At 35.7% G+C, this 576,716-nt stretch overlaps 1 protein-coding gene and 5 long non-coding RNA genes across 9 annotated transcripts, besides 10 other annotated features; 2 read left to right on the top strand and 4 right to left on the bottom strand.

Annotated features, from left to right (window-relative positions):
- Positions 1 to 27,748: 27,748 nt before the first annotated feature.
- On the bottom strand, positions 27,749 to 142,057 carry LOC105377350 (uncharacterized). The gene is made up of 3 exons (XR_939033.3): positions 141,904 to 142,057; positions 88,826 to 88,906; positions 27,749 to 31,137 (listed from the first exon to the last, which is right to left on the bottom strand). It is a non-coding gene; the product is annotated as an uncharacterized LOC105377350 (long non-coding RNA).
- Positions 142,058 to 161,776: 19,719 nt separating this feature from the next.
- LOC124900744 (uncharacterized) lies at positions 161,777 to 164,267 on the bottom strand. Its single transcript, XR_007058209.1, has 2 exons — positions 164,188 to 164,267; positions 161,777 to 161,924 (listed from the first exon to the last, which is right to left on the bottom strand). It is a non-coding gene; the product is annotated as an uncharacterized LOC124900744 (long non-coding RNA).
- Positions 172,064 to 173,384: an enhancer, noted in NCBI's record as "VISTA enhancer hs260". NCBI's record gives its function as "enhancer in: midbrain (mesencephalon)[6/8]" and the evidence as "EXISTENCE:transgenic organism evidence [ECO:0001131][PMID:17130149]".
- On the bottom strand, positions 215,954 to 242,540 carry CXXC4 (CXXC finger protein 4). Of its 3 annotated transcripts, NM_001440652.1 has the most exons (4): positions 242,347 to 242,540; positions 242,152 to 242,227; positions 238,390 to 239,705; positions 215,954 to 220,012 (listed from the first exon to the last, which is right to left on the bottom strand). In NM_001440652.1, the coding sequence occupies exons 3-4, from the start codon at positions 239,446 to 239,448 to the stop codon at positions 219,968 to 219,970; spliced, it is 1,104 nt and encodes a 367-aa protein (NP_001427581.1). In that variant the 5' UTR covers positions 239,449 to 239,705; positions 242,152 to 242,227; positions 242,347 to 242,540; the 3' UTR covers positions 215,954 to 219,967. The 3 variants fall into 3 exon arrangements, 2 of the variants coding, with proteins under 2 accessions (NP_001427581.1, NP_079488.2); NR_132741.2 differs by lacking the exon at positions 238,390 to 239,705; NM_025212.4 differs by lacking the exon at positions 242,152 to 242,227.
- Positions 235,786 to 235,975: an enhancer, noted in NCBI's record as "active region_21764". NCBI's record gives its function as "activates an Ori minimal core promoter by ATAC-STARR-seq in GM12878 lymphoblastoid cells {active_cell/tissue: GM12878}" and the evidence as "EXISTENCE:reporter gene assay evidence [ECO:0000049][PMID:35858748]".
- Positions 238,611 to 445,238, top strand: CXXC4-AS1 (CXXC4 antisense RNA 1). The gene is made up of 10 exons (NR_125926.1): positions 238,611 to 238,706; positions 390,657 to 390,785; positions 390,967 to 391,048; positions 394,545 to 394,581; positions 406,731 to 406,852; positions 409,067 to 409,223; positions 420,285 to 420,394; positions 423,699 to 423,832; positions 432,147 to 432,245; positions 443,237 to 445,238. It is a non-coding gene; the product is annotated as a CXXC4 antisense RNA 1 (long non-coding RNA).
- Positions 239,978 to 240,027: an enhancer, noted in NCBI's record as "active region_21765". NCBI's record gives its function as "activates an Ori minimal core promoter by ATAC-STARR-seq in GM12878 lymphoblastoid cells {active_cell/tissue: GM12878}" and the evidence as "EXISTENCE:reporter gene assay evidence [ECO:0000049][PMID:35858748]".
- Positions 261,661 to 403,585, bottom strand: LOC124900745 (uncharacterized). 2 transcript variants are annotated; one of them, XR_007058210.1, is made up of 8 exons: positions 301,278 to 301,342; positions 300,727 to 300,869; positions 300,407 to 300,630; positions 297,612 to 297,682; positions 270,843 to 270,965; positions 267,944 to 268,002; positions 266,223 to 267,100; positions 262,513 to 263,723 (listed from the first exon to the last, which is right to left on the bottom strand). It is a non-coding gene; the product is annotated as an uncharacterized LOC124900745 (long non-coding RNA). The 2 variants fall into 2 exon arrangements; XR_007058211.1 differs by lacking the exons at positions 297,612 to 297,682; positions 300,407 to 300,630; positions 300,727 to 300,869; positions 301,278 to 301,342 and adding an exon at positions 401,473 to 403,585 and having other exon boundaries at positions 261,661 to 263,723.
- Positions 339,084 to 339,665: an enhancer, noted in NCBI's record as "OCT4-NANOG hESC enhancer chr4:105512595-105513176 (GRCh37/hg19 assembly coordinates)". NCBI's record gives its function as "activates a minimal SCP1, AML or CMV promoter by ChIP-STARR-seq in primed H9 embryonic stem cells {active_cell/tissue: H9 hESC(primed)}" and the evidence as "EXISTENCE:reporter gene assay evidence [ECO:0000049][PMID:30033119]".
- Positions 339,423 to 339,482: an enhancer, noted in NCBI's record as "active region_21766". NCBI's record gives its function as "activates an Ori minimal core promoter by ATAC-STARR-seq in GM12878 lymphoblastoid cells {active_cell/tissue: GM12878}" and the evidence as "EXISTENCE:reporter gene assay evidence [ECO:0000049][PMID:35858748]".
- Positions 439,751 to 440,311: an enhancer, noted in NCBI's record as "NANOG-H3K27ac-H3K4me1 hESC enhancer chr4:105613262-105613822 (GRCh37/hg19 assembly coordinates)". NCBI's record gives its function as "activates a minimal SCP1, AML or CMV promoter by ChIP-STARR-seq in primed H9 embryonic stem cells {active_cell/tissue: H9 hESC(primed)}" and the evidence as "EXISTENCE:reporter gene assay evidence [ECO:0000049][PMID:30033119]".
- A 29,683-nt stretch (positions 445,239 to 474,921) lies between the features above and the next one.
- On the top strand, positions 474,922 to 480,536 carry LOC124900746 (uncharacterized). The gene is made up of 2 exons (XR_007058212.1): positions 474,922 to 475,356; positions 479,652 to 480,536. It is a non-coding gene; the product is annotated as an uncharacterized LOC124900746 (long non-coding RNA).
- Positions 476,158 to 476,452: an enhancer, noted in NCBI's record as "tiled region #3032; HepG2 Activating DNase matched - State 8:EnhW". NCBI's record gives its function as "activates a minimal TATA promoter and a strong SV40 promoter by Sharpr-MPRA in HepG2 cells {active_cell/tissue: HepG2}" and the evidence as "EXISTENCE:reporter gene assay evidence [ECO:0000049][PMID:27701403]".
- Positions 490,712 to 490,941: an enhancer, noted in NCBI's record as "active region_21767". NCBI's record gives its function as "activates an Ori minimal core promoter by ATAC-STARR-seq in GM12878 lymphoblastoid cells {active_cell/tissue: GM12878}" and the evidence as "EXISTENCE:reporter gene assay evidence [ECO:0000049][PMID:35858748]".
- Positions 490,972 to 491,121: an enhancer, noted in NCBI's record as "active region_21768". NCBI's record gives its function as "activates an Ori minimal core promoter by ATAC-STARR-seq in GM12878 lymphoblastoid cells {active_cell/tissue: GM12878}" and the evidence as "EXISTENCE:reporter gene assay evidence [ECO:0000049][PMID:35858748]".
- Positions 563,431 to 563,520: an enhancer, noted in NCBI's record as "active region_21769". NCBI's record gives its function as "activates an Ori minimal core promoter by ATAC-STARR-seq in GM12878 lymphoblastoid cells {active_cell/tissue: GM12878}" and the evidence as "EXISTENCE:reporter gene assay evidence [ECO:0000049][PMID:35858748]".

A 576,716-nucleotide genomic window follows, 5' to 3' on the forward strand; every position in this document is an offset into this window, starting at 1 on the left:
CTGCACAGCAAAGAATACAATCAACAAATCAAAAAGAAAACCCACAAAATGGGAAAAAATATTTGCAAACTACCCATCTGACAAGGGATCAATAAGGATAATATATAAGGAGCTCAAACAGCTCTATAGGAAAATTTAATAATCCAATCAAAAGATGGGCAAAAGATTTGAATACACATTTCTCTTAAGAAGACATACAAGTGGCAAAAAGACATATGAAAAGGTGGTCAATCCTGCTAAGGGACAGACTGCCTCCTCAGGTGGGTCCCTGACACCCATGCCTCCTAACTGGGAGACATCTCCCAGCAGGGGTCCACAGACACCTCATACAGGAGAGCTCCAGCTGGCATCTGGGGGGTGCCCTCTGGGACCAAGCTTCCAGAGGAAGGAGCAGGCAGCAATCTTTGCTCTTCTGTAGCCTCCGCTGGTGATACACAGGCAAACAGGGTCTGGGGTGGAACTCCAGCAAACTCCAGCAGACCTGCAGAAAAGGTCCCCAACTGTTAGAAGGAAAACTAACAAATGGAAAGCAATAACATCAACATCAACAAAAAGGACGCTGATGCAAAAACCCCATCCAAAGGTCATCAGCATCAAAGACCAAAGGTAGATAAATCCATGAAGATGAGGAAAAACCAGCACAAAAATGCTGAAAATTCCAAAAACCAGAATGCCTCTTCTCCTCCAAAGGATCACAACTCCTAGCCACCAAGGAACAAAACTGGACAGAGAATGGGTTTGATGAACTGACAGAAGTAGGTTTCAGAAGGTGGGTAATAACAAACTCCTCTGAGCTAAAGGAACATGTTCTAAACCAGTGCAAGGAAGCTAACAACCTTGATAAAAGGTTACAGGAACTGCTAACTAGAACAACCAGTTTAGAGAAGAACATAAATGACCTTATGGAGCTGAAAAACACAGCATTAGAACTTTCATGAAACATACACAAGTATCAATAGCTGAATCAATCAAATGGAAGAAATGATATCAGAGATTGAAGATCAACTTAATGAAATAAAGCATGAAGACAAATTTATATAAAAAGGAGTGAAAATGAATGAACAAAGCCTCCAAGAAATATGGGACTATGTGAAAAGACCAAACCTACATTTGCTTGGTGTACCTGAAAGTGACGGAGAGAATGGAAATAAGTTGGAAAATACACTTCAGGATATTATCCAGGAGAACTTCCTCAACCTAGAAAGACAGGTCTACATTCAAATTCAGGAAATACAGAGAAAACTACTATGATACTCCTCGAGAAGAACAATCCCAAGGCTCATAATCATCAGATTCACCAAGGTTGAAATGAGGAAAAATATTAAGGGCAGCCAGAAAGAAAGGTCAGGTTACCCTCAAAGGGAAGCCCATCAGACTAACAGCAGATCTCTTGGCAGAAACCCTACAAGGCAGAAGAGAGTGGGAGTCAATATTCAACATTCTTAAAGAATTTTCAACCCAGAATTTCATGTTCAGCCAAACTAAGTTTCATAAGTGAAGGAGAAATAAAATCCTTTATAGACAAGCAAATGCTGAGAGATTTTGTCACCACCAGGCCTGCCTTACAAGAGCTCCTGAAGGAAGCACTAAATATGGATAGGAAAAACCAGTACCAGCCACTGCAAAAACACACCAAAATGTAAACAACATTGACACTGCATTAACTATGTGAAAAATAACCAGCTAGCATCATAATGACAGAATCAAATTTATACGTAACAATGTTAACCTTAAATGTAAATGGGCTAAATGCCCCAGTTAAAGACACAGAATGGCAAATTGGATAGAGTCAAGACCCATTGGTATGCTGTATTCAGGAGACCCATCTCATGTGCAAAGACACACATAGACTCAAAATAAAGGGAAGGAGGAATATTGACTAAGCAAATGGAAAGGAAATAAAAAAGCAGGGGTTACAATTCTAGTCTCTGATAAAACAGACTTTAAACCAACAAAGATCAAAAAAGACAAAGAAGGGCATTATGTAATGGTAAAGGGATCAATGCAACAGGAAGAGCTACTAGCCTAAATATATATTCACCCAATACAGAAGCACCCAGATTCATAAAGCAAGTTCTTAGAGACCTATAAAGAGACTTAGACTCTCACACAATAATAGTGGGAGACTTTAACACCCCACTGTCAATATTAGACAGATCAATGAGACAGATAATTAACAAGGGTATTCAGGATTTGAACTCAGCTCTGGATCAAGTGGACCTAATAGACATCTACAGAACCCTCCACCCCAAATCAACAGAATATACATTCTAGTAAGAACACATAGCACTTATTCTAATATTGACCAGATAATTAGAAGTAAAACAATCCTCAGCAAATGCAAAAGAACTGAAATCACAACAAACAATCTCTCAGACCATAGTGCAATCAAATTAGAACTGAGGATTAAGGAACTCACTCAAAACCAAACAACTACATGGAAACTGAACAAGCTGCTCCTGAATGACTACTGGGTAAATAACCAAATTAAGGCAGAAATAAATAAATTTTTTGAAACCAATGAGAACAAGACACAATGTACCAGAATCTCTGGGACACAGCTAAAGCAGTGGTCAGAGGGAAATTTGTAGCACTAAATACCCACATGAGAAAACAGGAAAGATCTAAAATAGACACACTAATGTCACAATTAAAAGAAATAGAGAAGCAAGGACAAACAAATTCAAAAGCTAGCAGGAGACAAGAAATAACTAAGATCAGAGCAGAACTGAAGGAGATAGAGACACAAAAAATCCTTCAAAAAATGAATGAATCCAGGAGCTGGTTTTTTGAAAAGATCAACAAAATAGGTAGACTGCTAGCGAGACTAATAAGAAAAGAGAGAAGAATCAAAGAGACACAATTAAAAATGATAAAGGGGATATCACCACTGATCCCACAGAAATACAAACTACCATCAGAGAATACTATAAACACCTCTATGCAAATAAACCAGAAAATCCAGAGGAAATGGATAACTTCCTGGACACATACACCCTCCTAAGGCTAAACTAGGAAGAAGTCGAATCCCTGAATGGAATAATAAGTTCTGAAATTCAGGCAGTAATTAATAGCCTCCCAACCAAATAAAGTCCAGGACCAGACAGATTCACAGCGAATTCTACCAGAGTTACAAAGAAGAGCTGGTACCATTCCTTGTGAAATGATTCCAAACAACAGAAAAAGAGAAACATCTCCCTAACTAATTTTATGAGGCCAGCATCACCATGATACCAAAACCTGGCAGAGACACAACAAAAAAAGAAATTTCAGGCCAATATCCCTGATGAACATCGATGAGAAAATTCTCAATAAAATACTGGCAAGCCAAGTCCAGCAGCACATCAAAAAGCTTATTTACCACCATCAGTCAGCTTCATCCTTGGAATGCAAGGCTGGTTCAATATATGCAATCAATAAATGTAATCCATCACATAAACAGTACCAATGACAAAAACCACATGATTATCTCAATAGATGCAGATAAATCCTTCAATAAAATTCAACACCCCTTCATGCTAAAAACACTCGATAAACTAGGTATTGATGGAACATATCTCAAAATAATAACAGCTGCTTATGACAAACCCAAAGCCAATATCATACTGAATGGGTAAAAGCTGGATTCCCTTTGAAAACCAGCACAAGAAAAGGATACCGTCTCTCACCACTCCTATTCAACATAGTATTGGAAGTTCTGGCCAGGACAATCAGGCAAGAGAAAGAAACAATGGATATTCAAATAGGAAGAGAGGAAGTTAAATTATCTCTGTGTGCAGATGACATGATTCCATATTTAGAAAACCCCATTGTCTCAGGCCAAAAACTCCTTAAGCTGATAAACAACTTCAGCAGTCTCAGGATACAAAATCAATGTGCAAAAATCACAAGCATTCCTATACACAAATAATAGACAAACAGAGAGCCATATCATTAGTGAATTCCCATTCACAATTGCTACTAAGAGAATAAAATACCTAGGAATACAATTTACATGGGATGTGAAGGACCTCTTCAAGAAGAACTACAAACCACTGCTCAAGGAAATAAGAGAGGACATAAACAATGGAAAAACATTCCATGTTCATGGATAGGAAGAATCAATATCATGAAAATGGCCATATTGCCCAAAGTAATTTATAGATTCAATGCTATTCCCATCAAGCTACCATTGACTTTCTTCACAGAATTAGAAAAAAACTACTTTAAATTTCTTATGGGACCAAAAAGAGTCCATATAGGCAAGATAATCCTAAGCAAAAAGAACAAAGCTGGAGGCATCATGCTACCTGACTTCAAACTATACTACAAGGCTACAGTAATTAAAACAGCATGGTACTAGTACCAAAACAGATATATAGACCAGTGAAACAGAACAGAGGCCTCAGAAATAACATCACACATCTACAACCAACTGATCTTTGACAAACCTGACAAAAACAAGCAATTGGGAAATGATTCCCTATTTAATAAATGGTGATGGGAAAACTGGCTAGCCATATGCAGAAAACTGAAACTGGAACCATTCCTTACACCCTATTCACAAATTAACTCAAGATGGATTAAATACTTAAACATAAGACCAAAAACCATAAAAACACTAGAAAAAACCTAAGCAATACCATTCAGGACATAGGCATGGGAAAAGACTTCATGATTAAACACCAAAAGCAATTGCAACAAAAGCCAAAATTGACAAATGGGATCTAATTAAACTAAAGAGCTTCTGCACAGCAAAAGAAACTAGCACCAGAGTGAAAAGGCAACCCACAGAATGGGAGAAAATTTTTGCAATCTCTCCATCTGACAAAGGGCTAATATCCAGAATATATAAGGAACTTAAACAAATTTACAAGAAAAAAACAAACAACCCCATCAAAAAGTGGGTGAAGGATATGAACAAACACTTCTCAAAATAACTGCAAATTTTTAAATTATAAGTGTATTTGGGTTGTTTGCAACTCAATGGATAAATGTTTAAGGGGATGAATACCTCATTCTTCATGATGTGCTTATTTCATATTACATGACTGTATTAAAATATCTCATATATGCCATAAATATGTATACCTAGTTAGGACCCAGGAAAATTAAAAAATAGGTTTTTTTTTTTAAAAAGAAGAGACAATGTATACAGATTGGGAAGGAAAAGTAAAACTGTCTTTGTTCACAGTTGACATAATTGTCTATGTAGGCTATTCAGAATAATAGACAGATACTCCTGGAAATAATAAATTATTACATAAAGGTTGCAGGATATGAGGTTAATATACAAAATTCAATCTCTTTGTTACATACCAGCAATGAGTACTTGGAATCTTAAGTTTAAAACACAATACAATTTATATTAACATCCCCCAAAATTAAATACTTGGGGGTAAAATGAAAAGAAATATGAAGAGAATCTATATGAGAAAAACTACAAACCTGTGATGGAAGAAATCAGACAAGAAGACACAATATTGTCACAATGTCACTTCTTCTCTTGGCCTATAGCTTCAACATAATCCCCATCAAAATGTCAGCAAGTTATTTTTTGAATATCAACAAATGGATTCTAATGTTTATAGGGAGAGGCAAAAGAATCAGAATAATCAACACAATAATGAAGCCAAAACGCACAGCTGAAGGATCGACACTACTCAACATCAAGACTTACTATATATCCACAGTATTAAAGGCAGTGCAATATTGCTGAAAAAAATAGACAAATAGATTAATGGAACAGAGTAGATAGCCCCGAAATAGACCCACAAAGACAGAGTCAACTGACTGTGCCAAAACTGCTCTTTTGGCAAAAGAACAATGGTAATATAATGGTAAAAAGAGTCTTTTAAAAAATAGTATTGGAAACTAGAACTTTTCATTGCAAAAAAGTGAATCTAGACAGAGACCTTACACCTTTCACAAAAATTAACTCAAAATGAATTATAGACATAGGTGTAAAATGCAGAACTATAAAACTTGTTGAAGATAACATAGAATATCAAGATGACATTGAATATGGGAATGACTTTTTAGATACAACCCTAAAGGCACAATCCACGAAAGTACTAATGGACAAGCTGAACTTCATTGAAATTAAAACCTTCCACTCTGATAAGCCATTGTTAGGAGAAAAAGAAGACAAGCCACAGACTGGAAAGAAATATTTGCAGAAATAATATCTGATAAAGGATTCTCATTTAAAATATACAAAGAACTCTTAAAACTCAACAGTATGAAACAAACAACCTGCTTTAAAAATGGAAAAAGAATCCAAACAGACACCTTACCAAAGAAAATATATAGATAGCAAATAAGCATATGAAAAGATGCTCAATATCATCTGTCATTAGGGTAGTGCAGATTAAAGTAACCAAGAGATACTACTACATATCATTAGAGTGGTGAAAATTCAAACACTGACAAAACCAAATGCTAATGAGGATGTACAGCAACAGGAAGTCTCATTCATTGCTGGTGAGAATCCAAAATGGTACAGCCACTTTGGAGGACAGTTTTCAGGTGTTGACAAAACTAAACTTTTACCAATAATCCAGCCATTGTGTTCCTTGGTATTTACTCAAATGAGCTGAAAACTTTCACCCGAAAACTTGCATGCTTATAGCACTTTTATTTGTAATTACCAAAACTTGAAAGCAGCCAAGATTTCCTTTAATAGATGAATAGACACATAAACTGTGGAACATCCTCACAATGGAATTTTATTCAATGGTGAAAAGAAATGAGCTTTTAAGGCATGAGAAGATGTGGAGGAAATTTTCACTCATTACTAGGTGAAAGAAGTCAAATTGAATAGGCTAAATAATATATGATTCCAACTACATCTGAGAAAGACAAATCTGTGAGGACAGAAAAGATACCAGTGGCTGCCAGGGGTTGTGGGGGAGTGAAGTATGAATAGGCAGAACACAGAGGATTTTTAGGGCAGAACGAAACTACTCTGTATAATATTATAATGGTGGAACTTGTCATTATACATTTGTCAAAACCCATAGACTGTAAAACACCAAGAGTGAACCCCTTAATGTAAACTGTGGACTTTGAGTGATAATGATGTATCACTTTAGGTTCATCAATTGTAACAAGTGTATACCACTCTAGTACAGGATGTTGATAGCAGGGTCAGAGAGTATAGAGGAACCCTGTGGTTTCTGCTCTATCAACTTTGGTGTGAAGGTAAAACTGCTCTAAAAAAAATGTGTGTGTGTGTGTATATATACATACTTTCATCTAAATATATTATGTTCAAATACATATGCTTATAGCATCATTATATATATCATAAATATGAATATATATATTCAGATGATAGTATATCCTGCCTATAATATTGATAAAACACATTTTAAAATTTAGATTTCAATCACTCATGAAAAGAAGTTATTTTAAAATAAGCTAAAATAATTTGTCTATATACCACCAATATCCAATTAGAAAATACAGGAGAAATGCATTTTATTCAGGAATTTTGACAATACAAAAATACAAGACATCCAGTAATAAACATCAAAAATGTGCAGAAATAACATGATATACCTATAAAATTTATTAAAATATACAAAATAAAACAGCTACCTTAATATGTTCACTCATAAATTAACAAGATGAGGTATGAGAATAATTTAAAATAATTTGTTTCTTAATTCATTCTTAAAATAAATAAAATAACCAAATTTCATTAAAAAACAAATTGATTGAATTAAACATTTTGAGAAAATAATTGAAAGATATTTTTCTCAAACATTTAAATATAAAATTGAATATTTTATAAAGAACGCAGGAATAAATATGAAATCAACAAAAATTTTAGAGGTCAGTTAAATTATTGGTATTAATAGGATACACAATAAAATATTATTTAAACCAGCAAGGGAAGGAAAAGATACTTTATTAATCTGGAAATATGTATTGAAGGAAAAAAGCAGAATCACCTTACTCTATTATACCTAGTATCAGAAGAAAGTAGAGATAAATATTAATAGTATAGATATATATTCATATGCAGAAATAGCAAATTAATAGTTATGGCTGTAGAAGAATATAAAATTATTGTATAATGTGTCATAAATAAAATCAAAAGTAAACCAAAAATTGGAAATCTAAGCTGATAATTATTATTGTCCTTAAAAACAGGATGTCTATATAGAAGGAAAAAGTTAAACATCCAAATTTTAAAAGTAGCAAAATAAGATGAACTGGCAATTCACAAAAAAAATGAAATATAATGATTAATAAACTTATGAAAAAGAGTTAAAACTGCAAGTGATCAAAAGTGTGAAAATTTAATTACTAATGAGAGTCTTCTTTTTATATAGTGACAATATTAAAGGTTAAATAAATATATATATGTGTATATATGTATTTTACATTGTTTATGTGGAGGAAATTATACTGTCATAAATTGATAATCAGTGTGTAAAATAATGAAATTTATTCTGGAAAATAATTTGGCAGTATCAATCAAAATACTTAAACATAAAGTGCATTTACTTCGAACCAGCAAATAATAAATAATCATACATCTTTAGAGTTATGGTAGTAAAAACTATAGACCACCAAAATGTTCAAAAACAAATTTGGCAAAATAAATTCTAGTACATTAGTATGGTATACAGGCTTCAAAAATATTTAATTACATAGAAAATTATTCATGAAGAATTGTTATCAAAAGGATGTTATAGAATAGTACACATAGCAGAATCCAAACTTTATACATCCAAACTAGCAAAAAACACATAAATGATTGTATATAGGCAGATATATATACATACAGCAATAGTTGTCCTGTATTTTAAGATCACAAGTCGTTTTGTGTTTTTTGTAAAGTTTTCTATTTTGGTAACATACTGATTCAAACAATAAAATTTGAATTTTGACCTTGATTAAAAATAAAAAGACTTGGCCGGGTACGGTGGCTCACACCTGTAATTTCAGCACTTTGGGAGGCTGAGGCAGGCAGATCACCTTAGGTCAGGAGTTCAAGATCAGCCTGACCAACATGGTGAAAACCCGTCTCTATTAAAAATACAAAAATTAGCCAGGCATGGTGGCAGATGCCTGTAATCCCAACTACTCGGGAGGCTGAGACAGGGAGAATCACTTGAACCCAGGAGGCGGAAGTTGCAGTGAGCTGAGATCATGCCACCGCACTCCAGCCTGAGCAACAGGGCCAGACTCTGTTTCAAAAAAACAAAAAATAATAAATAAATAAATAAATACATAAATAAATAAATATAAAAAGACTTAATCTGCCACACTGATTGGACATAAGGGGTATCGCAATTCAATTAATAGTAAAATGTGAAACACAGTTTAACACTCAATGACATGTTATTTTAAAATTTTTGACGCATTTAGAATGAAGTGTTAAAAAATAGTAACTTTACTAATACCACTTTATATAATGGTATACAAAATTGGCACTATTAAGCCCTCTTCCCCCCAAAATGTAATTATTGCTAACTTTCAAATTATTTTGGTTTGATAAATTCAGAAATTCTGAGAATGATATTCTAGGGCACCCACTAAAAGCATAAATGATTGATTATCTTGATTATCATTATGGAGGACATTATTTCCCAAATCAGAGTTATCCTAGCTCCTATGTTTCAGAGGCTGATACTTCAGATGAAGGTGAAAGAACAGCCAGCCATCTATAAATGTCAGTATAAAAGTGCTGAATAACATTTGTGTCCATCATTGTACTTCCCTGAAGGTGGGTGTTTATGAGAAGTGGCCAGAGGATAAAAGTAAGGTGTGGAATTGAACAACCCCCCATTGGTAACTTACATCCTGAAACAAGAGATTTGATTACCCTTATCATTATTCGCTTGCTGAAAAGAGCTCCCAAAGCTATTAGTGGTCATAAGATTACTCAGCTGTTTTTTAAATTCAACCATCGTATTTGACTCAGTGACCTCTTCAGTCAATGAATTTCACAGGTTGACTATACACATTCATAAGGCATTATTTACCTCAATTTGTTCTGAATTTACTGCTCCTTATTTTTATCAAGTATCTCCTTGTCTTCATCTTATTATGGGACAAGGTTAAAAAAAAGTGTCCTTTGTAATTTTCAATGCTTTAGTCAAGGATTTTTCTAAAATACATCAGATTTATAACTGTTTCTTAGGAAAATGAAAAATCTAGCTACAATCCATCTATTCTCTATTGGTATTTTATTCTCAGTACGATTTCTTATTACTTGGCTTTGAATTCAATACTCGTTATACTTCATCATTCTATTTCTTTCATATTATTAACAACACAAGAATGACAACATGAACATACAATTTTTTTCCAATAAGAAAATCCAAGTTCATAATGACATCAAGATCAGGAATACTGTGATTTTCTCTTAAATGAAGCATCAGTCTTGGTAAAACTGATACATTCAAAATACTTAAATTCCAAGCCAAGTGGAGCACAGTTGACTAGTATACTGTTCAATAACAGTATTTTTGGCATTATCCTTTAGAGGAGATTCTTTCTGCTAGATTGTTCTGGAATGACTTAGATTCACAAAAATCAGATGAATGGATAAGCTGATCATTTAGTCATGCAATCCTATTGTAATTCATCTAAACAAATGATCTTGTGTTTTGCCACAGAGTTGCTTTTCATAAACTGGACGGATCTTTCTTACCACAACATTCAGAGATACACTAAATGCTCATAGAGGTAATTTCTATATAGGGAACGCATATTTTCCCAATTTTTTTGTAGTTACAAATAATTATGCTGAATTTAAATTAGCAATTTTCAATTGAATAGGTAGGTATAGTTTTCTTTTACACTGTGCATTCTTTCATAGTTGAAAATGTTTACAAACCCTGTTGTGTGTCATCATGTTCATTCAAGACTTCCTCGTTCATGTAATAAAGTTGTATGAAATTACTTTAGAAATAAAATGTGATACCATGCAAGTATACAATTAATACACAGTCAGCAAAAGAGTAGTCCTCCCTTGTTATTTAGCCTCTCCTTAGATGTAGTCCAGAGGACATCTGCTTGACAAAAACGAGTTTCTGGATTTCGCCCTAGACCTACTAAATAAAATTCTCTGTGAGGCAGAAATCAGGAGCCAGCCTTTTAAATTAAATCTTTATCTGTGCTCTTTACAATTCTCTTTAGGCCTCTTTTCATTTTTAACTCTCTCCCTGGGAAGTCTCCTCTACACCTATGCTTCAGCTATATATCAATGCCTCTTAATGTATCTCCAGCGTGGGGGTCATGTTTGAGCACCAGGTATCACCTTCTGGTTTGTCTCAGAGATATTTTATACTCAAACCGAAGTTATGACATCCCCATGAAAACTTTCTTTCATCTAGTTTCATCTATTTTCCTCACAGTGAACGGTAACACCACTGAAGTGCCCAAATCAGAAACTGGTATCTTCTCTTCTTCCCTCCTCTCTTTAATTCTTTTAGTAGTAAAATCTGCTGTATTATCCATTAATGGATTTCTCTTGGGATTTATGTTTAGAAAATGTGCTCATGGATGAGAACAGATAAACCACGCTTCTGATTAAATGATGGAGCATAATTGCTAAATTGTGAGTCAGGGTTAGAGATCGAGGATGACATCATGAAGCTGAAGAGTATCTGAGTTATGTTTCATTATGGAGAAAAATGTCCAAGACTTTTTCCAGCTGCATGCTTACATAATTGAAATCATAATATCAACAGAGATTTAACTGAGCATTTATTGAACATAAGACTAAGATACTAAAAATAAATCTATGCTAGAGAACTATAAGAGTCTATGAAGGAAAAATAAGAAAAAAATACATAGAAGTCATTGTAAAAGGAAGTTGTTCAATCTTTTTACAATGGTTAAATCTTAGTATTGTTCAAAGTTTTCCATTTATAAAAATTTGGCTTAATTTCTTTGGAATAAAACAATGTCTACATTTATCTTTTTCTTACAGTTGAATTAGAATTCAGTGATGTTCAAACATATTTTCAGAGAAAATAATTATAATATCCTAGAGGCCAAAGCATTCCATTTGAAAGCCCTCATTCACTGTGCTCTTCTGAAATGGAGCTATTGCAAAAGCATGTTCCATTTTAACACTATCACGAAGATTCCTCTCTTCCACTTTCCCAAGTTGTTTCCTTATAGATTTGATAAGTATTAATTACCAGGACATTTGTCTCAGAAGGAAACATATGAGGCAGGAATATATCGATATGAACTTAAAATTATATTATTGTTACTTACAGATAAAATTTTCTTTTCAAAACAATATAGAAAGGCAGTTAATATTTTTATCACAAATTTAGAATTAAAGAAGTAATGTGTGCTGTTCGTATAATAGTTAATAATTTACGCTCTATTAGATCACTTTATGTTTGTCCTTATGTGTAGATTTAGTGAGTACTCTAAAATGGCTTTAATTATGTAACATTTGATACAGATTTAAGTGGGTTATATTACAGAGTTCCTCAACCCCCGGGCCACAGATTGGTAATGGTCCATGGCCTGTTAGGAACTGGGCTGCATTGCAGTAGGAGAGCAGTGGGCAAGCCAACATTACCACCTGAGCTCTGCCTCCTGTCAGATCAGCCACAGCATTAGATTCTTCTATGAGCATGAACCCTACTGTGAACTGAGTGTATGAGGGATCTAGGTGGTGTGCTCCTTATGAGAATCTAGTGCCTCATGATCTGAGGTGAAAGAGTTTCCTCCTGAAAACATCTCCTGACCAATTTTTGGAAAAATTGTCTTCCATGAAACCAGTCCCTGGTGCCAAACAGGTTGGGAACCCCTGGGTTATAAGTCATAAAGAAAGAAAACACACTTACAGTCCCACCATCTACTTATGAAATAGAGCATAACCAATGGTGTGGCTTCAACGGGTATGTGTCTCCTCAGTCCCACTCTTCTGTCTTTCCAACATAAGTAACACCCCCCTGAAGTTTCTATTAACGATTTTTTTTTACTTTAAAAAATAGTTTGAAGACATATCACTCAGCAGCATTTTTAAATTCATTCATGTGGTTGCATATGGCTGTAATTTAATTTCACTGTGATCTAACATTTCATTCTGAGATTATTCTACATTTTATCAATTCTCCTGTTGATACATGTTGCAGTTGTTTAAAGTTATTGCCTTTAAGAGCTAGGTACAATGAATATTTTTGTGTAGATTTTGTGGTACACATTTGTAATAATTCTCTATGATATGTACCTAGAAGTGGAACTGCTGTGTCGTAGAGAATGAGAATGTTCAAACCTAAAATATAATGCCAAACTATTTTCTGAAAGGATTGTACTAATTCACACTCCTGATAGCAGTAATCAAAGGTTCTCATGAACTCATATGCTCAACAAAATTTTGTGTTTATTTATTGTCCGTCCAAATTTCACCATTCTGGCCAATATAAATAACATGGTATATCATTGCAGCATTAATTACTGATTATCTGATTACTAAAAAGAGTGAGCCTGTTTTTACGTATTTGTTTACCATTTGGTTTTTATAAACATTGCCTATTTATATTATTTGCCCATTCTTATATTGGGTTATCTATTTCTTATTGACGTATAAGTGTTCTTTATATATTCTGTATAATTATTTTTCTCAGTTTCATATGTTTCAAATACTTTCTGCAGTGTATAGTTTGTTATCTTGCCACATAGTGCCTATTGATGAGTAGGATATCTTAATATCAATATGTTCAATTAATTTTTAAACTTCGAATTTTTAAGCACTTGTTTCCAGTTTAAACATTCTTTAATGTGGTATCTATATGTTCCATATTTTTAAACCTAAAATTATAATTTTTAAAATTGTAAATATTCAAGGCAATTTGAATTTATTTTTATATATAGAATTTGATAATGAGTTTGTTACACAGAAGTAACCAACAATCCCAGAATAATTCATGGAACAGTTACATCTTTCTCCCACTTATTAGCAGTGCCACATATGGCAGACAGTATGCAAAATCCATTAAGGAAATATTTAATGAGCACTTACTATATGTCAGTTACGCTTTAGGTGCTAGAAATAGCGCAGTGAGAAAAATTTCTGTGTTCGTAATTGAGCTGGTTTTGGATCTCTCTAGTCTGCTGCATTTGTAAATATTTTTAACCCTGAATCAATTTTACAATACCTTATTTATTATATATGTATAGCAAGATTTAATGTCTCATAGGAAAAGTTCTGCTTTGAACTATTTTGGCTAGTATGATCACTTGCTCTTGCACTCCTCCATAAAAATATTAGAATTAGCTTGCCAAGTCAGACACACAGACACACACACACACACACACACACACACACACACACACCCCTGTAGGAAGGATGAAAAAATTGCATTCAATGTATGGGTCAATTAAGGGAGAAAGAACATCTTGATAATATTACTTCTTCTCAATGGACATGATATCTCTCTCCTTTTATTTAAGTCTTTAAAAAATCTCCTTCAAGAAGATCTTATAAAAGTTTCCATATTTTCTTTGAAAATTTAATTAAGTATGTTCACAGATGTTTCCTATTATTATTATTTCTTATTGGTAGTTGTCAGTATATAAAAATATAAGACTAAATCATTTTTTATGTATTTATTCTATCTCCTACCACTTAGCTAAACTCATTTTTTCTAACAACCTATCTGTAGATACTCTGGTTTTCTGCATATACAGTAATGAATTCAATTTTTCATATCTTTGTTTTAGTCTTTCGGAGTACAGAAAGGTCCTCTATACACTTTGAATGTAAGAGTGATGACATGATAACAGAAACCCTCATATAGCTCTTTATAGAAAAGGTAATGCTTTTGATATTTCACCAGTAAAACGATAGTTTCTGTAGGTTTATGGCAAATATAATTTATCCTGAGAGAAACTTCCCCAATATTTGTATTTTCTAAATAGCTTTTTATTAGTGGACTTTGTATTATATAAAATGCATTTTATGATATCTAATAAGAATCATATTTTCTTCCTTCTGTAACATAGTAAAATAAAGTTATCAATTTACTAATGTTATATCTGTTGAATTTCTAGACTAAGTCCATCTTCGTCATGATATATCAATTTATAGAAATTACCGGACTCTGTTTGCTAATATTTTTATTATATATAGTATCATGAGTTAATGAGGCCTCAGATTTTCCATTCTTGTACTGTCTTTGTCTTGTTTTGTTATCAGACTTAAATATGTAAGATGACTGAAGAATTACTTCTCTTTCATATACTTTGGAAGGGTTCTTGTAATAGTGAAATGATCTGGTTTTGTGGGACTATCCTGTAAAATAGCAAAGAATTAGTGTTTTCTTTGAGGGAAGACAATTTACTCAGATATATTGTCTTTTGAGATTATTGAACTTGTGAAGCAGGTTCATGATGTGCTGGTCCCCATCTCAGCACACTGCATCTTGGTCTGCACCTTTACTTCTTGCCTGAGTCCAGTGAGACAGAACACTTACACACACAACAGGTTACATGCAGTGGACTTGTTACTTACAGATAGGCAGCAAGGGACAACAGAAGCTAAAGATTCATGGCAACCCCATCCCCCAAGGGTCTGGAAAACCACCCAAGGTGGCTGGAATATTATCTATGCATACACAACTTACCCCACAGCTGACGGACTGCAAAAACCAACCCACCCTAGATTTTATACCCAAAGTGCCATAGGGTAAAAATCACTAAGGACGTCCTGTTTCTAGGGGGACGAGAACAGGGCCTGGGCTATTCCAGTCAACTCCCCCTTATCTCAGGATGTTGCCTGCCTAGCACACTTTACAGTTATTCTTTGAAACTCCTGTATATGACTGGAAGACCAGATAACAAGTGAGAAAAAGAGAACTGGATTGGTCAAAGACTATCTGGAAAACTGTCCTGTAGTTTTCTTCCAGATGATGTTCGTTACATTTTTCTAAGAGTTTATCTAATTTGTCCAGGTTTTTACATTTATTCTTAATACAAAAATTTCCATATTATACTTTTACAATTATTATTATTAAAATTCACTATGTCTTTAATTTTATTTTTCATTTTTGTTTTATTTCTCTTTTTCTTGATTTATATTTTATTTGTATCATTTAGTAATTAATAGATTATTTTTCTTTTTTCTATTTAAATAATTTTAGCTTTTTGTTATCTCATTCTGATTTCTTTGGGTTATTCTCTTTTTTCTAACATTTTTAGATGGTTGCTGTGCTCATTAATTTTTAGTCTTTCTTATAAGAACATGTAATGATTTAAATTTCCTTCAATTTGTCATTTTTGTTGCTTCACAAATTTGAATATGTGGCATTTTTGGGTTTTTTTAGTTCTAATTATTTCTAATCTTGGATATGCTTTTTTAGGTCAAAAATCATTTAACAGTAATCTTTTTAAATCTACCAATTTAGGGAATTTTAGTATAGCTTTCTGTCAATAACTTTTAATTTTATTTTATTGTGCTAAACAACATAATTTCCAAGATACCAATTCTCTGAAATTCATTGAGGCTTTCTTTTGGCCTATTATATGACCCATATTGGCAAATCATCCATATGTGCTATACTATCAACTTTATATTTTCAAATTGTAGGGCTCAGAGTTCTAATATATTTATTAAATTTCTTGTTCTAATTTTTACATCCATTTTTTCTTAAACTAACATAAATGGAAAAAGTTACATTAAATTTTCCCATCATAATGATAGACTTGTGCATTTATCTTTATAGTTTTATTAAGACTTACTTGATATATGATCAGCCAATTTCATTGGTACACACGATTAGAAAAATATATATATTCATGATAATTTGAGCCTTGTTATCAATGTATGAAAATGGTATTACTTTTAATTCTATTTATCCTGACATTAATATAGCTATCTCTCTTTTCCTTTTATTAAAACTTGTACAATATAAGGTTTTCCAGATTTTTACTTTTAATAATCTATACCCTGAAGTTTTAGGTATTTTGGTATTTTAATATTAGAAAAAGTAGAGTTAGTAGTGTTTTAGTCAAGTATGACTTATTATACAACTATGTCAATTGAACTTATTATTATTTTGATTTATGTTATATTTGTCCTTGTTCCAGTATTTAACTGTCAAATTGTCCACTTTTGTTATGCATTTTTTTCTTGCTTTGCTTTTGATTGACGTTTGGGTTTTGTTTTGTACTTTGTATTATTCTATTTTTCTCTATTGAAAAGATAGAAATATTTGTATTTTTATTATATAGTTTTAAACTTTTGGGGGTTTAGTTGCAAAACTATTTTTTTAGCCTTAAAATTATTTTAATCTATATCTGAACTCTCTTTCTAAACAGTTCAGGGACCTTTACCACTGACAATAATCCTTGCAATTTGAATTGCTATGTTATTAGTATATAGTGCTTTAATTGTGTCCCTTTCCTTTCCTTTCCTTTCCTTTCCTTTCCTTTCCTTTCCTTTCCTTTCCTTTTTCCTTTCCTTTTTCCTTTCCTTTTTCCTTTCCTTTTTCCTTTCCTTTCCTTTCCTTTCCTTTCCTTTCCTGAGACGGAGTTCCACCCTTGTTGCCCAGGCTGGAGTGCAATGGCAAGATCGCGGCTCACTGCAACCTCTGCCTCCCAGGTTCAAGTGATTCTCCTATCTCAGCCTCCTGAGTAGCTGGGATTACAGGCATGCGCCACCACGCCTGGCTGATTTTGTATTTTTAGTAGAGACGGGGTTTCTCCATGTTTGTCAGGCTGGTCTCGAATTCCCGACCTTAGGTGATCCGCCCACCTCAGCGTCCCAAAGTGCTGGGATTACAGGCGTGAGCCACCGCGCCCGGCCTCAATTGTGTCTCTTTTTAAGACACTCATTATTATACGTATTCATTTAAATAGACGTTTGTTTGCCATCCTATTTATAAATGTGTTTGTTAATCCTCTCTTTTTACATATCAGACATTCCTGTGGAACCTTCTTTCTTCTTCTTGATTTATTCTGTATACATTCTTGTAGAAATGCTGTATTGGTAAACTCTCTCAGTTTTTTAAATGTTTTAATTTCTTCCCATTTATTGAAACATCATTGTTAGTTATATAGTTCTAAGTTGGTTATTTCCTCTCTATAGCACAATGATTTTAGACTATGCTCTCTGGTTTCTATTATTGCTATGAGTAGCAGGTTCTCAGCCCAGTTTCCTTTCCTTTGTAAGAGATATAATTTTTCATTTTGAATGTGATTTTAATCTTCATATTGTACTTGTTGTTCCAAAGTTTCACTGAGATATGCCTAAGCATGGAGTTAATTAGTTTATGACATTCTAATATATGTTGTGCTGCCTCTATTCATGGATTAATAGCTTCTTTAACTTTTGGCACATTCTCAACTATAAATATCACTTCTCTTCTATTTCCTCTATTGTCTCCTTTTGAACGTCAGTTCAAAAAGTTAGGTATAACTTTTATAGTCATATTTTTCTTTTTCATTTTGTGATTTTATCGATTTATTTCACCATTTTGTACTTGTTTTATATTGTGTATTATATAATAATTCCAATGTCTGAAATTCTTGGATTTTAGTGTCTTGTTTGTTTTTATATGTGTTTATGATCCTTGATTGAAAGTTTAATTTGATTGGTCATAACTGATAAAAATCTTGAGGGTAAAATTACACATTCATTTTTCAGATAAAAGGGTCTAGATTTGTATATTCAAAGAGCCAAAAGATACAATCAATCTGCAGTCAATTTAGCTTCTTCCTAAATATTGGAGTTTATTTGGCACATTGAGGAAAATGACCAAGGCTTATTAGCAGGTATAAGCTTTTGCTACCATTCAAGTGTGCCCTAGATGCAGGACTTCTACACAGATAATAGCTCAAATATCATTGTTTTATTAAATTATTATTTGTTCATAAATTTGAAAGATTATTCTTACTTATCACCCCCACAATCCATTAGAAAGCAAGTTTTATACAGAATCTTTTTTTTTTTTCTCCAATGGGTAGGATTTTTAGAGGTTATAGTTCCCCGGATTTCTGGAAATAAGAGGTTATATTCTCACTGTAAAGCTCTCTATACAGTCTATTAAATCATACAAATTTGACACAGGCATGTGAAAAAACTCAGAGTCTCAAAAAAACCATTTTAATTATAGTAGCTTTGTAATCTATTTTATTAAAAATGAGAAGAAAAATAAAAACACTAACTGTGGTTTTAGTTAATATTTTAAAAAATCTTCTTTAAGTAAACCTTTCAAGTAGTAAAGAGATGATAACCCTTATTAATTTCCCCTAATCATGAGATACTAATAAGCAAAATAAAACAAATACAATTAAATAGAATTTAAAAAATCATGACAAAGAATTGGAATTGAATAGAAGAGTGATTAGTAAGTCAAATGTTTTGTTAATTTAAAACTGTGTAATGGCCTTTTGATTCATCAAATTTGATATATCTGATATCTTAACAGTAGAGAATTCCTCTCCCAGTCTATAATTAAAACCATAGAACTTTCAGGGTATGTAGCCTAGAGATAACTGGATATACTGTATGATTGGGGCATGAGGAATGGCATGAGCCCAGGATATTGTGTATATTTGTGTTTTTGTGTGCATGTTTCACAGTAGTATCCAGGGCTTCTTCTGATCAAGATAGTAGTGAGAAGCTATTTTGACTAAATAATAAGGTATATTATACCTGGCCCATTGAACAGATTATAACAATTAGCAGTATAATCATGTATGCATCATGTAGATAGTGAATAATTAGAGAGATTATGATAGTCTTATCTTTCTAGTAGGTGATATTCAATTTATAGTAACTTTAATTTTACATTAATAATGTTATCTACAAAAATACTAAAATTATTAAATAAAAAGGATTCACAGTTATAATTTATAGTGTTATTTTAGTTCTAATAAAATACTCTGGGAGATATAATTCATAATAAAATGTTTAGGAATTTAAAAATTATAAACAGCATAGAGTGGTAGCTTAATTAATTACACTGTAATTATATGAATATATTTGATGGGGTGTATTAGCCCATTTTTGCATAGCTATAAAGAAATATCCAAGACTGGGTATTTTGTAAAGAAAACACGTTTAATTGGCTGGTGGTTCACCAGACTGTACAGAAAGCATGGGAGCATCTTCTACTGGGAGGCCTCATGGAGCTTCTAATCATGGCAGAAGGCCAAGAAGGGTTAGGCGCCTTACATGGCAAAAGCAGGAGGAAGAGAGAGAGAAGGGGGAGGTGCTGCACACTTTTAAACAACCAGATCTCACGATAACGCACTCACCATCAAAAAAAGCAGTACTAATGGATGGAGCTAAACCATTCATGAGAAACCATCCTCATGATCCAATCACCTCCAACCAAGCCCCACCTCCAGCATTGGGGATTAAAATTGGACATGAGATTTGGACAGGAACACAAATCCAAACCATACCACGGGGTGAAAAACTCCATAATGAAATAACATAAATTTTGCATATGAAGTACATTACTTGATTGTAATTATTTTACTCTATATATTACAAAAAACTCATTATTCAATAATCTTGATATAATTTTAAATTTAAAAACATGTTCATTCAAAATCATTGCACAATGAGTAGGTAGCAAAAAGTAGTGAAGGCATGTAGTAACTTAAGGTATTAATCACAGACTTTCAGGGTATGTTTACATAATACTTAAACAACAAGTAAAATCTGTAAGATTATTAAATCTAATTGTCAACCTCAAGAAAAAAGTAAGCACTACAAATTATTCAGTCTTAGCAACTGCCTTATTGAACGCTACTGATGACAGCAACGTTTGTAGCTCTCTTTTCTCCAAGTTAGAGCATTACAGAAATTACTGTTGCCAAATACTGGCTGTTTTGCAAGTCAAAAAAAGTGGGTATGCCATCATTTTCAAGCCATATTATTTTGGAAATACTGCTTGGATTTCAAGAGTTGGAAATTATTTATTTGTGCCCAATTATATATACAGCTTCACTCTAACATTTTGTGTTGGTCCTTCACTGCAATATTCTTGTTTTATTTTAAATGATTATTCTATGCAGGCACTTACTCTCCAACAAACAGCTCTTCTGCAGGAATAGTCTTTATGCTCTGAGCCCATCAAGACAATTACACATTTGAAAAAAGGCAAGCTTTAGGGAGAAAAATAATTTGATTTTCTGGCAACGTCTTTCAAGCCTTTTTCTTTCTTGTATCTGCTATTTCTTTCAGGTTTTTGCAAGTCCTTTCCTTGGTTCCCTTTTTTAATCTTTTAATTCAAGACTGGTTTTACAAGTTCCTAGGAAAGAGAGTTAATGTGGAGTTGTTTCAGGGGCAGCATTATGCAAACAAAGAACTAAGCAAAATCATAGACACTTTGATCAGCTTGCCCCAGGTCATATATGCATCAAGTATCGGGGCTGTGATTCATTGAGGAATATCTAAGTCCCCTGTGTGCCACACTGACTTCATCACAGCACTGATGAGCATCCCACTAGCCAGGGGACAGTCAGGACTGCCTAGCTTTATGAGGAGACCTTAGTATCCATCAGAGAAATCTATGTTCACTCTGCTAGGTTTCTGCCATGAGGTTGTGGAAATGTCTTCCATTTATAGCTCAAAACTTTCTCGAATCCACTGGGATCTCAGTACACTCAGGATATTTAAATCTCAGAAGTGTTTGTGAAGGAGTACAAAAAGTTGAGAATCGGAAATAAAATATTGGCTTTTAATGGATACAGAAAAAGGAATCTAAGTCATTTGGTCTTAAATTGTTAAACTCCTTTCAGAAAAATTTAGTGAACAGTACAAATCCTTCCTTTTATGGTAGGGACTAGAACAGAGCATTCTGCCTTTGTCCCTGGGAAGTGTTTAAATGACAATATTTAGAAAGGCTTCAGAAAATATATTGAATTACTTAAATTTTTTCAAGAAGAAATGCCCAAAGAAGGGGAAAAAAATCAGAAGTGGGAAAGAGGGGATAGTGAGAGAATACCATAATTCATATAGAATGCTTAAAACATTAAAACAAACTAGTATTATAAAAATAATAGAAAAAAATATTGATCTTTAAAGTTTCCTTTCATTAAGGGATCTCATAAACTCTATTTTGAGAAGGAGGAGAAAAAGAAGGAATATTAACTCAGGAGTCCAAAATAAATTGGAATTTTAATTTGTAAATATTTTTAAATAACATATAATTTGTTTAAACTCTGAACTATATAATGTAAACATGTATCAACTTGGTTAGGAAGATGATTCTGAGCATTAATATTTATATATGTGATTATATTAATGCTCTTGTTTAAGAAACAAGAGAAAATTTTTCTCATTAGTTGGGTTCATTTAAAAAAAAGTGATGCTTGATTGGTTGCCACATACACATAAAAAGCAACCAGATTTTTTTTCCGTTAGTTCTAGAGATGTCTTTTTCTATGGCAAGCAGGCAATCTACAGCATTATTTTTTAAAGTCTGACAGACATAGATGAATTATTTATTATTTGCTTATTATGTCTCAGACATAATTTTGAGTGCCTTAGAATTTTTAAGTCATTTTATGCTCATAAAACTCTATGTCATAATCACCCTGGCAAATTGTATGATACACAGATTGATTAGCTAACCTGCCAAAGTACCCATTGAGGAGAAAACCCAGAATCTAACCTCTGGGCTCTGAATGTGGGCTCTGAATGTAGGCTCTTCTAGACTCTAAACTACTACACTGTACCATTAAGAAAATTTTACTTCAAATTTTTCTAAACTGAAAATTGTCATAAAAAATAAAATAAAACAACAACAACAACAAAATTTGGTTGTCATACTTAGCAGCACCTAATAAACAATCTAGCATTAGACCTTATAATGATTATACAAGTTTGAATGGCCTAAACTTTATACCAACATTCCAAAACAAGTATGATGTAGATTAGTGTTGAATTCTTTAAAACAAGAGCTCCAACATTCATTGTAAATGGGTGTTGGGCCCTCATATTTATTTTATGAAAATTAATCTGAGGTAATTGAATCCATTTTCTGTTACTTACTTCATTATATTTTGAGGTCTCAAAGAGATGGACTTTCAGAAAAGAGAGATGAATTTATTTAAGATCAGTTAATTTCTAACTTGAACACAGAATTAGCTTACCTCAACCAAAAATAAATATAGATAAAGAAGAGCATTCTGTAAAATTTTCAAACTACTCATATGGGTGAAGATAAAGATCCTTTGAGGAAAAAGGATAGGAATTCTCTCATCTCTTTCCAGTCCTACAGTTATATAAGCTATTCCTCTCAGAATTTAACTCCAGGTGTGGTGGCTCACACCTGTAATCCCAGCACTTATAGGAGGCTGAGGCAGGAGGATCTCTTGATGCCAGAATTTCAAGACCAGCCTGGGCAACATAATAAGACCCTGTGTCTACAAAAAATTAAAAAATTAGCAAGGCATGATTCATACCACTGCACTCCAGCCTAGTCAACAGGGCGAGATCCTGTCTCTAAAGCTAAAACTAAAATAAAAATAAAAACGTATTGCCCTCTCTTTCAATTATGTTCAGTATTCTTCTACTTATATTCCCAAACTTCCCCCTTAATTTTTGCAGGTTGAAACCATGTTACTTCTTTGTCAGAGGCCTGTTTCAATTTCCTATTCAAACTATGTTCAAACATTTATTCTTTCAGTAAAATCTTTCTATGAATAACTTATGTCTTTTTATTATGAATGTTTGCTGCTGCCCACATTTTATGTCTATTTTCCTAATACACATTTAATGTTTCCTTGTAGTTTGTTTAGCCTTTTCGTAGACTGGTCATTTTTATAACATAGGCCTGAAAAGTCACTATTTATGTGTAAGCAAGACTTTTTAGTAAAAACTATTCATAAATTAATGATAAAAATTCATAAGATCAGTGAAGATAACCCAAAGATATTCTTTCTCACTGTCTCTTTTTCTCAGACACAGACACACAAATATACACAAAAATATTCTGACATTTTTAGGAAACATCAAATAATGTACCAAGTTTTGTTCATTTGTTTTATTCATTTTAGACATAATAGAGTAATATATAATGTAATAATCTGTTTTCTTTCACTGCTTAATTCAACAAATTCCTACTGACAGCCTATGGTTTAGTAGGCATTGATTAGGCTCTCTAAATAGAGTGGAAAACAAAATGAAGTTAGCTTAGGAAAAGTGGTAGTCAGGAGTAAAAAATGTAAAACTGGATTCTTACTACAATTCTCATGGCAAAATAGTTGAAACAAATTAAATTTATAAATTTAAAAATTAAAGCTCAAAAATGCTTAAATAAAGAATGAGTTAAAATATAATATCTGGAGGATACACCTTTTTATCCAGAACCAATGAAGAAAATTAATAAATCAGAACATATTTGTACATATCCTTTGCAATAAAAAAGCCTGTAAAATCTATACAATTTTATGATGAAATATAATTTGGCATATACATAGTAATCAAAATTATAATTATAAACAAAAGTCTGTAATATACAGATGTATCTTAATATTATATAAGAAAGAGTCAAATAATTCACAATTAGCATAGCATATAAGCAGAAGATTCAACAAAATACAAAAAGCTAAGATTGATTTATAAACATGAATTGAGAACAAAAGGAAATGAGACCTCAACAAAATCAAAATCAAATCCATAAACATATAAAAAGGATTATATACCATAACTAATTGGGATTTATCCCACGAATCCAAGGTTGATCTAACATCTAAAAATTAATTAATATGTTACACCATGTCAATTGAATAAAAGGATATTATTATACATAAGCATCTCAACAGATACATAAGAAGCTTTTTAAGAAATACAACACTGTGTTATGAAAAAAGTATTCAGCAAACTAGTACGAGAAGAGAACTTCCTTAATTTGATATTGGCATCTACAAAAACCAAAACGAAACAACCAGGAGTTAATATACTTAGTGGTGAAAAAGTGAATGCTGTCCCCTAAGGTCAGGAGAAGACAAAGATGTGTAAACTTGCCAATTCTATTCAACACTGGAGATTCTAGCCAGTGTGGAAGGAAGGAAGGAAGGAAAGAAGGAAGGAAGGAAGGAAAGGAGGGAGGGAAAGGGAGAGGAAGGAACTGGAGGGGAGGGGAGGGAAGGAAGAAAAGAAAAAATGAAATAAAAGATATTCAGATAAGAAAAGAAGAAGTAATACTATTTACATATAGAAAACCATAAGAAATCCATACCAAAAAACTATTAGAACTAATAAGCAAGTACAGCAACATTTCAGGGTATAAGATCAATACATAAAATAAATTGTATTTTCATACATCAAAGATTAACAGCTTCAAGACAAAATTAAGAAAACAATTCCATTTATAATAGCATTAAACGAATAAAATTTCAGAAAGAAAAAAAGACAACCTTTAGAAGAAAATATTTGCAAATCATATAAATTGTATCTAGAGTATGTAACTAACTCCGATAAGTCAATAATAAAAAAAAATACTAAATGGGCAAAGGTTTTAGACATTCTCCAAAAATATACAAATGACCAAGAAGCACATGTAAAGATGCTTAACATCATTAGTCATTAAGATCAAGTGGCTGCAAATCAAAACTACAATGATGTACTTCACAGCTACTAGAATGGCTATTATCAGAAAGATAGAAAATAACATGTTTTTCAATGAAACGGAGAAATTGGAAACTTCATATATTGCTGTTGAGAATGTAAAATGATACATCTGCCTTCGGTAACAGTTTGGCAGTTCCTCAAAATGTTAAACATAGAATTGTCATAGAACACAGCCATTCCACTCCTAGTTATCTATTAAGTTGATGCAAAAGTAACTGCGGTTCTTTGCCATCATTTTCAATGGCAAAAACCACGATTACTTTTGCACCAACCTAATAGTAAAGAGGAATGAAAACATTTGTCAACACACAAAAAACTTATATGTCCTTAGCAGCATTATATATAACAGCCAAAAAGTGAAAACCATTTAAACGTCCATCAATTGATGAATGGATAAATAAATGTGGTATATCCTTACAATGAAATATTATTCACCCATAAAAATAAACCAAATAATGACACATGCTACACCGTGGAAGAACCTTGAGAACATCATTGTAAGTGAAATAAGCCAGTCACAAAAGGCCACATATTGTCCTATTCAATTTATATGTACAGAATAAGAAAAGCTATACAGACAGAAAGTGCATTAGTAATATTTTAGGCAATGGAGTTTGAAGACAAATGGGTTGCAACTGCTAGTGGGAATAAGATTTTATTTTAAGATGATAAAAGGTTCTGAAATTGATTATGGCAATTGGTTGCACAAATCTGGGAATATATTAAATTGAATTGAATTGTGTACTTTAAATCGGTGAATTGTAGGTTACTTAATTACATCTCCATAAACCTGCTTTTTAAAAAGAAATGAGACTTTTTAAAATATATCTGATTGGCAAAGATGTATTTGTTATAGAAAATATTTAGATGCTATGAAAAGATGCTGTGAACTCAGCGATATTCAAAAAACTTTTGAGAGATCAGTTGGAAAAAAATTTCCAAAATTTAAAGAAGTATATTTTGAATTAGCAATTTCTATGATTCTTTTTAATCAGGTACTGGCTACACAGATTGTTATATGTTTATACAATGTTTTCTATGCAGCCATTGCAAAGGAAGGGGAGGCTTCTTGAGACTAATTTTTTCATCATATAATTACCACAAATTACCCCAATTTGTAAGAGCCAGTTACACACTTTGTGTGACTCCCGTATATTTCTTGAATATCTGAAGACAGAGCACTCTTTCTTTCGTTTCCCTTCCTTCCTATTCTCACCTTTCTCTGCCTCATTTTCTCTCTCCAATACTTCTTCTATCATAGTTCTTAATAATTTCAATATCCACAGTGATGTCTCTTCATGTAACCCTCTTTTTTATCTTATTTTTATCTCATAAACTTAAGACCTACATTTCTAATAATCGTATACCGCTTTGTAGTAACAATTTCAGGCTTCTCATTTGCAAATTTCTAGATCAATTCCTGAATTCCCTCATTTCAAAAATTTATCCACATCACTGGGATTGCCCTGCCATTGACCTGCTATATTTTTCTGCCCTTCACCCATTTCGTGTGCTTTTTTCCATCATTTTCCAGCTTAGATTTCATGATCCATCATTAGAATTGCCCCTTTGCTTTTCACCCTATTCCCTTGGCACTTTCTTCAGTGCATATAGCTGCTAAAACCTCAAATCTAGATAAATTCAATTATCTGTTCATTCAGCATCTACAACCTGCAATGTAACTGAAGCAGAATTCAAAACCATACTAACTTACACCATAGCTTGTATTGTTTATCACAAACCTCAGGTGGTCTGTTAGTGCTGTCAAGTAACCCCTGCACACTTTTTTCCCCAGACCTCAATAACTATATCTACTCTATCCTCACTTCCCAAACTTTCAGTAATATTTTCTCTCATTTTTTTTATTTTTAGATGATACCCTTGTTTTTTATTTTGCTTTAAAAAGTAATACTTTCAAGAGGAATTCTAAACATTATCGCACAAATATCTACAAAGCTACCAGTCCGTGTGCTCATTTCACTTTTTCCGTGGATTTTGTTCCGTTGTTTTGCCAAAACCTTCGTTTACACAATGGATTGCATTGTCTTTGGTCACTAAAAGACAATTGTCCTCTTTTCTGTTTTCTGCATCTCATTTTTTTCCATTCAAACCAAATAATTGCCATCATGCCCTATTATACTCAATCTTTTTTAAAAAACCCAGGCACTTCATTGCTCTACAGCAACCTTTTTTTTTTTTCACTTTTTTTTTTAAAGGGAAACACTGAAAATATTTGTCAATACTTTGTGCCTCCACTTATTTTCATCCTTTGCCCTCCTGAATTCATTCCAGTCAGACTTGTCTTCACCTTTTCACTGAAACTCCACATGACAAGATCACCCATGGGCTTCACTTTTACCAATACATGGTCAATTCTCTGTCTGGATTTTATTCAACTTAGCAATGGCATTTGATTTTTTTATCACTTCCTTCTTTTTGAACACTTGCTTACCTTATTTTGCCAGGTTTCTACCCCATCTAAATGGATTCTACTTCTTTGTCTACTTTTTAACTAACTTCTAATATTGATGTTTCTCTGAATTCAATCTTTGGACAACTTCCTTTTTTATCTCTGCTTATTGCCTAGAGAATCTTATCTTACAATTCTTAAATTGATTTCTCCAGTTCAAATCCCCTATACTCCAGGCTCATATACTCTCAACATCTCAAAATTAATATTTCCAAAATTAGCGTTTTGATTGCCACTCACTGCTTGCACAAATTTATCTCCTCTCCCCATCTTTTCCTATTCAATAAATGGCAGCTCCATTCTTCTCATCTTTGGGTTATTATCTTAGAAGTCAGACTCTTCTCTTTTTATCTTAACCTCCAGTCAATCCATCCAAATCTTCCCACAACTTCCTTTAAAACATTTCCAGAATTAAATCTCTTTTCAACACTGTCACCATCATCTCTTGCCTTTTCTATGGCAATTACTTCCCAATTGGTTTCTGTATTGCATGTGGTTCTCTGATCAATTTTCTTTACAGATGCCCAGGTATTGTTTTTAACACTTAAATTAGATCTTTTCTGTCCTCTACTAAAAGTGCTTCAGGAATTCCCATAACCCATAGGAACTTCCAAAACCTCTGTGACTTCAACTCATCACTTTCCATCATAGCATCAGCTTTACTCCAGTACACTAAGCATATTCAACCTAGAGCCTTTGCAAAGGCCATTCTAAATGCAATTCCCCTTGGTGAGGATCATTCTGGGCCACGCTGAAATAATATTTTCCTAGGTCTGATAATCTAAGTTTATTGAAAGGAGTGGGTTTTTTAATATTTTTTTTCCACTACAGTAAACCGAACTGGGCTGGAACCACATGAAATAAATTATAGGATATATAAACAAAGTGTAATAGACAATTTTCTATTAAGTAAAAATTAAGTTGCACAAAAATACTCAATACACTACATGTTATATCTAGATAGACAAGTATATACATGGATGGAAATTTTCTGGAAAAATACACAGGAAAATGTTGTGACCATTTACCATTTAGTAATACAGCTATAAGTAAATTAATTAGAAGTAATTTTGAATGACAGTGTCAAAATCCAAGTCAAACTAAGGTAAATTAAAAGAGGAATATTGCTTCCATTAATACACAAATTTATCACTAGAAAGAGCAAGTGTGTATTAGCCCCAGTAAATCATAGAAACTTAAATAAATGGAGAATTTCCTCCTTCTGCCTCTTAAAAAATCTGGTTCTTCTTCATGTATTAACATCATTATATCAAATCCAGTTTATCCACAAAGCAGGGTAATACTAGCACCTAAAGATCTGGATTTACTTTCTTACAGTCTCATGACCACTGGCTAGTGTCATGTAAAATGCAATTATTGGGACCCATGTGCTCAGTTCCTGAGATAGTCATTATGATGAAGAAAGCTAAAGTAATATATTTGACTTTGTGCCATATGCCCACAAATATGGCCATTGAGGAGAGGTCTGTTACCAGAAGATGGATAATGATTATATATAAACTAAAGGTAGCTGAAAGAGAAAAATGTAACCCTAGATGCACTATTTTAGAGTTTCCCATATGTCCACATACTACCGCCATTCAAAAACAAAACAAAACAATAAAAGCAGCATATAAGAAGTAGAAACTGATAAATATTTCCCATCTAAATGGGTAGAATATGGATCCAACCCTCTTGTTACCCTTTTTTAAAAATAAATTTCAGTATAAAATGGCCAAAAGTGGATGACTTCCTTGGGTATTACTTTCTGTGACAAATTTATTGTTGTCACACAAAGGGTTGACACAACTAGTTGCCTCCCAATGTCTGTTTTCCTCCATTTCCCTAGGAAAAAAATCAAGGAGAGCTTATCCACATGGTTCTCTCCATCAAGTCCAAATGTGTTTCCTACTGATGTGGTGCCTTATGAATTAACAACACAAGTTAGGTGTTCTTCTAAAGGCATTCAAAATAAAAAAATGATAGCACAAGTTTGCAACCATAATAAAACTATTTTCCAGGAAATACGACAACGGGAGATATATAGCAAACACTGTGAAGGCCCCTACCCAGGGAATTCGAGAAATTTGTGTTCATTGGTTCATAATTCTGCTTTCTGCTAGGAACTCTTAAATTCACATTTTTCTTTAGCTCCTGGATTCTCTTCCCAAAAGTTTCTTCCCTTTCTATTATCACTATTTTAAAAGTGAGAGTTAGTGAATATCCTCTTTTTGGTGGATGCACAGCTTTCTAAGTTGAATTTCAGCTTGAGAGTGATCGAAAGTCCAAGGGCATTATTTTAGGTCTTAAATCCTCGAAGATATTTTATTGATAGCACATCTCAGGTTCTAATCTATTTTTCTTCCAGTCAGTTCCATGTGTCAATAACCCTTTCCAAAGAAGTTCTTTTTGAGACAACTGGTTTCAGATCTGTCTTTCTTATTATTTATTAATTTTTGCTTTCTTACCCTCATACCCCCCACCTCTTTCATGATAGCTACATTAAGGCTATCAGGCTTGAAAGAAAAGACTGTGCCCTTAATTGGGTTCTTGTTCTGCATTAATTAAGTTTATTGGGACTTTATTGCTCAAATGTTTTATCCCATACCTGGAAACATTTTCCAATTGATCAAACCTCTAAATTGAGGGATTCTGTGTCTTTCCATTTTTGTTTATGACTTGGTTGTTTCCTAATTATGTTTCTATATTATTAATCTGCCAAACACAACCAACAGTAGTCAACACACAAACAGCCTGCCGCCCCATTATATCAGGCCACAATATTACTCTTTGGCCTGGATCTAATATGGGTTGCCAATTTTTGAGATTCTAATTGGTTTCTCCAGTGCTTTAGCCAACTGCTACACCAACACCATATGAAGGATAAAAGTAAGGCATCACTTAACTTTAAGTTAGCAAGGATAGAATAAGCTATTCTGCAATAAGAAATAAACTTTAAAATCTTACTGTCTTGGTAGAAAAATATATTTTTTCTCTCTCACCTCAGAGTCTAATGTGAGTGAGAAGTCTTCTTTCATCTTATGGCTGTGCAATCTGGAATATGAAGCCTCCAAGGTCACCACAGCAGAGATGAGTCAAGCAAGACCTAGAAAAATGAAGGTGGTACATCAGGTTTTCACTTCCTCTGTGTAGAAATTATATTCTTTACTCTTGCTCACATTTCCTTGACACAACTAGTTAAATGATTCTTATACAGAAACATAGGATATTTGATGATTACTAAAGTTTATTTCATAGCTCTAATAATAATAAACTTTCTAGAAAAGTTCAGCTCCATTTCTTCCCATGTATTTGCCTATTCTATTTTACATTTTACTGGATCAATTCTGTTCTCACTCTTCTTATGAAAAAACATCCCTTGTCTAATCATAACTCCATACTCAGAAGTTTCTTTCTACAAGGGTGCTGAGAACATGGAATGAAACAACAAATTGCAACTGACTTCTCATTCTGCACCATCCACATTTTTCTCTAGAAATAGCAGTTATGACCAAAGCAGTCCTCTCTGGAATTCTGACTCTTTCTATTTCATTCCTATTGATTTGTGCACTGCTCTAAGTAAAATCTTCAAGGAGTCATCTGTGATGTCAGGAAAGATCATGGGATTTGATGTGAGAAAACTCCTAAACATGTAGCTCACTAGATCGTTAACACTGGACAAATCATTCAATTTCTCCTGACCTTAAAATCTTCTTCCTTAAAATGATACTTCCTTAAAATGAGATTTCAGTAATAGGTCTATTGTGGGTTTAAGAAAGATAATGTATATAAAAGAGCTATGTGTTCTGTAAAACATTGTGTGAAAGACTATTTTAAAAATAATCAATAGTATTAAACCTGGATAGTCTAGTTGGCAAATTAAAGACCAAATTAAATAATGACTTGCATACCCCCAAATTTCCAAAGTTGTATCAAGATACAATTTGCCAACCACAAAATTTACCCTTTTACCTGTACATTTCAGTCATTTTGTTTTTAGTATATTCATAAAGTTGTGCAACCATCCCTAATGTCTAATTTTAGAGCATTTTAATCTCCCCAAAAAGAAATTTCTTGCTCATTAGCAGTCATTCCCCATTCCCCCGGGCAACTACTAGTTTAACTTCTGTCTCCACAAATTTGCCTATTCTCAACAGCTTGTATAAATGGAATTATACAATGTGTGCTCTTTTGTGACTATCATCTTTCAGTGGGCCTCATGTTTTCAAGGTCCATGTGTTGGACCTTCTTAAGACTCTTAATCACCAGCAGGAGGTACCAGAAACAAGAGTAGATCACTGTATGAATTAGGGATAAAAATTTATCTTTGGGCTACAATACTTGTTCTGTGTCCTGAAAATCATTCCACCTATTACAAATTTTGTAGGAAACCATAGCTTCTTAAGTTTTTCTTCTTGTGGAATTGGGAATGAGACAACTAATTATATGTAACGAACTGCCGTATAATCTCCAGCATTTATATTCTAACATTTTTAGTCTGGACTTCATAAAAACAGTTCAATTTGTATTACTTATTGCAAGATATACAGTTATTGATCATTTACATTTGAATTTATTTTTATAATTTTAGAAAATTTAAGAAGGAAATGAATATTTTGCATTTTATAAATCAAAAAAATAATAATGAATAGCTACATAAGTAGGAGGTTGAAATGTGTAAAGAAACTAAAAACTCAAGGTTGTGATTTTCTAGTGCTTACAAAATAAAGCTGATTTTTTTGACATCTAGCTAACACCGTTTATTAATCTATGCATAAAGCAGATGATTTTTCTTTTGCCAAATTCTATTTTACCTGCCACCAAGAAGGGCGGAGACAGTGCCTGCGGGGTTCAGGCTGAAAACATATTGCCTAGTTGCTATGAAATACTTCTTTGTAATGAATTGATTCTTCTTTCAAAGAGTATCTGGAAATTCTAAATGGAATTCAAATTAATTTCTCTTTTTTTCTAATGTGACTCTCATTATTTAACTTGTCTCTAGCCACTCTTTTTTGAATGCCCACTTTTCTTAATTTAGTATATGATATGCAACAATTTAATATGTAATATACATTTTGAAGATTTAAAAATGTGAAATAATTTATTAGGGTTCCACATACTGTCATAGTATACAAAAATTTTAATTTTAATAAGATGTCATAATGCTGATTCTGAAACTGTGATATGTGCTATAATGGAGAAATGTTTGTCATTTGTCTTAATGACACTTTTGTACATTTAGATGGATACCCTCCCCTCCAAAATGCTAAGAAACTGTGAAGTAAATTTCAAATGTAACAAAACATGCACACAGAGCAAGAGTAACTGAATCCTTCCCTTTTTGTAATTATTGAAAAACTAGTTTAGCACATGTAAAGGCCAGATCCAAACTTGAACTAAATGTAACCTTTCCAACAGTAGAACAGTTTTTTCCCATCACTACATACAGGTATAGTCATGCTTCTTTGTTTCAGTAGGAGACAACTGGGAATAATTTGAAACACCATGAGTAAGGCAATTTCTGAGGTATTTATAATTTAAACCCAAACCTGTAAGTACTATAACTCCTATGGGAAAAGTCTGATCATTTGCAATTTTCTCCAAAATGAAACTCAGAATTACTCCAATTTAAATCATCTTAAGAAGTTATGGGGATTTTTTCTAACTTTTAAGAGTAATTTTGACATTTCAATATCTAAAATAATCTATTGTTGATAAAGAAAAGTGCTGATGAAGTTTTTCTTTATTTAACATAAATTCTCAAATTTTAAGTTCAACTTACTGGACCTGTCATGACACTTGACTATAAAGAGGTGAAAAGAAGATCTGAATGGACCTATATGAATTCATGTTATTCTTCTATCAACTGAATACTAAATGAAATCAGATAGCATTCATTGAATAACACATTGGTTATAAGTGTCTTTGAGAATTTGTAGAATCTTATTTCGTTAAGTTAGATTTGGAGGGATTTGTTTGTATGTAGCCACTAGTAAATACAGCAGTTAGAATATGGTCCAAATCTATAATCTCAGTACGTTGAGAGCTCGGTTTTGTGTTGCCTTTCCCTAATTATTCCATGAGGCACTGCAGAATATATATTTAATGTAGAGTCATCAAAAGTTCCTAAGTTTAAACACTCTGGAAAGATACTTTCAAGAGCATAGTTCAAAAAAACAAAACAAACAAAAACAAACAAAAAAACAGGTATGATCTCCTTTCCCACAAAGCAAGGCAAACAATATGATAAACTCATGCATACAGTACATACAAGAACTGAGGCAAAAATTCAAAGCAAAAAGATATTTTTTTTCTGGCTAAATACGTGATTATGCAGAAGACTTCTGGAAGATATAAAATATTGAGTAAGGGCTTAAATTTCTATGGCTACTCTTTCTGTGGGTGGAGCTGATGCATACACAGCTCTTAAGGCAAAGGCAGAGCACTGATAGATAAAAATACGAAGTATGTGTTAAAGAGAGCCATAAAGTCAGTCCATTAAAAAGAAGTAGTTGTACAAAGTAGTTTTAAATACTTAGAGTATATTTTACCAAGGAGGTAAAATATTTATATACTGGAAACTATAAAATTTTGAACAGAGCTATTAATAGTTTATAACAATGGTTTTGGGCAATTAATATTTTTAATATATGAAGCATTATAATCCAAAGAAATTGCTGAGTTATCATTCTTAGAAACCAGATGTCATATATATCTTTTTAAAAAATGTATGTATTTGTTTTAATGGACAAATAATAATTGCATATATTTGTAGGATACAATGTAATTTTTTATCTCTACATACACTGTAGAAAGATTCAATCAATCTTATTAATATATCCATCATCTCACCAATGTATCACTTTTTTGTAGTTAGATTGTGAATAATCTATTATTTTAGCAATTTTGAAATATATGATATATTATTATTAACCATGGTCACCATGCAGTGCAAAAGATCATGAAAATTTCTTCCTCCTATCTAAGATTTTATATCCTTTTATCTACATCTTCCCTTTCCACAACCCTTCCCCCCAATCTCAGGAATCACTTTTCTACTCTCCATTTGTAGGAGATTGACTTTTTAGATTCCGCGTGTGAGATCTTACAATATTTATCCTTCTGTGCCTAACTTATTTCACTTAGCGTAATATCCTCCAGTTTTATCCATGCTGTCACAAATGATAGAACTTCCTTTTTAAGGCTGTGGAGTATTCCATTGTGTGTGTGTGTGTGTGTGTGTGTGTGTGTATAACATTTTTAAATCTATTCATCTGTTTATAGGCACTTATTTTGCTCTCAAATCTTGGCTATTCTGAATAATGCTGAAATAAACATGGGAATGCAGATATTTCTTTGACATATCAATTTCAATTCCTTTGGATGTATATCCAGAAGTGGGATTGCTGAATCATACAGTGATTCTATTTTTAGTTCTTTGAGGTAATTCCATACTATTTTCCAAAATTGCTGCACTAATTTATATTCTCAGCAATAGTGTAAAAGAGTTCCTTTTTCTTCATATTCTGAGCAACACTTATTATTATTCAATTTTTTTATAATAGCCACTTTAATAGGAGTGAGGTGATATTGTATTGGGGTATAAATTGGCATTTCTCTGATTATTAGAGATGTTGATTATTTTTAATGTATCTGTTGGCCAATTATGTCTCTTCTTTTGAGAATCTCTGTTTAGATCTTTTACTCATTTTAGTTTGGTAATTTGTTTTTCATTTTCTATATATTTTGGATATTAGCCCCTTATCAGATGTATGGTTTGCACATACTTTCTCCCAATCTGTTGTCTCTTCAATCTATTGTTTTATTTGTTCTACAGAATGTTTTTACTTTAATGCAATTGCATTTGTCTATTTTTCCTTTAGTTGCCTGTGCTTTGGGATTTCTAGTCAAGAAACTATTGCCCAGTCCAATGTTATGGAGCTTGTCCCCTATGTTTTCTTTCAAACTGATTTTTTCAAGGCCAGCATTACCCTGGTATTAAAGCCAGACAAGGATGCTACAGGAAAAGAAAACTAACAAACCAGTAGCCCTGATGAGCAAAGATGAAAAAATCCTCAACAAAATATGGGTGAATTGAATTCAACACCACATTAAAAAGATTATTTATCATGATCAAGTTAGATTTATCCCAGGGATGCAAGAATGGTTCAACTTAAATAAGTCAATAAATGTGAGACATCATATCAACAATATAAAGGATAAAACTCACATGATCATCTCAAAAGATGCCTAAGAAGCATTAGACAACATGCAACATTTATTATTAAAACTTTCAAAAATATAAGTATAGAAGAAATGTACTTCAACACACTAAAGGCCATATATAACCAGCTCACAGCTAACAGCATATTTAATGGTGAAAACTTGAAAACTTTTTCTCTAAGATCAGGAACAAAGCAAGCATACCCACCCTAGCTACTTCTATTCAACATAGTACTGGAAGTTCTATCCAGAGCAATTAGGCAAGAAGAACAAATAAAAGGCATCCACATAGGATAGGCAGAAGTTAAATTGCCTCTGTTTGCTGATGATATAATCTTAGGTACAGAAAACCCTAAAGACTCCATACACACAAAAAAATTTTGAACTGATAAAGTCACAGGTTACACAATCAACTTACAGAAATCATTAGTCTTTCTAAACACTAACAGTGAATTATCTGAAAAAGAAATTAAGAAAATTTAATTTGTAAGAGTATAAAAACATTAAATACTTAATGTAAATTTTACCAAGGAGGTAAAATATTTATACACTGGAAACTGTGAAATATTGAGGAAAGAAACTGAATAAAAACCAAATAAATGGAAAGATATTCCATGTTTATGGATTTTAAAAATTAATATTGTTAAAATGTCTATACTAGCCAAAGTGATCTGCATAGTCAATGCAATTCCTTTAAAAATTTCATTGTCAAAATAGGAAAACAGTCCTAATTTTTTACTAAACTAGAAAAGAACATGAATAGTCAAAGCCATCTCGAGCAAAAATAACAAAGCTGGAGACATCACATTCTCTGATTTCAAAATATATGATGAAGCTATTGTAACCAAAAGGGTATGGTACGGCATAAAAAAAAAGACACAAAGACCCATGGAACAGGATAGAAAGTCTAGAAATAAAACCAAGGTTTTAGTCAATTGATTTTCAACAACGGCACCAAGAAAATACAATGGGAAAAGGACACTCACTTTAATAAATGGTGCTGCAAAAACTGGATACCCACATGCATAAAAATGAAAGTGGACCCTTTTTTCACACCATACATAAAGATCAACTCAAAATAGACAAAAGACATCAATGTAAGACCTGAAACTGTAAAATTCTCTATATATTTTACATATGTCTTCTTTATGCTTATGACATCTAAATGTAAACTTAGATATCTGACCTCTCTCTAGATAATAACTCAGTACTATCTATATGTGCTCAATAAACATTTATTGGAAATTCATGAGTAAATAAATAAATGACTGAATAATTAATAAATGTACTTGAGGTGAACAACAAGTTAAGGGCTGTGTTTCTGTGTAGGATGGGAATAGAAAAATTAACGTATAAAATTCTTCATTTGTGTTTCAGGAGAATTATTTTGTTGACACCTTACTATAATTATTATGTCATATTGATGTTTCCCTTTATAGCCTGATTTATTGACATGATTGCCAATAAATCACTTTCTACTCTTTGTGGTCTCTCAGTCTATTCTCAGCTGACTTTAGTTGGGTTCTTGTTCCCACCGCTTCACTGAAATTTTTGTCAAGATCCCTAATGACCTCTATGCAATGGTTTTATCTCATCTCATCAACTTCTTAGCAGTATTTGAGACCATATTTTTCTAGAAACACTCGGTGTCATGTAACTCTTATTGTCTTCTTATGTCCCTGACCACTCTTTCTAGGTACCTCACTTTCTTGTCTTGCCTTTTACTGTTAATTTTTGAAGTGTCCCATGGCTATGAACTGCATCTCCTTCTTTTCTCTTGAAAAATATTCTCCCTTCTTGTCTTAATCCAGACCTATGGCTTTTAAAACATCTGTATACTTATGATTCTCAAATTTACTTCCTAAACTTGCCCTTGCACTTTCTTCTCCACTTCTATAAAATATACCAAAATGTGTAATGTTAAAATGTATGCATTTTCCTGGATATTTATTTTTATTTCACTCCCCAAATGCAATCAATGAAGAAGTTATCTCAATTCTAATTCCAAATTATATCCCAAACACATCCACTTCTCTTTATGTGTTTTCTGAATATTCTTGTTCGACTTGTCCATTTTATACTTGAACTACAGTAGACAACTCATAACTGGCCTCCTTGCTCTTGCTGTTTTTGTACCAAGATCCACTGCCCATATAGTTAAGCACAAGGAGTTTCAAAACCATATGCAGATATTGCAATCCCCTTGCTTGTTAACAGTATTACTTTATTACTGCTGTAACAAATTACCACAAAATTAGTAGATTGAAGAAACACAAATTTATCTTACAGTACTGGATGAGAAGTTTAACCTAGGTCTCCTGAACCTAAGTTAAGCTGCCAGCAAAGCTTTGTTGTATACCAGAGGCTCTAAGGGACATCCTCGTTTCCTTCTCTTTTCTAGCTTCTAGTGACCAGCCATAGTCCTGGCTCATGGCCCTTTCTCCACCTTGAAATCCAGCAACATTACATCTCTCTGTGCCCTTCTTTCATACTCATATTTTCCATTGACCCTCTCTTTTTGTTTCCTCTTCATTTTTAAAGATGCTTGTGATTACATTGGGCCTACACAAATAATCCAGGGTGATCTATTTTGAGATTAGCAGGTTATAAACTTTAACTCCCCTTTGCAATGTAATGTTTCATATTTACAGGTTACAGGGATTAAGGTGTATACCTCTTTGGGGGCTCATTATTCTGCCTCAAATAGATCCCAGTTAAAATAAGATACAAAACTACTTACTCTGGCTTCTAAAACCGTTTTTGAACTAGAATGTTCCTACTACCCAACTACATCTCTTTTTACTCCCTCTCCTACCCAATATCTTCCAGCTGTCTTGTCTTTATTCCTTTTCTTCTGACAAAGCAAAATAAATCCACCACAGGCCCTTTGCACTAGCTGTTCTCTCTGGCTTTTAATGTCATATTCTGTATCTTCAAATAACTGGCTTCTTCTTATCACTTAAATATCTCCTGAAATTCTTCTTTTACAAGGTTGGTTTACTAAACCAAAACATCTAAAGAATTCACCCATATATTATCACTTCACCAAATATATGTTCTATACCAATCTCTGCTATTTTCCTTACTTATAAATGTATTGGTACATTTATTATCTTCTCTCTCTTTCTCACATACACATGCACACTCAAACACACACACCTAATAGAGGTGGTTCCTTTGTTTATTCAAATTTCATCATTGAAACCTCATTGCCTGAAATACATTCACAAACTCCATGAACTGACATGTAATGAATAATTTTGCACCCTACTTGGCTTCCCAAAATGTATTTATCTTTTCTTCTGTCTAAATTCCAGAAGCACTAAACCTCTTGTAATTTCTGGCACTTAACCTGCCATTTTTAGCCTATGTGGCATTATCTTTCCTCTCTTCCTAAAATAGCCACCCCTTTTACCTCTACCCCTTCACCTGGTCAACATCACTTTATTGTGAAACTTAATTTAGAGGTCACCTCCGACTAAGATTCATTCTCTCCTTGACTAAACTTTGATCAGGCTCTTCTGAGCTGTCTAGGTCTCAACCTTGGCATCTGTCTTTACTAGGCCTGCACCACCCAGTTTAGGCAAGAATCTTGCTAAGTTGGTTTAGAAAGAATCCCCAATGCTTGATATCCGATCACCTTCAATTACTGACCTGATACTTCCTCTTAGTAATTTTCCATACTCTGACTCCCATTCTGCTCATTGTCTATACATTCCTACTTGTGCCTGATGTATTTATGAATGAGTTAAGTTCTCTACCATAAATTTTTCCCCTTATTGCAATAGTTTTTAATGATAAAATTTATCTGCACTCCTTTAATTTCTGGGTGGCCCTGGTTTTGTTTAACACCCTTTTCATGAAGTCTCCTCTGACTCTCCTAGATTTTAAGATATGTTTCCTCTATGCCAATTCACTATTAGTGTTTTAGTCATTCCTTTTATAATTCATCAGAAATTTCTGATTATAGGTTTAACTCATGTAATAGCCTGCAAAAACATTCAGAACATAAATTCTATCTTACTTATTTTTGTGTCTCTGAAACCTAGACTATTGCCGGTACCTAGTAGATATTCAATAAGTATCTGCTGAATGAGTGACCATGGGCTTGTTCTTTGAGCCATGTTTCCTTCATTCTTCTCCAATGGATAATTGGCATGTATTGATGTCATTAGGAAAAAGGGTTGTATCAACCATTTTTATAGTTATCAATTTGCTTTTCAAATTGTTCTATTTCAACCCACATGTATAAATATATACCATTTAACACTCCTCATTGAAGTTACCTTCTGACTAAAACAGAACTTTAAGATAAGAATGTGAGGGAAGAGAAACAACTTAGTCAAGGAAGAGAACAGAACCTGTAATGGGTTTGTGTTCAAGCTAGCTTATCACTGAAGACTGAAACTCATTTCTACCAGAGAAATCTTGCTAGCCAAGATAAGTTACACCCACTGAAGGGGTGAGGGAGCTGGTCTCTCACTGTTTAAGAGCTTTAGGGAGAAGAAGGGCACTAATTTCCCAGCATTTCCATCCTACCTTATAGGTAACAAAGCAAGCTCCAGAAGCTAGGAAAAACCCTCAAACAAATAATGTGCAAAAGATAGCAGTTAAAAGTTAAAAGCAAAAGGCTAGTAATTGGTAAGGGTAATGGGGCAGCACCGGACACTGCAGGGTCTGCTTCAGTAGATTGCAATTATAACACCCTAGCCTCACCTTTTTTTTTTTTTTTTTTTTTTGATGTCCTGAGTTTTGCTTACCTTTACCTGCACCCTACATCAGTCATCAATAATTATAGCTACAAGTTCATCTTCATCATTGACCATATGTTTCTGCTTTTGAGGTAAATATTTCAGTATTTCATTTCTGAAAGTAATTTATCCTTCTGATATTATTGTTCATTTCTATGAGATACATCCCTAGCTTCATAGTGATCTGCAGTCCTTGATGTCCACTTTAACCAGCTGTCTTGCAGCTTTGATTCTATCACTATGACACTGGCAACTACGCAGCATCATTTCAGCTACTATTTATTGGCAGAAACCTCCTTCCTTTACCTTGTTGCTCTTTGATTTTATATACCTTCCAAATGCCCAATCATGGGTAATTTTAAACATATTTCTCAGAAACTATATCTTGCTGCTGAACGATGTGAAATAAAATCTCCTAACATTGCAAGTTGTGTCATTAGAGATTTATGATTTACTCATAACTGTGCCCTCCATACTATTCTGCAATCTTATTACATATATTTAATGATTAACATTTCCCATTTACCTCAAAATGTATTTGAAACATACATTTCCTTGAGCTCTAAATAATTCCTCTTTTCTCTCTTTTCCTCAGCTATTAAGCTTACTTTATTATTTTCTTTTTCTACATGAAAAGTCAAGACTATTGTCTGACTTTTTGGCTTCTTATTAACCTTTAACATATATCTTTACTTCTATCTTTACCTTCTCCTGACAGTTTCAGATGAAGTTGTGTTTCTTCTGCTGTCTTAGGACAACGTTGTTATAGCTATTTTCCCCATTTTCTGTTTTGAAAACTTTATCTATCATTTCCCCTAATTTTGTGAAATATTTGATTTATTCTTATGTATTGACTTATTCTAACCCTTTACACATGCACAGTACTTTTCTATTTTATAGAAACTCATAAATAAGCCAAGAAAAGAATTAAGCAAATTCTTTGACAATATTGCAAGTTATAATAACTCAGTTCTCTTTTTCTTTGTTTTAAAATACTGCACCCTCACCACCTTTACTTTCTTATCTCTTATTCAGTATCACCATTTGGTTTTTCCTTTTATTGTACTAAATTAAGGTGTTTCATGACTTCTTAATTCTAAGTTCATGAGTACTTTCATCAGATTAACTTAATATTTTGGTGGCATTTACCTTTGTTGCTGACTTCTTTACTCTTTCAAATATTTTCACCCTTGACTCTTATTAAATTATTTTATTCAAAATTGTTTCTTTCATTTTTGCCTATCCCTCAGACCTCTCTACATAGAATTTAGTTTCATTGTAGCTCTTTGGAAGTAGGTATTCTCCTTATATTCCTGGTACTTTTTTTTTTGTTTTTTTTTTGACAGTGTCTTGCTCTGTTACCCAGGCTGGAGTGCAGTGGTGTGATCTCCCCTCCCTGCAGATCTCCACTCACTGCAACCTCTGCCTCCCGGCTTCAAGCGATTCTCCTGCCTCAGCTTCCTGAGTAGCTGGGATTACAGGTGCCTGCCACCATGCCCTTCTAATTTTTGTATTTTTAGGAGAGACGAGGTTTCACCATGCTAGCCAGGCTGGTCTCAAACTCCTAACCTCAAGTGATCCACCTGACTTGGCCTCACAATGTGCTGGGATTACAGGCATGAGTCACCATGCCCAGCCATTCCTGGTACTTTTTACTCATGCATTTGGATTTTACTCATTGACTCCCTCAGTGCATATGACTATTATGCTACTGACTCCAAAATTTACAACTCCAGCACAGAGCCTATCAAACACTCAAGCTACCTTACAGAGAATTTAAACTTATTATATACAATATGAAGATTATAATTTTTTTTCTTTTGGACGATTTCTTTCCTAGTGAATGAATAACTTAATATCTCAGTTTATACATAAAGGTTCTTGGGGATGACATTTGACTTTTGGTCATCCACTATCTATTCCTTTTTTGGAATTAGTAATTAATTTTTCAATAAATTTTTACTTTATTGTAATGCCTCTACTATGTAAAGCTCTAACTATTGTACAGCTCCTATTATATGCTTCTAGATGCTGATGGTATAGATGAAAACAAGGTCTCTATTATCTGAGAACAGGCATTGGCAACTATGGCCTATGGGCCAAATTTGACCCACAATCTTTTTCTAATAAAATGTAGTAGAAACATAGTCACACTCATTTATTTATATATTGTCTATGTATGGTTTATACTATAATGGCAGAGTTTAGTTCTTATGACAGAGCCCATATGGCCCAAAGCCTAAAATACATATTATCTGTTCCCTTACTGAAGAGGATACAATTAGGTTGGGGTACAGATGTACCATTCCATGGAGGATATATTGGAGACTTGCCTGAGACTGTTTAAAGAAGAAAAGTGAAGAGGTTGTCACTAGAGGCCAAGTGGAAGATAAGGAGAACCTGAATTACTGCAGTGAGAATAGCACTGGACAGTGCATATAGTCTAGAAATATTTGCTAATTAAAATTTATTGGATTTTATCACTAATTGGTTATAGTGGTGAGGCTGGAAAAATTAGGAACTAAGCACATATCTCAAGTTTCTTATTTTGGTGATTAGGTGGAAAGTGATTCCAACAACTAAAAAGGTGAAAACAGCAAACATAGTGAGGTATACTACTACTACTAATATTTATTTGGAGGAGCTACTACAGCATCATTTATACAAGTTTTAGTCTTAAGGACACTGAGCAAAGCTCATACTAAAGGCATTGATGGAATCTCTGAGTATATAAGCTTTTTCATTGATAAAAACTTCTAGTTACTAAGTATATCAGTCATACTTACTTGCTTGATCATTTTGTCTTTCTGTATATGATAGATTTCAACTAATCGTGTGTGGTTGATAGAAATTTACTGCATAATTATAATCATGACAAGTAATGAGGATTCACAGGGGCAGTATGTTTGAGGAAGGAAGATAGACTTGATATAATAATACCTGGAGTACTCTTCAGGCTTTGACACTCACTGGAAACTGGGTCTTGGTCCCCTCACATGAGAAGAAGAATTATAGCAATAATATCAGTGGAGGCAATGATCATATGAAATACTATATGGAAAGTGCTTTGCAAATTATAAACTGCTATGAGAATGTAAATTATCATTATTGTAACCAAGTTAATTTACATAGACTATGACTAAAAGATATCAAAACTGTTGACTTTGATAACTCATTTGCACATGTATTAAAATATATATGTGCAAAACTTAAAAAAATAATTTTTCAACTTGCACTTCTAATAATTTGTACACATTTGTTTTCATTTCCCTGTGGTTCATTTATTCAAAAAGCTATTTATTTATTTTATTTTTTAACTTTTATTTTCAGTTCAGGGGTACATGTACAGGTTATATAGGTAAACCTGTGACATGGGGGTTTGTTGTACAGAATTTTTTGTCAGCCAGGCATTAAGTCTAGTACTCATCATTATTATTATTATTCTTGATCCTCTCCCACCTCCCATCCTCCAGCATCTGGTAGGCCCTAGTGTCTGCTTTTCCCCTCTATGTGTCCATGTGTTCTTATCATTTAGCTCCCACTTATAAGTGAGAACATGCAGTATTTGGTTTTCTGTTCCTGTTAGTTTGCTAAGGATTATGGCCTCCAGTTCCATCCATGTTCCTGCAAAGGACATGATATCATTCTTTTTATGGCTGCATAGTATTCCATGGTGTATACATACCACATTTAAATAGGCATTCAGATTGATGGGCATTTAGATTGATTCCTTGTCTTTGCTACTGTGCATGGTGCTTCATTGAACATATATGTGTATATGTCTTCATGACAGAATGATTTATATTCCTTTGGGTTGCTAGGTTAAATTATAATTCTGTTTTTAGCTCTTTGAGAAATCATCTCACTGCTTTCCACAGTGGTTGATCTAAATTACACTCCAACCAATAGTGTATAAGCTTTCCTTTTTCTCTGCAAACTCACCAGCATCTGTTATTTTTTCCTTTTTAATAGTAACCATTCTGACTTGTGTGAGATGGTATCTCATTGTGGTTTTTATTTCCATTTCTCTAATGATCAGTGGTGCTGAGATTTTTTGCATATGCTTGGCCACATGTATGCCTTCTTTTTTAAAAAGTATCTGTTCATGTTCTTTGCCCACTTGTTAATGGGGTGGGTTGTTTTTCCTTGTAAATTTATTTAAGTTTCTTATAGAGAGTGGATATTAGTCCTTTTTCAGATGCACTGTTTGCAAAAATTTTATCCCACTTTCTAAGTTGTCTATTTATAGTATCTTTTGCTGTATAGAAGTTCTTTAGCTTAATTAGATCTCATTTGTCAATTTTTCCTTTTGTTACAATTGCAAAAAGATATTTATTGAGCATCTATGAGTGCATTGTATTTGGTGAAATAAATACAGAAGTAAAGAAGACATTTTTAAAAAATTCCTTCCTCTTAGGGAGCTTACAGCCTACTTTGGTGAGAAATATAATAAATAAAATAAAATATATGCTATTTATATGATAAGTTATTATGAAGAAAATTAACCCATTGCCATCATAATTAAACATTTTGGAGGCTGGGGAGCCTTGGCAACTTTAAATAATGTAAAGAGGGTAACTCTCAAAGAGAAATGATGGTGGCACTTGTACAACTACTGGAAGAAGAAATCCAGATGGATAACAGAAGTAAGCTCCAAATATTTGAGGAGGACAATGATTGGAATATTTGAGAAATGTCAACTGAGCCACTATGGCTGGGCTGTGATGAGTAAGGATAAAAATAATAGGATATGAGGTCTTAGATATCATGTAAGCTACCTTAAGAACCATGGGTTTAGACTGAATGAGAATAGATATCACTGAAATTTTTTTGAGATGAAGAGCAACATCATCTTGTTTACACTTAACAGGAAAACTAGCTTTTGTGCAGAGCAGAGGGTAGGAAAGGGAGACACAAAACCAGTATAAAGAGCTGTTGGAGAAAGAGAAATAGAAATGAATGATGTTTTGAAACTTGGATGGCAATTGCAGTATTAAAAAACACTGGGTTCTGGGTATATACTTAAGGAAATAAAATGATTTTATGATAGATTAGAATACAAAAAAGAATGAGTTAGTCATGACTTCAGGTTTTAGGGTTATCTGTGTTTTCAGAAGAAGAGCCATACATCATTTTGGAAATTTAAATTTTAAGGTAATAATTAAATGTCCAAGTAATATATTAGGTGAGGTTGAGATGGAAATACAAATTTGGAAATTTTCATTGAATGAATGGAAACAGGAAGAGAATAGATACATACTAAAACATGTGGAAGGACTAAACCTTCTAGAGTTAGGAGGTTGAGAGATGTTAAGAGAAAAGAAAAGAAAATAGACAAGCATGGATCAATGAGGCAAAAAGAAAATCAAGAAAATGAGGTGTTCTGAATGCCAGTTTATGAAAGTATTTCTCGGAAGAGAAAGAGATCAATTCCATCAAATAATGGTGATAAATCAAAACGATTCAAGGATTAACAATTTTGCAAGTTAAAAGTCTTTTGTCACTTTGACAAGAACACTTTCAGATTCATGGTGGAAACAATAATCTGGTGGCAGTAGATTATGAGGGAAGACTTCATGACAAGAGAGCAATAAAACTCTATATTTGAGTTTTGTGGTAAAACAAAACTCAAGAAGTAAATGATCACGGAGAGACACTTAGAGAACAAGGTAGAATCAAGAAAAGGTTTTTTTTTTTTAATTAACATAGGAGAAGCAACATATGACTGAATTTATGCTAATGATAATTTTTTTGGTAGAAAGAGGAAAAGAGATGACGCAGGGACAAGCAGATAAAATTGTTGGAGTAATTACATAGTTCTGCAGGAATGGTACCCTGTGCATAGAGAGGTTTTGCCCTTTTCTAGCACTAAAGTTTATCCATATCATCTAGAGAGAAGGCAGAGTATGTAAGTTCAGATGGGAGTAAGTGATTAGATGTTGTGGAGGGAACCTCATGAAAATCCTCTTTATATTGCTGGAACTAAAAATAAAAAGAAGACATGGCAGCTTTGAGGGATGAGGCTAGGGAAAGAAAGCACTAAGTTTTTACTCAGGAGTATCAGAGAGTGAATGGACTGGAGGAAATATAATGGGTAATATTAGATCCATTTGAAAGCATTAGTAATGCATTTAAAATGAGATAAGGTAACAGAATGTCATGTTAATGTCTAAACGTATTCAATTCGACATGAATTGAACATGAATTGCTGCATCAAGTAGGCAGAGTTGGATTCAAGAAGAAGAATTGAGGTTGCCCAAATGAGCAGAAAATAATGGGTCTAAGATATTCATGGTTTATGCTTAAGAGTGATTATAATAGCTGTCTGTCTATGGAATTGAAGCTGTATAAGACAAAATGGGCAAATATGAAGGGGTAAAAGTTAAAGTACAGGTCATAGGAGAAAATGATTATGGGTCTACAAAGGCATGAAGAATTTCCAGTTTCAACTATAATATATAAAACAATTGAAAGTCATCATTCCTACCATTATGAGAAAACACTGGAAAAACATGAAATAAATGACTTTTGTTGGATCAATCAAAGAACTGATGTTGCAGAAAGAAACTACCACATCAAAATATTTAGAGACAGGTTCATAGCTAAACCACAGAAGAGATTTGCCTACCTAGACAGAAACCTTGGAGTCATAAACTTTTGCAATAAAACAACAGAAACTTCGAGGTAAGCCAAAAGACAAAAACACAGTCACAATAGAAAAATCACAAAAACAAAACTCAGATACAGCACAGATATTACAGTTATCAGAAACAATAAAAAATAACTTAATAAATAATGTCAAGTGATGTAATAGGAAGGTAAGCAACGTGGAAAAACAAAAGGATGATGTAAACAGAGAGATGAAAAGTCTAACAGTTAAAAGGAAGAGCTAGAAAACAAAACAAAAAAAGATAACACTATAACAGAAATGAAGAACACCTTCAGTGAGTTATTCAGTAAATTTGGCATAGCTAAGGAAAGATTCAGTGAGTATGATGATTTGTTAATAGACACACTGAAATTGAATGGTAAAGAGGAAAAGGAAGAAAAGAGAACACACACACACAAACACACACACACACACACACACACACACACACCCCCAGGACAGAAGATTAACAAACTATGAGACAATTTCAAAAGATATAATGTATTCATTATCGAATACCAGAAGGAAAAGAGAGAATGGAGTAGAAATATTTAAGGCAATGACAGCCAAGAACTTTTCAAAAAATGACAAACCAAAAACCCAAATTAAGAAAGGGATCATCAGGCTGGATAAATATCAACAAACAAACAAAAAACAAACCACACAAACATATGCACACCCCAAGGCATAGAAAATTCAAACTGTAGGAATCCAAAGACAAAGATAAAATCTTAAAGGAAGCCAGAGGAAAAGATAAAACCATACCTATAGAGGAAAAGGGATAAAAATTACAGCAGATTTATCCAAAGAAAACATGTGAGAAAAAAAACAGTTAAGTAATTTGTACAACTTAATTAAAAATAAGCCAATGAAAAAACGGTCAAAGGATATGAATAGACATTTTTTCAAAAGAAGACATACAAATGGCCAAAAGGTATATGAAAAAAATGCTCAGCATCAATAATCATCAGGGAAATGCAAAGCAAAACCACAACAAGATATCACCTCACATGTATTTCAATGGCTATTTTCAAAATGTCAAATGATAACAAGTGTTGGTGAAGGTGTGGAAAAAGGGAGCCCTTACTTGGTAGGAATGTAAATTGGCATAGCCATTATAGAAAACAGTATGAAGTTTCCTCAGAAAATTAAAAAGATAACTAGTATGTGATCAAGTAATTTCACTTCTGTTATATATCACAAAATAAATATAATTACTAACTCAAAGAGTTATCTGCATTATCATATTCATTGCAGCATCATTTATAATAGCCAACATATGACATATGGACACAAACTAAGTGCTAAGGAATGAATGGATAAAGAAAATGTAGTGTGTGTGTGTGTGTGTGTGTGTGTGTGATGTAATATAATTTTTCCTTAAATAGAAGAAAATCCTGATAATTGCAACAAGATGAATCAACCTGATGGACATTATGTTAAGTGAAATAAACCAGGCACATAAAGGCAGATACTGCATGATCTCACTTATATGTGAAATATTCAAAAGTCAAACTCATAGAATGAGAGAGTAGAAAATCATTAACAGGAGTAAGGGGGTGAAGAAAATAGTGAGATGCTGGCCATGTGGTACAAACTTACAGTTATAAGATAAATACGTTCTGAAGACCTAATGTATAGTATGGTAACTATAATTAATGATAATGTATACTTGAAATTTGCTAATAGAGTAGATCTTAAGTATTCTCACAATTATAAAAAAGGAAACTCTATGAGATGATAAATATGTTAATCAGCTTGATTTTGGTAATTATTCCACAATGTATATGTATATTACAACATCACATTGTGCATCTTAAATATATAAAATTATATTTGTCATTTATACCTCAATAAATCTGGGGAAAAACAGAATATGTTACCTTCTGAATAATATTTATGAGCTTAAGAATTAAAAATGAAGTGAAATATGTATTGTTGAAAGAAAAACCTACCAAGCCAGAATTCCATATCGACTGAAATTGTTCCTCAAAAGTAAAAGAGAAATTAAAATTTTCTCAGAGAAACAAAAACTGAGGAAATTTATCAACAGCAGACTTGCTCCGCAAAAAAAGATAAAAAAGTTTTTTTAACAGAAAATAAGAATTTTTAATGTCATGATAAAAATATTAAAGGTAATAGAGAAAAATTTAAAATATTTTCTAAAGAAAGAAGATAATTAATATGCACCAAAAACAGGACTAAAGAATGGACTAGTATTCAGGATGGAATAAATGAAGGTAAAACAAAATATTTTATAGTGTTGTTTTAAAATAGATTAGCTAAAATATATGGAATATATAAATTATAACCATTAAAATATTTATAAAATAAGTATAATTGATAAACTAAAAGATAATATAAAGTGGGATTATATAAAAGGTTTCATTAAATTTGGAGAAAGCATGAAAATAAATAAATAAGTAAAACCTCTAGTAATGAATAGAAAACATAAACATTGTTAACATTGCTTCATACATATCAATAATCCCTTTAAATATGAATTGTCTAAAAATATCAATAAAATAACAAAGATTGTCAGAGTGGATTAAAAAACAAGACTCAACTATAGTATGCTGTTTACCACAACCCCACTTTTAACATACAGACTCAGGTAGACTAAAAGTAAAGGGCTGGAGAAAGATATAGCAAGTTGAAACTAATTTTTTAAATGCTTGAATAGCGTGAACCCTGAAAGAGACAGTCCCTCAATCCCTCAAGAGGTATTCTGAGTGGCTAACTGGGCCTAAAATCAAATGACAGGCAAATGACCATTTGTTGACAAGAGGTTACACACATGCTCTGAGTTCCTAGAGAACCCACATGCCTCCTTATCTTTGGGACTTTCTTAGCTAGCTGTTTCTATTTATGCCACCTGAACCAACCAATAAGCTACGACCTACATTGACTAATCAGAATTTGGCAAACATCAACAAATCAGAGCTCAAAACTATCAACCAATCAGAACTAAGCAAATTTGAATCTTTCATTTGCATATGGAAACCTACACTGGAGCTTTGTATAAAAGACAGACTCTCCCTTTGTTCACTGGAGCACACTATTGTTTTACACCAAAAGCTGTGTCTCTCTGATTTGCAAATTGTTTACTGAAATAAAGTCTCTTTCTCTAAATTCCTTTTCAGAGAAGTTTTGTTCATAGCCAAAATGCATGTACATCTAGACACAGATCCTCAAAATATGTGAAACAAAATCTTACAGAGCTAAAGAAAAAAAAGAAAAAAGAAAAACCCACAATTATAATTGAATACTTAACTCTTTCCTCTCCGTAACTGATAGATCAAGAGCAACAAAATAAATAGGGGTATAGTTGACCTGAAGAGCACTCAAATCAACTTTATCCAATTAATATTTACAGAATATTTTATGCAACAACACCACTACATGTATGCTTCTCAAGCTCAGACCATTTGCCCAAAATAGGCTGCATTCTGGGTCATAAAGCACACATTAACAGAAATAGAAATCATACAAACTATGTTCTATAATCTCATGGATATGAAAAGAATAATAGGGTACTATGAAAAACTCTATGCTCATTATTTGATTATTCCAATGAAATGGACCAATTACTCAAAAGACATAATTACCAAAAATCACACAAGGGGAAACAGATAACCTAGATAGTGTTATATCTATCTACTAAAGAAATTAAGTCAATAATTAACAACTTCCTAAAAAAATCACACAAGGGCTAAATAGTTTCACCTGAAAAATTATATCAATAAATAAAGAAGAAAGTATGTCAAATTATGCAAAAAATAAAGAACACTTTCTAACTCATTCATTGAGGTTATTATTAACTCTAATATCAAAACATTGCAAGAAGGAAAACCACATATCAATATCTCTCATGATGATATATGCAAAATTATCAACAAAATATTACTAAACTTGACCCTTTACATTATAAAAATAATTATACACCATGATACACAATAAAGTTGGATTGATTCCAGGTATGCAAGGCTGGGACCCTTTGAAAATCAAACAATGTAATCCACCAAATCAATAGACTACAGAAGAAAACTTATACGATCATATCAATTGTTTAAAAAAATTAAAATCCCACACTCCCTCATGATTAAAAGAAACCTCCCAGCAAACAAGTAGTAGAAGGAAACTTCCTCAACTTGATAGATAAAACTTACACAATATCCACTTCTAACATCATACTTAATGGTGGAAAAATAGAAACTTTCCCAAGGACATTGGGAACAAGGAAAAAATGTAAAAATATTCTCTCTCACAATTCTTATTTAACATCATACTGTCAGTCTTGGCTAATACAGTAAGATGAGACAAATACAGTAAGATGAGACACACACATATATATGGATTAAGATGGAAAAAGTAAAATTGTCTCTATTCACAGATGACATAATTTTCTATGTAGAAAATTCTAAATAACTGAAAAAAAATCTCCTGGAACTAATAATTGAGTAGAGTAAGGCTATAGGATATAATATTAATACACAAAAGTGATTTTATATTCTATATGCCAGCAATAAACACTTGGCACTTGATTTTAATACTATTTAAAATAATACCAAAAGTAAAGAAATACCTAGTGATAAGTATAACAGAATATATACAAAATGTGAGTGCAAAAAACCTCCAACCTCTAATGAAAGAAATCAAAGATTGTAAACAAATGAAGAGACATTGTTTGTTCATAGATTGAAAGACTTATGTTGTTAAGATGTCAATTCTTTCTAGTTTGTAATATATATTTAACACAATTCCATCCAAAATGCTGGCAAGCTATTTTGTAGGTATCAACATACCAATTCTAAATTTAAAATAAAATGGCAAAAGACCTAGAATAGCAAATACCATATAGAAGAAAAAGACAAAGTTGGAGGTCTTATGCAGCCGATTTTAAGACTTACTATAAGGTTACAATAATCAAGACATTCTGGAATTGATGAAAGAATAGACACATTGGTGAGGTGGCAAAGAGTAGAACAACTGTAAATATAACAACACAAGTATAATCAACTGCTCTGTGACAATTAAGTAGTGGCACTGATTTCAATGGAGGAAGAATAGTCTTTTTAACAAAGAGTGAAAACAAATGGTTGTATATTCAAAAAAAAAAGAAAAAAAAACTGGACATAAACCTTTACATTTTATACAAAAATTAATTCAGATTGTATTATAGTCCTATATGTGAAATGCAAAACTAACAAAATTTATAAAGAAAACATACTAGAAAAATCTATGTGACCTTGAGTTTGTTGATGAACTTTTAAAGTAAAATTCCAATAGCATGATTCATGAAGGAAACAAATATTTGTTAAGTTAAACTTTATTAAAATTAAAAAGTTTCGCTTTGCAAAAGACACTGTTAGTAAAAAGACAAGCACAGATTGGGATAAAATATTTGCAAAACACATATGTAACAAAGAATGTGTATACAAAATACAAATAAACTCATAAAACTCAACAGTAATAAAAAAAACTGCATGCAAATTTAGAGCACCTTTATTCATAGTTACCAAAAAACTAGAAGCAATCAAGTTGTACTTCAATAAGTGAATGAATAAGCAAAATGTGGCATATCTTACAGTGGAATATTGTTTTAAAATAAAAAGAAATAAAGTAACATACAGATATGGATAATAGGTTTTGGGGGGAACAGGTGGTGTTTGTTTACATGAATAAGTTCTTTAGTGGTAATTTCTGAAATTTTGTACCTGAAGTGCAGTGTACACTATACCCAATGTGTAGACTTTTATCCCTCATCACCTTCCCACCCTTTCCGCTGAGTTTCCAAAGTCCATTGTATTATTCTTATGCCTTTGCATCCTCATAGCTTATCTCCCACTTACAAATGAGAACATAAGATGTTTGGTTTTACATTCCTAAATTACTTCACTTAAAATAACGGTCTCCAATTCCATCCAGGTTGCTGTGAATGCCATTATTTCATTATTTTTCATGACTGAGTAGTATTCCATGGTGTATATATGTACCACATTTTCTTTATCTACTTATTGATTGATAGGCATTTGTGCTGGTTTCATAATTTTGCAATTGCAAATTGTATGCTATAAACATGCATGTACAAGTATCTTTTTTATATATGACTTCTTTCCCTCTAGGTAGATACCCAGGAGTAGGATTGCTGGATCAAATGGTAGATCTACTTTTAGTTCTTGAAGGAATCTCCATAATGTTTTCCATAGTGGTTGTACTAGTTTACATTCCACCAGCAGTATAAAAGTGTTCCCTTTTCACCACATCCATGCCAACAACTGTTTTATTTTTTTCTTTTATTATGGCCATTCTTGTAAGAGTGAGGTGGTATCACATTGTGGTTTTGATTCCCTGATAGTGATGTTGAGCATTTTTTCATGTTTCTTGGCCATTTGTACATCTTCTTTTGAGAATTGTCTATTCATGTCCTCAACTCACTTTTTTATGGGATTGTTTTTATTCTTGCTCATTTGTTTGAGTGCCTTACAGGTTTTGAATAGTAGTCCTTTGTTTGGATGTATAGATTAAAAAGACTTTCTCTCACTCTGTGGGTTGTGTGTTTACTCTGCTGATATTTCTTTTGCTGTGCAGAAGCTATGGATAATTTTTAAATGTATATATTAAGTGCAAGAAAAAAGTCCGAAGATGCTAAATATTTTATGATTCCAATCATATGACATCCTGGAAAAGATGACACTCTACAGAAGGTAAAAATTGTGGTTGCCAGTTTCAGGGAAAGGGGAGTGGTTGAATAGCTGAAGTACAGGGGAGTTTCTTAGAGTAGTGAAAGTATTCTCTATGGTATTGATATGGTAAGTTTAAAATTTTAATTATTTGCCAAATCTCATAGACATAACATAAAAGACATAGTTTAATTTATGCAAATTAAAAAATTATTTAGGAGATTTGGGAAACCCCAAATGGGATGCAGAACGTGACAAGAAAATCTAAGTGGATGACAGAGTTATTAAACACCTCACTGACGGAGGTAGAGAAATCAGGTTCCGACCTAAGTAACTTTGAAAATGAGTTTAATCTGCAAAACTAAATTCAAAAGGAACTGTATATAAGGACTGTACTCTAGTTGATTAACATTGTTTCCCATGTGGTGTGGGTAGACAACTCTGAAACCACAATGTAAGTTTACTGAAATCGAACAATTTAGAAAATGTACAAAAAATGGTGGGAGCCAGTTTTCTCACTATTGGATTTAGAAGTTACAGATAAACAAGGAGAGAAAGCTAGAATATCTAGGTGGTAATAAATTACGGTTGATTGCATCAAAATGAACTTATTTTTAGTTTAATACCAGTGCAGATGGTAGAATGCAGAAATATTTACACTATATATATATATTATACATGTGCTTGATACTACTAGGGTGTTGTTGCTTCTAGATCTCTCAACACATTGAGGGGATAACATGTATGAATACCAACCCATATATATATATATGTGTGTGGGTGTGTGTATATATATGTGTGTGTGTACATATATATATATATATATATATACACACAACAGATCCACTACAAATAGAACATATTTATTTAAAATACATAAATCAGATGTCAGCAAAAATGGCAGAGTAAAGAAGTCCAAGGGTCTGTCTTTCCAAAGAAAGATGAAAAATTGAAGCAAAAACTGTCAGAATCAACTTTGCCAGAACTATAGTAAATAATGTATAGCAATCAAGAGAATGATTAATCAAGAAAAATGCAACTTGAAAACATTAGGAAAGAATTGTGGAATTTTTACTTGCATATATATATTTTCACACATATTATATATATTCACACATATTATCCACTCAATGTATTGAGAGATCTAGAAGCAACAACACCCTTGTAGTATCAAGCACAACCAGTACTCAGATCTTAGTTTTAATAGCATGCTTCATTGAAAGGAACTAGTGTTCCTTGGAGAAATGAACTGTGAGAGGAAATGTACGAGATGAGTCTGGAGAATCTTATAATTCCAGAGAGTGAGAAAGTACTAAAAAAAAAAAAAAAAAAAAAACCAACACAATAACACCCACAATGATGGGTAGGCAAAGAAATACGTAATCTAATTTCCAGTTGAAATAATCCCAACGGCTAAAGCTGGAAAAATTTGAGCCACAGAATAACTTAGTACCACATCATAACTCAAAGCATAGATTCTATACCCTTGAGTTCATACTTATACAAAAATAATTACATTAATAAATAAGTGCAGAGAGAATTGACAATTGTCTTATGAAGAATTCCAAAGAATTCATGTAGATCTCCCATATTGGCAGCATAGCTTTTTTCTCATTATGTGTGAGTTGCTAGAGTGATTTCCTTCCACAGAATACAATATGGAAAAAGAGAGAAAGAGTAAATTTACTGTAGGGAAACTTGCCAAATGCTACCTCAAGCAAGATGATCAAAGTTAATATCAACAGTGATATGTCATGTTCATAGTATATACCCTTTATATGATATGAAGAGACTGGCACTTTATCTCTGTGGTCTTCCTTCTAAAACCACATAACCTCCATCTAATCATGAGAGAAACATCAGACAAATCCCAACTGAGAGACATTCTACAAAATACCTGCCTAGTACTCCTGAAAACTGTCAAGGTCTTCAAACATAAGTAGTCTTAGAAACTATCACAGACAAGAGGAGCCTGAGACATAATGCGTAAATGCAAAGTGGTATCTATGATGGGATCCTAGAACAGAAAAGACAATAGGAAGAAACTATAGAATTCTGAATAAAATATAAACTTTAGTTAATAATAGTATATCCATATTGGATTCATTAGTTTTGAAACATATACCATACTAATACTACACATTAATAGGTAAAACTGGTGGTAGGATATGTGGTAATTCTCTGTACTACCTTCACAATTTCTCCATAAGTTTAAAACCATTCTAAAATGAAAAGATTGTTTTCAAAGATGACATAAGCTTTGTGTAGTTGGTGTGTTTGCAGGAATTTGCTGGAAAAACCAGAGATCTCTCTGTTTTGGAGAGAGAGAAAGTGTTATAGAATTTGTAATGACAAAAATCTAGGCTATATAATATGATATGTGTATTAGCTCATTCTCACATTGCTGTAAAGAAATACCTGAGACCGAGTAATTTATAAAGCAAAGAGATTTAATTGGCTCAGAGTTCTGCAGGCTTATACAAGAAGCATGGCAGCTTGTCCTTCTAGGGAAGCCTCAGGAAGCTTCCACTCATAACAAAAGGCGAAAGGAGAGCAAGGTGTCTCACAGAGTGGGAGCAGGAGAAAACAGGGAGCTGCTACACACTTTTAAACAACCAGATCTCTCAAGAACTCACTATCATGAGAACAGCATGCATACATTATCAACGAAAAAATTTGAAATAAATTTATAAAGAATATATACAGGTAAATCTCTCTGATTTTCAATAAGGGAAAATATAAGTAATATAAACAATAAAACTTGACAACTAGCCTAGAAGATTTTTGTTAAAACATTAAATTTTGTAAGAAGTTAGAAAAATAATGGATAATGGCCAGATGTAAAGAGGAATGCAAAATGTGCAAATTAACATGAACGGAATTTATTTTCCTCAGGTTTTTAAATTTAACGTTTGAATGCAAGTATTGCTTTATCTCATATGTGCCAGGAAGTAGCAGCTGAGACTTCATTTTGGTCTAAAAGTTATTGGGAAGTGAACAATATCCATAAAAGGGTAAGAAAAGCTCAGCAATCTCATAATTTGAAGGCATGGTATATTCTCAGTTTTCCTGAATTTCTGGATTGTCAGATGTCTTGGCAAAAGGATCAAGTTTTTGTTCGTTTTTACTGACCAATCATTAAATATGAGCACCCCCGCAGTGAGGTATAAACTTAAGACAGATGTTGTACTTCAGCTGAGAGAAATTTTGAGGAAAGGATTTAGGTCTGACTCATCTGCAGTAAACACCTTGAGATCTGAGAAGTAAGTGTCATGGTTTTGGTGGGAGCATTTGTGTAACAAACCACAGATCCACTACAAATAGAACATAGCTATTTAAAATACATAAATCCATGTCAGCAAAGACGGCAGAGTAAAGAAGTCCAAGAGTCCGTCTTTCCACAGAAAGATGAAAAATTGAAGCAAAAACTGTCAGAATCAACTTTGCTGGAACTATGGTAAAACATAGCAACCAAGAATGCTTAATCAAGAAAAATACAACTTGAAAACATCAGGAAAGCCTTGTGGCATTTTTACTTGCCCTTGTGTCCCCCCGCCCCACCCCACCTTCTGGCACAATAACAGTCATGAAGATGGTAAGCTGTGTCCCTGCTATAGGACACTGGTATCTGGTTCCAGAAGGAACAGACCAGACTTTATTCTCAAAGAACTATGCTTATCTGATCTTAACTGTCAGGGCTACTTGAAGGACTGCTGCAAGCCCTTACCTTGTGTTGGCTAACTCAAAACTCATTAAGGGCAGAAAAGTGGGAGGCATTCCTCAAAACCAACATAAGACAAAGAAACATCCAGCAGCTGCCTATGGCAAAAGATTACAATGTGTCAAACAAGAGGGCAATGAAATCCTGAAGGATAAGCTATGGAGAGACTTTTCTTTGGAAAATTAGGTTATTCAAAAAGTGCCTGCATATACGGAGGAAGTTAGAAAGCAATGCACCTACCTAACACAAAATGAATGCTCAGAAAAGGCCTGAGAAGATCCTGAGATTTCCCTCTGACTTTCTGTAGACTCAAAACAAGTTGGAAATGAGGGCAAACACTAATTTTTAAACAACCTAGTTAAGCATTGAAGAAGTGATCCGGCAGAGAGTCAACCTGCAACATGCAAAGATTGGGATAATTTTCTTTTTTTTCTTTCTTTTATTCTTTATTCTCTCTTTCTCCCCATCTCTATTTTCTCTCTTTTTCTTCTCCAATTTCTTTGGGGAAGAGGGGCTTTTGAAGGTCAAGCCAATCTCTGAAATCAAAAGCATTGCACAACCTAAAGAAACAAAAACTTCAGAGGTCATACATAAAAAAAGAAAAAAAAAACTTGGCTTCACCAAAATACATTAAACAAAGAGCTATAGCACACATGAAGCAACGAAACACATCCTGGGTAAAGAGAAGGATCTAACTTTTAGATATACCCCCTATAATACTCAATATGTTCAGTCTTCAAACACACACACAAAATGAAGCATGCAAATTAAAAAGAAAGTATAGGCTATGCACAAATGACTGCCCCTGAGAAATTGTAGACATTGGACTTACTACACAAAAACTACAATCAACCATACTAAATATGCTCAAAGAGTAAGGGAAACCACAGATAAAGTAAAATAGAAGAATGATATAAAAACAGTGAATATTAGCAAAGAAAATAAAATTATAAAAAGGAATCAAATGAAAATTCTGATACTAAAAGGAGCAATAACTGAAATTTAAAACAGTAGAAATTTTAAGCAGGCAGAAAAACAAATCAGAAAACTTGGAAAATAGGTCAGTTTAAATTATTCCCTCTGAAAACCTGCAAAAAATGGGTAAAAAATATGCGGGAGGTAGATGGTGAAATAGAAGGTTCCACTTATTATTCCCCCGGCAAGGACACCAATTTAACAACTATCTACACAGAAAATGCATCTTCATAAGAATAAAAAATCAGGTGAGTACTCACAGTACCTGATTTTCACTTCATATCACTGAAAGAGGCACTGAAGAGGTAGGAAAAAAAAATTTAAATCACAGATTCCCACCTTGCCCCATCATCTGGCAGTGTTGGCATGGCACACAGAGCCTTTCTTTGACTTGGGAGAGGGAGAGTGCAGCAAATATGAAGCACTGAACTCAGTGCTGCCCTATTATAACAGAAAACAAAACCAGACCAAACTCAGCTGATGTTCATTCACAGAGGGAGCACTTAAACCAGCCCTAGCCACAGGAGAATCACCGATCTCAGTGACTGGAACCTGGGTTCTCACAAACCTCACCACTATGGGTTACAGTGTTCTGGGGCTCTAACTAAAGGTGAATGGTAGTCTACGCCACAAAGAATGCAACTGCTCAGTGAGTCTGAGTGCCGAACTTGGTCCAGGTCCAGTGCCAGTGCATTGGTGATGGGATGGGGAGTAAGGGGAATGGGAACATATGACGTACTTGAGACACCAGCCAGGGTAGCTAAGGAAGTGCTGGCATCACCCCTACCCTAACACCAGACTGCACAGTTCACAGCTTCAAAAGAGACCCCATTCTTCTTCCTGAGGAGTGGAGAGAGAAGAGTGGAAAGGACTTTGCATTGCACCTTGGAGACCAGCTCACCTACTGCAGGATAGGACACTAGTCAGAGCCATGAGAACCCTGTTCTAGGTCCTAGCTCCCAGACAGTATATAATGATAAATGGGTCAATTTGGCAAGAGGATGTAACAATTTTAAGTATATATGCACCCAACACTGGAACATCCAGATATATAAAGCAAATATTATTAGAGCTAAAGAGAGAGACTCCAATATAATAATAGCTAGAGACTTCAACACCTTACTTGCAGCATTAAACAGATCTTCTAGGCAGAAAATCAACAAAGAAACAGAGTACTAAATCTGCACTATAAACCAAATGGATCTAATAGGTATTTAGAACATTTCATCTGATGAGTAAAGAATACACATTCTTTTCCTCAACACATGGATCATTCTCAAGGATAGATCATATATTAGGTCATAAAACAAGTCTTAAAACATTCAAAATATTTAAATAACAGCAAGGATCTTCTCTAACCACAATGAAATAAAGCTAGAAATAAATAATGAAAGGAATTTTGGAGATGACCTAAACAAATGGAAATTAAACCATATGTTCCTGATTGACAAATGGGTCAATAAAGAAATTAGGAGGAAATTGTAAAATTTCTTGAAACAAATGATTTTGAAAACAATATACCTAAATCTATGGGATACAGAAAAAGCAGAACTAAGAGGGAGGTTTATAGCTATAAGTGTCTACATCAAAAATGAAGAAAAACTTCAAATGAACATGCAAAAGATTGAAACTAGACCTTTATCTCTCACCATTTACAAAAATCAAATCAAAATGAATTAAAGACATAAATCTAAGACCTCAAACTGTGAAACTTCTACAAGAAAACATTGAGGAATTTCTCCAGGACATTGGTCTGGAAAATATTTCTTGGGTAATAACCCACATGCACAGACAACCAAAGCAAAAATGGACAAATGGGATCACATCAAGTTAAAAAAAAGTTTTGCACAGTGCAGGATACAGTCAACAGTGAGAGAAAATATTTGCAAACTATCTATCTGACAAGGGTTAAATAACCAGAATATAAGGAGCTCAGACAACTCTATAAGAAAAGAACCTAATAATCTGGTTAAAAAATGGACAAAAGATTTGAATACATATTTCTCAAAAGAATACATACAAATGGCATACAGTATATGAAAAGGTGCTCAACATCATTAATCATTAGGGAAATGCAAATCAAAACTGCAATAAGATATCATCTCATCTTAAAATGGCTTATATCCAAAAGACAGGAAATAACAAATGCTGTCAGGGATGTGGAGAAAAGGGAACCCTTGTACACTGTTGTTGGAAGTGTAGATTAATACAACCACTATGGAGAACAGTTTGGGGATTCCAGAAAAAAACTGAAAATAGAGCTACCATGTAATCCATCAGTCTCACTTCTGGTTATATATCCAAAAGAAAGAAAATCAGTTTATTAAAGAGATATCTGCATCCTCATGGTTTTTGTAGCACATGGATGAAGCTAGAGATCATTATGTTAAGTGAAATAAGCCAAGCACAGAAAGCAGAAATCCAGATATCACATATTCTCGTTTGTTTATGGGATCTAAAAATCAAAACAATTGAATTTATGGAGATAAGAAGTGGAAGGATGGTTACCAGAGGCTGAGAAGCATAGTGTCAGGTTGGGGAAGAGGTGGGGATGGTTGTTGGCTACAAACAACAAAAAAAAGAATTAGAAAGAATTAAAAAAACCTACTACGTAATAGCACAACAGAGTGACACTTGTCAATAATAATTTAATTGTATTTTTTAAATAACTAGAAGAGCCTAACTGAATCGTTTGTAACACTAAGGATAAATGCTTGAGGGAATGGATACCCCATTCTCCAAAACCTGATTATTATGCATTACATGCCGGTATCAAAGCATCTTATGTACCCCATAAATATATACACCTACTATGCACCCACAAAAATTAAAAAATAAATTGGAGAGAATAAATGAACGAAATTAATATTTGAAGAAATAAAAGCAAAATTTTTACACATTTCATAAAAGAAGACCAGGCGCGGTGGCTCAAGCCTGTAATCCCAGCACTTTGGGAGGCCGAGGTGGGCAGATCATGAGGTCAGGAGATCGAGACCATTCTGGCTAACACGGTGAAACCCCATCTCTACTAAAAATACAAAAAATTAGCCGGGCATGGTGGCAGGTGCCTGTAGTCCCAGCTACTCTGGAGGCTGAGGTAGGAGAATGGCGTGAACCTGGGAGGCGGAGCTTGCAGTGAGCCAAGATCACGCCACTGCACTCCAGCCTGGGCAACAAGTGAGACTCCATCCCCCCCCAAAAAAAAAATTGATAATGGTTACAAATCTACACATCCATGGAGCTTTACAAGCTCCAAAATAAATAAATAAATAAAATAAAATAAAAACACTAATTTTCACATTGAGACACATTATTTCCAAAGTGTCAAAGGCAAAATTTAAAGAATTATGGAAGCAACAAGATACAGGCAACTTATCATATACAAAGTATATTCAACTACAAGATAAAAATATATTTCTCATTATAAACAACAGAGACCAGGAAGCAAGGGGTAATATTTTTAAAGAACTGAAAAGAAAAAAACTATCAGGATTTCTATATCCAGCAAAACTATCTTTCAAAAATGTGAGAGTAACTATTTTTGACATAATTTGTTGCTTATAAAATCTATCTGATGAAAAATGCTAAAGGGAGCTCTTCAGGTTGAAGTAAAAGGACACTAAGTAGTAATTTAAAGCCACATAAAGAAATAGAGAACTTTAGTAAGGCAAAAGTTAAAGTAAACATTAAGGCCAGAATTATTGTATTTTTGGTGTATAACTCCTTTTTAAATTTTTTATAATTTAAAAAAAAATCAAAAAATGTATTTCAATCTATGTTAATCATAAAATAACATATAAACACATCATGAGTAATAATAATAACAATATAAAGGGTAGCAAAGGAGCATAGTTTGTCTATGCTATTTCAACTAAGTTGTATCAATTTAAATTAGATTGCTATGAATTTAGAATGTTAATTATAATCAATATATTAGCAAGTAAAAAAATCTCAAAAATGTACAGAAGAAGAAATGACAAGGAAATTAAAACAGAACACTGCGTAAACTCAATTATCACCCCTGTATTTACGGCAGCACCATTCATGATAGCCTAGTGGTATAAGCAACCCAAATGTTCACAGATGGATAAACAGATAAACAAAATGTAGTACATACAAATGCTCCTCAACTTATTATGGGGTTATCGCCCAACAAGTCTATCATTTCGAGGGTATTGTAAGTCGAAAATACACGTGATATATCTAACATATTGAAAATCATACCTTAGCCTGGTCTATCTTAAATGTGCTCAGAAAACTTATAAAAATGTAGACAAGCCTACATTTCAGCAAAATAATCTAACACAAAGCCTGTCTTATGATAAGGTGTTGAGTATCTCATGTAATTTTATTGAATACTGTACTGAAATTGAGAAACAGAATGGTCATATGGATAGTCAAAGTATAGTGTCTATAAAATGTATATCACTTTTGCACCATTATATTATAATGTCAAAAAATGTAAGTTGGGGACTGTACATAAAAAATTCATTTTTTAAAATGAAGGATTTTTTTCACATACTATTACATGAATGAATCTTGAGAGTATTATGCTAAATGAAATAAGTCAAACAGTAAAATACATATAAAGTATGGCTGCACTTTATAGGATGTGTCTAAGTCAAGTCTGTGGAGACAAAAGCAGAATGGTAGTTATCGGGTTTGGGAGGAGGGAGAGAAAGGGAGTTGTTTAATGGATTTAGAGTTTTAAATTTGCAAGATAAAAAAGTTCAGATCTGTTTTACAGCAACGTAAACATACTTATTTGCAAGGAACTCAAACAATTCAACAATAAGAAAACAAACAACCCTAATAAGAAGTGGACAAACGAATTAGCAAGAAGAAAACAATCCCATCAAAAAGAGGGCTAAGGATATGAATAGACAATTCTCAAAAGAAGATATACCCAATGGCCAACAAACATATGAAAAAATGCTCAACATAACTAACAACTGGGGAAATGCAAATCAAAATCACAATGTGATGATACCAGCTTACTCCTGCAAGAATGGCTGTAATCAAAAAAAATCAAAAAATAATAGATGTTGGCATGGATGCACTGAAAAGAGAGCACTTCTACACTGCCAGTGGGAAAGTAAACTAGTACAACCACTATGGAAAACAGTATGGATATTCCTTAAAGAACTAAAAGTAGAACTACCATTTGATCCAGTCATCCCAGTACCGGGTATCTATCCAGAGGAAATTAAGTCATTATACAAAAAAGATACTTGTGCATGCATATTTATGGCAGCACGATTTGCAATTGCAAAAATACGGGACCAGCCCAAATGCCCATCAATCAATGAGTGGAAAAAGAAATTGTGCTGTGTATATACAGTAGAATACTACTCAGCCATAAAAAGGAATGAATTAATGGCATTCACAGCAAACCGGATAGGAGACTATTATTCTAAGTGAAGTAAGTCAGGAATTGAAAATCAAACATTGTATGTTCTCACTCATAAGTGGGAGCTAAACTATGAGGATACAAAGTTATAAGAATGATACAATGGACTTTGGGGACTTGGGGGAAAGGGTGGGTGGGGGGTGAGGGATAAAAGACTACAAATTGTGGTCAGTGCACACTGCTCGGGTGATGGGTGCAGCAAAACCTCACAAATTGCCACTTAGCTTACTTATGTAGCCAAATACCACCTGTTCCCCAAAACCCTAATCTCTCATCACCTCCCACTCTCCTCACTTCTCAGTCATTACTGTTCTTTATATTACAATGTATACTTTTGTTTACCCATCGCTTAGTTCCAACTTTTAAGTGAGAATATACGTACTTGGTTTCCAATTCCTGTGTTATTTCACTTGGAATAATGGCCTCCAGCTCCAGTCAAATTGCTGCAAAAAACATTATTTCATTTCTTTTCATGGCTGAGTAGTATTCAGTGACATATATGTACTACATTTTCTTTATCCACTCATCAGTTGATGGACACTTAGGTTGATTCCATATGTTTGCAACTGTGGATTGTGCTGCAATAAACATGCATGTGCAGGTAGAATTTTTTTTTAATATATATACAATGACTTATTTTCCTTTGGGTAGATAGGTCTACTTTTAGTTCTTCAAGAAATCTCCATACTGTTTTCTGTAGAGGTTATGCTAATTTACTTTCCCATCAGCAGTGTATAAGTGTTACTTTTTCACCACATCCGATATGCTTTGGCTCTGTGTCCCCATCCAAATCTCATCTTCTAGCTCTCATAATCCCATGTGATGTGGGAGGGACCTAGTGGGAGATGATTGAATCATAGGGGTGGGTCTTTTTCCTACTGTTCTTGTGACAGTGAATGGGCCTCACGAAATCTGATGGTTTTAAAAACGGGAATTTCAAGCTTTCTCTACATATTAGGAACAATGTACACTGCTAGGGTAATAGGTGCACTAAAATCTCACACTTCACCACTATACAATTCGTCCATGTAATCAAAACCACTTGTACCCCAAAAAGCCACTGAAGTAAAAAATTAAGAAATAAAAATAAAGAAAGAAACTATTGCTGCTTCTAAATGCCTTCTTGTCTCTTAAAGAATCTGTTACATCTGTGGAATACATTTTTATGTCCTTAGAGAAATATATCTAAGTGTTGTAATAAATACAAAAATATATATTTTGCATGGGTACTATGCTGAAAATACAGGACAATGTTAGTGTACAGTGAATTTTAACTCAAATGGAGCTTCTCTTTCTTAACATTGTCTGGGCATCCTGCCATTATATTTCCCATCTGGTAGTAACAGCTAATTAAATAATTGTTCATTAATTTAATTTGTATAAGCAATAAACTTTCACTGCTTTTTTCATACTTATATAGGACATATTGTTATATAATCACTCTGATTATTTTGTTATTCCATGCTGTTTTTATTCCATCAACAAAAGAGATTGGTTATAGCTATTGGCATTAAAACAGCTATAAAATAATTGTCCTCAAATGTACATCACCCATGTCTTTAAAAAAAAAGCTTCAAGTAACTATAATTAACTTTAAGTTGACTTTAATTTGTTTTACACTTTCATTCAATATAGAGTTTTTGAAAAAGCTATGTACCTAAAACTCAGTCTATGTATATGCGAACGTATTTCAAGACTCAAAAATATATCAAAGAGTTGGCAAATTATGCTTTGGCAATGATGAAATATTAACCAGTTGTAATTTCTTCTAATGGAACGTTCCTGATCTTTTGAAACTAACATAAAATCAATACATTTGTATAGTGAAAATATAGCATTATTATTTTTTTGTCAATTTTATCTCAATAAAGCTAGGGAAAATAGATATCTATCTTCTGTTTTAAATTATTCTGACAATGAGTTATACAGATGTGTATTGGTTAATACCCAGACAGCTTGTGTTTTCCAATTATTATTATGATAGTACTTTCTCATGTAATTATACTACATTTGGATTCTACATAACCTTGGTATTTTCCTAGGCAGTGAGGTTATTTGTGGACACTAGGTAATGCTGAAGAAGGCTCGCATCATATCTATAATTCAGCCTTAAAAAAGTATAAAGGTGAAAGATTCAAGATGCTTTCTTCAGCCTCTGCAAATCAGTATTTGACATTGAGAGTAGACATATAGCCTTTTGGAAATTCTCCTTTATGGAATGATTTTATTGCTAGGTTGATGATGATGGTGATGATGTGATGATGATGTTTCCTTAGTTGTATAACATGATGATTAAGCACAGACAGGCAGCCTTTTTCCTCATCATATAAAGGGGTAGCAGATAGCAAGCCCTCAATATAACCTTCAGTGAGTCATACTCCTCTTATTTCTAAGGAACAAACTGATTCAAATGTATTCATTTAGCATTTGTTTACAAATATTAATTTTACAATCTGAAAAGTTCTGACAAAAAATAAAATGGACTTTGAATCATTCTTTAAAATTATAAAATCAGATAGTTTTTCCTCCCAATCCAAGTGAAGCTAAAATGATTTGCTTTAACTTACCCACTAGTTTGCACTTGTCTGCTCACGAAACTATCTCCTAAAATCCAGCAGATGTTAGATAGATTTAGGAATACAGAATCAATTAATATAACTCTCATATTCTACAGAGTGAGTGAGAACTGCTAAAAGTTGAAGAGGGAAGTGATTTTGTTTTATTGACTTTTTTTTACTTTATACTTTGCTAAATTAATTTACATGTAGTTATAAAAAATAGTACTATTTTGAGTTGACATTTTTACCTGTTTAAACTAAAAGTATGGATAAGGGTAAACAATAGTATCCAGATATATCTTTTGTTCATAGTATAATAATACATTTAACACCATTTCTTACTCCAAGGAAACATATGGTTCCTGTGCAACATTCCTGACAAAGCAATTTTTTGACAAATATTATCAAGAGGTCTTTTCTGGAAAATGTTTAGATTGATTTTGAATCCAAAGTTTATGAATAGAGTTGGACAAGATTACAAAGCTAATTTCATTGTACTCCTGGGAATCATAAAACCATATCTTGTTTTTAAAAATCACTAGTAACATTCATGCTAAAATAGAAAAAATTCTACTAAAAGACTATGTCCCTTTAGTTATATGCACTTAAGTTAAAAAAAAAGAAAACAACCAAATGCACGTATATATTTTCTAAATAAAGCCTGATGGCCTTAAGCAGTTGTGTAAGACATCATGATACACATGCCTGATTAATGCTAGCAATATAATCTGCCACACTTTGAAACAAGTCATTGCCTAAGGAATCTTGTCCATGAGTTTCTTGCTGAAATAGCTAACCTTTAAATTTCCAGAAGTAATTCATGTAAGTCTCTGATGATTGTTTTATTTTTTTTTAGATATGACCAATGTTTTAAAAAAAATACTTATAAAATTACCTGACCTACAAAGTTACCGAGTGAAAATGCTAATTTTCGTATCTTAGAAAAAATGCACACAGACTTGCAAATAGATCTCAATATATCTTATTCCACAAAATTTCATTTAGCTTGTCAAATTGTTCTTGGTTCAGCCCACATTTCTCAATGTCTCAAATGCTATCTTTCAGTTATTACCCTTTATTCTCTTCGTTATATCAACAGACTAGTGTCAATTATCTAGTTTTCCAAGGTTCCATTTTTCTTTTAATATTACAGGGAGTTGAATTTAAACAACACAACAGATTGGTCTGAAATATGTTTAGATCATATTTTGTCTTGAATCCATCAAGTTTATATTATCAATGTATTTATTTATTCATTGATCCAATATAAGTTTTCAGAGGGCTTCAGAACATTGACATCAAGATCAGACTGATCTCATTCAAATGTCAGCTTTGCCATTCAATAATATAGATTTTAGATTACTTAAACTCTCCAAACTTCAATCTCCTCCTAACAATGTCCCATTTCATCTTATAAAATATGTTCACATTTTAATTTTTTGAAATCAAGGTGCATCTAACAGTAATGTCAATTGAATGCTGAAATACATCTGTCAGAGTAGGTGAAAATTGACATTTTGTCCAAATTTTGCTGTATTGGCTATTGCTCATACGTGTGCAAACAACCAAACACAGAAAAAACCTGTTCATCCAACTGCTATTTCATTTTACTTATTTACATTGATATCAGCACATGTCATCAAAACAAGTTTTACTTAAATTTAAATTCCTAATTATTATTTTAAATATCCTCAAAATGATAACACAGTAATTTAGCACTGAAATGGGGGTCCTTGTGTGTGTTTTGAGTAATAAATATTACATACCAAGTAGTATAATTAGAGCAAAAATGGGCAGAACACTTAAAATATATCCTATAATTTTCTAACATAAGAGAGGTTGTTGTGGTTGATTTAAGCATTACAAGAAACTATCATTGAGTTGTTGCATATCTATCTGTTCAAATTTCCTGCTAACTTTTTAGATGTGCTGTTTAAATTTTAGGAAAGCATAATTTTAATTAAGGAATACCTTGTATTAATTTCACAATATAGAAAATGCAGTAGAAATCCCCTGTGTTTTAGATGTGATTTTGAGTTTTGGTGGTAATTTGAATAATGCCAAATCAGTCAAAGTCATAAGGCTGAATTATGAATATAAGTGTATACTGATGATTTCTTTTCTTAAAATTTTATTATTATTACACTTTAAGTTTTAGGGTACATGTGCACAATGTGCAGGTTTGTTACATATGTATACATGTATCATGTTGGTGTGCTGCACCCATTAACTTGTCATTTAACATTAGGTATATCTCCTAATGCTATCCCTCCCCCCTCCCCCCACCCCACAACAGTCCCCGGAGTGTGATGTTCCCCTTCCTGTGTCCATGTGTTCTCATTGTTCAATTCCCACCTATGAGTGAGAACACGCGGTGTTTGGTTTTTTGTCCTTGCGATAGTTTGCTGAGAATGATGGTTTCCAGTTTCATCCATGTCCCAACAAAGGACATGAACTCATCATTTTTTATGGCTGCATAGTATTCCATGGTGTATATGTGCCACATTTTCTTAATCCAGTCTATCGTTGTTGGACATTTGGGTTGGTTCCAAGTCTTTGCTATTGTGAATAGTGCCACCATAAACATACGTGTGCATGTGTCTTTATAGCAGCATGATTTATAATCCTTTGGGTATATACCCAGTAATGGGATGGCTGGGTCAAATGGTATTTCTAGTTCTAGATCCCTGAGGAATCACCACACTGACTTCCACAATGGTTGAACTAGTTTACAGTCCCACCAACAGTGTCAAAGTGTTCCTATTTCTCCACATCCTCTCCAGCACCTGTTGTTTCCTGACTTTTTAATGATCGCCATTGTAACTGGTGTGACATGGTATCTCATTGTGCTTTTGATTTGCATTTCTCTGATGGCCAGTGATGGTTAGCATTTTTTCATGTGTTTTTTGGCTGCATAAATGTCTTCTTTTGAGAAGTGTCTGTTCATATTCTTCGCCCACTTTTTGATGGGGTTGTTTGTTTTTTTCTTGTAAATTTGTTGCAGTTCATTGTAGATTCTGGATATTAGCCCTTTGTCAGATGGGAAGGTTGCAAAAATTTTCTCCCATTCTGTAGGTTGCCTGTTCACTCTGATGGTAGTTTCTTTTGCTGTGCAGAAGCTCCTTAGTTTAAATAGATCCCATTTGTCAATTTTGTCTTTTGTTGCCATTGCTTTTGGTGTTTTAGACATGAAGTCCTTGCCCATGCCTATGTCCTGAATGGAATTGCCTAGGTTTTCTTCTAGGGTTTTTACGGTTTTAGGTCTAACATGTAAGTCTTTAATCCATCTTGAATTAATTTTTGTATAAGGTGTAAGGAAGGGATCCAGTTTCAGCTTTCTACATATGGCTAGCCAGTTTTCCCAGCACCATTGATTAAAAAGGGAATCCTTTCCCCATTCCTTGTTCTTCTCAGGTTTGTCAAAGATCAAATGGTTGTAGACATGCGGCATTATTTCTGAGGGCTCTGTTCTGTTCCATTGATCTATATCTCTGTTTTGGTACCAGTACCATGCTGTTTTGGTTACTGTAGCCTTGTAGTATAGTTTGAAGTCAGGTAGTGTGATGCCTCCAGCTTTGTTCTTTTGGCTAAGGATTGACTTGGCGATGCTGTCTCTTTTTTGGTTCCATATGAAATTTAAAGTAGTTTTTTCCAATTCTGTGAAGAAAGTCATTGGTAGCTTGATGAGGATGGCATTGAATCTATAAATTACCTTGGACAGTATGGCCATTTTCATGATATTGATTCTGCCTAACCATGAGCATGGAATGTTCTTCCATTTGTTTGTATCCTCTTTGATTTCCTTGAGCAGTGGTTTGTAGTTCTCCTTGAAGAGGTCCTTCACATCCCTTGTAAGTTGGATCCCTAGGTTTTTTATTCTCTTTGAAGCAATTGTGAATGGGAGTTCACTCATGATTTGGCTCTCTGTTTGTCTGTTGTTGGTGTATAAGAATGCTTGTGATTTTTGCACATTGACTTTGTATCCTGAGACTTTGCTGAAGTTGCTTATCAGCTTAAGGAGATTTTGGGCTGAGACGATGGGATTTTCTAGATATGCAATCATGTCACCTGCAAACAGGGACAATTTGACTTTCTCTTTTCCTAATTGAATACCCTTTATTTCCTTCTCCTGCCTAATTGCCCTGGCCAGAACTTCCAACACTATGTTGAATAGGAGTGGTGAGAGAGGGCATCCCTGTCTTGTGCCAGTTTTCAAAGGGAATGCTTCCAGTTTTTGCCCGTTCAGTATGATATTGGCTGTGGGTTTGTCATAGATAGCTCTTATTATTTTGAGATATGTCCCATCAGTACCTAATTTATTGAGAGTTTTTAGCATGAAGGGCTGTTGAATTTTTTCAAAGGCCTTTTCTGCATCTATTGAGATAATCATGTGGTTTTTGTCTTTGGTTAAGTTTATATGATGGATTACATTTATTGATTTGCGAATGTTGAACCAGCCTTGCATCCCAGGGATGAAGCCCACTTGATCATGGTGGACAAGCTTTTTGATGTGCTGCTGGATTCGGTTTGCTGGTATTTTATTGAGGATTTTTGCATTAATGTTCATCAAGGACATTGGTCTAAAATTATCTTTTTTGTTTGTGTCTCTGCCCAGCTTTGGTATCAGGATGATGCTGGCCTCATAAAATGAGTTAGGGAGGATTCCCTCTTTTTCTATTGATTGGAAATTTTCAGAAGGAATGGTATCAGCTCCTCCTGGTACCTCTGGTAGAATTTGGCTGTGAATCCATCTGGTCTTGGACTTTTTTTGTTGGTAAGCTATTGATTATTGCCAGAATTTCAGAGCCTGTTATTGGTCTATTCAAAGATTCAACTTCTTCTTGGTTTAGTCTTGGGAGGGTGTATGTGTCGAGGAATTTATCTATTTCTTCTAGATTTTCTAGTTTATTTGCATAGAGGTGTTTGTACTATTCTCTGATGGTAGTTTGTATTTCTGTGGGATCAGTGGTGATATCCCCTTTATCATTTTTTATTGCATCTATTTGATTCTTCTCTGTTTTCTTCTTTATTAGTCTTGCTAGTGGTCTATCAATTTTGTTGATCTTTTCAAAAAATCAGCTCCTGGATTCATTAATTTTTTGAAGAGTTTTTTATGTCTCTATTTCCTTCAGTTCTGCTCTGATTTTAGTTATTTCTTGCCTTCTGCTAGCTTTTGAATGTGTTTGCTCTTGCTTTTCTAGTTCTTTTAATTGTGATGTTAGGGTGTCAATTTTGGATCTTTCCTGCTTTCTCTTGTGGGCATTTAGTGCTATACATTTCTCTCTACACACTGCTTTGAATGTGTCCCAGAGATTCTGGTATGTTGTGTCTTTGTTCTCGTTGGTTTCAAAGAACATCTTTATTTCTGCCTTCATTTCGTTATGTACCCAGTAGTCATTCAGAAGCATGTTGTTCAGTTTCCATGTAGTTAAGCGGTTTTGAGTGAGTTTCTTAATCCTGAGTTCTAGTTTGATTGCACTGTGGTCTGAGAGACAGTGTTATAATTTCTGTTCTTTTACATTTACTGAGGAGTGATTTACTTCCAACTATGTGGTCAATTTTGGAATAGGTGTGGTGTGGTGGTATATTCTGTTGATTTGGGGTGGAGAGTTCTGTAGATGTCTATTAGGTCCGCTTGGTGCAGAGCTGAGTTCAATTCCTGGGTATCTTTGTTAACTTTCTGTCTCGTTGATCTGTCTAATGTTGACAGTGGGGTGTTAAAGTCTCCCATTATTATTGTGTGGGAGTCTAAGTCTCTTTGTAGGTCACTAAGGACTTGCTTTATGAATCTGGGTGCTCCTGTATTGTGCATATATATTTAGGATAGTTAGCTCTTCTTGTTGAATTGATCCCTTTACCATTATGTAATGGCCTTCTTTGTCTCTTTTGATCTTTGTTGGTTTAAAGTCTGTTTTATCAGAGACTAGGATTGCAACCCCTGCCTTTTTTTGTTTTCCATTGGCTTGGTAGATCTTCCTCCATCCCTTTATTTTGAGCCTATGTGTGTCTCTGCATGGGAGATGGGTTTCCTGAATACAGCACACTAATGGGTCTTGACTCTTTATCCAATTTGCCAGTCTGTGTCTTTTAATTGGAGAATTTAGCCCATTTACACTTAAAGTTAATATTGTTATGTGTGAATTTGATCCTGTCATTATGATGTTAGCTGGTTATTTTGCTCGTTAGTTGATGCAGTTTCTTCCTAGCCTTGATGGTCTTTACATTGTGGCATGTTTTTGCAGTGGCTGGTACCGGTTGTTCTTTTCCATGTTTAGTGCTTCCTTCAGGAGCTCTTTTAGGGCAGGCCTGGTGGTGACAAAATCTCTCAGCATTTGTTTGTCTGTAAAGTATTTTATTTCTCCTTCATTTATGAAGCTTTGTTTGACTGGATATTAAATTCTGGGTTGAAAATTCTTTTCTTTAAGAATGTTGAATATTGGCCCCCACTCTCTTCTGGCTTGTAGAGTTTCTGCTGAGAGATTCGCTGTTAGTCCGATGGGCTTCCCTTTGTGGGTAACCCTACCTTTCTCTCTGGCTGTCCTTAACATTTTTTCCTTCATTTCCACTTTGGTGAATCTGACAATTATGTGTCTTCGAGTTGCTCTTCTCGAGGAGTATCTTTGTGGCATTCTCTGTATTTCCTGAATCTGAATGTTGGCCTGCCTTGCTAGATTGGGGAAGTTCTCCTGGATAATATCCTGCAGAGTGTTTTCCAGCTTGGTTCCATTCTCCCTGTCATTTTCAGGTACACCAATCAGACATAGATTTGGTCTTTTCACATAGTCCCATATTTCTTGGAGGCTTTGTTCATTTCTTTTTATTCTTTTTTCTCTAAACTTCCCTTCTCGCTTCATTTCATTCATTTCATCTTCCATCACTGATACCCTTTCTTCCAGTTGATCGTATCGGCTCCTGAGGCTTCTGCACTTTTCACGTAGTTCTCAAGCCATGGCTTTCAGCTCCATCAGCTCCTTTAAGGACTTCTCTGCATTGGTTATTCTAGTTATCCATTTGTCTAATTTTTTTTCAAAGTTTCTAACTTCTTTGCCATTGGTTTGAATTTCCTCCTGTAGCTTGGAGTGGTTTGATCGTCTGAAGCCTTTTTCTCTCAACTCGTCAAAGTCATTCTCCATCCAGCTTTGTTCCGTTGCTGGTGAGGAGCTGCGTTCCTTTGGAGGAGGAGAGGCGCTCTGTTTTTAGAGTTTCCAGTTTTTCTGCTCTGTTTTTCCCCCATCTTTGTGGTTTTATCTACTTTTGGTCTTTGATGATGGTGACATACAGATGGGTTTTTGGTGTGTATGTCATTTCTGTTTGTTAGTTTTCCTTCTAACAGGCAGGACCCTCAGCTGCAGGTCTGTTGGAGTTTGCTAGAGGTCCACTCCTGACCGTTTGCCTGGGTGTCAGCAGCAGTGGCTGCAGAACAGTGGTGGCTGTAGAACAGCGGATTTTGGTGACCCTCAAATGCTTCTGCCTGATTGTTCCTCTGGAAGTTTTGTCTCAGAGGAGTACCCAGCCGTGTGAGGTGTCAGTCTGCCCCTACTGGGGGGTGCCTCCCAGTTAGGCTGCTCGGGGGTCAGGGACCCACTTGAGGAGGCAGTCTGTCCGTTCTCAGATCTCCAGCTGCCTGCTGGGAGAACCACTACTCTCTTCAAAGTTGTCAGACAGGGATATTTAAGTGTGCAGAGTTTACTGCTGTCTTTTTGTTTGTCTGTGCCCTGCCCCCAGAGGTGGAGCCTACAGAGGCAGGCAGGCCTCCTTGAGCTGTGGTGGGCTCCACCCAGTTCCAGCTTCCTGGCTGCTCTGTTTACCTAAGCAAGCCTGGGCAATGGCAGGTGCCCCTCCCCCAGCCTTGCTGCCGCCTTGCAGTTTGATCTCAGACTGCTGGGCTGGCAATCAGGGAGACTCCATGGGCATAGGACCCTCCGAGCCAGGTGCAGGATTTAATCTCCTGGTGTGCCATTTTTTAAGCCTGTTGGAAAAGCGCAGTATTAGGGTGGGAGTGACCCGATTTTCCAGGTGCCGTCTGTCACCCCTTTCTTTGACTAGGAAAGGGAACTCCCTGACCCCTTGCACTTCCTGAGAGGCAGTGCCTCACCCTGCTTCAGTTCGTGCATGGTGCGCTGCACCCACTGTCCTGCATCCACTATCTGGCACTCCCTAGTGAGATGAACCCGGTACCTCAGATGGAAATGCAGAAATCACCCGTCTTCTGTGTCCCTCACGCTGGGAGCTGTAGACGGGAGCTGTTCCTATTCTGCCATCTTGGCTCCACCTATACTGATGATTTCTAAGAGGTGAACATATTCAGACGATTCCTTCTACTGACCATAGAGAAGCACTAAATGTAAAAAAAGGTGAACTAAAGTACATATTCTTATGTGCTTATAAGGATTATGTGCTGTGATATGTTATGTAATTGTTTCACTCTCATCCCTAATTACAAATTGATAAATCATTATATAATCAGTGGGTTTTAGCATCATTGAAATATGGTATTACCTATCTCAAGAACTGGTATGAAGAATTATAGATCATGATGCCTAAGCCATAGCAAGGACCCAATAAATATTAGCTAGATATGAGTTATTCCATGGAAAAAAAATGGAAATTGTCTTTTCCTTCCAATAACAGGGTCTAATGGTAAAGACAGACACATGGCTAAGATAATTTCTTTAGGCCACCTTAGTTTTGTATGCATCAGATTTCTCAGATAATGCTCTTGTTAGAACCATGAAGCTGCATTGTGCAGAAGGTGACACTGAACTATAGTATAGTACAGTTGCAACAGCAAACTCAGTTAATCCCCCAGGGAGTTCTGAAGCTTGGATGCCCCTTCAGAGTCATACCCAATTGGAGCCAATGGGCCAGGCCTTTGTACTTCTGCATCAAACAGTTATTGGATGTAGGATTCCCTCGGGCAGAGGGCAAGGCAGTTTCTTTCAGCTGAAAGCAATTCTGAGAGAGGGACACAGTTGCAAGTTGTCAACAAGCAAACATTCCTGCAACTGTGAGAATGAATCTCTCAGTCCTAAAGGGATACTAGGGTAGTGCACCACAGCATCCACTGCACACATTTAAAAAATAATATCAATATAATGATACCGACTAACATAGAGGTGTTAGCAAAGTACTTACTGTGAAGACTCAGAGGAAACAGGAGTTATCAGAGTACAAAGTTTTGGCTTTTCAAGGTGAGTAAAATCCTAGTGATCTACTGTACAGTACACAAATTGTCTACAGTTAATAATACTACAATGTATACTTAAAATTTTGCTAAAAGAGTAGATCTTATGGTAAGTGTTTTTGTAACACAAGCAATAAAAATGGAAGGAGAAAACTTCTGGAGATTATGAATGTGTTTATGGCATAGCTAGGGATGATGTTTTAATGGGTGCATACTTATGCCCAAACACATAAAATTATATAAATTTTGTATGTCAGTTACACCTCAATTAAGTGGTTAAAAAAAGAGAATGGCTGAATCTATTGAATGGAAAAGGAAAGGCTTAGTGAAGGGGAAGCTGATTTGTGGTTGATTTTAAGTCCAAGGATGGGGAGCGGGTTCCAGTCAGCAGGATTAGGGCAAATGTTCAAAGACGCAAAGGCCTAAGTATTTAATGGATATTTAAATATTGTTTCTTCTTCCTAAAGAACATAATGCCTAAATATTCTCACTGATGAATCTTACATGTACTTAGACAATTATAATAGTTTCCAAATTTCCTATTTCTGTAAAAACACTTATGGCCAACCTATAATTTCATCATTAGAAACATATTTTAAGCTTGGAAATCCAAAAGTGTATTTAATTTCTTTTCAAAATGTTATAAAAATTCTCTATTTGTTTTCAAATTAGCCATTAACTCCTCAATACAAATAAAAATGAGTTCATTTTTTATTTTGATGGTTGATTTACCTGCTTGCCTCACAGTTTCCTCTTTTACAATATCCTTCACTGTTTAACAGTTTGTCATCATTTTTAAGTCCACAAATTCTGAAGCTGTACTTTCTGGGTTCAAATCCTTGCTTAGCCATTGATATAGTTTGGATATTTGTCTTCTCCAAATCTCATGCTGAAATGTGATCCCCAAAGTTGGAGGTGGACTCTGCTAGGAGATGTTTGGGTCTTAGATACAGATCCATCATGAATGGTTCAGTGCCCTCCCATGGTATTGAGTTCTTGGTCTATTAGTTATGGCAAGACCTGATTGTCAAAAAGAACTACTACTTGCTCTCTGTCTTGCTCCCTCTCTTGTCATGTGATATGCTGACTCCCCTTTGCCTTCCGCAAAAAAGTAAAAAAAGTAAAAGCTTCCTGAGGCCTCAACAGAGGCAGATGCTGGTGCCATGCTTCTTGTACAGCCTTCAGAACTGTGAGCTAAATAAATATCTTTTTTAAAAATAAACTACCCAGTCTCAGGTATTCCTTTACAGCAATGCAAAATGGACTAATACAGCCATTTATTAGTTGTGTGACTTTGGACAATTTCCTTAGTGTCTCTGTGCTAGAGTTTTTGTGGTGTTTAAAATGAGAATAAAAATACTTACTTTTATAGATTACTGTTAGACTTAAGGGAGTCAATATGCATAGTAGATTTGGAATAGTGACTGACATATAGCAGTATAATAAATGAGCTAATTATTATTACCTTCCCTTTTTCTTCTACTGTATTTTTGGTGCTGCTTCTGTCTTTTAAATCAGATAAAAGCCCTTTACATGTCCCATGTTAGAAGTCTTATATAACTACCACAAGGTCTCTACGTAAATAATACCCTTCCACAGGTAACTAGTCTTATACTATGTTATTTTCCTGTATACACATAATCATGGTTTCGTCACCTATTAAACACTACATTAAAGAATTTTGTGTCACTAAGAAAGTCACTTGTGTTATTTGTGCTGAATGATGTGTGTTCCATTTGCCTCTACTGCTTCTGACTAAAGCTGAGTGCTGCAGGTTTCGGTTAGAGTCAGCTAAGAGAGCAATTCAAATGGGACATGAAAGGCAGTAGAAGAGCATTTACAGTAGTTTTCACACTAGGGCCAGCTTAGTTTTCCTGCTAAGAATGTACATTTCAGAGGTATATACCGAATGCTTCAGGTGTTCATTGAAGACTTCTCATTCTGGCTGGTTGTAGCTCAAACATTCCAAGCTCTATGTACCACCCAATCTTTGGATAATGTTCAGTTTCCAGCTCTCTGATAATTCTTTGCTATGACTTGAGACATTCCACGCTACTTATGTATGGGTTTTTATTCAGTGACAGATTCAATCCTTTATAGATTTCTCTATGTCTTTCTCTGGGTAGCATCTTCGTCACTGGTATCTGTTCACAGTTCCAGCTGCCTCTGCTTTTCTGGATTCCAATCTATCTCAGCTCTGCTTGAGTTTCCCCTCCTCTCATTTTTATCTGAAAAGGGAGGGCCTTAAGGCAGAAAGCCAGTAGAATAGGATTCATTTAGTTTACTTCCTTTTTTTAAAGGAACTATAGTCCTCTGATTCCTGTTATTCAATGTTTGAAAACAATTATTTTATACATTTTACCGAGATTTTTAGTACTTTATGGACTTAAGTCCTGTAAGCCCCCTCAAATTATTCCATTATGGCCAAAATTAAAGGGCTTTGATCATTTCTTGAACCAACTCTGTGAACTAAGCGTTAAATCTCTGGCCTCATTGCATTCCACTCATCCACTATTTTTGGCAAAGTTGCTGTATCTCAACTTTTTGAAATACTTCACTTGCCCTCTTGTATATCATTTTCTCAGATTTCCTGCTGCTTTACTGGCCACACCTTCTAAACTTCTTTAGTTGAATATTGCTAATTTTTTGAGCCTTCAAACATTAGAGTGTCCAGGGCTTAGTTCTTGCATCACTTTTTGGGAGACATCACCCACTCTCATGAACTTAAATCTTTGGTGATCATGATAGTGCCCAGATATTTGGTTAAACATTATTCTAAATGTATCTGTGAGGATGTTTTTGGATGATATTACTATTTGAATTGGTAGACTATATATAAGTAAATTGCCCTTTCTAATATAGGCAACCCTCATCTAATCAACTGAAAACTTGAATAGAAGAAAAAGATTGAGTAAGTGGAAACTCCTTCTGCCTAATTCTTTGATCTGGAACACTGGTGTTTTCTAGCCTTCAAACTTGGACTGAAACATTGATTCTTCTTGTATCTTGAGCTAACTGGTTTTGGGGTTGGATTTTAGACCACTGGCTCTTCTGGTTCTCAGACCTTTGGACTCAGAATGAAATTACATATCATTGGCTCTCCTGAGTCTCCAGCTTGCCACTGCGTATCTGAGGGCTTTTTAGCCTCTATAATCATGTGAACTAATTCCTTTTAATACAAACATATTATAATATATAAATCTATAAATATAAATATGTGTTTGTATTTGTGTGGGTGTATACAAACATCCTATTGGTTTTGTGTCTCTTGAGAACCCTTACTAAAACAGTGATAATCCTGCAAAACTTACCTTAAGTCTGGACTGCTCACCAAACTCAAAACTTATATATATCCAGCTGCTAACTCTCTACATAGAATATGTAATAGATATTCCCAAATTAGCATGATTAAATCTCTTTACCCGAATTCAACCTGCTCTTCCTTCAATCTTCTTCAATAGACAACAACTTCATTTTTCCATTTACTAATGGCAAAAACTTTGAAATGATCTTTGATTTATTAGAAGCCTCAGTTTAATTTATTAGTAAATCCTATCTGCTCTATATTTTTCTAGAGAAAGCACGTAAAGCTTTAATAGTAAAATATTTGCATTACACTTTACTTGTACTCAAGTAATAACAAAACATTTGTTGTTTTATTATCTCATACATTCTCTCCTCAGGTGTGGCCCATTTCCTATATGCTTGGAGTGAACTTTGGCTACATAGCTGGCCTTATTTCACTACTCTGGATGGTGTACATTTTTAAAGGTATTTGTTTTTATTACAATACAACACATACAGTGTGTTGAATAAGTCTGACTTGTAACAATCAATATGTCTTTTACAAATGGATACACCTATGTAACCACAACCCAGAACAACATATGTCTGAGAACCCTTTATGATTCCCTTCCAATCAGTAACCCCCACCATGTTAACCATTATTTTGACCTCCACTACCATAGATTAGTTCTGCCTTCATATAAAGAGAATTATACTGTATGCAGTATTTTGTTTCCAACTCAATTTATTCAACATTTTGTCTGCATGATTAGGTTGCGTTCTTACTCATTTTAGTAGCATGTTCTTCATCGTTTTATCATAACCCACTGTATGAATAAACCAAAAAATAGTTATCCATTTTTAAATTTTTTCCCCAAGTTTTTGGCTATTATTAATAAAGTTAATTATTTCTATATGTGTATTTTTTCATGGTTATATACACTTATTTTGTTGAATTTTATATTAAAGAGTGGAACTGCTTAGTTATAAGGCATAGGCATGTTTACTTTTAATAGGAAATTTCAAAATATTTTCTAAGTTGTTTCATAAATTTATCCTCAAACTAGCAGCGGAATATATAGTTCCAGTTATAACCTTCTCAAGACTTAGTATTGTCAGTCTTTTTCATTTTGGTCTCTTTGGTCTGCATCTACTGTTTAACATCTTGTGATTTAAATTAGTGATTATTTGATTATTTTTGTGTCTGAAATATCTGTTCAAGTCTCACTTATTTTTAATGATTTTTTCTGAAATTTTGTTATTATTGTTGGATAAAGACCAAGATAGTATACTGTCTTCAAGAGACCTATTTCACAGGCAGTGACAAACATAGGTCCATAATAAAGCGATAGAGGAAAAATCTACCATGCAGATGGAAAACAGAGAAAAGCAGGGGTTGCAATCCTGCTTTCTGACAAAACAGACTTTAAACAAGCAAAGATCATAAAAGACAAAGTAGAGCATACATAATGGTAAAGGGTTCAATTCATAAAGAAAATCTAACTATCCTAAATATATATGCACCCAACACAGAAGCACCCAGATTTATAAAGCAAGTTCTCAGGAACCTTCAAAGAGACATAGACTCCCACACAATAATAGTGGGAGACTTTAAACCCCCACTGACAATATTAGACAGATCAACTAAAACAACTAAAAAAACTAGAGAACCAAAGCAACAAATTCAAAGCTAGCAGAAGACAAGAAATAACCAAAATCAGAGCTGAACTGAGTTAGAGACATGAAATACCATTCAAAATATCAATGAAACCAGGAGCTATTTTTTTGAAAAAAATTAACAAAATAGATTGCTAGCTAGACTAATAAAGAATAAAAGAGAGAGGATTTAAATAAATACAATGAAAAATAACAAAATGGATATTATTACTGACCCCACAGAAATAGAAACAACCATCAGGGTATATTATCAACACCTCCATGCACATAACCTAGAAAATCTAGAAGAAATGAATACATTTCTGGACACCTACACCCTCCAAAGGCTGAACAAGGAAGAAGCTGAATTCCTAAACAGACCGACAACAAGTTTTGAAATTGAGGCACCAATAAACAGCCTACGAACCAAAAAAAAAAAAAAAAATGCCTAAGACTAGACAAATTCACAGCTAAATTCTACCAGGTGTACAAAGAAGAGCTGGTACCATTCCTACTAAAACTTTTCCTCCAAAAATGAGGGGGAGGGCCTCCTCCTTAATTCATTCTATGAAGCCAGCATCATCCTGATACCAAAACCTGGCAGAGATACAACAAAACAAGAAAACTTCAGGCCAATATCCTTGAGGAACATTAACAAAAATCTTTAACAAAATCCTGGCAAACTGAACCTAGTAGCACAGCAAACAGGTTATTCACCATGACTAAGTAGGCTTCATGCCTTAGATGCAAGGTTGGTTCAACATATACAAATCAATAAATGTGATTCATCACATAAATAAAACTAAAGACAAAAATCAAGTGATTGTATCAATAGATGCAGAAAAGTCTTTTGATAAAATTCAACATCCATTCATGTTAAAAACTATCAATAGTTACTGAAGGAATATACCTCAAAATAATAAGAGCCATATAGGGCAAATCCACAGCCATCATACTGAATGGGCAAAAGCTAGAAGACTTCCCCTTGAAAACTGGCACAAGACAAGGAGGCCCTCTCTCACCACTCCTGTTCAACATAGTATTGGAAATTCTAGCCAGGGCAATCAGGCAAGAGAAAGAAATAAAGAGCTCAAAATAGGAAAAGAGGAAGTCAAACTATGCCTGTTTTCAGACAACATGATCCTGTGTCTAGAAAACCCCATTGTCTCAACCCCAAAGCTTCTTAATTTGATAAAGAGCTTTAGCAAAGTCTCAGGATACAAAATCAATGTGCAAAAATTACTAGCATTCCTATGCACCAACAACAGTCAAGCAGAGAGCCAAATCATGAATGAATTCCCATTCACAGTTGCCACAAAAATAATAAAATATCTAGGAATACAGCTAACTAGGGAGGTGAAAGATCTCTTCAAGGAGAACTACAAACCACTGTTCAAAGAAATCAGAGATGACACAAACAATTTTTTTAAAAAATCCATGCTCATGAATAGGAAGAATCAATATCACTAAAATGCCATACTGCACATAGCAATTTATAGATTCAATGCTAATTCTGTCAAACTACCATTGACATTCTTCATAAACTAGAGAAAATAATTTTAAAATTCATATGGAACCAACAAAGAGCCTGAATAGACAAGGCAATCTTAACCAAAATAAACAAAGCAAGAGGCATCATGTTACCTGACTGCAAACTATACTACAGTGCTATGATAACCAAAACAGCATGGTACTTGTACAAAAACAGGCATATAGACCAGAGGAGCAGAATAGAGAATCCCAAAATAAGACTGCACACCTACAACTATCTAATCTTTGACAAACCTGACAAAAACAAGCAATGGGGAAAGGATTCCTTATTCAATAAATGTTTTTGGAATAACTGGATAGCCATATGGAGAAGATTGAAATTGGACTGCTTCCTTCCACCATAGATGGAATAAAGACTTAAATGTAAAACCCAAAACTATAAAAACTCTGAAAGACAACCTAGGCAATACTATTCAAGACATAGGCACTGGCAATGATTTCATGATGAAGACACCAAAAGCAATTGCAGGAAAAGTAAATATTGACAAATAAGATCGAATCAAACTAAAGAAATTCTCAAATTCAATATCAGTCATTTTTCTTTTATGGTTTAATTTGTCTTCTCCTATCTCAAAGACTTCTAGAAGTTTGATTGTTTAGCTTTTAATTTTAGATCAATGATTCATCTGAAATTTATGTTACATATGCCTGAAATCAAGGTTTATTTCTTCTCTTACAGACATCTAATTGACCCAGTGCCATTTCGTAAAAGTTCTCCTTTCCCCATTCAACTGCAGTGGACTCTGTAATACACAAGATGAGTGACAATCTTTGGGTCTGTTTAACAACTGTCTCTCATGTTGCATTTTATAACTCCTATCTTTGCATCAATGCTATGCTGATATTAATTACTCTCATTAGTGTTTTAAATAAGTCTTGATATCTGGTAGCATTGGTTCTCCAACTTTATGTTCTTCTTGATTATTACCTTACCTATTCTACATTATCTGAGCTTAACTGCATGAGGCAATTTCCATTTAAACATTTCCTCTTATAAAGCTATATATATCTTATTGGTTCTGTTTCTCTGGAGAACACTAACTAATAAACCTATTTATGATAAATATTTTAAAGAAAATAGTGAAAAGAGAGAACCATTACAAAAACTTACAGCAAGTGTTAATCTTGCTGTAGGTATTAAGCATAGTATCCGACGGATAATTATTCAATCCTCACAGTCCTCCCACCCTTCACTCTTAAGTAGACCACAGTGTCTATTGTTTCCTTCCTTATATTCATATATACACAATGTTAGCTCCCACTTGTAAGTGAGAACATACAGTATTTGATTTTCTGTTCGTGTGTTAATTTGTTTAGGATAATGGCCTCCATCCGTGTTGCTGCAGAGGACTTGATCTCATTTTTTTAATGGCTGTGTAGTATTCCATGGTGTATATGTACCACATTTTCCAGTCCACCATTGGCAGGCATTTAGGTGGATTCCATGTCTTTGCTATTGTGAACAGTGTTGCAATGAACATATCTGTGCATGTATTTTTATGGTAGAATAATTTATATTCCTTTATATCCCTTTGGGTATATACCCAGTAATGAGATTGCTGTGTTAAATAATAGCTCTAAGTTCTTTGACAAATTCTTAAACTGCTTTCCACGGTTGATGAACTAATTTACATTCTACCAGCAGTGTATAAGCATTCCCTCTTCTCTGCAATCTCACAAGCATCTGTCATTTTTTGACTTTTTAATAGTAGACATTCTGATGGGTATGAGATAATATCTCATTGTGGTTTTGATTTGCATTTCTCTAGCGATTAGTGATGTAGAGCATTTTTTCATATGCTTCTTGGCTGCATGTATGTACTCTTTTGAGAAGTGTCTGTTCATGTCCTTTGCCCACTTTTTAATGGGGTTGTTTCTTGCTTGTTGATTTGTTTAAGTTCCTTGTAGATTCTGGAATTTAGACCTTTATTGGATGCATAGTTTGTGAATATTTTCTCCCATTCTGTAGGTTGTCTGTTTACTCTGTTGATAGTTTCTTTTGCTGTGCAGAAGCTTTTTAGTTTAATTAGGTGCCACTTGTAAATTTTTATTTTTGTCACAGTTGCTTTTGGTGACTTCATCATGAGACTTTGGCAACACCTATGTCCAGAATAATATGTTCTAGGTTGTCTTTTGGGGTTTTTACAGTTTGATGTCTTATATTTAAGTCTTTAATCCACCTGAGTTGATTTTTGTATATGGTGAAAGGGGTCCAGTTTCAATCTTCTGCGTATGGCTATCCAGTAACTCCAGCACCAATTATTGAATAGGGAGTCCATTCCCCATTGCTATTTTTGATCAAATTTGTTGAAAATCCAATGATTATAGGTGTGTGGCTTTACTTCTGGGTTCTCTAACCTGTTATATTGGCCCATATGTTTGTTTTTGTGCCAGTATCATGCTGTTTTGGTTACTGTAGCCTTGTAGTTTGAAATCAGGTAATGTGACTTTGTTCTTTATGCTTAGGATTGCTTTGGCCACTCAGGCTCTCTTTTGGTTTCACATGAATTTTAGAAGAATTTTTTTTCTTAATTCTGTTAAAAAAATGTTGTTGGTAGTTTGATAGGAATAGCATTGAATCTGTAAAATGCTCTGGGTGGTGTGGTCATTTTAACGATATTGACTCTTCCTATCTATGAGCATAGGATGTGTTTTCCATTTGTTTGTGTCCTCTTTTATTTATTTCAGCAGTGTTTTTATAATTTTCATTGTAGAAATCTTTTACTTTCATGGTTATCTGTATTTCTGGGATTTTATTTTCCTGGGTATTGTAAACGGGGTTGCATTCTTGATTTGGCTTTCAGCTTGGATGTTGGTGTATAGAAATGCTACTGGTTTTTGTACTTTGATTTTGTACCCTAAAACTTTACTGAAGTTGTTTACCAGATCTAGGAGCTCTGGGGTAGAGACTATGGGTTTTTTAGATACAATGTCATATCATCTGTGAATATAGGTAGTTTGACTTTTCTTTCTATTTGGAAGCCTTTTATTTCTCTTGTCTTATTGCTCTGGTTAGGACTTTCAGTACCATGGCGAATAAGAGTTGTGTGAGTGGGCATCCTTGTCTTGTTCTGGTTCTCAAGGAGAATGCTTCCAGCTTTTGCCATTCAGTACAATGTTGATTATGGGTTTGTTATAGATGACTCATTATTTTGAGGTATGTTCCATTAACGCATAGTTTGTTGGGGGATTTTTAAATGTGAAGAAATATTAAATTACATCAAAGCTTTTTCTGTGTCTATTGAGGTGACCATGGAGTTTTTGTTGTTAGTTCTGTTTATGTCATGAATCACGTTTATTGATATGCCTATGTTGAACCAACTTTGCATCCTAGGAATAAATCCTACTTGACTGTGATGGATTAGCATTATGATGTACTGCTGGATTTGGTTTGCTAGTATTTTGTTGAATATTTTGTATCAATGTTCATCAGGGATATTGGCCTGTCTCTGACAGGTTTTGGTATCAGAATGATGCTGACCTTACAGAATGAGATAGCGAGGAATACCTTCTTCTAAATTTTTTGGAATAACTTTGGTAGAATTTGTACCAGCTCTTTTTAATACACCTGGCAGAATTCAGCTTTGAATTCATCTGGTTCAGGGCTTTCTTCTATTTGGTAGGCTTTTCATTACTGATTCAATTTTGGAACTTGCTATTGATCTGTTTATGGCCTCAATTCCTTCCTGATTCACTCTTGGGAGGTTGTATATTTCCAGGAATTTATTCATTTCTTTAAGATTTTCTACTTTTTTGTACATAAAGGTATTCATATACTCTGATGGTTTTCTTGTTATGAGGTCAGTGGTAATGTCCTCTTTTCATTTTAGACAGTCTCCTATTTCTGAGATTATACTACAAGTGTGCAAATTGTAGTCATTAGGAGAACTTTTAAAGGGTACCAAGAAACTCTCTACACTATCTTTGCAAAGCCCAGTGAATGTATAATTATACTTTTAAAGTTTAAAAAAATTAAGCATTATCACTGATATGTTCATAATATTTTTATATTTTAATACAGTGTGTTATATCTCACTAGGTATGACTTAAATATTGAGAAGAAACACTTCTTTAGGCAGAGGAAAAATAATCCCAAATAAAATTATGGAAATAAATGTCGCATTGAAGAACAATGTCCTCATGGTACATACATGGATAACATACATGAATTGTAATTTTCTTGTGGAATTTAAAAATCAAATATAAAATTAAAATGCATGCTACTGTAATGCATACATTACAAAGAAGAATTTAATTGTAATTAAAGTATTATAAAATTTTAGCATTATCTAGATGTGATAAAGGTAATAATTTCTATTAGACCAGAAGAACTCAGAAATGCTATTGTAATCTCTAGTGTAATATCTAGTATTCTAGAGGAATATTACTACTACAAATCAGTAGGAGGAAATTGATGAAAATTAAAATATATCTGATTAATTCAAATGGCAAAAGAAAAAAAATGACTAAAATCAAATAACAACCCTCTTAGTAATTACACTAAATGTAAATGAACTAAACGTTCTTCAGGAACAGAAAAACTTAGCGAATACACGTTTTGTTTCATCTTCTTTTTATGTGTTAAAAAAAGATGATATTATAAGATACATCATTTACCATAAATAAGAAAGCTTTTTTGTTTCTTACACATCCTCTGCCTAACACTTTCATATTGTATTGAACAGTTGCCATAATCTGAAAAGTGAATTGTGAAAAATAAATCCAATAAATTGTGGGGAAAATAATATAGAACAATACACAACACTCTATATTATCATCAGCCTTCTAATTCTGATATTGTACTATAGTCATATAAATTGTATATTATATGGATTCACTTATCCAATTCACTTTGCAGATTATGGGGAGATGGGAAATATTAATACAATAAAGAAGGAGAAGCCTCTGGGGAGAACTAGCTAAATTAATCACACTCAAAATCACAATTGAAATATTGCGCTGTACACTTTGATTCAGTGTGTAAATGCAACTGTAAGGTTAATTATGAACTATGAAAATTAAAATAACAAATCCCACAGAGAAGGACGTTTTTCTTTAAAAACTCCAAAGGAGCAATTACATTGAATGACATGCTATTAATTTGGAGTTATGAAGGATAGAAAATCTAACTTATATAATTTATCTCTCTCATTTTCTTTAGTATTTTTAGCTCAGTATTTTCAACATAAAATAAAAAAAATCACATCATTCTTTTGGTTCAGTATATTTGAAACATTTATTATTTCAGGGATCAGTAACTGCTTTGCTCACCTGTGAACACACCATTATTTTTATTTACTAACATGAGGTGAAATGCTGAACCAAATTACTGGAGTAAGTTAGCATGTACCAAAAAGGCATCAATAGCCAAGAGATGTTAAAAATTTGAAAAATATCTGAATTCTACTGCCATAAAATAACATCTATATTAATTGAAATTTAAAAATTATTATTTACTGCTTTCATATATTTCAATCACTTGTAATTTTAAAAATTATAATTTTATGGATTAATATAGTTATTTATAAATATAGTTATTGTATCCATTATTTAATTATATATACAAATATATAGTTATTAATGCCCAAAATATATAAACATAGTCAACTAGATGAAACATGCTAATTACTATACTAAAGACTAATGAAAACTCTAACTTCACTTATGTTTTTCTATTGAATTACTTTGAAAGCAGCGTAAGGGAAAGTATGGTATGTGTACATGTGTGTTTTCTTTTTCTTTCTTTTTTTATTTTTCACAAATGGAGACTTGCTATGTTGACTAGGCTGGAGTGTAGTGGCTATTCACAGGGGTGATCATAACATAGTACATCCTCAAACTTCCGGCCTCAAGCAATTCTCCAGCCTCAACCTCCTAAGTAGCTGGGACTACAGACATGCGCCACCTCACTGGCTTTGTGTGAGTTGGAGGATGGGGTTAGCAAAGAGAAGTGCGAAGCTATATACAGGAATTAAGCCTGAAAAAAAAAAAACAAAAAAAAAACTTGAATGGGTATTTTTGTAAACTTTTCAAGTCCTTCAGACTTGGAAGAGTAAATGAAAGGTGTTGAGGAAGGAGAAAGAGATATAGTCTACACTTATTACACATTATTACTCCTTCTTCTAACCACCTCATTACATCTCCTTACCTTTGCCTCCTTGTTCCTCTACTTGCTTTCCTCCTTTCTTCTTTGTTGTGTTGACTGCTTCTTCACCTCGTATATTGGATTCTAGATAGGAATAAAACAAGCAGTTACAGGAGAGTTTTACTCATGATTAAGTTTTTTTTTGAAAAAAATTCTTTTTTATAGGATTCCCAAACACAGAAAAAAAAATACATAAGACTTCTGTTAATCAATTTAAATGCAGCCCTATGAACTTTTATAAGTCTTTTTATTTTTTCTCTAACACTTGTTGATACCAGTTGCTTGGCGATGGCCTATGATCATTTACTTCCTAATCTTGTATTCTCACACGCTAAACATATTCTCAGGCTTCATTCAAATTTGCCCAAAGCATTTTTCTTATGTTACCTCACTTATTTTTTTCTGAAACCCCATGTAGTAGGTGTTATTATCTTAATTACAAATTACTACAGATCATTAACTTACAGAGGTCATTATTGGATAGGAATAAGCAGGAATGCTAAATATTAAATACCAAAAGTGTTCTAACTATAGATCATTTTATCTATACAAGGTAAGTACCCTGAAGTTGTGCTGATTATTTTTCTTAATTGCTTTTAATACACTGCTTCTATGAAAGTTTAGACTGAAAATCCTATCAAGTATATGAAAGGTGAAAGTCTAAGTCACTGACAGTTAATCACTGCAAACGTTGATCTTGAAATCATGTTTCAAAGTGATGAAGTCAAATATTTCAAAATAAAAGTTAAAACTTGGGCAATAACAATAAATATAAAACTCTAGTACAGGAATTTATAATATCACTTATGAATCATATGTATTTACATTATCTCATTTGAATCTCACAGGAATCTTTACAGTAGGGATTATTATAACCCTTCTTTCACAGATGAAGAAAATGATAACAAATAACTTAAAACCACTCAGCTAGTAGCAAGTAGTCAAGTTGGGTCTCGAGTCACATTTTTCTGACTCCAAGTTTTATATGATTGCTTTATTGTCTGCATATAAAAAGATTAATTTTAGAACACCAGGGGCTATTGAACTGGTTCTAGTCTTTGAGCCCCTAACCATAACGGTATGCTCTGATAGCCTGGGTCACTAAAAAATAAATATATTTCATCCTGACAAGTTGAGACCATATAATTACTAGATGAATAACAATAAATAACATCATCTTTCACTTTATCATCTCTAAGCTTCAAGACTTCTGAAACTGGTTAAGGGCTCTATTGTGCTGTTAAAAAGTAATATTTATACCCATGCATTGTTCCCTGGAATCACGTGCTTCTCTTGTGTAAATATGATGTTATTCTCACAAGTCAAAGGAAAAATAAAAATAGCTAGATATGTTTAGATATTTATTGAGACAGCTCACACTAAATACTGATTTATAACTATTTGATCAATTGAAATATGATATTATAATCCTTAGTTCTAGTTTACTATGTTTTACTGGACAAACAGTATCTTGGTCACTAGTATTGATCACAAAAATAATTTGAATTTTTGCAGACAACAGACTCACTAAAAGTACGAAGATCTACAGCAGAGCTGAAATGCTGGACAACAGTGCATTCTGAATAATGCATTTCAGTCTGTGTTATTAAAAATGCAGTATGTGTCAGTCATACAAAACCCAGTTTTCATGGAGTGATCGTTTTCCCCTATTCATTGTGACTTAGAGAAAGCAAAGAGATCTTCCACAAATTAAAACAAATCTATGCTATTCCCCAAGTTATCTTTCCAAATTCCTAGCAAATGTTTAAATTAAGTATTTACTAGTAGTCAATTAATAAAGGATGTCTAAAATATTTTTACAAGTTGAAGTGTGAATGTGTGTGTATCTTTGTATGTGTGTGTTTATGTGTGTGGGTTGAATGTAAAAATAGGTTAGTATCAGTAGGAGAAAGCAGAAGGAAACAACTAGTTAATTTATATAAACATGCTTTGCTTTCTCATGGCCTTGATAATACTTAGTAACAGTCTTAGTAGTAAAGATTAGAAATAAAAGCATTATTGTATGCATTTCTTCAAAAGACTGACATTTAGAAGAAAGGAATCATGTAAATGGTGGAAATTCTCTCTTATACCATTTCTATCTTTTTCTCTTGAAAAGTCATGCAAGGAAATCAGAACTAAATTGTGGAAAGCAGTAGTAGATTCACACATATTCACTTTATGATTTGCTGCAAGAATATTCATTTCACTAGAGACTATTCCTATAGTCTGGTATTTTCCTATCATTTAACTGAGTCCATAAATTCTCCCCTGCCTCATTGTATTCCAAGGCTTGCTGAACCCTTGTTCTGCAACTGTCTGGCTTTCTGCACACCTTGCCTGACAATTCTTGCTCAGCAGTTAGTGACATCCTCTTTTCTGCTAGATATATTTCTCCACTATGCTTCCCTACTCTTGCTAGCAACCAGCTTCTTTCCACTTTATGATATTTAAGAAATTTATCATAAAAATTTTTCTTGATTGTTTCTTTGGGCCCAGAAAAGTGAAGTAAACAGAACAAAGAAAATAAAAGATTTTCTTAAAAAAGAGAGATCTGGTAGGTTAAATTCAAACATTTATCTCTCTCCTGCCTTTTAATAGTTAAGGAGTAATATTTTGGCAGTGCTTAGGATCTAATTATGTTTTGTTTTTGCCACCAACCTCCTCTTTTTAAAAGGAAAGCTTTTCTGTGTACCTATATGGAATTAGCTCTAAGAAATCTTTCACCTCACCACATTTTTCCAGTCTTCTTAGATAACACTTCGTTATTTTTGATTTCAGTGAAAGCATTGCCTAATTTATACAATATTTCATAACTTTCCCATGTAGAATTTTGAGACTTTCCTTTTTAAATCTCCTACTACACTTCATTCATGGATTTATCATATTTACAATAGTCATCTTGTTATATATATGATGGACCAAACTATATTGTAAGCTTCTTGTTGACAGAAAAAGTATTTGATTCCTCTCTTTATACCTAGAGGCAATAGCACTGCCTGACACCTAGATAATGCTCAATAAATGTTTGTAATATAAAGAATGATGACAAGAAAGAATACTTAAAAATTGAGGTGAGAAAATACACAGAAAACTTCTTAGAAAAGTGAAGAGATGTAGGAAATACTAATGGATTGGGAAAATTAAAGAAAGCAAGTAAAAGCACAGTTAACGCTTGTGATGGTGGTGGCGGCCCAAATGGAGCAGCCACTGCAAGGACATCAGCTGCGGTGGGAGAGGCACAGTCAGAGCTGCACGCTCCACAGGGCCAGCAGGGGCCAGGAATAGGTGATCCCAGCAGGAGCACCACACCCTACTGAGTTGGTTGGGCAGGAGCCCATGCTCCTGGGTGCAGCTGCAGCTGCCCAGCTATGGCTCCAGGCCCAGGCATCCGTATACCCTCAGGGGCCTGGGAAGCCTCCTGCCCCTGCAGGCTCGGGAGTGCTTGCTCCTGCTCCTGGCACATGCTCCAGTGCACAGCAAAGTTGTGGCCAAACCCAGGTGGTATCACAACCCAGCCAGGTGTGTACACACTCAGGGCAGTGCTGACATGCCAGCCCCCTGCCACCGTGGCTCTCTCTAGATTTTGGATGCTGATGCATGCAGGAGGGAGGCTGGGAGGCTGAGGGTGGCTCAGCCTGGGCCTGCAGGTGTCCCTCGGCACGGACAGCCTGGGCACCGTGGGCGGCATGTTGATGGCTGAGCCACAGGTTCCTGGGTGGGGAAGGGGAGGGTCCCCAGTGAAACCCCACCTTCAGGCCAGGGAAGACCTGAAGCCTGGGGACCAGGTTGTCAGTTCCAGGCGGAGTCCGAGACGTGGGGTGAGAACTTCCTTGATGCCTTTTGGCCAATCAGATGGTGCTCTTTCCAGGCCCACCCGTGACCACCCATGAACCAATCAGCATGCACTGCCTCCCTTCTGAGCCCATAAAAACCCCAGACTCAGCCAGACTCAGGAACTTGTTGGGACTAACTGCCTGCAGGTAGGAGCTACCCTCTTCAGGTCTCATCTACACTTGCTGAGACCACCTGCCTGTGAATAAGAGCTACCCACACTGGGTCTCCTCTAGAGTTGTCAGGATGACCTGCCTGTAGATAGGAGCTACCCATCTCAGGTCTCCTCACTGCTGAGAGCTGCCTGTCACTCAGTAAATCTCCTCTCCACTTTGCTCACCCTCCAGTTGTCCATGTAACCTCATTCTTCCCAGATGTGGGACAAGAACTCAGGACTCACAGACTGGTGGGAGTGAAAGGAGCTGTAATGTGTTCCTGGCTGGCTCACCAGCTGTAGGCAGTGACATGCTTTCAGACTGTGGAAGTGAAGATTGCAACCTTTCTGGGGGCCCAGGCCTCAGGATTCCCTGAGCCAGAGCTCTCTTCCTTCTGTAGGGGCCAAGTGGCTGCCTCACATGATAGGAAGCAGTGGCAGAGCTGGGCCAGCCTGGGAGCCACAGGCTGGAGTGAGGCAGTGGGACTGAAAGAGCTGTAACTCAAACAGGCTGAAAAACACCCCCAGAAACATGCCACCAATCCTGCTTGCCATGCGGCGGGTGACAAGAAGGAGAAAAGAGCTGCAGCCCTTCTGGGAACCCAGACCTCAGGGCTCCCCGAGCCAGGGCTGTGACACCCTCTTTGGGCATCTGCAGTTCCTGACATCTCCTAGCTCTTGGGCACCACCTCATTCCCCTTGTCCAGAGGCTGGTGCTTGCAGCGGAAGCCTCTTGTGGTATGTCTGGTCCAGCCACAGCCTTGCATGGAGCTGGTGCCTGTGCCTGTCCCTGGAGCTGCCCACCCTGCCATAGCACCTGTTTTCCCAGCTGTGCATAGTGGGTGAATCCTGAGCTCAGGTGCTCACATACACCTCTCCCTCTCTGCTCTGCTCCTGGCTCACCCTTGGCAGGTGTGGGATCCAGGCTGGTAGCACAAGCCAAGTGCAGCCTGCTAGGTCTAGTGGGTGAAACAATCCCAGCAGGCATGAGCAGAACACAAGCTGAGGCACCACCAGCCACAGAGGTTTCCAGCTGGTGAAGCAACACCCTAAGGATCCTGTGACACTTGCATACTTACACTTTCGCATTCACTATTAATGCTCAAAAATTAGGTATGCTGGATAGAAATGTTGATTACTACAGCATTCCTCTCAGCTTTAAGTGCATGAAATAGTAACAAAAATGATGATGACCACCTTAACTTACTGTTTTCCAGTAAGTAAATCCAACTGCTTATTGACTGATCATAGTACAGGTCCTTTGTTTTCAGCACAAGTGAGACATTTATGTTTATAACTTTCAAAGTTATTGGTTCCTTCATGTGACCTATGATGTGTGGAAGAGGTGTAGATATGTGATTTCAACTGGTCTCTATAAACAAAGTCTAGAATTTGGCCTGATCAGTGATAAACTTAAATAACTGAATATACCTCTAGCAATAACTATTTGAAAGGTGTAAAGCACACATTATTACTTAGACTGATCTTTCTCAAACTGTCTCTTTTCAAGGACCAGTACTTATCTCCCCAACACAATTTTGCATAGACTAATACAAGTTAATTCTATGCACACCTATCACACAGCTTGCGCCAATCAGCAAATCAGCATGACTTTGCCATCAGGACAAATAGTCTATTCCCTGCTCAACAAGACTGGATAGCCTATCACATTCTTGACTATCTCTGCCACTTCGAATTACTATACAAATTCCTAAATACTCCATATCTGTTTTTGTTGTTTTTGTTTTTGTTCTGAGATGGAGTATCACTCTGTCTTGCTATGTCTCCCAGGCTGGAGTGCAGTGTCACGATGTTGGCTCACTGCAACCTCCATCTCCCAGTTCAAGCAATTCTCCTGCCTCAGCCTACTGAGTAGCTGGGATTACAGGTGCCTACCACTACACCCGGCTAATTTTTGTATTTTTAGTAGAGGCAGGGTTTCACCATGTTGACCAGGCTGGTCTCAGACTCCTGATCTCAAGTGATCTGCCCACCTCAGCCTCCCAAAGTTCTGGGATTACAGGCATGAGGCACTGTGCCTGATCATGTCGGTATTATTTTGTTTTAACAGACACTAATAAATAGTTCATGGACCAACATTGTTCCACAGACCACGCTTTGAATAGCACTGGTTTAGACAGCTGAATATAAGCCAAACCAAGGTCTAGTGGACTCTAACCCCAGAGAAAATAAAAGCCCAACTATGATGTGGTCCATCAATACATACTTTTAAAAATTCCAAATGAAAGCCCTAACAATACAATTGCCACAATTTGCCATTGATAACGATTTATGGGTAAAATTTTAGAAAAATGATGCAGTTGTGTGAAGAAACAGTATTGTAATATAGATGTCACAAAAATCTGTTAGAGCTCAACAGAAATTGATGGTGAGATGAAAGGAGTACTTGCATTTCTGGAAATATAGTTGACCAGATATCCTGAAATCTCCCTGTGTATGAAAAATCTGATACAAAACAAAATTGGCTGAAAAAAAGATACACACACACAAATATTATATATTTAAAATAATATATAATTATGTATCATATGTAAAAGACAAATATGTGTGTATGTGTGTGTGTATATATATATACATATATGTAATTCTTCTAATCTGTCTAAGCTGTCAAGAAAATAAAGAATATTCACATGAAAGAAATATGAAATGAAAGCCTAAATCTACATCTAACAGAAGGTGCTAAAGCTGCTAACTACGGAAAGGGAGTTTGCCAGTCCCTACAATTCAGAGCTTTAGGTCATAAAGACACACATGGACATGAACACATGACATTGAACCCATGTAATGAGAGGAGTTGGAATAAAGATTTCCACAAAAGCCAACGATTTTTACATGAAAGGGTGGACCAGAAAATTGTCTGCCCCACAAAAGTAAATAGCAAAGAAAACTGACTAGCTCAGCCTGCATTTTAGTGGAAGGCTTTAATATACACATACATATCGCCTGAGTATTAGGAGTGTGGGTTTCAAATTCTCACAGGTCACATGACCTAGAAAAGCTCATCTAAGATTTAATTTTAAGTGGTCTTGGGATGAAGTCTCCTCAACACCAACCATAAGAATATCAGCTTGGGAAGAGCGCATTTAAAACCTAGTAATCATAGAATTCCATAATATCGTTAATAACATGAGTTCACAACAAACAAAACAGAAAAGAGTAGAGGAAGCAAGAATTGTGGAGAGGAGAGAATGAATGTGAACTAAATAACAACTTATGCATCTAGAGTCTGCAGAGAAAAGTTGCCAGTGAGAAATTATCTGTGATCCATGTACAAAAGATTTTTAACAGAGAAAAGTTGCCAGTGAGAAATTATCTGTGATCCATGTACAAAAGATTTTTAAGGAGAAAGATACTACTATTTAATATTAAGGAGTTTGAATTTTTATGATTAAAGTCCCTCTGCAAACTTTCAATGAGCTCTGCTACATACACAACTGCCCCGAGTGAATAATTTTTGGAGAAAAAATCTAGGGAAAGAGGCTTAGATCTAAATATGGTTCACTGATAAAAAGGATATGGCAACAGTAATGGGAGGTCATTTCCAGTGAGGGCACTGCACGGAAGCAGGCGTTCAGATCAGTCATTCTAAACTGCAGGTTCAATCTCTCCAAAGTTTTCCAAAGCTTATTATCTATTTTTAGTGTTCATTTGTTTACAATTAGTCTGTAACTTCTATTACTTATTTAGTAGAATATTTATTTTAAATTGTAGGCTCTATCAGGGAAAAAGTCAAAAAGGAGAAGCAAAGACCTTTGGTGAAGTTGATCTCTCTGGGTCCTCCCACTTTACAATGATTAAGAGACCGTATTTCCATGACATGATGTAGGGACTGCTTTGACAGTATATTTAGAGTTTATGCCAATATACCAAGCTTTGAGTGTTCTAAATAGGTGTAAAACACATATATTATATTTTATGTGTAAATTATAATCAAATATTCTCTAATTTACCTCAATAGATTCTAAAGCCTCGGTTTTACTCAGATGTTGGGATGGTGCAACTAAATTCTGCTTTTAAAGAACATACTTGTTTTTTCTGTTTTAAGATGATCTCAGAAAGACAAAAACAAGGGAAAAAAAAAACTATGACTCTTTTTATAACTGTCAATTCACAGTGTTTTCTAGTCCCATATCTCCCACCCTAAACATCAAGGGCTGATTTCCTGGATGGGTTTTGTATTTTCCAGGCATGAGGGAAGATTGATATTCACTAGTCTCTGCTTGAGATGTCTTTCTTGCTCTGGTTAATCTCAGCCTTTTGGTTGGCTGGAGTAATGAAAGTTCTCTTGTCTCCTTACATTAATGTCATGCATTGCCTCTGTTCCCAGAAGTTTCAGACAACTTTACATACTACACTAATAACTTCTTGACATCCAACTATCCACTTACCCAAATTTGATCCTTTGCATTCTCACCCCTCACCATTATAAATCTCTGCATTCTTGCAAAGAATACGTACTCTCATAGGAGTACTTCCACTTCCAAGCAAGTAGCTATTTGGATACCTAATACAAGAATTTTGTTGTCTAGGCCTTTTATTTCTTGACAATATTTCTATTGCCTTACTTATCCTAAGGCTCTCTACCCATTAGTTCAATCACATTTATTTTGTTAGGAAGAAGATAGAGATGGCATAGAAAAGAGGGTCGAAAATAGTCAAAAATACAGGAAGGAGATAAACACTTTAAGGGTTGTTAAGGAAGTAGCAAAATAACTATGTAGTGTGTAGGCTACAGTAAAAACACTGCTGAAGTCAATGAGAAAGGACCTAGTGCTTTAGTTCCTATAAACCTAAGTATCAGAGAAAGAGTAAGATGATAGAAATCTCAAATAAATTGAGGAAAAAATAAAAGCAGAGAGAGCTTGTGATGGTATTCTGGTTTAGAAGTCTGGAAAGAAATGCATTATAGGTTGTTGTTTGCCAAATGGAGAAGACAAAGTAGCATGATATATTTAGGCAAAGAAATGAGCCAGGCCAGAATTGTGGCTCGTGCCTGTAATTCCAACACTTGAGGCAGCCAAGGCAGCAGGATTACTTGAGCCCAAGAGTTCAAGACCAGCCTAGGCAATATAGTAAGACCACATCTCTACAAAAGAACTTTAAAAATTTGCTAGGCATGCTGGCATGGGCCTGTAGTCTCAGCTACTTGGGAGGCTGAGGTGAGAGGACTGCTTGAAGCTAGAAGGTAGAGGCTGCAGTGGGTCATGATTACACCACTGTACTCCAGCCTGGGTAACAAAGTGAGACACCATCTCTCTCTCTCTCTCTTTTTTTTTTTTTTAAAAAAAGGAAACATCTGAGCCATACTTTCCACATGTCACCCTCCAAACTTCCTCATAGTAATCAGGAGAAAATAGGAAAGATCTAGAATTTTCAGAAAGATTCTATGAAGGATTTGAAAGTGCTGAGAGTGCTGGTGGAAGACATGAGAGGGAGTGTGGTTTCAGCACAAGGATGGCACAGTGTGCTTCTTGCAGGTAGAGACCATGACAAAAACTGAGGACATTAACAGAGAATTCCAGCAAACACTGTTGGACTAGAAGGAGACCAGCTACTTGTTTTGGAGGTCAGAAAGTATTTAACTGAGAACATAGTGGAAATAAATGGGGAAGAGATACCTGCTCCAAAATCCTCTGTAAAACCCTGTCCATCATCCCACACTTAGATAGGGAACAGTGAAGAAAAAACAGTAATTAGGAGGTTCAAGATGGCTGACCAGATGCAGCTAAGAAATACTTCTTCCATGAAGAGAAACCAAAATATTAAGCAAATATTCACACTTCAAACAGATCTCCTGAGAGAAAACACTAAAATTCAATAGAGAGGCAACAGAAGACAACAAGGGGTGAAGGAAGAGGAAATGGGGCTGCCTCCTTGGGGTTGTCAAGTGCCAAGAGTAGCCCACAGACCAAGACATTGACCCAAGGAAGGGGTAAGTGAAAGGACCCTAGGGCTCTACAATCCCAATGAGGACATCTGCAATCCTAGCTACAGGAGATAGACCTGTAGACCTTTAGACTGGCAAAAGGAGCTGCCTGGTGACCAAGATGTACTGCTAGAACTCATGTGAAGCCTGTCAGGCTTCTGTGCCCTGGGAAGCTGTAACAAAGCACCATTCTGTGTATCCATCCCCAAGGCTCTGTGTCCTGCCCTAAGCTGCTGCTGCTGTCAGCTGAGCCAGGGAATAAGCAGGGGCCCAGGTACTCTCACATGCTTCAAAGATAGGTTTCACTCCCATAGCTGCAGGACCAAGATGCACTCAAACCATATACCCCATACCTGCCAGTCCCTCCCAAGACTGCCTTCCTGGCCATTCCTGCTGAAGGAGACTCACCTTTCCCAGTGTCAGGCTCGTAGCATATCCGCCATTGCCCTTACTGTTTTGTCTGCAACCTGGGAGGAGTTCATCCCTCCTTATCACAGCCAGTGCTTGAGCTCAAGGGGCCAGAGAACAAGTCCAGTGGCCTGTTCCTGTTTGCCCGGACTGGAGCACACCTTCCAGGGGTATGGTGATGATATTTGTAAACTGTTCTCAAGTGGGAGATAAGCATGCTTCTCCCCTATCTCTGCCTTTTCTCTCCCTCTCTGTATTCCAACAGAATACAGAAAAGAATGTGGTGCAGGTTTGTACTGTGGTGAGGGAGATAGGTGTCCCTCCCTTAACAAAACTAGACCACAAAGAATGTGGGCCGGTAGCTGAGGTTTTTGCTCTAGACAGGGAGTCTCCTGGCCTGGGATGGTTCGGTGATTAGACACAGATTGCTTGGGACTAGCCTAAACTTCCTGGCCTGCTGCTGGAAGCTGGATACTAGAAAGTGACCCATGAGTTGAGGGTGTGGGAGCTGAGTAGGTTCCACTGCCACTTGCTAGGCTGAAGACTCTGTGCCACCCCCTTCCCCCGTGTAGACTCTGTGACACAAGAGAGAAACATCCACCCTTCCCTGGAGGGTTACCCCAGTGGCCTGAGAGCTGCCCCTAGACCCCCAAAGAGGCTGGCACAAGAGCTGCACTGGAGAGCCTGTTCATAGGTTTGCCCAACACAGCCATGCTCAACTATGCTCCCTCCAGATGCCACTGTGGCAGGGCATGGAACAGGAATCCCTGAGAGCTCCACTGCCCCACCCATCACCTGGGACACCCCAGTAGTTCTGATGAACAAGGGCCAAGTAGAAATCCCACTGCCACCATCACAGCTGTCTCTCTCCTGCAAGTGCCACCTACTGGCTGAGAGGTCAACCTACATGTCCCATTACAACATCTGTGGATACCATTTTACAGCATTTGGCTGGCTCTTACTTGCAAGTGCAACCCACAGGCCTATAGGTTGAACTTCGGGAGGCTTCTAACAGAAGTGCACGGTGCTGGGGAAGTAGATAAGGCTCCAGGCACCACCACCTCTTTCCCTCTCTGTCTTTTCAGGAGACAATAAGGCTGTTCATATGCACATTACACTGCTACTACAACATACAATCAACATTTGAGAAAAACATTACACTAAGGCTATCTATAACCAAGGAATTCATACACAGATTTGGCCCCTAAAAATACAAGGAAGAAAAGATGAAGGACCCTACCTAACATATGCAACAGTTACACCCTCAAAAGAGGACAAAAAAAAAAAAACCTCCCATCTAAACTAACTAAAAAATAAAAAAGTGACAGATTCTCTGGATGAAAAGGAAACCAGCCAGCATAAGAACTCTAGCACCATGAAGAAAACAGCATTGTGACACTCCCTAAGAATCACACTAGTTCTCTAGCAATGTATTCTAACCAAAATGAAAATTTTGAAATGACAGATAAAGAATTCAAATATGGGTTGTAAGCAAGTTCAATGATATCCAAAAGAAAGTTGAAAACCAACACAAAGATATCAAAAGAGCAATTCGAGATATGAATAAAAATTTACTAAAGAGATATTTTAAGAAGAATTTCTAGAAATGAATAATTTACTGAAGAAATTACAAAATAGAGCTGAAAGCTTTAATAATAGACTAGACCAAGCAGAGGAAAGAATTTCAGAGCTTGAAGAATGCTCTTTTGAATTAACGCAGTCAGATCAAAATGAAGAAAAAAATTTTTTAAATAAACAAAACTTCAAGAAATATAGAATTACATTCTATATTTACAACATAACCTATGAATTGTAAGCATACCTGAAAAAGTAAAAACTTTGGAAAACATATTTGAGGGAATAATTTAGGAAAATTACACTGGTCTTGGTAGAAATGTAGACATACGTATACAAAAAGCTCAGAAGTACTTGTAAGATACATTTCAAAATGAATATCATCAAGGCATATACTCATCAGACCATCCAAAGTCAACTGAAAGACAACACTCTAAAATCAAGAGAGGTGCATCAAATCACCTCTGAAGAATATTCCATCAGACTAACAGTGGACTTCTCGGCAGAAATCTTACAAGCCAAAAGGGAATAGGGCCCTACTTGTATTCTTCTTAAAAAAATGAACACCCAAGAATACTGTATCCTTCTAAACTAAACTTCATAAATGAAGGAGAAATAAAGTATTTCCTAGACAAGCAAACATGAAGGGAATTTATCACTATTAAACCAGCCCTATAAGAAATGATCAAAGGAGTTCTAAACACGTAAACAAAACGGCAATACCCTCAGTCATAAAAACACATGAATGTATATAACTCACAGATCTTATAAAGTAAACATACAATTGAGACTACAAAAAAAATAACCATTAACATCATGACAGGAAAAAAGCCGTATCAATATTAACCTTGAAAATTAATGAACTAAATGCTGCATTTAAATGATATAGACTGAGGAGAGTATATTTTTAAAAAATAAGATTCATTCATATGCTGTCTCCAAGAAACCCACCTGATGGTTAAAGAAATTCGCAGACCCAAAGTAAAGGAGTGGATAAAGATATTCCATGCAAATAAAAAACAAAAGTGAGCGGAAGTAGCTATATCTATGTCTTATAAAACAAACTTTAAATCAACATCGATTTTAAAATGTGTTTTTGAGGTATAAAACCCATATTTATACTACAATAACATAAAATATATGACATATGAAAATATAAAAATCTGTATTTATATTACAACGACATAACAACACAGCATTGCCCACCAGCTGCACAGGTGGATGGGGGCCCCTTTTCCCCTCCAGTGTGCACCTCCCTCACCTGTACCAGGCCCTAGTGTCACCCCAGTCTCTCTCACAGACCCTGCCCTAGTGCCCTAGACATGGGCCCAGGGCCACCCTGCTGGCCAGAGGTCAGGGTCCTGTATGAAGGAAGTAGGGAGGGGGCCCCAGGTTCATTGACACAGAGGGAGGTAAGGTGTGAGGGAGCCTGCCACACCCCACAGATGGCATGGGCTGGGCAGACAGCAGGGCAGGGCCCCCAGGGCCACAGTAGCATACTTATATCAGAAAAAAATAGATTTCAAGAAACATTATGAGAAAAGACAAAAAAGGTCATTATATAATGACAAAGGGTCAATCTAATAAGCGAATATAACAATTGCCAATATATATGCACTCAATACTGGAATATCCGTATACTAAAGCAAGTATTATTAGAGCTAAAGAGAGATAGATCCCAGTACAATAATAGCTGGAGGCTTCAGATCCCAACTTTCATAATTGGATAGAACATCCAGACATAAAATAAACAAAGAAACACTGGACTTATTCTACAGTATAGACCAAATGAACTTAATAGGTATTGAAGGAACATTTCATCTAACAGCTTTAAAATACATTCTTCTGCTCAGCACACAGATCACTCTTAATAATATGTTACATCACAAATCAACTCTTAAAACATTCTAAAAAATTGAAACAATATCAAGCATCTTCTCTGACCAGAGTAGAATAAAACTGGAACTCAAAAAGAAGAGGAGCTGGGCACACTGGCTCACACCTGTAATCCCAGCACTTTGAGAGGCCAAGGCAGGTGGACCATGAGGTCAGGAGTTCAAGACCAGCCTGGCCAAGATGGTGAAATCCCCTCTCTACTAAAAATACAAAAATTAGCCAGGCATGGTGGCAGGGGCTTGTAATCCCAGCTACTCGGAGGTGGCAGTGTGCCAAGATCATGCCACTGCACTCCAGCCTGGGCAACAGAGTGACACTCCATCTTGAAAAAAAAGAAAAGAGGAGTTTTGGAAACTATACAGACACATGAAAATTACACAATATACTTCTGAATGACCTATGGGTCAATGAAGATATTAAGAAGGAAACTGAAAAATTATTCTTGAAATAAATGATAATGGAAACACAACATACCAAAACCTGTGGGATAAAGCAAAAGCAGTACAAAGAGGGAATTTTATACCTATAAGTGCTTACCTCAAAAAAGGTAGAAAAACATCAAATAAACAACTTAAAGATGCACCTTAAAAAACTAGGTTGGGTGTGGTTGTTCGTGCCTGTAATCCCAGCACAATGAGAAGCTGAAGTGAGATTACTTGAGCCAATGAGTCAAGACAAGCCTGGGCAACATAGTGAGAACTTGAAAAAACGAAAGAAAAGAAAAGAAAAGAAAAAAATGAAAAGAAAAACAAGACCAAAAAAAACTTCTTAGTAAGAGAAAGAAAATAATAAGTATCAGTGAAGAAATAAATGAAATAGATATGTAGAAAGCTATACCAAAGATGAACAAAATGAAAGTTGTTTTCTGAAAAGATAAATAAAATTGACATACTTTTAGCTAGATTAAAGAAAAACAGAGAGAGAATCCAAATAAATAAAATCAGAGATGAAAGGGAGATATTACAAATGATACCAAAGAAATTCAAAGAATCATTAGAGGCTACTATCATCAACTATATGCCAATCAGTTGAAAAATCTAGAAGAAACAAATAAATTCATAGACATATACAACCTACCAAGATTGAACCATTAAGAAATTCAAAATCTGAACAAATCAATAACAAGTAATGAAGTCAAAGCCATAATAAAAAGTCTCACAGCAAAGAAAAGCTCAGAACTTGTGATGGTTAATACTGAGTGTCAACTTGATTGGATTGAAGGGTATCAAGTGTTGATTCTAAGTGTGTCTGTGAAGGTGTTGCCAAAGGAGATTAACATTTAAGTCAGTGGGCTGGGAAAGGCATATCCACCCTTAATCTGAGTGGGTGCCATCTAATCAGCTGCAAGCACAGCTAGAATATAAGCAGGCATAAAAATGTGAAAAGAGAGACTGGCCTAGCCTCCTAGCCGACATCTTTCTCCCATGCTGCATGTTGCCTGCCCTCAAACACAAGGCTCCAAGTTCTTCAGTTTTGGAACTTGGACTGGCTCTCCTTGCTCCTCAACCTGCAGACCTCCTGTTGTGGGACCTTGTGATCATGTAAATTAATGCTTAATAAACATATATATATATATATATATCCCTTTCATTGTGCTGGGATTACAGGCATGAGAAATCATGCCCCGCCTAGATTTCAAGGTGCATCATTAAGTTGTTTATTTAATGTTTTTCTACCTTTTTTGATGTAAGCACTTATAGGTATAAAATTCCCTCTTAGTATTGTTTTTCTTTATCCCACAGGTTTTGGTATGTTGTATTTCCATTATCATTTATTTCAAGAAATATATATATATACACATACATATATATATATGTGTATATATATATATATATATATATATATATATTCCATTAGTTCTGTCCGTCTAGAGAACCCTAATACAGGACTCGATGGATTCACTGCTGAATTCTACCATTTAAAGAACTAATACCAATCCTACTCAAACTATTCTGAAAAATAGAAGAGAAGGGAAAACTTCCAAACTTCTTCTATGAGGTCAATATTACTCTGATACCAAACCAGACAGAAACACATAAAAAACAATAATACAGGCCAATATCCCTGATGAATATTGATGCAAAAATTCTTAACAAAATAGTAGCAAACTGAAATCAACAACACATTAAAAAGATCAATCATCATGACCAAGTGGTATTTATCCCAGTGATGCAAGGATGGTTCAACACATGCAAATCAGTCAATGTGATGCATTGTATCAACAGAATGAAGGATAAAAACCATATGATCATTTCAACTGATGCCAAAAATTCATTTGATAAAATTCAACATTTCTTCATGATAAAAACCATCAAAATACTAGAAGGAACATACCTCAACATAATCAAAGCCTTATACCACAGACCCACTGCAATCATACTGAACGGGAAAAACTGAAATCCTTTTCTCTAAGATCTGGATCACAAGGATGCCTGCTTTCACTACTCCTATTTAACATAATACTAGAAGTCCTAGCTAAAGCAATCTGACAAGAGAAAGAAATAAAAGACATCCAAATATTAAGAGAAGAAGTCAAATTATCATTTTGAAGATTATTTAATCTTACATTTGGAAAAACCTAAAGACCCCATCAAAAAACTATTACAACTGCTCAACCAATTTAGTAAAGTTCAGGATACAAAATTAACTACAAAAAACAGTAAGATTTCTATATACCAACAATGACCAATCCTAAAAGGAAATCAAGAAAGTTATCCCATTTATAATAATTACAAATAAAATTAAATACCTAGGAATGAAATTAACCAAAGAAATGAAAGACCTCTACAATTAAAAAAAAACTATAAAATTTTGATGTAAGAAATTGAAGAGGACACCAAAAAGTAAAAATGAAGACACGAATAGATGGAAAGATGTCCATATTCATGGATTGGAATAATCAATATTTTTGAAAAATCCTTATTACCCAAAGAAATCTACAGATTAAATTCAATCCTTATCAAAATACCAAAGACATTCTTCACAGAAATAGAAAAACCAATTTTGCAGTTTATATGGACCACAAAACACCCAGAAAAGCCAAAAGCAAAAAGAACAAAACTGGAGGAAACACATTACCTGACATCAAATTATACAACAAAAATATAGTAACTAAAACAGCATGAAACTGGCATAAAAATGGACACATAGACCAATGAGACAGAATAGAAAACCCAGAAACATATCCATAAATTTACCTTGAACTCATTTTTGACAAAGGTGCCAGGAACATACATTAAGGAAAGGACAGTCTCTTCAATAAATGGTGCTGGGAAAACTGGATATCCACATGCAGGAGAATGAAACTAGATCTCTATTTCTCACCATATAAAAAATCAAAATGGATTACACATTTAAATCTAAGTCCTCAAACTATGAAACTGCTAAAAGAAAGCCTTGGGGAAATTCTCCAGGACATTAGACTGGGCAAAGATTTCTTTAGTAATACCCCCACAAGCACAGGCAACCAAAGCAAAAATGGACAAATCGTATCATATCAAGTTAACAAGCTTTTACACAGAAAAGAAAACCATCACCAAAGTAAAGAGCCAACCCTCAGAATGGGAGAAAATGTTTGCATACTACCCATCAAACAAGGAATTTTTAACCAGAATATTTAAGGAGCTCAAACCACGCTATAAGAAAAAGTTTAATAATCTGATTTAAAAATGGGCACAAGATCTGAATAGCCATTTCTCAAAAGAAGACATAGAAATGGAAAACAGGTATTTGAAAAGGTGCACAACATTATTGGTCATCAGAAAAATGCCAATGAAAACTACAATGAGATATCATCTCACCCCTTTTAAAATGGCTTTTATCCAAAAGGCAGGCAATAACAAATGTTGGTGAGGATATGGGGAAAAGTGAACCCTAGTATACTGTTGGTAGAAATGCAAATTAGTACAATAACTTTGAGGAACTGTTTACAGGTTCCTCAAAAAGCAAAAATTGAGCTACCATATGATCTGGCAATCCCACGGCTAGATGAGAAGAAAGGAAATCAGTATATTGAAGAGATATCTGCATTCCCATCTTTATTGCAGACTTAATCATTATAGCCAAGATGAGGAAGCAAACTAAGTGTCCATTGATAGATAAATGGATAAGCAAAATTTGGTATATATGCACAATGGAGTATTATTTAGCCATAAAAAGAATGAGGTCGTGTCATTTGTTACAACATGGGTGGAACTGGAGATCATTATTTTAAGTGAAATAATCCAGGCACAGGAAGATAAATTTGAATGTTCTCACTTATTTGTGGGAGCTAAAAATTAAATCATTTGAACTCATGGAGACAGAGTGGAGGGATGGTTACCAGAGGCTGGGGAGAGTAATGGTGGGTGTTGGAGGGAAGTGGGGTTGGTTAATGGGTGAAAGAAAACAGAAAGAATGAATAAGATCTAGTGTTTAATAGCACAACAGATTGACTATAATCAATAATACGTTGTAGATTTTAAAGTAACTAAAAGAGTATAATTGGATTCTTCATAACACAAAGAAAAAATGCTCGAGGTGATGGCTACTCCATTTACCCTGATGTAATTACTATACATTGCATGTCTATATCAAAATATCTCCTGTACCTTAGAAATATACACACCTACTGTGTAACCACAAAAATTAAATATTTAAAAATGCACGAACAAAAAAGACAATAGGGCTGGGCACCGTGGCTCATGCCTGTATTCCCAGCATTTTGGCAGGCTGAGGTGGGCAGATCACTTGAGGACAGGAGTTCGAGGCCAGCCTGGCCAGCATAGTGAAACCCCATCTCTACTAAAAATAATTTTTAAAAATTAGCTCGGTGTGGTGGTGGGCACCTGTAATCCCAGCTACTCAAGGAGGCTGAGGCAGAAGACTCACTTGAACCTGTGAGGTGGAGGTTGCAGTGAGCCAAGATTGTGACAGAGTAAGACTCTGTCTTAAAAAAAAGAAACAAAAAAGTAAATGGAAATGTCTGGTATAAAATCTACAACAAATCTTGGAGTGAATAATGAAAGGATCATAATAAGAACTGAAAATAAAGTTTTCATGTTTGTCAATTATTTTCCAATTTAATGCATATATTTTATGTGATTCTAGTTACCATGCTAATTCACTCACTTGATGTGTTATAGCCACTAAGTGAATAAATATATCTATACTTAAAAAAACACAATGAGATCCATCTTACACCAGTCAGAATGGCTATTAGTAAAAAGTCAAAAAAACAACAGATACTGGTGAGGAAGTGGAGAAAGGGGAACACTTACACACCATTGGCGGGAATGTAAGTTAGTACAAAGTTTATGCAAAACTAAAAGTAGAAATACCATTTGATCCAGCAATCTCATTACCAAGTATATACCCAAAGGGAAAGAAATCATTACATCAAAAAGATACCTGCACTAGTATGTTTATTGCTGCAGTATTCACAATCACAAAGGTATGGAATCAACCTAAGTATCTGTCAATGGTTGACTGGCTAAAAAAGTGTGGTATATATATACCATGGAATACTACTCAGCTATAAAAAGTAATGAAAGCATGTCTTTTGCAGGAATACGGATGGAATTGGAGGCCATTATCCTATGCAAAAATGCTCAGAAACAGAAAGGGAAAACTGCATGTTTTCAATTATAAGTGTAACCTAAACATGTGTATACATGGACATACAGAGTGGAGTAACAGACATTGGAGACTACAAAAGTGAGAGGGTGGGAGCCGGGTGAGAGTTGAAAAATTGCCTATTGGGTACAATGTTCACTATCTGGGTGATGGCTAAAAAGCCCAGACTTCACCACTATGCAATATATGCATGTAAGAAATCTGCACTTGTGCCCCCAAATCTATTTTTACAAAGGGTAGATTCAAGAAACACTTAATTTTCTAAATTAATTTAAAATAGATTATTTTTTTGACCTGGGCAGTGACTAAGTTTAAGTTCTGAATTTCTAAATATTAAATCGTAATAGATTTCATCCGCAAGTTGTATTCAGATAAATAAATAATTCATAATTTTGCACTTCCATGTCACATTGTATATTCAAATCCATACTGATTTGTTTCCATAAACATAGAATTTTACCTGTATTTATGCACCTCAAATTAAAAAGAAATACTGGTGTGATTTTGATTAAAATCTCAATAGCTAAAGAAAAAGGAAAAAAACCTCTATGTCCTAAATTTTTTTTAATAATTGTGCAACATTTAACTTAATGCTTCCCATGCGGATATGACCCAAACAGACTACCTTGACAGCTTCCACATCAAAAAGTGTCAGCGTATTCTTTATACAATGACTATCTGACCAAATAAGACAGTGCCATAAGGGAACTAAACCGTGATGCATTGCCTTTTTTCTAGAGGTGAATAGCATTAGAGAATTCCAGCATGTTCTCTCACTATTAAATTAATGCCACAAGCACTCTAAAGTCTGACCTGAACAAGAGAGACACATAACCTGTGCAAAAAATCCTTGTTCAGAAAGAGCAATGCAGGACATGAGGAATAAGACAAATCGTCTTTTTTGCCATGAAATATTAGCCTTTGTGAGCCCTTTAACATCCTCCTGTGTTCTTTCCGAACAGGAAAATTCTCGAAAATTGCATCTGTCCATCATTGTCTTTGAGCCTCGTTAGCCTTGACCACTTTGCCTTTTTTGTAGTTGACAAGAATTTAAAGCTCTTTTTTACTGTATGAGGCAGACGTTGTAGTTTATTATCACTCAAATATACACAGTAGAGTAGTAGCTGATTTAATTAATGCATAATAATATGGAATAAGAAAAGGAAATGTGATGTTAGTCTCTGAATCTTTCTTTGTGTTTCTATGAGATATTAAAATAACCATATCTATATATCTAACCACCTATGAATTAGATAGTTTAACCTAGTATAACACATACTAAATCTATCATGTTTAGTACCTTGATCACCACTAAGTACATGTGGCAATTGACCAATTGAAATGTGAAACTGGAGAAAGAGCAACTGATTTATTAATTTTATTTTAATTAATTTTAATTTATGTTTTAAAATGAAAGCAGTGTAAAATATTTTAACATTAAACATAGCTTTTCTATTTTGGTTGGACTATGCTTCACATACTGTAAGATGATATTGTTGTATAGTTATAAATGCTACATGCATGTGTAGTTTCTAGTGTCAAATATAACCAGATATTTCTGGTATTACACATACACAGATAATCCATCTAGTTGGTATCAACTGACTGATTCAATTCAAATGATTATTTATGTACATCAATTTCACATTGTAATTTATTTGAAAATGTTATGTAGCTAGTATGCATTATAGTGATACTTATGTAAATGTAAACCATTGTATTAGGCCTCTATTGCTATGTAACAAGTTATTCCCAAAGTTAGCGGATTGTAAATAGTCATCCCTCTGCTTAGAATGCATACGATTTTTTTTAAGGACAGAGTCTTGCTATGTTGCCCAGATTGGCTTACAACTCCTAGGCTGAAGGGATCCTCCTTCCTCAGTTTCTCCAGTAGCTGGGACTATAGGCACATATTACTACACCAGGCATCAGGACCAAAACTATTCTTGACATAAAGATAGACAAATAGATCAATGGAAGAGAAAATTGAGTATGGAAATTGACCTACACATATATGGATAAGTGATTTTCAACAAAGATGCAAAGGCTATTCAGTGAGGAATCTGTAGGTGAATATCCATATGTAAGTAAATTAACTCAAGATAGAGCATAAACTTAAATGTATAACCTAAAACTATAAAAATTCTAGAAGAAAATATAGAAGACAATCTTTGTGACCTTGAATTAGACAAATATTTCTTAGATATGAAAGCAAAGGGGACATCCTTAAAATGACATGTGGATAAATTGATCTTTATCAAAATTTAAAACTTCGGCTCTTTGGAAGACACAATTAAAATAAATAAAAGACAAGCCACAAAAACAACCTCTGAGTGAAAAAACCCAGACTAAAAGATGAGAACATACTTCCTGATTCTATTTACATACATTTTTGTAAATTATAAAGTAATCTGTAGCAGTGCTTGGCAAACTGTGTCCCAGAGAGCCAAATCTGTGTGGCTACCTTATTTTATAAATAAAATTTTATTAGAACATAGTATGTCTATTAATTTATGTACTTTCTATGGGCTGTGCTTGTGTTACAACTTCAGAGTTGAGTAGCATATGCACTCCATAGCACAAAATATTTACTATAGAGAAAAAAATTGTTAGCTCTATAGAGAAAAAAATTGTTGCTGGTTTTCTGATTTTTTTGCCAGAAAGCAAATCAATGGTTATCTAGGAATGGAAGTGGGAAATGATATGGGAAGAAAAAATATCATAAATAGGCACTTCTTGGAGTGATGAATATGTTCATTATCTTGATTATAGTGATGGTTCCATGGGTGTAGGTGTATTTCAGTTTTTAAAATTTGTACACTTTAAATATATGTATTTTATTATATGTTAATTATATCTTAATAATCCTGCTTAAAAAAATATTTTTCTGCACATACATAGTGAATATAGGAAGTTTCTTCTCAGCTGTCAAAAATTAATTAATTAAATTTGTGGACTAAAATCTAAATTAAAAACCCTCCCAAAATATTAATAAATTCTATAGAATGTAAGCTTGTTATTTTGGCCAACTATGAAATGTCTTAAATACTCATTTAAAAAAAAATAGAAGGGAGAACAAGATCGCTGACTAGGCATAGCTAGGAAGCATTACTCCCACTGTGAGCTATCAAAGTTTCTAGCAAACCAACATAATTTGAATAGATCTTCAGAAAGAAAATGCTGAGAGTGGATATAGATATAATGCAGACACTGAGGATGAAGGAGAAAGCTGGAAACTCTGCCCAGGGTACCTGAATGGCAGGGCAAGTTCCCGGCCCTGAACAGCTCCTGGGTGAAGGAGTCAGTGAATGGATTGTAGGACTGCTCACCCTCACACAGACCTCTAGGATTCTAGCTACAGGAGAACCCACATGATATGATTTGGCTCTGTGTCCCCACCCAAATCTCATGTTGAATTGTGATCCCAGGTGTTGGAGGTGGGGCCTGGTGGAAGGTGATTGGATCATTGGGGTGGTTTCTAATGGTTTAGCACCACTCCCCTAGTGCTGCCTGTTAATAGAGTTCTCATAAGATCTCGTTGTTTACAGGTATGTAGCTCCGCCCTCCTCTCTCTCTCTCCCTGTCTGTCATGTGAAGAAGGTGCTTGCTTCCCCTTTGCCCTTCTGCCATGATTGTAAGTCTCCTGAGGGCTCCCCAGCCATGCTTTCCATACATCTTGTGAAACTTGAGTCAATTAAACCTATTTTCTTTATAAGTTGGCCAGTCTTTAGAGCAATGTGAGAATAGACTAATACACCACATCTCCCATGAATGTTTGAGATGGCAGGGTAATTTCCCTTGTGAATAGGCAGAGACAAGGTTTCAGCCAATGGGGAGCCAAGACTCATCTGTTCTACAGGCCCTCTTGCTTGCCAGCTCCTCCCAGAGCCCCTGATTTGCCATTCAGCAAGAACATGTGCACAGTGCAGTCTCTGCTGCTTAGTCTGGGTGATTTGCTCTACTTGAGCACATTCCTGGCAGCCTGAGAGTACATTGGATCTCCTAGCTCACCTGGAACCCAACCGTAAGGGTCTGGAGGATGGGGCCAGAACCAGTCCAGACAGCCCAGGGCTGTGGCATGGAGCTCAGGAGTGCTGAGCTCAGATATGGGGCTAGCACACAAGCAAGGGAGGAGCCCACACTCTCAGAGCACTGAGAGGGGTGAAGTGCATGGGTTTGTAGGCCAGCATGGGGAAGGGTGTGCCTCCTTCTGCAGGGCCAGTCTGGAAAGTGTGTAGCCTGTCTCCCCGTGGAGGCCTCTGCCCCAGGGAGCTCCATGGCCTTGAACACCTAACAAAAGAAATGCAGGTGCAGTGCCAGTGATTGGAGGGGACTTCTCAGAGGCCCGTGAGTGGACCTGGTGAGGGGATCACCTCTCTTTTCCCTGCATCACAGAATATTGTTGTAAATGTGAGGAAATACAAAGGAGCTGCATGGCTAAGAGCCTCTCTACCAGCCATTACTTTTAAGTGTCATCTACTGGATCACAGCCCGAACTAGAACACCAAAAATATTTTGCTAAATATACCCCTCTGTGAAACCAAGGGCAATAATGCAACAACAATAAAAACCCTGTACATAGCCTTGGCCCTCTGAAAACATCTAGAAACAAAGCCAACTGATTGGCTCCACTTACACCATTATACCACAATTAAAGGAGAAGCCCTCCTAGATGAGAAAGAATCAGTGCAGGAACTCTGGCAATTCAAAAGACCAGAATGTGTCCTTACCTCCAAACCAGTCCGCTAGCTCCCCAACAGTGATTCTTAACCAATTTGAAATGACTGAAATCACAAAGAATTCATCATCTGAATGGTAAGGAAGCTCACTGAGATTCAAGAGATATTTCAAAGCCAATCTAAGGAATCCAGTAAAATGATTCAAGAGCTGAAAGATGAAATAGTTATTTTAAGAAAGAACTAAATCTCTAGAGCTAAAAAATCAATACAAGAATTTCATAATACAACCAGAAGTATTAACAGGAAAACAGAATGAGCTGAGGAAATAACCTCAGACCTCAAAGACTAGTTCTTTGAATTAACTCAGGCAGACAAAAATAAACAAAAATGAATTTTTGAAGATGATCAAAACCTCTGAGAAATATAGGATGATGTAAAGATACCAAATATATCACTTATTGGCATTTCTGAGAGAAATAGAAAGAGTATAAGCAAGTTGAAAAATATATTTGGGGATAGAGCCCACAAAAATTTCCCCAATCTCACTAGAGGATGACATGCAAATTCAAGAAATCCGGAGAACCCCAGCTAGATAATATACAAGACAACTGTCCCCAAGGTGAATACTCATCAGATTCATGCAGGTCAGTGCATAAGAAAAAAAATTATAAAGGCAACAAGAGAGAAGGGTCCGGTCATGTATAAGGGGAAACCCATCAGGCTAGCAATGGATCTCTCAGCAGAAAACCTCACAGGCCAGAAGAGATTGGGGGCCTATTTTAAGCAACCTTAAATAAAAGACATTTTGATCAAGGATTTCATATACTGCAAAACTAAACTTTATAAGTGAAGGAGAAATAAAGATATATTAAAAATTAAAATGTAAGACATCAATCTAGAAAAATCCTAGAGGAAAACTTAGACAATATCCTTTTTTACAGCAACCATAGACAAGAATTTTTGGTTACATCCCAAAAAGCAATTGCAACAAAGAAATATTAACAAGTGGGATCTAATTAAACTAAATAGTTCAACAGAGTAAGAAGACAACCTACAGAATGGTAGAAAATATTCACAAGCTATGCATCCAGCAAAGGTGAAATATCCAGAATCTATAAAAAATGTAATGCAACAATAAAAAAAGGACTTCATTAAAAATGGCCAAGAACATAAACAGATACTTTTCAAAAAAAGACATACAAGTGGCCAAGAAACATATGAAAAAATGTTCAACATCACTAATCATTAGAGAAATGAAAATCCAAACCGCAATGAGATGCTATCTCACACCAGTCAGAATGGCTATTATTAAAAAGTCAAGAAACAATAGATGCTGGTAAAGTTGCAGAGAAAAGGGAATGGTTACACACTACTGGTAGAAATGTAAATTAGATCAGCCACTGTGGAAAGAGGTTTGGTGATTTTTCAAAGAACTTGAAATAGAAGTACCATTTCACTCAGCAATCCTATTTTTGGGTATATACCCAAAGGAATGTAAATCATTCTGCTGTAAAGACAAATGCATGCATATGTTTATCACAGCAATATTCACAATAGCAAAGACATGGAATCAACCGAAATGTCCATCAATGTCAGTCTGGATAAAGAAAATATGCTAGGTGAGAGGTTGATAGGTGCAGGAAACCACTATGGCACTATGTAATGAACCTGCACATCCTGCACATGTACCCCAGAACTTAAAATAAAAATAAAAATTAAAAAGAAAAAAAATGTAGTGCATATACACTATGGAATACTATGCAGCCGTAAAAAAGAATGAGGTCATGTTCTTTGCAGCAACCTGGATAGAGCTGGAGGCCATGAACCTAAGCCAGCTGATGGAGGAAGAGAAAACCAAATACTGCATATTCTCACTTCTAAGTGGGAGTGTAGCAGAATACACATGGACACAAGGAAGAGAAGAACAGACACCAGGGCCTACTTAAGGGTGGAGGGTGGGAGGAGGGTAAAGATTGAAAAGCTACCTATCAAGTACTATGCTTATTACCTGGATGTGAAATAATCTGTACACCAAACCCCTGTAACATGCAATTTACCTATATAACAAATATAGGTGACAAAACTGCACATGTACTGCTGAACCTAAAATAAAAGATAAAAAAAAGAAAGAACAATAAAAAGTACAGTTCTTAGCTTACATGATTATGTGATGCTGCTCAATTTATATTTTGATATATTTTATCCATATTTATAATTAAATGTTATCAGCTCATAACCTAAAATACTGAAAAGAAAATGAGTTTTTGGTATACATTTTAGTTATTGGAAAATTTTTCGATATGCTTGGTACAATTTAGTTAATGGTATCTAACTTTTTAAATATAAAGTTTATGAAATCTAGACACAGATCCAATTTTTCTGACAAAAATTGTTATCCAAATTGAGGTTTCCTATAAGTGTAGAATACACATTTGGTTTTAGATATTTATTATAAAAATATTTAAAGTATATTATTAATAAATTTAATCCTGATTACATGTTGAAATCATAAATTTTATGCATGCACTGAAACAAAATGTATTAAGTTTGTTCTACGTGTTTTCACTATTTTTAATGTGGCTGCTAGAAAACTTAAAATTACATGTGTGGCTTGTCATATATTTCTATTAGATAGTCCCTAGGTCATGGAAACAAATGAGTAATCTAATTTCCAAAACTTGCTTTGGGGTTTCCTACAGAAACTCATCTTACCTTAGACTACTTTTACCTGAAGTTTCAGGAAAAAATAACAATGAAACCATATGGATTCTTACAGAGTGAGGCAACATGAGAACACTGCAGAGGCAACCTAGAAGGGCAAACATAATCAATTTTCAAACATGGATTATGCCTCACAGGTCCCTATTTAATAACTTCTATGTCTTACATACCCATGCCGAAATGTTATGGAGTCAAGACAAATGGTGGGAAGTTGGGAAATGGTTATCTGACAGAGGTGAGGAATATTGGAGTTTTGGGTGGGGGTCAGAGAAGAGAGGGGCAGGCCAAGAAGATATAAACGTGGCACCCAGAAGACAGCATCCCAGGCTGAAGAAGTTGTGAAAAAGTTTCAACAAATTGTCAACTCATAGTTTGTTCATACTGCTCATGTAGTAAGCAAGTTCTGAAGGGTGGCAAGATGCAGAACCTGAAGATCTTAAGATATTCCCTGATGTGCCTGTGTGCAAAACCAGGGTTAATTTATTAGATCATCTACTCTAAATCTCTTGTAAACTGCTGAATGTGGCAGTCCTGACTGCTGGGAATAAGGACTGATGGGGTATATGAATAACTCCCTGCTTAAGAAATGTCAACAAGCCCCCAAAAGCTATGTTGAGAGGTTGTACCTTACAGTGAAATTGACCTCACCACCTGTATTATAGAATAGGAGCACATAAATTCCCTCAATATGCCATGTCTCAAAAAAGTGTGTGCATAAATGTGCTGTCCAAGAATAGAACTCTACTTTTTTTCAACATAAACAAGTTTTTCAGTTATCGAGTGTCTAATTGTCGTTGAACTGTCAAGTGACACATAGAGCAAAAGAGCAGAATGATCTTAAAAGTATAACAGTATTAGGTTTCATTTTTCCTATGCTGTCCTTAAGATTTAGGAATAAGATTAAGTCAAAGGTAAATGCCCATTAATGAAACAGGAATAACCAAAGGAAATGTTACATATTTGTTGATAGTACTTTCATCATTAGATCTGATTGGATCAGCTGAATGTTAAAAAAATAAATGTATCAGCAATGATGTAATGGACTTAATATAATAAGCAATAATAACATATTTGGTTCTGGAATAATATTAGCTTTCTATACAAGTCACACTAAAATGATTATGTTTCTATTTAATTCTGTATTCCATAGACTGATTCTCACATACTTAAATTTTTGATTTTTCTACATGTCAGAATTGAACATTTTATATAACATAAAAATGAGATACAATTGGAGAAATAAGGTGAAATTAATAGTGTAGATTTTATATAAAATTTTGGATTTGGTACCTCACTAACTGAAATCACTGGGTAATGAAATGTGAGCATTCCTCCCGGAGCAGGGCTGCAACCTCTATTGCTTATCCCTGACCTCCATTATTTGAAAAAATAAACTTAGCCCTGTGTTCTAAGGTTGGATTTTAAAAAAAAAAGATATCGATGCATGAATGTGTGGTGAAATTTTTAAAAATATGCAATGACTCTTGGAAATATACTCTCTCTTTTAGAAAGAAGAAGAAAGAGAGTGTAAGAGAGAGGATGCGCCAATTTATTTTTTATTTTTTATTTTTTTTTTTTTTGCTCCTGTGAGCTGTCCATGCCAGAGCAGAGTCTTAGCAATGTTTTCTATGACAATGCCTTAGCTGGTTTCCATTTTTAAAGTCCTACTATGCCTCTGAAACAAGGCTAGCTGCTTCAACTGTAGGAATATTCATATTACCTCTTTCCTACCTCCTGAATATCTGTGGTAAATAAGCTTTTGACAAAGTTTTTAAACACTATCATTTTCTTAGCTATAATTATATACAATTCAGTCACTACTACCAAACAAGGGGATGAGGGGAATATCATTAAAAGAAAAAAAATGTCAAAGGCAAATTCTCTTTCCAACCAGTGTGTTTCTTTAAACACAGACTGCATTGAGTAGTCCTTACTTTTAGCCATGGATATTTTCATACTGCTAGGGGACTTTCTCTCTAAAGTCATATTTTATTCCCCATTCTAAAATGCCTAGTCACAATCATATGAACCCCTTGTACTAGGAAAATAATAACCCACCCTGCTTGAACAAACACTGTGGGATTTTTAGACAATGATAGGCTTTCAGAATAAACTGTTACCTTGGGACTCTACAGACAGGTTTTGTTTTGTTCACACAGTATTTCTTTGATTGTTAAATTTGATGAATATTTTACACAACCAGGTAATTTAATATGAAAATCTACATTTCTAGTTTCTTCCCCAAAACAGAAAAATTGCATAACTGTAAATCAAAATTTCTACCTGGTAGTCATCAACTAGAGCTGAGAAGCCACCTCCTCTTTATATGACTCTTAAGTTTGTCTGTCTTCTTTCATGAGGTAGCTCTATTCATTACATTCTTGACCTGACCCCTATAAGCTTTGTTTTTTGGAATCTCTGGTCAGAATCTCCTGAATAATGGGGAATTAGAGAGCTGCAAACCATGTGCCTATCACCTTCCTTAAGTTATGACCCACTGAAAAATAAAATCCAGAAAGAAAATATCAAAAGATGAGCTTCAATTACAATAGAAAAATGATTAAAGACTGTGGCTTTAAATCTGTGCCCAAATGTGTTTTCAAATGTTCCCACCACCATTAATCCCATCTGTAAGCCTAGACCATAAGATAGCTCACTCAAGATTTGAAGAACAAACTCACACAAGATCCTTGCCTCATACTGATCAAAAGCACAGAGGAGAGAAATGAAAGTTAATCTCAAAGGTGTTTTTTTTTTTTATTTTTAGATTACCTCTATCCAGGAAAAGAAACCTGGATAATGAATATCATACTTTTTCAACCACCAATTAGCAATTTATTCCTTACCTGAACAGTGGGAATGGTGTAAAGAGAGGCCTTGTAAAGAAAGCTCACCACATGGAAGGCCAGGAGAATGAATTCTTTCCTAGAATTAGTATTTCCTAGTAAAGCAATAAATGGGGATCTGAATCTTCATAAAGCAACACTATAGTGGGGTAGTGAATAAAATAAACTTAAAACGGTAATGGTAGCTAATTGAAAAGGTAGTGGCAGAGACTTCTGGTTCCTTAGCAAATATCCTTTTTCCAATTATCTAACAAATTAATACAATTTTTATTTTAGCTGAGCACATTGCCACACAAGTAAAGAAACAACTTCTGTTTCAACTAGGTGTGGTCATGTGAGTAAGTCTGGTCACTGAGGTACAAGTGGATAAGTGATACGGAACTTCCAAGAAGTCTTCTTGCAAAGATGGAGGTATACCCTTTGTCTTGGTCCATTAGTGCTGCTACAAAGGAATACCTGGGCCTGGGAATATATAAAGAAAAGAGATTTACGTGGCTCATGGTTCTGTAGGCTGTACAAGAAGCAAGGCACCAGCATCTGCTTCAGGTGAAGGCCTCAGGCTGCTTCCACTCACGGCAGAAGGGGAAGGGAAGCCAGTGTGGGCAGACATACATGGTGAGAGAAAAGGCAAGACAGAATGGAGGAGGACACCCGTCTCTTTTTAACCACCTGTTCACGAAGGAACTAATAGAATGAGAACTCACTCATTACTGTGAGGACAGCACCAATGACCCAGACACCTCCCATTAAGACCCACCTCCAACACTGGAGATCAAATGAGATTTAGGGGAGTCAAATATCCAAGATATAGCACCCTTTTACAATCCTCGTTTCATTTTCTGTTACTTGAAACACAGATGCAATGACTGAAGCTTTAGCAGTCATTTTGGACTATGATGACAATGCTGTGTGTTAGAAAGAATCCCAGGCCCCCAATGCCCATAAAACCATCAGTCCAGTGCTATAATAATCTACAGAATTATTTCACATTAGGGAGAAATGTACATGTATATTATTTAAGTCATTCTTGCTTAAGATTCTATTTTGTAAAGCTGAACTTAAACCTAATTTATAAGACTTCAGTATGAAACAAATTATTCCAAAGAGATAAATCATAAATTGGCATGATAAAGAAGCTCTACATCATTTCTTTGTGTAGACTACAAATTATAGGAGCACTTAGAGTGTTTGTTTGAAAAATAAATATTCAGTTACATAGTTAATATCAGGTAACAACATTTACATCCCACAGAAAGCATATTATATACTGTTATTAACCTCCCTGCCTGCAAACTTGTTGCCCTGTTCTGCCTTCTTCCCCCATTCTGTGCTCAGCAAGGCTAAAGCAATTCTATAAAAAGAATTATAATCATATCACCCTCTTGCTTAAAACATGTTAATAACAATTCTATGTCTCAGGTAAGGGAAAAATTCTTTACCATGCCATACAATCCCCTTTATAATGTGATCCTTGATGACCTCTTTGCCCTCATCCTGTACCCCTCCTTATCTCTTCTTATGCAATATGTGCCATGCTGTCTCTTAACTATGTGTATTTGTACTTGCTTTTCCTTCCATCTGAAGCACTTTCCACTTTTACACTTCTGTTTCAGAGGCTTTCTATTCACTCCATAAATTCCATTTCCTCTTCCTTATAAATATTTCACAACCTCCCTTGCATGAGGATAGAATTGTGTAAGTAGTCTGGATAAAAAATTATGGTCAAAATGATATACAAAACCTTCAGAGTTAGGTGAAAACATTGTTCCATCTGCCAAGCTTACTCTTCCTCATTTGTACATTTGGAATAAAAGGAATCTGAGATGATGAAGCCAAGATGATGAACCTTGAAGGAACCAAGACTCTTGAAAGGGTAGTTATCCTGAAGAGCCATCATTCTGCATCATAATGTAGCATGATAAAGAAGTACACCTTTAGGGTACTGGTCCACTTTATTTATACCACAGCACAGCCTAACTTAACCTGATTAATGAAATATGCCTAATATTTCTAATGCTTCAGTATTTAAATTCAGCATCTCTTCCTCATGGAAGCTTTCCCTGACATACCTCCAACTTCTCAGTTCATGTTATATCTCACACCTGAATGTTTCTGAAGACTTCTGTGTATTTCTGTGTAGCATTTTATTATTACAATTTTTGATTTACTTATTAGTCTAATTCCACAGGATTGTAAACTTGTTCAGGATAGAGCCAGTTGTTGACTTCAGTATCCATAGCATCTAGTATCTTGCTAGTCTTTAGTAATTATTGAATGGAGATGAATGAGATAAAGAACTTTTTTTTTTTTTTGGTGGGGGGGGACGGAGTCTCACTCTGTCTGCCAGACTGGAGTGAAGTGGCATGATCTCGGCTCACTGCAACTTCCACCTCCCAGGTTTAAGCAATTCTCCTGCCTCAGCCTCCCTAGTAGCTGGGACTACAGACACATGCCACCACACCCAGCTAATTTTTGTGTTTTTAGTAGAGACAGGGTTTCACCATGTTGATCAGGGTGGTCTCGAATTCCTGACCTCGTGATCTGCCTGCATCAGCCTCTCAAAGTGCTAGGATTACAGACGTGAGCCACCGCACCTGGCCAGAATGTTTTTTAGAAACATTTTTGGAAACAATATATTACCTTATAAAAACAACATAAAACAATACTGCTGACCATGAATTTTATTATTAATACAAAGGATTGAAAAACAATTACTTTATGATGAAGTGATTTTTAAAATATCACATTTCAGGCATGTGGGACTTGAAGTTCAGTTTAAATATTTGCAGAAAGAAGGCACAAGATCTTTTGAAAACTGGTGTTGTTTGGTTGTTCAAAGAAGCAGACTCTGACAGGAAATTTAGCCTGCAGAATAATCGCTAAACAATGTCCTTGGGGTCGACAATGATGGAAGGAATGGGAAGGGAGTAGGACTGGGCAGAGGGAGAACTCAAGCTAAGAGGCAGGCTCAATGGCAGCTTTTGCTCACTCCATGGTGCTTCACAAATGTCCTGAGTTGGGTATAAAGGTGGACAAAACTTCAAAGTCATCCATTAATCAGTCATTGGATATAGGCTATCCAAGGAAGGGATTTGGCATTGGGCAAATAGTTTCCCACAGATGAAGCAATCCCTAAAGTGACTGACAGTTGTAGGCTCTCTGCTGGCAGCACTTTCAGAAACTGGGTAAGGGAGTTTAGGGTTGCATACCACAGTTCCTACTACAGTGGTCTTTTTCTCTCAATTCCACACATGTACCATTGCTCTGGCACCACAATACTTTTGCACGTTTCAGTTTTGTTCTATTTGACATCTGAGGTGTAAAGATAATAAGGGATTAATATTGTATGACAAAGAACATCACACTTTGCAGCACACATGTAAAATCAAATATTTAATTCAATTGTCTACAGTTTTAATAAAACTAGTAAACAAAATGAAGTATGCAAAGCAACAGTATAATGGAATTATCTTAGAGACTTACAGAAAAGTTAGATTATTTTTGTTTTTCTTTTTGTTTTTAAACTAGTCAAGTAAAGGGACATAGATAGGAAATGAACATTATATCTTTGGCTATTTCTGTATCTCCACGCTTCCCCTTCCCTCACAAATTCTGAATAAGAACTTGTAAAACACTAAGTATTTATCAATGCAGATGGAGTAAATAAGAAAAAACTGTAAGACAAAAAAGGAGAAAGTTTAATAATTAATGAGTAAAGGTATGTAATAGGAAGGAAAAAATAAAGAATAAAGAGAGCAATATTTTGCTAATCTCAATATTGACCATCAAAACAACAAAGACTAAATATTATTCTGGGTCAAAAGATGTGTATTTTTGAAGGTGATTGCAAAAAGTTGGTGTTGAAATGAAGGAATCAAAATAAATAAACATTGGACTCAGAAAATGTTACTGTTGGAAAGAATTCATGCTATACCTGTTGAAGGAGTCTCAAAGAATGACTATTTGTTATCCCTAAGATTTTGCAAGTTTTTCTGCAAAACAACTCTTATGTTTTAATTTAGAGGTTTTTTTTTCCTGTGCATTGGATGCAGATGTGATTTCAAGATCCCTTAAAATATTTGAGCATCAATATTTTCCATGAAAGCTCTGTAAACTGGGGATTTGTCTGTTGAAATTAAAAAGCCCACCCTAATAGAACATCTATTCTACTGGGGATAATCAGACAATAAATAAGATAAATAAGTAAAAAATAACAACTGTGATGAAGAAAAATACAACAGAAGGGAAACTGGGAAGGTGGGGCAGAATATTAAACAGGTTTTGTAGAGCATCTGTGGGAATGTGACATTAGGTCTTTATTTAAAGACCTAATGCAGATGAGGGAGAAAGTCATGTAGCTATTTGGGGGACAGAGGAAACGGCAAGTGTCTGCTGGGTCCAAAGTACATTAGGGAAAACAGTACAAATAAAATGCCAGAGCACAGAGAAATGCAGTAGAAGATGAGATCAGAGAGGTAAAGGATGGCTAGAGAGTATACTATATTACAAGGCTATCAGAAAAATGTAAGCAATTTGGCTTTTATACTAAGTGAAACGAACAGGTTTTGAAAAAATAAACCCAGAGTAATAAAAGAAATATTGAAATCATGAAATAAGAACAGGAGGTTATTTGAAAAGTAAAATTCAGAGACAATAAAATAATTATTGAAAATTTAAAATATGAACAAAATAATAAAAACTACATGAAAAAGGAAACCATCAACAGAGCGAAGAGACAACTTACAGAATGGAAGAAAATACTTACATCTGATAAGGGGTTAATATTCAAAATATATTTTAAAACATAACTCAATAGCAAAAACATAAGTAATTCAATTTAAAAATGGGTAAGGAACTAGCATAGACATTTCTCAAACAAAGAAATACAAAAGACTAACAGGTATATGAAAAAATGCTCAACATCACTGATCATCAGGCAATTGCAATTAAAACCATAATACCTGTTATAATGGCTCTTATCAAAAGATGAAGTGTTGGCAAGAATGTAGAGAAAAGAGAACCTTTGTATACTGTTGGTAGGAATGTGAATTAATTAATTAATGTTCACCATTATGGTGAACAGTACAGGGGTTGCTAAAAAACAATAATAGAATTACCATATGATCCAGCATTCCTACTTGTGGGTATGTATCCAAAAGATTTGAAATCAGTATGTTGAAGAGATATCTGCACCGTCATGTTAATTGCAGCACTATTTACGATAGCCAAGATATGGAATTAACCTAAGTGTACAAGAAATATACACAGTAAAATACCATTCAGCTATAAAAAAAAGAACAGGAATTGAACTCAGCCCTGCACCAAGCAGACCTAACAGATATCTACAGAACTCTCCACCCCAAATCAACAGAATATACATTCTCCCCAGTACCACACCACACTTATTCCAAAATTGACCCCATAGTTGGAAGTAAAACACTCCTCAGCAAATGTAAAAGAGCAGAAATTATAACAAACTGTCTCTCAGACCACAGTGCAATCAAACTAGAACTCAGGATTAAGAAACTCACTCAAAACCACTCAACTACATGGAAACTGAACAACCTGCTCCTGAATGACTACTGGGTACATAACGAAATGAAGGCAGAAATAAAGATGTTCTTTGAAACCAATGAGAACAAAGACACAACATACCAGAATCTCTGGGACACATTCAAAGCAGTGTCTAGAGGGAAATTTATAGCAAACAAGGCCCACAAGAGAAAGCAGGAAAGATCTAAAATTGACACCCTAACATCACAATTAAAAGAACTAGAGAAGCAAGAGCAAACACATTCAAAAGCTAGCTGAAGGCAAGAAATAACTAAGATCAGAGCAGAACTGAAGGAAATAGAGACACAAAAAACCCTTCAAAAAAATCAATGAATCCAGGAGCTAGTTTTTTGAAAAGATCAACAAAATTGATGGACCACTAGCAAGACTAATAAAGAAGAAAAGAGAGAAGAATCAAACAGATGCCATAAAAAATGATAAAGGGGATATCACCACCAATCCCATAGAAATACAAACTATCATCAGAGAATACTATAAACACCTCTACGCAAATAAACTAGAAAATCTAGAAGAAATGATAAATTCCTCAACACATACACTCTCCCAAGACTAAACCAGGAAGAAGTTGAATCTCTGAATAGACCAATAACAGGCTCTGAAATTCAGGCAATAATTAATAGCTTACCAACCAAAAAAAGTCCAGGACCAGATGGATTCACAGCTGAATTCTACCAGAGGTATTAGGAGGAACTGGTAGCATTCCTTCTGAAATTATTCCAATCAATAGAAAAAGAGGGAATCCTCCCTAACTCATTTTATGAGGCCAGCATCATCCTGATACTAAAGCCTCACAGAGACACAACAAAAAAAGAGAATTTTAGACCAATATCCCTGATGAACATTGATGCAAAAATCCTCAATAAAATACTGGCAAACCGAATCCAGCAGCACATCAAAAAGCTTATCAACCATGATCAAGGGGGCTTCATCCCTGGGATGCAAGTCTGGTTCAACATACGCAAATCAGTAAACATAATACAGCATATAAGCAGAACCAAAGACAAAAACCACATGACTATCTCAATAGATGCAGAAAAGTCCTTTGACAAAATTCAACAGCCCTTCATGCTAAAAACTCTCAATAAATTAGGTATTGATGGGATGTATCTCAAAATAATAAGAGCTATTTATGACAGACCCACAGCCAATATCATACTGAATGGGCAAAAACTGGAAGCATTCCCTTTGAAAACTGGCACAAGACAGGGATGCCCTCTCTCACCACTCCTATTCAACATAGTGTTGGAAGTTCTGGCCAGGGCAATCAGGCAGGAGAAAGAAATAAAGGGTATTCAATTAGGAAAAGAGGAAGTCAAATTGTCCCTGTTTGTAGATGACATGATTGTATATCTAGAAAACCCCATCATCTCAGCCCAAAATCTCCTTAAGCTGATAAGCAACTTCAGCGAAGTCTCAAGATACAAAATCAATCTGCAAAAATCACAAGCATTCTTATACACCAATAACAGACAAACAGAGAGCCAAATCATGAGTGAACTCCCATTCACAATTGCTTCAAAGAGAATACAATACCTAGGAATCCAACTTACAAGGGATGTGAAGGACGTCTTCAAGGAGAACTACAAACCACTGCTCAATGAAATAAAAGAAGATACAAACAAATGGAAGAACATTCCATGCTCATGGATAGGAAGAATCAATATCGTGAAAATGGCCATACTGCCCAAGGTAATTTATAGATTCAATGCCATCCCCATCAAGCTGCCAATGACTTTCTTCACAGAATTGGAAAAAACTACTTTAAATTTCATATGGAACCAAAGAAAGAGCCCCCATTGCCAAGATAATCCTAAGCCAAAAGAATAAAGCTGGAGGCATCACACTACCTGACTTCAAACTATACTACAAGGCTACAGTAACCAAAACAGCATGGTACTGGTACCAAAACAGAGATATAGACCAATGGAAGAAAACAAAGCCCTCAGAAATAATACTACACATATACAACTATCTGATCTTTGAGAAACCTGACAAAAACAAGAAATGGGTAAAGGATTTCGTATTTAACAATGGTGCTGGGAAAACTGGCTAGCTATATGTAAAAAGCTGAAACTGGATCCCTTCCTTACACTTTATACAAAAAATAATTCAAGATGGATTAAAGACTTAAATGTTAGACCTAAAACCATAAAAACCCTAGAAGAAAACCTAGGCAATACCATTCAGGACATAGGCATGGGCAAGGACTTCATGTCTAAAACACCAAAAACAATGGCAACAAAAGCCAAAATTGACAAATGGGATCTAATTAAACTAAAGAACTTCTGCACAGCAAAAGAAACTACCACCAGGGTGAACGTGCAACCTATAGAATGGGAGAAAATTTTTGCAATCTACTCATCTGACAAAGGGCTAATATCCAGAATCTACAAACAATTCAAACAAATTTACAAGAAAAAAAACAACCCCATCAACAAGTGGGTGAAGGATATGAACAGACACTTCTCAAAAGAAGACATTCATGCAGCCAAAAGACACGTGAAAAAATGCTCATCATCACTGGCCATCAGAGAAATGCAAATCGAAACCACAATGAGATACCATCTCACACCAGTTAGAATGGCGATCATTAAAAAGTCAGGAAACAACAGGTGCTGGAGAGGATGTGGAGAAATAGGAACACTTTGACACTGTTGGTGGGACTGTAAACTAGTTCAACCATTGTGGAAGTCAGTGTGGCGATTCCTCAGGGATCTAGAACTAGAAATACCATTTGACCCAGCCATCCTATTACTGGGTATATACCCAAAGGATTATAAATCATGCTGCTATAAAGACACATGCACACGTATGTTTATTGTGGCACTATTCACAATAGCAAAGACTTGGAACCAACCCAAATGTCCAACAATGATAGACTGGATTAAGAAAATGTGGCACATATACACCATGGAATACTATGCAGCCATAAAAAATGATGAGTTCATGTCCTTTGTAGGGACATGGATGAAGCTGGGAACCAGCTATCGCAAGGACAAAAAACCAAACACCGCATGTTCTCACTCATAGGTGGGAATTGAACAATGAGAACACTTGGACACAGGAAGGGGAACATCACACACTGGGGCCTGTTGTGGGGTGGGGGGAGTGGGGAGGGATAGCATTAGGAGATATACCTAATATAAATGATGAGTTAATGGGTGCACCACACCAACATGGCACATGTATATGTATGTAACAAATCTGCATGTTGTGCACATGCACCCTAGAACTTAAAGTATAATAAAAATCTATATATAAAATAAATAAAGAAAGAAAGAACAAAATCCTCTCATTTGTGACAACATGGAGAATATGAGTCCAAAAGTTGAACTCATAGAGGGAGAAAGTAATATGTGGTTACCAAGGGCTTGGGGAAGTAGGGGAATGGGGATGCATGGGTCAAAGGATACAAGTTTTCGGTTAGGAAAAAAAAAACTTCAAGAGATCTTTTGTACAACACGATGACTGTAGTTAAAAACTATGTATTGTATACATAAAAACTTTTAAGAGAGAAGATTTTAATTACATATGTTAATTATCTGGATTTAGCCATTCTACCATGTATACTAATTTCAAAACATCTTGTTGCATACCATAAATATATACAATTTTTGTCAGTGAAAATGTAATAATATACAAATAAATGCAAAAAAAAGTAGAAGTTAAATTTGAAGACATCTCCCTGAATGTAGAACTACCAAGCAAAGAGATGTAAAACTGGAAAGAAGAGATAAACAAACATCATTCTAGAGTCTATTACCTATGTGAGACAAACCAGTTAATAAAAAAGCACAAGAATTGAAGGACATGAGTCTTCAAATCAAAATGACCTACAGATTGCCCAGAGTAAGAAATAAAAAAATACACACAAGCATGCGTGTGTGTATATATGCCTATATATGTGTGTGTGTACACATACACACACATAAATATATTCATATGTATAGAACCAAAGGACAAAATGAAAAAGAATTAGGTGATATATAAAGGATCAGGCAACGGAATAGCATTGGACGTCTTAGCAGCATATCTTGGAGCTAGAAAACAATGGAACATGTGTATTAGTGAGCACAAACTGATTTCTGTAACACACAATTCTCAAATCCCAGCGGCTCAACACATAGTTTTTAATTATTTCTCATGACTTAGACCTATCTGTGATAGTAGTATTTGCGGAGCCTACATCTTCTCATATAGTACTTCTGCTGTCACCTACGGCCTTAGAGTTCACCAACTGCAATTAGGCTGCAATTTAATAAAAGAGGGCAATTTCTGTGGAGGTTGTAAGGACCGGAGCTGGAAATTGCATACATCACTAAAACCCAGCCATGTGTCCCCTACTAGTAAAGAAGGCCAATAGAAAAATGAAGCAGTGTATGTTTTTACCATACAACAAAGTGTATATCTTTGCCATATAATTCCTTCACAATTCTAGGGAAATATGATTTCCAACCTGGGTTCTAACAACTGTAAATCAAGTCTGAAGGTAAAGAGTTCAGCTATGCCAAATCTCAAACTTACCCTCCTTGTGAATTTCTCAGTAAACTTATTAAAGATAATCTAGCGATGAAAAAACCAATCAAGATATAAAATCAGAGTATTCAAGAAAGAAGAATGCAATGAGCCCTATACTTATAGGGAAGGGAGATCTCAAGAAGACAGTGGTATGTGAGGTTTAGCAAGCAACTGGTAAATACAGGAGGACAGGCAGTTTAAGGAGGGATATATCTGAATAAGAAAATGAAATTGAAGATTGGTAGAAAGTATTTAAACTTATTGTTGGGAGATATTTTATTCCTATGGGCAAAATGTTTGGGTCTATATTAGTAATATTTTCATGAAAAACTAAGCAAATCAGAGGATCAATATTAACTGAGAAACAAAGACATGTAAAAAAGATGTGCAATTATGGTAAAGAATATGGCTTAGCTATGAATTAAAATTATGCACTCATAAAAAGTTAAATGCTCAGCATTAGTATAAGCACGTATTATGGTATAACAACAGTGTGATGGATGGGGAAGGGAATGTGCATGCATGAGAAGGTGTTCAATAGAGCTTCATTCTCAAAATCTAAAAACAAATCTAAGTAAAAACATATTATTTAAATACAGAGATAAATATCAGAAGAAACACTTAAAAGTGCTGAACTTTGTGACCTCTGAGAAGAATGTGGGTTTGTTGAGTAGGGAAGAGGCCACTGGATTTTCTTAAGCGCTTTATAAAACTGTAGCTGTAGGGAGGGAAAGACATCCCTTATTGCCAAGTATATGCCATCCCTGCTTTAGAGCTATATGATTTAGGATAAATGCACAAAAGGATTAATATTGCAAGTAAATTGGGAAAAAATACTTGGGAGAAAATTGTTTGACTTCAGTAGATTTTATTTAAAACCGAATGAGTTAAAGTCAATACACAACTCATAAAAGCAAGGTGTGAGAAGTACTTATTTCCTTTACTAGATTATTACACTTTATTACCCAGATTACTAAACAGAGCTCAAAACCATGTATAGGTTACACATACATATAACTAGAAAAGTGGCAAGTAGAAACATTCACATATGAATTATGAGGCACTATGAGAAATGCAGCAAAGTTCAAGGAACTAGTGAAAGAGCTGTGCATAGGAAAGTCAATGTAACAAGAAGGAGAGCAAAGATAGTCATAATAAAGTGTTCTTAGTAGATATGGTAAAACATTTTAAAAAGTTGAAGTGAAAGTGATTTAAGAAGAGAAAGAGGAAAAAAGTAGAGCTAGAATGTCATTCCTAAAAAGCAGCAGTCACTCAGAAGGAGAGGATTTGGACTATTGTGAGTCTAAGTGTGGCTTGCGTGTGTCAGGTTGAAAATATTTTGTTCTCTTGACATTATATCTCAATGCAAGTATCACTAATGTTCTGTTAAAAAAAAAAACGTGATTACCAGCCAGACTGATTTTTTTTTTCAATTTATCACCACAGTAGTCCTCCCTTATCCTCTAGAGACACATTCCAAGACCCCTAGTGGATGCCTGAAATGTAGATAGTGCTGAGCCCAATATATACTGTGCTTTTGCTTATACATGCATACTTACGATAACATGTATACATTAGGCACAGTACGAGATTGACAACAGTAACTAATAATAAAATAAAATTATAACGGTATGCCAGCATCACTGCTCTTGTGCTTTGGAGTCACTGCTAAGCAAAATAAGAGTTATTGAAAAAATGTGGCAAATATACACCATGGAATACTATGCAGCCATAAAAAATGATGAGTTCATGTCCTTTGTAGGGACATGGATGAAATTGGAAATCATCATTCTCAGTAAACTATCGCAAGGACAAAAAACCAAACACCGCATGTTCTCACTCATAGGTGGGAATTGAACAATAAGAACACATGGACACAGGAAGGGGAACATCACACTCTGGGGACTGTTGTGGGGTGGGGGGAGGGGGGAGGGATAGCATTAGGAGATATACCTAATGCTAAATGACGAGTTAATGGGTGCAGCACACCAGCATGGCACATGTATACATATGTCACTAACCTGTACATTGTGCACATGTACCCTAAAACTTAAAGTATAATAATAATAATTTAAAAAAAAACAGAAAAAAAAAAGAAAACAGGTACTGCAATACCTCAACAGTTGAGCTGATAACTGAGATGGCTACCAAATGACTGACTGGCTGGTAGGTTACACAAGGTGAATATGCTGAACGAAGGGATGATTCACGTCCGGGGAGGAACAGAGTGGGATGATGTGATTATTTCACCATGTTACTGAGAACAATGTGACTCTGTTCCTCAATTCGAAGAACGCACACCTATGTGCTTGGCCTGTGACTTTAGTTCCACCTACACTTTATTTCAATTCTTGTGTCTCAACTCAGGCCTTGAAAACAAAGTGCATGAAGAACCTGTGCTTCCAAAGACACTGGCTCATTCTTGACATCAATGTTTCAACTTGTATTAGTCCATTTTCACACTGCTATAAAGAACTCCTTGAGACTGGGTAATTTATAAAGGAAAGCGGTTTAATTGACTCACAGTTCAGCATGGCTGTGGAAACCTCAGGAAACTTACAATCATGGCAGAAGGTAAAGAGGAAACAGGGCACCTTCTTCACAAAAACGGCAGGCAGGAGAAGTGCTGAGTAAAGGAGGGAAGACCCCTTATAAAACCATCAGATCTCGTGAGAACTCTCTCACTATCACAAGAACAGCATGGAGAAAACCGCCCCATCATTCAATTACTTCCACCTGGTCTCTCCCTTGGCAGGTGGGGATAATGGGGATTGTAATTCAAGATGAGATTTGGGTGGAGACACAAAGCCTAACCATTTCAAACTGGTTTCTCTTTCCACCGCACAGATTTTGGCCAAGGTTCTGACCGCTCTAACCCAATCTCTTCATCCATGGGTTCTGAGACAATAAGCAAGGCCTACTTGTCTAAGTTCTGGTCCTTATTAGCCAATATTTCTTTGTCTGCCTCTGTCCCCCACTGGTAATAATATATGTTTATAGAATATGGTATATTATTCACAACTACTGTAAGAACATAATCACAGTGATTATGTCAAAAGATAATAATTCTTAGGAATAAAATAAATACAAAATATTAATTTTTACAATCAATAAAAATATCCAGATTAGAGTGAATAAGAAATAAAGAAAACATGATGTGAATGAAAAAGATGGCTATTATATTTTATGTAAATACGTGTTAAGAATGATTTATAAACTAAACTTGTAAAGAAAAACTAATGTGCTTATCAATGAACACTCTTATTAGGATATTGATTGATGACGATTTAGAACAGACAATTTTAGGAGATTGCTTAGAAACAGACAATTCCATTAAGCAACTTTAATCCTTTGTCTTTTATACATTAATTATGTTTACTTGCTACCAACTTGATGTGGAATATCTTTGTGTAGAGAGTTTTTTTTTTTATTGCTTTATGGAACAGTAAGCCCAAACAGTTGAAAGGCAGCAATTGAAATCATTGTGGAGAAGATTCAATCTTGTAGCAGGGATTGTCAATGCTGCTCAAAAAAGAGATGACGTTTCAGGGTAGAACCTTACCAAAGGTCAAAATGTGGGGGAATAGAGGACAGACACAAAATCACCTCATAAGAGGTTGCTGCTCAAGGGTGAGAGGTTTGGTGAATCAATGTATAAAAGATATTGAAAATCTATAGTTTAAATAGAGTATAAGGAACAGATTTAAAATTAGTAACAGAGGATGAAGAATAAGCTGTGAGCAATAAGGTAGTAATCAATTAAGACTCTTTAGAATAGCCACACTGTGATTATTTTAAAAACAGGATTAACACTATTGTGAGGAAAATGCCAGAAAAAGTAAAATATACCATCAAGACAACAAATTAACTATGAAATAACTCAGGAAAAAAGCATGCTACATTTACAATTACTCCTTAACTCTGGTTTTGAAATGAAATGTTCAAAAGAAAGAATAGCAGATAACTGATCAAAATGTAGATGAGCTGAGACTGCTAATGTAGAAGCAGAATGAAATGAGTATTTTAAAGAATAGTTTTGTGTTTTATATACTTCATTAAATAATATGCTAATAAAATATATAATCAGATATAATGAGTTAAATTATGTAAAGTGCTTTAGAAAGGACAGTGCTACACAAATGCAAAGCACAACATTATCACTTCGAAGTCCTTGTGTTTCAAGACTCAGGTATATACATACAGAACCAATGCTTGATTTTAGTAGTTTTATCTTTCTCTTTTTTTGTAGAGGGGGTGGTAGTTAAAAGAATTAAAATTGGAGGCCTAATTACAGTCCATATCTGAGTATGTATTCTTGAGCAACAGAGTTCAAATTGGCTAAACAGAAGCAAGAACAACTTAGAAGAGAGTTAAAAACCTAAAAATCAGTGAACGAAAGTATATTAGAAAGATTTGCAATATTTGATACCCACTATAGAGTTAAAATCTAAACATATTGATTATTATAGATTATAGAATTTCCCAGAAATCTGTGGAATTAAATTTTTCAACTATTTATAATCACATACACTAATACAGTACCTGGATTATATACCTGGATCTCAGCTTGGACTAGAGAAAACTGTATATCATATAACCATAGTTACTGTTCAATTATGATTGTAATTTTATATCCAAAGACCATCTTAAGTTTAGATATTAATTCCTATAGATTCTTTGAGATTTTCTATAGGCACACAATATACTTGTACTAATGACTGCAAGAAGTCTGATGTGGCTTCCTTTAAAGCCAGTGATCCCACCAGATTATGGCCCATGCTCATGAACTCAATCCTAGTTACCTCCCAAAGGCCCCACCATCTCCAAATATGATCACAAGGGGGTAAGGGCTTTAGCATATGAATTTGAAGGGACACTATTCAGTCTACAGCATGAGCTGAAGGAGAGAAAGATGATACATTCACAGATTTGTGAATCTTAAAGTGGACAAACTCGTAAAAACTGCTGAGTCAAGAAATAAAATATTACCAAAATCCCAGAAGCTCCAATGTGCCTTTTTCAGTCACAGCTGGACTGCCTATCCAAAGACAACCATTATCCCAGTATTTAACACTGTTAGTTTTGCTTATTTTAAAAATTTATATAATGAAATTATATAATACTTATTATTTTGTGTCTAGCTTTTCTTCACTCACAGTAATAGCCTGATATTCATTCATGTTGGTGGTGTAACAATATTTCATTTATTTTCATAGCTGTATAGTAGTCCATTGTGTGAAAATTGCACATTTATTTACCCATTTTATTTTTGGTGGTCATTTATTTTCCAAATTTTTTTTAACTTTCATTTTAAGTTCAGGGTTACAAATGCAGGCTTATTACGTAGGTAAACTTGAGCCATGGGGGTTTGTTGTATAGATTATTTCATCACCCAGGTATTAAGTCTAGGACCAGTTAGTCTTTTTTCTTGATACTCTCCCTCCTCCCAACCTCCACCCTTCGAAAGGCCCCAGTGTGCATTGTTCCCCTCTATGTGTCCATGTGTTCTCATAATTTAGTTCCCACTTATAAAAGACAGCATGCAATATTTGGTTTACTATTACACATAATGTAACTTATGAACATTCTTGTATATATGTTTTGGGGAACAGACATATGCAGTTCTGACAAGTGTATGCATATCAGTAGAATTACCTAGAATATGCATTTTCACATTTGTAGATACCACTGCAGTTTTTCAAAATGATGCTAAATATTTAAGCCCTGTTAGCAATGTCTGAGTTCCAATTATGCTACCTCTTTGTCAATATATGGTATTGTTAGTATAATTTTCACCTTTCTGGTATGTGTGGTGGTGTATCTCACTGTGATTTTAGCTTGCATTTCCCTGAAAACTGATGAAGTTAAATACTTTTTAATGTATTTATTGCTGATTTTTGTATTTGGTTACCTCTTTTTCAGCTTTAATGGTTTTTGGAAGTTCTTTATATATTCCGCATACATGTAATTTATCAGTTATATATATTAAATATTTATTCTTCTGCCCTGTGGCATATTTTTCATTCTTTACATTAAAATAGTATATTTTAATAAACATGATATCTTAATTTTATTATATCTAAATTATCAATATTTTCCTTTAGGGTTGGGAAAAATTGTTTTCTGTTTAAGAAATATTTACCTATGCCAGGGTCAAAAATCTTCTATATGTCATTTTCTAAAAGCTTTATGCTTTATCTTTTATACATTATTCTATAATCCACATGGAATTGATTTTCCTCCTGATGTGAGCAAGAGTCAACATTTATTGTTTTCCCAAAAAGATGTCTCAGTGACCCAGCATCATTTATTGAAAAGACAGTTGTTTTCCTTTCACTTGAAGGCATCACCTTGTTATCAGTCCAGTGTCTTTATACTTGTTGGTCTATTTCTAGACACCCTGTTCTGTGACAGAGGCCATTTATCTGTGCTTCCATCAAGGGTCCCTCATTTTTTAAACACCTGTGGCTTTACAACAATTCCTAATATCTCATAGTGTAAGTCTTAAAATTTTGTTCTACTTCAAGCATGTCTAATTTGTCTTGATTCCCCCTGGCTGTTTGCACTTCTGTATACATTTTGGAATCTTATCGGTTTCTATAAAACAAAACTTTTGGAATTTTTATTGGGATTACATTGACCCTCTGGATCAATTTGGGGAAAATTGACATTTTCTTTCATGGACGTAATATGCCCTTTATATTTAGGCTCTCTTTAATCTCTCAAAAATATTTTGTAGTTTTTTGTGTAGAGAGTTTGTATAAATTTTGTGAGATTATTCTTATTCAATGACCTTTGGTGCTATTGCAATTAATAATAATTTTCTCAATTTTACTTTATAAGTGTTCATTGTTGGTATATAGACATAAAATTAATTTTATTTACTAATTTTATATTTAAAGACCATGTTAAATTTAGATATTAATTCCAATTGATTCTTTGGAATTTTCTACATGCTTTCAATATTAAGAAGACATTTTTATTTCTTCATTTTGAATTCTTATACCATTCTTTTTCATGATATGTTGCACTGACTACATCTCAAGTACATATTTGAAGTGGAGATGGTGGATATATTGATCTTATTCTGGATTTAGATGGAAAGCTTACTGTAATTTTTTGTATGCTCCTAAAGAAAATTTCTACTTCTACTTTACTAATCGTTTTATGGTAGCTGTCTTTCTCTGCATCTTTTGAGATAAACACATGATATTTCTCTTTTGCTCTGTTAGTCTGATGCACTACCTTGATGGGTTAACAATTGTCCAACTTTGCATTCATATAAAACAAAACCTAGTTGGTTTTTTTTAAGAACTCTTTTTAAGAATTTTATTTAAAGAGATTGGTATATGCACTTTTCCCCATTCTTATAAAAGATTGTTGACTTTATAAAATAAATTGGGAATTACTCCTTCTTTGCTTTTCTTTGGAATATTTCATATAGGATTACATTACTTTTTCTGAATGATTTGTAGAATTCATTGTTGAATGGAACACATTCTGTAGCTTTAATAGGAAGAAGGTTCTCATTTAGAGATCTGACGAATTTAACAGATATAGGGCCATCACTTTTCTTTTGTAGATCTTGTGTCAGTTTTGATATATTGTCAAGGCCTTTTATTACTGGAAATATGTGAATTTCATATGAATTTTTCATTTTTTGAATAAGTTGTTTTCAACATATTCTTATTATTATTAGAAATCTGTAGTTAGAGTCTTAGTTTTAATATCTGTATAGGCTTAGTGGTGTCTTCTTTATCATTCATGATAGGCTAATTTGTTCCCTTTCCCCTCCTCCTTTCTGGTCAGGCTACACAGGTTTATCAGTTTTATTGACATTTCATAGAACCAGTTTAGACTTTCATCATCTCTGTGTTGTTTTTCTTATTAACGTTTAGTGTTATCTTTATTTCCTCCTACTACCTTTGTGTTTAATTTGGTGCTGCTTTCTAACTTGAGATGAATAATTTTAGGAGCCTCTTGGTAATATAAGTAGTGTTTTTAAAATATGATCATTTTATAATTATAAAATGTGCAATGTATTTTTACCATGTATGCTTTTTATTTGCATCTCACTAGTTTTGATATGCCATTTTTTATTACCAATCAGCTCAAACTGTTTTCTAATTTACTTTTTAATTTCATTGGCCCAAGGGTTATGTACTAGATTGTTGCTTAACTTCAAAATATGTGTAGATTTTATTTATTATTGATTTTTATGTTAATTCTACTATAGACAGAGCACATTATGTATGATTTCCTATTTTGATTATTTTTGAGACTTGCTTTATTGCACAACGTATTTTACATTTTGATAAACACTCCATATGCCCTTGAAAACAATAGATATTGTATATTCTGTGGTTGAGTGAGTTTGACAGAAAGATAGTTCAATGGATGGATGAATGGGTGGACAAACAGATAGACAGCAGACATCAATTAAGTAGTTTATAATTGTGTGGTTCAAACATTCACATTCTTATTTATGGATAGACAGGTTTGTTCTGTCAGTTAATGAGAGAAGTGTTAAAATATATATTTATAAATATTCCCTTTTACTTCTACCAGTTTTAGCTTTATGTACATGGAGCTATGCTAGTAGGTACATAAAAATGTACAACTATTATTTCATCTTCCAGTTTTTCTTCTTAATAATTATGAAATATCCCTTTTTATATTAACTGATGCTTTTTTATTTTAAAATCAATTCCACTAGTTTTCTTCTGGTGTTTATATGATATGCTTTTTTTTCATCTTTTTTCTTTCAAAATTCTATATACTTATATTCATGTAATATATAACACACATATTTACATTTGTATATCCTGTATTTATTTACTTATTTATAGCAATTTAAGTGGTATAAAAAATTTCTCTTTCTTTTACTTTGATAATCTAGGTTTTTAGAGAAAGGATTGGGAATTTTTTTTTATAAAAGGCAAGATTATTTTTTATTTTGTGGGCCATATCTATTGTGTGTCACAGCTACTCAACACTGCCATTGTAGTCCAAAAGCAGCCATAGACAGAAATAAATGAGTGTAACTGTGTTTCAATAAAACTTTATCCATATTTTAAAAAACAGATTAAGGTTATAGTTTTCCAAACCTTTTTAATCTATACTAATTGTATTAGTTTTTATTTTGAGGTTTAAACCTGCCATCTTCTTATTTGTTTTTGTTGATCCTGCTTATTATATATTTCTTTTTCTTTTTTCTTTTTTGATTAAGCATTTTTTATCATCTAGTTTTAGCACTATACATTCTTTTTGAAATCTTTAAATTATTTTGTTAGAAATTATACATCCTCATGATTTCCTAGGATTTTAAGTAAATTAGTTCTCTGTTACTTTCTGGAGGATCTTAGAACGCTCTTTATTCACCTCCTGCCTCTTGTGTTGCTTATGGCCATGGATATTAATTTTATGTATTTTTTCTTCATATGTCATTATTATTTTTATGCCTTCATAATTCATATTTAACCAAATATTATTTTATCCCTTACCTTTTCTCTACATTACTTTACAAAGTTCCATGCTTTCATATTGTAAAAATTTTATTTAGCCTACATAACTTTCTTTAGTTTTGGTGCAAGTAACTGGAAGGGTGAGGGGAGAAGTGGCATAGGATATTGATACATTTTATTTTTATTTTAATTGAAAAATGAAACAAAAAAATGAAAATCATGGAAAATTCCATTTTCTTTTTTATCTATACCTCTAACATTCTGGTTAATGATGGCTTCAATTTTTTTTTTATTTTGCTCAAATTTTATACTTTTTTGTGGTAAAGTTGATCTGCATCAAGAAAATATGGCATAACCCAAATAATTTTTTTCTTTGTATTTCCATATCATCTATGTTTGCCCATTAAACGCTGATGGAGAAAAGGAGATTGACAGCAGTATATTCTCTCTTATATCCTAAAAACACTAAAATTAGTGGAAGTAACATGCATTGCAGGTTATTTTTTGCTGATTTTTTGATAGCAGGATCCTGGATTCCTATTTATGTTCAGGTCTTGTAGTTTTTATGTAAGCTCTCCTGATTTTCTCCCATTATACTCTTTTAAATTGATATGCTTTAAAGTTTTCTTCCACAGTCACACTCATCCAAACAAATAGGCACTTTGACCATATACAGTCTTATTGGGTTATTAGATTGCTTATATGGCCACTTAGTCATAATTTCAAACGCCTGTAACTCCATTTTGCAAAGCAGACCAAATTATTTCAATCATCATTTATCAGTATAAGTTCATATATTCTGCTAGGAAGTCTTTAAACTACAAAACATTAAGAAATAAGTCTTTTCTTAATCTCATGTTTTCTATAAATTATATTGATTTTTAAAAATTTAATATAAACATTTTATAACTAAGACTCTTGTTTTCTAGCCATGTTATTTTTTATTTTACTTTATAATTGCAAAATATGTCATGGATTTCTTTTGTATAAAATAAAAATAGTAAATTTTTTCATAATATTTCTTTCATTAAACACAGGTTTAGAGTCATTTATTCTCAATTTCATCTAATAAAATAAAAATAGGATATTACGCTAATGTTATTATCTTTCATATGAATATTCCAAAGTCTTTTACCATGTTTCTATAGGAAGTATTTAGAAGCACAGGTAAAGTGATTTAACTTTCTTAGGACTATGTAGTCCAGGCAACATAATACAGTTTAATTTGCAGATCAATCAGTTCATTCATTAATCAATGTGCACTGTATCCATGTTGGTTAAGGCAGTGGCTCTTAACCAGAAGAATGCACCAGATTTTCTTGGGATGGCTTTTAAACAAGTACACCCAGGGACCTAAACCCTAAGATACCTTGTAAACAAATGCACCCAGGGACCCAACCTGTAAAGTATAGCAATTTGGAAGTAGACTATTAAAAAGCTCCACAAATTATTGTGATGCACATTCTTACTCAAGAAATCCTGCTTTAGCCATTGAAGGATAAAAAGGAAACAGACTTTGACACAATAAAATCGAAAAAAAAACATTTAAAAATATATAAAATAATATGTAATAAAATGTGGAATGTTCTGGTTCTGTGTGGGATAGAAATACTTCATTAGAAAGATTAGACTTAATCTGTACTTTCAAAAGTAGGTTGGAGCCAGGTGCGGTGGCTCACACCTGTACTCCCAGCACTTTGGGAGGCTGAGATGGGCGGATCATTTGAGGTCTGGAGTTCGAGACCAGCCTGACCAACATGATGAAACCCCATCTCTACTAAAAAAAAAAAAAAAAAAAAAAATTGCGAGGCGTGGTGGCGCATGCCTATAGTCTCAGCTACATGGGAGGCTGAGGCAGGAGAATCGCTTGAACCTGGGAGGCGGAGGGTTGCAGTGAGCCAAGATCACGCCACTGCACTCCAACCTGGGTAACAGAGCGAGACCCTGTCTCAGGAGAAAAAAAAAAAAAAACAAAAAACAGTATGTTGGCTTTTCAGAGCTGGCAGAAATACATGGAAAGAGAAAAAATATATAATATGAGCAAAAGCACAGAGGCAAACATAATTACTGTGTGGGAATCAGCAAAGAACAAACTGGTCACCTGAAAGTACGTTCCATGACTCTAGAAATGGTTTCTGTCTTACTCACTGCTTTATATACATTACTATTACCTGTCCAACAAATGTGAATGAATGAATAAACCAATCAATCTGTCAATAATGAGCATGGCATGTTCTTACAATAGAGTGGTGGGAAATAGGTACATACACATTTAGAACAAAATCCAATTATGGATGATTTTCAGAGCCAGTAAAGAAGGTAAGGCAGGGACCCATAAAATGAAGAGAATATTTGAGCTAGAGTCATTAGGGTATCATAACGACACGTATTAGAGAGGTTCTGCATTTGAAAGAAGAGAAGCCAGTTGAAAATGTGTTTCAGTAATACAGGTACGTAATAATCAAGGTCTTACATTATTTTCATAAAATTATGCATAGTGCTAAAAATAAGTCCTATTAGGAGAGTTCAAATATTATAAAACTTTTTGACTATTCGTGTTTAATACCGCATTTTAGCTAATTTGATGATTTGTTGTCCTTAAGTTGCACTTGTCTTTATTTCCTTTTCTACTCTCTTCTTCATTCTCTCATCTCTCTCCCTTTACTCTTGAACTTTTATATTTTCTCTGTCAAAGTATGTAGCTTAAAAATTAAATACTAGAAAATTCCAGTTGCTGAGATTGTGATTATAATTGGTTACATTCTAGTTGCACAACTTCAATAAGCTTAATTTATACTTTAATAATATTTTATAATGGATTTACCCTAGAATAATGTTAGAAGAATAAAAATGAAATTAACAAAAAGTTGCTTTTGATCAGCACAAGATGTTAATATTCTTAGATATTGTCTTGATATATAATGTTTATATTATAGTTAAGGTAGTGTAGGTAAATGCCAGAAATTTATTGTCTGTTATTTGAAAGTTAAAAAAAAAGCCTAGACAATATTTCACAACTTTGTTCATATTTTATAGACTGTTACTTTCTTCACTCATGCCTTATTAATTTCCCATTAAAACTCTAACTCTTAGGAATATGATTTAATATATATCTGTAGAATACAGGTATTTCACAAGTTAAGAATATGTGAAGTGATGATCAGGCAGTTATACAGCATCTGACAGTATATAGAATTAAAGCTGAGTCAGAAGCCAAAAAACATAATTAGGAGAATTGCTGGGATTACAAAAAAATAGGAAAGAAATCTAAGCCACAGATTAGCTTCAGTCCCACAATTACCTGAAACAAGACTGATGAAATTATCAGGAGAAAATAAAATATAAATCCATTTTCATGGATAATTTGATATTCAAAGTAGTCACTTTCACTCTTTCAGGCCATTGGGAGAATGATGCAACCAATTTAATGAATTACTACCCACGTTAACAGCCTAAAGGGGTGGGGGAGGATATATTTCCTCTGTTTCATATTACCAGGAAGTTTTAGCTACAATGAAAATCTATGTAGCAGGAGAACAGAAAACATATTTTTATGGTTTACGTAGGCTGGAAGCAACAAGAAGAACTTTTTTCTGAAGAAAGCAAAAAAAAAAATTGATGCCATATGCAGAAATTATTGCTGGAGTTTAATGGACTGAGATGGCCTTAGGAAGGAGGAAAAAATGACTATTAACTGTTTCTAATGATTCAAAACAACAGCTACCTCTACAAAAATTGTACTCTACCACTGCTCACTAAATACGCTCCTCACCATCACCACTCCCCATCATGCTTGTGCTGACAACATCCATGAATTAAACAATTGACATTTTAAAAAAAACCCATGGTTACCTGAAAGCTGAGGTTTCTGTCTTCCTATGCCAATGTTCCTAGTTTTGGATGAGATGAGGAAAAATACAGTTGTGCATGTAAAAGTTACGTTCGCTTGAATGTTTGCATATTTTACATTTGAGTGCAGGCATCTATCAAGGATGCAAACCAAAGTGAAGCAAAAAGAGTATTTAAATCACGCGTGGATCTTAGAGACAGAGAGAGACATCTACTGGTCCATTTACTACCAATCCCAAGCGCCTCCCCCTCCACTGTAATTAATGTAACGTTTTCTCTCTTTACAGCTGACAGCCAAGAGCATAATTAGAGTCTAATAAAACACAGAAAAGTCACAAATGCAAAGTGGAATAAACAGTAAACAGTGAGGGAAGAGAAGATCCCGGAGTGTGATGGCTGGGTAATGTCTTAGATAAACTGTGTGCACATTGACACTGTCACGCTCTCGGCAGCCCCAAGTGTGCTGGTAGCCTGGTGCAGACAGACAGCTCGAATTAATCCCAAGAGAAGCGCATGACAGGCGAGTGAAGCAGACAATTAGAATGAAGGAGGAAATTGGAAATGGCAAAGGTGTGAACATATGTCAAATTACAACTAAATGATAAATTACAATTCTGTCATTGGAATAAGCGGTAATTAAGAAAGATTTCAGCTATCCTTCTTGAAAAAAAATAAGAGAGAACCACGTTTTTCCCCTCAGTTTAGATTTGTTTGCTGAATTGTTTCCATCCATCTCACACATGGTGCTGTATCTTCCTGACTTTGGAGCTGCATTATTTGTGTACATTAAGGATAATTCTTTTCTTTCCTCTTCTCCATTTTCCAGACTGGCAGAATAATAGTGTTAAAATGAAGAGGAAGCTGATAGTATCTGATATAAAAACCTGCAATGAGATTTAAAAAAAAAATAAAAAAAGAGAGGTTTGCTGCTGAAGCTGCTGCGGCACTCTAATTATTTTAAACAAGCACTGCACAGTCCAGCTGACAATTAGGAAAGCCTGCTCTATGGCTTGGGGGAGTCATATGAAACCTCATAATCACTGTATACACGTCCTTTTCGTTTAGACAGTAATGAATGTGGGTGGGGTTTCTTGGCAGTTTTTGGCCACTTAACCACAATTTAAAACAGCTGTGTAATTATCATGAGTTTTTGAATCCAACATCGAATTCCAATTTAGAGTTTGTAACACCTGTGGTTTGTTACAACCACTAGGACTAAGGCAGGGGAATGACAGAAGCAAAAGTGCAGTGCTGGCAAAAACCACCCTGGAGAGGGCATGTTGTTGTCCCATGGGGCTGCTGCATGCCAAGACACAGACGAGGCAGGAATCTTCACAGTGGCAAATCTCACATGTAAACATAAGGTGCTGTGTGCAGGAAGGTTTTCTTCAGCAAAGTCAAGACAGGATATTCTGGTCTTGAATTCTTAAAAAAGTGGACATTTCTGACATATAACCCTTGCAAACTCTATTTTTTAAAAAAGTAAAAAAAAAAAAATGCCAGTGGAAAGGGCTATACAGGTCCTGAACCCAAGATGACGATTTGAATATTTAGCACATTTCAAAAGAGATAGAATTATTATTTGGTTAATACTTAATCATTAATTTTATAAATGCAACAACAATAACAGTAGTAATAATAATTTATGTGAGGATTTAGACTGAAATAAAATTTTTTGATAGGTAAGCAAAACATCCACCACATATCATTTTAATATTTATAAGATAAGCTAAATATTTTTTGCATTATATATTTTTGCAAGTGTATGTAACATTAAATAGCTATAGTTCAACCTTTACAGAATAGTGACTAAATACAAATATATAGTATTGAAAAAAAGATTGAAATAGTGAAAACTTAGAACATACGCGAATATTTACATCTTTTTTTTTTCACCCTTCCTCTAGGGCAAAAAGGAGGCAAATATCTAAAAAGCTAAATAAAATTCTCTAACAGAGAGGTCAGAAGCTCCAATGATCTTCTGAGATAAGTCAATTTCCAGCAGCTGTGGCCAGATATTGTAGTTCAAGGCCTTGAAAGCTTAATTGGGGAAGCATGTTAAAAGTTAAAGGGCCAGAATCATGTTAATTACATGAGGTTTTCCTTGTAGAAAATCTGCCCAACACAATGCTACCCTCTCTCTTCTGTAGATAAGGGTATGCTTCACCACATTTCTGTAATTTGACAAGGTTTATTTTAAAAGCAATATATTTAGAGTCATCTGTATGCTTCACAAGTAACAGAGCCTAATGTGTTCATTCATTGCATTCCTAGTACAACTTGGGTTAAGAAGCCACAGACATTGCATGCCAGAACTTTAGAAAGATCCAAATATGGAACAAATTGCAATCTGAGTTTCAAATCTTTCTTCTTTGAGGAAGTAAGGTGTGAGAAGAAAAAAGGCAGAATGATAATTGTTGTTCCAATACTGTTTACACCCAGAAATAGAAGTTCTCTTATGGAAACTTGAATATAGGAGAGTAGCCAAAAAAAACTTGGAATTTTACTTTAAATGGAGAAAAATATTCATAAAATATAATCTGATAGAATAATTATTATACATTTGTTACTATAACAAAGTAAATAGTAGTCTGTATAATAAAAGTTACATGTAGATTGATGTCAATCTTCAGATTTTACACTTTGTATATAGAGAGAAAGGCAAATCCGGAAGGAGCATTAGCAATCATTTTTTCCAACCATATAATGTTCCTCATTCAATTTATTTTCATAATACAATCAGTATGTGTCTATTAAAATTAAAGAGGTTAAATAGCCTTCTTCAAAGTTAATGGCAAAGTATTAACTCTATCCACAAAATAATGCTGGTTATAAAGTTGATTTCTGTAATTTACGTGTTTTAATAGCAAGTTAAATCCTGTATTTGCCACATCTGTTAACTTTCCAAAGAGCAGCCACTGTTTTAAACACCACAGGGGCTGTACAAATAATTTTGTTGAAAAGAAACATTGTTATACTACATGTTCCCTTAATATAGGCTTTGGATATAAATGTAATATCAGAAACCACTTTTTTTATAAAGATTCTCAACCTTTATTATACTTGAGATTTGGATGGACTCCCCAGAAATCTGCATTTTGGACAAACATTCTAAGTGGCTTTCATGCAGATTTAGGCTCTACCCCAAGCTCCCACTGGGCTGAGGCCCAAAAAAGTTGTGAATTCTAGAGCAGGATAACTAGGAATAGAGACCAGTCTTCTGACTTTCTGTCAAGTTTTCTTCTTATAAAAATTATATGCTTGATCAGATTACTGATATATGCATTATAGTGGACATACTGTTTCTAATTTATATGTTCAATTACATTCCTAAAATAATTAAAATTTGATAATGATGATTATTCTAAGTACGTTATTTCCAGTATAAATTTCAATGTCAGGGCTTTTACAGTTAGAGACATGTGTGAAGAGTGATAAGCAAAGCACTAACTGATTTTAGTATATATAGAATACTGAAGAATAGGAAAATATGAAATTGTGTAGGGAAATATTAAGAATTAGATCAAAAGTATCCATAGTCTATAATGTCATTCAAATATATAGTTTTCTTTTAATATTACACCCTTTTACTGTTTAAACTCTCCCTATACAGTTGTTGGCACAGTTGCATACTTAATGGTTATATATTCAAGTAATGACATTTCAGATGTATAAATTCACTCTGAATATATTCTGAATGCTATGTTGAAATATTATTAAGTGGCCAACAGCCAATGACATAAACTTGATGAAATATTCTAGAAGTCTAATCTCAGCAGAAATGAATGGAGTCTTATTGAAAAATTTAAGAATGCTTTGCAAAGCATTGATGTATATCCACTTTCAGTCTTAACAAAATAACTGGTACTGGACTTGCCCTCTCACCAAAAAAAAAAAAAAAAAACAGGAAAAAACTTTAAAAAGTAGGAAAAAATATGTGTAGCGACTATTTTCCGGTGTTAAACAATAGGCAATGTAATACTGTGAACTTTGAGGTAGTTTCTGCAATCTCACGAGCTTCTGACTGGGAATATTTACTGTTCTGGTGCACAGGGAAGTGAAGCCCAAACTGAGTAACAATTTTGTTGCACTGAGGATGCAGGGATGAGAGTTCAAATCAGTAAAAATGGCTAGAATTTTTGAGCAGAATACTGGATAAGAAGGAGGAGCATAGAGTTAGAAAATAGAAGTCTGCATAGAGATTCAAAACATGGGCCTTGGCTAAGGGCTGGCCTGGATATACAGAGTGAAACTCCACAGTGCCTGTAGGTAATCATTTGATGTTTGGCTGACTGCTGAATGTGACACCAGAAGTTACAGTCAGCCTAAGAGTCTTTGCTGAACGACTTGGCTATTTAGCAGAGATGTGGAAAGCCTAGACTTTGGGTGTAAGAAAAAAACCTAGAGCAATATTCAAAACTGATATAGAGCCATCAAAATAAAGATTAAACAAAAAAAAAAGTACAGGACAAAAAAGATTTTCCAGTTTATCTAACTGCCTGCCATAATAAAACCTAACACACACACAGACACACACACAAAGGCATACTCTAGAGAAAAGTTGAGTAAACTTTACTACACAGGCAAACCACCAGTTTTTGTAAAGTTTTATTAGAACATAGCCACATCTGTTTGTTTAATTATTTTTTGTTGCTTATTTTCTATTGTAACAGCAGAGTCAGGTAGTTACTGCAGAGAGCATCTAACACACAAGCTAAAATATTTACTATCTGGCTCTTTAAGAAATGTTCTATGTTTTTAAACATAGAGCTAGACTCACTACAATGCATTACCGCAATGTCTAACATACAATAAAAACATTACTAGACATGAAAATGAAAAAGAATGTGTCTAAAACTAACAAAAAAAAAAGTAGTCTACAGAAATGAAGCCTGAAATGACCCAAAGGTTGAATTATGGAACTTATAAACAATTTTTATGCATATGTACAAAAGCTTGAAGAAAAAGACCATTATAATGAATCTCAGCAGATAAATGGAAACTATTTTTAAAAGAGCTCATTGACAACTATCAAACCAAAAAGCACAATATTTGAAGTGACATATCCACTGGGTGACTTAACAGAAAATGAAAGCCTGAAGAATTACTGAGCTTAAAAACACATGAATAGAAATTCATCAATATGGAAAAAAGGCAGAAAATAGATAGAAAAATATTTAAGAGAACTTGAAGGACCAGTGGAACAAGATCAAGCAATCTAACATACTTGTAATTCAAATAGCAGAGGGAGAGGATAAAATAGAACAGAAAATATATTTAAAACATATAAAGTATAATGGTTGAAAAATTTCCAAATTCGTGAAAAAAAAAAAGAAAACATCAACTGACAGATCAAAGAACTTCTATAAAACCTAAACAAGGTAAATGCCTAGACAAGCACACTTAAGAAAATTATAGTAAAACAAATAGAAGCTGGAGGAAAATAATAAAAGCAGTCATGGAAAAAAGAGACAAATTATGCAATGGATAACAATAGTGCTAATAATAGCAGACATTGTCCTAGAGACAATAGAGGCTAGAAGGCAATGATCAAACAGCTTTAAAGTATTAAAATTAAAAATAACTTTTGGGTCATATTTTATATGCAGCAAAATGTCCTTCAAAAAATAAGGCCAAATTTTCACATAACAAAAGCTAAGAACATTAGTCACCAGTACAGCTACACTATAAAAAAATAAATAAAGAAAATTATTCAATTTAAAGGGAAACCACACTAAATGAAACTTTGATCTACAGGAAGAAATAAGAAATATTGGGAATAGTAAATATATGGAGAATATAAAATATTACCTTTTATGTCTTAATTTAATGCAAAAACAATAAATTAACATAAAAATAACATTACACTTTGTTATTAATGAAATCTATAGATATATTATTTAGTTTTCATAAAATATGTGGAGATATGTAGCTGAAAGATAGAGGATAAATAGAATCAAAATGCACATCATAATAGAATATGTAGTGAAATATAATAAAATGTTCTTAGCACTAAAAATACTGTACTAAATTAAGGTTTTTTTATTTCCAGAAAAAAAGTAAAATGATAATACTAAGATAAAAGACAATAGAGAAATTAAAACAGAATACTAAACAATTTTATCAACCAAAAGAGACAGTAAGTGAAAAATTGAAAAAAAATCAGATGGACAACTAGAAAATAAATAGTAAGGGGATAAACCTAATCCAAAAAAAAATGAACAATTATATTAAAGATAAATGGACTGTATTCTCCAATTAAAAGGTTTGTCAAGATATTTTGAAAGACCCAACTATATGCTTTGTACAAGTAATGTATCAAATACAAATACACAGATAGGTTGAAAGTAAACTTGTGGAAGCGTATAAACTATGCAAATAGTATGCACAAGAAAAATAAGAGTTGCTATATTAATGCCATGTAAAGTAGACTATAGGACAAAAAATATTACCAGAGGTGAATAGGAAACATCTCATTAAAAGTTCAACCCATAAGAAAGAATCTAACATTTCTAACTGTATATAAACTCAGTAACAATGCTTCCAAATCCCTGAAGGGAAAAAAATTACAGAACTAAATGGAGAAATAGGCAAATCCACAAACACAGTTAGAGGTTTTAACACCACTGCCTTTGTAATTGATTAAAAAAGTAAGCAACATCATTAACAATATAGGAGATTTGAACAACACCATCAACAATTTGACTTAATTAATCTTTCTGAAACATTACAGTCTATAAATTCAGAATATGTATATTTTTAAGTGCACATGGAGTGCTCTACATGATAGACCATATCCTGGCTCATAAAATAGCAACAATAAATTTCAACACAAGTAGATCTTATAGAATATATTTTGTTTCCTTAGAAAACCCCCAATATTTGGAGATTAAGCCACATACTAATAAATAAAGGAAGTAAGCAGAAAAACAAATTGAAATATTGAATAATTACCCCAAGATCAAAAACAAGGCCAGGATTTTTGCTCCTGCCATTTCCATTCAAAATTGCAATGGACATCCTAGCCAGTGCAATAAGGCAAGAAAATGAAATAAAAGACAAAAAGGCACAAATGCTGGGAAGAAAAGTTAAACTCTTTTTATCCACGTACAGCATGATTATTTTAGAAAAAAAAATTTACATTAGCATTGTAGAAAATGCTAACACAGAAAAACAGTACTAGAACAGACAAGTAAATTTTACGAGGTTTGAACTATAAGAGCAATGTTTAAAAATTAATTACTTTTGAATTCTTACTGGTGACTGGGGTGGAAATCAATAAACTGCTGATGATTTGGGTCTATTCTATTGTATGCATGTGGTACTATTCTTCTCCAATCGTTAGCAAGACTGTAGCTATTATAAGCATAGCAGTAAAACATTTTACACAGTGATCATCATCATCATACCTTTGAGTTGAAGTAGAATACTATTCTAATTAATATAATTTCATTAAAAAATAAGAAACCCATGTCTGCATCCTAGCCAGTATCACTTTCTTGTTTAATTTTGCTGATGTATATATAAAGAAAGTCATCACATGTGAAGTAGTTTATAAGATATCTTGTTTGCCAAGAAAATTCTTTGCAGCACCCTTATGAAAGTGAATCTACAAATGATAAATCTTTTGATGAATATTTCATTTTTGTCTTTTTGCTAGGATACAGAGAATACTATCAACTGATAATTAAGTGAAGTTAAATAATATGGTAATGAGTGAGAAATAAATATAAATACTAGAGAGAGAGGGAGAGAGAAAAGGTAGGGAAATATTTAAAAATTGTTAAGGTTTGGTTTTAAAGTATTTGCAGTTACGTCATATAAATTATACAAAAACAAAATTAGCTAGGCATGGTGGCGAACGCCTCTAGTCCCAGCTACTAGGGAGGCTGAGGCAGGAGAATGGCATGAACCCAGGAAGCGCACCTTGCAGTAAGCCGAGATGGCGCCACTGCACTCCACCAGCCTGGATGACAGAGCGAGACTCCATCTCAAACAAACAAACAAACAAACAAAAGGATTGTAATAAATAGAGAAGTGGTATTAGCTGGCTTATGCAGACCTTCGTTATTATAGCATTAAACTGACTGCTGTGCCATGAATTGCTAATAATTATCAATATCATTTTGCCAAACTGACTTAGCAATAGTTATTTATGAAGCCATTTGACAGAGATTCAAGAATTATATCCATACCAACTGACTAGAACCTAAATACTTTATAGCCTCCACCACTCTACATATTATAGCAGTGTACATATTATAGCAGTTGAGAAGTAGGCTTGCCACTTTCCTCTCAGAGGCAATCCAAATAATTCTAGCACTAGCCTGTAAAACACAAATATTGGAAGAATATTTGTTAAAGTATAATAATAATCTTTGTGAAAGATAAAGACGCACCACATAGAGGTACAGCAGGGACTATATTAATATTTTTTCAAGAATAGTTGTAGAAGTCTTAAAAATAAGCATATTTCAAACACCCTAAAAATCAGTATTGTTTAATATTACCAAACATATAATTTAAATGATATCTATGAATAAAAGGGCAAGAAAGAATATAGAATTTAACAATGCAGTGAATTTTTCCACTTTATAAGGTTTGGATTACATTATAGCAATTTTTACATTTCTTTGAGCTTACAATAAAAATACACATTCACATATTTTTCTATACAATTAATACTTTAATTTTTTCTTTTTTTAAAGAGTAAACTTAATTCTAGAGCAGTTTTAGGTTCACACAAAATTAATAGGAAGATACATAGATTTCTCATATATTCCATGCTCCCGTCCCTATATAGCTCCCTCTATTATCAACATCTTACCACCGAGTGATGCAGTTATTACTATTTATATACCTAAATTGACACATAAGGTTTATTCTTATTGTTGTACATTCTTTGGGTTTGAATAAATTTATAAGCACATGCATGCATTATTATAATGTCATATAGAATAGTTTCACTGTCCTGGAAATTATCTGTGCTCTGTGTATTTATCCCTCCCTTCTCCCTAACCCCTGGCCACCATTATTTGTTTTACTGTCTCCAGAGTTTTGCCTTTTCCAGAATGTCACATAATTGAAATCATACAATAAGTTGACTTTTCAGATTGGCTGCTTTTACTTACTATTATGCACTGAAGTTTCTTCTGTATCTTTTCAAGGCTTGATACCTCATTTCTTTTTAGCACTGAATAATATTCCATTGTCTGGATGTCTGGAGGTACCAAAGCTTATGTATTCATTCACATATTGTAGGACAACTTTGTTGCTCCCAAGTTTTGAGAACTGTGAATAAAACTGCTGTAAACATCCATGTACAGGTTTCTTGTGTGTGTGGACATGAGTTTTTAAGTGCATTATATAAATGCTATGAAGCAAAATTGCTAGATGGTATGGCAAGAGTATATGTATTGTGGTAAGATACTGCCGAACTGCCTTCCACAGTGGCTGAAAGCATTTTGCATTCTCAACAGGAATGAATGAGAGTTGTTCTTGTACCACCAGATCCTTGCCAGCATTTTGTGTTGTCAGTGTTCTGGATTTCAGCTATTCTAATTATTGTGTAGTAGTATATCAATTTTTTAAATGTGCATTTCCTTGATGACATATGATGTGGATCATCTTTTCATATGCTTGTTTGCCATCTAAATATCCTCTTTGGTGGGAGTTCTGTGTCTTTGGCCCATTTTTAAAATGAGGTTGTTTGTTTTCCTATTGTTGGTATTTAAGAGTTTGTTAAGTGGTTATCACAAGGTTTTAGGATACAAGGCTAATATACAAAAGTTTGTATATACCAACAATGAACAAGTGGAATTTGAAACTGAAAACACAGTACCATTTGTGCAAGATGTATACGAATCTATAGATCAATGCTGGAAGAACTTATATATTGACAATATTGAGCCTTCCTATCTATAAGCATGAAATAGCTTTTCTTAGTTCTTAAAACTAAGAACTAAGAATAAGTAGTTCTTAGAACCATTTTCTTAGTTCTTTGGTTTTCTCTCAACAAAGTTTTATAGTTTTCTTCATATATGTATTTTCCTGATTCTTTCTGCCTTTCAATTTGAGGAGTTTCTAGAGACATATATTCAAACTCGTTGATTTTATTCCTTGGCCATGACAAGGCTACTACTGATAAGCCCATCCAAGGCATTGCTCATTTCATTACAGTGTGGCTTATTTCTACCATTTCCTTTTGATTCTTTCTTAGAATTGCCATCTGTTGGCTACGCCTCCGCCCTGTAAAAACATCCAGAAAATAAGTCTATTAACGGTACTCAGTCAACACTGAAGTTAAGGGAACACCCACATGCAGAAATAAGAAAGAACAAACACAAGAACTCCAGTAATTCAAATGGCCAGAGTATCATATGTCCTCCAAACGACCGCGCCAGATTCCAACAAGAGTTCTTAACCTGGCTGAACTGGCTGAAATGACAGAAATAGTTGTTTTAAATTTCCAGGCTGATAAAGTCCAAAATCTCTGCCATATCTGAGTCTGATTCTAAAGTTTATTTGGTCTCTTCTGACTATGATTTTTTTTTTTTTTTTTTTTAGTATGCCATGTAATTTTTTGCTGAAAGCCAGACTTTATACTGGGTAAAAGGACCAAACTACACAGGACTTAAATGTGATCCTTTATATTTAGCCAGCTGAGTTGGGTTATATTTACTGTTTGCTGTAGCTGTTGTGTCAGAGGCTAATATTTCTTCTAGTGACCTTGTTTTTGTTTCCCCTGTTGCCTGTGGATTTTCCTAAAGACTCCTTCTTAAATAGGGTCTGATGCTTGAAGTTCTTTCAGCGATAATCCCCCATTAATATACAGGAGCTTGATTGCGGTGGTGTTGAGGTGGTGGTAAGATGGCAGGAAGATACTACCACCTTACTGTTAGATCTTGGTCTTCTAAGGAGTCTGTGTCCTTGGGCTGTAACTTTTACAAGCACTTCTCAGCCTTTTTACTTCCCCTCTTCATGTGAGACAGGAAAACTCAAGGGGACTAGTGTTGGGTATTTCTCTTTTTCAGGTTGATTAGGTGCTGGTAAAACTCAGTCAATTAGGCTCTGCTAAAATAGTTTTCCTTGTGGGCAGGTAATTTTTTAGGAGAAGAGAGCACTCTAGGATTATTTCAGAATAGTTACTTTCCCCCTTCCCTGCCAGAAGCATGAATGCATATATCTCTTATTTTTCACTCTGAGAATATGGTGGGGCTCTTGGAGGTAAAATGCACAAAAGCATATGCTCCCCCTTCCCCCTAAGATTGAGTCCCCAGGAGTTTTTGTTTGTTTGTTTTGGGTTTTGACTTTTAATTTCTCAAATCAATACACACACAATCTCTGGCAAGTAGTCAATTACCCTTTAACTGTTACTATTAGAACCCAGAAGTGGCTTCTGTTCCCAGTAAGCTGTGATTCTCTGAATTCACCTGTTTCTCCAGTTTTGAGATAGCAGTTTTCTCTGTGACCTCAATTCTCTGATGGACCTAAGATTTATTGATTTTCAGCTTGTTTGCCATTTCTCTTGTGATGATGGGAGTGACTACTTCCAAATTACTTCTATCTTAAATCAGAAACTGGAAGTCTCCACATATTTTTGGATGTACATTTTTTATTTAAAGTTTTACTTGCCAACTACTTTAGATTAATTGAGCATATTTATAGGAGTGATTTGTAAATTCTTGGAGTCATTTGAGAGCTTGAAGTTATCTAATATTGATGAGGCAGGGCAAGGAACAGTATAAGAACTCTAAGAAATTAGAAATTATTAAAAAAAAAAAAAGAAATAGATGGACACCCACAATCAGGAAACAATACAGAGATATTTGAAGGAATAAATATTAACCAAATGTATAAAGTGAAGGCGATGAAACAGATCAGCTAACCATGTGATATTTTGCATATTTCTAGCAAGTTAAGTAATTAAGGAAAATTAGTTCAGAAAAAAAAATTAGTAGAGCCTATACTTTCTCCTACAATATTTATTCATTTATATATATATTTATTTATTTATTTTTGAGACGGAGTCTTGTTCTGTTGCCCAGGCTGGAGTGCAGTGGCACGATCTTGGCTCACTGCAAGCTCCACCTCCCGGGTTCACATCATTCTCCTGCCTCAGCCTCCCAAGTAGCTGGGAGTACAGGTGCCCACCACCATGCCCGGCTAATTTTTTTGTATTTTTAGTAGAAACAGGGTTTCACGATGTTAGCCAGGATGGTCTCTATCTCCTGACCTTGTGATCTGCCCACCTCGGCCTCCCAAAGTGCTGGGATTACAGGCGTGAGCCACTGTAACCGGCCAATATTTATCTTCTATTTGTTGTTTTTATTTGCCAAAGTTAGTTGATCTAACAGTTCTATGGATATAAATTACTAACTGGAAAAATTCCTAAATCAGAAATAATCTTGATAATCCTACCAAACAACACTTTTAATTGGACGTATTACAGTGTTTAAAAGCTTTGGCTCTTAAACCCGATTTGAATTTGAAATTCAGCTCTCACACTATTAGTTGGAATACCTGTTTGGGGGAGAGAGAGGAAGAGAGAGAGACCTTGAGAATACACCCTAAATACAGAACATAAAAACAGTTTAAACACTTTAAAAACATAAAAACAGAACACTGCAGACAGTTTATTTCTCTTTCCTGTAGAAGTCTGGGGAAGTTTTCTGGTCTGGCATTATAATTAGGCAGTGTTGGGGTCTCAGGATCCTTGCATCATATCTCTTTGTCACACTCAGCACACAGCTTTGAGACATGTGGCCAGTAAGATCCAGTCCCTTTTAATATAGGACCTAGAAGCTGCAAACAGCATACTTTACTTCAAACCTATTGACAAAATGTAGTAGTGTGGCTGTAATTAACTGCAAGAGAAGATAGAAAATGTGGTACGTAACTGGGGTGTGAGTCACATGCCTAATTTAAACTTCAGGTTTCTATTATTAAAAGGAGAAGGGGAGAATGATATTGGGGGACAGCTAGCAGTCTTCAAAATACTACTTATTTATTCTATGACCACGGGTAAGGCATTCAACGTCTCAGAGACTCAGTCCTGATTTGCAAACTAGGAATGTTGATCAAACATGCATGTGAGATTTATATTGAACACTGTCAGGCACTGGGTTAGGTGCTGATGGATGTTAGTTATTATTATTAAGGTGTATTCTTTATTTGAAGAACAAATAAATAACAAGAGCCTCAGTGGAAGTGTTCCTCCATTCTCCACTCACAATAAGAAAAGTGTTTGCCCAGGAAGTTGTTCAGGATTTTGAGTTCAGGATTTTACCACAATTTGCATCAATGATATTTCTATAGATTTGAAAAGAGAGCCATTAGCCAAGGATTGTGATTATTTACCAATAATGGTGGTTATTTACCATTACAGTCTTTGCTGTTCCTTATTTGCTAATGATATGCATTGGTAAAGCCATAATACTTTACTCCCAGTTTTAAAAATGAAGCTATATGCTTTTCATTATTTGCTTATAATTCAAGGATGATAGCCCTTAATTCCAGTCTCTCTCAGATTCTGGTATGTTCCCACAAAAATGTCCATGCAGAATCACCAAATAATCCATATGCAAATAATTTTTACTAGTTTAACTTAAAATGTTTAAAAAATTAAAAATTTAATGACCATATGACATAACTGTATAGAAGCTGATGCTATGATATTTATATGTCGTTTTATTTTTTATTTAACATTGGGATTTAAAATCAGTAAAGTCACAATTTCCAGTAAGCATATTTAGCGCATATAAACAAGTTTTTTCTTTCCTCTGGAAAATGCTGATTATATTTTCTTACCACTAATTTAATTATCACACTTAACATTTGGGTGGGGCACTAAATATTTCATATATAACTTTTACTTGAGTAATGACTGTTGAAGTTATTCCAATACAAACTTCAAACCACCACAGATTCATGTCTTCAATGACAATGATTCACTTGCAATGAATATTTTCCTCACCTTGACAGAATTCATTTATTCTGATTTCAACAACAATAACTGTTTTTTATTAGATTACATCACTCTATGGAATATACACCATTATTCTGTTGTTTCTCAAGCATTTGAGGTTGTAGTTGATGTACTACATTGTGAAAAGTAAATCTATTAAATGAAATACAATTGATACACACTTGAACTTGTATATAATTTCCAGTTTACTTCTGAAAGCTGTTTACCCTTCTTCCCTCTCTGCCATCCATTTTCTAGATATACCAATGTATGAACTTAAAACCCAAAACAGCAATTTTTTTAACCTTCTAAATCTACATCTCAAACTTGAAAAAAACACTACTATGTCAAGTGAGAAAAACAAAGGAAGATACATTGTAATTTCTAGGTTATAAACAAGCTAACATATAACTGTGGCAAATTGTGCACCCCCTTTATTTTAATACGCTGCAAGACTATCTAGTACAGCACCATTCTGCTTACAATTGAAGAAAACTCTGTACCTGATATTGACCTTTTAAAGAAACCAAGGACAATCTTTTTTACAGATTAAAAGACCATAAAAGTGCTAGTTCTGCCATTGCCAGAAGCACTAACTGAACCTCTATAGAGAATTATTTGCAAGAAAAAAAAAAGATTTAGACAAGTTTCTATAATATGCACCATCCTGAACAAGGGAGACAGAAAAGAAAGTATGTCAAATCAGCTATTAGGTTAAATGAATTAACAAGAGTGGCTTGATGTCTTCTAAGCCCAGCAGTGTTGTGTTGTGGTTTTGCCTTTAAAAAATTCGTTGTATGTAATCAGCAGGACTCTGGCCTTTTAACTTTTAGCATGCTTCTACAGTTAAGCTGCTCTGCTCCACACTCAAATAGCTGTCCACAGCTGCTGCAAATTGATTTATCCCTAGATAATGGCTGCAGCTGATGGCCAAAATGTCACTGCGAAACTGTTTAACAATTTAAGGTGTGTTTGGCCTAATATAACCTGATTTTAACCCTACTTTTAAATGTATTAGCCTCTGCATAAATTCTTCTAAAAACATTCAAGTTGTATTTAATATTCAAATTTTCTTTCTTCATGTGTTTGGAGAATTTTTCTGTAGCTAAGCTTACAACATAGCCCTCAAAGTATTGTAGAAGCTGCAGGAAAGAAGCCTTGCTACCCAGAGCTGGAAGCATCCCGGCTACACACAATGCAAGAGCTAGATTTTGTTCAGAGAACACCAATTCAGATCACATTTGAGATTAAGTAAAGATCATATAAGTCCTCATAGTACCAGTAAAATAGGTTAATCAGAATGAATACGGATGAAAGGAAAAAATTACCCTATTCTTTAAATAACCTTTAAGCATTATAAATATATTACGGATCTATGTGTACAGAAAAGTATAATAGTGGAAACCTATGAATAAAATACTGTATCTTTTAAAGTGTGAGTATATGTTATTTTCATTATCCACAAAGTGGGATGCTTTCAGTTCAGGTTAATTCTCAATATGGATCTTCAGGAATCTTTACCAAAAAGATTTTTCTTAAATACACAATTACATGTAGGGTAGAATTAAATTGGTTAAATGTTTATAAGTTAGATCATTTCAAGTCTCAAAAAAACTTGCCTATGAACTATTCACATATGGCTGATTTGAGCCTTTGAGAACTTTCTTAGTAAGATGCAATATACAATTAAGGATATTAATCTGACTTGGTTAGGGGAAATTCTATCTGGACTTCAAAATCTCCCTGTGAGAGTTTCTAAAAACATATTTAGTGGATTTTCCACTTCTGTTTTCAAGCAATAATTTATAGGCCTCCAAAAATAGTTCATGTATTAGTGATATCCAAAATAGCAGGCAAAGTTATTATAATATTACTAATACTCACTTCACAAGATCACTAAAATTACTTAGTATAACACGAATTTAAAAAATGAACAATGCCTGATCCCCATGTCTAAACCAACATTTTTTATTTATTTAATGGCTTCTGGGTTTCCTGACATATTAGTGGCTGACCCAGTTTTACACATAGATTGAATTCAGCCACTTTTAATGCTGAAAGTAATATTATCAAGAAGATAGCTTTTGTCCAGAACCTTCTTTTTCATATGTGCATGTTTGCATTCTTCAAAAAATGTAAACAAAAGTATTATCAACACATTCCACTCTAGAAAAATTGTAGCAATTCTTTATAAGCAAAGAGTTAATTATTTCAGAGCTATTTAATATAGACTGTTCCTATTTAGAGTATGTCTCAAATATAAGATGAATTACTCGACAGCTGATAAAGGCTATAGAAATTCCTAATTCACATAATAGTAAAAAAATAATCCCCAGGCTTCAGGCATTTCAGTAAATAAAAAATGTAAAAGGCAGGAATAAATGAAAGAAATATCTGCAATGATAAATGTAAAGTAGAGAGAAAATTAGGTCACTAAATGGAGACATGTATAATGAATCATTTGATGTCATATGTAAAAGACTGTTCAGTATTTATTGAAAAATGATTTGTAAATAGAAAGTTCATATACAAAGCATTAGTTTTAATCTGAGAAAAATAAATGATTCTGTCATAATTAACATATTTATTACATGAAGAACACATTGCAATTCATTCCTTCTGTTCATGACAATATTAACAAATACCCCATGCATTGAATTTCAGGCTCTTCGGGATGATGAAGGAAAATGCAGAGCAGTTACAATTCTGAAATTAATGGTTATTTCTAAGAATCAGTCACATTTCAGAACATTGACCACTGTACATAAAAAAAGTCATTGTCTTTTTAAGTTTTTTCTTAAAAAACTAATTTTTGTGGATAAAAATTTATTTGTTAGTTATTGCTTTTAGATAGCTTGGGGCCAAGAACAATTGGCTCTGGGTTCAATTGGGTAATTGCTGTGCTTGAATTTTAACATATTGAGAGACAAATCACTGTGTGTTTTGATATACCTTAAAAAAACACTTCTTTTCCCTTTAAATTTTAAACTAACATAAACTTCTCAGCAATGAGCAATCAACAACATCTTCTACAGAAGCAGTAATATGTTTAATTTTTAAATTAATTTTACTTTATAAAAACAATTTCTCTTCATCATTTTGTATACCAATTCACTGAAATCAGGAAATTGGTGGCCTTTTAATATACAAATCACAAAAATTTAAAAATAATATTCTTAGTGTTTCACTTGAAGTTATGTTATTTCATCTTTTATTCCAACAAATGTTTAATTGAAGTAAATGGAAGGGAGTTTGTCCATGATAAACGATATGATCTTAATTGTGTTTTGCTATATTGTTTTTCCTCCCCTGGGTGCAAAAGGGGTAGGACTAGAAAAATCCCTGCTTCCCATTCATTTAACAAACATATTCACCTACAAAATAACTCCATCCGCTCCCTCCCATTTGTGTTTCCCAAGACTGCAGAGTTTACGCACATGTGCATCAACACCTGAGAGTGACAGGGTCTGATGTGTGTCTTCCTGCAGATGCAGTGCTCATGGCCATGAGGGAATGGATGTGTAATGCTGTGCTGATACCAGCCAAGTAATATAATGTGGTGCCATCAGGAACATTATTCATAGTTGATGAACACATACCTTTTCTAGTGAAACACATACATTTCAGAAAGAAATGCATAGATCATTTACTGAAGCACATTTATTATAGCAAAATGTGTACCTCAACTAATGAAACACATAGATCATAGAGTAAAATGATTATACTTATATTGAGCAGGTTTAACCATTTACGGATATTTTAGCAACAAACCAGTTTTTGTTCAGGCCAAAATTCAGGCCAAAACTGAATTGACAAATAAACTAAATATTTGTATGGGTTAAATACGACACAATATTTAATTATTTAATTGTATTTTGTATTTGACTGGCTATTTAAAACAATGAAGTTTTATGCATCTCCAGCTCTACAGTTTTAGCTACAATCACTTATGCACAAATAACAGGATGTATCTTTTCACATGCTTTCCAATGGATTAACCAGGACTAAATATGAGTAGCAACGAGAAACTGAAATATGATGTTTAGGGAAGGCAGGGAGCATTTGGGGGTGCCAATTTATTGCCTCCCTTCAAATAAAATTTAGCACTTGCATTTTGACACAATTGTATTCTAGGACTAGCAGCACATCTTGACATAATCTACCTTTATCTGCAGTAACAAATGCCAAGAAAATCCAGAAATAGGATGTGAGTCAGTGCCCCTGCCCCTCCAGGGTCAGCAATAAACTATCAATTCCCACTGTATAAATTCAGTTAGCCCTGGCTCTCTATTGCCCTGAGGAATAGAATGGGTCAAACACTTTGTTTATGACTAAGGAATCTCTCAGTACACCAAGCTTTGACCATAACCCTAACTCACCAGAGCTGGGGATAGATGTGAATTCCAGGCTCTTGCTTTAGTGAGAACATAATTCACATGGACAAACATTGCACTGAGAGACTTTGCAGGATTGATCTGATTTGTATCATTGTTCTGTGTTGTGTGTGAAAGACTGTTTTAGCCTGGGTTTCTCTTGAAGTCATGCAGAATGGCCTCTACCAACTTGGAACTTAATTTTGAAAAGCAAAACTAAATTGAAGAATTATCTTCTCTATTTAGCTTCTCTTCAATCCTACTAGTACATGAGTTGAACAAAGGTAGGAGAAGTAAAAGGAAAAAAGCAAAATCAAATGTAAAAAAAAATTCTCAAAGGAAGGCAAGCAAAGTCTTTCTAGGTGCATAATATAAACGTTTTTTTTTCATTATTTAATGCAACTTCTCAGCCCAAATTTCAAATGCTTATCTATATTCAGAAGAAGTAAATCTTAAGTTTATGTATCATTTTTTTTAGGATCTTCTCGTTGAGATTCAAGACATTCTTCATTTTAGAATGAGACATTGCCCTGCTGATGTTTGTAGCTGACTTGAGAACTGCCATCCTTTCCAACTTTGACTTGAGAACTTAGTTACAGATGTTCATTATATTTGAAAGATTCCATTTTTAAATGTATAGTACATCATGATTAAATCTTTCATTTGTAGTTTTTTTATGTTCCCCTCCCCCATACTGTGAAGCCTTGAATCCTTGGGTATAAGAGGTATAGGAGATAAAATTGAATTGACTAGAATATTCAACATAATAAGCAATGAATTTTTGCTGAGATTCTCCACTTTTTCTTAAGTTATAGGAGCTCATTTCATTATTTGTTGAACCCTCCAGTGACCCTGGGATTTCACTATATAATTTATGTTTCCTGATACAATTCAACAGTGTAATCTTATGATTTATGTGCTTCATTTATAATTTGATCATCTCAGTATAATGCATGTTTTTCTACATGATTTATGTACTTTATCCCATAATATATGTGTTTCACTGTATGATATATGTATTCATCAGCTATGTATTATGGCCCTGGTGGCACATTCCTAGAAGAGGAGGCAGAATACCCCAGCCTGAGGGTAAGTCCTGAGGTTAATTGCAATCAATTCACCTTCCACACAATTACACTTTCATCTGCTGGAGCTTGTGAAGTGAGCATGCTTAACATGGCAGCAGCAGGGAGGCAAGTGTGCCAGTTTCTTTTTTTCTAGATCCAAGAAAAAGCAGATTCCATCAGCAGATCAGGAAATTGGAGCCCTACAATATGGTTTTCTCCAAAAAAACAACAACAACATATTTTCCATATTATTAATCACATTTCCATTTTTCTGATATAACCTGATTTAAGCTATAATAAATACATATTTACAGAAAGACTGGAAACAAATAAACTTTCATTTCAAATAAGCAGTTTTTAAAAATAGTAATTATTTAAGAATCATTGAAACCTCTCATAGGGAGCTCTCCACAAAGCATACTTTCAAAAGGACTTTCACTAAACTCATTTCTTCAACAAGCATCACTGAGTTCTGTCAGGCATTTTTATTTTCTGAAGGCTTCTTTTCTGTTACATTTACTCATCCATTCATTTACTCAACAAATATGTATTGAGCTCTTCCTTTGTTCCAGGCTAGTATAAAACAGACCAAAAGCCTGTCTTCATAATGTCTGTATTCTGTGGTAGGAAACAGAAAATAAGCAAAATGAGTAAGTAAAACAAATGATACTGTAGACCGGGATATGATATGGGCTATAGAGCAAAATAAAGCAGGGAAAGGGAATAACGTTCCTAGTTGGAATTATGACATTTTTAAAATTAAGTTAGGCATTTGATAAAAGCTACACTGAGGAGGAGAGATATTTGAACAAAAGGAGCAAGGGGAAGAGAGGAGGAAGATGAGTTCAGAGAGGTGGTAAGTAGAAGGTAGATCGAGCAGGGCCATGTGGACCATTGCCAACATTTTAGATTCTACTTCGAGCAAGGAGGGAGGCCTGTGATAAACACAGAGAAATAACAGGAGCTGACTTCTGCTTTGAAAGGGCCACTCTGGGTGCTCTACGGACCCATCTGTATGAAAAGATAGAAAGATGGGGACTAGTTCTGGGCTGCTGAAATAGTCCAGGCCACAGGTGAAAGCAGATTGGTTTAGGGTGACAGTCATGAAGAGACAGTGAAAAGTAGTTGGACTCAAGATAATTTTTTCAAGGTAAGCTGACAGAATTCTACGAGGGATTGGATATGGAGTGTGGAAGAAAGAGAGAAGCCAACTTATTTGCAAGCACATTAAAGTGGAAGCTTTAAGCAAATACTTGAGTACTGCTGCATTGTTATTCACTCAGATAGTGCATGTTGATAACTAGAAGATTACTGACCACATTATTTTAGTTCATGTTTTCTTGATACATATTCACACCATATGAAGTCCATTTCATATCTTTATTTAGTGAGTATCAAATGCTTTACCTTCCAACCTGATTTAATCGCCAAACAGGTCAATTTGGTGTGTGTGATTATTTTTATTTCAAGAGTATAAGTAAAGCAAAAGAATGGAGAAAAATGAAAATATATTTAGTTATTGTGTTTTGATTTGTTGAAATTATTTGAAACAATTCCATTTATATTTTGTAATTTTATCAATACATATCTTAACAAGCAATCATTTACAATATGACTAACATTTTATGGAATCCCTTAATTACCAATAAGTAAAAAGGTATATAAATATAAATATGTTATTTATGTTTAAAGTAGAATGATGTTTACTTAAAATATTAAAAATATTTCAATATATTTATATATGGTTTTCAAACAAAAAATAACATTTATTTATTGGCCATAAAATAAACAAAAAAAGATATCTAATTCAATATTTCCATCTAAGCCAAATTTATTTTCAAACCAATTTTAAATTACACTGATATCACTATTGCCTCCTAAACCCTAAAGATAATATAAATGTTACACATTTTCTAAGTCTGAAAGGTAATTTCATAAATGTTTTAAGACTGGACTTCAGATATGAAATACCTATCTTTAGAAAATAATTATTATTTTGGTACCTATAAGTAGGTTTGAGGAAAGGAAAGGATTAGAGAAATCTTGACTAATGTTTCACTAAGTTACAAAATTAAAAAGAACATGCCTTGACTAAAACAATCACTTTAAAATACTTATTTTTAAAATTTAATAAATCAATTTTTACATGTTATTATCAGAAAAGATTTCTTAAAATTATTGGGATTGTGAATTTTGAAAGTAAAAATGATTAGTAGTATTACAAAAGTAATTTCCCACTGTTTAAATATTATTCAACACCAAAGGATTATCATTATTTCAGTTATTCTAAATATTATACTAAAAGTAAAAAACAAGGAAAAATATATGAAAATGCTTATTATTTCTGTTGGTTTCCTTTTATTTTCCAATAGAAAGTTATGTTTTAATGCAATTTAAAAGTTAGTTTTATAAACTGTGTGTATAAAATCATTAAAACTGAGGTTTTGAAGATCCTCCAATATGCAAGATTGGAGTGCATAATTTATGGGGCCCAGGTCCCACTCTGTCTATTCTTCATGACCTGGGGCACATCATCAACCCCTCTGCATCTTTACTTCTAAAATAGTAACAAATGTAAGAGGTAGTCTATATGGATAAGGAGTGGTTTAATAGAAAATCCCTGTGCTCCTTCACTTAGGAAGATAATTAGTAAAACTAAAAAGAGTCAAGGCATCCAAGTTTCCATTACACATATATAATTCAAACACTTCTTATGTACTAATTACTGTGTTAATTTGTCAGGCGTTCAAAAATAATTAAGATTACCCACTAAAGAATGTATTCATTTACTAGGGGATTCAGTTATTTATAAACATTGTGTTAAGAGCTATGACAAATAAATAGATAGGGTGCTGCAAAGTGTGAGATAAATTCATCTAACCTGCTTGATCATATCAGAGTGAAAAAAAGGCTTCCATGACAATTTCTGGAAAAGGTGGTACATGCACAGAGACACAAAGGATAAGTGCCAACTCATAAAGAGTTGGGGGCATGGTAGTTAAAGAAATTAAAGGAGCAAAGGCCCAGAGGTAATTGAAATGCTAAGGCTTCAAAGGCCATAAAGATGAGCAGTCAAGGACTTAACCTGGGAGGGTAGACAAAGATCAAATTCCAGGGTATTTGAATTTTATCCTGTAGAACAGAATTCACCTTCCCTTGTGCTGGCTACACAGGTGTGCTGTGAATGGATTTACAACTGTGATCCATTCAGCTTTAAGGTGAAAAGAGGGACCTGGTTTAGCCAGAGCCCCAGTTGAGTCACCTCAGACCTTGGACCTTTGTACCCATTTTTTTTTCACTGTGCTCTATAAATATGATCATTTCCTGTAATGTCATGACATGAAAAAGTTAGCAATCATTCTTTGGTCATAGTAAGTCTTAAATAGTACCTGACAAAAGGCAAGTTTGTTATAGCCAGACATGTCTGCTCAGAGAGGTAGTCTCCCCACCAACCCAGGACTGCAAATCCCTCCCTATGGCAGGAGAGAACACAAGAGGCAGCAGAACACAAAGGAAGGCAGAGTGCTCAGTCTGCACCCAGACACAGCAAAGCTGCAATGCCACACAGCCATTTCTGGGTAATGAGGGAAGCTGGCAGCCAGAATTTTCCAGAGCACATTGGAAGGAAGAAAATCCTCCATAGTAATGCCTCTGAAAAACACTGGGCATTTAATAGGAATCTTGAACAAATGTATCTGCAAAGAAATAGGAATGAGGAACCTGTTATAACAAAAGGGCATTCTAGTACATATCAGCATGGGGCACTCAGAAGAGGCCCGTATAATTCAGCAAGCTCAAGGAAAGGAGAAATCCACAGGCACCAGAACAGAAACCCACATCTCAGATCTCTCAAAGGGGTTTCTCCAGTTCACTAGTGGTGAGAAGCTGTGTATTTACATTGTATTTAACTAATGTTAGTTAACAAACATTTTTCTACTATTTTCAAGATTCCAAGAGCTGTTCTATGCCTTTAACAAATGCGGCTACACCTCATAACAATCCAGTGAGGTTAGGTCAATAGAATCTATAAGTATTCTGATTTCACAAATGAAGAAACAGATTCAAAGAGGCTAATAAAAGTTTCAAGATTACACAACTTTAAAGTGATAGAGTCAAGATTCTACACATTTGTTTGGCTCCAGAATTGGTGACCTTAACAACTACGCTCTATTATCTCATAAAACTCTACTGTCTATATTCTGTGATTATAATATACTATAACATTAGGGCATAGCATAATAAATATATAATATAATATCTATGTATTCAGGTGTACAAAATCTATGTAGCTTTCAGTTACTAATGTTTTTACTCCCAACGATCCATTTTCCATATAGCAATAAAGAAAGCTCCCCAAAATATTAACAAAATACAGTTTATACATTATCTTCCATGAAATCCTTCAGAGGCTTCCCATGGTTCATAATTTAAAATCCACAGTTGCTACTACGGTTTAAAGATAATATATTATCCATTTCAACCTTTAGCTCCCAGGGTCATAAAATTCTCTCCTTTTATCACTCAAAGCATGCTATTCAATTCGCTTGTTTTTGTTCTTCACAAGACTCTTTGGTGGTAGACTCCTAATCATTCAGATTGTTCCCCTAGTGCCATCTGTCATAACTCTTCATTGATCATCCTATCTAAAATAGACCCTTCCCATACCTTTTTTAACATCATCTTGATTTCCTCCATAATATTTATCATTCTTCGAAAAAATATTTTTAATTTGGTTACTTGTTACTATGTATGTATTATGCCTGTTGTAGAATATTAACACATGAAAGCAGGAACTTTTCATTCTGTTCACTTACATGTGAGTCATGCCAGTACCTAGAACAGTGTGACATTACCTAGACAATTGGTGCTCAGTACTTCTGGAATAAGTAAATGCATGAATCATCCAAGGAAACAGATTGGCTAAAAGCTTTCATTCAATCAACGATAAAATTCTGTTTACTTCTGAGAAAAAATCATTTTAATGGCTAGTAAAAAATGGGTGATTTATGAAATTTCCTAATTTTTATAGAATCAGAACAACATAATGCACAAAACTGTGACATTTACAGACCTCCTTTGAATCCTGGCATCTTTAATGACAAGTTCTTTATGAGCTTGGGTAAATTATCAAATTTAGTTATGACATAGTTTCCTTAAATTCATATTACATTACCACACAGTGCAATGTATAGACTAAATAAAATAACATATAAATATTTTATCATAGAACCTGGTACTCAGTTAATGTTAGCTTTCATTATTACTATTATAAAAAATTAAAATAAAAAATCTCCCTTTTTACATTGAAAATTTCAAAATAAAGATATATTGCTTTAAGTATTCACAATAGGGTATAACAATGTATGCTACACCATCACATGATGATACCTTCTTCGAAAATGTGTAAATGAAAGAATAATTGCTCAATTTCAAATGATGAGAATTAGATCCAATAATATTATACATTTTTGTATAATGTTAGAATAAGAAGAAAACAGGATTTGTTTAGATTCAATTAAGAGTAAATGTATAAAAATTATCCTATTTGATTTTGGCAAAAAAATATGAAATCTGCCCTATTAAAATAGTCAACATATTTATATTTAATATATTCAACCCATAGCAATGTTCAATTATAAAAATTCAAAAGGCATACTTAATACATAATAGTAATGACATGCAACCTATATCTATTTGTCAGTTCAATGACAACCATAGTATGGCATTAGTTCGGTGACATCGCAGTTATGCAAAAGGAGTCCAAACTTTGTATAAAGTATTAGTTACCCCACCTAAGTAAAGTGACATACAATAATTCTGTATAGCTGTTTTAATAAGATACACAAGGTGGTCATCCTTCAGAATGCTTCGAAATCACATTTCTGTGGCCAGTAGCCATTGGACTTGCAGATTCGTTTCCAATCAGTGTTACTAAATGTGTATACATTTTTCCCCAATCTCATAAACACCTCATTGGTCAGTTGTTCAATTATAATGAGAATAGAATTTTGTCTCACAATTTTCAGTACTTCTTCATTAAGTCTGGGCCACCCACTTACCTCCAAAAATCATTTCTTACTTAATTTCTATTCAAACTGGAACTTTAGAGGAACTGTAAGTCAAGAAGAAAATCTCAGGCATATTGAACATTATATATTGGTTGACTGATAGTTTTTGCCAAATTTTTTGCAATAAATAAATGCTGGAAAATATTATTTCACTGTAAACAGTAAGCGTAATTCTTATGAGTCATACCTGGAAAGTTATGAAAGCAAAATATCCAGGTTGGACAGCCAATGGCCCAGCTTAACTAGAATCATAAAACATGGCCTAGCTCGTCTGGTGGTTGTGTATATTAGAATGCATGTTATTTATTATTATCTATATGTATTTTTATAATTATTTCCAGCAGGAAGTTTTTTGAATAGAGTAAAATTTCAAAATTGAAGTAGGAAAAGGCTTGGAGTGAACTTTATATTTCTCTGTGGTTATTTGTTTAGTTTTGGAAACCCATGTTATAAGAGTGAGAAAGCTAGCTCTCTGTCTATAGCACAAAATTCAGATGGTCTGTCTGGGAGGCACAGTAGTGAATAAACACAAGGGGTCACCAGCTATTTTCAAAATTTCATATCTAAAGGAGCTTGTTCCTTGACTTTGGGGTGCATGGTTTCACTCATTACAAGTTAAACCATTGCTAAGGGGCCCCCTTTCCAAATGGACATCTTCCTTTACAAGTTAAAATCCATAAATCACATATCAAATGCTTTCTAAGAAAAAGAAAGCCTATTTTTGGTTTCCCCTAGAAAACAAGCAAACTTGGGAAGGGGGGAAGTGAAATAAATGAGTCTGGTAAATTATAGTTATCAGACCATCTATGAAAAATCTCAATTATCCAGCCCCCTCTGCTGCTTCAGCCAGGATTCCACACTGGCAGTTCTGTGGAGCTTAATAACTCTAAAAGCGTCTAGATTTTCTTTCATTGATCAGATTGTCCTCTTTTCCTTTCTGATTTTCATCTGTTTGGAAGTGAAGGTGAAAAAGAGGTTCCTTGAAGCAGCTCAGGAAGGAAGAAAAAATTTAAAAGGCCCAAGCAAATAAACTGTTAAACTGCAAGCAGCGATGTACAACACAGCTCTCTTTACATCAGGCTTGGGAGGCATTTTACTGAACTGTCTGTGAAAGAGCTATGTAAAGCTAGGGGATTGAGGGAGTTGAAGTGAGAAGGCACAAAATTGTAATGCTTCCCAGAGCGGTCCAGCTCAGTTCCATCCCCCAAGGCGCCTCCCCCCACCCCTTCCCCCCTTCCTCCCTTCCTCCTCTAATGAGAACACATTAAACCTTTCTCAATGCCCTGATGTGCTCCTACACTGCAGAATCCTTGCATTGCAATGCACAATGCAGTCCGAGGATTTCTAACATTATAAAGAGAGAGAAAATGCTTTCTAGACAGCTCATCCAACCCCTCCCTGGCGCTCAGCAGGGATTTAAGTGTGTCTACTTCTACTGAAAGTAAATGCACGTTTTTGCCCCCAACTGAAGGGACTTTTTCCCTGTTTCCTGCTCACAAAGGCATCTGTATATTCTCTCCGAATCTTACTCTTACACTGTAGACATTGTCAGAATTTGGAATTGTAGACCACACACACATAGTTTATGCTCTCGGTTTATAATACCTTTACATTTTATTTCCTCACACATATTGCCCATTATTTTTAAGCTCTTCACGGAGATAAAGGAAATGTTTAACAAAGCTAGGAAAGCTGGAAGTCCAAATTAATTTCAGGAATAATTTCATCACTTAATTCCTATTTTGTTTTTATACTTTCTCAACTGTGTAGGAATCCGAGATTACATTTTCAAAGAAGTATCCAAAAAACTTCCACCATCCAGCCTCCTTTGACTTCAGTGAAGATTTCATATAAATAATTAAAATGAGGGTGCCTCTTCCTGCAGGATTTCCAAGATTATTTATGTACTATATTCAGTGAAGAAAAACTCTGAATGTTCTTTGCATGAGAAATGCTTTCCATAGACCCACATTCTGCTGTAGCTCAGCCCAAGGACAGTTTCTGAGTCACCAACAGGCACTACAAATGATGGACAGCAGGATGAAACCTCTGGTCTGACCAGAGGTTAAATACTTGTAGGAAACCAAGCAGCTTCCCAACCCCTGCTACTGTCCTGGGTCCCTCCCCTGCTGGCAGAGTATCGGCAACATTTATGAAACATTGACCTGATAAAAACAAACGCAACACAATGATGGCTTTAAAATAGGAGAAAGTTTGACTTATCTAGTGGAGGGAGGATGCATGAAGGTTTGTAGTTTTAGTCATTTTAGGTGATTCTTTTGTTATAGTTGTTTCTCGGAATTTAACAGTTAACTCCTGCCCCTACCCCCAAAGCAGTTCATCTACTAAAACAAGCTCGTAGTGGCAAGTGGAAAAAATAAACCATAATGTTCAACTTTTTATACTTTCATCAAGCCAGAGAGCTAGCAGAGTTGGTGCTGGATGGGATTATATGATAGAGATATGCGGTGTAGGCTCCAGGTGAAAAATTGAATGTACATTGTTAACTGATAACTGGGCATTGGAACTCCAGTCAAATTAAAGGGATCAACTATCAATATTTGTATTTACTTGCCCTGTATTTTCCTGAGCTTGTTTTTGAGAGGGAAAATACCACCGTCCCCACCCCTTTCAAGCTAAAATGAACAGCTTCATCAGTCTCAGACTGTCTATCTGACACAGATTCGTGGTCAGTTTAGAACAAAGCAGTCAAGCAGAATGCTGGGCACCTGGATGACAGAGCTGCTGGATAAGGATTTGCTATGTTTTTCTTTTGTTTGCTTTTTGCCAATTATTTTTTGTTCTTTGTCTTCTAGGTCTAACTTCTATCTAATATAATTTATTCAAGTCAGCCTATATTATTGACTAACACCTATGTACAAGGAAATTAAGAAATGTGGTGACAACTGGGAAAGGTGGTTGATATTATAGTCAAGGTCTCCTTGCCACAGGTTGAGCAGGGTTTTTTGCCCAGTGTGTGACAAAGTGATTTTCTCCTACACAGTTCTCTAGCTTTCCTGATAGATTTGCACCCAGTCTTTAGTGGGTCACTGCTTATTCCAGGCTTACAGCAGGCTCCTAGATATAAGATGCCCACTTCTCCTTTGCAAACCAGAAGACAACTTGCTCAGCCAAAGGGCATGAGGAGGTGTGTAGGCCCTAGTAGTCATTTATTACTTTTGGGTTTTTTTTGTTTTGTTTTGTTTTGTTTTGTTTTTTGAGACAGGGTCTCGTTCTGTGGCCTAGGCTGGAGTGCAGTGGCATGTTTACTTTGACTGCAGTCTTAAACTCTTGGGCTCTAGTGATATTCTAATCTCAGCCTCCTGAGTAGCTAGAACTACAGGCACGTGCCACCACACCCAGCTAATATTTTTATATTCTTTTGTACAGATGAGGTCTTGCTCCGTTGTCTAGGCCTCAAGTGATCCTCCTGCCTTGGCCTCCCAAAGTGCTGAAATTACAGGCATGACCGATGCACCTAGCTCTAATAGTCATTTATTATAGGAGTTGGTACCGCATGCCGAGTTCCCAAATAAGGGAGTGGTGACTCTCACCTGGGAATATTAAGGAAAAGTAGGAAACATTTGACCAAACACGTGAGTTAATCCCTGGTATCTTTACTGGTTCAAGCTCTAACCTTTGACTTTTCTTTAACTGATCATCCATCATGTACTCTATCATTACTACCTGCAAACATGATTAATTATACCGAACTAAACCTAGTTCATGAGAGTAAACACACACATATACATACACTCTTCTAATGACAGGAACTTCTGACTTCTGCAGAGTCCCATTTCTTTGGTTTCCTCAAGGAGGTAACTGCTTCATTATCAAATAATGGTTTCTAATATTTTCCTCCAGGTTTTCTGCACTTGCTTTCTTTAATTTGAATGTTTTGGTGCAATCTCTTCAGAATACAGTGATCACCATAAAAAGTTCTTGGATTATTCAACATCCAGGTACTTCTTAACCTTAAAATTTCTCTAGTTGCTAAGAAGAACCATTGTTTGTTCTAACTTTCAATATACTTGCAATTCCACAAAAAAAACAAAATAGAAAGTAAAATGATTTTGGCTAGCTCTGTGTATGCTTAAGTCTAGTTTTTAGGCAGCTCTATAGCCAAGCATTTCTGACAAGGGGCATTTGCCAAAAGCAGATTTTCATACAGTTTCCCAAGTTTTTAAAATTGAGTTTGAGGTTTTATTTCTTCTTTTTCTCCTTTTCCAAACTTAGTGGCTTTCTTTTATTGGCTTGTGCTCAGATTGAGCATACTAGAAAATAAAATAAAAGTTAACATATATCATTGGAGACAGGCCTGAGAAACTAATTTGAATGTTGGACATATTTTAGTTAGATAATCTGACAGGGAAAATTTCAGGTCTTAATTAGATGCTTTAATTATTCCTTATTGGTAAAATGAATCTTTATTGATAGAAATTTTAAAAAATTAAATTAAAAACACTGAAATTTGCCTTTTCTTTGTTGTAATTATTGTTATATTTTCAAAAATAAATCTTGATTGCTTATCTCTACACTGTTTTTATTTATTTTTTTTTATTTTGCAGCCTTTTATTCTTGTTTGGGATGCCAGAGAAAAGAAGTCAGGTTTAAAAGCCAATTCACAGATGTAGTTTTTTTTTCTGATTATTAGTAATCATGGGAACTTTTTATAGAATATCTAAAATTTAAATGCAGTCTGGAGGAAGACAATACGCCTTTGTGTCTGTTGAGAGAAACCTCCTATTTGCCTTTGTTGTCTGAACGAATTTCACCCTTCTGTCAAAGTGTGTCCACTCTAACCTTTCCTTTCGCTCTGCTGGCATCTCTCCAGTCTCCAAAATGCATGTTTGACTCTCATCTGACACCTTTATCTGATACAGTCACAACACTTCTTTGCATAATGAGCAGGCATTCCCTACCCATCAGAAAGGTAATTAAAAAAATGTTTAGATTTTTGTTTTCATAGACGTAACAGTATAAATGCAACTTCTGCTCAATTAAGCTGCAGTGTCAGTGAGAGGGGGAGGGGAGGAATGGTTCTTAAACAAGAGCGGATTTTATGTTTCTATCTTAAAACTGGAGATACGGATTTGTGATTTTCCCTCCCCCATGGAAAGAAATCTTTAAATAAAGATGTCTTCATCTGAATTGACCACCGTTTATAAAAGCAAATCTGGTCGGGGCTCTGCTGCTTATGCTGAAGGAACATTCCTCCCCATTACAACGGCATTTGCACATTTATAGGAGGAATAAAGAAAAAGATGCATGATACATGTGAAGGAGCCTTCTCTCTGCCATCCAGAGAAAGAAGAACTAAAAGGATTATAAAAGTTCAGATTAAAATGATATAAAATCTAGCATTTGGCTCCAACACTAGTGCCTTGGTCCTCTGAAGCTAATCTGTATGCACTCTGTGACCTCCTCGCAGCGAACCCTGCTAAATATATTATTCCCACGGGGGCTTTCACTGCTGCTTGGTGTCAGAAATCAATATGTATGAGGCGCGTGGATGGGAATTTCTAATAGATCTGCCTGGCCCTGTGCTGCTTTTCAATATCTGCCTTGGACTATTAGTGCCGGCTCGGTGCCTGTGAAATAACCGAGATAATCTTTTAAGGTGCACTGTTAAGGTGGAACCTAAATGTTGCTGTTTCAATTAAAACAAAAATTATATTCATAAATCAGTCAGGTCTGTGTAACCTTGTATAGTCACTCTGGAAGGCTGATTAGAAAGAAGGTGGGATTTAAAGCTTTTGGGAGTGCAATGTTATTTTTAAATTCTACTTAGAGTTTGAAGAAAGGTTTTACATTTTATGTCTAATAATGTGTTATTTGGAAAGGGGTATCAGATTAGAAATGAAATTTAGAAAGCTGAGAGTTCTCAAATCAAACAGTGTTTGTGTGTGTGGTGGGGGGGAGGAGTCATCTTAATAACAGAGAAAAAGGACTCATAATATGTGGTTAGCAAAGTCATTTTCCCCATATTAGATGAGAACACATTTGCACATGGCTCTTTTTCATATAATTTATTCACACTAAAATTATTGCATGAGTGATTTTTTTTGGATAACTGTACAAATTAATTTTATCCCCATCAAGCAATTGTACCATGTCTTTATTTGTACTTGTATCTGTACAGCTATTTGGAGATAAAAGTGGGCAAGAAAGTAGTTCATTAAAGTTCCATGTTACCCGCCCTAACTGATGAATATCTTTCTTTCTTCAGTAGCCCAAGCACAGTGCAAAGAGGCGTTGGTCTGAGCTGTGTACAGGGAGCACAGCATCAGTCTGGATTCTCCTTGTTTTCCTCTTTGTTTGCAGGTTAGTGCTCAGAGGAAGCTGTTCTGGCTCAATGCACAGAGGTGCAGCACCCCAAAAAAGTAGCAAAAGTACTTCATCATTACTGGTAGTAGTAGTATCATTATTAGTATCAATGGAGAACAGGGAGGTAGTCTGTGACCCACACATGCATGTATCTGGCCCTTCATGCAGCAAGGCTGGGTTCAAATCCCTGCATGGTGTGGCACGAAGACAGCCCTCACCCAAGAGGATCATGTTTGGTCATCTTTAGCTCTGTTGCCTTGTGAGGTTGTCACCCTACTAAAGGTGGAAGAACTGGCATATAACTTTTTTTTGTTTTTCTTCTTTTCTTTCTTTCTTGCACACCTCACTTAGCACAGCACAATCCACCTGACAACCCTCTGAAATGCCCTGACTGCTTGTCGGGCCTTCCCTGGATTTTATGTGAGGCCACAGCTTACAATTGGTGATATGGGGCCCTAAGCTGCAAACATCAAAAAGGCAGCACCAAAAAGCATAAGGCTAGTAACCCTCTGTTCATTAAAAAGCTGCCTTTAAATAATAGCTCCATCTACTCCGTCTTTATTTATAGTTATAGCAATATAATTGTTGAGGGAAAAAATACACACTTTTGAAGAATACTCATTTTTCTACTTATTTACTGATTTTCAAAAAACTTACTAAACTGTGAATATTACTCTTAACACAAATTTCCTAGACATCATGTAAGAAAACTCCCTTTAAGTCAGTTTCTCTTTCACACTTGTTCTGTTTTAAAGATGCCATCTCATAGGTACATTTCTATGTGATCTATAACTGAACTTCAGAATTATTAAAATTAAAAAAGTTTAACACACAAGAAACCAAACTTGTCTTTGAGTTCTTTGTTAAAGATATGGAATTCTATGCATTAACTTTATTCAAAATATTACCAAATTCAAAATATTACTAAAATCCAAAATTCAAAATATTACTAAATTCAAAATATTACCAAAACTCGTAAATAAAATGTAAATGTTTATAAAGTATTGTACCACTAGATTTGTTTATTTTTTTCTCTGTCATCCAGAATGGAGAAAACAAGCCACTCCACTCAATTTTCAACTGGGTATATAACACAGTCATGATCTCACATGAGAAATGCCAACCAGTTTAATCTGTCTGGAAGTCCCTCTCCTCTAAATCCTCCCTTCTTTCAACCCTTCAATTAGAGATTTGTGAAAGTCATCTATGTGTTTTCTGCATCTCCCAGAGAGGTGTGACTTTGTGAGGCAGTGACCATAAGCTTCAGCATTAGTGAGGGGAATTATAATAGAATTATATAATGAGTACTCTTATTTAATATAAAATTTAAAAAGGGAGAATAATAAAACCCCACCTATACAGTAATCTTAAACTATCTGCTTCTATATTGGCTGAATAACAGTAACTTCCTAAGCAATTTTACTAAACGTAAAGAAAAGTAAAAAGGAATACATTTTAAAGGTGACTTCTTATCAAGATATTGATGCCTAAGATCAAATCAAGCAAAACACACAATAAAATAAACAGCAGCTGTGAATACAATATGTGTAATAAAAATGAGTATAGGCATAAGGTGTTTATAATGACAAAAAACATACTATTTATGCTCAATATCCTTAATATGCTATTTTTGCTTAATATCCAAAAATGCCTTGTTAATGAATTTGCATAATCTTTTTTGGTATTTCTTTCTTTGACAGAGTCACTACAATTATATCTGTCACAGAATGCCTGAAGAAGTATATTGTATAACAAACATCCTTATCCTCATTAAATATCAATTACTTCTATAATAGTTTGAACACAAAGAGAAATAACTATTGAAATCTCATGAATCTGTCCATCTCACTAAGAAAACTGAGAACTTTTCCTTTGTGAACAGATGCTCCAACCTGGTGGCCAAAGATAATAAAATCTTTATTTTACAGTCAACACCATTGATGCAAATTCTGCCATCCAGCCAAATAAGGGAAACATATTCAATCACTTCTGCTCATATCTAGGGTTAGAGATAATTCAAAACATAGCATCAAGCCATTACCTAGCAAAAGAGTCTGAGCTGACATAAAAAGGCCAGGTTCATATCTTGACATTTTGTGCAAACTTAGAAGAAAAAGGCTTTGCTCCACAAGTCCTGTGCCATTCCAATGAGATAAGAATTTCCTAAATAGAAATTTAAAATGCATTGTTACTTATTTCTATCTGAATTACTTTACTTTCTACTTTTCTGTTCATTTCTTTGCCCTTTAAGTCAATACGTGAGATATATATAAGAACACAGTAGTTGACTAAATAGATCATGAATACAGGAAGGAAAGTGTAGAAGAAAGAGAAGTATAAAGTAAATGGGTTGTCTCCTCCTATGAAATTATAAACTCCTTGAGGACATCAAGCCCATTAATATGGTTTGGCTGTGTCCCCACCCAAATCTCATCTTGAATTGTAACTCCCATAATTCCCACGTGTTGAGGGAGAAACCCAGTGGGAGATAATTGAATCATGGAGTGGGTCTTTCCCATGCTATTCTCATGGTAGTGATTAAGTCTTATAAGATATAATAGATCTGATGGTTTTATAAAGGGGAGTTTCCCTGCACAAGGTCTCTCTTTTGCCTGCTGCCATGTAAGACATGCCTTTCACCTTCCACTATGATTGTGAGGGCTCCCCAGCCATGTGGAACTGTGAATCCATTAAACCTATTTTTTTTAATAATTCCACTCTCAGGTACATTTTTATTGGCAGTGTGAAAACAAACTAATACACCCATCATCTTGTTTTACATTTTCCATGGATACAATTATTAAGTTGGTGCAAAAGTAATTGTGGTTTTTACCATTACTTCAAATATAAAGATTTTATTGGGCCTCTTTAAGTTTTAGCCTATGCAACAGACTCCGCAAATAAAAGGCTAGTAAGTTTCAATGCCCACGCAGAGTTTATATTCAAATAGAGGAGAACGATCTGCAAATAACATTTAAAGTATTACATAGTAGTAAGTTCAATGTATCCTCTAGTTTCATGAAGTCAGGTTTTCAGTCAGCTTGACTCACCATGATAGCCCCAATGCAGTCTTGCACTCACATATGGTTAGTCAAGCAATCAATGTCCAGTTAAAAAAAAAAAAAAGCCATTCAAGGTATTTCTAGGAGAGAGGAATTTAATGTCAGGAACTCATTACAAAAGACTTAGAAGAGCTGTAGGGCTAAAAAAAAGAAAGTGGGAGCCAGCCAGTGAAACAATATGAAGTGGATTACCCAGAGCTCAAGAAGCTGCTCCTACACTTGGGCTGAAGCCAAGAGCCTGTACTGACTATTTGAGCTGGTGGAGGCAGTGCAACCGATGCTGACACTGTTGGAACTGCACCACAGCTAAGCAGGAAAGAGCCAAATAAATACACTTGTGCTAATCCCACTGGAGATGCTGCTGCTGCTTCTGCTATTAGAAGAGCATTGCCTAAGCAGGAGGTTGGAGCCCCTGCTGGGGCTGCCATGGTGGAAAGCATCTTCCGAAGCTGGGACTGGGAAGGAGCAAGTTCCACCCACCACCCTCCTTGGTCTTCAGACCCCTACTGGTGTAACCCAGTGGTGGAGCCTAACAGGAAGCCAACTGACAAGGCAGACTAGAAAAGTAGTTTTCAGGCTTTCAGCCTGCTGAGATACAAAGGAGAAGAAGGGTGTGAAAAGCACTAAGAGACAGGAGATATATAGCCAGCTAGTAGCTTTTCAGATAACGTGTTGAGTGAACAATAGATGTATATAAAATAGATAAATGTAAAAGAGAAAGGACTGCTAACTCTTGTATAGAATTACATGTTTAACTCCAGTGATTTCCAAACATTTTTGGCAATAAAATCTATATTTTTTTAAATGAAATTTTAATAAGAAGCACTAATATATATTAAGTGACAAAAGAAGATACTTAAGATATAAGTTCAAAGGTATTATAATACAAGTTACAAGTTATTGCAGAGTTATTGAGAATAAATAAATCTGTTATGATAAATGAAAACACTTTTATATAGTGATTCCAATTGCCACTTTCAGTCAAGAGTCATAAAATTCTAACTGAATATTAGGAATTTTCCTGAATGAAGCACTTATACACAATCCTAGGGTTTCAAGAAACATTAGAACATTTCTATACTCACAAAAATTAAAAATTAAAAATAGCACATTTGAAAAATAATCTTAAATTATAACAGATATCAAAAGGTTCATAGCAATAACAGTATTTCACTATAGTGAATCTTAATTTTTAATACAGTTCATTATAACAGAGATGTATGTATATCCAGGCAATATTTAGTTTACTAAAACTTAACAACTGCATGTGACAAAAGCATTGAAATGCAAAGTCTCATAATAAGCAGTTAATAAAATATATTTATCTATAGCATTTAGGATGCTCCATCTGCCATTATAGATCTGATAAGATAAAGAATCTGGCTTTGCCCACATCACTCCTTTGCTCAAATAATTTCAATATTTCTTCACAGTACACAAGATAAGCAATAAATGACTAGTTGGCCTAGAATTCAAGGACTTCTAATGTCAAGAATATAACTAATATTCCAATCATATCTTTCAAGATTTATTTAGATAAATTCTCTGCTTCAATTCATTGGTCTCTGTACATTATTCACATTTTTCTGCCTTTTCGCCTTCAATCAAGTCATTTTGTTTATCAAATTCCTTTATCAAAGCCAAACCATATAAATTTAAAAATTACTGTAAAACATGTTCCTATTGCTGAATGTTGATCTTCAATGTTCCTTATTCTACTCCAGAAACAACTCTGGATATCCACGCCTATGTCTACTCCAGTTGCCTTTGTAGTATTTCCATCCTCTCTCTCTTTCTCTCTCTTCCTGTGTGTGTGTGTGTGTTAGGGGCGGGGAATGTTGAAAAATGTTAAATTGGATTCGAGAGCACCATTTACTAACATTCAAACGCAGGTCCATGTTTTAAATAAAAACACCCAAAAGATAATAAAGGATGGCAAATTCATGAAAGTAATTATGGTGTATATTTTACTCACAAGCACCTTTATAAAATGTAGTACTCAATATTTGTTGAATTAATAAAATAAAATACATTAACTTTCAGACACGGTAAAATATTATAGATAGGGCTCTCTACCTAGCTCTCCCTCACCATCGGCAGATATCAAAAGCTAATTAAGGTGTTTACTTACTGAACCCAAATTTACTTTCATGATCCTTCTTAATATAAACCACCATTACTTATCACTCAGAATGGAACAGAAGATAGTTATTTGCCATACATTGACACAGATTCAGTGTATTAGTCTGTTCTCATGCTGCTAATAAAGACATACCCAAGACTGGGTAATTTAAAAAGGAAAGAGGTTTAACTGACTCTCAGTTCCACAGGACTGGGGAGGCCTCAGGAAACTTACAATCCTGGTAGAAGGGGAAGCAAACATATCCTTCTTCACAGGGCGGCAGGATGGAGAAGTGTGAAGCAAAAGGGGGAAAAGCTCCTTATAAAACAATCAGATCTCATAAGAACTCACTCACTGTCATGAGAACAGCATGAGGGTAACCACCCCTATGATTAAATTACCTCCCACCAGGTCCCTCCCACAACACGTGGGGATTGTGGGAACTACAATTCGAGATGAGATTTGGGTGAAGACATAGCCAAACCATGTAATTCAGTCTTTAGAATATAGTAATTTGTATTTTCATTTAACATTTAATGTTCTTTCAACATTTTGCTTCACCAACTGGACTATAATTCATGTGAAGACAGGGAGAAAATATATCTCCTCAGCCTATGCAAGCCTCTACACATAAAGTGTAATTATTAAATATTTGTTTAAAATGATGAAATATATGCAGAATCAGGGTATTACGATTCATTTCTGCAATGCACTCAGGCCAGTGAGTGTAGCTCAGGAGAGCTTAAAAAATTACTGTAAAACATGTTCCCATTGCTGAATGTTGAACTTCTATAGAGCATATGCAGTTGAAATTTCTGACACAAATCTCCTAAGGATCACTGTCAAATATAAGGCCATTTGAAATGGACATAAACTCTTCTTCTGCCCTTCCCCCTTTGCCTCTAAGTTATTGTGCAATTAGAGATTCCTTCCCATGTGCTTAAAATATAGCAGAGAAAAACAGTTACACTATTCTTTTTATCTGTAAGTCACACAAGTGTTGTCCAGTCTTGAAAATTATGATGTGATCAGCTCTTCTTTTAATGTTATATAAAAATAAACCCTCATCAAATAAAGCTGTATATAAATATTAATATAATCAGGGAAGTGGGGTAGAGTGATAGGAACTTCAGTGCCTTTACTCACAAAAATAGGATATAGGATTTGGTGTGAGTGGTACACATCCAATCACAATTATCACCAAACAAAACAGTCATTTAGATTTGCAGCTTGGGCTTCAACATTTTTATAGGATGAACAAGACAACAGCAACTATGCTGCAAAAGAGGACTGAAAATGGTACAGCTCTCTTTTTTAAAAGGAGGGAAAAAATCTTATTTTTTATCATCTTTCCAGTCTGCCTCTAAAACACATCCTGGAGGAAATGAGTTGCTTACAAAGTGTGGAACAACCCATTGCTCCTATATTCTTTATTCCATACAGATAATAAGTTTGATAGCAGTTAAAATATTAAGATGAATCCAGTCAAGATCCTTCCAGCAAACTCTCATTTATCATGCTTGGCCCGTCTATCATATCTCCTTGTAGCTAGATAATCCCTTTCCCATTTTGGTTCAGAGAGCTTTATACACACTACCTCATTAACTTCACAAAGAGCTGTGTGAGCTAAAGAGAAGGCAAGTAAACCAATATGAGACCTGGAAACCAGTTGCCAAGTGCCAAATGCTCCACCAAATACCCATGTACAACTAATGCAATTGAGTTTACTAACCAAGATTTCTAATCATTTCTTTTTCTCTTACCTCTGTTAATGAGCCCATGAGTCTTCACATAAATGTACGGTAGACAAAGTTAAACAGAAAGTGGATTAATTCTCTAGGAATGACCTTTAGTATATGTATCATTAACCAGGATGATTCAGGCAAAAAAATAAGTTTAATTAACTAGCTACTCTGGACTAGCTTTGTACCAAATAAAATGAGATTGGCAGCAGCAAGTAAACATTATCCAAATTGGCTATTTACCTACATAAATTTACCAGATAACTGTTCAGTCTTCAAGATGACTTCTGTTGGGTAAACCTAACCTTGGTAGACATTTTTATTCCATTTTATTTTAAGTTCTGGGATGCATGTGCAGGACATGCAGATTTGTTACATAAATAAACATGTGCCATAGTGGTTTGCTGCACCTATCAACCCATCACCTAGGTATTAAGCCCCACATGCATTAGCTATTTATCCTGATGCTCTCCCTCCTTCCATCCTCTGACAGGCCCCAGTGTGTATTGTTCCTCTCCCTGTGTCCATGTGTTCTCCTTGTTCAGCTCCCACTTATAAGTGAGTACATGCAGTTTTTGGTGTTCTGTTTCTGTGTTAGTTTGCTGAGGATAATGGCTTCCAGCTCCATCCATGTCCCTGGAAAGGATATGATCTTGTTTCTTTTTATGGCTGCATCAGATTGAACAGACAACCTACAGAATGGGAGAAAATGTTTGTGATCTATCTATCTGACAAAGGTCTAATATCCAGAATCTACAAGGAACTTAAACAAGTTTGCAAGAAAAAAAAAATAACCCCATTAAAAAGTGGGCAAAGGACACGATCAGACACTTCTCAAAAGAAGACACATTTTCACTTGTGATTAATCTCTATAGTTTATAGAGTCTTTTTGTTTCATTAGTTAAACTCAACATCAAGAAGTAATTTTCTGACACATCTGTGAGAATAGTATATCCAGTGTTTAATATAACTATGAAAAATGCTGGAAACATATTATAGGGAAGAATCCAAACTGGTCTCCAAAAAGATGTAACAGATACTTCTAAGCTCCATTTCTATGATTATGAGCTGTATTAAAATATTGGATATTTAAAAAAAACTATAAAATGGAAGTGGTAGGTTTTAACCAAAATTCTGTATCATGTGTATTAACTTCTCTTTGGTAAACCTTTTCTACATACTCTCTAATACCATTTTCCTTTTCACTCCATCAAAATTTTTATTCTAAATAACCAATCAAGTATAAGAGAATCACTCCACCTAGATTAGTAATTAATATGAATTTATTGAGCTCTTTATTGCACTCAACACAAGGACTAGAAATTGAGGAATGCAAAATACTACAACCATCAAAAAGTTTATCCTTCAATTCATTACCTATAACTCAACCCCTCAGTCTACCTCTATTTGTTCCTTATCTCAACAAATACCATCATCATTGTCTGTCCAGTTGACTCAAGCTGGAAGTTAGTAACTCCTCTTCCCCATTGTCCCCACACACCTAGAAAAGTCTTATTTATAATGCCTCTTTATCAGTTCTGAAACTAATTGCACTACCACTGCCTACGTCTAGAGCACCACTGTCTAGAGTCTGAATTATTCCCCAGCTCTAAGCTTGTCTCTGTTCTAATTTTAACATGTACATGCAAAGTTGTCTACTGAAAGTCCATATATGATATTGCCACATCTCAACTCAAAATTGTACTCTAATACTCTATTTTCTTCAGGATAAAGTTTAAACTTAGAGTAAACTGTCCATAAATTTGTCATAGTTTGACCCTCCAACCTGATCATTTTTAATTCTACTACTTCTACATATGTATAGCTTAGCCTACTAAATGTTTGTTAAAATCCATTTATTTTTCAACTGTTCACTTAGCAAGACATCATTTTCCAGCATCTCTTACCATTTGGAGTGTTCATATGACAAAATTCTGACAAATGGGATTTAAGCAGGAATGATACATGTCACTTCTACATCAGAATGGTTGAGAAATGGGTGTGTCTTTCCCACGGTATCTTTTTCTATCTTCCAGTTAAAAAGGGAGGCCTTTAAGGACCCAGAAAAGGAGAGAGATGTAAGACAAAGGAAGGCTAGATCCCTGAATTATTATATGGGAAGCCGCCTCACCAGGAACACTGGCAGTGGAATAGAATTTGTGATTTATCTTTAACAGCAATTGACATCCTCTTAGTTTGTATTTGATCCTTACCCAAGCCACGTACTTTTTCTAAAATATTTCAGGTATTCACTCAGTTCCAGGTTTGGCACATGATGTTGACTGTCTAGAGTCCTCTGGCCTTTATGTTAGTTTTATTTTTCTCACTCCTGATCATCTGCTAGATTTTGGATTAAACTTCACTTCTGCAAATTATCCTTGACCAGCCTAACCCTTCCCTAAAGCCATACCTGTGATCCTTTTATGTGATTTAAACACCTTGGACTTACCTTATTTAAGCATTTATCACACACTCACTGCATTATATTTTCCTATTGATCTGTCTATCCTACTAAATCTAGCAAGCTTCTTAAAAAGTGAGCCTATGACATGATCACTGTTGTATATTTAGCAGCTTACACAGGAACTGGTACACAGGAAGCATTTATATTTAAATCAGTAAATCATCAATAAACTGCCTATAATATCTTTGAATCAATAAACTGCTTGTATTTATTCAATTCACAAATATTTATTGATACTTATTACATGCCAGCCACTATGACAGACAAATTAGATATAGCGGTGAACAAAATAATCAAAGTTTCTGCCCTCATACAAATTAGTGTGAGTGGGAAAAAGATAAAAATTGTGATAAATGCCAAAAAGAAAAATTAGATAGCAAATAAAAGAGTATCAGGGTGGGAGGACTAATTTGTATTAGAAAGTGAACCTTCTTTGATGTTGAATTCTGAAATAGTTTGCTCCAGTTCAATGGGCAAATTACCTTAATCATGATGTATAAATAAGGAAACCATGTCAGTATAACATGGAAGTTGCATTGGTTCATACAGTTTTTCCCCCAGCATTATACTATATTATTCCTCCAAATTCTCACGCAGCTGAGTCCAGTTTGCAAGTGACAGAGTGGTATAGTACTATGCACGCTGCTCATTCACCCCATGCTCCAGCTCTTAGCTTAGTCTGGCCACGTGCTCTGTCATGAAATCAGTATTGCAGGGTCTGCCTACTGGATATACATTTTCTCTTTATCTCTATAACTCAGCAATCTCAACTTTTTGTTGAAATCCTTCCATAAACGTTCCATTACTGACTTTTTATGGGAAAATACCCTGTATTTACTCATATAGCCCTTTATGAATAATGAGCTTAACACATTTTTAAAACTGTTCATATTTTCATTGGAGTTATTACTGATTTGTATTAGTCCATCAATTATAAATTTTCAATGTTTCATGAAAATATGAAAATTTCATGTGGTCAGTCCCAGATCTGTTCTCATATATACTTTGTTATTTTCCTGTATTTTATGGAATGAAAGATTCTCTAGGAATCTATATATTTTGTTATACTCAAAACTTTATACCTTCCCTGATTTTCCTCTTCCTTCTTAAATTGCTTCCATACAGATTTCTCTGGAAGTTAATAGATGCCCTGCTCTTCTTGCCATACACCAAACACTGGGCATGTCATTTGGTTCCATCTGTGTACAGAAAACCTGTCCAAATCTACTTGTCTAACTGTGAACTTGGCCTCTCCATCCAACTTGGCAAGAGTTTTCTGTACACGGCATTTCAAACTGTATGTACTGTCACTAACAGAAATGAAATGTGGAGAAGACAATTCAGCTTATCATCTCGCAGTGACAGAACTCTGTGCCTGGTTTCTTTGTCACACTAGGTAGTGCCACTATATCAGCAGCCAGCCACACAGGAAATCTTGGAGTAATTGTCAACTCATCACTGTTTTTTGTTCTATAGATTCATTTTCTGCAACTCCTTCTATAATTGTTCTTATACTTCCCAAACTTGGCCTTTCTTTATTATGCTTTATCCCCTTCTTAAATATATCATATTAAAATTTTCTTATCACCAGACTTTGTGTGGGCCAAAAAGATAAGCATCAAAATCTTTGCTTTGTGAGACCCAGTACAGGTTATTTAACCTGTCTGAATTTCTATATGCACAATTGTTATAACATTTGACTAATGGCATATAAATTAAATCAGGTGTCAAAAACATAAAATCAAATTAAAAACAATTGGGCAAACATTTGCCAAAAACCTAAAACATTAATATTATATTTTAATATGTTTACAAGCTATTAAGAAATAGACTGAAAACCTAGTAAAAAGATCATTGCAAAATATACATCTTTGGAGTAAATATCCAAAATACATAAGAAATATCCAAAAGACATAAGAAATTCAAACAACTCAATAGCAAGAAAATAAATAACCTGATTTAAAAACAGGCAAGAGCCAGGCACAGTGACTCACCCCTGTAGTCCCAGGACTCTGGGAGGCTGAGGCAGGAGGATTGCCTGAACTCAGGAGTTAGAGACCAGCCTGGGCAACATGGTGAAATCCTGTCTCTACAAAAAAAAATACAAAAAATAGCCAGGCATAATCCCAGCTACTCGGGAGGCTGAGTTGGGAGGATTGCTTGAGCCTCATAGATGGAGGTTGTAGTGAGTGGAGATTGTGCCAATGCACTCCAGCTGGGGTGACAGAGAGAAACACCCCATATAAAAAGAAAGAAAAAAAAAAGCAACAAACTTGAATTGACAATACTCAAAAGAAGACATACAAATTGCCAACAGGTATATGAAAAAAATGCTCACCGTCACTAATCATCAGAAAAATGCAAATTAAAACCACAGTGAGATATCACTTCACACTTGTTATTATCAAAAAAATAGAAGATAACAAGCGTTGGCAAGGATCTGGAAAAAGGGAAACCATTGCAAATTATTGGTGGGAATATAAATACATCAAGTCATTATGGTAAACAGTATGGAGATTCCTTCAAAAACAATATCTATATATAATTACCATATGATCCAAGAATCCCTCTACTGGGTATGTGTCCAAAGAAAATGAAATCAATATTTCAAAGAGATATGTGCACTCCCTTGTTTACTGCAGCATGATGTGGCTATACCACAATAGCCAAGATATGGAATCAATGTAAGTGTCCATCAACGGATGGATGAATATGGAAAATGTGATATAGATAAATATATGTGTGTGTGTGTATATATATATACATATATATATACACACACACACATAGAGAGAGAGAGAGAGAATACTAGTCAGCCATAAAAAGAAGGAAATTCTGTCATTTGTGACACGATAGATGGACTTGGAAGACACTAAGTTAAGTAAAATAATCCAGGAGCAGAAAGACAAATACCACGTGATATCACTCATTTGGATTCTTATAAAGCTGATCTCCATGGAAGTAGAGAGTAGAAAGGTGGTTACCAGGGACTGAAGTGGTTGGGGGGATGGAGACCTGGGAGATGTTGGCCAAAGGATACAAAATGTCAGTTTGATAAGAGAAGTAAAAAAAACAAAACTATTGTACAACATTATGACTATAGCTAATAACAATATAATATTTCTTGAAAAATGCTAAGAGAAAGGATACAAATGTTCTTACCACAAAAATAACTATGTTAATTAGTTAGATTTAGTCTTTCCATAATGTATGTATACTTCAAAACATCCTGTTATACACAATAAATACCTACAATTTTATCTGTCAATTACAAAAGAGAGAGAGAGAGAGAGCACTACAGCCTTCTGGGTATATTCCACTTCTTTGAGAAGTTTTACACTTGACAGTTATAAGCAAATATTACTGTAGGCCACAAAATTATTACTCTAATTGTTGTGCAAAATAAAATTGGTAAAGTATGAATAAGTATCTTAATAAGAAATGTAAAGGTCTTATTGTTATTTTTGTATCATAACTGTGCAGCCTATTAAATCATGGATTTTTTGTAACAGGCTTGACCCAATCTGATGAACCATAATTGGAGGTGGTAAACTTCATGGAAAAATCACTGGACTCGAGATTGGAAGATCTTTACTGATGTTTAGCTTTCTTACTAGCTGTTTGGCCATAGTAAGATACTTCCCTGAATTTGAGTTATAAAATGCCAACCATTTTTAATCCTCAGGATTGTTTGAGCAGGGCAACCATAAGCAGATAGGCAGCTTTTGTGTTGTAAAAAGGCACCCATACAAGAGAAAAAGTAGGCTTAAAGCTCAGTCTGTTCTTCAGTGACCAAATTATAAGTGCTGGAGTTGGGGCCATCTATCAGGAGGAGCTATGATATTTTTCTTTCTTTTTTTAAACTTTATTATTATTATACTTTAAGTTTTAGGGTACATGTGCACAATGTGCAGGTTAGTTACATATGTATACATGTGCCATGCTGGTGTGCTGCACCCATTAACTCATCATTTAGCATTAGGTATATCTCCTAAAGCTATCCCTTCCCCCATCCTAAATATATATGCACCCAATACAGGAGCACCCAGATTCATAAAGCAAGTCCTGAGTGACCTACAAAGAGACTTAGACTCCCACACAATAATAATGGGACACTTTAACACCCCACTGTCAACATTAGACAGATCGATGAGACAGAAAGTTAACAAGGATACCCAGGAATTGAACTCAGCTCTGTACCAAGCAGACCTAATAGACATCTACAGAACTCTCCACCCCAAATCAACAGAATATACATTTTTTTCAGCACCACACCACACCTATTCTAAAATTGACCACATAGTTGGAAGTAAAGCTCTCCTCAGCAAATGTAAAAGAGCAGAAATTCTAACAAACTGTCTCTCAGACCACAGTGCAATCAAACTAGAACTCAGGATTAAGAAACTCACTCAAAACCGCTCAACTACGTGGAAACTGAACAACCTGCTTCTGAATGACTACTGGGTACATAACAAAATGAAGGCAGAAATAAAGATGTTCTTTGAAACCAATGAGAACAAAGACACAATATACCAGAATCTCTGGGACACATTCAAAGCAGTGTCTAGAGGGAAATTTATAGCAAACAAGGCCCACAAGAGAAAGCAGGAAAGATCCAAAATTGACACCCTAACATCACAATTAAAAGAACTACAAAAGCAAGAACAAACACATTCAAAAGCTAGCAGAAGGCAAGAAATAACTAAAATCAGAGCAGAACTGAAGGAAATAGAGACACAAAAAACCCTTCAAAAAATTAATGAATCCAGGAGCTGGTTTTTTGAAAGGATCAACAAAATTGATAGACCACTAGCAAGACTAATAAAGAAGAAAAGACAGAAGAATCAAGTAGACGCAATAAAAAATGATAAAGGGGATATCACCACCGATCCCACAGAAATACAAACTACCATCAGAGAATACTACAAACACCTCTACGCAAATAAACTAGAAAGTCTAGAAGAAATGGATAAATTCCTCGACACATACACCCTCCCAAGACTAAACCAGGAATAAGTTGACTCTCTGAATAGACCAATAACAGGCTCTGAAATTGTGGCAATAATCAATAGCTTACCAACCAAAAAGAGTACAGGACCAGATGGATTCACAGCCAAATTCTACCAGAAGTACAAGGAGGAACTGGTACCATTCCTTCTGAAATTATTCCAATCAATAGAAAAAGAGGGAATCCTCCCTAACTCATTTTATGAGGCCAGCATCATCCTGACACCAAAGCCTGGCAGAGACACAACCAAAAGAGAGAATTTTAGACCAATATCCTTGATGAACATTGATGCAAAAATCCTCAATAAAATACTGGCAAACCAAATCCAGCAGCACATCAAAAAGCTTATCCACCATGATCAAGTGGGCTTCATCCCTGGGATGCAAGGCTGGTTCAATATATGCAAATCAATCAATGTAATCCAGCATATAAACAGAACCAAAGACAAAAAACCACACGATTATCTCAATAGATGCAGAAAAGGCCTTTGACAAAGTTCAACAATGCTTCATGCTAAAAACTCTCAATAAATTAGGTATTGATGGGATGTATCTCAAAATAATAAGAGCGATCTATGACAAACCCACAGCCAATATCATACTGAATGGGCAAAAACTGGAAGCATTCCCTTTGAAAACTGGCACAAGACAGGGATGCCCTCTCTCACCACTCCTATTCAACATAGTGTTGGAAGTTCTGGCCAGGGCAATTAGGCAGGAGAAGGAAATAAAGGGTATTCAATTAGGAAAAGAGGAAGTCAAATTGTTGCTGTTTGCAGATGACATGATTGTATATCTAGAAAACCCCATTATCTCAGCCCAAAATCTCCTTAAGCTGATAAGCAACTTCAGCAAAGTCTCAGGATACACAATCAATGTGCAAAAATTACAAGCATTCTTATACGCCAATAACAGACAAACAGAGAGCTGAATCATGAGTGAAATCCCATCACAATTGCTTCAAAGAGAATAAAATATCTAGGAATCCAGCTTACAAGGGATGTGAAGGACCTCTTCAAGGAGAACTACAAACCACTGCTCAATGAAATAAAAGAGGATACAAACAAATGGAAGAACATTCCATGCTCATGGGTAGGAAGAATCAATATCGTGAAAATGGCCATACTGCCCAAGGTAATTTATAGATTCAATGCCATCCTCATCAAGCTACCAATGACTTTCTTCACAGAATTGGAAAAAACTACTTTAAAGTTCATATGGAACCAAAAGAGAGCCCACATTGCCAAGTCAATCCTAAGCCAAAAGAACAAAGCTGGAGGCATCACACTACCTGACTTCAAACTATACTACAAGGCTACAGTAACCAAAACAGCATGGTACTGGTACCAAAACAGAGATATAGATCAATGGAACAGAACAGAGCCCTCAGAAATAATGCCACATATCTACAACTATCTGATCTTTGACAAACCTGAGAAAAACAAGCAATGGGGAAAGGATTCCCTATTTCATAAATGGTGCTGGGAAAACTGGCTAGCCATATGTAGAAAGCTGAAACTGGATCCCTTCCTTACACCTTATACAAAAATTAATTCAAGATGGATTAAAGACTTACATGTTAGACCTAAAACCATAAAAACCCTAGAAGAAAACCTAGGCATTACCATTCAGGACATCGGCCTGGGCAAGGACTTCATGTCAAAAACACCAAAAGCAATGGCAACAAAAGCCAAAATTGACAAATGGGATCTAATTAAACTAAAGAGCTTCTGCACAGCAAAAGAAACTACCATCAGAGTGAACAGGCAACCTACAAAATGGGAGAAAATTTTTGCAACCTACTCATCTGACAAAGGGCTAATATCCAGAATCTACAATGAACTCAAACAAATTTACAAGAAAAAAACAAACAACCTCATCAAAAAGTGGGCGAAGGACATGAACAGACACTTCTCAAAAGAAGACATTTATGCAGCCAAAAAACACATGAAAAAATGCTCACCATCACTGGCCATCAGAGAAATGCAAATCAAAACCACAATGAGATACCATCTCACACCAGTTAGAATGGCAATCATTAAAAAGTCAGGAAACAACAGGTGCTGGAGAGGATGTGGAGAAATAGGAACACTTTGACACTGTTGGTGGGACTGTAAACTAGTTCAACCATTGTGGAAGTCAGTGTGGTGATTCCTCAGGGATCTAGAACTAGAAATACCATTTGACCCAGCCATCCCATTACTGGGTATATACCCAAAGGACTATAAATCATGCTGCTATAAAGACACATACACACGTATGTTTATTGCGGCACTATTCACAATAGCAAAGACTTGGAACCAACCCAAATGTCCAACAATGATAGACTGGATTAAGAAAATGGACATTTTTCTTTCTAAAGTTTCCTTTGGCTTATTGAGCCGTAAGTTTGCATCTGCTCAGAGAAGGTACTTTTTCTAGTTTACTGAAAGTTTCCACATAGGTTACCTGACTGTGAAAACTATAACAACAACAACAACAAAACCCTGAGAAACAGCAACTGTAGAAGTCTATGTATATATAAAGTATTGTTAGTTTTAAAAATTGTTAAGGAAAAAAGAGCAAAGATATGAATAGTTATCTAACAAACTGAAAACTAAAAAAGTAAAATTATGGGAAAGACTTTAATAATTCAAGTAACCAGGCAAATGACAATTAAAATAGCTACAAAATATTATCTTTTTATAAAGTTAGTGAATAATTCAATAATAAAAGTCATTATTGAGATGAGAATGTGTTGAAGAGACACAAACTGCTAGTAGTTTAATTGGTATAAACTGTCTTAATTATTTTTGCAAAATTTATCAGAGCCTTTTAAAAAAATTCTTACTTAGAACCTTAGAACTTAAAATATAATAATTTTAAAAATCTGACTTAGTAAATTTCCTGAAAGCTCACACTATTAGCATTCTCAGAATTCTCCTTTTCCTAGGAATATAAATAAAATATAGGACAATCTTGCAATAAATTATGAAGAAATCCATATTGATGAGGTCACATGGCTAAAATAACTTCTTACCTAGCATTCTCCAAAAAATGAGAGCAATTTAAATAGATGCTTTCATGACTTAGTGCTTCTTTATGTGATAGATTTACTAGGTACAAATCAATTAAAATCTGTGAAATGTTCATGCATTTATATGTAGGAAACAAACTTACTTTATTCAGCAGATAATTGAGAGAATATTGTTCAAATGTGTACTTTAGTCTACCAGATGTCTAGCAAGAGGAGAAACTGTCCTTTAGGTCTGTGTTCATATGCTTTTGTTACAATATTTTCAGATAAACTTTTAATCTGAAGAATATTTGCTATTCTACTTCTTCCTGGTAGAATTTCTTATTTGGTAGTTTTAAATTTTAAAATAATTATTTTTCTAATCCATTTAATTCCCTAGGGCCTCCCTCTTTCAGTAATTCTTTGAATTCACCACAATTTGCTGTATTAACTATCCCCATTTTTATTGTCCGTGATCTCCTCACATTCTCTTTCCCTTTAACTAGCTTAAATTCTGTTTTACATCAGTATAATCATTACATTACATAAAATAGCCCCCTTGCCCCTTCTATCTCTCCACAGTTCTTTCCACTTAAATCTAATTAACTATTTACATTAGTTTACACCTTTGTTGCTGAACATGAATGGAGAAAAATCCATAGCCCATGTTGACAGGTTTTACTTTTAATCAATGACCGCAAACTTCAAGTGAACCCTCACCCCTGCCTGATTAGCCTACTATGTTTCCCTAGTCATCTCACATTCCTGTTATCTTAAACTTCTACTCATCTATATTTCCTGTCCTCTTTTTTCTTCCAACCATCCCCAGCTCAGATTATGACTTTGTTTTCTATTACACTAAGAAAATAGAAGCAATCAGAAAAGAGCTTTCTTATTATCTTCTCACCAAATCTGACAAATCTGCATCTAATTTGATTATGGAGGCATTCTGTGTGATTCATTTCTTCTTATCTGAACAATGAAACAGACTCATGTGATAGGTCCACTTTTATTCAATCTATTTCTTTAAAGCTAATGTTAAGGTTTCAGGAAGTTACTCTGCAGTTGGTGTTAGGGTATGTATAAGGCTTTTCTGATCAACCCTTTTTCTTTAGTAAATCATGAATCTATCCAATGATTCCTGTGAAAGTTAGCCATAAATTATTATATATTGACATCATCTATTAGTAAGAATATTCCAGCTTATGGATCATGTTGCATAATGCATAGCATTAACATTAATCTAAGGACTCTTATCTTTGCATTTTCCTTCCCAAAACATTTGCAATTCAGAGCCTTAGATTACAATTCAGGAAACTACTACAGATGTGGAAAGCAGGAACCTGGTACAAATACCCTTTTCTCTTTCCAATTTGGTTTCAAGATCTATACCACTATGCAATGCTGAACTATACGTGAAACTTGTGGCAGTTCTGAAAGAAGAATGTGACAGTCTTTAGAGCTTTGGTTCCTTTAGCTCATCTATAGTGTGCTACATATGTGAGATAGTTAAATGTTAGTGAAAAAATGCTGTAGTGATAGTAGAGTAGAAAAATGATAAAATAAGTTTAGGTTAAGAAATAGAAGCATACACAACTAAATAAATGGAATTCGAACACAATTTCCAAATATGTAAAATAAATAAGGCTGTATTCCTCAAAAAGATGTTTTAAGCAATGGCACATTATAGACAACATACAGGCACTTCTATCACTGGAGCCATTTGTTTGTAGATCCCAAGAGTTCTTTCTCTATATTTTTCCTTTTCCCTTGTTCTATGTTCATAAAGATTGCTAAAATAAAACAATAAGAAAGCAGTATGATGTACTGGAAAAGTTAAAAGATTTAAATTCTGGTCTCAGTTTTACTAGTTTTTAGTATTGTAACCCTAGCTTAACTCTTTAAGCCAGAGTTTCTTCAACTGTGAAATTAGGAATATAAGATACCTGTAACCTAGGGATATTGTAAAGATCTAATAATTATGTAAGAAAGTGACTATTGAAATGCCTAGCATACTCTGTATATTAAATAACTTTATTTTTAATCATTCCTTCAATTTTGCTTGTACTGTCCTTGTCATTATGAAGTGAAACACCCTTCCTAAGCAATCTCAACCATTTCCATAGCAGCAGCTACCTATACTTTATGCTGGTGCTCAAATCTACATCATTGGTTCAGGGCTTTTTTCTGAACTTGTTTCTACTTGTAAGTGTCCCGCAAAAAGCTCAAACCCAAAGTGAACTGTCTTTTCTTACTTTACCTCAAAATGTATCCTTCAGTAACCCGGGGATCGCCTTAGGGCTCTCTTTTTCTTTCACCTCCATTTCCAATATGTGGACAGGTTTTATCAGGTCTATCTTCTCAACATACCTTTAAAACATCATTGGTTTAGTCAGCATCTTTACCTCTTCCCCCAAGTCTTTGTTCAAGATCTTTGAACAAGATTTTCAATCTTGTTTTCCTTCAAATGAGTCTCACTGTCACCAAAGTAATTTGTCTAAAGACAAAGGTACAATCTTCTGGCGTCCTCATGGCAAACAGAATAAGATTTAAATTCTTTAGTTTGATATATAGACTCCCCAACATCTGCAGACATTTTTGAACTCATATGCCTCTTCCTCCACTGTAAGCTCTGGATATCATGAGCCTGCAGTTGTCTACACATATTATACTGTCTCATGCTTTCTTGCTTCATCAGTTCTAGTCTTTCATGCCAGAATGGCCCTTCCACCTTATGCCCAGCTCAGTTACTTTATCAGCCCATTTATGACCAGTTCATCTTTCCTAGTATCACTTAAGCATTACTCCAAGAAGCCCTCTCTAATACCCTCTCCCTATATAGAACAAATCACCTTTTGTGTGACCTCTTCCTATAACTTCCAATTCATTTATGTTTACATGGTTGACTCCATTTCTGCTATTCAAGTTCCTTAAAGGTAACAACCGTATCTAATTCCTCATGGTGTATCCAGTCTGCATAGTCAGTTCAGGAGACAGATGCCACAATCAAAGTCTGTAATTTGAGGAGTGTTCAGTAATGAGACTTCTCTCAAAGAGTGTGGGCAGGAATTTGGGAAACCAATAAGGAATAAGATAGAATCGGAAAGCTAACATAGAGGGAAGCCATACTGAAGAGTAAGGGGAGGGAGTAATTACAGAACACAAAGAAGATAATTATATGGAGAGGGCTTCCTGGGGCCCAAGAGCTGTGGCATTTTCTACAGGGATGCTGCCAACCTGAAGTAAACCCTGTAGGGAAAGTAACTAGGGCAATAAATACTCCTGCTTCAGTGTCCTCCCTCCGTGCCAGTATTTCCCATATTCTGAACGCAGTCCAGAAGCTGGAGGGAAATGCATGCAGGTTATTAATGTAGTCCATACAGTTAGCTTTTGGGGAATCTAGAGCACACTGAAACAACAACAAAAAATATATAGTACAGAATTTAAAAGAGCTGACAGATCCTAATTGCTTAAAAGGTATATGTTGAATGAAAGTTCATTGAATTATTATTCATGTGTCTTTGAAACCTGTAAAAAATGGACAATAAAGAGTTAAACACAAATGCTCTGAAATAGCATTTCTGCCAGCTTTATACAGGATTACGTTGTGCAGCCACTTAGCTGCTTCAGCAGAGAAATGCTTTAAAGGGAAAGAACAGGAAGCACTGGAGAAAAAGGTTTTGTCATATTTCCTGGGGGAGAAGTGTATTCCTGGTGGTGCTACCCAGAAGGTGGTCTTTTCTAACAAAAAGGTGATGTTTGTGGAGGATAGATGGAAAAAAAATTAGGAAGGCCTGCATACAAACACAAATAAACGAGTAGACATAACAAAAGTGATGTCTAAATAAGAATACCAACAGCACAGGGATAAAAAGAAGTGAGTTTTAGTGACAGGTAGAGAAAAGCAGCAGCAGCATGACTAGAAAGGAAGGAGAAAATGGAGAAATAAAGTGAGATAATAAGGATTTACTGCAAGGAAAACAGGCAGTAGTATCAGGAGGAAAATGAGATATCTGCAGAAGGAATCTGTAAATCGCCCACAAAACTCATAACAACTGTGAGAGCCTCGGAATAGCATGTCTGCCAGCTTGGAAAGATTGTCCAGGAAATGACAGTCTGCTCACCCAGCAGGATCTGCAAGGACAATGAAGGCTCTTCAGGAAAACAACAAAATAAGGCCAAAAGAAGAGAAAAAATGGTTTGAGACCCACACTATTCAAATCCAGACTAATGAATTCCTAACAATTAGTTAGAGATGTCTCTCATTAACTGTACATATACAAATTAATTCTTTGCTAAACTGATTATCATTTTAACATTCTGTGTATATGAAACTAGCTTCGAATAAATCAAATTGTCGATTAAGCTTCTAATCATTAGGTGTCAAAATATCCCAGCCAGGTATTGTCGATGAAAAAAATACATGACTTCATGGAAGTTAGAAACGAAAAGTTATATGAGGCAGTGTGACACAGTGCTCAAGAATGTAAGCTTCGATATCAAACATACATTTATGTCAATTCTTGCTCTACCACATAGGAGATACATTAATTGTGTTTTAGTCTTAGTTTCTTCTTTTGTAAAATGGAGATAGTGCTTATTCTTCCTTCACAGGTTTCATATGATAATTACAAGAGTTAAGACACTTTAAATCATACATAGTTAATACATATTAACACAGGGCCTGGCACACATTAATTGTTCAAATCCTGAATTATTACTATTTCTGATGGAGCCTACTTTTTATTTGATTTGCATGAGGTTGAAAGGAAACTTTTGAAAACTTTTACATTTTGAGGATTGTAAAATATTGTGCAAATTTAAGATGTCATTGGCCGGGCACGGTGGCTCACGCCAGTAATCCTAGCACTTTGGGAGGCCAAGGCAATGGATCACCTGAGGTCAGGAGTTCAAGACCAGCCTGACCAACATGGTGAAACCCCGTCTCTACTAAAAATGCAAAAATTGGCCGGGCATGGTGGTGCATGCCTGTAATCCCAGCTACTCGGGAGGCTGAGGCAGGAAAATCACCTGAACCCAGGAGGCAGAGGTTGCAGTGAGCTGAGATCGTGCCATTGCACTCCAGGCTGGGCAATAAGAGCGAAACGACATCTTGAAAGAGAAAAGAAAAAATATATATATATATATAATTATTATATATAATTATTTATAATATGGGGGAGTGACTGAAAATGTAGCTTAATGATGGCAATTTTTAGCACATCAAGATGCCATACTTAGATTGTATTGTTGTGCCATTACATTGTATTATAATTACAGGGAAAGATAAATAAAGGATATTATTTTAGGAATTAACTACATATTAGTCAAACTATAATGTCATAATATCCAGTTATCCCAGTTTTTTTAATCATATTTTTCTTCAGTGATATGGTTTGAAAAAAATAAAATATAGAGGAGCATATCATATTTTTATTATCTAAATCATATTAAAAATTTCAAGAGTCATTCTACTTTACAAAGTTACTTTAAAGTGTTAGACACATAGTGGGTGCTTAATGAATGTTAAAATTTTTTGACTAAATAGATGAGGCTTATTTTGATCAAAATTTTGGTATAAGTTAGGAATCATGCATGTGGAAATAAGATCTTAGTGATTAATCATTTTTAACCAGATGAAAGTCTTTGTAAATATAACTAATGTACCTAGATGAAAAATGAACAGGTTTTGAATATTGAATTAATGGGTTTGAGCTGAGAAAAGAATTATAACACATTCCACATTTGTATACCACACCACTTCCCAACTACCTCCAACAAAAAAGATGAAAGTTAGGTCAAAAATTATTCTTGCTTAAAATAATACTTATCACTGTGGAATATCTTTGCCTTAACTCTGAAAAGTATGATTTTTGAGTCAAATAATTCTATCTTTATTTCTATTTATTTATTTCTATTCTTTATTTCTATTTTCTCTAGAGTAATTGTAGAAAATGTTTGAGAAACATCCTTGTTTAATCAGAAAAAAAGCAAAATAATGAATTAATTCTGGAGTACTTAAGTAGAAATCATTGATGCCACAGTGTGCTCAGGGCACTAGATATGCCTCCTTGGTGATTTTCATAGTTCTTGCAACAAAACTTTTAAAATATGAAGAAACTTGAAGTCAAATATTTGAGCTATTTTAATCTAGAACTGAACTGTATATATTCTGTATCTAGAACATCCATAAAATTAATTCAAAGCCATCTTCTATGCCAATGCCCCTGCATAAAATGACACACTACACTCCCTCTTCACTAACAATGACTCACTTTAGCAGTGACGTTACTTCTGAGTTTCAGGTGTAGGAAGATAAGCAAATGGATACGTTGTTTTTAAAGAACCCCAAGTGGTTCTACTCAGTTTTACTTCTTACCATCTCCCTCCTGAGAATCTCTGGATGGAAAATGAGAATTGCAATGATGTTAAATGGGAAATACATCTTCTGAAACACACACACACACACAATATTTCTCTTCGTAAAGCTAAAATTAACTGAGCACTTTTTGTTAGACATATTTTGACTACTTTAAATGCATTGTCTTGTTTGAACTTCAAGATAGCCTTAAGAAGTTGACATTATTTCCAACTTTACAGGTGAAGTGCCCAGACACAGTGAGGTTAAAATACTTAACTAAGACTGTAGAGTAAGTTAGTGGTTGAACTGAGGTGTGAACCTATGCTATCTGGTTTTAGAGCTTATACTCTAAACCATGAGGCTATGTTGCAAAGAAAATGTATTTTGGCTAAAATATAAACAAATCTGATTTTTTACATAAAATGCATAATTTTGTTGTTTGATACCACTCTGTTCTTGCTTGTGCTGCCAAGCCTGCCCTTCTACTTCTTTCCTTGCTCAACTTCTATCCATCCTCCAAGACTCACCTTAGTTACAACCTGCTTCAAGACCTCCATGGAACAAACAAAAGGCTCTAGGCCTCCACATATAACTCCATCAGAGTTCTTTATTCATTCCTTCTCCAACGAAGTTATCACAGGTATCATGCGTCAAGCTCTGTGCTAGACATATACATCATTTAAATTGCTCATTTAAAAAAATCTCTAGTTTTGATGGCAGGGTTTTATTAAATTTTGCCTCTCTGGAGCCTGGCAAAATGGCTGGCACATAGACTGCTTATTATTTCTAAAACTGAAATAAAGATTAATATGTTGTATCTAGTTACATCAATATCAATGATCCACAGTAATAGATAAGGCTTTTCCAGAATACCAGAGAGTGTAGGCAGAGATTCAGACAGAACTCTAGGCCTCTGCTGTAGCCAGTTTCCTGTAATTTGTTTAATTAGTATGATCAACATTTTCAAGTGCTTCTATGTGTCAGGTCCTATGTTAGGCACAGAAGAGAATACAGGTTCCAAAAATGAATAAGGTTTATTCTCAGCCCACAAGGAGTATATAGTCCAGTGGAAGAAATAGAGTATATACTGGGCTATTTTAAATGAGTGTGATAAAGACCACCATAATACAGTTACAAGAAAAAAATCACTCTGAATTGAAGTGACTTAAGAGTGCTTCTAAGAAAAGCAGCCTTCTGGATTGCAACTTAGAACTCTGCTTGGTTCCAAAGGGAACTTCAGGAACAGAGAAGACCCTCAATAGAAACATTGTAGAGGAATAATATTTTGAGATATTAACTATGATGTGCTTCCTGTAATATATTTTATCTTACTTTTTGTCCCCTTTCCTATTCTCCTGCCCACATTAGGGGAGAGATATCACAATATGCAAAGAAAACCCTCTTTATTTTCAAAACCCAAAGCCTTTAAATCTCAAAACGCAAGGATTTTGCAGTGGAAGAAGCTAAGCCCTGAACCATTAAAGGCATAAGGTTTATTCCATAAACAAGGAATAAAGAACCAGACCTCCCTACACAGACTACACAAGGATTCCACTAAGTGAAATGAAAAGTAACCCAGGAGGAAGCTAGGGCTTAGATGCTGGTAGGTTTCTGGAAAGAACCCCTAATTCTGATCTACCCTAACTTTGGAAGGTATAATTAAATGCCTAGATAGGACTGAGATACCCAAACCAAGATGGGACCTATTTAAACCTAAAAATAAGAATAGTAAGATCTAGCCTTGATCAAGCACTTAATAAGGCCAGGCATTATTCTTACCAAATTTTATTTGAGTAATAACCAGATTATGAAGGAATTATCACTCAGTTTCACCATTTTGTGATGACAAAACCAGGTCACAGAGAAGTAATTTGCCTAAAGTCCCTCAATTAGAAATAGCAGAGTTACTATTTGAACCACGGAAGTCTGACTCTAGATAGTGAAAGGGCCAAGGCAATGCTTTCCTTCTGCCCTCTAGAGGTTTGCTGAAAGTAAGCTGACAATAGACAGATTCATAGGAGAAAAAGGCATACAAAATGTATTTAAAGCAGACTAACATAGAGCCATACACAAAATATAGGTTTTAAAGAGGGGCCATATGGCTGAGGCTTTCAAAATTTCTATATTTGGGAGAGATGTAGAGAGACTTTATTTTGCAAATAATACTCTTGGGAAGCTGGATGAGACTGACAAGTTAGGGAAACCTAGAGGTGGAACTACACAGGAACAAAGGTTGTCTTTTTATGCAGATACGATTTCTTAGGTAGTCTCTTGAAGAAGCTGCTCTCAGAAGAATAGATGAAAATCTGTCTGGGTGTAGTGATGACTTTTAGTTATCTTCTCTCCAGTGATTATTGTTTCCTGGTTTTTTGTTTGTTTGTTTGTTTATTTGTTTGTTTTGATGAGATTCTTAGAGAAGCAGTGTCTCAATGCAATTATATTTCTTTAGGAAAGTTAATTACCTAGTCAGATAAGGAAATTCCAGAGAAAGTTTCTCCTGGTGCTTCAGGAAAGTAAGAGCATCAGAGAGACAGGGGGCCTGGGAGAAGTCAGAGAGAGATCTTAAGGCTGCCTCTTTGGTTCAGCATGCCAAAGCACCGTGTTTTGGGGTATCATTTTCTGAGCCTCAACAATAGGCCTCAAAATCACTGTGCTAACTGAGGAAAACAGAATTACCTAAGATTTCATTTCTAACACCAGCTAGGATGAAAGATCAACATGAAAACAATGAGTTCAGTTATGAAAAAAAGAAACAAGTTATCTTTTTTTGTTGAATAACTGAACTGTGGACATAATCGTAATGAGAGCTTTTCCATGAATGACTTTTTAATCTCTCCAAATGGTTCTGTGAGTGTAACTATTATTATCAATTTAAATATGAAAAAGTAGATCACATATGTAAATTCATCTGAAATTTCATGATTAGTATGTAGCTCAGCAGTATTTGTACTCATGCAATTTGACTCCCAAATCTATGTTCTCAATCACTATACCATCGATGTGCTAAATAAATGGTCACAGCAGTGTACATAAAAATGTTCTGCTTGGCCGGGAGCATGGTTCATGCCTGTAAGCCCAGCACTTTGGGAGGCCGAGGTGGGCAGATCACGAGGTCAGGAGATCAAGACCATCCCGGCTAACACGGTGAAACCCCATCTCTACTAAAAATACAAAAAATTAGCCGGGCATAGCAGTGGGCACCTGTAGTCCCAGCTACTCAGGAGGCTGAGGCAGGAGAATTGCTTGAACCCAGGAGGTAGAGCTTGCAGTTAGCCAAGATCACACCACTGCACTACAGCCTAGGCAACAAGAGTGAAACTCTGTCTAAAAAATAAATTAAAAAAGAAAAAAGAGAAGAAAAAAAAGAAAAGGAAAGGAAAAAGAAAAGAAAAGAAAAGAAAAAAAAGAAAAGAAAAGAAAAGAAAAGAAAGAAAAGAAAAGAAAAGAAAAGAAAACAAAAGAAAACAAAAGAAAAGAAAAGAAAAAAAGAAAAGAAAAGAAAAGAAAAGAAAAGAAAAGAAAAGAAAAGAAAAGAAAAGAAAAAGAAAAGAAAAGAAAAGAAAAGTGCTGCTCAGTCCAGGCACGGTGGCTCATGCCTGTAATCCCAGCATTTTGGGAGGCCGAGGCGGGTGAATTACCTGAGGTTAAGAGCTCAAGACCAGCCTGGCCCAACATGGCGAAACCCCGTCTCTAATAAAAAATACAAAAATTAGCTGGGTGTGGTGGTGGGTGCCTGTAATCCCAGGTACCTCGTAGGCTGAGGCAGGGAGAATTGTTTGAATGCGGGAAGCGGAGGCTGCAGTGAGCCAAGATCCAGCCACTGCACTCCAGCCTGGGCAACAGAGTGAGACTCCATCTCAAAACAAAACAAAACAAAACAAACAAAAACTGTGCTGCTTAGATTTCCTGCTATAGGGAACATGACTGACTGACGGCCTCAACTACTCTTCCTCTAGGTCCACCTCTGCATTCACACTAATGCTACACTTTGTATTGAATGATTGTCCCCATTCAATACTGATCATGGCAAGACAATGTATGGGACTTCTCCAACATGGATTTTGTCCCCAGGAGGCTCCTTATCAGCCTAACCAAATCTTTACTGGGCTGTGCTACAATCTGAGACTCTAACTACCCAATCCCCTTTCTTCTCTTTCTCCTCTCACAGTTAACAAACTTATATCATATCTAAAGCCTACCCTCACATTCTGCTGCTTATTTCCTCCCTAAATCTCTCATCTGTCCAGTTCTTTTTTGGCATCTGGTTTTCTGTGAACCCCAACTAATGGAAGTGGTAGAGAGATGAGAGTGATGTGGAAAAGACATGATACATGGGGATTTGGCCATGGCTCACTAACCTCTCATTTTCAGTGAAAGGTGAATCATGAAGAGTTCTTGACACAAGGCCCAATTGCTGAAGATTTCACTGGGTGATGATCTACCTTGCAGGTATAATGTTTCAAGCATTTGAAAGAGAATCAAGTTGGCTAATTAATATTAAATTGTATTGATATTGATTCCTTGCAGAGGGTAAGAAACTGAGGGCCACTAGCAAGTAGTTAATAAGTGTGAAAGCCAAACTCTTGATAGCCTACCAAAAGCCTTTTTCTCTTGGAATGGAAGAAAAGCATAGTTAAGTAGTACATCAGAGATCTGATAAAGTCAGTGAGATCCAGAGACCTTAGAATGCTTGGCAAGGGCAGTTCTGTTATGCTGGACTCAGGGTCCTGGTTTGGAAAACCTGGAATTTTGAAATATGGGATGGGGACATGACCCTGAGGATGTTGGCTCTGCACAATCCCCTGATCCCTCAGAACATGCAGTGGAATTCCTACAGCATTTCTCAATGTACTTTGCAAGAATTAGCTGGCATGTACCATGTACCATCAAGGGCCTGCAAAGTATCCTTGGGTTTGCATTTAGAAAACGCCTAATCATAAGGGCCAGAAAATAAGACTGGGTAAGGAAGAATTCATTGACTTGGGGGCACATTCTCTAGATTTAACATTCTCCAGATGTAACATCCTGACAAAGGCCCCCATGGAATGAGCTATCTTGCGGATCAGCTGAGGCACCTCTTTCTTTTTTTTTTAAATGGAGTCTCGCTCTGTTGCCCAGGCTGGAGTGCAGTGGCGTGATCTCTGCTCACTGCAAGCTCTGCCTTCTGGGTTCACACCATTCTCCTGCCTCAGCCTCCCGAGTAGCTGGGACTACAGGTGCCCGCCACCATGTCCGGCTAATTTTTTGTATTTTTAGTAGAGACCAGGTTTCACTGTGTCAGCCAGGGTGGTCTCGATCTCCTGACCTTGTGATCCACCCACCTCAGCCTCCCAAAGTGCTGGGATTACAGCCGTGAGCCACCACGCCTGGCCTGAGGCAGCTCTTTCTTGGAACTTTGCTATAATCCAAAACTCATCCTAGCCAGCCTTCCATCCGACCCTCTCTCACAGGTGTCAGACATACATTATGTCCTGGAAGTTTCTCACAAACTTTTGCTCCTTCCTGCAATAAAGCTCTTGCATCTCTTACCCTGTCCTATTATCTGCTTCTAGGTGGACCCATACTAACACAAAAAGTAAACACAGCCATAGTTTCTATAAGAGAAAAATGGGAAATGAGGCTGAAAACTAAGCTCTGGATCTGGTTTCGCACCATAAACGCAGGCTGAGGAATCATGTCTTAACCTAGTGAGAAAACTGGTGAGATTTATAGTTAGCATTTAACATAAACAAAATTTGTTGTCAGTATCATAATTTGGGCCCAAGGGCAGGGAAATTAAAAAAAGGGTTAGAAACCAAACATTTGAAACTTGCTTAAAATTTCAAAAATGTGAGGTAATAATGCAATAGTGTTTAGTGTAGATGTATGAGATAGTTATATTAAAAAGCTTGACTAAGCAATGGCACATAAAGGAGCTCAATAAGTCTCTCTCTCTCTCTCTTTTTTTTTTCTTTTGCTTTGCTTTGGACCTATTTGAGAAATGTGAAGGCCCAGTTAGGAGGTTTTTTCATTTACTCCAATTAGCACTGCCCTGGTAAAATAAAAGAGATTGGACAAGAGTCCATTTAAGTTAAGGAAATGTTACCAGATTGTATATGAAAAGTTAACACATTTGCAAATGAACGTCCTGTCACCACAGATCTGTTGATGCCTGACAAATTACGATTAAGTAACAATTAATGGGGTACTATTTGCCATTGGATAAAAAATATTTCCAGGGCTGAAGTTGGGGTGCAAGGGAGATCTCAACAGGGTAGGCTTCTTTCAAAGTTGTTAAAGTTTGTTCAGTTTAGTTTAGTTTTTTTTGTTTCCCCTCAGTACTTTCCATTTTTTTCTTTTACAAAATGCATAATTTATAAATATATCAATTTTTTTAAAGCAAAATAAATTGAAATTCAGTCATGCTGATACCATCAACCTTTAATATAGATAAGGCTTATTCAGATGTATGCTTGTTTGGTGTCCACTTTTTTTGGAGAAATATTTTGAAAAAAATCATATTTTATGTAGTTACATAAGTTTGTGACACTTGCATTTTGTGATATGAACTCTAAAAAGTTACCTTTTCTGGGATGAATAATGTAGTTGACCCACTTAGGTGACTTTTCATCCTGAAGAGAAGGTGTACAAGTGAGTGATTATTAACTTAAAGTAAATATTATGGACCAATAAAAATAGCAGTAGCTATATTTGAACTATCCACTATTAAATGTTATAAGAATCCTTTCTGTCAATCAATTAGGCCTTTAAGATGTACATGTTTAATGTTATCAATGCTGTAAACATAAAAGTCTCCATTTTAGGATGCCATTTCTTTTTAAAAATCAGTGTTTATGTAATGTATGCATGTGTGCATGCCTGTGTGTGTATTATACTAATGAGTCAGGAATTAACAATTTGAAAATTGTAAATATAAATATAGATCCATTAAATCTAACCTTTTCAAAAAAAATCTGTTTTATTTAGTTTGAAAGCATTCATTATCACAAACAAAAGAAACCATGAATTTCTTACAGGTATATTTAAATGTTATACTTCATAGATTTCATGATAATGTCCATTGGATCAAACTTTTCATGTTATCTGTAACAAAGTTCTGCCTATTTTAATCCAAAAAAAGTCTCTTAACTGTTTGAATATAAAGAGAAACGTAACTCAGAATTCAATAAATTATTCTTTCTTTGCATTACCTATTTTAGATGTTTTATTTGTATTCATACATTTATAATCCATTTGTCTATATTAATATAAAAGGCCAAATTATCTTAGATTATACAGTTATTTTCTCTATTCTCAATTGGAAAGCAAGAGGGAACAACCTTCATGTGTTCACAAGAGCCAAATATAAGCCATATCTTTATAAAGCAAACATCTTCTTTTAGTTATTTTTTTCTATGTTAAATACTGACATGTTGGGCAACAATTAGAGTATAGATTCAAACACTTGAGAATACTGCTTTGTTTCTCCAACAATATCATAGGCTCCAGTTGCTGTGTAGTTACTTCCTCTTTCTCTACTTAATAAATTAAAAAATAATAAAATAATAAAAAATAAAAAATTAAATTTTTTAAAAGAAATTTAAGTGCCAGGCACATTGTGAGTTTCTATTTCCTCATGTAGTGGACAGTTACTGTGATTGCCTGCCCTGCATATACTCCTCCTTATTGTGGTAACAACTCTCTACTTTTTCTCTATACACTGGCCATCCTCTCTTGCCAGTTCTGTTGGGTCAGGTGGGCTGGTTTCACACCCCTAGCTCTGTGGGGAGGGAGTGAGCATATTCCCCTCACCTGTCCTGCTTGAAGACTGCATTCTGTCTCCTTGGATCAGTGATTCAGGGATAGGTAAAACATTTATGATGAGCCAAATGAGGATTTTTTTTTTCTCTCTCTCTCAGAAACCTTTTGCTGAGTTGCAACTGAAATATGGTATGACTGGAACTGCTGTTGACCATGTTGTCACTGAGAGTGAGACTCTGCCTGAAAATGATACTAAAAAGAGTAAAGCACAGGTGAGGGACAGAGGGAAAGACACCTGACAATATCTCCTTAACACCCAGACTCAGCCTTGCCGATTACTGGGCTTTTCGGTTACACAGGTCAGTAAGTTCTTATTTTTTTTTAAGCCAATTTACTTAAAAGTGTCATTTACTACTTAAAGAGGCCATTTTAATTAGGTTCATCTGTAGAGAATAAGACAAAAAAAAGACCAGGAAATGATACCTAAACAAACTTCAGTGGAATTACAGCCATCTCTGTTAAAACACTTCAGGCTAGGTATATTTTTCATGTGGTAAAGTAGCATGAAGTCAAATGCTTTCCTTGCTTCCTTATGGCCCAATGGAAGTTGACATCTGTCAGTCAAACAAGCCACACATGCCTGAATGACCAAACATTATGTAAAAGGGACCTGAACTGCTAAAGGAATTGTTGTCTTTATTTTCCAAGGATCGTCTGACATCTGCTTTTTAAATTAGAACCAAGTCATTCAAAAACTTAGTTTTCCACTTTATACATGTGAGTTTGCTACACCCATTCTTTCATATCAAATATTATGTAGCATTACTTCAAAGTACCTTTTGTGTACTGGATTTTCTCTTCTTTTCCCCATCCTATTTCAGTTTGGGGGATTTCTAGAGACATTTCTTCATGGTCGTGGATTCTTCTTTCCTCAGCTGCGTCACTGAAGGCATTCTTAATCTGTTACTGTGTGTTTCATTTCTAATATTCCTATTTGAGCTTTCCTCATCATCTCCATCTCTCTGCCGAAGTTGCCAATCAGGTCTTGCATGTTGTTCCTCTTTTCAATTAGAGCCGATGTTTAGGTACATCGGCTTTTCTTGGTAAGTTGGGATACAACATGTCTCTTCTTTTTGTAGATGCCTTTTCTTAGGTTTGGGGCCAGTTGGTGTCATGTGACATCAGCACTCTCATAGACTCAAGAAAAGTCATGAATTTGCTGTTTGTCTAGGTTGTTTCATTGTAAAGTTGGTAGTGATACTCTCTAACCCCCTATATACCGAAGTGGAAGCAAGCTCATGTATGCAGGATTTAGTTTTGACCTTTTCAACAAAAAAAAAAACATATTAAGCCAGCTAGCACTACCAGCCATGGTTTACCTTCTCCAATTTTGCCATCTTTGTCTTCATAGCAATGTTGGTATAACCATTTATGTATTGAGTTACATATAGTTTTATTATCTGATAAAACAGTGGCATAAAATAGGAAAATAATTTTACTGTCCCAAAAATAATAAGAATTTTCTCATGAGCATAAAGTAATTGAGTTAAAGATGAACAACATTAAAGTGTGCTGAAACTAGTAAACCTTTGGCTTCAATCATACTCATTAGGCTGAATCAAGCAAAGTGTAGGTTCAATCATGAGGCAGCAAATACAATGAAAGAATCTGTGTAAAATGCATGTTAAAGTTGGTGGCTAAAATTTGATTTGTATTTTAGGATGTTTGATCTTGTCTTAGTTCTCTGAAAACAGAACTTTTCATATATAAACCTACTGCTCATCTTCTACACAATCAACATTTGCACACATTTCTATAAGGAATAGCGTGATCATAATGGATAGAATTTTGCTGAAAAGGTTATCAAACTCATCATAAATCATTTTCTTCATCCCAGAAATAGTATTGTGTTCATGTAGACTCAATCATAGACATAATGGTATTGTGTCTGCCTGTGTGTTGTATGTGTGTGTTTATGCATATACATGACTAATTAATAAAAATAGGTCTTTCAAGTTAACCAAATAGGGTTATCATACAATTATACAGAAATTAATGATCCTATTAGAATTCCAGCTAAGATCTCAGTTTTCTGCCTCCTCCCTCCTGCTGCGTCCTTGTCTATTAACCCTTCAATATAACATGATGTAGGAGACACATATTATTTCCTTCCTTCCTTCTGTCTTTTCTTCCCTCTTGTTCTCTCTCCTTCCCTCTTCCTTCTCTTTCCTTTATTTTCTCTTTCTTCCGTTTATCCCTTTTAGTCTTTTCTTCCTTCTTTGCTTCCTTTCATTCGTTTTTTTCCTGCCCACTATCAATTTTTATTTCTGTTTCTAATAAACAAACCCTGGTCTTCCCTGGAGAACTACTTTTCTTTCATTCTCAGTAAATGTCATAGAAGAGGCAGTACCCCCCTGCCCCAATTTTAGGGACAGGCTAAGATTAACCAAATCTTTGCTTAGCCTCCTTTGCAGCTAGTTATGGGTTGAACACATGATCCAATTCAGCCAAATGGATCCATCAGCATTAATTCTGAGATTTTTTTCTGAACTTGTCAGGAACAAAAATTGTTCCCTATACAGAAATTCTTAGCAATGGAAAATAAACTGTCAAAGTGCTAGAGGCCACAAAAGACATAGACAAAGCCTCAGAATAAAGCCAGCTGCGAGTACTGAAAAGACAAAGAGAATAGGATAAAATAACATGAGTTTTACTTTAGTCTTTCCTCAGGACATTTCAGTCATCTGAGATGCAGTCCCCTTTATTGTTTCATCCATTGTGAGTGGTTACACTTTCTACCTTTTTAACAGAATAACTTAGTATGAAATAAAATATTCTAAACAGCTTCATTCTCATAGAAACCATTTACTCTTCTAGACAACAGGAAGGCTAGTTATATGGAGTCTAACCATCTCATTTAGTGGTTCTATTTTAGCACATCAACAAAAGGCTGGTAAAGTTAGGAATAAGGTTATAAAGATAAGGAAAAATTCACTTTTTATATTTTTTTTTCATTCTTTCACTACATAACTCTGATGTAAATTGTAATCTGACTATAAACCTCAAAGTAAGGAGTGGCACACTTTATTTCCTTTTAAATACTTTAGGACCTCTAGTGAAATGCCTTTTCAAACTATAGCCCATCATTTAAGAACCTATTTACTCACTCGCTATTCTCTAAACAAACCTTTAAGTGCTCTACTAAATTAGGCTCACCTGGAAGTCATGTGTTACATCTCTATTTACAAGTAAGTAGATGGAATACTCACCTACAATGTAAGTATCAAAATAATCCAAAAGGTCTATTCAAGGGACACTCCAGTAGCATTGAATAGCTTTACTTTCTTAGAGTTCATAAAGTAAGATATGTTAACTTAATGTCATTAAAAAATGCAAATTTATCTTTCAATTACAATTGATATTTTAGAGTTTACTGTGGGTGGCAGCTGTAGAGACAATTAAAGAATTCTATTTAAAGCAATTTGAAGCAAATAACGGCTATGCCAGATTTCCCCATCGAATGGAATTTCTTTTAAAGATAGAAAGGATCGACAGTCATTTTTTACCTAAATCAAGAGCAGGTTTATTTACCTATTATATGCCACTTCCGCTAATAACATAAGGAATGTATACATAGATTATGAAATGAAAGATATAAATGTACAACATTGGCAGCGTGTGTGATGATTACCCACAAGAATTAATCAGCATTTCTCATGCCATACACAATGCAGTTAGAATAGAAACAGCAAATCTGTTCAAGGAATGCAAACAAGCTGCATAAAAGGCTAAACAAGTAAAAGTATATCATCAACTATGACTCAAATTACATCTTTAAATTGTGTGCCAGCTTCCTTTAAATTAGCTATTTAAGAACTTGGTCTATGACAGACTTCATAAACTGGGAAATATTATATCTTCTCAGGTTCACAATTTTGTTATAATGTCAATGTGAGAATTACATTTAATAGTTCAGCTTGTAAATTAACCCTTACTTATACAAGTGATATATTGCTGTGGATAATTATGTATTTGTTAGTTATGGGATCTGTTGATAAGCCTCAGAAGTTCTGTAGCCATCCATGGTGACAATGTGGCCCAAGCTCCTAAAGAAAGTGTGGATTGTAGTTTTATTCCTAAATCCTTTTACAACTCAAATTTTTTTATTCTTGATATTTTTGTAACATTCTTAACATTTTCTACCAAGTTGTGAAATCAACCATTTCTGTTTTTGTTGTAGTCATTGCTTATTTTCTTGTTCCGGATATATTGAGGTCCTTGGGAATTTAATGGGCTGCAACAATTACTATTCAGTTCTTTGGGATTTGGAGCTAGTCACTCTTTAGTCCTCAGAACTCGAATGGTAAGGATTCAACTGAGATATTGTGCTATGTAGAGATTCTGTCAGAGAGCACGTTTTAAAATGAAACTTAGGTCTAAGAAAATTCTGATCCAAAATACTTTCTCTTTCCATATAAAATATAAATAAATAATTATATACTAACCATTCCCCCTGGAATGCATTTTGGCTATTAGTGAAAATGTTTACAATAAACTCTGTAAAGTCTAGAACTCTGTAAAGAACAAGAACAGTAATTAGTGAAAACACTGCATTCGAATATTTCAATAGTCATGAACCAACTTCTTCCCTTGTAAAGGAAAGTTTAGGCAAAACTGAAAATCATATTATCCCTTTCTTGTGATTGGGAGTACACCCAAATTAATCTCAATTCTCAATTTGTAGTTTTTAACATCTACTCACTTTTCTGTTCAAACATTTCAGTGCCCGGAGATGTTAAATAGCAATAATAATCTCATCTCCTTTAATGGAATTACCAACAAAGAATATAAGGACAGGTAGATTGTGTTATACAAATGTTAGTAGAATTGTGCTTAATTTTTTAAATACACAAATTACGGTCAGCATCAAACTTTTAACTCATGTATTTATATATGCGTTAGGAGAAAAATATTGTCATGTACAGTGTAAATATTGCATCAGAATGTTGTGTATGGATAAACATAAATAAACAACTACACGCTTTTACATGCAGTGGAGAGGGGATAAATTGAGGGGGATGAATAGTTTACCACCTGTGGACAAAGGGTAAAGATTTGGGTAACTAATAGTTAAAGGAATATGGGTTACCAGGAAAAGGAGGAACTGAAATAATTCACTTGCAGAACTTATCCTTGGGTTTCCACTTATTCTCTACTTTGTTCAATAGGGCAGATGGGCAGTAACCATGTAATGATTATAGGGAGGGTGAAAGTACAACTGTTGTAGGTGAGCCCCAGGTCTGACTTTGACCTTCCTCTCTTGTATATATCCACAATCACTTCTGTAATAATCTCATCTAGGCTCATTATTTTTAAATACCATCTGTATCTCCAGTTTATAAATGTACCTTTGACTCTAAGTCCATATATTCAGTTGTATACTTGATATCTTCACTTGGGTGTGTTAGAAGCAGCTTAAATTGTGTATGTCCATAAACAAAATTTAGTCTTCCCCATCTCAGTAGATGGCAACTGCGTTTTTATAGTTATCCGTGTCAAAAACCTAAAGTCATTATCAATTATTCTCTTCTTTACATACGTAAATCCTGATTTGTCTACAAATCCTGTTGCCTCTTTTTCAAATTATATGCAGAACTCAACCTCTTTTTGTTTTCTAAAACTTCCACTGCTAACATCCTATTTCCACTATCTTTTTTCACTTGGATTACAGAATTAGCTTCCCCAAGCTGGTCTCCCTCTTTTCCCCTTAACCTTCTATAGTCTATTCTTAACACAGTAGCCAAGGCTGTCCTTTCATAATATACATCAGATTATGTCTTCTTCTAATCAGACCCTCCAAAGATTTCCTTTCTCACACTGAGTATAAGTCAAAGTCTTTAACATGGCACTACACAATCTTGCCTCATTTTTAACCATATTTTTTGCTATTCTGTTACTCACTGCACTTCAGATACAATGGGTTCTTTCTGGACCCTGAAAATTCCAGACCCATTCTTGTCACGAGGTCTTCATATTTGTTAATTCCCTTTGCCAGGTAGGCTATTTCCAAGGTATCCATGTGGCTTCCCTCCTTGCTTCTTACATGTCTTATTTCCAGTGTCATCTTCTCAGCTAGGTTTCCCCTAACTACTCTTTTAAAATTCCAGCAATCTTCCTTACCTTCTCACCTTACAGGTATTCCTAATCAATCTCATTTCCTCTCCTAAATTGCATTCATAGCACATATTACCACGTGACATTTGTATGTATATATATTTTTATATACATATATATGCATTTATATGTCTGCATGTATATTTACTTACTTGTTAATAACATCTTTTCCTCTACTAGAAAGGAAACTATGAGTTGCCTAGATAAATGGAGAGCACATGGTAAATATTTATTGAATGAAATAATTCATCAATAATTATTGATGCTATGAAGAGGTAATATACCTCTCATAGGTACTTTGAGAGCCTATAATAGACGAGTTTTGGCCAGGCACGGTGGCTCACGCCTATAATCCCAGCACTTTGGGAGGCCGACGTGGGCAGATCACGAGGTCAAGAGATTGAGACCATCCTCACTAACACAGTGAAACCCCGTCTGTACTAAAAATACAAAAAAATAAAATAAAAAAATAAAATAAAATAAAATAAATTAGCCAGGCGTGGTGGTGGGCTCCTGTAGTCCCAGCTACTTGGAAGGCTGAGGCAGCAGAATGGCGTGAATCCAGGAGGCAGAGCTTGCAGTGAGCCGAGATCCTGCCTCTGCACTCCAGACTAGGCAACAAAGCGAGATTCCGTCTCACAAAAAAAAAAAAAAAAAAATTAGATGAGTTCTGACAGTCACAATAATTAGGAAGGAATTGCTTCTAAAAAATGAATCAAAAAGTTCTGAAGAATGAAGAGACATTATCCAGGAGAGAAAAGGAAAGGGGATTCTAGGTATTAAGAATAACATGAGTAGCCAGGGATGGTGGCTCATGTCTGTAATCCCAGCTACTCAGGAGGCTGAGGCAGAAGGATTGCTTGAGACCAGCAGTTGACACTGCAGTGAGCTATACTGCATCACTGCACTCCAGCCTGGGTGACAATAAAGAGCGCCATGAACAGAATGTTCTGAGGTGGGAGGGAAAGCCCATCCCGCAAATGTGGGAAACTCCAGTTTTTATTTATATGTATAAATAGGACTTGCAGAGACTGGAAGAAAGTCCAAGTGGCTGGAGCTTAGAGAGAGAAAGGAGTGACATGATATGTAATAAGATTGCAGGCCAGACCACAAATGGCCTTATAGACCGCATTTTGGGTTTTATTCTAATAACAATGGGAAGTCATTGATGATAAACATGGAATCACATAAACGTGTGTGTTGTGTTTGTTTTAAAAGGTTAACTCAAGCTGAAGCATATAAAATATGTTGAAGACAGATAACAATAAAGGGAGGGAGAATATTGTGGTAGCTATGAAGGTAATCTCCATGAGACATGATAGCAGCTTGAACTAAGTATTTCTCAGCACTTTGCACTTATCCTCTTCTTTCCTGCCATTCTAAATCTCTTTGTCTTTACTTCTAGGAGTGTTTAAGTCTTACCTCCTTCTCTCAGCTGGAAAATGTTGAAATCGAAGAGCTTCACTGTACTGTTTTCTACCACTCCACCACATGTTGCCTGCTCTTTTCACAAGAAATGTTTTCCACAGTTATTATGTATTTATATATTTGTTTCAGCCATTTGGTTGAATTCCATGGTGATGGTAAAGTGTTGGGAATCATGATTTGTTCATCTTGATATCCTCAGTAGCTGCTACATTGAAGACACACAATAATATTTGTTGAATAAATGAGAAATTACGTCAATTGGTAGTCTGCCAACACAACAAAATGTTCCTAATGTTCTTCTCAGTACTGCTCTGTAGACATCATGAATTCCTTTGAGATAAAGGCTTTTTCTGTATAGTCAAAGCATATATCCTCCAGATCAAGTTATATATTAGTGATTGGATGTGCACTTGATGTTCAACTATACAAATAGCCTAACAGAATATAAATATGCCCCAAATGTTCAAATTATATGAAGATAAAGAAAGCATTAGGGAAATAAATTATATACATAATTTTCAACAAAATTCCTCAAATGGCTAAAAATAGGATACAGCGAACTAAAGTGGCAACTCATTGAAGCGTACCTAACAAGCGCAAAAGAGTTTATGTGGCCTCACCACATTTTCTAATTCCCAGGGAATAGGTCAAGCATTATAAAATGCTGAATCATCTAATTTAATTTCAACTGTACAATAGTGACGGAATCCTTTCCACTAGAGGTTCTTAATAACCTAGACCGGCCCTCAGCTACTCTAGAGCATGGCCTAAACTCTGTTGAATAAAACACACACATACATACACAGATTGATCTACCTACACAAACACACATATTTGTGTGTATGTCCATATATGCACCTACACATATTAATTCAATACTAATGTTTTAAATAAAAGTATAAGGCAAGTCATGGAAACAACTTTTTAAAAAAGTTGTTAAAAGATAAAATGAGTAAGGATTTTTAGTTACATTTATTTTAGGATAGTATCAATGGTTAACTAGTACCATTTAAATGTTGTTCTTTACCAGTTTCCCTTACAACTATGCAGTTTCCTGGAAGCTGTAGAATTTTAAATAGAAGATTACCTTTCAGAGAACTTGTAAAGAGAAGATCATACCTCCAACCAGGCAAACATATTCTCCTACCATCTAACTGTTAAAGAAGTCATGAAACTCAGTTCAGTATTAAAAATACTTTATACTTATGTTAGACATTAGAATAGTTTTAAAAGTAGTGTTCTTGGAAAGAGATACACACATTGCTTCCAATTTGTGAAAGTATAACACCTGTTAACCAGAATGATTTTTTTTGGTCATAAGTAACATATTGTAAACAAAGCACAGACCTACCTAAAAAGATAATTTAGTTGATACTTCATTTTATATAAATACATTGAAGTTAAGAAACATTGACTTACAAACTGGCCCCCAAAATCTGAATTTTAAAAGGCACAAAGATAGATCACAAGCCAAGATATTAGAATAAAAGATTAAAAATTTTGAAATAAACAAAAATTTTCTGTATAACTATGCTACATGTAGTGTATGCAAATATAACCTTAAATTTGCACTCATTGTGTTTGTTTACTTCAAATAATATTTTCTTCTCCATTAAAAAAAGACATAGTATCCTTAACACAAACAGGAACAGAAAACCAAATATCACATGTTCTCATTTATAAGTGGGAGCTAAATGATGAGAACACATGGACACATAGAGGGGAACAACACACACTGGGACCTTTCAGAGGATGGAGGGTGGGAGGAGAGAGGATCAGGAAAAATAACTAATGGGTACTAGGTTTAATACCTGGCTGATGAAATAATCTATACAACAAACCCCCATGACACAAGTTTATCTATGTAAAATAGATAAACCTGCACATGTACCCCAGAAATTCAAAGTTAAAAAAGAAAAAGAAGAAGAAAAGAGTGGAAAAAAAATGGAAAGAAGTTTCTGTAGAAAATAGACACAAAAACAACTTCCACCAATAAACACACTCGAAAAAATACATGTTTGTGCAAAGTCCACATGAAATTATTATCAGACTCAATATCTAAGTAAGTTATAGATATTTCTTGCCCCGCTTGCCTTTTTGGTTTATTCAAACTCTCTTTTATCATTACACATGAACATCCAAGTATTTGTATCCGTGATGATTTAAATTAAAAAATGAGCATTATCTTGAAAATCCATTTAAATCTATTTGCCATATTGTTGCTGCTTATACCAAAATATGATACAGAGGCATAGTGACTTACCTGAAAATTACTGAGTATTCAGGAACTCACATAATAAAAATTACCTAATTATCTTTTCTCACCATATATATTCCAATTCTATTGCCTTAGCCCTGATATTTTATATTTTTGATATTGTACTAACAGAACACATGCTAATGTTTCATAAATGTATAAAAATGTTCTAATATGGTGTTCTATAGACATGAAATCTTTCAATTGTATGAAGTTCTGTGTTTGTAGCCATATTAAATATTTCCAAGATATAAAACCATGTTCTACATATTTTTGTAGTTTATAAGGCATCAAAAAAACTGGACCTTGTACTGGGAAGCAGTGAAATAAGTGTTAAACACATTCACTATCAACTAATGAGTAACATGTGTGGACCACAATATTCCATAATAAAAAAGTAACACAATAAAAATTTCATCTCAGAGTATTGCTGAGAGTGGCTGAAGACAGAATTCCAGTGTTTCAAATTTCTTCATGCACATTAATGCTTTCAAGTAGCATCACCAAGACTTTGCATTCATGGTAAGAAAAAAAAAATGCCTGAGATGTTTTCTCCTGGCACACTTACGATGCAGAAGGAAGGAGAGATGTTTGGGTGCATTCAGTTCTTCCTCTATTTACACCTTTTAGGTTTTCAACAAAAATATATTCTCTAGAAATGGATAAGGAATCATGTTCTTTTTTCTTTTCTTTCAGTGTATGAGAAAAAAATATATAAGGAGAAAAAAAAATCCCTGGAATATTTTATGAAAGACTTATACAAAGCACTCATTCTGCTGACATAAGGGCAAGTGTAGAATTATAAACTTTTTTTATCATAAACAAAATTAAATTTTTATGATCATATGCTCATTGCTTAAAATCCCACAAATGAAAATTTATCATGGAAAAATAGAGATATTTTGAGTACTAAAGTCCTTTATTCAACAACACAGAAATTTCACAAAAACAACTTTACTGGGCAAATTGAATGTGATTTTTTTTACTTTTTTTTTTTTTTTACAGTTTTGTACATGCCCCATAAGTAATTTTCTTTAATAAATACACTGTTTTCCAAAACCGTTTTTTAAATAATTGCACAAGCATACATACACCTTACACAAATATCTATTAGAAAATTTAATAGATAACTGCACAGTTCAGAAGAGGAGAACACTGTGAAAGGAGTACATTTTGTGGCCCATGTTCCTGAAATATCTGTTTTGCAATTGTGAAAATGGAATCCCTCCTAATATAGTAGCTGTCTTTTATTCACTAGGAATACAGATCTCAGTGTGAAATGCCAAATTTAATAAAAAAAAAAAAACTGAAACATTTAGCTGTTACATGAGAACCAACTGTTTGATATCACTGTGAATCTAACCATGATCAAAGACCCGCTACGGCTTTTTGCTGAACATATTTGACCCTGAATAGTGTGTTCATTTAACTGCTTTCCTTTTTTCATTATTTGATTACAGATACTTATCAGCTTAAAGACTTTATATGCTTTAGCATTAATTGCACAACTTACATATCAGGGTTTCTGATTGAAAGGAAGAGAATATTCCTTTCTTTTAGTGATTGCTTAATATTAATTCATAATAAGTGCACCATCTCTTGCTCCTTATAAATGTGTTTAGAAGAAGGAAATTGAGTGTTGGGAATTAAGCAACCAGGAGACATTTTTATATACTCCTACAGTGGGGGAAGACTTCCTATTTTCTTTCCCAAGGATGGATACATTTCTACTTTGAATCTGACTCCACTTGTAGACAGACAGGCAGAGTCCATCAGAAAGCCACTTTGGTCTGAAGGCTTAGTGAGAGGTTTGCATTAATGATGTTCTTCGTGATGTTATGGTGCTGAGTGACAACTGAAAAGGAAATTGGCTCACTGCACTATGTATCAACGCCTCAAGTATTTACCATGATCTCCCCAAATGCTGGCAGATTATGGCATCTCTCTATCCACGCCTAGGGAGGACAAGATCCTGTGTGCGTAGACCACTCTTACAAAGTTTTTTATTCAGTTTATCTGATATATAATTATTAAGTTGTGTATAGCTGTCCACACAATCTACATTCTGAATTTTCTTGACAGTGAATATAAAACACACAGTGAGGAATATTTAAAAGTTACATTTCATTGGTATTTGAAAATCATGAAAAATGTAAACTTTCAAATCACTGCCTTAGGTTTATAATGATAAGCTTTAGAAGTTCTCAGTACAGGGACATATGAGGAAGAAAACTAGAGAAAGGCCAGAAGAGTCATCTCTTTCTTCAACATCACCAATGAGAACTTTATATGCATCCTACATTATATAAATGGAGTTTAACCAAAAACATTAAAAAGTGGGTGGTATAAAAGAACAATATCAAGAATAAAAAACATAAGAGAATTAATGAAAAGCTACACTTTCTCATTTCAGTAATCAACAAATTTTCTTTCATTAAAAAAATGAATTGACATGTAAAACACCACAGTTTACAATATACAGATTCATTAGTTCTTTTAGAAAGCAAACAAACAAAAGCACACCAAGACATGCACTACTAGAATGTATTTTAGACTCTCAGTATACTTCTATGAGATCTTTAGGTTATTGTATGCCTACTGTAGCCTGAATAGAAGTTTGTTTCACTTCTGTAATAACAATCATCATTTTCCAAAGAGCAAGGCAAGCTTATCATTCAAGTGTGAAAGTAAGTTTTCACTTACTTGTAATTAATTAGCAAATTGGTAAACAAAAAACAAAAAATAAAATAATGGAAAAGGAAAAAAAAAAAAAAACTCATACAGCTCTCATTGGTCCCACAGCAGAAGCTGAAATTCTAACTAGATAGAAACCCTCAAAGAAATATACATCAAGTAGAAAGCTATCTCAAAATTAATACAGTATACAGCACATTTTAGCTTGTAATCATTTAATTCTCATCTCTAAATATGGATGGGTGTAACACATCATGAGTTTTTCTTGAAAACGCTTGTTGACCATAACTGTGGACCATGTATTCATACTCTACGTGAGGTAAGTCACACTTGATTTTCAAATTGGCATGTGTGCATGCTTTGTCCACCCTCCCCCAGTACTTTCACCATGAAACACTCTTTCTGCTTTTTAAAAAATCTTTTCTGTCCTATCGTATCCCATTGAAATCTACAACTAAATTTTTAAAAATATTCACTTACTAGTCTTTCCTAATCTTTACAGCTTCTTTCATTGTACCATACCATTTCTCTTCTCAAATTATCTTTCTTCTCGTGATTTACTTTGCTAACATTTTTCAGCAAGCTAATGGATTTAGTGGGTTAAATCACCTGGCTAGTGGACAAAGAACAAAAAGTTGCAGTAGGTAACTTTGATACTCTACATATTTTTGCTAAACCCTGTTCTACTCCTGAAACTGAAAATAGTCTTTATAATTGGGACAAACAGAAATAAAATGGAAGGTAAATATTTGTCCTGATGGGACGGCCTTAAGAACCCTGACTGTGATAAGAAAACCAACTCCAACATGAAAAGGTAGCACAGGTTCTATGAAGCATTAGATCCTTTGTGTGTAGGTTGTGGGGGGAGGGGTATGTCATGCATTTATGAAATTCCAGAGACTGTAGCCCTGCCTTCTCAGGAATGAAAGCATCAAGTAACAACAATGGAAATGGCAGCAATGGAGCATTTTACTGAAGGACCAGGGGAAGACCACTAGTCCAACTGGGTGGCTATGAGAAAAGAAAATAAAAAGAGATAAAATGCCTCACTTTTATGAATATGTTTAATTCTTTGTAAATTAAAAATATATCAAGCCCTGCCTCAAGGCAGAAGCCCTCAACATATTCAAGTGTTAAAACTACCCATTTAATATCATACATGAAGTTAAAACATTGGGGTAGTTTTTATTAAGATTTTTTCCTACAGAAAAAATAAGAAAAAAATTAAGAAACAATAAAACGTATACAGCCCATATTGGGCTGGGGAAAAAATGTCAGTTATAAATTTTCCCCTCCTAAGATATGATACTTTATTCTTTAGCCTAAAAAACACCGTTTTTATAAAAAAAAATTATACAACTGATTCTGCATTTTCCAACTACTCTGAGTACTCTGCCTTACAGTGCAACCCAAGACAAGTCAACTACACTAAGTATTTGGGAGGTATACCCTTCTGTACAGCTCGTTTGTAAGCAATGCAAGTGCATAACCACTACTCTAATATAGTGCTCAAAAGATTAATTGAAACTTTCATAACATCTTCCCCTCTTATAACAATAAAACTGAAGGTAATTGGTGGATGCATCATAATCTTTTAGTCTTGTAAAACTTGGCATCAAGTCTCTATGGAAAGATGCATGGCAAAATGGTGCCAGTGCTGTTGCTGCTTCTAAACCACTGGCAAAAAATAGTTAAAGCTAAAATTTATTGCTCCAGATTTAACTTGCAGAACCATACTGTTGTGTACAAACTGTTAATCTCCATAGATGCTCAGACATGATTGTCTCCTTGTGTCTAAACACACAAAATACAAGCTGCTATCTGTACAGTTTACAGTACTGAAACACATATATTTGAAAATGAAGTATAGATATGTACTTTGCAAAGATACATGATTTTACAGCAGGGGTTTACCCAAACTTATTTTTTACAGCCACTTTCAAAATAGACAACAACTTCACTACTATAGCTAAATTACATCAAAGAAAGAATCAGCGTATTGAAAGTAAATAGACTGGCCAATTCTCCAAGCTCTCACATTATTTTTATGTCTTTTTCTTTTCTTTTCCTCTTTTTTTTTTTTTTTGAAGAAAGCCCTATACATAAAATGAAAATAATTTCTGGATATTTTCTTCAGTGGTGGACTAAGCAGTTTCTTAAAACAAGACATTAGTTTGCCCTTCATTTCCAAATGCCTTGAAAATAAGATATACTACTGCTTTAAAAGAACCATCGGAATGCTTCAGCGCTGGGAACAGGTGTTCTCTATAAAAAAAGAGCAAGAAAACAAGTTAAGCTTTCTTTCTATGCCAATATAAAATTAGATTTTTCTCCTTTACACTTCAGCAATATTTTTAGTTACCAATGTACAACATAATGACTTGTATATTTCAACATTTAATAAAAAGAAGAAATGCTCAATCTTAGAACATGACAATAATTAGAATATTGAATTTAATGCTAACTTGCTGAATATACTGATTAAAACACATTGGTTTAAAAATATAGGAAATGCAGCCTGAAACACGTATAGGAAGCAGAATAAAGGTAAAGTTCAACCTCTTAACCAATATGAGGAAGACCAGTCAGCACAGGTACTTAAAATCTATATCTGCCTTGCAGAATGCCTACATCATTTTGAGTGGATCATCTTACCGTCAGGATAACATACACACAGAAGGCACAATCACATAATGAAGAAAGAAAGGATTCACTTTTGCTGGTTAGCTTTCTACATTAGTCCTTTCTCATGATAGATATTTATTTTGTATTTTTGTATTTCTAAAGATACAATCAGCTATGCAGCACATGGTCTTAAACATGAGTGAGACATATAAGCATTCTATGCGGTTAAAATGACTATGATTGAATTACTCTGTCTCTAACCACCCTACCAAAAATGCAATCAAAAACTGAAACTGAAATTTAGGTCACTGTTTTATGTATAGAAATCACAATATATATATATATACATATCCAATTATGTAAAGCTGATGTTCAAAATTCAGTTAAGTAATTTATTCTGCAGATTTTCTGACAGAATAATAACAAATATCAATATTACCTGCAACACTTATCATTAAATTCTAAACACATTTTATAGTCTAGTGAGAACCATACTCATAAAATATATCACTGTTTCAAAGTGAGTTTGTATTTTCAACAAATATATATATAAAGTAAATTGATTACTAACCAATGATATTCAATGAAGCATAACTACCCTATTGAATTGTAAACATACTATAAATGGTTTCTCCAAAGAAGTATCAAGCTAGCACCAAAGTATAAGCAATCATTTTAACAAAAAGCTTATAGTTACTATGAGGTTTTCTTGTTAGGTAAATGGTAGTTAAGCTTGAATTTTCTATGTACATTAACATCTAATAATTCCTCATGCCATATCCTTCCTTAAAATGTATTCTAATGATATACATAAAACAATCACATGAATATACAGTGAAGGTATGCAAGAAACAACAAGCTAAGAATACATTCTCCTGCAAAAGAAAGTTGACTTTATTCCTTAGACTAGCCCAACAAGCCTGTATAAATCGTAAGATGGCTGCTAAGGATAAATAAGTATATAAATTGATGTGTTGAATGTAAGTGCCAATATATTTACTAGGTAAACAAAAACACAAGAGCACATACATACACACACATTACTTGTAATGCATCTTAAAACATTAATAGCACTTGATTTTTGGATTTCAGAAAATAAACACAAAATTCTGCTAAAAACCCTCTAATAATTGAGGTTAGCTCTTATTTACTTTCTCACACGTGTTATTTGGTGGACATTGTCCTATTGTAATTATGTCATCTAATAATAAAAGTATTAATTGATTAGGATGTCAACTAGAAAACAATAAAATAAATATTTTGGAAAGCAAACATGCTTTTCGCTATCTGTACTAAAATAATTTTTTAAAAGACTGTCCTCATCACAAACACAATAAATTTCAAAATGACTGTGTTGAGAACAAATCATTGATAAATGACTATCTTCCTACTCCAAGTCTGCATATAGGTATACAGAACAAAATCTGCCTGAGCAGCGCTTTCTAAAAGCACAAACAAAAAAGTTCACTATTCTCATGGAAATTGTACTGATCTTATTAACCTGTTATAAGATGGTTTCATTGGTTTTCTCCTTTCCAGCTCACTATGCATACCTGAATCTCTATCATTTGATTTAATTGGTGAGAAAAACTTCTTTACTACTTTCTAAAATTAACTTTTGGATAAATGTAATAATTATACACATTGATTACATTAATTTAATCATTATTAAGAAGCTACATGACGTAATAAGAAATAGAACATGCCCATTCTAATATTCATGCTTTATACACACACAAAAGCAATAAATGAAAACTTAAAAGTTTATACCAGATGCTAACTTACTGGCTGATGCCAACTAAGAATAAATTTTATATAAGTATGCACACTTATATAAATGTAGTCACTTCTAACGAGATAAGTTAGATCCAAGCATATTCATGCAATTATAGATCTATGGTTACAGATTCACATACGAAAAATAAACATGTGCATATATATTCATATATATTCACATTTATGTGTATATGTATGACACAGAGATGCCAACTTACTCTCAGATGCCAACTGGAAACAAGATTATAAATATATACTTATGTAATCTTGTATCTTGATAAACATATATGTTTACGAAGATAAACAGCAAAAATATATGGAGTACATTTTTTAAATGAGATGAAGTCCTTATGTCTTAGATATACTTTTAAATCTCTTTTCCAATTCTCGCTCTTCCTGTGCCCCTTTCAGCTACTCAATTTTATTTGCAACATTTAGAAAAAGCAAGCTTATAAAATGCCACTTAGTGTCAAAGGTCATTGTTGTGGGAAAAAAAGATAATCACTTCTCAATACCTGTTAGCAGTACAAATTAATTAAACAATGCAAACACGAGAAAAGCAGAAAAAAGGTTTTCTACACTTACTTGATATTACTGTGCATCGTGATTTTACTATGCATACATTGAGACCAGTATGCATCCCCAGATGTAAGAATATGGACAGTTTATTGCAGGAGAAGTGAGAAGGTAAGCAGGGAAGCCTCTTTTAAAAATTATTTCTTCCTTATATTAAGATCCTTGAGGTCAAGAAGCCTAAAAATGATTAGTTGGGAAATCACCAAATAAAATATGTGAGAAAAATTAGGAAAACTACTGGTGCAGTAATTAGAAAATAATCAAGGCACACACCAGAAATTTGTATTTCAGGATTTTAAAAGTGTCAAAACTCTTTAGGGTCCTGTAGCCTACCCAAAATAGATGTATATCTAATCTCCTGCCCAATTTTCATCAGGAACAATGGAAATGTACTTTAGGACTGATTGAGTTTGTTTCAGCCAAGCTGGGTGAAGCAACAATGTTTTAATAGATAAAATATTGAGTTAAACTACAGGTTTCTAACTAAGTTTGTACTAATTTGAGGACACATATTTTTTCATTCTGTCAACTAATGAGGTTATCCTTGTAAGAAGACTTCTTTTTAAATGGTGCGGGGGCTCAGCACACCAATGTGCGGGATTAAATACCCTGACCAGCCACCTTTGGGTTGTATAAATTCAAAGTCCCAGCTAGGGATTCACACTCTTGATGAGATTACAGTGACTTTCTGGATCTCAGTGATGCTTGCAGGGGATCTTTATCCTGAGTGACAGGAAAGCCAGATTCCCCTGAAGAGAAGGGGGTGGGGAGGTAAAGAATAGAATTGAGTTGATCGGCATTGTTTAAGGCAGCCTTCACTGTTCATGCAGGTGCAAACGCTGACAAACAGCCGTCTTGCTCCCAGGAGGCCTGTGGAGAAACCTGCAGCCCCAGTTCTCTTTCTGGTACTGCTGTAAAGCACAGTGTTCCAGAGAATTCACCCCTACACAAACCAGGTACAACACTATCTTCAAGTCTAAAGGAGTCTTCTGTTTCTCCCTAAATTACATTAAAACTAAGGGAATTTCCTTGAATAAAAGAATGATAAAACCTAAGTCCAAGTACATTTTATATTTACTTTTTAAAAAAATTTAAAATTTAATAATGTTCCTGGCAGATATATATATATTTCAGTTTGATTTTCATTAAATCTGCAGTGATGAAATAATTAAACAACCTAAAATAATAAAGAATATGAAAAGCTTTCACCTTAAGGATTTTAGCATGTTTCTCTTCTCATACCTGCGAAGCAGTCACACGGAAAGTGGTATCTTCAGGTGAAGAATGCATCTACATATTCTTGTTAGAAATACGTCAAGTCTAATAAAACATCAGCTCCTAAAAGCTGAAAATGGGGCATCTCTAACTCTGTACATATGAGGATATGTGGATTGGCCATTCATATCTAAGTACAGTGTGTAAAATGTAGCAATATTTACAAAACTGCACTTAAAACTTTTAATAATATTAGACCTGAGGTTTCAAAGAGGAAATTAATGAAAACTTTTGATGCTGAAATTCACCTTAAATACAATTTTAAATTGAGATCATGATTATGATACTAGAAATGTCTATAACTAAAGTTAAACCTATCTTTCCAATATTTATTCATATACTTTCGAATCTAAAAATTTCAGTGACTCACCTAGGCCTTCAAAATTCTACTGTGAAACAAAATGGCTCTCATGATTTCCAACTGAAGGTCACTATTTGGGGATACCATTATTTCTATACTAATCAAAAATAATTTCCTGTTTTCCCATTTATTATTAAAGAAACAAAAGTCATGAAATCATTTTATGATTCCCATATAATCGTGAAGCATGCTTTCTTCCCAACCAAACTTAAGGCAATTTCAGGCTGTAGTTAGCCAATACCACCTACTGTATAACCTTTTGAAATATTGTTTTCACTATGAGGAGTCCCACTGTAAGTTTCTTAGACTCCTCGGCATCTAAGGCCTTGATACTGGAAACCTCCACTGCATTCAAGTCTATCATTTCACACTAGAATGCAAAGATCTTAATGAATCACTGAAAATTTGCAGTAGAAAGTAAGTGAATAAATATGACAAAACATAATAATGGACCCCACTGTTTGCCTTCAGTTATTCAATTATATAGATTTTGTTTGTGGCTACATATAAAACTTTCAAACTTTAGAAATTTCCGGATTAACAAATGCAAGCAGGTTGCTGATGGTGAAAAAAACTACCTTTTTTTTCTGATTTGATTCACGAAGAATGCTAAAACATTGTTATATAGGTTCTTGATTATGTTACTAACAAAATTTCAAAATCTACTTGGAGAAATTGGAAACTGTATTACGTATACAGTATTGTGAATGTGAACAAACTGATTGACACAAATTAATACATAGTAATATGAATCTTTGAATAATTAATAATTATGATATAAAATAATACCTAGCAAAGGTGAACACCTCCCCCACAAGTTTTTAGCAGAAAGATTTTTCTATATTCCTTTTGTAAATGATAGGTTTTAGAAATCATAGTCTAGTAACTATAATAGAGTTATTAGAAAACACTAGTAAAGTATAGGCTAATAATATAAGAGAACTATTAATGATTATCACACAGTCCAATAATTTATTGCTATTATAAACAAAACATTTTATTAATAATATCTAAATTTAAAAATATTTGGAGTAATATAAGTATATACTTGTTTCCATTTTTTAAATTACACCTCACTTTTTTCTTCTGCTCTGTTGTAATAAATCCATATTATGTCTGTAATGTATAGCAGATTAATTTTTCTAATAATCCAGATTCATTTATTACATAACTGTATGTCTTTGGTATAATCACACCTTATTTTGGTCTTTATCCAAATATAAATTAAAAACAACTTTCAACATCATCCACTAACTGGAATATTAGACCCCTATTTAAAAAGGGGAAAGCACCAAATAACTAGGTAATTTTTATGACATAACTTTTGGAGGCTTTAAATATGATTTTAAGAAACATTCCATATTTTGGTTTCCAAATTGACATTTGTGACCAAGATTTCTCCGATTAATGATGGAGAACTAGAGATGGCCTTTTCATTGATAATTGATTCTCCCTTGGCTGTTGCTCCTGTTGCTCTCTTTGCCTTGCACTCCTACACTGCAACCACCACAGTTACCATCACCACTGTGACAGCATGATTTTAGACTGTGACGGTGTGACTTTAGAAGGTAAACCTAGCTAACTTCTGCAAATGGAAAGATGACTTTATACATTATGTTGTAAAGGCACTAAGTCAAGTCCATATGGTGATAAAGCCTGTCATGAAAACAGCTGTCCAAAGGAGAATGTGTGTACACGGTGGGAGTGGGTTGGTGGGAGGTAAAATGACAGATTAACACCACGATTCACACTGGTCCAGAAGTGACCAAAAAATGTACCCATTTTGGCCATAGGTCTAATATAACTACTTTAGTTAAGCAAGTCTCTTGATAATGCTATGCGTATATAATTATATTTCAGTTAAATTTCGTAAAAATACTTCAAACCACACCATTCTAACAAATAAGTAAATTTAGTGTATTATAAGTGGGTATTTTAGTGGTTAAAATGTTCTTACCCATATAAAAATAAAACATAGTACGGTGGTACCATGGTAAGCAGAAAGAGGAAAATCTTTCAATAATTCACAAATTTAAAAGGTATTTATCAAAGCAATGTTATATACTTAACCTTATGTGTAAGAGAGAATGTGAAAGAAAATTAGAAGTAAAATTAAGATTTAAAAAGTAAAAATTGGGTTAATAAAATCAATACTATACTTTCAAGAATGATTGAAATTATTTTATTTATATAGTCATATGTTCATATTTCATTTGCATGTATATATATGTATAAATATATATGGTTATAGACTCTAAATAAATATGTGTGTGTATATATATATGAATATATATGTGTGTATAAAAGTTCAACAATTCAACTTCTTCTCAAGTAATTCCCATTGAATGCAACAGCATAGCATTAGGTGAGTTCATTGGTAATTAGCCATTGAAAAACAATGAGCAGCCTTTCCCAGACCAAGTGGTTGGACAATTTTGAAGTTCTGGTTAATTTTAAAGCAGTCAGTGAAACCGTATTAACTTTATCCCTTTTTTATTGAAGAGAAACATAAATATTCATATAAAATACTAGAAAATGAGAAGTCACTTAAAAAATCTTAAGAGGTGATGTTTAACCTGACTATCAAAACTGTGATTTGAACACCCTCTAATTTATACGAAAATAAAGTAGTTACATTTAGCCTCCATCAGCAAATCAATATGGCATATCTCTTTTATTATTATAGTTCTGAGATCTGATAAATATTTATTTCTTAATTACATAAAAGTGAAAAAAAGTTTAACAGAAAATTTCCTGTTAGGCTAAGTCAAGTAGCATTTTGGATGTAGTCACTGAGCTTCATGTGGCTCAGAATCTGTTATGAACTATCCAACCACTGGGAGAGACTCAGCCTAAAATTCACAGCATGTTTTATGTTTATGAACTACTGAGAGGAATTTAGAAAACATTAATTCTAAATATTTCAGTCAACTAGATGCTATCACCAAAATAATTTACTTTGATTAAAACTATAGTTCTAATAATAAAATGTAGCTTTTGTTGTCCCTCCCTCTCTCCCTCCTTCTTTCTTTTTCCCCTCTCCCTCCCTTCCTTCCTTCCCTCCCTCCCTCCCTCTGTTCCTCCGTCCTTCCGTCCTTCCTTCCTTCCCTCCCTCCCTCTCTCCCTTTATTCCTTCCTTTCAATTGCCATCATACGGAATGCTCAAATTAACAATCACTCTGACTTCGACTTTTGGTCTTTTCTCTTAATTCTCTTTTAAAATAATAAAATTGAAAAGTATACAGTCAATAATTAATTTAATTTTTATCAAGTCTTTATATGTTTCTTAACTGTTTAGAAATACACTTTGGTTCATCTACTTTCATCAAGAAGATAAATACTATTAAGCATTTTCCACTACTATAACATCATGGTAGGCATTTGTTCTTGTCTAGAACAAATTCTCAAGTATTTAGATTCTAATTTCTCCTCAGGAAGTTTTCATGAACTACCTCTTTTTCTATAAGTATCATGTGCTCCATCCAGAGTATATAAACCTATATACTCAGTAGAACATAGCCACATTCAGATAGTCAACTAACTAGCAAAGTAAATTAATAAATTTTCCACCATAGGATTTATAAGATGTAGTGATTGATATCCTTCTCATCATCATTCTTTAGTAGCCTTTTTTATATGCACGATTCTGTATTTTCTCAGAAATTCTCCTCATGATTACTTAAAAAGTACACTGACATTTTGTACCATCAGTTCATTATAGGGGTTGGATAGCCTTGAGCTCCCTCAACACTATCATTAGTTTCGAGCATTGGTTTTCCCATCTTGGCCTTTCTATGTTTCTAATTGCAGATTGCAGACTTAAGAATTACTTTTAAAAATATGTTTTTAAAAAACCATAAACATACTTAGTTTTCCTGAAACTAGTTTTTCCACCATGGTAAATGGAAAAAAAAAAATGCTTAGTGGTTCTAGTGGATCTAAACCCAGACCCATGACACCTTTCCCTAAATTCTGAGACTAACTATTGCTTCCCATTTCTTATTGAAACCAGATCAAGATGACCTTAAGTATGCCATTTCTTTTTGCCAATACGCCCCTTTCTGATTTCCCTTAAACAGTAGCAATTCTGTAACCTTCCTGTATTTCCTTCCTCTCTTCCTTGCCTTTATCTTCCCTCCCTCCCTCCCTCCCTTCCTTCCTTCCTTCCATCCTTTCTTCCTTCCTTCCCTCCTTCCTTCCATCCTTTCTTCCTTCCTTCCCTTCTTACTTTCTTCCAATATAATCTTTTCTCTTATTCAGGTAAAACAAAGGTTTCCAGCAGTCTGTAAAATATGCCTTGAAATAAAACAGAAAATATAATACTACAGAATCACATGAGGTAGCAAGGCAGAGATCATATTAGTCTGTGTTACTTATCTAGATGTGGAGAACTAAACCAAGGATGAGTCAAGGAATCCTAAGGCTTTTAAATAGGTGTGAGATTGATTCCAGAATTTTCTAAAATTTCAATGTTAGTTTAAATGTGGCCATTTGTCCATTTCGTGGGCTGAAAATTAAAAATATAAATAGGGAGGCCGGGTGTTGTGGCTCACGCCTATAATCCCAGCACTGTAGGAGGCTGGGGTGGGCGGATTACATGAGGTCAGGAGTTCTAGACCAGCCTGGCCAACATGGTGAAACCCCATCTCTACTAAAGAAAATACAAAAATTAGCCAGGCATCATGGCGTATGCCTGTAATTGCAGCTGCTTGGGAGGCTGAGGGATGAGAATAGCTTGAATGCAGGAAGTAGAGGTTGCAATGAGCTGAGATCACGCCACTGCACTCCAGACTGGCCAACAGACCAAGACCCTGTCTCAAGGGAAAAAAGAAAAAAAAAAATATGGAACTAAGTACCTTGGATGAAGGACTAAGACCCAGAGCTAGAGAATTACATGCATATTGTAAAAAGAGCAGGAATAAAGAACATTTAGGGTTCTTTAAGCCAGGATTTGTGTGTGTGTATATATGCATGTACATATATATTGGTACATACGTATGTATGTATACATGGAACTTAAGTCTTGGAAGATAACAGTTCCACCTAAACATCTGTTAAATTGAATTGAATTTATCAAGGGTTTACTATGTGCTAATTAATACCATATATTCATGAATAGACAGCAAAGGTATAGACCTGCCTGGAATAAGTAAAAATACGCTATTTGTAAAAACATTTCAATTTTACTCTTTATCTTGTTAACATTGTTCAAATATAATTTCTTTCCTCACTACAGACTTGTTCAATAGTGATATTGCTGTTGCTAGATTAATGTTTTTCAAATTTGACTGCAACTAAAAGTTATAAATACATTTTACACAGCAACTCAGCACATACATACACATACATTTCTTTAAGTGTACATAACTGAAACAGAAGTTGAACAATGCTTGCTATTACTACATGTGATAAACTCATATATTTTTCTGCTCCATTTTATTCTAACCTACTTTCTAAAAAATCTTGATGGTAAGTTAAAACATTGGTTTCATGGACCACCAACATATTGTCACCTGCAGTTTGATAAACACACCTCCATACTGTACAAAAATGAATTCATGTGAAAAGAATCACATGAGGAAAATCTAAAACCACTCCACTTCATAAAGAATTTAACTCTACATATAGCAGCATTACAAAGAAGAGCTAATGTATTTCTCTTTCGATGGAAATAAGCCAAAGTTCTCTCTTCTTTTTCACGGACTAAAGGTAGAGCACACAAAATATTTCATGTTTAATGGAAGACTCCACAACTTTTCACTTCTTATACACCTACATATGACTGTTAATTTTATCCTTTTTTCTTATCTTCACTTAACATTAAGATCACCACTTATCTAATTTAATCTATTTTTAAAAAGCATTGCCAATAGAGAAGTTATTCCCAAGCATAGTTATTTTTCTACCACTGATTCACCAACACTAGTTCTCGCCATTTCCACATGATTAAATTTATATGGTCTTCTGTTCACTTAAAAATGTATTTAATCTTGTTTCATTCTCTAAATTTTGGAGAAAATATATCTATCTTCTGTGGCATTTGCCAGATTTGCTGAAATAGACAGAAATGTCCAAATTTTTCCTAATCTACAAACATATATCCCTTTCTCTTTTCATCCTACTTGATCCCTATCATTATAGTATTATCAATAATCCAGTTGTGGTATGGTGTGGGGTTTTTTGTTCTTGTCTTTTAGTCTTTGGGCAAGAAGCAGCACTTTCAGCACCGTCTTTCCCATAGTCTGACACTTTACTTTCTCAAGAATGTTTTCTAAAATATGAATTTTAATGCAGAAGAGACACAAATGGGATACCATTTTCCACCCATCTTGGAAGTATTCTCTTTTAGTTACACTTTGGAATTATTCTACCAAATGTTTCAAATGCATAAGTAAAAATAATAACATCAGCTATAACACAATCTGTTTTTCCTTATCTCTAATTCATCTGCCACTCCACTCAAGCCTCAGTTCTGACTCTCAAACCAAAAGTATTGAGTCTAGTCATTAAAAAAAAATTATCTTTCTTTTTAAAAAATATTTTCCATCATCTAAAAAGCTTTTATAACAGCTAAAGCAAAGCATACATCCATAATTCCATCTTGTCAAAGTTCTTTCTATACACTGCATTGGATTCTGGCTTAAATATTCCTTTCTCCTTTGTTTCTCATCTTTCTTGGTCAGCATTATAAATCTTTTAGGGCTTATCACTCTTTTTCCCCAGAAAAACACCAGCTATTCCGATTAATGCTTAATAACTGTCTTCATTTTAAAAAATATTCTGTTTTTAGTAAAAAACAGAAAAACTTCATGTAGCTACTTCACTTTTTAGGTAAAAATGCATATCTACCTGTTTTATTTCCTATGTACACTCATATATATATATATTCTCGAATTTTCCAAATTTGTTAAATATGTTCACTTTCTAATATTTGTTACATATGTTTTCCAACTGGAATTCATTTCTTTCTTACAATTATTCTCTTGACCTCACAAATTCACATTTAGAATATCTCTGTGTCTTGGAAAAAAAAGTCAAATAAAAGTATTGGGTTAGTAACGTGAAACATAAACACACACACACATCTATCAAAATATATAAAAATTAATAGTGGTGATATGTCTGTGGTAAGGAAGGAGAAAGAGCACTAAATAATTGAAATTGGCTCACCATATTGACTGACTTCACTGGGTAATATGCTCAGTTTCCTAAGACATTTGACAGTGCAAGTATAGGAACAAGGAAACATGTTTAATTAGATTTATCTCTTTCCAAGTAAACTCAAGTCATATCTTTGCCAACTGGGTAATTAAAACAAATATTCAAAAACCACATACCACTAATAGACATCAGGGCTTTAATGTCTGAAAACTATAAGTAACCTATTGGTTTCTTATCTATAAATACAGTTGCCTTATTCTCCATTTCCATTGAGGTTTTAAAATTGGACTGAGAAATTATATAGCATCTTTCAGTTTGCCAACAACATTAAACTACATATAATGTTAAAACGTTATAAGGTAGGTTGATATTACTTTCATCTTATTGATGAGGAAATAAAGTTCAGAGAAGTTATGCTGATGTACCTAACATTGTTCAACTATTAAGTTACTTGATACTAGTGGCTCTTTTCACAATTTCTTACCTATGTGGCCACATGGACCACATATAATTTTAAATGAAAAGAAATTAAAATGTAGGAGCTTAGTAGTATATTTCCTGAATATAATTTATACCATTTTATATAAACCAAAGAAATACATCTTGAATATGACGTCTTTGAAAAAGTAATTGCTTGCTTTGCCACAATCTCTTTAGTAAAAAACATAGTGGGAAATAAATGGGTTAAAGATTAAGAAAGAGGAAACCAAAAAATTCAGCAGGCTTGATTTCATACCTAGCTATGGATTCTTACGCTCTTAAAATAAATTAAGAGAAAGCCCAGAAGTTTCACAGAGGAAAAAATATTTCTCATAATGTTTTAGAGTAGAAGTTAACAAGCCTGCTGGGATCCTTTTAGCCCCTGCAGAGCTAAGTCTTCAACATTATTAAATGGCTGTCGCATCTGAAGTATGGTACAACATAACTCAATAAACAACAGAAAACATATGATGCTGAATGGAGGGAGGCTTTTCGATTACCCTGCAGAATAATTCAATTTCAGGACAGGTGTTTGCATGTGATGGAACAAGATATGACTCAAGGATAAAATCACCCTTATGCCCCTCCCCCAATATTTTGAAAATCCTAATAATAGCAGCAAAATGCTAGATTTAAAAGTATGTTAAAAATGGTCAGAAACACTGATGCACAAATGAAGGAACAAAATTACACATGCACAAAATTCTCAAAATTTACATGGATTACAAAAAATACATACTTTCTTGAAAAGAAGTTTTTATAAAAGATGATGCTTCCTAGAATGCCCTACTTCCCCAGCTAAGATCATCTGACATTTTGATCAGTGACTAAAAGTCACATTACTAATAAAATTTAGATTTTATTTTCAGTTCATTTTTGCTTTTTTACAAACTAATCTTGGAATATGAGAGAAACTATAAAAGAATTAGTCCTTTCTCCAATTTGTATATTTACATGGGCTTTTAAATAAATCTTGTATTTAACTTATGACTTTAACTAGATATTTCTATATGACAAATGCAAGAGTTTATTTTTGGTATTTTGCATAATGGGAGTAAAATAAATTTAAGAAATTAAAGCATATCCACTCATATTGAATAGTAGGACATTATGTCAAGCTTTTTCAGAGTAAATTGAAGTGAAATGTTTTCTGCATATTCAGACAATCTGACCAGTTGAGGTCCAGCAGTAAATTCTGAGAGCACCAACAACTTTAGAAGACTTTCTTAAAAGCACACTTTCAACCTATGCCTGAGAGATACTCAAATAGTATAATGTTTAACTTTGTATCCAGAAAGATAGTTTGTATTCAGAATATTCCAACAATGTTTCCACCCCACCATGGATCTTCAGCCTGGAACCTGTTAAACAATGTTCCAACTGGAGCAAATATGGATCAAATGCCTGTTCTTTTTGCATGCCTTTCAATTTTCAATCTTACAGGCTATTTTATTAAATTGTTTTGTACTTATCAATCTATAAGTCTGACTATGCAAAACTTAACTATTAATTCAGAAAAGTAGATGACTGAGACTAAACAAAATATAGAGAAATACTTCAGTAATCAATTATTTAAGAACTTGAAAAGCCACACGACTTTTATTTCTTTCATCACTAGATACACTTTTCAGAAACCTAAAGTTTATTTTTTAAATTTGCTCTTATATGCCTTGTGTTTGCTCACTTATATTTTGTTTGATGATGGTTGAATTTCAAACATTCTTATAGCATAATTTACAAATGAATTTTAATTACTTTATTTTATTATTCCTAATTGCCATCTAAAACATGGCTTAGAATTTACATGATGGTTGGATGGGCGAGGGTACTGTTTTCATTTAGGAAGTATTAAAAATGTATGTACGCTTTGTAAGTTTTTAAACTGACAGTTAAAATTACATGTATTTACTGTGGGTACAACATGATATTTTGAAGTATATAAAAAACAACTTTAACTCCCTTGTATTAAATCCAGTGATGGAAAAATAATCTCATTGAACTTGTTTTGCAGTTTGATGCCTTGGCCACAAATTCATTTGTGGCTTTAGTCAAAGATAAAATTTTCCAAGCTTTTTCCTTATTATTTATAAAATTGAGGTGTTTTTTCCTACATTATTTATATGTTACATTCTAATGTTAATATACTATCATTTTGTTTAAATTTTATTGAAAAATTTCCCCTTTCCCTTTCATACTCACTTATATATTTGCACTTTTTGGTTAAAATAAAAATATTTTTCTGTTGGTAAGTTTCTTATTCTTGAGATGAAAAATTGAAAACTCATTTCTTAAAAATTATGACATAAAAAAACTGGTGGATGTTTCCATTTAAGACACAAAACATTTGCATTTTATCCATAGATTTTTTTGTCACCAAACCTCAGAAATGTATATGTTCAATTATTGAATTATTTTATTAACTAAAAGCTCTTAGTTTGAGTGACACACCTATTTTACATCTGGTCTACAAGTTAATTTCCTCAGGAGGCAGGTGCCACCTTCCTGTACTCATTACAGATGGTGCTTTGTCCAGAGTTTTACAATTGCCATTTATGGTTGGGGCTCTTAGAACTTAACAGCGTAAACAATATGTCCCTCCTCCCCTATTACACTCTTCTGAAGTAAGCTATCAAGTTAGAGACAGTATTTGAATTTTTTTCTGCCAACCCCCTTAGAAACTCAACCTAACTTGTGGAAAAATTACTGTTGGCCTGTACATTCGGCAGATAGATTTTTAAGAGATAAAAGAAAGTAAAGAAAAAAAATGGAACCATCCTTCTTCCTGACTTTCCAGTCTCTCAATGTCTTCACTATAACCTGCTCTCTCTAGTTTCTTCTCCAGCTCAAGGAAAGTCTCAGTGGTGGCAGTGTGAAACTTACTGCAAAGAGAGCCAAGAGTGGGGGAAGGGAAACCTCCTGAGGCACTGCTTACTAATGTAATTCCATAAATCAACTAATGGTAGAGAAACCAGATCTGTGTGGTCTCTAATGCTGTCCCACAGAGATCAATCATGTCACCTGAACAATGTTCAGAGACTAAGAGGCTGGGGTTGCCCATGGGACAATTTTATCCCTTGAGCCATATCAGATTGGGATATTTTTAAAAGTTAGAAGTCAGTATCAGAAATGTTACTGTTGTGAATATAAAAACTGAAGGATTATCTTTGCAAGAGACAAAGTGTTATCATGTAACTTATCATAAGGATCTCCTATATGATCACGTTTATTAAAACATCAAGGAACTTAATATTTTTCATTTAGGATAGAAATTTTTAAAACAGTTTTTGTCACACAAGGGGCAGAGAGCATTTGTAATGACTGCTTTGAACAATTAGTGGCTATTTTTTTAACAGAGTAATTGACTTAATGAACAGTGGTTATGCAAATACACAGTGCACAGTATAACAGAAAAACTAAATGTTTTGTGTGCATTATCATATCAAATATGATCAAGGGGTGATTTTATAAACACATTTCTAGGGCATCATAAGATGCTCTTAAGGTGAGACTAAGCAGAAAAATAGAAGGCAGTTTTAAAAGGAACACTAGGGAGGAGGCTTTGAAAAAAATCTGGATGAGAGTCCCAACATATCCATGTGAGTCTGTCTTAATTTCAGTTTTCTCACCCTGAAAAAAAATCTGACTATGTCTCCAGTCTTTGGGATGAGAACAAGTCAAAGGGAAGAGTGGCACATGAGTCTTGAAGTGATAAAGAAGAATATATGTTATTATTATGATCCAGATGTTAATTGGCACCCATAATTCAAAGCCAACAAATATTAGCTATGGAGTTTACATCTGGAACCCACAGGTGATATCCACAATGAGTCCCCAAATCACTGCCCTCAGCCAGGAACCCATCCAATCTCTAAAACATTTTCCCAGATGAGGATGGACCAAATTTAAGAGAGAAACCAGGTCAGCAGGGGGACTTTTCACCTTCCTGCAATTCCTCTTCCAGCTTTGGTTCAGTCATGTAAGCCCTGTCACTCTGACATGTGCTCAGCTGGTTTCCTACAACCATAACTGTGTATTTGCACATAGGTCTAAGGCAGTCATGATGGCATTGTCTTTTTTAATGATCTAGATAGGATCTTATACAATTTTGAAAAAAAGCTTTTTATTTCTTTTAGCCAAATAGTATTCCGCTAATAATCTTAGCCTTGAAACACAGCCCATGCTCTGATAGAAGGGATCTGAAGTTAGAAGATCAGCTTGAGAGTTCAAAGGAAAAAATCAGCTTCTTATTCTACCCATACCCCACCTTGTGAAGAGTAACAGAATTTTTGTGCATGAGAATTTTTTAAAAAGAAGAAAATGTAGTTTTATGGGATTTTGTCATCAAAATGCCTGAGGAATTTAAATATCACAACAAGCTTGTAGGAAAAGCATCAAATTAAAAAATTACACCAGCATAGAAACTTGTGCAGAAAACCTATTGGTACTCATATCAAACCCCTGCAGGGTAATTATTTACTAAATAAATCAGAATTATTCAGTTACTACATATCTTAAATTGGGATGCAAGTAGTGCCACGAGTCTAGCTAAAGATGAGGCCTAACAGCAGAACCAAATTTATAATTCTAGATACTACATTTCAAGAGGAAAAATAAAAGCCATGTTGTCCTTATCAGCTGGGAATAGAGAATTTCAGTATGAACTGAATTTTAATTTCCCATAGTCCTTAGAAGTTACAATAAATTAATCCGGCAAAGAAGATTCAAAAGCTATTTTTTGCCACCTAAGAAAATACATGGACCTGCATTATAGTTGCTATTATATTTGCACAAAGAAAGTTGCCAAAGAAAATGTAATAAACCATCCAGGAGTAAAGTTAAACTTTCCAAAAAGAGCTGATTTATCTTATAAAGAAGAATAAATGCAATATTTTGATGAAACTGATCATACCCAATAATGACATCAACATAATTCTGATATTTTTAGAATCCTAGAGGGCTATCTCATTTGATTTACACAATTAAAGGTTAAAAAAAAAACTGTATCTTCTTTGTGTTCAAACCTGTACCAAAGATCTTTAACCCTTCTCTTTATTCTTTTAAAGACTGCTTCCCAGTTCATAAAGCAAACTCCTCTAAGCAGTACTCACAATTTTTAAAAGAATGTACAGATAACCCTAAGATAACTTGTGAGAGCCACTCTCATCCTGCAACTCACTCCACAGAATATTAAAATGTTAAAGCACAGAATGCTAAACCCACCACCTACAGTCTCATGTATATATGAACATCTAATTATCTACCCTGTAAATTTTATCGAGACTAACTATAAGTACTTGTCCAGATTTCTTTGTTTAATATACCACCAAAGTCATTTACCTGTGATTTTTCATTTTTCCCCATTTTTGTTTTGATCAGGACACAATACAAAATTTTTATCAAAGGTATCAATCTCTGTATTTAGCATAATTCATAACCTAATTTAACAATTACTTTAGTGAGCATCTGTACAATATCTGTTTTAAAGACCTATAGGTAAAAGAAACTATTATTGACCATATAAGGTATCAACCAAAACTGTGCTTGGTGTATACACCAACTTTGTAACCACAAAATGGTTACTTTGTCCAATGCAGAGCCCAGGGGAAATACTTTTTTTGTAACTGAGTTTTAGAAATTATTCATTCTAAAACCACATAAAATAATTTTTAAACAAAATCACTCTTATCTGCCCTGAAATTAACTAATTGTATCCCTTTATTCTAAGTCACATCTCCTCAAAATTTGCAGGTAGAAATCCGCTTCCTACACAGTTTCAGCTTTCTCCAAAAATATCAGATACGCAGAAAATAAAATAGAAAACATTCTGCCTTGATGAGTAGAAAAATGATTCTAGAAAAGGGTAGGAAATCCCCTTCTGAATCCAGGTGTTTCAACTTCATTGAATACTGCTGTGTGGTTTGTTACCGGTTTTTTAATGAGAACAGGCTTGTGTACCACAAACTGTGTCCTCACTGTTATAAATGGGCCACTAACTTAGCCAGTAAACTTGTATAGGATGTGATGTGTCCAGTCCTTTGGGCAAGATGCCCCACCCTTTTTAATGAGGAGGAGGGGGCATTTTAAACCACCAAGGGAAAATATTGAGCATATTGAATGTGAAACTTCTGATTCTTCAATTACATTATTTTTCCCCCAGGGATAAAAAGGAGGGCACTCTCTCTATCAGAAGGGCGGTGTCACGTGAAGTGCAGCTGGTGCGGGTGGTGGAGAGGCCAAGCCTTTCGCAAACCACCTACAACTCTTACCACCTGAATGAAGCTTCTGAGAAGGGGTACTGCATCTTGAAGCCAGACAAGAATCCCTGAAGGGGAGAGGGAGTGAGGAGGGAAGGGGGGAGACTGGGAAACAAGAAATCATCTCCTCTGACCTCTAGTGAAGTGCCAGGTTTTTTCTTTAGCTCTTCACATTTTCTAAATTTGCAGATCTGGTGTCCCGTTTTGCGGTTCCTGCAACTGCTGCAGACGCCACAGTTGATGAGCCTCTTGCAGGGCACGCAGACCCCACACCTTTTCCTCTTCTTCTTGGCTGGGTTGGCTCCGCCAGCTCCCCCTGAGGAGGACGAGGAGGAGGAGGAATGATTCTGCGGGCAGTCTGCCAGATTGGCAATTTGAAACGCACTGTCTGTGACGGCTGCTGAGGCTGCTGCGGGGGAGTGAAGGGCTGTCATGACGATGACCCCTGGAGGTAATGAGATGCCCCCTAAAGCCGGGATAGCGGAAAAAGTCCCCACGCGCTCGGGGAGATTCATTATCTCTGCTTCAGCAGCGCCGCATTTGAGCTTGTTCATGCATTCCCCCGCCAAAGGTCTGCAGTGTTCAGGGGATAAGGTGGAGAGGAAATTAGTATTTGCCATTTGCAACGACGGCTCTGGCGGGCAGCCAGCTTTCCCCAGCCTCTGGGAGTCGTTTCGGTGGTGCATGCTGGTCCTGCTGCCGCCGCCGCCGCCGCCGCCGCCACCGCCGGCGGGGAGGATCGCCGAGGAGGAGGAGGCGGAGGAGGAGGCGGCGGCGGAGGAGGATTTCCTGCCGCCCCCACCACCCCCGCCCCCGCCTCCGCCGCCGCCGCCGCCGCCGCCACCCCCCCCGCCGCCGCCCCCGCCCCCGCCGCTGCCCCAGAGCATGGCGGTGGCGGCGGCGGCGGTGGCCGCGTTGTCGCAGTTCCAGGGGGACATGCCGATGCGCGCGGCGGCCGCGGCGGCGGCGGCGCTGCTGGGGAAGATGGGGGTGGTGATGCGCGCGATCTTGGCCGCCTGTGGGAAGGCGCCCCCGTTGGTCTTGTAGAAGGAGGTGGCAAAGGAGCGGTAGCGCTCCATTTCCGAGTTGTAATCCACAAGGCTGTTCAGAGCCCCCTCGGGCAAGTGGCTTTCCTTGGGCAAGCCCGGGGCCTCCGGGCTCGGCCCGGGCTCCACGCAGACATTGGTGTTCATGGTGCAGGGGGGGAAGAAGGGGTGCAGGGTGGAAGTGGGGACCGCCTGGTCCGACACCTGGGTGGAAAAGGGGGAAAGGTGGGGGGGAGGGAAGGGAGTGATGGTGGTGTTGGGGTGGGGGCCGAGGCGGGTGGGGAAAGTGGGTTCGGGTGGGGAGAGCAAGGTGAGGGCTGCTTTATTCCTCTCTGGGGCTCATTTCCACAGACGGTGAATTCCCAGGCAGCGTCTTCCTTTGCATTATCCTCCAACTGTTACAACTAAAATAAAGAAAGTCATTCCAACGAGCTGCACGAGGAAAAAGATTAAAAATAAACAACCTCCCTCACTAACCCACCGCAGACACCGAAAGCTCCCACATTCTTCCATCAGGTCGTTTGCATAAGAATCATCAAGACGTGACCCCCCCCAGCCCATCCCCCCCAACTCTCCCAACCCCCGCTCCCTCCCTCCCCACAGCAAACCACAGCTCCTCCCCCCTATTCTTATAACCCTCCTGAGAAAATGTATTAATAGCCAGGATACCCAGGGAAAGAAGGAAGACGGGGGTGACAAACGCCTAAGGAAAAGGGCAATTGGAGTGCTAAAGACATGCAAATCATGGGTGGGAGGGCGATACTACCTATAAGCAGAGGGCATTTAAACATTATGAAATGTGTGAACAAGTGCTGCCTGGGCATGCAAATGCTGTAAAGTAGAAAACAGCAATGGCCCTATGAGGAAAATGAACAGGAAATTAGCAAATGAAGTACTGAAAAAGTCTACAATACATCCGAGTATAAACTGTAAGCAAACACAATACAACTGAGAGCTAAGAGACTGCCCACATACAATCTGAACTAAAGAGGCAGGGAAAAAAGAACTACCAGCTGCCACAGTATCCTTCTGTGTCTGCGGTCATTAGTTTGAATCCCAGCACAGCTGGCTCTGTTAGGGTCTTAATTCAATGGACCAAGGACAGGTCTCAATTGTACAAGCCATTTGGTGGTGGGTCTTGGTGGGGGTAAGAGGGTGGTGTTCTACTTGATTTTTTTTAAGGTAGAAAATAAAGATAAGCCAGATAATTACATATATACATATTTATTTATATCAGCAATGTCTCAGGTTTTAAACCAAGTGCCTGCAGCCTCTATAAGAATATTCCTAATCATTCCTAATGGAGATTGCTGTCTCTTCCGAAGACAAGAGGAAAGCATGGGACTTTTTGAAAAGGATATCTCACAATCACTGATTTTTACATTGAGTAAAAGGGGGGGGGGCTTTAACGTGTTCTTTGCCAGAGAAAAATAACAAAATTATTTTTTAATTTTGCTCTTTTTAAGAGGAAAGTTTAATGTTAACTGGGTATTTGCATTAATCTCCTTGCTTACAGGCCATTATTATGCTTTAGGAAGAGGTATTTTAGTTGTTTATTACAGAGGGAGAAGTACATCACAGCCTTTTAAGAAGCAAAGCAAAGGCATAAAGTGTATATTCACTTAAAAAACCAGTTTCTTTGTTTCCAGATTTTTTGGCCAGAATATCTTTTTGTGACATCTTTTGAAGCCCATAGATTGGTCTAGAATGCAGAGTTCAGGGAATTCTACATGGGGGCCCAATAGTCTCCGTCTCAAATATTCAGAGTTCAAAATGGTTATCAATTATAGTAATTATGCTTATAATTAGGTTAATGAACCAGTTATGCCCAAACTCCAAGTGCAAAAACTTCAAGACCTACTGATGAGGTGCTCTAAAAAGAGGGGTTTATGTAAACAAATCCCTATTAGGCAAAGTAAATCAAGATAAGGAACCTCACCCCAGGCTGGATTAGAAGCTTGCAGGCATCTTTCAATCACAGCAAGTCCCTAATCACTCAGGAACCACCTCTGTGGTTTCGCATTAGGGAAAACTGCTGCCTTCTCAGGTCTGAGGGCAATACAAAAGGTGCCCCCAAAATGCTCTTGGCTAAATATTCTTGATGCTTGGAAGGGGTGAGGGAAGACACAGCAAGAATATGCATATAGCTTCAGTTTCTGCGAATCACATTGTAACTGCAAGACCATAATAACTGCTACTCAGTAAAAACTAGTTATGTCAACCATGCATTAGATATCATCACATTGAGTGGAGGGAAAATTTTCAACCTTTTAGTCTTTTGACCTTGTTCCAAATAAATAAATAATTTAACGTCCCTTTTTTAGAGTCTTAGAGTGGTGTTTCCAAACACAAGCTTTCCTTGCTTTTCTGATTGCCATCACCATCCCTCTTCCTACCTCAAGGTTTAATACCACCAGAAACTGTAGAAAATGATTATGCCCAGTATCCAGGTCATTATTGTTTAATCAATGCATCTCTGGAGCATGAAAAAGGTATCTAAGCCACAGCTATTGTTTGGATTTTATTTAAAAACAAAATAAAACACACACAAATAACTATAGTTCTATGCCAAAGCTAAATTAGAGATCCATACTTCATGATCCTGTTTTGCCTTTAAACAATGTGACTTTACATGCCTAATACTGTATGTCTGGTCTACCAGAGACATAGAGATCAAAGGTCATATTTAACATTCAGGAGGAGGGGCGGGTGCAGACTAATTAATAAATTAATACAGCGACGCTTTTTCTTGCTGGAGTCCAGCATTAATAATCTACTTTCACAATCCCAACGGACAGCAAACATTTAAGAGAAAAAAAAGCCAGAGAAAGAGAAAGAACAATCACTTACCAGTCTCTTTTTATTTGGGGAGCCTTAGAATTTGCAGACGCTGCCAGTCTGCCTTTAATTAGTTGCACATCACCCCCTAACACAAAGAAACACAAATCCAGATGTGTCTTGGCAGCTCCCAATTACAACTTTAATACTTGTAAACAAACTGTTGGGGGGGGGGGGGTAAATAAATATGCGGATCAAAAAAAATACCTGTAAATGGCTTTTTTTTCTTGTTGCAGAGAGAAGGAGGAGGAGATGGTGTTAGTGGTGGGGGTGGAAGGAGGAGGAGGTGGGGGGAGAGGAAAGAGTCGAGTGTGAGTGTATGTGTGAGAGCGCGGGTCTGTTGTCGGTGGTCTCTCCTCTCCCAGCGCGTTGCTCTCCGTCCGTCTCCAGTCGCTGTGTGCGAGGGAGGGAGGGAGCCGGGGAGTCTCTCCTCTCTCTCTCCCCTCTCTCTCTCTCTCTCTCTTCCCCTCTCTCTCACCCTCCCCCCTTCTCTCTCTGTTTGTGTGTGTGCGAGTGTGCGGTTGCTGGGGGAGGGGAGCCACAGAGAAAGGCGAGGGAGGAGGTGTGGAGGCTGGGGGCGGGGGCGCGGGGGTGGGGGTGATTGGCGCCGAGGTGAGGAGGACGCAGGGACGTGGACACCTACTGATGATTGGCTGCAAATTACACGGGGAACAAGAGGCGCACGCGGGCCAGCGCTCCTTTTCACAAATCCTCTCCTCGGCAGAGGAGCCACGTTTTCCCTGCTCGCCTGCGGATCGCCCTCCCTCCTCGCGCCCGGCTCTCCGGCTCAGCCCAGCACACAGGGCTGTTGATTATTTTCTTTTGCTCTCGGAGATAATTGTTTGGAAGGGTTGGAAAGAGGGCGTTTCCGCCACTCTGCGTGTGGGGTGTGTGTGTGCGTGCGTGTGCGGGTGTGTGTGTAAATAAACTTGTCTGGGATTTCTGGCTGGGTTGAGAAGAGCAATACAAGAAACAGAGAAAAGGTCATGTTTGTTTGAAGAATGCTCTTAGTTCGTACCCAATGGCATGGTTTTAAATAAATTTCCTGGTGTACCCAGGAAGACTTTAAAAAAAAATACCATTTAGATCTTTAAAGTAAGGGAAAACGGACCGGTGTGGTTCTTCAGACCCTCGAAGTACTATTATGCCAGAATGTAAAAAATCGGTGATATGATGCTTGGCCAATTTCAAAATCCATCTCAATCTCTGTCTCTCTTCTCTACTCTTCTCTCTCTCCTCCCAAAATCCTCTTTTACTATTCCATCTGGTAGTTCCAAAGAATAAATCAGATTTTTAACTCACTGCCCTATTTTTTAATTTCAAACTTTACTTAAACAAAAACTTTTGTCTTTCAGTCTATTTTAGAATAGTATGTAATTAACATTTCACTTCTTGCCACTTGGGAAAACATAGTTTATGAATTGAAACATAAATATTGTACGGCACGTCAAATATAAATAAAACTCGTTCATAAATGCAGCTGTAAATTAACCTCTTCACTGCTGCCTCAAATAAAATATTTGTGGACACATGCTATCCTACTATTAAAGTATACTCTAGTGGAAATAGTTATAAGATACAGAATTATGAATACTTTTGAATAATTTTTTTTCTAAGAGCAAAACAGTGGCTAAGGTAAGTTATAGAGTAGGAAAGAAAAAACTTAAGATTATTTAAATTGGTGTTATCAAGCAGAGTACAAGTTTTGTATTAAAATTAAGTGTTTATTCTAGAGTAATGCAATATTAATTGTTCAGATAAGTGAGGAAAATATAATGTTTTGTTTCTTTAATAAGAAAAAAAAGCTGAAAAGACATTTTAAACCATTTTGTATTTGAATTTTCAAAAGATAGACTTTGACCATATCAAGACATTACCAACTATGGAGGATAAATTGTTGATAACAAGTTTGAAACTGTGGTGTGTGTATGCCTAAATGAAGGTGTTATTTCAAGAGTGGGCTACTATTGCAATAGGAAACAGGTGTATTTTGTGACTCATTGATTAATATACATGTTTTGTAATTTTTTTAAAGCATAAGCTGTTTGATTATTACCGGTTATTTGACATCTATAGACAAAATAACTGGAGGGTTAATAATTATTCAAGTTAATAAGATATTTTTATTCTTGTGCTAATGCATTATAAAAGCAAAAAAGGAAATTTTCCATTTGATTATTTTGTTTTAGCTCAGCTTCATAGGAAATTTATCAGGAAAATGTGGTCACTTTTTAATGAGTGAAAACATGCTAGAAAAATGATAGATTCTTAAACATCTTTTCACAATATTTAAAATATCAGTCCAATGTTAGAAATTTTGAAGTTTATAAATAAGCAATGTTTTTAATCAAATAAAGACATCATGCTTTCTTTTGCCAAATTTTCTTTTCTGGAAATTTTCCTTTTTGGAAATTCCTTTTCTCATGCTTTCCTTTTTGGGACTCTTCAAGCTTACTTTCAAAATGAAATCTTAAACACGTGAGAGAAAATATGTTCTAAATTCCAATGAATTTTACTTTCCAGCTAATGAAGGAAAACTACAGAATTCTTGGTCTTAATAATTAATAATAATAGCCCCTATTAATGACCCATTAGTGTCAGATCCTGCACTAAGTAATTTGCAGATATTCTATTTTGTCCTTGCAATAATCCTGTGAAGTGGCTATTATTTCCATTTTACAAACAAGGAAATTGAGGCCCAGAGAAATGAGGTAACCTAGATTAGGTCACAAAGTTAGTATGTAAAAAGTTTGAAATTTGTACCCAATCTGGTCTATTCCAAAGCCTTATGTTTATAACCTCTACCCTAGTCTCACTGTCAATAATTAATCAATCAATAAACCTTCTCTGGATACTGGAACCTCAGATTTAATTATGATTGTAGGCCCCTAGTTGATATGGGATCAATTAAATTTATAAAAGAAATTATAAACAATATACCTCATGGCTCTGATATAGCATTCTGTTTCCTTTCCACTAGGGAATTGATTGCATACTTAGCCAAATATGATCAAGGGAAATCTTTTTTCTCATCTATCTCATATCCATTAATTTTTTATACTAGTGTAGATACATATATGCACCATGTCTCACATTAGTCTATGTTTGTCTTCTTTAAAATGATATATCAGGGTTTTGATAATAATACCTGAGAACACTCAGTTCTCTGTTAACTCTCTTTAAGTCCACAGTTTTATATGATATACGAAAAAGTGAGATTGTTTTCTCTGCAAAATGCCCATTACAGCTTCCAATTACCTGGAAGTGGTTTGTGCCTTTACCCTGCTTTATGATTTTTTAAAATCTTAGCTAGGAGAGAGTTCAAAGGTTTCATAGCTATCCTGATGGGACTTTTTTTTTAATCCCAACTTGAGCATCACCCAAAAAAAGTATCCCCACTCAGCATAAATTTTATGTACTGCTCTCAAATATCTTTAAAGTACTGCTACTTTCCAACATAATCATGATCATCATTGTTATCCAGAATCTCCAAAAAGGTAGCATATTCTGTTGAAATAAATAGACCTCAAAATTTACCAATGCAAAATCCACAGAAGTATGTGTTTTCTCATGTAACAGTCCAGGGTGGGAATTTCAGATCAGAGACCATTCTTCTCTATGAGTGATCCATAGATTAAGATTCCTTTTATCTTGGGACATTTTATCTCCAAAGGACTGCTCAACTACATCAAGCTGGCAGAAGGGCATGAAGGAGCTATGATGGCTTGTTAAAAGTCTTGGTCTTAAAGTGGAACATAGCACTGTAGCTCACATGCAATTGTCAAAAACTTGTTACATGCCACACCTAGCTGCAAAGATTACTGGGAAGCCAACTCCAAGATGCAGCTTTATTACTATGGGGTAGAGAAACAATTCTGAGGGACAGCTAGCTATCTTCCACGCAGAGTAACACAGAAGGAGAATAATCTGATGAAGTGATTAAGTAGACCACACAGCCCTGAATCTAACCTTGAAATTCCTCTGCTCCCTGGAAGTTATTTTGCTGATTACCACTGAAAACAGTCTTAATGACTTTAGGGAAAGTTTGGCAACTGTGAAAGAACTAAGCTTTCTTAAATACTTGTAGGATAGCCAAGACAAGGTTAGAAGATTTGAACAAGAATTTACTGAAGAATAAAGAAAGCAGAAGTAATACAATCAGAGAAAATAGCATAAATAAAAAATAAACTAACCGAGATAAATCTTGGGGACCTGCAGCTTGTCTGCTGGTGTTTTCAAACCAAGAGGTAATTTTTAACCTCGCACAAATGAGATGTTTCCTATTAGTCATAAGAAAATATACAACATGGAGGTCAGAAAAGGTGTGTGGAGCTTTCTTACCTAATATCCAAGGACTCACATCTCAACTTACATTCATGGGCTCTGAGGACCACCTCTTTTGCCATAGTAATTCACTGTGGATATAGTAAATAACCACATCCTTTATAGAAGGAATATTCCCTTAAAACAAATAGGGAATAATTTCTTTAACTCTTTTGACTGGCCAAAAATCTACCTAGGATTTTTATTTACCTGGCTCCTTTCCCAGAATTTGAGTTGGTTGACATTGGGAATTGTGTCTTATACAGCTTTGTGTCCCACCTCATACCTACTATGCCTACTACATGGCAGGTTCCAAACATTCTGAGTCATGCATATTGAAATAATGTAGTATACACAAAATGTATGGAAGTAAATTCCCCATTGCCTATAGGATAAAAGTGCAAAATTTATAAAATTAATTTTATGAAGCCCTTCTCCAACTGGTTCCATCTTTTGAATCTACTCTACTAGTATTCCTTCCAAGAACCCACTATTCTAGCAGATCCACTTAGCTCAGAAAACTTCATTTGCCTTATGACCAGAGAGGGAGAAAATCTTTAATAATGAACTGTGAGCCAAAATGAAGTACTATTATTTCCATAAAAGAAATCTTTGCATATAAAAAATTATTATAGCATAATGAAATAATATTTTTAAATCCCTTAATTTAACGTTTTCAGAAGTTGTCTTGGTGACTTAACAATTGGGATTTGATGAAGCTACTTCTTAAAATCAATATTCTGCACACCTGTTGTTTTCTTTCACTTCTAATTAAATATTGATACGTTGTTATCACAATGCTGACCTTCATATTCAAAGCTGGTACTTTTAACCTACCAACACAGTAGGTCACATGCTTTGAGCTGTTTTTCCAGCTATCTTTACTCTCTTACCTTGTCTTTCTAATGACTAACAGGAGGCACTTATGGAATGGCTGGCCACTGTTAAGGACAAAAACTGTGACAATTGAGGATAATGAAAATAATGGGTTCACAGGGTTAAACCCATTACGTTGGCCTCATTAACACCATATTCAAATCAACTAAGCTAATCAAGCTTATCACATTCACATATTTTCATATACAGTTTGGACACTAGACAAATATGTACCAAGTATTATTTTGGGCATTAATTTTTAGAATTGTTCTTTGCAAGACCAAATTTGGTCTAGCCCCATTTTAATTTACTCATGATATTTTTTCTCATCATATAAATTCTCATTTCTATAAAACTACAGCTCTAACACTCCATGGAAAGTGCTATTCCCAAACACAGAAATCCAAACTTTCTCTGGTAGGCTAGAAAGGGAAAACTCCAGAAGAATGTTTTTTCTTCTATAGGCTCACTGACATAGCTTGATTTTTATTAGCTATTGTTTTCCTTGTACTTTCCCAAAAATATTTGGTATCCTTTGTTCATTGGATTATTAGAAAATACAAACAATAACATTCCAGATTTTGTCAAAGTATTTACTCATGAAGGAAACAATGGGTCACTTTTGCTACAAAACACCAAGTGATGGTAAATAGCTTCCAGGCACTAACAAATCTAAACTCAGATTTGTAACATGGGCCCCAAGCTGTTCTTTGGGGTCTCCCTTTTCCTTTGCCTGGCAGAATCAAAGCATTCCATGCTGGCCTTTGTCCCAGGAAAATTCTCCTTAATCATGCAACTACCTGTGTGCCTTCTGGAAAGATAAATCTCTTCAGATAGATAAGTAATGGTAAAGTAATATAAAGTGAGGAAATCCTGTGGTGAAATTTGTAGTTAAGAGCTAACCAGGAAACACTTTGTCCACAGTGCTCAGTGTGCCAGTAGTCCGTGTTCCCCTGACAGCAGTCCAGAATGTGGCGGTGTCACTTCCTTCTGCTGTCGGCCATTCTCTTCTGCACACAAGTCTTCTTAGACAGAATTTATAGGACACTGGAAATCAAGTAACATAGTCCCCTATCTCAATTCTTCGAATTCTCTATCAAAACTCCAAACTCAGTAACTTAGGAAACCAATGTTCTATTAATACTTCGCTCAACAGGAAGAAGTGGACCTTTTATTTAAAACAAGCTTACATGCAGACACTGGACATTTTATTAAGAGGCCTCTGAATCTTCAAATTGCTAGACAGGACTTACCCAGTTAGAAAAAAAAATCTTCAATTTTTAATAATAGAGTTACTTCAAGAATGTACCTTGTAAAGACATAAAATTAGGTTTATAAAAGTCATATTGTTAAGCTCTGTGAAACTCCAAAATTAAATCTGTCTTAAACCATTTCCTATTATATAATATCACCATTTTTGAATTTGCCATTTTTAAGTAGAATAAAGAAATTTTTACAAAATGGTTGTGAACACAAAAATTATATTTTTTTCCCTGGAGATTTTAGACTTCCAGTGTAACCTAGATATCTCCATTTGCAAAAGTTCAGGTTTCTTAATATTAGTCTCAATATTTTATTTGAAATCAAAGCCACTCTTCATGCTTGTTTTTTTTTAAGTGTGTTTCCATTTAGTTTATCTTCAATTAACTCCCTTTTTAAAAAAGGAATTCTATTTTTCTTTGTTGAGAGGAAGAATTCAAGATAATATCCCTGAGTTGTTAACGTTCAGTCCAGAAAGGTTTTTTTCCTTCCCAGTGCTGACCTTTGTTATGCCGTAGTTATAGCAACAAGAAGAGTTCCTTCTGTCTGTCTGTTGTGTTCTCTTTCCAAACTAATGACAGTCTTTTATATGCTGTTGTGCAGTATGGGGAATGCTTTACGTGCATTGATTTCTTGATTTACTGATGCATTTAGCTAAACCAGCAATTTGAATGGAAATTTTTTAAATAAATGCAATTAATTGAAATGGAATTTGCACATTATATATGTTATTTATGGAATACAGATCATTCATTTAGGCATTTTTCTAGATTGTCTTTGAGCTTCCCTGACCAACTTGCAGTTTAACTTCTCAGTGATGAAGTTTATTTATCCTATCATTATATCTTCTTAGTCGAAACAGAAAGAAAGCAAAAAGAGAGAGAGAGCCCCTTCTAGGGGAGTAACATGATGTAAGAACACTTAGTTTTTCTGCCAACCTGGGTCATACAATCATTATGACCTTGGGCATTCTACCTCTCATTTTACCGATCTGGAATATCACTTTAATTACAGTAATTACCTATCTCACAGGGTTTGTGAGGTTTAATTAATGTTAGCAAAGTGTTGTAGCTATTTAGTAGAGCAGTACTATAAAAAGCAAACTACCTGAAAATCACAACTATGTTCTCCCCACATAGTACTTAATTTTACACAATCCTTTTCTTTTTCCTTCAGAGTTAATTTAACATTTATTGCTTTTTTTTTTCTGTTCACTCCATATCTACATCTATGGTCTTTGCTACTTGAGACTTACTTTGGATGTAAAACATAGCCTCTGTCCCACTTTTGTTAGATTGCACGATCACCTCCAGGAGCTCAACATTTCTGAATCTAACTGGATTGGGATTAACAGTAGTATCTGAGCAAGTAGCTGTGGCTACACACTTCCTTTAAGTCCAGTTATAAACTGCCAGTTAACAATATGAGTTTGGTTCTCAAATACCTTTTGTTTGGAACCATGGTGTTAAACAAACTCAATTAGACTTCCAGTTTTTTTCATAAGTTGGAAGTTCTGAAAGTATTGTGTCTACATTCCATCCTGGAAATAGTAGCTGTAGCTATTATTAGTGATGGAGTCTCCAGTTTGCCGGCACTTTTAGCATTCCCTGCTGTCTGACACTTGCCCACCTAAGCATTGGAATTTGTAACTCAAGGCATCTAAGTACGCTTGTGCTAGCTGTTCACTGCACAACAATGCCTGGCCAAATGGGCAAGTAGGAGCTGGAATCCAGCCCATTGCTTTGCTTGCCAAGCCATGTTCTGGTGGGTCTAATTAGCAAAAAGGCATTCTAGGGGCTAGAAATGGCCTTATCAGTATCCCCATTATAGGCCAATTAAGTAAAGCAATGAACATTGCAGCCACCTTTATTCATATTAAAAAGTTAGCATCTCATCTTTGAAATTATATCCCACAAGATTATATTTAGATTAATATTAAAATCATATTCAATTTTATCTTTATCCCTTTTTTGTGAACCAATTTCACCTAAAACATATTCCAATATGAACTAATTTTCAAATAGGATGTAAATAATATGAAATTTTCAATTGTATGAACTCATTACCACTGAATCAGGAGTTATGTTTCATTGAATATCAACAAAATGACTAGTAATGTGAGTTGGATCGTCGTAATAACATTGTATTTCTTTCTTTGGGAACAACTACTCTTTAAAAAGAGGGAGACACTGTTCAGACCCCAGTTCTTTCTGTTATCTGCTAACATTTTATAATGGTAGCACTGCTTGAAAGAGCAGTTGTTTTTACCAATTTGTAACTTGGCTCTTTTAAAATGCATGATGATACGATGGCATTTCCTTTAAAATGTTTCTATTTTAAAACATATCCTATTCCTGTAATTCTTGGCTACTTTGTATTAGTGAAAAAGAAACAACTCTGTTACCTAATGGGAACACTGATTGATTTACATACCTTTCTTTAGCAAGTATCAAGAGTCCAAAATTTGAAGAATGTCCAACAAAAGCTAGCCTCTAGATATTTTACTGCATGCTAATCTCCTTGCAGAGGAAATCCAGACAGGTATATTCATTTGTTATAGAAAACAAAATAACTTTATTCTTTAATAAAGAATAGATAGAAAGAAGGTTTTGAGAATTCTGAGTACATGTAAGAGAAAATTACTCAAACTGGCTTAAATGATGAGGTCTCTTGTAGGGCAGACTCCAGGCAAGGAACAACCTGTGTGGCTTATAGATATCACACATAATATAGGCTTCTTCCATCTCTTTGCTCATCATTCCTATTATCTTATTTTTTCCTTCAAGCAGTTCCCTCACAGTTACTGCTCCAACATCATAATCTATGCATAAAAAAGCGTTAGGGAAAAGAAAAGGACTTTCTTTTTTTTATGCGTTTTTGTCTTTAGAGTGAGGAACTTTCCTAGAAGCACCATCACTGACTTCCGCTAAGATCCAATTACCCAAAATTGAGTTACCTGATGACACATAAACCAACCATTTTCAAAGAGAATGAAATTGTCTTATTCTTAATAAGTATCTACCAGCCCTGGAACTAGAGGTGTAATCATTCTGAAACACATGACGGTGTGAAGGATAGGAAATACCTGAACATAGCCATGATTTGTTTAAGAAGGAAGAAGAAGATAGGGGATTGGATGGTTGTTGGTGAGACCAGTATCAGTATCCGTTGTCTTATATAAGTCTATTATCACTTGATTTTTATTGTCTTAGAAAAACTAACCAGCCCTAAATCTCATGAAGCATGCCAGATTACATATAATAAGAGAAAGTCAGTTTATGGATGCCAGCTCTTTATTATGAGTTAATTAATGAATTATAATTACAGCCATGAATGCCTATAAGCAGGATTTATTTTTAGCAACATGGCTTTCCTGGCAAAGTTTTGATTTACTGACCTATCTTTATTGAAACTTATCTCATGTTCATCATTACAGACCTTTTATACTATGTTACATAAATCAGGGAGTATCTGAGCTTGATCTATAAGGTATAGGGCTATAGGATGTGAGGAGAAAGCAAAGAGAATGAGGAAGTTAAAAGAAATTAAGAGAAACAATTTAAAAAATGGCAAGGTACATCTATTTCCATAATTAAGTACATCTGGTATATTTTCATCTTATACCTTCTACTGGCCATTAAAACTATTACCTTAACATATTTGCAAGTAATCAGAAGCAAAGTAAATAGCCAGTCCTTAAAATTTCAAGTTGATCCCCAAACTGACTCAAATTTGCAAAAATCTGGCATAATTTAAAAGTAAATAAATAGAAGCAACACTTAGCAGAAGGTTCCTAACATAAACAAAGCTGTGCACGTTTTGTTTATTTATGGGATCTATGCAAAGTGTCATATTCATTTAAAAATATTCAGCACGAGAGTGATTGATTTTAAAAATTGAATAGAATTAAGAAACATAGGCATTCTTTAAAATTTAAAGTTCTGTAAAAGAAAGAATGGCTATTTTTTCTAGTATTATACTTGGGAAAACATTTTTCTCCTTTATGTCTGTTCAGATTTTTTTAAACATTGACTGTGAGAAAAATAGCCAGCATTTTATTCAAAAGTGCATTTTAATTGGGATGTAGCAAACCCCAATATTCATGTAATACCTGTATGTTGCTCCAGATTAAGTGTTAAATATTAAGTATGAAATCTCCTAAATTAATCTTTTTTATTCAATATATTTTTATAGCATTCTTAAAAGACAAAACATGTTAAAATCCCTATCCTTATAGAACTTATATTCTACTGTCATCTTAATTCAACTAATAGCCATTTACTCTTTCTTTCCAGCCTGGATTATTCTTTATCATATTTTAATTGAATAAGTATTTTTTGAACACGTTATATGCATGACATAATGTCAAGTACTGAAGGAATGAGAAATTTCCTTGAAAAACTAATAATTTAATAGAGGGTACTCAGACAGGAAACACACACAGTTCTAATATTACATTTATCTCACCTCTTCTATAAAAAGAAGAATTTAAGTAAGTAGAGTGTAATAAAAACCAGATCCTGAAAATTTCTATATTGTAAGTATCAATGTAGTGCATTAAAAGCAACGAGGAAGGACTGGATAATTTGGAGGTCTGGGATGCTCCTGAGGAAAACCTCACAAAAGAAGTATTTGAAGTGGAATGACTAACGGAGAAGGGGAGAAAGAATATTTGGCATAAAGGACAGGGTGTAAGCAAAAGCTGGGGGAACACAAGTGCATAGCAGAGCCCAGAAGTGGTACATTGTTGATTGTGGCTGCAGTAATGATACATCAAAAAGAGACAAGTGATGGGAAATGAGACCCAGAAAGAATACTGTTAAATTGCATATAGCCTTTAAGGTTATGCTGAGGAAAAAGACTTGCTTAGGGGTAAAAAGAGGCCAATAAATGTTGTTTATGTCAGGAGGTCTATGCTCACTTGTGTTTTTTTGTTTATTTTTGTTTTCAAGTATCCTTCTGACTTACACTGGGGAAGATGGTTTAGAGGAGGTGAAACATTTTGTCCTTTAGCAGCGTTTTAGATAAAGATCCCAGCAACAGGATGGAATAGGAGGGAGACAATATAGACAATTTGAGGAAAACCTAGAGTTTATTTGAAGGAAAGATGAACTTCAGAGGACAAGAAGGGTGATTCACAAAAAGTCATCTGGAAGGGAGATGTTAACCAAAAAAAAAAAAAAAAAAAATCCCAAAAGCAAGGATATTCCTAAATTGAGTGAACCATTGATGCTGAAGGATCTACAAAGGCTTGAAAGAAGCTTCTAGGGGCAATTCTAGAGTTGTGCTAAGAGCAGTTTTTAACCACTAGTTGGTTTGGGAAGAGATGGGAAACTCCTATTTCTACTGTTGCTTGGAGTACAACGTCAAGGGGATTGGCTTCTGCTCATTTGTGTGCCAAAACTATGGTTATTTCATGATTTATTTTATGGGAAATTATTATTTATTTTATGTCAAAAAACAGAAAAACTAGAGGCTTTTGCTACATATTTGAGCTTGCCCCAGATTGAAACCAATAAATGTGGCAATAAGAAAAACTTGTCAGTAAACAGTTTCAAAGACCTAATGGTTACATGGATAACTGTGCAGTCAAGATCATCCCTTTTCTGATCTTCACACTGTCATCAGGATGATTTATGGGAGAAGAGAATCCCATAAATTCTAACCTTTGCATACTCCCCAACACTTACCTCCTCCAATACTGGCCAAAGACCATTAGGACTCATCTCTTTATATACTTTTTCACTATTGTGTCAGTCACAGCCATAAACCCTGGCTTCCTAGAGCATTGTTGATTTTCACATTCCAGTTTCTATATATAGCTCCGTATATCCACCTTTTAGTAGCCATCTCCTGACACCGTTGATTCTTGAGAATGAGTGTCTGCCATCAGCAAAGCCCCCGTGTTCTCAATAACTTCTCTGAAAATTCCCTTCATCTTGCTCTTGTTGAAATGTGGTTCTTTGGGAAGCACTTGCATGCTCTGTAGTGCTCTCAAATGGTGATCATGGGGAAGGTTCCTTCTTGCTCTTCATTGTCATTTCCAGACTGTTCCATGCTATTCAAGCCCCATTCTCCACTGCTGTAACAGTAATGCCATAAGACTATGCTCCCTACTTCTGTTCCTTGTTTAAATCATCTAAAGGATTGAAGGGCTCTCCTCAGTCTATGAAAACTTTAGCTGTAACTCTTGGCTCACACCACCACAACTCTTTCCTTGATTCTGAGTGTTTTCAGTATTTAGCCATATAATTCTTCAAGTCCTCTTGCCTCCTTGATCACCTCCCTTTGATTCTTTTTTTCTCCCGCCTCCCTTCTGTCATTAAACTCTGTGGTCACACTCTAGACCCACTGTCTACTCATCACTTCCTATATTTCTAGATCACTTCCTCAAATCCTTGGCTCTCAAATATCCTTCAATTGTCCCTCCCACTGAACCTACAATCCATTGATCCTGCTACTGTTACCCTCATCTTCCCATGCCTCTGTTTCCCTACATACTCCTCAGCTTGGTCAATCATTATAAACATTCCCTTTCAAACACTCTAAATTTCCCATGATCAATCATTTTGAACACTCCCTTTCCTATACTTCAATTCATTTAGCTATCTCTTGGCTAAACCCTTACTTTGGGATTTGTAAGCTGTGTTTAACCAAAGTAAACACAGTAAAGGAATGCCTGCTCCATTACCTTACCTGAATAGCCACATATGGCTGGAAAAACATTTACAAATCTAAGTCTTATGTTAGCTTCATGGTAGTTACTCAAGTGGGCCTTTAATGTTGCAGAGCAATTATATTACATTTACTCTTCCTTTTTCTTTCTGTTTTATATCTTCTTTTTTCAAACCTCTAACACATCTCCCTGTTCTTTATGCAAGTTTCTACTTCACTGTGTTCATAGAAACTACTAGAATAGCAGTTTCCATGAGCTCCTGCTATCATATCTACTTACCTTCTAGTATCTGTATACAGACATTCTTCCTTTCCTCCCACTGGAATATATTCTGCATGTTTCTATTTAAAGACACCCTCTCCCATTCTCACTGGATCACACATAGAGTCTCACTCCAGCAATTCTCCCCTCTTTGTCATCATCAAACTATTCCTCTCAACTGTAGTATTACCATTAGAATACGTTTTTTAAACCATTTAAACCACATTTTTCCCTCTATCAATCACCCCATTCACTCCTTAGACAGTTAAATTTCTTAAAAGAATGGTATATACCAATGTCATAATTTGCCTTTTTCCCTTATCTGTTGAATTGGCATTAGTCCATCTCTTTTCAAGATTTCCAGTGACTGTACCTTGTTAAATTCAAAGATGAACTTCAGTCTTCCTCTTATTTTACCCATTAGCAACATTTGATGTTCTCTTTCCAGGGCTTTTAGAAAACCAGTCCCCTGATTTATCTCCTACCTTGCTATCCTCCTAACACTGAAGTGACCCAGAGTTTAGACTTTAGACTTCTTTTCTTATCTGTTTACACTCACTATCTTTCTGATCTCATCCAATCTCATGGCTTTAAATTTCATCTGTGCCCTAGACACTCCAAAATGTAAATCTCCAGTCAATACTTTTATATCTAATTACTTTAAAATTCCAGTTAAATTATCTAAAATTGAACACCTCTCTCCCTTAACTACCCTAAAACGTGCTCTCAGTTAATGGCAACTCCATCATTCTAGTTGCTCAGATCAAAAATCTTGGGGTCATTCTTATTACTCTTTATCTCTGTGATGGTTAATTTTATGTGTCGGAATGACTGAGCTAATAGATAGCTGGTAAAACATTATATCTGGGTGTGTCTTTGAGAGTGTTTCTGGAAGAGATTCGCATTTGAATCAGTAAGCTGAGTAAAGATCGCTCTCACCAGTGCAAGAAGGTATCATCCAATCCACTGCTGAATTGAACAAAAAAGCGGCAGAAGGGAGAATTCTGTCTCTTTCTTCTTGAACTGGGACCTGGGACATACACTTTCTCCTGCCCTCAGACATCTGTGCTCCTGGTTCTTGGTTTTCTGGACTTGGACTGGGACTTACATCATTGGCTTTCCTAGTTCTCAGACTTTGGGGCCTGGACTGGAACAATACCATCAGCTTTCCTGGCCTCCAGCTTGCAGATGGCAGATCATGGGACTTCTCAGCCTCCATAATCTCAAGAGACAATTTCCCATAATAAATCTTTCTCTCTCCTCTCTCTCCAAAAAGGGAACAAAAAGGGAATCTAAAGCAGCAGAGAGAAAATGAGGGAATAAAAAGGCAAATTCTGAGGTGGAGGGATGAAAAACAGACTTCAATTCTGATTACTTGTATTGTTTCATTGAAGCAAGAGGTGAGGAGTATCTGGTAAAAGTGAGGGCAGATTCAATGCATAAAATCAGTGGTAAATATCTGAAACATTAGCTTTGGAAAGCAAGGAGGGAAGTCTAGGAGTTAATATAATATATGTAATGTATTAAATGCTCATTGAGTATGTGTTGGCTTGAATTCAATTAAGTAGGCAAGAGAAAGGGTAAGCTGGTTGAAAGCAATATTAATAGTTCAATCTGAAAGAAATGAATGTACACCTTTGCAGTGGATTTTTAGCCGCTCAGGAGCAGAATGCTAAGAAATGTGTTCCTGGATTCATGCAGAGTAGATGATAGGCATTGTGAGTGTGGTCAAACTTCATGAAGATGATAGAATTAGTATATGTTAATCTGCTGCTAACAGTAACAGCAAATGCTTAGTGAGCTCTTGGGCAAAGATTTCATCTGTACCCATCTCTTCATGTTCACAATGGCCTTACTTGATGCATACCTTAACAACCCCCATTTTCCAGATAAGGAAAATAAGATTAAATAACTCCCTCAAGTGTAGCTGAGACTCTCTAGTGTTTTAAACTCTGTTGACATTTGGTGTGCTTTTCTGGTTCTGAACTTCAAGGAGATGAATCAAAATTCCCTTTATTCATGTTAGCTATAGGCTTTGGGTTCAAATTCTTAAATTTCTTTGGTGGTAATTTGGGCATTTAAAATATAACTTATTTAATTTTCACAACATATATTTTTTAACATTTTGAAGTTTTATAAATATAAAATGAATTATGTTCCATAATAATCTGTTATTATCTTTTAAGAAAATTTTACAAAGAATGTATTTGAAAATATATATAAGCCAGGATGTGGCTGGTAGCTCAGAAGAACGGGGTAGAGTAGGGCCAAAATTGATGACAAAAAAGACGAAGTTTAATTACACAAATTATCACTAGGCTTAGCACAGTCTACATATAAATAATTCTTGGTCAGCCAGGATATCTTATTTCACTCATCTAATAATGTATAATGTTCATGTCTGTTTCTAGCACCCGTATTGATTTTTCTCCTTTTTGTTATGAAATATAACATGTATATTAAAAATAATAGGGAGTAATATAATTAATACCATATAATCTTTACATAGATTTTAAAACATCAATTTTTTTTCCATTTCTTCAGAATTTTCAAAAGTAAGTGAAACAAAAGCTACAGGTAGATTTGAAAGCCTATTTATACTCACACACTATCTGGTTGGGTACATAATTCTGTACATATTCTTTACATATATGTAGCAATACTATTATATGGTGACCATAATTCTGCAACTTGCGGTTTTAGGGTTTTTCCATCTTCAAATTTTCCAACACACTTAACAGGTTCCTTTCTTGAGATTTACATTGGTTATTCCCTTTTCCAGGAGCATATTTCCTTCAGGTTTCAACATGGCTAACTTCAAGTCTTTTCTCAGATGTTATTTTTTCAATGAGACCTACATTTTACCACTCTTTATTGAAAGTCCAACCCACCACTTCTCCTCTTCTCACCCTAGTTCAGGCATTGTGATCCTCCGCACATAATTATTTTTCCCTATAGATTTTATCGACATTTCAGTTAAAATGTGCTGCACTGCCTAGATTTTTCCTTTACTCTCGTAGAGTCACTCATTCCCCTATTGCTGGTGGTGACTTATAAAGCTAAACTGAGTTCCCCTCCAACAATTGCCCTAAGAGAGCAGCCTCACTGAAGGTTATGTCCCTCCTAAAGGGCAGCCCGCATACAATGATTAGCCTTTGCAAGAGGCTAGATGGTCTGTCCCCCATGCCTAACGTTGGAATAATTGTAATGGGCCAGCCAAACTCTAGAACTTCCTGTAGGATCAGCTGAATCTTCTGTTGCAACTGCATCACTGTTCAGCTTCTCCTTCTGACCAGTTCTTCTCCTCTCATACCTCACAATTGTTTCTGAGATCTCTATCCAGTATTCCTTGTGTACACACCTTTTTTGTTATCAGAGTTCTATGAAGATTGACCTTTGACGTTTATACTAGAGCTAATCCTAGAAAGCAGAGTCTAAAATGGGATGTTTGTAGGTTCATGATTTTATTTGGCCAGCTGTCAAGAAAAACTCCTTCAATGGGGGTAGATGGAACATTGTTAGGTCCAGATATTTGGTTGCAGTGAAATTATTAAAATTTTCAGTGATGTGGAACTGGGAACAGATAGGCATTAAGGGGAATTCACTGGCAGGTAAGCTATCCCAGGAGTTTGAATTTTTCAGGGATGATAGTAATTTTAAGAAATTTGGAATTAGATGGCTATTTCTTCAGGGCAATGATACATGGAGAATGGCAAGAAAAGTGTGAATGTTATTAACAACTAATATAAAAAGAGTCTGCTGTGGCCAGTGGAGAGCAAAAGCTAGAGATTCAACATTTAATTAAAGAGCAGCACACTCTTTAAAAAGTGGAATCCTCAACTTCAGGATCTGCTATGCCAAGATTAGGTCCCTGATTTGAAAAGAGTAGAACTTTGAAAACTGGGATGTGGATATCTGGATTGAAGCACTTCCAAACTTTGAATCTCCAGATTCTCTTGAACTCTTTTAGACTGTCACAGTGATACACTCCTCTTTGCTAATTAATGGGCTGGCCTACCTCTGCTTGAGATGTCTTCCTTGCGAGACCAGTTGTGCTCTCTTTAGGATATACCACCACTCTCCATCCCCCATGCCCCAAACAGTAAACCAATAACTGGGTTAAGTCACAACCTAACCCATCAGGGGACATGCTGAAGTAGCAAAGGGATTGTAACCTGAAGCAAAAACTAGCCAGTGTATAGTGGCAGCATCCAGGAGAGTATACATGGGACTGGATTCTGAGGATGCTGGATAAAAGAGAGTTTATTGATGTGAGAACACTCTCCAGGTTACACGATTTAAAACCTATGCAAGGTCTCTGGGATGTGGAGCAAACAAGGTACTAGGATGACTCCTAGAAGCTTAGAGAAAGTAATGGACTACACTCTGTGAGGTTGAAGTGCCAGAACTACTTTATCTTACAGTTGTAGAGGGATCAAAGGGCTCACAGAAGTGGGCATGCTAGAGTGGATACACTAACTAGGTCAGAAAACCTACCAGACCACTATGATCCATGAGAGGAAATTTCATTTACCAAAGGAAAAAGGCATATGCTGGTGAGAAGGGCATGGGCATTACTGAGAAGCTCAGTGGTGGCTGTCTTCTATCAGCCAGGGATGAGGGTAAGAGATGCTGTTAATAACTGGGCTCACTGATAGCAATGGGACTCATAGGATCCCTAATTAATAGAGACCAGGTGGCAGTGCTGAACTGTCAGACACCAGTTGGGGCAATTATTATAATGAGCAGCAACATCAGAGTGGCAGCCAGGAGAGAGAACCTGTGGAGAGCTATAGAGGTGGTTAGCAGAATACAGCATGTCTAGGTACAGTAAGACATATGTGCAGCCAACAAAGGCACAATGTATACAACCAAAATAAAGGATGGAAGATGAGGAGGCTGAGGGAAGTCATCCAAATAAAATGTTTCAATCCCTTTTCCAGATTCCAAGTCTGAGCCAGTTTTGCAGACCTCGAAATTGCTGCTTGTAGGCTAGACTTTTGCCTCAGAAGGAAGAAACCTGCCACACCACAGAAAGTACACAGTAATGATTCTCCCAGTCCCTCCCAATCAGACCTTGCCATTTACTTGGGTAATTGTACAGTGAAGTAAGAGAGAAAGAAAAACATACTTCAAGACTTGCTAGACACAAGGTCCAAGCTGACATAGATACCTGGGAGGCCGAAAGCAGCAACACTCTCCTGCTTGGGAGAGGATGGTACTTATTAAATGGAGTCAAGCCCCAGGTGTGGCTCACGGTGGATTCACTGGGACCACTGGGTTTGCAGACTCACTTGGTCTCTGAATGAACAATTGAAATAGACATAATTAGATTTTGAAAATACCCCACATGTGTTCTTTGGCCACGGGCTAAGAGCTATCATGGTGGGAAAGACAAAAAGTCAAAGTCACTGGAACTTGCCCCTCACAGTGGTCATGGATGAATTGCTATTGAAACCAGGGGAGAGTAAGCAAATTATTGCCACTGTTAAAGACATAATAGATTCAAAATTAGTGACTTGCATTATATTTCCATTTAATTTTCCAAACAGGTCTCTAGAAAACTCAGATGGATCCTGGGTTTACGGCTTACTGTAACTCAATTAAAAGGAAACCCCAGGTGCAGTTGCTTTGCTAGATAAGCTATTCCTGCTGGAACCAGTTAATGCTTCCAGTCCATGGTATGTAATAAGTGATCTAGCCAGGGTATTCTCTTCCACCTCTTCAGACAGGAGGGCAAGAAACCATCTGTATTCACTCTGAATGGACAACAGTATACTTTTCAGTTTTCATACAGCACTACCTTAACTCTCCTGTCCTGAATCAAGAATTAGTCTGAAAGTATCCAAATGCAGATTCTATCTGTCTACTTCTCCTATTCTCAGAGGGAGAAAACTTGCAACAGGCAGCACAAGGAGCATCTCTTAGTCATTAAACTTAGTCATTAAGCTATCATTTTGGGCTACTTGTACCTATTTCCTTCTGTTCTCTTAGTTGTTCTTCCCAAGAGCATCCTCCAAAACACTCCTGAATGCGAATCACCGAGTCTGACAGCCTGTTTTCTCAGGAACTGGGCTTCACCAACTTTTAACCTACTGTAGTATTTAACTCATTAATTGCTCTTATTTTTTTAATTTTTTTTATTATACTTTAAGTTCTAGGGTACATGTGCACAAAATGCAGGTTTGTTACATATGTATACATGTGCCATGTTGGTGTGCTGCACCCATTAACTCGTCATTTACATTAGGTACATCTCCTAATGCTATCCCTCCCCCCTCCCCCCACCCCACAACAGGCCGCAGTGTGTGATGTTTCCCTACCTGTGTCCAAGTGTTCTCATTGTTCAATTCCCACCTATGAGTGAGAACATGCGGTGTTTGGTTTTCTGTCTTTGCGATAGTTTGCTGAGAATGATGGTTTCCAGCTTCATCCATGTCTCTACAAAGGACATGAACTCATCATTTTTTATGGCTGCATAGTATTCCATGGTGTATATGTGCCACATTTTCTTAATCCAGTCTATCATTGTTGGACATTTGGCTTGGTTCCAAGTCTTTGCTATTGTGAATAGTGCCGCAATAAACATATGTGTGCATGTGTCTTTATAGCAGCATGTTTTGTAATCCTTTGGGTATATACCCAGTAATGGGATGGCTGGGTCAAATGGTATTTCTAGTTCTAGATCCCTGAGGAATCGCCACACTGACTTCCACAATGGCTGAACTAGTTTACAGTCCCACCAACAGTGTAAAAGTGTTCCTATTTTTCTACATCCTCTCCAGCACCTGTTGTTTCCTGACTTTTTAATGGTCGCTATTCTAACTGGTGTGAGATGATATCTCATTGTGGTTTTGATTTGCATTTCTCTGATGGCCAGTGATGGTGAGCATTTTTTCCTGTGTCTGTTGGCTGCATAAATGTCTTCTTTTGAGAAGTGTCTGTTCATATCCTTCACCCACTTTTTACTGGGGTTGTTTGTTTTTTTCTTGTAAATTTGTATGAGTTCTTTGTAGATTCTGGATATTAGCACTTTATCAGATGAGTAGACTGCAAAAATTTTCTCCCATTCTGTAGGTTGCCTGTTCACTCTGATGGTAGTTCCCTTTGCTGTGCAGAAGCTCTTTAGTTTAATTAGATCCCATTTGTCAATTTTGGCTTTTGTTGCCATTGCTTTTGGTGTTTTAGACATGAAGTCCTTGCCCATGCCTATGTCCTGAATGGTAATGCCTAGGTCTTCTTCTGGGGTTTTTATGGTTTTAGGTCTCATATTTAAGTCTTTAATCCATCTTGAATTAATTTTTGTATAAGGTGTAAGGAAGGGATCCAGTTTCAGCTTTCTACATATGGCTAGCCAGTTTTCCCAGCACCATTTGTTAAATAGGGTATCCTTTCCCCATTTCTTGTTTTTGTCAGGTTTGTCAAAGATCAGATAGTTGTAGATGTGTGGTATTATTTCTGAGGGCTCTGTTCTGTTCCATTGGTCGATATCTCTGTTTTGGTACCAGTACCATGCTGTTTTGGTTACTGTAGTCTTGTAGTATAGTTTGAAGTCAGGTAGTGTGATGCCTCCAGCTTTGTTCTTTTGGCTTAGGATTGACTCAGCAATGCGAGCTCTTTTTTGGTTCCATATGAACTTTAAAGTAGTTTTTTCCAATTCTGTGAAGAAAGTCATTGGTAGCTTGATGGGGATGGCATTGAATCTATAAATTACCTCTGGCAGTATGGCCATTTTCATGATATTGATTATTCCTATCCATGAGCATGGAATGTTCTTCCGTTTGTTTGTGTCCCCTTTTATTTCATTGAGCAGTGGTTTGTAGTTCTTCTTGAAGAGGTCCTTCACATCCATTGTAAGTTGGATTCCTAGGTATTTTATTCTCTTTGAAGCAATTGTGAATGGGAGGAAGTCAAATTGTCCCTGTTTGCAGATGACATGATTGTATATCTAGAAAACCCCATCGTCGCAGCCCAAAATCTCCTTAAGCTGATAAGCAACTTCAACAAAGTCTTAGGATACAAAATCAATGTGCAAAAATCACAAGCATTCTTATACACCAATAACAGACAAACAGAGAGCCAAATAATGAGTGTTCTTATTGTTTATCTTCTCTTTCCTTCCTGTAGAATGTGAGATCCATGAGGGTGAGAATTTTTGTTTGCTTTCCATCTGGATGTAACCCAACACCTACAACAGATTCCACCACATTAAACACACTCAAGAAACATTTGACTAAATGTATATTTCATAAAAAAGCTTAATTTATTAACATTAACTTTTGGATATTATGACTGGTGTCACAACTCATGCCTCCGAAAACCATTTGTCTTTTAGAGCATCTTCCTACATGATTTAAACCTTTGGAAATCTGCTCTTTGAAAACTGAAGGCTTTGTTTTAATCAAGTGATCATGTCATTTGCTATTAATTTTTAGTTTTGGCTGGGTGTGGTGGCTCACGCCTGTAATCCTAGCACTTTGGGAGGCCAAGAGGTGTAGATTGCCTGAGCTCAGGAGTTTGAGACCAGTCTGGGCAACGTGGTGAAACCCCATCTCTACTGAAAATAGAAAAATTAGCTCAGCGGGTGGCGGACGCCTGTAATCCCAGGTACTCGTGAGTCTGAGGCTGGAGAATAGCTTCAACCCAGAAGGTGGAGGTTGCATTGAGCAGAGATCAAGTGATTGAATGACAGAGTGAGGCTCTGCTTCAAAAAAAAATTAATAGTTTTGTAATTTTTCAAATTATCTAAACAATACATGTTTACTTTTACTCAAAGAACATAGAGACACATAATGGAAAGGTAGTCACAACTTAGAGTTAAATACTATTGGATGCCCATTCCTTAATACTTCTAAGTATTATATTGATGTATTTTAAAGTTTACCTGTATAAAATATTATGGACTCTTGTTATTAATATCTTTCCCTTTTGTTTTGTTTGGTTACTTATACTACCTCCAGCCCAACTGCTTTCCCCATGACCAAGATTATATTCTACTTTTCTCCATGCATATGTAATCATTTACAAATATGTTTATACCTTTTGGGTTCTGGCATACTTTGTTTTAGGTATTGTGAGGGACAGAGGCACCACCCAGATTGTTCCTCAATGAAGAACTAAAAGCTTGGGGGTGGGGGTGCTATGAGTAGATGCCTCAGTTCCTTCAGTGATTACTAGCTTCAGAGAACTGCCTCACCCATGGTCACACTATTTCCTGAGCAGCCCACATCAAATGACTAATCTAGTTAAGAGTATGACTTACTGGCCATTTGGACCTGATACAGGGACACTCTGATGGCAATTTTAGCTCTAGACCTCCCCATTGGGTCAGCCAAGATTCTCATCAGGCTTGCTTCACAACTCAATTTCACCCTCTGCCCAATTTTGCTTTTTCTCTCCCCTGTTTGTACATGTTAATTGCAAGACACTTACAGATAAATATCTTAAACTTCATCTCAGATTCTGCTTCCTGGAAAATCTAACCTGTGTAAGGGATCATACTACGTATTCATCTCTGCTTCTTGCTTTTCTCTCTCACTATAATCAGACTCTGACCCAGACGATTGACATAGAACTAAGGCTTTCTTTTGAATGACTATGTAATTTTCCAGCATTTTCATGCACCACAATTTGTTCAACTTTCCATACTAGGGAACATTCTAGTAGTTTCCAAATTTTATTTTTAAACATACAAAAAGTTCTGAAATAAATGTCCCTGTCACAGATCAATTTAAACTCAAAATTACATGATTACTTACTTCCAAAGTTCCTGTTACTTTTTTTTCACTAGTCAGTTCTTTTTTTTTTAAATAAAGTTCACATTACTCCACTTATTACTTTATGCACTTTCTGAGAGTTCCAATATTATCAACACAAGCCAATAATTTTTAAAATCCATGGCTAATATCTATAGAATTAAAGTCTTCCACAATTTTTGGTCATTCCTCTTTTCCTAATTTTGTGAAATATATGAAAAAGGTACTTATCAGTATCCTTTAGCTGGGATAAATCGCTCACACAAAGGTAACGAGGCTGCATTCAATCCTCTCAATCTAATTTACATGCACTGAAAAAAATACTAAAAACTGTAAATTTTTAAATCACAAACACTAGGTTGGAATCCTGGCTATACAAAAAATTACATGTGCAATATCCAACTTACTAACACTCTCTCAATTTCAGTTTTCTCATTTGTAAAATGTGAATGCCTTGCCGGGTTTTAGTGAGAACTAAAGATTTTGTAGGTTCATTGCCTGGGAAAGTGCTTTGCATAGAGAAGGTCGTCTATAAGTCATTATAATTTTTTTTCATATTCTTGGATTTTCACACACGGGTGTGTGTGTGCATGTATGTGTGTATATGTATCAATGCTATACTCACATTTTTTTCTAATAGTTCTTTTTCTTCTTAAAGAAATCCACATTTGTTCTGCTTTATGAAAGTAAAGCATACTTTAGGTACTTAGGTTGGTGCAAAAGTAATTGCATTTTTGGACCGTGAAATTTAAATTCTTATGACTAGGCTCAAACACATCCTTATTAATCAAAATAAAAACTATTATGATCACACATTTTTGCCAATGAGAAATAAGTTTGCTTATTCCTATAGCATAAAAATCCATGCTTCAGGATTTGACAAACTCTTGGAAAGAATTTTCTGCATCCTGCTGGTTGTGGAAGCGTTTTACCTGCAAAAAGTTGTGGAGATGCTTGAAGAAGTGGTAGTCTGTTGATGAGAGGTCAGGTGAATATGAAGGATGAGCCAAAACTTGGTAGCCCAATGCATTGAACTTTTGAAGCATTGGTTGTGCGACGTGTGGTTGGGCGTTGTCATGGAGAAGAATTGGGCCCTTTCTATTGACCAATGCCAGTTGCAGGTGTGGCAGTTTTTGGTGCATCTCATAGATTTGCTGAGCATAGTCCTCAGATATAATGGTTTCACCAGGATTCAGAAAGCTGTAGCGGATCAGACCATCAGCAGACTACCAGTGACCATGACCTTCTTTTTGGTGCAAGTTTGGATTTGGGAAGTGCTTTGGAGCTTCTTCCCGGTCCAGCCACAGAGCTGGTCATCACTGGTTGTCATATAAAACCCACTTTTCGTCACACGTCACAATCCTATCAAGACATGGTCCATCGTTGTTGCATAGAATAAGGGAAGACAACACTTCAAAATGATGATTTTTTTAAATTTTCACTCAGCTCATGAAGCACCCACTTATTGAGCTTTTTCACCTTTCCAATTTGCTTCAAATGCCAAGCGACCCTGGAATGGTCGACGTCAAGCTCTTTGGCAACTTCTTGTGTGGTTGTAAGAGGATCAGCTTCAATAATTGCTCTCAGTTGGCAGTTGTTAACTTCTGATGGCTGGTCACTATGCTCCTCATCTTCAAGGCTCTCGTCTCCTCTGCAAAACTTCTTGAGCTACCACTGTACATTTGTTAGCAGTTCCTTGGCCAAATGCGTTGTTGATATTGCGAGTTGTCTCTGCTGCTTTATGACCCATTTTTAAATTGAATAAGAAAATCACTCGAATTTGCTTTTTGTCTGACACCATTTCCATAGTCTAAAATAAACATAAAATAAACAGCAAGTAATAAGTCATTAGCAAAAAGACATAAAGTGAGAAATGTGCATTAAAATGATGTATAACACAACCACACTTAAGAACTTATTCTAATATCAAAAGGCAAATTTCAACAATGCAAAAACTGCAATTACTTTTGCACCAACCTTGTCTTATCTTTTATCTTATCTTATGTGGGCTTTGTGATACCTAATTAGATGCATTTACCTCCTTATAAAATTTCCCAAGTCAACAGAGTATACAATCCTTCACCTACATGAAAAAGCAGAAGTAGATAGAAAAACCTTGTGAACCTGATAAATTAAGCCAGACTTTCAGTTTCAAAACAGAAAGAAACAAAAACAAAAGCAAAACAAACAAAAACATTACAGTTTTAAGGAGCTAGGTCAGATCTAAATTATAACTGTTGCAGAAATGTCATGTGGAGTTAAGTCATATCATTTCTCATCTCCATTCCCTGGGCCTGAAGCTGGTTTCCTCAACTCCTGGTACCTACAAGTCTTCTTTCTTTCTGTGGAAAGAACCAGAAGCTGCTTTTTGTTTTCAGATGATTCTGATTTACCTTATAGGGAATATGCAACCTGTTATACAGTTCCAGTGGTTCAAATTTTTATTTTCCCCTTGATTTCGCGATGTATTCTTAATTTGGCAACATTTTACTATTCTTTTTTTTAACCCCCTTGATCTCCTAGCTTTCTTTTTGGAATATTTCTTCCACTCTCTCTAGCAACTCTACTAACCCAGGTATATACAAACATTGCTTATGATCTTTCATCTCTTCTCTAGGTGAACAGTGATTCAACTCATCCCAGAATCTCTCACCTGTTGGAGATTAGATCCTTAAACCATGAGTTGGAAAGCAGCAAATAGAGTGGAAGAGCCTCCAAAAGAAAACACAAAAGGGGCAATGTATTATCTTTCAGAGAAATCACTCTAAATTTTTACCCAAAGTATGTGGCAGGAGAGAGTGAACCCAAGATGGGACTAGCACTGAGAAAAAAACCAAACCTCATTTTGATGTTGCCCTTTGTGAAATCTTACAGAGCAGAGCTGTACCAGATTTTAGGTAGTATTTAAAAAGTAGCATTTCAGGATGGGCTTTAGAAGATCTAAGTGTAAAACCAGATCTAAGAGTAAAACAAGGGTTCACTTGGAAAATTTTATTAGTGTGAACTTTATGAAATCTTTTATTTAGTAGTCCACAACCTGGGGTGTTACCTATTCCTCTTTGGAGTATTTAGAAATACGAAGGGACATTTTCGATTACCAGAATGTCTGAGTGGCACTACTTGCATATTGTTGGCAATGACCAAAACTATAAGTGTCTTGTGGGTACTCCTGGAAATCCAGCCAATAAAGAACTGCTTTACACAAAATGTCATTAATACTCCAAGAAACACAGTGACATGGATATAATTATACTGCCAGGCTAATCATAACCACACTATTTTACATGTTACCTAGTATAACTCAGTCTATAATGCAGCAGTTACTCCTGCACCCATCACCTCTGATTCTATGTAAATGAAGTCTACAGTTTTCAAAATGATCTATTCAGTATCAAGGCTAGAAAGTCAAAATGGTCCCTTGCAATGAAAAATCAAAAAAATAAAAATAAAAATGCCTAGCAGAAAGAATCTGCCATTTTTACTGCCTCATCAGCTGAGCATGCTTGTTTTCAACACAATACGTGCAACCGAGAAAACAAACTAGCCAGACTCAGAGAACCAAGCCCCACCTAGGCCAAAAGGTTTTTAAGTATTACACAGATATATCTGTGCATACAAACACACAGATAGCCACATACAACTTGTTATTCAAATCAGCAAGGACTAAGACAGTTACGCTATGCTGTTTATTTAAAAAAACTTCTCTGAGGAGAATTCACAGGAATGTTATTGAACATCCTCAAGATACTGATGGCTAAGAGATGAATTATCATTACCACAGTGTAAACAGAAAGACTAGTGAAAATTTCCCAAGTTGCTAAAAACTTCCCTTTATTCAGTTGAAAATGTTTCTAATTATTTGTAAAAGTGCTAATGTGCTCTTTGATAGTGGGACAGAGGTTTAGACATTTATATCCTCATGTGGAGAAAGTTATACCTGACTGGACTAACCGCTGCAACATAATTTTTCTGATTAGCATTGTGTAGAATATAACAATCTAGGCAAGCAGAATGACCTTATCTTCCTTTTGATGTGCATATTTTATTAAGGGTACAAAAATTTTTCCTTACAATCTTTGATTCAACAGTTCTCTTAAAGATTTAGTTTCAAGATATTTGAAACAAGATGATCAGTGACAAGTTAATTAGAAAATGTCCTTAGTATTTGAATAGTTTTCATCAAGGAAGATTTTGAAGGGCAATACTTATTTTGAAAATTGTGTTAAATAAATAAAAGTGCTTCTTTTGCTTCTAGGATCATATTCTAACCTCTATATGCTAGTTTTTACATGCAAAAACTTCTCAAAAATTCTCCCCTCCCCCTTTTCCCTCTTTGCACTAGCAACTGAAGGAAAACCCTATCATATAGAGGAGATTCCATTCAAAAGTACAAACTACACAGAATTTCTTTAATACAGCTCAAAATACTAAAATTAGATTTACAGCATGTAACCCCACTCTTATTTTTATGCTTTAGATTTTTAGTAATGTTTGAATTCTTTTTTTTTACTATTATTATTGTACTTTAAGTTTTAGGGTACATGTGCACAACGTACAGGTTTGTTACATATGTATACATGTGCCATGTTGGTGTGCTGCACCCATTAACTCCTCATTTACATTAGGTATATCTCCTAATGCTATCCCTCCCCCAGACCCCCACCCCACAACAGTCCTCAGTGTGTGATGTTCCCCTTCCTGTGTCCATGTGTTCTCATTGTCCAATTCCCACCTATGAGTGAGAACATGCAGTGTTTGGTTTTTTTGTCCTTGCAATAGTTTGCTGAGAATGATGGTTTCCAGCTTCATCCATGTTCCTACAAAAGACATGAACTCATCATTTTTTATGGCTGCATAGTATTCCATGGTGTATATGCGCCACATTTTCTTAATCCAGTCTATCATTGTTGGACATTTGGGTTGGTTCCAAGTTTTTGCTATTGTGAATTGTGCCACAATAAACATACATGTGCAGGTGTCTTTATAGCAGCATGATTTATAATCCTTTGGGTATATACCCAGTAATGAGATGGCTGGGTCAAATGGTATTTCTAGTTCTAGATCCCTGAGGAATTGCCACACTGACTTCCACAATGGCTGAACTAGTTTACAGTCCCACCAACAGTGTAAAAGTGTTCCTATTTCTCCATAATCTATCCCATGCCTAAACAAACATCTAATATCTTTGGTCCAGTTTGAGATTCGACTTAAAAAGAATCCAGAAGACACTTTTGCAGAGACACAGAAAGTAACAAAGTACAGATGTCATAGAAATTGTAGTCCAGCAGTACCAGGGGAGATGTACTGGCCCAAAGACTCTAATCCTCTAGACTACCTGTAGAGCAAGATATCTTTCCATTTATATCATCTCCATATGGTAACTAGTACTCTATGATGCATAGGTAAAATCCGAGGTTCCCTAGCTTTGGAATATTAGATACTATTAAAAGAGATGAGATTGGGAACATTAATGTCACAAACTAGTTTGCTCAGGAGTTGGGCAGACCTGCTCTCTAACCTAAGCTGTACCACCTGCTGAGTTAGTCTTCTACCTCTTGATGCCTCATCTTCCTCAATGAGATTCATCAGTTGAAAATGATCACTTCTAACTTGAAATTCTATAATGTTGAAAGTCGTTATTTTCCTGAACTTTCTGTAGAAGTTGCAATGGAAGCCTGGAAAACAAAACAATAGAAAACACTTGTAGTTTTAATAACCTACATAAAATAAAACATTCTCTATGCTACATAAATAGCATGAAATATTTTCTATGCCAAAAATTATGAGCAAAAGTACAAGAGCAACCTCCCAAATGGAAAAAAAAATTATAAGAAACATTCCAGAGCGTAATATCTTCATATATAAAAAATTTACACGAATTCAAAAGAAACACACCATTAAAAAAAAACAGGTAAATAAGACAAAAAAGTGATTTACTAAGGTCAAATTTTAAATCACGAATAAACTTATGAATAAATGCACTAGACTGCCTGAAAAGCCTACCATTTTTCTTTCCCATACTCTACTTCCCCATATCTTGAAACCTTTCTTTTGTAACTTTAATTTCTTCTCATCACAACTGGCCACCCTTTCTTCTGCATACAGTCCAATTCTTAATTATGTCTCTTCATTCTCTATTGAGAAATAGAAATAATCAGGCAAAAATTCTTCCCAAACAGCAGCAAATCTATACATCTACTTGCATTTGTTCCTGTGTTTTCTATCCTCCTATTACACGAGTTAAACTGTAGCTATTGCAAGAGCCAGACAAACCCTGTACTTGTTTTCTGAATCCCACATACCCTTATCTTTTCAAGGGCATCTACAAGATACCCCTTCTCATTCCTGTGTAATCAAGATCTTTCTCTCCAGAATTATTCCAATATCCTAAAAAAAAATAAATAAATAAAACTCACTTATAGTATCACATATCCAAAAAGCAAAGAAAGTCTATTGCCCAAATTTTCTTGCCTTTATTAACCACCAGATGTCATGCACAAATGATCTGCTCTGGCTGTATTCCTTGCTCCTCGCTTGTTTATTCTTCCACTTGCAGCAAGTCAGTGTCTGAACCCACATCTCCACAGAAATTGCTATTGTCAACTCCACTGACCACATGTAGTTCACTATTCTAATAATCACTTCTCTGTCTCATTTTACTAGCTCTCTCAGCAGCGTTCCTCTCAGTGATGAATCCTGAAAAATTTCTTTCTTTTAGATCAGGGATACCCCATTCATCTAGTTTCCAGGCTGCTCACTGTCTGATTAATTTCAGTCTCCTGTTCTGGCTCCTCCTTTTTGAACTTGATCTAAATATCACAGTTTCTCAGAGTTTTGCCCTAGACTTCTCTTCTCTTTTTGGTCTGCTTCTCTAGATGATCTTACATAGTCTCATTCATGGCTTTGAATTTTATCAAAGTGCTGACAACTCCAAGGTCTCTGAATTCATCTATCTACCTGTCAATTCATATCTTTACTTTTATATTCCATAGAACCTCAAAAATAAAAGATTCCGTCCAAACTTCTTATTTTGGTGTCCCTCACTGCCTGTTTCTTCCATAGTTTTCCCATCTCAGTAAATGATATCATCAGCCATCAGACTGTTCAAGACAAAACCTAGGAATGAGTCATCTTTGACATCTTTGCATCCATAACCCCCACAGGAAATCCAAAGTGAGTCACATGCTTTTTTATTCAAAATATTTAAAAAATAGAAGCACCATCATGTCTCATAAGGTGCATAGCTATAGTCTTCTACTTTGTCTCTCTACTGTCACTTGAACCACTCTTTTCTACTCTCAACCCAACAGCCAGAAAGTATAACATTTAAAACTCTCCTAAGTCCTCTAGTTGTACATCTAATAAGATCTGACCACCACACTAAGGCCTGCAAGGCTCCATATGACCCATCCTTTTCTATCATACTAACTTTATGTTACAGTACTTTTTCCTGCTAATTACACTTTGTGTTTCCTAAATATCAACTTTGTTGCTTTCTCAAGACCTTTACTCTTAAGTTCATCTCTGCCTGACAGGCCCCCCATCATAGCATCAAACATGTGGTTCATTCTTTAGACTTTGGATCTAAGTTATTTCCTCAGAAAGTATCTTCTCAGACTACCCATTTAAAATGCCCCGACTCTCAAATCAAGCAGTTGTTTTTCAACATTTTTTTCTTCATTACTATCTGGAATATTTGTTTACAGTGTTCTTTGTTTACTTGTTTGTCATCTCTCCTACTAGATTATAAGCTTCTGATTGGCTACATATTTACTGTTTTATGTATCACTTTATATTAGCTACCAGATAATGCAATACATATTTGTTGAATAAATTAGTGAGTTGAAATCACTTCAGATAGCACAGGAAGAAGCCAATGCGCTACCATTTGAAAGTCTGACATAAAACCTTAAATGTAGCATTACAACATCATATAACTGACTTCTCCCCTGAGCTCCACGTACATACAAACTGCTTCCTCAGTATTTTTACTTGGGAATCTTGTAGACACAAACTCCACATATTCGACACAGAATTTTTTATTTAAATCCCCACCAATACATTTAGTTCCTAATTCCCCCTCTCCCCAAAGATGCTTAAGATAAAACCTAGAAATTAAACACATTTTTGTATATGTATATTATACACACACGCATATGTATATCCCATTATATTAAAGTTACATATGCTGGAATATCTATTTGTGGGTCTGTATTTATATGCAGCTATCTATCTGTATTTTAAATAAAATATACCGAAGTGTTCATGATGACTTTATTTCCTTGGGCAATGTGGGATTCAGAGTAATTTTGTATACTTCAGAGTATAAAAAATATGTGTTTATACTGTTTTTTTTCCCTAGGATTTTGTTTCGTTTCTATGGTCTCTTATTTTTTAAAAAGTTTATTTATTTATTTATTTATTTACTTGATACAGGGTCTCTCTCTGTCCCCTAGGCTGGAGTACAGTGCCCAATCATAGCTCACCACAGCCTTGAACTCTTGGGCTCAAGCGATCCTCCCACCTCAGCCTCCTGAGTAGCTACAACTACAGGTGTGTGCTACCATGCCTGGCTAATTGTCTTATTTTACATTTTTAGAGACAGAGTCTCACTATGTTGCCTAGGCTGATCTTGAACTCCTGGCTTCAAGCTATTCTGCTGCCTTCACCTCCTAAAGCACTGGGATTACAGGCATGACCCACTACACCTGGCCATGTGTCATTTTAATAGAAAAAAGTAAAACCTTAAAAAATGGAGGATTCTATAAATTTATGGACTATGGTACTGAGAAGAGGATTACTAAATTTTTCCAGTTCAATAGTACAGATTTCTATACTATTATATAGATTTAACTGGATCCAGTTAAATCTATGATAGTACAGAAATCTAGAAAAAATGACAATTTTGTATGCCATATTTTGGGATGTCATTGTTATTGTGTATGTAAAGGAAAATGAAAAGTTAACTGTAAGCTGCAAGAGCAGAATTATGATTTTCCTAAAAGATAAAACTCTCTATGTATATGTGTGTGTATATATATATATATATATAATTTCTAAAGTAATATTCAAATTACTTTTGTATCATTACCACCAAATTTGTAGAAAACAAAACAAATAGAGTTCTACCAGGAAATTACATCTTTTAAAACTATTGATTATCATTGTAAAGACAATACGTTAGTTAGTGTAGCCAGCAATCATATTATACTATTTTTGCAAGATGTGGGGTAACTGCCTTGAATGGTCAGGTTGCTGGTGCATTTGCTGGTAGCTTGATCTGCAAGTAGAGAAAAAAGTTTGGATTAAATCAATTATTTTTGGAGAATCCCTGCTTTATTTTCAAATTTATTAAGATATATTTTTAGAATATATCCTACACTTTGTTAGGGATAGTATTTCCTTTTCTCTTTTCTTCAACTTTTATTTTAAGTTCAGGGGTACATGTGCCATGGTAGTTTGCCACACAGATCATCCCATCCCCTAGGTATTAAGCCCAGCATCCATTTGCTATTCTTCCTGATGCTCTCCCCCATCCTGTCTCTGACAAACCCTAGTGTGCGTTCTTCCCCCATGTTTCCATGTGTTCTCATCATTCAGCAACCACTTCTAAGTGAGAATATGCCGTGTTTGGTTTTTCTGTTCCTGTGTTAGTTTCCTAAGTATAATGGCTTCCAACTCCATCCGTGTCCCTGCAACGGACATGATCTTGCTTTTTATGCCTGCGTAGTATTCCATGGTGTTTATGTACCACATTTTCTTTATCTAGTTCATCATTGATGGGCATTTAGGTTGATTCCATGTCTTTGCTATCATGGCTGGTGCTTCAATGAACATACGCGTGCATGTATCTTCATAACAGAATGATTTCTATTCCTTTGGGTATATACTCAGTAATGGGATTGCTAAGTCAAATAGTATTTCTGCCTCTAGGTCACTGAGGAATTGCCACACTGTCTTTCACAAAGGTTGAACTAATTTACACTCCGACCAATAGTGTAAGTGTTCCTTTAACTCCACAACCTCGCCAGCATCTGTTTTTGTTTGTTTGTTTGTTTTTTGACCTTTTAATAATTGCCATTCTGACTGGCATGAGATGGTATCTCATTGACGGATAGTATTTCTATGTGATAAGCATCACATTGCTTGTTAAGAGTGATCATATGGATATATGTAACACTTCAAGTTGGTGGAGACTACCATTTCTAGGGAGAAGAAGCAGAAAATAAAGTAAAGAGCATTGTATAAAGAATCACATGTGCTGCGATGAGGATTTTGGATATTACTCACAAGTCCAGTGGTTTTCAACCTGTGCTCCCATGAGCAATTAGGTGTCTCTCAGGGGGAACATCACTTTAAAGCAGCTCAAAATAGACTAAGCACTTGGTCCTTGTCAGTTCTGGTCCTCTGAGAATCAAATTTCAAGACAAGTTTAGACATAAAGGATGTTCTTGGGGAGCTATGAAGGATGAAGGGAAGGCAGCAGGAGCAGGCAGGTGGAGATATTTAGACCACAATGCTGGTTTGTGAAAAGAGAGAGGAAAGAAGAATTGAATAGGAAGAGCCAAACTGCAAAACTGCAAGAAAGTCTTACCTCACCCATGAAGTGTCTCTTAGCCAAAGTTGCCAAAGAGAGAGACTGCATTTTCACGAATGGGACAGCACTAGTATGCACGCTGTGCTTACTCACTGGCTGTAACTAGACTGGTAGAAAGATGGCCTCGGTACAAATATGGTGGATCTGCAGTCAACCATGCTTCTCCAACAGGTTTTCTAGAAGGAGATCCAAGCAGTACCCACTCCATGGCCGCCAATTCTCACCATGCCCATTTCACAAGAGCTGCTACATTTTTGTTTGGTTTATAATTATGTTTTGACTAAGATTACATTTAACCCAAAGGCTCCATTTTCATTCATCAACAAATGTTTATCAAAATGTACTGCACATTGGTATTAACTAATATCTTAGCTATATTACAAAGATACTGCATCAAAAATAAACAAGAAATTCAGCAGCTTGAAATATTAATTATTATCCCAGTCACAAGTTGGCTGGGACTGTTCTGCTTCATTATGCACACCTACAGAATCACTGGAATAAATTGGTTCCATCATTCCAGTGATGGAATGATGAATGGGCATCAGTTTCCCAGTAGAAACTCTAGACAGAGGGAGGGTAAGAACACCAGAGGGGAGGGTAGAGCACATAGAACCTCTTATGACTGGGTTTGGTGCTGTATTCCTGTCATTCTGCCCACATTGCATTGGCCAAAGCAAGTCATGCGGCCAAGGCCAACATCAATGTGTTAGGAAAGCATATTGCCTCTAAAGGAGGGAATATAAAACCACTTGGTAAATGGATACAGCAAGGAGCAAAGAATTGAAAACAGAAATGCAGTCTACCACAGTTAGGCGGTTCAAAGGATTGAACAAGAAAGACAAGGTTTTTGCTCCTTATAGAAATCAGTCTAGTAGGGAGATTAAAACTATAAGTAGAGTGGTGTGGGCTTATAGCACATATTAGATTTGAGAATTATAAGGACTCTGTAGAAACCTAAAGCTACTTTTGAAGATGAGTTCTAAAAGAGACAATAAAAATAAAGAAAGAAAAGATCCAAGGACAGAATCACGGATTTAAGAGATGGTAAAGAATTAGGATCTCCTGAAAGAGATGGTAAGGAAAGGGCCAGATAGATAAAAATAAAACCATAAACATGAAAGAAATAATTGAAATCAAGAAAGAAGTGATTTTCCAAAAGTCGAGTAATATACCAAAATCCTCCAAACAGTTCAAGAAGATTGTGGGCTGTCAAGGGTCCACCTGATGTGGCTATTAAGAAGTTGTTAGTGATGTCGATGATAACATCAATGGAGTGATGGGACTAGAAACTAGACTGAAGTTGGTTGAGAAAAATAGAAACAGTGAATATGGTCTCCTAAGTTCATAAACTTAGTTACAGAGGGAATGAAAGTGACCAGAAAGTTGAAAAGGCTTAAATAGATTAGTATAGAGGAAGGGATATAAGGTAAAACATAAGATCCTCTATGAACAAACCATTTTTTTTCCCTCAATTTTTATATCCTGTTTGTTCTCCCCTTCAAACTGCTTAATCACTTAGAGTTCCTCAAATACGCCATACAGTTATACTTGGACAAGCTATTTTCTGTGTTTTTCCCTGCTTGAAGGGACTTTTCGCAGTAAGGTATGTTCTTGTTTTCCTACATATCTTTACAGGAACAAGTACAAATATTTATGAATACCTACTATGCACTAACCACTGTGTTAGAGACATAAAAACAATTGTCTTAATGAACCATCACATAAACTCTGTATTGTAGGCATAATTATCCCCATTTTAGAGGTAAAAAACTGGACTTGGAAAGATATAATGACTTGTCCAGATACACATCTCGTACCTGGTGGGTTAGAAATTTGAATGTATTACTCTCTCCAAAGTTTGTGTTCTAGTCTCAATTTCATTAAACATATACCACTTTGTAAAAGATCTCCTGTCTGAGGGTGTGATCCCTCCTATAAGCAGTGGGGCAGATGGAGGAGGTTTTGCATTAAAATTGATTAGTGTTGATCTTGCCATCCTTTGAAACACAGACATATCTCGCATATGTCAACTACAGCACTTATTACACTGTTTTGTAACATTAAAAAGTATATGAAGTACTCTTGCCGGCAATAAAGAGGCATATAAGTATTGAAGTAGGGGTGAGAAAGCAAAAGCACTTGTGTTAATGGGGAGGGTGCATTCGAAAGGAAGAGACTAGAAGCAGAGAGATAACTAATAATTTATAAATCCAAATGAGATAAATGAGGGCCTACCTAAAGCTGTCATAGAGAGCCCGGAAACAAGAGGAAATAATCGAAGGAGGTTTAAGAAACAGAATCACTAGGACTTGGCCAGTTGGCTGGGAGGAGAGTGATGACACACAGTTTTCTAGCTGAATGGATTGAATGGATTGATGTATCTCAATGAAAATGGAAATATGGGAGAGAGAACAGATTTGAGAAGGAAGTGTGGAGCCAACTATGAAATATGTGTGAGATATGGAGGAGGGGGAAAGAGACCACAACAAAGAGATCCTGAGTCAGTATATTTACAACCAAGTCTGAGAAGTTTTTTATCCAATACTCATTTAATCTACAAAGGACTTTTAGTTCCTAACTGTTATCTGTGGATTTTGACTCAGAAGAAGCTGGCAACCAAATAAATTTATATATAAGATTTATCAAAAGAACACTATTTCTCAAGGTTTCCATGGCAAAATTAAGATATATTCTTCAAAAATATTTCATTTTAGTTAGAAAATAAACTTTTTAATTTCTATTGTATTTTAGTTTTGTGTTGCTGAAATGTTATATATTTAATGCTCACCAGCATCACCTCTACCCAATGGTTTCATGGTTCTTCGATAATAATGACATAACAATCTGGGTGTTGCTTTCTGGATTCCTTTCGCATCTAAAAACTAGGACAGCCCTTTAGGATTGACTACAAGCCTCAGGGAACACACAATTGCCATTTGGTAAAGGACAGAGCATAGCATAATTCTAGATGACATTGTGCCAGAATTTGAGCAGTGAAATGATGTCACATTCCACACAGTCATATTTATCACTTTCCCTCTTGGTACTGACATTGTTTGTAACTTTGAAATATTTTGTGCTATGTTGAAGTTTAAAATAAAAAGACAGGTCATACTAATGAGTTTGCAATCTACCTCTATTTTTTTTGTTGTTGTTGTTAAATACTGTCATGACACAAAACACTGAAGCCATTCTCTATTAAAGATTCTGTATTCATCACCATATATATTATTAGATCTTTAGGGAAGTTAATTGAAGTGGTGAAAATGTATTGAGGAGATTTATAAAAAGTGAAATTGTCCCTGCCAAAGTTTCAGCAGGAAGAGTTTGGTCATTAGTGCTCTCTAGTGGAGCAGGGATTTTGTGCTTAACTTTTCAGACATGTTTCAGAAAGCTGTTTTTCCAGCAAATCTCTTCTACTGCTCAGCATGGCCTGAAGCTCAGGGTCTTTATATGCTGTACTGAACGTGGGGTCATAAGGTGTTGGCAATGAGTTTTTGAGCATTCTGGACTTTAAAGCTGCCACTCTATTTATCCTATCTGTTTTGGAAGTGAGTGATGTTTCATCCTGTTACTTTGTTGAGGACCATGAATATGCACATTTATCTTTCATGCTCTAGGAAATACTGGGACAAGATAACTTCAGCACCAGACCTAATTGTTGTAGCATACTGCATGCTTTTATTTTATTACTCATAAGTTATAGGTAATTATTATTCTAAATTTATTAAATTTTAAACATTTATTACTCAAATTAAAAATAAGCAAAAATTATAGCAGGGAAGAATAACTTCTGAGTCCAAAGCAAATTACTTTGATAAAACTATGTTTCTTAGATTAATCTGAGTCTGAACTGAGAAAAAAAATTGTAAATCCTTTCTGGCAAATGAACACAGGGAAAACTATCTGGAAGAATACTGCTGGTACTAATTTAACAAAGCACTCAGATTTTTCCAAGTTGACTTTAATTGGAGTACTGCATAATTTAGCACATTAGTGAAAAACTTAAATGAATGATGTGGAAACAAATGTTTAAAGGTGCCTTTTGAAAAAAATTTAATGTGGAAGAATCCTGGCAGGGTAACTTATATTTTGGATACTTTAGGTCATTTGCACATTATAAAACTAAGTGGCGAATTTGCATTTGTAAAACAAATTTTGGTGCTTAAATTTCCAAATCAGTAGTTTTTTTTTCTCTCTCTCCCTCCCTACACACACACACACACACACACACACTTTTGAACTAGTTCAGAGTTTCTTACACTCTTATTCATTACATTTATTTCCTATAATTCTATTGCTTTAGAGCTTCCATTAATAGTTCTTACCTCATCATGCATCAGTGCAACAGTGCAGCTTCACTTCTTTTTTCACCAGTGCTTTTCTTCCCATCACTAAGACGCTACTTTAGTCTTTGCTTTTAGGCAAAGAAATTTATTCTATAGAACAAAATTTGTCAAATAGAAAGCAATGGTGTGCAGTGAATTTGAAAGACAAGACAGAGGTTTAGTAAGAATAAAAAAAAAGTTGATGGTTGGATGGCTAAGATAAAGAGGAAGAGGTGGAGGTGAGGCTTGAGTTGGACCTTTCAAAAGACAGGAGCCAGCACAGGGCAAAGGAGGGCAAGGGAATGGAATGTAGCCTGAATGCAGGGGAGCAGGCGAGAGCTGTTTCAAGGAATACCGCATACCAAAGAAATATATCACTTTAAAAAATTACTTTCCCTCTACATCAGCTGACAGAGACCAAGCATCCTGGACCTTGGGCCTCTGGTGATTTCTATTTTTCAACAACCCTCATGTCAAAGTATTTCTGCTGTCTGAATAGCAATCTCCATATAAAGGCCAGCTTCACTATATAAATAGCATGCAAGAACAGTTCTTATGGTGTTGTATTTTATACTGGCAGTATGGTTAGGCTACTTTGCCAACTACCATGGTTTTATTTTATCAACACAGTCTATACCTCTACTCAAAATATTCCTTTCTATTGTTTCTATGATTTTTCATTCCATGTAATTCACCCTACCCACATCTGCAATTCTATAAATAATTACCTAGAGGAACATGGTTCAGATCAACCCTCAGATCACACTAAAGACTATGAAAGCCGTGATTAATAGGAGTTGAACCCCTGGAGACCTTTTCTTAGTGAGAAATTTTCTTGTGTCTCCTCTAGCTTACTCAGCCATATTAAAAACTCTGGTGACAGAAAATTATTAATTCTGTGGCTTTCACCTACAACTCCTAGCATCTGAAAAGACTTGCTCAGTGCTCTAAGCAGGACCAGGAAGGATCCTGACTCCATAGGGAACTCTTTGCCCAACACCTATGAGCACCAAACATTTCCATGGATAGAGTGTCCTGAATGAAAAATGTTTTTCATCCTTTCCAAAAAGAATTTGACAAAGTTTCATAAACGCCAGAAGTATGATTTATGGCAGCTAATGCTGGGACAGATTCCTCTAGAGCCTAGTGAAATAGGGGGTGCACTTATCTAACATATGGGCGTGAGACCTGGCTGCAGTGCTAGGCACCATCTCTGACTCAGTGTTTACCTCCAGCACTGCTTTCTAATGACCAAGGGAGAGAGAAGTAAGTCTTAGAAGCAGAGTTGCACCTTTAAAAATCCGTATGTGGTGCCTTTTAAAAAAAAGTTCTATATAGTGTGGAACATCAAAAATGTGCTAGGGTGAGAAGAATGATATGTAGAACCTAGCTTCTAATAATTACTTTTTCTTCATCCACTGATCTCGCTTTCTCGCTTCCCTCTTATATTAAGTGGTATGGGGAAATTGCTTGAAAAGGATCCTTGCAGCCTCTTCTTTCTGCCTACTCTTTAGTCTCCTTCTGTTTCATGAATTGAGCTCTTTTGTCCATGGCTTATCTGAATATTATGTTGCATGTCCCAGATTTCTGCTTCTGTCCTATTCCTATATCATGGAATATTTAAGAGTCCAAACATGGAATTTTTGTAGAGAGTCTCTGGCAATTTAAAATAGATTGTTTGGAAAGATAAATGATGGCAAGCACGATTGAATAAAATAATACATGTTAACTATTAAAGTATATAATTGGATGATAAAAACTGTAGTTTCTTATGTTATTAAAAATGCACTGGTGAATTTTTTGGTGTTATGAAGATTGTATGTTTTTTTCCACATTGAAAGCAGGAATAAAAATATGTGTAATTATGGCATAAGTACAAACAGAATTGTTAAAGTAGTAGCTATAATGGGCATGGTGGTACATGCCTGTAATCCCAGATACTCAGGAGGCTGAAGAAAGAGAATCACTTGAGCCTGGGAGGCAGAGGCTGCAGTGAGATGAGATCACACCACTGCAGTCCAGCCTGGGTGACAGAATGAGACTCTGTCTCAAAAAAAAAGTAGCAATTTAGTATGTCATCAGAAGTTTGATAACAAACAAGCATATTATTATTTTTATTAATATATCAGATATTCTGCTCTTGGTGAAGCCGAAGCCATCTTGACCAAAAAAGTAAACAAAGCTGGAGGAATCACACTACCAGATTTCAAAATATGTTACAAATTTATAGTAATCTAAACAACATGGCAGTGGCTTAAAAGCAGTCACATCGACAAGAGCAATAGGATAGAAAGCCCATAAATAAACACATCTATGGTCAATTGATTTTTGAAAAAGGGGCCAAGAACACACAATGGGGAAAGGACAGTTCCTTCAATAAATGCTATTGGAAAACTAGATATTCACATGCAGCATAAAAAGAATATTTACAATTCTGTCTTCTAGCTATTAATATACAGTACATTATTATTAGCTATAGTTAAACTACTGCCTAATAGAACACAATAACTTATTCATCCTAACTGTAGCTTTGTACCTGCTGACTAACCTCTCCCAATCCCTCCATCTCTTCTACACTCTCCAGCCTCTGGTAACTACTATTCTACTCTCTACTTCAATGAGATAAACTTTTTTAGATTCCACACGAGTGAGATAATGCAGTATTGGTCCTGTGCTTGGCTTATTTCACTTAATATAGTGTCCTCTACATCCATCCAGATTGTCACAAATAACAGGATTCCATTCTTTTAATGGTTAAATAGTATTCTATTGGGTATATATACCACATTTTAAAATTCATTCATCTGCTGATGGACACTTAGGTTGATACTATGTCTTGGCTATTGTGAATAGTGCTGCAATGAACATGGGCTGCATATATCTCTTAGACATAATTGATTTCATTTTCTTTGGATATATTCCCAGTAGTGGGATTGTTGGATCATATAGTAGTTCTATTTTTAATTTTTTAAGGAACATCCATACTGTTGTTCATAATGGCTCTACCAATTTACATTTCCACAAACAGTTTATATGAGCTCTCCTTTCTTCACATTCTTGCCAACATTTGTAATTTTTTTGTCTTTCTGACAATAGCCATTCTAACTGGGGTGAAGTGATATCTCATTGTGGTTTTTAAATTTCTATTTCCCTGATACTTAGTGATATTGGCATTTTTCATATATTTATTGATCACTTGTATGTCTATTTTTGAGAAATGTCTATTCAAATCTTTTGCTCATTTTAAAATTGGCTTATTTGTTATTTTTTGCCCATTTTAAAACTGGCTTATGGAATACTTTCTTCCATTATGTAGGTTGTCTTTTCACTCTATTAATTGTTTGCTGAGCAGAAGCTTTCTAGTTTGCTATAGTTACATGTGTCTATTTTTGCTTTTATTGTTTGTGCTTTTAAGGTCTTATCCAAAAAATTATTGCCCAGTACATTTTCGTGAAGCATTTCCCTAATGTTTTCTTCTAATAGTTTTATAGTTTCAGGTCTTACATTGAATTTCTTAATCCATTTAGAGTTGATTTTTTAATATGGTGAGAGATTAGTCTAGTTTTATTTTTCTGCATGTGGAAATAAAGCTTTCCTAGCATCAATATTCCTTTCCCCAATATGTGTTAGTGGTGCCTTTGTCAAAAAACAGTAGGCTATAAATGCTTGGATTTATTTATTGGTTCTCTATTCTGTTCCACTGGCCTGTGTGTCTGTTTTTATGCCAGTATCATGCTGTTTTGGTTATTATAGCTTTGTATCATATTTTAAAGTCAGATAGTGTGATGCCTCCAGCTTTTTTCTTTTGTTCAAGATTGCTTTGACTGTCTGGGAACTTTTATATTTCTATACAAAATTTAAGATTGTTTCATCTATTTCTGTGAAGAATTTCAAGTGCTGTTTGATAAAAATTATGTTGAATCAACAGATTGCTTTGGGTTATATGGACATTTTAACAATATTAATTATTCTAGTCCATGAACATGGGATACATTTTCATTTCTTTGTATACTTGTCAATTTCATTCATCAATTTTTTTTGGACTTTTCACTGTAAAGATCTTTCACCTCCTTATTTAAGTATATTCCTAGGTATCTTTTTTTTTTCTTTTTTCTTTTTTCTTTTTTTTTTTTTTTTTTGAGACGGAGTCTTGCTCTGTCACTCAGGGTAGAGTGCAGTGGCGTGATCTCAGCTCACTGCAACCTCCACCTCCCGGGTTCAAGCGATTCTCCTGCCTCAGCCTCCCGAGTAGCTGGGACTACAGGTGCCCACCACCACACCGGGCTAATTTTTGTATTTTTAGTAGAGATGGGTTTCGCCATGTTGGTCAATCTGGTCTTGAACTCCTGACCTCAGGTGATCCACCCACCTTGGCCTCCCAAAGCACTGGGATTACATCTATTTTTTTTTTTTGGTAGCTATTATAAATGCAACTGCGTTTCTGATTTGTTTTTTCAGGAAGTTTGCTATTGTCATTTATAAATCCTACTTATTTTTGGATGTTTATTTTGTATTCTGCAACTTTACTAAATTTATTTTTTAGTTTTTAAAGTTTTCCCACTAAAGCCTCTTTTTAAAAATAGCATTTCTAATGCATGCATGATTCTCCATGCCATGGATACAGAAAATTTGTCTGTTTTATTTCCTCTATTTTTGTAAAATTAGGTTTCCCCCGTACCAATTTTTGCACTTAGGAAAATTACTATTATAAAATTATATACATAAACAATTCTATGTATTTACAACTACCACTTTAAAAAAATCCATATGACTACCAGAACTTAAATTACTGGACCAAAAAGCTAGAAGCTTTCTTTTAAAATTTAGTACATATTTTTAAATTGCTTTGGGGAAAATACGAGTTTCCAGCTTATACAGCCCTAGTTTTAAAATTGTTATGTTAAATTTAAAATTCAATGTTATTATATTTATTAGTTTATTTTAACATCTAATTATTGAGTTTAATACAATTTAACATTAACTTTTAAATTTATTATTATTTCATTGTTAATTTGAAAGATCTTAATGTGTCAATTTGTATTTCTTAAATTAATAGAAATTAGCATCTTCTCTAAATTTATAAGCTTTTTATGATCTTCATGTCTTATCTGTTCAGTCACTTTATAATTTCATGGTACCAACATTAATTCCTTGCAGCTCTCCTTGTGCCAAGTAACATTTACTCTGTCATTTTTTGCTTTATTATTTGTATAAATTTATGGGGTACAAGTGTAATTTTATTATATGGATGTAGAGTATAGGGATGAAGTTAAGGCTTTTAGTGTATCCATCATCAGAATAATGCACATGTGCTTGTTTTAAAATTGCATTTGTAATATTTAGGCCTTCTAAGTTTTAAATTTTTATGTGATCTAATCTACCTGTTGTCTTTGTGATTTTCCCTTCATTGCCTATAAATTCAATAATTTTGAGTTTAGAAAATTATTGCCTAGACCCAGAGTCAAAACATATGCATTTCTATTTTCTTATGGTTTTTCAAAACTTTGATTAAGAAAAAAAAAGTTTAACTATTTAAAGCTAAAACTTATTATGGTATGAAATATAATTTCTAAAGTACTTTTTATATACCCCATTTATTCATTCATTTTATAAATAATTATTTAGTGTTATACTCTACATTAAGCTGTTAGGAAGTCAGTGAACAAAGCAGAAAAAGTGGCCTTAAGAACTTAAATTCTAGCTAGAGGGAGACAGAGATGCTGTTAGGTAGATAGATGTAAACACACACACTGCACCACCCCTCCACCCACACACACGTTTCTTTTTATATATGTGTGTGTGTGTGTGTGTGTGTGTGTGTGTGTGTGTGTGTGTATATTCTCAATGAAGTAGGAAGCAAAATCAACTACTACTAGATGGGAGAGGAGAAGGTATAAATTGTCATGTAGGAGGGTGGCAGAATAGAGGTACTAGGAAAATACAGTATGATTTCCTGGCAGCCTGGAGTTCCCACTTGAACTTAGTGATCATTAATTATTCAGCATGATTGTATATTTTTCTCCAGCTCCATTCAGCTGCAAAGCTTTAAGTATGAAGTGGGCAGAGAGTTGAATTTACTCAGGTTTGTGTATTTTCCAAGTGAGCATCAGTAAGCCAGAGAGAAGCGAGGGAGTAGAGGGTGTATATACAAGGGAATGATTATGATGATGGACCATGGAATTAAAGATGGTAACAAAGAGTGTGAAAGTATCAAAGGGGTAAGGGACAATTAAGTGTATAGGAATAATCCATTGGTGTAAGTGAAGAATTATTGGAGTAGGAGTACTAGAAGAATTTAGCTGAAAAGTTGGGACATTGAGGTTATCATGGGGTTGCAGTTTTTCGTAATGACAAGACACTGGCATGCTTCTGAGAGTGAATACCTCCTTAAACTTCATACTTGCCTCTTCCTAGTTCTAACCCCACTGTCTACATGAATATTGAAATGGTCCAAGATAAGAAGGCAGTATTATCGGATAGAATAACAACGAACTAGGAGATAAACTTGTTGAAATATGAGAAAGAATGTCTTGGAGAACAGCAGATGACAGAAAAATGAGAGAAAGAAGATGATATTCTGTGATGAAATGAGACTCTTTAGGAAGGAGAAAGGGAAATTTGCCGGCAAGCAGCAATGATCACAAACTCCACCCCCAGGCTCAGTGGAATAATCCCCAATAAAGGAAGCACAAACCACAGAAAACAGAAAAGTAGTAATGATGCTAAATGTTCATGAGACTGGAACCTGGCCCTTGAGCTCCCATAACTCCATCTGTCTCAGCCTGATCTCTTTTTGTCTCAGCAATCTGCTGCCTGCTCTAGATTTCCCAGTTTGGCAAACCAACCGTTCAGTTTCTCTGGCTCTTTACTGTTTCTCTTCATCCCCCATATGATGGCTTAATTTTCCCTCTGGCCTAGCACTTGTTTTGGAAAATGCTTCTGGTAACTGACCTCTTTGTCTTGACTAAGAGATTTGTTTCTTGTGCATGGCTCGGTAGTTAGTCCAGTAAGGTGTGTACAGGAATCATGGAACATACATTCTACCTTATTTGACTAAACACTTATAGCAAGAAAGCACACTAATGGGCTGATTAAAAAAAAACTGATCTTGATTTCAATCACAGTAGAAAGTTATATAACTTGATCTCTACTGCCCATTTCATTTTCATGGAAATTTATAGTGAGATTGAAAGTAGCAAAAAACTAAATTTCTATACCAAATTCTCAGAAATAAAAATCACCAAGGGCACTGATTCTCAATCGTTCTCTTTTTTTTTTTTTTAATTACACTTTAAGTTTTGGGATACATGTGCAGAACATGCAGGTTTATTACATAGGTATACACGTGCCATGGTGGTTTGCCTCACCCATCAACCTATCATCTACATTAGATATTTCTTCTAATGCTATCCTTCCCCTATCCCCCAACCCTCCAACAGGCCCCGGTATGTGATGTTCCCCTCCCTGTGTCTCTGTGTTCTCACTGTTAAACTCCCACTTATGAGTGAGAATATGCAGTGTTTGGTTTTCTATTCCTGTGTTAGTTTGCTGAGAATGATGGTTTCCAGCTTGATCCATGTCCCTGCAAATGACATAAACTCATCCCTTTTTATGGCTGCATAGTATTCCATGGTGTGTATGTGCTACATTTTCTTTAGCCAGTCTATCATTGATGGGCATTTCAGCTGGTTCCAAGTTTTTACTATTGTGAATAGTGCTGCAATAAACATACATGAGCACCTGTCATTATAGTAGAATGAGTTATAATCCTTTGGGTATATGCCCAGTAATGGGATTGCTGGGTCAAATGGTATTACTGGTTCTAGATCCTTTAGGAATTGCCACACTGTCTTCCACAATGGTTGAACTAATTTACACTCCCACCAACAGTGTAAAAGCATTCCTATTTCTCCACATCCTCTCCAGCATCTGTTTCCTGACTTTTTAATGATTGCCATTCTAACTGGTGTGAGATGATATCTCATTGTGGTTTTGATTTGCATTTCTCTAATGACCAGTGATGATGGGCTTTTTTTCCTATGTATGTTGGCCACATAAATGTCTTCTTTTGAGAAGTATCTGTTTATATCCTTTGCCCACTTTTTCATGTTTTTTTTTTTTTTTTTTGTAAATTTGTTTAAGTTCTTTGTAGATTCTGGATATTAGCCCTTTGTCAGATGGGAAGATTGCAAAAATTTTCTCCCATTCTGTAGGTTGCCTGATCATTCTAATGATAGTTTCTTTTGCTGTGCAGAAGCTCTTTAGTTTAATTAGATCCCATTTATCAATTTTGGCTTTTGTGGCCATTGCTTTTGGTGTTTTAGTCAGGAAGTCTTTGCCGATGCCTATGTCCTGAATGGTGTTGCCTAAATTTTCTTCTAGAGTATTTATGGTTTTAGGTCTTAAGTTTAAGTCTTTATTCATCTTGAGTTAATTTTTGTATGAGGTGTAAGGAAAGGGTACAGTTTCAGTTTTCTGCATATAGCTAGCCAGCTTTCCCAACACCATTTATTAAATAGGGAATCCTTTCCCCATTGCTTGTTTTTGTCAGGTTTGCAAAGATCAGATGGTTGTAGATGTGTGGTGTTATTTCTGAGGCCTCTGTTTTGTCCCATTGATCTATATATCTGTTTTGGTACCAGTACCATGCTGATTTGGTTATGGTAGCTTTGTAGTATAGTTTAAAGTCAGGTAGTGTGATGCCTCCAGCTTTGTTCTTTTTGCTTAGGCTTGTCTTGCCTATACGGGCTCTTTTTTTGGTTCATATGAAATTTAAAATAGTTTTTTCCTAATTCTGTGAAGAAAGTCAATGGTAGCTTGATGGGGATACCATTGAATCTATAAATTACTTTGGGCAGTATGGCCATTTTCACGATATTGACTCTTCCCATCCATGAGCATGGGATGTTTTTCCATTTGTTTGTGTCCTCTTTCATTTCCTTGAGTGATGGTTTGTAGTTCTCCTTGAAGAGGTCCTTCACATCCCTCATAAGTTGTATTCCTAGGTATTTTATTCTAGCAATTGTGAATGGGACTTCACTCATGATTTGGCTCTCTGTCTGTTACTGGTGTATAGGAATGCTTGTGATTTTTGACATTGATTTTGTATCCTGAGAATTTGCTGAAGTTGCCTATCAGCTTAAGGAGTTTTGGGGCTGAGATAGTGGGGTTTTCTAAATATAGAATCATGTCATCTGCAAACAGAGACAATTTGACTTCCTCTCTTCCTATTTGAATGCACTTTATTTCTTTCTCTTTCCTGATTTCCCTGGTCAGAATTTCCAATACTATGTTGAATAGGAGTGATGACAGAGGGCATACTTGTCTTGTGCCAGTTTTCAAAGGGAATGCTTCCAGCTTTTGTCCATTCAGTATGATATTGGCTGTGGGCTTGTCATAAATAGCTCTTATTATTTTAAGCTATGTTCCATCAATACATAGTTTATTGAGTTTTCTTTTTAGCAGAAAGGGGTGTTGAATTTTATCAAAGGCCTTTTCTGCAACTATTGAGATAATCATGTGGTTTTTTTCATTGGTACTGTTCATGTGATGGACTACGTTTATTAATTTGCATATGTTGTACTAGCCTTGCATCCCGGGTATGAAGCCATCTTTATCGTGGTGGATAAGCTTTTTGATTTGCTGCTGGATTCAGTTTGCCAATGCAAAAGGCTGAAAATTCCAAACACCAGAATGCCTCTTCTCCTCCAAGGATCACCACTCCTCTCCAGCAAGGGAACAAAACAGGACAACGAATGAGTTTGATTAATTGACAAAAGTAGGCTTCAGAAAGTGGGTAATAACAAATTCCTCCTAGCTAAAGGAGCATGTTCTAACCCAATGCAAGGAAGCTAAGAACCTTGATAAAAGGTTACAGGATCTGCTAACTAGAGGAACCAGTTGAGAGAACATAAATGATGTGATGGGGAGAATGGAACCAAGATGGAAAACACTCTTCAGGATATTATCCAGGAGAACTTCCCTAATCTAGCAAGACAGGCCAACATTCAACTTCAGGAAATACAGAGAAAACGCCACAAAGATACTTCTCGAGAAGAGCAACCCCAAAACACATAACCATCAGATTCACCAAGGTTGAACTAAAGGAAAAAATGTTAAGTGCAGCCAGAGAGAAAGGTCAGGTTGCCCACAAAGGGAAGCCCATCAGACTAACAGTGGATCTCTCTGAAGAAACCCTACAAGCCAGAAGAGAATTGGGGCCAATATTCAACATTCTTAAAGAAAAGAATTTTCAACCCAGAATTTCATATCCAGCCAAACTAAGCTTCATAAGTGTGGAAGGAGAAATAAAATCCTTTAGAGACAAGCAAATGCTGAGAGATTTTATCACCACCAGGCCTGCCTTACAAGAGCTCCTGAAGTAAGCACTAAATATGGAAAGGAAAAACCGGTACTAGCCACTGCCAAAACATACCGAATTGTAAAGACCATTGACACTATGAAGAAACTGCACCAACTAATGGGCAAAATAACCAGCTAGCATCATAAGGACAGGATCCAATTCACACATAATTATATTAATCTTAAATGTAAATGGGCTAAATACCCTATTAAAAAGACACAGACTGGCAAATTGGATAAGGAGTCAAGACCCATCGGTGTGCTGTATTCTGGAGACCCATCTCACTTGCAAAGACACACATAGGCTCAAAATAAAGGGATGGAGGAATATTTACCAAGAAAATGGAAAGCAAAAAAAAGCAGGGGTTGCAATCCTAGTCTCTGATAAAACAGACTTTAAACCAACTAAGATAAAAAAAGACCAAGAAGGGCATTACATAATGGTAAAGGGATCAACGCAACATGAAGAGCTAACTATCCTAAACATATATGCACTCAATTGTTCTCTTTAAAGATTACTGCTGAAATTATACCTCTTCAACCTCCAGCCAAAGAAAGGATTCAAAATTCCATTTGTTGTTAAATAGATATTTATTTATATAAATTTACATATTTTTATAAATAATATTTCAATATCTGGTTAATGTGGTTCCAGTTTTTTAAAATCACTTGACACTTTGAAATGTCTGACACTGTATATCACTAAGGTATATAATTTACAGTCTGTTATAATGATGTTCTTTTAACTGTTGGATCTTTGATAAGAAATATTTCTTCTTTGTCATATACATTGCAATGTATAGTTTCTTTTTAGAATTAGGAATTTGATCAATTGTTTGTTCACTTCAGTAAAAATATGACTTTCACAGTAGAATGTCAACCCACCTCCACTTACTCAACCCACTGGTAATCAAGATTCCATTCCTCTAAAACACATTAAATAATGCTGTCACCCAGTATTGTCAGCTGGCTAGTCACCCTTCTGTAGTCTTCAGTCTATAGCCTGTGCTCACTGGTTAAATTATAGGTTTACCAAGAAGCAGTTGGATTTGCCCTCAAAGTTGTTTCATTCACTTCACTTGTTGTCATTTTAAATTTAAATAAATATTCTATAAATTATTAAGTATGCATGAAAGAAAAAAGAAAACAAATTTGTTTCTAGGAAAATTAAACTGAATGCTCGGAAATGTCTTGATAAAGTTAAATCATAAATCGAAGTTGAATTAGGTGCAGAAAAAAATCTAAAAATTTAAGAAATGTTTTTTTCTTCTAAGGGCTTTAAATTTTAACTCCACTTTTACAGAATTCACTATTGAAAATTGTAACTGATGTATTGTGATTGTAATTTATTCAAAAAGGAGAGCAAGTAACTAAGTAAAAGGCCTTGCCTATGAGAATTTGATGAAGAAATGTGCCTTTATATTCTTTCAGTTAAAATAACCTTTAAAAATATGTTATATTTTATGATTCCCTTTAAATCTATATTTTAGATTAACAGATTAACAAAAGTTTGTAATCTTGGATAGAATGGCACTACCGTATAATTAAATGCTGATTCATCTGACTCCAAATCCTTTGCTTTTTACCACTATAGTAACATTCAATTCTTGCCTAATTTTTCATACCTTAAAACAAACAAACAAAGGACAACAACAACAAAAACCTTTTTTTTTATATTACCTTCTAGACAAACCCTAATTTTTCTTCTTTTCAAAGTTAAGTTCCTCAAAATAATCTACTATGATTTCTTCCTCCATTCACTCTATAAGTTGCAGCAGCCAAAGTTCTGACAAATAAGTAACTCTGGCCAAGGCCTGGAACTGCTGTTGAAAAGTCCACCCATGAGCCTTTCAATTAGACTTTTCTAATGGGTTCTATTCATCCCCATCTTGTTCGATTTCAGTAGTATTTTAGATGGTTGGCTGTTTTCTTCCTCTTCAAAATGTCTCCTTTCTTGGTAATTCCTTCTACAGCACTGCGTTTTTTTGTTTTTTTTTGTTTTCCTCAGTCTCTTGCAGGACTTCTCTTCGTATTTACTTATTTGTCTCAGGATTTGTCAATGGCTCTTTTATGTCCCTTTCTTTCATTCATTTTTCTGATTATAAAAGTAAAATATGGCCATTATAGAATATTAGAAATTAAATATTATCTTGAAATCAACACAAAACTTAAAATTATGTATAATCATGCCACCTATCAATTACTACTGTCACATACTGATTATTTTCTCTGCCTTTTTATGCCTAACAGTGCTTAACAGAAAGGAAATGATACTCATATTTAGTTTTGTTTTCTACTTTTTTCACTAAATATTATTTTATAAAATTTCCAACATTATTAAATATTTCTTGAAAATGTGATTTTTATAGCTGAATAACATTTTATAAATTTGTGATGGTTTAAGCATTCTGCCTTCCTTACTGACATTTAACTTGCTTCCATATGTATTTATTTTTAACTCAAAATAAAAATTTTACTTTTTTAACAGTAGAGTTTAATTCACATTTATTGTCATAACCAATGTAACTTCCTTCTCTTTTCAATAAAGGTAAGAGAGTGTTTTTTCCAAACACACACCAGAGAATGTATTTCTGTTTTTCTTCTCACAAATAGTTAACTCTTGGCTTGGCACGGAATTCTTAAGTCATATTTTTGCCCTATGAAAACTTGATATTTCAGATTATGTTCTGAAATTTAGCATTGTGAAGCAGAAATATCTAGTCACCATGTTTTTATTTATACAGGAATATTTTTTCTTCCCATCTGTTTGCTTATAAAAACTTTTATTCACCTATGAACTTAACAATATTTACTAGGCTATGTCTGGATTGATTATCCAAAATTAACCCTGGTAGAGTAACTTCATCAAGAGCCAACAGTGAAGAGTCATCAGCATTGACATCTTTTTCTAAAGTCATAAAACCAGGATGTTCTTAATGCAGAACTGGCTGACTACCAAATAACAGTATTATTAAATATATAGATGCTGACAAGCATTCTTCAGATTTATGTAGCAATTTATACTTACAGAGAACTTGACAAATATGAAGATACATACATAATTCAACTCTGACCCAAGAATTATTTATTTGTTCATTTTTATGTTTCCTAGTTATAATATGTTTATATATAACTTAATGATTTACAGGAACCTGCAAGAACATCATTTAATTTGATTCTCATCACAACTATGAGAGGGAAGTTTGGCTATTGCTTCCCTATTTTATGGATAAGAGAAATGATCCCCAAAGCAATTCAGTTACTTTCCCAACTTTGTCCAACTACTAAGTCTTGGAGTAAGATTTGCAACCAGGTATTTTGTTTCCAAACAGTTTGTTATTCCCATTATTTTGGATTTTTTTACATAATTTATATAATTATGAGCCCAAAAGACAGAAAAGGAGCCCCTGTGGACTGTAGCAAGAATGGGTGTGATTCTCAGTATGTGCTGATAGGTTTCATACTATCCACCTGGAATCTCACCACACTGGCATGATTATACAGGCCCTTAAAGAACTTATTTTTCTTCAGAAAGCCCATATAAAACACAGATTTTCAATAAAATTACAACTAATTTTTTTAAGGGAGCATTTGTTAGTAGGCGAAAAGAATAACAACTAGTGCAAGAAATGTATGTTGACCAAAAAAAAAACAAAACAAAAAAAAAGGAAGGAGGTAATTGTTGAAAGAGAATAGGCCCATATATATATTTTTTTCTATTTCATTAGATACCTCTTGTATTACTTCTACTTGAAGATTCTGTAATACTTTAAATATGTTATAATTCACATGCTTTGAATTGTCACCTGATATAAAGTAGTTTCTTCATAATTTAAATACAAAATATTTTAAATTTGATAGGCACTACACTATAAATCCCCCAAATATATATATTTTTAGGAGATTTTCATATTAAATACTTTATAGCATTGCTAAAAATTAGAACATTTTCTATATATATATGGTGTACACATTTTTAAGGTAATAAAAATTAGGACACATTATATTGTAACAAGTGTGTAAGTTTTGTACCACATGAAAGTTGATACACTTGCCATTTGATTACTACAATATACCCATTATGACTAAATAGTATTGCAGTAAAAGGGTTCTTTACTTTCAGGGTATTTTACTTGCACTTTTTGCATTTACTTGTGTTGGTTTTTTAAGCTCCATTTTCCACAGACTCATGCTAAAGGGGCCAGGTGACAACCTCACACTCAATGCATTACATTACAAAAGAAGAACTCTGAACTTATGAATCCTCTCTTATGGACAGATGTGATGCCTCCCCTTTGCTCTGGAGGAAAACACTATCTCTATCTTCCAAGGATATTTGCTATATAATAATCTTTAAAAGACAGCTGAGAACAAAGGAAAGTTAGTACTTCACTCTTAAGATGTGCAGAAACACAAGGTACCCATGAAAAATTGTCTCCCCCAAATCATTTGAAATACAGTTAGAACTTTGTGATAATTTCTGACTATATAAGATAAATACTGAACTACATATTCATATTAGCATTGTTGAGATATATGACCTTGCCTTTCTTTTACAGCTTTAATAGTTTATGTCTGGTAACAATGTCTGTGTGGTTCAAGATTAGGAATCTATTCTTCAGCTTCTCAAATATACAAAGTAAATAGCTATATGATGCCTGAATTAGTTTTGAACATTATTAAAGCTAACTTATATCTTTTTTTTATCTTGCCACTGACTGGCATTTATCTCAATCAGAATGCAAAAAAACACAAGACATAAGAAAACATTGCTTGGGAAAATTAGTATTATGTTCACTAAATGTATATTTAAACATTTTTTGAAATTATCTTATTCTCATCATTATATGAAAACTTACATAAAATTATGGTATGATAACTTATGAAAATCATGGAAAATATTGTTTGTTAAGCAAAATTCAAATTCACATGTATTAAAATATTTGTAACTGATATGCACATATATACATATATCGATATACTAGATATTATTGAGAATGTTTACATTTTCCAAAAAGAGAAATCACTCCAGTGTTCCACTATAAAACTAATGCAGCTCATCAATATATTTTATATAGAGTATATATTAAAAAGTAAATATATATCTACTTGTATAGTGTACATATATACTATGCATATACATGTATAGTATATATGTATAATATATACAGTATATATTATAAGTGTACATTGGACATGCATATATGTACATGTGTACACTTGTAATATATACTGTATGTAATATGAAGTTTCTAATACATACTGTATATATTACACATATATACTACATGTGCATATATAATATACACAGTATATGATCATATATATTAAGTAACATATACACTATAATACACAGATTATATATATTTTAATATGGACAACTTATTTTTAATATTATCTTAGATTCTCATATTTTGGTAATACATATGATTATCTAGCATATAATTAATTAAATTCCTGCTTTTCATTCTAGTTTTAGAAGTTCTTAAATATATTTTTGCTCCTTTAAAATGAAAACAATTGGGAGGGGTTGGGGAGAAACAGAGGTGAAAGAGGCTGGAAAATACTTCTTCAAAAATAAATAAATCTATCCACTATTCAAGAATGAGTCAAACATTCATTATCACTCAAACAACTGCCAAGCAATTGAAATCCTTCTAATTGCAAGTACCCTAAACGTAGCTTATTGCCTTCCTTTCCTGTTTCCTGACTTCTCTGGGTCGTTTCATTCGCACCTTTCTTTTAAGCCATCTGGGATCCTCTGTACAACCGAGCTTTAATGCTGGACACCTGGTCTGACAATGTTTGCTTCTCTCTTTCACCTGCCAGCCCTTTGTTCCTCCCCAAGATTGAATGAGCCCTACTAGTCCTGTCAAGCATGCACACATAGCAGCTTTTCTTTCATTCAATCTTAGACTAGTCCTTAAGTTTGGTAAATCCTTTCATTACTTTGCCTTACCCATTTAGCTGTTCCATCTATTTCGTGATCTCTAGAATCTTATAATCCACATGAGAATTATATCTAGATAAATGTGATACCTCTAGAACACCAGGGTGGAAGGAAGGAAAGGCATGACTGAAAATAAAAATCATATAAAACTCCCTGTTCTTGCTAGAAAATAGTTATAAATCATTGGGGTTTGTGCTCAAATTTAAAAATGCAAAATATACAGGATTTGATATGTGTAATCAGTACTTAGGAAAATATCATATAGCTCTTTCACAAAGCAGGTAAGCCCTACTTACCACTCAAGACATAATTTTTCACTCTTTGTCTAGTACCTCCCAGGATTTGTATCCCAGCTCTTTAGCTCCTCCTACACACAAAGCTCCTTTTACACTTCCAAAAATAATTTCTGATCTGACATCCCAGTGATATTGAGTCTATACCTCAACTTCCATCTGTTTCCCACTCTCAATTTCTATAGACTGTACAAGTAAGAATATGGTACTTGGCTTAGCATTCATTCCTTTTAATTATTCAGAAGTCTTTCCAAACTTTAGCCTTTTTCAAGTTCCTTCTTTCAGTCAATACAGACAACTTTCCTAGTTTAACTCAAACACAATTATACTTCTCAGAGGCTTCTGTTAAAATGATGTCACTCCAGTGCTCAATAAAACAAATCCAGAAAAATATTTGTCATTCTAATTGTATGAAAAAAGAAAATAAAAATAATTATAACAAAAATTCTGTAAGCACTACTGAGTTTTATAAAAAGAAGCAAATAAGTTGGAAGGTCAAGGAATCTTATGGCAAGTCTTTAGTCAAATTAGATATTTCAATAGAACACTATGAAGAAGCCAGCTTTGGGAATGAGGTAAGGGGAGTAATTGTAAACTTTATTGAAATAATGAGGATAAGGGTCCTGTTATTGACGGCCTCAGAACTGATAAGTTGCAACTAGGTTTTGATAACTTGCACTTGATAAGCCAGTTCCAGAAAAATATTTTCACAGTGAGTACAGGGCTCAAGAGAACACTGATTTAGTCAGGTAACCGTGGAGAAATTGTAAACACTGATTCTCTCCTACCTCCTCCTGCTCTGTAGAACTGCTCCCAGGTTCTTGCCTGCTGTTCCTCCTCCTGTTCCATGTCCCATTGCCTGTGAGAAATATCACCCATTTTCACAATTAAGTAAAGAATCAGAATTAATTAATCTCTTAATGATACAGTCTGAGAACTCAAGTGATTTTTTAAAAGTTACAAGAGAGAGAAGAGGAAAATTCTAATCCGAGAAAAAAAGAGAAAAATTTCCAAATGTAATATCTACATATACTGTCATTTATCTGCTGCAGCATAGAGGAAGGACTATCAGTGGTGAAGGTGAATTCTAATTCACAGGAAAATATACTGGGAATGGTGTGACAAGCAAAACTTGCAGCCTCATCTATAACTGTCTGGTATATCAAGTAAACTTAGTTAACTTGAGATTTTAAACTAAGAAACTAAATGAGCCCTCCCAACAGAACTGAACTTTTGTGAGGCCATATGTGAAAAGTGGAAGTAAAATGATTCTTGGTTTAAAAGATAAAGATAGGGGGGAAAAAAAAGCATAGTAGCACAGAATGCCATGGAGCTCCATAACTGTGGAGAAGCCCACGGGGAGGGGGAATTTAAATGAAGGACAAAGGAGACATAGATATAAATGTACTATAGGTCACCCAGTTAGACTGAGAAAATTTCAGAGAGCAAAAAAAAAGTGTTGAAATAAGACATGCAAAGATGTTTTAACTAGTGATAGGGAACCTCTGGGAAGAGAATTGCAGTGGTATGTTTCAAGGATCCTTTTATTGTCTCCATCTTGATGGACATGTTTACCAGTGACTTGGATGAGGCCATGGATGCAAGTTGATATATCTGCACTAAGAACAAGGTAGACAGAAATTCTAATAACTGGTTTAGATTTTCCAGTTCTTCAACTGGTCCCTCATTTTTCTTTCACTATTGCCCTTGATCTTTCCTACACTGACTCTTCCTTTCCCTTCCCATACAATCATTCCTAACAATGTTGCTATATCCATGACTATGTTTCCTAAATTATATTCACATCTTGGACCTCTGAAAATTGACTACCACCCCCACCATCCCACCAGAGCTATCCTTGCTAATGTCCTTATTTAGGAAGGTGTCTTAGTTGTCAAGTTCGATGGACTTCTTGTGTCATACCTCATCCTATTAGCCTCTCTGGTATTCACCTCCTTTGACAAATTCATCCTTATTACATTCTCTGTCATCTCCTTTGTGTCCTTCCTCTTTAATTCCTTTAAAACATTGGAATTCCTTATAGTTCCTTTTGTCTTCTTACTCTCTGCTGCCTTTTAGAGCAATCTCACATACTTTCATGACTAAAACAAACAATGGATGCAGTCCTTTAACCCCATGTTCCAGACCAAATATCTCCTCTATGTGACATTCAACAAAACGAATTCGACAAAACTACCATTGCTTTCTACGCCTAATCTACCCTTGTCCTCCAGAAGGCATGAGCTCAAAAAATAGAAGCAGAAAACATGAGTCATCTATACTAGATTATAAATTCCTTCCCAACCTCATGCTCTATGTTCAGTGAAGTGTTGGAAATCAGTTGAGTATAGTTAACCAGCTATAGTGTTTGTAGCAACAAGGAATGCAATTTGATTGCAGGTTACTTCAATTCTTATAAAATCTTCATTAAAATATCATCTTTACAAAAATCAAAAGGGCAATTTCAAATTCTGAGTGTTCATTTTCTCGGTGAATTACTGTCTTTATTTTGCATTATTCTTATGTTCATTATGTCAAAAAGTTTACACACTTAATTTTCTTTCTTGTATCATTCATATTTTAAGGTTAGAAAGTTTGTGGTCTGTAAAGGCCATCTTCCTACATTAGGAAACTACTGATTATTTCTATGTATAAAATTTCAGGTTTGGCCTTTCGAGGAAAACAACGCATCTTAATTTTAAAATAGATGTTCTTATAAAGGATATATTTTACTTTTTACTGATATTTGGATGATATAAACATTCACGTATTCTTATTTGATAATTATTTGAGGGGTGCCATAAAGGATTCATCTACAACTATACAAAACTTCCTTCTCCCTCTTATATGCAACCTTTCTAAAGTAGGAAGAGAAGAGCTGGGTTGCCAGATTCCAAACACACATGAAAACCATTGCACCTAAATTTAGAATTTTAAAAAATCTTTTCCATATTCCAATTTGGCTTTGATAAAATTTGAATTCTGAGCTACACTTTAAAAGTTATTCTTTTTTTTCTCTATCTAGGCTTAGGAGTAGGGTAATGCTGTTCATGAAGCTATGTCATTATGTGTGTTAAGTCTAATTCTACAGAGGAAGTGAGCTGTTATAAAATCAAAGTATGTTCATTGGATTTGATGTAAGAATTAGAATGGTAGAGAGAGAAGGAGAAGATTATTTTATTCCATTCATGAATAACAGAGAAAATGGTCTCTCCTGCATGTCCTCTTGACTTATATACCATGAGCGTGGAAGCATAGATATGAGAAAATTGAAAATAACTGGTTGACCACAAATAAACAGTGATTCTTATTTCCAACATTCCAACCATAGCTTTTTCCACTCAAAATATGCAAGAGTTCTGTTACCTGGGAGATCTTTCTCCCCTTGTATCATTTAGCTATTGTTATGTAATAATCCTCCTCATCCAGCCCCCTTCCCCCAAGAAAATCTCAGTGGCTTAAAACAATAAGCATTTATTATTTTGCATGAATCTGTAAGTCATCTGAGTGTTTTGGGTGTGTGGGGTCTTAGATGGGCTCACTCAGTCATACACCTGTGGTCAGCTGCAGATTAAGTAGGTACCTCTGATAATCCAGGCAGATCTCTTTCACATGACTAATTAGCGATAAGCATGTGTAGGTCAATAATTCTCCATCAGCCTAGCCCAAGCTCAAGGAGGAGGCAAGAGCAGAAGTGCACAAGGCCTCTTCAGGCCTAGGCTCAGAACAGGCACACCTTCACTTCTGTCTCATTCTTGGCCTAGATTTAAGGGGTGGACGATGGACTCCACTTATTGTTGGAAGGAGCTGCAAAATATATTACAAGGAGATTTGTTCCAGTTACTATTGTGAATAATAACATATTCCAAAACATAATGGCTAAAAACAATTTATGTTTCTCACAGATTCTGGGGGTCAGGAATTTAGACAAAAATGCAGTGGCTGTCCTTTACTGGTTTCAGGAAGACTTGAAGCTTAGGAGTAGCTTGGCAGCTGGAGGCTAGAATCATCTGAAGGCTCATTCATTCACAGGCCTGGGACCTGGGCTGTGGAGATTCAAAGATGAGTAGTGTTGATTGGGTAGCCTCCATGTGGCCTCTCCATGTAGTTTGGCTTCCACATAGTATAGTGGACACAAGGGACTCAGACTTCTTATGTGGTAGTTCAGGGCTCCAAGCCCAGGACTCCAAGACGGAAGCTGAATTGCCTTTTATAACATATCTTTAGAAGTCATACAGCAGCAATTCCATCATATTTAATTAATCAAGGCAATAGAAGCTAGATTGAAAAGGAGAAGAATCAGCCTCCATTTCAACAGAATGTCAAAACCATGTTGGAGAAAATTATGTGCGGCAGGAGATATTGTTGCAGTCATTTTAAAAAAATACAGTCTGCTGTAATCTGCATTTTAGCCTCACCAATTTACATTCCTTCTATATGCAAAATACATTCACCTCACCCCCCAAAACCTCTATTAGGATGTCAACTTAAAGACCAACAGTTCATTATTTAAATCAGGTCCAGGTGTGGATGAGGCTCCTTGAATATGATTCGTTGCGTTAGACTCTTAAAGTTTCTCTAGTTTTCTCTAATTCTGAGGATCTGTGAACTAAAGAGGACCCCTGTCAGGCTGCTATGGAACAACGCACTCAAGAGTCTAAGGAGACCTAATATTTAACAGAGAAGTTTTGGGAGGCATGGCCTTGTGTACTTAGAAAAACTTTCATCTGTGTGAAAGGGTTTATGAAGCATCATTGTTAATCTTTCTGAGGTGTGAACAAAGGGTTATATTGTGAGGTCATTGGTTTTATCTTGACCCTATTAGCTGAAACAGTTATGAGCCCACTCTGCCTCTTGATGGGGAAGTAAAAATGTTATATTATAATAAGACATGTGATTTAGGAGATATTGGTGCTATCATCTTTGGAAAACATAACCTGCCATAGAGTGAAACCAGGAGGTTAAGTGAGTGGGATATAAACCTGATTAATCTACCATACCCTCTTAAAAAGTTATTGACTTACTTTTTGGACAAATATTTATAGTGTTTTTTACGTTCCAGGTAGAGTTCTAGGTACTAGAAAAAATAGTGAATAAAAAATACATTCTACTCTCATAGTGCTTTACATTCTCATCTTGGGGTCAGAATAATAAGTAATAAACAAACTATGTAGTATATTAGATAGTAGTGTGTGAAAAGAAGGGAAAAAAGCATAAAGAAGATAGAAGGTGTATGTGGTAGATTACAAGTTTAGATAGCATTACTAGTAAGTTCTCACTGAGAAGATATTCTAGTAAAGACCCAAAAACGGTGAGAGAGTGAGACATATAGATTTTAGGGGATGAGAACTCCAGGTAGAAGATACTAGACAACTTTGTAGCAGGTACAAAGTTGTATTGAAAGTATAGCAATGGAGTGAGCAAGTGGTAAGAAATGAGGTTGCAGTGGTAATGAGGGGCAGGTCATGTAGAAATCTATTGGTCTTTGTAAGTAATTAGACATTCATTCCGAATGAAATAGGAAGCAATTAATGGGTTTTTAGTTTATGAGTGAAATGAACTAATTTCCCTTTAGACAAAATGACTTTGGCTGCTTTGTTGAGAACGGAAAAAAGAGGAAAGGACAGAGCAGGGTAAGTGGTTAAGAAATGATTGAATTAATACAGACTAAATGGGCTAAGGTGGTAGCAGTGGTGGTGACCAGTAGTCTGATCCTGCATACATTTTGAAGGTAGGGACAACAGGACCCATTGAGGTATTGGATGTGGACTATAAGAAAAGAAAAGTCAAGAATAATGCCAACATTTTTGGCTTGAACTATTTGATGGATTTTTCTGGAAAGATGAAGTTGAGAAGGTATGAAGGCAGGAAGAAAACCTGGTGCCTAAATACTCTGCTGTGTTTTAAGAGGAGCATCTGGTATACAAATTGATTCTTCTTTGCAAAACCAAGAACAACTGTGGATTATTTGTTTCTTTATTTGTTTGTGGCATTGATAAATGAATTATTCCCAGTGAGAAATGAGAGAACCTAGAAAAAGCATTTAAGAACTCCCAATTCTTTGTCTAATAAACTAGCTTTTGTTATGCTAGGATCCCTGAGTCTAATATCAGTCATTCAAACAACCTTTAAGACCTTGTGTCAAAAAATATCAAAATAATGTTATTGTTAGTTCTTAAAGCTAAAGGTAAAAACACATTCTCTTGCTTTTTACTTGTCTTTTTTGGGGGAGTTGGGGGGAATGGTTTCACAGTCCATCTAATGGATGCCTTATGGATTCTCTAAATGGCAGCCCCAGGTATACACGCATTGGCTTTTGCCGAACCTTCAGGGTGAGTGTCATTCCCTTCGCTCTTTACTTAGTTGAAATTCTCTCTATGCCTGAAGGCACATTTCAAGATCTTTCTCTTCCATAAAGAGTTATCTTACCACTCTAGATAACACTTATTTTTATAACAATCACTTATTATTCTTTCATTTTTTGTGTGTTAGATTTCCCTTTCTGTTTAAATTATAAACCAATTTTTGGGAGGCAATGTATCCCATGCTGAGAAGGAATTCATCACATGCACTGATGCATTTGTGATTTCATAAAAATAGAACTGGACTTTTGGTCAAAAAACATGGTTTAAAAATAAGTCTTCACTTAAACGTTACTGGCTATTGATCAAGTAATGTTAAGCAGTTATACTCAACTTTTCCAAGGTTTAGTTTGTTTGTTAATACTGCTGAAATATTTCACTGAGTTTGAAATATGTTTGATTTCCCAGCATTATGGGGAGGATTAGATGAAGTGCTTTGTCAATGTTAGGAAATGTAGTTGTGTTATATTCTAGACCAGAGTCTCCATTATGGGCAGCACTGATCACCCAGCACCATATCAAGCCAGGCTCTTCAGGAGTTACTCAGGCTGGTTGACTTTTTCCAACACTTCAGCAGTTCTCTCCTTAATGGCTTCCACATAGCTAAAATTTCCATGTATCTTCTCATTTACTATACCTTGAATATTTTGAGTTTCCAAATAGCTAGAGTTTTTAACATGTCAAAAAGCTCTCTGGGTGAGTTTAGCATTGTCATAAATGGAGCACTTTGAGATATAAATGATGAGAGGGACAACTTCCCTTTAATTTCATTGATTACTATCAACTGCCAATCAGGCAGTACTTACCCCACCTGCTAACTAATCCAAAAGCAACACTTAGCTCAGAGAAAAGCAAAGGTAATATGCAAAAAGCCGACAGTTTCAGCTGTTAACAATATTATTAATTAACCATTTCCAGAAGAGTTTTAAATTATTCATTGACATTTTATTGTTATTAACAATACATTTATTGAGCACCTATCAAGTACTAAGATTCCCAAAATGGTATAAAACACAGCGACTGCTCTTGTGTCATTTAAAATCCATTAAAATATACACAATTTTTTCAGGTGTGTACATGTGCTCAAGGTTCTAGTGCATACTTAACTGTAATAACGGGAGAGTGAGAAATCCAAAAGCAGGAGAGGATAAACAGATTTAAAAAAAAAAGTCGGTTCCCTAAGTTTACATGAAGAATGTGTTTACCTAAAGGCTTCTAAGCGACATTTTGATAAAAACAGTTTATGAGATCCACTTCTACCAATGATAACTTTCTTTCCTCCAAATCTGGCTGCTGCTTACATCTCTCTAAAAGGACTACTTTTTATATGCAGAGGGACATTAATTCATTTTCTAATAACAGAAGCAAAAACTTAGAGTGACATAAAAAACAACAGAAGGAAGTAGAATTAAAGTACCATGAAGATAGAGACTATGACTATTTTGCAAATTCCCAGGACTCAGGAGGGAGACTGAAACACAGCAGGTACTCTACAATAAATATTTTTTGAAGGAGTGGATGGGTGGATGGACGGATGGGTGGATGGAGATGGGAATTAATTGAATGAAGCCCTTCAAATTGCAATTGTTAAGTCTAGGACAAAAATCTGCATTTGAGATATGGAAATGGGAACTTTAATTTATTATGACAAAATTCTGAATCTTGCTCTCTGGTTCACAATTTCCTCCCGTCTTAAAGAAAATGATTGGATATTTAAGATCATTTCTAGGTCTAAAATAAGATACTTTGATAATATGATGACTTAACATTTTGAGTCTTATGTTTAGCTATGATTCATCTCTGAACCAGTAATTTGGAATGCATTTTTAATAATAACAATATTAATTACTAACTGACTTCATGCATTAGTTAGCTAAATAATCAAAATAACATTTCTACAAAGTAAGAATCATTAGGTGCCTCTTTATCCAAATGAAGAAACTGAGGTTTATTCAGGTAAGTAACTTGTCCAAGAGCACAGAGGTGGGCATGATAGAGTTGAGGCTATGGATCAGGTCTGGCTCACTCTGATTCCCATGCCTGGAACTGTTGTCTATTATTTAACACACCTTCTTTTATAAGACATTTGTGTGTAAGAGGTCCATAACTTGAGAAGAGGTACAATGTTGTTTCTTTACAGCTAGGCCAGTCACCAGTGTTGCTGACCTGGACATAGGGTTAGGATTAGGAAATTCCATCAAGCATAAAACAAGACAAAGATGAATATCTTGTGTCAATGTGTTCAGGATTCAGCCACAAGGCAAGAGAGCAGATAACAGGGCAGAAGGAATTAAGAGTACGGGGCAGTTTGGGTGGACTGAAGGTAAAGGCAATTTGAAATTTTGGACAGTAGCCAGAAATCAGGGCATATAGAAGAACAAAAAAGATCAGAACAATAGCAAGCAAGAGAGCAGAGCTCATGATAGTGTCCATTGACCTTAATCACTGGAGCAGATCTCTTCTGGTGGGATTTTTTTTTAATCATTGCATATAGCAGAAACCAATTTTCGATTGCAGGTCTGGGAACAGCATGAAGAAGCAGAATTGGCGGCTCCAAGCTAACTGGGGCAGGGGATCAGTAGCAGCTGCGGGTGAGAAACTCCTGACACCTTAGCATACCTTCTTAGCGCTTGAGAGTTTCACTATCTGTTCAGTCCCTTTTGCAAGGGGAAATTGGTTCTGCAGCATATATCGTAGCTTCCCAGCTGGAAGAGTGCAATGATGGATTGCTGGAGTCCACACAACTGATGGGTTCTTTCTTTTTTCCCCTGTCAGGAAAAAGTGACTCACGGCAATCATATATTGGTGTCATATACATAACTCTTACCCTCCCTGCCCTTCTGCACCACCCCCAATATACTAACTCACCATTGGCATAAATCTACTTTTGTAATTCTACATTGCAAGTTCCTGGTATTTGCAAGATGCTGTTCTAGGTGGAGGAGATGAAAAGATGAATGAGATATGATTCCTGCCTTTGAGGAGTTCACAGTCTAGATGGGAGAAAGGCATGCATAAACCAATAATCATAGCTAACAGATATGGAGCACTTATAGCAAGGCAGATGCTATTATACTTGCTATATATATTAGCTATATATATTACCTCATTTAATCCTCAAAGCTACCCCATAAGGTACGAGTCTTATCCTCACTTTATAGATGAAGAAACTCATGCACAGAGGGGCTAAATAAATTACTCAGGATCACTCAACTAATAAGAGTTGGAACCCAGAATTCTAAACCACACAATGTGGCCACAGGGCCTGTCTTGTGAAGATGACATACTGCCTTCTCATAAATAAAAAATTACTGAGTACAATTATCAGAGCAAGAATTGAGACATACAGAAAAGGAAAATGACCACATGAAAAGAGTAAAGATTTGCAATGAGTAGAGTAAGTGGGATTATGTTGACTGTCATAGGACTTTTAATATACTTTTCAATTTTTCTGGACCTTAAGTTATTCATGGGGAGAACAATACATATGTTCAGGTGTTATTGTAAAGATAATAAAGACTGTATAGAAAATACCTACCACAGTGCCTGGCATATTAGATATTTAATAAATGATGCTTATAATTGAAATAGTGGTAGTTGTTGTTGCTTTTGTTATCACTGTGATGTTGTACATAAGTACTGTAGGGACGCAAAGGAATTGTGACTGATTCTGTCTGAAGAGGGAAGGTGGTTGAGGAAAGATATTGTGAGGCTTGGCATAAAAGGTGGCATTTGAACTGGACCTTGAAAGATAATCATTTTCTAGACAGATGAAGGGAAGAAATGCATTCTAAATAGAGACAACATGTGCATAACATATGTGGAAAATACCAAGTTTTTGTTGGTTTGGATAAATCATGGTATGTGTGTCTGCATGTGTGCGCGTGTGTGTTGAGAGTGGCTGGAGATGACACTATAAAGATTTGAAGGGCACACATCATGAAAACCTTGCAAGTCATTGAATTTAGCCCTAAACTCATAAAATATGAAAAGTTATATGGTAACTAACTCAGCAGTGTTTTGGATCCCTCTAAACTAGTTTTTTAATGGAATGTTTCCTTTTCTTCCTTCTAAATATTTTAAAACACAATAATACTGCTTTATAAGACAATTATATGGTGTTCAACAGCTGGCCAAACTTTCAGTTTCATTTTACTCTAGAGTTACTATGTGTACTTCTCTGTCTATCAACAATTCATGAGCAAATCAGCCAGTGTCAGAAATGGACGATGAAGAATAAATGTGGCAGAAATATTCCATATAATGACTTGTTGGAACTGTTGCCTTTACTGGTCACCCTACTTTTGACCCAGACATAAATTGGCAAAGACCCATTGCTCAACATTTAGATAAGAACCCTTTTTTTTTTTAAATTTCAACTATTAGTTTAGATACAGGGTATACATGTGCAGATTTGTTACATGGGAATATTGAGTGATGCTGAGGTTTGGAGCACAGATCCTGTTACCCTAGTAGTGAGCATGGTAACTGATAGGTAGTGTTTTAACCCACCCACTCCCACCCTCTAGTAAGCCACAGCATCTAGCATCTATTGTTCTCATATTTATGTCCATGTGTGCTCAGTGCTTAGTTCCCACTTATTAGTGATAACAGGTAGTATTTGGTTTTCTGTTCCTGTGTTAATTTGCTTAGGATTATGGCCTCCAGCTCTATACATGTTGCTGCAAGACATTATTTCATTCTTTTTATGGCTACATAGTATTTCATGGTGTATATATCCACAGTTGCTTTATCCAATGGGATGATTTCATGTCTTTGCTTGTGTAAATAGCACAGCTATGAACATACGAATGCATGTGTCTTTTTGGTAGAATGATTTTTTTTAATATATACCCATTAATAGGATTGCTGGGTTGAAGAACCCATTTTTTGACTGTTGTTAAATTTAATTATCCCTGTGAAGGGTAATAAGCAGTATGTGTGTGTCTATGTATGTGTCTTTGAGTGTGTGAGTGACAAAATTCTTGTTTATATAAATATTGTACACACTTGTTTGAAACCATCTGATGTCTCACTTTCCCAGCACTAAAACGAAATGAAACAAAAGCACACCAATAAATAAATAAATACTTGGCCAAAAAGATACTACTTTTTGGGACAATTAATAAGTAAAATAAGCATAAAAGTTTTTTGAAGAATGAAGAAATAGAAAAACAAAATGCTATTATTTCCTTTGGTCTTTAGGCAGAAGGACAAATCCAACTACAATGATTTTGTAGCCTTATCTAAAAGCCAATTAGGGGGAACCTCCATCTGCTCTCATTGCTAACATAGTATAGTCAAGACGCCTTTTGAACAACTGTTTGACTCTTCAGCAGTTATTGCTATTGTAGCTGATTCTCATCACTTTCTTTTCTCGCATGACCCCTGGAATATACAAATGATCACATAGTAGATAATTGTATACAATTGTTTATTTAGCCTTCCATCAGAAACATCATTGTTACTATTGTTTTAATGAAAATTACCAAATAATCTTAATCTGGATTATTCAAAGAATGCCTTTTACTTTGAATGAACTGAGTTTTGCTGTAGAATGCCTTAGTGAAGAAAGTTATTACATATGGTTCTTTGTGTTTCCTTTGCTTAGGTTTGCAGACAAGATGAATTATTTTAATTTTTTTCTTATAAGTTCATCAGGCTAACTCTTTAATCATTTTTATTGCCCATCTCATCTCAGTTATATTAAATCTAATTTTCCTATATTTGGGTACATTGGTAAATACCAAATTATTTTTAATATTCAAATAGTTGTCCCATCAGAATTATATAAACAGTATTTTACTGTCATTGTTAAGTGAATATTTAACATGTCCAGTTCTCAAATACCGTTTTCATTTTTGACTCCATTACATTGCTAGTAAAGTCAAATCTGCCGTAAATGGATGGTACATTCTTTCTGTCCATTATACATGACTTGCTTTTGCTTCCACTGAGTGAATTTTAAAAAATTATTTTTACCAATTGTACTAGCCTGATTTTTCAAGTATAAGGTCATTTTTACTTACATATAATCCTTCAAAATCATTTATCTACCTTGTCATAATGCATGCTAACAGCACCCTTCAATTCAGTATCATCTGCAAATTTCATTAACATATTGTTTACTCCCTTTCCAGGTGATTGATGTAGATATTAAATATGACTATAGTTAACATCAATCCCTTCCTAACTTGGTTACAAATTTCTTCAAAATAAAATAGCATTTTTAGTATTACTCCTAATTTGTAGTTCTTCAATCAATTTTGTATTCTAATGGTACGAGAATGTTTAATGCAAGTTAATTTTAACTTTGAAAGTCTGTCTCAGATTGCTAAAATAAAACATGTTCTGCTTTCTGTATTTCTCACATTAAGTAATTCTAATTCTCTAAAAATTGTGGACAACCTCGTTAACCTGTAAAAGTAATTTATAAATCCAAGTTATCTCTGAAACATGATGCAATCATCTTGGGGAGACTTGAATGTCTACAAAATTTCTCTAGGGCTTTATAATATCGCTGGTCTGAGAAATTCCATTAATGTTTCATTTGGAAATGTTAACTCCTATGAAACTAGGGTATTCTTGTGTTTTTTTTTTTTTAAATATACTTTAAGTTCTGGGATACATGTGCAGAACGTGCAGGTTTGTTACATAGGTATACATGTGCCGTGGTGGTTTGCTGCACCCATCAACCATTCATCTACAGTAGGTATTTCTCCTAATGCTATCCCTCCCCTAGCCCCACATCCCCTGACAGGCCCCAGTGTGTGATGTTCCCCTCCCTGTGTCCCTGTGTTCTCATTGTTCAACCCCACTTAGGAGTGAGAATATGCAGTGCTTGGTTTTCTGTTCCTGTGTTAGTTTGCTGAGAATGATGGTTTCCAGCTTCATCCATGTCCCTACAAAGGATATGAACTCCTCCCTTTTTATGGCTGCATAGTAGTCCATGGTGTATATGTTCCACATTTTCCTTATCCAGTCTATTATTGATGGGCATTTGGGTTAGTTCCAAGTCTTCGTTATTGTGAATAGTGCTACAATAAACATACGTGTGCATGTGTCTTTATAGAAGAATGATTTATAATCCTTTGTGTATATACCCAGTAATGGGATTGCTGGGTCAAACAGTATTTCTGGTTCTAGACCCTTGAGGAATCTCCACATTGTCTTCCACAAAGGTTGAACTAATTTGCACTCCCACCAACAGTGTGACAGCATTCTTATTTCTCCATATCCTCTCCAGCATCTATTGCTTTATAACTTTTTAATGATATAACGCCATTCTAATTGGTGTGAGATGGTATCTCACTGTGGTTTTGATTTGCATTTCTCTAATGACCAATGATGATGAGCTTTTTTTTGTATGTTTGTTGGCTGCATAAATGTCTTCTTTTGAGAAATGTCTGTTCATATCCTTTGCCTACTTTTTGATGGGATTGTTTTTTTCTTGTAAATTTGTTTAAGTTCCTTGAAGATTCAGGGTATTAGCCCTTTGTTTAAGTTTCTTGTAGTTTCAGGATATCAGCCCTTTGTCAGATGGATAGGTTGCAAAAATTTTCTCCCATACTGTAGGTTGCCTGTTCACTCTGATGATAGTTTCTTTTGCTATGCAGAAGCTCTTTAGTTTGATTAGATCCCATTTGTCACTTTTGGCTTTTGTTACCATTGCTTTTGGTGTTTTAGACATGAAGTCCTTGCCCATGCCTATGTCCTGAATGGTATTGCCTAGGTTTTCTTCCAGGGTTTTTATGGTTTTAGGTCTTATGTTTAAGTCTTTAATCCACCTTGAGTAAATTTTTGTATAAGGTGTAAGGAAGGTGTCCAGTTTCAGTTTTCTGCATATGGCTAGCCAGTTTTCCCAAAACCATTTATTAAATAGGGAGTCCTTTCCCCATTGCTTGTTTTTGTCAGGTTTGTCAAAGATCAGATGGTCGTAGATGTGTGGTGTTATTTCTGAGGCCTCTGATCTGTTCCATTGGTCTATATGTCTGTATTGATATCAGTACCATGCTGCTTTCATTACGGTAACTTTGTAGTATAGTTTGAAGTCAGGTAGTGTGATGCCTCCAGCTTTGTTCTTTTTGCTTAAGATTGTCTTGGCTATATGGGCACTTCTTTGGTTTCATATGAAATTTAAAGTAGTTTTTTCTAATTCTGTGAAGAAAGTCAATGGTAGCTTGATGAGGATAGCACTGAATCTATAAACTACTTTGGACAGTATGGCCATTTTCATGAAATTGACTCTTCCTATCCATGAGCATGGAATGTTCTGCCATTTGTTTCTGTCCTCTCTTATTTCCTTGAGCTGTGGTTTGTACTTCTCCTTGAAGAGGTTCTTCAAATCCCTTGTAACTTTTATTCCTAGGTATTTTATTCTCTTTGTAGCAATTGTGAATGGGAGTTCACTCATGATTTGGCTCTCTGTTTGTCTATTATTAGTGTATAGGAATGCTTGTGATTTTTGCACATTGATTTTTTATCCTGAGACTTTGCTGAAGTTGCTTATCAGCTTAAGGAGATTTTGGGCTGAGATGATGGGGTTTTCTAGGTATACAATCATGTCATCTGCAAACAGAGACAATTTGACTTCCTCTCTTCCTATTTGATCATGCTTTCTTTCTTTCTTTTGCCTGAATGCTCTGATCAGAACTTCCAATGCTATGTTGAATAGGAGTGGTGAGAGAGGACATCCTTGTCTTGTGCTGGTTTTCAAAGGGAATGCTTCCAGCTTTTGCACATTCAGTGTGATATTGGCTGTGGGTTTGTCATAAATAGCTCTTATTATTTTGCAATACCTTTCATCAATACCTAGTTTATTTATCATTTTTATTATGAAGGTGTGTTGAATTTTATCAAACGCCTTTTCTGTATCTATCTGTTGAGAAAATCATGTGTTTTTTTCCCACTGGTTCTGTCTATCTGATGGATTATGCTTATTGATTTGCATATGTTGAACCAATCTTGCATCCCAGGGATGAGTCTGACTTTATCATGGTGGAAACGCTTTTTGATGTGCTGCTGGATTTGGTTTGCCAGTGTTTTATTGAGGATTTTGCATCAAGGTTCATCAGGGATATTGGCCTGAAATTTACTCTTTTGTTGTTTCTCTGCCAGGTTTTGGTATCACAATGATGCTGGTCTCATTAAATGAGTGAGGGAGGACTCCCTCTTTTTCTATTGTTTGGAATAGCTTCAGAAGGAGTGGTATCAGCTCCTCCTTTTACCTCTGTTAGAATTTGGCTGTGAATCCTGGTTCTGAGATTATTTTGATTGGTAGGCTATTAATTACTGGCTCAGTTTCAGAACTTGTTATTGGTCTATTCAGGGATTTGTCTTCATCCTGGTTTCGTCTTGGAAGGGTGTATGTGTTCAGGAATTTATCCATTACTTCTAGATTTTCTAGTTTATTTGCATACAGATGTTTATAGCATTCTCTGATGGTAGTTTGTATTTCTGTGGGATCAGTGGTGATATCCCCTTTATCATTTTTTATTGTGTCTATTTGATTCCTCTCTCTTTTCTTCTTTATTATTCTGGCTAGTGGTCTATTTTGTTAATCTTTTCAAAAAACAAGCTCCTGGATTCACTGATTTTTTTGAAGGGTTTTCTCTGTCTCTATCTCCTTCATTTCTGTTCTGATCTCATTTCTTTTCTTCTGCTAGCTTTTGAATTTGTTTGCTCTTGCTTCTCTAGTTTTTTTAATTGTGATATTATAGTGTTAATTTTAGTTCTTTCCCACTTGCTCCTGTGGGCATTTAGTGCTATAAATTTCCCTTGAAACACTGCTTTGGCTGTGTCCCAGAGATTCTGGTAAGTTGTGTCTTTGTTCTCATTGGTTTCAAAGAACTTATTTATTTCTACCTTAAGTTCGTTATTTGCCCAGTAGTCATTCAGGAGTAGGTTGTTCAGTTTCCATGTAGTTGTGCGCTTTTGAGTGAGTTTCTTAATCCTGAGTTCTAATTTGATTGCACTGTGGTCTGAGAGACTGTTTGTTATGATTTCCTTTCTTTGCATTTGCTGAGGAGTGTTTTACTTCGAATTATGTGGTCAATTTTAGAATAAGTACAATGTGGTGCTGAGAAGAACATATATTATTTTAATTTTTGGTGGAGAGTTCTGTAGATGTCTGTTAGGTCTGCTTGGTCTAGAGCTGAGTTCAAGTCCTGAATATCCTTGTTAATTTTATTTCTCATTGATGTGTCAATTATTGACAGTGGGGTGTCAAAATCTCCCACTATTATTGTGTGGGAGTCTAAGTCTCTTTGTGGTCTATAAGCACTTGCTTTACATATCTGGGTGCTTCTGTATTGGTGCACCCACTAAATATATATTGGTGCATATATATTTAGGCTAGTTAGCTCTTTTTGTTGCATTGATCCCTTTACCATTATGTAATGCCCTTTTTGTCTTTTCTGATCTTTGTTGGTTTAAAGTCTGTTTTATCAGAGACTAAGATTGCAACCTCTGCTTTTTTTTGCCTTCCATTTGCTTGGTAAATATTCCTCTATCCCTCTATTTTAAGCCTATGTGTGTCTTTGCACGTAAGAGGGGTCTCCTGAATACAGCACCCTGATGGGTCTCGACCCTTTATCCAATTTGCCAGGCTGTGTCTTTTCATTGTGGCACTTAGCCTATTTACATTTAATGTTAATATTGTTATGTGTGGAGTTGATTGTGGCACTTATCCCATTTACATTTAATGTTAATATTGTTACGTGTGGAGTTGATTAACATTAAATGTTTAACATTTAATGTTAATATTGTTATGTATGGAGTTGATTGTTATGTGTGGAGTAAAGACAGTGCAGTCTTTATGATGCTAGCTGGTTATTTTGCCCATTAGTTGATGCAGTTTCTTCATAGTGTCAATAGTCTTTACAATTTGGTATGTCTTTGCAGTGGCTTGTACTGGTTTTTCCTTTCCATATTTAGTGCTTTCTTCAGGAGCAAGGCAGGCCTGGTGGTGACAAAAATCTCTCAGCATTTGCTTGTCTCTAAAGGATTTTATTTCTCCTTCCACACTTATGAAGCTTAGTTTGGCTGGATATGAAATTCTGGGTTGAAAATTCTTTTCTTTAAGAATGTTGAATATTGTCCCCCACTCTCTTCTCACTTGTTAGGGTTTCTGCAGACAGATCTGCTGTTAGTCTGATGGGCTTCCCTTTGTGGGTAAGTAACCTGACCTTTCTCTCTGGCTGCCCTTAACATTTTTTCCTTCAGCTCAACCTTGGTGAATCTGACAGTTATGTGTCTTGGGGTTGCTCTTCTCAAGGAGTATCTTTGTGGTGTTGTCTCTGTATTTCCTGAATTTGAATGTTGGCCTTTCTTGCTAGGTTGGGGAAGTTCTCCTGGATAATATCCTGAAGAGTGTTTTCCAACTTGGTTCCATTCTCCCCATCACTTTCAGGTACCCCAATCGAACGTAGGTTTCGTCTTTTCACATAGTCCTGTATTTCTTGGCGGTTTTGTTCATTCCTTTTCATGGTTTTTTCTCTAATCTTGTCTACATGCATGATTTCTTTAAGTTGATCTTTAATCTCTGATATCCTTTCTTCAGCTTGATCAATTCAGCTATTGATGCTTGTATATGCTTCACGAAGTTCTTGTACTGTGTTTTTCAGCTCCATCAGGTCATTTATATTCTTCTCTCAACTGATTATTCTAGTTAGCAATACATGTAACATTTTATCGAGGTTCTTACCTTCCTTGCATTGTGTTAGAACATGCTCCTTTAGCTCAGAGGAGTTTGTTATTACTCACCTTCTGAAGCCTACTTTTGTCAGTTTGCCAAACTCATTCTCCATCCAGTTTTGTTCCCTTGCTGGCAAGGAGTTGAGGTCCTCTGGAGAAGAGGCGTTCTGGTTTTTGGAATTTTCAGCCTTTTTTTCTCCTCATCTTTGTGGATTTATCTATTTTTGGCTTCTGATGCTGAGGACTTTGGAAAAGGTTTTTGTGTTGGCGTCCTTTTTGTTGATGTTGATGTTATTACTTTCTGTTAGTTTTTCTTCTAACAGTGAGGCCCCTCTTCTGCACGTCTGCTGGAGTTTGCGGGAGGTCCTCTCCAGACCCTCTGTGCCTGGGTATCACCAGCAGAGGATGAAGAACAGCAAAGATTGCTGCCTGCTCCTTCTTCTGGAAGCTTCATCCCAGAGGGTCACCCACCAGAATCCAGCTGGAGCTCTCCTGTATGAGGTGTCTGTTGACCCCTGCTGGGAGGGTCACCCCATCAGGAGGCATGGGGGTCAGGGACCCACTTGAGGAGGCAGTATGTCCCTTAGCAGAGCTCGAATGCTGTGCTGGGAGATCTGCTGCTCTCTTCAGAGCCTGCAGGCAGGAAAATTTAGGTCTACTGAAGCTGCGCCCACAGCCACATCTTCCCCTACGTGCTCTGTCCCAGGAAGTTGGGAAGTCTATCTATAAGCCTACTCAAGCCTCGGTAGTGGCAGATGCTCCTCCCCCGACCAAGCTCGAGCATCCCAGGTTGATTTCAGACTGCTGTGCTGGCAGCAAGAATTTTAAGCCAGTGGATCTTAGCTTGCTGGGCTCTGTGGGGATGGAATCCACTCAGCTATACCACTTGGTTCCCTGGCTTCAGCCCTGTTTCCAGGGGCATGAATGGTTCTGTCTCACTGGCGTTCCAGGTGTCACTGGGGTATGAAAAAAACTCCTGCAGCTAGCTCGCTGTCTGCCCAAATGGCCGTCCAGTTTTGTGCCTGAAACCTAGGGCCCTGGTGGTGTAGGCACCCGAGGGAATCTCCTGGTTTGTGGGTTGCGAAGACTGTGGGACAGCATAGTATGTGCACTGGAGTGCACTGTTCCTGAAGGCAGGCTCCCTCAGGGCTTCCTTTGGCTAGGGGTGGGAGTTTCCCGACCTCTTGGACTTCCCAGCTGAGGCAACACCCCACCCTGCTTCTGCTCGCCCTCTGTGGGCTGCACCCACTGTCTAACCAGTCCCAGTGAGATGAACCAGGTACCTCCAGGTACCTCAGTTGGAAATACAGAAATCACCCACCTTCTGTGTTGATCTCACTGGGAGCCGCAGACTGGAGCTGTTCCTATTTGGCCATCTTACCAGCCACCCACCCTCCTTTTTTTTTTTTTTTTTTTTTTTTTGAGACAGAGTCTTGCTCTTGTTGCCCAGGCTGGAGTGCAAAGGCACGATCTCAGCTCACTGCAACCTCTGCTTCCTGAGTTCAAGCGATCCTCCTGCCTCAGCCTCCTGAGTAGTTGGGATTACCTCAGTAGAATTCAGTTGGGTATTTACTTTATTCTAATTTTACTTGCCTTCTAATGTAAATGATTATATAAAGTATTTCTTCCAGTTGGTGTGTATGGAAAAGGTAAATTGCATATTAGTTACTTATACAATTTTTGTTTTAATCATTTTTATTGGTCACCTATAAATAGGCAATTGATAAATAATTTTTTCTATCTCCCCTACAATCCGGAAATTAAAATAATCTAATCACAGGTCACATCAAAATGATAATTTAAATGGGACTGTCTCCTACATAGCTGCCAAGAAGTTTTCAGCACATAACTTGAACCACATAATTATGAAGTAATCCCCATGACAACAAAATACATTTTATGTAACAAAGACTAGTTTCCTGCGAAGATTTTACCATTACAAATGAAGAAGTTTGGCACTGTATATTTTACTGTGTCTCATTCCTTCTCCCCAAACAGATTTGGCTGATTAATTATGTCACTGTCATCCCTTGCTAGGGACGAGGAACATTAAGACAATGTGGGCCAATGAGAGAGCAGGAGAGATTTGCTGGGTGTTCTGGAAAAGGAGTTCCTTCTCAACAATTCCATATCTTCTCTCTCTACTCCTTGATCTCTTCTGACCACCTTCTGACATTTCCTACCAAAGCCACATGCACAGCCACAAAGCCCAGACTGCCACTGGCAGCAAACCTGCCACCACGAGGGGAACCGTCTAAGAATGAAGCCTGAGTGTAGGCAGCAAAGTAGACGCAAAGAGCCTGTCTTCATGACCTCACTGAGCCAGCAGAAAAACCTGGGACCCACCCTGAAGCATACTGTATCTCTGTGTCTGCTCATTGATAAACACACAAATGCCCTTTCTCTATATGTCGGTCCAAAGAGGATTTGTTACATGGAGCCAAAAGCATCCTAATTAGTCCTTGAGTATACACTTTGTAAGCTAAAGTTAACCAAATATGAACATGTTTGTATTGGTTTAGTAATCATGCAGATTCTTGTTTAGATTGGATATCAAAATTAAACTTTTCAAACTTAATGTATATTCTGTATCATAATGTCTTTTAAAAGAAGATTTTGAAAACAGCCAAAGGTTACAGAGCTAGTCAGTTGAAGGGTCAGAATTTATCCCTAGGCAGTCTGGCCGCAGAGCCTGTGCTTTTAACCAGCAAATGAGAGAGGACACTGCAGGGATTTTGACAAGCATGCTCAAGATGGAGCAGAACCAAAAACTAGTAGTGTCTAAAAAAAAAGAGAGAGAGAGAGAAAGACAGACAGAGAGACGGTGAGGACAGAGTGTCATAAAGAAAACAGAGTGATCAGAAATGTGCAACGCAACAGAAAAATCAAAATATGAAAAGATCTTAAATTAAGCCTTCATATGAATTGAATTTTACTGCTGGACTTTGAAAAACCAGGTACTCTAGTACCTGCTAGGCTGTTAATCTGGGGGTAGTAATTTAAATAATAAATAAAAAGAGGAGAAAAGTAAATGTATCAGGTATTTAATTTTTGAGGTTACTAAAACTGGTATTACTATTATTATTATTATTTTATCTGTATCACAAACCCCCATGGAGTCTTTTCATCCCTAAATCTTCTCCATGTGTTCTCCAAAAATATGTGTTCTCTTGAAACCCTTTTGCATCTCTTAGTATCTATTAAGTTAGTGCAAAAGTAACTGTGGTTTTTGGAATTAAAAGCAATGACATTTTAATGCCAAAAACTGCAATTACTTTTGCACCAACCTAAATCTATTTAATCTGTCTATCTGTCCTCTATCTATCTATCTATCTATCTATCTATCTATCTATCTATCTATGTGGTTATCTAGCTGTTATCTATCTATATATCTATCTATCTATCTATGTATCTATCTAGTAAGAATACACATGTTGGAAGAAATCTATTGATTGGTCTTGTACTGGAATCCACATTTTTCCTAACAAAATATTCCAGCCAGACTTTTCTTACATACAAGTGTGTGTAGCCTCATTAGGGAAGGTTCCTAGCCCAAACCATTGATTTGTTATTCTATGTACAGTCAAGGAGTTGTGTTGTGCAATCATATCACTCTGACATCTAAACAATAAGACAGGTGGTTTTCAAGCAGTTAGGACAAGAGTACTTAGAATGCCACAGGGAAAAATAAAATAAAATTACATTGAGAGACAGAATGAATAATGGAAATAATTAAATAGTATCTGAAGTAGTCTAGCTAACCTGGATTGGAATTCTGTTCTGCCATTCGTCAACCATGCAAACTTGGAAACTTCCTTAACCTACCTTAGATTGTAGTTTATCTTAAGTAAACTGAGGAGTAATACTAACTTCACAAAATTGTTGTTATAATTAGCCACACAATGCAGGGCCTGACCTATAGTGGGTGTTCAGAGAACAACAGCCATTATCATATGTCTTATTGAGTTTGCCCTGATGTAACTCCTAAGGTTAGGGATGGCATGATACATAAAAAGACAGCTTAAAACAAGAAACCAAATAAAGTAGTTTCATCAATCTTAGTGCATTGAAGTAAGAAAGTAAAAGAAGTGAGATAGTTGCTACTCCTCTGAAAAGAAATGTTATAAGGCCTCTTGCCCTGTAACAAACATGACAAACTGAAACACTGACCAAGGGATCAAGCAGACAATACAAATGATAAAGCAGATAAGTATCCAGGTTCTAGGCTTGTTTGCCTTCAGATGTCTATGTCCTCCTTGCCTTGCTCTGTTCTGTGTCACAGAAGGACTCACCCATGCAAGATGCATTCCTCAGGTTTCTGAGTCAGCTGCCTCCAGCAGGGTGAAAACAATGGCAAGCACTGGCAGGAGACTTGAGGGTAGGGGACTAGTAGGAGACCACCAAGTTAGCTCCATTCTCCCCACCCCTTCTTGTTCGCTGTGTCTGACTGTTTCTCTAGCAATGGCTTCATCTCTGTGTGTTCCAGTGTACCCTTCACGTAACCATGACCCTGGGCTCCTACAACACTAGCTCCTCCTTTTTCTCTCCAGCCAAGTGTTAGTAGTATCTTCTTGCCATGTCAATCTCTGGTTTATGTCATTGTCGGTATCACCTGTATAACTAGTTGCCTATGCTACAGTATTGGCTTCTGTATTCCTGGTTAGACCCTGACTGATAGAATCTGTAAACATGGACACAAGTAAAATTGATAGGATTTCACAAAGTGGTGAGAACCTCCTGGTCATCTGGTACTCACCTGTGACTAACTGATGCATTTTAGGAATATGGGTACCATATGGTCAAATCCTCCAAATTTTCAAGAAATGCTGAACTATGACGTGACCTGCAACTGTCGTGATTTTCTAGGAAGATGTGAGGAGAGCTGTGACTGACTTAGTGGTTTAGTGCTATTGAACATTCTGATTTGTGCGCTGGAATTAGTCAACATTGAGAATGAAACACTACCAACTTTCTTAATGTATACAATTGTTATTTCGAGAAACATTTTCGAGTGTCTACATTGTATTACTCACCAAGGTAAATGCCTAGAATACAAGAAAGATTAGTTGATAGTTAACTACTATTAATTATCTAGTTTGATACAAGTACTTTTAGATACATAATAAAACATTATCTTTACTATGAAAGTTCATGGTCATTACCCACAAGTTTTGTTTTATTTTCACTTTTTGAAAGCTGAGACTCAGAGATACCAATGAACTCTCCAAGTTTACGTAGCTGGTTTGAAGGAGATCTCACTGAAATCCATAGTTGGACTCTAAAAATTATGCTCTTTCTGCAGTGACATGCATAGTCTTCCTGGATTACAGAAAACATAAAATGTGCATGATCAAGTAAGTTACATGTTAGCAGGGAGGAGAGATAAGTAAGTAGCTATAAAGCAGTGAAGGAAATGTTATGTTGGTGGGTATATTTTAATGCTCCATTGATTATATTGACACAGTAGGTGACTCGGTTGTTCACAACTTTACACACAGTTTTCTTTCTTGGTCATACCCCAAGCCACTTTCTATAATTTGTAGAAAGCATGTGTTCAGAAAAGCTGCTTAACAAAATAGTTGTGTACCATAGGTGAAGGAAGCATAATGAGATCATCTTTGATACTTGCAGCTAATATAAATTTAAAAGAGATGTAAGCATTTATAACTCTCTTTAAATGTGCGGCAATAGTTAGCATAGAAGTTATTTGTGAACAAAGAACCCACAATTAACTGAACACTAAACTCGACTTTGTAATACTTGAAAATAAAAATAATTGTATTTTAGTAAAGCATTTTATACTATCTTAACATTCAGTTTCTGTTCCCTTTTTAAATGTTCAGTCTTTCCACTGGGAGACATTACAAAATGAATTTAGTAACAGTAACTAACACTTACCGTAGTTCTTACTGTGTAGGATCTTATTTAATACAACAACCCTAGGAGGAGGCTAATATTATTATCCCCATTGTACGGAGCATTTTAGTCAGGGTTCTCTAGAGGAACAGAACTATTAAAAATAGGATATATGTATATATGAAAGGAAGTTTTTTAAGGAGAATTGACTCACAGGATCATGAGGTGAAGTCCCATGATAGGCCATCTGCAAGTTGAGGGGCAAGGAAACCAGTAATGGATCAATCTGAGTCCCAAAACCTCAAAAGTAGGGAAGCTGATAGTGCAGCCTTCATTCTGTGGCCAAAGGCCTGAGAGCCCCTATCAAACTACTGGTGTAAGTCCAAGAGTCCAAAAGCTGAAGAACTTGGAGTCTGATGTTGGAGGGCAGGAAGCATCCAGCATGGGAGAAAGATGAAGGTCAGAAGACTCAGCAAGTTCACTCCTTCCATCTTATTCTGCCCGCTTTATTCTAGCCATGCTGGCAGCTGATAAGATGGTGCCCACCCAGATTGAGGGTGGGTCTGCCTCTCCCAGTCCACTGACTCAAATGTTAATCTCCTTTGACAACACCCTCGCAGATACACCCAGGAACAATATTTTGCATCCTTCAATCCTTCAATATTGACACTCAATATGAACCTATTAACCATCACACAGAAGAAGTAACTGAGGAAGAAAGAAGCTAAATAATTTGTGTAAAGCCACATAGATTCTCAGTTGCAGAGCCGTGATTCAAACTGAGGTGTTGGGCACCATGCCTAAGCAATTAATCCTGGTACCTCACTGTTTCTTCATAAAGCAATAGAAGTGCTTACTATATGCAAAATATTGTAGGGAATATGCTACCACTCCTGAGTGGCTTGGAATCTAATTGGAGAGTCATAACATACCACCACATAAATTTGTATTGGTCTTAAATAAATTTTAAGGAAGTACCATACAAGAGGTACTGAATTATTATTATTGATTGAATAAGTAAGAAAGATCAGAGAATGGGAAGGTGAACCAGTTAATTTTTATTGCCAGTATATACCAAATATGGAATATATTTTGATCCTTATAAATTGCTTGACAGTCCAGTGAAATAGATACTGCAAGTCTTCCTATTTTAGAGATGGAGACTAAATAACATGCCCAAACCCATGTAGCTAGGAAGTTGCACTCAAAGTGTGCTTCGTGGACAGGCAGCATGAAAATCACCTGAGAGGTTGTCAGAAATGCAAATTTAAGGTCCAACCCAGACCTGTTGAATCAGATCTCTGGGACTGATGCACAGAAATGTGTGTTCCAATCAGTTTTCTATGTGATTCTCGTGCACATTGAAGTTTGAGAAGTACCTACTTAAGGTATGAATTTGTGGTAATTGTGAGATCTGTGTAATGTTAAGCCTCATATTCTTGCCACAGCACCATGCTGTGACGTGGGCTAGCTGGGGAAGTTTGGAAGGAATTCAATATAAGAGCTGTTCTTTGAAGGACTGGTTAAGTACAGGTCGGAAGAAAGAAGAATGGAAACATAATAGGAGAGAACACTTACTGAACATGTCGTGCATGATGGTTGCCATGTTTATCTTCCCATCCTAGCTATAATTATTTCACCCAAAACTCTTGGTTAGGTTTACTTATCAGACTAAGGGAGGGCACCTGATACAAAGGTAGGCCATCTGTAGTCTAGTGAGCAATTCAAAGAGAGGCTTTGCATGAAGTGTTCTGCCAATGATTAATAATGGTAATGAAGCCAATTATTTAGATTTGCACCATGGACTGTGGAGGAGGAATTATCAGTAGGTATCAGCAAGAGGATAATGGAGCAGACATATAGGAAAAGACAAATACAATATAAGGAAAACAAAAAGACAAGCTTTCCCCTATACCTCTTATTCATATATTTTGGCTATTTCTTATTTCTATTTATGAATATCCTCCTCTAGGAATCCAGAGTAACACTATAATCTAAGACTAACCATAATCCTTTATGTAACATAATAACAAAGACAAAGAGACTTAAAGCAGCGAGACATTTGGAGGGGTCAGCTATGGGCTCAATCTAGATGGTCAGAGGTCTTTTTTCTCAAGAAGTTACAGGAGACAGGGCCGGTGATAAGAAAGTTCAGAAGAGTAGAAACAATTTCTTAGGCTGGAAAGTTACTTTCATACTTCCTCTCCCTAACTCCCATTTCTCTTCTTGTAATTTGTATCTCCTACCACGTAACAGAGCCACAAACTATAAACATTAAAACCTTACAGGGCCAACTTCTTTCTGGTAGATTTAATTGCCCCTGGTAGCAAAGCCACTTGTCTCTGAAGGGGCCACTTGTCCTAAGAAATGCAAGCACTTGCTTCCCTTGATTTTCTAAGATGCCCAGAAGTTGGCTCCTTTGTCCACACAGATCAGCCCTGCCTTAGACCTCAGGCTATTTCACAAAGCTTGTCTCTGCCCTCTTCTTGTCTCTGTTACATTCCTTTTGCACTTCCTTTCCTCAAGCCAGCATTATTAAACATGGTAATAATTATATTAATAGTAAATATCACCTTTCTACAAGATTGTTTAGAGAATATAATGAGACTATGTATATAAACACAATTCATAAAACTGTTAAGTAGACCCAAATTTTAGTGATTGTAATGATAATATTTTCGTGCATGATTCCATTAGAGTTTAAAGTTGTACTGGATTTGAATGCTTAGTAAAAATGATTGGGTTTTACTTTTTGACATCCTGAAACATTTAGAGCACAGTAGTGACAGGTTGAAAGCTGGGATTTATTAATAATTAATCTAATAATCATGTAGGGAGTGGAGAGAGGAAATACTAGCATTATAGGATTAATTTAGGAGTTTATTTCCAACTACCCAGGTACTTAGCCAAAAGGCTGAATAGTGGTCATTTCATGGTCACTACCATGGAAACAGAAAGGAAGGGGCACTTTGACGATACATTTAGGCTGCTAAAAACGTTAGTTCTTGATGACCGATTGAATATAAATGGCAACAAAGAAAGAGTCAGAGGTGACTATATGGCTTGGAACCTGTGTCTTTGGGAAAATGGAATTATTCTGAATTACACCCTCATGTCTAAGCTAAACTGGTAGGTTTACTTAGTGACTGGGCAACTTCCGCATGATTTTTAAAACATTCCTTTGTCATCTTTAATGCATACTTTAGGACCTTGGGGCACTTTTTATTACAGCACAGGCCTTACTTTCAATGATCTGAATCCAAATCTCTTTTCCAGGATAAAGATGTGATCCCGAGATATAAGGGACTTATTTTGTCCAATATGAGGTCTAGTTGGAATAGTGTCCTCTCTAAGTCAGACTCTGTGAGGGACTACAGGAAAGGGAACAAAAACCAGCTCATCTTCACCCATCCTGTGCTTTCCAGTGTTTCACTGCTACCATTCCCTTCTGTCTTAGCTTAGTGAAATCAGTGTCTTACTTGCCCTGAAACATATAATGCCCAGTAATAGAGCTAGAACTCTTGTCCAGGCCTGTCAAATAAATTTAACCAAATATTTCAATGGGAAAAAAAGAATAACTTATGTCTTGTGATAATATAACCACCATGCTTTCATGTGTGTATGTGTGTATGGGTGTGTGTGTGAGACTATAATTTATTCAACAAAAAAAATTTTGGCTTCTTTTTTTCTCAAAAAAAAAAATCATAAAAACTTATCTAATGCTGAAGGGTAGCAATCATCAGTTGATCTTAAAAGGACACCATATTCTCTATAAATATTTCTTTCTAAAGTTGTCAGTTAGGTTTCATCCTGCTTTATCCTTTCTTTAGGAAAGGATAGTGTTAAAGTGCCATCAAGTAAAATATGGGATTTTCTGCTGAGGTCTTTACATCAGTGAATTTACATTTTGTAAGAATACCCTAAGGGGATTTCAGCTTCCTGACTTAAAAAGTTAGGTGGATCCATTTCAGTTGTGCACATCCAGCTTCATGCTTTAACATGGCCAGATTGCCATGGCTTCAATTTAAGTCACAGGTTTCTGGTGATAATATACATCTACATTTTTACAGTGGTGCCTGAAAATGGGAGTCTATAAAGAATCTGACTTGAATTATTAAGAATGGAAAACTTAAATGTCTGACCCCAAACAGGGGTATAAATTCTGCTATGTTTTAATGCATTCACTACTTCCTAAACTGATACATATTTCCAAGATAATATGACTAACTTTATATATAAAAAATACTTTAGTTCTTTGATAAAAAGAAAAAATGCTCTTGAAGGTCAAAAGTCAAAGTATGCTATCACAAATAAAAATATTAGTTCTCTAAAATATGTAACTTGATTTCTTTTGTATAGTTTAAAACATGTGTTGAAAATTAAATATGCCTGATTTTTATAAAACTGTCATTAATGTTAGAGTATATTTGAGTTTTATATATCATAAATTAGAAGTTGAGACAGTGAGTGTATCTAATTAATAGTTATGTCCTGTCAGTGTGTATGTAAATGCTGAGTAGTCACAATTTTCAAAAATGTGTTTTCTTTTTACTTTATCATTTTCTGGTTATTTCAGATTAAATAACCATAATTTATATTCTGTGGATCTGATTATTTGTGTCTACCTCAAGATTCCAACACAATAAATTGGGATGACCATAAAGGGAAAGATGTGGGAACATCACAATTGAAAGGGTGGTCCCCTGAGGCTAACAGTGGAGATTTTACCACCCAGGACCTGAGTAGAGTCTGTAAGGAATGTTATCTAGAGAGAAGCAGTGATTCATTTAGGGAAATAACTGCCCTATGGTGACCCTAAAGGGAAGAATCCAGGAGAATAAATACCTTGACATCAGTTTCTTACCCATCTCTGATCCATCTCTGATCTCTTGCCAGGACTCCTTATTGGCAGAGCACTATCAGCAGCCAGAGTTAGGAATCCCATGGACTAGTCCATACAGGTCTATATTTCAGCCTCCCGGGGACAGAGAGCAAGGTGGGAAAGCAGGGAGAGTAGAGCTGGATGGCCAAACAAAAGATATACTCACAGTGTGGCCAAAATAAATAAATTCTAGCCATTTAATGCTTCATTTTAAAATAATTTTCAAATAGCAATTTAAAACAATCTGTCATTGCCATTCATTGAGAATACTTTCTGGAAGATAAGCAGTGTCTTCTTATCTGGAAGATATTGTTGGTCTCCTTTATTCTAGATCTCTGTAGCACCTAACACTGCTAACTGCAGTCATCTGAATATGAAAAAACGTTTAGTAGGGTTAGAATGAACTAGGACAAGGGTCAGTAACTAAAATGGGCAGTCTAGTTGGCTAAGTGGGTGGCTGAACTAGCAGATCTATTCTTTCCTTCTGATGCTACCCTTTGTTCCTTCTCCTTTGTGAATATTGGTACATTATCTATCAGTTCTATATTGCCACAGTAACTCTGTTTAACAAACCAAACTGCTCCAAAACTGAGTGGCTTAAAACAACAGTAGTCTCTTCTCACAGATCTGAAGATCAGCTAGGGTAAATTAATCTAGACTGGACCTAAATAGGTGCCTCTGCTTCCAGCTGTGGGTCTGATTGGGCATGGTTCACTCAGTCCATTTTGGCTGAACGGTCAGCAGGGAAACTTTCCTTATGGAGATGGCGCAGATAAAAAGAGGGCAAGTAGAAAAATAATAATTCCACTTAAGGTCTAGGCTAAGAACTGGCACACTATCACTTCCATCCACATACAATCGGACAATGCAACACGCAAGGCTAAGGTCAAAATCAAGGCATAGGAATAAACTTTATGCTCTGGATGAGATCATGACAAGGATATGGATGCAGAAAGGATGAAAATTGGGGACAAGATTTCAATCTACTCTAATCTACACTCTTGGCCACAATTACTCATTTGCAAGACCACCCCATGCAAAACCAAACCAAAACTAAACTGAAACAAACACCCTCATCCTAGAATCTTTAAAAGTCTCATGTCACATGACATTAAGCTCAAGGTTCAGGATCATGTAATCATTGTTAGTCCAGATGAGGCTCTTTTTGATTTGGAAACCTATAAACTAAAATGGCAAGTTATTTCGCCCAAACACAATACACTTCCGGAACAGAGAAAGAATAATAGCAATAAGCTCTTCCATTTGGAAAGCCAAAGAGAGTAGAATGGGATACAGGCACATAGGAAGCCTTGGTAGACGGTAATTTTGAAGTCCCATTTGGAAAATATTACTAAGTCTCCCTTCTCTAGGATTAGAGAATGGTCCTTAGTAAAATTCCCAATTCTGCTTCCAGGAAGTGGTCCCCAGTTTTTTATTCTCCTGCATTGTCTACTAGTTTGGATGTCCCTTTTCCCCAATCATCCTTCTTGTCCATTTTTACAGAGGACTTTGTCTAAAATGCTCTTTATAGAAGCTGAGCAATCGCCTTCGGCTGCTTCCTTTCGTGAGACAGTTGGAAGGTCTTATATTTTCAGCAGGCCCAGTCCATCTTAGTCCTGGCTTTCATTGCTTTTTGCCAATCAAATCTCTCAAAATATTGTGGACCTTCTATATATTTTTTTAGAACACTTCATCAGCCAAAAACCAAACCTACAATTTTCTCTGATGCATGCTTCTCTCTCTACTCTTAATCTTGGACATATTAGGCTTCTATGGGATTATGCCAATAAACTTTTGTAATACGATTACATTCTTATATAGGAAACACTTTATTTTCATGATAAAAGTTGCTCCTGAGAGTCAAAAAACAAAATATTCTACCAAAATAAAATGTTAACTTTCTAAAATATATAATCTGGTTGTTTTATACAATTCAAGATGAATATGTTTAAAATTAAACTTGCCTGGTTTGAATAAAACTGTTACAATGTTAGAATTTTCTATATCATATATAGTTAAATCAAAGCAGGTTATTTTATTTAGAAAGCCCTTCTTTAGATCCCTTTTTATATTTGGAAGGAATCTACTGGAAATGACCTTAATTCTTTCAGAGATTTTAATAAATGGTGTGAGGGCTGAACCCTGGTTGGTTCTATGACTCAAGGCTGTATACCAATATTGATTTCATCTTTGTTCTCATCTTGTATCTTAATCTGAGAATCTTTTCCTGGCTATAGAAGCTAAAGATGAGGAATAGTTTAATTTCCCAAGCCAGCAATTTCTGGATTTATAACATTCTGCTCACAAACTTTAAAATTATTTTCTGATCTGATTTGTTTCTGTATATCTATCTCTTTATGTATATTTTTTGTAGAAATACATTATATACATATAAAAGAGATGAGCTCACACTTTTCCCATATTGCCTAGAAACCATCCTGTCCAAGTCCACAAGTTTGTGAGATACAATTTTTATTTTCCTAGTTAGAGCAGGCAAAAGTTTTAGTAAATATTTTACCTCTACACAATGTTGTTATTTTTCTAAATATATTAGCTTTCTTCCCATTTTCTCAACCTTCATCCATTGCTCAGTCCCAAATCTAATGGTATGTATTTTATGTGTATCCCACTTCCAGTACCAATTTCAGTATCAGTTAGTTATTGTCACAGTGAGTCTGATGAACAAACAACCCCCAGTTAATCATTTATTTTCAGAGATCTGAGGTTGATAGTGAAGGTGAGGCTTGGCTGGGTTGCTCTGTGTTAAGCTGTAGGTTCCGCTATCCCTGGTTCATCACTCAGGTTGACTGCACAGTTTTTCTTATAAGAGTGGCAGAGCTACAAAGAGAATTGGTAGAAATCCTTGAGGCTCTTAACACCTAGGCTTGGAACTGGCTCTTTGACACTTCCTCCCCTAAATGTTTTTGACCAGGCAAGTCCCATAGCTAAGCTCAAAGTCCCCAGTTGGAGAAAACTATACACCACCATCAATGGGGTCATAGCAAATATCTATGCAGGGAAGGGGAACCAGAAGTTTAATCTACCACCTTTTTAGAGTCCCAAATAACCTTGGCTGCCAACTTGTAGATAGTTTTAAGAATTTATAAATGAGGCCAGTGCTTTTTTTTTTTTTTTTTTGGTTAAATCCTGAATACTAGGATCATAATCAGCCAATGCATTCACTCATCATTATTCTATATTTTATAGTATGGCTCTGGTGAACAAGTATATGCTGCTGCCTATTTACTCTTAAAAAGACCTTCAATTTTCAGCCGGGCACGGTGGCTCACGCCTGTAATCCCAGACTTTGGGAGGCCAAGGAGGGTGTTTCACGAGGTCAGGAGATCAAGACCATCCCGGCCAATATGATGAAACCCCCATCTCTACTAAAATAAAAAAAAAAAAAAATTAGCCGGGCTTGGTGGCATGCGCCTGTAGTCCCAGCTACTCAGGAGGCTGAGGCAGGGGAATTGCTTAAACCCAGGAGATAGAGATTGCAGTGAGCCAAGATCGTGCCATTGCACTCCAGCCTGGCAACAGAGTGAGACTCCGTCTCAAAAAATAAAAAAATAAAACTTCAATTTTCATGTAGAAATTCTAATTTGAATAAATGGAAAATTAAGGCTCATGGGGAAAGTTACTGAGAGGTGACAGCGTGCTGGCAGTCCTCACAGCCCTCGCGCGCTCTCGGCGCCTCCTCTGACTGGGCTCCCACTTTGGCCCACCGCTGCACTGTGGGATCCCCTTTCTGGGCTGGCCAAGGCCAGAGCCCGCTCCCTCATTTGCAGGGAGGTGTGGAGGGAGAGGCGCGAGCGGGAACCGGGCTGCCCCCGCTGCACTGTGGGATCCCCTTTCTGGGCTGGCCAAGGCCAGAGCCCGCTCCCTCATTTGCAGGGAGGTGTGGAGGGAGAGGCGCGAGCGGGAACCGGGCTGCCCCCGCTGCACTGTGGGATCCCCTTTCTGGGCTGGCCAAGGCCAGAGCCCGCTCCCTCATTTGCAGGGAGGTGTGGAGGGAGAGGCGCGAGCGGGAACCGGGCTGCCCGCGGCACTTGCGGGCCAGCTGGAGTTCCGGGTGGGTGTGGACTTGGCGGGCCCTGCACTCGGAGCAGCCGGCCGGCCCTGCCGCCCCGGGCAATGAGGGGCTTAGCACCCGGCCCAGCGGCTGCAGAGGGTGTAGTGGGTCCCCCAGCAGTGCAGCCCACCGGCGCTGCGCTCGATTTCTCGCTGGGCCTTAGCTGCCTTCCCGTGGGGCAGGGCTCGGGACCTGCAGCCCGCCATGCCTGAACCTCCCACCCCCTCCTTGGGCTCCTGTGCAGCCACAGCCTCCTGGACGAGCGCCACCCCCTGCTCCACGGCGCCCAGTCCCATCAACAACCCAAGGGCTGAGGAGTGCGGGCGCACGGCGCGGGACTGGCAGGCAGCTCCATCTGCAGCCCCGGTGCGGGATTCACTGGGTGAAGCCAGCTGGGCTCCTGAGTCTGGTTGGGGACGTGAAGAACCTTTGTGTCTAGCTCAGGGATTGTAACTACACCAATCGGCACTCTGTATCTAGCTCAAGGTTTGTAAACACACCAATCAGCACCCTGTGTCTAGCTCAGGGTTTGTGAATGCACCAATGGACACTCTGTAACTAGCTACTCTGGTGGGGCCTTGGAGAACCTTTGTGTCTAGCTCAGGGATTGTAAATGCACCAATCAGCACCCTGTCAAAACAGACCACTCGACTCTACCAATCAGCAGGATGTGGGTGGGGACAGATAAGAGAATAAAAGCAGGCTGCCCCAGCCAGCAGTGGCAACCTGCTTGGATCCCCTTCCACAGTGTGGAAGCTTTGTTCTTTCGCTCTTTGCAATAAATCTTGCTACTGCTCACTCTTTGGGTCCACACTGCTTTTATGAGCTATAACACTCACCGCAAAGGTCTGCAGCTTCACTCCTGAGCCAGTGAGACTACGAACCCACCAGAAGGAAGAAACTCCAAACACATCCGAACATCAGAAGGAACAAACTCCAGATGCGCCACCTTAAGAGCTGTAACACTCACCGCGAGGGTCCCCAGCTTCGTTTTTGAAGTCAGTGAGACCAAGAACCCACCAATTCTGGACACATTACCATTTAACTTTCTTCTCATTGTCATAATATTGGAACTGCGCCTAGATTCTCAAAATGTTCATCTTGTCTGCAATCACTTCAACAGAAGCTTATATTAAATATCAGGTCATGCCTCATAAATACCCCCAAATTTTGAGAACAAAAAGCACTGTATCTTTCTATTGTCACAGAACTTCCTCCAGCCTTGATCTGAGAACCCCAATTAGGCTATTCAATAGGTTGGCTATATTGGGAAAGGTAATTGTAAGAATAAAATATTCTTAAAATAAGAAGAATAAAATATTCAAGAATAAATTTATCAAAAGTTGTTTCAAACTTCTACACTTAATACAAATTTGCTGAAAGAAAGTAAAGACAATTGAAACAAAAGGAGAAATATACTAGATTTATGGGCTGAAAGATAATATTTTTAAGATGTCAATTCTCCTCAAATGTATCAATATATTTAATGCAATTCCAACCAAAATTCCAGAAGGCATGACAAGCTGATTCAAATAGTATAGTGCTAAAATGTGATGTAGTGTAGAGTAGTGGTTAATATTCAGATTCTAGACTCAGATGCTTGGCTCTACCATTTTCTATCTGTATGTATGACCTTTATCCAAATAAAGTTTTACTAGTCACTGATCTTAACTTCTGATATTTGCTTCTTCTGTATTTTGATGTCACCATACTTTGTAAATAACACTTTTGACTCTCTGTAAACTGATGTGTTGGTAGTTTTTCAAATGGGCCACCAACTATGGTCCAGTAACATAGACCCAATATCAAAACTTGACCCTCTCTGAAATTTTCTTTACCCATTTCTAAAGAGCCTACTTCGTAGAATTATGTCAAGGTTAGATGAGATAATGAAAGCTACTTAGCCTAGTCCCTGGCACATACTGAGGGCTCAACAAATATGAACTATCTAAAGGCAAAAAGAGGGATAATAGATGTCAGTGTGATGCAAACAGTGCTTTCATAGCTAACACAACATTATATCGTCTGAAATAATTAAACATGATCAGTTACTGGATCTCAGATATAGAAAAGGTCATCTATGCAAATCCAAAAACATAACTATATTGGGAGAAAGTAAGCTACTTAACCTATGACATATCAGTTAGGATTCAATCGGGCTAAGGGAATCACTATAACAAATAAGAAACAACGGATTTCTCATAGAAGTTATGCAGTTGTGGGAACTGATAATGACATCTATGAAAAACTGTTTTCTCTGTGTCTGGTGGTGGATCTGAATTCATGAAATGTAAGTAGGGCATACATATAGAGATAAAAAAGGTGGGCATGAAATGGGTGAAAGCAAAGGCAAATTGTAATCCACAAGAATAAACAGAAACCCACAAACTGGAAACTGCCTGCAGTTATCTCTCAATGCAACTAAACCTGACAACATGGATGACCTGCATTTAAAGCTGGCATACTTGACCTAAAAGCTTTATTTGTGCCTGGTCCATGACTCAGAGAAGCTGAAGGAGAACATCCAGCAAGAGTTCTGGAGCTTCAGACACAGCTGCTGCCTACTGTCAACAAAGTGAGTCTGTAAACTAGCAACAATGCATAAAAATCAATAGAGTTTTTTTCAATATTTTTCAGTAAGACCAATCTGAACTCCTGTGTTAATTTATGATCCTATTTATACTTTGAACATTAAATCTTGTGGTAAATATATAAGAATAAATGCTTCGTATGAGTTTGAGACATCAAGAACTATCATATTGATAAAAAATGCATAAAAGAGAAATTCACATTATTAAATGCTTATTAGGTATCAGGTATATTTCCTTACACATTTCACCTTATTATAATAATCCTCGCAATTGCATTGTAATTTTTTCTCTAATTTTGTAGTATTTTTATTTAAAAATTAGGTTCAGAGGTTAAATAATTTCCAAAGGACCCAGAATATATTGCAAAACTTAGATCTAAGCATGGGGGTTCCTGATGTTAAAGAGTACTTACTTTCTACTGTAGTATGCGAGAAACAATAAACATCACTATTCAAAATTTTAAAAATATATATATATTGAGAACTTTCTACAAGCTTGAACATGTTTGTGGCAAATATGCAGAAGCATTGATGATTAGATGGCTTGAAAATAACTCATTTTAAAAAGGCACTCCATCCAGAGAAGGGAAAGTTGAAAGGTAGGATGGTTTCCACATATCTGAACGTTTCTTACTTGTAGGATTGCATGGTTGTCAAAAAGATGATGATTATGTGATTGACAGAAAGACACCCATATGTACAGACAAATGATACACATTCCCTTAATGCAGTAAAAGATGCTTAATTTACTATTCACAGACAGCTATACAAGCCAGGCAACACTCCAGCACACCCAGTCAGAGATGTGAGCCATGTCCCCTAACCCTTCAAGTCTTCATGAAATCCCCTTGAGCTAATCTGAGTGAGGATTGTGTCACATCCTTCAACCTTGGTTTGTTATTCTCAAATATTTTATAACCTCCTGCTAATTCTAGCTCTTCTTGAAACTTTGGCTAGGTGTTTGACTTCTCAGTAGGTCCAAGATATTTGTAAAAACCACAGCACATGGCTGACTTGAATTTTTCCAGGCTCATCACATCCGTAGCTTACCTAGACTCTATGCTTGACCGTGATCCATTCTACAAGGAGAGCTTCCATTTTGAAAAATGGATGGATGAAACAGAGAAAATATTCTTAAACTCTGAAACTGAAGGTTTAATTTAGAGATAACAAGACATATGATAGTGAGACTTTTAAGAGATAGAATGAGAGCTATAGAATCTATATGACATGAGTCTTTTTAAATAGAATAGGTCCTTTCAGGTTTACTTTGTGATTTTAGACTTCTCATATTACCTCCAAAATTTTATTCATTTACTTATTTAATTATTCATTTAGAAGATGTTTATTGAATACCCACCATAACCCAAGTACTGGGCTAGATGTCAAAAAAAAAAAACAAAAAACAAAAAACGGGAGATTTGATCACGGAGATTTCAGGAAGAAAGTGTAACAACCTTTCCTGATTTACATTAGTAAAATCATACTTCTACAACTCATACTTCTACAACTGACATTATCATACTTCTACAACTGACTTTTTTTTCTATCAGAACAATTCTGTAAAATCTGTAATTTGATACGTTCTCTTTCTTTGCGACACTGGTTTCTCTACATAATTTTCATAAATTCATGTGTAAGTTCTTTGTATATTGGCTACAAATATTGATTCCATTTGGATCAAGTTTTGCCCACCATAATAGCAAATTATTCATAGAAAACACATTTTGAAAATTATAGAAAAGTTCCCATAATTTTTCTCAAAATATCTCAAACATTTTGATTTGCCATCAGCTACTAATGATATTTGAATTTTTTATTTTCTGGTTGAACAAAATGTAGCAGTGAGGTTTTATGAAATAATTATGATGCTTGTGCAGTAACAGAGGCATTTGTGACTATTTTATATCTTTTTTTTTACCTCTTTAATCATTTTCTTTCACCTTCCGGCATAGGTATAAGTATTAAACCAAATGCCTGCCATATGCTGCCTACTTTACAGATGCTGATTAACATTGCCCTCCTTGTTTCAATAGCTTTCTAGGAACTTTCCTAGGTCTACATTAAGGGTTAACTAGACCTATATGTATCCACCATTCATATGATTTCCTCTCACTATTCTAGTAGTATGTAAATTTCCTGCTTCAAATTTTCCCTATCAAACTTATAAAGACAAAAAGACAAATAGTTGCACAAGGTTTATGACAACAAAAACAACAAAAAAAAGCAGTCTCCCAATTCCCTAAAGGCAATTGATTTCAATTATTTTCACCCTTTTTTTGATATTTTCTTCCATATGCCTAAATATACATTCAGAAACCTCTTGAGTTTACAGTTTTAGCTATTATCTGTTGACTTGTTACTTTGGATGAAGAAAATGTATGTCGTTTATATTTACTCCAACTCCTTTCTATGTGCGACTGACACACACACACACATGCACTCACACCCATTTTCCTAACAATGGCCATATAATAATTTTTGGTAAGATTAACATTCACTTTCAGCATTATGAAAACTGTAAATAGCATCATAGTTTAGTTGTATAATATTCCATAATCATATTCACTGTCTCTTTGGTTTTAGTTGTTGTTGTTATTTAAATTTCTTTCTCTACTTACCGCTCTCCTGTTAAGGATTTCTGGTTTCCTGGACCCCATATAAGCCTTCTCCTCTGTTTACACACTTCTTTTGGTAAACACAGATTCTAGTGATTTCTTCAAAAAGAGTAAATGGGAGGCAAGTTTCTTAAGATCTTGCATGTCCAATGTTGTACACTTATATTTGATTAAAACTTTAACTGGGCTATAAAAATTCTATATGTCTTCTCAGAATGATTTTCCTCATAATTTTCAACGCATTTCTATTTTTTTCTAGTTACCAGAGTTAGTTTTGAGAAGTCTGATGCTGGTTTGATTCCCAATCCTTTTAATGAAATTTATTTTTTTTCCTCATAAAGTTTTAGAATCTTATTTTGGGGGCAAAGGATACCCTTTAGACTGAAAGGCACTATGAACAGAATAGTGCCTTTAAATCTGAAAACTCCTTAAATTCTGAAAAATGTTGGTAAATAATTTATTTGATCATTTTCTGCACTTCATTTTTTTCTGTGATCTCTTTAAAAATCTCTGATTTTTAAAAATATTAACCTCCTACAGTGACCTAATTTTATTAACTTTTTTGCTATTTTCTGTATCTTTGCTTATTGTGGGGTAGGTTTGCTCAAGCTTGTAATTTAATCCTTCAGATGAATTCTTCATCCCTCCTATATTTCCAAAAGCACTTGAAAGTACTTCTTTCTTTTTTATGTTCTTCTCTTCTTATTTCTAGGTTGCAGCAGCTTCACCATTTATATAAAGATATGAATTATAAAAGCTTTTTTTTAAAAAAAATTCTGCTCTCTGAATTTTTAAAATGTTTCTGCAAAGGTCTTTTATGCTTTGTTTATTTGTGCTCTACCTTCCATGTCCTGGCTTTTTTTTTTCTTCTTCATATATCTGGGGTCCTTGGTGGTCCATTCATGCTTAAACTGGGTGCTAAGATGCTGCTTGGATGCTCTGTGACCATGGGCTGTTTCTTTGCAGTGTGAGGTTTTCAGGCTGAACAATTTTGAGAGGACCCTAAAAGCTCAATACTCCTGGGACATTATCTACCAAACTTATGCTCTACTCTCCTACCTGGGAGATGCAGGCCTGACTGATGCTGTTCTTAAATTTGAATAGGGAAGGGGGCCAAGAGTCTTATCATTCAGAATTTAGATTTTTCACTTAATCTCAATTTTTGGCATAGCACTCTCCACCATCAGCTGTGTGTTTCTTTCGTATACATTCATGAGAGATTAAACCTTTGGTTTTATACCATTCTACGGAATATTATGTGATTTGGCTTCTAGAGATGGGAATGTAAAGTGTGTTATAACCCTTGTAACAGAAATACTGTCCACATAGGAGCAAGTATTTTCAAGCAAAATTACAACAGACTCAATCCACCAACTGTGAAGATAATTTTCATGAACAGTTCAGCATTGTTTACTTTCAAGTACTTACACCACAACATGCTAGAAAAGTTGCTAAATTAACATAAAATAATATCAGGAAATTTTGGGACTATAAAATGCAGGGGAGATCAAGTCACAAAAATGTCAGATTCTTGAAAAATTATCCTAAAAATTAGGATTATTCCCTTGTAATTCTGTTTTTATGATCTCTGTGTGTCTGCCTCATCTAGGTACTCAATTCCTATAACTTCAATGGTTTGAAAGATTCACACTTGGTTCCTTACTGCTAAATCCTTTTATATCTCCCTCCTAGATATTGTTTTTTTTTTAATCTCCAAGGCAATATCAACTCTTCCTCTCTCTCATTACGTCCGTCTTAATGAGGAAATGTTTCTGTGCTCTCTTTTGGTATTAGATTTACTAATATGCTTAAAGCAGAAAAAATCCACCAGTACTCACAACCAGAGGACAAAAATCTCTCTCCTCTTCGAGACAGGAGAATACTCAACCCAGGCCCACTGCAGCATCCTTTCCCAGCAAGGTTAGGTATATTTTATAATCACCTGAATTCTATTTCTTGGAATGTGTTCAATCAGAGGGGTGTGCAAATCTTAACCTATCTTTCTTCCTGAAGTCTCTCCTCTAGGATTAGGTTCCTGATGCAGTTAAATAATATATATCATGGCTTCTGGTATTCTTTCAGGCCATTTAAAGTGTTCTTTAAGAAAGGAATTCAAATGCTGCATGGAGATAAACAACTCATGAATGTATTACAGGGAACTGATTGGGAAATAGGAAGAGTGCTCTCTCTCCCTCTCTCTCTCTCTCTGTCTCTCTCACACACACACACAGCTGCCTTTAGCAGTTAAATTATGACAAAATGCACTTTAGTAGCTCCCAGTTGCCATGAGAGTGTAAAAGAAGACAAATGATCTCTAAGGTAAAAGGGTCCAAGTCAAATAAAATCTTACAGATTAAAGTCAACACATTTACATTCAAATGAAATGGTATCCAGGACTAGCTCTGAAAGTACAGGTGTTCCATACTCTCTATGACCAGCCTTAACCAAACAAACTGTATTCAGAGCATCACAGTTCAATACTTCCAGCCAAACTCTTATTTGGTTCTGCCAGTTACAGCTTTCGCTTACAATTGGGTAAGTAAATGTTTGAAATATCAAAGAAATTCACATAGAAAAGGCAAAGGGTATTTGAGAGAGGCACTTCTGTTTGTACCTAGGCTGGTGGGTGAGGGCTAGGAATCAGAGTTTATGCCTTTTCATGGAGTGACTTGAAAGAGAACTGAGGCCCTGACGCTAGATGCTTCATAGACGTTAGGGTCTGTGGTGGTTTTCTGTCAGCAGCACAAATATGAATAACTTATTATTCTGCACACTTATTTTTTTCTTTCTTCTTCTCTCACCTCTCATTCTTTCTCCCCGTCTTTTCCATCTATCTCTACTCAATGCCTCGTCTTCTGTGATAGAACCACAAGCACATAGTGAGAAAAGAACATGATTTAAAAAAGGAAAATCAGAAGAATCATTTAACCCCAGTGAGTCTAATTTCCACTATGTAAAATGAGGATAACCATGACATTATTTTAAGGTCTAGGTTGAGGATCAAATGTGATTATATTCGCCAACTCATCTTATACTAAACAGATGTTAGTTATTAATATTCTTTTGAGAGTCTGAAGGAAACAAGGATCCACAGACATAAGAATTGCAGTTACCAACCTGATCTCATTAAGGAACATAGATGTCTACATTTAAACACATTTTTTTAAGAATAATTTTTAAGTTGGATTCACTTCTAATTTATAGATAGAGTTTGGAAAATGTTTGGCCCAATAATATTAAATACTAACCAAATTTTGTTAGTATTTCCTATATTACTAATATAGGAATATAGTATAGTAATATAGTAATATTGGAAATATAGTAATATAGGTGATAGTAATATAGGAAATAACATGAAGATGAATTTTAATTACCAATTCTTTCCTTTAATTCATCAAAAAGATGTTAATTATAATAGCTACCACTTCTCAAGTGCTTACTGTGTTCCAAGCTCTGTTCTGATTTATGAGTATTATCTCATTAAATCATATAATAACTCTATGAGGTATCATCTCCACTTTACTGATAAAGAAACTGAAGAAAAGCAATAGAGCCAGGGTTAGAACAAAAGCATCAGATCCTGGAGTCTGGATTCATGATAAATAGACTAGAAGACCTCTCCATTTGACTGTGCATGATACACTGAGGTCATCGTTAATCAGAGAAAGTTGGATTAAAAGCACTCTTAAGAGAGGATCTAGTCTATCCTCCCCTCAAGTGGAGAAATTAAGGCCTTCTACAACATCCCTAAAGACTGTCACTCAGACTTTGCCGGGCTGACATGTTCAAAATTCAGCTGCCATTCTACTTGGTCAGCCTCAGCCATCTCTGGGTAGTATCAAAACAAGATATATAGGTTTCCTGGCAACTGAAACAGTAACCTTGGCCTAACAGCCCCAGTCCCCAAATTTTATTTCTCTCAATACGCAAATACATATCTTTCCTTCCTTTTGCAAATACCTTCCTCTTGCCTTTCACAAGATAAAAAAAAAAAAATTAAAGCTTGTTTCCTAAGGCCAAAAATAAGTTAGCTTCAGAATTGGATATTCTTCTATCATTTTCATTTTCTTAAATTTCTACCCCCTCCATTTCTTAAACAAGTGAAGGTTGCATGTGTTTTTAGAAAGTAAATTAAAATCATGTTCCTTTCTCTTTATCTTTTTGGAAAATGTGAGCATCCTCTTTAAGAAAGACTATTTGTGAAGCCAGGGTCAAAGGTCTTTATTCTAAGTTCAACTCTCAGCTGGAGAACCGAGATCCCACTTCTCTGGGCTACGCCAAGGCAGCAGAAGGTGAGTGACAATGAAGTCAAGCATCAAGGACAAGAGAGGCACCTTATTCCACATGCTGTTTTTCTCACAGGTAAAGTGAGAAATCAAATCCTCTGCTCTCCCTGCAGCACTGTCCTCTCTGAACATGACATTAACTTCCACAAAAGAACCTTGTGGTAAAGGGGGTGATTAGCTAGATAGGCCTTAACAGCTGGGCTCCAGGAGATTGAAGCGAGGTGGAGGAGGGGCACTCTGAGGCACTGGGTCTTGTAGTTCTATCAACAGCAGCAGCAGCAGCAGATGAAAAGCTCCTAGAGGTGGGGGCAGGGGAGAGCCCAGATTGTAAACATCTCTTGCCTGTTGCCTAGAAGCAGTGGCAGCAAACAATCCAAAGACTGCTCCTAGATTTTCAAAATTTCCTTTATATGCAGGGCTCTGCTTCTTTTTAAAATATGCGGCCATTTTATAAGGTCATGAGCACACATGCGACGGGTGCATATATCATAATAATTTCCTAGCCACCATGTGTAATTGCGTACATAAAGTGGTCAATTATTGCTTAACAAAACCTTGTTAATGTCAGTACATTAATTCCGAGGCTTTTATAAACCTTTTAATGACTACCTTGTATTAGGTACTCATATTTGTGAGAATCAACAAAAACAAAAAAAAGATGCTTCTTTGTTTGTGGGGAAAACTTGATAATTCCTGAATGATAGGTTTCTGAAATAAGCTATGATGAAGGACAGGAGTAATGTATTATAAATTGGTTGAAAATGTGATAACAGTAATGTTATAGGCTGTCTTGGCAGAAATGAACTGCAAATATCACACACACACACACACACACACACACGCATGGACAGAGCAAGAAAAGGGCAGGGTAGTAACAGTGGAAGATTTTAATTATCTTGCCATAGCACAGGATTACATCAAGTGGAGGAAGTGAGGCTGGATCTGGTGCAAAGCTGATTTCTAATTTAATGTGTACATCACCCGAAAAGGGAGGAAAGAATGCTAGGTTTAGAATTAAATAATATTTAGGGTTCAAAGGAGAGTATAGGAAGCCGTGATTAAATCTCATTAAGCATATGATTTAATCCCAAATAGAAGCTAGAGGTGTTTAGAGACAAGAAGGAAGTGTAGGAAGACAAAATAAAATACAGCATATAATCATTAATTCAGAAAAAGACAAGCCACTGAATTAAGTTCAGGGTAAATAGCAGGGAAGTGGTTTTTATAAACACGGTATCACCCAAAACACCATTCCCACTAATAAGTGATAAATTTGTTTAGCATTTTACAAGACCAAAGTAGAAAAGTAAAGCTTCTAGAAAGATGTAGCACAGAAAAGCCTCCCCCTTCCTTTATCAGGATCCACAATTTTTAAAGGAATAGAAAATCAAATCCTCAATACTTGAAAGGGAACTCTAAAAAGGACCCAGGGGAGAAAAAGAGGTACCGAAATTACCAAATTGGAGGGCAAACTTCTTTTATACTGTAAAAGCATACAACCTAGCCAGGCATCCATAGGGCCATTAAGCGGATGAGTGGGAAGGCAGGGACGGATGAGGCTGCAGTAGTCGAAAGCCTGAATGAATTCTCTGCCTGCGTATTTTCCAATGAAGCTGAAGGTCACGTCCCGGAAACTGGATACATTTTCTTGAGGGGAAAAGTGGAATGTTAAAAGGATTTTATGATCACACAAGAGTAGATAGTTGAGCAATTAGAACTATTAAAAGTTGACAGGGCACAAGACCCAGATTAAGTACGTCATAGAAATCTTAAAGAAGTGGAAAGGAAACAGGAAATGCCTTCAGCAGCATTTCTTGATAGCTTGTTCAGAAGGAGACTGAAGAATCAGGGCTGGTAGCTGTTCTAGGACTAGTTGTTTAAAAGAAATCTTTGGGATCTTTAGAAATCTAGCCAGCAATAATCTGAGTCATGGTTGAAAAGCAGATAGTGCTGACCATCAGACCATCATTTTGCTTTTATAGAAATACAGAATTTGGTGAACAGTTAACATAAGCTTGATAATTCAAAAATAATTGACATTTTCACAGAAATAGAGCATTTTTGAGCTATTCTGCACAGGTGAAAATGGAGTTCACTTACTGCTTCTAAATTTCTTACGTTATTTATTAGAGACAGTGCCTCTAGAATTTGTCTGCATTAAGTGAAATAGTGGAAGAGTAAACAAAAATAAAACGAAACTGCCCCTAAATGCAAGGGAATGTGTACTGTGAAATGGAAAGGAAAGATTTTTGGAAATTATTGTCCTGATGATTACTTTTATTATCACTGCCATCATCAAGCTGCAATTATGAAACACATACTGCATCCAACATGCTAGCAAGACAGAAGGCTGTTAGAGGAGTCACTCTCTCCTGTCTCAAGGTCTGGATTTCACACTGATTCAGCTCAGGCCTTTTCATCACTGTCTTACCAACTATCATGTCAGAACATCATTTTTAAAAACAAAAATTAAAAACACTCCACTTTCTGAGGATGCGCTTAGAATAAGCAACTGCTCCTTCCACCAACCTCTAGCTACATTTCTATGAACAAATAAAAACAATGTAAATAGTCACAAGATTGTGGAGTTAAAATCTAAGGGACAAACATTATTACTTAATGTTTTTTAACCACTTAGAAACTACAGTTTCTTTTCCTTTTGCCATTCCTCCCTCTCTATCTCCCTTCCTTCTTTGCTTCTTACAAATGTCTATTGAATTTCCTAGACCAAACTGTAAGATTTAACAATAAAAATATGCAAACACGTTATTACTGCCCTGAAGTAATCCCCAATCTAATGGCAATGACAACAATGTGATTGAGGCTAAAATAGTGTAAAGCCCAGGGTGTCCAGAACTACTGAAGGAAGTATATAACACAGCCATGGTCAAGTCAAGGAGTGAATGGGGCATAGAAGAAAACAGATGTTAACCAAGTGAAGAAGTGAGGACAGGTATTTCAAATAAAAGGAGTATACTTACCAGAGTTTAGAGGTGGAACAATGAAGTAAACTTCAAAATGACTTGACCAGATTATTTCTCTAATTTTTAATTTTTATACTCTTTTCTGCCAAACCCTACCACACTAACTGAACTGCATTTTCTTATATTTTCTTAAAAACAAAAGAGCAAAAGCAGGAAATGAAACACAGTGAATAAAAGCTGGGTGATTTAGAAAAAGGATATACTAAGAGTGTTCGTAAATTTCAGAAATATATGCATTTTTGTTTATGTTTTCAATTAATGACCCGGGGTGGGGGGAGTCATATAATGCAAAAGTGAAATTTCTGTTGCTTACAAAAAAAATAAGATAAAATAAATAAGGGTAGTGAAGAAAGGTGGCAACACTACATGACTGAATATATTAGGTTCTGTGGACCTGGAAAGAACATGTGTAGCTCATGCAGGAAAGTGGGAAATCATATTGCTAGGGCTAGCCATAATCATATTTCATAAAGATCACAGTATATAATATGAACCAGAGTACAAGCATAGAGATAATTATATGAAGCTCATCATGAAAATAATACTGTCTAATCTTTTTCTTATCAAGCCATGTCATTAGAAACCAGTGAAATTATTCTTGCAGATGTTCTAAAAATCACTCGAATCACCTCTATTTCTAAAGCTGTATTGCAACTCAAGACTTGAATGTGCATCCAATGTTCCTCTTCCTATGCCTACTGCAGAGTCCTAGCTGGGAAGCTGGTTCTGCTGGCTTTCACTTTCTTCTTTACTTACCTTCTTCACCTGAATCCACGAGTCACTGTACTAACTCATGTTCCTCAGTCTCAGTGAACATCACCAAGCAGTACTCCCAGAAAATGGAAAACGCATCTTTAGTATCCCCAGCTATTTTTTTTTAACCTCCTCCACATTTTTGCTTAATATTTCTCTATTTTCCCTGCTACAGTGCATCAAACTCTGATATTTGGGGGAAATACCTCTAATAATAATTTATGCATAGTATGTGGTGTGGCAAATTTACCTGAGTTATTTGCTATTATGCTGTCACTAATTATAGGAGAAAAATCTTTAGTCCTCAGAGAGAGGAATTTTAGAAACACTGGGGCAGAGGAGACAGATCTGCCTAAAGAAAAGGTGCGAACAAGGAAGGGGATGCTATGAAGTCTATAGGGACTCTGTAATATATTAGAAATACTGAACATCTGGTACCTGATTGGCCACAATGCTGGAGTACAGACTGCGGCACGCTGGCCACTGTTTACATTTTAGTTGCTGGATCACAGGATGTCCACAGTTGTAAATAATAATACATAAAAGTGACATTTCATCTACCTGATTCTGCAAGTAGGCTCTCTACTGAAAGGAAAAGTTCTTTTTGTATCCCACCTATAATTATTTCTATACTTAACCTATGTAATTGCACAGCCAGAAGTTGGTTATACCAAAATACTAAATTTTATTAAATGATATTTATTGAATGATTCATTGATTGACCATTTGCAAGTAAAATAAGATCTAAGTGTTGCTTACATTCTCAGAGGCAATAGAAGAATATAGTTATCAATTGAGCAATACATATATGTAATTAGTAACAGAGCTGATTTCAGCAAATTAGAGTTCTGGGCCAAGAACTGCCTTTGACTTGCTATCTGACCTTTGGCAAATCAATTAAGATTCATGTCTATCGGCTTTCCACACCTCTAAAAATAGAAATAAGAATTTCTTCTTCTCCAACAATTGCTCAAATGTAAGAGATAAACATTAAAAATAACTTCGAGATAAGTACTATATAAATAGTATTACTTTAAATCAGTGATACATATACCAGAGCCCTATAAACTCTTGTGAGACACATGAAAATTTCTGGAAACAATACGGTAGTCTCTCCTTATCCACAGTTTCACTTTCTATAGTTTCAGTTACTTGTGGTCAACCTTGGTCTGAAAACATTACGAGATATTTTGAGAGAGACGCTATTCACATAACTTTGATTGCACTATGTTGTTATAATTGTTCTAGTTTATTATTAATTATTGTTAATCTCTTAATGTGCCTAATTTATAAATTAGTTTATCATAGGTATGTATGTATAGGAAAAACATACGGTTAGATATTATCCTCAGTTTCAGGGATCACCTGGGGGGTCTTGAAACATGTCCCCTGCAGATGGGGTAGCGCACTACTGTACTCTAATAAATTAATTAAAAAGAGTCTTTCTTGGAATGAATGAAGTCTAAATCCAAACTACTAAAGTGAAAATATTTGAGATATTGATACAAATTTTGGCATGGTTTCTAAAATAAAAGATCCTAGTATGAGAGAAAAGTTGTCACTTATTGTCAACATCTCTGTTATCTCTCCCTTGTTTGCAACCCTGGCTGTCACTGCTGCTGCTAAGGCCAAATCCAGAGTGATGCCTCACTATATGTATACTGGTTTCTTCAAAATATAGTTTTCAAAATATAGTTTTTCATCAAGCATATAATCGTTCCGCGATCTCTTTCCAATTTCATGTACACTTTCTTTCTACATAGAGATACTGGATATTTAACTATAGTTTTGTCAAGCAACAATAATTTATTTTTAGAAATTGAACAATATTTATATATCACATAAAGGAAGTGATTTGTTCAAAGGTTAAATCTAGGTAAATAAAAAATTATTTATATATATTTCAAAACTATTTTTTCAAATTTTCAAAATTGTTTTCAAAACAGTATTTTAAAAAATATATAAATTGTTCATAATTTTTAGCATCTGGCTATAGATAGATAGTCTATCTTCAACTTATAGTTCCAAATGTCAATTGTTATGAAAACTCTGAGACTGAGGAAAAATAAGCTCCAATTTCTAGTAGAAAAATAAATCAGCAATTTTTTTTTTTAAATTGCTAGGAATAGTCTAGAAGAGATGAAAAAAATGGTCTGGAGTTGATTTTAAGCCTTTTAATGTGAGTGAAAATTGATTTTAGGTCCATTCACACACACACACACATAAAGATTTGTGTTGTGTGTTATACTATGTTAAACCTGATTTTAATTTGTATGTGATATTGTTGTTAGAACAGCTTTGGAATTAAATATACACCGCTGATGTAGTATAGTTAAATCTGTATAGAATATATAGTGAACTGTATTTAGATTTAACATCTATGAGTACTTTGAGCAAGACTCCATAGGACTCACTTTGTAAACTCTAAATCTAAAGTTACATCACATTTTTCAGACTACGTAACATTTTTGTCTTTTTAGATGTCTGAAGTATTTAAAAATATACCTTCACATGAGAAGTTTAATTTTCACATATGTCCAGTCTCAGAAAGACCCCAGATTAATAAAGGAAGGTTAAGGAGGGGTCTAAGAGGTAATGTTTTAGTCCCTTCAGCTGCTATAACAAAATACCATATGGGAGGCCCAGGCAGGAGTATTGCTTGAAACTAAGAGTTTGAGATCAGCCTGGGCAACATAAGGAGATCCTGTCTCTACAAAAATAAAAAATTAAAACAATTAGCCAGGTGTGTTGGTGCATGCCTGTAGTCCTAGTTATTCAGGAGGCTGAGGTAGGAGGATTGCTTGAGCCCTGGAGTTTAAGGTTACGGTGAGCTTAACCCATTAATTTTGCAGATAAAAATGCTGAAGTTCAAAGAGACTTAATTAAATTAATAAATTACCCTTGGTCACTCATTTAGTCCCTAACAGTCAGTATTATGACAAAGTTTTCTGATGTTGTGACCATTTAAGGTCATAGTTTATACAAAACAGCCACATAGTGTTTACTTCTTTTTCTGAAATTCTTTGCTTTGCATCATTTGAAATTGTAAAGGTAACTTTAATTTTAAAGGACGTGTTTTATCCCTTTAAAACTTAAAAATATCTTTTTTAATAAATGTGGCTTCCTTTAAAGCAATTTAAGGCACTCATGGTTGTAAAAATATATATTATATATAAAGCTATGTCTGTAAAAAGGTTTTGATCTTGTGTTCTCATTCCATTTTGTTGATTTGTTGAATTTTCAGGGGCACTTTAAAGATTTTATGCCTTAGCATGCCTGTGCGTAAATTCATGTCTGACAATTGTACATATAAATGGTTCCAAAATATCTTAGTGTTACACATAGCCATACATATACCATTATAACGGTATATTTAGCTTGTTAAGAAATGATATTGATTATGATAATGTATTTTAGTTTATGTTTTATATGAGCAGTAATTTAAAAAGTTTATCACATTTAGGAAGCAATGGGGCATAGTGGGAGGGAAGAGCTTTGGAGTCTTAAACACGTGGGGAATCAATCCCCCATCAGCATCTGACTGACAATCAAATTGTTCAGCCTTTCTGAGACTCAGTTTCCTTATCCGAAAGTTGAATTTAAACCTACCTAGAGGTATTAGAAATCTTATGTAAAGCACCCATATTATTGAAGGTCACAAAAGACATTTGTAATAAAGCTTATTTTTTAATACAAAGCTAATTTTTAAATTTTAAAATATTTAACTGACAAATGAAAATTGTATATATTCAAGGGGTATAACATTATGATTTTATATAGATATATATTGTGTCATGATTACCACAGTCAAATTAACACATCCATCACCGCCCATCATTACTTGGTGATATGGTTTGGCTCTGTGTCCCCACTCAAATCCCATCTCGCATGGTAATCCTCACATGTTGAGAGAGGGACGTGTAATCCCCATGTGTCGAGGGAGGTAGGTGCAGTTTCCCCCATGCTGTTCTCATGACAGTGAGTGAGTCTCATGAGATCTGACGGGTTTATAAGTGTTTGACAGTTCCTGCTTCACACACTCACACTCTCTTCTGCCACCTTGTGAAGACAGTGCCTGCTTCCCCTTCTGCCATGATTGCAAGTTTCCTGAGGCCTCCCCAGCCATGCAGAACTGTGAATCAATTAAACCTCCTTTGTTTCTACATTACCCACTCTTGGGTACTATCTTTATAGCAGTGTGAAAACAGACTAATACATTTGGTGTGTGTGTGTGTGTTTGTGTGTGTGTGTGTGTGTGTGTGTGTGTAGTAAGGATACTTAAAATCTGCTCTTTTCTAAAATTTGAAGTAAACATATTACAATATTATTAACTCTAGTTACCATATGGTACATTAGATCCCCAGAACTTACACGTCTTATAACTGAAAGGTTGTAGTATTTGACTAACATCTCCCCATTACCCACTTCCACACACCCAGATGCTGGAAACCAACACTTTACTGTTTCTATGAGTTTGACTTTTTTAGATTCTACGTATGAATGACATCATACAGTGTTTTTCTTTCTGTGTGTAGATTATTTAACTTAGGATAGTGTCCTACAGGTTCATCAGTGCTATTGCAAATGGCAAGATTTCCTTATTTTTATGATTGAATAATATTTCAAGGTATGTATATACCACATTTTCTTTACACATTCAACCACTGATAGACACTTAGGTTGTTTCTATATCTTGGCTACTGTGAATAGTGCTGCAATAAATATGGGGGTGAAGATAATTTTCCAGATACCAATTTCATTTCCTATGGTTGTACAGTGTACACAGAAGTGGGATTGATGAATCATACTATAGTTCTATGTTGATTTTTTTTGAGGAAACTCCATACTGTTTTACATAATGTCTATACCAATTCACATTCCCATCAACAGTACACTAGAATTTTCTCTACATCCTCACCAACACTGATCTCTTATCTTTTTTATAATAGTCATCCTAACAGATATGAGATATCTCGTTGTTTCAATGTGCATGTCCTGATGATTAGTGATCTTGAGTACCTTTCCATTTAGCCACAGCCATTTTTATGTCTTTGAAGAAATGTCTATTCAGATCCTTTGCCCATTTTTTGTTTTGTTTTGTTTTTGTTTTTTGTTTTTTGAGACTGAGTCTTGCTCTGTCACCCAGGCCTGAGGGCAGAGATGTGATCCCAGCTCACTGCAACCTCTGCCTCCCAGGGTTATGTGATTCTCCTGCCTCAGCCTCCTGAGTAGCTGGGATTACAGGTATGTGCCACCATGCCCGTCTAATTTTCATATTTTTAGTAGAGGCAGGGTTTCACCATTTTGGCCAGGCTGGTCTTGAACTCCTGACCTCAAGTGATGCACCTGCCTCGGCCTCCCAAAGTGCTTGGATTACAGGTGTGAACCACTGTGTCTGGCCCCTTTGCCAATTTTTAAGTTGGATTATTATTATTTTTTGCTACTGAGTTGTGTAGTTCTTTAAATATTTTGGATATTAACCTTTACCCCATATACAGCTTGTAAATATTTTCTTCCATTCCATAAGCTGTCTCTTTGTTGATTGATTCCTTTGCTGTGCAGTAGCTTTTTAGTTTGATGTAATCGCATTTGTCTCTTTTTGCTTTTCTTGCCATGGTTTGGGGATTATAGCAAAAAAAAAATTGTCAAAACTAATGTCAAAATGCTTTTACTCTATGTCTTCTTTTAGAATTTTTATGATTTCAGATTTTACACTTAATCATTTAATTCATTTTGAGTGAATTTTTCTATATGGTATAAGACAAACATTTTATTCTTTTTCATATTCAGTTGCAATGAATATTCAGTTTTCCCAGCACCATTTATTGAAGAGACAATCACTTCCCCATTGTGTATTCTTGGCACTCTTGTCAAAGATTAGTTGACTATATATACATAGGCTTATTTATGGGATCTCTTTTCTGTTCCATTGGTCTATGTGTCAGTTTTTATGCCATTACTATACTGTTTTGATTACTATTGTTGTAACATATAATTTAATATCAAGGAGTGTGATACCTTAAGTGTTGTTATTTTTTTTCAAGATTGCTTTGGCTATTTGGGATCTTTTGTGATGTTATATACATTTTAGAATTTTTTTTGTATTTATATCAAAATTTTGATAGGAATTGAACTTCATCAGTAGATCGCTTTTGGCAGCATGGACTTTTTAACAATAGTAATTATTTTAGTGCATGAACACAGATTTCTTTCCATTTGTTTATATCTTCTTCTTCAATTGTTTCATCAATACTCTATAAATTTTAGTGTACAGATCTTTAACATCCTTGGTTAGCTTACTTCCTAAGCAATTTATTCTTTCGATGCTATTATAAACATGATGGTTTTCTTAACTTCTTTTTTGGATAGTTCATTGTTATTATGTAGAAACACTGCAGATTTTTGTATCTTGATTTCAGATCCTGTAACGTTACTGGATTTGTTCATTAGTTCTAATCATTTCATTCCTTAGGGCTTTCTGCATACAAGATTATGTCATCTGCAAACAGAAATAATTTAACCTCTTCCTTTCCTATTTGATACCTTTTATTTTTTCTCTTATCTAATTGTCCTGGCTAGGACTTCCAGTACTATGTTGAGCAGAAATGTCAATAGTTGGTACTCTTTTCCTTCCTTCCTTCCTTCCCTTTGTTTCTCTTTCTCTCTTTCTTTCTTTTCCTTCCTTCCTCCCTCCCTCCCTCCTTTTCTTTCTCTTTCTTTCTTTTCTTTTTTCTCTTCTTTTTCTTTATTTCTTCCTTTCTTTCTTTTCTTTCTTTCTTTTCTTTCTTCTTTTGTCTTTTTCTTTTCTTTTCTTTCTTCTCTCCTCTCCTCTCCTCTCCTTTCCTTTCCTTTCCTTCCTCCTCTCCTCTCCTCTCCTCTCCTCCTTTCCTTTTCTTTTCTATTCTTTTCTCTTCTTATAGGCAGGGTCTCACTCTGTCACCCAGGCTGGAGTGCAGTGGCAAAATCATAGCTCACTGCAACCTTAACTCCTGGGCTCATGTGATATTCCTACCTCAGCCTTCCAAGTATATGAGACTATGGGCATTTGCCACCACACCCAGATAATTTTTAATATTTTTTTTTGTAGAGATATTGTCTCACTATGTTGCCCAGCCTGGGCTCAAACTCCTGGCCTCAAGCAATCCTTCTGCCTTGAGTTCCCAAATTGCTGGGATTACAGCCATGAGCCAATGTGCACAGCCAAAAAATTATACTCTCATCTTTTTCCTGATCTTAGAGGAAAAGCTTTCAACTATTCACTCTTGAGTATTTTAGATGTGGGCTTGTGTTATAGGGCCTTTACTGTGTTGAGATACATTCCCTCTATACCTAATTTGTTGAGAAGCTTCTTTTTAATCTTGAAAGGATATTGAACTTTGTTGAACATTTTATCTTTTACTGAGATAATCATATGGTTTTGGCCTTTCGTTCTGTTAATGTGGAGAATGACATTTTTGGATTTCCATATGTTGAACCATGCTTACATCCCAGGAATAAATCCCACTTGATTATGGGGTATATACTCCTTTTAATGTGGCACTGGATTAGATTTGCTAGTATTTTGTTGAGGATTGTTGCATCAATGTTCATCAGGGATATTGGTCTCTAATTTTTTTTCTTGCGGTGTCCTTATCTGTCTTTGGTGTAAGGATAATGCTGGTCCCATGAAAGGAGTTTGAAGGTGTTACCTCCACTTCAAATTTTTGGAAGAGTTTGAAAAGGATTGACATTAATTCTTCTTTAAATTTTTAGTATAATTCACTCATGAATTATACTTCTGGTCCTGAGCTTTTCATTGATGAAAGACTTTTTATTATTGATTTGACTTCCTGACTTGTTACTGGTCTTTTCTTATTTTCTATGTCATTGTGATTCAGCCTACGTAAATTGTATGTTTCTAGGAATTTGTATCTTTTTTCTAGGTTATCCACTTTTTCAGCATAGAATTCTTCATAGTAATCTCATGATCATTTGTATTTCTTTGGTATCAATTGTAATGTCTTCTTTAGTTTACAATTTTATTTATTTGAGTTCCCTCTCTATTTTTGTTAGTCTAGCTAAAGGTTTGTCCATTTTGATAACTTTTTCAAAAAAATGAACTCTTCAATTTATTGATCTTTCTACTGCCTTTCTATTCTCTGTAAAATTTATTACTACTGAGATTTTTTATTTTCTTCCTTCTGCTGACTTTGGGCTTAGTTTGTTCTTCTTTTTCTAATTCCTTCAAGTGTGAAGTTAGATTATTTGAGATCTTTCACTTTTTTGTTGTTTTTTTTGTGTGTGTCCAGTTTGATCATTTAAGTTGTAATTTTTTTACATTTCAATATTTTGGGGGGAACAGGTGGTGTTTGGTAAGATCTACCTTTTTCTTAATGGAAGCATTTATCACTATAAACTTACTCTTCAGAACTATTTTTTTGCTGCATCCCATAAGTTTTGGTATGTTGCATTTTCATTTTCATTTGCCTCAATATACTTTTAAATTTTCCTTTTGATATCTTCTTTTACTCATTCATTTTTCACGAGTGTGTTTTTACCTTTCCACCTATTTGCAAATTTTCCAAAATTCCTCCTGGTATTGATTGCTAGTTTTATACCACTGTTTTCAGAAAAGATACTCGATATGATTTTTGTCTTATTAAATATGTTAAGACTTGTGGCATGATATATGATCTATCCTGGAGAATGTTCTGTGTGCACTTGAGAAGAATGTGTATTCTGCTGCTGTTGGATGGAATGTTCTTTGTGTGTCTGTTAGGTCAATTTGGTTTGTAGTATTAGTTAAGATTACTGCTTCTTTGGCCAGGTGCGGTGGTTCACACCTGTAATCCCAGCACTTTGGGAGGCCAAGGTGTGCGGATCACGAGGTCAGGAGATCGAGACCATCCTGGCTAACACGGTGAAACCCCGACTCTACTAAAAATACAAAAAAATTAGCCAGGCGTGGTGGCAGGCACCTGTAGTCCCAGCTACTCGGGAGGCTGAGGCAGGAGAATGGCATGAACCTGGGAGACGGAGGCTGCAGTGAGCCAAGATCATGCCACTGCATTCCAGCCTGAATGATGGAGCGAGACTCTGTCTCAAAAAAAAAAAAAAAAGAATACTGCTTCTTTATTGATTTTCTTTTTGGATGATCTATCCATTGTTGAAGGTAAGATATTGAAGTCCCTTACTATTATTGTATTATGGCCTATTTCTCTCTTCAGATCTATTAATATTAATATTTGCTTTACATATTTAAGGTACTCCAATGTTAGGTGAATATATATATACATATATATGTGTGTGTGTATATATACATATATATATATGTGTGTGTATATATATACACACATATATGTGTATATATATATATATACATATATATATATATATATACACCCCTTGTAGCATTTCTTATAAGTTAGGTCTCATCAAAATGAACTCCTCAGCTTTTATTTGTCTGAGAATGTGTTTATTTCTCCTTCATTTCTGAAGGACATTTTTGCCAAGTATAGCATTCTTGGTTGGTAGGATTTCTTCTATTAGCCCTTTGAATATATCATCCCACTGTACTCTCAGCTTGCTGTTTCTTCTGGGAAGTCTGTTAGTGCCTTATGGGAGTTTCATTATATGTGATTAATCTATTTTTCCTTGCTTCTTTCAAGATTCTCTCTTTGTCTTTGACTTTTGGCAATTTGATTATAATGTGTCTCTGATTGTTTTTCTTTGGGTTGATCTTGTTTGGGGAGATTAATGAATCTGGATTTCTATATATCTTTACAAGGTTTTAAATTTTTTCATTAAGTATTTAGTTTCTTGCCACTTTCTCTCTTTTCTTCCTGGAACTTCCATAATCTATATATTCATGTGCTTTATATTGTCCCATAGGCTTCTTATGTTCTTTTCACTCTTTTAATTCTATTTTTCATTCCTTTAACCTGTCTTCAACTTCGTTAATTTTTTCTTCTGCATGATCAAGTCTGCTACTGGAGGTCTCTATTGAATTTTTCAGTCTTATCATTGTATTCTTCTGTTATAAGATTTCTGGTTGGTTCTTTTTTATGGGTTTTTTTAAATTAAACTTTTCTTTTTGCTCATGCATTATTTTCCCAATTTTGTTTAGCTGTTTATGTTTTTGTTGTGCCTCATTAAGCTTCTTTAAGATAATACTTTTGAGTTATTTTATAGGCAATTGGTAGATAATCATTTCTTTGGGGTCACTGATTTGAGCTTTATTAGTTTCGTTTAGTAGTGTCATGTTTGCCTAATTCTTCATTATCCACATAGCCCTGCTTGGTGTCTGTGCATTGGAAGGAGCAAACACCTCTTACTGACTTTACAGACTAGTTTCAGTATGTAACACCTTCTTCTGTTGGGTCCCCGGGCTTAGGATTGCCTCTAGGATAGTGGTCACATGGAGTTGGAGCTAGGTCATCTAGCTGCTGCTCTGTCTGTCATGAAGACCACAGTTTGAAAGCCTGTTGACAAGGACTCAAGTAGACATTGATCCTATCTGGTCCACAGGTGGACTAGACTGACTCCAGAACCTTGGTCAGTAGAGCTACCACTAGGAGAAATGTTCATTTCATGGTCCTGTTACTAGGTTCACATAGATAGATATGGCTTCCTCCAGGTCCCTGGGAAGGCTCCCACTGGGTCAATGGTGGGTCCTAGATCAGGCAGTACCTACCCTGGACCATGGTTGAGACAGGCTAGAACTGAGTCACAGGGCTGCTTCAAGGTTCACAGCCAATATCAATGTTGCCTTGCCTTCTTGTGGGGACATGGATGGGGATATCTCCTGGTGGGTCCCTGGATAGGCAAAACTGCTCTCAGACAACAGATACAAAGGGTTGGAGCTGAGTTACAGGGATATTTTAGGGTTGATAGTAGAGACTAAGGTTACTGGGTCTGTCATCTGAGGCACACGTGGGCATGTCTCCTCATACGTAAATTGGCAGCAAGACAAAGGCCAAATGGGGTGGTAACTGAACCCAAAGGAGATGGTTTCATTTACCTGTATGGAACTGAGGCCCAGGTCAGCACACCTGCCACCTGGGCATAAGCCTGTTCTCTCAAAATGACCCTCTTAGGACTTGGGCCCTACCAGGGTTTTATAACCTCCTATGTGAATCTCAGCACTCCTACAGAGATGCTTTTGTCTATAAATGACTATGATAATATTGTTACTGTGAAGGGAAAGGAGTGAGGGAGTCTCTTATTCTGCCATCTTGCTCTGAGATAATTTATTTTAGCTTATTTTTAAATTAAAGTTTACATAAAGAATTTATAAGCAATGCTTTAATTTCAGAGAACTCCAATTAACCTATAATTTTCTCCGATTTTTGCTTGCCTAATTGCTAACTGTTAGGATAATAGTTTTCAGTATCATCTTATTTCATAGCTCTATACCCCAGGAAAGAATAATTCTCAGTGAAATTCTGTTCTCCTTTGAGAAGAGTAGGAACTTTCAGAAAGAGGATATACTATGTATTAGTCTATTTTGTGTTGATATAACAATATATCACAAACTGTGTAATTTAGAAGAACAGAAGTTTATTTCTCACAGTTCCGGGGGCTGGAAAGTCCAAGATCAAGGCATTGACAGGTTTGGTGTCTGGTAAGGGATTGGTCTTTGTTTCCAAGATGGTGCCTTGAACACTGCATCCTTCAGAGGAGAAGAACACTGTTCCTCACATGGCAGAAGTATAGAAGAGGCTGAACTCACTCTCTCAAGTTTTTTCTATAGTAGCATTAATTCATTCATTAGGATACAGCACTCATGAATTAAACACCTCATAGCAGGTCTCAATTCTCAACACTGTGGCATTGGGGATTAACTTTCAGCATGTGTTTTGGAGGGGACAAAAGCATTAAAATCATAGCATAGTATATATTTCATATTTAAGGTTAACCAACTCCTTTCACGTGCACACACAACCAGATTGGAAATAATTCCAAAACTCTTAAATTTATAAAGTTTCTTAAAAATATAGTTAGTCATCCAAACTTTAATATCAATGCAAACAATACATGTTGCTGAGAATACAGGTATTAGCTATTTATATTTCCGGAGAAGACTGAACAACTGACAAAGGAAGATACAGTAGCTATCTCCAACTATTTGAATGGCTGTCATGCTGCATCAGCCAGGGTTGCTAGTTGCAAGCAACAGAAATGGACTTTGAATAATTGAAACAGAAAAGCAAATTATGAAGGTTTTGGATAGCTCACAAAAGCCACAAAATCTGGCAAGGATGCAGAACCAAGCTTGGAAAGGCTTAGTAGTAGCCAGGATTTTATCCCAAATCATCCCACAAAACCAGTCCAATGAGCACACACTACTACCACCCCAGTGGACATCTGATCTCTCAGCTCGTGCTGCCCTCATCCTGGGGCTGAACTCTGAATACTATCACTGCTCTATTGTACTGCTATCCCTAGAAACACAACCCTACAACCTCTCTCTCCACTGTTTCCTGCTACAGTGCATAGTCTGTGGTGTGTCTTTTCTTGGGTGACCAGCACCAGATTTAAAGTTCAGAGCCACCACATCTGTTTGGTTGAGCTATGAAAGACTGAGAATAAATATTTCTGTCTGTGCCTCTCCCCAACCCCCTAAAAACCTCACAATTCAGTGAATTCTCTAAACACAGGAAGAGTTCAAATGTTGAACAGCCAAGAAAATATACAAAATATCCACTACATAAGTGGAAGAGAAAGCAGAGTTTATCTGAGTTGTTACAACAGAAAGGTGAACTAGAAAGTTAAATGTAAGAGGGTTGCAGATTTGAAAATAAGAAATTTTCTGCAGAATACACTTATTAAATAATAAAATAATTGCTCTAGAAAGTTGCAAACTCCTTGCTTCTACTGGACTTTAAGTGAATGCTGTATGACCATAAGAAAAGAGTACTGTAGAAAAAAAACTGCAGCTTAACTCAAAATGTCTATTATTCTATCTTTCTGTTGAGGTAGGGATTTTTGCCTCAGATTATGTTTTCTATGGGTTTCCACCACATTCTAAATTATGGTCAGATTGCAAATATATCTGGGTGCCCAGAATAGCCAGAGCGCCCCACCTTCTTGTGCATACTCAGTCAGCTTAGCAAACACCCAGCTGATCCCAGGCAGCTGAAGAAATCACAGTTTTTAAAGTCTGCTATGATATAGGAATGATTAGGAAGCTGATTCTATGGATGTGAAGGTCATTGTTTTTACAAACCTCATATATATTTATGTGGCATATATACACATATATAGATCTCCATCTCTCTATAATGCACATACATAATATATGACATGATATGTATGACATGTGAGATATATATGTACATATAATATTTCCTATTTAAAAGCAAAAGTGATAGTAAGGTAGATCTGCAAGCAGGTAGTATATATTAAAAATAATAACAATACAACAAATGGATCACCTATTGACATATATACAAAAAAGTGCAATCAGACCCCTGATTTATAGATGTTACTGACATCTGCTAGCATTTGTAATTACTTATGCTTCTGAAATTTATTAACAATAATAATGGCGCTGTTGATGTTAATAACATAGTTGTACTATTATCTGGTACTCTTTCAAGCGTCAAGTACACACATACCTTGAAGATATTGCAATTTAGTTTCACATTTTCACAATAAAGTTAATATTGCAAGAAAATGAATTGCATGAATATTTTGGTTACCTAATGCATATAAAATTTTTGTTTATATTAGTCTGAAACATATGCAATAGCATTATATGTTAAATAATGATATAGATATATCTTAATTTAAAAACACTATTTCTTAAAAAAATCTAACAATCATCCGAGCCTTCAGGGTGTCATAATATTTTTGCTGTTGGGTGGTCTTGCCACCACGTTTATGGTTGCAGACTGATCAGGGTGGTGGTTGCTTAAGGTTGGGGTGGCTGTGGCAATTTTATAAAATAAGACCAGACTGAAGTTTGTTACATTGATTACTTCTTCCTTTCATGAAAGATTTCAGTGTAGCTTGCAAAGAGCTGTTTGATACTATTTTACCCACAGTAGATCTGCTTTCCAAATTAGAGTCAACTCTCTCAAACACTGACTTGCCTTCTGAGCTAACTTTATGTAATATTCTAAATCCTTTGCTATAATTTCAACAATGTTCACAGCATCCTAACCATGAGAATATTCCTTCCCAAGAAACCATTTCTTTTTTGTTCATAACAAGCAACCCTTCCTACATTGAAGTTTTATTATGAGATTGTAGTGAACCAGTCACATATTTAGGCTCTGCTTCTAATTTTAGTTATCTTGCTAGTTTCATGCCATCTGCCGTTACTTCCCCCACTAAAGTCTTGAACCCCTCAAGGTAATCCATGAGTATAAAAATCGCTTCTTCCAAAATCTTGTTAATGTTGATATTTTGAATTCCTATAATGAATCAGAAATGTTCATTGTTTACATTTTAAAAATTTTGGAAGGTACATACTAGGTATATATATTTATGGGGCACATGAGACGTTTTAATACAGGCATACAATGTGTAATAATGACATCAGGGTAAATGGGGTATCAATACCTCAAACATTTATCCTTTGTGTTACAAACAAATTATACACTTTTAGTTATTTTTGAAATGTACAATTAAATTGTTATTGACTATAGCTGCCCTATTGGGCAATAAAATACTAGGTCTTATTCATAGTTTACAACTATTTTTTTGTACTCATTAGTAATCCCCACTTTCTCACTAAAAACCCCCATCACTATCAGCCTCTGGTAACCATCCTTCTACTCTCTATCTCCGTGATTTCAGTTCTTTTCAATTTTAATTCCCACAAATAAATAAGAACATGCAAAATTTGTCTTTCTGTGCCTGGCTTAGTTTACTTAGCATAATGACTGCCAGTTCCATCCATGTTGTTGCAAATGACACACTCTCATTCGTGTTTTTGGCTGATTAGTACACCATTGCATATATGTACCACATTGTTTAATCCATTCATCTGTTAACATACACTTAGGTTGCTTCCAAATCTTGGCTATAAGGAATAGTTCTGCAGTACACATGAGAGTGCAGATATCTCTTTGATATATTGATTTCTGTTCCTTTGCATGTATACCTAGTAGTTGGATTGCTGGATTTATGGTAGCTCTATTTTTAGTTATTTGAGGAATATCCAGACTGTTCTCCATAGTGGTTGTAATAATTTACATTTCCACCAATAGTGTGCAAGTGTTATCTTTTCTCCCCATCCATGCCAGCATTTGTTATTGCCTGTCTTTTGGGTAAAAACCATTTAAACAAATATCATTGTAGTTTTGATTTGCATTTTTCTGATATTAAATGATGCTGAGCATCTTTTCATATATCTGTTTGTCATTTGTATGCCTTTATTTAAGAAATGTCTATTAAGATCTTTTGTCCATTTTAAAATCAGGTTATTATATTTTTTCCTATAGAGTTGTTTGAGCTCCTTATATATTATGGTTATTAGTCCCTTATCATATGGGTAGTTTGCAAATATTTTCTCCCATTATGTGGATTCACTCTTCACTTTGTTGATTCCTTTGCTGTGCAAAAACTTTTTAACTCGATATGATCCCATTTGTCCACTTTTCTTTAGTTGTCTGTGCTTGTCGGGTATTACTCAAGAAATCTTTGCCTAGTTCAATATCCTGGAGAGTTTCACCAATGTATTTTTGTAATAGTTTCATAGTTTAAGGTCTTAAATTTAAGTCTTTCATTCATTTTAGTTTGATTTTTGTGTATGGCAAGAGATAGGGTTCTAGTTTCATTCTTCTGCATATGAATATCCAGTTTTCCCAGCACCATTTATTGAAGATACTGTCCTTTCTCCAATGTATGGTTTGGCACCTTTGTCAAAATGAGTTCATTGTAGACATTTGGATTTTTTTTTTCTGGAATCTCTATTCTATTCTGTTGACCTGTGTGTCTGTTTTTAGGTCAGTACTATGCCGTTTTGGTTACTATAGCTCTATAGTATAATTTGAAGTCAGGTAATGTGATTATTTCAACTTTGTTCTTTTTGCTTAGCATAGCTTTAGCTATTCTGGGTGCTTTGTGGTTCCTTATACATTTTGAGATTGATTTTTTTTTCTATTTCTGTGAACAATAGCATCTGTATTTTTATAGGGATTGTACTGAATTTGTAGATTGCTTTGGATAGTATGGACATTTTAACAATATTGATTCTTCCAATCCATGAACATGGAATATCTTTTTCATTTTTTGGTGTCCCCTTCAATTTCATACTTCAATGTTTTATAGTTTTCATTGCTGGAATCTTTAACTTTTTTAGTTAAGTTTATTCCTAGGTATATTATTTTATTTGTAGCTATTGTAAATGGGATTAGTCTCTTAAATTCTTTTTCAGATTGTTCAGTGTTGACATATAGAAGTGTTAGTGATTTTTATATGTTGATTTTTGTATCCAGCAACTTTACTAAATTTGTTTATCATTTTTAATAGTTTTATTGTGGAGTCTAGGTTTTTCCAAATATGAAATCATATCATCTGTAAACAAGGATAATTTGACAGCTTTCTTTCTAGTTTGGATGATTTTATTTTATTTTCTTGTCTGATTACTGTAGCTAGGACTTCAAGTACTATGTTGAATAACAGTGGTAAGAGCAGCATCCTTGTCATGTTCCTGATCTTAGAGGAAAGTCTTTCTGCTGCTCCCCGCACCCTGCCCCCAATTCAGTATGATTCTACCTGTGGGCCTGTAATATATGGCTTTTATTTATTTTATTTTATTTTATTTTTTTGAGATGGAGTCTTGCTCTGTCACCCAGGCTGGAGTGCAGTGGCACAATCTCGGCTCACTGCAAGCTCCGCCTCCCAGGTTCACGCCATTACCCTGCCTCAGCCTCCTGAGCAGCCAGGAACACAGCTGCGTGCCACCAAACCCAGCTAATTTTTTGTATTTTTTAGTAGAGATGGGGTTTCACCATGTTAGCCAGGATGGTCTCGATCTCCTGACCTCGTGATCCACCCGCCTTGGCCTCCCAAAGTGCTGGGATTACAGGTGTGAGCCACTGTGCCCGGCCCATATGGCTTTTATTATGTTGAAGTAGATTCTTTCTATACCAAGTTTTTTCAGGGGTTCATCATGAAGGGATGTTGAATTTTATCAAATGCTTTTAAGCTTCAAGAAAAATGATTATATAGTTTGTGTCTTTCATTCTGTTGCTATGGTGTATCACATTGATGGGTTTGTTTATGTTGAACCTTCTTGCACTCCTGGGATAAATCCCACTTGGTCATGGTGAATAAAATTTTTAATGTGTTGTTGAACTTGGTTTGCTAGTATTTTGTTGAGGATTTCTATATTAATATTCATTAGGGATATTGGCCTGTAGCTTTCTTTATTTGATGTGTCTTTTTCTGGTTTTGGTATCTGGCTAATATTGGCCTTATAGAAAAAGTTTGGAAGTACTCCCTCCTCCTCTATTCTCTGGAATAGTTTGAGTAGGACTGGTACTAGTTCTTCCTATATGTTTGGTAGAAATTGGCAATGAAGCCATCGGGTCCTGGGCTTTTCCTTGCTGGGAGACTTTTTATTATGACTTTGATCTGGTTACTTGTTATTAGTGTGTCTGGGTTATGAATTTCTTCACAATTCAATCTTGGTAGGTTGCTTGTGTCTAGGAATTTATCCATTTTCTCTAGATTTTCAAATTTATTGGCATATAGTTGTTCATAGTAGCCAGTAATGATCCTTTGAATTTCTGTGGTATCAGTTTTAATGTCTCCTTTTTTACCTCTGATTTTATTTATTTGGGTCCTCTCTCTTTTTTCATTAGTCTGGCTAAAGGTTTGTCACTTTGTTTATGTTTTCCAAAAAACCAACTTTTTGTTTCATTGATCTTTTGCATTGTTTTCTTCATTTCAATTTCATTTATTTCTGCTCTGATCTTTTTTTTTCTTCTACTAATTTTGGATTTGGTTTGCTCCTATTTTTCTAGTTTTTTAAGATGTATTATTAGGTTATTTATTTGAAGCTTTTCTTCATTTTTGATGTAGGCACTTATAGCTATAAAGTTCCCTGTTAGTACTGTTTTGCTGTGACTCATAAGTTTTGGCATATTGTTTCTTCATTATCATTTGTTTCAGTAAATATTTCAATTTCCTTCTTAATTTCTTCATTGACCACTGGTCATTCAGGAGCATATTGCTTAATTTTCATGTGTTTGTATGGTTTCCAAAATTCCTCTTGTTCTTGATTTCTAGTTTTATTCTATTGTAGTCAGAGAAGATGCTTGATATTATTTCAGGGTTTTTAAAAAAATGTTTTAAGCTTGTTTTGTGACCTAAAATATGGTCTGTCCTTGAGAATAATACATGTGCTGAGAAAAAGAATTTGTATTCTGCAGCTGTTAGATGAAATCTTTGGTAAATATCTATTAGGTCAATTAGGTCTATCTACAGTGCAGATAAAGTACAATTTTTTAATTGATTTTCTGTCTAGAAGACCTCTCCAGTGCTGAAAATGGGGTGTTGAAATCTCCAGTTATCATTGTAATGTTATCTATTTCTCTCTTTGGCACTAATAATATTTGATTTATGTATCTGGGTGCTCCAGGGTTGGGTGCATATATATTTACAAGTGTTTCATCTCCTTGCTCAATTCACCCTTTATCGTTATATAATGACCTTTTTGTCTCTTCTTATAGTTTTTGTCTTGAAATCTATTTTTTCTCTTCTTTTTTGGTTTCCATTGGCATGGAATATCCTTTTCCATCCCTTTATTTTAAGTCCATGTGTGTCTTCATTGGTGAAGCATGTATCTTGTAGCCAACAGATCACTGAGTCTTGCTTTTTATTCAATCAGCCGCTCTATGTCTTTTTACTGAGAATTTTAGTTCATTTACATTCAATGTTATTATTGATTAATATGAACTTACTTCTGCCATTTTGCTATTTGTTTTCTGGCTTTGTGGCCTTCTCTTCCTTCTTCCCATCCTTCTCTTTGTCCTTTTTGTGAAGATGATTTTCTCTGGTGGTATGATTTAATTTCTTGGTTTTTCTTTTTTGTTTATTGGTCGTATGTTTTTGATTTGAGATTACAATGAGGCTTGCAAATATAACTCATTATTTTAAGCTCATAACAAATTTAAACTGCTTGCATAAACAAACTAACAAGCAAAAAGAAAACTAATAAAAATTCTACACTTCAACTTTGCCCCCTACTTTTTAACTTTTTGTTTGTATTTATCTTATCGTATTGTCTATGTCTTGAAAAGTTGGCATAGTTCTTATTTTTGAGTGGTTCATCTTTTAGTCTTTCTACTTAAGATATGAGTAGTTTATCTACCGCAGAGTATTATAATAGTCTGTGTTTTTCTGTGTACTTGCTATTTATTACCAGTGAGTTTTGTACCTTCAAATGATTTCTTTTTTTCTGATTGAAGTACTCCCTTTAGCATTTCTTGCAGGACACATCTAGTGTGAGTGAAATTCCTCAGCTTTTGTTTGTCTGGGAAATTCTTCATTTCTCCTTAATGTTTGAAGGATATTTTCACCAGATATATTATTCTAGGATAAAAGATTTTTTCTTTCAGCACTTTAAGTATGTCACACCCCTCTTTCCTGGCCTGTAAGGTTTCCATTGAATAGTCTGCTACCAGACACATTGGAGCTCCATTGTGTTATTTGTTTCTTTTTTCTTGCTGCTTTTATAATCCTTTAATGGTTTATCTTTGGGAGTTTGATTATTAAATGCCTTGTGGTGATCTTCTTTATGTTAAATCTGTTTGGTGTTCTGTAACATTCTTATATTTGAATTTTGAAATTTTCTCTAGGTTTGGGAAGTTCCGTGATATTATCTTTTCGAATAAACTTTATACCCCTATCCATTTCTCTACTTTCTTCTTTAAGGCCAATAACTCTTAGATTTGCCCTTTTGAGGCTATATTCCAGATCTTGTAAGTGTGCTTCATTGTTTTTTATTATTTTTCATTTTATCTCCTCTGAGTGTGTATTTTCAAATAGCCTGTCTTCAAACTCAGAAATTCTTTCTTCTGCTTGATCAGTTCTGCCACTAAGAGACTCCAATGCATTCTTTAGTATGTCACTTGCATATTTCAGCTCCAGAATTTTTGCTTGATTCTTTTTAATTATTTCAATCATCTCTTTATTAAATTTCTTTGATAGAATTCTGATTTCCTTGTCTGTATTATGTTGAATTTCTTTAAGTTTCCTCAAAACAGCTATTTTGGATTGTCTGTCTGAAAGATCACATATTTCTCTTTCTCCAGAATTGGTCCCTTGTGCCTTATTTAATTTGTTTGGTAGGTGACAGTTTCCTGAATGGTGTTGATGCTTATGATTGTTCATCAATGTCTGGGAATTGAAGAGTTAGGTATTTATTTTAGTCTGTGCCGTCTGGGCATGTTTCTACCTGTCCTCCTTGGGAAGGCCTTCCAGGTATTTTAAAGGACTTGGGTGTTGTGATGTAAGCTGTTTCTGCATTAGGGACACCCCAAGCCCAGTAACACTGTGATTCTTGCATACTTGTAGAAGTACTACATTGGCAGCCTTGGATAAAATCTGGAGGAATCTTGTGGATTACCAGAGAGAGAGACTCATTCTCACTTTTTCTCCCAAACCAATGAAGTCTCTCTCTGTGTGCTGAGCCATGCAGAGCTGGGGGAGGGGTGACATGAGCATCCTGTGGCCACCGCCACTGGGGCTGTGCTGGATCAGAACTGAAGCCAGCACAGCACTGGGTCTCACCAAAAGCCCACTGTAACCACTACCTGGCTATTGTTTATGGTCACGTAAGGCCCTAGGGCTTCACAATCAGCAGGTGGCAAAGCCAGCCAAGTTTTTGTCCTGCCCTTCAGGGTGGCAAGTTCCTCCAGACCCTGGGCAGGTCCAGAGATACTGTCCAGGAGCCATGGAGTGGAATCAAAATACTTAGAAATCTACCTGATATTCTATTCTACTGCAGCTGAGCTGGTGCTCAAGCCACATGACACAGATCTGGCCACTCTTCTCTTCCTTTTCCAGAGGCAGAGGAGCTTCTCCCCATGGCTACCATCACTACTGGCCCATAGGGAGTACTGCCACTCTTGTGGCAAACTTCTCTTTATTTTTCCCTCCTCTCTCCTTAAGCAGAGTAAAGTCAGTTTTGTTGCTGTGAACTGTGCTGCCTGAGGTTGGGGGAGGGGTGGTGCAAGCACTCCCTCAATCTCTATGGCTGGTGTCTCACTGTCACATTCCCCCCAAGTACATTGGCTCTGAGCCCAGCACAGCCTTTGGACTTGCCTAGGAATTGTAGTCGTGTGGCCTACACTGCATTTCAAGTTTGTGTGTACTCCAGCACACGTTAGCCCATGGTGGTGAGGCTTGCTGAAACTGAGGTTCCGACTGCTAGGATTTGCTAGGATTGGCAATTCCTCTCTGGCGAGGGCTGGTTTAAATGCTCCGTCTGTGGGCAGGGATTGGCTGAGTTCGGCCAGTTTTGCTTTCTACTCTGACAGGGCAGCACTGAGTTGAATGCAAGGTCTCACAATCACTGCACTCTCTCTCCCCATAAGCACACAGATCCTCTCTCTGTGCCATGCAGTTGCTGCCAGGGGATGGGTGTTAGGAGGTGTTAGATGTTTAAGACTATTTTTTCTACCATCTTCAGTGCAGCAACATGAAGTTAAAGCCAGATACTGTGAGTGCTCACCTGATTTTTGGTTCTAATGAAAGTGCTTTTCCTGTGTAGATAGTTGTTAAATTTGTTGTTCCTGTGCTGGGTGGTGTGGGGGGTGATAGGTGGAAGCTTCTATTTGGCCATCCTGCTTTGTCTCACTCCCACAAATGGCATTTAGTATGGTGACTCTTTTCCATAAGGTTTTCAATTTACTTTGCCCACATTCATCACAAGAATCATTATGGCAACTATAGCCTTATAAAATGTATTTCTTAAATAACAGAACATGAAAGTCTAAATTATTCCTTGATCCATGGGCTACAAAATGGATATTGTCAATCACTAGTAAATATTGTGAATCTTTCTTTTTTTTTTTTTTTCTGAGCAGTAGGCCTCAATCGTGAGCTTAAATATTTAGCAAACTCTGCTGTAATCAGATGTGCCATCATTCAGGCTTTGTTGTTCTATTTATAGAGCACAAGAAGAGTAGAATTAGCATAATGTTTAAGGGCCCTAAAATTTTCAGAATGATAAACAAACACTGGCTTCAACTTGAAGTCACCAGCTGCATGAACTCCTAACTAGAGAGTCAGCCTGTCCTTAAAGCTCTGAAGCCAGGCACTGACTTTCCTCTCTAGCTATGAACGTCCTAGATTGGTCTTTTCCTCCAATAAAACACTGTTTTGTCTACATAAAAAAAAAAATCTATTGTTTAGCATATCCACCTTCATCAATTATCTTAGCTAGATCTTCTGGATAATTTGCTGCAGCTTCTACGTCAGCACTTGCTGCTCCACTTTGTACTTTCACGTTATGAGGATGGCTTCTTTCCTTAACCTTCATGAACCAACATTTTTTAGCCTCAAACTTTTCTTCTTCAGCTTCCTCACCTCTCTCTGCCTTCACAGAATTGAAGAGAGTTAGGGCCTTGCTCTGGATTAGGCTTTTGTTTAAGGGAATGTTTTGGATGGTTTGATTGTCCATCCAGATCACTCACACTTTCTTCATATCAGCAATAAGGTCGTTTCACTTTCTTACCATTTGTGTGTTTCCTGGAGTAGCACTTTTAATTTCTTTCAAGAACTTTTACTTTGAATTCACAATTTGGCTGTTTGGTACAAGAGGCCTAGCTTTCAGCCTATCTTGACTTTTCACAAGCCTTCTTCACTAAGCTTAATCATTTATAACTTTTAATTTAAGAAGGAATAGATGTGTGACTCTTCCTTTCACTCGACCACTTAGAAACCACTGTAGGTTTATTAATAGGCCTAACTTCAATATTGTTGTTTCTTAGTAAATGGGAAGGCCCAAGTAGGGGAGAGATGTGGAGGAAAGGCTACTTGGTGAAGAGGCAGAACACAGAAAACATCTGTCAACTAAATTTGCCATCTTATGTGAACACAGTCCATGCTGCTCCAAAATAATTATAATAGTCACATCAAATATCAGTGATCACAGATCACCATATCAGATATAACAATAATGAAAAGTTTGAAATGTTACAACAATTACCAAAATGTGACAGAGATATGAGGTGAGTACATGCCATTGAAAACAAAAAAGATACCAATAGACTTGCTTAATGCAGAGTTGCCACAAACCTTCAATTTGTAGTAAATGCAGTATCTGTGAAGTATAATAAGGTGAAGCACAATAAGATGAGGCATGCCTCTATATCATCTAATTTAGTCATCTCCAGAACAAAATGAGTTTGTTGTCTTCACTAACAGATGAAGATACTGAGCTTTGAAGCTGTTCCATATGTTGACCAACCCTGCAGTGCTGGCTGTGCTAGAACCAGGGATGGAACCAAGGCCCATCTGACTCTAATATCCCTGCTGTTAGTGACTTTCTCCCTGCTCACTGACATTCTGGCGTCTTCCCTGAAAACTATGTCCTAGCCTTTCTGCTCTTGTTTCTGGGCCACCATTAGCTGCTCTATTTCTTCGTGTATAATTTTAATGTGTTCAAAGCATTTACACTGTCCACATGCTTATACCCACAGAGTAAGTAAACATCTAGTCTTAGAGCTATTATTTAGGTTTTTGCACAAATTTCTCCCAATGGAAAACAGTGCAGCACACCTCCCTATAATGCTGGAAAGGCAGCTAGGCTCTAGATTCTCATAGTCAGATATCCGTTATATGCAGCATAATCCACACATGATGCAGATGCAACATTTAGGAGGCTTCTGGTGTCAAAGTGGAACCTCAGGAATCCCTCAGGGAAGGCTTCAGGGAACTCTAAAATGTTTAGTGAAAGAAGACAGAACGTTTAGCAGTAGCACACAACTTTGTAAATACTAGTTACAATTATGGTTGTTTAATCCTGTCAAACGGCAAAGGCTCCAGAGTGTACAGCAAAGGCTACTCATAAGGCATCATCTCCTTCCACCCAGTGTTCAAGTCTCCACTATCATACCCATGAAATATGGGTTTTCACCTTATTTGAACGTTTGCAGGAGTAAAGAACTCAGTTTGGTCTCATGTTGATATAATAGTTTTTTGTTGCTGTTGCCCTAGGTTTTTCAGGACTAGATATCTCAATTTATCCTCTCACTAGGGAGCTTCAAAAAAGAAAACCACATACTTGTATTATGGGGACTATTTTTTCATATCCAGGTTTCTGAAAGCTGAATAAATAATCAGAAGGATGACTTCTAAACTTAGAATAATAGAAAATAAAATTACATATTATTATAAAATTTTTCCCTTGAGTCATGGAAAAAGCCTCATGAATTATCCCTGTCCAATTATAGAGAGAACATTTCTAATAATTGGAATGTACGGAGTCTTTCTCTTCTTCTCTGTAAAAATGCTGAATAAATTCAATCCAATTTCTCAAATAACCAGTATTTATCAGCCACCAAAACCATTACCTCATGCCAGACAAAATTTTACCAAGGTGACAAAGAATGTGCTAGTGAGGAGGGGTATTAACACATTGGAAACTCAGTAGTGGTTGTCTTTTGCAGGCTGGGACTAATAGAAGGAGATACTGTTATAAAACTGGGCTATCTACTAGTACTAGGAATGATAGGACCTAAATTATCAGAGACTAGGCAGCAGTGCTTAGCTTCAGAAGTAAAGCAAATGGAATTACTTTAAATAGCTGCAAGTTCAAAAGCGTAGAACTGGGGGTGGGAGCAGGGTGGTGGTGTATGGAGTTGATCCTTAAGAATCTACTGAGGTGGGTCTAAAACATGATTTTTCTAGAACAAGATGGACCGACCATCAACAAGAGTACTGTTTAATATATATTCAAAAGAGATCGAGAATGAATGAGCAGAAGACTCCCATCAGCTGTTCCAATGGAAAATCACGACCTCTCAGTTTCCAGACTTATACTAGCTCTAAGACCTTGAACATATCAACTAAAGGAGAAACAAGATCTTCATGAGGAAGGATCCTGAAACACCACATGTATTAGTCTGTTTTCACACTGCTGATAAAGACATACCAGGGCTGGGAAGAAAAAGAGGTTTTAATGGATTCAGAGTTCCACATGGCTGGGGAGGCCTCACAATCATGGCAGAAGGTGAAAGGCATGTCTCACATGGTTGCAGACAAGAGAAGAGGGCTTGTGCAGGGAAACTCCCATTTTTAAAACCATCAGATCTCGTGAGACTTATTCACCATCATGAGAGCAGCATAGGAAAGACCTGCCCCCATGATTCAATTACCTCCCACTAGGTCCCTCCGACAACACATGGGAAATCAAAATGAGAGTTGAGTGGGGACACAGCCAAACCATATCATTCCACAACTGGCTCCTCCCAAATCTCATGTCCTCACATTTCAAAACCAATCATGCCTTCCCAACAGTCCCCCAAAGTCTTGGCTCATTTCAGCATTAACTCAGAAGTCCACAGTCCGAAGTCTCATCTGAGACAAGGCAAGTCCCTTTCACTTATGAGCCTGTAAAATCACAAGCAAGTTAGTTACTTCCTAGATACAATGGGAGTACAGGCATTGGGTAAATAAAGCCATTCCAAACGGGAGAAATTGGCCAAAACAAAGGGGCTACAATCCCCAAGCAAGTCCAAAATCCAACAGGGTCGTCACATGTTAAAGCTCCAAAATGATCTCCTTTGACTCCATGTCTCACATCGAGGTCACACTGATGCAAGAGGTGGGCTCCCATGGTCTTCGGCAGCTCCACCCTTGTGACTTTGCAGGGCATTGCCCCCCATCTGGCTGCTTTCACAGGGTGGTATTGCCTGTGGCTTTTCCAGGTGCATGGTGCAAGTTGTCGGTGGATCTACCATGCTGGGGTCTGGAGGATGGGAGCCCTCTTCTCACAGCTCCACTAGGTGGTGCCCCAGTAGGGACTGTATGTGGGACCTTTGACCCCACATTTCCCTTCTTCACTGCCCTAGTAGAGGTTCTCCATTAGAGCTCTGACCCTGCAGCAAACTTTGGCTTGGGGATGCAAGCATTTCCATAAAGCCTCTGAAATCTAGGTGGAGGTTTCCAAACCTTGATTCTTGACTTCCATGCACCCTCAGCTCAACACCACATGGAAGCTACCAAGGCTTGGGGCTTGTGCCCTCTCAAACCATGGCCTGAGCTGTACCTTGGCCCCTTTTAGTCACAACTGGAGTGGCTGGGATGCAGGGCACCAAGTCCCAAGGCTGGCTGCACACAGCAGATTGGCCCTGGGCCCAGCCTATGAAACCATTTTGTCTTAGGCCTCTGGGTCTGTGATGGGAGGGGCTGCCTTGAAGACCTCTGACATGTCCTGGAGGTATTTTCCTCTTCATTGTCTTGGTGATTAACATTTGGCTCCTTGTTACTTGTGCAAATTTCTGCCGCCAGCTTGAATTTATCCTTAGAAAATGGGATTTTCTTTTCCATCACATTGTCAGGCAGCAATTTTCCAAACTTTTATGCTCTGTTTCTCTTTTAAAATGGAATGCCTTTAACAGCACCCAAGTTACCTCTTGACTGCTTTGCTTCTTAGAAATTTCTTTTTCTATATATCCTAAATTGTATCTCTCAAGTTCAGAGTTGCACAAATCTCTAGGGCAGGGGCAAAATGCCACCAGTCTCTTTGCTAAAACATAACAAGAGTCACCTTTGCTCCAGTTCCCAACATTTCCTCATGTCTAGCTGAGACCACTTCAGCGTGGATTTCATTGTCCATATCATTATCAGCATTTTGGTCAAAGCCATTCAGCAAGTCTCTAGTGTGTTCCAAATTTTCCCACATTTTTCTGTCTTCTGAGCCCTCCAAACTGTTCCAACCTCTGCCTGTTACACAGTTCCAAAGTCGCTTCCACATTTTCAGGTATCTTTTCAGCAGTGCCCCACTCTGCTGGTACCAATTTACTGTATTAGTCCATTTTCATGCTGCTGGTAAAGATATACCTGAGACTGGGAAAAAAAGAGGTTTTAATGGACTTACAGTTCCACGTGACTGGGGAGGCCTCACAATCATGGCGGAAGGTGAAAGGCACATCTCACATGGTGATAGACAAGAGCAGAAGGCTTGTGCAGAGAATCTTCCCTTTTATAAACCATCAGATCTCATGAGACTAATTCACTGTCATAAGAACAGCATGGGAAAGACCTGCCCCCATGATTCAATTACCTCCCACTGGGTCCCTCCCACAACATGTGAGAATTCAAGATGAGATTTGGGAGGGAACACAGCCAAACCATATCACCATAGGATACTGAATACTGAAGTATTTGGAAGTGTTTTCTTCTTTCTTTCTTAAAAGGACTTACAGTCGTTTACTCAAGTAACCATACACAGGGAAAAGAGCCCGAGCATGGTTCATGAATGGGATGGTATGTAGGTATAAACCAAAAATGGATTGCTCTTGCACTATAGCTTCTACTCAAGAGTAAACTTGAAATGGCCACGAGAGACTATCCTCCCAAAGGACGGATTTTTTGGGCTATACATCTATTCATCTACTTCAAACAGAGTAGTGGTAAGAAAAGTTGCTTTGAATGGTAAGGAAAGTTCCAGTCTCATGGGCAGTAGTGAATGACTTAGCTTGCTGGTCAGGGACATGAAATGAGCAAGATTCCAAGACCACAGAAAGGCATTCATGGAAAGAAGCAAGTGACGGGACATGGATAAAAGCACAATGTGTTAGGATCTCTGTGTCACATATTAATATTTATAAGAGATATCCACTGAAGAAGAAACAAGAAATAACAGAGCTACACGAAGATTTAGTCAGCAGATGTCACCCAGTCTCTCTCATTGGGCACTCCAGTAAATAAAGGAAGCATGGTGGAAGAGATGGAGGCCATGCATGGGTATAAAAGCACAGGCTTCTTCTCACAAAGGCTGACCTAGCTACTGATGCTTATAAATACCCAACCTGCCAGTAACAAAATGCAATGCTGAATTAGCCATATAATATACTTTCTTAAGGAGACTGATCAGAAACCTGGTGGCAAGTTGATCACATTAGGGCCTTTACATGCTAGAAAGGGCAATGTTTCATCATGACCTTTACTGACATGTATTTGGACATGAGTTTGTCTTTCTGGCCTAGTGTGTCATGCTATCACCCTCCAAAGACTCACAGAGTATCTCAGAAATTGACAGGGGATCCCTTATAATACAGTGAAACAGAGAACTCATTCTATGGCAAAAGAAGCATGGCAATAGGCAAATGACTATAAGTTCATGGGTTCTGTCATATATACCACATCATTGAGAACAGGGATGTCCAATCTTTTGGCTTCCCTAGGCCACATTGGAAGAGGAAGGATTGTCTTGGGCCACAGATAAAATACACTAACACTAATGATAGCTGATGGCCTAAAAAAAAATTGCAAAAAAATTCTCTAATGTTTTAAGAGAGCTTATGAATTTGTGTTGGGCCACATTCAAAGCCATCCTAGGCCACATGCAGCCCATGGGCTGCGGGTCAGACAAGCTTGATCAAGAAGCTGCCATCCTGATAGAGTGCTAGAATGGTCTCCTGAAGGCCTAGCAGAGGCACAAGGATGGGGTAGTATTCTTTGAGCTGTGATATATACCTTAAACCAAGCCCTTATATTGTGTCATTTACCCAATACATAGAATGTATGGGTAGAGGAAACAAGGAGTGGAAGTAGAAGTGGTCCTGCTTACTATCCATTCCACTTACCCACTTGGGGAATTTGTGCTTCCTGTCTCTTCAACTTTTGGCTCTGTAGATCTAGAATTCTTGGTTCTAAGAGGGGAAATGCTTCCATCAAAGGGCCCTTACTGAGCTCCACTGAACTTTAGGTGTAGTTACCATCTTAATATTTTGGGCTGTTCATGCCAGTAAACTGGTAAGAAAATAAAAATTAATACCTCTGCCAGAAAGAATTGATCCTGATCATCTTGAGGAAGTAGGACTGACATTACATAATAATAACAGGAAGGAATATATTTGATGCTCAGGTCATCCACTGAAGCATCTTTTGATGATCCCATGCCCAGTTATGATCTGAAAAGGTAACCAGAGCTCAGAACCCTCAGTGCTGAAGGTCAAACGACCAGGCACACCACATAGACCAACATGATGAGGAAGATGATGAGTATCAATCTTGGATTCAGGACAAACTTTGCAGTGAGAATGATAGTTTTCCTTCTTTTTATTCTATAAGTTTTCCCAGAAATTGTGACTAACCAGAAAATCTGAAGAAGCTGTGCCTGGATTTAGTAAACTTAATTAGGAAGCAAGTGGATCTGAGTGTTTGGTGGATTACAGTAAATGTTCTTGGTGACACACTTCAATAGCCACTGCTCCCATCCCACAGCTGCTGTGAGTGTTGGCTAATAACAACTCGCAGCTCTCAGGGAATACTCTATTCAGGGAATAGTGTTTGGTAAAACAGGAGCTAAGATATCCTCTATCTATGTTCCACATGAGTGAGGGCAGATCTTGGCCAATGATTGACTGATATTGATTTAATAAATTAGCTTTGTCAATTTGCACAAGTCAGGCTGAGGTCTTGCATTGAAATGTCATTCATCAGGACTATGGCCCCCAAACCTGCAGGAGCCTGCTAGTTTTCTTCCTTTAGTACTATTCTCCTCAAGTTCATCTTGTATATTATGTGACATGGATCTCTCTAAGCTGCATTTTTACCATGTCACTTTTCTCTTTAGGAACCTATAATTTTTTTTGTGGTGATCTGAATTATGTACACCGAAACTTTATACGTTGAAGTCCTAATCACACAGTACCTTAGAATGTGACTGTATTGGGAGGTATGCCCACTAAAGAGATAATTAAGATTAAACAAGGTCATATGAGTGGGCCCTGATCCAATATAACTAGGATCCTTCTAAGAAGAGGAAGAGATACCAGAGATGAGCCTGTACAGAAGGAAGCCATCTGAAAGCCAAGGAAAGGAAAAACCAAACCTGCCAACACCTTAATCTTAGACTTTTAGCTTTCATAAGTGTGAGAATAAATTACTATTGTTTAAGCCCCCTCAGTCTGTGGTATCTTGTTATGGCAGCCCTAGCAAAATAATGTAGTTATTTAATGCCCACCACATTAAGACTGCTTATTATTACAGGTCAGTTTAATAAATATTAATTGAGTATAGTCACTGTGTCAAAGACTAAAGACACAAAAATCAATAAGAAATGGTACTTACCTTCAAATTCTCATAGTTTGCCAGGTGAACAAATGAACTAATTACATCTTAGAAGAGAACCATACTTTGTCAATATTTGTATTACCTCAGCTCATAGAAAACAATTATCTCTGAAGAAATTAGGAAAGGCCTCAAAAGGGGGATGACAATTGAACCTGGTCTGAAAAAATGTAAGAATAAAAGTTTATCTTAAGTAGTAGACAGTGTTGAGAGGTCTTTACATAAAAAGATTAGCATGAACCTGGGTACAAATGAAAGGGGATGCATAGAGTTTCCTGAATTACTGGAGCAATAGCGTGCTCTTTCTTATAGAGGCAACCTGATTGTGCTGCATGAAAGTTATTTGTGAGGTGTGAGATGAGTAACTTCTTACTAATAATATTAGCATGCTAAGGTTTGTGAATGATTCACTCATTGAAATAAAAAGGATTCAAAGCTCTCTCTCAAATAATGTCAGTACCTAATGGAGTTCTGATATCTTTTGTATAGTAGACTTTGGCCTTGCCCAAAGTGAAGCCAAGCCTTTGTCCCTGGTTCTTAAAAGATAACCTCCAAACCATTGGAATTTCCTGAGTGATAGGAGTATCTTTATTTTTCTTGATGGGCCCCTTAGACCACACTTGGTAGATTATGCTAATGAGGTAACTCATGGTAGTCTCCTTGGATCACATGATATCAGCCCAACCTCTAGAGAAGGGGGAGTAAAGACTGAGCTCAATCATGTGGCAGCTTATTCAATCACTCATTGCTAAATTATGAAGCTCGAATAAAATTTCTGGACTCACAGGTGAGCTTTCCAAGTTGGTAATACTCTCTGTATATTATCACAGGTCAGTGCTGGGAGGGTAGTGCATTCTGTTCAATAAAAACTTTGCATTTGAAATCCTCCCAGACTCTTCCCTATTAGTCTCCTCCACTGGCTGGCTCTAGTGTGTATCCTATCCTTGTAATAAGCCATAACTGTGAATGTAATAAGATCAAATGAGTTCTGTGAGTCTTTAAAGCAAATTTTCAAATCTGAGGGTATTTTAAGAAAACCCCTGAACATCAGTTGGTGTCAGAATTAAGGCTGTTCTTGTGTGGAATCTTGCTTCTAGTTTTGTAGTTGAACTCTAATTCCTTGCAGTTGGTGTCAGAAGTTGTGGGCAGACTTGGCCATCTGGAGGCTTATACCTTTAACTTCACAGTATGGCTAACTGTGTGTACTTTCTTGTTGAGAATAGAAAAGAGTAAATCAGGGTGTACCAACTGATAATTCTGCATAACTCTGGGTCATGCATGAAAATGCCATCCATCCTGATTGTCCTGCTGAAGAAGGATGTGTATGGGTAAATGTGGTAGAAGATGGGGTTACCAAAGTAGGCATTGTCTAAATCAGTAATTTTTTTATATTATAGTATTCAAAAGGGACAGTCACATACTCTAGTTACAATCTATAATCTAGAAAAAACTCTATTGGTTTACTGCAAATACAGTATTTGAGAGAGTCCTATTGTTCTTTCTAGCTATTAGGTTTTAGCTTCTTGTTTAGTAAATGACTCTCAGTTTTTTTTAATGTGTGGAATCAGAATAAAGTAAGGCATAATTCGGACAATTATGAAGTTTAAATGGAAAATGCACAACATAGAAAAGTGATTTGTAAATCTTAAAATGTCACTGATGTTAGTAAATAAGAGAGGTTTTATTCCTTTTTTCCCATCAAACAGTCAGAGTTCTCCAGAGAAACAGAATCAATAGGATATATACAGATATATGGAAAGACATTTATTATGAGGGATTGGCTTACACAATTATGGAGGCTGAGAACTCCCACGATGTTCCATCTGCAAGATGAAGGCCCAAGAAAGCCAATGGTATATTTCCAAGTCCAAGCCTGAAGGCTTGAAAGCCAGGAGGGCCAATGGTGTAAGTCTTAGTCTGAGTCCGAAGGCCCACGAATGCCTATGACTAAAGGTTGGAGAAAATGTCTGTTCCAGCTCAAGCAAGAGAGCAGATTCAACTTGCCTCCACTCTTTTGCTCAATTCAGGTCCTCAGTGGATTGAATGATGCCCACCTGCACTGGTGAATGCAGAACTTCCTTACTCAGTCAACTGATTCAAATGCTAAAATATCTTCTGGAAACCATCACAGACATAGCCAGAAATAATGAATTATTAGCTATGTGGCCATCCCTTACCCCAGTCATGCTGACAGAAAATTAACAATCACAAGTTATCTGACTCAAACACTTATTTAGCCTCTTCATACTTAGTTTTCTTGTCTGTAAAACTATGAGACCACTTCCACCCCTCTGAGTTCATCCTAAAAGAGATACTTTTATTATAATCTTTCACTTAGATTTCAAAATTCTGATTTTTTTAAAATAACTTTTTTCAAAGACTAATATTCCTAATAGAAAGGAACAATGATGACACAAAATTGATCATGAGGTTTATAGCTGTCTTGTTTGCCAAAACAAATATAATTCTGACCAAAAATATGCTCAATGGTGGGAGATATATGTTGCCTAAGGAGGGAAAAGTAATATTAAACATTTGACAAGCAAGAACTTTCCAATTAACTATTAGTGAAAATGTTAATTAACAAATTATATTTATATAATAATTATATAATTTCACACATCATTGGTTGTATTTTAAACAAATGGAAGTAATGACACTGATAGAACTTCAGTTCTGTTTCCTTAATTTCTTCATGGGAGCCAAATTGTTGCATTTTCAGGGGAATACAGGTTGTGTTTAGAGTCTGCAACTGATGATCAGTTATTCTGAGAACAATATAAATTCATATTTTCACTTAGCAATTCTTGCATTTATTGTAACTAGTTACTCTTTTGTGAGTCTTTTGCTAGTCTCTACCAAGATACCTATTCTCTATGCATGGTACAGAAGCAGCTGAAGTTGGAACTGAATGGACTATATCAGCATGATAAACTGTAAGAAGAGATACTACACTGGAAGGCTGCCTCTCTAAACGTCCAATACCTTGTCACTGTGTATGATTCTGGAAGTTTGATAATCATAGAGAAGCCTCGGTTTTACTCTACTAAGGATTAAGTACCCCACCAGAGCAGCAGGATTGGGATTTTTGGAAATACCTGAAAAAGCAGGAAATGCAGTATTTCTAGTTCATCTGGGTCTATACACCGTATACAAAATAAAAGTGCCCAACTTCAACAATTTCAGAATTAAATGACTGAAACAGATTGTTTAAATTATAGCTAACTATTACCAGAGAGATTATGAAACTGCGAACATGATAATTAATCAGTGAATTTAAAACTCTCAACATTTGTCTAGACCAAATTCCTTTTTAAGAAAACCTCATCGACTAATTTCAACATTTTCTGTTTTTTTTTTTTCTTTCTAGTATTATCTTCTGATATATACTGAATTGTAAAACTATCAAAATGTGGGCAGCAGAAGGAGAAAGGTGAAAAAGTCAAAGACCCAGAGAATGAATGATCTAGATTGCTCCTGTGCAAATGAAGATTATATTATTTTTGTGCTTTCATTTTCCATATGTAGACGAACATTGATATATTTCTTATAGATTTATATTTTTATCATTCACTTAATTTAAAAATTGTGTTTTATGCATTTTCTTAATGTTTTTACAAATACATACTTGCCAACTATTTTTCAGAAAACATCAGGCAGTTATAGCCAGTCTGCCAATCCTATGACCTAGAAAATTTCTGCTTTTTTAGCTTGAAGTTTCAAAGAAAAAAAGATTAAAATAGAAAGTGAATTTTCAAACTGGTATGAATACTAATCTGAGATGACCTGTCTCTCCTTTTTTCTTTCTAGACTATTAATGCCTCACCAAAAAAAAAAAAAAAAAAAAAAAAAAAAAATTTCGGTCCTTTATTGTTTATTGAATCTCAGCTAATTACCAGACACTATACTATGCTCTGAGAATAAAAAGTTGGAATAAACAGCATGTCAGATCTCAAAGAACTCAAGTCTAGGGAGTAGGCAAAACCATATAAACACCTAATTGTATAGACCTAGAACAGTCTGGTAAGTGGTAAAATGCAAACATGTTCAATGTGCTGGGGGATCCCAGAAGGGGGCAAATTTAGATGGCAAAGAGGCATCAGGAATTGATTCACAAAGAGGTTGTTGTCAGGGTTGGTCCTTGGAAAACATATTGTGAATATTCAGTTGTGGGTGGGAGGGGAAAACATTCCAGGTATAAGAACTTGCATAAGCAAAAGGGCAAAGACATGGATCTAAAGATGTGCATGTCTGGGGATGTTGAAGAAACAGGACATTTATGTGGGACAGAGAAAGCAGGCGAGCAAGGCAGATGGAATGAGGCAAGACAAGCCTGGAAAAGCAAGAGATTTGGTCCACAATTATGATTCATTTTTATTTCTTACTGTATGTTTCCACATTTTGGAGCAGTTGAAAAATTCTAGGTAAAGAGGAAAACCTAGTTTAAAATTCTTTAAACTAACCCTCACTTGTTCAATGGTGTTTTAAGAAGTCTAGAAAGACAGATACTAAATTTTCCATAGGTCTTCTTTAGTAATGATGTGGAAAAGCATGATATACTTGCAGCCTGGCTGCTGCTAAAAATGACTAAGTCATTTATAAAATCTTATCAATGTTTGTTTTGATATGGCTTCTCCATTTCCGATGTTACCTAACACACATTTCCATCTTCATAATCCAAGCCATTCTTGTTTCAAATACTATAACTAAGACAACTTTGTAAAGAATTTCCTGATATGTAAATCTCTTTCCTTTCTATCTACAGCTACTAAAACTGTAAAAAAAAAAAAAAATCTTCCTCATGTGTGTCTTATATCAGAAACTTGCTTCACACACACACACACACACACACAAAATACCACACCATATTTTTTAAGTTTTAAAATCTCTTTATAGTTTTATTACTCATGTATTTATCTGTCTCACCACTAAGCTGTAAGCTCTGTGAAGACCTGGGTCTTTTCTTATACTGAAGTCTGCTCCAAGGTTCCTAGAACACTACTGAACAGACACGGCACTCAGAATGTGTGCTGACTGACTCTTGCATCCTTGCCCATTTTTCCTGGCTTTTTTTTTTTTGCTTATTTTAACAGGTGAATACAGACAAAGATAAGTAGATTTAATATAAAAGTTTGTTCATGTACCTTTGCTTTTTGCTTTGTTGTTGTTTTGTTGTTTCATCTATGAGTAAACATACTTAAAAATAGAGGCTGAAAGAGATGTGCAGTTAAGAGTATAAAAACTGTAAAATTCTGAGTTTCTATTCCTCTGTCTGGATAAAGTCAAATAACATTACTTTACTTATTTATGTACATACTAACTTGAAGTTCACATAAAGGAACAAAGTATCAGTCTTCACAGTCTCACAGAGACTTGAAAACTTAAAGGAATTCCCAACAACATTCAGCAAATTTGCCGTGCTTGGCCTGGTTTGGAATGTTACTAAGTGCTTTACCCTTTCCAAGTGCTTTGCAATAATTTATAAATCACTTTTCAAAAAATCCTGAGGGGGAGGGAAAAAGTATTATGGCTATTTTTTTTAAAAAAAAATAGCAAAATATAAAAGAAAAAAGGAAGAAAGAGAAGGAAACTTCCATTCTGAGTGCTCACTACCTTCTTTCATTTTCATTTCTCTGGCTTTAGATTCCCACATGGTTCATGACTTTCCAGAATACCAGGGCATATTGACATACAAACCATGAACAAGGAAGGAAAAATCACAAACTTGTCTCCCATTGCTCAGAGTGGCACAGGTTTTAAAGTGGCACACCCATCATAGGTTTCTCTATTCTGTTTCTTCTCCCTAAATCGCAGGAGCTTAGAGGCTTGGGTTCCCAGGACTATGGAGTCTACTAATCTGGCCTCTTTCTACTCTCCAAATTGAGACCTCTCACCTCTTTTTATTTTCTGGAAAAATAGTACTGTTCTATTTTGTTTGTCCTGCTATAACAAAATACCTGAGACTGAGAATTTACTAGGAGCAAAAATTTATTTCTTACCATTCTAGAGGCTTAGTTCAAGACCAAGGAGTTGGCAGTTGGTATCTGATGGGGGCCTTCCTGCTTACTCCTCTCATGGTGGAAGGCAGAAGAGAGTGAACCCACGCCCTCAAGCTCATTTATAAAGGCCTTCATCCCATCCATGAGGGCTTTGCCCTCAGGAATTAATCACTTTCTAAAGGCCCCATCTCTTAATACTACCACATTGGCAATTGTTTCAACATATGAATTTTGGGGGACACATTCAGTTCATAGCAGTGTTCTTTCCTAGGTGAACCTCCTTTGGCTTCTGGCTGAAGCTGTGGGTGCTGTCACCTGCTCCCCCACACTAACTTGGCAGAATGGTGGGTGCAGTTTCTGCAGGTTTGTATTCTCCCCTAGCTTCACTCTTCTGCCTTCTATTTAGATTCCTCTGGTAGCTGATTTCCTAGCCTGCTCTCTCCTGATTAAATCTTCCAGGATTCTCACATCTATTTGCTCCTCTGCTCTTGTTCTCATGGAACACTGGCTTTCTGAAAAGCTCACATAGGACTTCACTCCAGGCCTCACATATCCATGAAACAAATTTTTGTGTGGGAGGTTCCTGTGGTCTTTTACAAACATGTAAAATATGAAAACCCTATATGGTGATTTCTTTTCCTGTTTAACTTGCTCTTCTTTATCTGAGGTTATCCCTCCATCTCAACTCATGGTTTACTTACTGACCCAATGTCTTTCCTCCCATTTTAGAACAAAAATAATTATAGGTTTGAGATAGGTATCAGGTTTTTCTGTAATAAAGAGAAGGAATCATTTGTTGCTAACTAATCCCAGTGAGAATTTGGGGGGACGGGGAAGGAAAGCTTCTCAGGAAACTAAAGAGCCTGGTGAAATTAGAAAGGAATCACTTCCTACCCTTAGTGTCAGGGATTTAACAGGAATTATCTCTTCTTTCCTTTTCTCCCTTATAGACAATTGCTGTGAGGATAAGAAAAAGGCTGCTTTTATGCATGAGCTTAAGTCTGGATTAAGGAATGAATCACAACTGCTATTTTCTAGAGCCTCTTGTCACTGGGAAAGGCCAGGTCATACCATTTGGCTTCTATTTTATTAATCAATGAACAGCTTAAGAAAGTAGCACAACTTGCAGCTCAGATTGGCACTTTGTCTTCATTTTTCCCCCTTATTAAACAATATCCTTGTTGAGCCACCTGTAATTTCAGAATTTACTCATGTATATGTATTCATTCAACAACATTCAACAGCAAACACATTGTTGAGTACTATGGTGACTGAGTTCGTGAATTAGTGGTCTTAATTCTTCACTCCCCTGTAGTATAATGTACATTCTCATTCTTTTCATGGCTTCATGGTCAGAGGAGTGTACTTTTATGCCCCTTGTCTTTAGACTTGTCCATGGGTCTTTTTTTAATGATGGGATATAGCATACATGCTTTAAGTAAGGCCTTGAATTGTCCTTGTTCTTTTCTCATTGCCATGACAAGAATAGCTGCTATCCCCTTATCCAATGGGCCTCAGTATATGATACATGGTACAGAGATGCCCCAGCCAACTCACACATTTGCAGACTGAAGCAGTACCCTCCCAGCTGATCCACAGATGTGTGAATGAAAAATAAATACTTATTATTAAAACCATTGAGTTTGGGCTTGTTTATTATGCACTGTAGACATCATTTTCACAAAGCTGAGTAATATAGGCATTTAGATAAGGATATGAGACCTAAAACCAAATACAGAGTTTTTAACTTTTAAAATAGACTTACTATTTAGACTCACAGTTTATTAATAAAAATATATGTATAAACAAATACATTATTGCAATAAAATAAAGTTTGCAAAGAAGTATGAAGAAGCATATGGGAGTATATAGTTGAAAATACCTCATTCTGTCTTGAGAGGTCAAGAGAAAGTTGTCCATGGAAGAAACAAGGTTGAAACATTTGGATCTGGGGGAGAGGGACAGTGAGAACATTTCAGGCGGGAGAGTACAAACAGGAAACAGCACAGCTGGTTAAATCAGACATTAACCATGTTAATACCATATAATGTTAAATCAGACATTAACATTATATCATGAAAATGATGGACAATCAAAGGGGCCATATCACATATAGAGTAAGAAGAAATCTTGAGCACTTACCTGTAAAGGGTGCTGAAACAGCACAGGAGTTTAGAAGAAATAGAGAGCCAGTTAACACAAAGAAGAGAGTCCTTGTATAGCTGCCAAAATATAAATTGATCTTATTGCTGCCAATGTGGTCAGGAATCTCAAGTTGGGGGAAAAATCCTTGAAGCATTGACCTTATTGACCTTGGCTGTATTAAATACATGGTGAACAACTGTTTGAGGATTATCAGTTTGAAGGACTGCCAAATCATTTGACAACTAGGAACTCCAAGTCTTGATCCACAACATTTTCATCTTGTGGATGAGAAAACTAAGATTCAGAAGACCAAAATGTACTCAAATTCAAAAACCTAAAACCAGAAACCAGGTCTGATTTATCACTCCTGACTTCTTTCTACTATACTTTTTCCTGCCTTAAATTTACCAAAGCCTACGGAGAATGGGGAGATCTGCACAGGTAGAAGAGTCAGAATTGAGGTTTAAGAATATATATCACTATAATAATAAAGAATTAAGAGTTAGGAGAACAGAGAAGTTCCACATGCATAGAAACATCCATGATACCATGTCGTTTTCGACAAGAATGTGAATGTTTAGGGTTTTACAGAATGCCACCATACAAGGTAAGCTTTAGTTTTGGAAAAGTCACTTATGGTAAATTGACTAAACAGATGGGGTAGAAATTAATAAGAGCAGCTCCTCAGAAACACATCTAGAAGAAGCTACAACTGGCCTAACATCTTGCTTATTACCAACAGAGCTGTTGGGAGTAAAATACCTTCTAAAGCCAAGCACACAATGAAGAAAACTGAACAAAATAAACTGACACAATTCAGCAATATTATCTTCTGGGAAAATCTGGAAGATGTAAAGGCACTACTCTGTGCTTTTCTTCTCTTAATAACATCTAATATCTTCTATAAGATTAAATATTTTGGCGAAAAAACCAGAATCCTCTTTTACAGCTTGATAGAATTGTATCTATTCTTACAGATGATTTCAGATCCCTTCAAATATCCCTTGGAAGGACAGAATAGGTTATTCCTAAGCCATAGAATTCCCAGTAGTACATATTATAGCAAGGGACACTGAATGAGCAACCAATTAGCATTAACTGAGCACAAGTGTGCCCAAGACGGAGCATGTGTTGTTCACTTCACATTCTCCTGAGGCAGATGTCATGTCTTTCTCACACGTGTTCAGTAGGACTGGTGCAGATTCTGAGCTCTCATCTCTAAATGAAAATTGAACCATCAGTATGTGCAGGCTTGACAAAACAACAACAACAACAACAAAAACAGGGCTAGTTCAGTAGTTCAGTCTAAGGGAAAGGACCTGAGCTTTGAGTGAATTTAATGAAAACGTAAAATTATGAAGAACTGTTATTTAGAATATTGACATAAAAAGTGGCCTCTTAAGAGAAGATAAAGGTGAAAGCATTTATTGGTGTAAAAATAAAGTGGAGAAGAGCAGGAGCATTTAAATAACATATTTTGTTCCAAAGATCCAGAGATATCTCTGAGACTAAATACCTGCCATGAGTGAGACTGGTGAACTGTAGCTGGCACAGTGGCTCGCACCTATAATCCTAGCACTTTGGGAGGCTGAGGCAGCAGGAGCACTTGAGCCCAGGAGTTTGAGAACAGCCTGGGCAACATAGTGAGACCTAGTCTTAACAGAAAACGTTAAAATTAGGTGGACATAATGGTGCCTGCCTGTACTTGGTACAGCTACTTGGTAACTGAGGCAGGATGATTGAGCCCAAGAGTTCGAGGTTACAATGAGCTTTGATTGCACCACTGCACTCCAGCCTGGGTTATACAGACCAGGTCCTTGTCTCAAAAACAAAACAAAACTAGTGAACCTCAATAGACAGTTTTTTGCCCATATTTCAAATTGTCTGCTAAGTACGACTACTTCACTATATCCAAGCTACTGGATAAACCTATTTATCCCTGAAACAACCACAGAATAGATGTACTTCCTTTTGGAAGTACAAAAGGAAGATATTCTTCCTTTTGTCCTTAAGTTCAGGCCTCAGTGTTCTGCTCTAATTAGTTTAACTCTCCTCAACTCCCTGTTTCCTCCAGCTTTATCTGATCCTTCTGGTAACAAGACCCACATGTTTACCTCTACAGTGCCAACCTCATTCTGATACTGTGCATCACTCTCTAATCATTCCACTCTCAGGTAAAGTTCAGTTTATTCTACGAATACCAAAATGGGTGAATTCTCCTGTCCCCACAGCAGCCCCATGAATGATTTTCTTAGAAAGTGCTCATATTCCTACTCCATGTACATAACACTACCTCTTTTGGCTTTCCTTCTACTTCCTTATTTCTTTTCTGTCTCTTTGATCTCATTTTTCCCCCTCAAGATTATTACTCTCCATCTCTGCTCTTAAATTTCTTTTTCTTCTTTTTATACTTTCTTCCTTAACAGTCTAATTAATTTAATTCTATGCAGTTGACACTTAGATTAATATCTTCAGATTCGACTTCTCTTTTAAATTTTTGCCTCATATTTCTAATTGTCTGCTAAATACAACTACTTGGCTATTCTACTTACACCTAAAATCCAATGAGCCAAAATGGAAACTACTGTTTTTTCATGCAGACCCAGTCACCACTGTTTCTGTCCAAGGTGTGAACATTTTTCCTGGATTTGAAACTTCAGCACTCTCAATGATTGTTTTATTTCTCTTGCTCCATGTACCCCACATTCTGATCCAACCACTTTCTTAGTACTTTTGAATCTACATTTTTAATATTTCCTTCATTCACCTTCTTATCTCCAATCTCATTGCCTATGTCCCAGTTCAGGTCCTCATTACTTTTCTCTTGAGTTATTATGAGAGCATCTTAACTGAAGTCCTTTTATTGCACCAATTCATTTAAAATATGGCAAAAATATTTCTAAACAAAGAACTGCTCTGATATTGTCATTCATTTCTTCCTCTTTCCTCATATCTGTCAATGTGGCTGTTTTATATTCCTCGGCCTAACATTTAAAGCATCCAAATCTCCATGACCTCACTCCCAAGCTTATTTCACACTAATTCTTTTTATAGAACCATAAATTAAGCTAAACTTAATCACTGGATTGTTATTTGCTAGGATATAATGTTGGAAGTTAGATCTTATTGTTATTATTATTATGTCGTTTCTGTTATTATTATGTTGATCCTTCTGGCAAATATATTTATATTTATCATCTTTATATATTTAAATTATAGTAATTTGGCAAGCTCCAGCTCATTTTCTTCCTTCTTTATAAATGCCTCCCACAACTGGAAATAATTCCCACCCCAAAATTCAATAGTGTTTTTCTATGCCTCTGTGTCTCGTATATTTTGACTAAGAGCATCTCTCCTACTAGACCATAAACTCCTAAGGGTAAATCTATGTCGATTTAACATTGCATTTATCAGACAAAATACTCCAGTGCCAATAACATACAATTAAGCAAGTTTGTATGTTTACTTAATGTGCAAATTAATAATCATAGCTAACCTTTTTTGAAGGGTAGATTCTCAGTGTTGCACAGAGGTATGTGCTATTTTGTTCTTCAATTTTTTGACTAGAAAAAAGCACTGAAATTCAAAGTGGTTAAGTAATTTGTCTAAGGTCAGAGTAAATGTCCTGACCAGACTCTCAAATTTATAGTTCTAACACAGACCTCTCCCTGAGTTCCACTCCCATATATCCAATTGCTTTCTGTACATTTCCATTTGAGTGTTTAATACTCTTCCTTTGTGACAACTTTCATACCTATCCCTTATAGTTCATTGTCTTCAGTTTGGGTCTAGCTTAGCATGCCCTCATATCATATCAAGGCTACTGAATTTGTTTAATGACTTGCTCCTTTAACCCATACTTTTTTAAGAATTCAATTTGTCCTACATTTATCTTTCTAAATCACTTCCTGTAATACTGTCACTATCCTCCTCTAAAATTTTCAGTGTCTTCCTACCGACTATAAAAAATAAGCCCCATCTTCTCTGTCTGGCAACCAATAAAACCCACTAATTGGTCTCAACCTATGTCTCCAGTAAATTGCTGTTATTACTCCCTGACATGTAGCCTCTACACCCAAACAAATTAATCTCTTCATTGCATTTGAATATACCATGTGTATCTGTGTCCCTTTTCAGAAATTACGTGCAAGGTTTGGCTTCATTGAAATACATTCCTTATTCCTATCCACTTATTAAAGTCTAAAGTATCCGTACTTTTATCTTTCAAACTAGCACTCTTTTTGCTGGGGAGAAAGAAGAGGGGAAGGATGATTACTCAGAGACTGCTCAAGGTAAGCTGGCATGTACAGTTAACCTACTTAATACCCACATACTTTCAACATCTATATCAAATCTCACCTCTCCTAAAATTTTCAGACTCATGGCCTTTAGTTTTAGTGATCATTTTTTCTTTTAGAGTGCTGTTGTATCATAGCAAATCATATAAAAGTCAACATCCTAAGACAAAGAGCTGAATCCTGTCTCCTCTACTTAATAACTATGTGATCATGCAAAGGCCTCTTAAATTCTTGGCAAGTTTTATTTGTAAATGGAATTATTTCTCTAATTTCTTTTTATTCCTATAGTAGGATAATACATCTACATCCTTTCCCTTGTAACTTTGTAGTATCTATCACTGTGGATGAAATATAATTTCACTTCTCATGGATGTTGGTCTAAGCTATGTGACTTGGTTTAATTAATAAGAGGTTGATAAACATGACATTATCAGAGGCTTTAAATGTGCAACCATGATTTAGTTTGTCTTTTTTGTGCTTCTATAAGTCACTCTGAGGTTGACAAACCTGAGGAAGTCATCACTTCTTTATCCTGTGCCTTGGAATAAAGACATATGAAATGAAACCACTCCAACTCTAAGCTTGGAGTCAAGTACGACCCATTCAAAGTCAAACAGACAAGATTAGGAAACCAATGCGAACCTACAGACCAAAGACTAGAAGAAAAAAGGTTAGTAGTAGTTATAAACCACTAATATTTGACATTCTTATATAGCCCTTTTCCAGAACAAGCTGACTGATATGACTATCTCACATATTTTTGTGAGACAAATGATATAAGTAAGTGAAGGTGATTTCAGAAATTACAAAATGCAATACAAATGTTATTTGATTATTGCTACTCAGTATTATGAATTTGTGTCCATTTCTTGTTTCCTTATCTAAATTGTAAATATGAGAGAGATAAACTATTATATGAGAAATATAATCATTAGATAATTAGATAAGAAATAATTATGTTTCTTATATTTGCCAAAGTGCCCTACATGGTGCCTTATACAAAGTGGGTACTGAAGAAATATTAGCGTTGCTGCTGTTAACATGCCTCCCAAGTATATTTTGTTTATATCTTTGTTTTTGTTCTTTTAGTTCTTCAGTTTTGGACATTTTCATGGGTGGTATAAGATATTAAGAGGGTGGATTATCAAATCAAACTACTGATTTCAGAAAGTGCCTCAAACTCTTATTATCTATCTAGTCTTGGGCAAACTGCTTAAACCCTCCAAGCATTAACTTATTTATTTATAAGAATAATATTATTACTGATAATACATTCATCAATTAAAATTAATTACAATAATCATTTGGCAATGATTGTCACATCATAAAATAACCCAGTAAATAGCAGCTTTTATTATATTTTTTATATTTTAAATGTTCCTTTCTCCTCTCCAGAAATTTCTAAACAAACTTCTCAGACCATCTTATCATTCTCTAGACAAATATATTTCTTCTAGACAGACAGAAACACACACACAGACATGCATACGCATGTGTGCCTGAGCGCGCACACACACACACACACACACACCCCTATTGCAGGGTTTTCCATAAATAGGTGGGGATTAGGGAACAGGAAAAAGTGATCTTAAAAACTCTGTGTTTCATCTCTGCTTTCTGATCATCTACTTGATGTTTCCAATGCCCCCCAAACAACCTCTATTCCTATTCACCTAACTAATGCTGAACCAATCTTCAAATTTCTACTTAGAGGACACTCCCCCTGGAGAAACTTTCCCAGACTCCTCAAGGCTAAGCTGAACATCCCTCTTATAAAGAGCCTTCATAAATTCATGATTGAGGGCACTTAAAACTGCTTTTCGACTTGTCCATTTTTAAAACTATACTATAAGTTATTTGAAGGCATAGATTGTGTTTGTCGCTTTCACTAGAACCTGGCACAGTCTTGGCACATATTAATCACTTAAAGGTATAAGATAAAAGAATAAAAAAGAAAGAAAGGGAAAGAATAAAGGGAGAGAGAGCGAGATAGCATAGACTGTGTTCATCACTTTCACCAGGACCTAGCACAGTCTTGGCACATATTAAGCACTTAAAGATATAAGATGAAAGAATAAAAAAGAAGAAAGAAAAAAAGGGAATAAGGGGGAAAAATAGAGAGAGAAGGGAGGAAAGAAAGAAAAAGGTTACTTTTGTTTCTTTGCTTTTCAGAAGAGAATGTTAAAAGAGCAAGACAATTACTATAACATCATAAAAACTCATTTTCCACATAAATCTACATTTTGTTTGAAATCACATGTCAATGTGTTCTCTTCCATTCATCAGAGTAATAGGCTATTTAAAAACACCAACTCATCATAAAACCTATTTGAGACAAAATGGAATGAATAGAGTAAGGTGGATTTCTATTCTTTTCCTCCTTATTCTCCTTCTTCTTGCTCATTTTAGAAAAAGGCTCTTATTCACTAAAAACCCTTTAGCAAGAAACAAATACAGAATATTTATCTCATCTACTTTTGAAAATTAACAGCAAGAAATTTAAGTAATCATTTATTTAAAATATTTATTTGTGATTTATATTTCTGGATAGGAATTAGAGATAAAAAGTCTAGATCTGGTTAATAAGGGGTAAATAAAAAAGAAGATAAAAGTGGAGAAATTGATTAAAAAGTAGACAATACAAAGGAAAGACGGAATACAAGAAGCTTTAGAGTAATGTTTCTTCATAGCACTTCTGTTTTAATCCTAAATTCTAAATATCCCCCTCTGGGCATTAGGAGAAGAAAGGTCTACCTGATTCTAAAGTATTCTCTAATACTGAGGAAGAGGACTGGAATGATATCCCTCTGGAGTTTGACAAAAATCTAACTGAAATTAAAATACGGTTATCAAACCAGCAATTCACCATCTTTACTTAAAGGAATAATAAATCAGATGTTAATCAATAACATAAAGTAACAGTTTCCATTGTTCTTAATTTAAGTAGACAAGTATTAGATACAGCTTTTCTGTGCTGCCTTTTATTTTCAAATAGCTACCTTCAAAAATTATTCAAAGAGTTCAAAGAAGAAAAAGTGGCAGAGTTGGATAAACAGACCAAAAAAAAAAAAAAAAAACAGAGAAGAGCCAGTCAACTCAGCAACTTTAATTGTCCATGTGGATTATAACAGTGGACTTGTCTAAGTTAGAACTATCCAGTGCACTGGCCATAAAGTACAGAGAAAATTACTAGTGTTGTTATGTTGTTGTATATTAATTTCTGCTATATAGATAGACTCAGTTCTCTTCCCATACTTGTCTAGTATATGCCTGACAAACAGAAGTCTCTCAAGAAATGTTAGTGAATGAATAAAAACAAGATTGCATAAATAATCTCCTTATTTATCATCAGGGCCAGGGCTATTGCTGAGTCCCCAATTTATACCCAAAGTTGATTCCTCTGAAACAATGACACTTAATGTAGACAGCCTCCCAAAGAAGGGGAGACAGTTCCTGTCTGTTATGTGACTGTAAGCCACTTGTCCAAACCAATTCTGCAGCAACAAGTGCCAAGTAGATGGGGAAGATGTACAGATGGCTGCCTGCATGCATCACGGGATTGGGCTGCCACCACAGCCCATTGTTATATTTATTGCTGACAAAGTAATTAACTGGCTGACTCCTTCTTTTTAAATTGGTCATCCTCAATGGACAGCTGCACTGGGGGGTTGTACTAATCATGCCTTTGACAGGAGCGAGCTACACAGCCCCACTGCAGCAGCTAGAGCCTTTGTGAGGTCATCCCTTTGCTGCTGGACAGAAACCCATGCTTCACTCTCCCTAGGATCTTTTAACAGGCTTCCTCACTCCTGGAAAATACATAGCATTTTTTTTCTGAGTGCTTCTTTTTCCGAAGTATAATACAATGGGAAAAAAGTCATTTTTTAGTTTGTTTTCCATGTGATAATTTCTTTTTTTGTTCAAGTAATAATTTCTTAAATACAAACTGAAAACTTGCCTTTAATAATAATTGTGGAAGAAGATTGCACTAATCTCAGTAGATATTACCCAAATTACCAAATTATAAGGAAGCTAGAGGTCATGTGAAGGCATCAAAAGCTGTTTCAACTCACTTCTCTGTCCAGCAACCAAGTATTTATTTTTATTTCAATAGCATAAAGAATGATCTTTATTTTTTCTACAGTAAAATGAATATTAGATGCTTGCAGAATATTTTACATCACAGAATGTTAAAGATATTTTTATAATGAGAATGCCTAATGTATCAAGCACAGGCTTATTTGTTAGTAATACAATACCAGATTCACGGCATAGGCAAAATTCTTCCTAGGGGTCTCATGTTTGTCTTTTCTTACCTGTGAAATGAAAGCCATTGTTCTTTCCTGCCCATACTTCTTCCTGACCTAAGTAACTTCAACTCTGTTCTTTATGATTTATTCTATAAAATCGGGGGACTGGACATAGAGAATTTCTAATAATCTGTGACTATCTGGATATTGAGGCAAATAAAAATCATAATGTATTACTCAAATTAATAAAAACTGTGAATATACAATGTAAAGGGCATGTATTAATTACAAATACAACTAAATCTTGATTTGTTTTTATTATCACAAATATCAGTGTCCGTGGTTTGAGTTTGCTTATGAAAAAATCCTTTACATATTCCTTTCTGTGCTTTGCTAATTTTCCATTCTGTATTCCAAGGCAGAACAACAGATTGCAACAAAATCGGGTTAAACATTGATCTTCCGCCCTGACATTGCATTAACTTTTGTAATAAACATCTTCACTGTGTCAACCAGCACTGTGTTTACATATTGAACCCAGCAGCCAATTGTCTTACTTCTTTTAGATGCTTTTGAATTCCAGAAGGAATCTTATCTGGAAGACTAGAATCATGCATCTGTCATGCCTTTCAATTTTGTATTTCAGATTAACTGCTCCTTTTCCTCCACATTCTTAAGGCCTTCTAAGAAATTTCCTTCCCAATTCACTTGGTAAGTGCCTGCTCAGGCTGTTATTCTATAATGAATTCATGTCTTTTCTCCTATTTTTCCTGTGCCGCCCTTGTTATCTGGAGTCAGGATTCTGAGCTCTGACTTCCCTCCTTGTCATGTTGCCTGAGGAGAATTGCAGACAGACCCTCAGACCTCAAATAGTCTAGATTTTGAAGACCCTGCTTTGGCTGAGATGAGGCCAGCATTGGAGTAGAAGTAAGCACTGATATATATATTTTTTACTTACAATCTCTGAAAATTAACTATTTCTGTTCAGGTTCAGGGACTGACTGAAAGTATGAGCTAATAGGTGTGCCTATCCATTACTGATCACATATTCTCTATTTTTGAATGTTATGAAGAATACACATTTAAGAATTGGTTTTCATATCTGCAGATGCTGCTTGCTTCACTGAAGCTACAGGTAGAAGCTGACTACCAAAGGAGAAGGCTGAGGAGAAATTGCTCCATGAGATAAGGCAAGACATTTATCCCTGAATGCTGTCTCTCCAAATGCACAGAAACATGTCATAAAGTGTGGGACTAGGGTCTCTAAAGGACATGTAATACCTCATTTCTGGAGATATGGTCTAACATGAAAGGGTCATAATCGATGGTCAAGTCACAAAATTTATTTCTAGAGTCATTTTACTAAATATGGAGAGATCTGCAAAAATTGTATGCCTGGGGAAAATCCCAATCAGACCAACTGACCCAGACCAATCAATGACAACTCAGAGTAGTAATGAAAAATTCATTTAGACTAACTCCCATAATTTGCTAAGAGGCACTGTACTAAGTATATAACACAATATCTCATTGTGTGATCCTTATAATAGCTCTATGAGGTACATGTCATTCTTCCTATTTTTTAGACAGAAAAGTCTCTGATAAATAACTTGTCCAAAGTCACGTATTTACCACATTTACCAGAGTTATAACCCAAATCGGTCTGACTCTAAATGCTCTTAGCCATTCAGTCCTACTGCAAAATAAGCACACCAGTGGAGAGCAATAGAGAATGGGAACGCAGTCACAATGGGAGCCTGTCATTGGATCTCATGTATGCAGAGGTTCCTTCTTCCAGGAGAGCTTTGCCCTTGTCCTCATGAACTTTTATGTCAATACATTCAATGCACTGTATTGGATTTCTAGATTGGGAGCTAAAAAAAGAACAGATTTCTAAATATCAGCTATCTTATTTTACCAGCTTGCCTTAAACCAGTTACAGAATATCTCTATTTATAATTATTTTTACCTAAAAATAGGAATAAAACTACTCTTCAATATGTGATTTTTAAAAAGGATGATAAAATCAAAGGAATTTAGAATAATCCTTGCACATAGTGGGCACTTAGAAACTTTTGCTTCCTTATTGACTCCCTTCTCCTTACATTTCAATCTTGTTCCATGTCTCATGGCCTCTTCAGAGCAGAGACTATGTAGTATTTACCTTCATATCTTCAGACAAAATGCTTAGCATATAGTCGGTGGTCAGTTACTGGAAATGATTTAAAGACATTGAGAATTACTTCCTTTGAAATTTTAAGAGGTGTGGTAAAACTTTGGTTTCAGAATATATCTTTATTGATTTTTTAAATATGTATTTTTCTTATATATTATGGTCAACCTCTTGGGATCTTTAGAAAAGAACATTTTCCAGTTTTTTTGAATCTCGGGCCAAGAGAATTAGAACACTCCATAAAATTACACAGGTATATCTGATAAAGGCCATACTCTATTTTTCCATATAAGTATAAAACTGTTGTATAAAAAATTACCTTCTGGCCAGGTGTAGTGGCTCACACCTGTAATTTCAGCACTTTGGGAGGCCAAGGCATGCAGATCACTTGAGGCCAGGAGTTCAAGGCCAGCCTGGCCAACATGGCGAAACCCCCCTCTACTAAAATACAAATATTAGCTGGGCCTGGTGGCACGTGCCTGTAATCCTAGCTACTGTGGAGGCTGAGGTGGGAGAATTGCTTGAACCCAGGAGGCGGAGGTTGAAGTGAGCCAAGATCATGCCACTGCACTCTAGCCTGGGCAACAGAGCAAGACTCTGTCTCAAATATATAAATAAATAAATTACCTTGTAAAATATTATCCTCTTCCCTCAAATATATACAGTAAAAGATGTCTGTCTAATATTATAATATATTTTGTTTAGCAAAAATACATTAGTCAGTTATTTATCTTAAATTTCCTTTATCCTCCTGAGTCTAACATGTTTATTTTTATACTGGACTTTGGTCTATCCATTTCACATATGGGTCAACTATTTCCTATACAGATAGTTTAGTTATCTGTTAGCTGCATAGCAACCTAATCCCAAAATAGTGTTTTAACATTTCTTCACCATCGCTGAGTTGTCTGGACTCAGCTGAATGGTTGTTCTGCTTCCTATGATGTCAGCGAGGGCTATAGTCATGTGAGGTCATACGTGGCCTACAACATCCAAGATGGCTGCCTCCTATAACTGGCAACGGATGTAAGCTGTTGGTTGAGAAATGCTAGTAAGCAGGTCTCCTAAGTTTTCCTCCACATGACCTCTCCATGTGGCTGGTTTCTGAGAAGGAGTACCCAAAGAGTGAACATTTCAAGAGAAGGAAGCAGAAGCTAAAGGTCCCTTAAGGCCTCCTTTCTGTGCATTCAGTTGCTCAAAGGCCAGCCCAGATTCAAAGGAGGAGAAATAAACACTCCTGTTGATCTGATGTGCATTAAAGAGAAGAAATTAGTGAGTCATTTTTAAAGACTGATCATTAAATATAGTTACCCTGTTATATTTTTTCATAAATGATTTCCTTCTCCATTCTACCCCTATAAATTTTTCTCTATATGTGAGAATTTAAAATCTGTGGTTTCTTTCTATGTACTAATCTACACATAGTTGTGTTTATTATTTGTCTTTGATGAATATATTATATGATACTGAAAGCCTGATATCCTATTAAACATTTAAATAAATATTTCACATTTTAGAATTCTGAGCTCTAACTCCTTCTTTATCCTCAGCATTAGAATTAGACAAAAGCACTCAGATGTAAAATATACCAAATGAGGCAGTGGGGGAGGTAGGTGGTAAAATAGTTTTTTTGTTAGTCTTCTTTTTCTCTTTTTGTTCATATATTTTGAGCTCTCAAAATGGCTGTAAAATGCTTTATTACATTGCTAATATATGCTTAATTTAAAAAAATCCAAACTCTACCAAATTTAGCTAAATGAAATAATTATATGCTGTATTGGTGTGTAAGAGGTGGGGAGAAGGAGCACATTCTAAACTTCCTTGCTCTTTTCTAAATTTGTCTGTGAGAGAGCACCGATTAAGAGTCAGAATTTCTAACTCCAGTGTGGACTTCAATGGAGTAACTATTAAACAAGATGCATAACAAGGGTTACCATGATAATCAGGTGAAGTTATTAAATAGAAAAGAACATATTTCTGTCTTTTATAAGAAGAAAGACATCATTTCCATAGAGAAATGAAGGAACTCTGAAGCCTGGAAACCCTTGGGAGGGGAGCACATGTATTATTCTAGATTAGAACTAAACATTCCAGCATGAAGGATGACCTCATATGGCCTCCCTGTCGAAAGGTATGTAAAAACAAATGTTATAACTATGAATTTGACATTAACCATGGGGAAATTTAAGACAAATGGAAGTTATACATTATTGATGAATCTCTTTGGGAAACTTGTTGAAGTTATATGGCAATTTTTCATTCACTAATCAGACAATAAGGTTATTGGGTCATGAATGGTAGGTAGACTTAGCAAATAGTATTCCTATTGTGTAAGTTCTTCTTGTGCCTTTTCTTGTTATTAGGTAAATTATACCTGGATATTCTTTAAATGGGAAATTGTCTGTGTTCGTGTAATTGAAGCAACATCACATCTGTTAATAGAGAGTAGAAGGTATAATCAGAATTTTGTTACAAGTGGAAAAGAAGGAAATTAATATTCTTTTTGTTTTTAGACATGCAACCTATGTATTAAGTAAGACATTGTTGATGGTAAGTACGTACTGCTCGGCATTGATTTCTTACTTGCTGCAAGGAGGTAGACCCAAGGGGAACTCAAATATGGAAGACAGGAAATAAGAAGTCAATATAGTGAAAGGCAAGAACTTGATTTGATGAAACTCATCATTAAATGATGAAACTGATCACTCAACATATGCTATTACTAGAGCTTTTTAGTAGAGATATGTTACTATTGGTGTGAGCCAATATAAATTTGCATTGTAATAAAGAGCACTGGATCTGAAATGAGACTAGCAAATCACTTACTATCTCAGTGTTTCTTTGAATGTCTATAAGATAGGGGTAAAAACCGAATATAAGGTAAGGTACATGAGAAAAATTGTCATGATATTTAGGAGTTTTAGTAATAATTATATAAACATTAATATTTCTGGGTAAGTTTCACAAAAGAGAAAATCTTCTAAGAAGCTAAAAGGGGTAAGCTTTCCTATAAAGGAACGAGGAGAGAATTATAGCAAAATTTCATCAGAAATCATGCAAGCAAGAAGAAAGTAAAGTAAAATATTTGAATTGTTTAAAAAAAACCCACACCAACCTAAACTTCTGTATCCAGTAAAATTAACCTCCCAAAGTGAAAAAGAAATAACTTTCTCAGACAAACAAAAACTGAGGTACTCCATTTTCAGTAGACTTCCACTACAAGATGTTAAAAGATGTTCTTCAGAAGGAAAGCGATACAATATAGAATCTCAAATTTACATAAAGAAAGGAAGAAAATCACGTTAGTCCATAAAACAAGTCTTAACAAATTGAATACAATAGGGATTATATCAAATATCTTTTCTGAGCAAAATGGTATAAACCTGGAAATCAACAACCAAAAAAAAAAAAAAAACCCTCAGAAACTTTACAAATACATGGAAATTAAACAACATGGGTCTACACCACCAATGGGTCAATAAAAATGTTAAAAGAAAAATTAAAATTTTTCGAGACAAACGAATGGAAGTGGATCATATCAAAACCTATGGGACACAGCAAAAGCAGTTCTAAGATGCAAGTTTATAGCAAAAAACACCTACATCAGAAAAAAATAAAGCCTTCTAATAAAAAACCTACCAATGCACCTCAAGGAACTAGAAAAACAAGAACAAACAAACCCCCAAACTGGTAGAAGAAAGGAAAGAATAATACTCAGAGCACAAATAAATGAAATAGAGACTTAAAAAAAAATTTAAAAGAACAATGAACAAAGAGTAGGTTTTTCAAAAACATAAACAAAATGGATGAACTATCAGTTAGATTAACTTAGAAAAAGGAGAGAAGACTCAAATAAAAGGATTAAAAAGGAGACATTACAACTGATACCATAGAAAAACAAAGAATCATGAAATTATTATGAATGACTATATGTCAACAAATTTAATAACATATAAAAGTGGATAAATTCCTGTACACATACAAGCTACTGGGATTAAATTATAAAGTAGAATATCTGAACAGATCGATAATGAGTGAGGAAATTGAATGAGTAATAAAAAATCTCCATCAGAGAAAACTCTAGAACATGATGGCTTCACTGCCAAATTCCATCAAACTTTTAAAGAACTAATACCAATTCTCCCCAAACTATTCCAAAAAATAGGAGTGAATACTTCAAAACTCAATTTATGAGCTCAGCATTACCCTGATTCCAAAACTGAAATAGGACACAACAGAAAAAAAAATACCACAGACTCATATCCCTGATGAACAGAGATGCAAAAATTCTCATTAAAAAGATCATTTACTATGATGGAGTGGGATTCATCCCAGGGATGCAAGTTAATAAGTATAATCCACCACATTAACAGAAAAAAGACAAAGAACATATAATAATTACAATAGAAACAAACATTTGACAAAATTCAATATCCCTTCATGTTAAAAACTCTCAACAAATATCTATCTATATCTACATATAGAAAGTATGTATTAAATACCTCAACAAAATTAAGGCCATATATGCCAAACTTACAGCTAATATCATACCAAATGAGGAAGAGATGAAAAAGTTTTCCTCCATGATCAGGAGGATCTTTTTCTGCTGTGATAAGCTAAAATTTCTATTATTTATTTAATTCTTCTGATGCATTTTACTCAGTCCAGTCCAGTGATGAGAATGTTTATTCTACATTGCTTGGAACATCTGGATAGCTACATACATGAATTAAAGTACAGTGCACTTAATACAAATGTTCTACAAAAATAAGACATTTCATTTATTAAAATTTCACAGAGAGGCATACAAGACTACAACAATTACTGAGGTGAAAGTCTACAGTTTTTAAGAAGTCAGATGGGCTGGGCACATAGGCTTACGCCTATAATCCCAGCACTTTGGGAGGCTGAGGTGAGTGGATTCCTTGAGCTTAGGAGTTCAAGATGAGCCTGAGCAAATGGTGAAACACTGTCTTTACCAAAAATACAAAAACAATTAGCTGGGCTTGGTGGTGCACCTGTGGTCCTAGCTACTCAGGAGGCTGAGGTGAGAGGATCATTTGAGCCCAGGGAGGCAGAGGTTGCAGTGAGCCGAGATCATGCCACAAAACTCCAACCTGAGTGACAGAGTGAGACCCAAGCTTAAAAAGAAAAAAAAAGTCAGATGGTTGTCTAACTCCAGGCTTTGTATATTCTGGTTCAGGGGTTATGGAGAAACATGGCCAATGTGAGAAACAACAGCAACTGTAAGCCCTTGGCAACACACTAAGAATATGGTTCCCCTTAATACAGAGTCCATGGATATAGAAGCTGCAGCCAGTACACTTTATTTCTGTTAGTCATACTCTGTATAATTGATTTGTAATCTTTTTGGGGGCAGGATAACTGTGCAGGAATTTTAACAAACTTGACTGATCTACTGATAAGGAGAAGGTCAGCCTTATCCCCACAAGTAAGCCCACACACACTGGTACTGCCAGTTAACTGAGGAGAAACTTGTCTCTATGCCAAGTATCCCCTGCTGAGTAATCCCTTCCACTGCCCCAGCATCTGAGATGAGGATGTGGATATTCAGCTGAGTAGGACAAGGATGCCCACTTTCACTACTGCTATTCAGCATAATACCGTAAGTCTTAGCCAGAGCAACTAGATGAAAGAAACAAAAAGAAGGCATCCAAATTGCAAAGAAGGGTTCAAATTGTTTTTGTAAAATTCATATGGAACCACAAAGGCCCTGAATAACCGAAACAGTCCTAAGCAAAAACAACAAAGCTGGATGCATTATATTACCAGACTTCAAAATATACTACAAAGCTATAGTAAACAAAACAGCATGGTACTGTCATAAAAACAGACACATAGACTAATGGAACCAAATAGCCTACCCAGAAATAAATTAACACATCCACAGCCAACTAATTTTCTACAAAGGTACCAAGAACATACATTGAGGGAAAGATGGTCTCTTCAATAAATGGTGCTGGGAAAATTGAATATCTACATGTGGAAGACTATGACTAGTCCACTACCTCTCAACATATACAAAATCAACTCAATATAAATTAGACTTAAATGTAAAACTCAAAACTATGAAACAGCTAGAAGAAAACATAGAGAAGAAGCTTTATGAAATTGGGCTGGGAAAGAGTCTTATTTTTTAATAAGGCTGCAAAGTCACAGGCAACAAAAATAAAAATAGGCAAATGGAATTAAATCTAACTCAAAAGCTTTTGTACAGCAAAGAAAACATTAACACAGTAAAGAGACAACCTACAGAATGAAAGAAAATAGACAAAAACTTTATGTCTGTCAAGAGGTTAATATCCAGAATGTATGAGACTTAAACAACTCAATAGAAAGAGAAAAAATAACAATAAAAAATGGGCAAACAACTTTAATAGATATTTTTCAAAAGAGGACATGCAAATAGCCAACTGGTATATGAAAAAAATGCTCAGTGTCATTAACACAAAGCAAAACCACAATGAGATACCACCTTACTCCAGTCGGAATGGCTATTACCAAAAATATAAAAGAAATCAAGTATTGGCTAAAATGGGGAGAAAAGGAAACACTTACACACTCTTGGTGGGATTGTAAACTAGTATAGCCATAATGGAAAACAGTATGTAGGTTCCGCAATAAATTAAACATAGAATTACTATATGATTCAGAAATGCCACTATTGCATATATATCCAAAGGAAAGGAAATCAGTACGTCAAAAAGATATTTGCACTCTCGTGTTTATTGCAGCACTATTTACAATAGCCAACATATGGAATCAACCCAAAAGTTTAACAACAGATGAATGGATAAAGGAATTGTGATATATATATAGAGAGAGAGAGGATATAATGTTGAGTGAAATAAGCCAGAGACTAAATGACAGATACTGTATAATCTCACTCATACATGGAATCTTTTTTAAAAAGTTGATATAAAAGCAGAGTAAAACTGTGGTTACTACAGACTGGGAAGGGGAGGAGGAATAATAGAATGGTAAGAGGTTGATCAACTAGTACAAATTTTTAATTAAATAGAAAAAAATGAATTGGGTGGTTCTATTGTAAAATAGGATGACTGTAGTTAACATTAAAATATTCCATATTACAAAACACTTAGAAAAGAGGCTTTTGAATATTCTCATCACAGAAAATGCATAAGATGATGGTTACACTAATTGCCCTGATTGGATCATTATACAACATAGATATATATCAAAACATCAAACTGTACCCTGTAATTATATGCAATTACAATATGTCAAAATAAAAAATAAATTTTTAAAAACATTTAAAAAGTAAATAATAGCAACATTGTATTGGATAATTATATCATGAACAAGTGAAAGTAATGACAGCAATGTTGTTACAAGAAATATATTTTAAATATAAACATTCAAATAAATTAAAAGGGAAGAAGAATTATATATCATGCTAACACTAATTAATGGAAAGTTGGAGTAGCTGTATTAATTTCAGACAAAAGCAGATTTTAGAATAGGGAAAATTCTCAGGGATAAACAAGAGCACTACATAATGATAGAAAGGTCAATACTCTATGAAGACATAACAATTTTTAACATGTATGCACCTAACAATAGAGCATCAAAATACAAGAGAAAAACTGTTAAAACTGTAAAAAGAAACGGACAAGTCCACTATTATAGCTGGAGACTTCAAAAGCCCTCTTTCAGTAGTTGATAGATTCAGCAGGCAGAAAATCAATAAGGATATAGTTGTCCTGAACAGCACTATCGATCAGTTCCGACTAATTGATATTTAAAGAACACTTCCTTAAAGAAAAGCAGAAAACACATTCTCTTCAAACTCACATGGAACTTTCATTAAGATAGGCCACATTCTTGGCCATGAAATATATCTTAACTTTAAAGGGATAAAAATCATACAAAGTATGTCCTCAGATGACAATGAAATTAAAATATAAATCAATAACAAACAAATTTTCAAATATCTGGAGATTAAGCAATAACACTTCTAAAAAACAAATGGGTCAAAGAAGAAGTCTCAAAATGAATAAAATACATTTTGAACTAAGTGAAATTAAAAATACAAATTATAATTTGTGGGATGCAGTGAAAGTATTAAGAGGGAAATTTTTAGTTATAACACTAAATATATATATCAGAAAAGAAAAACTATCTAAAATCAATAATATAAGCTTCCATTTTAAGAAGTTACAAAAAGAATAGAAATTTAGCCTAAGACAAGCACAAGAAAAGAAACCAATAAAAATTAAAACAGAAATGGTCAAAATTTGAAAATAGAAACAATAGATAAATTCAATACATTTAATATTTGATTTTTTAAAAATAATTATAAAATTAAAAATTCTAGCCATGTTAATCAAGAAAAAAATGAAAGAACACACAATTTATCAGAAATAAAAGAGAGAGCATCCTTACTAGTCACATGAACAATGATAGGTTGACAAAGGAATACTATGAACAATGCTATGCCCACGAATTTCCTTGAAAGACACAAACTATCAAAACTCACACAAGGGGAAACAATGTAAATATTTGTATGTTTATTTTAAAAATTGAGTAAATAGTAACCTTTCAAAAAAAGGAAACCCAGTTCCAGATGGTTACACTGGTAAATTTTACTAAACATTTAAGAAAGAAATAATGCTAATTTGTTACAATATTTTCAATAAAATAGAGCACTAACATTTTCTAAATTATGCTATGAGGTCAACATTATCATATTTCCAAAACCAGATAAAGACATTACAAGAAAAGAAAACTACAGATCAATATCTGTCATTAACTTAGATGCAAAAATCTTCAACAAAGCAAATTGAATCCAGCAATTTATAAAAAGAATTATATACCATAGCCATTTCAGTCTATTTTGTGCTGCTACAACAGAATACCAAAGACTCTATAATTTATAATAAACAGACACTTATTGGCATACAGTTCTAGAGACTGGAAAGTTCAATACCAAGCTGCTGGCTTTTGATGAGGGCCTTCTTGCTGCATTATTACATGCCAAGAGGTGAGAGGGTGAGAGAGAGAGAGAGAGCTCCTGAAGACTTTTTATTTAACGCATTAAAACTCCTATGCGGGTGGATCTGTTGTGGCCTAACAACATTTTAAAGACTCCACCTCCCAATACCATTACACCGGCAATTAAATTTCAACATGAGTTTTAGAGGAGACAAACATTCAAACCATAGCAATAGCTAAGTGGGATTTATTCAAGGTATATCAAAAACAATCAGTACAACCCACCACAACAGGTTTAAGAAGAAAAATCATATGATCCTGTTAATTGTTGCAGAGAAAGCATTTGACAAAATCCAACACCTAATCAAGATTAAAAAAGAAAAAACACCCTCAGCAAACTGGAAATAGAGGGAACTCACTTAACTTTATAAAGAATAGCTACAGAAAAACTAACATCATACTTACTGGTAAGAAACTGAATGCCTTTCTCCTGAGATCAGGAACACAACAAGGATATCCTTTCTTGCCACTTCCATTCAACATTGCAGTGAAGGTCATAGCTAGTGCAATAAAACAAGAAAATGAAATAAATACATGTTAGTTGAGAAGAAAAAAATAAAACTGTCTTTATTCATAGAAGACATGATTGCCTGTGGAAAAGCATTCTATAGAATCAACAAAAAAAAATCTTGGAATTAATACGTAAGCATTGAAATTTCACAAGATAAAAAGTCAATATACGAAAGTCAACTGATACCCTACATATAAAAATGAACAACTGAAATTACATATGGAAGGAGGTACTAATTACTAACATCAGAAACAAACAGGTAGATTTATTTTACAGATTTTATTATAAAATATAAAAATACTATAAAGAGCTTACAACAAATTGAAACTGGAACTAAAAATTTACAACAATATCAAAGAAATGTAAGAACCAGACAATGTAATAGTTATTTCTTCAAAGCAGCTTAAGAAAGATAGTACCATCCATGCAAACTAGTCTAAAAAACATAAGTAAAATTTTTCTAATTATTTTTTAAGGCTAATGAAAGCTTGATACTAAAACTTGACTAGTTCATTATAAGAAAGGAAAATTACAAGTCAATATATTTTATAAATATAATGCAATGTTTGTAAAACTACGAACAAATAAAATTCAAATGTATATACTTTAAAAACTATATTACAAAAAACTTGAACTTATTCCAGAAAGCAAGGTTGCTTTAATATTATAAAATTAAAGTAATTCATCACATTAGCAAAATAAAAAGGAAAATTCTATGAAGACCTCAAAAGATGCAGGAAAAGCATTGGAAATGATTACAGACCATAATTAAATTATCTTAGAAAATTATGATTAGAAGAGATATCTAATCATTGTAGATGATGTCTATTGTAGAAATAATATCTACAATAAACATTATATTTAATGCTATAGTATTAAAAGTTTTCATCATGGGACTGGGAATAAGATAAGAATGTACCCTATTACCATTTGTATTCATTATCATTTTGAAGGTTTCTACTAGTACAATATGGCAAAAAACAAAAAAAAAATGAAAAAGAAGGAAGGGACAGGGAGAGAGATACAGAGAGAGAAAAAGAGAGAGCAAGAGAAGAGGAAGAACAAGGAGAAGAGAGATGGAAAAGTGACAGAAAGTGGGGAGAAGGAGGTAAGGAAGGAAAAAGGAAGGAAGAAAGTACAAAAATGGAAAATAAAGAAATAAAACTTTTATTTAAGGTTTACATGTTTTTACATTAAAAAGCCCAACGTAAATACAGATAAATTACTAAAAGCAGTACAACTTAAGCAATGTCTTTGCACAGAGGAACAGTATTTAAAAAGCAAAGGTATTTATATGTACCACCAATAAGAAATAAAACTAAAAACTCACATTTAAAATAGCATAATAAAATATGTAGGAAATGACAAAATACATAAAAGTTCTAAATATGCAAATCAATAAATTATTGTGAGAAGCACTAAAGAGACCTACAAAAACTGAGAGGTTACTAATATACCAAGTGTTTAGATTGGAAGACTCAGTATTCAATAGATTTCAGTTTTCTGCAAATTGGCTTATGTGTTTAATGCAATTCCTGTAAAAATTCTAGAAAGTGTTTTGTTTTGTTTATATTTTTGTAAAAATGGGCAATCAGATTTTAAGACTAATGGAATGCAAAGAGTCTCAATTAGCCAAGCTATTCTAAAAAGAACAAAATTTGAAGACATTACATAAATTAAGAGAGTATGGCATTGGCACTTGGATAGACAATTAAATCAGGGCAAAATAGAGTCCAGCAGCAGATTGTCACCACTACTAACACTTGACTTAGGGCAAAGATGACACAATGCTGTGGAGAAAGGAGGGCTTTTCCAAAAAATAATAACGAGTTAATTGCATATTCAGAAGAAAAAATGATTCTTAACACACAATTCACTCCACACTCAAAAATCAGTTCCAGATGGATTATAGATCAAAATTTACATGAGATAAAACATAGCTTCTGGAAGATAACATAAGAGAATATCTTCATAATTTTGCAGCAAAGATTTCTTCAACAGACCACAAAATGTACTAATCATTAGAAAAAATATTTATGAGTTGGATTACATTAACATTTCATGGATTACAGAAAACTAAAAAATTATATGGAATTATGTAAAACTATATTAAAATTTTAAAAATCCTATTTTCATCAAAGACAATACTCTTCAAAGGCAAACAAATAAGGGAAAGAAAATATTTGCAATACATATAACATATATGTGTTATATGTGTGTGTTTGTGTGTGTGTGTTTATCACTCTTACAAGTTAATAAAAGACAGGCAACACAATTTTAAAAATAGGCAAGACTTGAAAAGACAGCTCACTAAATAAAATATTCAAATGACTATTAAATATCTGAGTTGTTGCAGCTTATTAATCACCAGGAAAATGCAATTTCAATTCATAATGTGTTGATACTGTTCTGTTTGTTGATGTGGGTGGTGACTATAAATGTGTTCATTTTGTACAAAATTATTAAAATACATTTATGATTTGTACACTGTGTATTATACTTCAATAGAAATGTTTATTTATACAAGGGATAAGTGAGTTTGGGAGTTAGGGGGATTTGGCTGGTAGAGATGGAAGAAAAAATGCTGATGGTATTTACCATCATATTTTCCACATGATTTCCTTTTCTCATCTCTGTCTCTTTTCTTTTCATCACATAATCACATTGTAAGTGTTTCAGTAGAAGAAGTGTGGTGATGGTGTTAGGATTAGGGATGGAAAAAGCAAAATTAAGGTTATTCTCTTCTCCGTTGTATTAGTCTATTCTCACACTGCTGTGGAGAAATACCCGAGACTGGGTAATCAATCCATAAAGAAAAGAGGTTTAATTGACTCACAATTCCACATGGCTGGGGAGGCCTCGGGAAACTCACAATCATGGTGGAAGTCACCTCTTTACAGGGTAGCAGGAGAGAGAATGAGTGCCGAGTGAAGAGGGAAGCCCCTTATAAAACCATCAGATCTTGTGAGAACTCACTCACTATCACGAGAACGCATGGTGGAAACTGCCTCCATGATTCAATTATCTCCACCTGGCCCTGCCCTTGACATGTGGGGATGATTACAATTCAAGATGAGATTTGGGTGGGAACACAGAGCCAAATCATGTCACCCACCCATTTCATTTCCTCCTGTTTTAATTCTGTGTTCCTTTCTGCATAATGAATATTTAGCAGAAGGAAATGGAGGATTGAGAGTAGGAGTTTCAAGTGAGAAGATCAAACTTTCCTCTTATTCCCCCCAGTCTTGATAAATTAGTCCTGCTGCTAGATTAACACTGGAAGAGGGTGCTTGAGGAGTCAGTCAGTTATAGGGTTCACTGCTGTGAAGGGGAAGAGTCAGAAAATAACTGATGGTGACAATAAGTAGGGAAATGAAACACCAATGAATAATCTAGGCTGTATCTAATGGAAACAGAATAGCTGAACAGTGAAGATCATGGGCATTAGAGATAGACCAGCATTTAAATTCTGTTACTGTGTGACTTTAAGCAACTTACTTATTTTCCCAAATTCTCAATTTTCTCATCTGCAGTGTGTATGAAATACCAATGCCTATTTCAATTAAGTTGTAATGATTAAATAAAAATGATGTACAAAAAATGCTTATGGATACCTGATATAGTTTGGCTCTGTGTCCCCACCAAAATCTCATGTCCAATTGTAATCCCCATGTGTCAGGGGAGGGGCCGGGTAGAAGGTGATTAGATCATAGGGGCACATTTTCCCGTTACTGTTTCAAGTATAGTGAGTTCTCAGGAGATCTGATGGTTTTAAAGTGTATGGCACTTCCCCCTTCACTCTCTCTGTCTCCTGCCACCACGTGAAGAAGGGCCTTACTTACCCTTCAACTTCAGCCATGATGGTAAATTACCTAAGGCCTCCAAGTGTCATGCTTCCTGTTAAGCCTGTGGAACTGTGAGTCAATTAAACCTCTTTTCTTCATAAATTACCCAGTTTCAGGTAGTTCTTTATAGCAGTGTGAAAATGGACTAATACAATACCTGATGCAGAATAGGCACTAAAAATATGTTAACTGGGAAAATTATGATAGTGATAGAGTGCTTCAGAATCTTGCCTCAACAGTCTTTTATTTTATACCTTTTTAGGTTAACTAGCCCTCAGACCAACAATGTCATTGGTTGAAGAGGGCTGTCCATTTCATCTGATAGAGGGCTCTTTAGGCAGCTTCTATACTCATTAGGTTCGTCAAATATGAACTGTTCCAGATGACTAGTAATAAGACGTTTTCACTGATGGCAATTGATGTTTCTCCTTTCCAACACATCAAAGTCTATCAAAAACTGAATCACTTGCATTCTGACATCACTCCATATGCTGCAAAATTTCTTCTACTAACTTTAATTTTTTAGGCACCTAGTATTGAGCACCTATTATCTATCTGGCACTGCTTACACTGATAATTTAAAATTAAAAGATTCATTTGGTATTCTCTGTTAAAGCAGAAAAACAAAAAGATGAACATAGTATTGGAGGATAAGTGTTATAACAGACAAAAGCCTGGAAGGTTATGGAAACACAGAAAGAGAATATCCAAACTGGAATAACTGACATGGGCAGAAGGATGATAAAGAAGGATGCCTGGAGAATGTGATGGGTGAGCTGAGTTTTAACAGATGAGCAGGAATTAGCTAAATTAGAAAGAGGAGAGAGGTCATTCTAAGGAACTTGTATAGAGGCAAAGTGATATGAGAGAATATGTTGGATTTAGGAAAATATGAATGGTTCAACAAGGCCAGCTACTTGCATTTTAAATGACTGATGCTTAGGTTTGTTAAGTTTAATATTTTACATGTAACATTTTATCTGTCCAATTGTGGAGTTAAAACTGCATATACTTGTATTGACCCATTTTCAATAAGAAAGAGAATTGATAGCACATACATGATTTATCAGACCAATTAAATTCCATTGTAAACAGGAAGAAGAATGTTTTTAAAACTTACTTTTGCGTTTGCCTAGTAATCATAATCTGATCACCTGAGATATCCTAAAAGGCTCCATAAGAAATATTTATATTGTATTTTAGGAAACTCAACAATTAGCTCCCAGCCTCAGTCTTCCCAAGTGATAATATATACAACTTTTAATTTTGCCCCACAGAAAAATGATACAACTTCTTTTTTTTTTGAGATGAAGTCTCATTCTGTCGCCCAGGCCGGAGTGCAGTGGCACGATCTCAGCTCACTGCCACCTCCGCCTCCCAGGTTCAAGCGATTTTCCTGCCTCAGCCTCCCGAGTAGCTGGGACTACAGGTGCGTGCCACCATGCCTGGCTAAGTTTTTATATTTTTAGTAGAGAAGGGGCTTTGCCATGTTAGCCAGGATGGACTCGATCTCCTGACCTCATGATCCACTCACCTCGGCCTCCCAAAGTGCTGGAATTACAGGCGTGAGCCACCGCACCCGGCCACTTCTTTCTGATATTATCTTGTTCTGTGACTCTGAATTTAACGGATGTTCATCAAGAATGAAAAGGCAACTTCATTGTGTTAAAGTCTGAATGATTTTAGGTGCAAAAACTGTAGACTACAGCCTATCTTATCATATGCATTCCAGGATTAGGTAAAACACACCCAGAAAATAATAAGTCTTATTCTATTTAAACACCATTCAGCTGGAATAATTCTTGCCTGATTTTAAAATCTGAGCACCCAAATACTCACTAAAATTTTAGTGAGTTTACCCAGATAAATAACTCTCTTTATAAATACCTGCTTTTTGAGATCATTTTCTTCAGGACTTTATTTTTTATTAAACTCAAAATTACGAGAGAATAATCATTCCACAACATGAAATAAGAACTATGCACAATTTATTAGGAATGATAATAAGTCTGGCTAGATTTTCAAAACTACAAATGATATCCAGAGTGATTCTGGTATTAACTTCCAGGCCATTCACATTAGATAACCGGTATCTCAAAACTAGTCTTGTCTGAATGTTCATATTCTGAGTCTATAATCTATATATGTGTGTGTTCCATACCAATTTGCATTAAATGGTGCCTAATTTCAGTCTCTCTATCAGAAAGGCTCAAACTTCAGATTTCACCAACAGTCTTTATATGGTCCTATAGTTTTAGGCTGATATCCATCCGATACTGAAATTTAAGGTGTACTTTCTTTCAATATGCTCTGCAAAATGCCAACCATGGTTGCCTATTTCCTGGGGATGACATTCCTTGTGAATTCTCCGATCTGTACTTTGGTGTTGTATATGTGTTCACATAAGCACCTAAATTTTTGGCAGAGAGAAGGCACCAGATTGGCAATAAATCACCTGAAAATAGCTTTTCAGTATGAAAAATGTTGGACTCTATGATGCTTCTTATGTAACATTATCAAAGATACCCATTTCACTACCATTTCATCTTAGTCCAAACCCTACCATGTAATAGTTCAAGATTTTAATGTTTAGATTTTTGTGCCCTATAAACAGAATTCACTACACATGTATAGGCTCTGAATTTACTAATTGAAGATAAAGTAAATACCATATCTTACAAGAAAATTATACAAACCAATACTAATTTATAATTTGCAGTGTAGCTCAATGAATCTAATACATGATTTTGTATACTTGGGCAACTTTGAGAACAGTGAATGTGCGTGAAATGTTCATTGAAGACTTTGATTTTTAAAAATTCCATTAGTAAAACCTATGAACCATATTGTCCTTGCCTCAATCAACATTTTGACTGTCAAACTCTCTTTCCTATCTGATCACATGCATTTCTATAAGTTTACAGACAGAGAAAGGAAGGTGTTTTCTTTGTTTTAATAAAAAGAAAGGAAGAGATACTTTTCAACACTTCAAATCCCATCAGCCTGGTCAAAGATAATTTGCATCGTTTACTTTTATTGCCCTCATCAATAGATCCAATTGTATTTCTGTTTAGCCCCTTTATTTTTTGAATTCACTTTTACCTTTCTGATCTTATCTTTACTTATTTCATTCAGGATTTTAAGAATTACTTTACCTCTCTATCCTTATAAAACTTCTAAGGACTTCTAACTGGCAATTGTGTAATATCAAAGCCAATTGTCTCTAGTTAGACAATTTTAAATATGTACAATGATAGCTGTTATCCATAACAAAATTTTAAGATTAATAACATTAAGGTCTGTTAAAATGCAAATGTAACAATAATTTAGTTATATGCTGTATTTTTTCTATGATTCTGTTTTTTGGGGGATACATATTCTATATAGCTTAAATTCCTTACTTATGAGCATAAACCAGAGTAAAGTAAGGGAGTGGATATAAATCAAGATAGCTGCTCTTTTACTTCAGGGTAAAAGGCTGCTTTCATGTCTCCTCAGGCAGGGAGTAACAGCTACTCCATGAAAATTGATCCACAGCCATCCTTCTACCCTGACCGTTAACACTAAGGTGCGTTCAGGGAAGGATCAGAACATGTCTATATTTTGCTTTCGAGTCACAAACTTTGCCATTTTATATCTACAGAGGCAATCAGTACAACTGTGCAGAACTTCTGGAAGATTGGCACAAAGCATTTTAAAAATCACTTTCTAGTCTATATTAAATTCTTCAAGAATACTTATGAAGAAACAGGAAGTAACTAACTTTCTTTACCTTTTCAAGAATTGGCTCGTGAGAAAAGGTAATATATGAAACTTGTAGTGTTTTAAAAATCTTTGTACTCTAGCCAAAAAAACTTAATAGATAAACAAATAAATTCTCCTAGTAATATAATTTTTACTTTAGGGCTTCTTTAGCTCTTAAAACTTCCTTATTAACAGCAAATTTTCTTCATTTTTTTCTTATCTTAATTTTCCATGACTAGTCTTCTTTTTTATTCCAACTCCAAGCTTGTAGAACAACTCAGCAAATGTCTTGGGGTGAATGCCTGAGCCCAAGGCCTCTTTACTCTTGTGGCCAAGTCTGTCTGACAGATTCTGGAATTACTGATTGTCAGGCTGATTTCTCTTCCCATCTCCACACTTGGTCTGTCCTGCCTTGCACAGAGGCATGCAGACACCCCAGTATACTTGTCTAGACTCTGCTCACACCTATGGTAATAGCTACTCCTCAGGCCAAGGGGTGTGGTACATGCTGGACCCAGTCTTGAAAAAAGAGGTCCTGTAAGACCTAGAAGCAGGCTTGGGTGATTTGAGTGTGGGATTCTAGAGTTCTGTGTGTCTTGGCATCCGGTCATAAAATCAGTGGGCAGGTCCTGGGTGAGTGTATCCTCTTGGATCCATGGACTCCTGACCCATTGAATAGAGGTGAGGTCCTGGAAGGCCAGGGTAGCCCCCTCTAAGTTCAGGGCTCAAAGCTGGGCCTCAGTTTTCCAGGTTAAAAGTTATTATTGTGGAGAAGCCTTCTAGATACATGTGAGGAAATACTAGATATTATATAAACAGTATTATTCCCAGCCATGAACAACACCAGCAGCCCATGTTTAATTAAAAATGTGGAATTGAAAGGTAAATATGTTTTATAATGAACCCCAAGCTAAAGAAAACAAAACTATAATAATGAATCAAAGAAGGAAGTGAGTAGAAGCTGGAAACCATCATTCTCAGCAAACTATCACAAGGACAAAAAACCAAACACCACATGTTCTCACTCATAGGTAGGAATTGAACAATGAGAACACTTGGACACAGGAAGGGGAACATCACACACCGGAGCCTGTTGTCGGGTCGGGGGAGGGGGAGGGATAGCATTAGGAGATATACCTAATGTAAATGACGAGTTAATGGGTGCAGCACACCAGCATGGCACATGTATACATATGTAACTAACCTGCACATTGTGCACATGTACCCTAGAACTTAAAGTATAATAATAAAAAAATTTAAAAAATGCTTTGAGAATTCTAGGCTAGTAATCACTTACTCCATGAATATTTTATAGGTACCTGTTATGTCTCCAATGCTGTACTAGGTGCAAGGAACACATCGGTGAAAGGAAAGGACAACATATCTGTCCTCATGCAGTTTATGTTCTTCATTACGTAACAGTACATAGAGAGACAAACAATAAAAACATATTTAGAAAGTTATGTATATAATTGGCATAGTAACTAGAAATATTTATAAGGCAAATAAATAAAATAAGCAGTGAAAGATGAGCATTGCAGGCAGGGATGAGTAGTGCAAAGTTTCTGTGGTGGAAAATGGCTTTTCATGGGACAATATGAGATGAGGTTGAAGAGAAGAGTATTCAGCACCTTGGCCAGGCCCGGTGGCTCAGGCCTGTAATCCCAGCACTTTGGGAGGCTGAGGCGGGCGTATCACGAGGTCAGGAGATCAAGACCATCCTAGATAACACGGTGAAACCCAGTCTCTAAAAAATTAGCCGGGTGTGGTGGCAGGCTCCTGTAGTCTACACCAGCTACTCGGGAGGCTGAGGCAGGAGAATGGCGTGAACCCGGGAGGCGGAGCTTGCAGTGAGCCGAGATGGCGCCACTGCACTCCAGCCTGGGCAACAGAGCAACACTCTGTCTCAGAAAAAAAAAAAAAAAGACTATTCAGCACCTTGTAGACTATGATAAGGATTTTAATTTTATTCCAGGAGTAATAAGAAGTCCTTAAAAGGTTTTCAGCGGGAAAGTTTCAAAGTTTCAGATATAATGTACATTATTGAGAGATGGCTATATTAGTTAGCTTGGGATGCCATAACATAAAACCATAGACTGGGAGGTTTAACCAGAAACGTATTTTCTCATATTCTGAAAGCTTGGAATTCTGAGATCAGGGTGTCAACATGGTCAGATTCTGGTGAGGAGGACTCTCCCATGATGCAGACGGCCCTCTGTTCACTCTCAGTGTGTTTTTTCATGGCAGGTATGAGAGAGAGAGAGAGAGAGAGCACAAGAGCGCTTTGGTGTGTTTTCTTATAAAAACACTAATCTCATCATGAAGGCTCCACCTTTATGACTTCATTTAATTATAATTAGCTCTCAAAGTCTCCATCTCCAACTACCACCCCATTGGGAATTAGGGCTTCAACATATGAATGGCGGGGGGGACACACACATTCAGTCCATACCAATCACTGGTTGTTGTGTGGAGAGAGGTACAAGTGGCAGGAAGGAGACCAGAAAGAAGGTTATTGTGTTCCAAGAGTAATGACAGAAAAAATGTTATCACACAGCACAATTTACTCAAGAGTCTAAGACAACATAAAATGCTTTTGAATATTTCCATTTTATAGCTGTATTTTAAAAATCACCTTGAACATTTTGCAATTCTCAAGCATTATGTTTATGTACTATTTGTGCAGGCAAAAAGTGGATGTGGGAGGAAAAGGCCAAGAGCAGGTCAGTCTTCCTTTTCAGTCCCTGCCGGTATAACTTGTCAGGAAGCATGACAATATTAAATGGGTGGGAATAAGAGAGCAGAGTGGATTTAAATCCAGCCTCTACGTAAAGATTTTCTGGGATCCTACTATCAACCCCACCTAAAATGTTTGCTTTAGGACACAGATTTCAGCCAAATAACAGGCCAAGCTAGGGTGAAAAGAACAGGACACTAAGTCAAATGTGCAAGTTGTTGCAGGTCTCAAGGATCCTGATATTCCTTACTCTTTTGCTGCCACCCTACCTACCCCTGCTATCTTTCTTCCCCACCTTCCTGTATTTGCTCTGAATCTGTGTTTCCCTCTTCTTGCTCAGCTCACTGATTCAACTTCACTGGACCCCAGCTATTTGCAAAGCACTATTGACTTTTCCTGAAATTCTCTCCTAGGTTCTCAGACACTTGTTTAAATTGTTAAATTGGGTATTAATTCAACTAGGGGTAAGGAGGAGGGGAAAATACCACAAGCTGCCTCATTTCAGCAGTCCCCTGATAGCTTTCCCAACTCCAAAAATCAGTTTCAACCAAGTGTGCTACTACATGTGCAAAAAAGCAATGCTACGGCAGCTATCTGAGAGTATGACAGTGAAAAAAAAATAGACTATTTCCGGTCACTGAGTAAAATAATTATTAACGTGTACACCATAGCTGCTGTAGACAGTTATGTACTATGGGGAATGCAGCAACAAATGAACTGGTGTTGCGTTTATGCCCCTATGCCCTGACAACACGGCCTTATTAATTCCAGGAGGCCCTATTAACAGGGTGGCAAGTGGTCTGCAACCTTGTTTTCTCACCCATTAACCACAGCACCTTGACCACAAGATGGCCTTTTTTATGTATTATTACATAATGCCAGTCTGATTTTCCCAAACATAGCTCACATAGCATAACAAGAAACTACTTGGCTTTGGCCAAACAAGGCTTGGCTGCCTGCAGCCCAAGTGACACTCCCTCCTGTCACTAGAGAGGTATGATCTAGTTGAGGAACAAAAAATGAAATAACCACTGAGCAATTCCAGATAATGTAAAAAGAATCTTTGTCTATTGAATTCAACTGTGAAAAGGACATCCCAAGCAAACTCTTATTCATACTAGCTTAAGCCTACTCTGCTACTCAAGTTTCAATAATTTGGACTGATTCATTCCTCAAGCCAAGTCTCCATTGTTTTTCTCCTGCGGAAAGTCTATAAAGATGCTGCAAGTAAAGCCTGCAAGATAACTGTAGAGCTGAATTCCATTCTTCCCTGGGCTGCTCCTCCAAACACAGCCTTCATTAACCCTGGATAAGTAACATGGAGGCACCAGGCTTAGAGAGCAAATGTTTGAAATTAGATATGATCACTGCCAAATAAATCTATTTGGCAACTTAACCCCTAATATAAAACCCACTAAAAGACAGATGATATAGTTATATATGTAAATAGAGATACAGATACATAGATATGCATTAGCTATAGTGACTACTACATGCAAAGTTCTGATGCTCTATCAGTGAATAAAAGAGGTGAGGGGAAATAGTCATTAAATGAATATACAATTTATTATGTGATCACTATTATGATATGTGCTTTGAAGAAGAAATTAGGTGCTTTGAAAACTTATAAAGAGGTTTTGACCTAGTCTTGGGGACCGGAATTAGCTGTTAGGATTCAGTTTCAGCACTAATAATAATAATAATTAACTTCCCCTCTTTTACTTAGAAGTGGTCTGGCCTCCCTGCTAGGTAGTGACTCCTCTAGACTTTACACAGGCCACAGAAGAACTTTGTTCATTTTTGCAAGCTCCACAGTCCATCTTCTGAAAAACTACATGACACTTGGTCTCAGGAGGAAAGATAACCAGGACCAAGGTCCTCATACCTAATCTCTTTAGTTTACCTGACTCGGCAGGACCAGCGCTGCCCTCCCAGTTATCCATCAGGATGAGGACACTTATCTCTACATGGTTCTATATATGCCCTTAAATCTGACCCAGTTCTTCCTCTCCTCCCCACCACTCTAAATTCTTGTTTTGTGGCTTCTGAAACTCATAGTCTGCTTGCAGCTAACTGTTATATCTTTGTCTTTTTTCCAGTCATTCTTGTTACCTTTGGGCTCTCACTGAAACTTGGCCCTCCCCACGGTCACAGCTGCCCCTGAAGCCTTCTCAAGTGATGGCTCTTTTCTCAACCATACTTTATGTCTTTCTGGTTCTTGCTCTTCCTTGCTAATTTCTATATGCTCCCTGATAAATACATAGTCATGCACACACATACACACACCGAAAATACTCCCGTCTGAAGACACTACCAGTTGACAGCAACTAACATTTACATAGGTTGAATATCCCTTATCTCGTCCTAGGGACCAGAAGTGTTTCCTATTTTAGATTTTTTCGGATTTTGGAATATTCGCATGTACATACCTGTTGTTCACTCTTAATCTGAAAATTCGAGCATGTCAGGGCTCAAAATGATTACCCTGTTCCAGGCATCGATCTGACTTAATATTCACAAAACACTCTGAGTTACATATGTTCCTATCCTTATTCTACTGATGCACTTGAGGTACTGGGATATTGGGTGAAATATTCACAGTCAAACAGCTAGGAGGTATTAGAGTGGGGATTTGTACCCTGGAAGTATGGCTCCAGCGTTCATCTTCTTAAAGACTCTGTCATATTGCCTCCCATCACTTGCTGGCCTGTGATGCAGTGATGATCTCAGTTCTGTGTATTAGTCTGTCCTCACGCTGCTGATAAAGACATACCCAAGACAAAAGAAAGAGGTTTAATGGACTTATAGTTCCACGTGGCTGGGAAGGCCTCACAATCATGGCAGAAGGTGAAAGGCACATCTCACATGGTGGCAGACAAGAGAAGAGAGCTTGTGCAGGGAAACTCCCCTTTTTAAAAACCATCAGATCTTGTAATACTTACTCACTACCATGAGAACAACACAGGAAAGACCTGCCCTATGATTCAGTTACCTCCCACCAGGTCCCTCCCACAACACGTGGGAATTCAAGATGAGATCTGGGTGGGGACACAGCCAAACCATATCATTCCACCCCTGGCCCCTCCCAAATCTCATGACCTCACATTTCAAAAACCAATCATGCCTTCCCAACAGTCCCCAAAGTCTTAACTCATGTCTGCATTAACTCAAAAGTCCACAGTCCAAAGTATCATCTGAGACAAGGCAAGTCCCTTCCACCTATGAGCCTGTAAAATTAAAAGCAAGTTAGTTACTTCCTAGATACAATGGGAGTATAGGCATTGAGTAAATACAGCCATTCCAAATAGGAGAAATTGGCCAAAACAAAGAGGCTACAGGCCCCATGAAAGTCTGAAATCTGGCAGGACAGTTAAATCTTTCAAAGTTCCAAAATGATCTCCTTTGACTCCATGTCTCACATCCAGTTTACACTGATGCAAGAGATGAGTTCCCATGGTCTTGGGCAGCTCCACACCTGTGGTTTGTTAGGGTACAGCCTCCCTCTTGGCTGCTTTCATGGGCTGGCATTGAGTGTCTGCAGCTTTTCCAGGCACACAATGCAACTGTCAGTGGATATACCATTCTGGGGTCTGGAGGACGATGGCCCTCTTCTCACAGCTCTACTAGGCAGTACTTCAGTAGGGACTGTGTGTAGGGGCTCCAACCCCACATTTCCCTTTCACACTGTCCTAGCAGAGGTTCTCCCTGAGAGCCCTGCCCCGTAGCAAACTTCTGCCTGGACATCCAGGCATTTCCGTACATCCTCTGAAATCTAGGTGGAGGTTCCCAAACTCCAATTCTTGACTTCCATGCACTGGCAGGCTCAACACCACATAGAAGCTGCAAAGGCTTGAGGCATGGACCCTCTGAAGCCACAGCCTGAGCTCTGTGTTGGCTCCTTTCAGGCATGGCTGGAGTGCCTGGGACACAGGGCACCAAGTCCTTAGGCTGCACACAGCACAGGCACCATGGGCCCAGCCCATGAAACCACTTTTTGCCTCCTAGGCCTCTAGGCCTGTGATGGAAGGGGTTACCTTGAAGACCTCTGACATGCCCTGGAGACATTTTCCCCACTGTCTTTGGGATTAACATTCAGTTCCTCATTACTTATGCAAATTTCTGCAGCCAGCTTCTCCTCAGAAAATGGGATTTTCTTTTATATTGCATTGTCAGGCTGCAAATTTTCCAAACATTTATGCTCTGCTTCCCTTATAAAACTGAAGCCTTTAACAGCACCCAAGTTACCTCTTAAATGCTTTGCTGCTTAGAAATTTCTTCTGCCAAATACCCTAAATCATCTCTCTCAAGTTGAAAGGTCCACACATCTCTAGGGCAGGGGCAAAATGCCACCAGTCTCTTTGCTAAAACATAATAAGAGTCATCTTTGCTCCAGTTCCCAACAAGTCCCTCATTTCCATCTGAGACCACCTCAGCCTTGATTTCATTGTCCATATCATTATCAGCATTTTGGTCAAAGCCAGTAAACAAGTTTCTAAGGAGTTCCACACTTTCCCACATTTTCCTATCTTCTTCTGAGCCCTCCAAACTGTTCCAAACTCTGCCTGTTACCCAGATCCAAAGTTGCCTCCCCCTTTTGGGGCATCTTTTCAGCAGCACCCCACTCTACTGGTATCAACTTACCATATTAGTCTGTTTTCATGCTGCTGATAAAGACATACCCAAGACTGGGCAATTTACACACACACACACACACACACACACACACACACACACACACACACACACAGAGGTTTATTGGAGTTCCACATGGCTGGGGAGTCCTCACAATCATGGTGGAAGGTGAAAGGCACATCTCACATGGTGGCAGACAAGAGAACAGAGCTTGTGCAGGAGAAATTCCCCTTTTTAAAAACCATCCGATCTTATAAGACTTATTCACTGTCACGAGAACAGCTCAGGAAAGACCTGCCCCCATGATTCAGTTACCTCCCACCAGGTCCCTCCCACAAGACGTGGAAATTCAAGATGAGATTTGGGTGGGGACACAGCCAAACCATATCACTCTGAGATCATTGTTTTTTTCCTCTGTTACTAGTCCTGTGATCAACCTTGGTGACTTCAATAGATGGGAAGAAAATGCAACACTTAGGCCTCATGGTTCCTTGATGCCATTCCCCATTCATGCACTCTCCTGGATGTCCTCTTCATCTTGTCATTGCCAATAACTGTTCCATCTCCCAAATCCCACTCTCAAATATCTCAAATAACACCTTTCATCTTCCCACTTATAGACTCCAGCACCTCCACTCCCATGATTGTTCTGCATGCTTCGTTTCTTCCTCACTCACTTGCATTCCATGCCTGATTACAATCATGTCCTTGCACACTCCTTCTCTTTCCTTGCCCTTTTCTTTCTCAATCCTTCTTTCTTGACAGGATTCTAATCCAGGTTGAATTTAGCTCTTCACCTACCTCATAATTCTGTGCAGCTGAACATGAAGTAAAGATGAAGTCATGATAATTTTAAATTTATAAAAGCAAACTTCAGCACCACCTAGTAACTACCTTTTACTAAATCAGTTCTCTTTCCTAGACTATAAGATAACTAAATTTTACTTACTCTTCTTTCTCTACAAACCTGAAACATCACATACTTAATCTTGTATAAGTGATAATTTTGCCTCATATGTCTGAGCAAATAGAAATCACAGAGACCATCCTCATCCTTCCACCCTCAAACTTCCAACCTACCTGCATTCATGCACTTGTACTATGTATCTCTTCCCTTCAAAAGGGATGGTATTCCAAGCCCATTTCCAAAATCATTTTTTTATTTCACAATATAATTAACTTTACTATGTAGAAATCAAGCAATATATTATAAAATGTAAACAAAAGAAAACCAAATGAACCTATATCCAATGTTTTGAGGTTTTTTTTCTAGCTTCAGTATTGTTTTTCTCTCAGGATGTATCCCTGTAGTTTTATTTTGCTTTTCCCCAAAGTAATTGTGCACCTATCAACACAATTGTGGAAATAAGTAATAGATGTAGCATCATCACTTTCTTATTGTGTTCTCATGATGAATTCAGCATTTCTCAGCATATTGAGAGTTTAAATTATTAATCTTATACATAATCCAAAAACACATTCATAACATACAGCATATAATATAGAGAGAACAAACTATACTCTGGTGTCCAGTGTTTGTGACAACACAAACCAGTAGAGAAAAGCTTGAACTGTTTTGCATGTCACCAACACAAAAAGATGAAAAAACATTTAAATGTAAGAGCAACTTAAGCAAACTTTTATCTGCTTACCTTCTAGATAGCTTGATATAAACAATATAAAATAATTTATTTCAATTTCCTGTCCAATTCTTTTTTTCTGTTTATTTTTGGTTTTTATTTTTTATTTCAACAGGTTTTTGTGTATGGGTGGTGTTTGGTTACATGAATAAGTTCTTTAGTGGTGATTTAGTGCACACCATACTCAGTGTGCAGTCTTTTATCCCTCACACCCCTCTCACCCTTCCCCCCAAGCCTCCAAAGTCCATTGTATCATTCTTATGCCTTTGCATCCTCATAGCTTAGCTCCCACTTATGAGAACATATGATGTTTGGTATTTTATTCCAAAAACCAAACATCACATGTTCTCACTCAAAAGTGAAGAGTTAGTTCACTTAGAATAATAGTCCGCAGTTCCACCCAGGTTGCCACAAATGCCATTGTTTTGTTCCTTTTTATGGCTAAGCAGTATTCCATGGTAAATATGTACACATTTTCTTTATCCACTCATTAATGGATGGGCATGTGGGTTGGTTCCTTATTTTTGCAATTGCGAATTGTGCTGCTGTAAACATATGTGTGCAAGTGTCTTTTTCATATAATGACTTATTTTCCTCTGGGTAGATACCTAGGAGTGGGATTGTGAGATCAAATGGTAGACCTACTATTAGTTCTTTAAGAATCACCATTCTGTTTTCCACAGTAGTTGTACTAGTTTACATTCTCACCAGCAGTGTAATCGTGTTCCCTTTCCACCCCATCCACACCAACGTCTATTTTTTTTTATTTTTTTATTATCACCATTCTTGCAGGAATGAGGTGGTATCACATTGTGGTTTTGATTTGTATTTCCCCGATAATTAGTGACATTGAGCATTTTTTCATATGTTTGTTGGTCATTTGCATGTCTTCTTTTGAGAATTGTTTATTCATGTCCTTAGCCCACTTTTTGATGGGATTTTATTTTTCCTGCTGATTTGTTTGACCTCCTTGTAGATTCTGGACATTAGTCCTTTGTCAGATGCATAGTTTGCTAAGATTTTCTCCCAGTCTGTGGGTTGGTTATCTGTTTACTCTGCTGATTATTTCTTTTGCTGTGCAGCAGCCTTTTAGTTTAATTAAGTCCTATCTATTTATCTTTGTGGTTGCATTTGCTTTTGGGTACTTGGTAAAGAAGTATTTGCCTAAGCCAATGTCTAGAAGGGTTTTTCTGATGTTATCTTCTAGAATTTTTATGCTTTCAGATCTTGGATTTAACTCTTTGATCTATCTTGAGTTGATTTTTACATAAGGTGGAAGATGAGGATCCAGTTTTATTCTTCTTCATGTGACTTGCCAATTATCCCAGCACCATTTGTTGAATAGGGTATTCTTTCCTCACTTTATGTTTTTGTTTGCTTTCTCAAAGATCAGTTGGCTATAAGTGTTTGGGTTTATTTCTGGGTTCTCTGTTCTGTTCCATTGGTCTTTGTGCCTATTTTTATACCAGTACCATGTTGTTTCGGTGACTATGGCCTTATAGTACAGTTTGAAATCAGGTAACATGATGCCTCCAGATTTCTTCTTTTTGCTTAGTCTTGTTTTGGCTATGTAGGCTCCTTTTTGGTTCCACATGAATTTTAGGATAGTTTTCTCTAGTTCTGTGAAGAATGATGATGGTATTTTGATGGGAATTGCATTGATTTTGTAGATTGCTTTTGGCAACATGGTCATTTTCACAATATTGATTCCACCCATCCACTATGTGTTTTCATTATTTGTGTCATCTATGATTTCTTTCAACAGTGTTTTGTAGTTTTTCTTGCAGAGGCCTATCACCTCCTTGGTAGGGTATATTCCTAAGTATTTTATTTTTATTTTTTACAGCTATTGTAAAAGGGGTTGAGTTCTTGATTTGATTCTCAGCGTGGTCACTATTGGTGTATAGCATTGCTACTGATTTGTGTACATGAATTTTGTATCCTGAAACTTCACTGAATTCATTTATCAGTTACAGGAGCTTTTTGGATGAGTCTTTAGGGTTTTCTAGGTATACAATCATATCATCAGCAAACAGTGACAGTTTGGCTTCCTCGTTATTGATTTGGATCCCCTTTCTTTCTTTCTTTTGTCTGATTGCTCTACCTAGGATTTCCAGTATTATGTTGAATAGAAGCGGTGAAAGTGGACATCCTTTCCAGTGTTCCAGTTCTCAGAGGGAATGCTTTCAACTTTTCCCCATCTAGTATGATCTTGACGGTGGGTTTTTCATAGATGGCTTTTATTACCTTAAAGTATGTACCTTCTGTGCCAATTTTGCTGAGGGTTTGAATCATAAAGGGATGTGGATTTTGTCAAATGCTTTTTCTATGTCTATTGAGATGATCATGTCATTTTTGTTTTTAATTCTGTTTATGTGATGTATCACATTTATTGACTTGCATATGTTAAAACATCCCTGGATCCCTGGTGTGAAATCCACTTGATCATGATGGACTATCTTTTTGATATGCTGTGGGATTCATTTAGCTAGTATTTTGTTGAGGATTTTTGCATCTATATTCATATTCATCAGGGATATTGGCCTGTGGTTTTATTTTTGTTACGTGCTTCCCTGGTTTTGGTATTAGAGTGATACTAAATTCATAGAATGATTTAAGGAGTATTCCCTCTTTCTCTGTCTTTTCGAATAGTGTCAGTAGGATTGGTACCAATTCTTCTTTAAACATCTGATAGAATTCAGCTGTGAATCCATCTGATCCTAGATATTTTTTTTGGCAGTTTTTTAATTACCATTTCCATCTGACTGCTTTTTATTGGTTTGTTCAGAGTTTCTATTTCTTCCTGGTTTAATCTAGGAGGATTGTATATTTCCAGGAATTTATCCATCTCCTCTAGATTTTCTAGTTTGTGTGCATAAAGTTGTTCATAGTAGCCTTGAATGGTCTTTTGTATTTCTGCAGTATTGGTTGTAATATCTCTCACTTCATTTCTAATTGAGCTTATTTGGATCCTCTCTCTTCTTTTCTTGGTTAATCTCACTAATGGTCTATCAATTTTTTTAATCTTTTCAAAGAAGCAGCTTTTCGTTTCATTTATCTTTTGTATTGTTTTTGTTTCCATTTCATTTAGTTCTGGTCAGATCTTCGTTGTTTCTTTTCTTTGCCGGGTTTGAGATTGGTTTGTTCTTGTTTCTCTAGTTCCTTGAGTTGTGATGTTAGATTGTCTTTTTGTGCTCTTTCAGACTTCGTGATGTAGGCATTCAACGCTATGAACTTACCTCTTACACCACTTTTGCTGTATCCCAGAGGTTTTGATAAGTTGTATCGCTATTATTGTTCAGTTCAAAGAATTTTCTAATTTCCATCTGGATTTCATTGTTGACCACTGATCACTCAGGAGCAGGTTATTTGCTTTCCATGTATTTGCATAGTTTTGTGGGTTCCTTTTAAAGTTGATTTTCACTGTGGTCTGAGAGAATATTTGATATAATTTTGGTTTTCTAAAATGTATTGGGACTTGTTTTGTGGCCTATTATATGGTCTATCTTGGAGAATGTTCCATGTGCTAATGAAAAGAATGTATATTCTGCAGCTTTTGGGTAGAATGTTCTGTAAATATCTGTTAAGTCCATTTGCTGTAGGGTATAGTGTAAGTCCATTGTTTCTTTGTTGACTTTCTGTCTTGATGACCTATCTAGTCCTGTCAGTGGAATAGTCCCCAGTGTCTATTTTTCCTATCTTTGTATCAATAGGTACCCCATGTTTATTTTCCACTTATAAGTGAGAACATGTTGTATTTGATGTTCTGTTCTTGCATTAATTTGATTAGGATAATGGCCTCCAACTGCATCCACACATGTTGTATTTGATGTTCTGTTCCTGCATTAATTTGGTTAGGATAATGGCCTCCAACTGCATCCACATTGCTGCAAAGAACATGGTTTCATTCTTTTTTGTGGCTGTCTAGTATTCCATGGTGTATACATGCCACATTTTCTTTATCCAATCCACAATTGATAGGCACCTTGGTTGATTCCATGTCTTTGCTATTGTGAATAGTGCTGCAATGAACATACAAATACATGTGTTTTAATGGTAGAATGATTTATTTTCCTTTGGATATATACCCAGTAATGGGATTGCTGGGTCAAATGGTAGTTCTATTTTAAGTTCTTGAGAAATCTTCAAATTTCTTTCCACAGTGCCTGAACTAATTTATTTTTCCATCAACAGTATATATGCATTCCCTTTTCTTTGTAGCTTTACCAACATCTGTCATTTTTTGGCCTTTCAATAATGGTAATTCTGACTGGTGTGAGATGAGTCAAAATCATCATGATTTCGATTTGCAATTCTCTGTTAATTAGTGATGCTGAGCATTTTTTAAAATGTTTATTGACTGCTTGTATGTCTTCTTTTGAGAACTGTCTGTTCATGTTCTTTGCCTACCTTTTAAAGGGGGTATTAGTTTTTGTTTGTTGCATTAAGTTTCTTATAGATGGTAGTTATTAGACCTTTGTTGGATTCATAGTTTGTGAATATTTTCTCCTATTCTGTAGGTTGTCTGTTCACTCTGTTGATGATAGTTTCTTTTGCTGTGTAGAAACACTTTAGTTTAATTAAGTCCCATATGTCAATTTTTCTTTTTGTTGCAATTGCTCTTTTTAAAATAATTTCAACTTTTATTTTAGGTTGAGGGAGTACATATGCTGGTTTGTTACATGGAACTACCCATGTCTTGACATCATCACTCACACAGGGATTACTTTAATCACTTCCTAGCAAGCCTCTTTATCCTCCAATTCATGCTATAGTTACTGCCAATATACATTTCCCTAAACATTGCTTATGTTAGTCTCTGCTCAAAAACAATCTAGATCTCCCTGCTTAAAACTCTATGCAATGTAAATGTCTTTGCTTAATTTTTAAGACATCTCAGAATACCTATCCGTGTTTCCCACAAACTCTTTTGCCTAATACAGTCAGTATCCTCATGGCTATATAAAAATCTGTTGCTTCTGAACATTTTCAAGTATTTTTCCCTCACCTAAGCAGCAGTTTTCAACTCTGCTGCCTTTTAAGTTTCAGCCTATCCTTCAAGGCTAAGACCTACTCTCTCCATATTAACTTCCCAGTCTGCGTTTTTTTTCATCTCCCCTCTATGCTCCTGCAGCACTCATGGCATATTCCACATAGATCAACACCTGTGCACAAAAGTATTCAAAAGCTCATTCATTTTATCTTGGTTTTTCCAGTATTACCTCCTAGGAGGCAGGAACTGCATTTTACACAGACTCCAAAGCACTTGCACAGTAATGAACATACAATAGGAATTTATTAGCTAGACACTCAGAAGGTTTATGAACCCTCTTTTTGCCTATTTATATTTTCTAAAAGATATTGATCTTTTATTTATTTCAGTAAAATATTACATGCATGTATAGTATGAAATAGGTTTATAGCCTCTATTTAAGAGATCTTTCTGGGACGCTCAAAACAATCTAATAAGCACTTAGAATGATACTTTTATTTCTTCTCACTTTCTCTTCTTTTCTATACAGAGAACCTTGGCAATATCCTGAATTTAGTACTAAAAGCAAAGGATAAGGAAGGTGTTATGTGGCCTCTGTATAACAGAGAATGTTCTATACTGAAAACTTATGATATACTTTCTACCTTAGACAAAGCCAGACAGGTAAGATTTTCTTTATCATAGTGTCTAGCACAAGCTGGGGAATATAACTGCTCAATAAATTATTGTTAAGTGATTGAATTTTTGATAATTCACTCAATAGAACCTTCCATTTCTGAAATATGCACATAATATCTTCAGGAATTAGATCTGAGTAGCATTTCCCAAGGCAATCCCTCATTCTAACTTTGAGAAGGAATGTGATTAATTTGAAGCTGCTATTCTAATTTTTCATTTTTAGATTTTTACTATTATCTTGTTTTAGATTTTTACTACTATCTGGAGAAACAGCAGGCCAAGAGCCTTGCTTCCATACCACCAGCAATTTCTTTTGGGTAGCAAAACAATTTAGAGCTATAGAAACAGTATTAGAAACCATGTATTCCAACCCATTCACTCTTCAGATGAGGAAAACATCTCTCAGGTTAGATGGGGAAGCCAAGACAGAAATCAAGCTCTTTTAAACAAGTAACTACCTTACCTACATTTAAATAAATAAGGATGGCAAAATACCATGCAATCTTGGGGCTGAATAGAACTTACAGATGGTTCATTATTCTTTGTTTTAGCACTTCCAGTAATTGGCAAACAGCTCTTTCTACAATGGAATGCCTCTAAAAATTAGAAATATTCTCAAAAGAGTATTTCTCAGTGAATTATGTTGAATCAAAATTCATCTTCTCAGAACTTAGTAGCAACAGCCCTAGTTTTGAATTCTCAAACAGTAACAACAATCCACTCCCTCTTCCATGGGACTGAACTAAACAATTTATACAACCCTTAAGATTTTCTCTTCCCAAGTTCCTCTAAACTTCCTTTTTTATGGCATGGCTTCCCTCTGTTTTGACAATAATCTTATTAGAATTTGTTCTTGAATCTTAGAATGCTTTCAATTAAAGGCGACAGAAAAATCAAACTCAAGTTGGCTTAAAGAATAACTAAAAACTCCAGGGTAATTTAGGCACAGTTCCATCAGAGCGCTGGGTCCATTTTCCAGTGGTTTGCTCTGCTCCACTTTTATCGGTGTTAACTTTCTCCCCAGACTGACTTCCCTCCTAGCTGTTGGATGCCTGCCAGCAGTAATTAGTGCTGCATGATGCCTCATTCAGCAAGAAAGGCAGGTTGCTACCCATTAACTGCTGAAAAAAAAGAAAACACTGAGATTTACATCAATTGGCCACCCCTGAACCAATCCGTAAAACCAGGGGAATGCCACACACTGATAAGCTTAGGCCTGGATTAATTAAACCAATTACAGTGCAAAGGAAGATGGAATTTTCCTGATTGGCCTTAGCTGAGCATAGCTTACTCTTGAAGCTAGGGTGAGGTCAAGTTCACTCAAACCTTATTGCTGGTATTAACAGAGAAGGTGTAATGGATGTTGAGGAAAAAACCATAGCTTCCGTCCACCATGCGTGTATACCTGTATGTAACACTCAGGATAGGTCTGACAAATGTCCGAGTTCAGTGAAATATTAGAAATCAGTCTTGTGGCCATTTCCCTCATTTTGAAAATGTTCTTCTATTAACATAGTCTTACCTTGAATTCACTTTCTTTTTTTAAGCCGGTGTAATTGTTAGAGTTTGTGGTTACTGAAGTACCTAAAGCGGTTTTTTAATTTCATTTTATACTCCTTTCGAGTTGAACTTTTAAAACCTCCCCGCCAAATGTATTCTTATGGAACTGATGGCAAAAACCAAAACAGTACATTAATTCGGCTCCACAATCTCCATGTTCTGTTTTTTATGCATTGTTCTATCTACTAAAACACTTCAAATTATGTTTCTAAAAGTCAGTACATTAGCTGACCCTTTGCAGACTGATGCCTCTTCACCCAGATTGGGTTTTTAAATGTGACCAAGACAAAGCCAGAGACAAAGCCATGAGACGTGCTGTGAGAAACCTTCCTGCAAGCTAACATCAAATTAATAACTACATGCAGTTGTTCAACCAGCTTTACATATCTGCTTACGTCCACTGTCATTCAGTCATATTTCTACCCTTGTTCCCAAGGACATACGAGTGATTTCGTCAAAATCCCTACCTAAACACAAATATTGCAACCTCCCAACCCCCTAAAATCTCCCCTGCTACTCAACCTACAGAAAATTAAATGAGGCTAATTTGGCAGGAATGCTTTTAGTGCACTCAGACTGGATCTTAGAGGTTGTCTCATTATTTTCTAAGTGATTTCAATTCCTTGTTAAAGTAATCCATTCTAAAATGCTGTTAAAGATCAACATTGCTGATCTAGTAGTTTCCAGAATCTACCTTTTAACCCTTTGAGAGAATTGGGGTGATATTTGCTTAGATCGCATCTTCTAGCAGCACTCCCCTTCTCTGTGATTTCTGTGGATTACTGCCAATCATTCTATGATTACATCTGTAAGTCCTTTCGACACCTTGGAATGTAATTTGTCTATGACTGCAAACTTGAATTCATTTAGAATGTCTGGGTGGCTTCCTATAGTCTCTTCTTTTTACTTTTTCTGGGACTTCAATTCATTGTTAATGGTGTTTTTCTAGCTGTTCTATTTTGATGATAACTTCTTCATAGTGGCAAGGACAGATTCAAAATAGGAACAGAGTAATTCTGCCTCCTGCCTGTATTTGTTAGCCTCTCATCATCTATTCTAAACAGTGGGCTGATGCACTATATTCTCATAATTATGATTCCTAGCTTTTGCAGAAGTACTTTTCTCTGCTGGGAACACTCTTACTGTTCTCAAACTTTCTATAATCTAACTTTTATTCATCCATCAAGTCTTAGCAATAATCTCTCTTAGGAGCCTTCATTGATCCTTCAAAGCTAAATTAGATCCCCCTCCTATATCTTATGATACCTTATGATAGCCCTTTGGTGGAATTTAGTAGACTGTATTGTAAATGCCTGTTAGCATGGCTGCATTTCCCATTTGACTATAAGTGGTTAGAGGATAAGGATCTTTCCTTGTTCTCTTCTGCAGAGATTTTCATAGTTCTTGGCACCAAATAGGTGCTTAGTATTAATAATTGTTCAATGAATTAAACCTGTAAAGGTCCTTTTGGTTAACTTTGAGCATTTTTTAATTTCTTATATTTTCTTCCAAGATTTATTTTACTGCCACATCAAGTTTCCTTGGTGGTTGAAAGTAAATCTAGAATAATAATTTCTTCACAAGTTTTTTTCAGTGAAAAGCTTCCTTGTTTAACCTCTGAGGTATTAATTTTTTGGGAAGCTTAAAATAATGTTTCTTATGAAAAAAGGAAAAAATCTTCTAATATACATATATCCTGGATCAGAAAATATGCTCATCATAAATGTTTGAGGTGCATGGAGTATACTTCACAAATGGAAGCGTGAAAATAAAAGTGAGATGACTATTTTTGTAGAGACAAAATGTAACAAATTTCATTAGAATTTTTTTAAACACAGGATTTTTAAAAAACACATTTCAGTCATTAAGACAACTTTAATATTTTGAAAGCTTGAAAAATATATTTTTTCTCAAATGCACTCAGTAAATTTTACAATCTTTCGTTTTTCTGTTTATCAATGGTATTTCCTACTGATACACTTTTCTTACAACAATAAATCTCCTTAACTTATTCAACTTTATAAACACCTGTTCAGTAGTTTATAAAATTTTAAAGCTAATGGTATAACAAACTCAAATGATGATATTTTATATTTATAAGTGCATCCTGAGATGAATAAGTAATGAAAACACAGTCTGCTGCTACTAAAAGTGAGGGGCTTAAGAAGTTTAGCTACAAAGAGATGGAACGCACTTGATTTCATCTGGTTTTAAAATTTAAGTAGATTTGATCCAGGTTGGTTCTTAAGGAGGTCAACAGAAAATACCCTATTATTTTTTCTTCTGTTCAGCACTGGATATGCAGTAATTTTCCTGATCTACTGCCACAGATTGAATGCATTGTTGCATTTTTTTTCAAATTATCTTGTGTTATATGACATGCTTGCTGACAGACTAGGCTGACCACAGTTTTCAATTAAACTTATCAGTCAAAGGTCATTTACAAGCAACTGCGATTGACTGAGACACAGAAGTATTATTTTCATTGATTAGGGTTTAAAGAGAAAAATTGTTGCCAATTGGTACAGTCGAAAGATATAGTACAAATAATCTGTAGCTACATTTTAGCCAAGTGCAATGACAGATTCCAAGAGAGAGGACTTAAAAATGTCATCTTTAGTTTTTTAAAGAAAAATATTATTAATATAGTTATAATTCATTTGTATGCAGCCACCAAAAGAAAAAATATCTGCAATATAATACAATATAATGGTAACAACAATGTAACACTAACACATATTTTATACTGCATGTTAATTGTAATAGTCAATATGAACTGTCATGTTTATAATAAAATATAATATTTACATAATAAATATGAGTCATCATATTATCTACTTTCAGTAGAATTAAGAAGATTGGCTTCTAGTGCTGAGACAACCATTAATTATCTGTACAATCTAGGGCAAATCATTTAAACTCTCTAGGTCTCAATGATTTCTATACATAAGTATTAACCCCTCAAAAAATTATAATCTACAAAGTTTATAGTAGAGGGGCCTTGAGTTACTTTTAATATTTCATAAGGCTCTTGGGAACTTTGCACTTAACCACAATAAAAACTCATAAGCCCCATATGGTTTCTGATACATAAAAACTAGTTAATAATTAATAAATAATGAAATGAATAGGAGAATAAATGAAAAAGTAAATGAATGAATGAATGAATGAATAAAAATTAGAACACTAGGTTGATCTTTACTTTATATCAACTCCGTTGTCTACTGGTTATTTCTTGCTGATCTGATTTCCAATTATATATGCTTGTGATTATTTAAACATGAATTAGGCCAGGTGCAGTGGCTCATGCCTGTAATCCCAGCACTTTGTGAGGCCGAGGTGGGCAGATCATGAGGTCAAGAGTTTGAGACCACCCTGACCAACATGGTGAAATCCTATCTCTACTAAAAATACAAAAATTAGCTGGGCATGGTGGTGCACCCTGTAATCCCAGCTACTCAGGAGGCTGAGGCAGGAGAATCACTTGAACCTGGGAGGCGGAGGTTGCAGTGAGCTGAGATCATACCATGGCACTCCAGCCTGGGAGATAAAGTGAGACTCCATCTCAAAAAAAAAAAAAAAAGTGAATTAACAGTTACTTTTTCCATGCAATTTGAGGAGTAAAATTTTTTTAATACCCAGAGCAAGTCATGGGTATTAATAAAAATGATGCTTGGTAGCAATAATATTAGAAAATGATAGAAAAATGGAAATACTTCTACCTATACAAGTACCATAAATCCTTTTCAGTGACTCTATTGCAGCTATGAGGAATTCTCAAGCTTTTTCACAGGGATTGTTGTCTATTACTTTCATCATTTTATGTAATATGATCCTACCTGTGACAATCCCTTAGCCTAAAATCTCAACTAACATATTGAAATCAATAAAAATTTTCTTACTTATATACTGGTTCTCACTAATTTCACCTAAGCTCAATTTTATTTCATTTAAAACTATATTTGCCTACACAACTCATCCATTCACAATGATTGATTCCAAGGGTGAGATATATTTTATTCCCTCTAGAACAAGAGGTCCTGATCAGAGGGTAAAAGGTAGAAAGGTTTTTTCCCCCTTATCCTTAGAGAAAATTGTTAGTCCTTCTCCTTATGTAAGGAAGAAAGTAAAATACCTTTTTTTCATTTTTTGAAGTAATGTATGACAACTTAGTGCTATTTCCTCTAACTTTTCCCTGAATATGTTCCTGATTCCATAACAACCGTACTCATTCTTTATTTTTCTTATAGCTGAGTTGATAATAGGCTCCAATATTGTTGTTATTATTGGTATTCACTGGCATTCTCTGTTATATAGCCTTGACTAAAAAGCCATGAAAACAATTTATTGTGGTAAATTATACAACTACTTGTTCACAAAGCGAGAGTATTAACTGACATTTGTCTTTCCTCTCCTGTTAAGTCTGTTCATTGCTGTTGATGATCAATTCATTATTGTTTAATACATATAATTTTTATCAAATTTAAATGGACTAGGCTGAATTATGCTGCTCTCTGGATAATAGAATTTTAAGTCAGCAGCATGTTTAATATGCATGGAAAACCCCCCATAACCTCTCCAATAAATAAATAAACAAATAAATGTATGGCATATCAGCAAACATGGCCTTTACTTGACATTGGAAGAAACACACGTGTCATGTGTTAAATATATTTAAATGTGTGTTAATACATTTAATGTTTGTGTTAATACACACATTTAAATAAATATAAATATATAAAATTAAATATAAAAATATATTTTATATTAAAACAAAATATAACAATTTTATATTAAAAATAAATATAAAAATATAAAAATATATTTTAAATATAAAAATAAATATAAAAATATATTTTAACTTAAATATATTTTAACTTAAATATATTTTTATATTTAAGTAAAAATAAATTTCTTAAATCTAATAACTATATCCTTGCTCTTTCAAGACAGAAGGAACTTTTCAAGGTCAAATTAAAATTCTTATTTAGAAAGTTAAGAAAGCACTGAAATTATTTGGACCTTAGACTATGTAGTTAATCTTATCAAATCTTAGTTTCCATTTTTTTCTGCCCCACAGGACAGAAGGCACAGAAGACAAAGCCTATGGCTCACCAAAGTGATAAAGCCAGTAGGGCATACCTACATAATGCTGGGACCCTAAATGGCTCTATCCTGTGTATGGGGTGTACCAGAAATAAATCCACCCCACAGCACAAGAGAAGGAAATTCTTTCCTATGATTTTTGTGCTGAATTCAGACAAAATATCTCACCTGAACATTCATAGCCAAAGAACACTCCTCATGCTGATTTGTACACTGAATCCACATTGACTTAGTGGCCTAACAAACCTAAATCCAACAATCTATTTAAAGTGGCCCCAAATAGTAGTTTCTTCAGGGATCTCAGATAAACCTAGGCAAATTATGTTTGAGGGAATACACATTCCATCCAGGCTTCAAAGGATTTCTACAGATAAAGTCCCAAGAAACATGAATTTACAGTCAAAATTTAAAAAATAATACCCACAATAAATCACTTGATAGAGTCCAACAGAAACAACAGATGACAGAAAGACTTTAAAAAATAAAAACTAGAAAGAATGAGGAAGGGACAATATTAGAGATGGTATCTTAGGTCAGTTTTCCCAGAAGCAGACCCTGAGGCAAGGATTCATGAACAAATGATTTAGAAAGGCAATAGTCTCTATAGAGATCAGCAAGGTAGCATGGAAAGCAGAAAAGGGGAGAGAAGAAAGCCATGCCAGGGTGCAGTCTCAGATAAAGCCCTGCAAATATAGCTTTGGCCTGATCTTGCAGGAGAACGCTGGAGTAAGTTAACCTCAGAGTTGCCCAAGGCAAAGAAGCTAACTTGCTATACTCCTACTTCTGTGAGCCACTGGTCAAGGGCTGTGTGGAAGGAGTAAATTCTCAGGGACTTCTAGATTTCTGTATATGTGGATAAAAGACCTCCACAGAAAAAGTAACATTCTCAAAGAAGAGGCATGGTTGCAATTTGCCTGATAATAGTCAAAATTGCTTTCATACTTGTTTATTTTTTCTTGGTTCCCTTTAATTTTGGCCTGGTCTCATAAACTCTTCTATGTGCATAAAAATAATGTTAAAATTTTACCCTTCTTATAGTTGTCCTCAGTGAGACACTTGTTATGGTAAACTAATCCAACATTGTTTGTAATTGAAAGTTTTACCTTTATTCTCAACTTTTATCATCTTTTCTTTGAAGTTTTCTCTTGTATTTTATCTTTTGTTGGATAATGTTTCTTCTAATCCATTCTGAAGGTCTCTGTCTTTTGTCAGTGAGTTTAATACATTTACATTTATTGCGATTGTTACTAGGACTCATTTCTTTCTTAATATTTGATTTTTATTGTATATTTTCTGTGTATTAGTTTAATTTGCCTTTCACACTTTCCATTCAATTTCATACAAGAAGTTCCTTCTTCTTGTATGAAAGTTAATATTGTGTTTTATTTATTGTTTGGTTACCAGTAAAACAATGATGAATATCTACATTACTTTTTTTCTTCTACCCATTTCTTAGTTTATCCATATCCATATCACCTCTCTCTTTCTTGTCTCTTATTTTCTTCTCCCCTGCCACCACGTTTGCATTTTTAACTCTGAGCTTTATGGATCTTTTATAGATTTTAGGTTTGTTTTAGCAACAGGAAAATTTACTATGCTGTTTTCTTACCTGTACATTTCATGTATTTCATAGATTTTTCTAGTTTCAACTTACCATTATACTTCCTGAAAGTATTTTCAAAAGAGTCATTTGCTTGATGAAATTTCTGAGTTCTTGTTTGCCTGAGAATATGTAAGTATGTTTCCTTTGCATGTAAATTATTGTTAGTTGCATATAATATTTCAGATTTAAAGTCCTTTTATTATTACTCTTGAAAAATGTTATTCTCCTCTATTATGAATATAACATTAACAATAATTGCATTAGTGTTTCATTTCTTGTTTTTTTTGTAAATACTCTGTTCTTTATTAGAAAACTTTAGTAATCTCTTTTTTGTGTTTGATGTTTTAAAATTCACTTTAATATGTTTGTATTGTCTTTTTAAATCATCTAAAAGGTTTGGCACTATGAAACTTTGCAATATTTTTCTTTTTTAATTCTTACAAATGTTAGGCCACTATTTCTCCAAATACTTCCTCTCTTTCATTTTTTAAAAATATAGTTTCCTGGAAAACCTTCAATGTGGAGGTTAACAATTATATATCCATCCTTCCTCTCTCCAAAATTTTGTTTTTTCTTCTCTTTTTCTTTATCTCTTTCTTGTGATGTTTTAAAATTTTCCTCTAATTTCAAATTCATTAGTTTGTTACCCAATTGTATTTATTCTATTTTAATTTATCTACTGAGTTCTATTTTTTTCAAAATGTATTATTCTGCTCATCTTTTCCATTATTCTCCCTCATCTCTTTGAGAATATTTAATTCTTACTTATATTTATTTTAAGATTTTATTTATATTTATTTTGAATTTCTGTTCCACAATTCTCTTTTATCTGGTATAAGGTGAAGGAATCCACCTCCAGTCTGAGATTTTCTAATTTTGCAATCTGGGCAGAATCACTCTCTTTGCTCACCGCCCCACAGTAAGCAATTACGTACTTTGAGGACTCTTCTTTTCTCCTCACTAGTCCTGATAGGGAGGATAGAGAAGAGAAAATCATCAGGATCCACCCAAAATATCTGGGAACCTGTTGTTATTCACCCTCCAACCCAGCTAGGTTGGATTGCCTTTCTGCTGTTTCCTCACCATTTGTCACTGATGCTGGGTTGGTGCTGCTGTTTTTTCTCCTTACTGTAGGAAATAATTCTCGCAGGGCAATGTGAAGAAAGGCAGAAATTACAACTTAAAAGTTCTTCTTTAAGTTCCTGCTGTTTTTGCAGCCAGTTCTTTTCGTATCTAAATTGTTCTTCCCTCCATATATATTAGCTTATGTCTTTCTAAGAGTAATCAGTATTTTATTTTCTGTTTCTCAGAATCAACCAGACTAGCATTTGTGTCACATATACAGAATTATATTAAGGGGAAGAAGACAGCCATACTCATTAATTTGTCAAAAACTGAGAGAGGTTTTTCAAGTGATCTTATTTTACCCTTATAACTAAGATCAACATTATTGCTATATCTCCTTCAACACTGTTTTTGGCTGTTACAAACTAATTCATTTCCACAGAATTCTATGTACCTAGCTCAGTGCCATGGGCAAAAGTGTTTGCAAGAATTCCTACCTTCTGTTTTGCTGGGGAGGCCAATTTTCAAAAATCTATTACTAAATTTGCACACATGTAATACTCTGTGGAATAATACACTTGTCCAAGTTGTAAATAAAAAAATCCTAAATGTAATGATAAAATTCTTCAATATGACTTATATAGGCAGTAAGTAGATAAGAAATAATTAAGGGGCCCAACTAATGCATTCTATGAATAAATAGGGGTAGACAAGTAAGACACAGCATCATGAGACTTTCAGTGCCTTTATTTCATACAAATGCTGTGAAGTGGTTCATAGTCTGACAACGTCTTCTTTGAGGGTGAAGGACGCTTTGAACTGCTTTCTAGTTCTCCAGAGTCTATTTATAAATTACACTTAAATAGGTTTAAAATTACTTATCTCTCTGGTAGGTTTTTAATTCCAGATGAAGTATTCCAACAGAAAAAAATCATGTCAGATTTATTTTTACATGTTTACAAACAGCCATTTTTAAATCCACTCTGAAACTTTTACCTTGATCACCCCAATATGACAGCACAGTTGTATCTATTGACATTGACCAGTATTAAATTGAAGAACTCCTGTAAATTACCTCTCCATTCAGATCTATATGTATAAAATGCAGTTTTTCTCCTCTTACATGCAACACTATTTTTTTAACTTCTCAATATTTTGAAACCATCTATTTGTCCATGAAAAAAAAAATTCTTCAAGGATTAATTGAACAAACAATTTGGTGAAGACTTCTGTGAAATTATCACAAGAGATAGATCATAATAGGTGGTTGTAACAAGAAAAAAACTCCTAAGAAAAGGTTTTCAGAGGACTCTAAGGGTCAAAAATCTCCCATGGGCTTTGCAAACAGCAGCCCCAGTTGCAAATCCGGGACCTGGCTTTAGGTACATGAAGCTCAGCTCAGGTTGTCGCTGGCACAAAGGGTCAGCTCTAAATGAAATTCTAAGTAAGTGAATTCCATCTCAGTGTACACAGTGGTATCTTTTTTTTTTCCCTCCCCCCTCCCCCCTCCCCACCACAGTCCCCAGAGTGTGATATTCCCCTTCCTGTATCCATGTGATCTCATTGTTCAATTCCCACCTATGAGTGAGAATATGCGGTGTTTGGTTTTTTGTTCTTGCGATAGTTTACTGAGAATGATGGTTTCCAATTTCATCCATGTCCCTACAAAGGACATGAAATCATCATTTTTTATGGCTGCATAGTATTCCATGGTGTATATGTGCCACATTTTCTTAATCCAGTCTATCATTGTTGGACATTTGGGTTGGTTCCAAGTCTTTGCTATTGTGAATAATGCCGCAATAAACATACGTGTGCATGTGTCTTTATAGCAGTATGATTTATAGTCATTTGGGTATATACCCAGTAATGGGATGGCTGGGTCAAATGGTATTTCTAGTTCTAGATCCCTGAGGAATCGCCACACTGACTTCCACAATGGTTGAACTAGTTTACAGTCCCACCAACAGTGTAAAAGTGTTCCTATTTCTCCACATCCTCTCCAGCACCTGTTGTTTCCTGACTTTTTAATGATTGCCATTCTAACTGGTGTGAGATGATATCTCATAGTGGTTTTGATGTCCATTTCTCTGATGGCCAGTGATGATGAGCATTTTTTCATGTGTTTTTTGGCTGCATGAATGTCTTCTTTTGAGAAGTGTCTGTTCATGTCCTTCGCCCACTTTTTGATGGGGTTGTTTGTTTTTTTCTTGTAAATTTGTTTGAGTTCATTGTAGATTCCGGATATTAGCCCTTTGTCAGATGAGTAGGTTGCGAAAATTTTCTCCCATGTTGTAGGTTGCCTGTTCACTCTGATGGTAGTTTCTTTTGCTGTGCAGAAGCTCTTTAGTTTAATTAGATCCCATTTGTCAATTTTGGCTTTTGTTGCCATTGCTTTTGGTGCTTTGGACATGAAGTCCTTGCCAACGCCTATGTCCTGAATGGTAATGCCTAGGTTTTCTTCTAGAGTTTTTATGGTTTTAGGTCTAATGTTTAAATCTTTAATCCATCTTGAATTGATTTTTGTATAAGGTGTAAGGAAGGGATCCAGTTTCAGCTTTCTACATACGGCTAGCCAGTTTTCCCAGCACCATTTATGAAATAGGGAATCCTTTCCCCATTGCTTGTTTTTCTCAGGTTTGTCAAAGATCAGATAGTTGTAGGTATGCGGCGTTATTTCTGAGGGCTCTGTTCGTTCCATTGATCTATATCTCTGTTTTGGTACCAGTACTATGCTGTTTTGGTTACTGTAGCCTTGTAGTATAGTTTGAAGTCAGGTAGTGTGATGCCTCCAGCTTTGTTCTTTTGGCTTAGGATTGACTTGGCGATGCGGGCTCTTTTTTGGTTCCATATGAAATTTAAAGTAGTTTTTTCCAATTCTGTGAAGAAAGTCATTGGTAGCTTGATGGGGATGGCATTGAATCTGCAAATTACCTTGGGCAGTATGGCCATTTTCACGATATTGATTCTTCCTACCCATGAGCATGGAATGTTCTTCCATTTGTTTGTATCCTCTTTGATTTCCTTGAGCAGTGGTTTGTAGTTCTCCTTGAAGAGGTCCTTCACATCCCTTGTAAGTTGGATTCCTAGGTATTTTATTCTTTTTGAAGCAATTGTGAATGGGAGTTCACTCATGATTTGGCTCTCTGTTTGTCTGTTGTTGGTGTATAGGAATGCTTGTGATTTTTGTACATTGATTTTGTATCCTGAGACTTTGCTGAAGTTGCTTATCAGCTTAAGGAGATTTTGGGCTGAGACAATGGGGTTTTCTAGATAAACAATCATGTCGTCTGCAAACAGGGACAATTTGACTTCCTCTTTTCCTAATTGAATACCCTTTATTTCCTTCTCCTGCCTGATTGCCCTGGCCAGATCTTCCAACCCTATGTTGAATAGGAGCGGTGAGAGAGGGCATCCCTGTCTTGTGCCAGTTTTCAAAGGGAATGCTTCCAGTTTTTGCCCATTCAGTATGATATTGGCTGTGGGTTTGTCATAGATAGCTCTTATTATTTTGAGATACGTCCCATCAGTACCTAATTTACTGAGAGTTTTTAGCATGAAGGGTTGTTGAATTTTGTCAAAGGCTTTTTCTGCATCTATTAAGATAATCATGTGGTTTTTGTCTTTGGCTCTGTTTATATGTTGGATTACATTTATTGATTTGCGTATATTGAACCAGCCTTGCATCCCAGGGATGAAGCCCACTTGATCATGGTGGATAAGCTTTTTGATGTGCTGCTGGATTCGGTTTGCCAGTATTTTATTGAGGATTTTTGCATCAGTGTTCATCAAGGATATTGGTCTAAAATTCTCTTTTTTGGTTGTGTCTCTGCCCGGCTTTGGTATCAGAATGATGCTGGCCTCATAAAATGAGTTAGGGAGGATTCCCTCTTTTTCTACTTATTGGAATAGTTTCAGAAGGAATGGTACCAGTTCCTCCTTGTACCTCTGGTAGAATTCGGCTGTGAATCCATCTGGTCCTGGACTCTTTTTGGTTGGTAAGCTATTGATTATTGCCACAATTTCAGCTCCTGTTATTGGTCTATTCAGAGATTCAACTTCTTCCTGGTTTAGTCTTGGGAGAGTGTATGTGTCGAGGAATGTATCCATTTCTTCTAGATTTTCTAGTTTATTTGCGTAGAGGTGTTTGTAGTATTCTCTGATGGTAGTTTGTATTTCTGTGGGATCGGTGGTGATATCCCCTTTATCATTTTTTATTGTGTCTATTTGATTCTTCTCTCTTTTTTTCTTTATTAGTCTTGCTAGCGGTCTATCAATTTTGTTGATCCTTTCAAAAAACCAGTTCCTGGATTCATTGATTTTTTGAAGGGTTTTTTGTGTCTCTATTTCCTTCAGTTCTGCCCTGATTTTAGTTATTTCTTGCCTTCTGCTAGCTTTTGAATGTGTTTGCTCTTGCTTTTCTAGTTCTTTTAATTGTGATGTTAGGGTGTCAATTTTGGATCTTTCCTGCTTTCTCTTGTGGGCATTTAGTGCTATAAATTTCCCTCTAGACACTGCTTTGAATGCGTCCCAGAGATTCTGGTATGTTGTGTCTTTGTTCTCGTAAGTTTCAAAGAACATCTTTATTTGTGCCTTCATTTCGTTATGTACCCAGTAGTCATTCAGGAGCAGGTTGTTCAGTTTCCATGTAGTTGAGCGGCTTTGAGTGAGATTCTTAATCCTGAGTTCTAGTTTGATTGCACTGTGGTCTGAGAGATAGTTTGTTATAATTTCTGTTCTTTTACATTTGCTGAGGAGAGCTTTACTTCCAAGTATGTGGTCAATTTTGGAATAGGTGTGGTGTGGTGCTGAAAAAAATGTATATTCTGTTGATTTGGGGTGGAGAGTTCTGTAGATGTCTATTAGGTCCGTTTGGTGCAGAGCTGAGTTCAATTCCTGGGTATCCTTGTTGACTTTCTGTCTCGTTGATCTGTCTAATGTTGACAGTGGGGTGTTAAAGTCTCCCATTATTAATGTGTGGGAGTCTAAGTCTCTTTGTAGGTCACTCAGGACTTGCTTTATGAATCTGGGTGCTCCTGTATTGGGTGCATATATATTTAGGATAGTTAGCTCCTCTTGTTGAATTGATCCCTTTACCATTATGTAATGGCCTTCTTTGTCTCTTTTGATCTTTGTTGGTTTAAAGTCTGTTTTATCAGAGACTAGGATTGCAACCCCTGCCTTTTGTTGTTTTCCATTGGCTTGGTAGATCTTCCTCCATCCTTTTATTTTGAGCCTATGTGTGTCTCTGCACGTGAGATGGGTTTCCTGAATATAGCACACTGATGGGTCTTGACTCTTTATCCAACTTGCCAGTCTGTGTCTTTTGATTGGAGAATTTAGTCCATTTACATTTAAAGTTAATATTGTTATGTGTGAATTTGATCCTGTCATTATGATGTTAGCTGGTGATTTTGCTCGTTAGTTGATGCAGTTTCTTCCTAGTCTCGATGGTCTTTACATTTTGGCATGATTTTGCAGCGGCTGGTACCAGTTGTTCCTTTCCATGTTTAGCGCTTCCTTCAGGAGCTTTTTTAGGGCAGGCCTGGTGGTGACAAAATCGGTCAGCATTTGCTTGTCTGTAAAGTATTTTATTTCTCCTTCGCTTATGAAGCTTAGTTTGGCTGGATATGAAATTCTGGGTTGAAAATTCTTTTTTTTAAGAATGTTGAATATTGGCCCCCACTCTCTTCTGGCTTGTAGGGTTTCTGCCAAGAGATCCGCTGTTAGTCTGATGGGCTTCCCTTTGAGGGTAACCCGACGTTTCTCTCTGGCTGCCCTTAACATTTTTTCCTTCATTTCAACTTTGGTGAATCTGACAATTATGTGTCTTGGAGTTGCTCTTCTCGAGGAGTATCTTTGTGGCGTTCTCTGTATTTCCTGAATCTGAACGTTGGCCTGCCTTGCTAGATTGGGGAAGTTCTCCTGGATAATATCCTGCAGAGTGTTTTCCAACTTGGTTCCATTCTCCGCATCACTTTCAGGTACACCAATCAGACGTAGATTTGGTCTTTTCACACAGTCCCATATTTCTTGGAGGCTTTGCCCATTTCTTTTTATTCTTTTTTCTCTGAACTTCCCTTCTCGCTTCATTTCATTCATTTCATCTTCCATTGCTGATACCCTTTCTTCCAGTTGATCGCATTGGCTCCTGAGGCTTCTGCATTCTTCACGTAGTTCTCGAGCCTTGGTTTTCAGCTCCATCAGCTCCTTTAAGCACTTCTCTGTATTGGTTATTCTAGTTATACATTCTTCTAAATTTTTTTCAAAGTTTTCAACTTCTTTGCCTTTGGTTTGAATGTCCTCCCATAGCTCAGAGTAATTTGATCGTCTGAAGCCTTCTTCTCTCAGCTCGTCAAAATCATTCTCCATCCAGCTTTGTTCCATTGCTGGTGAGGAACTGCGTTCCTTTGGAGGAGGAGAGGCGCTCTGCGTTTTAGAGTTTCCAGTTTTTCTGTTCTGTTTTTTCCCCATCTTTGTGGTTTTATCTACTTTTGGTCTTTGATGATGGTAATGTACAGATGGGTTTTCGGTGTGGATGTCCTTTCTGTTTGTTAGTTTTCCTTCTAACAGACAGGACCCTCAGCTGCAGGTCTGTTGGAATACCCTGCCGTGTGAGGTGTCAGTGTGCCCCTGCTGGGGGGTGCCTCCCAGTTAGGCTGCTCGGGGGTCAGGGGTCAGGGACCCACTTGAGGAGGCAGTCTGCGGGTTCTCAGACCTCCAGCTGCGTGCTGGGAGAACCACTGCTCTCTTCAAAGCTGTCAGACAGGGACATTTAAGTCTGCAGAGGTTACTGCTGTCTTTTTGTTTGTCTGTGCCCTGCCCCCAGAGGTGGAGCCTACAGAGGCAGGCAGGCCTCCTTGAGCTGTGGTGGGCTCCACCCAGTTCGAGCTTCCAGGCTGCTTTGTTTACCTCAGCAAGCCTGGGCAATGGCGGGCGCCCCTCCCCCAGCCTCGCTGCCGCCTTGCAGTTTGATCTCAGACTGCTGTGCTAGCAATCAGCGAGATTCCGTGGGCGTAGGACCCTCTGAGCCAGGTGTGGGATATAGTCTCGTGGTGCGCTGTTTTTTAAGCCGGTCTGAAAAGCGCAATATTTGGGTGGGAGTGACCCGATTTTCCAGGTGCGTCCGTCACCCCTTTCTTTGACTCGGAAAGGGAACTCCCTGACCCCTTGCGCTTCCCAAGTGAGGCAATGCCTCACCCTGCTTTGGCTCGCGCACGGTGCGCGCACCCACTGTCTGGCACTCCCTAGTGAGATGAACCCGGTACCTCAGATGGAAATGCAGAAATCACCCGTCTTCTGCATCGCTCATCCTGGGAGCTGTAGACCGGAGCTGTTCCTATTCGGCCATCTTGGCTCCTCCCCCCACAGTGGTATCTTTCTCCTTCACCTTGCTCCCCTTGAATTCTCCCTCAGACATTCAAGGTTTAAAGCTTCCCCCTTCACTGCCGACACAAACTCATTTTATCATGTATTCATTCAGTGAACAATTTGTAAGACCAAATACCAGATGCTAGAGTTATCAAGCATATAAGGCAGAAGATATATCCTTAATAATTCACAGTCTAATGGAGAGAAAGGTACAAAATAAATGCAATTTAATGTGATGAACACAATAATTAGGGTTAAATACTCTGCATAAACACAATCAAAGAAGTAAGTTATCAACTTCATTTAGATAGCTCAAGGAAGGTTTTGAATTGAAAAAGACATTTGAACCAGGTCTAGAAACATTAGGTGTGGGAGACAGGAGTAAGGGAAAGGGCACTTCATGAGAATTAACTGGATATGCAAAAGCAGAAAAAACTTATAGCAAATTGATTTACAGTGAGGTGTGAAATTGCTAGGCTAAAAGGCAGAATATTAGGTCTGAGGAATAAATCCCTAAAACATAAATTTTTAGAACCTAAAAAATTAGGAATATCATTTGATTTTGCAGGGAGACCCTCCAAGAAACCCAGAAAAATGATAGTTATTCTGCTTACTCTTAAATATAAAAAATATATTTTAACTTAAAAAATATTTAATTGTTATAGATACATAATAGTTATACATATTTATGGGGTACATGTAGTATTTTGATGTAAGCATACAATGTGTAATGATCAAATCTGGGTAACTGGTATATCCATCACCTCAAGCATTTATCATTTCTTTGTGTTAAAAACATTCCAAGTCCACTAGTTTAGTTATCTTTAAATATGCAATAAATTATTGTTACCTATAGTTGCCCTCTTATCCTACTGAACACTTGACCACTAGAGGTCCCCCGACTTGACAGCATTCATTATTTTTTGTCTTTTAATAAAAGCCATTTTAACCAGTGTGAGATAATATTTCATTGTAGTTTCGATTTTTATCTGATGACTGATGATGTTGAACATTTTTTCATATACCTGTTCACCATTTCCTGACATGTTTATCATGAAAAACGGTTCAACGAGAAAAAGAAAACCATTTGTGTCTCATTTTGAGAAACGTCTATTCAGAACTTTTGCTCATTTTTTAATCATATTATTTGTTTTTATCATTATTGATTTGTTTGAGTTTCTTATATATTCTGGTTATTAATTCTTTGTCAGATGAGTAGTTTGCAAATATTTTCTCCCACTCTGTAAGTTGTCTCTTTGCATATTGAACATTTCCTTTGCTGTGTAGAAGCTTTTTAGCTTGATGTGATCCCATTTGTCCATTTTTGCCTGGGTTGCCTGTACTATTGAGGTCTTACTCAAGAAATCATTGCCCAGACCAATGTCCCAGAGTCCTTTCTCAACGTTTTCAACTTTACAGCCTGATTTTTTATCTAACTATTTATCTATTGATGTATTTATTTATCTATCATCTATCTATATAATCTGTCTTATAATAAACACACACACACACACACACACACACACTCAAATACACATAGTAAATATAATATAACCTAAAATGGACAATATAGGATATATCAATTCTACAATGCTAAAAAGAGTGTTTGGTAAGAACATTTGTTTGCTGTCATACTGATAGCAAAATGTCTAATCAGATTGCTTCTCTATGTTTATCCTTAGCCAAATGTTTGAACACCCAATTATTCATAAGTGTTTTCTCATACCATGTCTGTGCTACTGTTAAATTTTTGACCAATTACCTTCACATGTTCCAGTTTATTTTTTGTGGTAACTTTTTTCTTTGCTTTTTTTCTGCTAGAAACACAGGGCTTTTGGTATAATTTGGCTAGTCCCTTTCTTTCTACCTGCAACCATATATTACTATCCCTTCTGAAGACTATAACCTGTATGAAGTTCATATTGAAGCACCATTATTGGGTGGTTCACTGTAGACCTTAAAAAACATAGAGAAAAAGTCCAATTACAAAGAGTTTAGTTTAAAAGCAAGTGAGTCACTTCTTATTCACACTACAACACTTAGAGGTTTATATTGATCCTCATATGCTTTGACAGAAATTTTACCAACCTGTATGTTAGGCAGAAAATCCAAAAGACTATCCATTTTCGTCTGGAAATTAAATTGATTATGCATCTACATGAAAAAGGTAAATTCAGGTCATATCGCTGAGAGAAGCAACAAAATGTTGTAAAAGTCTACACACATCAAAACAATTAAAATGTTTAAAATTACCAAGTAAATGAAATCTATTTTATTGAATCACTGAACTTCCAAATCATGGATGCCATGGCTCTGTCTTCAGGTAAGCCAGCATCCCAGCTGTATGTGCTAATATTGTTTTTAAGTCAGCCATTTCACAATCTTGAATCACTTTAATTGATGTTTAATTGCCATGTTTAAAAACCTTTGCCGTAGAAGACATGAGAAGTCTATTTTTAGGCAGGAAATAGAAATTTCTAGGTCCTCATGAAACATTTAAAATTATAATTTTACACAAATCCCTACCCACTGGATAATAAGTTAGGATAATAGGGGATGAGCTATATATCCCCTTTTACTTTTCTGTGAAAACTGTTTTGTTTTTAAAACTTAAAAATTCCAAGTTAATATTCTACTATTGCACCAAAAGAATACAGTTGACAGTCCTTCATTCACATTCCCAGCCTTCCAGTGGCCACTAAAGAAGAAACCTTCATCTAGTCTACATCACCAAGAGAGAACAGTGACAGCTAACACTGCTCCAGCCTCTACCACCTTCTTGACGTGGCACAGCCATAGAACACAGGAAGTCCTCTTAGCTTCTAATGAAATTGGAAACATGGGAACATGCCCTATAATGAATGGTCTATATCCAAGAGAATACACTATATTAAAGTGTAGTAGAAATTCAATATTTATAAACTATAAACTTCCATTATTTAAAACAAGTGTTTGAAATAGTACCAGTTCCAAGCTTCGTTTTCTTCTTCAAGTATTATATTTATGATACAAAAATGGATTTTCTATTAGTCTAACCATTTTTAAAATTCTCAAATTGAGTATTTTTCTCCAGCTCTAATACTTTTCAGATGCTTCTTTGATGTCATTTACAGGGAGTTGAGGTTTTTTAAGTGTATTATGACCTTCCAGGCTTTCTGGTTTCATAAGAACCTGGTGTCTGGGATACTATCAAAAATAATCTGTCCTCATTTGAATTACCCTAACATTTTAGCTACAAATCAACAGGCTTCTTGAGGGTAGAGATAATGCATCCCTAGCACTTAGCCTGAAGTCTCTGAAACAGTACACTTTAATAGATCTGTACCTCTTTAAAGTATTATACTTATTTATATTTATACCATTTCTGTGACTAGGTATGTTTTCCAACTACATTTATCATTTTGTGTTATTACAAACGTGACATAGTTAAAACAGAAATGATGAAAATACAGAAAACCACAAAGAAATAATCACTTGTAATTACTGCCTATATTATAGATATATATTGTATATTTCCCACATTAGCAAGCCAATTTACCAATTATTATTTATTGGTTAATTAGCATTTCATCATATGGCTGTCCATACTTATTTATACATACTATATATAACAATGTGGTGGCAAGGAAGGTGTATATTATTGCCTATGATCTTATAGGCAAGATAAACAATGCTTCTTAGTAGGTGTTCATTTAGTGTAAGTCCTTTATAAAAATCATTACATTACTGATTTTAAATTAAAAAGGGAATAAGCCAGTGGATTTATTTATTGGTATAACAAAACTTTGTAAATTTTATACCGATATTTTCTTTCACCAAAAGTTCAATTCAAATCCAGGCATGGTGTCTCACGCCTGTAATCCCAGCACTTTGGAAGGCCAAGGCAGGCGGATCACCTGAGATCAAGAGTTCAAGAACAGCCTGGCCAAAATAGCAAAACCCTGTCTGTACTAAAAATACAAAAAAATTAGCCAGGTGTGGTGGCATGTGCCTGTAGTCCCAGCTACTGGGGAGGCTGAGGCAGGGGAATCGCTTGAACTCAGGCAGCAGAGGTTGGCAGTGAGCCGAGATCTTGCCACTGCACTCCAGCCTGAGCAACAGAGTGAGACTCCATCTCAAAAAAAAAAAAGTTCGATTCAAAATTATTCCATTATAAACTATCTGATTATATTATCCAGAATTTTTCAACTCATATCGAAATGCAAATTTTTAAATATTTTTCCCAAATAGAGTCTTAATAGGGTTAAAGGTTGATAGTCTCACAATAATACACTATTCCACAATGTAGAGCACTTAGCAGTATCCATAACAACCATTATTATTTTAAAAATATTTTAATAGTAATATTCTTTGAAATAGTTGATGATTTATTGTGACAGAATGAGGAGAACCTAAGAAAGACTATTTATCGATAAATGAATTTCTAACCATGCTGACGGAAAAGCAGCTTTATATTTTACTTTTGAAAGAAGGTGATGGTTGTATCTGAAGAAAAAAGAGATACAAGCTACTATTTCTAGGCTATCCAGTTAAAGGAAAGCACTATGTCAAGCATTTGAAGTAAAAGAATGTTGTCTTCAGAACCCAAACAGTTGTGTCTCAGAATACAAAGGAATGTAATACATATATTGGTCTATCAGTCAGAAAACAAAACACTGTAAAAAATTAAAATCATTTCAAATTAGTAGAATTTTAGTCTTGTTTTTTGTTGTTGTTGGATAACATGGCAGAACATGACACAACTGAATATGTTTCGAACGTACTCCCGTATTCAAGCAACAATATTTTCTGTGCACGAAAGAATGTGTATAGGTCATCTAATTAACACTAATGAAAGTTCTAGTTTTCAATATACTCTGAATTATTGGATAAGTATAACTGATAGTAAAGTCATAACAGTACTGGGAACAGAAATATAGCTGAAGGAAAAGATGTTACTGAGTTTACTGAAAATCTTTAAAAAATTCATAAAGGCAGAAGAGGAAAATAGAAACAAGAATAGTTTATACAGGAGAGTGAATGGAAGATGAGTATAAGGAGAAGAAAGGGGGAAAATCAGCCTTGAGGAATGTCATGATTCATTTGGTGTGGTCCTTTCAATGAAGCTAGAAGATAAAAGAAATAGTTTATTGTTAGGTTTCTTATGTGAAACTAAGAAAAAAATCTCTGAAAATGTGACTGATTCCTGTGTACAAAAGTAATATTATGCAAAAATTCTTAGTGTTCTACTGAGCCATTTGTTACCTTAATTTGCCTGAAACCTAAAATTCAGTTTTAAAGAATAAATGAACAAATAATTTACTTTGGGAAAAATAACACCAAAATCTGCTGCTAAATGTAATTATTTGGTGCAAACTTTATTGACTTTTTATGATGAAAAAGAATGACCCAAAACTATCTTAATTTTTGTATTTCTATATGAAAATTTGTTTTGACAATTTCACTATTATCGATTCAGCCAGAAAAAATGGAAATTTCATTTTGTTTGGTTCCTTGATTTTTCATTTTAGCATATATTTCACATTCTACCAATTATGGCAAAGACTGTCTAGATGTTAGCAACCCTGCATCCTCCTCTTGCTACATTGGAAGATTACATATTCCAGCCTCCCTTGCAATTTGGACAGGACCATATTCCTGGGCTCTGTCAAAGAATGAGAATGGAAGTATTTCATATCTTCTTCCAGGACTGGCCAAGAGTCCCCTCTCACTTGCTGTTTGCCTATTGCCAATTAAAAGCAAAGAAACCTATGTGGAAATCTGAAGGAGGCCTAGGAGACAGCAGTACCACGAGATGAAAAGAGCCAGGATCCCTCAACCGTCATGCAAAAGGCCATCTATTAAATATGTAAACTGTGGTATGACCCATAAATGAACAGTAATTTTGCTAAGTTAGTGAAATCAGACAGTTGTTTTTATGTAAAGCTAGCATTAATAACCTCAAATGACAATCTGGTCCTTAAAAGGTTTTCTGTTGACATTATTAATTTTTTAATTTAAGATTGTGTTTGGAATTTGGAAAATTTTAGTATTGAGTTCAAAAGAATAACTAAAATAAAAATAGGTTGCTCATAAAACATTATTAACTCAACTGCCTTGTAATCAACCAAGGACTGTCAACTCTGCACATGTTTCTCTTGGATGTTAGCTCTTTAAAATACATCAGGTCTTAAGTGTTCTGAAATACATTACTTCATTTAGTTCACAGCTAAGTGATGGCAATACTCTGATTACTCATCAAAGCCAGCAACTTTGCAGAGCAGAGAGAAGTACCTCACATTTTTATTAAATTGTCAAATATTATATATAAGAATTGTAGACATTTTGGAATTGGAATGGACCTTAAAGACTACAAAACCATCACACTTGTCAGCTGAGCCAACTGTGCTTTAAGGGAGGTTAAGACATTAGTATAAGGATCCAGGGCTAGTTGGCAGCAGAGCTGAGGTTAGTACTATAAGCTCCTGAATGCCTAATTACATTCTTACCTGCAACAGCTTTTTCACAGCAAAGTCAGTCACAGGACTCCAATATCCACATTTCATTCTTAGAGATGAATGAAATGCCAGCCAATGACAACTATTGTTCAGCTTGACTCACTGACACCACCACCTCTTTCCTCCTTGCTCCAGCCAATCACCCAAAGAGAGGATTCCAACTAATGGACAGCAAATCCATATGTTGACCAAGAATCTGCAGGGAGGCCTCGTATATAAAGATTAACTTGACCATACTCTTTGGAATCTAAATAGAGAAACACAGACCCATGGCCAGTTAGCAATAGGATCTGATATTAAAAGTATATGTAAAGAGAAAAAGACTGAATTAAATCAAAGCCATGAGGGACTATGACAAGTCAAAGTTATAAGGGGGATCTAATACCTAGAGATAAATAAGATTCCACCAGGGGAAGATCATGAAAAAGATTGCTAGATCTTCCTGAGATCCTGATGTCTATGTTGATCTATTCCAGTACTAATTTTATCATTAAGTCCTCTTTATCTTCCTAACTTATAAATAAGCCTTCTATATCTTACAGAGGCCTAAATGAGTAGCTATGTTTTTACAACTGAAAAAAATATACATGAAAGAAAAGCATTTAAATATGTCCTTCAACCTAATGTTTGTAAATATATATATAATTATATATATTTACAAATACACATTTACAAATATAAATATATAATTATATATCAGAAAAAATCATAAAATTAAATATCAAATTAACCATCTAAAAATTTAAAATTTAATGGGTGTCAAAAATATAACTAAATTGAAGTGCACACACAATGAGAGTGAATATTTACTAAAACTACATCACAAAAAGGTTAATAAATTAATAAAGAAAACATACATATTGATAATAAAAACACCAATGCTTCAATGAAATAATATGCAAAGAAACTGGACTAACAGTTCACAAAAGAAAGACGTAGAAAAAGCTGATTAGTGTAATCCCAGCACTTTGGGAGGCCGAGGCGGGCCGATCACAAGGTCAGGAGATCGAGACCATCCCGGCTAAAACGGTGAAACCCCGTCTCTACTAAAAATACAAAAAATTAGCCGGGCGTAGTGGCGGGCGCCTGTAGTCCCAGCTACTTGGGAGGCTGAGGCAGGAGAATGGCGTGAACCCGGGAGGCGGAGCTTGCAGTGAGCCGAGATCCCGCCACTGCACTCCAGCCTGGGCGACAGAGCGAGACTCCGTCTCAAAAAAAAAAAAAAAAAAGAAAAAGAAAAAGCTGATTAGTATATGAAAAAGTTTAGCTTTACCAAGGAAATGTGATAAAGGTCAATTATAAAATATCATTTCTACTTACCAAATTAGCAAACATTTATAGAATATTAATAATATGCTGATAGTGGTGAGAAATATGCTAACACATTGCCTATGTGTTCATAAATTGATGGAATAATTCTGGAAAGCAGTTTGGTACCACATACCTATAGCCTTTAAAATGCTTATCCACATTGGCCCAATAATTCTCTTTCTATAATATAACCTTAGTTGGTGATCAGAAATATAAACACATATTTATATTAACATTTTATATTAGCATTTATTATACTTTATCATAATTATTTGTTTTTATAGCCTATCTTCTCCACTTACTCACTTTGATAATTTCGAGGCCTAGCATAGTTCCTGGTACACAGCACCTGACACAGAAAAACCATTTAATAAAAATCTGATAAATGAGCAAATAAAGAAAAGAAGGAAGATATTTAGGATAGTGTTATTTAAAACAATGAAGTGCTAGAAAAAATCCTATGACTATTAAATAAATTATAGTGGGCAAATATAATTGCAATAATATATAAGCATAAAATTATGTTTTGAGACTTTTAATGATGTAAGGACTTGCTTAAGAGTAAAGGGTAGTCAAAAAGTAGGATATAGCACTGTATGTACAATATGCTCTTGACTATGCTAAAATGCGCTAAAACATGCAAGAAGACTAAAAGAGACATACTAATACATATATATTGGTCAAAATTGGTCAAATATTTTATACAAGTTGATTATTCCTAATCCAAAAATTTGAAATCCAAAATGCTCCAATACCCAAAACTTTGAGCGTGGATGTGATGCCACAAGTGAATATTCCACACGTAACTTCATATAATCATTCACAGTCAAAAACACAGGTGCACACCACACAGTTTACTCAGTGTCCCAAGGGACAGAAGACCTTCCCAGTCCTTTTCAGTGGATATATCCTTTCAGCATACACCCATATTCTTCCATGCAAGCATGCCCATAAAGTGTAATAAATGGCATGTGTGTAAGCTGCATGTGCTTATGGCCGGTTCCCCACAAGGCCCCCATGGGACCAAGACCTATGTGCATTACTCACTTTTTTTTTTTTTTGCTTATTCTCTGCTCTGTGGTGTAAAGATGTTGAAAATGTCAAAAATATCTGCAGATATCCCTATGATAATAGTGGTAAGAAAAAGAAGAAGCATTTATGTTTATTGCAGAGCAAGTCAAGCTGTTGGGGAAACTAGATAGCAGCGTAAGTGTGAAAAGTCTTACAGAAGAGTATGGAGTTGGAATGACCTCCACATTCTACCTGAATAAACAGAGGATAAACTGTTAAGTTCTATACTGAAAATGATGAACAGAAGTTAACAGAAATAATAATAAAAAAACTGCATAAAGCCGAACATAAAGATCTCGATCATGTATTGAAAAGGTGCATTTGTCAGCTTTGTAGTGAACACATGCCACTTAATGGTACACTGATCATGATATTTTCAATAGATGATTATAATCTCTATTTGGATAGCCTACTTTTATTTAGACAATAAGTCTTATTTCTTTATAATACATTATTGGAATAGGGAATCTCAATTAATGACTCAGATGTCCCAAATATTCAACATGTCAGTGTTATCTGATCACGTCTGTGTCTCTTTACCTGATTCAAAGCATGTAACTGGGATCAGTTACAGTGCTTCATAGTTCTTTTTTTTTTTTTTTTTTTTTGAGACGGAGTCTCGCTCTGTCGCCCAGGCTGGAGTGCAGTGGCGGGATCTCGGCTCACTGCAAGCTCCGCCTCCCGGGTTCACGCCATTCTCCTGCCTCAGCCTCCCAAGTAGCTGGGACTACAGGCGCCCGCCACTACGCCCGGCTAATTTTTTGTATTTTTAGTAGAGACGGGGTTTCACCGTTTTAGCCGGGATGGTCTCGATCTCCTGACCTTGTGATCGGCCCGCCTCGGCCTCCCAAAGTGCTGGGATTACAGGCGTGAGCCACCGCGCCCGGCCAGTGCTTCATAGTTCTAAGTTGCGTTGCATCTCTTGCCTGAAATTCAGAGTGTGGCAAGGGATGATGGGCAAATGAACATACCCATACCACTGCAAACCATTCCCCAAAGGGAAAGAAGTTATTGGAACTAGCAGATACAGGGGTTAAATTTGGATACTAAATCAGTCCCATAAGTTGTGAAACGTCATTCAAGGGTGGATTTTTCTGCCACAGTAGTAAATGACAATTTTAAAAATCAATATGGTAAACAAAATCAAACACTTTTAATAGTATTCATCCTGGTGACATTGTCATCATGCTACCTCTACCGACTCCCCATTTTACCTGCCTGTCCCCATGAATTTGACTGTTTATGTTGGTGCTCAAATATCTTTGCATTGTTCTGCATAGAAATTTATTTCCCACAAAATTTCAGCCATGGTACTTTGCATTCTTGGTAAATAGTAAACATTATTTTAAATCACAATAAAAGACTAAAACTATATTATCTTCTCAAGGTTTTACATCCACCATAGCTTATATCCTTTTATTTCTCTCTCTGGGTTTCCTCCATTTTCTTCCATTCCCACATCTTCTGTTACCTAGCTGGAGCAGAAATTAAACTGATGTCACTAAGATACTAGGGTTAGAAGAAATGCCAGTGCCTTGTTGCATACATCCTTATTAGTATGAGAGATCAGGATATGTATGCTCCTATGGGCCCTCCTTACCAACTCACAGAGCACCTTAATTCTTTATCCCTAATCCTACAACCACAGTTAACCATGTCCCAAATGCTTGCCATTGTTCAAAATAAAGGTACCCTGAAAGGAGATGACAGCCAATGAAGCAATGCCCATGCAGCCAGGAAGAAGGGAGGGGACACTGTTCTAGCAACTATGTGATCCAGAGCTGCCCATCTATTGAGTACGAGGTGTCACTGCCAGGAAGCCTCATATATATAAGAAACTTCCAGATGTGTTTGAATTAGCATAAGTGTAACATCTCCTACTAGAAAATAATTCCCTGGCAAGGTACCAGTGGGATAGGTTAGTAGTGTTGTTTTGTATGTAAATCATTGTTCATGAGTATCTTCAGCATAAAGCTCTTACTTATTCGAAGCTTAAATAAGCCATGTACAGGCACATTCTGCTCTCCCGGCAGCATTTCTCAGATGTTGTTACAACTCCCCAAGCATAAGAAGAACTGTTTCCCTTAGGTTGAGTTCTGGAGGGTTAAGTATCTATCCACTGATTTACTGTGGTTTCTGTCAGAAAAATTTGACTTTTAGTAGATAATATTCAAATAGTCACTGACGGCTGAAAATTTAACAGCCAAGCAATTGAATCGTCTGTGGTCAAGGCCTTAGAAAAGTGAGTGGTGGCCTTGTAGAGATGCAAGCCACTTAATCAACAAATAAAGCTTTAGAAAACCAAAGAGGAGACAGCTGGCACTGTAACATTCTGTTTTGATGGTGATTTCATTACATTTTGGAAAATGCATACTTGACTTAAGCTTTAGTTGCTGAGAGTTCAATGAAAGAGGCCGACACTATATTTGTTTTGTGCTAAATGAGTATATTTGATGAAACACCTGATTTCTGTAACAATAACCACTACATATACCATAAACATGGGTAGCTACATTTATAGATTAATTAATGATAAATATGCACAGAGAAATCAGGCACTTAGCTAGACACTCAGCCTTCAAATCATTTTTCTTTAACCGATACGGCACTTGTTGAAATTCTACAAGCACATTTGCTTGAGTTCTCATTGAAATAATTTGGTTCATTTTTCAATTGACTTTTCTCACAAGTCAGAGAAGATTTGCCATGCTAAGGAAATCAGACTTACTACGCCAAAGAAATACAACATTTAGGGTAGACTATTTGGGTAATCATGTATTCTTAAAAGAAGAAAGCTTTTCTAAATAGAAATCAGAACAATGAACCTTTCAACAAAGCAGTGCATAGATAATTATTAAGATTACAAATATGCATGAAAACTAGAGGTAGCCAAAGATTGTCCACAGCTACTAATATGTTTTGACAGGACTATAATTTTGCTATACTTCAACAAGAGTTAAGGCTAGTCATGAAGTACAAACTGCGGGTTTGCCTGTTTTATATACTGAACAAAGAAAAATAGAAAAACAATTTCATTGAATCAGGATCAAAAGCATATATCAAGGGTATTTAGTCCTTAGAAATAAGCCGGTTCTCAAAAGTACTTTTAAAAACTTAAATAAAGCAAATTTTAATTATTCATATGAATAAAGAATTAATACTTAAGGTGAATTTTAATGTTCAGTAGATATGTATAATTATGTGTCTATTGTATTGACTTTATATACCGTTATGAAAGCAGATAAGAGAATGTAAAGTTTGTTTCTTCTGCTAAGTAATGTTGATTACATCATCACTGGTATTTTAAAAAATATGTATTTCACGTGATATTGAACATCAATGTAATTTTTTTCCTTTTCTATCCCAACAACAATACATACAAGTGAAACAACTTAGAATATATATATACAATATGGGTACAGTTGTTTGCCATCACTATGAATTCTAATTTTTGCATTAGGATCTTTTAGAATGAGAAAATTCCGAATTATAGAAGGATTCAGAGATTAAAATGCACTTTTATTGAATCCCTCTTTTTTGCTCCTCTCTCCCTCTGAAGTTATCAGAAAGCTTATCACTTGTCAGTATAAACACATAAGGTTAGGAAAAAATAGCATGAGAATGGTATATATTTATTTTTCTGGACTAAATAACATTGATGACATATTTAAATTGTTGGTCATTGTCCAGTTCACCTTGCTATTGACTTATTTTCATGTAAAAGTACTGGCTTGACAGTTGCACAGTTGTGTAAAAACATTAAATACTACTACTATTACTAACAGCTAACATTTGAGGATTTAGCATATGCCAGGCACTGTATTAAGTGCTATACATATTTCTTCTGATTTTCTCAACAAAACACACTATAGGGCAGGGGCAATGTTATTATCCATAATTTGTATATAAAAATATTTGAAAATACTAAGTGTAAAGAGTCTATATAACTAGCACAATGTTACACAGCAGAACATGGATAGAAATCCACACAATCTGAGGGACTTCAGGACCATACTTTAAACCACTATGCTAGCATGTTGTAGATAAAATATGCTGTTGATGCAATATTTAAATGCAAATAAGCATTCACATAAAAAATAAGCCACACTGCAATTGTTTATGGACATGATGAGTTTAAGAATGATGAGACCTACAATAATAAAATCTTAGAATATAATGTGTTACAGAGTCATCCAAGTCTAACACATTTTTACTGACTCTTATCATGGGCCCAACATTGTCCTCACCATTGTAGATATAGTAGTTAAACAAAGTTCTGCTTTTATGAATCTAACATTGCAATTAGAAAGCACACAAGAAGAATGGAAGTTTTTAGGGAATGACAAGGGCTATGGGGGAAAAAAATAAAACAAAGAGCTATAACAATAAGAAGGAAGAATTCCTTTAGCAAAAGTAGCTAGGTAAGGCTGCTCTAAGGAGGAAGCCTTTGAGTAAATGCTGAATGACAAGAAGGAGTCAGCAGTGGAAGCAGGTGGGAGCCAAGTGTTCCAGCAGAGGCAACAGCAAATGCACAGGTCTGAATTTGACAAGGAGTTTAGTTTTCTTTCTGGAAAAGAAAGATGGTCAGTATGGCTGGGACATATGGAGCAAGAAGGAAAAGGACAGAAACAGAGAAGGCAGAGTGGATCATTTAGGACCTTATAGGCAATGCAAAGAAATTTAGAGTTTATACTTTTATATCAAGTGAGAGAATGCTAGAATGGATTTAGATGGAGAAAGCAAAACTTCATTTAGGTTTTAAAAATCTCAGTCCCAGGCAAGATGGCCAAACAGGAGCAGCTCCAGTCTGCAGCTCCCAGCGAGACCCAATGCAGAAAACGGGTGATTTCTGCATTTCCATCTGAGGTACCTGGCTCATCTCATTGGGACTGGTTAGACAGTGGCTGGAGCCCACGGAGGGCAAGCCAAAGTATGGTGGGATGTCACCTCACCCGGAAGCACAAGGGATTGGGGAACTTGCTCCGCTAGCCAAGGGAAGCCATGAGTGAGGGACAGTGCTATCTGGCCCAGATACCATGCTTTTCCCACTGTCTTCAAAATCCACAGACTAGGAGATTTTCTCAGGTGCCTACACCACCAGGGCCCTGGGTTTCAAGCACAAAACTGGGCGGCTGTTTGGGCAGACAACAAGCTAGCTGCAGGATTTTTTTTTTTTTTCTGTAACCCCAGTGGTGCCTGAAACACCAGCAAGACAGAACTGTTCACTCCCCTGGAAAGGGGCCTCAAGCCTAGAAGCCGAGTGGTCTTGCTCAGTGGATCCCACCCCCATGGAGCCCAACAAACTAAGATCCATAGGCTGGAAATTCTCCCTGCCAGCACAGCAGTCTGAAGTCGACCTGGGACACTTGAGCTTGGTAGGGGGAGAGGCATCCGCCTTTACTGAGGCTTAAGTAGTCAGTTTTCCCCTCACAGTGTAAACAAAGCTGCCAGAAAGTTCGAAATGAAAGGAGCCCACCACAGCACCACAAAGCCGCTGTAGCCAGACTGCCTCTCTAGATTCCTCTTCTCTGAGCAGGGCAACGCTGAAGGAAAGGCAGCAGCCCCATCAGGGGCTTATAGATAAAACTCCCATCTTCCGGGGACAGAGCACCTGGGGGAAGGGGCGCCTGTGGGTGCAGCTTCAGCAGACTTAAACATTCCTGCCTGCTGGCTCTGAAGAAGGCAACAGATCTCTGAGCACAGCGCTTGAGCTCTGCTAAGGGACAGACTGCCTCCTCAAGTGGGTCCCTGACCCCTGTGCCTCCTGAGAGGGAGACATCTCCCAGCAGGGGTTGACAGACACCTCATACAGGAGAGCTCCAGCTAGATTCTGGTGAGTGCCCCTCTGGAATGTAGCTTCCAGAGGAAGGAGCAGGCAGCAATCTTTGCCATTCTGCAGCTTCTGCTGGTGATACCCAGGTAAACAGGGTCTGGAGTGGACCTCCAGCAAACCAGCAGACCTGCAGAAGAGGGGCCTGACTGTTAGAGGGAAAACTAACCAACAGAAAGCAATAGCATCAACATCAACAAAAAGCATGACCACCCAAAAATCCCATTGAAAGGTCACCAACATTAAGGACCAAAGGTAGATAAATTCAAGAAGATGAGGAAAAACCAGCACGAAAAAGGCTGAAATTTCCAAAAACCAGGAAGCCTCTTCTCCTCCAAAGGGTCACAACTCCTTGCCAGCCAGGGAACAAAACTGGACGGAGAATGAGTTTGATGAATTGACAGAAGTAGGCTTCAGGAAGTGGGTAATAACAAACTCCTCAGAGCTCAAGGAGCATGTTCTAACTTAATGCAAGGAAGCTAAGAACCTTGATAAAAGGTTCCAGGAACTGCTAACTAGAATAATCAGTTTAGAGAAGAACATAAATGACCTGATGGAGCTGAAAAACACAGCAAGAGAACTTCGTGAAGCATACACAAGTATCAATAGCCAAATCAATCAAGCAGAAGGAAGGATACCAGAGACTGAAGATCAAGTTAATGAAATAAAGCATGAAGACAAGATTAGAGAAAAAAGAATGAAAAGGAATGAATAAAACCTCCAAGAAATACAGGACTATGTGAAAAGATCAAACATACGTTTGATTGGTGTACCTGAAAATGAGTGGGGAGAATGGAACCAAGCTGGAAAACAGTCTTCAGAATATTATCCAGGAGAACTTCCCCAACCTAGCAAGACAGGCCAACATTCAAATTCAGAAAATACAGAGAACACCACAAAGATACTGCTTGATAAGAGCAACCCCAAAACACATAATCATCAGATTCACCAAGGTTGAAATCAAGGAAAAAATGTTAAGGGCAGCCAGAGAGACAGGTCAGCTTACCCCTTTCTCTTCTGAAAGGGAAGCCCAACAGACTAACAGTGGATCTCTCTGCAGAAACCTTACAAGCTGGAAGAGTTGGGGCCAACATTCAACCTTCTTAAAGAATAGAATTTTCAACCCAGAATTTCATATCCAGCCAAACTAAGCTTCATAAGTGTGGAAGGAGAAATAAAATCCTTTACAGACAAGCAAATGCTGAGGGATTTCATCACCACCAGGACTGCCTTGCAAGAGCTCCTGAAGGAAACCCTAAATATGGAAAGGAAAAACCGGTACCAGCCACTGCAAAAACATACCGAATTGTAAAGACCATTGACATTATAAAGAAACTGTATAAACTAATGGGCAAAATAACCACCTAGCGTCATAATGACGGGATCAAATTCACACATAACAATATTAACCCCAAATATAAATGGGCTAAATGCCCCAATTAAAAGACACAGACTGGCAAATTGGATAAAGAATCAAGACCCATCAGTGTGCTGTATTCAGGAGACCAATCTCACATGCAAAGACACACATAGGCTCAAAATAAAGGGCTGCAGGAAGACTTACCAACCAAATGGAAAGCAAGAAAAAAAAAGCAGAGGCTGCAATTCTAGTCTCTGATAAAACAGACTTTAAACCAACAAAGATCAAAAAAGACAAAGAAGGGCATTACATAATGGTAAAGGGATCAATGCAATAGGAAGAGCTAACTAGCCTAAATATATATACACCAAATACAGAAGCACCCAGATTCATAAAGCAAGTTCTTATAGACCTACAAAGAGACTTAGACTCCCAAAAAATAATAGTGGGAGATTGTAACACCCCACTGTCAATATTAGACAAATCAATGAGAAAGAAAATTAACAAGGATATTCAGGACTTGAACTCAGCTCTGGGCCAAGCGGACCTAATAGACATCTACAGAACTCTCCACACCAAATCAACAGAATATACAGTCTTCTCATCACCACATTGCACTTATTCTAAAATTGACCACATAAATGGAAGTAAAACACTCCTCAGCAAATGCAAAAGAATGGAAATCATAACAAGCAGTCTCTCAGACCACAGTGCAATCAAATTAGAACTCAGGATTAAGAAGCTCATTTAAAACTGCACAACTACATGGAAACTGAACAGCCTGTTCCTGAATGACTACTGGGTAAGTAACGAAATTAAGGCAGAAATAAGTACGCTCTTTGAAACCAATGAGAGCAAAGACATAACATACCAGAATATCTGGGACACAGCTAAAGCAGCATTTAGATGGAAATTCTTAGCACTAAATGCCCACAAGAGAAAGCAGGAAAGATCTAAAATTGACACCCTAACATCACAATTAAAAGAACTAGAGAAGCAAGAGCAACAAATTCAAAAGCTAGCAGAAGACAAGAAATAACTAAGATCAGAGCAGAACTGAAGGAGACAGACACAAAGAACACCCTTCAAAAAATCAATCCAGGAGCTGTTTTTTTTTTTTTTTTTTAACATCAACAAAATAGATAGACCACTAGCCAGGCTAATAAAGAAGAAAAGAGAGAAGAATCAAATAAACACAATAGAAAATTATAAAGGGGATATCACCACTGATCCTATAGAAACACAAACTACCATCACAGAATACTATAAACACCTCTATGCAAATATACTAGAAAACCTAGAAGAAATAGATAAATTCCTGGACACATACACCTTCCCAAGACTAAACCAGGAAGAAATCAAATCCCTGGATAGACCAATAACAAGTTCTGAATTGAGGTAGTAATTAATGGCCTACCAAACAAGGAAAGCTCAGGACCAGACTTACAGTCAAATTCTACCAGAGGTACAAAGAAGAGCTGGTACCATTCTGTCTGAAACTATTCCAAACAATAGAAAAAGAGGGGCTCCTCCTCATTTTTTGAGGTTGGCATTATCCTGATAACAAAACCTGGCAGAGACAGAACAAAAAAAGAAAATTTCAGGCCAACATTCCTGACAAACATCGATGTGAAAATCCTCAATAAAATACTAGCAAACCGAATCCAGCAGCACAACAAAAAGCTTATCCAACACGATCAAGTCAGCTTCATCCCTGGGATGCAAGGCTGGTTCAATATATACAAATCAATAAATTTAATCCAGCATATAAACAGAACCAAAGACAAAAACTGCATGATTATCTCAATAGATGCAGAAAAGGCCTTCGATAAAATTCACCACCCCTTCATGCTAAAAACACTCAATAAACCAGGTATTGATGGAACATATCTCAAAATAATAAGAGTTATTTATGACAAATCCACAGCCAATATCATACTGAATGGGCAAAAGTTGGAAGCATTCCCTTTGAAAACCAGCACAAGACAAGGGTGCCCTCTCTCACCACTCCCATTCAACAAAGTATGGGAAGTTTTGGCCAGGGAAATCAGGCAAGAAAAATAAATAAAAGGTATCCAAATAGGAACAGAGTAAGTCAAATTATCTCTGTTTGCAGGTAACATAATTGTATATTCAGAAAACCCCATCGTCTCAACCCAAAATCTCCTTAAGCCAATAAGTAACTTCAGCAAAGTCTTAGGATACAAAATCAATGTTCAAAAATCACAAGCATTCCTATCACCAATAATAGACAAACAGAGAGCCAAATCGTGAGTGAACTCCCATTCACAATTGCTAACACGAGAATAAAATACCTAGGAATACAACTTACAAGGGATGTGAAGGACCTCTTCAAGGAGAACTACAAACCACTGCTCAAGGAAATAAGAGAGGACACAAACAAATGGAAAAAGATTCCAGCTCATGGATAGGAAGAATCAATATTGTTACAATGGCCATACTGCCAAAAGTGATTTATAGATTCAATGCTACCCCCATCAAACTACCACTGACTTTCTTCACAGAATTAGAAAAAGCTACTTTAAGTTTCAAAAAAGAGCCTATATAGCCAAGACAATCCTAAGCAAGAAGAAGAAAGAAGCTGGAGGCATCATGCTGCCTGACTTCAAACTATACTACAAGGCTACAGTAACCAAAACAGCATGGTACTGGTACCAAAACAGATATCTAGACCAATGGAACAGAACAGAGGCTGCAATGGGGAAAGGATTCCCTTTTTAATAAAAGGCATTGGGAAAACTGGGTATCCATATGCAGAAAACTGAAATTGGACCCCTTTATTACACCTTCTACAAAAAGTAACTCAAGATGGATTAAATATTTAAACATAAGACCTAAAACCATAAAAACCCTAGAAGAAAACCTAGGCAATACCATTCACGACATAGGCATGGGCAAAGACTTTTTGACTAAAACACCAAAAGCAATGGCAACAAAAGCCAAAATTCACAAATGGGATCTAATTAAACTAAAGTGCTTCTGCACAGCAAAAGAAACTATTATCAGAGTGAACAGGCAACTTACAGAATGGGAGAAAATTTTTGCAATCTATCCACTGACAAAGGGCTAATATCTAGAATCTGCAAATAACTTAAACAAACATACAAGAAAAGAACAAACGACCCCATCAGAAAGTGGGTGAAGGATATGAACAGACACTTCTCAAAAGAAGACGTTTATATGGCCAACAAACATATGAAAAAAAGCTCATCATCACTGGTCATTAGAGAACTGCAAATCAAAACCAGAATGAGATACCATCTCACACGTTAGAATGGCGATCCTTAAAAAATCAGGAAACAACAGATGCTGGAAAGGCTGTGGAGAAATAGGAACACTTTTAAACTGTTGGTGGGAGTGTAAATTAGTTCAATCATTGTGGAAGACAGTGTGGTGATTCCTGAAGGATCTAGAACAAAAAATACCATTTGACCCAGCAATCCCATTACTGGGAATATAGCCAAAGGATTATAAATCATTCTACTATAAAGACACATGCACATGCATATTTATTGCAGCACTATTCACAATAGTAAAGACTTAGAACCAACCCAAATGCCCCTCAATGATAGACTGAATATAGAAAATGTGGCACATATACACCATGGAATACTATGCAGCCACAAAATGAATGATTTCATGTCATTTGCAGGGACATGGATGAAGCTTGAAACCACCATTCTCAGCACACTAACCCAGGAACAGTAAACCGAACACTGCATGTTCTCAGTCATAAATGGGAGTTGAACAATGAGAACATATGGGCACACAGAGGGGAACATCACACACTGGGGCCTGTCAGGGAATAGGGGGCAAGGGGAAGGATAGCATTAGGAAAAATACCTAATGTAGATGACGGGTTAATGGGTGCAGCAAACCACCATGGCACATATATACCTATGTAACAAACCTGTACGTTCTGCCCATGTATCCCAGAACTTTAATAATAATAATAATAATAATAATAATAATAATAATAATCTCTCTGGCTTCTCTTTGAAGGATGGATTGGAGAAGCAAAAATAGTAGAAATAGGGAGACCAGATCGCAGGTTATCAATGCAGTTGACATAAGTGATGATTGTGTCTTGGACTACAGTTTATGTGAAGGGAAATGGAAAGATCAGAATATGTCGTAGAAGTGAAGTCAACAGGGTTCGCTTCCTTATATTGACTTACAATGGTCTGCATATAATCTTTACCCACTGACCTTGTTTGGTTCTTGGAGGAAATACAGAATAGATTTAATCCCTTCAGATTTTAAAAAGCAGGACACATGACCTCTCTTAAATATCCCTATTTCCAGACTAACAAGCCCTACTTCCCTCCAACTATTTTCCGATACCTTTTTAACTTTGCTGAATATCCTGGATACCTCCCATTGATTATCTTCCTTTTTGGCAATGTCTCTTTTAAAATGTGGTGTCCAGAACTAAATGAAGCACTTCAGGCATTCCCTGACAACTACAGAGTCCAATGGGGCAATTTCCTTCCAGAGTGTACTGCATTTCTTTTAATACAGCCTAGGGCATATGCATTTCATGCTTAACAAAGGAAGGTAGTGGTAGGACAATATACTTTGAAGAGTCAAAACCAGGATTACCACCTGACTATTACTGGATAATATTTATGAAAGTAGATTTTTTGTGTGTGAATAGAGCTATGGAGAGTATGGTTTTCTTGGCAGATGACAATCTTAAGAGAAGGTGCTAAATTAATAATTAAATAAAGGTGCCACTAAAAAGATCTGCTGGGGTTGGAGGTGAGGTGAGGAGAGCACATGGTGAAGCAGGACAGGAGAGTGATTGAGCAAAGCAAGGTTAATAATGAGAGATGTTTCTGAGGAATGAGGCGAGTGAAGTGGAAAATTCAGGTGAACATAAAACAATTATTTCAAGTTGAAAACAATGGTAAACATGATTTTTGCAGTCAAGTTCTCTGGGTTCTTTAAGGACCTTAATTGGTTTGACTCTGTGTTTTGCATCAGTCACAAATGATACTTCGTGAACCAAATTTTAATCACTACAAAGGTGATGTCTTAACTATGTTTTAGCTAATTTGTTTCCTTATCAGTTATTTCTATTCCATGGTTCCACAGGACATGGAATAGTCCTTATTGTTAATAGACAATAAGTCTATTAACTCTGAAGCAGTCTAAGGATGTGAGAATTTGTGGCATATTAAAACTGTCTCCTAAATGCCAGATCTGATTTTTTATCTTTGTTATATTTCGCTTTTATTACTCCATGCAGAATATTGTCTTATTGTGTGAATGAGCATCTGAAATTGGGGGAAGACCACGAGATGGTGAAGAGGGACATTTTGAGAGGAAATTAACTCAATCCCTAAGAGGAAATGTGCCACATTCAATGAATGAAAATATATCATTCCATTTATCCTCATTCAGGAAAGAGGGCATTATACACATAGTACTTTTCTCAATAACGAAATGAAATCATAAAAGTTAATATTTAACTCTAATCTTTCTTAAAATTTGTGCTGAAAATGTTGAGTTGGGGTAGACATAAATAGGAAGGTCCCAAATAAAGCTTCCAAAACAGTGTTTTTAAGACAACGTATTTAATATTCACAATCTAGAGTACAGTAGAATACAATCCAGGAAGCAAAAGAAGTATACCATTTAATAAGAACTAAAACAGCAACAATATCTCATTTTTAATGCTTTCTAGAACTTGTGAGAATTTTATAGAAATTAATCCATTCATCTTTACAGCTTTCTGAAGAGTAAGTTGAAATAAAAAGGAATAATTTACCAAAAAAAGCCATCTATTAAAATCTTACTATGTGCTAACCTTTATGTTTAGTGGATTATCCTGATGCCTTAGAAAACACCTCAATTCATCCTTGCCAACTGACACAGACAGTATTTCAAAACATTCAAATAACAAAATCATTATCTAAATTCCTTAATGAGGTACCCAAGTACCACACTTCACTGTACTTCCTGAGTAACCTATAACATCTATATGTTAAATTCTGCAGCTTCATCATGCTATGTCAACTCAATGTCTATAAGGAGATTTTAGGTTTGACTAATACCATAAAGATATTTGAGGAAAAAAATGTTATTATTAATATGTAAGGAAGAAACATTAGATTCAGTGTAAATATTCTAAATACTTTTGGCAAAACTCTGCCCCAAAGGTTAAGGCCACTGTTTTGTAGATTGGAAACCAGTTGAGGTTTATAAAACAAAGGATAAGAATCAGTTTATTAAGAACTGTTCATTTTTAACCTGGACTGGGACAATTTTTATTGAACCTTTCATAAACTAACTGGAGGTGGTTTATAAGTTGCAGACAACACTAAGCTCTTCCAGTTAGTGAAGAGGTAAACTGATGAGAGTACAACATAGCCAGATAACCTGAGATTCTGAGTTGGCATAAAAGTGGTAGCCAGACTCCTCAGGGAGAAAGTGCAAAGCAATGCATTTAGCTATCAGTTATATTGCTTAAAAAGACTGGACCTGAGTATCTTTTGGGAGTATTTATTCAAGACATTGGAGTAATTGTTTCCATAGCCAAAAAGATTAAAAAAATCAAGTCAAAGTGCAAACATTACTTTGCCTTTTTATAAGTAAGACCTTCCATTTGCTGACATGGTATATAGTAAGGCAATAACTAATTAATATTCTACTAAAAACAGAGTCAGTGTGTCATTTGGAAGCAGAATATGTTGTTTCTAGTCCTGGCTCAAGTGCTTATTATTTTATTCAATAAATCATTCATTTAGTCATTCATTCAAAGCAAGATTAAGTATTTATTATGTATCAGACACTCTTCTGGGTACAGTTAAGTATGTATAGATGATAAAATTACATTCTCTATCCTGAAAGAGCTAATGCTGTATAGGGGAGATGAACAAAATAGCAAACAATGACAATATAATATATTGTCAATACAAGTTTATGGAGCAAACGTAATACATAAGAGACAAAACTATTTCAGATGAAGGTAGAAGATGTTTTGTAAGTAGTTCAGTGTGGCCAAAGTGTGAGTTACAAGAAGAATGGAAGAATGGCAATAAAACTGAGATATAGGAGGAAGAGCTGGTTTATGAACAACCTACTAGGCTAGGCTAAGGTGTTTGTTTGTTTGTTTGTTTGTTTGTTTTAATATAGCTAAGGCAATGAAAAGTCATAGTGAACTTTAAGGAGAGGTGGGCAATGGCAATTGTTAAATTTATATTTCCGAAAGGATAGTTCAATATGGTTACGAAAACTAAATTGGATTATATTCAAGTTTGGAGACAAAGGAAACATTAGAGTACTACTGAAGAAGTTTGGACAAGAAATAAGAAGGATTTTTTAGGGAAAATAAAGAGAAAAATAGCAGGACTTGATGACCTATTAGAATAGGAGATACGTAAGGGAGGAATCAGGGATAAACCCCAGGTTTCTGGGTTGGGCAACTGGGTATATTATGAAAATAATACTGGCCAAGGTAGGAAAAGTAGGTGTGTGTTAAAATTTGGGAACTATTGATTTTGAAGAAACTGAATATCCTCCAAGAAAGGAAATATGCACAAAATGTTTGCACAAAACTCTAGACATAAAAGTAGATATTTATGCTATAGACACCGATTTTGAAATTATCAAATTGGACAGTTGAAGCCAAAAGTTTGAGTGAGATTTAAAAATGTCGTCTAGTAATGGAACCTTGAGAGTCTTCAACACCATACCAGCAATAGGACTATTTATAGATAGATACAAATGTGTGTGTGTATATATATATTTATATTTTAATTTAATTTTAAATAAATATAAATTTATTTTATATTTAATAAAAATAATAAAATGTAATAAATATAAATTTATTTATATATTTAAATTTATTTTAAATTCCACATTGAACATTTATTCAAAATATGTCCTTAGAGTATAATGGAATTAAAGAAGTAATTGATAACAAGAAGATACCTAGAAAATTATCAAGTATTTGGAATTTAAACAATACCCTTCTAAGCAACCCATGGGTCAAAGGTAAAAAATCTCAAGGGAAATTAGGAAATATTTTGAACTGACTGAAAATGAAAATACAACATAGCAAAATTTGCAGGAGGCAGCTAAGGAAATACAGGAAAATGTACAGTATGTAATACTATATTAGAAAAGTATAAAGGTCACAAATCAATAATCTAAGTTTCCATGTTAAGAAACTAGAAAAAGAAGAGCATACTGAATACAAATTAAGCAGAATGAAGTAAATAATAAAGAGCACAAATCAATAAAATTAGAAACAAAAATAGGGAAAAATCAATGAAAACAAAAACCAGTGCTTTGAAAAATCAACAAAATTGATAAATTCTAACCAGTCTGACAAAGAAAAAAAAGATAAAATGCAAATTACAAATATCAGGAATAAAAGGGATGATATCACTACATACCCCACAAACTGTAAAATAAAATTAGATACTAGAAATAACTGCATATTTTAAATTCAAAAAATAGATTACACGGGCCAAATTCTTGAGACACAAACTATCAGAACTGACTCAAGAAGAAATAGATAATCTATAATTACTGAATTGAGATTGTAGTTTAAAATCTTTCAAAAAAATGAAGACCCAGAAGAATTCTACCACACATTTAAGAAGAAAAAAAAGTATTCTGCATAATATCTTTCAGAAAATAGAAGGTAACAACTCACAAGGCATTCTATGAGGCAAGTATTACCCTAATTTCAAAACCACAGAAAGACTTTGCGGGAAAACTGTAGACCAACCAACATCTCATATGAACACAGACTCAAAAATTATCAACAAAATATCAGAAAATTATATCCAACAATATATAAAAAGAATAATATACCACAATCAAGTGGTTTCTTCTTTCCAGGGATGCAAGCCTGGTTCAATTTTGAAAAATCAAACAATGTAATTCTCCACATTAAGAGATTAAATAGGGAAAAATACATGATCACCTTAATACACGGAGAAAAAGCTTTTGATAAATGTCAATATGCATATGTGATTTTAAAAATCCTCGGCAATCTAGTAATAGAACTTCCTTAATCTGTAAGAAGCCATCTTTAAAAAAACAAAACAAAACAAAAAACAATTAACATCATACACAATTATGAAAAACTTAATGTATTCACCTAAAGATCTGGGACAAGGCAAGAATGTCCTTTCTCATAATTCCTTTTCTAAATCCTACTAGAAGTCTTAACTAGTCTGATAAGTCAAGGATAATAAACAAAAGACATATAGCTTAGAATAGATGAAATAAAATTGTCTCTCTTTAGAGATTTTTTTTCTTTTTTTTTTAGATGGAGTCTCACTCTGTTGCACAGGCTGGAGTGCAGTGGAGCAATCTTGGCTCACTGCAACCTCTGCCTCCCAGGTTCAGACGATTCTCCTGCCTCAGCCTCCTGAGTAGCTGGGACTACAGGCATGTGCCACCACACATGGCTAATTTTTGTATTTTTAGTAGAGACATGGTTTCACTATGCTGGCCAGGCTGGTCTCGAACTTCTGACCTCAAGTGATCTGCCTTCCTCAGCCCCCCAAAGTGCTGGGATTACAGGAGTTAGCCACCGCTCACTATTTTCTATATGCTTGCTATTAATTCAAAAATTTTCAAAATAGCCTTAACAATAGCACCCGAAATGAAATATTTTGATATAAATATAAAAGCATAGTATCAAGGTCAATATGCTAAACATTACAAAACACTGATGAAAGAAATGTCAAATCTATATAAATGGGGAGATATACTGTGTTCATGTGCTAGAAGAGTGAATACTACTAACATGTTAATTCTCTCCAATTTAATCCATAGATTAACATAAAGCAACAGAACATTCCAGCAGACCTTTTGTAGATACCAACAAATTGATTCTAAAGGAACTAGAATAGCCAAACAATTCTGAAAAATAAGAACAAAACTGGAGAAATCACACTACCTGATTTTAGGCCTTACTATAAAACTAGATTAATCAAGACAGTCTGATATTGATGAAAGATAGATACATAGATAGGTGAAACAGAATACAGCCCAGAAGTAAGCCCTTGCATATAGTCAACTGATTTGTAACAAATATATAAAAATAATTTAATGGAAAAAGTTAGCCTTTTCAACAAATGGTGTTAAAATAATTGGATATAGGTAGGCAATCTATTCCTCACACCTAATGCAAAAATTAGCACAGAATACATCATTGACGTTAAAACTATAAAACTTCTAGAAGAAAATGTAGGAGAAAATCTGCATGACCCTGTGCTTGATGAGATTTTATAGACATCACCAAAAACACAATCTGTAAAAGAAAATATAAATAAATTGAACTCTATCAAAATTAAAATCTTCTCTGCTAAATACACTGATCCAAGAATAAAAAGACTGGAGGTAAATATTTGAAAATCACATTTCTGACAAAGATCTTGTATCTAGATTATAAAACAAATTCTCTAAACACAACAGAAATAAAACAAACAACCCAATAAAACAAATTGCTGAAAGATCTGAAGAGGCACTTTACCAAACAGTGTATATGAATAGCTTATAAATACAAGAAGAGACAGTTAATAAATAAACTGCAAATTAAAACTATGTGCTACCATCCACATCTATTAGAAGGATGGGGGTTGGAGGAAATGGCACTACCAAGTCCTGACAAAGATGCAGAATAACTGAAACTCTCATACATTGCTGGTGGGAATTGAAAATGGTACAGTCTCTTTGGAAGACAGTATAGAGGTTTCATATAAAGTCAAACATATATGTACAATATGACTCAGCAATCTCACTTCTGTTTATTGACTAAAAATAATTGGAAACTTCATGCAAACATTTCTATATAGATATTTATAGCAGCTTTCTCATAATCATATGCATGCCTTTTAAATGGTAGGTTAATATACAAAATGTGGTACATACATACAATATAAAAAGAAACAAGGCTGGGCATGGTGGCTCATTCCTCTAATGCCAGCTCTTTGTGAGGCCAAGGCGGGCAGATCACCTGAGGTCAGGAGTTTGAGACCAGCCTGGCCCACATGGTGAAACCCCGTCTCTACTAAAAGTACAAAATTAGCTGCTTTTGGTGGCAACCCAGCTACTCAGGAGAGGCAGGAGAATTACTTGCACCCAGGCACCCAGGCAGCGGAGTTTGCAGTGAGCCAGTGTTGAGACTCTGTCAAAAAAAAAAAAAGAAAAAAGAAAAAAGAAAAAAAAATATTCCGCATGGATGAATCTTAAATGTATTTTACTAAGTGAAAGAAACCAGACCCCAAAGGCTACACATAGCTTGAGTACATTTATATGGTGCCCATATAATTAAGCAAAAAATAGATACATAGAAAATAGATTAATTGGGAAGATCAGTACTGCATTTTGACTACAAAGCGACAGCACAAGAAAATTTTTGCGGTGATGGAACTCTTCTGTAAGAAAATGTGGTGATAGATGTCTGAGTCTATATCTTTGCCAAAAACTCATAAAAGTGTACACCAAAAAGAGTGAGATTTACCATACATAAATTTAAGAAATGAACCAAAATGTTGGAGAAACTCAAGAAGGAATGCAAACTATAAGGATGAATCTAACTGTATTAAACGTAAATTACATAACCACACTGAAGGAAGTCAGGAAGAAAGTAGTTGATTTCCGTAACCTTGGACAAAATACTTTTATTAATACTATAAGGCTGAAGAAGAAAGATCTGTACAGAAACTAAACTATAGTTGATAAATGTACCTTTCATAGGTGTATCATTTAGCATTTATAAAATTACATGTATATTAGGCTTGAACAAAACTAAGTAAATATATTATAGGTCATGAGAACTAGATTGCTCACTGTCAAAGAAAGAAGTTAGAAAGAAAGAAGGTTAGTTTGAATACTTGGTGGCTAGAGTCAAAGTTATCAATATAATCTCATGGATTTTATTTTAGATAGATTAGATAGAGCAATATTATAGAGATGATAGATGTCAGAGATTTGTGTTCATGCCTGGGTATGTATACATATATATATTTCCTAGCTCTATTCACTGAAAGGAATTCAACACAGGGATATCTCCATGCAATGAGCAAAATTGGTGTCTAGATCTCTGGGCTTCTAAATATCATTCTCTAATAAAAGCAATCAGGGTTCTTTGAAGAAGTAGTTGATTTCAAAGCTGGAAAAATACAGGAACAACCTGAAGCATCTTGTACTAGAAAGTAAAGAGGCATGCAATAAACCAAGTTGTTTAAGGATGAGGGTATCACTTCCCACTGACTCCTTATCACTAGAATCAGAAAAACTTGAACAACAAAATAAATGATGATAGTGTTATACTATGACTGAGAAAATAAATATCCATGAGTTAATACCACAATAAAAATAAGTGAATAAAGAAATTAGATAAAAGGAATGACACTTCCTTATAGAAAAAATTCAATTAATAAATGAAAGGAATGAGGAAAATAGAAAAAATCACAATTGGGACAGCATGGTAATAATTGATATAAGCAAGATTCACCTGTGGATGCTAAAATTAGCAGTGAAAATTTAAACAAAGGCAAGATATTTGTAGATTCTCAAAGTCTCTTCCTCCAAATATTTATTAATTACAAAGGGTAAAACAATTAGTTTACAATGTAGTAAAGCACATATACCACTTTAGCCAACTGATCAAAGTTATCATCATACATATCCATATAACATCATTTACTCACTTATTTGACACCCTGAGAAGGCATGAAGCTCCTGTGGCATTCTTCCCCAAAATGCACAACCTTGATCTAACTATGAAAACATATCAGACCTTGGAAACAACCTAAATGCCCATCAATGATAGACTGGATAAAGAAAATGTGGCACATATACACCATGGAATACTATGCAGCCATAAAAAGAATGAGTTTATATCCTTTGCAGGGACATGGATGAAGCTGGAAACCATCATCCTCAGCAAATTAACACAGGAACAGAACACCAAACTCATAAGTGGCAGCTGAACAATGTTCTCACTCATAAGTGGCAGTTGAACAATGAGAACACATGGACATAGGGAGGGGAACATCACACACCAGGGCTTTTCAGAGGGTGGTGGGGAAGGGGACAGAGAGCATTAGGACAAATACCTAATGCATGTGAGGCTTAAAACCTAGACGACGGGTTCATAGGTACAGCAAATCACTATGCCACATGTATACCTATGTAACAAACCTGCACGTTCAGCACATGTATCCCAGAACTTAAAGTAAAATAAAAAAAAAAGAAAACAGACAAACACAAGTAAGAACATGCTGCACAAACTCCTACCAGTGCCTTTTAAATACAGTTAGGTTATGAATGACAATGTCACAAAATAGAAGAGACTAAGGAAACATGACAGCAAAGTGCCAAATCAGATCCTGGATTGGATTCTGGAACAAAAGCAGCACAGTGAAATTAGAATAAAATCTTTATTTCAGTTTATAGTATTGTATCAATGTTTCTTTCTTAGTTTTGATGTATACTATGATTATGTAAGATGTTAACTAAAGGGTAATCTGGGTGTTGAATATAGAAATTCTCTGCCATGCTTTTGCAACTCTTGTGTAAGTCTAAAATTAACTCAAGATTAAAAGTTGAAAAGAAAGTATTGCTGAGGCTATGAAGCAACAGGTACTCATGCACTGATGTTCATCATCATTATGAAAGGCAAATAGTTACAACCACTTTGGAAAACCACTTAGCCTTTTGTCAAAGTGACTGTAAATATGCCCTATTATGTATTAGTAACAATTCTACTTCTAGGGATATAACACGGATTTGCATACTTAGGTGCTTCAAAAGATATGTACAAGAATGTGCATGGCAGCATTATTTAAAACAACAAAAAGCTAGAAACAAGCCCAATATCCATCAATAGAAAAATGATACATTTTGGCACTTTCATACAGTGAAATTCTGTGAAGCAACACAAATGAACCAACTACTGCCACATGAAACAACATGCATGGTTTCCATAAGTGTTATGTTGACTGAAAGAAGCTAAACACAAAATAATATTCATTGGGTAATGTAATTTACATGAAGTTAAAAATAGGCAAACTAATGTATGGTGTTAGAGGTCAGAAAAGAGTGGTCATCATAGCAGAGGAGGAAGGATCTCACGTTAGGGAGGGGACATAAAAGATGCTGTGGGATGCTGGTAAGCTTCCAGTTCTTGAGCTGGTAGTTGTATGAATGTATTCATTTTTGGAAAATTCATCAAGCTGCACACATTAAGATCTGTGTCTTTTTTGTATGCATATTATAAATTTTAATAAAAGTAAAGTTTGTTTTTATGTGTTAAGACAAAGGATTATTTGGTTGCTCTGCTGAGAATATACCTTAGAAATACTGGAATGGAAGCAGAGTGATCAGTTAGGAGATAATTTCACATTACAAAAATTTAAACTATTTTACTTATGAGGTTTTAGAAAAGGAGAAAGAATACTGGATTGCAACAGCATGTCAAGAGATGATTGAAAATTGTTCTAAAGTCCTAATATTCCTCAGGAGTAGGTTAAGATTGATTAACCTTTGTTAATCATGAATGTTAAAATATCAGAAATGACCATTAAAGGCATACAAATAAATTTAAAAATAGATTTTCTTCCTCCAAAGAAGTAGAAGAGAAAAATAGAATGAAGGAAAAAACAATTGAAAAAAGGCAAGGGGAAAAAAAATCACAGAAAAGTGAGAATTAGAAACCACAAAGTAAGATGGTAGAAACAAGTTTAAATATCAGCAATCAAAAATGAATAAATGAACTGACTTCCTTTCAGAGAAGAGAATTCTCAGCTCAGGGAATAAATCCAGTCTTATGCTGTTTTCAAAGTGGCAAACCTAAAATACAAGCTGTTAAAAGGCTAAAAGTAAAAAGATGCAGAGATATACTGAGCAACTATTAATCAAAACAAAGCTAGGGTATCTGTTTAATTTTATGCCAAAGAACTCATAGAGATAAAAAGGGAGTGGGGATCATGACTTAATGATAAAGTTTCAATATAGAAGACCTATGTATTCAAAACTTGTAGCAACTTGTAAAATAGCTTAAAATTATAAAAAAAAAAAAAAAGCCACACTAGAGCTACAGAGAGAAATAGATACCCCAGCATTGTTTCAACACATCTTTTTATATTATTCTTAGGTAAAGGAGACCAAAAAAAAATTATGACAATAAGAAAGTGGTGAGAATACTAGCTTCATTTAGAGGAAATACATAGGTCCTTGGATCTGACAAACAGAAAATTCCCATTCTTCTCAGGCACACATGAACCATCTTTAAAATGGGTGAGGGGCAAATAGTAGGTAATTCTCTACTAATTTCAAAGAATAGATATCATCCAGATTATGTACTCTGGCCACGATGAAATTACTACAAAACAAAAACAAAAGATCTATTTTAAATCATATACTTTAAAGTTTTTTTTTAAAAAAGCATTGCTCAAAACTCATTAAGAAAGAAGATATCATACTGAAATAAGAATTTTGAACTGAACACTAATAAAATTACTTCATATTAAAACTTTGCAACACAATACAAGTAAATGTTTGAGGGAAATTTTTGTCTTAAATGTTTTACATGCAAGAAGCTATAAACAAATTGCAAACCAAAAAAATAAATAAATAAATAACTATTTTTAAAAGTAAGTAAGAAAAACAGACTACATCCAGATCAATGATGAGGAGACACAGGTGGTGAGAGAGAAAAAGAAGTCTCAAAAAAGAAAAATGTGGCCATTATTTTTATTTTTTGAAAAAAATGTTGAGTATAGAATTGTGGAAGCACAGATTTGTAAACAAAGGCTGAAGACAGCTCAGTTGTAGAGATAGGAACTTCTGAGAGAGGGACGCCCTCACCTGTAGCTCTTCAGGACTGAGAAAATAAACAACTGCCATCATGGAAGGGGACAACAGAAGGGTACATGTTCTTAAGCCAGATTCAGGCCTCAGCTCAGTAAGAAGGTGAAAGGAGCTTTCTGTGAAGAAACTAAGGGTGTGAAGCTTTGTTTATCATGATACAGAGGTCCCAGAGGAAGGAAAGAAAAGATTTGGAAGGGAGTAAAGAAGTGGGAAAGCGAGTCTGGGAAAAACTGCATGATATTAATAGTATTAATAGTACTAGAATGAGCGCACATGAGAGGAACAGACATGAGGCTTTCTTATGGACTTTGGTTAAGAAAAAGAAAATGTGAGGCTCAAGGTGTTTTATGTCCCTAAGGCTCTGAAGGAAACTCAGAAGGAATGGTGTATTAACACTCCCACAGGCTAAAGATCCTGACATACTATAAGCTTGTTAATTCTGACAAAATGTAGCCCTTGGCCAAAGTTCCAACAGAGCACTGTTACAAAATAATTGAGAACTTTCTGAAGTCCTTCTGGCAAAAAGCAGCAAATCAAAGGACTCCGGTGACTCTTAGAATCAGCTAAGAACTGCCGGGCGTGGTGGCTCATGCATGTAATCCCAGCACTTTGAGAGGCCGAGGCGGGCGGATCACGAGGTCGGGAGATCGACGTCATCCTGGCTAACGCGGTGAAACCCCATCTCTACTAAAAATACAAAAAATTAGCCGGGCGTGGTGGTGGGCGCCTGTAGTCCCAGCTACTTGGAAGGCTGAGGCAGGAGAACGGTGTGAACCCGGGAGGCGGAGCTTGCAGTGAGCCGAGATTGCGCCACTGCACTCCAGGCTGGGCGACAGAGCGAGACTCCGTCTCAAAAAAAAAAAAAAAAAAAAAAAAAAAAGAATCAACTAAGAACTGATTTTGGTCACATGTCAGTGGAAATCCACCCCTGTTCAGGTGCTAGTTTTACTGGTTTCCAGGACATTTTCCTGGTATGAATCTCTGGCAAGAGTGGATTTTGACCTCGGTTGATGGAGGCAGTTCAGTTTGTTTCAAAACTTAACAGTTGTGTGACCTAGTCTGAAATATTTAAAATTTCTTCGTTTTTCCCCTTTATATTTAAAATTTAAAATTGATACAGGGTCCTTGAGATGACTGCTGATAACACAGAATAGTGCCTAGCCTTGAAGGCGCCTGCTACATAGGGGGTAGTTCATAAATTGTAACTCATCATTAGTATTAACACTTGTTGCAGATTATTACTTATCTACAAGTTACAAGCATGCTTATGTGCTTTAAAAATCACCAGTCCTTTAGCACACAAGTACATGACAACCACTACCCCTTAGCCAGAGTCTACCAGATCAATAATTTCACTTCCTTTACTGCATCCTGTTGACCAGGTCCAGCTTCCACTTCAAAGTTACCTCACGTTGTCCACATTGATACTGCCGCCATCTCTCCCAGGAGATGTGGAGAGGGAAGTGGGACAGTCAGCAGCCTTTTATGCTGCCCTTTATATGCTTGCTCTAATTCTTTTACGCTGTGCTCTGCTTGCCTCTCTTTTATCCCGCTCTTGATTCATTCATTTATCAAACAGTTATTGAGTGTCCGTGTACTAGGTTGAATACTAGGGATACAAAGTTGACAAAGGCATAGTCATGCCCTTAAGAATATCACAGTCCAGTGGGAGAAGGAGACGTGAGCAGATAACTGCAGTGCAATTAGGTAAGTGCTACTGGAAGGTTTCCATGGTACTTTTGGGAGCAACTAACACTTCTGGGGCAGATAGACAAAGTCTCACAGAGGTATCTGAGCAACTTTTAAAAAGGTGGGTAAGGGGATTACCAATCCAGGAGATGGAGGTGAGGATAGGGAAGGAAAAGAGAAAGAAAAGAAAACTACCAGAGACTGAAGCATTGAGCAGAGAGAGGGTGGATGGGTTCCAGTAGAGAAAAGCATGGGCATTTAACTTCACTGCAGGATTTTAGGGGGAGGCTTAAGAAAAAAAAAAATGATATTCAGGAAAAAAATGAAGTAATATTTCTCAAGGACATATTGCTTGAATTAGAAGAAAAAAATTTCCATAAGATTGCCCAAGAAAAGAACATATGTGTTCACTATAATTCGCACTGGAAAATTGAAATCTTTTAGATTCATGTTATACTTTATAGAAATGCAGTGGTGAACAAAAATTATCAAGGCATATTTAGGCATCATTTGGGAAAGTTTTAGTTTAGCTTGCATAAAACATACTTTTATTCTTTTTCTGCCTTCTTTGGTGAGTAGGCAGACTGCACTATACTCTCTTATGAGTGTTATTGTAATGAAAAGAAAAAGGATGACCATGGCAACCCAATGTCCCCATTCACATCTCCAAAGCCTTTACATTTCTTTTACCTTTTGAAAAAAAAATTAAAAGTTTAAAAGACTTTTACCACCTCTTTTGCCCCATCAAAAAGAAACATTATAGCAAAGTAGGTCCAACCCAATGAGAACCAGCAAAAACACAACTTTCTCACTTTCACGTTCACTCACAAGACCAGTGGGTTACACAGGAGTTGCTGGGAAAAGCTTCTCTCAAGAGTTATTGAGCAGAAACTTCCAACTCTAGGCCCTGAAAGGTAACCATACTATAAAATAAAACAGAGGAAAAATGTCCTAGGACTGATAAGGAGCAGGAAGAATATGTTAATTGTGGTGAAAAATGACCCGAAACATAACTTTTGACTACTTTTTCTGTTTTCTTCCTTGTCCCTAGATCCTCTCCCTAGCTCTTACAACAAATACCCAGTTCCTGTGGGTTTGTAACATCTCGTTATTCCTGAAGGAACAGATCTGGAAGAAGGCAGACTTTTCTGTAAGCCCAAAAATTCTTCAGGGTTCCTGGTAGGTTGATATTATATTCCAGACCAAGAAAATAAGAGAAGAAAGGCAGAATAAATTTTGTATTATTTTCTCACAAATATTTACAGGTCAAAGTCCCTAATCCTTAGCTACCGCTTAGGGTTGTCGTGTGTCAGCAGGGTTAGCCTGGATTTGTTTCATCTTGGTTAGAAAGCTGGTATCAGCAATTCTACTGAATATTAGAAACGTGTTTGTTTCCTGGACATATGGATCATACACACATCATGTCTTTTTGTCCTGTGGAGTTTTATTCTAACATTTATGTTGAGACAAAGATAGGCCCTATTTAGATTCTAAATCATTAGTACAAGAAGATGTTTTAGAGATCATCTAATGAATGAAACCACTCATTTTTTGTGGAAATTGAAACACCTTAACTTGGTATCTAATATTGCGGAACAGTAAACAGTTTAATTTTAACGTGTGTAAGCTACAAGAGTTTCAGTACCTTTAAGAAGAAGAGGAGGGGATATTTTAATTACTGTAAAGCAACTCATGATCACAAAACAAATATTTTCATACTATTTTGTAAATAACACTAAACTCTTTTTATCTCCATCAGCCTCAACCACGTGGTACCATTTTGCATGCAGACCACTCAGGCTGAGGAGCATTAAATTTAATTTGTGCTAAAGTTGAAGGTGGAAAAGCGTGAAATTAACTTGATACATTTTTATGGCATTTTCTGTCTCCTAGCTTCTCTGAGCCTTTCCAATCCAGAATGATTTGATTGGCTGTGTCAGGATCTCCCCATCCCTGGAACTTCCCTCTACTCTCTGTTCGGTGAAACTTTGAGGTCTGTGCATGTGTAGCCCATTCTACCTTTGCCCACGGGTGACCCAGCTGAAGAAAATGCTGATTTATTTGGCTTGGTATTTACTTTGGCCAAGCTTCAGTCTGTGCTCAAGGTTCACTCTTCTTGGTGATTCATCCTTTCAGGAATATGTGTGTGAACAGCAAAAGATGAGTCAACTCATTCAAGAAATCATTCAGCATGGTCCAAATAGCTTGCAAAGATTTTGAGAGAAAGCTAAACCTTTTATAAGGCTATACGGTAAATAGTAACTTTCCAGCAATCAGTTGCTAGTATAACACCTACAAACTTTCAAGGTTTTTACAGATATGCCTCAATCTCTGGGGATAAAGCTGAGATATTCCATATTGTATTCATCAAGGAAGCACTTCTACACAATTTAAAAAACCCATAGAGCAAGAGCTGATTGAAGGCAATTATGTTTAGAGAGAGACAGATGGAAATGAGACTGTGGGTTGCCTACTGTAGATTTCATTTAGTGACCATTTGTTAAGTGTTATAAAAAATGTCTACACCAGGAAATGTAAGCACTCCTATCCTATTATTACAAGTCTTGGAAGACATTGCTATCAATTCTGTTCATCTTCTGATATGATCATTCAAATAGTATTATTTAAATAACATGGTTGTACAGAGATTTTGGAGTTTCGTGAGGATAGCTTTGCAATGGGGTATATTTGCAATATTGAAGAGGATAATAAAAACAAAAATGAAATGTATAAATACCACAAATTGAGAATTTTACCTTATTACATTAGTATTTAAAAGGTAATCATGAATGAATATTTTGTGCATGTTTACAGAAATAACCATGTAGTAATTTTGTAAAGGTACCTATTTAAAATTTATTATGCTCATGGCCATGTGTCTTTTCCAGTACTGGCCAGTTTGCCCTTAAAGAAACTCTTTTACCCCACAAAATAATTTATCTTTTTTTCAAGAGAACATGTTTTTTACCCCAAATAGGACTTGTACTCCACTTGCCAATACCCAATACAAACCAAATCTTCTGCATTAATTGATTCTGTCTGCTGTACAGGGACATTTCCACAGGTGGTGGGCTCTAGTGGTGCAAGTGTTATGTGACATCATGCATTCATATCTGATACATGTAAATAAATAAGTTTACATTTGCTCATGCCTGGATTTTATCAAACTTATAAATAAAGGCCTTCCTGTTTCTAAAAGGACTGTAGAAAAAAAATCAAATGATTCAGTCTCATGGCAAGGCCTTTCAAAGAAAGATTAAAGGGCTTCATAATAAACCTATAATTTGGGAAAATAAGATCAGTGCCTTTCCATTAATATTGGAAATATTAAGAACACCAATAACATGGAGAGAAAAAGTAGAAATAAGAGAATATTTATGTGTTGAGAAAGAAGGGGTAGACTTATTTGTCCTTTAAAAGAATAGTTGAATAAGAAACTCACAAGATAGGAATTTTTTTATCCTCGTTGAACAAATGAGAAAACTGAGGATCTGCAAAAGTGTTACTTGTCAATAGTTATACCAATAGAATACAGCAGAACTAAGATGGAACCCAGTTCTAACAATCTGCAGAACTTAATCCTTGTAAACTTAAGGAAAGTATCTCAGAGAAGATTATGTCTATGTTAAAGTTTGAAGAAAGAATTAAAGCCTGATTTATGAACACCTAGGTAAACATTAGAGAAAGAGTATTCTAGGCAGAGGGTGAGTAATTACAATTATAGCTATAGTTTATAGCATTTACTTTGTGTAGACACCTAATGCACAAGGTACATAACTATTAAATAAACACACATTGAACCTCCTAACAATCTAACAAAGTAAGAAGACAAAATGAAGACCAGGTAAGGTTTCAGTAATCCATTATAGTTATGACATGTCAGAGCCTGACTTGAAGCTGAGTCTGAAGGATCCCCAAAGTCTGTGCCCTTTCTAAATTCTTAGGGTCACTAGCATAGCTGGATCAGAGGTGATGGGAGAAAAAATGGTAGAATTGAGGCTGTTGAGTAGAACAGAGGGCAGGTCACAAAAAGCTGTGATAACAAAGCTAGGGTGTTTATGACTTATTCTTGACTAATGAGAAGTCTTTGAAAGATATTAAATGAAGACATGACATGATCATATTTGTGTTTTAAGGTCATTCTGGGTAACGGATAAATTGGAGAGGCTTACTCAAATTATGAGGCAGAGACCTGTTAGTAGACTATTTAAATCACCCAAAGCAATAAATACTATTTAGTTAAGTAGCCATGGAATTGGCGTAGACAAGAAGGGTTCTAAATGTATCAAAGAGGTAAAATGACAAGGTATAGAGACTAGCAGATTTTCTTGCCAAGAAAGAACTTTATAGTGATTCCAGGTCTCTGATTTGGTTACTGGAAAAATCAAAGACTATAATGGAGATTAAAGATATACAGTAGTCATTAGGAAGTAAATAAACAATATCTAAGAAAGATCCAGTTATCAGCCTAGGTTCAAAATTCATGAAAAAATTTTGGTGTAGTGAAGATTAGAAAATGTTATTATTAGAATAAATTTGGAGAACACATGAGAAAGCAAATTGCATTGAAATTACAATATAGAGCGGGGCACAGTGGCTCACGCCTGTAATCCCAGCACTTTGGAAGGCCAAGGAGGGCAGATCACCTGAGGTCAGGAGTTCAAGACCAGCCTGGCCAACATGGTATAACCCCATCTCTATTAAAAATACAAAAACTTGCCAGGCATGGTGTTGGGTGCCTGTAATCCCAGTTACTTAGGAGGCTGAGAGGGAGGATTGCTTGAACCTTGGAGGCAGAGGTTGCAGTGAGCCAAGATTGCACCTGCCCTCCAGCCTGGGTGACAGAGACTCCATCTAAAAAAAAAAAATTACAATATAGGTGATTTTTGCATTTACAAGCATTTTATTTGTGTTTATATTTAATTTTGTCTACTTCACATCCCTAAAGCATACATTTCTTGACAGCAAGAATTTTATATTCTTGTTACCACTCAAATCTCTGCACATAGAATAGTCCCCAGCATAGACTAAGAACTCAGTAAATATGTGTGGGATGGATGACTGTGCATTGCATATGCTTGAGATCCTGACTAGAGGAATCCTCATAGTTTATGCAGCATCTTCAGCCAAGTGTTAATGTGCTGTTTATTTCCTGTCCTGATGAATGAAATCGGGTTTATTTCTGACATTCTGACAAATAGAAAATGTGATAACAAAACTCTCTGAACTCTGGTGCTACCTTCTTCCTCCAAATAATGAGTACCAAATAAATTCTCATATTAGGCACTCTTCAAACTCCCTAGAAAAATCAATAATACAAAGTGATGAGACTAAGGTTAGATTATTGATTCATCAATTAATATTCTTTTAACTTTTCTGACAAGAGATGGTCTCTTCAAGGCCACTGATAGCCACCTAATCTCTACTCCTTTTCCTAATCTTTATTCTCCTTGTTGTTTCATTTAACCTTGAAGGTCGCCCAGCATGGCCAGGGTCTCAAACCGTCTAATTCAATCTGCTCTAATGGAGTCAAGCTGACAGTAAAGAGAAGATCAGAAACAGCGAGTCTAATCTGCCTATATGGGAGAAAATTCAGCAAACAGGAACCAGCTCAGAGACCAAGAAAACCAAACAAGGTTATTAACCCACATCAGAACACCAGAGAGATAACAAGAAGTTGGTTCCAAGATGAAAAATGCAAGAGAGAAGCAGATTGTGGAATAAAAGAGAGGATGTTCCATGTTCATATACACCTGATTGTAGTTAGAGCCTCACCCTTCCTTTCTATCTCAGCAGGGACCTTCTGGAAAAGCTTTTCATTCTGTGCACTTTTCTTTCTCTGGCTTTCTTTGTCTCTAGATTTTCTTTGTTCTGTGCCTGATCTGTCATAATCCTCTGAGGTTTTATTCTCATTCCTCTGCATCCCCCCCTGAAAAAAATCTTATTTTCTTACAATTTCAGGTATCCCATAATACTAATTATGGCTAAGCACCTCTTTGTTTCTATGTGGATCTTTTCTTGAATCCTTGTTTCATACCATTAACTGCATACAAAATATCTCTATTTAGAAATGATATTGCAATTTCAAACTCAACTGTATGAAAGTATTTTTATTGGTATCTTAAAAACACATTTCCACTGATAATACCAATATTTGAGTACTCCTCACCTTGTGTTCAGATTACTGCAATGCATTCCTATCAGGTAATTCTTCCTTCAATCTCCTGCACCTCAAATCCAACTTATTAATATCTTCAAATTTAAAAGAATTAAATTCCATTTTTAGCATATTATCCCTCTGATTGAAAGGAAAAAATCTTAATTTTTTTGTTACAATAAAATTTCTTAACTTAAAATCAGCTGAGAACTCTTGCTGTGTTTGAGGTTACAAAAGTGCTTAACTAGAGACTGTAACAACACTATTCAGCCAACAACAGGGGTTATTTTTAGAATCCTACTTACCATTAGAATTCTAAATTTGAACCTGGACTTGCAGGTTACTATGAGGACATATTTGTCAATGTTGGAGAATGCAACATATTATATTTAACAATTTGTTTTCCTAGTTTGTTATTTCATGTATGTAGGTATAATATGCAATTGTACTCCTGCCCCACCCTTGAAAATCTAGTGGATGAGCCTAGAAAGAAACCTGAGGAATCTGATAAGACATGAGCAGAGGCAGAAACTTCAGCAATTGTGGTGGCAACAGCCACAAGGGAGTGTATGAGGTAAAGTTTGAAGATCTACTAATACATTTAAGTTAGAAGATTGAGGAATAAAGTCTATATTCATTAACCCATCATTACTAACCCTTCATACAGTTCATCAAACATTCTTCGCTCGTGCTTTTAAAATGGAATACCATGCTCTGCCTCCCCTTTCCCACTTCACCCCACCTGCACCTCACATACCCTGACTGCTTTGAATCTTTCTGCAAACACTGAGTACTCAACCTTCTATAAACTCCTACTCTACTCCCTATACTACATTTTTCTCCTAACTCCTAAGGCACATTTTTGTCTATCTTGGTCATTTGGAAATTAGCATTCCCAATTTTATTCAGCCTTGTAAACTTCTTAATGTTATAAACACCATATACAAAAGCTCTTCTAGATTGTGATCTTGTTGAGTTAAAGTACCATGGCTTACTGATCTCTCTTAGTGAAGAGGGAATGTACCGAACCATGTTAAATACCCAGATGAAGTGAGTTAAAGTTATTTTCCCAATGTTTGTTTCTTACGGGTGTTCCCTGAAAAAGGATTTAGCGTTAAAATAAGTTTGGGCAGTTTTTACAAAGTTAAGCATGTTTCTTTACTTCAATGCTTATCAGAGCCTTTAATATACTATTAAATATGATTAATATCTAAAAACAAATAATAGTGAAGAGTTGACCATATTTATTGACCTTTTTTTCAAGAATATCTTACACAGCTAGTGTTACATAATAGATACTTTTGAAAAGCCTGGCTTAAAAGCTAGTCCTCAATCAACTATCTACATATGTATTATTCATATGTAGTATATAATACCAAATTTTCGTATGTATTCAAAAGGCTACTTTTTACTTTGACATCCCCATTCCAACTCTGGGAAATTGTTCAGACTCTACAAAACTATCTGATACGCACATTTCCTGCTCACTCAGTCTTTAGAGATAAAAATTCAGGTCTCTTTTACAAAATATAGTGATGGACTGATCTCCATGTCCATTGATAAAAGATCCAGAGTGAATAGCTTTATATCAAAACATGAAATATTACGATTCTAGTTATTAACTGGAATGTGTTAAGGAGGCAGATGAGAGATAGAATCTTTCGCTCTGAAGAGCATCTGATTTTTCATGGCTAAAAATGGTTTTGACATCTGTGAGGTGGACCTTATCAGGATTTCTTGGGTTGTAAGCATCCTGTGGACAGACACAACGGCTTTCTTAGTTTTATAAAGTATCTTAAGAGAACATCAGCTAAGAATATTGACAGTAACAATGAACAGAATGCTTTTTGCTCCCTCCCTCACAGAGATGCTGTGAAAATTAATGACGGGCAGTCTGATAAGTTTCTTGAGCTCCTTTGGGTAAGATCATATAAAATGTAAAGTATTTTCACATAATGATGTTTTTGTCTAAGTCTGTAAGCATTTGTAAATTATATGATCTTAAAATACATGGTCAGTGAAGCATTAACTTCTTTGAGAGGCAGATAAATGAAGTTTATGATTGGCATGTGTGTCTGAACATTAAGAAGCTACTTAGGCTGGGTCCAGTGGGTCATTGACTTAGTAGTTCTCTTTTCATTATTTACAGATATCAAAGTAATCTAAATTTTGGCATATCACCTTCAGGGTCAACAGTAAGGAGGATGGCCAGCCCAGAAACACTCCCACTATTATCTTAGCTGACCTGCAAGTAACTACATTGAGAAAAACTCTATCTAATTTGTGATAATGCCATGGAATTAAGGTTTCCATTAGTACTCTCAGACATTGTGGAGTATTTTCCTCAAATACTGTCACCTTCATTTTTTCTAATTGAATTTCTCATTTTTGAAGCCAGAGTTTCTTTTATCAATACCGTTATTAGCATTTGCATTCCTATTTTTAACTCCCATTTCAAGGCATGCCTTGAAAACATTTTGTTGAAAGCAGTTATTTGCCATGTTTAGTGTGTTGCAGTTCGGCAAAATTGAAAAAATACCTCTACTGCATTAGTAACATAAGAACAAAAATGTATTTTATCACTCTGGGTATGTAAACACTCAGAGAACAGAAAATCAAATAATAGAAAGAAGAGGAGACATAGTCTAATGGACTCAGCAGAGAATTAGGAGCCAAAAATATCTCAGCTCTAACCTTGGCTCCGATACAGGGTTCTATGTCCTTGGGTCTGTTCTTTTCTCTTCATGGAAAAGAAGAACTGAAAAAAAAGTGCTTCATTGTGGTAGAAATGGGGAACAGCAGTTGGAAGAATCACAGACATTTCAGTATGATTTAAAGCAAGATTTTCACCTTAGCTGTACCACTGTTATATTTCTATCAATTGCTGTCACAAATTTGACACTGTCTCTGTTCATGCTGCCGTAATTCTAATTGTTTTGTCTCTATATCCTTTGAACTTGAATGCTTTCCGGGTACAAATAAGTCATTTGAAAGACCTAAGTTAAACAGCCTTATCCTTTATTCTTGTTATGACAGTGGTATGCAGCTATACATTCCTTAAGGAGACAACCAGTTCAGGAAACAGAGTATACATGCCTTGTGGTGTCAAGTTTTTCTTAGGGTTTGACCAGGTTGAATATATTCTATTACACACAGTCACCATCTGTGATGTTTGGACAGAAGATAGAACACATAGTACCTCACCAGCATCTTGTATAAACCTGTCATTTTAATTAGTGAGAGACCATTTGTGTGAGGGCTTACACATCACCTCATGAAAAAAAAAATTATCTCCTCACATCAGCAAAACATTCCAAAACACAACTTAAAGGCAGGAACTGTGTGCTGCTCCTCTGTATTTCCAGCATCTAACAAAGTTTCGACAAAAAGAGTGGCCAAATAAGTGTTTATTAAATTGACATGTATAAGATTAAGTTTCTCTTCCTAACTATATAAGTAATAATGCTTATCCGAGCACCAGTAAAGGGAAAACTAATGGGTAAAAACAAGAATGAAGCTCCTTCGAGGTTCACTTTCACAGATGCACCTGCTGCTACCTTAGCCACCACCTCTTCCTCCCTCTCAGCACACGTGGGCACAGAGTGGACCACAGTGAGGACCCTGCTATTAGGGAACCCTTCTCCAGATGCAGTATCTTGGTATTCTTGACAAACTGCAGTGCAGTACATGTCGCCTCCTCTTCTGTCTCCACTTCTCCTATGGGTCTAAATAAGTTAGGAAGTATCTCCTCTTCCCACTACAATGGGCTTCTCAAAATTTCTCTGTGCAGTAGTGGAAAATGTCGCTCAACTACTTCAATCTTTCTCTACCTTGCAAGTTCACACTACCAACCCTCCCCTGTCCCCCAAGCTAAATGGACAGATTGCTGCCTCCCCCAGAGTCTTCCTTTAGCCAGTTAGACCCTTTCTGTTGGAAGGCTTCCTCTGCAATGGAAAAGATACAATTTGAGTAAATCACTACAGTTACTGCCCTAAAAGTATCCTTTTATTTGGGTTTTTGCATAAAGACACCGCCATATCTTTGGAAGATAAAATATGTACATACTTCCAAATTAAATTCCTTTTAAAATTCATGAGGTTCTTGGGGTTCTATATATAAACTGGAACTATTAGGGAATAGACTTTCTTCCCAGAATATTCCTTTGTTGGGCCTCTTTCCTTCCCTGTCTCACTCAAATGAGACAAAGGCAAAATGTTACTGTCTCCCAAGGAGCTTGGTTTTACCAAATGTGCAAGTGGAAAGGCCCACATAAAGCTTCCTTTCCCAGACAGAAAGGGAAGTACAACATTATTAATACTTTTAACAGGAAGTAAATCTGTTTGGAGACTTAACTGCTGTATACCAGCAATGAAAATATGGGGGGTCTAGAACAGGCCAGGACGATTTCTTAGTCTTTTGCCAAGCCAAAGTCTCTCAGTATGCAGTAAGTTTAGTGGGACATGGGAATAAAATAAATCAGAGACCCCTACCTATGCCAGAGGTAATAGACGGTAGATGGTAATCTGGCATAGTTAGAGATTTTCCCCCATCTAGTTATCCAGCTTGGTGTTGACTTCAGTGTTAATAAATTGAGGGTGGAAGAAACAAGAATAGACAGGAGCTCTAAGCTTACTGGGTAAAGGGGGACAGATTAAAAGAGACAGCATTTCCCTTTGAAAACTCTTGATATAATGGGCTCCAACCATATATTTTTTGGAAGAGCTTTGACATTTCCCCTTTCCCCTCATACTTTGACAAGGGAATTCTTTTATTTTCTGCCTGAGCTCTTAGAGAGATGGCTATGCAAGAAAGCAACAAATGGAATATATATGGCATACGCTTTTCACTTAACCTGGGACAAGTGACTGATCAAACGTTCTAAAAATGAGAATATGGGGTGCTTTAGGTATGATTCCAACCTACCAACATGGTAATATAGATAGAGAAGTAAATATATTTAATAGCAACAGAGAGTAAACCTAAAATGCTCACAAACTGTTAAGCATATATGGACCAACAGAGAGATCAAGAGCCCAAAGGAAGCACAAATTCAAAACCATTGCTTTCGTGTCATCTACAACATTCAAAACACAAGGTTACATAAAACTAGGGGAATGACAAAAATTAGCAAAGGACACTAATCACAGTATGATAGGCCATTGAAATACTGTAAAGTTTCAAGCATCTTATTATGGGAAAAATATCAAAGAGTTGAAAGGTACAGAAATGACAACAAAATGATAAATGTTATCAATGTTTATAACTGAAAAAAACATAGAAAAAGAGGTTTTTTTCATTAGAAAGGAAGAGATTAGAAGAGAGAATTATTGAGGTATCTAAAACTCTGATGACTATTGAGAAAGGAGAGACAGGAAATGGCTCAAAAGCAAAAGAGAACATGAGCAGAAAGAAACAAAAGACTGCATTAAAGGGAATTCAGAAGCAATGTATTTGCAGAGTGTAATTACTATGGTCTGAGAAAAGGCTACTGATATCAGATGGGCAATATCCAAATCCTGAGTGTATTTTTACAATGAGTCAGATGAGGGTTTTGTTTGTTTGTTTTCATTTGCTTTTTGTTTTGTTTATGGCTGTGAGAGGTGGGAATGAGGGGGACTCGGTGGGGAGGGTAGTGGGTCGGAGGTGGGAGAGGGGATACTCTATAAGGCACAGAACCTACTTACAGGGATTGATTCATCAGGACGACATGGCTCCTTTCCTTCCTGAAATGCGAGCTGCTCTCGTTCATTAAGTTAACACACTGATCTGGCAGAGCCACATCCTGGAATCCTAAAAACATCAGCTTCCATCTAAACTTTTCATTTCTTATATGCTTAATTTGGCTTAGTCAGCTTGATGGCAAGTTTGCAATATTATAAATATGCATATGGCCTGGTATCTGCCACCCATCTGATCCTGACTTAGTTGCCTATAGGAAAAAGCATAAGCCAGATAGGATGTGCCGGTGGGCAAAGCTCCAGGTTTGGAGTTCAGGTTCAGTCTTGATAAATATCAGATAATACTGACTGCTTATCTAAACTGCTCAGTCCCATAAAGCCTGTGACCTTTCTTCAATCACCTGACTAGGTCTTGTTCGCTCAGGGTAGAGCAGAAATTTTAAAAGCAACCCACACAAGCCACAGTTTTACCATAATTTTGCCTACTAATGTTATAAAATATTTTGACATTCAAATGTCTCATCCTTCAGGGTCAAACCAACACTTATTATTCTCTATGAAGATGTATTCCCCTACATTATGCTGTCCCCAAAAATTAAAGGTATAGAAATTCAGAAAATAGCCTTACCACACTGGGTGCTTGTGTCACACTGGTGCATCCATAGGTTGGTAGTATCACAACAAAAAGTCTTTCTCCCCTCAAACTAAAATTCAGCCCTCCTGCATCCACAAGACATTGCTTTGCTAATTTTCTTCTAAAATGTTAACCTCATTTTTCCTTGAACCTGTAAATGTTTTAAAATACCTCCCAAAGAACCTCCTCCTGTAGTAACAACTATATCCCAACCTGCTAAAAAACTTCTCTCTGTGGCAAAATAAATAAATTAATTAAATTTTTTTAAAAATAAAAGGAACAAACTCACAGACTCTGCTTCTTCGAAGTCCCCAGCACTCATTTAGGCCCCAGTCTCTACTTTAATATTTAGTTTGAACATCATTTTTGGTGCACCTTCTCCATCCAATCCTCTCCATCCAACACCAGTCATGGCTAAGCATATTTTAGACTACATGCCCAAAGCATTTTGTAGGTCTCCATTAGAGTTTATATCACATGTTATCTCTGTATGGTTTGTGAGACTGCATTTCCTATTCAATTCTGAACTCCATAAGGTCAGAAATGATGTCTTATCATTTTGGCCTTCCCTAGTAGAATGATTGGTACATAATAGATATTCAATAAATGTTTATCAAAATCAATAAAGTTGTGTTAACTGTTCCCAATAAGGGTGGCTGCGGATGGTTGGGAAAGAGAGCCTGCTGGTGCTAAGGTCTCAATATTTGTATGCCCCTACATTCATATGTGGAAACAGTTCCAATGTGAAGATACTTGGATGTGGGGCCTTTGGAAGATGTTCAGGTCATGAGAGCAGAGTCCTCATGAATGGGATTACTGACTCTATAGGAGATCCCAGGGAAACTCTTTCCCTTTCTACCACCTGAGGACATAGGAAGGTGCTGTCTATGAAGCCAGAAGAGAGTCCTCACCAGACACCAAATCTGCTAGCAGCTCCAGCTTGGACTTCCCCACCTCCAGAACTGTGAAAAATGTATCTCTGTTGTTTATAAGCTACCCAGTCTATGGTATCTTGTTATAGCATCCTGAAAGGACTAAGTCACCAGGTGATCACTTTTACCATGAAAATCAAGGAGAAGGTGAGACTGGACAACTTTTTCTAAGGTAGTTAGGAAAATTACCATGAATTTAAGCCACTAGAAAAAAGTTTTTAATCCATACTCTCCCTCCCCCACCAAAAAAAGTGCAAAAATTCAAGTTTTTGAGCAAATGCTTACTAACCAACCCCAGAAGGTATTTTAGAGGTGTCTAGATCTGAATTTTCTTAGAGAAGTTTAATAGTAGCAACACATGTGGTATATGGAGCATTTTTTCCTAAGTGTTTCCATCTTTATCTTGGCATATATTTTCACAAATCTAGCCAGCAGATATGAGAATATACTGAGATTTCATTTAGCAGATGAAGAAACCAAAGACTCAAGATGTTAGGCAATTTTCTCAGAATTATACAATGTGTCAACAACTGATTGGTATCCAGTCTCCTAAATCCACGCTGCACGTTCTAGCAACCTAAACTTGTCCTCTTTATAAAGGATTCCCCTTTCTCGTTTCATTTCTTTCTTTTATTAATGCATACATTCATTCATTATACAAATATTTTAGTTAGACCTATGATAAAAGAAAAAGAATCATCAATTTGGAGCTCAGAGGCTTGACCTGGAGTTCTTCTAACACATACGTAAACATTCAAATGCAGCCGAATATAATGAAAAGAATACTTGGAAGATCTGGGCTCGATTCCACTCCACTGCTTTCTGGCTAAGTGATCTTGAGCAAGTCATTTCACTTCTCTGAACCTCAATCCCTTTTTCTACAAAACAAAAATAGAAGTATTTATGTGATTTACTTCATAAGGAGCTTTTGAGATGGAAAACCTGAAACCACCTTGTAAAATGTAAAAGCTATATAGTGACATTGATAACATTTATTGAATATTTACTATGTGCACAGTGATGCCATAGATATTTCATAGGCATAGACTAATTTTAATCCTCACAATGATCCTGTGAGGGAGACACTATATTATTCACATTTACAAATGAGAAATTCAAGGAATGAAGGAGTTAGGTAACTTTTAGAAAATCAAACAAGTAGGAAATGGAGCAAGGATTGAATCTAGACAGGGACATGCCCAGGACCATCTCTAAAACACTTAATTATGCTGGCTCCCAAACGAAGACACTGAGCATTTTCATGTTCTAGGAATTTAGGATGTATTAACTCATGCAATAACTCTTTGTATGTATTATACCACTCAATCCCCTCTACAACCCTCTAAGTGTGTCCAGAGGCAGTTAATAAAGATAACTAAGTTCCAGCTTGCTCCTCTATTCTTTCTGAACACAGCAGCTGGAGTGAGCCTTCGCTCAAAACCCACTAATGCTTCTCATTTCATTCAAAGTAGAATACAATGTCTTTGCTATGGCCTAAAAGGTCCTGTACAGTCTAACCTTTTGTTGCTTGCCCTACCAGTCACCTAATTTCTCTTTTCAAGTCACACTGACCTCCTTGCTGTTTCTGAAAAATGTCAGAAACATGTTTCTTCTCAAAGAATAACCTATCAGAGGTTCCTTCTTTTACTATTCAATATAAAAGAGAAACTACCCACCCCAACCCCAGCCAATTTCTAGCTCCTTCTGGGTTTATTTTTTTATGGCACTCATTATCATGGGGATTTATTTTTGCCACCTTATATATTTTATATGTATCTGTTTGTTATCTGTGTCCCTCCTGCCACACATACATAAACACTCCCTCACCACGTGTGTGTGCATGCACGCACACACACACACACGAATATGAGCTACTTAAACCAAAATCTATCTGTTTTCTGCTGTTGCTCTCAATACCTAGAACGGTGCCTGACATGCAGCAAAAGCCTCAAAACTTGCAAGTTTTATGAAAAATTGATTCTGTGCACTCAGATTTTAAAAATCAGATAAAAAGGCAAGGGAAACTTACTAAAGATTCTGATAAACAGTTTACAGTGAAAAATTGGGGGTTAGTATGTTTTTACTCCATTTTTTTAGACCCTTTCAGGAGCCCCAAATACAGTCCTCTATTGTGAAATAAGGTAAAGTATATCTGACCAAATCAATATCCAACTACATCTCTCACCTACAGGGGTCCTTACCTTTGCTTCCACCCAGACAGTAGCCAAGTTTGTTTTCAGTCACAAATAAAGGATTAAAATTTACCTGATTCAAGCCAGGCATAGAAAAAAGAATTAGAGTTTAGGCATGTGTAGAATGTGATTCTTGTTATCTCTGATCTACTTCACGGGAAGGTTTGTTTCACTAGAAGTTGCAATGGACTCGTATCACAAAAATACCTCGTGCATCATTTTTAATCCAAAAGAAGGTAGGTCCTAACTAACTTATTATTATTCCCTTGCTTTTTCTCTAAAAACATTTGTTTGCCTCTGTTTTATAACACTATGGGACAAATGAGGTGAGGAGGCAGGTGTCTCAATAAGAAAATGCTAAAACAGAGCAAAGCGTGGTAGAACTCTCCCGAGAGGAAGTGTTCGCAGAGGTTTCAGAAGGACCTGAGCAGGCAGGAGGAGGAGATGCTGTTTTGTATTGGTCCCATGTATTTGGCAACCCTGGAATATAATATGGTGGTGTTATCATCATTTCATGGAAGAATTGTTCAGAAACCAGGGAACTGGAACATAAATCTCACTGTTCTCTGGCTAGGTCAGGTACCTCAATCTCTTTCCTTTCTATGAGGCATTAGTAGCCAGTGGAAAAAGCATGAACTTTAGAATCAGACAAAATTGATTTTGAGTTTTGGATCTACTATGTGTTAGCTGTGTGATTTGAATATATCACCTAACCTTCCTGATCCTGTTTCTGCCCATCTAAAATTGCATTTATAATATCTGCTCCCTAGGACTTTTGTGAGGATCCAATTAAGTTATGCGGTAAAGACCAAATGGTCTTGAGCTATGAAAGTCTGTTTCCTTCTTTATTGCCTTCTTCTCCCATAATAAAAACAAAAACAAAAACATAAAATACAATCAGCTAACTCTTGATAAAGGCTGCAACTGTTAAAGTGACATCTTATCATTTGTTTTTGAAGTAAAGATTACAAATGCTTCTCCATAAGTGTCTAATAAAAAAGACCTAGGTGTCAAATAATGTGGTTAGGGATTAATGAAAACTTCTGCATTTACCTTCTGTACTTTGAGTAAAGCATTTAAGATCCAATGGTCGGTACATGTCCTTGCAGCGTTCATCCCTTAAATTTGGTAAGAAAAGAACTGCTCAAATCTTTAGCTTGTAGGAGGAGACATAAGATAAAATGCAAGAAAAACTTTGGTATAAAGAGGAACCGAAAACACGATTTGCCCCTGGGGAACGTCAGCTCTCCTCTGTCTGACTCTCTTTTCACTCACACACAAAAAAAATACTGAGAAATTTCAAAGTCACTTGGTTAAAAGAAAACTTTAAAACAGCCAGGGTGCCTACAAAGCAATCCCTATTCTGCCCTGAGTTATGTAGAGAGCAGCTTGGATCTTCACATATCTAATACAGTGTCAGAGCCAAGCCAGTCCCAGGATTATCATGAATCTTGTATGAAGGCTAAGTGTGGCTTCAGCCTGCCACTGTTTGAGGGGTAGGAATTGGAACCCCAAATTTAGCCCTGCGTCCTGCTCATGTCTCAAGGGAGTGGGAGCCTTGAAAGCTTATTTGATTGCCCAGTTTGATATTCCCAGTGTTTAGTAGTAAAATCTGCACCACAAGCTAGCAAAAATAGAAACTCTGATTCTAAGAGGAAAAAATAAGATGGATGCAATTATACAAGGAAGGAGAACAACAACAACTCTGAAGCTGCATGAAATAAATATTTTCTTAAAATCATACTATGGTCCTTTGTAAAGGGAAATAGAGCTAAATATTAATAAACCATATGGCTTTTATTGAATTTATTTCATTTAAAATATGTCTAAAGGCACCAAAATAACTTTAGGCTCTAATTTTAAGGAAATTCATTTTAAATTCTCTATTTTGAAATTTTATTTACTCACATTGCTTATCTCTTGAAATGTAAAGGTTTGATTTGTGACAATCACTTACTCTATAAGCACCCAAAAGTGTTAATGACATCGTGGAGGTGTCCTAAGACTGAATCTAGCAGGATGAATAGTAATGCATTCTGAAAGATTTCTAAAAAGCTTAGTGTATTTCTATATAACAAATGTATCTGTGCAATTTTTATCTTCCTAAAAAACAAAGGATTAGAAGTTACATTGGGAAAGAATGAGATATGAACAATACTTACAATATTTTACTGTTGTATACTATCTTATAGCTCATTCAGATATTTTTTACAGACAATATAGTTTCTCATTTTTACATAACAACATGCCTGTTAAAAAAAATTCCCTCTTTTAGCAGATGATGAAATTGGGGCCCAGAGAGCTAAAGGTTCTTTACCAAGTAAAAACACAGCTAGAAGACAGTAAAGCCAGGGCCAGCTGGCAATTCCTCTGGCCTTTGAGTTATGGTCTAGGCCAGCGGGCAATGAGGATGAGCAACATACCTAGGCTAAATGATTTTTTTTTTTTGAAGCTATTTTTGCCCCATACCTATGATACTCCTATGTCAGTATTTTCCTTTTTTGCTTTATACTATAAGAGTAACATACTTTTCAAATTTCTGATTTTATAATTCAGGAACAAAAGTAAAAAGGTTTACTGGAAGGGAAGTTGATAAGATTATTTTCAAATCATTTTCCAAACATCTTACAGCTTGCAGTTTGTTTAGCTTTATTATGCTTTTATATTTTAAATAACAACTGTTTTAGATAGTATTTTATTGTTTTTTGTTTGTTTTTTGAGATGGAGTTTCACTCTTGTTGTCTAGGCTGGAGTGCAATGGGGCGATCTCGGCTCACTGCAACCTCCGCCTCCCAGGTTCAAGCAATTCTCCTGCCTCAGCCTCCCGGGTAGCTGGGATTACAGGCATGCACCACCACGCCTGGCTAATTTTGTATTTTTAGTAGAGATGGGGTTTCTCCATGTTGGTCAGGCTGGTCTTGAACTCCCGACCTCAGCTGATCCACCTGCCTTGGCCTCACAAAGTGCTGGGATTATAGGTGTGAGCCACTGTGCCTGAACTTAGATAGTATTTTAAAATGTACATTAGGTACATTTCTTCACAAAAGGTGGTTTTTGTTTTCTGGAAAGTTACCTCTATATTTAGAATGGAAAGCTCTATATAATTTTTCCCAATGACATTTACTATGCTAAAAAAAAATCGAGATTTTTTTATTTCATTCAACTAAGCAGAACAATAAAATATAAGACATTCCATTGTTCAGTTTGTCTCATTTAGAAAAGAGCCTCTGCTTGTAAAAGTAGTCTTGTGATTTAGAAATAAAAATTGTATATCTGAAGATGATTTTTTCAGAATTTATACATTTATTTTATATTTATCAAAAGCCTATTTATGTACAGAAAAACAAAATCAGATATTGTACAGCTGGAAAACCAGTATTCCATGACAGATTAAGAAAATATACATAGCAAAGGATCCAGGCCTGCCATTCTGTTTTCCTTTTAGAATTTTAGTCAACTAGGAAATAGAGTTCGAAGAAATGACATTCTCTTTCTGCTGTTTAATTTGGCAAGCGGTGGAGGGGTACCCACAGCTGGCCCCCATCACTTGCACCCAAGATTAACACAAGGTGATTTGGACAAACCTTAACCTCCCCTCCCCTGGCGTCTCCTTCCCAGGAATCAGTTGGGATCAGGACTGCCAAGTCAGAGCTCTGGGGCTGTTAACTATAGGAAAACTCTGAGAAATTAAGATACGGAAAAATCTCCAGAAAACTGCATGAGGACTTATTTCAAAATATTGTACATAATAATCAGAATTCAAAATATGAAAGAAGTACCACCAAGACTGCCACTCCAGAACTTTGTAATAAATATTGTATTGGCTGTCTTGATAATTGGTGAGCTCCCCAGGTTTCCAACCCACCGTTCATGTGCCTACTATGAGTCAAGCACTATGCCAGGTGCTGATCACACAAACATAAAGATGGTTCATTGTCTTTCTTCAAGAAGCTTACAGTCCATAATGCAATATTGTGAGATAAGTGCTGTGCTAGAGATTGGCAAGAGGAAGAGCTCTTAATCCAACCTCAGGGGAGAGGGAAGATTTATAACTGGATTACTTGCTCCATATAAACAAAGGCCAACCTCAGCACCAGGCACTATACCTGTTCCCTGATAGAATCTCAATGAAGTTGATAACAACTGAACTGAGTCTTACAGAATGAGCAGGATTTATATAGGTGATGAGAGGAGGGAATGGTTTTTCAGGTACGCCCAGGAGTAGAAACGGTAGAGAAGGTGAGTTTTTGAAATTGTAAGCCAGGTTTTAGATGTAGCTGAAATGATGAGTGTCAGTGGAAAACCCTGAGCAATAAGGCTAGAAACATATGTGCGAGTATATCTTGAAGATTTTGTAGACCAGGCTGAGAACTATAAACACTTTATAGAAAAATATCAAAGTTCTTACTTTCAGAGATTGAATAAACCAATCATTACAGTATAGTATATGCATAGGTTACTGCTACAAGAGTACAGGAGAGACACAACATAATCAAACTGCCCAAGAGGCCTTACCAAAAATGTGATCCTTGAGTACTATGTTGTTGAACTTCACCCTGAAAGAAATGGGGAAACATGGAAAGACTTTATGCAGAGGAATCATATGTGCATACTTCCATTTTAGAAAGGTCTGAATATGATGTGACTAAGAAAATCAGTGAAATGGTTCTCTAAGGGGCAATAAATACTACACCAGGAAGCATGTTGAAAAATTTTTGCTGTCACAATAAGAAAGCATTATGAGCATTCAGGATACAGGGGTCCAGGAATGCTGGAGATCTTGCAGTTACTGCAGTCCAGAGTAAAGAAGAGATTATTCCTGTGCCTAACATTGCTTTCTAATGTTCCATTGCACATTCAAGTATAGAAAACCCTCTTTAATGATCTGGATTAGAATCTAACACTGTTTTACTTATTAAAACAAAGCACTTTCCACTGTTTTAATATATACTGAATTGTACATAAATGCAGGTACCCTATAATTTAAGATAAAATTTTTATTTTGTTTTCCTTTGAACTTTGTCAAGAATTGTACCCCATTCAGAAAAAAAGAAATGCATCAAGGAAACACTGTTTATTACCAATACAGCACACCTGTATCAGTCAGCTCTTATAGCTGTTGTATTCACAGTGCTTCCGTAGGCACAAGCTTCCAGAATTGGTTTAGACATCTTTTCTTCCCCAACAGCCTTTCCTATGACCCAGCCCCAGTTCCAGCCACAAGACCAGCTAATGGAATCTCAGCAGGCCTCAATCCTGCTCTCTGTGAGGAGGGGTATTAAATAGAGATCTAGAATTCATGACAGACAACATCATAGACAATTTGAATTGGGAATAAAAGTGTATTTGAACAGTGGCTCTCAAGCTGAAGTGTGGATCAGGATCAGAATTACTCAGGTAGTTGAATTACAAAGGCAGGTTCTCAAGTTCTACTCTCTGAGAATCTGTGTCAGCTAGTCTGAGGTGAGGCCAGAGAGTTTAAATTTTTAACAAGTTCCACAGGGAACTCTGTTGCAGATGTTTAAATCTTGGAATACCTTGAGAGAACCACAACACTGTCTAAGGTCTCCTTGAACCTAACATTCTATGATTCCTTGAAGACTATGGCATGGGAGTGAGAGGCTTCCCTCTGTCCCCTGATTAGGCCCACCAGAACTCTGAGCACCACCATCCTGACCTTGACTCCAGATAAGTCACCAGATGAGTCACGTATGTGTTAGTGATCACACAAGTATGCTCTAAGCAACTCACAAAACAACTACATTTTTCTATTTGTTGTTAGGTACACAAAGTGCCACCCTTAGCATTCATAGACATTTATAAAAGAGTAAATGGTCAAAAATGACTCAAAATATATAATGTATGTCATAGCAGGTGTATAAGAAATAAAGTTTGCCAAACTGCACTGAAATTTACTCCATGACAAGAGCAGTGCATTTTCTCCATGGCTGTCATAGATTTCATGGATCCTGAGAAATCCAGCCATTTTTAGAAATCCCATGAAATTTACCTTTTCACTCGAATCCACATGAAATCAAAATTTTTCCCTACGAGTCCCCATAAAATTGGCACATTTCCTCAGAAGACCCCATGAAATTATAAAGAATATTGCAGATTCTTTGCTTCTAGCCCTTGTTGCACATCTTAAAGAAACAGGTTAGAGATTGCAGAATTATTTCATTTCTCTGATGATATTTCCCTAAAATCACTATGAAAAACAGCAAGGCAACAGCTGTTAAATAGGTAATTTCCGAGTGAAATAGAACTTGAACCTACTACGCATAACCTGAAAACATAACGGAAAATTTTTTCAGATGAAAACAATAGTAATATTCCAAACATCTAATAAAAATTGGAAGTTGCCCCAATTTTTCTCTTAAATAAAATGCCCATTATTACTCATTTTCTAATTGCTCTTAAATTTATCTACACTTTGATATTATAAAAATTTCTGGGAAGCCAACTGAAGTTGGGAAGTTAGAAATAAAGAGAATATTCCAATTTTCACATTAGCAAACTATGTAATAATCACATCGAAACAAAATATTCCCCAAAGCAAAAAGTTATATTCTCATATATAGGTTTGCAATGGCAAACGATGTCTTTCCTAAGTTCTACTTCACAGGATGTTGTGAGAATAAAATGGGATAATGAATGTGCAAATGCAGACTGTAAAGTGCTTTAAAAATATACAATAGTAATTTGGAGCAGTTTTCAGATTTAATGAGAAAAAATTGATTATAATAAAGGAAGATATAGATATTTCTGCTAAAACTAGCATACATATTCCAATTAATATAAAATGAACATTCAGCCCTTTCTCTTCTCAAAGAAAAATTGAATAAGAAAAAATGTTAAAAAGGCATCACAGCAAAACAAAGCAAAATTGCAGTACATCAATGGTTTTCAATTATTACTATTTATTCAGCAGGAAAATAAAAGGAACACACATATTTCATATTCCTATAATAATCATAAAATTTCATCCTCCTGGTTTTACCTATATCTTGATTCCCTCAGGATGATTAAGCAAAACAAGCTCTCAGTTCAAGTCAGTAAGGCCACACCTCAAATGTCATTTCCTGAGTGTGAACAAGTATTCCACTAGAAGGAGGAAGTTTTGCTGCAGATGGAGGCTCTTGAATGGTAACTGGCCTACAGAAATTCAAAGCTGCTTTTGCGTTTGCCTTAGCACTTTCATTTTGAATCATGGAAATATTGAACCATTTATAAGATTCATCACGCACGATCACAAATCCAGAAAGGTGCTAAGGATGACCACACAAATCAGTATAATGAAGAGAGTTACTCCATGCTGCCAGCCAGAAATTTTAGGAGCATATACAGTATTACTTAAATGTAAATAAACAGATGCAACTACAGAAAGGAAAGAAGAATTTAGCTTGTTCTGATATTTGGAATTCGATTCTGATCCAGATGGGAGATCTTGTGCTGTCCCGGTAAAAACATCACTGTAGACAGAAAAGTGCTTCTCCCAGCTCTCTACCAACATTGATTGGATTTCCCTTTAGGTTAATCAATCTGCAGCTGAATTAACTTTCTTTCTGTTCCGATAAGCTTTCAGGCTCTCCAACAACACCCAGCAGATAGAACATACCGCTGAAAATCAGCGGAATGGAGTTCTAATCCTAATTTCGCTATGAAATACTCATGTGACCTTGTGCACCTCAGTTAACCTCTTTCAGCTTCATTTTCCTTATCTGTAAAATGGGGACAATAATCCCTTACATGACAACTTTTCAGTTTTAATAAAGCTCATGTAACATGCTGTCAACTGAAAAGTACGGCACACCTTTCCAGGCTTTCCTCAGAAGGAAATTCAGTATGCAGAAGACCCCTAGGAGTATGCTTCTGAAGCCAGAGCCAAGGGGCAACCCTCAAGTACTTTCAGGATCCCAATGTTTGGACTTAGCAGAGTGAGCACATACATCTGTAAGCAAACCATTCTTTATGCTTCAGATTTCTAATCTAAAAACAACCAGGATAACAAAATTGAAACCGGTGTTTCTTGTGTTATAAGAGGTTTTGAACATTGATTGACTAAACCAAACAAACACACGAGCACCTTGGCAAAATATCAATAATCCAGAGCTTTTTACCTGTTGATGAAGTGGTTTAGCCCTTTGCTCTATTTAATTAACCTGTGTGCTAAGTTATATTATTTTCCTCACTTTGTGATGAGGCTTTGATGAGAAAACCACAATGCAAAGATTATCCCAGGGGCCTCCAGTTAGGAAGTGATGGAGAAGGGACTTTTTTCATGTGACCTTAGCCACCAAGTCCCAGGAGGCTTTTGTCTTTGTTTCCATTGATATTTGGGAATAGATTGTAAAATGTTTTGTTAACAAAGAAACATTGTACCTTGTTTTTTAATTAATGAAGAGACCATTTGAGGGTGGAGATTGTAATTTAGAGATGTTTAAGGAAAACTTATAAAGGTGAAGTTAAAATGCAGGAGATAGAGTTTTACCACTTCTTATTTTTATGTCTGAAAATCAGAATAAACCAGTAAGGTTAGAAATTACCATAACAAGAATTTTTTGTGATTAGTTAAACATTAAATTGCTACTACTATATATTTTCCTTCTTATCTTGCTTACACAAATGAACAAACAACAACAAAACAACAACAACAACAACAAAAACCCTGGCTGTCCTGAAGGCCCACCTGTAGAAAATCTATGCTCAAAAAATTAAGCAGGTAAAATGCAGCGTGGACTAAGGAAGCAGCTACCCATAGAAATGGTCCTTAGCCCATCACCAGAGACAATTTGTATTTCTCCCAAGCTACAGAACTACTCATATCTGACTTGAGACATTTAAATGAACTGATTGCTTGACTGAGGCGTCCCAAAGTCTGTCCGTCACACTGACTTCAGTACTCAAAACTTGCCCCAAATTTTGATAAGTGTTTTTAAGGAGCATAAATATGGGACAAATAATGCCTAATTCATCTGAGTTGTCATAGGATTTCATATTTGATATTTTAAAAATATTAAATAACAGAAAATAGTTGATTAATATACTGCAACTAAACGGTTGTATTTCATATATTTTCTTTACAACATCATTTATATCCTGGCATTTTTCTTCATTATAAAAGGGCATTTATTAATTTATCTACTCACTAATTTGACAGCTATTTAATGAACTGCTACTCTGTACCAGGCACTAAGCTAAGTTCTGGAAATTCGGATATGACCACAACTCTTTTCTCTTTTGTCCTTTAGATCTCTTCAAGTGGTTCAAGGTAGTAAGGTGTATATAACTTACCAAAGAGGTTCATTAATTAGAGCCAAGAACTAAGCCACTTCATCAACAGGTAAGAAGCTCTGGATTATAGACATTTTACCAAAGGTGTGTGTGTGTTTGGTTTAGGCACTTAATGTTCCAAACCTCTCGGAGCATAAGAGGTTCAAAATAGTGAGGTGGAAATCAGCCATCAGGCAATTGAAATGGGATGTGTAATTAGAATGGTGCGTGGTGCTATACTGGTTTCCTCAGGATTGGATTAACAAGGATTAGTGCCTTTCCTATGTCCTGAACAGTAGCAGGGCTTAAATCAGCATGCTCATACATGTTAGCCCTATAAGAAGGCTAGCAACTGAGCATAGAAACCAAGCAGCTAGAGGCTGTGGGTGGGGGTTCATCAAGAAGGAGCTGAGAAAAGGCCAGAAAAAGTTGATCCAGAGCAGATCCCCATAGCAGGAAACTGTGTGATGAGGAGACTCTTGATGGATCCACACACATACCCCCCAAAAACTCAATCACTTGAACCATTTGCCACACAGTGTCCATGCCCAGTTGAAGATTTCCAGGGAAAGACAATGATTATCAATAGTCTACAGAGGTATCAATTAAAGAAACAGAACTAATAATCTCTGTGTGATCCTTCATGCCTGTGTCAACACAAAACCAAATGGCGAGAAAACAGGAGTTAAGTAGCAGGGAAGCTCCCCACCCCCCACTCCCATTCAAATTATCCTCGGCAAACCTAAGCTAGAGAGAAGAGAATGTTACACTGCTTATAAAGCTGTAATTTTAAATTTGACTGATCCTTTTTTTTTTTTTTTTCAATACCTGAATGTGATCAGGCAGCCAAGGGATTCACCTGAGATGTTAACGAATGGGAAAACCATGTTTAAAGGTGGTCCCTCAAGAAATAATAAAACTCTATCTCCTTTGCAGTCCCTGTGGAGTTTGGACTGTTCAAAACCCTAGTTGTAAGTGTTATAAATAAGGTATAGGAGTAACCAAGAATGTCGTGAGAGCACTTAGCAAAGACAACTAACATAATGTGAGGTGTCAAAGAAGCCTCAGAAATGTTTATAGCTGTGAAAAACCATTACCTCAGTCAACCTCTCTAAGCCTCAATTTTGCTTCTGTAAAGTTACTTGCCAAAGTCATTGAGTCATGTTTATTTTGGTCTTGACTCTAGATTGCTGACTTTAAAAATAGCAAAGGCCTTGCTTTACATAATGCATAGTCTAGTCCACTATTATTAATTTTTTACATAAGTGAGTTTCACTTTGGACAAAGGTGATTTCATTCCTTTGACTGGTTGACTTGCCTCAAAGTGTTTTGAGGATGGAGGGGTTTGTTCTTGAGTTGTTAGAGAAACATGAGGTCTAGTGCAAATACAGGCTTCAAAAACCATATCTTTTGGGTTAGTCGTATTTCTCAAGGAGGAAAAGGAAAGTGAGCGGAACAAAAGAACAAATACAAGACATTCTGAGGAACACCAGAGCAGGACTCCAACTGACTTACTGAGGTTTTATCCACATTAGGATGGAAGCTGCCACTGAGGAGAGAGATGCTCATCCTAGCCTCGTTGTTCACCCAGGTGTGTGACCTAGCAGCTCACACCTCCAATCTTACCCACCTCTCCTCTGTCTATTGTGGGTGTGCTTTAAGTTCCAGCAGCAGAAACAAAGAAGTTTTTTTTCTTTTCTCTTTCCTTTCTTTCTTCCTTTTGAAAATTTTCTTATGTCTGATTTTTATATTCCGTCCCTTTTGTCTCCTACCTTGTGTACTCTGCCTACAAGAAATGAAATAAACCCTCTGTAATGGCAGTGACTCAAGAGAATAAATTCTCAAACCAAAAGCAGCCACTTTATTCAGAAAATTTTTAACATATCTTGGCCTGGCAATACTTTTACTTTCATTTCATTAAGAGATTTCAAAACCTGGGAAACATTAATGGTTTCTGCTCATATATATGCCCATATATACCCATATATATGCAGTGTTCATAATGAATCATGAATTTTTTTTTTTTTTTGAGACAGAGTCTCACTCTGTTGCCCAGGCTGGAGTGCAGTGGCATGATCCCAGCTCACTGCAATCTCCGCCTCCCACGTTCAAGCTATTCTTCTGCCTCAGCCTCCCAAGTAGCTGGGACTGCAGGCACCCGCCACCACGCCTGGCTCATTTTTGCATTTTTAGTAGAGATGGAGTCTCACTGTGTTGCCCAGGCTGGTCTCGAACTCCTGACCTCAGATTATCTGCCCGCTTTGGCCTCCCAAAGTGCTGGGATTACAGACGTGAGCCACTGTGCCCGGCCAAATTATTTTGTTCTACTAACCAAACAGTATTCCTTTGCAGTGTTCAGGTTTTTATTATAATTTTTTATTTTCAATTTTTGTGGGTACATAGTAGGTGTGTATATTGATGATATACATGAGATATTTTGATACAGGCATGCAATGTGAAATAATCACATCATGAAAAATGGGGTATCCATCCCCTCAATCATTTATCCTTTGTGTTACAAATAATCCAATTATACTCTTAATTATTTTAAAATGTACAATTAAATTATTATTGACTATAGTCATCCTGTTATGCTATCAAAATACTAGGCCTTATTCATTCATTTTATTTTCTGTACCCATTAACCATCCCCAACTAACCTCCACTCTACTCCATTACCCTTCCCAGCCTCTGGTAACCGACCTTCTACTGTCTATCTCCCTGGGTTCAATTGTTTTGATTTTTAAATCCCACAAATAAGTGAGAACATGAAAAGTTTTTCTTTCTATACCTGGCTTATTTCACTGAACATAATAATCTTCAGTTCTATCCATGTTGTTGCAAATGACCGAATCTCATTTTTTTCATGGGTGAATGGTACTCCATTTTGTATAAGTACCACATTTTCTTTAACCATTCATCTGTTGATGGACACTTAGATTGCTTCCAAGTCCTGGCTATTGTGAACAGTGCTGCAACAAACATGAGAGTGCAGATATCTTAATATTCTCATTTCCTTTCATTTGGGTATACACCTAGCAGTGGGATTGCTGATTGTATGGTAGCTCTATTTTTAGTTTTTGAGGAACTTCCAAAGTGTTCTCCATAATGGTTGCATCCTTTGTAGGTTAGCATTGATTGTTTTCATCTTTACTTGTTGCAAATTCTGGCCCAAGTTGTATATTGAATGTTAAAAAGTGGCTTTATGTTATAATTATTTAAATTGAGAAGAAAGCTTCTTTAAATGGAATGACAAAATCCTCTAGTTTCAGAAACTGAAACTTTTTTATCAATAAAATGCTGTAACATTTTTTTGCACCTCCTGTAAATTACTACTTGTAATTTGTGAAGCTGCTATCATTTAGCATTTGGTTATATGGACTAGTAATAATTTTCTTCATAATAGATGATAAAAATTTAATATAAACTAGGTTATATCATAGTGTGGCTCCTTTATCTAAAATTAATTTAAATACAGAACATGAATAATAGAAAAATATTTTACATGCAATTTAAAGAAAGGATATGCAAAGTACAAAGTACATTTTCATCTCATAAGACAGTTACCAGATTTATTCAATGAAAACAGATTCTGGTTTTATAATTTGCACATTTATAGCTATATAAACCTTTTTACACTTTTGCACTGTATTTTCTTTTTAGTGTGCTTTCATTTGACTGGGGAAAAAGAACCAAATCTCTGACTCTCAAATCTCTATTTACAAGTTTAGAAAAAAGAGACTGTATTGACTCTAGTTAAGTTTAATTATTTAGCCAATACATATTAAGATAAGACAGGTTTAATATGGCTCTTTTAATAATAATAATGATCAATTATCCTCAACTTCCTGTTACTATTTTAGTTTGGGGATAAAACATTTCCATAAACCTCACTTTAGATGTAGTTTTGCAATTTGGAAAGTAGTTTTGAGTTTCCTAAAAAGTATCTGTTTCCCTCCAACCCCAAATAAAATGGAAGTGTATGTCTATGCAAAGGCGTACATGTGAATATTCACAGAAGCATTATTCACAAATAAAAAACACTGGAAACAATTCAAATGCCTATTAAAAGGTGAATTGTAAAACATAATGTGGTATATCTATGTGTTAGAATACTAGTCAACAATAAAAATGAAAGGAGTCACTGATAACATGCAACAATATGAAACCTCAGAAATATTACACTAAGTGAAAGAAGCTACACACAAAAGGCTACACATGGTATGGTTACGTTTATATGAAATTACTATAAAAGGCACCACAATAGAGGCAGAGAACAAATAGATCGATGTTTGCCTGGGACTTGTGATAGGAGTGAGGATTGGCTGAAATGGGCATGAGGTAACTTTTCAAAGTGATAAAAATGCTCTCCAACTAGATTGTGGTTTTGATTGAACAACTGTAAACTTAATAAAACTCTATCAAAATGTACACTTAAAATTGGTGAATTTATGGCAAGTTACACATACATAAACCTTTGAAAAAAATCTAGGCTTATTCTATTCTTCTTTTGTTAATATTTCATATATTTCTCTGCTTTTTATTCATGATCAGAGTAGAACATTTTTCATTCTGTGATCTTCTTCTACTGAAAACTTACCCAAATATAGCAGCTCTTTATATCTCCCTCCTTCTGTCTGCCTGGCTTGTTCATTCACTCAGTCATTCAATTATTCAACAAAACTATATTGAGCATCTACCAAGTATCAAGCCCTGTGCTAGGTGCTGAAAATGCAAGATGAATAAGTCATCTCCTAATGCTCCTCTCTTCCTTTCATTATGAACTCTGTCTTCATTTTACAGGCACACTTACCCATCTTTTCTACTTCTACTAACTATCTTATTTAGGTCAGCAGTTTTCTATGTTGGTTCAGTGCTTTGCAAAAGTACTACCTTGAAGTGTCAATCTTTTATACTATAATGAATGTATCTTTAAAAGACTTAAACAACTCAAAATTAAGTCATCAGTTAAATGATTTATTTATTTATTTATTTTCTCAAAAGACACACCAGACAACACCAATGGTTTGGGTAAAAGGATTTTTGTTTTACTCAGCAACACCAACTTTACTGTCCCCATCAGTAACATCTAAGGCAGTTCTGAATTTGTGTGAAAGTTTCTCTCTACGCTGACGGAAGGACTTCCAAGCCTTCTCTGGAGATGTCCCTAAAACCAAAACTGGCTTTTGGATTGGGATCCATTTTCTAGACTCAATGTGATATACTTAATAGTTTCTAGAAATTATTTTTGAGTTAATTACATTTTCTGGATTCGTTCATGCACTCTTTCTGCAAAAATTTTCATCTTGTAACTCTTGTGCATCAGACCTCAAGCTAAACAAGACGTCTGCAAGATGAGGCCTAAAGTTTGCCCTAGGCATACAGTGTGAGAAAAAGGCAAGCAAAATGACAAGACAGAAAAGGGCAAAACAATAAAAGCCTATACAGAGAACAAAAATTACATATACAGTGTTAGATAAATATAGCTTTTTCTGAAGGTAATATTGAGCTGATTTTCAAAAACTAAGGGTGTCATAGGAATACAAAGAGTAAAATGGTAAGGTACCCAAGCTAAGGTAACAACATATGCAAAAGTCATGGTCAGGGGCATTATATATAACACAGACAGATAGTTGTAATGTGTGGTGCAACTGGGGAAGTGTCTGGACGAAACTGAACACTTCCTCAAGGGTTGAATAATGAAAGACCATATATACTACTCAAGAAATTATATTTTATATTATAGATAATGGCCACCCATTGAAGGGTCTTAAGTAGGCAAGTAACATGAAAAAGACCTGTTTGATGCCAGTATAGGGGATATATAATGACTGGATTTGAATTGTTTAGATGATGAAGGAGATCAAGAGATCTGGGCTGATTTCTCCATTTCACTGACTTTTTTACAACTGATCATGACTTGAGTAAAAAGTAAACCCCTTCTCTACTAAAAATACAAAAACTAGCCAGGCGTGGTGGCGGGAATCTGTAATCCCAGCTACTTGGGAGGCTGAGGCAGGAGAATCACTTAACCCCAGGAGGTGGAGGTTGCAGCGAGCCGAGATCATGCCACTGCACTCCAGCCTGGGCGACAGAGTGAGACTCTGTCTCAAAAAAAAAGAAAGAAAGAAAGAAAGAAAGAAAGAAAAGTAAATCTCTTAACCTTAGAAAATAGGTGTCCCACAGATTTTCCTTAGATAATGCCAGAAAACCCTGTTAAATTATTGATATGCCAGGCTTCAGGGGCTAGATATGCAATTAAAGTCTATTTCTTCTATGTATATACATATTTTTAAGTTTCTGATTTCACTTATGTTTAACAAAGACATTACTATTACTAGACATTACTGTCTTTGGTCTTCTTTCATGATTTTTTTTGCTGGAGAAATCATTTAGTGGCCAATCCTGCTAAAAGCACAAACATAAGGATTCTATCAACGCCACTATTAAAATCTGGTCCTCCCTAATGTTTAACCCATTTTTAATTATCTTTTTTCATAAAATAGACATTAATACAATTTAAAGTTTTTAACATTTTAAATATATCTTTTTGCATTTTGTTTATGCATATACTTTGTGGATTCCTCTTTCTATCAATCCCAGCATTCTGAAGAGTAAGAAAAAATTCTATGAAAAAAAGAATGTGTATTCCAAAAAACGGCACATGAACGGGTGCCTTAAGGAAAAGCTGAGTATCCCAGAGGAGAAGAGCAACTCAAACCTTGTAGATCTATTGGTTAGAGATGCCCCCAATGATTGCCATGAGTTGTCCCAGGGAAAGAGCAATGTTAGGTACAGGGTTGTCTCAAACCATCAAGATCTATGCAACCGAGCATACATGTGACCCAAAGGAAGAAGCTGCTGACCCTCAACACTCTAGATGCTGGGAGGTCCATAATTCAGGAGGTGGTATCAAGCTTGTGTAAAAGAGCCAAAGGAGAAAAAAATGTCACCCAGTGGCCCCTGAATGATTGTCTCCTCGGGCCCCTATTTGTTTGGGGACTTTGAACCTAAAGGTAGTTCCTCCTTCTTTATAGCCTCAAGGTGTGGGCAAGTTTGTATCAGTCCCTTTTAAAGGATTGAGGCTTCCTAAACTCAGAGCTTCTCAGCTATGATACAAACTTTGTAGCTCTACTGGTAAGAGCTACATCCACCTGAGCCTCTCTTTATCTACCTGAGCCTCAACATCCACCTGAGCCTCTCTGCATGGCCAGTATTAGTGTTTTGGTGGGATCAGAAGAACCAACAACAGGAAGCTCATGCTGCCTGTTGTGCCATGAGTAATAAGGTCATTTGTCTCTTACCAAGGAGACTTGTAGCTTTGCAGCACCCAGAAATTATGGTAGGCTAACTTGTTACCTTGCAATTATGTAATAGTGACATCTTAGATTCTTCACAGTTCTTGAGTGTAACCACAAAAGAGTGGTTTTTTTTTAATGTGACAGGAAAAGCAGAAGTTCCTGATGTATCACCTTTACTTCCATGTAAAACATTAGACTTTACCTGTTCAGGTTTCGTGCTTGCCTTTATTCTGTTATTCGATAAAATTGGAAATTATGTTGACATGAGAAATAGTACAGCATCCCAAAAGAATTATCTTGGAGTCACTTATAATAAATCTTTTACCCATTTATTGTTCAAAGCCTTTGTTTTTCTCCTGAAACAGCTCCTATCTCATCTCATAGTGTTATTCCTTTGTAGTGGGCAGTTTGGTTTCTGATAGAATTGTCATCTGCATATACTGATGTTTTTATTTCACACAGTGCACAGACCCTTGACTCTATCCTCAAACCTGGTCAGAAGCATGGATGTCAAGTGCTAGAAGGATTCTCATTCACAGTCATGAATCAAAATAGAAGCCTTATATAAATCAATCACACTCAAGTAAAAAAAAAAAGAAAAAGAAAGAAAGAAAAGAAACTGTAAAATTTGGTGTCATCTGTGAAAATTGTCTGCTTGGTTTGAATTCATATGGAAATGATTTAAATTCAGGTTCTAGAATGATGTTTTGCTTCTATCAGTTTTAAGGCATCTGAAGGTGTGGGCCCTAGGAAAGATTTACATTAATAGAAAGACTTCAGTATTCATTGCTATGACCAAACACTTCATTTAAAAACAGTTTTGACATGTTATGTTCAAAATATGTCTAAATGTAAGAAGAAAAAGTTTATTCTTCCAAAGAACTCAGATTTAAAACTAGGAGTTGGGTGAATCAAACAAGGCTCACTAAAAACACATAGAAAATGTAATATTGGAATTGTATTTTCTGAGAAATACAAATTAGTAGGCATTAGCAAGGAAAAAATAAGTGAGAGGAGTGGTAGAAAAAAGGAGATTAATACTAGGAAAATTTCTCCTCATCAGCAATAATACTGTGAAGGTAGCCATCTTTTAAATGGAAGTAAGTTATCATGGGCTCTTTGCTAACTAAGGGACAGATAACAGAAAGATGGTACTTTGTGTGTACATTTCTATTCTGAGATAGAAAAGAAAAAGATAATAATATAAGGTGATTTAGAAACACAGCAGGTATACAGAAGCCTTAAGATGGGTTGCCCTTTCACAAGTACTAAGTAGATAGTGAGACCTAGGTAAGAGGTCAGGGTCTTTTTTTTCTAAGAAGAAGCTGAAAAGAATAACAAGGTGATGCCTGAAGCAAAAGCTGCAGGAGCCAGGCTCTGTGCTTCACAGAAATATTAGCATTTGTGAGCAGAGCAGCAAATAGGTTCAATACAATGCAAAGAAGAACAATACATCAACATTTCAAATTTGACTGAAACAGAAATTCAAAATAGATTACAAACACACTATATGTAGCTATTAGTATTTTCTTCAGTCTTGCCTCCCAAATCAAAGAAATAATCTCTTAAATGTCATTTGCAAAGTTGAAATTATATTCTTGTCTTCTAAATCAAAATTAACATATTAGTGAGAGAGACATCAAAATACACATTTCAAATACATATATATGTGTGTATATATATATTAATTTTAAAGAATTCATATTCCAGTATGGAAGTGTAATTTTTTTTTTCATTTATCTCAAGTAACCCTACTAGAAAAAAATAATTCATTCAGTCTGAGTTGCACAATCTGTGGCTAATCCTATCTACTTAGGATTGGCTACCTACATTGCAAGAATTATGCCTGAAAGGAAATGATCAGCCTGCATTGAAAATTCACTCTATTTTTGTGACGGCATTTACAAAATTACTGTCATTTTTGAAACTTGGTTTTGAAAATTTTAACATTTGTACACAGAGATTTAAAAAGAGAGGACATATTATGATGAGTTGGTGGGGAGCACCTCTGTTAACAAGGGAAAAAGCCATTCTGATCAATGTTTTTAACGTCAGTTGTCAGTTTGGAAGTGACCTTCAGCCATGCAATATGAAGTCAGAGACATTCGAGCCATACACAGTGCACATCATCCCAGGGTCCTATGCTAATTAAATCTGTTCAGGGGACTGCATTCCCTCCAGTCTGTCTTAATCTACAACTGCACTGCAGGGACTAAATCTGACCTAGAAACATTTGAAACACATATGGTTAGTAAATTAATATACCATTCAATGTACGTGCTCCTTCCTGTCCATAATAGCTTTCAGCATGATAAAATTTTGGCTAAAAAAATCATTTCTAAAACTCCTCAAGCTACTTCCTTTTTCTCAGAAGAGTCTCTATTCCATATGCATTGGGCTATACCATGTTCCATATTCTCTTTCTGGAATCAGGCTATAGCATGACTGCATAATGCATGTGCTGCCAACACAACCTGGAAGGTTGGGGGAGTTAACACCCCATGGGGCACACCTTGAACAGTAAACAGAAGAATCCAGAAGATAAATTCCTCTTCCTTTCTTCCCTTTGCAGGATGTACAAGGCACCATGAGGCCATATGATTCTCCATAGCAATCCCCAAAGTAAATGTCTGTTTTTTTGAAGCTGTGGCCACCTCAATAACATATTGCATTACATTTGCTTTCCCTTTAGTCCTTCCTTACTTCCCATTTCCCTTCATTCCTGCTGCTCCGGAACTGCATCCTACAATAAAGCACTAGTGTATAAATTTCATCTCATATCCTGTTTCTTATGGCTGAAAAAGGATGCCAATGAGTTTAATTAATTTGATCATTAATTTGATCTAATGCCATCATAAGCAGAAATTATCAACTAATAATATCTAATCAAAAGTCGTTAACCAATTTAGGACACGATGGAGCCAGTTTATCCCTATTATTTCACAGGAACACAAAGAAAAAGAAGCATGAACAAAAGGTTTTACGTGGGGAATTTACAGATGTTACACTGACTTTATCTTTTGAAAGGAACACAAAGACTGACACATCTTGATTTAGAAAAATAGCGATTGTGGCCGAGCGCAGTGGCTCAGGCCTGTAATCCCAGCACTTTGGGAGGCCGAGGCAGGCAGATCATGAGGTCAGGAGATCGAGGCCATCCTGGCTAACACAGTGAAATCCCGTCTCTACTAAAAATACAAAAAATTAGCCGGGCATGGTGGCGGGTGCCTGTAGTCCCAGCTACTCAGGAGGCTGAGGCAGGAGAATAGCGTGAACCCAGGAGGCAGAGACTGCAGTGAGCCCAGATTGCGCCACTGCACTCCAGCCTGGGTGACAGAGCGAGACTCCGTCTCACCAAAAAAAAAAAAAAAAACAAAACAAAAGCCATTGTTTATTAATCCCATATGTTCACGTAAAACGGAAAAAAAAGTACTGTGTTACAGTCCCAGAACTATTAGGCCCCAGAAGAGATTTTCCTGAATGTCTCCTTTATGTTCTTACATATAAGTTCTGGATATATCAAAGTTCTCCAGACCAAACACTTTAATGTTCTCAGACTTCCATATCTTGGCACAGGCTATTCACTCTACCTGAATGTCCTCCCTTCCCCTGCTCCCCAAAAAACACTTTCTGCCTTGAATACTCATGATTCAGATAAAGGATTTTCTTTTCTGGAGCTTCCTCAACCACCACTTCTCCCTGTCACAAACTTAAGTGTTCCTACCTCCACTTTCATAAACTCCTATTTATACTTCTATTCTAGGACCTACCTCATAGACAGTACCTGTCTACATGTCTTTTCTAACTATATGGGGCCTCTCTGAAATTTCAGATTGTGTTGCTTTTTATTTTTCTATCCCCCTGAAGTTTTATGTCTCCTGAGACATGATATGAACTCAATAAAAAGGAACAAATGGAAAGAAGCAAAGAAGAAGAAAGAGGAGAAAATGAGAATGTACCTGATAAAGTTTCCTCCTATTCTTCCTTTCTCTCCAAATTCTGGGCTTGAGGCAGAGAATCCAGAGCTAAATAATGCCACATATTTTTGAAAGTCCTAGAAAATATCCCAGACTTCAATGCCCTGCATGATAAAATATCCTGTCAATCCTCTAGGGATTTTTTTTTCCTATTTGAGACATGATTTCAACAGTAGAGTACAAATCAGTTAAAAAAAAAAAAAAAGATTTGCTTTCCAGAAATTTGGTTAGAGAAAAGTTGTGCTGAAATGTTTTAAATATATAAACTAACAGATATTTTGTATTTGTATCCTGAAGTTTGAGAACACTATGGGGCATTATAAATTAGAATGGATCATTCTGTAACTAATAATAAGCCTTACTTGCGCTAAAGATGGGAAAAAAACTTGTAAATACAGTGTTTCAGCTACAAATTTGATTGTGCACTAACAGACAAACCCCCTCCTGATCTTGAACCTTTGGAGAGATCAGCCTAGATGCATGGAAATCCTTCCGAAACATAATAGCCAGTGGTGCCATGTTCATGCTCTGAAACATCATAAGAAACTGTCATTTCCAGAATGAGATTCAGTACCGTAACATAGTTTAAAGACTGAGGAGGCAACTGCTATTTTTGATTGTGCTAACCTGTGCATAATTATGTAATTACCTACTAAAATTTAGTCAGAGTGTTGCATATCTAAATCATTAACTTTAACAATTGACAAGCTGCTTTGATTAGTATTTTCATAGTGTAGGATAACATACTTTTGTCAGCTTTCATATGATTAGTTATGACTGGGAATTTGTTTATGCAAAATGTTTTCATTGCCTGTTTGAAGTAAAAGAGAGGGGGGTGGTGAGGGCAGGGGAGTCCTTTCCCTCCCTTGGTCAACTCCCTAATGGTTTGGCTCAGGAAATGTCAATGATGAGAAAACACATAAAAGGTACACATTATCAATCCCCAAATGGCAGATGGTTTTAGTGTCAAGGTAGAAGAATATCTAAAGAATTCAACTTGGGAGATTAGGCTCTCGTTTGCAAATTAGAATAACAGGACATCAGGGTCGGTGACACCAACTCAGACTGTCACATGCAACCCCCGGCTTGGCCAGACAGCCCTTTTAACAGCATTGATCAGTACAGCTGCTGTTCTAAGGAAAAGGCATGTCAATATATTTGTTATTTATTTTCTAGCAGAAACACAGCAGCTGTGGCAATTTTTGAGAAAATTCTCTAACACGTCTGATTTGCTATCAGTCCTAGGTGTTACTGACTGTAGACACACATTCCTAACAGGCTAACATCTCTGAATGCAGCTAGCTATTGAAATAGAAAATCCCTTAATTTCTTGGCTATGAAGCAGCTGTATGATGCCAAATTTCAACTCTCTATGGAAGACAGAAAGTCCTCAGGACATGAAGCGTTTCTTGTCTCCTAGGGCAAATTGGCTGGGCTCATTTGTTTGAAGCAAGCAATTACAAAAAGTGGCTTAGATAAATTTTAAAGTATAATTAAAACAAAAATACTCCACTGGCTACTCTGCATGTATTCCCTTTCCCTTTTGAGGGAATGTGTTTGGGGTGAAGACAGGAGTAATCAGAACAGGTTACTATAGGTAATGCATTCTAATTTGGAATGAAAAAATATGTGTGTGATTTGCCCCTGAGATCAGAAGATGAGACCATCCCTCCAAAAGAATTTTTAGAGCAAATTGGACCCTCAGCGCTCATTATTCTTTTCTTTCTCTCTGCATTTTTAGGATGTTATATGCTAGTGAAAATGCCTAGAAAAGGATTGTTTCATAATATGATAGTCATTGTTGTCTCCCTACCCAAAAGAGAAATAATACTTAAGTGCTGTCTTTTAAAAGGAGCCGAGAATGTTGTATCACATGGGAGATATTTTTCTTTATCAGATTGGAAATGTCAAACTTCACAATCATAAAGTATTGATCGCTCAAAATCAGACATCTCTGTCTCCATGTCTCACAAGCATGAACATCTGCTCCATCTTTCACAATAAGACTCTTCCCCATAATCAGACACACTACTGTCTTTGAGATCGCAAGCTTAATTATACTGTTTTTAAACCTTCGTGATTGAGCACGTATGCAGCAACACCGCTCCCTCACTGTGGCTTTAATCTCGTCTTTCTATGTCTCTAAGTATAATTTAAATGTAAAATTCTTTCTTTACAATTTCAAATCACCATCGAGTCTTATCATTTTTCTTCTACTCTGTATTAATTCTACCTTTTGACCGCAAGTCAATGAAAGCTTCTAAAAATCATAAAAGTTTCTGTTATTTCCTAAACAGCAGAGACTTAACAGTTTTACCAATTTAAGAAATAGATGCCTTTCTGAAAATTTGGAGAAAAATTCTACCCTACTTCTCTTCTTTGAGAAGAGAACATTTTATTATCTATTCTGTTTTGCAAAAAGGAATGTTATTTGATGCTCTGCCATATTCTTTTGCATTTTAATTAAAATAATCACTCATTTTTATCAATTACATTAGTATCTCCTTCTTTTAATGCCCTACATATACATAAATATGTGCAGCAAATTTGGTGCTGCAATAGGCACTTCCTCTGTCTGAAGATTGGCTACCCTATAATGCCAAACACTATGAAAAGAAAAGAGTACAAGTCACTTGAGTATTATAGGTAAAATGCATTAATTCATCCTGGTGCATGGACATATCATAGCTTGGGTATATCATACTCAATGAAAACATTTTGTGGTCTAAAGAACTAGGCCACTCAACTTTCAACTTTTTTTTAAACTACAATATATTTGAATCCAATTCTATAGTTGAAATTTAGGTATGAGATGATGCTTAGGAATGGGGTCAGGAATGGGCTACCATTAGGGTCTGAAATGGAGAGAGATGCAAGAAGAGGCTTAGCAAAGAAGGAGAGAATGGAGTAAAATCTGAAATGGTATAAAATAAGGAGTGCCTCTGCACACATTACTCAGTAACAATAGGTTATATTTATATTTTAACATGGCTGTTTGGGGCATCAAACAAAAATAGCAAAAACAGAAGAAAAGAAAACAAAACTCTAAACCAAGATTTCTTTGTTCTAGTGTTGAGCAACACTTGTAGCTTCTACCCATCAGATGCCAGTTGCCCCCTTCAGGAGTTGTAATAACTTAAGGCACTGTCAAATGTCCCCTGAAAAAATAAAACTGCTTCCAGTTAAGAACCACTGTTCTGAAAATTATCTTAAAATATCTCACTTTACTCTTGACCTCATAAACATCCTTAATACTACCTGCCATATGATTTTTCAGGGTAAAGGCAAGGGTCCCTAATAATGGTTCCCTAGAGTGTAGCCACATGATCAGTAAGGGAGGTTGATGACCCAGTCCTATCATCAATGTATAAAGACCCAGTCACAGCTCTGTTCTCCACAAGAGAATCTAGACCATAAGCAAGCAAAACATAGCTAAGTGTCCCCTCCTTTCACGTTTGGATCACTCTTGCTACAGGCACAGGGTACTCTTTGTCTACAGGACCACTCCTTTCCACATTCAGTACGCTGTTGACGAAAATCTCAAGAATGGTTAAGGCTGGACCCCGGAAGAGGGAAGCCAGTTTTTTGAAACATTCTCACAGAGCCTGCCAGTTTTTCTCACTGAACAAGAGTCTCATCTCTGGATAAAAATAATAGTATTTCCATATTAGCAAATTCAAAGGTCCATAATAAGGTTTTCTTTCATTGAAAAATCCCCACCATGATCTCCTTTGCATTCCAATAAATCTTAAAAATATGCCCTTTGTCTAAAGGATCTAGATGGAATTGTATATAGTATGTACCTATCTAATAGAATTTTTATTTAGAGTTTTATAGACAGTAGATTTGTTTTCAAATTGGAAAAGTATATTACCACTTAGCTTATAGAAATAATTATTACACATTTTACATAATTTAACATTTCGGCCTTTCTCTTTCTGATCTCATAAGCTTTTCTAAATTTCTTAGGAAATGAAAGATTCTAAAAATCATAAAAGTTTCTGTTATTTCCTAAACAGCATGCAAAGCTGTTGCATAATCTCAGAAAAAGATAGACAGGACAGACCTTACAAATATATTTAAATCTCTGAAATGTAGACAAGAATATGTAAATTGAAAGTAAATTTATTTTAGTGAACTGGCAAGAAGGGAAAAAATATAGGGCCATATGTTACCATCAGTTTTGCTATGCATATTTGGGGGGGGAGCTTCTTAAGCCAGACATTTTCAGGCCATAAAATGTCTTCCATAGGTAACCACAAGCTGGCAAAAGTAGTAGGCAAGTGTTGGAAGTTAGAAATGAGGACGATGCTTTTATTGGTGGCTGAGCAGAGTTGGGAACTTGGTGTAAGAGGAATGGAGATGAGGGTGTGATTTTACTTATGTGAAAATGGTAAGGAAACTCGGTGCTTGAAGCAGAAGTTCTTTGTTTCACCTGCTTTCCTCTTATTGGTCTCCCTCCATCATGAGGAGCAATTTTGAAAATAACCTACAATGTACAGAATGTGTACTCCAGTTCGCCTACCTGTTCTAGGCGCCAAAGTCATTTCTTCTTTCATAGCTTGTCTCAATAAAAAATATCACAGCCCACAGGATGTTCAGTTTGAATTCTAGTCATGGATGCAAATAATAAATTACATGAATTTTTAATATTAATAATAAGCTGTATGAAAGCAAGACTTTGTTCTGACTTTGATCCACAGTGTTGTGAACAATGCCAGGTATTCAATAAGTACTCAACAATTTTTTAAATACCTGAAAAAAATTGATATAATAAACAACAATTATGCTACAAATGGTGCCAGGAGCTTTACATATTTTAAATTAATAATTATTCTGCTTTGTGTGTATATGCATGTGTTTGTATATGATTATATTTGGACACCACCCATTTTCATGAAAGATTAAAGATTTCTCAACGACATAATTTTATATGTGTGTACTCCTTTAGCATTTATAAAGCATCTTCCCATAGCTTGTAATAAAGGAATTCACAAGACAGAATTCCAATTATTTCAAAAGACAGAATTATATTTGCTAACCAAGATCATGGACAGATAACCGACTCTCCAACTTCTATTTCTTACTCTATGAAGTGATAATAACACAACCCTTATAAGGTTCCTGTGAGGATTAAATGGACTGAAGTATAGAAATTGCTCAACAAAATGTAAAGTACTGAATAAACATAAGTAGCATTACTGTAGTTATTCTCAAAGAAAAAAGACCATAAGTAAATAGGTAGATCATTTGCATATTAACAATTACATGACCTCTTGAACTCCAAGATGTTGGGAGTCTCAAGGAACAAATGCAGGTAACCAAGAATCCTGAGCTCCAAGTCTAATCTTAGCACTGATATGCTATGATATTTGTCAGAATTCACAAGCTTTTTTGTACCTCAGTATCATCATCTGTATAAAAGGGTTCTCATAATTTCTCAGAGGTTCCTTTTGCTCCAATGTTTTATGATTCTACTACAAAAAAAAAAAAAATTAATGAGGCACCTGGAGCAGAATGTAAAGATGAATAACTCAACTTGGGGAAAGTTTTAATAAAAAGAAGGGAGTATAATTGGTCACTTCTTGTGCCCAATTTACAGCCTTTTACCCCATCTTATACTCCAATCATGCTGCAGCAGTATCCCTGTGTTGCAATCTTGCTCCACAATGTGGGACTCCTTGAGGAACCTATGAGACACACATGTGCAACCCAGAAGTACAAGGAAATTAAAGGCCAATGGGGAAAATTCATCAATGGAGGATAAGATCCAACGGACAAAACTCCCCTCTTCTTTCCCACAGGTGGACAATTCTGAGGCAATTCTGTAGGGTTCCTCAGAGGGTCCTGGTGGAATCAAGCCCCAGTTTCCTACAGTGGTGACCAACTTAATAATGCATCCTTTAGTGCCTTTTCTTCTTCCCTATTTCATGCTTCCTAATCCACCACTTTGGTTCTTTGGGGTCCATTCTCAAAATAAACTATCTGAACATAAGCCCTTGCCTTGAGCTATATTTCATTGGTTAATCTCATGCTAAGAAACAAGTGGCCCTAGAAAGCAGACCATCAGGATGAGATTTTGGACCTGGATCATTCACCAAACACACAAGGATACAAACACCATTATTGCAGTAGTAAGTGAGATGCTGATAACTCCTGGCATGCTATCCCATCACATGCTATACTGTCATTATTAAGGTTGTCACTAAGGTTTAGCTGGAACATTATAACAGCCATAAGAATCTAAGGGAAATATTTAGAGAGGACTTTGTCACCTGCAACCATAGAGCAAAGTGTGCAGAAAATTAGGCCCTGTGTTCAACTCTAAGAGTGGAGTTTCAAAAGAGACAGAATGTATGGGTTAAATAACTTTTATAAGCCAATGACAAAGTCCTGATAAAAAAAAAATCAGTGGCAGCCGGGCGCGGTGGCTCACGCCTGTAATCCCAGCACTTTGAGAGGCTGAGGCAGGCAGATCACAAGGTCAGGAGATCGAGGCCATCCTGGCTAACATGGTGAAACCCCGTTTCTACTAAAAATACAAAAATTTAGCCGGGCGCAGTGGCAGGCGCCTGTAGTCCCAGCTACTCAGGAGGCTGAGGCAGGAGAATGGTGTGAACCCGGGAGGCAGAGCTTGCAGTGAGCCAAGATCGTGCCACTGCACTCCAGCCTGAGCGACAGAGCCAGACTCTGTCTCAAAAAAAAAAAAAAAAATGGCATTTCAAGACTGACACGGGAGCATTTTTGTATCATTATTTTTAAGCTTTTAGGCTGCATGAGAGAGAATGTATTGACATTAAAGCATTCATGTTTTAGGATTTAATGTTTTAGCAAAGAAGCTAGAACCAGTCTCAATATGCTTCCAGGATGACACCTTGAAGCTTGGTCTGCAAAAATGGCATAGAGATTATCAGAGGTGCCTCAGCAGAGGATTGAGGAAGAAGTCAGAAGCCTCAGAAAGAAGAAATAATAGGATGGATTTAAAAAAAAAATGTGAGACCAGATAATCTACCACTTATTAGTCTGCTATCTCAATGAAATTCTAGAAATCAAAAGGTCTAGATCAAGCCAGGACATCCTCAAGCCTTAAGCTAACCCTCTAGGATAAAAGAGAAGTTGTTGCACCTTGTATTTTTACTACTAAATAGTGGCACAGCATGTAGTAAGCCTCTGAATTTTAGGGACAGTGGGAATACTGCACTTGGGAATACTTCTAAAATACTTTCTGATGACACAGAAAGTTGCCAGTTTTGGGCAGGTTTCAGACCAAGAGAAGGCATTATAGAAGTTCCTCCCTCTAGTACAAGCTGCTTTGGCACATGGGCCATAGGACACAGCAGATCCAATGGTATCTGTGTTGGATTCTGACACTGAACAGAGTGCCTGACAAGTTCCAATAACAGAGTCATGATTCAAACAACTGTTTTCATTTTGAAAATCAGTTCCTGGTTTGCTGCTAATCCTTAGTGAGGAAAATACCTTAACTATGTGACATAGGAGAATAGGCCACCAATGCAGCCTTTTCTGAGCTGAATTTTGTCCCAACCACTGAGTTATAAGTTTGGGTGAATAAGGCAGTGATCCATTGTATAATGGGTTGTGTGCAAGCAGGTCCAGAGGGTGCAAGGCAACTTTATGAACATGTGGCCCAGAATCCCACTTCTCCTACCTCTGTTGCACCAAAAATGTTCCTCAGTTACTACATAAGGCCTCATGGAGTGTTGCCTAACCCAAATGGCAGAAAATTTACAAACGTGGACTTGATTCACCAATTGAATGTCTTAATATGTTGGTACTCGTCAAATACAGACCACTGAGACAGTGGCAAAGTGAAAGCCTCCAAAGTTCTTCTCTGCTCTAATGTTCTATGGTTCTGTATCGGAACAGGTATACTGGAGCACGTGTGGCAGCATCCAAAATAGAGGGGATATTTACAAATAGTTAGAAAGGAAGATGTATTGGACTTCTCTTGGACCTCCTCCCTTGGCCTATGTTTTATTCTAATTGTCACTGCAGTTAACAGCAACACAAGGAGGAACCCTGATAGAACCTTGTCTCAGGTACTCCAAATATTACTTGCTTTATGCTCTGGGGCTTTTCAACTCCACAATGTGAAACACTTTTAGGAACCACCAGGCTCTCACACAAGAGCAACCTGAAAGTCAAAAGAGATAATGTCCTATTAGTAATCCTTTTGTTAAGTTCTTAAGAACTTTGAAAAAAGAAAAGGCAACCTTATATTAGCCAATTATCAATTGAAGCCATGCTGTGCAGGTCAGAAGGCCTCCAAGGTAGTGTTTAAAGAAAGGGACCTTCTAGGTGTTAATGCAAGCACAGCTTGGAAGTGCAAGAAAGTTAATGCCCCATGAAATCACTTTCGAAAACGAACTACCTGCATGTAATCCCTTGTCTCAAGTTCTTTTACTGAAGGGAAAGCTAGAATAGGCCAGAGAGGTAAAAATAGGAAGCATAGTTCCTTAATTGGAGACGTGGCTCTGGTATTCAGCAATTCATGAATGTATAGATTCAACATGAGAAAAGGCATTAAACCCAAAAGATCATCCCCACTTGCTGATATCTTGCACCTTAACCAAGAGATTTTGCATAGGAGAAGAAATGTGCCCACAGATTTAAAGGACAGACTGTGCTTAAAAATGAAGTTTCCATGTAGGGCTGTACTTTGCTGTTTTCTCCATTGTGATTCACTCATTAGTAATGTCATTTAACAAGATATAATTGTTGATAATAGCTACCATTTATAGAGTGTGCCTTCCATGCCGGGAACCATGCCAAGCTGTGTGTGTGTGTGTGTGTGTGTGTGTGTGTGTGTGTGTGTGTGTGTGTTTAATCACTCTTAAACTGTATGGCCACCCTCCGAGGCAAGTATCATTACCCCTTTTCTACTGATGAGAAAAGTGAGCATCAGAATATTTAAACTGACAAAACACACATAGTAGGTGACAGAGATAGGATGTGAAACTAAATAAATCTGTATACCATATAGCTGCCTTGTGAGACATTTCTGTGAAATTAGACATTGAACTAAAGCATACGAAGCACAGAGGCAAGAATGGAAGAAAGGTACTAACCTGCTCAGGTTTTTACTAAAAGATCTAACTCAACTGGGACCACCAAAAATTACATTTTAGTAGGAGGCCAGCATATCATTAATCATGTATTCATTCAGTCAATAATATTTATTTAATATTCAACTGTGTGTAAAGTACTTCTTTAGATATTGCAGATAAAAGCAATATCTATCAAAATGAATCTTACAGCACTTTCTCTAACTAAAATGTAAATGCCACAAGAGTGGAATTTTATCCCCAGCACACAAAATTTGCCAGGCCTATAGTAGGTGCTAAGTGCATATTTGCTGAAAAGGTTAATCTTTCAGGAGCAGTTACTTCCAAGCAAAAATTTAGACTTCTCCTGTATTTTATTTTATTTTTACATAAGCATTTGATTTTTAAGTACACTCTACATTTTGTGGAAATAGGGGGAGATGATCTCATGAAGTGATTGAGTTAAATGGTTCAGAGACTCTGTTTCACAGCATCATGTCTTGTTCTTATAATTCATCCCGAATTTCCATCTGCGAGTTTTTCACTTTTCAATTGGTTTTCCTGTCTTCTTTCTGTTGACATTCATTGCATATTTTAGATATTAATCTTTTGTGGGTTTTTTAAACATTGTAAATATCTTTTTCCATTTCTCACCGTCAAGTTAACTTTGTCTATTTATCCTTTCTTGAGCAGAAATATTTAGTTGTGATGTAGTTAAATCTCTCAATTTACTCATTAATGTTCTGCCCTTGTTTTTGAAGGCCTTGCTATCTTCAGAGCTATAGTCATGTCTCAGATTATTTTTTCTTTTGGCTTTCGAGTTCACTCTTCACATTTAGGCCTGTCTTATCTTTATTCATCTGAGGCATTGCTCCAGTTATAAACCAAATTCCAATATACACCAGATCTGTTCTGACCTTTGATTTGGTTCCATTGGGCTTTTATACCAGAACACTGACTTGGTAGTATATATTAGAACTGGGGAGGCTTTACTTTATTTAAAAAAAAAATCCGGAATTTTTAAGATCCTATTTTTTCAAACACATAAAAAATCAGTTTTTCAATGTCTTGTTTAAAGATATGTTTGTAATTTTGATTGCAATTGCATTGAATTTATATGCTACTTTAGTAAAATTGACATACTTATATTATTAATCATTCCATCCATAAACATGGCTCAGTATTTTGACCATTTACCTAGGTATTCCTTAACATCATTTAATAGGATTTTTTTCTGCATAAAGATGTTGCACATTCTTTATTAGATTAACTCCTACAATTCTATAGTTTCATTTTTACTGTGATTGGTCTCTTACTTTCTGTTTCATATTCTAGTTAGTCGTAATACTGATGAATGAACTTCATTTCTGTAAACTGATCTTATGTCCAGCAACTTTGTTTTCTATGTTTAGGAGTTTTTGTAATAAATCTGAGTTGATGTTTATTAAAGTTTTTCCTTATTTATTCTGATAATCAAAACTTATTTCTCCTTTGGTCAATTAATGTAGTAGATTGTACTACTAGATTTTCTGATGTTCATCTCTCCTTACTTTTTTGAGATGGACCCATCTTGATCATTTTTTAAAATACACATTTGAATCCAGTTAATGAATGGTTTATTTGTACTTTTGCAACAATATAAAGGATTGATCAAATTCCTCTAGAACTTTCTTTTTCTCTTATTTATCCAACTTGTTAATCAAATTTATACTAACCTCATAACATGAGTTAATAATATTTGTCTTTTTTCTGTTTTATATAAAAACTTCAAAAACAATGAATAATATTTTCCTTGAAAGTTTGGTACAGTTCACCTGCAGAATCTTTTGTTGATGGGAGGAGGGGCTTGGCTGAATTTCAGTTCATTAGTAGTTTTAATGGTATTCATATTTTCTTCCTTTTTGCACCTGCAAAAGCCTGCAGGGCAGGCTTTAATTCCTCCAGAAATTTATTCAAGTCATCTAGGTATTCAAACATAATTGGATATAGATTTTCATATTCTTTTTGTTATTTCATGTTAAAATTATGATGTTTCTACTTTTTTGTTGTTATTTGCATCTTTTCTCTTTTTTTCAAGATCAGTTTTCCCAGAGGATGGTCATTCTTATTAATTTTTTCAAAGAACAAATTTTACTATTATGAGTCTTCTCTTTTTCTTTCTTTCATGATGATTTATTCTTATATTTATTATTTTTTCCATATATCCCATAAGCATATTATGCTGCTCCTTTCCTAAGTTATTTGTTGGTCTCTGCTCTCTCAAGCCTGTTTTGGAACTGTTCGGGGGTATTTCCTTTCCACAAAGCCTCATTATGAAATCAGCCTTTTTACCCTATTGCTGCATGTGCGATGTTATCTGTTTGACATCTGAACCAAATTTATTTTCAGTCTTTATTATAAATATACTTAATGTTATTATAGTTCCTCTAAACATACCTACTTTAGTTCAATACATTGGATAGGTTGTATTTTCAAGGTTATTTAGGTCAAAGTGTTTTCCCTTTATAATAATGTTCAACCTAAAGGTTATTTGGTAGTAGGTTTATTAAGTTCCAGAGAGAGAGAGAAAGTTTTAAGTTATTTATTTACTCTTGATTTCTAATTTTATTGAATCATAGCAAGTCAATATAATCTGAATAATGTGGATTTTTAAAAATAAGCTGAGACTATCTTTGAGGCCATGTTTGTGGAAATTTCTGTATATATTATATGTTTGTTTGAAAAGACTGTATTTTTTTATTTTGGTTGATTGTAAAATTTTCTTCATCACTGTGTGAACCTTCCTCCCCATACACATATCGCAAATTTGGTTCAGATGCCAAACTAATGACACCACACATGCACCAACGGATATAAAATGTGTATCACATAATGAGGTTTTGTGGGGAGGACAGACTCCTAACCAGGTCCAAAACTGGCTTCAGAGAGCAGAGAAAGGAGACCGGCGTGACTTTTATTATGTTGAGGGGCTGAGGCTGAATTGAGAGTTCCCATACATACTGCCCAAGACTTATGTGGCTTTAACTTACCACTGGCTGGCACTAAAGAAGGGGACACCTGGATTTCTCATCTGCCTGACCAAATGTGGAGCAGAAAAGGAAAGGAAAAATGTGGGCATTAAAAGCTGTCAGCAATCAAACATCAAAAATGGAGTCAGACACTTCATTACAGCCTCCTTCTCTCCCTCTTTCTCTCTCTATATTTGCATTTTAGCTTAATAGTTGTGTTTTTGAATCTTCTAAATATTGAATATTTTTGGTTTGTATGACCCATCCATTTCTCTGAATCTAATATAAAATCTCTAGTTAAAATGTCTAATTTATATATTTCTGCCCACTATGTTATATTAGTATTTTGTAAATTCCAAGTTCTTTCCTATACTAAAGTTCATGGTCTACAATTCTTAATTTTATGTTATTTTCCTTGTACTTTTTTATTTGTATCTATTTTTCCCAAAATCAGTTTTTCTTGAAGTTGGTTTTTCTTATTAATTTTATCTCTCTGAGCTTCAATTTCACTATATAACAATACTTCTATTCTGTCCAAATTATTAGTCTATTAACTAACTTTAGTTTTCATTCAAATGTATGCTTCTTTCTTTCTTGATAAATTTCAGACCTCAGTTCTCAAGTCAAAGATTGACCAGACTAGGCAAGCTCTAGACTCAGCTCACCTCTTTTGACACTTTGCAATCCTCACCTAGACAAGGCTTTAGGCTTTGGGATCCAGTCTGGAGCATGCACCCCACTCATGGTATGGAGAGTTCTATAAATTAATCCCCTGTCAGTTTCTGATGCTAAAATATCTTCTCCCAATGAAATGTTGTTTGTTCATGCAACAATACCCTATTGTGATTTTTTAAACAATTACCGTGGTTTTGTAAATATGTATTCATATCTGCTAGGGTAAGAATTTCTCTTTAAAATGCTCCTCAAAATTAATTTAGCTATTAGTGGACCTTTATTCTTTCCTAGACATTTTAGAATGAATTTGTCTAGATCCTCAAAAAAAAAGGTTTTTAAATTAACATTTTATTAATATGTAATAATCACACATATTTCTAGAATAAATGTAATATTTTGGTACGTGCATACAATGTGTAAAATCAGGGTATTTAGGATACCCATCACCTCAAATATTTATCATTTCTTCATGTTAAGAACATTTCAAGACTTCTTTTCTAGTTACTTTTAAATATACAATAAATTATTGCTAATTATAGCCACCCAACTGTGCTATTGAAAACTAGAGCTTTTCCCTTCCATCTAACTGTATGTTTGTACTAATTGAACAACCTCTCTTCCTCCCCGTCATCCACGCTTCCTACCCTCTCGTAACCATCATTTAACTCTCTGCCTCCATGAGATCAACTTTTTTAGCTCTCACCCATGAGTGAGAATATATATTTGCCTTTCTGTGCCTGGGTTATTTCACTTAACATAATGGTCTTCAGTTCCCTCTCTGTTGCTGCAAATGACAACATTTTGTCTTTTGTGTGGCTGAATAGCATTCAATTTTGTATTCACACCACATATGTTTTATCTATCCCTCTGTTGATGGATACTTACATTGATTCCATATCTTGGCTATTGTGAATAGTGCTGCAGTAGACAAGGGAGCTCAGGTATCACTACCCAGTAATGAGATTGCTGAATCATATGGTGGTGTTATTTTTAGTTTTTTGAGAAACCTCCATAATGTTTTCCATGATGGCTACAGTAATTTACATTCCCACCAACAGTGTGTAAGAGTTCTCCTTTTCTGCATCTTACTAACATTTGTTATTTTTGTCTTTTTGATAATAACCATTTTAACTGGAGTGAGATGATATCTCATTGTAGTTTTCATTTGCATTTCAGTGATAATTAGTGATGTTAGGCATTTTTTCGTATATCTGTTAGTCATTCGTCTTCTTTTGAAAAATGCCTATTCAGATCATTTGCTTATATTTTGAGGTTATTTGTGAGCTTGCCGGTGGAGGGGTTGTTTGTTCATTTGTTCTTTTTTTCTCTTGTTTGTGTTCTAGGTATAAGAGTTTTTCGGTGGAATGTGTAGGTTTATACACACACACACACACACACACATATATATGTATGTGTGTAAGATTATGTTGTCTGCAAAGAGGAATAATTTGACTTTGTTTGCTAATTTGGTTGCCTTTTATTTATTTCTCTTCCTGATTGTTCTAGCTAGGACTCCTACTCCTTGTCATATTGCAATTCTTAGAGAAAAAACTTTCCGCTTTTCCACATTCAGTATGATATTATCAGTGGATTTGTCACTTATGAACATTATTGTGCATAATTTGCTTTTTCCTGCATTTATTGAGATGATTGTATGGTTTTTGTCCTTCATTCCATTGATGTGATGTATCACATTTAATGATTTGTGCATGTTGAAAACATCCTTGTATCCTGAGATAAATCCCACTTTATCATAATGTATTATCTTTTTGATGTGTTGTTAGATTTGATTTGCTGGCATTTTTTAAGGATTTTTTCATCTATTTTCATCAGAAATATTGGCCTGTAGTTTTCTTTTTTTGTTGTGTCCTTGTCTGGTTTTAGTATTAGGGTAATGCTGTTCTCGTAAAATGAATTAGGAAGAGTTCCCTCCTTTTTAATTTTTTGGAATGGTGTGAGAAGAATTGGTGTTAGTTACTTTGTTTTTATAAGATTGGTTAGAATTCAGCAGTAAAGCTGTTCAGTCCTGGAATTTTCTTGGTTAGAAGACTTTTGATTACTGATTCAATCTTACTACTTGTTATTGGTCTGTTCACGTTTTCTGTTTCTTCCTGGTTCAATCTTGGTAGATTGTACGTGTCCGGGAAAGTATCCATTTCCTCTAGGTTTTCCAATTTGCTAGAGTATAGTTAGTTGTTCACAAATAGTCTCTAATTATACTTTGCATTTTTTGTGGTTTCTCCTCTAGTGTATCTTTTTTTCGGTTCTGATTTTATATGGGTCTTCTTTTTTTTTCTTCTTAGACTAGCTACCACTGGATTAATTTTATCTTTTTAAAAAAGAAATCTGTTTCATTATATTGATTCTTTGTAATTTTTAAGTCATGATTTCATTTAGTTCTGCTCTGATCTTTATTATTTTTTTATTAATGATGGTTTGGTTTCTTCTTGCATTTCTAGTTCCTTGAGGTGCATCAATTAGGTTGTTTACTTTTAATCTTTTTACTTTTTTGATGTAGGCATTTTTTGGTATTACATTCTCTCTTAACCCTGCTTTCGCCGTGTCTCATAAGTGTTGGTATGGTGTGTTTCCATTTTCACTCATTTCAGTAAATGTTTTTGTTTCCTTCTTTATTTCTTCTTTGAACCAATAGTTGTTCAGAATCATGTTGTCTAATTTGCATGTATTTGTACACTGTCTAAAGTTCCTGTTGTTATCAATTTCTAGTTTTGTTCCATTGTGGTCTCAGAATATACTTGATAAGATTTCAAATTTTTAAATTTGTTGAGCCTTGTTTTGTGGCCCAGCATATGGTCTATCCTTGTGAATGGTCCATATGCTGGTGAGAAGAACATGTATTCTGTAGCTGTTGGATGAAATGTTGTTTAAATGTCTGTTAGGTCCATTTGGCCTAAAATGCAGTTTAAATCCAATATTTCTGTATTGATGTGCCTTCTACATGATCTGTATAATGCTGAGAGCCTATCTTTCCCTTTAGATCTACTATTAGCTTTATATATCTGGGTGCTTCCATGGCAGGTACGTGTATATTTAAAATTGTTACATCCTCTTTCAAACTGACTTATTATTATATAATGACATTCTTCGTGCATTTTTACTGTTTTTGACTTTAAGTCTGTTTTATCTTATGTAACTATAGCTAGATACTCCTGCTGACTTTTGGATCCTGTTTGCATGGAATATCTTTTTTATTCCTTTATTTTTAGTCTATATGTGTCTCTATAGGTGAAGTGAGTTTCTTATAGGCAGCAGATAATTGAGCCATATTTGTTTTTATTTATGCAGCCAGTTTATATTTTTAAGTCGTGAATTTAAACTGTTTCCATTTAGGGTTATCATTACAGGTGAGGACTTATTCCTGTCAACTTGCTACACTTTTTTTTTTCTGGTTGATTTTCATATGCTTTATCCCCTTTTTCTTCTTTTATTTTTTATTATTGGGGGGTGTCATTTTTCAGTAGTGTTAATGTTTGACTCTTTTCTCTTTCTCACTTGTCTGCTCTCCCAGTGAGTATTATACTTTCATGTGTTTTCATGATTGTGGAGATCATCCTTTCACTTGCAGATATATGACTCGCATAAGCATTTCTGGTAGGAAATTCTATATCACCACTAGACCACCACAGGTCTACTGGAAATAAACTTCCTCAGTTTTTGCTTGTTTGGGAAAGACTTGATTTCTGTCTCATTTTTTGAAGAATGTGTTTGTTGTGTATAGCATTCTTGCCATACAGTTTGTATTTTGTTATTGTTATTTGTATTTTGTTCGTTTTTCTTTTCAGCACTTTAATTATCTCACCCCATTCTCTTCCTTCCTATAAGGTTTCTGTTGAGAAATTAGCTGTTAGTCTGATGGTGATGCCTTTATATACGACTTGATGCTTTTCTCTGGCTGTTTTTAGGATTCTGTCTTTGACTTTTGACAGTTTGACTATAATACGCTTTGAGGAGACCATTTTGGGTTGAATCTACTAGGGAGATTAAGCTTTCTGTATTTGGATGTCCATATCTTTTGCAAGAATTGGGTAATTTTAAGCTATTTTTTCATTAAATAGCTTTCATATCCCTTTAATTTTCTGTTTGTCTTATGAGACACCACAAATTCAAATATTTGTTTGCTTTATAATATCCCATATGTCATATAGGCTTTTTTATTAGCTGACTGGGTTATTTCAGCAGACCTATCTTCAAGTACAAATATTATTTCTTCTGCTTGATCTAGCCTATTGTTAAAGGTCAATGTTGTATTTTTATTTTTTTATTTGAGTTGTTCAGTTCTAGAATTTGTTTAGTTATATTTTACTATATCTATTTCTTTGTTAAATTTCTCATTCAGATCCTGAACTTTTTTCCTGATTTATTTCTATTTTTAATCTGTATTCCTTTGTATCTCACTGAGTTTCTTTAATATTGTTCCTTTGAATATTTTTCTCACTTTTAACAGGTTTTATTTTCTTTGGGATGTGTTACTGAATAATTATTGTGTTTCTTTGGAGGCGCCATGTTTCCTTGCTTTTTCATGTTTCTTGTGTCATTACGTTGACATCTGTGCATCTGTGTAACAGATACTTCTTCCAGTTTTACAATTTGGCTTTTGTAGGAAAAGGCTTTCCCTATAGATATATCTGTAGTGTTGGTTGGGTAGAGTACCTTTGTTTTGATGCTTGGTGGGCACAGTCGTCTCCATATGATTTCTTTGGTTATAATAAGCATCAGTGCTATCTGTGAGTTCCTCAGTGGCTTAGACTGTGGTTGTTAATGGAGACTGTGGTGAAGCTTTGCTGAGGAATGGGACACCAGGCAGGCCAGTCCTCAGGCACAAGTGATGGTGGCAGCAAGCTAGGCATGCTTGTTATCAGGATCTTGGGTGATATACAAAAATGCCAATGGGGTGGGGGTTTGGGTGGATGGGTCCCTGGGCCCCCCAGCAACTTGCTTAGGTGCCAGCAATGGTAGTGGTGGGCCCAGCAGGCAAGTGAGTCCTCTAGTCCCTGGGTAGCATGCAGGACATCAGTAGTGGCAGTAGCAGTGGCAGGCCAACCCTCAGGCCTCTAGGCAGTGCATGCAGGTACTTCTTATGTTTTTCAAAAAAACAAACTTTAGTTTCATCTTTTTTTATTTTTCTTTCCTTTTATTATAATTTATCCATATATTTATTATTTTTTATAAATCCTATGGACTTATATTGCTCTTTTCCTAGATTTATTTTTTTATCAGAATGTAACATTTTTTCTGTTATGTTTGACTTGAATTACCTTTGGCCTAATATTAAAACTGTTACTCCATTATTGCTTTGGTTGATTTTCTCTGTTTTTTTTCACAATGTCTTCATAATTTTCTATCTCAATAGTATTTACTTGTATTGTAATTTTTAAAAATTTTCATCTCAGAGTATTTGTCTTTTGATTTATAAATAAAATACATTTAAAATTTATTGCAATTACTGTTACATTAAAATTATACCATATTATTTAATAATTTCTATTTGTCATACCTTATTTATTTTTCTTCTTATATTGGAAAGACATTTTTTATTGATTATAAAATTATATGATCAAGTTTTATTCTTCTACTGGTTATTCCTAAATTGTTTAACACATTTTTATGTTTATTTTACATTTATTTTTCTTTCAATTTATTAAGCTAATTATAGGTTATCTGTAACTTCTTCCAATCCTCAGTTATATTTCTTCAAACTTTTTTCCATTATTTCTTATTCCTCCTTCTTGTATTTCTACATGTTTTGGTATTTCTTCCCTTTACCCTTATTTTAACTTCTACATTTTAATTATCTCTTAACTATTTTATACTTTTCTTTCCACTTTTCCTATTTTCTTCTCTAATAGCCGCTTGACTTCCAGTTTACAATTCCTTTCTCAGTTATACCCACTTATTCCATCATTAACCTCATTTTACTGAGTTCTTTATTTCAACAATTATATTTTTAAATTATAGCATCTACACTTAATTCCTTCTCTAACTACTTGTTCTTGCTTAGTATTTGTAGTAATCTCTTTTATACATTTAAGAATATATATTGAGCTTAGTTGAAATTCATATACTCTCTGGCCCACTGATTGTTTTATTTGGTTATATTATTGCATTCTTAAAATATCTTAACATTTCTCTCTCATGAATTAAAATTTCTTTGGAAGTGCCAGCAACTTTGACTATTTTTTTAAATTATTTTAGGGATTCTTTGAAGGCCCAAGCCATAGGTTTTGCTCCTGTTAGTGAGTTTAAGAGTGGATAAATTTACATCAAAAGAAATGTACCTCAGGGTAGAGAACCTCTAGTGTTCTAATCTGGATTCTAATGTTCCCATTTCTGCACCATCACATCCAGGTGACCCTGCCTCTCCATATACATCTTTGTACCTCTTCCCCAAGTGCTACTTTTCAACATGTATTTTGCAGTCCACTAATCTACTGAGTGCTACTTTTCAACATGTATTTTGCAGTCCACTAATCTACTGAGTGTGGTGGGGCTCCTTGGGAGAAAAGGATAACCAGGGAATAATGGTATCCACCTGCAATTTTGTTTTTCTTCCAACTTCAGCTGAACTCCAATGCTAGCCTAATACAATTCATCTCATTGGGCTGACACTGCACTGATGATGTTTTCTCTGCTTTGCAGTGATGATGGGAAGGGGAAATTCCTCAGAGAAATATGGGGGAAAGAATAAAGCACCTATCTAGAAAGCACTCATCCAATCTGTCTTAATCTGTGATGCCTGACCTTCTTCCATTCTAGACTACTTTTAAATCCCTCAGTTGTATGAAACCACATTCCATCTCTTCAGGATTTCTTGATGGTTTTTCTGTTGGTATTAAGAATTCCAATCTTCTCTTATTATTGTAGTATCTCGTATGGTAGGCTTAAAGAGAAAGCCATCAGCTGGATTACTTAGCCTTCTTATCCAAAAGATACTTCAGTTTTCAAGTCAAAAATAAAATTCAACAATGTACTCTGTAGGATCATGGGTAACTTATTCACTTCAGTGTCCTCATCTTTAAAATAAAGGGTTGATAGAAGGATTACATGATGCATGTTAAGTAACTAGAGCTGTATGTGATACAGTCATACATAATAAATAATAGCTGTTATTTTTAATATATTTAAGTTAAAATCATTATATAACAAATATATTCAGTTGATGTATAAGGGATAAAAACACTTCCTGGTTTCTGGATCTACCCCGAAATTAAAAACCTCTCACTATAGTCCTTCCATTGACTCTACAAGATGTAGAAACAAGAGAACAGTGGTACATCAAATGCTTTAAGACTTGCTTCAATAGAATACACATTCCCTAGAAACTTCTCCATATAGTGGAAAATAAAGTTAAATATACCATGTAAGTCCTGGAAGGAGTAGGAAGGTAATCAAGCCCAATAAATATCTTTGAAGTTTTAGAATTAATTTATTGTGTAATCGGAAAATTGGACTTCAGAAACATCTATATTTTTTACTTTTGTAATTTGTGAAATTTTTTCTTGCATTTATTAGTTAAAAGTTTTGTCTGTTTTGTTAAACTTTGAAGAAAATAGTGCCATCATGTGAGCTGAAATGTAAACAAGAAAGTAATGTATCCCCAAGAGCCAGGCATGGTGGAGGCAGCTTATCAAGGTAAAGAACCCCCAAAAAGAAAGGTTGATTTCAGCGTAGACAGTGAAGATGTATGGTTCAGCTAAATGTCTTTTATAAGTTCACACAGAGATCTCTCCCAGAGAGATCTAAATCCCTGGATGTTTCTGTGAGAGTTTATATTAAGAAGACCAACATCTTGAAGCAGCACCATAATCAGACATCTTTCTTGACCTCCATTTCTAACTGCCAAGACCAAATATGAGTCAACACTTCCAATCTATACCGGGAAATGCGAGGCTCTGTGGCAATACTATATTATTCCAAAACAGTGCATTACTTTGTATAAAGATCATTTCTAATACTCACCTGTTCACTCATTTGTGTTTGACTACTGGCATTAGTATTAGCCTCTGTCAAGGATGCCAATAACAACAAAGAAAAATTTTTAAATTAAATCAGTTTTAGACTTTCAACCACAATTATTGCCAGTTTTTTCATGCAGTTGCTTGCTCTATATTTGTTCATCAACCTCATAGGAATCTTCTGCCTAACTGTCTCTTTACTTCTTCCTTACTGACCCCCTCATCTCTTTACCTCTATTTTCTATTCAGCTTGAACTTTATAATTCATCATTAACACCCCTCTATTTATCAATATCTGCAAGTATGTTTTACACATTTTCCTTCCAAGACAGACAGCAGCAGCTAACAAAACCCTGGGCTCATATGAATCCAACTATTCATCTTTTCCAGTTCTATACCAGGACTGCTGAGTGCCATGGGTGCATCACACATTTGTGCAAGCATCTGTTATTACACACCTGACATTTCAACCTCTGTTGAGTCTTCATCACTGACTGACTACCATTTATAATCAGGGGTTCTCAACCACATGTAAACATGTGGTTTACGTGTTAGAATCCCAGGATGCTTTTTAATAATCCTAATAACTGAGGCCTCATACAAAAACAATAAAATCAGATCCTCTCATGATAGGATCCAGGCATCACTAACTTTAAAAGGTCTCCCAGATGATTCCAATGAGCAGCCAGGGTTTAAGGTGATGTTTGCAGGCTTTGTGGCACATAATTATGACCTGGGAATTACTAAAAGTACTTATGTCTGAGTCCCACCCTCAGAGATTATGATTATTTTGTCTGAAGTACAACCTGATATGTTTGACAGTGCTCTAGGTGATTCCAAAATGCAGACAAAGTAAGACCCACTGGTTAGAGCCACTGTTCCTCAGGCCTCCCACCTTTTGCCTTCCAATTCACAGCAGACAACATTGCTTTCTTCCTCATAGAGAAGATAAAATCTATCAAAAAAAGGATTTTCTTATCCTCCCTTTCTGCCACCAAAGTTAGAAACAGTCCTCTTCCTATCATTACTCTGCCCACTTCTTCTCTGGTTCTGTCTCTTCCCACAGTCTCTGTGCTTTCTCTGTGCTTTCCATTAATTACTCCCATCCTTTCCCTGTATCTGCTTCACTTCCGTGGGTATTTAACATGATCTACTCTCACTCATTCTAAGGGAAACCCTTCCTGCGACATCTGTTTCTAATTACCATCCTATCTTTGTTACCTGTTCAGAACCAAATATCTTGAAACTACTGTGCACCCTAGTTATCTCCTCTACCTCACTTATCAGTCCTTTTTTTTTTACATTTTATTATTCATTTATTCCCAACAACAAAGAAATCAGTGGCGTGACCTCATTGTCACAAAGTTTAGCATGTACTTCTCAACATTTAACTTCACTAAACTCTCAGCAATATTTGACCCTGCTAACTTTACCCAATCGTCTTGAAGTCTTTCATCTCCCTTTGGCGTTTATAAATCCATATTCTTCAGTTTTTTTTTTCCTTAACTCTGTGGTTGTTCTTTCTGCTTCAGTTGCAGGTTGTGCTTCCTCTGTTCTTTTACATGCTGGTGTCCCTCAGGCTTCTGTCACTGGAATTAGCTACCTCTGATGTTACATGTTCATTGTTTTCTATGGCTTCAATTTCATATTTTATGCTAATCACTCCTCTGTGTATATAAAACTCACAGACACAGATAAGAATTTTAACTCATTTTAATTTCTATCTCAGAAATTTATTCTGTGGACTGACATTGAGCTTGGGGATGGGGAACTAAGTAGAACATCCCATACCAAGAACCTCAAAGATTGAAACTATTTCCCCCAGCTTAGCCTGCATTGTGTGTTCAGGGTGCATAGATTTACCTGTTGTTTCAGTATTACACCTAGGATTCCAGTAATCTATCGTCTTCCTACTTGCAGGGTACAAATTTCCCTTATAACCACCATCCTACTCCCACCCCCACCCCGCTGCCTCACCTGTTCCTCTGCCAACTTCAATTGCATTTCTCACCCAGCTGACTTCCCATCATATTCCTCTAGGAAACTTTCCTGAACCCCCCTAAGTTTCTCTGCAAATTAAATCCCTATATTATTGCAAATCATAATACAATTAGGGAAATGTTCTCCCCAAGAATAAACTTTGACTGTAAATTTAGTAAAACCACACATCAAATTAGTTAATAAAGAACTTATCACAGTGATAAACACATAGGGAACACTTAATAAATAATAGCTATTCAGAGTTCATTGAAAAATAATTTCTGATACCATATTAAAAATAAATGATTAAAACAAATATTAAAATATGAATGCGAAGTAACGGGTATTGTTATTTAATGTTTATCATAAGGATCATACCTAATGACAGCTTAAATGGACAGAAGAAAAATCCAAACAGAAGACTCATTCAGTTTCTATCAGTGTTTTGTAATAGAAAAAACATTAGCAAGAGACTCGGATGATTTTGTGTGACCGTATGTAAAGAATTTACGCATTCTGAGCCTAGTTTGTTCATGAATAAAACAAAAACCCAGGCTTGTTTATTGCAAAGGTCCTTTCAGCCCTAAAATTATTTGATGCTGCAAAAATAATTTCAAATAGTCACCATTCAGCTCAAGACAGAGAACGTTGCTCAGAATGCTGAATCTCTGCCACGTGCCCTCAAAGATTGCATTTCCCTCCCTTCTTCACAGAGATGTCCACAATTCTAAATGTTTTATTGAATGAATGCATGCACTTCCAAGTAAAATGTTGTTCACTTTTGTGCTCGAACCTTCAAAAATTACATCATGCTGTGTAAAATTTCTGAGTTAATTTTTTACTTATGCTTATGAGATTCATACATTTGGATGTGTACTAATGATGGGATTTGAACATCTGTATTCATGAATGAGGTAACTCTGTATTTTTCTGGGTATAGGTGCTTGCTATAGAATGAAGTTATAATTTAGTACCAAAACCTTGCCTGGTTTTGGTACTAAAGTTTATACTGTGTTTAGTCGGCCCTCCTGGCTGTTGGTTACACATGAGTGGATTCAACCAACTGAAAATTTAAAATATTTGAAAAAATAAGACTTACATCTCTACTGAACATATACAGGCTATTTTTCTCCTCATTATTCCCTGAATAATACAGTATAACAATTGTTTGCATAGCATTTATACTGTATTCAGGATTATAAGTAATCTAGAGATAGATTTAAAGTATACAAAAGGATGTGCATATGTAATATGCAAATATTATACCATTTTATATCATGGACTTAAGCACCTGTGGATTTTGGTGCCCGCAGGAGGTCCCGGAACCAAACCCTATGAATAATGAGGTACTACTATGTGTGTGTGTGTATATATATATATGTGTGTGTGTGTGTGTGTGTGTGTGTATGTGTGTGTGATATATTTGAATATATGTTGTATATAACATTTATAATTTACATACAGATATGCTTATATAAAATGAGGTAGAAAATGTTTTGTCATTTTATATTTTCTAAAATAATTTTTATGTATTTGATCATATCCCTAAGTGTTTGGTAGAACTCACCTAAAAATCAGTCAGGTGTGGTGTTCTCTTGGTAGGAAAATTTTTGGAGGAGCCAAGATGGCCGAATAGGAACAGCTCCAGTCTACAGCTCCCAGCGTGAGCGAGGCAGAAGACGGGTGATTTCTGCATTTCCATCTGAGGTACCGGGTTCATCTCACTAGGGAGTGCCAGACAGTGGGCGCAGGCCAGTGGGTGCGCCCACCGTGTGCGAGCCGAAGCAGGGCGAGGCATTGCCTCACTTGGGAAGTGCAAGGGGTCAGGGAGTTCCCTTTCCGAGTCAAAGAAAGGGGTGACGGACGCACCTGCAAAATCGGGTCACTCCCACCCAAATATTGCGCTTTTCAGACCGGCTTAAAAAACGGCGCACCACGAGATTATATCCCACACCTGGCTCAGAGGGTCCTACGCCCATGGAATCTCGCTGATTGCTAGCACAGCAGTCTGAGATCAAACTGCAAGGCGGCAGCGAGGCTGGGGGAGGGGCGCCCGCCATTGCCCAGGCTTGCTGAGGTAAACAAAGCAGCCTGGAAGCTCGAACTGGGTGGAGCCCACCACAGCTCAAGGAGGCCTGCCTGCCTCTGTAGGCTCCACCTCTGGGGGCAGGGCACAGACAAACAAAAAGACAGCAGTAACCTCTGCAGACTTAAATATCCCTGTCTGACAGCTTTGAAGAGAGCAGTGGTTCTCCCAGCACGCAGCTGGAGATCTGAGAACCCGCAGACTGCCTCCTCAAGTGGGTCCCTGACCCCTGACCCCCGAGCAGCCTAACTGGGAGGCACCCCCCAGCAGGGGCACACTGACACCTCACACGGCAGGGTATTCCAACAGATCTGCAGCTGAGGGTCCTGTCTGTTAGAAGGACAACTAACAAACAGAAAGGACATCCACACCAAAAACCCATCTGTACATCACCATCATCAAAGACCAAAAGTAGATAAAACCACAAAGATGGGGAAAAAACAGAACAGAAAAACTGGAAACTCTAAAACGCAGAGCGCCTCTCCTCCTCCAAAGGAACGCAGTTCCTCACCAGCAACGGAACAAAGCTGGATGGAGAATGACTTTGACAAGCTGAGAGAAGAAGGCTTCAGACGATCAAATTACTCTGAGCTATGGGAGGACATTCAAACCAAAGGCAAAGAAGTTGAAAACTTTGAAAAAAATTTAGAAGAATGTATAACTAGAATAACCAATACAGAGAAGTGCTTAAAGGAGCTGATGGAGCTGAAAACCAAGGCTCGAGAACTACGTGAAGAATGCAGAAGCCTCAGGAGCCAATGCGATCAACTGGAAGAAAGGGTATCAGCGATGGAAGATGAAATGAATGCAATGAAGCGAGAAGGGAAGTTTAGAGAAAAAAGAATAAAAAGAAATGGGCAAAGCCTCCAAGAAATATGGGACTATGTGAAAAGACCAAATCTACGTCTGATTGGTGTACCTGAAAGTGATGGGGAGAATGGAACCAAGTTGGAAAACACTCTGCAGGATATTATGCAGGAGAACTTCCCCAATCTAGCAAGGCAGGCCAACGTTCAGATTCAGGAAATACAGAGAATGCCACAAAGATACTCCTCGAGAAGAGCAACTCCAAGACACATAATTGTCAGATTCACCAAAGTTGAAATGAAGGAAAAAATGTTAAGGGCAGCCAGAGAGAAAGGTTGGGTTACCCTCAAAGGGAAGCCCATCAGATTAACAGCGGATCTCTCGGCAGAAACCCTACAAGCCAGAAGAGAGTGGGGGCCAATATTCAACATTCTTAAAAAAAAGAATTTTCAACCCAGAATTTCATATCCAGCCAAACTAAGCTTCATAAGCAAAGGAGAAATAAAATACTTTACAGACAAGCAAATGCTGACCGATTTTGTCACCACCAGGCCTGCCCTAAAAGAGCTCCTGAAGGAAGCGCGAAACATGGAAAGGAACAACCGGTACCAGCCGCTGCAAAATCGTGCCAAAATGTAAAGACCATCGAGACTAGGAAGAAACTGCATCAACTAATGAGCAAAATCACCAGCTAACATCATAATGACAGGATCAAATTCAAACATAACAATATTAACTTTAAATGTAAATGGACTAAATGCTCCAATTAAAAGACACAGACTGGCAAATTGGATAAAGAGTCAAGACCCATCAGTGTGCTGTATTCAGGAAATCCATCTCACGTACAGAGACACACATAGGCTCAAAATAAAAGGATGGAGGAAGATCTGCCAAGCAAATGGAAAACAAAAAAAGGCAGGGGTTGCAATCCTAGTCTCTGATAAAACAGACTTTAAACCAACAAAGATCAAAAGAGACAAAGAAGGCCATTACATAATGGTAAAGGGATCAATTCAACAAGAGGAGCTAACTATCCTAAATATATATGCACCCAATACAGGAGCACCCAGATTCATAAAGCAAGTCCTGAGTGACCTACAAAGAGACTTAGATGCCCACACATTAATAATGGGAGACTTTAACACCCCACTGTCAACATTACACAGATCAACGAGACAGAAAGTCAACAAGGATACCCAGGAATTGAACTCAGCTCTGCACCAAGCGGACCTAATAGACATCTACAGAACTCTCCACCCCAAATCAACAGAATATACATTTTTTTTCAGCGCCACACCACACCTATTCCAAAATTGACCACATACTTGGAAGTAAAGCTCTCCTCAGCAAATGTAAAAGAACAGAAATTCTAACAAACTGTCTCTCAGACCACAGTGCAATCAAACTAGAACTCAGGATTAAGAATCTCACTCAAAACCGCTCAACTACATGGAAACTGAACAACCTGCTCCTGAATGACTACTGGATACATAAAAAAATGAAGGCAGAAATAAAGATGTTCTTTGAAACTTACGAGAACAAAGACACAACATACCAGAATCTCTGGGACACATTCAAAGCAGTGTGTAGAGGGAAATTTATAGCACTAAATGCCCACAAGAGAAAGCAGGAAAGATCCAAAACTGACACCCTAACATCACAATTAAAAGAACTAGAAAAGCAAGAGCAAACACATTCAAAAGCTAGCAGAAGGCAAGAAATAACTAAAATCAGAGCAGAACTGAAGGAAATAGAGACACAAAAAACCCTTCAAAAAATCAATGAATCCAGGAGCTGGTTTTTTGAAAGGATCAACAAAATTGATAGACTGCTAGCAAGACTAATAAAGAAAAAAAGAGAGAAGAATCAAATAGACACAATAAAAAATGATAAAGGGGATATCACCACCGATCCCACAGAAATACAAACTACCATCAGAGAATACTATAAACACCTCTATGCAAATAAACTAGAAAATCTAGAAGAAATGGATACATTCCTCGACACATACACTCTCCCAAGACTAAACCAGGAGAAGTTGAATCTCTGAATAGACCAATAATAGGAGCTGAAATTGTGGCAATAATCAATAGTTTACCAACCAAAAAGAGTCCAGGACCAGATGGATTCCACAGCCGAATTCTACCAGAGGTACAAGGAGGAACTGGTACCATTCCTTCTGAAACTATTCCAATCAATAGAAAAAGAGGGAATCCTCCCTAACTCATTTTATGAGGCCAGCATCATTCTGATACCAAAGCTGGGCAGAGACACAACCAAAAAAGAGAATTTTAGACCAATATCCTTGATGAACATTGATGCAAAAATCCTCAATAAAATACTGGCAAAACGAATCCAGCAGCACATCAAAAAGCTTATCCACCATGATCAAGTGGGCTTCATCCCTGGGATGCAAGGCTGGTTCAATATACGCAAATCAATAAATGTAATACAGCCTATAAACAGAGCCAAAGACAAAAACCACATGATTATCTCAATAGATGCAGAAAAAGCCTTTGACAAAGTTCAACAGCCCTTCATGCTAAAAACTCTCAATAAATTAGGTATTGATGGGACATATTTCAAAATAATAACAGCTATCTATGACAAACCCACAGCCAATATCATACTGAATGGGCAAAAACTGGAAACATCCCCTTTGAAAACTGGCACAAGACAGGGATGCCCTCTCACCACTCCTATTCAACATAGTGTTGGAAGTTCTGGCCAGGGCAATTAGGCAGGAGAAGGAAATAAAGGGTATTCAATTAGGAAAAGAGGAAGTCAAATTGTCCCTGTTTGCAGACGACATGATTGTATATCTAGAAAACCCCATTGTCTCAGCCCAAAATCTCCTTAAGCTGATAAGCAACTTCAGCAAAGTCTCAGGATACAAAATCAATGTGCAAAAATCACAAGCATTCTTATATACCAATAACAGACAAACAGAGAGCTAAATCATGAGTGAACTCCCATTCACAATTGCTACAAAGAGAATAAAATACCTAGGAATCCAACTTACAAGGGATGTGAAGGACCTCTTCAAGGAGAACTACAAACCACTGCTCAAGGAAATCAAACAGGATACAAATAAATGGAAGAACATTCCATGCTCATGGGTACGAAGAATCAATATTGTGAAAATGCCCATACTGCCCAAGGTAATTTACAGATTCAATGCCATCCCCATAAAGCTACCAATGATTTTCTTCACAGAACTGGAAAAAACTACTTTAAAGTTCATATGGAACCAAAAAAGAGCCCGCATCGCCAAGTCAATCCTAAGCCAGAAGAACAAAGCTGGAGGCATCACACTACCTGACTTCAAACTATACTACAAGGCTACAGTAACCAAAACAGCATGGTACTGGTACCAAAACAGAGATATAGATCAATGGAACAGAACAGAGCCCTCAGAGATAACGCCACATATCTACAACTATCTGATCTTTGACAAACCTGACAAAAACAAGCAATGGGGAAAGGATTCCCTATTTCATAAATGGTGCTGGGAAAACTGGCTAGCCATATGTAGAAAGCTGAAACTGGATCCCTTCCTTACACCTTATACAAAAATCAATTCAAGATGGATTAAAGATTTAAACGTTAGACCTAAAACCATAAAAACCCTAGAAGAAAACCTAGGCATTACCATTCAGGACATAGGCATGGGCAAGGACTTCATGTCCAAAACACCAAAAGCAATGGCAACGAAAGACAAAATTGACAAATGGGATCTAATTAAACTAAAGAGCTTCTGCACAGCAAAAGAAACTACCATCAGAGTGAACAGGCAACCTACAAAATGGGAGAAAATTTTTGCAACCTACTCATCTGACAAAGGGCTAATATCCAGAATCTACAATGAACTCAAACAAATTTACAAGAAAAAAACAAACAACCCCATCAAAAAGTGGGCAAAGGACATGAACAGACACTTCTCAAAAGAAGACATTCATGCAGCCAGAAAACACATGAAAAAATGCTCATCATCACTGGCCATCAGAGAAATGCAAATCAAAACCACAATGAGATACCATCTCACACCAGTTAGAATGGCGATCATTAAAAAGTCAGGAAACAACAGGTGCTGGAGAGGATGTGGAGAAATAGGAACACTTTTACACTGTTGGTGGGACTGTAAACTAGTTCAACCATTGTGGAAGTCAGTGTGGCGATTCCTCAGGGATCTAGAACTAGAAATACCATTTGACCCAGCCATCCCATTACTGGGTATATACCCAAATGAGTATAAATCATGCTGCTATAAAGACACATGCACACGTATGTTTATTGCAGCATTATTCACAATAGCAAAGACTTGGAACCAACCCAAATGTCCAACAATGATAGACTGGATTAAGAAAATGTGGCACATATACACCATGGAATACTATGCAGCCATAAAAAAGGATGAGTTCATGTCCTTTGTAGGGACATGGATGAAATTGGAAATCATCATTCTCAGTAAGCTATCGCAAGAACAAAAAACCAAACACCGCATATTCTCACTCATAGGTGGGAATTGAACAATGAGATCACATGGACACAGGAAGGGGAATATCACACTCTGGGGACTGTGGTGGGGTGGGGGGAGGGGGGAGGGATAGCATTGGGAGATATACCTAATGCTAGATGACGAGTTAGTGGGTGCAGTGCACCAGCATGGCACATGTATACATATGTAACTAACCTGCACAATGTGCACATGTACCCTAAAACTTAAAGTATAATAAAAAAAAAAAGAAAATTTTTAAATACTGATTTAACTTCTACACTAATTAGAGTTATTGGATATTCTCATTTTACTTGAGTCATTTTTTGGTGTGTTATTTTTTCTAGTAATTTTGTTTATTTAATTAAGTTTTTGTATTTGTTATTCAAATTGTTCATCTTATTTTTTTATAATGCTTCCAACTACAGAATGAGATGCCAATGTCTTTGTTCAGATACCACTCACTTTATTTTCTTGGGCATTTTCCTTATGTGGCTTCATTGTATAACAAGCACCTATACCCTTTAAGGAAATGGAAAACCAGTAAATTACTATTCAATTCACAAGCCTGATGACTTCTATGTACATAGCTCTCACTCTTCTCATTGTGTCTGGCAGGAAGGTGGTGGAATATTGATGGGAGCCTGTCCAGTATTCACTAAGGACAGCTAGGAGGTGGCTTTTCCCAACTATAGGCTGATTGATGCTTCTTTTGGAAAAGGTGGATCTTCTGTTCTCAGACTTAGGCCTTAGTCAATTAAGGAATAATAGTAAAAATTAGATTGGGCAGCCAATGATTGCCTCAATTATTAGAAGGGGCTAGTAACTGAACAATATTACTAGTTCCTAGCCTTTCATTCATCAAAGCACACATTTGTTCCTTCTAGAAGAAAGTTATTTCTATAGCTTTGACATAAAACACTCAGTTTCTCTACCATACAGCTAAAGTTCCAACTCCTCAGGATGCAATTTGTCTTCCACAAGCTATTCCCAATTTGCCTCCTCTGTCTTATCCCTCAGCCAACCCTCCCAAACCTGAAGGTTCTACTTTCCCAAGCTATATATACAGTATCCTAATGCTTCCCATATCTGTGTTTTTCTAAAGCTATTTGCTTTCAGACTGTCCTTGCTCTTTTCTATCCCCCAAAACCCACTTACTGAAAATGTTCACTGCTTTCAAAGACTGGGCCTAATTCTACTTTTGACATGAATGTCCATCATCCCTATAAGAATTAATAATATTTCACATGAATCATCCTCTTTGTGATTAGTTTTTCTCCCTTATATCACTACTTCTAATTAATATTTGCTGAAGAAATAAATACAAATTTTCTTCCAATGAAATATCTGAAATAACATATATTTACATAAGAAATATGTAAATATACAATGTATGTAAATACAAAATATGTAAAAATACATGAAATAACATATATAATACATATCTGAGATCCCTGAGGTAGAAATTATGACATATTCACCTATAATTCCTCAAAAAGAATAAAACAGTATGATTTAAATAGTAAATATTAAACATGATGTCCAATAAATTAGATTGAAAACTAGAATTGGTGAATAAAGAAGAAACATGAGACAGTGAGGAAGTCACTGATGTTATAATGATATTAGTAATTTCTCATTTTGCCTCTACTTCCATTTTTAAATGAAAATAGTACTCAGGACCTTTCCAGGAAAAATACAAACAAAAACTAAGGTTATGGGAACATTTCTGATGGCACTCTGAGGATCATTCCTGCATGCTTAGAGGAATCTCCCATTTCGTAAGAACACTGGTATAACCTTAAGGTGGGTTATCTTCTCTCCCAGGAGACAGGGCAGGAAACTCAGGTGTACTTTGTTGCCACTTGCATTTCTCTCTTCTGACTGGGTGACAGTGTGAATTTGAGTTAGGTCTGGGAAGGTGGTGGGTGACAATTGCAAACTAGGCCTTTCAATCTTTCAACCACATCTCTGACCTTTCAAATTTGGAAATGTGCTTTCTTCCTACCTGCCAAATGGCCTCTTTTTGACTGATTTATGTTGGATTTACTTCCATTCAAATTGAATTTTTATTTTTCATTGAGCACATGACCTAAAGTAGATTCCTCAGAAAAGGCTGGAGGAATTAAATGTCAGCTGAATGAATTTATGTTTTCCTTATTTGCATTCTACCTAATTATCTTTTTTATATGCTGCCTTAAAATTGTATATTTTTAAAAATTCTTGAAAATTAAAGTTTTTATTTTCTTCTCAATTATCTTCAGTGTTGAGTTCCTCTTTTATTTTAGTATGTGATGATTTCTTATACATGTATGAAGTACATTTGATGATAGAGAGATGATAAAAAGAGGAAGATAGGAAGTATGTAAGGAAGAAAAAAAGGAAGAAGAAATCTAAGGGGGATTCAAATATACTTAATTATATCTAGGGAACTGATGTGATCAGTTCAACAAAAATGTGTTTTTATAAGAACAAATGCGCATCCTGAGAGAGAAACCATCTGGAGATGAAAATGAACCACCAAGACATGATGACTTTGATCTGGTAAGAACGCATCAATGTAGAAGTAATACACATTGTTCCTCAATGTAGAGAGGAACAAAGCATGATTTCTGTTATCCAGTTTTGTTTCCTAGCCCAGACTTCAAAGATTGTGGTTGAGTTCTATGAAAAGCAAAGAGACTATAAATAAAACTTGAAGTAATTTCTCAACTAACAACACTATGCAACATTAGGAGTAAAAACAGCTATCTTAGGAGCCTTCAGGTGGTATATCATTCACATTGCACCTTGCTGTCAATCATAGGGTAGTTTTAGCATTATGAAGATCCTTTAAGGCAGTGAAAATAATCAGGGAAACATGGAAAACACCCATCAGAAGATAGCAGTGTACCAGCAGAGAGGCAGTAGTGCCCAAAAGACTGGAAAGGAGCCCAGTGAATTCTGGTTGAAAGGCATTACCACCCACTGGAGCCCTTAGAAACTGTGTTCCAGGAATTAATTGCAGTGGCCAGGAATAAATGAGTGCCAGCAGTAATGGCATAGTGCCCAAAATGGTTGGACTCATTCCTCAGTACATTTGATTCACCCTGTCAGGATTTCCAGATTACTTGACATGGCATTTAGTATGAAATCCTATATGAACAAATGAAAACTCCCACCCGAATTGATGAGACCCCATCAGTATTCTGAAGCAGATGAAGTCAGAGGAAATTCCATTTACCTACCACCAGCCATCCAACAGCAAAACTGCTAGAGAACAAATCTTTGTGCTTTCCTTTCACTTGATAAGCATGAAGTTAGAAATATCAGTAGATAAAATAAAAACTGTTAGAAAACTTCAGATCATTTCCTGAAAAATCTATATTTTATTACGTTGGTGCAAACATAATTGTGGTTTGTGCAACTACTTTTAATGGCAAAAACTGCGATTACTTTTGCACCAACCTAATAAATTCATTGTATTTCTTTTCTTTTCTTCTATTGTTTTATAGACAAGGTCTTAATCTGTCACCTAGGATGCAGTACAGTGGCACAATCACAGCTCACTATAGCCTCAACCTCCTGGGCTCAAGTGATCCTCCTACCTCACCCTCCCGAGTAGTTGAGACCACAGGTATGTGCCACCATGTCTGGCTAATTTTTAATTTTGTGTAGAGATGGGGGTCTCCCTGTGTTGCCCAGGCTCATTGTATTTCTTAAAACTGCAACTTCATGCTGCAAGACACAGACTTTTTAAAAATAGCCAAATTCAACACTTTTAAAAGACATAAGCTCAGTTTGGGTTTTTTTTTTTTTTTTTTTTTGTCATTTTAAATCTTTAACTACAATTATGTTCCTTTTTAAATTTTACTTTCTAATTTTGTGGGTCATTAGTAGGCGTATATATTTATGGGGTCCATGAGCTGTTTTGATACAGGCATGCAATGCATAATAATCACATCATAGAACACTGTGGTATCCATATCCTTAAGCATTTATCCTTTTTGTTACAAACTAATCCAATTATATTCTTTTAGCTATTTTAAAATGTACAATTAAGTTATCATTTTTATCACCCTGTTGTGCTATCAAAACCAAGGTCTTGTGCATTCTAACTACTTTTTGTACCCATCCCCCAACTGTCCTTCCTAGCCTCTGGTAACTATCCTTCCTAGCCTCTGGTAATCATCCTTCTACTCTCCATTATGTTCTTTTTGTTTGTTTGTTTGTCTGTTTGTTTGGGACGGAGTCTTGCTCTTGTCGCCCAGGCTGGAGTGCAGTGGTGCGATCTCAGCTCACTGCAACCTCCGCCTCCCAGGCTCAAGCGATTCTCCTGCCTCAGCCTCCTGAGTAGCTAGGATAACAGGCGCTCACCACCACACCTGGCTAATTTTTGTACTTTTAGTAGAGATGGGGTTTTGCCATGTTGGCCAGGCTGGTCTTGAACTCCTGACCTCTGGTGATCCACCTGCCTCAGCCTCCCAAAGCGCTGGAATTACAGGCGTGAGCCACCACGCCTGGCCCATTATATTCCTTTTTTATGCTTACTTTTTGTGGCTTCTTTTTCTTGATCCATTTTTACAATGGTTTGCATATTTTACTAAAGTTTCTAACAAATTAGTTTTCATGTTGTGTGTGTGTGTGTGTGTGTGTGTATATATATATATATATACTATTTTAGTTTATACGTTGTGCTTTCATCTTGTTTCCTTGTTTCTATTTTCTTTAGGTTTATTCTATTGACTTTTGTTCTACAATCTTGAAGAACACAAAACTCATTAATATAAGCTTTTATTTTAAGTACTTACTGCCATACTTCAAAATATCGTTTAACTCTATTCCAAAAATGTTGATATTTTGTATCATAGTAGCCATGGAGGCATGCTACTCAGAATACCATCAAAAGGATGTGCTGTGGGTACAAGGTTGACTGACAACCTCTAACCACTCCACTCTCTGACCCACTGTGGCATTCACCAAGGCCACATTTTCCTAGGCTGCTGTTGATAGTGACTGAGCATAGCAAGAGTACCAGGTCCATTTTGGCTAGATGTAGAACGCTGTTAGGACAACCTGGTAACCATCCTTCTACTCTCCATTATCTTCCTTTTTGTTTGTTTGTTTGAGACGGAGTCTCGCTCTTGCCGCCCAGGCTGGAGTGCAGTGGTGCGATCTCGGCTCACTACAACCTCTGCTTCCCATGTTCAAGTGATTCTCCTGCCTCAGCCTCCTAAGCAGCTGGGATTACAGACGCCTGCCACCACGCCTGGCTAATTTTTGTACTTTTAGTAGAGACGGGGACTCCCATCAGCATGGAGGAGGCTTTCTCAGAATTGCACTACTGTCTGAATACCTTCCACCCCAATCCTCCTTCTAGTTTTTCTTTTCACAGACGTCAGTTCCACATCATAGTCTGAAGTTTCCCTCAGCCTATTCCTGTTCTCTCCCTCTTTATCCTTCAAAGACATTTCCCCGATGTATCCTTGTACATTTAATTCTTCATTGGTATCTCCTTAGAGGACTTGAACAGACAAATGGACACAAGTATTTTTGTTATTATCCAGTTATAAGTGTCTCAAATTTCTAGTAAGAATTGTTTCTCTGACTCATGTGCTATTTATGTTTCTTTTTCCCAGTCATTTGAAAGGTCTTTTAACTTCTAACTTAATTTGTCTTGTACCCATAGAATGTGTCCTTTGAAATCTCTCTATATAGTTTTTATGGTGCTTGCTGAAGAATGGATATTCTATAATTGTTGAGTGTTGAGTTCTAAGTTCACTAAAAATGCATGTTGTGTTGCTCAGATGAAATATCACATAATGCAAGAGGTATTTAAATATCCCCTTATAATAGTGAATTGTAAATTTATCTTTATACTTATATTGTTTTGCCTTATATATTTGAAACTATTTCATCAAGTATATACAGGTTTTGATGAGTCTTTTGAAAACAGCTATTGCTGAATGTTGGCATTTCATGCAATCTGGAAATATCAGTATTTTAAGCAGTGAGTTCAGTATTTAGTTTATTTACATTTATTGTGATTATTAAAACATTTGTACTTTTCTTTCTTATTTTGTGTTTTCTGTCTATTCCATCTTTTTATTTTACCTTTTTCTCATTTCTTCATTCTTTGATATTGATTGCATTGATTTTTATATTACATTAAAATTAGTAGTAACATGTTTTGGGGGGTATTTTTGAAAATTTAACTTATATTCCTAATGTAAAAAGAGCCCCTTGATTATCTCTCCTGTTAAATAAATTCAAAACCTTAGAATATTTTAACTTTAATTGCTATTCCAACTGACTTTACATTATTGTCTAATATCTTGGTTCTCTCTTGCTTTCTTGGTAATTTTAATGTCACATATTGGAAATTATTACTTTGAATATAATATTTGTCTATATTTATTACACACCAAAATCTTTGCATGTTATTATTTTTTACTTCAGATTTTTTAGGATCATTGTCCTTTTTATTATATACATACTTTAGAAGAAGTTCTTTTAATAAGAGTAAGTTTATAATAAACTCTCTCTGGTATTACTGAAAAAAATATACTGTTATTGTCCACATTCTCTAAATATTTCTCCTAGATTTAAACTTATTGGTGGGGTGAGATTCTTAGAGATTTCTTGTATTTTCCAGTGAGTTGATCAATGCATTTAAAAGTATGATCATTTAGAGTTGAAACTGATTTGCAGTGAAAGGCTTTTAGAATACTTTAGTCTGCTATAATTCTAGAAACAGTAGTTATTTCTACTATTTTTACCTATAAACATAATCAAGCTTATCAATGTTTGATATAGATTGATGGATATATCATCTCATATTTCATGAGTTCTAAAGTCACAAGTCATCTACATAATATGAGTTCCTGAGGAAAAAGAGGAATCTGCCACCTCAGAGTTGGGAGAGATACCTCTATGTGTGCATTTTTGTGTGTAACATATTGATATACAGTCAACATATGTCAATTAAGCCACTCTGTGATTTATATTATCTAGTTCAATGAAACAAAACTTAAAAAGGGACTCAGAGCCTGGAAAAGATTACTGTAGAAAAATCACAGATTGACAATTAAACTAACAATACAAGCATAGAAAACAATTAAAAGTAGGAGAGCTGGCAGTTCTATTCCTAGCATGAGGGCTTTTTTGGCCACTGTACAAGATAAAAATAATGACAGTTTAATCAGATCTGACAAGAAGTCAGCCAAGAACTTTAAAATTATCAAGAAGATGATTTTCCATAAAGAGTAACAATTATTGTTAAATATAAAACTGGCCTAATTGATTATTGCAGCTTTAAATAATAAGCTAATATTAGATAAACACACCACAATTAGCAAATTATTTTTAAAATAAAACTTATTTCAAGGGGTGGGAAAAGATATTCCATGTAAATGAAAACCAAAAAAGATCAGGAGTAGCTGTACTTATAAAATAGATTTCAAGACAAAAGTTATAAAAAGAGACAAAGAAAGTCATTATATAATGATAAAGAAGTCAATTCAGTGACATGCTATAATAATTACAAATATATATGTACCCAATGATGGAGTACCCAGATATATAAAGCAAATATCACTAAAGAGATAGAGCCCAATACAATAGCAGTTGAGAATTATTTTAACACCCCACTTTCAGTATTGGACAGATTATCTAGACAGAAAATAAACAAACAAACATCAGACTTAACCTGTACTATAGACCAAATTGACCTAACAGACATTTATAGAACTGTTTATCCAACGGCTGCAGAATACACATTATTCTCATCAACACATGGAGCATGCTCCAGAATAGACCATATGTTCAATCATAAAACAAGTTTCAACAAATAAAAAAATACACAAACAATATCAAGTATTTCTGACCACGATTTCTGACCACCATTATGGTCATAAATGCTTGATATGATTAGAAATCAATAACAAGAGGAACTTTGGAAAGTATACAAACACATGGAGATTAAGTAATATACTTATGAATGACCATTAGGTCAATGAAGAAATTAAGAAGAAAATTTTAAAAATCTTTAAACACGTGAAAATAGAAACACAATATATCAAAACTTATAGGATATTGCAGAAGTAGTGCTGAGAGGAAAGTTTATAGAAATAAATGCCTACATCAAAAAAGTAGAAAAATTTCAAATAAAATACCTAACAACGCATCTTACAGAATTAGAAAAGCAAGAGCAAATCAAACACAAAATTAATAGAACAAAAGAAATAATAGAGATCAGAGTAGAAATAAATGAAATTGAGACTAAACAAATACAAAGCATCAACAAAATAAAGATATGACTTTTTGAAAAGATAAACAAAAGTAACAAACCCTTAGCTAGACAAACTAAGAAAAAAAGAGAGAAGACCCAAATACATAAAATCAGAGATGAAACAGGAGACTTTACAACTGATGCCACGTAAATTCAAAAGATAATTACAGATTATTATTAATAACTACATGCCAAATACCTAGAAGAAATGGATAAAATCCTAGACACATAAAATCTACCAAGATTAAACCATAAAGAAATAGAAAACCCAAATAGATCAGTAACAAGTAATGACATAAAAGGAATAATAAAAAGTCTCCTATCAAAGCAAAACCCAGGACCTGATGGCTTCACTGCTAAACTCTGTCAAACATTTAAAGAGCTAATATCAATCCTACTCAAATTATTTCAAAAAAAAATAAGAAGGCGGTACTTCCAAACTCATTCAATGAGATCAGTATTACCCTGATAACCAAAACCAGAAAAAGGCATGACAAAAACAGAAAACTACAGGCCAATATCTCTGACTAACATAGATGCAAAAATCCTCAACAAAGTACTAGCAAACTGAATCCAACAACACATTAAAAAGATCATTCATTATGACCAAGTGGGATTTATCCCTGGGATGCAAGGATGGCTCAACACATGGAAAACAATAGATGTGATACATCACGTCGACAGAATGAAGGACAAACCACATAATCATTTCAATAAATGCTTAAAAAGTATTTGATAAAATTCAACATCTCTTCATGATAAAAACTTTCAACAATTGTTTAGTACAGAACAGACATACCTCAACACAGTAAAGGCCACATCCAGTAAAGTCAGTATCATAGTGAATACGGAAAAACTGAAAGCCTTTCCTCTAAGATGTGGAACAAGGCAAGGATGCCCACTTACCACTTTTATTCAACATGGCACTGGAAGTCCTAGCTAGAAAAATTAAACAAGATAAAGAAATAAAAGTCATCCAAATTGGAAAAGAAAAATTCAAATTACTCTTCTTTGCAGGAAATATGGTCTTATATTTAGAAAAACCTGAAGACCCCACTGAAAAACTATTAGAAAACAAATTTATTAAAGCTACAGGATACAAAATAAACATACAAAAATCAATACTGTTTCTTTATGCCAATAGCAGACAATCTGAAAATGAAACCAAGAAAATAATCCCATTAATGATAGCTACAAATAAAATACCTGAAAATAAAGTTACCAAAGTAAAAAAAGCGCTTAACAATGAAAACAAGTCCAGGACCAGACGGATTCAAAGCCAAATTCTACCAGAGGTACAAGGAGGAGCTGGTACCATTCTTTCTGAAACTATTCCAATCAATAGAAAAAGAGGGAATCCTCCCTAACTCATTTTTATGAGGCCAGCATCATCCTGATACCAAAGCCTGGCAGAGACACAACCAAAAAAGAGAATTTTAGACCAATATCCCTGATGAACGTCGATGCAAAAATCCTCAATAAAATACTGGCAAACCAAATCCAGCAGCACATCAAAAAGCTTACCCACCATGATCAAGTGGGCTTCATTCCTGGGATGCAAGGCTGGTTCAACATATGCAAATCAATAAACGTAATCCAGCATATAAACAGAACCAATGACAAAAACCATATGATTATCTCAATAGATGCAGAAAAGGCCTTTGACAAAATTCAACAGCCCTTCATGCTAAAAACTCTCAATAAATTAGTTATTGATGGGACATATCTCAAAATAATAAGAGCTATTTATGACAAACCCACAGCCAATATCATACTGAATGGGCAAAAACTGGAAGCATTCCCTTTGAAAACTGGCACAAGACAGGGATGCCCTCTCTCACCACTCCTATTCAACATAGTGTTGGAAGTTCTGGCCAGGGCAATCAGGCAGAAGAAGGAAATAAAGGGTATTCAATTAGGAAAAGAGGAAGTCAAATTGTCCCTGTTTGCAGACAACATGATTGTATATCTAGAAAACCCCATCGTCTCAGCCCAAAATCTCCTTAAGCTGATAAGCAACTTCAGCAAAGTCTCAGGATACAAAATCAATGTACAAAAATCACAAGCATTCTTTTTTTTTTTTTTTTTTTTTTTATTATTATTATACTCTAAGTTTTAGGGTACATGTGCACATTGTGCAGGTTAGTTACATATGTATACATGTGCCATGCTGGTGCGCTGCACCCACTAATGTGTCATCTAGCATTAGGTATATCTCCCAATGCTATCCCTCCCCCTTCCCCCGACCCCACCACAGTCCCCAGAGTGTGATATTCCCCTTCCTGTGTCCATGTGATCTCATTGTTCAATTCCCACCTATGAGTGAGAATATGCGGTGTTTGGTTTTTTGTTCTTGCGATAGTTTACTGAGAATGATGGTTTCCAATTTCATCCATGTCCCTACAAAGGATATGAACTCATCATTTTTTATGGCGGCATAGTATTCCATGGTGTATATGTGCCACATTTTCTTAATCCAGTCTATCATTGTTGGACATTTGGGTTGGTTCCAAGTCTTTGCTATTGTGAATAGTGCCGCAATAAACATACGTGTGCATGTGTCTTTATAGCAGCATGATTTATAGTCCTTTGGGTATATACCCAGTAATGGGATGGCTGGGTCAAATGGTATTTCTAGTTCTAGATCCCTGAGGAATCGCCACACTGACTTCCACAATGGTTGAACTAGTTTACAGTCCCACCAACAGTGTAAAAGTGTTCCTATTTCTCCGCATCCTCTCCAGCACCTGTTGTTTCCTGACTTTTTAATGATTGCCATTCTAACTGGTGTGAGATGATATCTCATAGTGGTTTTGATTTGCATTTCTCTGATGGCCAGTGATGATGAGCATTTCTTAGGAATCCAACTTACAAGGGATGTGAAGGACCTCTTCAAGGAGAACTACAAACCACTGCTCAAGGAAATAAAAGAGGAGACAAACAAATGGAAGAACATTCCATGCTCATGGGTAGGAAGAATCAATATCGTGAAAATGGCCATACTGCCCAAGGTAATTTACAGATTCAATGCCATCCCCATCAAGCTACCAATGACTTTCTTCACAGAATTGGAAAAAACTACTTTAAAGTTCATATGGAACCAAAAAAGAGCCCGCATTGCCAAGTCAATCCTAAGCCAAAAGAACAAAGCTGGAGGCATCACACTACCTGACTTCAAACTATACTACAAGTCTACAGTAACCAAAACAGCATGGTACTGGTACCAAAACAGAGATATAGATCAATGGAACAGAACAGAGCCCTCAGAAATAATGCCGCATATCTACAACTATCTGATCTTTGACAAACCTGAGAAAAACAAGCAATGGGGAAAGGATTCCCTATTTCATAAATGGTGCTGGGAAAACTGGCTAGCCATATGTAGAAAGCTGAAACTGGATCCCTTCCTTACACCTTATACAAAAATCAATTCAAGATGGATTAAAGATTTAAACGTTAAACGTAAAACCATAAAAACCCTAGAAGAAAACCTAGGCATTACCATTCAGGACATAGGCGTGGGCAAGGACTTCATGTCCAAAACACCAAAAGCAATGGCAACAAAAGCCAAAATTGACAAATGGGATCTAATTAAACTAAAGAGCTTCTGCACAGCAAAAGAAACTACCATCAGAGTGAACAGGCAACCTACAACATGGGAGAAAATTTTCGCAACCTACTCATCTGACAAAGGGCTAATATCCAGAATCTACAATGAACTCAAACAAATTTACAAGAAAAAAACAAACAACCCCATCAAAAAGTGGGCGAAGGACATGAACAGACACTTCTCAAAAGAAGACATTTATGCAGCCAAAAATCACAAGCATTCTTATACACCAACTACAGAGAAACAGAGAGACAAATCATGAGTCAACTCGCATTCACAATTGCTTCAAAGAGAATAAAATACCTAGGAATCCAACTTACAAGGGATGTGAAGGACCTCTTCAAGGAGAACTACAAACCACTGCTCAATGAAATAAAAGAGGATACAAACAAATGGAAGAACATTTCATGCTCATGGGTAGGAAGAATCAATATCATGAAAATGGCCACACTGCCCAAGGTAATTTATAGATTCAATGCCATCCCCATCAAGCTACCAATGACTTTCTTCATGGAATTGGAAAAAACTACTTTAAAGTTCATGTGGAACCAAAATAGAGCCCGCATTGCCAAGTCAATCCTAAGCCAAAAGAACAAAGCTGGAGGCATCACGCTACCTGACTTCAAACTATACTACAAGGCTACAGTAACCAAAACAGCATGGTACTGGTACCAAAACAGAGATATAGACCAATGGAACAGAGCAGAGCCCTCAGAAATAATGCCACATATCTACAACAAACTGATCTTTGACAAACCTGACAAAAACAAGAAATGGGAAAATGATTCCCTATTTAATCAATGTTGCTGGGAAAACTGGCTAGCCATATGTAGAAAGCTGAAACTGGATCCCTTCCTTACACCTTATACAAAAATTAATTCAAGATGGATTAAAGACTTACATGCTGGACCTGAAACCATAAAAACCCTAGAAGAAAACCTAGGCAATACCATTCAGGACATAGGCATGGGCGAGGACTTCATGTATAAAACACCAAAAGCAATGGCAACAAAAGCCAAAATTGACAAATGGGATCTAATTAAACTAAAGAGCTTCTGCACAGCAAAAGAAACTACCATCAGAGTGAACAGGCAACCTACAGAATGGGAGAAAATTGTTGCAATCTACTCATCTGACAAAGGGCTAATATCCAGAATCTGCAATGAACTCAAACAAATTTACAAGAGAAAAACCAACAACCCCATCAAAAAGTGGGCGAAGGATATGAACAGACACTTCTCAAAAGAAGACATTTATGCAGCCAAAAGACACATGAAAAAATGCTCATCATCACTGGCCATCAGAGAAATGCAAATCAAAACCACAATGAGATACCATCTCACACCAGTTAGAATGGCAATCATTAAAAAGTCAGGAAACAACAGGTGCTGGAGAGGATGTGGAGAAATAGGAACACTTTTACACTGTTGGTGGGACTGTAAACTAGTTCAACCATTGTGGAAGTCAGTGTGGCGATTCCTCAGGGATCTAGAACTAGAAATACCATTTGACCCAGCGATCCCATTACTGGGTATATACCCAAAGGATTATAAATCATGCTGCTATAAAGACACATACACACATATGTTTATTGAGGCACTATTCACAATAGCAAAGACTTGGAACCAAGCCAAATGTCCAACAATGATAGACTGGATTAAGAAAATATGGCACATATACACCATGGAATACTATGCAGCCATAAAAAAGGATGAGTTCCTGTCCTTTGTGGGAACATGGATTAAGCTGGAAACCATCAATCTCAGCAAACTATCGCAAGGACAAAGAACCAAACACCCCATGTTCTCACTCATAGGTGGGAATTGAACAATGAGAACACGTGGACACAGGAAGGGGAACATCACACACCTGGGCCTGTTGTGGGGTGGGGTTAGAGGGGAGGGATAGCATTAGGAGATATACCTAATGTTAAATGAGGAGTTAATGGGTGCAGCACACCAACATGGCACATATATATATATGTAAGAAACCTGCACGTTGTGCACATGTACCCTAAAACTTAGAGTAAAAAAAAGAAAAAGAAATTAAAGCACACAAAAATTAAAAAATATTCTATGTTCATTGATCAAAAGAATCAATATTTTTTAAATGTTCATACTTCCCAAAGTGAATTACATATTCAATGCAATCCCCATCAAAATAGCAATGACATTCATCACAGAAATAGAAAAAATAATCTGAAAATTCATGTGGAGCCAAAAAAGAGCCTGAATAGGGAAAGCAATCCTGAGAGGGGGAAAAGAAAAGCTGGAGGCATCATATTACCTGACTTTAAATTATACTAAAACTCTAATACTAAAAGTAAGCAAAATAGCATGGTACTGGCATAAAAGCAGACACATAAACCAAAAGAACAAAATAGAGAACCCAGAAATAAATCCACAGATTTACAATCAACTCATTTTCAACAAAGGCATGAAGGACACACATTGGGGAAAGAGTCTCTTCAATAAATGGTGCTGGGCAAACTGGATATTCATATGTAGAAGAAGAAAACTAGACTCTTACCTCTCACTATATAAAAAATCAAATAAAAACGGATTAAAGATTTAAATCTAAGGCCTGAAACTATGAAACTACTAGAACAAAACATTGGGGAAAAGCCCCAGGACATTGGCCTAGGCAAAAATTTCCTAAGACCTCAAATGCACAGGCAACCAAAGCAAAAGTATATAAATAGGATAACAACAAAAACTTCTACACAGAAAAAAAAAAAATCAACACAGTAAAGAAACAACTGATAGAATGGAAGAAAATATTTGCAAACTACTCGTGTGACAAGGATTAATAACCAGAATATGAAAGGAGTTCAAACTAATTAGGAAAAACAAAAACAAAAAAAAAACATATAATTTTCTTTTTCTCTTTTTTTTTTTTTTTTTTTTTTTTTTGAGACGGAGTCTCGCACTGTTGCCCAGGCTGGAGTGCAGTGACACAATCTCGGCTCACTGCGGTTCACTGCAAGCTCCGCCTCCCAGGTTGATGCCATTCTCCTGCCTCAGCCTCCTGAGTAGCTGGGACTACAGGCACCTGCCACAACGCCCGGCTAATTTTTTGTATTTTTAGTAGACACAGGGTTTCACTGTGTTAGCCAGGATGGTCTTGATATCCTGACCTCATGATCCACCTGCCTCGGCCTCCCAAAGTGCTGGGATTACAGGCGAGAGCCACCGCGCCCCGCCGAGTCTCATTCTTACGCCCAGGCTGGAGTACAGTAGCATGATCTTGGCTCACTGCAACCTCCGCTCCCCGGGTTCAAGCGGTTCTCCTGCCTCAGCCTCCGGAGTAGCTGGGATCACAGGTGTCCATCACCACGCCCAGCTAATTTTTGCATTTTGGGTAGAGACAGCGTTTTGCCATGTTGGCCCAGTTGGTCTCGAACTCCTGACCTCAGGTTATCCACCCGCCTTGGCCTCCCAAAGTGCTAGGATTACATGTGTGAGCCACCACGCCCAGCCATAATTTAATTTTTAAAACAGGCAGAAGGCAGAGATAATTGGCAAGCCACATGTAGAAGAATAAAACTGGATCCTCATTTCTCACCTTACACAAAAATCAACTCTAGATGAATCAAAGTCTTAAATCTAAGACCTGAAACCATAAAAACTGTGGAAGATAACACTGAACAAAACCCTTCTAGATATTGGCTTAGACAACGACTTCATGACCAAGAATCCAAGAGCAAATGCAACAAAAACAAAGATAAATAAATGAGAATTTATTAAGCTAAAAAAGCTTCTGCATAGCAAAATAAATAATCAACAGAGTAAACAAACAACCCAGCGTGGGAGAAAATCTTTGCAAACTATGCATCCAACAAAGGACTAATATCTATAATCTACAAGAAACTCAAATCAGCAAGAACAAAATGAACAATCCCATCAAAAAGTGGGCTAAGGACATGCATACACAATTCTAAAAAGAAGATATACAAGTAACCAACAAACATATGAAAAAATACTCAATATCACCAATTATCAGGGAAATTCAAATCAAAACAACAATGCAATATCATCTTATTCCTGCAAAAATGGCCATAATTAAAAAATCAATAATAGATGTTGATGTGGATGTGAGGAAAAGGGAACACTTTTACACTACTGGTGGGAATGTAAAGTAGTATAACCACTATGGAAAACAGTGTGGATATTCCTTAAAGAACTAAAAGTGGATCTACCATTTGATCCACCAATCCCACTACTGGGTATCTACCCAAAGGAAAAGAAGTCATTATATAAAAAAGACACTTGTATACGCATGTTTATAGCAGCACAATTTGCAATTGCAAAAATATGGAACCAGCCCAAATGCCCATCAATCAATGAGTGGATAAAGAAAATACGGTATGTATGTACCATAGAATACTACTCAGCCATAAAAAGGAACAAAATAATGTCATTCTCAGCAACCTGGATGGAGTTGGAGATCATTATTCTATGTGAAGTAACTCAGGAATGAAAAACCAAACATCATATGTTCTCACTTATAAGTGGAAGTTAGCTATGAGGACACAAAGGTATAAGAATGACACAATGAACTTTGAGAATTCGGGGGAAGGTGGGAGGGGGCTGAGGGATGAAAGACTACACATTGGGTACAGTGTACACTGCTCGGGTGATGGGTGCACCAAAATCTCAGAAATCACCGCTAAAGAGCTTATCCATATAACCAAAAACCACCTGTTCTCCAAAAACCTATTAAAATAAAGAAAAAATAACTCCTTGCCAATAAGATTATTATATTATATAGTATACATAATTATTATATTATAAATTATATATTACATTATTGCATATTATATAGTCTATAACAATACAATTCATAACTATATAATTATTACTTTAATAACTAAATTCTATATAATTATGCTATTAATTTATAATAATTATATTATTACTTCCCCCACCAAAAAAATGAGGGGCTAAACATTGATCATTGTGGAAACTGGGTGATGGGTGCATGAAGCTTTACTATACACTGTTCTCCCTTCTTTTGTATGTGTTCTCTAATAAAAAGAAATAAAAACAAAAAAATGGGCAAATGATATGAACTTGAAAGTTAAAAAATTTTAAAGAAAAAAATCTGAATAGGCATTTCTCAAAAGAAGACATACAAGTGGCCAATGGGCATATGAAAAGTGCTCAACACATTAATCATCAGAGGAATGTGAATCAAAACAATGAGATATCATTTCACCCCAGTTAAAATGGTTTTTATCAAAAGGACAGGCAATAACAGATACTGGCAAGGATATGGAGAAAAGGGAACTCTCATATGCTGTTGGTGGGAATGTAAATTAGTATAACCACAATGGAGAACAGTATGGAGGTTTCTCACAAAGCTAAAAATAGAGCAACCATATGATCCAGCAATCCCATCACTTGGGATATATCCAAAAGAATGGAAATCAGTATATGGAAGAGATGTCTGCACTCTCATGTTTATTGCAGCAGTATTCACAATAGCCAAGATATGGAGTCATCAAGTGTTCATCAAGAGATAAATGGATAAAGAAAATGTGGTACATATACACAATAAAATATTATTCAGCCATAACAAAGAATAAAATCCTGGCATTTGCAACAATATGGATGGAACTGGAGGACACTGTGTTAAGTGAAATAAGCCAGGCACAGAAAGATACATACTGCATGTACTCACTTATATATAGGACGTAAAAAAAATGAACTCATGGAGAGAGAGTAAAATGATGCTCATCAGAGCATCATTGAATATGATCAGTAAAGGTGAATTTATTATTTGTACCTTTGCTTAATTGTTCTGACAGTTTAAAAGTTTTCTTATATTTCACTTAAATTTCCCTGCTGTAGTTGAAGTTCATTACTTCCTGTTCTGCTCTCATTGGCTAATAAGAATTGGTCCCTGTCCTCCTGATAACATCCCTTAACATATTTTCAGAAGCTATCATACCTCCCCTTAGCCTTTTTGTCTCCATACTGGGAAATTCTCAGCTCTACTATCCTTTCATCATATATCCTATCCTTCCTGAATTTCTCATATTTTGAGGCTTATATTTGAACTTAGATAGGTTTGTTCATAAAGAGAAAAATTACATTTAAAATTTTATAATTGCCTGAAAATGAAAAAAAAAAGTTCCATGTATTATTTACCTAATTTGTTAGAAAGTAAGCATGCAGTTCTATTGGGGAAATTGGGTTTGCTAAAAGTTAATTCTTATTACCAGTTTCATAAAAAAACTATGTCAAATTATCATTTTTTCTGCATTTATTAAAGAAGGAAACTTCAAGGGTCTGACATTTCTTGCAAACTTGTGTATGTGCACTCATCTCGGTACAGTTCATGTGCAAAGTGTATTTTTCCGAGAAAATATATTTATAGCTTTCTTGGTGGAGCACTGCCTACCCTAGGAAGAAAAAAAATCTGACTGGATTCTAGTCCTAGGATAAAATTAAAGTGGGTAGACACTAATGTATCTGTTTACCTTTTCTGTTACACAATATTTTTTTGCAAATGACATAACTCATATATCAGTGTATTTTAAGTAGAGTAATATTTATGATTGCAGCCTGAGAATTTTTCAAGAAATTTGAAATCAGTATTGTCTTGTGAACAGAGACTTCTTTCTTAGCATTATTTTCAATGTGTTTTTATCCCCCTCAGAGGATTCTGCACATCCTCACTTGGGCTTTGATTCAGAGCATCCTCTGTCAGTTATAATGTTGGCAGCTATATGGCCAGCTGTTCTTAGCCACTCTCAAGTGTGTAATACACAGCCCTCACATATGTGAGATCTCCTTGTAACAAGCCAGAAATTGTCCTTAAAGAGTACTCCTAAGGAAGTAGTCAAAGGAGAGAAGAACTGTGCTTCCAAGCATGTTCTTAGATTTTTCCCTCTACAGATATGGCCCCTAAGGCTCTCCATCTATCTTAGAACATTCTCCATGCGTATCATTTAGCAGCAGAAATACCATCAGCAATATACAATAGGGAAATAATCTCAGTAAGAAAGAGGACATCGGCAGTCCAGAGACTAAGACCATGAGATATAAGATACATTTAGATAAAACATGCTTGCAAAAAGAAATAAAGACCTTTGTATGCAACACCAATTATCCTTTTCTTCAGACCCTTTTGACATCCCTGTTCCAGGTTTCCATGTGTTCAGACCAAATTCACACAGATGTAACTGGATGCTGCCTCGTCTTCAGCCCCTTCCCTTCCCCTCTGGCTTCCCACCCAAGGGCGGCCTTGCTGGTGATACCACAGGGCTCCATTCAGCTCCTATGCCCAGCATGCACAACCTGGTGGTATGGGGGAGTTATTACATCATGGGGTAAAGCTTACTAATTGCTAAGAAGGCCTAGTAGATCAATTATTTTTGTTTTTTGCCTTCGGTATTAGTCTGTTCTCATGCTGCCAATAAAGACATACACAAGACTGGGTAATTTATAAAGAATAAAAGGTTTAATGGACTCACAATTCCACATGGCTGGGGAGGCCTCACAATTATGGCAGAGGGTGAAGCAGAAGCAAGACATGTCTTACATGGCAACAGACAAGAGAGCTTGTGCAAGGGAACTCCCATTTATGAAACTAACAGATCTCATGAGACTTATTCACTACCACGAGAACAGTATGGGGGATCCACCACCAAAACTCAATTTTCTCCACCTGGCCCCACCCTTGACATGTGGGGATTATTACAATTCAAGGTGAGATATGGGTGGGGACACAAAGCCAAACCTTATTACCTTCCCTCTCCAGGATTGTCCGGAGATATAGTTACAGTCATTTCCATGGTGTAACACTACAGTCAGCTCAATACCACAGCCCCATTTGGGCTCTACCTCTTTTCTTGAATTTTTTTTACTGTTGTTCTTCACTTCTAGTCCCTGGAATTGTCTTTCCTATAAAATAAGAGCACATTAGACTGTTTGGGCTCTTCTTTCTGGGAAAATCAGGCTAAAAAGTTCTCTTAGAACTTTTGACCAGGGATACATAACAGAAAAGCCCAAGCATTTATTGTAATTTCTCCCGTATTATGACTTTTTGATACAAACTTCCCAAATTACAGAGACCTGTATCTCCTATTCTGACCAGTAAAGATAACATATTGAACATGGTGAAAATATCTAATGATAATTCGACAAATATTACTTCGCTCCTAGAATATCTCAAATAATCTGCTATAGTCTGGATTTCTGTCCACAAAATGAGGATTAAAAAATTTATATAATACAAAATGTTAGCTAACTAATCTTAAGAATTTCCCTCTCAACTTCTGAAACAATGATATATCTAGGTGGAATGAACTTTACTAATCTGAGGTAATAGAACTAAGAGGAATAAAATGTAATTGAATATCAACTCTAAACCCCAAAAATCTTGTTAAAGAGGTAATTCCCTTGGAGAGTCTTCAGAGACCCCATAAGACAATAAAACTAGAATGACTGCAAACCAAGATTCTACTGAAAACAAATGCTTTAAAAATAGGTGCTATAATTTGAATGTTTATGTCTGTTCCAAAATTTACATGTTGAAACTTATTGTGAAAATGGCTTTATTGCCCAAAGTAATTTATAGATTCAATTATATCCATCAAGCTACTACTGACTTTTCTCACAGAATTAGAAAAATCTACTTTAAATTTCATATGGAACCAAAAAAGAGCCTGTATAGCCAAGACAATCCTAAGCAAAAAGAACAAAACTGGAGATACCATGCTACCTGACTTCAAACTATACTACAAGGATACAGTAACCAAAACAGCAAGGTACTGGTATCAAAGCAGATATATAAACCAATGGAACAGAACAGAGGCCTCAGAAATAACACCACACATCTACAAACATCTAGTCATTGACAAACCTGACAAAAAGCAAGAAATGGGGAAAGGATTCCCTATTTAATAAATGGTGCTGGGAAAACTGGCTGGCCATATGTAGAAAGGTGAAACTGGACCCTCCTTACACCTTATACAAAAATTAACTCAAGATGGATTAAAGACTTAATGTAAGACCTAAAACCATAAAAACCCTAGAAGAAAACCTAGGCAATACCATCCAGGACACAGGCATAGGTAAAGACTTCGTGACTAAAACACCAAAGCAATTGCAACAAAAGCCAAAATTGACAAATGGGATCCAGTTAAACTAAAGAGTTTCTGCACAGCAAAAGAACCTAACATCAGAGTAAACAGGCAACCTACAGAATGGGAGAAAATTTTTACAATCTGTCCATCTGAGAAAGGGCTAATATCCAGAATCTACAAGGAACTTAAACAATTTTACAAGAAAAAAGCAACCCTATCAAAAAGTGGGCAAATATTATGAGCAGACACTTCTCAAAAGAAGACATTTATGTGGCCAACAAACATACTAAAGAAAGCTTATCATCACTGGTAATTAGAGAAATGCAAATCGAAACCGCAATGAGGTACCATCTCATGCCAGTTAGAATGGTGATCATTAAAAGGTCAGGAAACAGGCCAGGTGCGGTGGCTTATGCCTGTAACAGCAGCACTTTGGGAGTCAGAGGCAGGCGGATCACCTGAGGTCAGGAGTTCAAGACCAGCCTGACCAACTTGGTGAAACCCCATCTCTACTAAAAATACAAAAATTAGCCGGGCACAGTAGCATGCACCTGTAATCCCAGCTACTCCGGAGGCTGAGGCAGGGAGAATTGCTTGAACCTGGGAAGCAAAGGTTGCAGTGAGCCAAGATCGCACCACTGCACTCCAGCCTGGGTGACAGAGCGAGACTGTGTCTTAAAGAAAAAGAAAAAAAGTCAGGAAACACAGATGCTGGAGAAGATGTAGAGAAATAGGAATGCTTTTACACTGTTGGTGGGAGTGTAAATTAGTTCAATCATTGTGTAACAGTGGAAGACAGTGTGGTAATTCCTCAAGGATCTAGAACCAGAAATACCATTTGACCTAGTAATTCCATTACTAGATATATACCCAAAGGATTATAAATTATTTTACTATAAAGATGCATGCACACATATGTTTATTGCAGCACTATTTACAATAGCAAAGACTTGGAACCAACCCAAATGCCGATCAATGATGGACTGGATAAAGAAAATGTGGCACATATATACCATAGAATACCATGCAGCCATAAAAAGAATGAGTTCATGTCCTTTGCAGGGACATGAATGAAGCTGGAAACCATCATTCTCAGCAAACTAACACAGGAACAGAAAAACAAACACCACATATTCTCAATAATTAGTGGGAGTTGAACAATGAGAATACATGGACACAGGGAGAAGAACTTCACACATGGGGCCTGTTGGGGGTGGAGAGCAATGGGAGGGATAGCATTAGGACAAATACCTAATGCATGGGGGGCTTAAAACCCAAATGACAGGTTGATGGGTGCAGCAAACCACCATGGCATATGTATACCTATGTAACAAACCTGCACATTCTGCACATGTATCCCAGAACTTGAAGTATAATGAAAAAAAAAAAAAAGAAGAGGAAGAAACTTAATCACCAAGGTGATATATTAGAAGTTGGGGACTTCAGGAGATGATTAGATCATGAGGGCTCTGTCATTATGAATGGGATTAATGCCTTATAAAAGAGGCATCATCTGATGCCACTCCTTTGCCCTTCCACCTTCTGTCATGTGAGTACACAGAAACAGTGCCATGTTGAAGAAGAGAGGGAAGCCCTCACCAGACACAAAGCCTGTCAGCACAGTGATCTTGGACTTCTCAGCCTCTAGAGAGTAAGAAATAAATTTCTATTCTTTATAAATCACCCAGAGTCAGATATTTTGTTATAGAAGCACAAATTTACTAAGACAATAGGAACACAAGAAAATGAAAGTTCCTCAGACAGTAATGACATGAACAAGAAAAGTCAGCTATCTTTGAGAAGAAATGAAAAATAGAAGTGACAACTAACTGTTTTTCTCATATCCTTATAGTATTAAGTAGAAAGAGAAAGGTATTAAGACAAAGTTACAGCTTATTCCAAATGCCTTTAGCTACAGCTAGTATGTTGAGTGTTGTAAGGAGAAACTGCTTCGACTCTCAATTATTTGCTTATGTAGAGCCAACAAAGATATAGTCTATAAAAAGTGAGAATGATAGTCACTGTATAAATATGAGTAACTGAAGCTTTCAAGGAATAAGCAAGTTTGTTTCCCAGGAAACCAGATTACATGGGTGCATGTCAGAGGATTTGCAAGAGCAATGAGGTGAAGTTAAGGACAAGGAGTACTACAGAAACAAGACTGATGAGGTCTACTTTGGAACTTGAACAGAAGGTATGAAAAAGTGGCTGGGGGCAGGGCACATGAAAAGGGGAAGCAGTGGCTACAGAGTACAGAGGTCTGAAGTGGTTCTTAGACTTTTTCATTCTGCATTTTTCATTTGCTTAATATAGGGAGAAGAGTCATGCATACTGGGCAAATAAGAATTGGTACTAGAAAAAAAAATGGGGCTTAAAGAAAACACCCAGAGATGGGTCTCTGAAAATACCTTGCATGATCATGGGAGATCTTCTTTCACGTGAGTTACCTTTCAGACATTAAGAAACTATATAATAAAAAGTGAGAGAAAGTTGTTAGTATAAGTAGGAAGAGGTGCTGCTTCCTTGACTGATAAGACACCTAGATAGGATGGCCATGCATTCTGGCATAAAGAAAATAAAGACAGGAAGAACAGAGATGAGAGGGAGAGTGATTCCGGAGATGGTGAAGTTCCCAGGTAGCATCAAAGTAGGCTAACCATCTAAATCAGCTTACTGGTTGGACTTGGAGCCCTATGACAGAGATACAGGCTCTAAAACCAACATTCAAAGGTGCTACATTGCCAGCGGACACCCTCAGAAACTTGTCTATTGCCCTTACATTAACTCCTATATAATAACACCAGCTGTACCCACAGCCTCCTATGCAAAGTACCCTGCTTTCCTCTTCATTGCTCCTGATATCACACATTGTCTTCACACCTGTTCATTATTTATTGAAATTAAACTTCTATTAAGATGAACATTGACAAACTTTGCCTGGTCACACATTTTTAAAGTGCATATGTATATACTTTGATACACACACACACACACACACAATGTATACATACACATAAAGACAAATTTTTGAATATCCCATAGGAATAAGTCATATGTATCCTTGTCAGGGTCCATATCCAATCATAATAGGCAAACACCATTACGCACTACTAGAATGAAAAACAGAAGGCAGCTCTGACCACTTTCATCTAACACTGTTACTTGAACTTCTTATTTTAGGTTGGTAAGAGTTTTACTAAGAAACAACTTCATTTAAGTAAAAATAAAATAAACTTATTTTAAATGTACAGGGGATGAATTTTGACAAATACATGCACTGAAATAGCAATCCAGACAAGTAATAAAACATTATTATTGCCCCCCAAATTTCTCTAGTACTCTTTGAAATCAGGTTCCCATTTACACTCTGGCTACAGACAACTATGGTACTGATTTCCTTTTAGTAACAATGGGCTATATTTATCTTTCTATCGCATAAAATTGAATCATAAACTATCTTCTATTTTAGACTGGCTCTGTGAATCAGCACAATGACTTTGCTTCATCCATGTTATTGAGTATATCAGCAGTTCACTTCTTATTGCCAAATAGTATAAACAATATTGCATAATATTGATACTAATAGTATAAAATAGTATTCCACTGTATGGATATAACACAATTTGTCCATTAACCTGCTGATATATATTTGGAGTTGAACAAATTTGGAGCTACTATAAATAAAGCTTCTGTGTACATTAGTGTACAAGTCTTTGTGTGAACCTATGTTTTCATTTCTCCTGAGCAAATTTCTACTGTTTGTCAAAGTAATTGTAACATTTGGGTTACCCACAATCAATGTGTAGAGTATCAGTTACATCACATCCTCAGATAGACTTGACATTGTCAGTCTTGTTAATTTTAGCAATTCTAATGGAAATATTGTGGTAACTCGTTATTTTTTTCAAATACCAAGTTTTCCTTTATTAGTGGGAGCTAAATAATGTGTACGCATGAACAAAGAGGAGAATGACAGACATTGGAGACTTGGAAGTGGGGGAGGCGGTAAGAGAGAAATTGATAAGAAATTACATAATGGGTACAATGTACACTATTCAGATGGTAGATACAATAAAGCCAAGACTTCACCACTACACAACATATGCATATAACAACATTGCACTTGCACTAGCTTAAATTTATACAAATTAAAAAAAACTGAGAAGGCAAGGCGTTATCAATTATTTAGCCACCATACCTAAGCCAAACTTTGGAATTTGATGGGACAACTACAGAATTTTGAAATAATTCATTCAAGTTTAGCACAAAGTAAAACTTAAAAGTCATAGACAGACAGTCCCCTGTCTTCATAAGCTTTGTTAAAGCCAAGGCATCTATAACAGTAGAAGCAAATATAGTAATTTCTGTGACTTTCCTAAGATTTTTTAAAAATCCTAACTTGGTAACTTTTTGAATTTGTACTGATTATTTTCCTTTACTGTATATTTTGCATCAGAGAATTCATAATTCAAAGACCTAGAAGAGATATCTCTCTGCATTCTGTCTTACCACATATGCTTTTTTTAAAAAAAAAATTATACTTTAAGTTCCGGGATACAAGTGCAGAACGTGCAGGTTTGTTACACAGGTATATATGTGCCACGGTGGTTTGCTGCACCTATCAACCCGTCATCTACGTTTTAAGCCCTGCGTGCATTAGGTATTTGTCCTAATGCTCTCCCTACATTTCCTCCCATCCTGCAAGAGGCCTGGTGTGAGATACTAATACTTTCTTTGTATTTTTTTGCCTCTTATATTGTTGGGATTTTAGGGCAGATATCTATTTTACAAGAGTGCTTGCCTGAGGAAAGGGAGCCCCAAAAGTGAGATTGGGGAAATTACCGGGAAAATAACAGAATGAATTAAAATGTGTTTATTGAAGCACCACTTTAGGCCCTCTAAACTTTTTCAGGATTCCTTATATAGTAAAATGGTAACGTGAATATAAGAAAACATGAAAGAGTTACACAGTCAAACCACAGGGAAACAGAAAACGAATAGTGTTTAACCTTAACTACCGAAAGCAGTGCAGAAATGGATAATATCACACAGGAAGTAAACATCATGTAAATATCTCTGAGAAATGCAAGAAAAGACTCCTGATAGCATCTGTCTTAGAGACATGTTGTTTCCCACCAAAAGCAATGGGCTTTTAAAAACTCTCTCACTACAATACAGAGAAGTCATTTACAAGTTTTTGCAGCAGACATATTGCAGAATTCAAAGATAGTAAAACCATTATCGACTACAAAAATATGTATGTATAAAAGCAAGTAAAATTTTTTTGACATCAGCAAACATTTTATTTATTTGTATGTCTCTTAAATATCATGCACAAATTGGAAAACTAATAAATATTGATTGAATTAAATTGTGCTGACTTAATCTGGGAATTTTTAAATTAAAGAATGCTTCATATTTAGGTCAAATACCTGAAAAGTTGATGAAAATAATATTGGACTATAAATGTTCATGTACAGGACAAAAATTAATGGAGAAATAATAGACAGTATTAGTTTGTCACAATGACTGGCTTCATTATTTTTCTATTAACAGATAGAAGAAGTTGCCATGGAATTTCCTAAAGGAGATATTGTGTTCCTAGAATTTTTTTGCATAAATTTATGTGATATATGTGCAGTTTTTTAAATGCATAGGTTGTGTGGTGGTCAAGTCAGGGCATTTAGGGTATCCATCAGTCAAATAACATACATCGTACCTGTTATTTAATCTCTTATTATCCTTACTCCTCACAGCCCCTCAATCTTCCAAGTCTCCATTATCTATCACCTAGAATTTTAAAAGATAACTGAAGAGTTTTTGTTCTTTAATGTCAGTTTCATTGTGAAATCTGAAAAACGTAATTGGGAAAGAATATTCCCTAGAAGGTGAAAAATTTGCAGAACATCACAATAGAATATATCAACATATTAAAAATAAAAGCTAATATTTTAATTATGCTAATTTCATTTTAGAATATTTGTCCATTTTAAGACCTGTTATTTAATATCAAATTGGGAAAAGGAACTTGAGAAAGATAAAACCAATAGGAGTATTTTCTGTGGATTAAGTGAGTGAAAGAATGAACAGCCAATCTATACCATTTATCTACTGATGGTAGTAGGGCATGAGTACTCCCAGCTATCTTTAAGATGACTTCTCATTAGGTATGATATTAGCTGTGGGTTTGTCATAGATAGCTCTTATTATTTTGAGATACATCCCATCAATACCTAATTTACTGAGAGTTTTTAGCGTGAAGCGTTGTTGAATTTTGTAAAAGGCCTTTTCTGCATCTATGGGCAAAAACTGGAAGCATTCCCTTTGAAAACTGGCACAAGACAGGTACGCCCTCTCTTGCCACTCCTATTCAACATAGTGTTGGATATGGGCAATCAGACAGGAGAAAGAAATAAAGGGTATTCAATTAGGAAAAGTGGAAGTCAGACTGTCCCTGTTTGCAGATGACATGATTGTATATTTAGAAAACCCCATTTGTCTCAGCCCAAAATCTCCTTAAGCTGATAAGCAACTTCAGCAAAGTCTCAGGATACAAAATCAATGTGCAAAAATCACAAGCATTCTTATACACCAATAACAGACAAACGGAGAGATAAATCTTGAGTGAACTCCCATTCACAATTGCTTCAAAGAGAATAAAATACCTAGGAATCCAACTTACAAGGGATGTGAAGGACCTCTTCAAGGAGAACTACAAACCACTCCTCAATGAAATAAAAGAGGATACAAACAAATGGAAGAACATTCCATGCTCATGGATAGGAAGAATCAATATCATGAAAATGGCCATACTGCCCAAGGTAATTTATAGATTCAATGCCATCCCCATCAAGCTACCAATGACTTTCTTCACAGAATTGGAAAAAACTACTTTAAAGTTCATATGGAACCAAAAAAGAGCCTGCATTGCCAAGTCAATCCTAAGCCAAAAGAATAAAGCTGGAGGCATCATGCTACCTGACTTCAAACTATATTACAAGGCTACAGTAACCAAAACAGCATGGTTCTGGTACCAAAACAGAGATATAGATCAATGGAACAGAACAGAGCCCTCAGAAATAATGCCACATATCTACAACTATCTGATCTTTGACAAACCTGACAAAAACAAGCAATGGGGAAAGGATTCCCTATTTCATAAATGGTGCTGGGAAAACTGGCTAGCCATATGTAGAAAGCTGAAACTGGATCCCTTCCTTACACCTTATACAAAAATTAATTCAAGATGGATTAAAGACTTACATGCTAGACCTGAAATCATAAAAACCCTAGAAGAAAACCTAGGCAATACCATTCAGGACATAGGCATGGGCAAGGACTTCATGTCTAAAACACCAAAAACAATGGCAACAAAAGCCAAAATTGACAAATGGGATCTAAGTAAACTAAAGAGCTTCTGCACAGCAAAAGAAACTACCATCAGAGTGAACAGGCAACCTACAAAATGGGAGAAAATTTTTGCAACCTACTCATCTGACAAAGGGCTAATAACCAGAATCTACAATGAACTCAAACAAATTTACAAGAAAAAAACAAACAACCCCATCAAAAAGTGGGCAAAGGATATGAACAGACACTTCTCAAAAGAAGACATTTATACAGCCAAAAGACACATGAAAAAATGCTCATCATCACTGGCCATCAGAGAAATGCAAATCAAAACCACAATGAGATACCATCTCACACCAGTTAGAATGGTGATCATTAAAAAGTCAGGAAACAACAGGTGCTGGAGAGGATGTGGAGAAATAGGAACACTTTTACACTGTTGGTGGGACTGTAAACTAGTTCAACCATTGTGGAAGTCAGTGTGGCGATTCCTCAGGGATCTAGAACTAGAAATACCATTTGACCCAGCAATCTCATTACTGGGTATATACCCAAAGGATTATAAATCATGCTGCTATAAAGACACATACACACGTATGTTTATTGCAGCACTATTCACAATAGCAAAGACTTGGAACCAAGCCAAATGTCCAACAATGATAGACTGGATTAAGAAAATGTGGCACATATACACCATGGAATACTATGCAGCCATAAAAAATGATGAGTTCCTGTCCTTTGTGGGGACATGGATGAAGCTGGAAACCATCATTCTCAGCAAACTATCGCAAGGACAAAAAACCAAACACCGCATGTTCTCACTCATAGGTGGGAATTGAACAATGAGAACACATGGACACAGGAAGGGGAACATCACACACCTGGGCCTGTTGTGGGGTGGGGGTAGTGGGGAGAGATACCATTAGGAGATATACCTAATGTTAAATGATGAATTAATGGGTGCAGCACACCAACATGGTACATGTATACATATGTAACAAACCTGCACGTTGTGCACATGTACCCTAAAACTTAAAGTATAATAATAAAAAAAGAAAGATGAGTTGTCTATCTCCAAAGTGCTTAAATAACATTCCTCTAAATGAGCTAATAGACTGGGGGAAAACTATTATAAAATGCATTTATTAAGGTAATTTAATACTTCTATACCAATTCATTAGTTTGCTGAGGTTTTCTTTGTTTACTGACATCACTGCCACATGTGAATGAGTTAGGGTCCTTGATATTTTTACTACCCATAGTACTGAATTGCTCAGTAGCAATGTTCCAATCATCAATATTTTACTTAAGAAAAGACAATTGTCACCGAGGCAACTGTTTTCTTAATCTAACAAAAGTTTCTACTTTCTAATGAAAACAAAAAGAGAACCTTACTAATTATTTTTTAATGGCTACTCCCTGTTCTATATAAATTATTCTGTGTGATCATTTTCTCTTTATTATATATTTATGTAAACATACCCACCTTTTGTTAATTTCTATTTTTTCCTATTTTTTATTTCTATGTTTTCAAGAAAAGAAAAAAACAAAGTCTATAAAATTAATATAGTCACATTAAGCGAAGCTAAGTAGATATAGTCTTGAAGGCTTTATATAAGAAACAAATATAGAACTTGGCATTCAGGGTCAAGGATTCAAGCTACCTGAAGAGCATCATGTGGAAGTTTATATGAAAGATTACTTTGCATTTGTTTTGTTTTTGTTTGTTTTTAACCTGGCTTTTTTTTTTTTTTTTTTTTTAGAGATTGCCTAGAGTCAATGTGTGGGAAAGAAAATATAGGCAATTGTCAAAAAAGAATATAAGGAGGGTTAGATTAGCACAGCCTGAAAGTCTACAATTAGAATGTAATGTAAGTCTGAGGAACATCATGAGTGTTTAGGATTATAAAATAAAAATTAAAACATTATAGATCTTGGTCAACCAAAATTAACATACTTGAATATCAGTTTATCTGAAATGAGGTGGTGTAGAAAAAACTGTATACAATAATGTATGTATGACATGTGTGGTTGAGTGATCTGGAAGTTGAATGCCCCTCTATCTCTAGATAACAACGAAGATAGAATTAGCATTCTTAGCAGTAAGAAATTACAGTTTTCTGCTTAATATCTATGGTTTCCTTCCAGAGTTATTAATAGTGGTTTTCACTTGCATTGGGTTGGGTTTTGGCCTTATTGTTTCAGTGTTTTATTTTTCTTTCACATCGTCTCAGATCCTTACTGGAATAACATAAGATAGAAATCTAAGCACACACATGCACATACACACACAGAATGGGTTAATGTTTTAATTAACACATTCCCCATTTTAAAATGTAGTTTCTTGCTACATGCCTATTTAGAAACTCTGTGAGATGAAGTAACATACATCTACATCCGGTAATCAAAGTCACATAGACAAATTTAACAAAGCATCTGCTCTGGTAGATTCATCCTACACACTCAAAAATGGTGTACAATTCACAGTAAAACATGTATGCGAATATAAAACACCTGAATGGAAATAAATCCAGAGTTATCCTGCAGTTGTCAGGTTTCTTAATTTTCTTAAAAAGAAAAAAAAGCCAAGCATATGTTAAAAGAAAAAAAAAGCCCTCAAAAAATGGAGAATGAGCTGAGTTAATGGTGTTTTTTAAAAGTATCCTACTTTCTTGTTGAGAGGGTCAGTCTCTGCAGTTTTGGGAACCATCTGCTTTTGTTTCAGGCCTGTCCTGCATTGCCCATATCTTTCCATTGTTCTTCCAGTTGCTTGGTAGATCCATTTGCAACCACTGCTGAGAGAATGTTGATTATGTTGCCTTTTCTCTCTGATTGCTTTTAAGATTTCCTTGTTTCAGATGTCTTTATGCAGTAATCATGATTTCACTAGGCTGTGTTTGTGTGGACAAGTGTGCTTCAGCCTGCTTAAAGACCAGGCATGCTCCTCTCCATCTAAGGATTTATGTTTTACTGGGTATTTTGAAGTCTTTGTCTTTTGACTTCTATCTTCTTTCCTCTTGTCTCTCCTTTTTGGGACTCTTATTAAGAATATGCTTTAACTATGAGAACACATGGATACACAGAGGGGAACAACACGCACTGGGGCCTACCAGAGGGTAGGGAGGGAGGAGGGAGAGGATCAGGAAAATAACTAATAGGTAAAAGGCTTAAAACCTGGGTGATGAAATAATCTGTACAACAAACCCCCTTGACATACGTTTACCTATGTAATAAACCTGCACATGTACCCCTGAACTTAAGTTAGATAATAATTAAAACGAGTTAAAAACAAAAAGTAACTAAAAATATGGTTAGTTCAATTACCCTATGGATATTCATCTAACTCAGTTGCTGACATTTGTGTCAATGCAAATAAAATCCAAACTTATCTTTAGATGTTACTGTTTGTTTAAATCTCTTATTTCCTTTTCAGACAGTATTCTGGTCTTTCATGATATTTTCTATCCTTCATTTTATCACTTTACTCTTTACTCACTTTATAAATGCTTATTTTTAGATTCTTTCAGATTATTCTATTATCTGGAGATCTAATCCTGCTTTTTATTGTATCCGGTAACTCACCTTAGAGTAAACCATTTCTTTGTGTAGTTTGTAATTTATGTTTTGGAGCTCATTTTCTGTTTTTCTTTGACCTGTTATTTAGAATTGTGTTGTTTAGTTTTCAAGAATTTACATTTTCCTCCTCTCTTTCTGCTATTCATTTCCAGTTTGATTCATTGTAGTCAGAGTGCATGCTCTCTCCAGTTTCAATTCTTTCAGATTTGTTGAGCTTTGTTTAATGGATCTGGATACAGTTTATCTTGAGGTACATAAAAGCACTTGAAAAGAAAGTATATTCTGCTGTTTGGTGGAATGTTTGGAGTGTTCCATAAATGACTAGATACTAGATGTTGTTGAGTTTTCCTATAATGCTGCTGATTTTCTGTCTACTTCTTCTATCAGTTATTGAGAGAGAGAGTTGTTGAAGTCTCCAATTAGAATTGTGGATTTGTTAATTTCTTCTTTGAGTTCTATTAGTTTTTTCTTCACATATTTTTACAGCTCTGTTGATTGGTGCATACAAATTTAGGATTGCTATGACTTCTTGGGTGGATTGACCCTTTTACATTGCATAACATCTCTTTCTGTCCCTGGTAATTTTAGTTGCTCTTAAGTCTATCTTATCCCCATATAAATAGAACTCTGTTTTCCTTTGATTAGTGTTTACATGATACATCTTTTTCTATCCTTTCACTTTCAACTTGCCTGTATTATTATATTTGAAATGAGTTTCTTATAGACAGCATGTCTAGTAGGGCATATTTTTAATCCACTCAGTTAATGTTTGTCTTTTGTCGGTATGCTTATTTGCATTTAATAAAACATTGATATTTTATTTTCTTTCTCTTCATTTTTTTTAACTTTTATTTTAGATTCAGGGGTACATGTGAAGGTTTGTTACATATGTAAACTCATGTCATGAGGGTTTGTTGTACATCAGACCTGGGTGATGATTATTACACTACCCAGGTGTTAAGCCTAGTACCCAATGGTCATATTTTCTGCTCCTCTCCCTCCTCCCACCCTCACCCTCAAGTAGACTCTGGTGTCTGTTGTTTCCTTCTTTGTGTTCATAAGTTATTTTCCTTTAGGAGCTCATTTTCAATGAGGATTATTTCTCCACACACTAGGTTTTCCTGTGAGAATCCAGTCTGGGACTGGTATTTTTGTTAATTTTTCAACTTGGGATCTTTACTATGTATAACCCAGGCTTCTTATGGGAGATTTTTTTTTTAATACTCAGAGACCTAAACAGAAAATTTTTGCCACTTAGTTGGACTGGCAATTGAATTTTTTTACAGTGCCCTTTTCATAGGGGAGAGCCACTTCAGCTTCCAGGCTTTACACAGGATCTCCTTCTTTTCTCATGCAGACCCAAGGCCATAACTTCTGTTCCTACACGAACATTAAAATGCCAGTTTTAATGGGTTTTTAAATAATATCAAAATATAAATATCTAAAATCTAAATATGTAAAATCTACATTTTAGATATTATTTATGTGCTCTCTATTTTCCAAGTCCAACCTGGAAATGCCTGATGACTGATGAGTGATGAGTGATGAGCTTACTATTCTGCCCATCTTTGCCCCTAACACTGGGATTTCCTTTTCTTTCTTTGTTCTCAGCTAGGTATTTTAAAATCATGGTTTGTATTCTCTCTTTTTTGTTGGTAGTGGAAAAGGAGTCCAGGACAATAGTACCCCATGTGACCAAAACTGGAAATTCCGGTTTGCATATCATAGATATTCTTCCAGGTGCTGCTTCTATCCTTAGATATCATTTCTATGACATAGGAATCATTCCTCAGAAGTTTTCTGTTCCTCGTAATCAAAATATTCTTAGTCTCTACTTTTCTGATTCAGATCCAAGCCAACTTTCTTCTGAGAGAGTCAAACAAATCTTAGTTGTTCTCCTCCTTCTACCATATCTGAGCCAGCATTATTATCATGTTTAGAATATTTATGTGTTGTAATGGATGTGTGTGTGATGGATGAGAGGGAATGCTTGCTTTCTTCTCTTTTTTCACTATTGTGGATTCATTTAAAGTTGTAGCATCCAATCATATACACATGGCCCAAACAATTATGTCATGCCAGGTATTTTTACTACAGAAAGTGTTATTTTGGAACTCTCTTTCCTGGAAAATTTCACTGTACCTTAGCCTATGTCAAAATGTCAAAAAACTGCTAAAGAAACTCAGGCCAGATTTTATAATCTCACATCAGAAAGCATGCATGTTTTGTGTGCTGCTGAATAATGATTTTAGCAGAAACTGACAAGTTGTCCCTCAAACCCATTTCTCTTTCTTTCTGATATCCAGCTACATTTCTTGGTCTTCTTTGCAGATAGGTGTGCTCATGTGACTATGCTCTGGCCTATGGAGAGTGAATAGCCAATAAAAATCTCATGCATAATTCTCTATCCCTCAACTCTGCCATCAGTAGTCAATAAGACCATGTCTAGGACAGCCTTGGAAGACATATATTGAAAATAATAAAGGTTCCTGAAATTCCTGTACCTACATCATTGCCTACTTCACTCCCACATAACTCCTCACTCCTCACCATCAACAGGATTGAAGAGAAGCTAAAAATAAATTTCTGTTTTTAGTTACTGAGCTATCAGAGTTTACTTCTTGTAGCAGCTAATCATAGCTAATTCAATTGCAGAAATTTAAAGAACCCTTTCTTATTTTCTGCCATGCATCTTCTTTCCTCCAATAATATTGCTTTTATATGGGCGACTAGTTCACTGCTTCTGAGAGTTACTACCAACAAAATCTTAATAAAATTTACCTCTTACATAAGGATATTATAGGAATTATTGCAGCATTTTTACAAATCTTTCAGGGGTTCTTGGAGCCAAGTCTTCATATAAAGTAAAATAATGATACTAATTTTACTATATACTATAATTTTAATGAATACTGTGTAATATAAATATGAAACAATAATTTGTAGAAACAATTGTTTCCCTGAAGGAAACATATGAATATATCAGAATATTATCGTGAAATAAGAAAGCACTTGGTACAATCTATCCATTTTTTCTTTTTTATATTTATAAAGCTAAAACACTTAGAAAATACTAATGATTTTCTCTAGTAATAAAGAAAACTAATTTTTTAAATCCAATTTACTTTTTTAAAATCCAAACTGTACTTTTTATAAAAGCAGCAGAGAATTTCTGGCTCTGATTTGTATCTTCTGTTCATCCACTAAAAGTAGATAACTTCCTACCCTGACCTGCTCTTCTAAGTCCAAAATTGTTTCCCTTTACTGGAATATATTTTCCAAGGGCCAATGGACTCCCATACTCAGGATTTTTATTCTCATCATAATACCAAGGCCGCTATCATGAAACATTTATCATGGTAAAGTCTATCTTCTAAACAGCTCTGAAAAATATAAAATGTATTGTTTATACAACCAAAGCAATGTTTTGTTTTTAGGCCTTTGTTCTTATTGGTCTCTTATTTATGAAGCATTTATTTATTTTTTTCTGTCTGTCAAAAGGTTTATCATATCTAAGGTACCATACTATGCTATAAAACCTCTCAATTGGATTTTATTTCTCCTTCTGCTCTCTCCAAAGAGCCTCAAATCATAAAGTGACCTATCTTCCCACTTATGTAACTATAAGGACCATATAGAAATTGGAAATAGCTGCCATGGTAGTGTGTGAACACAAGGTCCACATGAATAACACACAGTCCAGGACCACCATGGGTGGCCACACTAGCTGTGCAATGCATACCTTTGTGGGAACAATCCATGATTGTAATGTAGATTGGAGTGGTATAGCACACAACTGCAAGTTGTGGCTCTGCCCAGCACCATATTGTTTGGTTGTTTGATGTTCTGAGTTTCATTGTCCTTCACTGATTCCATGGATATTACTGGAATCTTTTTTCTCTATTATCTAGAAGTACTACATCTCTGAAAATATCTCTAATAAACCACTCTTTGACTATAATTCCTGTTGGGTCTTTTTCTAGTTTTCTCACCCCTTTATTCCTACAAAGTCTGTTTTTATATCTTTCAAGACATTTATTCTCTTTTCCCCTTCATTTTTACCCTTTATTAGCCCACATTCCAGGCCTCATTTTCTTTCCTACACAGCCTAGACTCTTTATTCAATCATTGCAGGAACATTGTCACAGATACTCCCCACCAACTCCCTAGTTCTCTATGTTTTTACATTATATACTCCGCAACTCGCTAAACCTGGGCCAAGTTTCTCTAGCCAGCCTTGGAAATGTAGCAAGACGCATCTCGACCAAAAAAAAAAACAAAAAAACAAAAAAACAAAAAAAACACACACACACACACACACACACAAATAGACCAAATAGGCAATTTTTGCTGTCCGGGGAATGTCCAAGAGGAAGACAAGCACAGGACACTCATTAACATCACAGA

Source organism: Homo sapiens, chromosome 4 (assembly GCF_000001405.40).
Source record: "Homo sapiens chromosome 4, GRCh38.p14 Primary Assembly".
NCBI lineage: Eukaryota > Metazoa > Chordata > Mammalia > Primates > Hominidae > Homo > Homo sapiens.

Excerpts from the sequence above, each read along its gene's own strand:
- CXXC4 (NM_025212.4), bottom strand. The coding sequence starts at position 239,448 with ATGAACACCAATGTCTGCGTGGAGCCCGGGCCGAGCCCGGAGGCCCCG. Across the intron at positions 220,013-238,389 it reads AACCTGGCACTTCACTAGAG|AGAACACCTGTTCCCAGCGC; the intron begins GTCAGAGGAGAT and ends CTTTTTTTATAG.